The sequence below is a fragment of the Tauraco erythrolophus genome, chromosome 2 (genome assembly GCF_009769465.1).
Source record: "Tauraco erythrolophus isolate bTauEry1 chromosome 2, bTauEry1.pri, whole genome shotgun sequence".
In the NCBI taxonomy this organism is placed as follows: Eukaryota; Metazoa; Chordata; class Aves; order Musophagiformes; family Musophagidae; genus Tauraco; species Tauraco erythrolophus.
Window position 1 is genome coordinate 10169201 of NC_141466.1, and position 488395 is coordinate 10657595.

Sequence of the window (488395 nt, forward strand, 5' to 3'; positions counted from 1 at the left end):
GTTCCAAGTCTGACCTATTAGAATTAAGGAGACTGACCTTCATAGTTGAATTTGCAGTTTACACCACTGGGTATATATATATTTAAGGTATATAATGACATACCTTAAATATATAAAAAAAATAAATTTACAGTCATTTAAAGTTTGTCTATGGTCAAGTCCAAAGAACTGTTTTCGTCAGTCTGCTCAATGCATTCATCATTTCTGTTTTATTTTTATAAAAGACCAAGATTTCTCTGCAGAACATGTATGAATTCTCATGTTCTTTTTCTCTCCCTGTTCAGACAGTAGACTTCACCTGTGAGCGCTGTGTACACACTTGTACTGAAAAGATAATGGACCATCACATCTTATTGTGTACTTTTGTCATCATTCTTTAAATTTTTCAGGACAAAAGTAAGGACGGCTATAAAGCAGGCTGTCTGTGAACCTGCAGTCCATATCAGAACAGATAGTCTGTGGACCTGGATTCTGAGTCAAATGTGTTTTTCTCATTTTCTAAGTTCTTCTAGACTATACTGGAGATCTAGCACTAGGGCTTCAGCACTGGCTTTCTTTGAGCAACACCATGGGTGCTGCGCAACCTCTCCCTGACACCACGTGCCACTGATGTGGTCTGTCTTTATTTACTGTGGTGTGCATGTGATGCAATAGAGACCATAACCACTGAAAGGAGGCAGACCTTGCTTTGTCCACTGCTATTGTGCTTGGTCTTCCAACAATGGTGCAGATTATCATGCTGGGTTTAAACTCTAAGAGATCTTTTTTCTAGAATTTAGGAAGGTAACAGTTGGCCAGTGCAATCCGCTAGACAATACACAGTTTTCTTGCTCTGGACACAATCCGCCTCCTAACTGCAACAGTCTGGAGAAGATCAAAATAAAGGTGAAAAGTTCCTAACATTCACTGTAGAGGGAGAAAAAGGGCTACAACTGCTTTTCTCAAAATACCATAGATACCTTTTTATCTCTGCTAGTTAGGAAGAGGGAAGAATTTGGCAAGCTAGTGTACAATGGCCCACAAAGCATTTACTGCCTGTACAAAAATTTCCTACAGGGAAAGTGCAGGCTTTCAGGAAGAAATCCTGCAGGAAATAGCTCCTTACCCAGCCACAAGCACCACTCACAAAGTGAAGCTCTGGTGCCAAAGGGATCCAACAGTGGAAAGAAATTCCACTTTTATAGAGTTTTTCTTACCTCTTATTGTTTTCTGCAGATCTGTGCAATTTTTAGTGTATCTGTGGGTTAAAGTAATCTTGGCACTTGCTGTATCAACAACCCAACTTTTGAGCTTCAGCTCTGATATCTGAAACTCATTTTCTAACTATAAACTAGCTATTTTTTTATATATTGATCCTATATGGGAAGAAAAATTGCCAGTGTAGTTTCAAATGGCACAAGCGCTCCTTCCTTTGATAGATTAGTCAACAGAATAACAGATTGCAATGTGGGATCTTTTTTTTTCTCTGTGTTTTGTTCACTATTATTAGGATTGTAACCACTGAATCTGAAGTATGGTCTGTGATATCTCACTAACAGTGCCTATCGTGTGTGCACATGTGCATGAAGACTGGCTATTTTGTTTACTGTTGCAAACAAGATTAAACAGTAAGTGTGGAGCATTGCTTCCCTAGCAGCTGCGTGGACCACAGACTCTTATTTAGTCCTGAAATCTTTGGAAAGGTGAAATTATCGGAAAGTTTAACCTTCTAAAGACAGGAATCTTGTTTTCACAGGCTCATTGCTTACAAACTTTGTTTGAAACAGGACTGAACTCTGAACCACTCTGCGATCCTACTGTTGAGACTACAGGAGGTGAGCACAAGACTTGGCCCAAAAATCCCAAAATCTTTTAGCAGCCTCTTGCTCTAGTAGGACACAGCAAGCTTAGCAGTGACTTTCCACCATTATACTGGAAGCAGTTTCTCTCTTGTGTGCCTTATTAAAATAATTTACAACCAGAAATAACCTCACTTGCACAAGTTCGTTGCCACCTTGTTCATGCCTTCTCTTGTCAGTCCTTGGTTTTCCTCACACCACTGTAACTCACTGCTTACGTTTTTTCAACAATGGAAGTGTTTATGAGGTGAGATACACATCAGATTTTGAGTGGGAAATAAATTAATTAGGGATATTTTGCTTTTGAAAAAGATCTGCTTTTAAAATTTGTTTTTATGTCCCCATTTTAGACCTTCATCTTTCTTATGATCTAATGGTTAAAACCCAGGGTGCCACCTGAGTTCAACTAAGGATGCCCAAGGGTTTCACTTGGTTCAACTTTTAAGCATTAAGATCACTAACACTCTCTCACACTATCCATTGAAATTTTTTTGCAAAACTCTTTGTTTTCCACAAACAGGGACAACAAAGAGGGGGGGAACTAGATTTTGGCAGGGGGGTTGGAACTAGATGATCTCTAAGGTCCCTTCCAACCCTAACCATTCTATGATTCTATGATTCTATGATTCTACGATTCTAAAACTCAGTATAATTTGAAAGTTAGGTGTTCCCTGCCCCTAATTATGGCTTTTACAAAGCCATATGTTGGTTTTCTGGAATTGTGTCTAATGGAAGGAAAAGGCAAAGAAGAGACGAGAGCGATGCCTCTCATTACACCATTAGTGCCATTACAGCATTTACCTGGAAGGTAGGCACAGGCCTGGGTGCAATCTTGATCTGCACAGGGAACTGGCAGCTACGACTGCGCTTGGCAATACCGAACATTTACCACACCCCTGGCAGTAACGGGAGAAGCGATTTCCCACTGCTAACTCCTTCCCTTACGCCCAGTAAGGCAGCATACTTAAGATGCACAGAAAACTTTCATTCCTGCTTGACTGTCGGTCTCTTAATTTGTCACTAAGCACATTTTTCACCAGGCTATAGCGGTTTCTAAAGTTGGTCTCTCCTGTTCTCTTCTTCGAAGATTTTCTCTTATGCACAGATGTGGAAACGCTTTGGGTCAGGAAGTGTGAACTGCAGCCCACCCAACGGAGCACCCATGCGGGGACCTCCTAGTCCAGGAGGCTTCCAGACACTCCTGGGATTGCCCTATAGCCTGTGCTTAACACATTTCTCTGAGAAACGGAAACAACCTTCACTTTCAGCAAAGGAATTTTGCAAATTGAAAATTCCAGGCAAAGGACTGATTTGTACCCCGCGTGCTGCCCCCTCCCGTGATTACTTTCAACACCATGCCACCGGCGGTTGGAAGTAGTGAAGAGGGAAATGGCACATCTCTGCTTTCTCTGACTAAGGAAGGGAAGGGCTTGGCTCTTCGCTCCCTACCATTGAGAAAGATTTACAGCTGGGAAAGATGCTCATCTCTGTGAAAGGAGGAAAGAATAAATCCTATTCCTCTCTCTGAGATTTCCTTCTATTTAAGTTTTGTGACTGTACAGAGAGTCAAGGCATCTTAGAGCTGCTGCTTTCCCTAGGTTACAGGCACGCAACCTTTATTGCAGGCACCCCCCAGCACAGCTGAGCTCTGTGCTCCCCGAGTCCCTCCGTGAGCCGGGATCGCAATCTGTTCAGTTCTCTGCTGTGTTAGAAGTCACTGAAAATTACAGACTTCAAATTTCTCCAGGAAGTTATGAAATGTTTTGGATGTCATGTTGCTCATCATAAGCAAAACCTTTGGGACTCAAAACAGAGTAGCAATAAAAAAGATGTTTTATGTTCTGCGTTCTCTAATAAAAAAGAGGTAATATCTGCTTTGGAAGGAAGGATTCAGAGGAGTAACCTGAGACACTCCAGGGAAGGAGTACAGATAGAGACGTGCTGCTCTTTGGTAAGGTCCAACTGAAGCCTTGAGAACAGTCCCGCTACTGCAGCAGTTCCCAATGTGAATAAGCTTCCCGACAGAGGATGGGTGGGGCCACAAGAATAATCATCTGCTGTCTCTCCACAAGGCATTTTACAAACTCTTTTGGGAGCCCCGTGCTCCTTGAAGGTACACTACACTCCTCTTGACCTGGGGAAAGCCTCAGTGGAATATATTTGAGTCATGGCCTGGCCTAAATCTCTCTCTGATGATTTCCTTGTATGATTTTGTCTCACGCATAATTAATGGAAAAATGACATATATTTCTTCTACCTTCTGTCTATCTGAGATAATATTCAGGACTATTTCTTTTAGCAAATCACTTTACAGAGGGAGATCTACTTCCTTGTTTTCCAGATTAACTCAGGTTAATTAATAACAAAATCTTAGTCATTAAACTAAGGATAATTCCTTAGGGAAAAAATGCCCTTTTGTTTCATCTTATTCTTTTGTCATTGTCCAAAAAGAATTTTAATTTCATAATGACAAACCCCAAAGAATTTTCTTTCGATGAAAAAAAACCTTACCATACTTATTCCTGTACTTTTGCCATTCCTGCAAAACACCACAGGTAGCAAAAAGCACTCTCAAAACAGCCCAAATCTCAACAAATAGAAAGTGAAAGTGAAATTTGCCCCTTCCCCCCCCCTCCTTCTTTCTTTCCACAGGCTGAGGACTACTTGCATCTGACATGTCAGCACAGCCCATGAGTCAGGCATTCAGAGATCTGAATCTAGACTTTGCGTTCAGAGGAAACCAGTTAGGGGAACCAGGACATTTGGTTTCAAAACGTACCTTTTCCACTATGATATTTTTGGAGGACCACAATCAGAGAGTGCTTGTAGAGTACGTCAAGTGAGTAGAAGTGTCCCGGGTTGCTTATTTGGTATTTCAGTTCAATAGATTTAGTAGCTTTTTGGCAAAGATTGACAATCTAGGTATTTAACCTGTCTAGATGTAATGCAGACAAGGTCATATTAATCAGCAAGGTAAACAGTGAATTTGGTGTACTAAAGGGGCTGCAAAGATGTTAATGACTAAAAGATGCCAGTCTTAGTTTATTTTAAGTTACTCCAGTTCCAGGAATCTCCTGAAAGAGGGCAAATTTAGGTTAGATATAAGAAAGAAATTCTTTACATTGAGGGTGGTGAGGTACTGGAACAGGTTGCCCAGAGAAGTTGTGGGTGCCCCATTCCTGGAGGTGTTCAAGGCCAGGTTGGATGAGGCTTTGGGCAACCTGGTGTAGTGGAGGGTTTCCCTGCCCATGCAGTGGGGTTGGAACTAGATGATCTTTAAGGTCCCTTCCAACCAAAACCATTCTATGATTCTATGATTCTAATAACAGGGATATGACTGTATGTGTGATGGGTATACCTGTGTTTGTGGAGGAGAATCAGAAACACTGTGTAAAAGCAGTCTGTTTCCTTCCACAGCGTACCTTAATGCTCAGGAGCGTATGAAACAGAGCCCTGTTCCTAATGGCTCTACTCACAAAAAAATTCAATCGCTTTCTGTTGATTGCTTGCTCCGGACACCAAAACTCCCTCTAAAAAGAGGCAATTAAAGCTTTCGATTTTTGTATTTCCTGACAAGGCACTGAGGGAGGAGGTGAGTGAGGTCTGGGACTGCAAATACTTTCAACTGTCTCAAAGCTTGTTACATAGGAAGCGAGGCAATTCACAGGGCAGAATACTTTGTACCTCCTGGCAGCTGCATTTTTCCTTGTTTAAAACTGCCTTGTTTGCAAAAGGGCTACGCATGGGTGTACATGAAAGCGACTAAAGCTGTTGTTCGCAAGGTTCCCTAAATACATTAACCTTGTCTTGGAATGGGGCAGGGATTTAGTTTAATGGTTACAGCAGGGGCAATGAGATTCTTGAATTGAACTCCAGCTTACATCAATATTTAACTTTGAGGAAGGCAAGAATTCAGAGAGCTATTGCTTTTTTCCCCTTGTTTTAATTGGTATCATTCTCCTCTCCCAAGATATTTGAAGGTTGTAACGAGAAATATTTAGATCCCTCTTTCCATATTCATTGAATATACTGATATTATATTTTATTAAAGAGTCTCAAATAGCTTACATCCCACTCTTAATAACCCTATGCATTACAAGCTTCTGTTTCCTCAAGCTACAGACAAATCCTATTACAGGGAGTAGATTAAACTGGGCCTTGACAGATCTTTGCAATTCACTGACAAAAAAGGACAAGTTGTCTTACTAATAAGACGACATCATGATCACACTAATATTATGCATCTCACTGCTCTCAGATGCAAAAACTTTAATGCACACCCCCTCCAGCATGCACAATACCCAAATAAAAACCAAGCAATTTTCTATTAACATTAAGCTAAGCTATCTAAGTAGAAAGAATTACTTCGGATTCACATTGTGCCAACGAGCCGTCAGTCAACAACAACTGCATGCTTGATCATGCCCTCTGGCTCCACATCCGCAAGGGACCTGGCTCATCCAGATTTCCTTCTGCCACTACGAATGATGTGTATGCTCTTGTGTACAAACCTGAGCCTGGAACAGAGGGCAGAGCCAGGGCTGAAGGGAGAGAGCATAAAGAAGCATTTTGTTCGACTTTCTCTTAGGCTCCACAGCGTAGCAGAGGATGGACCTTGCATTATGAATGCAAGGGAGAAGGATCACAGTGTATAGAAAAACAGTTGTATCCCTTTAAAATGCTCTGATCTCTCTAATAATCCCTAATACACAGCCATTTTTTTTAATCAACAGAAACTAGCCTGAGTGGTCAGGTGCTTGTAATCAGATTTTAAAAGGGACCATGTGATTTCTTCACATTATTTTGATGTGTGCAAGAATAAAGGAAACTGGTGGCACCACCAATAGACTAGCTGATCAGCACTGAGGGCAGCAGTCTGAGAAGAACGTGCCCTCCAGCAGCAGTCTTGTTATCCAGGATTTCCCACTCCTGAACAACACTCGTGACAATTAGTAATCCTCAATTCCTTGAATATCGCTGCAGTAAAGTTAATAAAATCATAAACAGCATATACTGAACTGGGAGACTGGAACTCTTACCATTTTCCCAGAGACAGATTTATTAACAGACATTAAAAAATACCTGCAAATGATTCTTGCTGTGTTTCTCAGTAAAGGTAGCTTACAAGAAAACCTGAAATGTTATGCTGTGCAAGAGAAAGGCAACAGTAACAGAACAGATCAATCACAATTGGTTGCTTGGAAGAGGGAATTTAAAATCTTGCCCATGCTTGTTTGAGTACAGTCCTAAGAGGTACGTTCTTCAGAGAGAAATAACGTGAGCACATGGCTAGCAGTGGTTAGACACTGCTGCACAGCCTTCACGGGGAAGAAAGGGTCTTAGACAGCAAACGTGGTCATGGTTCATGAGCATCACCTTGAACGACTACAGTAGAGTACTTCAGCATTATACCAGATAAAACTGGCATAGTTCTTTCACATAGAAATCTGTTCATAGAGAAAACGTGAACAGATAAGCACAGTTCTGATGTTGTGGACAAGCACAGTTCTGATATTGTGTATTATTTATGCACTCAACCTACAATATACTTGACAAAATAGATCTGTGATGCCACTAAAGAGACTCAGGCCCCATAGCTCTTGTAAGTGACCTAAGTTCTTCAGAGGAGTGTCTGGTACAGACATGCAATGTCTGCATATTCCTCCAGATACTGTTTTGATATTAATATACTGCCATCCAGAAAGATGTTATAATGCATCTCTGAGCTTTATAAACAGAACATGCATATTTGCCAGTAATTTTTAAGCATATCTAACTTTTTGTATCCTTTTGTGTTAAAGGTTGTGCTTATCTCCACCTGGGATATTCTTTGGTGACAGCATCATCCAATAAAACACAGAAATAATAAAGCACTAGTTTTCAGTGACCTGTCCATTATACTCATGCACTATAAAGGGATCAACTAGCATGCCTCAAATAGTTTGTAAAATAATTTATTCACCGTAAATAGTTATTCACTGTGTTCCAGAAACTCTTAGAAACCAGCCAAAGCATCATAAGCATAGCAAGGTCACTGCATGTTTGTCCAGTGTTTGCAAATAACATCTTCTGCGATACCGTGTCGGACTTTCTTCACCTGGCTGTTAACGGTGTAAGGCGTGAAATCCACACAGATGGAGTTATGTCAGGCAGGGATTATGGCTGGATGGAAGTCACAGGTACAGCAATGAACCTTCACCATCAGTGTCAGCCTCTTCCTTTGGAGAGATTAGGGACAAGTTACAGGTCTCGGGTACTTTTTCCCTGGAGCCCACAGGATAGTAGTGAAATCTTCGTTTTCCAGGCAGTCTGCATGTGCAGCTGGAAGAAGAATCTCCTCCTTAATGAACAACAGGAAGCTTAAAAGTGTCTGTTAACATATCTACTGCTGTGTCTTTATCTTTCTAGAGTTACAAAATGGTACCATGGTCATAACACTCTCTTTTTTTACAGGCTACAGTGTAGACTATGCAATAAAGACAGATAGAATGGAACTGCCTCAGGATCAATTTGTTTTGAGAGAGAAAAAAAGAATTAAAAAAAAAATCAACATATATAAAAAGATTAACCTTTTACCATGTTCAGCAGCTAGGGCTGAATCTCCATAAAGGCGTATAGATCCATTTTTTTCTGTTCCTTTTGATAGCTATTTGTTTTTCCATTGCAACAGACCGGCAGAATAACGATCGTGCTCAGGTAGTAGTTCAATAAAATTTGAGGCAGATATATAAAATCTCAGACATACATATGCAGCAGTATGAGATCCTGTTGCCAGATCCATTTAGTTGTATTCAAACTCATCATGTTTTGCCAATTATAATTTCATTTACTATTTAAGACTGACATTATTTTAGGTTTTCTATTCTCTCTCTAATGCTAATTGTACCAGTGTACAACTGACTGGAGTTCTGTCCAATATTTTTCTGTCCATGACCTTTCTGTACACTTTTTTTTTTTAATAAAACATAGTAGGGAAAAAAAAGAATGCAGAAAAAGTCAGGAATTCAAAGCTATGGTTCCCATGGCAACATTAAGTCCCTCATGTTGCATTGTACATGCACTAAAAATAAACATGTAATGAAGTACCATATTTTGTATGTCAAGGGGAGCAAGTGACTGCAACTTTAATTTTACTTGCCTGAGTTTTATAGATCTAAACTCTCAGCCTCAATATTGCAGGAATGTGGTTTTACACTGACAGAGATATGTAACTGTCATGGTTTGACCCAGCCAGCAACTAAACACCATGGAGCTGCTCGCTCACCCTCCCCCACCCCTGGCAGGTGGGGAAGAGAATCAGAAAGGAAAAGGGAAGGAGACTAGTGGGTTGAGATAAGAACAATTTAATAATTCAAATAACATTATATGAAAGGTACAAATGATTAAAATAATACATGACGTTACACAAAAATTACAATAATCTATACAAACAAGTGATGCACAATGTAATTGTTCACCACCCGCAGACCAACGCCGTCTGAGTAAGCGATCCTGAAACAGTCCCAAAAACGCAATCCTGGACAAGTGAGAGGCCCAAAAAGAGTGTGAGAGAGAGACAGAGAACTCTGAGAGTCTGAGAAAGTCCGAGAGTCCAAAAAAGACCAAGAGAATTAAAAAATTCGTAGTTAACTCTCATTTATATACTGGGCATGACATTGCACGATATGGAACACGCCATTGGCCAGTTTGTCGCTCAATCCTAAATCTAAATTCGAATTGTAAACTAGAAGTTGCGGGCCCTTTGTCCCGGCCATGCTCCCCCTCATCCTGCTGTGCTCCTGCACGCTGGCAAGAACACAGGAAGCTGAAAAGTCCTTGATGCCTCAGCGCCAACTATAAATATCAGTGAGCTATCAACATTCTTCTCATAACGAATCCCAGACTAAATCCAAAACACAGCGCTATTCCGGCTGCTAAAAAGAACTAACTCTGTCCCAGCTGAAACCAGGACAGTAACGCACAGCATCTCTTTACAGCAAGTACGTACAGTCTGCCGGGTGGGCAGCGCTGATTTACACCAGCTGAGCTCGGGGCCATCTGTGTGTAGACGTTTGGGGGTGTGCTGAGCCTGAGCAGGGGTGGGGACAGCACGTTCCCGTGCAGCACACAGACATTCTGGGGAGCCACCTTATAGCTTCAGCAGTGCCAGAAAGAGGGGGCAGGGGCACCGCAGACCTTACCCAGTCTGCCATTAGCATCTCACCACAAATACCAGCACGAGCAGCAATAAACTGATATGCCATCCTGCTTTTCTCTACAGTTTGCAGCCTCTTGGCAACCTGTAGATATTTCTATATGGAAAAATATTTTAAAAAAAATTAGAAATTCCATGCAAATCGAGAGATAAAGCATCTGGAAGTGTAAAATAAGGAATAGCAGCTCCCTTTCATCTTTGGAAAGGAAGAAGTATTTTGTAAATACTTCTGGCCTTCAAAGGAATTTAAATGCAATCAAGAACTGAACATTTTGACTCAGAAAGCAGGTACAAGTCCATTTGCTACAACATTTACAGGAGACAGGAGACATCTCTCCTACAAGTTTAGTGTCCAGATTGTTCAGAAATCTCTGAATTTCTGCATGTGTGAAATTCCGATGCACGAAATCTTTTGCTCTGAGTCATCAGAAAAGAGAATTGATCTTAGAGTTCCTCCATGACGGGTGCTTGTGCTAATGATGATGGGAGAGCCTCTCAAAATGTTGTATTGAAATGGCACAGTTGAGAAACAACACATTTCAACAGAAAAAAGATAATATTGAAATACTGTGACCAGTTCAACTGCAGAACCCTGGCACGAACTTCTACAGTAATTATAGGACGTAAAACTACGTCCTATAATACAGTAATTCTCAGCAAAAAAAAACTCGGTTCTGGAAAGTTCATGACTTTTCACAATCTTTGTCAGTTAATTTACTTACTTCAGTATTTTCTCCCTTCCATGAAACCACAGCATTCACTGATCAGTTCTATACAACAGTAAATATTCGGTGAAGACAGCAATGTCAGGGCGTATGACTATTGCGTCTAAATTAGGTTTGTTCTGCAGAAAGCACACGCCAAATATCTAGTACAGTGACATTCTCTGTAAAAAGCTTTACTGGTACATCTGAAGTCTTACTGATGACTGGTGTAAGTTTTCAGAAAACATAATGCTAGAACTGGCCCCTCTGGAGCGTGCACCTCAAATGAACTCAGATGTAGAAACATATTTTCCTTTTTCCAAAGAGAAAACTATGGTGGCAGCTGGATAGCAGAGCTGTTTCACACAGATGTTATTGAAGGCAGGGTTTGCATCCTAGCTGCAAATCAACATATGGCACACTAGCTACAATTTTATTTTTCTATCTTTACTGCTACTGACTAAAGTTATGTATTACTGGCTATTGCAAGACTGAAAGAGGAACAAACCAGAAAATATTCCACCACTGCACTTACCGTGCAAGACAAGATATATACTCACTTTCAAATGGATGAAGTATTTTAAGACACCTGCTGGCACTCGACAGACCTGGTGGTGTGGATCAAGGGGACATGCCTCACCTGATTCCCTGCAAACTTGGTCTGCTTCAGGTGACTATCAGATAAGACTTACCCGAATGACTTTGTACTGCAGTGAAGTAGAGGACGCGCAGTTATCTTCTGTTAGCCTTCCATAGCAGGTAGTGAGAAGTGGTGATATCTTTCTGCTCCAGTTACCTATGTGCTGACAGATGTAATGTCCATGCAAGCAACTGTTTAAGGAGAATAAAACCCCCAAAAAACAAGAGAATGTTTTGTGTTTCTCTGTCGGATTTTTTTAACTGTATGACCTCTATCAGGCTAACTGCAGGTGTAAATGCAGTGTAATAAGATGCATTTTAACACTTCTCACTTAATACTTTTATCCAAGGACATCACCAATTGGAGGGAAAACAAACATAGAAGCCTCTGAAGTCAGGATGTCCTGTCTGTTAAAGCAGTGCAAATGCTTGACACACAGAGCCAGGTTCTGACAGGACTGATCAGTCAGAGCTTGGTTTGCAATTCCTTGATTAACCATAAACAAAACACCTTAATAACATCTTAATAAACTCTTTGCATAGTGCTCTAGAAGGGCGATTCCCCATCCAGTGCTCCCCCAACACTACAGCGTACCCCTCAGCTATAGGGCATTCGCACTGTCTCCGTATCCTGTTCCGCTCTTAAAGCACTCTGTCCTAAGAGGTCTTTTCAATCTTTTGCGTTTCTGTTTACCCCAGAAGAAATTCTTCAGACTTGGGATTTATCTCATTCCTCTCTTCTCTGCTTCCAGGCCCTCAGTCCTTACTAGACGTCCAGCTCCACAGCAGAAAAAAGCCAAAAGCCCATTGCTCAGACTGTTGCTCTGCTCTCATCTTCCTGCAGCCTTCACAACTTCTGCTGTTCGCTGCCATTTCATTTTATTTCAGCCCTCTGGAAAACCTGGTAAGCTTTTTTCTTTTCTTCCAGCTCTCAGTTTTTATGATGTCCTATCTATTTATATCCTTCAGAAGACTCTTGCAAACATCTCTCACTCCCAAGTTCCTTACAATTCCTAGTAAGAAAATGTGTATAAGAGGACATATACTTATTAATTCACTGATGCTTGTGGACATTTAATTCTTCTGTATGTTTAATTCTTTCTTTCTGTATATCTAACTCTCTTTCCACTGTAGTTCTTAAGGAATATCTCATTTTTTATAAGATGCATACCAGGGACTACTTACTCTAGTTCAGATCAGCTGATTCTTGTCAATTACTAAATGGTAAGTGATCATGTAAGGAACACTTGGAAAGAATCACAGAACTACTGGATCCAAATGAATATTTCAGAGTATTATAATTGAGCAACGTGTATTTGTGACATATTTCACCTGGAAATTATGTATGTGACAAAGTCTGATCCTTTTTACATAAAAAGGGCTACTACAAAGGTCATACTTGTTTCATTTAAATATAGTTGAGGAAATACATGTTCTTTGGACGACATACAAAGAATGAGAAACCTCTAAGGAAGAGGCAAGTTGCAGAAACAAAATTCTTGTATCAAGAATTAGCTGCTGTTCCAGAGATTCAGACTGGAGTAATAAGATCATTAATTCTACCTTTCTTTAGTTTCTATGATTTGTGGGTTAGTGTTTTTATACACATTTGCACAGTACCTAACTGTAAGCAGGCGCTTCTATAAAACAGTTTACTATTAATAATGGATATCTGAGATGAGGCCAACGTAGAGAGAAGAAATTATAAACAACTCATGCAGCTAATATGTTGACTATTAATTAACAGGAGTGATTCATTCAGTACTATATCCAGACATAAAGCCAGACTGAAAGATGAAAGGGCAATTTAGAAAAAGACTATAACTTGCACAGTTATCAGCTGCAGTATCCGAGACCTCAAATAATGGCCTAATTACAGCTCAGCTGAAAGGTATCAGGGCCTTATCCTCTACAGGAAGTATTAATGGAAAATTACTTGCTTTTCAAAGCCAATAAGCCCATCTGCAGGTTCCGTATCAGCTCCCACCAGACATATATCTTTTTTACACATGGGTGGTCTGTCACATGATGATTGACTCAATCTTGACAAGAAAAGGGATAGAAAAATTATCACTTTGTGCAGATATGACCACTTCTGACTTTGGCAGGTGAGGCAGTCCGGATTGCCCAACATCGACCTAATAGCAAAAGATAACATTTTCTTCAGTTCTTCCATTTTCATAAGCACCAGCCAACACATCTATCCTTTCTGTGTTAACTAATCCTCTCTCAGATTATGACTTCTGCCATATTTTGTCCCTTGGGGCCAGCCATGTAGGTAACACTTCTATTCAGTTGTACTGAATGCTACTGAATACTCCTTTGCATAGCAAAGCAGTGCTGAGTAGCACCTTGCTACACGCAGGCAGCTACTTGTAGCTAAGGCACTTCTCATTGTAAGCAAGTACATCATGTTTCTGCTCTTTACTAAGGTGATATGTATGATCAAAGACAAATGAAAAACTGTTCTGCCAGGATACTGGCACCCTCCATTATAAGCAGAAATAGTGATGCGCAGGCAGTTTGAATACCAAGATCTGAGCAATCTTAAAAAAGAAAAAAAGATTTTTGCCCAGGATAAGGATGTGGACAAGGTTACCTAGGATGGTAGTCACTGGGACCGTGGGATCCAAGCCAATTCTGGAGTCACTAGGACAATAAAATCTCAAACAATAAGTTTGCTGGCTTTCTTCCTTCCCTCCCGGAGGCTGGCCATTGACCCTTTGATTGAGGTGTTTGATACAGTGGCGTAGCTGGTCATAGGGATTATTTCTAAGCTTGCTCAATCTTGATTCTCTTGCAAAGGAAGCAATCTCTATTCTTGCCTTGTGAACACAGAAATCATCTGAAACCAAAAGCAGGAGGCACTGCTACACCGAACAGGGGCAACGCTTACTCATATTTATTTATTTACAAAACAGATGCTTTCCAAAAGTAAGGTACAAGAAGGAATACAAACAACTAGTTACCAGATCAGTCTCCAGGCTATGTTTTAAAATACTTTTCAGTGCACCTGAGTGTCACTGGAGCTGGCAAAATATAATAAATCACCCACTACAGCCTCACTTGAATAATGAAGGACTGGCAGATGTGGAATCTCAATATTCACTAACCACCAAGCAGAAACAATAAGTCTCTCAGTGTGGGATGGTTTTTTTGTTTGTGTTAATTATACTAATTAGAATTAGAACTTCCACCACTCCAATTTCCTGCAGCTGTGTGGTGCTAGCTGCTATTGTTAGCACTCACAGAAAATACTCCAACAGAGGGCACCAAGAAAATTACTTACAATCTGAACACCCACACGATCCTGTCACATTGGAAAAACTGCAGACAGCATAACTAATAAAGTTATTGTGCTATTTTGAAAGAATAATGGCATGTTTGAAGAGACCATATTAACCCTGTTGTAAAGTATTGATTGCACTCTGTAGTAAAGGAAATGAAACAACAAAGACATAGTGTTTTAATTCTTTTCCTGTTTGCTCTTGCTAGTTTTACTCTGTTTCAATTTACACCTGTATTTGAGAACACAGGAAATGTATCACCTATGGTTCACAAAGACAGTTTTATTTTCATAGACACTCTTTCAGCAATTTGATGCTTTTAAGATTGTACTTCAATTCAAGCAAACGGTTGTGAGTATGAAAGAAATTCCTGTCTAAAACTGCTTGAATCCTGTTTGTCATGTTTACTTCTGAGTGAAAAAAAAAGGTCAACAAAAATGTCGAAAGATGCCAGCTGATTGGCCTCAGACATTTTGGTTTAGATATGTTACCAAAAAAATAAAAGGTATCATTTCAGTCTCTAAGGAAATGCTTTAATTCCATACCACTGCATTACAAAAGAGCAAAACAAGTAGTGTGTCTTTTGTAACAACTTGTTGTTGTTTTGAAAGCACATCTGTGTGCATCCACCTAACAACACAATGCCACAGTACAAAGCTGTTCTAGATGCGGTCGAGGCAAATATTTAGGATGAGTTTAAGATTTAACATTTAAATCTTAAAGCACTCTTCCTCTCATTAAAGCACTGTTCCTCTCATTAAAGTGATCAGTTAGTTCCATTAGATCTGTTTAAAAGCTATTTTCTTATTCTGTGCTAAACTGTAAGTTTAACGTCAAGAGGACAGCTGAATTAGCAGAGAATGACGGACAGTTCGAAAATCATCTTTTATACACACCAATATATAAAAATCAGTTGAATCATTCTTTTCTATTGTAAATGAACAATATTTGTAATCATTCTCTGAGGTGATCTAGTGTATATAAAATCATTTCACCTTTTTTTCCTCAAATGGTGCTTTTAAGAGCATGATTCCTGTAATTGCATTTCCTTCCTTTTGCATGAGAGTATCTGTAAAGACATTTGGCATCTCATCAGCAAAAACAGCAGATGGAGAAAGGCCTTCCTACGTGCTCTGTCAAGGGAATTGCAAGTTTAAGCGGGGTTTTAATAGACATCAAGGATTTAGTGACATGCCAAAGATTGCATGCCTTCACTGTACCTATTATTTGTGCCTTTCTCTTTTAATAGAAATGAAAACAATTACCGTGCAGAAAAGAGATAGTTTCTCTTTGAGAGTATCATACCATATGGTATGGAGGATGTATAGCTGACAAAATGAATGTAAAAATGAAGTACATACACTTCAGATGATGCTAGTTGAACTAAATTTATGTTTCAAATTTTAATGGAACTGATAGAAAAGTTTACAAATAGCAAAAACTTCATATGCCAATAGCAATTAAAATAAGACTTAAAAATACTAGTTACTGAGTTTGGCTTTATATAAAAATGGCCTTGGGGACCAAAGAACATTTCAACAGACAACTAAGTGAGCACAGTAATTATAAGAATGAAAATCAACACAGTTTTCCAAGTAACAGTCTAGTTATCACATGATAGCACATGAAATTGCAAACAGAGCAAATGCTTTTCTCGGTTACTGAGAAAAGAGATTTTCCTGATAGGACATAATGTTCATAGATAAGGCATGAAGATATTTGTGCTGGCCATTCAAGGAGGAAAAGAAAAAAAAAAACAAAAAGCTGTATCCAACGAGTTAAACCGTCAGCAAGCTAATAAAAAAAACCCTAGCTATCCTGAATTTGCACTTTTTGTGAGTTACTAAATGCTCTCCCAGAAAGCTCCTTAATGTTCCTAAAATCCTGCAGCCCATAAAAGTACTATCCAGATTCTCCATCAAACATACATGGGAAATGTCCGGGCTTGCACAGATTCTGGAGCTGGGCGGAAAGATTTTGTAAAGGACCTTCAATGGCTCAAACTCTATCAGTCTTTCATGGTATGAGCTCCCTCCTTTTCTCAGAGGACAGAGGGCATTGCTGCCATGCTCTAGAATTCGGTGTGGAAATACAGAAATAACAGACCTCAGAGTTAGGTAGACCTTCATTGGCATGGAGAGAATATTCACATCTTTGCAGCAAATGTTATTTGTAGAAAATGGGTGAAAAAAGAGTTGAAATAAAATTTGGGGACTTTGGGACTAGAATAGCATTGAAATATTAGTTACGCTGTTATAGAAGCACAGGGGATTTGTACCAAGAACACTGCAGCTGCAGCAAGATCTCTTGAATCAGGTTTCAGACAGCTCAGTATCTGGGTGCACAGGGGAGAAACATGAGCTATTAATTGCAATATTAATCATATGCTGCCACCGTAGTAGTGCAAGGTAGCACTACATTGCATGTTCACAAAGACCAAACGTCTCCTCAGTAATTTCTGCAACTGCTGAATTCCTTGCACCAGGCCTCTACAGAACCTAATTTTCAGTGAGGGGATGGGGAATGGCACATTTCACCTGGGCTGCCTGAGCAGATCCCTGACCAAAATTCATCACAATCTTAAACTCACTTTCTGAGTACTGCAATATGACTAAACAGCACGCATAGGACATGAAGAAAGACCCCGAGAAGTTTCTCTGGTCACCTTTCCTCTGCAGGTTTTTTCCTGCCTTCTACTTCTCTTTGATCACAAGAGTATTCCTGCCGCCATCTCATCCTCTTCCTCACCAACACCTGCTGCCCCAAGACAGCCATATGCCCAGCCAACACGTTCCTTTTCCTATCCCCACAGCAGAATGCCTGTTTAATTTTGGCTTCCTTGAAACAGGAATATGCTAAGAAATCAATCCTTAACAATATCTCTTCGTTTGCATCTCCAGTGTACCACTTCCCAAAATGGTACTAAAGCATTTTATGGTCTATAATCCCCTAATCCGCATCTGTGAAAATCTCTTGCGATGATCAGTGTGCAAATAACCGCTCATTCACGATGTTATTCACTGTTACATGTTCAGGCCATTCCACCAGCTACTCCCTCTGAACTCACTGGATTTTATAGCCATGCAAGAAGAGTCACGAAAAACTCAAGGCATATCCCCGTCAGTTTCAGAGAGGCACCAAAGCACTGAAATTAATGCAGCCAGCTCCATGTTATCATCAGATCAGATCCCTTTCCCCAGTCCAGTGAATGCAAAATCAAACCTCTCTTTCTTTTCCTTTCACTACAAGGGACACTCAGAGCAGCTGGAAGGCTCAGGTGATTGGAAACAAGACATTAAGGCTTCTATTATCTATGAAACATGCCTCAAATTCAGACCAGATCAGTCTTAAATGAAAGTCACTACCATGTGATGACCGCTCAATGAAAGCTGATGTACTCAGGCAACCAGATCACAGAAACTGCCATCAGAGTGGTGGGTAGCTTCAGCAAAGACGAAGGACTGCATAGCCTGGATAACTAAAATAACCTAGTACGTCCCAAATGTTCCCTGGCTGTGTACATCGAGGCTGAAACACGTCAGCAGGGTAGCTCACAGAAAGTTGCATTTTTACTAGTTGTGTTTTATCTGTACTGGGGATAAACAGAGTGCTTTCAGTCTCCCAGGGCTGTCAATCTGTCATCTTCCACACACACACAGAACAGGTTTTGCCTTTTAAAAGAAAGAACACTGTGAACAGAAACTCATCATTAATCAAGGCTTATTTCTCCGTGGAAAAAAAAAAAAAAAAAAAAAGCAGAGTCAAGTCACCATCTCCACATTTGGAACTCTATTCCACTTCACAAGCTGTGGATAAAGAATATAGAGTAGAATCAGAAAGTTTGTCCTTAGAGAAAGGAAAAAGAAACACTTAGGTCTCTGTGTGGGATATGCTGGTCTGTGGAAGTTGAATAAACTGGTAAAATACACAATGCTATGACTCACAGCGCCGGATGGGAGAGCACTGTATGCCATCCATCAAACATTCACTTCAAGACAATTCCTAAAACTTTGAACACAGCAGGATGAGAAGATCACAAACCTCTCTGGAATCCGCGCACGCTGCTAGGCACTCTACCTGCCTTATAGCAACCATGGTTATAAAAAACCCTTCATGTGCTAACCTGAAATAAACTAATGGGACTGCTTATAATTTAGGACTGGATAGGTAGGCTTCCACTTTGTGATCCCAAAGACTTGTTGTAGTACTCCTTGTTAGCATAAGCCAATAGAATAGCCTACCTTCTCCGGGTGTTAGAAATGCAGATTTCATTGTAGATCGAGCGTGACTCAAATCCCTGACAGTTGATGATTAAAATATTACAGTAAAAATAATTTTAACTTAAGTGCTTGCTAACAACATATTTTTAATCATTTTATTACTGACAACCTCCTCTGAGATCTATAATATACAGATAAAACAATAATTAGTGTAGGCAAAAGCAAAGACTAATTTATAGAGATATTGTCAAGAACAATTTTTGGAACTTAAAGCTTGACACATTTTTAAAATTAAGTTGATTAGTCATTGAAATCCTTTATGAGGCAAACTGTTGGTTAAAGACTTAGACTATTCAAAAGTAAATAGAGGTCTGAACGCCTTTTCAGTCCTTTAATTTAGTTGAGCAGAAGTGTGGTCACCTAACAGAGAGTGTTGTTGGATGACATTATTACTGTCCATGTTACACAGAAAGCCAATAAATGATCCCTTCTAGTGGCCTTAATGACAAATCTCGAAATCTCATCCATTTTTATGGGTACTTTGGATTTTTACCGTTTTGGGTGTTTTAATATACATTTTTCTCTTCCAAATGGTTTGAAAACACTCTCAGAAAGGCTGGGGGGGGGGGAAAGTTATGAAATCTAGCCCAATCTAGGAAGCCATTATCATCAGGCATGATGAATGAGGCCCTGATTCCAGTGGGACTATTCACAGTACCACGTGGCGAGCCAGTGTTGCTGGACAGGGCTCTCATTGATTATATAAAGAAAACAACCAAATAACTAGACCTGAAGAGCTATAAAATGCATCATGTGAGCACATTGAAAAATAGGGGGAAGATACACTCTCTAATCTCTCAGGTACAATTATTTGTAGATGTTACTTGTAACCTCAAATGTAAAAAATGTAGGCAGAAGTGAGATTTTAAGCAGACTATACTCCTTATTAAATGAAATATTTAGCAATTTGGAATTAACAATTCTAATCATAAATGCCAGGCAACCGCTTTTGAACTGCTACCATAGCTAATTACTCCAGTGGGAAAGGAAACAGGAGAAAGGGCATTTCAGCTGTGCAAGGACAGGTTCTCTCTGAATCTATATTTTGTCCAAATAAAACCTGTAGTTAGAAGGAATACATGGGAATCTTAACCCTTCATCTATAGGAACCACAAGGTTTCTGATAATTGTTGTCTTTTTCTTCCTGCAGAATAACCTAGTGATTTTCTCCAAGACTAACATAATTTATATTTAGTTTCTTCTTTCGCTTCATCATTGTCTATAATCTCCTCTGGGAAAATGATTTAATGATATTGTTGTTTTAGTGGTGCCACCGCTAGTGCTATCATTATGGTGGTGCCACACAGTCAGCAGTCACTAAGTGCTGGCACTCAGGTGGGCACTGTAAGAGGAGTAAACAACTAGCCACTGCCTCTCATTGGGACACCAAAAATCAGACAAACCTTCCAAATTATTGCAAATAGGACCTAAAAAGTATTTTGGAATTTCCTGGAGACCAAAATCCTGCTGACTCAGAAAGCCTCAAGATCAGATCCACTAGAAGTTACTATGATACACGTTTTGGGTCAGATGATTAATTCTTAAACGCCTACTTGAGGTGTCTGAGCCTAGAAGAGAACTCTGCCTTTCTTCCCCAGAGGATGAGCAGCCAAGAAGACAGAGGAATAGACTGGAATGTGGAGAAAAACAGGCTCAGATCCTACAGATTGCCTCAGGTCTCCTGGGATAATTTTGACTCAGTAAGATAACAAGCTACCCAAACGTAAGCTCGAGGTGAAAAATGTCCAGTCCTTTAGACAGGAACACACTTGCAAACTGTATCAACACTACTACTGCTATCTGTACTATCAGGATGTAGGGCTCCTGTTTGAATCCGAAATACCCCTACCCAGAGGAGATGGCAGTTCAAGAACAGGATGGGATAATGCAGAGTGCAACAATAAGACGTATTGATCCAGCTGTTGAACCTGGAGAAACTACCTTCTTGTAGGCTAAAGGAAGATCCCATAAACACATTTCAATCTGCAAGCAAATACTGCTGAGAACCTGAGGACCATGATTCCTTTGAGGGAAGCGGCATCTGGAAGGAGTTAGGCAAAACAAAGGATGTGTGAAGGGCTTATTTACAGCACATCAAAGGATGGTAATGTAGTACAATGTATTTTCACAGCTGATGAAGGTTGGCATTGCATTTGTTGTAAGTATTCTCAAACTGTTCTTCTGTCTCCTAGTCTGTCATCGTTGAGATAAAATGGACAGTAACACGGATCAGCTGAGCAAGTGATAGCTGTGATAATAAAGATTCACTCCAGTATAGACAGAAAAAAAAATGCAGCCAAGTTCATTATAAAAGCTGCCAGATTACTCTACAGAAAACGTAAAGACATTTCCCTTGGACTTGCATTAAAATGAAAAGGATTTCAGAATCCAGCAGAGATATATTTTTAAAACTAAAATGAACAATCAGGACAGGTAAAATATTTTTCTCATATAAAAGGCTGTCTGAACCTTATTTTCAGGAAACAACGAATTCTATAACAAGTTTCCAGGTATACCCCGCTAATTTTGCTCTATAAATTTTTTACTTTTCAACACTATCCAGACTCTAATAAAATTATTATTAAACATATTACAGTATCTTGTCTCAGATAGCATTGTCTTTCACAGTGCTATTTTCTCCAACTTTTCTGATTTGTTCCTGTAAACTTATTCTAGAGAAAGAAGAAATATTCTAGGTATTACACAACTTAAAGTGCATATAAGAAATACAAGTTTTAAATTTAGAACTAAAAAGGGGGAAAAAAGAAGAATAGAATAACTTTACACACAGCTCCAACATCCTGACATACAGTAATTCAGAGTGAGTCACTTGCCATCCAGCAAAGACAAAGTATGGTAATTCAACTGCCAATAAACTCTTCAGGCAGAAGTTAACCTACTTTGGATAAGGTATACACACATCTATTCTTTGAGTAGGTAGCCTTTTCCACTTTAGTAGCTTATTTTAAAAACTCGGAAAATGATGAGAATAACTCCAGCTCTGAAATGAAGAAACATTAAGGTGGAAACATAGGGCTTTATGGTAGATATCTGAAAGTCACACTGAATCTTGGAGTTAAAGTACGCAGAACTGAGGCAGTAATATTCTAAGAGCAACCAGAGAATAGCTGTTAGACCCCAGAGACAAAGTCTTTATGAATTTGTAAGATTTATCTGATGAGACTTTCCACTTTGGAGGAGAAGTTTACTAGTGTCTTATGAAAGAGTGTTCTAATAGAGAAAGCTTTTGTGGAATGACATGAGCAATCACTATACCAGGCAACAGTTACGATTTGTGAGTCTGCTGAGTATGTATTAATGTGGCTTGATTAATTTCCCTCGGGGATGAAATCTGCCTAAAACTATAGACAAGATGGCACCCATGAATTTTTAGCAATTGTTTCTGCAAAAGTATCTTCAGAGCATTACCAATTCCTCAGTTTTATACGAGACGAAGAAATAATTCAGCATCTATTTCTCCGTTCTTTGAGAGGTCATATATCCCTACCCCAGCCGATGAATTTACATAGTAAGCTGAAGAAGAGAGGGCTGTATTTCGTTCAGCATCTTTCCCTGTTCTGTTGTAGGTAATGCTGGAAAACCTCTGCCAGATGTGTCCTTTTCTTTTCAGATAGGCTGTCACTGATTAGCAGAGTAGACACAAGTATTAGGTGCACATACCTGGGCCCTGGTTTTGCTTTCAGTTAGTAGCCAGCGAGACTCTAAAAATAAATGTGAGTATAGTGCTGGACTTGAAATGTCTTTAATCATATTCTTGTTTCCTTGAGTACGGACTGATTGATTGCAGATTCCAATTTTCATTCCTGGCTATCATTAAAACTTGTGAAGGTAAGGTTGAATCATGTACTGGGCTTCTTGAGCCTCCTTCTGATTCAAATCATAGCCATCTCTTGGTTAACAGCAAGAACCTGAATATATTTCTTTTTAATGGATAAATGTGCCGGAGGAGCGGGTAATGTTTTTTATATTGTCACTTACTCGTGCTTGTTTATGCTCAGGGTTGTTTTCTTTAGATCATTTTATATCCAGGCAGACTCCTCAGCTACCCTCATATGTATCAATGTCCAATTAACAAGAAGAGATAGAAACATGTAAGACTTTGGATCTCATAAAAGTTTTGAATACACCACTGTAACACCAACAATTATTACAGGGAGAGTAATTGCTCTCCTCCAAGCCAAGTCTAGCTTTCTTTAATTTCAGTAACAGGTTTTGCAGTAATCTATATCGGACATTTATGCCTGGATAAGCCAAACAAAGTCACTACCAATCCCAGCAGACCTGAGAAACACTGCAGAGCTCTGCGTTACTTAGAAGTAATTTTTGATTTATAAACTTTATTTATTTCACTTCAAGGTTTTCTCAAATAGGTCTTCTTTCAAATAAGAGTTCAGCAGTGTCTGGTATTGAGGATCTAATGGTAATCTTAAGAACGCTACTTCCATTAAGGGAGGGAAGACTGAATTCTTGATTTATTGTACTTCTAAATAATTAATTTGCCTCCAAGGCCCCTTAATAAACTGATCACTGGATGTAGCACAACTGGACGTAACAGCACTGTGAAAGGTCTTCAGGCTATGGACAACTTGCATGTCATTACTCTCCCCAGATGAATCACACCATTCAAATGAAGCCGTCGAATTTTTTGTTGGTAATGGGGCCAGGGTTTGACATTTACAAATGCATTTCTGATGTCTGTTTTGTATGAGAAGTCTCCTCTGCGACCTCCGAATCACTTAAACCTTGTAAAAAAAATAGCTTAGGAACGAGATATTTAAGTGTTTCCAGGCCTATCACTTGACAATGTTCACAAACCGCGTGCTCTTTAAAGGTTCTCAAGAGGAAATTACCCAGCTCTGCATTCCCTTTTATGTACAAAATATCGCCACGTTGCTTGTGCCAATCACAGTATGCTAGGACTGGGTAAAAGCTGGATGAAAAGTGCAACGTGATTTTGGATCACATTGACTTTACTTTCAGTTTGTTTCTTTCAGCCATTAACATTTTACAAACATTCTACTCACTGAATTTTAAATGTGCATGTTTACCCAATTAAACCACAAATATATGCAGGTTTATCTAATAAGAGAACAGAAGCAATACTGTGTGATTTATCCTACTGATCACAAGCCAACTATTTAGCCCAAAAAGGCACTTAAAATGATCTCTCTAGATGGCCCATCTATATATTATCCTTTTACATTCATTTTTCTATCAGCTTCTAGTTTTCACCACATCAGATTAACACCTGCAAGACCTCAGCTATTCTCTACCATTGCATCTCTTTGTCTGCTGTACTTCAGTGGCAACACATGCCCTAAGGCAATCTGTCCATTTTCCTCCCAATTTCTTACGAATCTTTGAAGGACACATTGAGTGCCTTTTCAGAGCTGTTCCAAAACCTGAACGAACACCTTCAGCCAGCTGACTTCAAGCTCAGCGTTAGTGTTGTGGACTTTAAAGCCCTACATGCTTTCAAAACATTGCAAGCAGTAGGTACAGGTACAATAATCTAAAAAGAATTGGCTAATCAGTACAGAAATGCAATGTACCTCTGTGAGTCCTCAGAAACTCCTTCAGTCTTGTTGGTATCTTGTCCAAAGGCATAAAATGATGTTTCCTCCTATGTTTCCAATGAGGAATACAAGCATGAAGCTGTGGCGAATATAACAGTGCTAGAAGACAACTAGTAAAAGGTTTCTAAGTAATGTGGAAAGACATATTTGCTTAAATTCATACATATTGAAAATGTGTCACAAGAACTTGTTTAAGACGAAACAGTTCTGAGCAGTATAACGCACTCATAATCACTGATATATATACTGTACTTCATTGACTAGCTGGCTCCCAAAGACCAGCTCTTGATGTCCCTTGCTTTAGCCAAACAGTGTCTTACAGAACAAGACGCTATTAAAAAATAGAGACTTTTACAGAACAGTTTTTTTGATGTTTTAGACAAACTCAGAAACCAGTTTCTTTCTGGGCTAGATCCTGCCATAAGGAACGCACAGCACAATGTAATTTTGAAGGGATGGAATTCAGTAAAACAATTTTATTTCAGAACAAGGTCATGCCTCACTCCTTCTTGAAGGATATTCCCATGCTATATTTCAGTTGTCAACTATTTTGTCTGCTCAAAGAAAAAAATAAGACAGGATTTGGTCAATAATAGGGAATGTGCTCTTTTTTAAAAATCAAAGGCTATTTTATCAAAACTGCAGAAATGACAGGCAAAACAAAGTAATATCCCACCTCTGGGTAGAGAATGGAAAGTTCTAGCCTGGAAGGTGGACTATGCTGAGAATAGTGGTCAAGTGAGAACAGGAGGTTCAGGACGGGAAATGTCATGCAGCTCTCTGTAATCATACAAACCTCTCACTAGTTCCGATGACAGAGAGGCTAGAGAACATGAACAAGAGCTGCAGAGGTGCCCCTGAGAACTGACAGTCACGGGGCAGATCCCCTGTGGCATGCCCGGTTCCCACCATGCAGTAGCTGGCTGAACCTGAGGTGCTCCTATTTGGAAGCTATTTTCCTAGTGTGCACACCTGATACGCAGCAGTGAATCCCCATCCTTTTTAGACCCTCTGCCTGCCCCACATTTGCATCCAAAAAGCAGCTGTATGGAGACTGTTCAAAGGCATCAGTAAGACTCTCAGCATTGTGTCCTTCTCTCTAGTCCACATGTCCATAGTTCATGTCCATGGTTCGTTATGACAAGAGCATTGGCCACTGGTTCTTGGTGGAATTAGTATGCTCTAAAAAAGCCTCTGTGAGCACTGGGCAGTAAAATAATATATTTAATTGAAATCAGCAGTGCATTTCACTGAGATATTTTTTTCAGAAGTCAAAACACAATGAAGACTCTGCCGTGGGCATTATTAGATGACACCAAGAAAATCTAAGTCAACACAATTCTCAATTTTCTCTAGGATCTCAAACCTTGAAGGGCCAGATCCTCAAGATTTTGGATGTTGCTAAGGCTCACAAAATAAGTGAGCAGATTTTCACAAAGGAAGCAAAAGAGCAGAAGGGTGGAAAGTTGGGTGGGAGCAGCAGGATAATGAGAATCCTTGACTATCTGATCTTTTGGCTAGAAAAATTTCATTTAAATCTCTCAAAATCCCTTAGTGCACTAGGAGAATGGTTAACAGTTCCTGAGGAAAAAGAGGGAAAACGGAAATATTTTTGCTGGTTAGGAATATGTATTTTACTATAACACAACTATATTTTACATACTAGTCAAATACCATGGGAAAATACCACATTAGATACGAATTCTATCATATAGCATTGAAATATTGCTAATTTAAGATATTTTACTGTGAGATGGTATATTATACTAGACATCTGTCAGTCACTATGAACAAAATTAAATGACAGCCTGTGTTAAAAATGTTACGATGGGCTTACCAACACCCAAAAGTATAATGGGAAAGTTTTAACAGGGAATGCAATGAGGGTAGAGGCATCTAGTAGAGTTTCAGAACCAAACTTTCTTGAATTTGACACTTTATTTAGAGGTTGTAATTATCAGGATGAAAACCGTACGTTCCTTAAGTTCCAAATACCCCTCAGGCTGGAGGGAAAGATGTTGTGGGGTCCCTCCATTTTTCTGCTGTTACATTTGGCTTACATTTAGCACAGAAGTTGTTAGCTGAGACAGTTTTTAAAAGATGTGCAAGAGGTAATATAAATATGCTTTGCTCTTAATTGAAAATGCAAAAGACTGTAAAACATCTAGGTCTCTAAAAATGTAAAAGCTGGAACAAAAATAAATCAATTCATATCACATAACATAAAAATGATCTCAAACCTGATATGTAAGTTTAAGTATTTGTCAGGATGCCAAGTACAGTAGAAGGACATATAGAGTGAACTACACATAATAGTTCTACAGATACATACCTGGAGGAAAAGCGGGGTCGCGTGTGCATCTTGCCCACACATCTCCATCTGGAACTCTCCAGTCAAGGAAAGAACAGCAATCAAAATCCTCCTTGTTGCTTTTTAATAGGAATGCGAACAGTGGGAAAGGATGAAATCCCAGAAGGTTCCCACTGAGCAACACGGAAACTATCTGGATAGAGCACAGGTGCCTGTATGTCAGTGGGATCCACCACCCCACAGCTGTGAAATGGAGCAATGACCTGGTGCTGGGCATCCACCATCACCCAAGAACCTCTCGCACAGTCCGGACATGGTAATCTGCAGTGCTGGTCACCAGAGACACCTGTGAGACTGCCACAGTGGTTAAGGGGAAGCAGGCATTAGCCCTCCTCTTCCCTGCCCTCCAAAACTATTCATCAGTTATCCGGCTAAAAAGTCATTTTTACAGTAAAAAGTCATTTTTACAGCGCTGGCTCTTTAGCTCCCAGCATTAAGGATGGCATCAGATACCCATCTACTCCCCCACTTCCTTAACAAGATGAATCCATACGTCTTTTTCATTAAAAACTTCCACATAACAACAGAAATTGTGATGTAGCCTAACACATCAGAAGCCGGGCCAGCACACTGCTTTCATTCACCTTGCTCAGAAGAATTTCCCATGTTTACTTGGACCCAGTACGTGACGTGGCCCATCCTTCCTGAAACACCGGGTGTCGTGAGACCTGCCTCACCCAGCTCCCATCCATCTCAAAGTTCAAACAAAGAGCCAGTGTTCACTGAAGCACATCATTTTGTAGCTCACAGTAAGCATGCAAGCTGGTTTTCAGCCACTCCACCCAAATTAAGTACAGGAGTTTCCAGGTGTAGAGCTTTTTTAGTGTTAGAATTTTTTTCTTGGGTGTGAGTTAGTTTGTATAACAAAGCAAACAGCTATGTTTCACCTTTTTTTCATTTTTTTGCTGTGAAAACATGAGGGTTTGCAGGGTTTAGAGGCAAACCTATCAATTGCCACACATAGGCTGGAAAGGATTTTGAATCACAGCAAACCTTTGATGAACCTGGATTGAATTTCGAGTTTGCAATAAAACCTGTGAGTTTCCAGCGGTTTCAGGTTCTGTTGCAATCACTATACAACATCTCTAATTACAAGCTGCCATGCAGAAAAAATAACAAAAACTAGGTTAAAAAATTTGAAGGAAATTTTGCTTATTTAAACAGAAATCCCAGCACTGATGCTTTTATCCATTTTTCCAAATGCTTTTTGAGGTCCTAAGCTCCGGAAGCGTACAGACCTCCAGTGCTCTGAGACAGAGAAGGAGGCCTGTATTATTTGGCATACCTGGAGTCTGGGTCTGGCGAGAAGATCCTGCTTCACAAACCGCGGGTGTCGGAGTCGTATGGCTGCACACAGACCTGTCTGAAAGGTCGGTTATTTATTACACGTGGAAACGACAAGCACTAATGGCAATACCGTTTATTACAATTTCAGTTCCGATCAATGAGACTTCACTGGCGTTACGAGCCAGACAAGTGTTGCCAAAGAGAGGGGAGCAAAGAAAAAACACAAACCCTGGCTCGAAGATACAGCCAGGCTGCTTGATGCACGACGATAACGCAACGCTCACCACCCGATCCACAACGCGTTTCTAAAAGCAGGAACAGCCAACAAATCACACCCGGGGTGGCCGGACTTTTCCCCCGCAGATACCGCCCGGGACCCGCCGCCCTCCCTGCCCCGACCTCCCCACCCCGCCAGCTCGGCCGGCGCCTTCTCCCTTTCGCCCCTCTCCGCCTCCTCCTTCTCCTCCGGAGGCGGCAGGTTCCCTCCGGGCAGGGGGTTGCGGGCGGGGGTCTCGCAGAGCCGGCGGTAGCGGCGCCCGGGCTGTTCCGTTCCGAGCCGAGCCGAGCCGCGAAGAGCCGCGCCGCGCTGAGCCAGGCTGTGCCGTGCCGTGCCGGAGGGAGCGGGGAAGAGCCGAGCGGAGCCGCGCCGAGCCGAGCCGCGCCGCGCCGCGCCGAGCCGAGCCGTGCCGGGGAGCGCCGAGGCGGTGCTGGCCCCCGCGCCTGCAGCAGGAGGCGCTGCCGGGCGCCGCTCCGCCCGCGCCGCTCCGCGGGCCGGAGTCCCACATTCCCCCTGCCAAGTGCCGGGGAGCGGGGGTTGGACGTGCGCGCTCGGCTCCTCCCTCCCTCCCCGCTCGCCCAGCAGCAAAGTAACTCCGGAGTACGAGAGGAGCCGGTGCCGCCGCCGCTGCGCTCGTCGCGCCGCAGACGGCTGCCCCAGCGGGCGGCCCCGGGGCCAGCGGGCGCCCCTGGGCGCGGAGGGGTCTCCTGGCGAGGCGAGCTCCGCCCGCCGCCGCGGGCCGGGGCAGCCCCGGCCTCTTTGGGAAACTTCTCCGCAAGTCGGCATGGGCACGGGGGCCGGCGCCGCCGCCTCGCTGCCGCTGCTGGCGGCGCTCGTCCTGCTGGCCGGCTGCTCGCCCGCCTTGCTCGGGGCAGCCCGGGCCCAGCTTTCCGCAGGTGAGTCGTCTCCCGGCGCCCAGGTGAGGGCGGGCGGCGCGGCGGGGCCGCCCCGTGCCGTGCCCGGGGTGCCCGGCTGGGAGGGGGAGGGAAGGAGGGAGAGGGTCGCTGGGGATCGCGGGTGGCACCGCGGCGGGACCCGGTTCCCGCCCCCGAGGAGCGGCGGTGGGGCTGCAAAGGCTGCGCCCCTCTCGCACCCCCTCCGCCGCCGCTCCGTGCGGCGCGGTGCGGCGGGGAGAGCTGCCGCCGCGGGGCTCGCAGGTCGCGGGCTTGGGGCGCCTCACAAACTCCCCTTCCTCCCGTCCTCCTCCTGCTCCTCCCCAGGTGGCGTCGGTGCCGGCGGCGGGGCCGGAGCTGCAGTCGCCCCTTCCCCCGCTCAAACTTTTCCCGGTGTTTCCCTGCCCGGCGCGGGGGGCGCAGCCCTCGGGGCGCCCCGGCCGCTTCCCGGCCCGAGCGGGGCGCGGCGCCGAGCTCCTCTCGCCCTGAGGCGGGGAGGCACGGCCCGGGCGGCCACCGGCTACCGGAATCGCCTCCTCCTCCAAAAACAACAACAAAAAAAGAAAGAGTGGTGGGCGAGAAAGGGGAGGGGAGGCGGCATATGGGGCCGGCGTCTGTTTTGTTTGAAAGCCGCGAATTTCTCGCCCCTTCCTCTCCCTCCGCCCCACGCCACGGGGTTTTGCAGAATAAAAGCCCGCGGGGCCGGGCGGTGGGAGCTGCGGCCGGCGCGGCGGTGAGTTGTTGGCCCCCGGGGAGCCGTGGGGCAGAGCTGGCGGCGGGGCTGGGGCGGGCGGTCGCTCCGGGAGGGGAGCGGAGGGGAGAGGGGCAGCACCCACCCCCTGCCCACCCCCTGCGCTGTGCCGGGGCCGTGTGGGGCGCAGCGGGCGGTGGGGGCTCGTGTGCCGGAGCCTGAACCCCCCCTCGGCTGTAGTTTATGGAGCGTCTTTCGTTGGCTTAGGGTGAAGCTGTGGCGTGAACACGTTCTTATTTTTGGCGGCGTGAAGTGTTACGGGAAGGACCGGCTGAAGTAGACTTCTGGGGTTTTTTTTTGTTTGTTTGTTTTTAAAATAGTGTTTGCTGTTACACCGAGTGTGTCTGTTGGACGAGAGTTTGAAGCCTTTATCATATAATGCTCATTTGAAAACTGCCATTAATAAAAGTATCTGCGCTCATGAGACTTGGGAGCGTGGTTTTCCTAAGGACAGATGTGTGGTTAGGAGGCTTTTTTCTCTTCCCCCTGGTCCTCCTGTGAATTAATTTTTGAGACATTTGAGGTGTGTCGTCGATTAAGAAACGTGCTAAAGCAGTAAGAGGCATTGTGCTGATCTGAACAGATTACATCCCTCCTATGTGGCTGACTTTGGTGTGTAAAATTTAATGTCTCTGTATCAGAATTGTTATGATTATGTAAGCACCTACTAGCCTTTTACCAGGGGGGGAAGGAAGTGCACCATATATGCAGCTGGTTTGTTTTAGGAATAGCTGAAATAAAATATGCCCAAGCGTAACACCTTTTCATTCAAAACCATACTGAAACCAGACCAGTGATTTTTGCTTTAGTGTAACTCGTCAGGCTAATGTTAATGCCAAAGGTAACTCTTATGTAAAGATTTTTTTATGAGTTTGTTCACTGGTGTAAGAAGAGTAGGAAGTCCTGATAACTCATACGGTCTGTGGTATTTTATGCTGAAACTGTGGCATGCAGCTTTTTCTGGAATTGCAAGTACAAGAAGCCAGGTTGGTATCGTGGGATATGTGTTAGATAAGCGGAGAAGAATGTTCAATATCCTTCTGACCAGAGTAGGTGAAGCTTGTCAAGGAGTTGAACAATTGTATCTAGGAAACATGAGATAATTTTTTTTTTTGTATAGCATGTCAGCAGCTAGAGACTTTAGTTTCTATTGCCAAGCATCAAAAATACTGATATGTTGCAGCGGTCAGAGGTTTCTTAGTGGGAGACTTGCTCAGACTTTCTTGAAGGTTTGGAGAAATAGATGTGTTAGTAGCTGGTGCTTTCAGTGTATCAGTTTAAGGTATGATGCTGGGACTCTCGATACCCACATGTAGAGCTATGCCCTCCTGAATGCTTGCTTATGGTTAATCTTAGTTTGAAGGCTCTAAATTTGATAACTACCATAAACTTTGTTTTCTTTTCCCTATGCTAAACCAGGCCCTGAATTGTGCCTCTGTTTTTGTGCGTGTGTTGATGAGACATCTTTATCCTGGTGTTAGGGGATCTAACACAAAGGTTGGGATTCATATGTCTGTTCCAGCGAGGGCCTCTCTGTAGCCTACAATGAGATGTTTCTGTGTTTGATGCACACAGGAGCATCTATTTTCTTCATAGTCATCTCCTCTGTTTAACAGGAGTACTGTTTTTTTCAAGCATCTTCCTTTGACTGCCTTCCCTCCTCCTCACGTTAATATAATGAATGGCCTGTACTTTTCCATGTTAAACTCAATCTAACTAATTTTCAGCTTCCTTTATATTAGTATTCTTACTGTTTGCATTGTAAGAATTTGAAACTGTTAATTTTTCTTTATCATTAATGGAGCTATTAATTCAGCCTGGATCTTTCACAAATCTCTCTCTCATTGTAATTTGGTTTTTATTTCCTTTTTATGATGCTTTGTACTATCTTGAGCGTGAACCTCGGCCAGGTCCAGAATTCATCATAAAAATTTTTGGTATGTTTCTTGAGAGTCTAATCAAATTAAAGGGTATGAATTTCTTGAAAGTTCACCTTCTTTGGGAGCGTCTGTGCGATGGTTGTTATCTGTTCTTCCTCATAAAGTATTCCATGAAAGCAAATGAGAAGGCAAGAGGAGGAGCAGCAGCGGCAAGTTAGGAAACAGAACAAGATACATCTTGTAATTTGTTGCTGTGTTAAAAATTGTGCATGTATATCATCTCCACCTCCTTTGCACACGGTGGAAACACTAGATTTTGTCTTTCCTCACAGGTCTCAAAAGGGGAAAAAACCCAAGTGGCTTCTCCCTGCTCCCCCCAACCCAGCCATAATCCAGAGTGTAATGTTTTCTGGTCTCTGTAGATTGTTTCTTTACACCGCTGCTTTTCATGACCCTTCAACTTGGGTGCGTGCCTGTCAGAATCTAGGCCAAAATGTTTTGGCAGCCCGTTCTCTGTTGAAGTCTAGCTATGCCTTATATAGCACCTCCTTTCATCTGCAACTCCTACAGTTCGATAGAGAACAAGTTCAGCTTGTTTTCACGACTCAATCACTTGAAACTTATATTTTTTTAATATTATTTTTAGCAATCTGCATGTTTTTACATTTTGAAAAAAAGAAAAAAAATTTCAAAAATATTTTTTTGGAAGAACTCTGCCAGCTTGTCAGCTAGCTGATGGAAATATGCATTGTGCTGCCTCTGATGGTGTCTATGCAAGTGTGTGAGTTTTTTTTTTAAATACTAAATGAAAGGTGCGAGGAAAAAAAATTCTAGAAACGCATCAGCTTACCTGAAGTTATTTAAGCATGGTATTTCAGACCATAGGGATAGTTAAAGCATAAAAAGGTGGACTGTATGTTTTGCAAGTTCAAGTTCTTTATTAGAGTAGTTATTCCTCAGACTTGCTTGTGCAGAGTAGTTACGGTGTCACAACTCCACCCCCCCCCCCACCCCCGCCCCCAATAAAATAGTTATAATCTGTCTTTGGGAAAGAATCTTAACTCAGAAATTTGATACTATAAAGTAGAATATATTATTTGTTTTATAAGGCTTTTGTAATTAAATATACTTGCAGAGAAGTATGTGAAATCATAATAAGCATATCTACTTTTTAAAAATTTGTAATCATGTAGTAGAAGAAATTAAGGGCTTTTTGAAAATGTTTTAAAATACTTCTAAGCAATTAAACTCAAATTAGCCCTTTGCTGTTAGAACAGTAAAAGTTGCTTCCATCATATTTTTTCCTTGAATGTGCTACGATTTGCATGTGATATACAAGAGACACTTGTGCAGGTAGACGTGTATGTATAAGACTTCTCAGTAGCTTTTTTTCGCCACCGAGCTTTAAAATGTATTGACAAATTATGTGGAAGATGAGTGGAATTAAAAGTGAAGTTATTTTCTTGCTTTCACCCCCTCCTTCCCAAATGTTTTACTTTCCTTTATGCACTCAGCTCCCCTCCATGGCACTGTTGGTTCAGAGATCACTTGTCCATCTATATTTTCAGGTGCAATGTTACAATTATAAAATGTGTATGAATTTTCAAAGTGGAACTTAACTGGTTCAAATGAGACTGAAAGCACCTGGAACACGGTGACTCCAGAAGTCTTGCTTAGTCCTTTTTGTCTGAGAAATCATGGTACTGCTTGATCAGTTTGCTAGTGATGTAAACAGTGTGTCTTAGGCCAGGTAGATATCGTGCCCTTACTTAAGATCTGCTTAAGATAATTAAAAATAAAAACAAAAAAAAAGGAAAGGAGAGGGGGTAAGAAATCTGCGCGGTATGAGGGCAGAGGTGCACCTAGCCCAGTATCCAGTCTCTGGTGGTGGGCACTCAGGAGAGGGATTTTTGGCAAGGTGACATCTTCTGAGTACTGCCCATCTGCAGAGACAATGTGTTGGTATTTAGTGTCATAAGTGGATTCTTGTAACCAGGATTGTGCCTAATACCATCTCCAGCCTGTATTGCTTTTAGTGTTTGCCTCACTTTGTGACGAGGAATAGTTATGTATTGTGTGGAAAAAGCTATGGTCCTTTGTTTTTTAAAATTGCTAGTTGTATTTAATATCTCCTATATTAAGAGATGGTTAATAGTTGCTCCCAATGTACCTTCCTTGTGCCATTCAGCATTTTTCTACCCTCTCTCAACTATTCCTTTTCTAGTCAGAAAAGTCCAGTTGTAGCCACTTGCTATAGAGATTCCATGCCATATCTTTTTTCATCCTTTATCAGTCTTCTCTTTTCCAGTTCTACTACATTGCTCGGAGTATCCAAGCGACAGATATCTGGTGGATTTATATAGTGTTTAATAATGATTTCTGTTCTGTTCCCTATCCATAGTGTGATCATTCCTGCTATTTGCTCTGTGTTTTTGACCATTTGACCTGCCTCTGGTTGCGAGCTGACACTTTCATAGAACTATATTTCATTACTGAAAAGCTGAGATCTTGCAGTTAAATGACAGTCTGTGGGGTGGCTCTCAGTGGGCAGTGACACTTTTGGAAAGGGGAGAGTCTTTAACCATCCCTTTTTGTGGGGGAGAGCTATTAAGCAAGGCTCTTGAAGGACTTGTGACCTCGTGTTGGATGTCTGGGAGAGTTAACCTATTTAATGCTTACTGCTGCAGTTCGTCTCCTCTTTCTGAAATGCTCTTGACACAAATGAGTTAAAAAGAGTTTATCCTCTTACATATAAAGGTTGGCAGTATCTGGATTAACGTGCAGAGGTCTGCAACACTGCTGTATAGTTGCTTTTTGCTCTGGAGTCTGTGATGTCTTTGTATGACCTCTTTAACTGGAAGACCTTTAGGTCATCTTAACTCTCAGGAGTTGGATAAGTCACTAAGTGTCAGCTTTGCTTTATGTTAGCATCTATTTTGGTGAAATCCCTACTCTGGCTGTTGTAACACAGATCCTGTGGAATGTGTAATAGGAAGCTTCCAAAACTATTACTTTAGTCTGGATAACTGAGTCAGTCCACGACACGCCTGGTGTTTTCATGTGCTGATGGGATCCTGTCTGCCATAGTTTGTTATTGTCATGGAAAGATGCCTTTGCAGTGCTGCTCCCAGAAGCGTGCTCTCAGATTTGGAGCTTCGGTTGCAATCTGCTGCTGCCATTAAGCCAATTTAAGTTACGGCTGCCGCAGCGGGGGGCATTTCCATCCCTTCGATAGGTGTTTGCTGGTGGTGCTAGATCTGGCCACCACGATCTCTCGCTGCGCAGAGCTTCCTTCCCCTGCGGGAGTGCAAAGGGGCCGCAGGAGGGCATGGAGAGGGCTGGCAAGAGGGCACGGAGAGGGCTGGCAAGAGGGGCCTGGCGCTCCTCTGGAGCAGAAGGGGTCGGAGCGGGTGAAGGCGGTTGAGGCTGCGCTCCGGCCGACGGCGCACAGCCGATGACACAGCGCTGGCATCTCTTTCCCTGACGTGTGTCTTTAAGTCAGCTGGGCTTAAATACGTTCTTTCATTATAGAGGATGGCTAAGGCATTTATTACATAAGTGTATAAGCAAGAAGTGGCATATGAATGGCACTTAGAGAGCAGGCGTGACGGCAAGCAGTAGGTAGCTTGGAGGAGGTGACGCCTAGATACCAGGCTAGAATTAGAGGATGTTGGTGACACCCAGTTTGGGGTGCAGCAGGAACTGGTTTAAAGCCGAGTGCTACAGTTTTCACCTTTTCCCCTGTGTAATCTGTCCTTCCCCATCCCGTGGGGTATTTAAATAGGATTGCCCATGAAACGTGTGGATGTGGGCAGAAGAGGAAAAAGGGTGGTGGTTCCTGAAGGCCAGGGTGAGCCAGCTGAGGAGTGGTAAATGGCATTGGTGGGAATTTTGCAGCATCTGGCCGAGCGTAGGGTCCTGCTGCACCTAATTTTGTAAGTCAGAAAGTCCATTACCTCGTGCTGCTTCCTGGTGAGCCTTGACTACAGGTGACTTTAGGTAGTTGAAAAGTATGCAAACCACCCAGTCTGAAGTTCCCTATAGTGCATGCTTACCGTGTAGTTTAGACAATTACAGTCTGCTCTTACCAGGAAGCTATATAGTTGAAAGTCATAGAAGTTTTAGAAATATTAGAAGCTAATAAAAACATACTGAAATCTTTCCTAAACAAGAAATTATTAGTATTTGTTTAAACATAGCATTGCATTGACACAAAGAAACAAACAAACAAACGAAAAAGCCACATGCTGTCCCAGCCCCCAGAATACTTAATAAGACAAAAGAATAGCTGTTTGTTGTAGGGGTTTTTGTAAGTGCATGGACACATACCCTCAAACTTGCAAAGCTGATGTTGGTGGCATGTGAAACTATTCTAAATCTCTTTTTTCCTTCTGAATGTTAAGTTGCTCAATAACCATTAAAATCGAGGAAATAAGCTTACAGTTATACATTAAAAAGAATATTTACACACTTAAGTAGTTCCTTTTAGTTGATTTAGTGTCTGATACATTTCTCTGTAAATAAGCTGCATTTGTCTGTTCATAGGTAAAAACAAGGATTGATCAGTGACTTTAAAACAAAATAAATTTTTATGTTTGCTTTTTGTTATTGAAACTTAATTGCCATAAAAGTTGATATTTTTTATTAACAAATCTCTACATGTATTTTGGTTAGGAACCATTTATTTGTTGATCACATCTATTTTGTGATTGCTGCCATGGTCAAATCTTTGTCTTGACAGCCTTTGCACTATTTTAGTTTTAACAGTCTAAAAATATTCAACAGGAACTAATATATTACCTAGTATGAAAACAATGAACTAATGGCACAGTGCTGCAATATGTTTTATTTGAAGGAATGCAGACATAAAGTTCTGTGAAGTTGTTAATCAAGATAATTTCTTTCGTTGATAGATAAAATGGTTACAGAATTGAGGCTGATGAATTGAGCCTCAGTGGAGAAATGTGTCCTTAAAGCACTGGGTGGATGGTCAGGAATTTGAGTCCTTATTTATTGAAACATCTGTAATATGTAACCATGTTCTGGGGTAAAAACATGGCATATAGCAGCCAGACCCGCTATAGAGTAACACTGATACCTTGCACTGGTATCTTTGAATCTGCTTTCTCAAGCAGAATAAGCCATGATGGTAAACTTGTTTTCCTGTAGGTTTAAAACTTGGGACTGCATTAGGATTTTTTGCTGACATAGCTAGATTTGCTATTAGGGTCGCGTGGTTTTCCCCTCAAATTACTCAATGATAGGTGTGCAAACAAACAAAAACCCCCTTTGATTATGGATGAGGTCTAAAAGATTTTCTGGTCTAATAGTCCAGAGGGGGGAAAAAAAATCAGTATTTTCCATAGGCATGAATTAACTTTAACATATAGAAGCTTGTTTTAAGGTGGAAGGTGCTGTGCATGGGCTTGTCAGCCATTTGTTCTTTTTAAGATGATTTATGTATATGGAATTGGCTGATATTTACAGTAATGCACCAAGTAGACACCTCAGTAAAATATTAGAGAGTTAATTTCTTGAGGATTGGTGCTGTGGAAAGGTTAAATTCTTTGGTCTGTACTGCAGATAACATGAGTTTATTTTTGTTAGCCAGTGTATGAAAGACTGAATCATAGAATCATAGAATGGTTAGGGTTGGAAGGGACCTCAAAAATCATCTAGTTCCAACCCCCCTGCCATGGGCAGAGAAATCCTCCACTACACCAGGTTGCCCAAAGCCTCATCCAAAGTGGCCTTGAACACTTCCAGGGATGGGGCATCCACAACTTCTCTGGGCAACCTGTTCCAGTGCCTCACCACCCTCAGTGTAAAAAATTTCTTCCTTATATCTAATTGAAATCTCCCCTCTTTCAGTTTGAATCCATTGCCCCTTGTCCTATCACTACACGCCCTTTTAATCCTTCAATTTGCCAGAAAGTAATTTGATGCTGCTACCATTTGCTAAAAACATGTGATTATATGTATTGAGTAGAAAAAGAAGCCATTTCTCAACTAACATGTCATGAACTTAATTCTACTGACTTGTGAGACACTGTATACTTTAAACCCAAGTTCTGCTGCAATTAAATTATAGTATGTTCATTTTAATTATTATACACTGGTTACTCAATTTATTCTGAGGTGGAGTTGTATGCTTTCTTTTGTGTGTAAACACTTGTTCTGTAACAGTAAAAGCGACTGATGAATATTAACCAGAAGAGAAAAATGTTATGAAGGACAATTGTGACTGTAGTTCAAATGAACTCAAAACAGTTCAGAATGAAAATTTTGACTGGATAGCCGACTTCTTGAACTACTGAGTTGTGTGTGGGTTTTTTTTTGTTATTTCCGAATACATACTGTGTTTATTTGTGACTATCATGTGATTTAGGATGCCTGTTGCTTTTTAAATGATTTAAGGATTTAAGTAATAAAACAAAAAACGTATTGAATCTCTGAAATTTTAGACTGCTTTTATTTCCTTTGCTACAGTGAAAAATTAAAATTAGAAGACCTGACAGAGACTTGCCCCATAGTTATTAATTAGAAAAATGCTTTGATTTGATATTTTATCACTTCGTTCTATCTGCATCATGTCTGCGTGGTGTTAGGCTGGAGTGAGATAAAAATGGGGAGTATCAGTTGCCTTGGTTCTCCTAGTGTTATTCTGTTTGCCTGTTCTTTGTAAATGTGAAAGCTCTTACCAGCCGTGGGAGCACTGAAGAAATTTGGCCGAGTTCATGACTTCATACAGCAGAGAAGTTCTCAGTGCCGAGTGCCGTCACAGTACTTAAAATGCTTTAAAGGGACAATTTGCTAAAGTTTACTAATCTGAAATACCGAAGGCAGTTTTATATTTTGTTCAACTTCTGATTCCTTTAAAGAAACACTGGTGTATTAACTTTTCAGTGCTTTTTGTCATATCTTTTACAGAGGAGATAATGATGTTGGTTTAAAAATAATATTAAGTAAATAAAAAAACCCAAACCAAATTCAGAACCACCCAACCATCCCATAATCCTTTCCCCCGTCTCTGAAAAAAAGAAGTGGATTGTCGTGTTCCCACTATTCTTGTCCTCCCCACACACCCCGCTTTTTTTATCTCCTTGGCTCTCCTTGTTTTTTTTTTTTTTTCTGGAAAAGTTTCACGGCGATGTTATGGGGTTTTGTGCCATAATTGAAGGAAGGCAAGGCATTTGAGATTCCTTACTCAAAAACGATTAATGAGTATAAATATCATTAGACTTTTCAGGAAATTTTTATGTGCTCCTTTGGTTAACTACTAAGCTGTACCTGTCTTTGTTCACATGACAGTGTTTGGTTCATTCAATGTTCAGTTTTTCAGGCTAGAAGATTTCCATTTAGAGGCTTCCCTCTTTTTCACAACACAAGTGGAATAAAACGGTCCTTTCAGTCTTTTCCTTACTCAGTTTGGAAAAGCCAAACAAATATTCTTTTTGCAGTTAGTTTTTACTAGTAATCCATCCTGACCCAACTTGTGAAAATACTAGAAATTGCAAAGTAATTCCACAGGCGTGCCAGCTCCTCAGCATGTGAGTACTTTGTGTGCGTGGCCTTGTTTAGTGCAGAAGGTCTATTTATATGAAGTTTTTTTGCATTTGTAAATCTCTGTGGGTTGGCTTTCCTTTTCCTTGCTGCCTTTTATTTCAGGTAGTATGACAAACTGTTAACAACCCACACCCCCAAGAAAACCCTTCATCTCCTTGCTACATATATACATAAAGCTATAATGTACATACATAGGTAAGTGCAAAGTAAGGACAGACTGTTTCCAGGCAAAAGCAAAACCATTACCGTGTGTAATGATTTGTATTTTTAAATCAGTTGGAACCAAACCTGGTGATGAAAGGGAGCGTAATTTCCATGGTAAACACAGGCTAAATATAATGTCACAGAATGTAAAGATTTTTTTTTTTCCTGACTGAGGTGGCTGAAACCTGGCAGCAAGAAGTTATCAGCCAGATTACTTTTTTTTTTATTGTTAACTTTTAATAATTTTAAAACAATTCTATTAGTAGTTACTGAGTTTAGATGTTAATAGCCAAGCTGTTTAGCTTATGTTTTTTTCTTTGATAAAGTGAGTTTAATGCTTTGATTCATCTTGTGTAAGTGGGAAGGTGTTGCGTTCTTAGGTGGTATGTTATTCTTAGTACTTTTTTTTTTTTTTTCCGCCCCCCATTCCTTTCTTTTCCTTTCCTTTGAAATCCCTGTGTACTGATTTGGTTAAACACTACGGGGTAGGTTAACAGCTCCTTCTGAGTCATGTTTAAGGTATGAAGTGCTTCCAGGTCTGCGGTCCTTTCCAGGGATGAGCAAGATCTTCAGTTCCTCGCCAGCTTGTGTATCCTCTGCCTGCACAGCAGCAGTTAACTCCAGGCTCAGTTTATAGGTCGTTTTAAACACGTTGAAGTAGACACACTAAACGGCTTTTTTTTTGGGGGTGGTGGTTGTTCCCTCTGGCTCGCTTATCCGTATTTCTTTGAGTTTATACTCCAAACGTGCAATTCTTCTGGTGATTTATTGGTGTTTCTGTCCGCTGTTGAACAAGGAGTTGCGTTAAGTGATGAGCGTTTGGGAAGGGCAAGATTATGCTCTCGTTTAGAGAGACTGCACAGATGTTCTTTATGAGCCTTCAGAAGAGGGGAGACTGTACATTACTTTCAATTTGACAGAAACCATGTATTTGGAAATCTTTGGTCTGAGCTTTATGGGCTACATAATGAGGCTGTGAACCTGAAAGAGTAGCATTTGTGATTAATAATGACATTTGCAGACCCTAGGAATACTGAAATAATCTGTCGGATGGCTTTGCATAGTGATAGTATCCAGATGCTAACTATAAACATCTCTCTCTGTTTGCTTAAGCATGAAAATGGGAATGAAAACAAGTATTAGATAGTTTGTGTTTCAGGGAAGGAATTTTGGCCATCCATCTGCTAAAACACCTATTCTTCACTTGTCACCTGAAAGCAACCTTAAGTAATTTCTAGGTCAGTCCTATTCTATGATGTTGAAGTTGAGAGAATTAGAAAAAAAACTATTTAATGGAAGTGAATGCATGATTAAAAAATAAACAAAAAATCTTCTTGCACTTGGGTGTGAAGCATTTGTGTTGTGAGCCTAAACATAAAAAAAAACGTTACGCAACCAGGAACTGAAGCAAATGCCAGAGAAAATGCTCAAATTTAATAAGTTGAAATATTAAGCAGTCCCTGGAGGACAGAGGAACAAGTGAATGAAGTTGGTAAATATGTATTTATCTCCTAAATAAAATAACTACTTGATTCACTTTTGAGAGGTATTGCAGTGCTGATGTTGATTACCTAACAGATTATTTAGTAAGGAAAAACAACTACCATGGAGTTTGTTGCAGGAAAAAATTAGGTCCTGGGATGATGGTTTTGTAATAAAACCCCAAATCTTAAACTGTAAGGATCCCCAATCCTCTTCCATGTTCTTCCACATAACATTAGTTATTGCCTTGTGGTTGAGAATGAGTCCTGAGATGGTGGCAGCCTTGCAGCTACACGAATGAAACAAGAAGTTTGAAGAAGAAAGTGTGATATTTAAAAATGGCAGAAGGGTCTGCAAATCTGTTACAAAAGTCTTGAAGTTGATGAGTTTCTTCAGTAGTGTGCCATCCATGAGGAGGATGGCTTTATTCTCTGTAAAATGCAAAATACGGACTGAAAAATCAGAAGAAGTTAAGCCCATGCGTGTTGTTGCTCTTCAGCTTTTGGTGCTTTGAGAATAACTCATGTTTTATCATCACCTTGTTGCACTGACAATTGTAGGTGTGCGGGCGGTAGTAAGTAAAATTCCAAACCACTCTACTCATGCTGTATGTTGCCTGTGTTGCCAGATTAAACAGGACAGAAAAACAAACTAGCGTACTTGCCTGTGGAATGAATACCTTCTTGCTTAAGACTTCGCTTTCCAGGCTCCCAGCTGCAAGTCAGGGGGTTTTGGTGACTTTCCTGGTAATTCTCCAGTTTCTCCCTTGCTTCTGCTCAGCCTTTGTTCTATTGGTGTGGGGTTTTTTGAACTCCCAGATCACAGTATCTTTATCTTCCAGTTTACTATATTAAAGGCCCCTGTTAAGGAGGAATCCATGTAAAACTGCTTTCTGTTTATTTATTTCTGTTTACTTCCTAATCCTTTTCTAAGAAATTCTGAATCTGAGATGACTGTGTCTTGTTTGTGACAGTATCCTTCCTCCCCTTCTTTTACATTCTCTCTCACCTGCTTGTTTACTGCACCCCAACTATAGTAATCAAGCATCTGATTAAATTTACATTTCTTTGTGTAAGAGTTAAGAAAGAGAAGACAGTAAGTGGCCTCAGTATTTAAGCAAAATGGGGCCTTCTTAAATAACAGTTTATCTGGGGCTATGTTTAGGCCCAAATAAATTGTTATTTCCTTCCACTTTTGAGGTTCAGAGCCCAATTTAAAAAAAAAAAAAGAGGAGTATCAGACCTCAGAATTTCTCTCATCTTGGAGGAAGGGGAAAAAGTGTAAAAACATTAAGAACATTGGATTGCATGTATTGAAAATTTGTAAGTAAGTTATAATTAATAGGATTTGCCTTCAGCGGTATATAAGATAAACTACCAATGATTGTTATCTTCTATGTAAATGTTTGGTAATTGATGTATAGCTCATTAAGTGGACCCAGTGGCTGTTTGAGGAATATGTTTATACATGGTAAAATATATAAATACTTCTAGCTTCCCTGGAGTATTTTTGGTTTCTTTCATGTATGATTGATCAGTTTACCGGAGACATAGAGTAGTTTGTTCTCAGACGTGGTTTACAGATCTGGCATGATTCATAGATTCATAGATTTCTAGGTTGGAAAAGACCTTAGAGATCATCGAGTCCAACCATCCCTAATCCCCATTAAACCATATCCCCAAGTAGATCATCCACCCTTTTCTTAAACACATCCAGGGATGGGGACTCAACCACCTCCCTGGGTAGCCTATTCCAGTGGCTGACAACCCTTTCAGAGAAGAAATACTTCCTAACATCCAACCTGAATCTCCCCTGACTAAGCTTATACCCATTTCCTCTTGTTCTATCACCCAACACTAATGTAAAGTGCCCTTCCCCTACCTTCCCACCATCTTTTCTCAAGTATTTGTAGGCTGTAATCAGGTCTCCCCTCAGCCTCCTCTTCTCCAGGCTAAACAGCCCCAACTCCCTCAGCCGCTCCTCATAAGTTTTATTTTCCAGCCCCTTGACCAGTTTAGACGCCCTTCTTTGGACTCGCTCCAGGAGCTCAATATCTCTCTTAAAGCGAGGGGCCCAAAACTGGACACAATATTCCAGGTGCGGCCTGACCAGTGCCGAGTACAGGGGCAGGATCACTTCCCTGCTCCTGCTGGTCACACTATTCTTGATACACGCCAGTATCCCATTGGCCTTTTTGGCCACCTGGGCACACTGCTGGCTCATATCAAGCCGGTAGTCAACCAAGACCCCCAGGTCCTTCTCCGCCAGGCAGCTCTCTAGCCACTCTTCCCCGAGCCTATAGTGGTGCTTGGGGTTTTTATACCCCAAGTGAAGGACTCTGCACTTGGCCTTATTAAAGCTCATGCCATTGGCCTCAGCCCAACAATCCAGTCTGTTCAAATCCCTCTGAAGGGCCTCCCTACCCTCGAGCAGATCGACACAGCCTCCCAGCTTGGTGTCGTCCGCAAATTTACTGAGGGTACATTCAATCCCCTCATCCAGGTCATTGATAAAGATGTTAAACAGAACTGGACCCAGCACTGAGCCCTGGGGAACCCCACTGGTGACCGGCCTCCAGCCGGATTTAGCCCCATTTACCACCACTCTTTGGGCCCGGCCATCCAGCCAGTTTTTAACCCAAAGGAGGGTGTGCCTATCCAGGCCAGTAGTTATCAGTTTCTCAACCAGAACACTATGAGAAACTGTATCAAAGGCTTTACTGAGGTCAAGGAAAACTACATCCACAGCCCTTCCCTCGTCAACCAGGCGGGTCACCCTGTCATAGAAGGTGATCAGGTTTGATTGGCAAGACCTGCCTTTCATAAACCCATGTTGACTGGGCCTGATCACCCAGTTAACCTGTTATGTGCTCATTAATAGCACTCAAGATAACCTGTTCCATGACTTTGCCCGTCACCGAGGTCAAGCTGACAGGCCTGTAGTTCCCCGGATCCTCCTTCCGCCCTTTTTTGTAAATGGGGGTAACATCCACCAGCCTCCAGTCCAGCGGAACTTCCCCAGTGAGCCAGGACTGCCCAAAGATAATGGACAGGGGTTTGGCAATGACATCCGCCAGCTCTCTCAGGACTCTAGGGTGGATACCATCAGGCCCCATAGACTTGTGGGCATCCAGCTGAAGGAGCAGATCCTTGACCCGTTCCTCTTGGATCCCAAAGATGATGAAATATTATAATAGCTAGAGATGAAGTGCATGAGAAAAGTCGATATTCTTAATGGGGGATTGTAGTTGGTGTTTGAACACTGGCTAATGGATTGCACAAGGTAGTAGCCCAGCAGCCAGCCAGCCATGGGGACCGTGTATGAAAATGCAAATATACAGTAAAATTATGAAGGCAAAGCTTGGATAAATATTCTGAAGTGTAATTCAGTTTGCTTTCCAAAAGGTTTTGAATGGAAGATTTGGAAAATCCACTCACTTAGATAAGTAGGAAGGCGTCCTTCTTTAATTTAAGCTTTTAACATGAATGGCTGTGAAGAGAAACATTTTTCCAAAGGCCAAATAAGGTTATGTTTGGATAGGGTTGTCTGCACACTTAGCTGCACTGCTTTTTTGCTCTTGAACTTTCATGAGCTGCTATGGTGAGAAATTAGAAGGATCTTGGCAGTTTTATCTGTGACAACTCATCATTCTGTTTTGCTGTGGCTGTATCTACGTTGGCAAGCAGTTTGGTGCAGTCGATGCTGGTCGCTGAACGGAAGCGTTATGAAAAGTGAGACTCTTGGACCCATTGCGTGTGGTGTAGCCAGGCAGGGTTACCTCACATGAGATGGCCTTTTCCTGTGGGCCAAATGTCTCTGCTGTGTTGCGTTCCTGGGGATCTCACGGTACATAGTCTACTGGCTCCGAACCAAGCTTCAGATGTTGGAGTGTGTCAGACTTGGAGCTTCTGGTTTCCTGTTCTCTGAATATGGTGGTGTAGTTCATGTGTGCGAGAACTGTGCTGTGAAACAAACTAATGCTTGGTAAATGAAGGCAATCGGGCATTCACTATTTCCTGCTGTTTTGAACCAAATTCCTAACACAGGCACAGTTTACCTTAAAAAAAATTAAGTGGGACATTAGAAAGGGTCCCTGTGAGAGAGTATATAAAAATCACTGGGACAAAAAAATTGAGGAGAAACATGCTCTGAAAGAGTAGTGATATTTTTGAATGAACGTCTCTTGCCCTTTTTACAAACACACATCTCTGTTTTGGATTTAACCATATGGCTAGTAGGTTTTTCAAGTGGTGAGCAAATGGGAGACGAAGATGATGATTTTATCTTAATTTGGTGATGAGAAAGTGATTATATTTTCAAGGCTGAGAAGCAGACCTTGCAGGAAAAATTTAAGCTTCTTTAGATAGTGAAATTAAATATCATATTCGTACAATGCTCTATATTCATTGGGAAGAGCAAAGATATAGTCTCAGAATGTTTGAGGCCAGATATCATGCAGGCTAAAGATCTCTGGTTCTGTTTTCCTCTGCTGAGATTCTTTTGCCTCTTATAAGGCTAATACTTGAAACCTCTGAAATACTTTAGCCTCGTGATGTTTTGTGAGGTCTGTTTGTACTACACCCCTCATTTTGCAGGAGGACTGCATGTCCAGAGACTTGACTGTCAATCAGAAAGTCTATGATAAGGCTTTATACTTTAATTTCTTGTGGTCTGTCCTAGTTCATGACCTAGCTGTGGAGTTATCCCATCCTGAAACAGGCAAGTGAAATTCTGTATGAAGCAAGGCTGCACAAAATTAAGGCCCACCAAGAAAACTAGTCCTTAATAAATAAGGCGTTATTGATATGTAAGCAGTGTTGATAACAATAACACCAATAACACCTTGACCTGGCAATGACACCAGTAACACCTAAAATGATTTTGAGGTGAAATAGTTGGTGAAAGAGACCAAACTAGTAGTTTTCCTGTGAAAATCTCTGAAAAGAGGCAAAGGAGGGAGAGAGGAGACTTCTTGATAAGAGCGAAGTAGAATATATTGAACTTGAAAGAGGAATATAAATCACAGGAAACTGGAATTAAAATAAGAACTGACCAGAAGAGGGGGAGCTGCGCGCTAAGGCCGGCTGAGATGTCTACCTCTATAGAGATTAATATCTCACTGTGTGTGAAGACTCTGATCTGGAAATGAGATTAAAACAAGGATTGACCAGAACCGGGAGATGAACCATTGCACCTTCACAGAGGTGTCCACCCCCGTGGAGATTAATATCACACAGAATAAGGAAAATCTGATTTGGAAAGAAGATAAACATGCGTTCCCCATACCAAGGGGATGATCTTATAGCACTTGCATAGTAAATAGCCTTGACTTTCTTTGAAACTAATGCTCTGTTGTCGAATAGATTCTTCCGAGGCCATTTGAACATTTTACTTTAGCAGACTTAGCAACAAAACTACTATTGAATGTTTTATTAATGTTGCAAAGCAAATTGTGGCAAGTTCACTCTTCTCGTATTTAATCCTCTTCTTTACACAGTAAGTAATAAGCAGATCAGGTTTTTGCCTAAGCACTGGAGGATCGATGTCCTAATGGACATATCAAACAGTTCTTTCTACCTCTGTCATTTCAACAGCTCCTGAAAACAATTTCAGAAGTTAGATCTCCCTTGGGGAGGAGGGAACTGCAAACTTTCCATAGTCTATGTTTATCTGTTACAAAACTGTAATATATTTTTGTATTTAACACTTCGATGTTAAAACAAACCTTTTTTTAGAAAAAAAGGTAGGTGTATGCCTATGCTTAGTTTTCCTTAAACTTTATTCTAATTTATAGATGAATGTGTTCCTTTGACATTTTTCCTTAAATCCCTGCAGAAATTGACTTTGAGCCAACTCTTACTCAAAATATTAGTATTATGGTTCATATTATGGATGAATCAGGTTAGAAACAGATCAGTTGAAAGACACTTTTTCAAATTCCGAACTCTACAGATTAGTTGCTCCTTTTCCTTCAAGTTCTCCTAGTGCATGTTTTCACTGAAGACGTCAGGGAAATATAAATATATCAAACGAGTGATCTCAAAGTACAGTTTCAGATGAGATATATTTGGTCATACACTGGGGAGATCTGATGATGGGGGAAGAATTTTCAGGTCCTCCCCTGCCCCCACCCCAATTTTTAACTGCAAAACTTTCAGGTGCTTTCAGCTTTGCTTTTGCTGGAAGTCATGTGAGTGTCAACTATCAAAGGTGTGCGTTTTACTAGGCACCCAGAAGAAGAGAGTAATTGAAATTCATGTTGTAGTTACAATACCTACTCCGTCACTTACTGCTGTCTTTTCGTTTTCAATGCCAGTTTTTTAATGGAGGGTGACCTGTGCTCCTGTTTCTCATAGGGACTGTCCGTTGTTGAAATGACATGATTTACAAAGTGAGTTGCGACATCTCTTTGTTCTGCTATGGTAGTCATGACACGTGGTATGTTACTGCAAGCTAGAATGGTTCGGGGTTGATCATTTAATTTCGAATGGAGTCACGAAGGGCCTCTGGACCCAGAACGCCAGTGCATGGGCCAGTCTCAGCAGTTGGAACACCCGTACCAGGGTGCAGGCTGGATAGTGGCTGGGTGGCAGCCCTGTCACAGAGGGACCTGGGATTGATATGTGCCTGAGTATGAGCCAGTTTTTGTTCGGTGATGTTTTGGCTTTGTTTATTTTATGGACAAAGTGAATGGCATACTGGGCTGTACTGGGAGCAGTGTAGGCAGCAGATGGGGGGGGAAACTGTTGTCCCCCTCTATTCAGCGCTAGTGAGATATGTTCGGAGTATTTCGTTGAGTGTTGGGTCTCTTGCCCTCTTCCTCAGAAGGATGTGAGGAAATTGGAGCGTGTTGAGAAGCTGAGATGGTTAGGGCCTGGATGGTGTGACCTACAAGGGGGACCTGAAGGGAGTTGGACTTGTTTGATCTCAAGATGAAGAGTAAGGGGGTACATCTTAACAGGCACTTGCAAGACCTCGAAGGGCAGTTATGAAGATGACAGAGCCAATGTCTTTGATAGCCGCAAACAATACATCAAGGGATAGTGGCCACAAATTGCGTCATGGGAGGGTCAGATTGGGTGCTGTGAAGCATGGCTCATACGGAAGAGGGTGGTGTAGCAGAACAGACTGCCACAGGGAAGCCCTGTCTATGGAGACTTCCAAGTCTCAGCTAGACAGAACCATGGCTGACGTTATAGTGTTGGTGATAGTTCTGTTTTGAAGGGGGTGTTTGGCCTAGATGGCCTCCAGAGGTGCCTTACAAGCAACGCTGCTTTGATTCTAATAGAACTACAGTCTGCAATTTCATGGGGTGTGTGAACAGGTCGATGCAGGTTGAAAACGCTCTAGCCTGGCAGAACGGCTGGTTGATCTGTGCTCCAGAGAGACTTTTTCATAACCTTCAAAACCTTTACTCCTTCTCTGAACAAACAGTTGAACTGGATTTTTTTTTTTTTTTTAAGTGATGCATTCTCAGCTAGCCTAATGTCAAGGAGCTTCCAAAAGTTTTCATTGCAGATGAGGAATCACTTTGCAGAAATACCTGCACTTCTTTCCTTTTTTTCCTCTTTTTTTTTTTCTTTTCTTCTTTCTCTAAAGCTGTGAATTGAGCAAGATTTATGGTTCTTAAGTTTGTGAATGAGCCTGCATTAAGTTACACTGCCAGTCAAGCATGGGCTTTGCAGTTGAACTGCTTGCTTCTGTTCTTTAGTAAGCATAACTCTACTAGGAAGAGGATGTCTGCAAGTTTTTTTTTTCCATATGATTTCCATTATTCCACAAAAAATATCTTACAGTTGTATTCAGCAACACTTGACAAGGTGAAGGCCCTCATGCCTGTTTAACTCTTGGCTTTTTAAGGAGATGGCCAAGGGAGAAGCTGCCTTTCCAACAGGGAGGACACCTTATGTGAAGTTTTCTGCCTGGTGCAGCAGTGTCTGTAGATAACTTTGTTCCATGTTGTCAGGCCCAACTTCTCTGCTTGAGATGGCCATTTTTTCAAAGCATGGGTGAAGGTGAATTGTCTGTATGTGACAATAAGGTCACATTCAAATTAAAAATTAGTTTAAAACAGTTTAGTTAAATCGTGTTAAACTTCTGTGTGGTTTGCTTTCATTCAGTATTAAAATGACATATTAAAATTCAGTTTAGTATAATGCACCTTAGGAATGGATTAGGGTAAATTGGATTAAAGTAGACTAATTCTAGGAAAAAGAGGCTACACAAGTTTTTCAAAGTGAAATAATTGACTTCAGAGTTAACTCAGACTAATTTTCATTGTTCCTGTGTCATCCTAGGGTATATATACCTTATTATAATCTTGGCGAGGGTGTGTTTATGATCCACTCCATCCTTGCTCTGCTGGAAATCTCAAAGCACTTTTTAAAATGTTGAACTGTTCTTTTATTTTTCTCTATTGGGAAGCCTCTGGAGGCCCTGTTGAGCCTTCTTTGTATCAGAGAGGAACATTTTTAGTGTTCTCTAGCTAGGTTACTTCAGAAGAAGAATGAACACAGTTGATATATTTTGTTTATTCGTGTTGAGCTGCGTAGACTGGGTAGCTTTCAAGACAAGGCTACTTTTTGGGATATCAATAAGGAAATGTGTATGAATGGGTGTCCCCAACAAAGTAACAGTCGCTTAACTAAAGTTATGACATGAAGGTATATCGGCAGGAGTGCGTTAAGTGTTTGTTCAGTGCTTTCATTGAGACTTGGTTGGCTTTAGCCTCAGAAATATTTCAGATAGCCAGGGTCCCTGAGGTGTCTGGTGATTGGTTTTGGGGCAATTTAAAGAAGAGTTATCGTTGACTGTCTGCTCCAGTCACCCCCATCAGAGCTTGAAGCTGAAACGCCCATGACTAGGAGGGAAGATCACGATCACGGGGAGGGAAGATCACAGGGAGGGAAGTTTCTTTGTCCGCTTCTTTGTGGCCGCAGTTGACAGCCCCGGCTTCTGCTGAGGAGGGTGAGGGTTATAGATGATGTGCTGGGCTGTGACCTCCTGGGCTCCCATTCCAAGTTTCTGTGGGCATTTGCTCAGCAAAGGGGGGAATTAACTCCTTCAGCTGCTTTAACCAAATCCAGCAGGAGTTGGCATGGTGAGCGTGCTGCGTCGGCAGATTCTGAAAGGGATTAGTTTAAGTCTCCTTGAAGCTGTGTACTCTGAAGTTGTTATAGGCAACCTTCTCGTGGTTAAAAACCAGGAACCAAGCTGCTGCTTACCGAGGAAAACATGCCCCCTCTCCCAAACCCTCAAAACCAAACAACCCACAGAATAGCACCTTTGTGTGTCATGCATTTGATGTGATATAGACTAATAATTGGGAAACAAGCTTTATTCATATTGTCAAAACTTTTTTGAGATAATATATTCAGAATAGTTGGTATTTGGGAAAAGTAATTTACCTGTTTATATTGGTTTTAATTTGTGTGACTTTTTTTTTTTTATGAAGTTAGAATTTGAAACAGGAGTTTCTATTCCAGAAGTGTAGGGTTTGTATCTGTTTTAAAATTATTTTTAATTTTTTTTTTTTTTAGTTTATTTAAAGGAAGCTCCTTTCTTTGTGTTAACTTTAACCATGCATTGAGTGTGTTTTAAGGTAGTGATGTGTTGCTTCAGCTGCCTAGTGACTTAGTTCACTGTTTCAGATAGAAGCTCATTAGCCCTTTCTAAATGGTATTGTCACTAAGACTGCTAATTATTTCATGCTGCATTTTTTAACAGAAAGATTCAACTTTTAATTGTTCTATCATCATTAAATCGTATCTTTGTACCAAAACCGTGAGCTGTTCCTAGAGCAACCAAAGCTTCAGTCTCTGTTTTGTACAAGATGAGTACAATATTTTGTAGCATATGGACAATTTAGTGTAGATTCAGTATAAAGTTTTAATATCCAAGTAAGTAGTTTTGACTAGTTATTGTATTGCTTGGTGCTTAATTGGAAGATTAAAAGAGCAGATTAAAAGTTCTCTTTTGCTTAGCTGGCACAGAATTATTCAGCAATTTCTGTGGACAAGGTGCCTTCTGTCATGAGATGTTCTCTACATGTAAAGATTGCTCTTAATGACATTAAGACTGTGATTAATATTGTATTTACCGTACTTGAAGGAACAGTCTCTCTTTTAAAAATCATTCCGTTCAGGGTTACGTAATGCCAGTCTTTGAGACCACCGATGGCAGGGTTTTGCTCCCGCTTTTGTATCCCCTCTATGTATTGTGTGTTGTCTTACTTGTCGCTCTCTGTTCCCCAGCTGTATGCTTCGTTTTCAGTCTGATGAGGAATTTGATGCACATTCTGGAAGACTGCACAGGACTAGCAACCTGTCGTCATAAAAATATACTCTGAAGGCAAATATGTAGATAATCACAAAATGCTTGCTTGAAAGCTTTGCCTTGAGAAAGATGAGGAGCTTTACCTGTTTTAGATGTGGAAAAAAACCCTCTCCCCCACTGGTTGCTGGTAACATCTCCCATCAAAGTGGTAGCACAGTTTTGACCCAGATACGTTTTAGCTTTTTTCTTTATTTATACAGTACATCGTTTCTGATGACTTCCTGGCCTTCCAAAAGGCAGGATTAATGATAATTGAAAGGCTTTTTTAAATAGGAAAATCACAATATTAAGGAAAATGAAGAAAGAATGAGAAGCAAACAAACAATGGAAGCACCAAAGCAAGGAGATTGTGTTTAGTAAGGTGGCTGTTTGTGGTAGGTTTTTTTTTTATTTGTGTTTTTTTTTTTTTCTACTATGAAAGTATGAAGTTAGGCAGGGGTCAAATTCTGATCAGATACAGTATGTAGTACTGTAAGAGAGGGATTTAAAAAAAAAAGTTAAACCAGTATTTGTTGGCCTAGACCTTTGAAGCCCATTTTTAAATACTGACAGTGTTGCATCTGGTTGAACATACTTGAAACTTTTACAGTTCCCTGAAATTTCTGGGAAAATACTTCAATTGTGAAGAGTGTTTCTTGCTTATTCTTTTTAAACTGACTGTGCTTGTAAAAGTTAAGCAACCCTGTTCAGAGAGTACTTCAGGACTACCCAAAGTTTTTTTTTTCCAGTTAAAACTTATAATTCCCAAGAAAATGTATCCCATTTTTGGCTTACTGTTTTGAATGAAACAAAAATTCTCAAGCCTTCAAGATTGCATTTGTGAAATAATGGCAAATATAGTGTGTAGGCTTCCAACTCACTAGTGGAAACTGGTTTGTTTAGAAGGATGTCAAAATCAATTAAATTTAAATTCTGTGTGGTTTCATGTATTGGAGAATGTTCTTTGTAGGATCTAGAGCTTTCCTTGGATTCTGTGGTGGTAATATGTGCTGCTTGAATGAGTTGATTAACGCTGCTGGCAGTTCAAGTAGAAGGAAAAACCTAAGGAGAAATTATGTTCAAGTGGGTAGCCACTTGCAATATGATACCAGTCTTTAAATTCCTGGAGCCAGATAAGTATGATCTGCTTTATTCTTACAAATATGGGCCTTGGGGCTTTCTTCGTTGTCAAGTGAGTATGTTGAAGTCACAGTTCGCTGCAGAGCCATATGTGTTATGGATATTACATACTTCTAGCTTGAATGAGGAGGGGAAAAAAAAGGAGTAGTGTGAATATTTTTGTTTTCAGGCTGGTTGATTGAAGCTTCTAATGCAGAGAGAGGCAATTTTATAGAGCATTTGGCGCTGTTAGATGGAAAACTCAACAAAAAAAAAATCTACTTGCATTCAGGAAGATTGGTACTTTTATTTCCCTCTTTGTGTTTCTAGGAACACCTTAATTAAACAAGAAATCTTTCAAGCATTGCTGAAGCGATGCTGCAAGATTGTTATACCTGTTTTCACTGAAGCTGTACCTGACTCTTTCTGTAGCAAATTTGTGAATTAAAAGTACTCGCTCTCCTCTTTGTACATGAGACAAGGACAATTTAAAAAGTCATAAGTAAAGTGCATGTATGTATCCCTATATATATTTTTTTCTTGTTTTCTGCATATTTGATGATTATTACTCCCCTGCTTTGTTTTCTGATTCTTGAGCACTCATTCAAGTTGCTTTCACTGATGCAAACAGAAGGGAAACTTGGAGGGAAACCATGAGTAAACTGAAAGGGTTACTTTTTATGCTGGAAAGTTGAAATTGTTTTATTCAGGGGCTATGTTTCCGGATTTTTCTGGGATAAGCAACTGCAAGTTGGACTCCATCATGTGGTTATAGATTTGTCTGGCCTCATGTATGATTTGGAGCTGACTTTATAGTGCTTTTTTGGGGCTGGTTGGAGGGTTGCTTCCAGATTGGCTGTAGTTTTCCAGTGTCTGGAGGCAGGTACTTGAGCATCTTGGAGTTCCTCCAAAACAGAAATTCCAGCAGGTACAGGGCTGCCCCGGGACCAGGGATTTGAGCTTTTGCGTCTCTTTCAGTATTTCTGTGACCTTACTGCTCCCTGTGCTCTGAGGATGATAACCAGCTATCCTGAGAAGACTCTGGAAAAAAAGTGAGAAGAGACTGGCTGAAGCTTCTGACTTGTGAGCTGTGGAAGACTATTACTTATGTTAGCTTGGGGCTGTCATGGGATAGAGCTTGGGCTGAACTTTACATGTAGGTTTAGTGCTCTGGAAAGTAGGTGGTTGTGGTAATTGCATCTCCAAGCCTACTTCATTTCTATGTGTGGAATGTGGAAGTAAGGGTATTTTTTACTTCTCATGCTTGAGTAGATTTTGACTGTTGTCTAAATAACTTTAAAGTGTTAATAACACATTTGGGTTAAGATGGTTCCTGATTTTCAGCAAGGTAAGGTTAGGAGTTGGTTCCTCACCAGCTGACCTGATTTGACGCTTCCCTGGTGCCTTTCTCCTCCTTTCCTTGGCGTGAACCTGCCTGTTCCTGGTTTGCCAGTCCAGCCTGATATTCCAGCAGGAAACTATTCCCTGAGGTGCCATGAAGGTGGAAGGGAGAGCTAGGAGTGGTGCTGTGCAGCAGGGAGGCAGCGGGGCCAGCGGTGATCCGGGGAGCACAGGGTTGAGCTCCCAACTTGGTGAGCTCCAGATTCCTGGCATTGTGGCTCTGGTGAGCTCGAGTACAGTCACAAAGGGTGGAGGCCGAAGTCCATGTGGCCACTAGGTAAGGGTGATGAATGGTTAAATCGTGCCCCTAGGGTTTTTCTTCATCTGTCGTTCTGTTTACTGACAGCCTTTTCAATTTTTTCCCCATCAGACATGGCTGGGTAGCTTTTTAGGGCTGCAGAGTTAAGGCTGTGTGTATTGCTTTAGCTTGGGTTGACCGTCTGCTGTCGGTTAGCAAGGGCGAAGTGCCCACTCCTTGTCCCTGGGCTTGTCACAGGTACAGCTGCAGCTAACAGGTTGGAAATCCTCCGGAATCCTCCATCCCTTCTGGAGAAAGGATGGCATTTACATCAACCTGAAACACTGCACAGCGCTCATTGCCACCAGTCCTAGATGCACACCAATAAACTCCGTGCTCCCATATTAAGCCGTATGCTGGCTTGGCCAACTCAAATGCCAGTATCCTCTGTAAGCCTCCGCTGTGAAAACATCCCCTGGCTCCTGTGCTATGTCTCTTGTGGCCTCCTTGACACTTTATTAATACCTGTTCTCAACAGCTCAAAAAGGCTATAGTGTTACCTTAAAGGGTTTTGCCTGCTTGTGGTTGTGATGTTATTTTTCTCTTGTGATTTGAAGTGGTAAAAGGTCAGAGTTGGTAATCAGATCTATGTCCCTTTCTGGACTCACTTAAAATGTATGCTTCCCTTATTATAAATTATTTAGTAGTCAGACTGTTTAACTTTGGACGGATAGCATGTGGAAACCTTTTTATAAACATGAGCATGCTATAGCTAGTATGTCAGCATGTTGGATGTGTTTTTCCTTTTGCAATTTTTTTTTTTTTCCTAAGTAGTTCTCCTTTAGTGTTGGGCAAATAGGGAGGCAGTCTGTTACTGATGTTACTAATTTCATGCTGAAAGACTTGAAAAGGGCAGGCTAATGAAACAGTTGGAGTGAAACAATTTCATTTTTTTGCTCAAGGTAACTTTGAGATCCCTCTGGATGGCATTGGTCCCATCTGAAGGTTTCTACAGTGATTTCTGTTCAGAAATTTGAAACCAGACAGTATTTTTGTAAAAATAGATCTATAGTTTGCTGTTGTAGGTTAGTACCTTTTTTTCTCATAAAAGACTGAAAATGCTACCTATTCTAGATAAATCATCCTAATTATATCCTTCCACTGTAATTACATGTGTGGTATTGTTAGGTGGCATTAAAGATGTAAATGATGAACATTTATTGTCTGCAGATTTATTGTTTTTATTGTGGTTTCAAGGCTCTGTTTTCTGAATTGTTAGTCCTGACGATGTTGCATGGAGGTGTAGTCTGCTCCTCCTAATCACAATTTTATTTTTTGGGTTCCATGTACCGTTTGAAGTACATGCAAACCAGGTTGTAACTAATACACTTTGAACAGATGTATATTTTGCTTGGAGTGATTGAGGAGGGATAGTGTTATGCAATTAAAACCCCAGAGCTTATTAACTGCACAGTTCGGAAAATGTGACCATCTCTAACTGAAGGATTTTTGTCTGTGACATTCTGTTTTTTTGAAGGGGTTTAAGGTGGACAAATGATAGTAAGAAAAGTAATCTTGATAGTCCTATTAACAGGAATATGTGGTTAGCTTTATACAGCTTCTTTGTGTTACTCATTAATGTTATCATGTTTGCATTTACTAGAGCTGCGGGGTTGTTGGTTTTTTTTTGTTTGTTTATTTATTTATTTTAAAAATAAAGTAATTTGCCAGTGGCCACTGTGGCCTTTAAAGCTTTACTCTGTAGAAAATTAATCAGGAAATCACTTGTCATATTCTGTCCTGACCCTGGAGATGTAAATACACAAGTATCTGATTTTGACAGACTGTTCCTAGAAAACATTAGTTTTTTAAACTATTTTGTTTTCCGTGATTTAATCATATAAATTTTAGTATTGTATGTTCTTATGCCTAAGCTGAGAATCAGATTTTGTGCTTCAAGAGCATTTAGAAAAGAATGCTTGTGTAGAAACTTCCCAGTGATCTCATTGCAAACAGGGAAAGTGGATTTTAAGATATAGATTTGAAACTCTCTTCACTTTTTGTTTTGTTTAAGTAGTGTTGGCTATATCTAGAACAAACAGTAGAAAGATTTCGTATTATCGTTCTGTATTGTGCAGGCACACTAGAATCTGTGGCGTTGACTTTTTCTCATGGTTGAGTCAATCATCTCCAATTTGCAGTTGTGGAAAATAAAAGGGTTCTCTGGGAAAAGGTAAACATAGCTTAGGCAGATTGCTGTGCTTGTGAGTACAGTATGGATTTTGGCTGTCTTTATAGAAGGGACAGAGAGCAGTGTGAGGTGTCTGAGAGGTCTTAGTTGAGTTTGTGACAGTCTGTTCCGCGCTGGCAATAGTGTATTCATGTGATGTTAAATATGGTTTTCCCCATAATTGTCTAAAGACACAACACTTGGTTGCTGTTTGGTCCTTATAATATGCACTGAAGACTAACTCTAAGTTAGTTAACTCGATGTTGGTAGGAATATTAACTGTTCTACCAGTCAGACCAATAAGAAAATGGGATCTCTGATTTTTGGCAATGATTACAAAGTGGCTGTGAAGAAGGTGAGGTCAGTGTCCAGGTAGATAGAGCAGCAAGCAGTTCAAGTATGATGTTCTTAACTACACCTTTGATACAAAATTTTACGTCCGGAAGAAATTTTAGACTGTCCTCATCTTGAATCTTGTTGAAAGGTCAAAGTTGGTTCTAGATGTTGTAAGAGTCGGGTTTTACAGTATTGTCTGCTACTACTAAGTGACGTATTACTTCATTGCTTCTGGGACATCTCAGAATAGATGCCTGCATTTTCTCAGCTCTCCTGTTTAATGAATTTTTTTGTCATTAAATCTTTGTAGATCCCTGTGTTCAAGTCATGGAAGGAGGATGAGACCAGTAGGATTTACTTAAATTATTTATAATGTTCCTGTGGCCGTCAATAGCTGAATGCTTTATGAAAGCTATGAAATTCGATGCTATAACCTCTCTGTTTCCAAATAAGGTTTGTGGGATTTAATACCTTCTCTCAGAGAATGTCTCTGTAAATGAGTAGCAGAATGCATGTCAGAGAAAAAGTTGATCACACTTTACACAAAATGCGTTTTGTAATCTCACACATTACAAATGCAAAGTGTCTGTGTTGGAGGTAATAGAAAACATGAAATTGCAGGTGCTTACAAGCTGTGGTTATAAACAAACTTTGGAATTTAGAGGAATGGCAATTTATCTTTTTTGAAAAGTAGTCAGTCTAAAATACTTAATTCTAGTTAATGGGCTGGTGCTGTGCTTCATTGCAGGTGGAGTCATTCTCTCTTTCAGGTCTGCGGTGGGAAAACTGCTCACTGAGAGCAGTGAAGAAGTAATCTTCCTCTTCACTGACTGCTGCACTTTATCTGTGGAACAAACCCTTTGAGAACATGCTCTTTGTGTTCCTTTTGGTTTTTGTATCTTTTGACTCATCCATTTGACTTCTCTGCTCTTGCAGATAGTGGAGTTAAGTTTTCAAGTTACCAAATTTCATAACGTCTGAGCAGTAGTACAATGTTTGAAGGACTTCTGCTATGAGCGGTGATGGCAGCAAAGGCAAAGAGCCAATCTAAACTACATTACTACTGCATTTTGGCACAGATTTAAGCTTGTAACTTGTTTAAACTTTTGGCTATTTCTAAAATTGAAGTTTGTAAGGGAATTTGTATGTATGCTGTTTGTTGTTTCTGTAGAGCTGTAAATGTGAATGGCTCTTTCCTACACAAAAAATGAGTCTAATTTCCCTTCTCTAACAAGCTTATGATCTGAGACACAAGGCAAGCTGTAGAGCAGTACCTTAAATCAAGGAGGTAAAAGAGTGTGAGCAGGAAAAAAGGTATGATCTGCATCTGAGTTGAGATTAAATTCTTGATTTTATTTTCAGATTTTAAAAGTGTTTTTTTTTTTAATTAAAGCTTAGTAGAAAACCTCTACCCACTCATTATAAGTAGCAATTTTTATGGGAAATAGGAAAGCTGGAAATAGAGCAGGTTATGAGCCCATAATTTATGATCCAATGTGCAAGCACATACGAATGGAATAACCTATGTTAGCAGAGGAGACAAAAGTGCCATTTTTCATATAGGTTGAATCTACAGGGCAGCATTAACTTTGTAAACGTTTTAGTGAAGGTCAGTGTTAGCCAAGCAGTGACATATAAGGAATGGCATAAATTTTTTGGTCAACACACAAAGTACGGTTTAACTTCCATCTGTATTCACTTATTACTTGCTGGTGTTTCTTCCACTCCTTCCTGGTCCTTCTCCCCCCCCCAAGCATTCCAAAGATAGCCCAGAAATACTCTTGGGTAAAATCAACTTGAAGGCTCTGGAGCGCTTGTTGTGAGGAAGAGATTAGATTTGTTTGGACAGGAATGTAGAGTTGAGTTGCTCATAGCGTGGTGTCACGCAAGTGCATGCAAATTGTTCTAACAAACAATGTTGGTCACATTTTATTTTACATGCAATGTTGTTATAAGATCTGTTTCTATAAGCAGCCTATGTTGGAGACAGTAGAAAACATCAGACAATTTCAGATGCTTGTAGGCCGTGTTTATAAATTCCAAAAGTGGTGGTGTTTGTGTGTGTTTTTTTTCCTTTTTTTTTTGTGAGAGTAGCAGTTTGTTTTTTTTTTTTGTCAGGAAAAAAACTCTTCTGTGTAATTTTATGTTCACTAATTATAAATGCAACATTAACTTGAAGGGTAACCACAAAATAAATATGTTTTCCCAGGTGTTTAAATAGTGTGATTTCACAGGTGTTGCACATGTGAATTCTATCTTCTTTCTGTTGACATAAAATCTTGGGTGGTAGTAGTAAGTCCAATTAGGTACAACCACAAGAAACGTATCAGAAAAATGCTGTTCTTAGATTTTGTACATAGCGCACACAACTTCATGTATTACATTTCTGACTCTGAGCTTTCATTGCTCTTGGAATTTCAAGCTGTGTCCAGCTTATTTGCAGAAGCGTATCACTTTTGTCAATAATCAGCAAGGCAGTAAAATGATGAAAGAGCATTGGAGAAGATTCTTGCCTTAAGAGAGGACTTGAAGTGAATGCTTTGGTTCTCCCCACCTTGCATAAAAGTACCTTTTTCTTCTCTAGCCGTTTGAGCATGGGCCTGAAGGGATTTCTGGTGGTGTTTCCACGTTGTCTTTTTCGGACTAGCAAAGACCTATCTGAATGGTGGATGGGGGAGATGTTTCCTGCCACGGTGAGGTTTAAACTTTCTGCCAGATGAGCTCAGGTAGCCATAAAGTCAATTGAAAGCTGTAGAGGTTGTTACTGTATGATATCTCCTTCTGGTAGCGCAACTGATGAAGACCCTGTTTGGTGGCCCTTTTGGGGCCTTCAGGAAGGCAGGTGGTAAGAAGAGTCAGCAGATGGGTAAATCATAGAATGGTTAGAGTTGGAAGGGACCTCAAAGATCATCTAGTTCCAACCCCCCTGCCATGGGCAGGGAAACCCTCCACTACAGCAGGCTGTCCAGGTGAGCTCTCCCCAGCTTTCGGAGCTTAGGCTCTTAGGCTTGCTGTGGAGCAGGATTTTTGTAGGTATTTGGTGATTTCTTTTTTGACACAAAGCTGCTTTATTGTTTGCCATTTCAATAAAAATTAATGCAGCCTGGGGAAGACTCTCGTGGTCTTGGGCTTTGTCTCTTTGCCACGCTGTTGGGAATTGGTTGGCCTGAGCTTGTCAGACTTCAGACTCTTAGTCTTTGTGTATCTTCAGCACTATAGTTTCTGGTGCTGCCTCCATCAAGCCTTTTTTCCTCCTTTGTGGGGGAAACAAAAGAAACTTTAAAAAAGATTGTATCAAAAATTATTCAAAAATTGATTTTTTTTTTTTTTTTTTTTTTTGTGACGGTGTTTTTTTGTTTGCTTTTGTTTTCCCTGCTGGTGAGTTTCTTTCCAGGCCACCTTTAGTGTCGCGTTCCGCCCCCCCCCCCCCCGCCTCCCTCCCAAGGGAAGCGCTTTCCCGGCCGTTTGGCGTTCAGCGCGCCGGGCCGCGGCCGGCAGGTGGCGGTAGAGAACACGCGCGGGCCGCGCTCCTCCATTTGCGCTGCCGCCCGAAACGTGTTGGCCGGGCGCTTTCTGAGAGCCGGTGCTCGGTCACTCCCCGCTGCTCCTGGGAACGGCTTTTAAAATAATATATATATGAAAGGGATTTTTTTTTTTCCCCCCATTTTGAGATTTTTACGAACCTAAAGCGGAGAGCAGAGGGGTGATGCAATCGCAACGTATGTGTCTGTATGTTAATGAGTATGGTCTAGGCGGCGGCGACTGGTTTATTTGTGGTTGTGTGAACTTCTTTCTCACCTAAATTCCCTATCTGTCACCTGCAGCATTGGAATCTCTTGGATTTCATTTTACCCGCCATCCTCTTTTCCCAAAGGTTTAGAGGAATACATGAGTTTGAAGTGCGAGGCTGGAGAAACGTTAAAAATTAAGGAAAGCCTATTAGCTTTATTGAAAAGCTGATGTAGCTGAAACAGCTGGGAATCTGGATGTGGAAATGTAGCGGTGAAATACCTCCTCCCCTCCCGCTCCTATCTTCATGTTGTCATGAAAATGTAAATTTTATTTGACCAACTCACAAGGCTGTGCAACCAGCTTGTGCTACATGCATAGTAGTTCTTGCACCCTGTCCTTGCCAAGCCCACAGCATGCCTGGCAAGGGCGATATTCCTACTGTTAGATGTGAATTTTTTAATTCTGCCGTCCTGGGGACAAGCATAAGCAAAGAGACATTGGTGGTGTAGGACTGCACTCTGTGGTAAGACATCCACAGCCTTTGCTGTGGTACCAGGCCCAGTACGAGCCAGAGGTGTGTGCCCACACCTCCGAAGTGCAAGGGAGGCTGGAGCCAATCTCCTCTGCCTTCGATGGGTGGATCACAAAGGGATTCCCTCTGGTCATCCAGATGCTTCTTGATTATCTTAATTCTTGTGTATTGGGATCACATACACTCATTTTAAAAAGTTTTGCATATCAAGTGATGCGATTCAGTCACAATCACTTCAAGGAACAATATGTACTAACAGTAACTTCAGTGCCAACTTGTGTAGAAATGTTAGTTGTACGTTTTGAGCAGTGTGTCTGTTTTGGCTCCTGGGACTCTGGGAATGGTATCCTATTCAAAGTCATAGTTAGCATAACTCATTAATATTTAATAATCATAATGTCTTATGTTTATTCTGTCATCTGCACCTAGTGTTGAATCACTTATCTACAGAAGAGCAAAGCGGTTCAGTTGTTGTAGTTCCCTTTTCCTGCCTCTTTCTCTCCATTTTGAAGTTCCAAAATGCTCTAAAAGGCTCTTCTGGAAAATCGATTTGCTATTTGTGTTGGTTTAATGCTTAACACTCACTGCGTGTCCTTTGTACCAGCAGCTGTGGAATGCTCTGCTGCAGTTGAATTTGTGTGTTTTCTGACATGCTAAATACGGCAAGAAACTTCCTTACGAGAGAAAGGGATTTAGGTTTGTTTTCGATATTTAATTTTTTTGAAAGACTTGTATTTCAAGAGTAATGTTTCCATAGTTTTGTGCACAAATGCTTTATGCAATCTTGTACAACTTTTCCTATGTTGCACTTCAATAAAAAATTATATTCTACTTGATAAACTTGCAACCATTTTAGAAGAATTTTAAAGCAAAACTGTTGCTGCAATTTTGTTGATACCTGCCTCCTGTATCACAGGGGAAACTTGAAGTAGGAAGGGATAGAGGATGAAGTGTGCTAGGTGTTGTAAAAGTTAAGTGATATAGTTTGTTTTCCTGACTGTTCTTTTTGTTGTTTGTTTTCCACACTGTAGGGAAGAGTGAGTCATCATTCTGAAAACTTGCTAATTCATGCTTTTATATTTTGTGTAGTATAGGAAGGCTGACAGGCCTCTTCATGAACTTGCTGCTTATCTCAAGCATATATTTTCAGGAGACTTGCTGATATAGAATCTGCTTTGTCAAAAGGAGTAAAGGAAGCTCAGGAAGGTATTTGGAATATTGCATTGCTATCTTGAGTTGCAGTCACTATCTAGGAAAAAAAAAATCCCCTAAATTTTCTTGGGGGATTTTTTTTTTCTGTTAAACTTGGTTTTGGAAGTAGGAAAATCATCTAGCAGCTTCTTTTAAACTGTAATTTCCAAACTTCTTTATCAGCTGCTTCTAAATGTGAGTCTTGCTGATGTAGTTAGTGTCCTTTTGAAACCATGCAAGGAGTAATAATAAGTTAATAGACAACAGAAGAATGAAACCTTGTAGTTTTTGGCATGTATCTCAAGACTTGCTGGGTATGTAACTGGGAGGGACAAATGCCTAGTGGCAAGGCTTTGAAGAATATTGTGAGAGACGTTAGTTTAATTTAAATTGGAATTTAATTTAGCAATTGATAGGAGACATTCGCAACATGTTGATAAAGAAGAAAACAAGCTTTTTTTTTACAGAGAGCTATGCAAAATTGCAAATGGGGAAATTAAAATTAGTTTAAAAAGGAAAAAAGCTGAATGACCCTGATCATAATTCCTTTAAGAACTTTAGTGAAGTGGCTAAAAACGAGACATGCGTTTAAGGCACTAGAAAGAATTCTGTGCGTCAGAGGAGGTCTCCTGAGCACTCCTAGGCCAGATGAAACTTAGAAGGGAGAAGCAAAGACTATGGAGGCAAAACTGCCATAGAGTTCTACCAGTAAAATAAGTTGTTGATGAGCTAAGGGCTGCCATCAGTGGCGACTAACAAAAAGCAAGAGTGTGTATTTGAGGCACGACGTGAAAATTTCTGAAAACTCTTGGTGTGGAAGTGGGAGGAAAAAATGTACCATCGACAGACATGAATTTGTTTCAGTGTTGCCTGCTGTAGTTGGAATAAGCAATTTTTGAGATTTTTCTTGATGCTAGTAGTGACTGAATTTTTCAGGTTTTATATTGGGAGTGGATTTCATCCAGCACATGCAAGAGGTCCTAGGGTATAAATAGGACAAAGGTGTGGTATTGAGATACAGAGCTGCATGCTAATAAGGGCAAGCTTGGACTTCGAAGGACTGTTCTTTGTGACCTCTGATGTGTGCCGGTAGGGAGACACCACACACACCTGTGTAGTGTTTCCGAACTAATCAGGCCTGTGCAATAATACCTCTAAAGCACTGCACTGTTGGAGTGAGCCGGCCAGGATGTGTCAGTCCACAAATGCCTCTGTCGGCATTGTCTAGTGGAGCTCGGGTGCTAGGAGAAAAACAGGTTTGGGCTGAGAGCAATTACGATATAGTTAACGAGGAGGGTGCAGCTTAAACTCAGACCTTGAGGGTAGAGTCCACTGTAATAGGATTTTCAAAGTTTGTCAGAAGAGATGAGATAAAAAGATATGCTATTGATAGAGGCTTTCATAGCAGTTAATCAAAGGAGATAGTTACCATGAAGAGCAGCTGCTTACGCAGACTGCTTTCAAAGACAAATGAGGAGGATGAACTGTGCGATGAAGGGTAACGTAGCACTGCCCTTCAGGTTGAGGGTGATTCTCTGACGCATTATTAACAGTCCTTCTGGGGTCAGACAGTGGAGCAAAAAAGTGTTAAACTGGTTAAAAAAGTGATGGCCTGGCTTAGCAATATTTACCACATTTATACGCCATGGGAACTTGATGTATATTGGCTGGGGATTGATGCCTAAATAGCTTTGTCCTGAAGACGTGCTCTGTAAAGAGCAAGGAGTGAAATAATTAGCAGATTTTTGTTTATTCTGATTTGGCATATCCTCAGAAGTCTTTTGATAGTATGGAGGGAGGAGTAAATCAAGAACTCAAGTTATCTTTGTGTATTCAGTGACTTCATTTTTTGGCATCAGATGAATAACATAGAGGATTTTTTTCTTTTTTTTTTTTAAAGGTTTTACAGTAAGACATGCCTTTTGCTTCCTGTAAACTGAGTTGCTGTAGTCTCTTCTAGCTATTAGTGAGCTGAGTCTCAGTCTTACAACTGAATATGAGAGAATTTCATAGGGCCCATGCAGAGGGTTGCCTAAGGGGAGTCAGTCTGCCTCACGACTTCTGACCGCCCCTGTTAAAAGAAAAAGGAGGGTAATTGTCATAGGTGATTCCCTTCTGAAGGGAACAGAGGGGCCAATATGTCGACCAGACCCAACCCACAGGGAAGTCTGCTGCCTCCCTGGGGCCCGCGTCAGGGACGTCACTAGGAAACTCTCTAGTCTGCTACGGCCCTCTGATTATTATCCATTACTGGTAATGCAAGTTGGTAGTGATGAGCTAACAGAGAGAAGTCCAAAGGCCATCAAAAGGGACTTTAGGGCATTGGGGCGATTGGTCGAAGGGTCAGGAGCCCAGGTAGTGTTTTCTTCAATCCCTTTAGTGGCAGGAAAGAACATAGAGAGGAACAGAAAATCAGATTTGATTAACAGATGGCTCAGAGGCTGGTGCCACCGACGGAAATTTGGTTTCTTTGATCATGGGAAGGCTTTCCCTGAACCAGGTCTGATGGTACCGGATGGAACATGCCTTTCTCAGAGGGGAACCAGGGTCTTAGCTCGAAAGCTAGCAGGGCTCATTGGCAGGGCTTTAAACTAGATTTGAAGGGGGAGGGGGGGAATATCAAGAATGATAAAGATATGCTGGAAGTACCCGTAGAACAGAAGAAGGGAATTCCAGCCGCTCCTGCCAAGAAGTCAGATTCATACCGCTGTCAGCATGGCACCAGTGCCAGCACTGAGGGTCCAGAGGCTGGGGAAGGATCGCAGGTATGTTCAAACGAACTTACACTGCCGTCCAAGAGAACCCCTGTCGCTCCAGCCAGCGAGTCGGCTTTGTCGGAGGCCCAGCTGAAGTGTCTGTACACCAACGCACGCAGCATGGGAAATAAACAGGATGAGCTGGAGATGCGTGCACATGAGCAGGGCTACGACCTTATTGGCATCACGGAGACGTGGTGGGATGACTCCTATGACTGGAGTGTCAACATGGAGGGGTATAAGCTTTTTAGAAAGGACAGGAAGGGGAGACGAGGAGGGGGTGTCGCTCTCTATGTCAGCAACCGGCTGGAATGCGTGGAGCTTCGCCTGGGGTCGGAGGAGGAGCTGACAGAGAGCTTATGGGTCAAGATTAGAGGACGGGGACGGATAGGGGATGTTACGGTAGGGGTCTGTTACAGGCCACCTGGCCAGGAGGACAGAGCAGATGAGGCGCTTTATAGCCAGATAGGAGCAGCCTCGCGGTCACAAGCCCTGGTCCTCATGGGGGACTTCAACCACCCTGACATCTGTTAGAGAGACAATACAGCAGGGCACAGGCAGTCCAGGAGGTTCCTGGAATGCGTGGATGACAACTTCCTCCTGCAGATGATAGAGGAGCCGACAAGGAGGGGTGCCATGCTCGACCTTGTGCTCACCAACAGGGAGGGACTGGTGGGTGAGGTGAAACTTAAGGACAGCCTTGGCTGCAGTGACCACGACACGGTGGAGTTCAAGATCCATGGGGCAGCAAGGAAACCACTCAGCAAGCTCTGTACCCTAGACTTTAAGAAGGCAGACTTCGGCCTCTTCAAGGACCTGATGGGCAAAGTGCCATGGGAGGCGGCCCTGGAGGGACGAGGGGCCCAGGAAAGTTGGTCCACATTCAAGGAGCACCTCCTCCAAGCTCAGCAGAGGTGCATCCCGACGAAGAACAAGTCGGGCAAAAAGGCCAGGAGGCCTGCGTGGATGAGCAAGGAGCTCCTGGACCAACTGAAAATGAAGAGGTTAGCCTACAGAGGGTGGAAGCGGAGACAGATAGCCTGGGAGGAATACAGAGAAGCTGTAAGAGTGACCAGGGATCAGGTGAGGAAGGCTAAAGCCCTGAAGGAATTGAATTTGGCAAGGGATATAAAAAGCAATAAGAAATGCTTCTATAGGTATGTAGGGGACAAAAGGAAGTCCAAGGAGAATGTAGGCCCCCTCCGGAAGGATACTGGTGCTCTGGTTACCCGGGACATAGAGAAGGCTGAGGTACTCAATGAATTTTTTGCCTCAGTCTTCACTGATAAAGCCTCTTGTCTTACCACCCAAGCTGTGGAAAGAACTAGCAGGGACTGTGAGGATGAACCACCGCCCACTGTACTTGAAGAGCAGGTTCGGGAACATCTGAGGAACTTGAAGGTGCACAAGTCCATGGGACCTGATGAGATCCATCCGCGGGTCCTGAAGGAACTGGCGGATGAAGTTGCCAAGCCACTGGCCATTGTATTTGAGAAGTCGTGGCGGTCTGGCGAGGTCCCCGATGACTGGAAGAGAGGGAACATAACCCCCATTTTTAAAAAGGGGAACAAGGAGGACCCGGGCAACTACAGGCCGGTCAGCCTCACCTCTGTGCCTGGCAAGGTCATGGAGCAGATTCTCCTGGGAACCATGCTAAGGCACATGGAGAGCAAGGAGGTGGTGGGTGACAGCCAACATGGCTTCACCAAAGGCAGATCGTGCCTGACCAACTTGGTGGCCTTTTACGATGGGGTGACAGCATCGGTGGACAAGGGTCGACCAATGGATGTCATCTACCTGGACTTGTGCAAAGCTTTTGACACTGTCCCGCACGACATTCTTCTCTCTAAACTAGAGAGGCATGGGTTTGATGGATGGACCACTCGGTGGATAAGGAATTGGCTCAATGGCCATACTCAGAGAGTAGTGGTCAACGGCTCGATGTCCATGTGGAGACTGGTCACGAGTGGCGTCCCTCAGGGGTCCGTGTTGGGCCCGGCCCTCTTCAACATCTTTGTCAGTGACGTGGACAGTGGCATGGAGTGCACCCTCAGCAAGTTCGCCGATGACACCAAGCTGTGTGGTGCCGTCGACACGCTGGAAGGGAGGGATGCCATCCAGAGGGACCTCGACAGGCTGGAGAGGTGGGCCCGTACCAACCTCATGAAGTTTAACCAGGCCAAGTGCAAGGTCCTACATCTGGGTCATGGCAATCCCAGGCACAAATACAGACTGGGCGGAGAATGGATCGTGAGCAGCCCTGAGGAGAAGGACTTGGGAGTACTGGTGGACGAGAAGCTCAATATGAGCCGGCAATGTGCTCTTGCGGCCCAGAAGGCCAACCGCATCCTGGGCTGCATCAAGAGGAGCGTGGCCAGCAGGTCAAGGGAGGTGATTCTCCCCCTCTACTCTGCCCTCGTGAGACCTCACTTGGAGTATTGCGTCCAGTTCTGGAGTCCCCAACATAAGAAGGACATGGACCAGTTGGAGAGGGTCCAGAGGAGGGCCACGAAGATGATAAGAGGGCTGGAGCACCTTTCCTATGAGGACAGGCTGAAGGAGTTGGGGCTGTTCAGCCTGGAGAAGAGGAGGCTCCGGGGTGACCTTATAGCGGTCTTCCAGTACCTCAAGGGGGCCTACAGGAAAGATGGGGAGAGGCTGTTCAGGAGGGCCAGTTGTGATAGGACAAGGGGTAATGGTTTTAAAATAGAGGGAGGTAGATTCAGGTTGGATATTAGGAAAAAATTTTTTACTATGAGAGTTGTAGAACACTGGAACAGGTTACCCAGAGAGGTGGTGGATGCTCCATCCCTGGAGACGTTCAAGGCCCGGTTGGATGAGGCCCTGAGCAACCTGATCTAGTTGGAGATATCCCTGTTCCTTGCAGGGGGGTTGGACTAGATGACCTTTGAAGGTCCCTTCCAGCCCTAAGGATTCTATGATTCTATGATTCTATGATTCTAATTTTGTTTCCCATAAACCTGGAGGAAGCATGTAGTTAGTGGATTCACAAATCTGTATGGTTTTGAAGCCTAGCAGCAGGCTAGGGGAAACACTGAAAGGCCTTAACCTCTGAGGGAAGACTTCATGGCACCGTTTGCCGTGCTTGTGTTAGTCCACTCGTCATCAGTGTTGTCTTCAAGGCCACTGAAAACATTGCATAGGTTTTAAAGAGACCATAAATTAAATTAAATGGGGAAAGTTATACCTGAAGCCAGTTGTGGAGGCCCTGTAGACCTGTCCCTCATCTCCTAAAAAATTAAGTTTACAGTGGTTGTAGGGCACTGTTTATCTGTGGTGCCTACAGCCAGGTAGAAGGCCTTGTCAGCCCCAAAGGGGTCAGAGTTGTGTTAAAGTCTGTAAGTGAAAAGTGGTTACCGATCTCTTTAACTGTAGGAATTCAGCTGTGTGAAAACAATGCGAAGCAGCAATTTGTGATGGTGTCTGGTGATATTGATCAGAGGAAGGATAACGTGGCACCTTTGAGGAGAAAGGCTTAGAGTGGGATGGTTCAGCGCAGTCCTGGAGGAGTTACTCTTAGTATGTTTGATGGTAGTGTCCACATGTCTGTCGCTTCAACTACTCTTTCAGGGGAAAAAGTATTTCACTATTTTTGAGAAAATATTTTCAACATATCTACAAAATTATTGCTACTAGGGTGGCTCTGTAAGTTTAAGCCTTGGCTACCTAAAGTTGGCTTTCATTTTTGCATTACCTACTGTTTTATTTGCCTGATATGCGCAAATCACGATACACTTAAGTGCAGTCAGATGAATTATTCTGTACGATTGGTCATGTTGCGTTCTTCTGTGGCTGGGACAGTGTCTGCGTTGGTGGAGTGTCCCATCTAGTTGGTTCTCTTATAAAGAGAAGAAATACGTGGAATTAAGAGGGAAATGGTAGCCGCCTTCAGATAAAGTTTACCATAGTCGATGTAAAGGAATTTCTTTCAAATGCCTGTTGCATGTAGCAGAACATGTAAACAGACCAGATTACCAGGCCTGTTTCAACAGTGGCTGATAGCACGCCTCTGTAAGAATGAATTCTTGAAATTCCTCTGCTAGTCACTGTGAAAATATGAAAAAATACAGTGCTTAGTAGCCAAGCAACATAAAGTTGACATCCTGTTATTCGTACTTTGATCTATTATATAAACCAGTTGATTGTAATAGGAAATGAAGTAAAGTTTTTTAAGACTTAATCCCAGGGAGCCTATGCATGTTCCAAAGGCAATCTTTAAGAATCTTTAAGGATTGCCAGCAATGTTTGTTTTTGTCACCTGATAGATCCTTTTCAGCTATTTCATTACATTACTTCCTCTATCTCTTCTGTGATCAGTTATGCCTCAGACCATGAAAATATTGAAAGATTAGTGTTACTATGCTTTTTGAAAGGGGCAAGTGGTCTACTTAATATTTTTAAACATGGTGAGCGGGCCCAGAGGAGGGCCACAAAGATGATCCGAGGGCTGGAACACCTCTTCTGTGAAGACAGGCTGAGAGAGTTGGGGCTGTTCAGCCTGGAGAAGAGAAGGCTCCGGGGTGATCTTATCGCAGCCTTCCAGTACCTAAAGGGAGCCTGCAGGAAAGCTGGAGAGGGACTTTTTACAAGGGTGTGTAGTGATAGGACAAGGGACAACGGCTTTAAACTGAAAGAGGGGAGATTTAGATATAAGGAAGAAATTTTTCACTCTGAGGGTGGTGACGCACTGGAACAGGTTGCCCAGAGAAGTTGTAGATGCCCCGTCCCTGGAAGTGTTGAAGGCCAGGTTGGATGAGGCTTTGGGCAACCTGGTGTAGTGGAGGGTTTCCCTGCCCATGGCAGGGGGGTTGGAACTAGATGATCTTTGAGGTCCTTTCCCAGTCTAACCATTCTATGATTCTATGAGCCTAACATTTTTTTTGAACTCAAAGCAAGAATCATGAGTAGTTAGTTGACAAAGTAATGCTCAGGAGATACTTATTGTCTACAAATTAATGGAAAACAGGAGTGACTGTTTACAGTAAATAAGAAGGTCCTATGCTGCACAGTACAGTAAAACATGCTATAGAGTAGCAAACATGATTGTGAATTAGAGGAGATGATTGCTTTTGTCAGTCTTGAGTACAGGGAAGGACAGAGGCGTGCTCCAGTAAGCTGTAGGTACCCTGCAACTGAAAGGCTCTTATGATAGTCCAGATACCAGTTACTTTTGTACTTGATAGGAGGCTCTTCCACTTACGACTTTTAACTATCTTTTAAAAAAATAAGTGAAATGGGAGTAGTGGGTAGAAAAATTGAATGACAATACTACTTTTTATTATTACAGTGAGCTAATGTTACAGAGTCTTACGTGACCAGTTTGTGTACTGCAACACGATATACAAAAATTGCTTGTTTTGTTACTTGAGAGGTGAAACAGTTCGTTAGATCACAAATCTAACTCTTATGTCATGCTGTATTTTCAAGGTAAAACAAAAAGCGGGGAGAGAGCTCATCGGTAAAATAAAAAAATTGGTTTTGATATAACTGGTGTCATAGTTTGATTCCAGTAAAAAATAAAAAACTTACTGTGACCTTATTCAGTCACTTCCTCTAAACAATTCTTTTATTAGATGCATTATTATTGAAGAGCTGAAATCTGATATACCTCTAGATATGGATTTTTAGAGTGATATTGGAAGACTCACTAAAAAGTTCATAGAATCATAGAATCATAGAATGGTTAGGGCTGGAAGGGACCTTCAAAGGTCATCTAGTCCAACCCCCCTGCAAGGAACAGGGATATCTCCAACTAGATCAGGTTGCTCAGGGCCTTGTCCAACCTGGCCTTGAACGTCTCCAGGGATGGAGCATCCACCACCTCTCTGGGCAACCTGTTCCAGTGTTCTACCACTCTCATAGTAAAAAATTTTTTCCTAATATCCAACCTGAACCTACCTCCCTCTATTTTAAAACCATTACCCCTTGTCCTATCATAACTGGCCCTCCTGAACAGCCTCTCCCCATCTTTCCTGTAGACCCCCTTGAGGTACTGGAAGACCGCTATAAGGTCACCCCGGAGCCTCCTCTTCTCCAGGCTGAACAGCCCCAACTCTTTCAGCCTGTCCTCATAGGAAAGGTGCTCCAGCCCTCTTATCATCTTCGTGGCCCTCCTCTGGACCCTCTCCAACCTGGTCCATGCCCTTCTTATGTTGGGGACTCCAGAACTGGACGCAGTACTCCAAGTGAGGTCTCACGAGGGCAGAGTAGAGGGGGAGAATCACCTCCCTCGACCTGCTGGCCACTCTTCTCTTGATGCAGCCCAGGACGCGGTTGGCCTTCTGGGCCGCAAGAGCACATTGCTGGCTCATATTGAGCTTCTCGTCCACCAGTACTCCCAAGTCCTTCTCCTCAGGGCTGCTCTCGATCCAATCACCACCCAGTCTGTATTTATGCCTGGGATTGCCACGACCCAGATGTAGGACCTTGCATTTGGCCTGGTTAAACTTCATGAGGTTGGTACGGGCCCACCTCTCCAGCCTGTCAAGGTCCCTCTGGATGGCATCCCTCCCTTCCAGCGTGTCGACGGCACCACACAGCTTGGTGTCATCGGCGAACTTGCTGAGGGTGCACTCCATGCCACTGTCCACGTCACCGACAAAGATGTTGAAGAGGGCCGGGCCCAACACGGACCCCTGAGGGACGCCACTCGTGACTGGTCTCCACTTGGACATTGAGCCGTTGACCACTACTCTCTGAGTGCGGCCATTGAGCCAATTCCTTATCCACCGAGTGGTCCATCCATCAAACCCATGCCTCTCTAGTTTAGAGAGAAGAATGTCGTGCGGGACAGTGTCAAAAGCTTTGCACAAGTCCAGGTAGATGACATCCGTTGGTCGACCCTTGTCCACCGATGCTGTCACCCCATCGTAAAAGGCCACCAAGTTGGTCAGGCACGATCTGCCTTTGGTGAAGCCATGTTGGCTGTCACCCACCACCTCCTTGCTCTCCATGTGCCTTAGCATGGTTCCCAGGAGAATCTGCTCCATGACCTTGCCAGGCACAGCGGTGAGGCTGACCGGTCTGTAGTTGCCCGGGTCCTCCTTGTTCCCCTTTTTAAAAATGGGGGTTATGTTCCCTCTCTTCCAGTCATCGGGGACCTCGCCAGACCGCCACGACTTCTCGAATACAATAGCCAGTGGCTTGGCAACTTCATCCGCCAGTTCCTTCAGGACCCGCGGATGGATCTCATCAGGTCCCATGGACTTGTGCACCTTCAAGTTCCTCAGATGTTCTCGAACCTGGTCTTCAAGTACAGTGGGCAGTGGTTCATCCTCACAGTCCCTGCTAGTTCTTTCCACAGCTTGGGTGGTAAGACAAGAGGCTTTACCATTGAAAACTGAGGCAAAAAATTCATTGAGTACCTCAGCCTTCTCTATGTCCCGGGTAACCAGAGCACCAGTATCCTTCCGGAGGGGGCCTACATTCTATTTGGACTTCCTTTTGTCCCCTACATGCCTATAGAAGCATTTCTTGTTGCTTTTTATATCCCTTGCCAAATTCAATTCCTTCAGGGCTTTAGCCTTCCTCACTTGATCCCTGGTCACTCTTACAGCTTCTCTGTATTCCTCCCAGGCTATCTGTCTCCGCTTCCACCCTCTGTAGGCTAACCTCTTCATTTTCAGTTGGTCCAGGAGCTCCTTGCTCATCCACGCTGGCCTCCTGGTCTTTTTGCCCGACTTGTTCTTCATCGGGATGCACCTCTGCTGAGCTTGGAGAAGGTGCTCCTTGAATGTAATGTTCATGCAATCTTCAACAATCTTGAGAAATAGCTGTCTTCTGTGTTTGTAATTCTGTGTTCTTTTAATTTGTAATGTCCTTTTCTACCCTGAATGCATCAGTCAAACATATTTGTGCAAATGCATTGAAACAGACTGCAGCAATTTGTTACCTATGGATTAAGGCTTAGCTTTAAAATATTTGTTTAAATTGTGTGTCTGAACAGTTTTTATGTTTAAAACAAAACAAAAAAACCCAAGCCCTATATGAATTGAAATACCTCAACAGTTACGTATATCACTGTAGACTGTACATCTTTACCATCTATCCTCAGATATATAGAGATAAGCTAGGAAAACAAAGTTTCCTTGATACCTTTATTTAGAAAGAAAGACCTTCTTTATTTTTTTCCCCCCTCATGGTTACACTCACCCCACCCCTAAATTGGTCTACTAGCCATTATGTTAATAAGTAAATTAATCATTGTATGCAGATTTGCAGAGAGGATTCTGCCCGTGGGGAAGCAGTGGACATTCTTCACCAGGGGAAGACACCTGGAAAGAAACACTCAGATTCAAGTTCAAGTTTTGTATTCCGGTCAGCCACAAACTGGGCTGAAGGTTTTCATTGCTCGCTCTGAGTTTTATTTAATTATGTTAATCACGTAATAGCTGAAGAATAGCTGATTATTAAGCTATCCTAATGGCTATTCTATTAATAGCTAAGGGCTAACACAGCAGTTAGCTCGCCGGTTTGTTTTTTCCGCTCTTGCAAACTGTCTCTCTTCCCTTGTTTCTCTTGCTCTGAGTACAGCTAGTCCCAATGACTGTTTGAAGACGTTAACAAAATGTTTCCTACAAGTTATTCATAGCACTAGTGTAGTGTTATATTTATTTTGTGCAGTGTGCTTCTAGCTATGTTTAACTTTCCTCTAGTTTTAGAGATAGCGCTTAGAACATTTTAAATAAGCTTAGAACCAGATTTCTTCCTTTAACATTGTATAACTCAACACTTCAAAATTGGCAGAATATTTTCCAACAGAATTGAAATACCCATGGTGATTACCTGAGTATGTAGATATATTTATCTCCCTGTGACTACAAAAGATTAGATATAGGTCAAAAATGTGCTTGTGTATACTACGTCCATGGCTCATATGCCTATTAGAAAATGGAGAAAGAATAAACAGAGAAATGTCATTGATTGTCCTCTCGAATTCTGAGTTTTCTCTTTGTATTTCTTTGTCTTTTGTTAGCTTGTTGATTAATGAATCAGATTCTCTTTCTCTGCTCAAGATAAAAGCTCAGGAGCTTGAAAAATAATCTTTCAATATTCCGTTAATGGGCTTGTCCTTCCTATGGATGCTTTAAAAAAGCATTTTTAAGATTCATGGAATCTTTAATACAGCATCTCTGCTGTTGAGCTGATCGTTCAGCAGGAGTGAGGAAACCTCACACATTCTGTCACTGGTGCAGTTAAGTGTTTCGATACTTGGCTTATCTGAGCAAGGCAGTTGATTCCATTTGTGAAATAGTCATGACTAAAGGTAGTCTTTTGGGGAAGGGTAAAAGTTCTTTTGCATTAGGAAGTGTTGCACCCTTCTGCAAAGATGTAACGTTTGCTGGAAAGAATTAATATTTGCTTCTGGTGGAATATTCAACTAGGCTGAAGTCCACTTGTTCTTGTAGTGGATTAAGAGTCAGACTAGTCTGGCTGCTGCTTATCACAGTTGAGCAAATATAATCTCTAGCTGTTAGTTCTACCTTCCAGCTCTCAAATCCTCTGGTTTTACCTGGCTGCTTTTGCACTAAACCTGCAAAATACAGGTTTCTAAAAAAAGTTTGTTTTGTGGGTGTGTTATGGTTTGTTTGTTTTCTTTAAAAAAAAAAAAAGGAAAATCTGGCATAGGGAACACTTGCACAATTTTGTTGTTTTTGTTCTTGTGGTATAGATAAGGAAATGAGATTTAAGTGATTTATTAACAGTCAGGCAGGGATCAGTGACGGAGGTAGGATGGGCAGTCCACCATCCAGGTGTAGAGACAGGCATCCTGAAGCCAGGCCACCTTCTTCACTGTCTCTTCCTGGAGACTCCTTGTGATTATCTCCCGGATGATATTACTGTTCTCAACTTGCTTGTATGGGACTTGTGTTTTTCTTTTAATAAGAGCATGAATGAACTTGTAGGGCTGCAAAAGGAAAGATTTATGTTGTTCATAAGCGGATCTTCTGTATAACAACGACAAACTCAGCATAGGAAGTTTTATGGGACTAAGAAATTTACTGAGAACATGGTGGTGCTGGTGGAGAGGGAGCCTAAAGGGTATTTTCTGTTCTTACTGCTTAATAAAAACTTGTTGTTTGTACATACTGTGTATTGCTGCCAGAAGGGGAGGATTTTGACTTCTGCCCTGCTCATTTTTATCATTTCTCTGATGCCAGTGGAAGGATGAGTGTCTGAGGACAGGGCCATGTTTTCAGGGACAGAACCTGTTTATGCTCATTGGCTTCGCCAGAACTAAAGTGTAGGTCTTTTATAGAGAAATGCAGTTTTAGCATAAATCTTGATAGGCTTGAATGCTTGTCAGTGTTTTTTTCCTTCTATTCAAATTCGGCAACTAATGCATTAGAAGATATGCTGGCAGACCACCTAATTGCGAGTCTAGTATTTGCTTGGTTAGGAAGATTTACTGAAATAGGATATGCTTGCCAGATTGGTTGCAGACCTCCTAGAGGGAGAGATGCCATTATCAACTGTTCAAATGCCAAGTTGTAAGAGTGTATAGGATAGTTGTAAATACTGCTATATGTTCTTCACATCTCAGATTAAGAAAGATTTAAGCCGTGATCTGAGTCAGAAACGAAAAAAGGAGATATTGGCACTTTTCTGATAAAACGGGCGATTTAATTATTCAGATCTGTTGTCATTGTTAAGTTTAACCTGTGATATTTCTGTTAGGACGTTTTGTGCTCGGGATGAGTGAGTGTTGCAAACTGGGATTCAGAAGTGGTAGATATAGGGATTTTAATGGCTTTATTCATGGTCCGAAAGCACACAAAATATTGTCTAAATTTATCTGATTGCATTTCAGCTTGGTGACCAGGCAAATTGGGGAACTGTTTGAGGAATAAGACAAGTAGCCTGGGATAACACCTTTGGAGGCAGAACCTCGTGTTTGTGTAGACTGCAGTTACATCCCTTTCAACACACAGTTTTGAAGGAGAATTGGTGTGTGATGCTTAGCTTGACAGCCGATTAATTTGCTCTTGTGGGATTGCTAAGTAAAATTAACTAATTGTTAATGAAGGTACTCTTGGCTGTACTTCACAGTTTCTCTGTAAAAACTATTGCAAGAGGTTTGGGACGTTTAATTCTTGTAACGAATATAGATAAATAAGAAGATACTTGCTGTCTTACTTTGGATGTTGTCAGACTCTTCAGAAACTTGTTTTTCAGTAATCATGAATGCAAGACCAGGATATAGAAAGCTACTGTGTATAAATTTGATACTTATTTTCAGTAGACCAAAGCAACTGGACAAAACTATTGTGAATTTCTGTGGAATTTGCTTACAGTAAATTTTCATTAAAACTTTATAGAATCATAGAATGGTTAGAGTTGGAAGGGACCACAGAGATCATCTAGTTCCAACCCCCCTGCCATGGGCAGGGAAACCCTCCACTACACCAGGTTGCCCAAAGCCTCATCCAACCTGGCCTTCAACACTTCCAGGGATGGGGCATCTACAACTGTTCTGGGCAACCTGTTCCACTGCCTCACCACCCTCAGAGTGAAAAATTTCTTTCTTATATCCATTCTAAATCTCCTCTCTTTCACTTTAAAGCCATTACTCCTTGTCCTATCACTACATGCCCTTGTAAAAAGTCCCTCTCCAGCTTTCCTGCAGGCTCCCTTTAGGTACTGGAAGGCTGCGATAAGATCACCCCGGAGCCTTCTCTTCTCCAGGCTGAAGAGCCCCAACTTTCTCAGCCTGTTATGATACAGGTAATGGGATATTGGGCTTTTCACTTTGAGATCACAGCTGCTTATGTGGTCCTGGTTCAGTAGTCTAAAGTCATTAACACATGACATGGAAAATGAGATCATGCGAAATGCTGGAATGGTTAATCCAAATTTACGTTCAATTGCAGAAGAATGAAAGAACAAATACACAAAGAGAGGCTGAATCATCTGCTTGGTTTTGTAAGTAGTCTCTTCCCAGAAGCCATATTTAACACGATCACACATGGAGCTTTTGTCTCAGAGTTCCCATGTTATTTTTGTTTTTAAGGATGGAACAAATGAATCTTACTGTCACTCTTGCTACTGGGAATATTAAATTATAATTAAAAATGCTGCTTGCATAAACAAAACCATTTGGATGCTAGTGGATAACGTCATGTCCAATCTTATAATAAACTTTTATCATAGATTAAATCGGAATTGTTCAAATACATAGTAGGTTTTTCATATACCACCTACCGTGAATTATTAAAAACTGGTAACTTTTCCTCTAGTTTTTTCCTTTTGAGTCTAGGAGGAGGAAACAATTAATGATCATGTGCTGTCAAAAAGTCCAAGGCAGAACGCAGTTGCTAAACAGTCTTCTGGGTAGATATTTAGAGAGTGAAGAGGAGCTAGTGTTGACTCACAGATAGCATAATTGCTCGCACACAGCATAATTTCCCTGCCTTTTTCATTCCCCTAGGCCTCGCAAAATTGTTTTGTATCTTGAAACACGTTTAATGGAGCTATTAAAAAGTAATATCTTATGTTTAGGAGCTGCAATGGTATCATGGGATATCACCAATGAACCAAAATCACTGAGATCAGAGTCTATTTCTAAATATTTAAAAACAACTTCTAAGAACATCAATTTTATTTTTTTTTTTTTATTGAGATGATTTAAAGTACAGAAGATCTTATTGGGCCAAAATCATAGAATCATAGAATGGTGTGGGTTGGAAGGGACCTCAAAGATCATCTAGTTCCAACCCCCCTGCCATGGGCAGGGAAACCCTCCACTACACCAGGTTGCCCAAAGCCTCATCCAACCTGGCCTTGAACACTTCCAGGGATGGGGCATCTACAACTTCTTTGGGCAACCTCTTCCAGTACCTCACCTTGGAATCACAGTTTTTTAAATTTTCAAGTATTCTGGCTGTTGCAGCTGAAGTAATACTTTGGCCCTGACTGGGTTTGTTTTCAGTATTTAGGCATCAGGGAAGTAAGTGCAAGTCAACGGTGTTTTTCTTACTGGGTAGGCTTGAATTAAAAAAAGTGTAAGGCTTTCTACCTGTCTTTTGCAATCTGAAGGGCTGAGAGGGCTGTAGTGGGAGAGGGTAGCATCTGTGTTTAGTAACTCATATTGTGGATCAGAACAACTTGGATTCTGCTATACTTTCTTCAGCTAAAAAGAAAATGAATAGTAAATTAAGGTTTTTTTTTGTTTGTTTGTTTGTTGTGGGTTTTTTTATCTCCCTCCTTCCTAGCAGCACTTTGTTTCCAACTTCCCTGTGTAGCTGGAGGTACAGATATTTGAACAAGTCGTCACAGGATAAGGTGGGACATGAACTCCAAGTGTTCAATGTAGCAACTGTGGGCTCGGTGTGCACTGCGGTACATGTGGAACGAACCTAGTGCTTAAGTTATGTCGAAACGGGATTTAATGGATAGTCAAGGAGGCAGGAGCAGAAGCACTGGGAGCTGTTTTCTTCCTTGTAATGTAGCACAGTTACTGAGGAGCTACTAAGCAGCAGCAGCAAGAGACGAGGGACTGTACTACTTGTGCCTGATTGTGCATAGGTGGTGGTAGTAGTACCCTCAGTCATTTCTTCTGTGAAATGGAGGTTATCTGAAAACACAGGTTTAAAAACAGTTGGACACTTCCCTAATCAAATACAAAATGGCATTGCCTTTGTGATCTATCAAAGAAATGATTTGGGAAGGAGGTCTGTGAGACAGAAACTAACCTGCATAAAGTGTCTTTAAAGTTCTTTGGGATGCATTGAAAATAGGGTGAGGAGGGAAATAGTGTGTTTATGTGATAGTTATAGGTGTAGGATTATAAAACGGTGTCCACAGAAAGACTCTTAACTGTCCTCTCTCATACCCAAAATATTCAGATACAAGTTTTTTTTTTTTTTCAGAGTACAAGATTGATTCGTAAAACACAATGAAAAAAATTAGTGGTCATCAACACGTCATTTCTAGATGCTTGTAATCTATCCTTTATCTGATCAGTGTGTTGGATAAACCAACTCTACAGGAACTCTGCTTCCTCATATGTAAGCAAATGTGAGCTGTGAAGAAATAAGTGTAGTGGTGATAGCAGAAGAGGATGGTGTGTGGCTTCAAAAAAAAGAAAAAAACACTTCTAACCAACCCGTAATACGTCTGAAAAATTCGGTGTTAGAAAGTCTTGATGTAGCTACATCTGTGATGTAAATTCAGACTTCTCAGAAAGTAATTTAAAGCAGCCCTGTATCTGGACAGTATTTCATGTGAGGATTTGCTTTCAGAGTGTAAATTCATATGTTTTGTAACACTTGTCATGGTATTTTTCCACCAGATTACTGGAAGATGATTTTGACTGTTTGCTTCTTGGAAGAGTCTATGGTGTGTTCAGCTCTCATGATTTTTTGTTTTGTTTTAGTGTGTCCCGTTCCCCACCCCCCTGCCCCATGACAGTTGAAACTTTCAGAGTAGTTTAAGGCAATCTTTTCTGGGGGTCTTTCCAAGCCAGGTGGTGTTACTAGGTTGGATTGACTCTCATCGAGTTACCAAATCTGTTTTGTCAGGGTGCGTATGTTTCACTGCCGTGAAAAAAAGATCAGGTTTGTTTTCTTCAGAAGGTCTTTTAATACTTAGGAGTTATGGTACTGCTACCAGTAGGAAAAGTTTAGAGAACTCTTTTTCTACACAGAAACTTAATCTAGCCTTGGAGAACAACAGCAAATGGGATGTTTTTTCATTGCCATTTGTTACCAATGTCACCTCCCCTTCTCTAGTGGTCCCCAATCAATTTTACGATGCCTACGCTAAGTCAGTGTCTCCTGCCTTGTCTTAGTTGACTCTTTACCAAAACTTCTGGCTAGTAGCTAAGATGACTGTTGTTTTCCAGATACTAAAACATAATCAGATATGCATTTGCATAACAATAGGTGTTTCAATTCTGCTAAGGACTTTGTGTGAGGTGCTCTTCTGTGTTTTACCTTCAACCTTACAGTTAATTGTTGTACCTTTTGTGAAAGGAATCTTCCTGAAAGACTCGGTGATGTGCTAGCAGACAGATACCGAAGTGAAAATTTGCTGTTAAATTGGTCAGAACTTCAATTCATGTACAGGATCTTGAAAAGCATCAAGACTTGTACTGCTTTGACTTGTTGAGTACATTTCTCTTTATTTGCTGTTTTCTGGTTCACTGGGAGACTTTGATAGTTTACAGTGTTCATGTACAGTTGAAATATTTTGTCTGTTTTTTGTTCTTTTTGAAATAATTTCAGATGTTAGTGGATACTTGCTTTCAAAATTAAAAAGTGCAAGATTGAGTGTTGTAGCTGATACGACACTACGTGCTGGGGAGATAATGAAATACTAAAGAGGTGCTTAGCATTCCATGTGTACTTACTTAATTTGACTGTATTACTGCCAAATGTTTCAAGGGATTCATCTTTCCAAACTTCCACTTCTCTAGTGAGCTTTTGGGGTGAGGGAAATGGTCTATGTCGTTAACCTTTGACTTAACAAGACAATTAAGTTATTGACAATGCTTTTAAAATTTCAAAGATGTGTACCACCCAGAAACAAAACCCCTGTATTTGGGGATATAGATATGTTTCTTTACAAGCTAGCAGAAGAGTGGCAGTACACAGAGCTATGGTGTCTGTAGGAGCTTCTGGAAATCCTGGAGGGTGCATGCCAACATTTTTCTGCACTTGGTCAACAGGAGGTAAATAACAGTTAGAAGGAAGAGTGGTTTTATAGGCATAAAAAGCAGTGGTGGTAGTTTTCATGCTATGTGTAACAGAAGGCATTTAATTAGGTTGCAAATTTGCAGTGGGGTTTTTGGCAATTTGTTTCTCATCAAGCCATAAATCCCTTTCTTCATGTAAAGCTAAAGCTGGTTTTGTTTGTGCTTTAATGAGCTACAGTTTAGGCAACGACAAAACTGCCTTGGTTCACTTGTATCTGAATGACAATGCTCTTGGAAGGGAGAGGGGAAAAACTATGTGGTGGTTGTTCTTTGTTTGTGTGTGGTGGGATTTTTTTTTTTTTCTTCTTATTGTGGGTGATGGTTTGTGGTGTGGGTTTTGTGGGCGGCTTTTTTTTTTGTTTTGTTTGTTTGTTTTGTATTACTGGTGTTGGGATACCTGGTTTATACCAGGTATACATTGGGCTAGAGGAGTTGTGTGTGTGAACTGTTTCTGTGAGCAAATATGTGGTATATATGGGAAAGACGGATTGTTACAGGGACCTGCCTCTTAAGCAAACACAACTGTTATTTTACTAGTAAAATATTTATATTTTGTTTACGTTCACATGTTAAGCATACAGGTATGTGTTATAAATGGAGATAAGAGAAGATGATAGGCTGGTTAGTAGAATTTCTTTAATTTATGGAACGCACTTGTTTTCACAACGTTTATTGTCTTTCAGTTGGAGATTCTCTGGCAAAATTTTCAGGCTTACAGTATCAAAACGACTTTGAAAGGGAAAAGAGTCTACTGAACACCTCTTCAGAATTGATAAATACAGAGTATGTGCTTTCTGTCCTACAATTTAAGCTAATAGGTTACCTGGTTAATAAAGTTATCTAGTGACTTACCCTGGCCTTGCTGTTGACCGTGAGTTGGAAGGGAACATGTTAAATGACAGCAGTCATTGTGTGAGATCCTCCTCTCTATGGGCTGGTGTTGATGCTTGGTACTTTTCCATTAGCTGGAAGGGCAGATACGGCTGTCATAGCACTGAACACTTGGCTCTACATTTTTATCTCCGTGATAGGAAAGCGCCTCAGAGAATAGAAACAAGTACAGTGCCACATGAAGTGTGTCTTGCACAGTATATCCCTGACCTTACTGCCTAGGAGCCCCTGAATCTGAGCCAGTCCACTCCTTGGGTAGTTTGACTGGGCTGTGACTGAATTAAGGTTTGTTCTGTATAGACAAGGTTTGTGTATGGCACTATCGAATAGTGGGATGAAATCTGGATGGTTTTGGCCAAGCGTTTACCATTTCTCTGCTTGAAATTACCTAATTGAAATACCTTACTACTTTTTTTTTTTTTCTCGCGCCCCTTTTGAGTAGTTTTATTGCTAAAAAGATCAGGAGAAATATGGTGATGAAAATGTTTCTAATTTCTGTATGCAACATTAAGAATAGCTATGTACTTTGTTTCTAAACTTGGAATGATAAGCAAAGATGCAAGCATAATATTTTAGCAAAGAAAGCATGTAATAGTTTTATTTTTGTCCTTATCCCATCCATGCCTCCTGATGTTCACTGTTGATGGGACCTGAGGGCAGAGATATTGACCATAATTGGGCTCAATTCACCTTTGCTTTTTCTCCCTCCTCTGTGTCTGTTTGTTCCCTGTGACCCATGCCCTCGCTGTTCTATAGATGAATGTAAATATCCTCTTGAGCAATCTCTGTAAGATGAAGTGTTCTCTTATTTCTGGCTCTCCCCTTTCCAGACTCCACCATGCCTTATTTAAAAGAAAAAACAAGTAAAACAAAACCCAAGCCTGTGACATATAGCAGAAACAGAAATCTATAAATAACTGTTAATAAAACTATCTGGCTGAGCAATAGAAAGTGATGTTAAATGTCTAAGAATTTTTCCTTTCATCTTTGGTGTAATCTTAATGGTTATGGGTGCCAAGTATTTTTTTTTTCTAATGAAAACAATTTCTAAACTGAAACATGTCTTTGTAGTAGGGGTTTTGTGTCACTGCGTTACAAATGCAGGAATGTTTCTAAGGGGGAAGAAGGGAGGGAAATATGTTCAAAGTTAGGTACAAGTTTTTTTTAACTTTTAGAATTGTAGAAGAAAATTCTTACAAGCTGCAAGGATGCAGACAAGTGTTCCCTTCTGGCTGAACTTTGCTGGCTGAAGAGGCTGTGGCATGTATCTGCTTGTAACTGCTGCTGTGCAGAGATGGCTGCCCTCTCATGTCTTCTGCCTCCCCTCTTCATGTGTTCAGTTTTCAGTCCACTCGCCCAAATCAGCTGGGTAAACTGTTTCCTGTGCAGTTTTATCTGAGAGATGGAGGGAGGTGAAATGGCCTTATCGCCTGAAGGATCTTGGAGGGGGTGGGGAGTGACAGTCTCCAATGGGAAGGTGCAAACTCTTGAACCCAGACTGTTGACATTGAGCCAGATAATGCCGGGCTTGGACGAACTCCTGTGCTCTCTGCCTGAGCCTGCAGTGGTTCACGCCCCCAAGTTCCTGGTTTATTTTCCCTTGGGGCTAACTTAAAGAAGGAATTCAGAGTGGCAATGTTCTTAGAATGTTCTGGCTTGTTTAAAGGACTTGTGGAGAAGGAGGAAGGAGGAGAAGGGTTGAGGGAAGGAAGAAAAGGAAAAGGGATTAGGGATCTTCTGAAGCCCCTTCCCAGCATGGGTGGTACATACTGGGTATGGGGGTAGCATCTCCCACCTGGGGAACAGCCAGCGGTTTGCACGCTGTGTCTGGTTCTGGTGGAAGGGCCAGGATGTGTTGGCTTCAGAGAGACAGAAGGGGTGCATGGGATGTCCTATTTTCCAAAAGCTGGAGAAATCCTACTGTTTAATGCAAGGCTGTACATCTTCTGTTTCCCAAGGAAGGCTCCAACTTGAGATTCTGCGATCTCTGGCCATAGTGGAGAGAGGCAGCTTTCTTGATATGGTGAGCGGTGCAAACTTGCACAGACTCTGCCTCCTCCTTTGTGTGCGTGCCCGTGATTGATGTTTTTCATTGCCGATCCTGACAACTGGCACTATTGTGCTGAGGTGAGGTAGAGAGAAATTGTCAGATTGCTTAAATCCCTGTGAAGCCTGGCAGCAGAGCTGTGGTGAAGGAAGAGGGAATACAAATAATGTCAGGCTGACTTTTTTTTTTCTTTTCTTTTTCTTTCTTTTTTCCCCCCTTCCTTCTGCCCAGCCTGTGTCTGTGAGTACGAGGGCAACACAAGGCAGTTCCATGTGGGAAAGTTAAGGAATTAATGTGCCATGTCTTAGTGTTACTGTACTGGGGCTAAACAGATGGTGTAATTAGCCTACAGCGGTGAAGAGCTATTTTTCTGATAAGAGGAGGTAGTTGTGGGTGGTGGAAGAAGAGTCTCCTAAATTGGCAGGGCTTACAATGTCTTTATACAAATGCATGAAATGTATGGGTTTTATAGTTCCTTTCCAAATGCAGTCCTTTTTTCCTTATATTTTTGTTTATTGAGTAGCTCGTAAGGGAAAAATATTTTGTTGGATTATTTTTCAACACTTTTACCAAGCTCATCTGGAAGAGTGAAGGAATCAAAATAGACATTCCCTTTTCTTGGCTAACAGAGATGGTATCACTTCAGAGTGATGGGGAAAGAAATCTCCCTTCCTTTCGTTTCTTCCCACTGTGTGTGTTGGAAGGCTGTCGGAGGATGGCGAGGGTCTGTCTGTAAGAGGTCTGTTCTTTACTGACCCCCATGTGTTCTGAGTTTTGAACCCATTCACTTTTCATATCTGTTTCTGTCTCCCCCTTAACTTGTTTTGGTTGGGATATTTTTAAAAGGACAGGAGCAATTACATATAAAAATTACAAGCAATAAGTGAGATGAAATTTGGCTTGCACTGTTTGAAAAAGAAAACTTCATCGAAATGAAAACAATGGAAAACCAAAGGAATGGCAACAGGAAAAGGGGAAAAAAGGGTTCTATTGCGAGAAAACACATCTACAACTGGATCAAGGTTCAGTTTTTGTTCGTTTGTTTTTAAGTCCTTTGAATCCCTTTTACTTCATTATGAAAACATGCTAAATAGGTACGCTTGCTTTTCAAGCCCAGCTGTTCATGTTGTGACCCTAATCAATGGTATCTGTCTATCAATCAGCTAGTAATTCTGATTTTGGATGGTTCGGTTAAAAATGGCTTCTAAGAGATATTTTATAAATGATATAGTATCAGTGAGTAGAAAATGTGGCAAAAGCAATTACGTTGCAGATTGTTTTTTTTTTCTAATATTTTTCTGTTCTTGTTCCCGGGAAGCGGTTAGGTTTGATACATTGGTTTTATTTGCCGTTGCTGATAGACGCTGCTTTCTGTTGTGCAGCGGTAGCTCTGGCCTGTCTTCAGAGGATTTGGGTTCTCCTGTTTACTTGCAGGAATCTGTGCCCTCCTTTATCTGCTTGAGAGTATATAAAGTCATCAATATGTCAGGTTTTTTCTTTTTCACACCCCCCCAACAACCCTTCAGTCTAAATCTAAGCCTTATTTCACAAGTCTCCTTTTTGCATCCTCTTTCCTGGGAGAGGAGGTGGGTGGGGAGGGCTGTGTTTTGGTGGTGGTCTGTATTAAAGCTTAAAATGCTCCTTCAGGAATGTCTGCTGCATTTTTTTTATATATTTTTTTTTTTCCCTCAGCTTGTAATCTAAATGACACCAGAAGATAGTCCACAAAGCGATTTATAAATTCCCTCCTCCAAAGCACGTACCTATGTGTTTCCTTGCATGGAAGCAATAAAAAGGGGAGGGAGTAAAAATTATAAAGGTATATAAAAGACTTTTACCCTAATCAATATTTAGCTGTAAACGAGCACCATTAGGACAACAGTTCATACAGTTTTTTTGGGGGGCTAGCTTTTTCTAAAAAAAATCAGGTAATCTTTCCATTAAAAGTGGCTGAGGAAAGATGGTACTAACAGTGATTCTCATGAAGCCATGGTATGTTTTTGTCCTCACAGGATGAATGTCAGTCCGGTTCATGAGTGTCTGTCATAGCCTCTTTCGGGTGATTACCAGTGTTACAAACCTTGTGCTTTCAAAATCCGGTTTCCTCTTGCAGCCATGAGTAGTGGGCACGTGCGAGTGGATGTGGCCTCTCGGCACCACGTACTGAGCGAATCGCATCTCGTCCTGAGTGCTCCCAAACAGGCAGAGGGACCAAAGGATCCAAGCAGCAGCCTTAAGGTTGAACTGCAGCCCCTGGCTGTAGCCAGTGCCAGCTGCTTTCCGTGGCCTGGCTGTGTTCTCTGAGCACCTTTGCTCCTGGGCAGGTGTGATGGGTTAGAGCACTTAAAGCTTATGGAAGAAAATTTTAAAATTCACCGATCTTCTGTAATGATGCCATGACTCCTTCAGGAAGGACTAAGGATTAAATAGAATGAGGAGGGGGAAGAGAGTAAGAACGCAGCTTTTCTTCCCTGGAATACCGTCTGTTTTCAAGGAATTTATATATAAATGTAATAATGTTATGGATTTTTTTGAAAGTTGACTTAATTCTTACTTTTGGAAAAAGCTTTAACGCTGTACCTGACATTTAAGTACCTAGCTTTAATGAAAGAGACAGAAGTTTGAATTCAGAGTAGGTATCATTCCAATTCAGCTCCTCTTGCAGTTTAAAAAAGTGTGTATAAATGTGTGTATAAATATGTATATTTAATATACATGGATGCTATATGTGTATAGTGTGTATATATAAAACCAATTATATAAATAAAAAGCAGATGTGGGAGGATGTATGTTTCTTCTTTCTAGCTGTTGTCTTTTGAGAGGATGGAAACTTGAGAAATAGTGATTATATTCTCTTTTGTTTGTTAAAAAGTCTATTGGAAGATGTAAAGAGATATTTATTGCATATTTTTATGGTGTTCAGAAGGATGAAAAGTAGAGGTGTTTGAATGTCTTCCTGCTAGTTCTGATGTTCTAGGAGGGGTTTTCCTAGCAGATATTGCCATAACACATTACAGCGAGTTTCAGAGAGGGAATCTGTCCCTCCTGCTTGGTATCAGTACTGCAAATGCTCTATTTGTATTGCTGAACCTGCAGTTCTCAAACTACAGAAGAAATTCAGACTGTGTATTTTTTTACTGGATGTACATTAGGTTAAAAAATTTTGTGCCTGTCTCAACTATTGAATTTCTTTTTCTACTACCTTGATGTGTGTAATTTCTTCAAATAAAGATTTTGATGAACAAAAATATGCTTTATTTGAAAAGTGGGTTTGAATCCATTCTAGATTAAAATAATAATAAAAAAAAGCAACTATAAACCCAAATAGTTTTGAGTTAGAGTTCTCCAATAATCTCCAATAATACGTGACTCTGTGGCTGGTGTCATCGCCACAATTTTGGCTTTTTGGATAATGGGATGGGCCACATGGGACCAGGCCTACTGGCACCAGGTAGGACTTGCCTTTCTCAGAGGGGAACGAGGGTCTTGGCGCAACAGCTAGCAGGGCTCATTGACAGGGCTTTAAACTAGATTTGAAGGGGGAGGGGGGTAATATCAAGAATGATAAAGATATGCTGGAAGTACCTGTAGAACAGAAGAAGGGAATTCCAGCTGCTCCAGCCAGGAAGTCAGATTCATCTGGGGCTCAACTTAAATGCCTTTATGCCAATGCGCGCAGCATGGGGAATAAGCAAGAGGAGTTAGAAGTGTGTGCGCACCTGTCGGGATATGATCTTATTGGCATCACAGAGACGTGGTGGGATGAATCCTATGACTGGAGTGTCAGAACAGAAGGGTGCAGGCTCGATAGGCAGGGGAGAAGAAGAGGAGGGGTTGCCCTCTATGTCAAGGACCAGCTGGAGTGCATGGAGCTGCACCTGGGGACGAGTGAGGTCCCAACTGAGAGCTTATGGGTTAGGATTAAAGGGAGAGCAGGGACAGGGGACGTAGTAGTAGGGGTCTGCTACAGACCACCTGACCAGGAGGACTGGGTGGATGAGGCCCTCTATAGACAGATAGGAGCTGCCTCACGTTCACGAGCCCTGGTCCTCATGGGGAACTTCAGCCACCCCGATATCTGTTGGAAGGACAACACAGCAGGGCATAGGCAATCCAGGAGGTTCCTGGAATGCATGGATGATAACTTCCTTCTCCAAGTGGTAGAGGAACCAACGAGAAGAGGTGCTTTGCTGGACCTTGTTCTCACCAACAATGAAGGGCTGGTGGGGAACGTGACACTCGAGGACAGCCTTGGCTGCAGTGATCATGAAACGGTAGAATTCAAGATACGTAAGGAAGCAAGGAGGGTGCATAGCAGGCTCACTACCCTGGATTTCAGGAGAGCAGACTTTGGCCTCTTGAGGGATCTCCTCGCTAGAGTACAATGGGATGAAGCCCTGGAGGGAAGAGGGGCCCAAGAAAGCTGGTTAATATTCAAGGATCACCTCCTCCAAGCTCAGGAGCGGAGCATCCCAACAAAGAGAAAGTCAGATAGGAACACCAGCAGGCCTGCATGGATGAAGAAGGAGCTCCTGGACCAACTCGGGCACAAAAAGAAGGCCTATAGGGGGTGGAAGCAAGGACAGGTAGCCTGGGAAGAATACGGAGAAATTGTCCGAGCAACCAGAGATCAGGTTAGGAAATCCAAAGCCCTGATAGAGTTAAATCTGGCCAGGGACATCAAGGGCAACAAGAAAGGCTTCTATAGATATGTCAGTGATAAAAAGAGATCTAGGGAAAACGTAGGCCCTCTCCGGAAGGAAACGGGGGAGCTGGCCGCCCAGGATATGGAGAAGGCTGAGGTTCTCAATGACTTCTTTGCCTCAGGCTTCAGAGGCAAGAGCTCCAGCGGCACAGCCCGAGTTGCAGATCGCAAAGGCAGGGACTGGGAGAATGAAGAACCGCCCACTGTAAGAGAAGATCAGGTTCGAGACCATCTAAAGAACCTGAAGGTGGACAAGTCCATGGCACTGGATGAGGGGCATCCGCGGGTCCTGAGGGAACTGACAGATGAAGTTGCTAAGCCACTATCCATCGTATTTCAGAAGTTGTGGCAGTCTGGTGAAGTTCCCAATGACTGGAAAAGGGGAAACATAGCCTCCATTTTTAAAAAGGGGAAAAAAGAAGACCCAGGGAACTACAGGCCAGTCAGTCTCACCTCTGTGCCTGGCAAGATCATGGAGCAGATCCTCCTGGCGACTATGCTAAGGCACATAGAAAACAAGGAGGTGATTGGTGACAGCCAACATGGCTTCACTAAGGGCAGATCCTGCCTGACTAATTTGGTGGTCTTCTATGATGAGGTTACAGCATTGATGGATAGGGGAAGAGCAACTGACATTGTCTACCTGGACTTATCCAAAGCATTTGATACTGTCCCACATGACATCCTTATCTCTAAACTGGAGAGACATGGTTTTGATGGATGGACCACTCGGTGGATAAGGAATTGGCTGGATGGTCGCACTCAAAAGAGTTGTGGTCAACGGTTCAATGTCCACGCGGAGGCCTGTGACGAGTGGTGTTCCTCAGGGGTCGGTACTGAGGCCAGTGCTATTTAACATCTTTGTTGGAGACATGGACAGTGGAATCAAGTGCACCCTCAGCAAGTTTGCAGATGACACCAAGTTGTGTGGTGTTGTGGACACACTGGAGGGAAGGGATGCCATCCAGAGGGACCTTGACAGGCTGGAGAGATGGGCCTGTGAGAACCTCATGAAGTTTAAGAAGGCCAAGTGCAAGGTCCTGCACGTGGGTTGGGGCAATCCCATTCACAAGTACAGGCTGGGCAGAGAATGGATTGAGAGCAGCCCTGAGGAAAAGGACTTGGGAGTGCTGGTGGATGAGAAGCTCAACATGAGCCAGCAATGGAGAGGGACTCTCCTTTTGCAAAGGAGAGGGACTTTTGACAAGGGTGTGTAGTGACAGGACAAGGGGCAATGGCTTTAAACTGAAAGAGGAGAGATTTAGATTATATCTAAGGAAGAAATTTTTCACTCTGAGGGTGGTGAGGCGCTGGAACAGGTTGCCCAGAGAAGTTGTAGATGCCCCATCCCTGGAAGTGTTGAAGGCCAGGTTGGATGAGGCTTTGGGCAACCTGGTGTAGTGGAGGGTTTCCCTGCCTATGGCAGGGGGGTTGGAACTAGATGATCTTTGAGGTCCCTTCCAACCCTAACAATTTCTATGATTCTAATATTCAGACCTACGGGAAAATTCTCAGTGGTGTTACTCTTCTTGTTTGAAGCTGTATGGACTAGAGATGTATGGATAGGTAATGGATATACGATTAAAAAGGAACCTGTTTGTATAGTTGTATTCTCTGTAAGAACAGAATTATTTGGTGAATTTTTATTTTCAGTCCCAAGTGGTCTCCCTAATTCACTATTTATTTGCCTGAGAAGTCAGTGTTTGTATATTAATATCTTTCTACTAAGTGGAAGTCTTTAGAACACACTAACAAAATCTGTAGTCTCTATTACATTTCTCTGGAATGGAACAAATTCTTTAATTCACTGGAAGCTGTCTTTCCTTGCATCTTAACACTATCCAGATAAGCCTTTGCTGCTCCTCATGAAACAGAGGGATAGCAGGCCCACGTTTGAAATTTTTTTTTCTCTTCCGCGTAATGGTTCTTGGCAGCGGTTGTGAAATCTGAAGCTGAGTCTTGGAGGGGTATAAGAGATAAGAGCAATAGGAAGGCAAAAAAAAAAAAAGTGCTTTTCGGTGTGTAACAACTATTCTGAAGAATTTATGACTGATGAGGCATCTCCTTATCAAAAATGACTACTGAAAGTGAATGGTAAATGTGTTTTATGAGGGAATATGGAGACTTTCCTAAAAAACTAAAGTTGTACAACAGTAAATTAAATGTTTACTATTTTTTCAAGCAACTATAACATTTGCTTAGTTGCATATCAGATAGATCTATCCTTTTTTTTTAGAAATACGTTTTTAACTTGTAGCCCGTGGGGCCTAACCTGGGGTCTGACTTGACTTATCTTGTTGCAGACAGCAAATTCCTTGTGGACCACAGTATGTCCTCTGCAATAACTGTATAGCACTCTTACTTTTTTATTAGAATGATGGTGTTTTCTCCACCACCTGTTATTGAACAAAGCTGAATAGGATTATGGAAGTTGTTGTATCTGGTGGGTTAATGAGCTCATTGAGAGGTGAAGTGCGTAGGCTGGAGAGATCAGAATCTTGACTAATAATTTATTGATTAAATAAATTCCCCAACACAAGAAGGACATGGAGCTGCTGGAGCAGATCCAGAGGAGGGCCATGAAGATGATCCGAGGGCTGGAGCACCTCTGCTATGAAGACAGGCTGAGAGTTGGGGTTGTTCAGCCTGGAGAAGAGAAGGCTCTGGGGTGATCTTATCGCAGCCTTCCAGTACTTAAAGGGGGCCTACAGGAAAGCTGGAGAGGGATTTTTTACAAGGTCATATAGTGATAGGACAAGGGGCAATGGCTTTAAACTGAAAGAGGGCAGATTTCGATTAGATCTAAGGAAGAAATTTTTCACTCAGAAGGTGGTGAGGCTGTGGACCAGGTTGCCCAGAGAATTTGTAGATGCCCCATCCCTGGAAGTGTTCAAGGCCAGGTTGGATGCCGCTTTGGGCAGCTTGGTGTAGTGGAGGGTTTCCCTGCCCATGGCAGGGGGATTGGAAGTATATGATCTTTGAGGTCCCTTCCATCCCAAACCATTCTATGATTCTAAATGCATCTTCAAAACATACCTGAACGTAATTGAATCTCTTGATTTAAACATTGTGTAACTGTTATTTTTTTTTTTCTTAATTCAGCAAAAGAGCCAGATGTCTGCTTTGACAGACTGAAAAAAATTCAGGCATACTTTCAAGGTTGACGTGCTGTCCTGAGGTTGATCTGTTCTGTGTTTTGTCGTGCCATGGTCTTTGCCGTGGCACAAATGTGAAACCCACTGTCGGCTTTTGGGGAACAAATAGCCTGGCTGTTGTTTTCAGAAGACAAGTCAGTCACTTTGCAAAGAATACAATGTAACGTGAGTTCAGAGATACTGAAGGGCAATTCCAGAGTCACTTTTATTTGATGTATTTTTATCTTTAAATGAAGAGATTATTCGGGGGCTGGTGAGAGGGAAGCTGCTGGCTGAAATGATGCTACACTGGAAACGCTTGTTGAAGCCCTGTATTAGGCCATAGTTGAAGACAATGTATTTCCTTTGTAGTAGCTGTTACTTGCTCTTAGTTGTGAGTGCAAGCAAGTTGGGAACAAATGTTTCCATGTAGTTACTGATTTGGTATATTTACCTTTGCTTAGTTTCTCTACTTACTGAGTCTTCCCTCCCATCCCTCTTAACGGGACAACAAAATCACAGTCACGATAATAACTTTCTAGTTAAAAGTATTTGTCTTTAGAGGAAACTATTTAAATTAGGTGTGATGAATGTCTGTCATATAATGCTTAGTTCAATTCACAGAAATTACTGTGTCCGTGTACAGCTTTGCTCAAGTTATCAAAGCTGTGTTTGGAAGCCAGAGTGGCCCCGGAAAGTTAGAGGTCCTCTACTGCAGCTGGGAGGTGTGGACATGCTTTTTACGAGTATTGTACAGCATCCTTGCATCAGCATGTGGACAGCAGAAAATGTTTAGAAGGTTTTAATTTACAAGTGTCCTCTCCCCAGAAATGCACTGAGGTTAGTTACGTTGGCAGAAATTCCCCAATAGACTGGGACACAACTGTAGGACAGATTGTTTAAGGCCCTTTTAGGGGGCTTAAGATAAATTGGTGATAAATCTCTCGTCTTTAAACTTTAGTTCAGAATTAAAGTGAATGCTGATCTTTTGTGGTATATATCTTGTGTTCTTATGTACTCTGAAAGGGGTTTCTCAAAGGAAAAACAGTGAAGCTTTGCCATGGTTGTGTATCAGACTGACTGAATGCTCTGCTTTCTGTTGTCCCCTGACAAATTATTTTAGAAATTTTGAGTAGTCAGCTTTGATTCATTCAATATATTGCACTTGTAAACTTCTGGGATTACCGTATTTCAAGAGGATAACAGGGATGGTGGTGTGTTAATCTAGGACTACTCCATTTAATGTTTATCTAAAGCAACACAGTAGCGCTCATTTTGACTGGGCTGTCACTGCTACTTGCTGTTTTTGTTGTCTGGGGACCTGCAGCAGTGCACTGTCACCATTTCCCAAGAGACCAGGGAAGGGTAAAAGAGTTCTTGCAAAAACATGGAAAACGCAAGCTGACTGATTTTTGGTAGAAGTCTGACAAAATTCCAGGGTCCGTATGGCCTGAGCCATTTGAATAACACTGATTTGAAAACACACTATATATTTTTTTAAAAAATGTGTTTTGTTTTAGAACCAGTTGATGTTTTCTAAGTAAAATGTTCCTCCCATTCAACACCTTCTCCTCAGTAGTCATTTTAAGTCCTCAGAAAAACTAGAAGACCAGATGAGGTATGTTTATGCTAAGCTTTCATCCTTGACATTGGCACTGTTTTGGTATACAATTGTCACGTAGCCTTTCAATGCAACATCTGGCCTGTTTAAAAAATATGCGATGGGCCATCTGTGGGGTAAAGAACTTCATTATTATTCATAGTTTATAAACATTTCAATTAAAATGATGGTGATGATGATGTGGTTTTTGGTCTCTGTCTGCACTGAAAGCAATTGGGAGGGAGCTCTTCATGAGGCTGTTGAACTCTTCCTTCTTCCCCCATCGCTTTGAGTAGCACTGCTGAGGGAGTGTGTTTGAGTGAATGATTGTGCCATAGGACACCTGTATATCCTAATCCCTAGTTCTAATTTAGGTTTTAAAGTGTTGATAGACCGAATTTCATAAATTAAAAACAACTGATGGCTGCCAGGGGGAGTGTGTGAGACAGCGCCTGTACTTTTGAGTGTCTTGAGGGAAAGGAATAAGGATGTTACGTTTTGACCAGTCTTCACAGATGTGGACAACTGGGGCAACAAAATTTTCTGAGACAGAAATTAGAAGAGCATGATGCATAGGCAAGGATGACTGGAATAAAGAATGAAAAGGAAAAGCGATGAGGTTTACAGAGATCACAGCTGTAGAGTGACTGTGAAAGGGGTTACAAGGAAGTTTGGACTGAAAGGGAGAAGAAATAATATGAGAGTGCCAGGTTTATAGCATTGGCTTTGCTAACGGAAACTATGAAAGAAGGATCTGGCCTTGCAAGCACTCAGTTAAACGTATCACCTACCTCTCTAACACAGAAAAGCAAGCATTTTCCCCCCTTCTCCTCTTCCTCCCCCATGCCCCTGTTATCTTTGCAGATAGTGCACTGGGCTTTCAGTCGTCCTTAGTCACTGGCAGGATGTCAGAATTTCCTTAGGAGCGTTAATAGTGATTTCATAGTGTGTTGGAAATAGATACACCTATTTATGGAAATTTTAAAGCATTCTTAGGGCTTGACAAGGGGAAGTTTGTAATTTAACTTCTGTGCATTAGCCTCAGGCTGAACAAACAATAAATGCTTTAACCTTGCATGTACTCATTTGGTATTAGAAGACTTTCTTGAACTTAATTTAGACAAGTGTTTAATGCTTGAACTAAGGCCACTTTAAATCTGTCGAAGCATCTGTACAGATTTTAATTTATTTAAGATTTGTGTTTGGAATTATGCGTTCCATTTTCAAAATATCTTGGGTCAGAGCAGCTTGATGGGTGGGTACAGTGTAGTAATCTTGGTTTGAATGGCTGTAGTTTACAGTGATGCTCTTACTATTTTTGGCTGGAGGCAGATTTCTGTAAGAGTGGCTTAAAAGCACAACACTGCACATGTTCACATTTTGAATGCTGCTTGCGTTTTTCATATTCTTTTTATATCATCTTCTATCTTGCAAAACCAAATGCTTTCGCTCTTTTTCAGAGTACGTAGAAAAACTATTTTTAAAACTTTTTCCATCTGTTGGTTTCTCTCTTAATAAGGGAGGAGAGTGAGGAAGGTGGAAAGAGATACAGCAGTGCAAGCTGGTATTTAATTCAGCTCAATAAATTTTAAATTATCTGTACAGAGCTATTTCATTCAAAACTCTCTTTAAGAAAAGATTCTTTCTGTTTTGAAGAGCCTAAAATTGTCTCAGCACGTCACTGCAGACTTATATTAGTGGTTGTTAAAACAAGAGATGAGACTACCCTGTTGGTGATTCTTCCTCCCCCTCTACCTCTCTGTGGGGAACATGGAAACAAAACTGTTCCTAATTCTGTGGGATTTTTCATCTTAAAAAAAATGACATTTTTAGACAACATTTCATGACAATTTAAACTGAATTAATAGCAAGCATACTGAAGGGTCTCCTCTATACCTCCTAGGTGTTTTCTGGCAGAATCTCAGAACACTGTTTAGAACTTGGGGAAAGTCATTCACTAAACCTTTCTAGCTAAAACTTGCTTGTATCGATTTCTCTGCATCTTAAAGCAATACGTGTATGCATACAAGGAGGAAGCAGGATTTGCATTTTTGCTAATTACGTGTAGTGATGGACTTCATTAAGTGACTGTAATTTCAGTGAGTTGTCCAACACTCAGCCACTTCAGTGTTGTTTTCATTTGATGGAAATGATGGAAAAAGGGGTTGAGTGCTTGCTGGCATTCGGTAATTTCCTCAGTGCCCCATCGCGGTGCCTCTTAATGTTAACACTGGTCTGCTGATTTTTACTTCCTTGGGGAAAGAAATAGTCATCTGGGCTAGCTGGTCACTACAGTTTGGTGGATAATTTGTGGGCCAACATGTTTGCTGATTTTTAGAGAAGTCGAAGGAAATGGAATAGGCCCAGGAAATTGATTTCTTGACAGCAACTGAGGGGAAACGGTTTGCAGCAAGAGCTTCCTCTTTCCTGTAGTGGGTGATGGTGGGTTAGCCTTTTTCCCCTCTCCTGCTGGGTTCCTTGGCAGGAATTGGATAGCCTAGGTAGTTGCTAGTCAAGTAGCATGTATGAGCTGGAGTCCTTAAATTAAGGCAAGAAAATAATTATGCATCTTATAATAAATGTTGGTAAATGGGAAGATTCAGGAAATTATGTTATATTCATTTCTGGAGATGCTTAAAAATCAGTGTCTTACTGCTTTTATCTAATGCCTGCGAACCTTAATATGAAAGTGGCAGATGTTGCAGGGTGTGCATTCAGTCAAAATATTTCTGAGAAACTCCGAGTTTGAATTTACATGGCACTCTACAAACCAGTGATAATAAAACCTCTACACATGGTGCTATCAGAAGGTGAATTTTATTTATATTTCCTGCGTGTCCTCAGTTTTGAATAGCACACCGGGAGGTAAGTGGGAAGAGGGCAAATGGCAGGCAGAGGATCATTGTCGCAGAAGTTTACAAGAACTTTTTCCTGGAAACTGTTTTGCAGAATTCTTCTCATTAACAACAATAATGGAAGACTTTTGTCTCCCGTTTGAGATCTTGAATCTTCCTATGATAGTGGGGAGCAGCTTCTGTGACTGAGGAAGGTTGTTTGCTAGGTGAGGGCTTCTTCCACTTTCTCCTGACTGTGTGTCAGTGTCTGGTTTGAAGGGGTTATTCCCCCCAAAATGTTCCTACTCCAGGTGGTATTTGTTCGGGCACCAGGTTGACCACTGCTTTAATGGGGCTCTCTTCAGGCACTGCCAAAAAACAGTCTTTTTTGTTGTGACAAAGTCCTGGCAATACCGGTTTTCTTATAATTGCTTGACCTTTATCTAATTCACTATGGATGTCTTAATGTGTGTTCTGAATTGCTGTCTGTTCAGCTCAGTCCTTGGATTGGCCAGAAGCTACTGAAACAGTATGTCTTGTCACACTGGGCAGACAGTTGTATGAAATTATGAAGATGCAGTTGAATGTCTTCCTCCTCTTCTTCCCCCCGCCACCCCGTTTCATTTTACACTTCTTTCTTACGAATTTTTGAATTACAAGGCCTAAAGAAAGAATCAGCAGGGTGGATGCTCATGGGGCAGTGGAGGAGGACCAATTCAGGCCAGGTCACAGTGTGCAGTGGTTGTGGGAATGGAGTGATTCTATGCTCATTATGACTGTATACTTTCACCAACTTTGTGTTAGCGCAATATAATTAAAAGCAAGCGTGTGCTCAGCTCCTTCATTTACAGCGTGGTGGTTTTCTGTAAGAGCGTCCTTTTAACAGGGTGAACAAGCTGAGTGAGAGATTAGAGTTCAGTGAAGACGAAGGTTGTGAAAATCCCTGCTCTCCCTCTGCCAGTCCTGTTAATGCTCTTCAAGTAATTCAATCTGTTTTGTCTGGCCTAAGATGGCTTTTACAGAACTCTGTTTAGAAAGCATTTACATGGCACAGACTTCTCATTATGGAGTAACTATAGCTGGAATAAAACTTTACGTAATAGTGACTGTGGAAGATGGGATTTGTAAACCTAGTTGTCTTAGGTTACTTGGAAAATCTTCTGCCAGTTTTGTATGGTTCTGTCGCCATCTGAATGTAGAACAGATTCCTGTTTATTAAGTAAAACAAGACCTTTCTTAAAGATCTTATTGGACATTTTACTCTTGATTTGCCTTCAGTTATTTACAAGTTGGACCAGGTATTAAAGTCGATGGGGAGAAGGGAAGGAGTAACTCTAGGGTCTTGAAATGTGGCTAATTTCAAACCTTGTAATTTAGCTCAAATTGAAACTTAACTGCATTTGAATAGATGGGCTGCCAATTTATTTTTTATCCCAAACATACCAGCCTTCTGCTATTTGTTGTCTGTTTTGAAACCTTGATACTTGAGTTTGACAGCTTGCACGTGACCGGAATAGTGCAACATTGCCTGGTTACAAGCCTTTCTCCTCCATGCAGCTATGTAAAGTATTCTACACATGTTCAGCAACTTGGAATTTGGCTTCTGTAGGATTAATGGTTACAGATAAAATTCAAGCCTGTGTACGTTTTGCTTTCTCTGTCTCTTTGTGTGGAGTGGCAATTCTTTGTGAAGGAGAGGGTACAGGCTATGGATGCTAGAGGAAAGGGCCGAGGAGAGAGGCAGGAGGATGTGGTGCACCCGCAGCTGCTTACCTGGCACGGAGGGATTTAGAGGGCCTTTGGGAAGTCCAGATTGCAAATGTCTACTGCAGCAGCAGGAGAGGCTGTTGAAGCCGTGTGTTTTTTTTTTTTTTCTGGGTAGTCAAGAACTGCACTTGGCTTCCCCTTCTCAGATCAAGCCTGATCTGGTCAGTCGGTGAGACTATGGAGGCTCCGCAGCTGTGCCAGCACTTCTGCACAAGTGTTTGTTGGCGCAGCTCCAGAGCTTGCAGCCTTATGTAGACCAGGGTGTCTCCCCCACAATGGTGTCTTAAAAATTGCAAGTGGCCAATGCGTATTGGTGCTCGCCCTCAGTAGAGCTTTGGGCTCATTGGGAAGGAAATGTGGAGCAGAACGCTCCCCGAGATGATGTTTACGTACAAGAATGCAGTGGAGTTGAATACCTGCTGTGGGGAAAGGTGTGGCTCGTCACACAGAAAAAGTTTTCTTGAGAGCCAAGAGGCTTTGATTTCAAGTAGTTTATCCTTTTTTCAGGGCTCCATCCTCCCTTAAGCTTCATCTCTTGCTGTGTAAAGACAAATAGAGGGCCCTTTCAAAACAGAGGTGATTCTCTAAATGAAGAAATATGCTGTTTCAGTTTCTTAGTATAGAAAAAAATTAATTTTCCTTTCTTGTACTTAATGTTCTCTCAAGGACATTGCCTATTGTACTTTGCCAGTTCCTGTTCCTTCCAGTTGATTTTTGGATTAAAAAATATATGTTCAGATATATTAAAAATCAGAATGGAAAATAATTCTGATGCCTGTTAGCTTCATATTTGAGTTTGCTAGAACAGTGAAAAATATCTGTGCTGCCTCTAAGGTATATACTATATGCTTTTACTATTTCTAATAGACTTGAAGCTATGATGAGCTTTTAAAATAATTTCGAGTGGCTAATAATCTTCTCTAAAAATGCCAAAGTTCATGTTACCCTGTTTGTTTGAATTTATACGGGTATTAGTATAAATTAATACTGTTATCAGTATTGTTTTTTTCCCTATACAAAAACAAGGATGCTTTATCTGGGCTTAGCTTGTGAGTTATAATATCCATATTAATTTGGATTTTTTTTTTGCAATAAAGCATTTTAAAGCAGACTTGGACTAAATAACAGTCCTGATTTTACGCAGACTCTTTTTTACGCCTCTGCATTCTGTCATCTCCCCCTTTCTCCCTCCCGTTGTCCACACTAGCAGTTCATGGCTTTACTCTGTCTTTTGTGACAAAGGTAGTCTCTTTAATATCTTATGTTCTGTCCTTGCCTTTCTTCCCATTACCTCCAGACTTGCATCATTTTTCTGTCCTCTTCTACTTTCTCAAATTTCCTCTCTTCTTGTCCATTCCTACGCTGTTGTCAGAGCAGCAACTTCTAATACTTGTCTCTCGTGTGTCATCTGAAAAATCAAACATGTTGTGTTATATATTAAATACTGAGCTTGTCATTCAATATAAATTATTATATATATATATATATATAAAAAAAGAAAAAACACTCCAAGAAGTCTTCCTCTTGTTTCAATTGGGAGGGACACAGCTCTTGCATGTGTGTGTTCGTATACAGCTTATGACGTGACCCTTCTGACTTAAAACACTTTCTTCTGAGGTTTGAATACATAGGTATTTATCCTACAGAGATGAAAGATGAAGAAATGTACGTGATGATATGAGCCCTTATTTCATATTTCTGCTTAGGAAAGGCTTGTATAGGCCCTTGATAAATTGGTTACTCACTGTTGCACTTACTGTGAGTACAACAGATTTTAGCTAGCTCACTTTGCTGCTCTGTGATCTGCTCACCGCGATATGGAGCTACATAGAGCTGGCCAAGTCTGATTTGGAGTTGTTAATATCGATCTTAATTTCATCCTGAGTCTTAAAGATAGGACACTCTGTTTCACAGTCACGTGGGGTCAGGTGTTTAACTGGGAAAGATAGTTTGTCGTGTCAAAGATGAAATCGGTCTTGTGTCTTTTACTAGAGAATTAAGGATGATGGTTTTTTAGGTGTGTTTCTAGTCCCTCTTTGCTTTTAGCAGTGGCAGACTGCCATGGGACTCGCTTTTCTTTCCCTTCCTAGTTAAAACTTCTTTTATTTAGTTGAGAATCATGGAGCCTTCTTCAGTAAGCAAGGCAGAGATTCTTACCAAGTCTTTTTTTTCCCAATAATATGTTCTTTTTTTTTTTTTTTTTTAATGATTTCATTGTTAGATTTGGACTAGATTTGGACTAGATTTGTCCTTTGTCAGGGCTCTCTTTGCTAGTCTGCTGTGAAGAGACAACCTAGTTTGTGAGAACATGGTTATGGACCGATTGCTGGGGAGGTTTCCATGCTTTTAAGGGGGTGTGAGGTATGCTTTGAAGGAGCTCTTACTCATTGGGGTAAGACCAGCTGTGCAGCATTGCAAATCCTCACTATCCTCTGCATCCTGAATCGGGCTTGTACAAGGGTATTGATGCATAATCACCCGTAGCGCGGGAAACTGTTAATGTTTATTGGCTTTGTCTTTAGTCGGTTTGTTCATGCCAATTCTCATTTATAATACAGCATGCATAGAGACATAAAAATGCTTAATGAATACTGAACATCTGTACAGAGTGCTTTGGAGCACTTTTTTAACAGGAGTGTTTGAAACGCTGGCTGACTATTTAAAATACCCACAAAGGAATCTTGTGATCTTAGTGTTTTATGAAAATATTTAAAGACAGTTTTGGGCTTTGCAAAATTAGCTGTGTTTGGTGATAGTGCAATTCCTGGGGTTAAAATGTTGTTTTTCAGTAGGCATGTGTTTGAGAGAGAATAGTAAGCCAAAATGATTATGTCTTAAACCGTAAGTGATAAAACATACCTTGGCTATGTAACATGTTCAGTATTTTTCCTATTGATGCTCACTTAATTTGAATGCCTTCCACAATAAATCTTTTTTTTTTTTTTCCCCCCCAATTAGCCATTAGGCTTACAGATTGTTATTTAATGGATAGTGTATTAATGGACTTCCCACTCTAATTACTAAAATGAGTGCCTTGCAAATGCTCTAGTCAATCAATAATTGAATGTGCGTGTTGGATCTTGAACTCTCTTTTTCGCTGAACTGCCTCAGCTGTTTAGAACGGAGATATCCTGGGACTCTGAATTTTAATCACACCTGAATGATATATAGAGATACGAGTTGTAAGCCTTTTGTCAAAGTTGTTACTGTTAGCTGTTCTTTTTGATGCTAGTTGGAGATGGTTATTTTGTTGAATGAGTAGAGCTTTGTTTGGTCTTGCCCAGTAACTCTTAAAATTCTATTATTAATGGTAAAGTGTGAGTGGGAAATGTGTGAATGTATGTGTATTGATAGCTATTTGTCAGTTAGATACATATAAAGACACCCATGTATATGCTCATAGATGTGTAAGGCTCTGACCTTAATTGTTCTCATGCTGCATTGATGTGAAATCCTTACTATAAACTTAAATAGGATCTGCAACTTAGCAATAATATGTTGCATTTATATCAAGGTTCAAGCTGCAGAATAGTTGTTTAAGCTATTTTATTGAAACCAATCTAAAGATGCGTGCTAGAAGCAGTGGCAGTAAGACATGATCAGGGCTATTGTGCTGAGTGCTGTTCTCCTCCTAAATCCTGAGGATACATTCCAGAGACCAGGCTGAAAAAACTCTTGTCTTCCAGGAACAGGAACCAAGAAAGTGGAAGCTCATTGAGGAGCTTGAAATTCAGTATGAGGCTTAGTAAAGTGACCCATAAACAGCAATAACAACAAAAAACGGTGTGTTACTTGAGCAACCTGTGCCACTTTTGACTTTGCGTGCCAAAGCTGTTGTCTTTTCCGAATGCTCTTGGCGCATCCCAAGATTTGGACAGTGGGAGGTGGTTGTATGTGTGCTGCCTGTGGTGAGCCTGTTCGGCTCGTTAGTCTTCTGGGTCAGGTGTCTGTCTGGAAAATCCCTGAGTGCTGAACTGAATCAAAGAATAAAATCTTGTTTTAAGTCGAAGTCGTTCAGTGATAGAACACTGTGAATGTAATAAACTTGCTGATGAAAATACTGGGGCTGGTAAAGCCTTGTTTCACCTGAGTCCTCACTGCTGAGCTGGTGGCCACAGAGGCAGCTAAAGACGTGTGGGGTTTGTGTAGGGGGGTTCCGTGTTAAGTTGCTGAACACTTACTTTCTTTGGGTTGTTTTTGTGGGGTTTTTGTTTGTTTGGATTTCCCCCCCCCCCCCAACATTGCTAAGAATGTTACGACTTTGTTTCTAAGAGTTACCGAAAAAACTCCAACAATTCCAGGTCAAATAGACTTGAAAGAAGATTGCTAGCTACAGCGCAAGGCTGGATCAACAGTAGTCCAGGAAGGAGCATGATCCTGGCTTTCAAAAGTCGTCCATTTTCTTCCCCTTTCATGCGGATTGCTCTAACTCAGGCTGTGCTGTGTGTGTAACCCTCTTTTTCCCTTTGGCCAGTTTATTACAGAGCTGACACGATATGACTCTTTCAACATAGCTTCCAGTCAATTATTTTGAGGCCTTGGAGACAGCCAATGTCAAGAGATACTGATAAGAGTGCAGGCTTTGCAAGAATGTTAATGATAGATAGGAGTGCATTTTTACCCCTCCAGGCAACCTGTCTCCTTGAACCCAAGCTGTCCCCTGCTACTGGGAAGGAGAAAGTGATCTTCATAACTTCATAAATTTTTGTTACTGAAGTTATGTTTTTGTTTCACTCTTTAGGCAAGTCTTTGAATTTGGAAGAAGCAAGCATGCCAGCATTTCAGAAGCAGGCTTCAAAGACTGTGCTGGTTTTAGAAATGAAGTATTTCCAATGTTTGGATGTCTTTTGTATGCTTTGTAGGGTCTGTTCTCTAGAATGACTATACCTACCATGGCCCAGCCATAGGTACACTAGATGCATCTATCAGCAACACCTGGCTTTTTTTTTTTTTTTTTTTTAGGATGATATTAAGGTAGATGTTTCAGTGTTTTTGAGTGTTATAAGATTTTCCTTTTAGAACAGGAGTATCTACCAGTAGCTCTGGAGACAGTAATTCGCATCTCTTAATATTACTAAGAAGTTACATCTCTATATCCTTAAATGAATATGATAATCACTTGCAGCGTCTTAGATTAGGCCAGTTTAAAAAAAAAAAAAACCACAAAACCAAATACGTGTGTAATATTACAGACTAAAAAGGTGATGCATAAAACTACACATCCTGAACAAGTGTGAAATAAAAACGTCAGTGTTGCAATCAGTTGTAATCAGTTATTGGTTCACCAGCTTCTTGTAGTTCCAGAATCAAGAGTTTGTGTATATGAAACAAGCAGACCTGCACTGAGGAGTTGAAACTATTGTAAAAGCTACTTAGTCATTTGAGGATCTGTTGGAGAAAATACCTAGCAAGTTGAACTTTTGGGCTCCATGGATGTGAAAAATAACATTCACATAATGTGAAACATGGATATAAAGTCGAAAAACATTTGCATATATGTAAAGTAAGAAGGTTTATTCAAGAAGAGTTTCATGGAAGGAGATTAACTTTCCATGTGAATACACAGAGTGATGCCAGGATGAAGCAGAGTTTGGCAGAGATGTAATACAAATCTGTTATGATTCCAGGTGGGCATTTCCATTTGTGAGCCTCTTTGCATGGCAGATGACTTCTGCTGCAATGTGTACTCCTCAGATTTTATGCTTGTGTTGTAGGCAGTGCTGTTGTATGATTGTTTAACTCTGTCTTCTCCAGCTGCTTTTGGAAGCAGTTTGTGTGAGATAAGGTAGTCTCATATACCAACAGCAATATACCAAACGTCGAAAATGCAAAGTGTGCGCAGCTACAATGTAGAGACTTGCCAGGCTAAGGTGATCATTGTTTCAGAATGTTATTTAATCTGTGTAGGTTGCCTTTTATGATCTCTGTCGTGGCTTAATCTGGATCTTTCTCATCCAATTCCTTCACTTACATGAAGTAAGTCTGGTTTACTTGCAGATAAAAATGGCAAGGAAGGGCTTCTTCATCCCAGAAGATTACAACAACCTAGTGGAAGAAACTGTAATTATATTTGGAAAGGTTTAGTCAGATAACTATGAAGACAAAGATGTAGTGGACCTTGATTAGCGCCTAATTATATATTTGAAGAGTGTTTTGACATAGTTTAAATAAACTAAGAATTTTTTCTGTGTTGTGTTTTTCCTATGCCCTTCAAGCGATGTCATGCCTATCAAAATACTTCAGCTTTCTGAAATTTGATTAGCTAGTGTAAAAGTGGTCTTTGCTTTGAAACAATCTGCTGTGAGATGTGTAGTGTCAGTACGTTGGACAAGAGACTGTCAGCTGTGCAGACTCCACTTTAATAACTGTTTCCTAGGTGCTGAAGTTCTAGATGTGTTATTTAAGAAATATTAGAAGAAGTATGGAAAGGCAATTTTTTAAAACTGTAGTGAAGTCCAAAAATTACACACTTCAAATTTTTCTGTTGTCAACAGGGCATTATTAATCTTTTAATTGAATTCTTCCATGTAAAGAGCTGTCAATCTGTCAATCATATCCTGCCCTGCCTCTTCCTCTCCCCCAAGAATAAATGCTTATTTTGAGGCACAGAAGTTAAGTTTACTTTTTTACATTGAAATATCTTTTTAAGGTGCTCGGGGACAGTTTTATTTCTCTGTGCTTAATCTGCTATATGGTGACTTTTCTGATGTTTTTTACAGTTTCATGAATTTTTTGTTATTGGTCAGTAGAATCTTTTGTCTCTTTATTTTTGTGACATATACCAGCAGGGCTGGATTTGGGAATCTCTGGCTGGTGCCAGTAGAAGCAGCAGCTTGAATATCACTGTTTAATTTCTTCCCAGGGCATTTAAGATGGATTGTTTTACCTTTGGGGCTGTATACACTGAGAATTTTCTAACCAGTTCTAAAACTGGTTGGAGCAGTAACATAGATCACGCTCTCTTTTCTCCAAATAGCGCTGGTTTGTCTGACCTGTTCTGTGTTGAAATAGCTCAGTAAAATGCCCCCAGACTGCAGTGTTAATGCACTGCTTATTGCTCTTCAAACGCATTAGGAATTTCTTGTTCTACTTAGAGCTGTTCATATACAGCTCTAGATTTACAATCACTTTGCATTTATTTCTTCTTGTTTCAGTACAGTATGTTGTTGTCAAGCTCGCCTTCTTAAAGGTCAAAATGATTTGTAGGTGTGAGCACGAATTTGAGAGTGGTAGTTTGGGAAACAAATGTAGAAGATGTCTATTTGATGCATTTATCTACTACTAAATTTAGTTTGAGTTGCCTTGAATTACATATAAATTTAGGTCAGACCTGCAAAACTGTTCTGACAAAAGATTTGTTCATAACTCTGGTATTTAACTAATAGCACAGTACTTTGTACTGGGAGGTCAGGGTTCGCTTCTCTCCGCTGTCATTATTGCTAACGTAAATCCGACCACTTTTCTGTGTTGCGTTGGCCTCATGCTCCAGTGAGACTCATTTTTTTTGGAAGTGGCAAACCGCATCAGAATGTTTTACGACTTTGAGCAAAATGTTTTAAGTTTGGGTCTCCTGCTGACAGGGAATGATACTTACCAGGAAGTCCTCATGGCAAGAAAGCATCATGACTTTTTCTCGATTCCTTCTCTATGAAAAACAGAACGCAAAAAGTCACCATGACTGGAAACGTTTTTGGCTAGGCTCTGATCGAAAGTATTGTTGTTTACTGGCTTTACGGTTTCATCTTAAGCACTTAATATGATGTCTTATTTTGATAGGAGTGTTTTAACATGTTACATCTCAACTGATTTTTTTTTTCCTGCTTTAATTTCTCATATAAGCTGTTAGAGCCATTTTTCAGAACTGACAATAGCTCTTTGCTGCAGATTTTCTGTGCAGGTGACTAATACTGGGTATGCCCATGGAATGTCTTGCAGCAGACAAGGTGCAGCCTGCTCAGAGCCGGAGGAGCATCACCTTAGCTCTCACCCAGGAGAGAGACGCTCGGACCAGGCTAATACAATTTCTTTCCAAGCAGTGCTTTTCAGTTCAGGCTGGCCACCATGTTAATGCAGTTACAAAGCTTTCAAGTGGCTTGGAGCTCTGGCAGGGCAAACTCGCATCTGCTGTGGAGCTGAGGCAGAGCGAGTCCCCGTCTGCCCGGTGTGGATGCGCTGATTGTGTTTAGTGAGCCTGACAAATCGCTGCTTTCCCGTAACCTGATGTTCTGTGGTTGCACCAAATGGCAGAAGCTGGAGGAGAGCCTGCAGGGAGGCATCAGGGCTGTGGGCACGTGGCTGATGTGACAGCGGCAGTCAAATTAGTAGTTAATGAGGAGCCCACCTACTTTTGGAGATGCAGGGATTGATTTTGTGTGTGTTACTTAGGATGCAGTAACTGGAATGCTTACTTGATGATGGGAAGACAGTTTTTCTTATTAGAAAAGGGAATCTTTTGTGCTTGTGCCCGCTAGAGAAAGGTTTCACTGTTCTTCCTGGACTTGGCTTCATTTCTTCAAAAAATGATTGTAGGTTTCCGTAATTAGTGGGATTTGCATATCCATGTGTGAGTAGATGCTTTTTGGGTAATGGTGACAAACCTTTTATCTGCTTATGCAATTTAATTAACAAAAGACGTAATTGGGCTCAGTGTTCTTTACTCCATTAGCCAAGTTCTGGCCTTAGAAACCAAAATGGCTGAGCTCTTCCAACTGTCTCACTCCTTAAACACTGACTGTCAAAGAGAAAAAAATGTAACAAGTCATACCTACAGTTCTTGTACTGGACACTTTTTTTTATTCTTGCTGCTTTTATTTTTTAGATTTAGAATTCTATTTTTTTTTCTGGCAAATTTTTGCCCCCTACTCACCCACCAACCCACCCACCAGAAAACTCCACTTCATATAAAACTCTTCTAAAGTTTTTAAACTTTATTTTTACAATTGGAAAAGTACTACGTGGTGTTGCTGAGAGACTGAATTTGCTTTTCATTACAGGACAAAGCACAAAAATGTTTGGAGGAGAGATAAATATCAGTAAACACTTCTGTAGTTCACAAAAAGTCTTGAAGACGTGTTGTAGATAAGATCTCATTTGTTTGTTGTACATGAGAACTCTTTCTTGCTCTGTTGCTGTTCGTTAACAGTAGGTCAGGCTTCTAGGCTGAGTCTATCCTAACCTTTTAATCAAAAGCTAATGCTGGCTGCTAATATTCTCTAGGATGAGAAACTGCTGTTCTGGGTACCCATGTTTTGCTTGTAGGACAGAATAAACCCCAAGTCTTCTCTATTTTGTATTTTGCATTTCTTTTGCTACTATTTAAAGAATAAATTTTAGAAGGAAAATTACAATTCTTAGCATACAGGCAAATAACATGAAAGACAATCACAAGTTCTGCATTTGGAAGAAAAAGTAAAATTGGAGAAGTCTGTAAGAGAGATGTGTATGCTCTCAAAGCTCTTTGGTCCCTGTCAGCTTGTGGATTATGGAAGAGAGGTTGTGGAACTTGGATGGAAAGTAATGCTTACTCCTTGGTACCCACTTTCCTTCCAAATGTGTGCTTTCTGCTTGATAAGCAAGAAGGAAGTGCTAAGTGTAGAGTAAGTTAGATTTGAGTACTTTAATGACCAGTCCGTTGCTTTGACTTACTAACCAGAAGAGTGGGTGGTGAAGTAAGTGATTATGTTGATGCTCCTGTATATAGTGGAAGCTTCATGTTCTCACTTACTTCCAGGAAGGTTTTGTACTTGTGAGTCGATATCCAAGCATGCTAAGAATCTAGAATATATAAAAAAATCTTGTATGGTTCCATAAAAATAGAAATAAATAAAAAAGAATGATCATTTTTTATATCAACTATCTGCTACTCTTTTCTCCACTAGCAAATTGTGAAACTGTAATAAATGACTGACACATAGCTGAAAGCATGACAGTGACCATCATCGCTGGAAATTTAATGTTCCGACACTCCAGAAAAACTGATTAGTAACAGCAGTGGCCCAGCAAGGAGCCGTTGCAGTAGTTGAAGGCAGTGAACTTCATGATGTATTGTGGACTAAGAAATGAACTGTGAGGCAAAACTCTGATTGTTTAGGAGTTGTTAATTCACCTGATCTTATAGCTTCCTCTGAAAGCACATACTGCCTACCAATCTCTCAAGAAAGATTTTAAGAACAAGTGAATCTGTAAGAATAGCTTTTGTTTTTTAAGCACAGTGCTATGTTATTGAAGACAGACGACTGTGGTACAGGTAGTGTTTAGTAAAAGCTGGAACTGTTCTAGTTTTTGCTCTCCTTGGTTCTCATGAAAATAAAATGAAGTAGAAAGAATTGGAACAGAATAATTCAAATAGGATAGGTAAAAATTCCCAAGCCTTTTACAGTAAAGCCCAAATAAGAGAGTAATGCCGTATCACGCCGAAGGAGTAGCTCCTCCTGTCGGACCACCAGCCCTCTATGCAGTAGAGTAAGGGGAGTGAAACACTGAGCAGTGGCACTTGTCAGGGCTACAAAAAGTCTTATTGAAAGTGCCCCTGGCTGCAGAGTATTTTAGTTGTGAGTGTATTTTTGAATGCTTTTATTAATTCTAATAGCATATATTTAATTAACAAAAGAAAGGCAAACATTTTACAACTATTTGATCCCCTGTTTATATTAGGAGGATATATAAAGTATTTTTTCTGCATAACAGTACTTGAAGACTTCCGTATATACATGAGTTGGCCTAAACTTGACTAAAGCTATTTATTACTTTTGTAATTGGTATCTTTAGGCACTGAATGACTTAAGACTCACTCCCTAAATTGGAAAGTTGACATTTTATTGTGATAGTTTGTCATGAAGTAATTAGCCACAGTGATTCTAACTAGAAATATTCTTTATTGATTTTTTTTCCCAAGTATTCATTCTATTTGATTTGTATTGATGGCTTATATAAAAGAATTCAATAACAAGTCTTTTTTTTTCCAAGGGAAAAAAATAGCATAACATCTAATACTTATTCACTGCTATCCTTCTCTTTCACATTTCAATACTTGTTCTTAATTTTCCTTTTTTCTTTTCGTCCTATTCATTTAAAGATGCTACTGATAAAGAGGAGCACCTCCTCTCCTACCTGTTCCCTTCTGTTTTTAGCAGCTTGAGTTGAAGAAGGCTGCTGCATTAGAAGCATTAACGTGTGTGTAAATAGCCCCTGTATGCATAACATCTCAGCTCAGAAAAAAAAAAAATCTGTATTAAAAAGTTCTCGTAAATTTAGCGTCAGTCTGCACTTACGTGTTCCTACTGCATTTAATCCTGAGTAACAGCTAAAGCTTATTTCATGTTGCTTTTATGTATTTCAGGCACAGCTGAAGAGAGGACTTTGCGCAGGGTTCTGTCCTAGGGCAGAACCGTGTCACTCCAGTGCTGCTCCTCAGCTTCTTACTCTTCTGGAACTGACATGTTCTCCTTCTTGAATTCTTTACATCAGCAGCAATGTTCAATGCTCCCTCCCATAGGCCGAGTAGTATATTTGTCCGAAAACATGATGGCTCTCTTTTTGTCAGCTAACTGCTTACAGATTAGAGCAGTGTTTGGACCTTGTAGAAATGTTAAGAGCATTTAATTTTCGTGATGAAATAACATTGTGAAATGTCAGCTGGTGAAATGTCTAAACCAGAGGTATTCCTGTGGTTACCTCGGACTATCACCGCTGCGTGATAATTCACTGACAGGTTTTGGGTGTCGGTGAGGTGGCAGTTTTGGGGGAGCTTACATAGTCACTGGCCAGCTGGAATAAATTATCTGTCACTGCTTACTGTGTGGACTTTGACGGTGATGTCATTTTCAATTCCTAATTGACAGGTTCTTTAGTAGATTTTTGTCTTCCCATTAGATTTCTAATATTCATCTTGTCTGATCTAATATTTAAAAGTACTTAAAGGTATAGATTGACCATAAGTTTTTAAATTGCTACTAGCAGATTGAATAGAAAAATTAGAAACTTAAAGTCCTAGCTTTTTTTCCCCTGGAAATCGTACAAACTGAACACTGTTTTGAGACTTTAAAAGAACAAAAAAATTAAGTTCATCTTCCTGCTTTTCAAGGTGTGTAGCTGCAAATATGAATTTCCCCTTCAGAGGAAAGAAAGATGAAACTGAAACAATTAGTCTAGCATATGAATTGGTAGCAGGAGGTTTAAAGGTGACCTGAATATGTTGATTGAATAAACATAATGTTAATTCGTTTATGGCTGTTTAATTTAAAACCAGCTCAAATTACATCCTCCTCCTCTGCTTTCTTTCTGAAAGTGGACTTTAGAATTTCTGGTTTGCTAGACCTAAAAGCAGTGAAGAAATGAATTACGGTATCAAAGGATGAAGATGTCCACTTGTTCCCAAGGACGAGAAAACACACAAGTTTGAACCCTCGTCAGAGTAGCATTGATACAAAAAACTGCTTGGCCTAAGGAAATATGTTCTTAGCTCTTCCTCTTGTCTTCTGCCATCTTAACTGTTTCTAGTTGCCTTTCAATATTTATAAAAGTGTGATTGGTTTGGTGGTGTCGAGTGAGTATGTTCTTTTACATTTCCTCTGTACAATGTACAAATATGAAGATGATGGAGTGAGGTGAGGGGAATTACCTTGCCTTATCAACCTGGTGAAAGTTGCTTTTCATAAAACCCCCAAAACCCACTGTATCCTAGTGCTATTCCTGCTGTGGCAAAGGAGTTTTGAGGATTAGGTGAGATCCTAACTTTTAGTTGTTATTTACTGTTTGATTCAGAGTCAGTGAAGACTGGCTTTCTCTTCTATTGTTTTTAATGTTGTTACTACATAACTTAATGTGGTAGATAGATAGTCACTTGTCTTGAATAATATTTGAAAGCACTTATCTTATCTTGGCTGTTTTCTTTACAAAGTATGGCAATGGACTGGGGAGTGTTTGCCTTTTTCTAACTGAATGCTGAAGGAATGAAAATATCTTCTCGCAGTCAGTCTCCTTCATTTTATTCCCTGTTAACTAATGAATGAATACTTCTTATTTCTAGCAGTTCTTCTCTTTGGGTTTTTCTGGTTCTCTAGGTTACAGATTGAATGTAATAGTATTGAGTGGGTTGAAGTAGATGGATTAGGAAGGAGGTAGCAAAATATTTCCAGTAATCAAGTTTCAAATTTCATTACTACTGTTGTTGATGTATGTACAAAAACCAAGCCGCAGCAGTTTTGGAAATGAAATTTCTTGCATTAGCTTGTGACTGCTCTGGGTTAAAGCCTGTCCTCTGAGAGGCTGCTGTTTGACCTATCTGCATGCAGATGTGCCAGTCCCTCTGCTCAGCTGGAATCCAGCTGAGTCCCACACTGCCTCCCTACACCAAGGGCCTCTCTGGCCAGCACATAGATGATTTGGGAGCATCCTGAAGTAGCGAGGCAGAGAAAAACCTGGTTGCCAGGTGGTGTCTTATCCTCTTCCAGTGAGTTGCCTCTGACAAACAGCAATGTGACAAAGCTGGCAGTAAGAAAAGATTCGAGGTTTGATACCAAAACAGATCTGGGTACAATAAGTCAGATGAGCTTTCAATCTTTGCAACTATTTTAGCAAATTGCGTGTTCAAAGTGAGCAAATGGCAGAGCAGTATGACTCAGCAGTGGCAGCTGGGGTAGAGATGCCATCTGTAGTCTGAAATGACACTCGTAGTGTGGAGTTGCATGACGGCTAACTACATGTAAAGTGGGTGGGCCCAGAGTGATACGTGATATTCAGGCTGTGGAGTAGCATCACTCAAGAGCAGATGTCCAGAGAGCATGAGTGATCCCTGGGTAGATCCAATATTGTTGCTGTGTAGACCATTACTGTGATTTTTGGGTTTGGGAAGAGGGTGTTGCATCCAATTTTATCAGATGGCTGTGGTAAGTCAGAGACCTACTGAGAGTGATGCTGAGAGAGAACAGATGTGGATTGTTTTGGTAGAGCTCTTTTTTGGAAACACTTTGCTACCGAGTTGCAAAAGCATTGCTAGAGATGGAAAATACGCCAACTGCAGTAAGAGTCTGCTGTAACTGCCAGTTTGCAATTCCTGGTTTCCTCAGGATTAGAAAAGGATTGAGATTACGTACCCAGGCAGATTTCATCAGCGTAGATACCTGTGCTGTATGGATTGAAGGGGAACACTGATTAGAGCTTTGAAAATGTGCAACACTAGTGCCTACACCGACTCTTGAGGTCTGTTCATTGGAGCTGTTCCTATAGACAGTGAAAACTGTCTGGCTCCAAGGGCGTCGCACAGTACAAAGAGATGACTTGGGGTCATTCTGGATAGGTTTGTTAGTAGGCTGTCTTAGTACACCTTCTAAACAGAACAACGTGGCATCAGTCATCAGTGTTTTCTACTGTATGTTTGCAAAATGAGGTGGCAAATTGAGACCTTCAGAACAAAGCCAGTGCTGAAAATGAGCTCTGTCTTGTTGGCTGGTCGATGAGGTGGATTACTGGAGTACCTTACAGCAAATGCAGAGTGGTGATTTAGTTCTACAAAATACAACTGATCTTTATCTGAATTTGAAGGTGCTTTATTTCTGTCACCAGTTGATGATTGCTCACCTTAGTGAGAGGGCTGTGGACATGCAAGAAATTGAGCTAATGGGATGAAAATGGTGTTGACGTGGCTCATCTCCACGTTCCCCCCACACCTTCCCCCCCATGAACACCATACCACAGCTTGCATCTCTTCCTGGATTGCAGTGCACTTGTGGGTTCATGTAAAACGACTATGCTATGTGAATAGGCCCTAAAACTCTTGTAAAATGAAGGCCATCTCTTAGGGCTTGTGTGTGTAATGCTGTGCCTGCCAGGTTAACTCTAGATGAAACTAATTTGGGCTGGAAGATTAATGTTTTCCATATAAGTGAACTACATAAAGAACAAGACAAAGATGTTATGGTGCATGGGTGCCAGGGTGACTGCTAGACAGAAGACTGCACTTACCATCCAAGGATAGACTGATCAGTGTTGAATTGTACCTTCCCTTAAATCTGATATGTGGGCATTAAATGCATGTAAATGTTACAAGGAGTTGTCTTGTACGAGAAGGTGCTGACAATGTCTCTCTCTTCTTCAGCTAGTGAAAAGCACGTGCTGGCAAAGTTGGTCTTTTTCAGTTCCATTGCTCTGTAGCTGGTAGGAGATGGAAGCAGTGCAAGACTGTTGAATAATGCTGCTGGCCTCTTGATTTGGCTCTGAGAGTTTTGAGATCGGCTAGCACTTCCTCGTGCTCAACCCCAGAGACAGGATCGGGGCAGCTATGCTTAAAATCTTGCTTTAGAGAACTGTTCCAGTTTGTTAGCTACCGATGACACTTGTGCCTCTGCCAGGTGGGCCATTCTGACTTCAAGTAGATGATGCTGGCAACTCGGATGAGTGGGATGGTGTGTGATTTCTGCATTGGAGACCTTTGGGCAGCTGAAAGCAGAAAATCTAGCCAACCAGATGGTTTGCTTGCCCATGCTCAACACTCCATGCTCTCTTGCCTCTCTCTCCTTGCATCTGCCTTACTCCTCATTCTAGCAGTGGACTTGTCATCTCCTTTTTTTGGCACTCATTTGACCCCTCAGTCCCCCTCTCCCTTAACTCTCTGGGATATGTTTTAACCAGCTAAACCAGAGGAAAACAAATCTAACAGCAACAAAAAAAGGAATAGGTTTCTGCCAGTTGCTGCTGCTAGTTCTGTTGAGTTGAATTGGCTGGCTTTCTGTAAGTGAGCATAAACAGTGAATGGTTACAAAAATAAGTTTGTTCTATGAAAATGGAGAGAGAGAGGAAGTGAAAATGGAAGGCAGCCAAAGCAATGGGCTGTGAAGAGAGTCTTTTCAGCAGTACCATGAATAGAAAGAGTGGGAGAAGACGTGTTTGTCAAGGGCAGAGAGGAGATGCTGAAGTGATTGGGTTAAGGGGAGATGAAGGATGGAAGAGAGCATGTCTCGGAGAAGCTTTTTAGTTACCCTTCAAAAAATCAGGCATTGCTGGAGTGAAGGACACAAGAAGAGGCTTGAATGCAGATGTGAATGATGGATGATGGTGTCTGTAATCCTTGAGAAAAGACGTGTTGACCTGAGATCGAGACTGGAGTAAAAGAGTAAAAGGGTTGTTGTAATCGTGTTGCGCTGCTCCTGACAACCAGATATTGTCAGGAAGGCAGGCTCAGGCTCAGTTTAGGCAGAAGAAGACAGCTTTGGATCAGGGGCAAGTTGGAATCAACCCTGTAGAGAAAATGTTTGCAAACGTGTGCGCTGATGAGGATGCCCAGAGATGAGATGCAGACGAGACCTGGAGTGCGTCTTTGTCCCTTTGCAAATATTCAGGATTACAGGGGATGAGAAGGGGACTGAACCTCACTTTGCCTATTTTCCCACTATTTCATACTTTTATGGAGAGGACTGTGATACAGCAGAAAACTAGGGAGAGGGAAAGCTTTTGGTCGCATCTTGAGGCTGCTGTTCTGTTACAGATTACATGTATTCCTCTGATGCTAAAGTGTTTCAATTTAAACCCAGCAGCATTTTATTATACTTGTTGGTTTATTCCTTGGATCCAGATTATGTGTTGGTTATTAAATATTGATTTTTATAATGTATTTAACATTTTTATGCTTTTCTTAGGTGTTGGTCTGTATGAAGTATTTTCTTCTGACTGTTTTGCTCTGTGTTATGTACTGTATTTTAACTTCAAAATGATAACTTGGTAGCACAGACCCATGGTTTAGCTTTCTTCACATTACAGTACAGAAAAAATAAAAAACTCTTAGAGAAGGATGCTTCTTTTGTGGAAAGTTTTTTTTTAAATATTTTATATACATATACACATATATATATAGTGAAAAGTAATGTAAGCATCAGGGCACATGTCGCCCACGTTTATTCTCTTGGCTTTAAAAAAATCAACAACAACCACCCTCTCCCCCTACACCCCTCCAACATGAAGCTCTTCAGATGCTTCCTACTTCCCTGTAGCTTTCATTGTCTGATGAGATAGATTACAAATTTTAACTTAACGGATACTTTTTAGAAGCTTATCCTGCTGCCACCTCTCTTTCCTTTCACTAGCAAACTGCCACTTTTTAGGTGATGGTGCACTAAAAAGTGAGTACTTTGTCACACACAAGTTTTTGTGAACGCGCCAGCAAAGAATGACTGAAAAGATGTTGCGAAAGCACGAGCATGTAATATTTGCACAAGTTCTAGTTGAGTGTGTAGATGCCTTGTCTACCTTGAAAAAGAGAAGCTAGTATAAGAGCCAAGTGTGAGACTTTATTTATTTATTTATTTTTTTTTAATGGGAACGGGAAGTACGGAACATACTTCAGTACTCTGAAGAGTGAATCATAAAATGCAGCATCTTTTCCAGAGTCTAGTTTGATTGCAGCCTCAGTTACTAAGCTCAAGTGCTGTCTAAGGAAAGGGAGTTACTATAGGGGTTATATGTCACTGAGGAAACTACTGTGTATGTAGCTTTTAACTTTTATTTTATGACATCAGGGAGACGTCTGCATTGTTAACTTGTTCTCAGTGCTGTGTATAGCCATTTCCTTGCAGAGAGCCATGTATGCTTCCCTGCACTGGACAGTACTCTGACTAATGGAGCCCATTGGTGATTGTACGTGGTAGGAGAGAGTAGAGTGATGGGGATTTACTAGCAGAAACCTTCAGATATTAGGCTACTTACAATAATGCGTATTTAGCACACGACTTTTTCAGACTTCACTGCTGGTTTGTGTTGTAGTCTTCCATTACTCTTTCTATCTCATTCTCTTGCATTCAACATAATATCCCTCCCTCTCTCCCGCATTAATTCTTAGTGTCTCGTTTTTGACCCTTTGGGGTAGTTTATCCTCATAATTACATAAAATAGTCAGTTATGGCTTTATTTTGTTGTACATTTTATTCAATAGCATGTGTTGGTCTAGAGACTGATACAGCTTAGCATCTTTTCTCCAAATGCTGTGATTTAGGGCCAATGGATTTAAACTCAAAGAGGGCAGATTTAGATTGGATATAAGAAAAAATTTTTCACTCTGAGGGTGGTGAGGTACTGGAACAGGTTGCCCAGAGAAGTTGTAGATGCCCCATCCCTGGAAGTGTTCAAGGCCAGGTTGGATGAGGCTTTGGGCAACCTGGTGTAGTGGAGGGTGTCCCTGCCCATGGCAGGGGGATTGAAACTAGATGATCTTTGAGGTCCCTTCCAACCCAAACCATTCTAAAATCACAGAATCGTATACTCTCTTCTAGTCACTGGCCAGTCTATAGGTATGCTTTCCCAAAGTACTGACTTAGTGGCATGTGATCTTCTAAGCCAGAGGTGCTTTCTGTATAGTTGGTGTTTCTCAGCTGATAGCAATGATTCTGTCCATCCTGTTCCCCGACTCCCTGTAGCAGCCGTAGCGTCCTGTCACAAGGAGTCCCACAGCTTGACACTGTGGTGTTTGATGTGATTCTGACACCTCATAGCTTCGTTTGAAGCCCTGTAATGTTGTCACACACACAAAAAGTGGTTGATCTCTGTTTTCCAATTCGTGTCACTAAGGATGCATCTGTCCTCTGTCCTGTGTCATCTGTCTGAAAATTCCCAGTCTTTTAAGTTATGTCTAATACCTTGAGCCATCCTGTGATCATCTTTACTGGATGTTCTTTAAACCTTTTTTATTTCTGCTATGACCCTTAGGAGATGGAAAACCAGAATCACAGTGTCTGGATGTGGCTTATAACATTGCGAGGAAATGTTCTGTGTTCTTTTCTTAATTTCTTTCCTTGTAATTTCTAACTTTTGAATTGCCTTTAAACTGCTATTTAGCATCAAACTGACGTTTTCATGAAAATATCTAATTCAGCCTTAAAATGTTAAGACTGAGTGGTAAATGTCTACTCAGAGACTTACTATCGGTACTCTATCAGTGCCTACCAGGGTATTTTTCAGCCATAGTTTTTCTTGTGCTTGACTTCTGTGCAATGTGTAACATAAAGGGATATGTTTTCATGTACGTGCTGAAATTATAAGACTGTAAGAATCGTGTTTCTCTGCTCACCTCGCAGTGCTTTAGGCAGTATACCTTCAGGACATGGACAGATTTTTGACTCCAAAATGCTACAACTTCATTGCACAGTCTAAAGTAGGATTCATCTAACCTTCAGGCTTATCTATTACACCAAGCCACCCCAGTGAGAATATTTCTCCATTTAAGAAGTGGAGGGATTAAATACAACTTGAATCTGCTTGAAAAATACTATAATACATCCAAGTATTCTTGTAATAGTTACTTCTATTGAAACTAAAGTGCAGATTGCAGATAAAAATACAAGTTTCAAATACTTGAGTTCAGTTCCCTGGGGAGTTACAAAATAACGTTTTCTTTATTTGTTAAATTGTAGTGGAAATACAATTCTGATTGTAAATATTTCTACCTTAAAGTAGTGATTTCTTGCTAGAGCCTTACATGCCTATTGCAATTTGTCTGGAGAGGATATTTTTTATTGCACAAAATAAAGCAAAGTTTGGTGGCATATCAGTGAGCTTTGTCCAAAATGATGTAATGGCTTGTGGTGTTTGCTCATGAGAGGGCTTGTTGAGGACTGATTGTGTGAGAGAAGAGACACATTATATGCTTACGTGCACAGTTTGTGTGTTAAACCAGTTCATCAGTAAGAAGTGATTTACCCACAAGATGTAAAGGAAGAAAGGGACTTTTTCTGTGTATTTACTCTGAGTGTGTTCGGTAGCTTTGCTGTCAGATGACTCTTTCCTAATGAAATCTACCTAAAATATTTTCCTGATAGTCTGTGAAATATTTCAGTAAATCTGTGCGGAAGAATAAAGTAACAACTCAGAGTAGCAGGTGAAATTAATCATCCATTTGATGTTCATTTCATTTTGTAGTGTACATACAAGGAAGAGTGGAAGACATATCAGAAAGAAAGAGAAATCTCTGTTTCTGGTATTTGCTGCTCTCAGCTTGTATAATATCAAAACTTTCCATATTAAGTTCTAGTTTTTATGTCAGCTTTTCTCTGATTTTTTATAGTTCATGCTTAAGCATGATATTGCAGTAGGCAATGTTATACTTGTCTGTGTGAATGAATAAAAGATGTTAAAAGTTGTAAGGATGTGCAGAGCTTCATTTTGATACCAGAAAAATTGTGAAGTATTACTGAGAAAATTTAAGAGGAGACAATATTTTAATAGTAGATTGAGGAAGAAGGAGAACCAGGGAAGGACAGACCATTCCGTGTCGCCTCAGTCCTGGGAAGGTGATGGAACAGCTAATCCTTGAAACCATTTCCAGACACATGATAGACAGCAGCAAATATCGTCTGCCTAGACATCTGTAAGGCTTTCGGCACTGTCTCCCACACAGGGAGGTTCCCTCTGAACATCAGAAAAGACTTTTTTTTTTTTTTTCTTTTTCCTCCCCACTGTGGGGGTGACTGAGCACTGGCACAGGTTGCCCAGGGAGATTCTGGAGTCTCCATCCTTGGTGATATTCAAAAACTCTCTGGACATGGTCTTAGGCAACTGGTTTTAGGTGGCTGTGCTTGAGCAGAGGGGTTGGACCAGATGAACTCCAGAGATCCCTTCCAAACTCAACCATTCTCTGATTCTATAGATTGGAGGCCAGTACATCTGAAATCTGTTATTTGCTGGTCTGTCTCTCAGCAGGTCTGTGTCTAAGTTGGGGAGCTTGGCTGCTTCCTATGGATATAGGAACTTTCACTTTGTTTTCAAAATACATTGGCATTGTTCTTCTTTCTAGCCTTCCTCTCATGAGAAAACTGCTGTGTTGCATGAAACGATCTCGTAGATATTAAAATGCTTATGACTATTTTCTTTCTATGAAATAGGAAACTAGAGCAGTAGCTGCACTTCTGATACAGAACAATTTGGCTTTTGGTTTAGAAGTGCCTGTGTGTGTGAAGATACATTTTTGGTCATTACTTCTCTCATTCATGTGCCTCAGTTCTGTGATTCACTGCTAGCTTAATTCTTCATATACCTTGATGTCATTTCTTGAAAGATCTCTTCTGAGAGGTTCTTGTCATCCTCCTGTGACTCGGCATTTATACCATGACCGAACTCTTCAATCATCTCTCCACCTTCTTGGACTCATCTCCTTCTGTAGCTTCAGAAATGACCTTTTGTAACAGCTACTGTCATTTTCAACATCAGAGCTTGTCCCGTTCCTTGCATTTAATTTGATCTTCCTTTTTGGATGACCATTTAAAATTTTATGCTTGGTCTTATGCTTACCTCCCCTTAGGAAATCCTCAGCTTTCATGCTGGCCATATTCCTTTGGAGGTCTTTGCCCTCCTGTTCCTTGAGCTCCATTTATAGTTCAGTCTGTGTAACTTACACGCTCTTTCCTCGTTTGTTTGTCTGGCTTCTGCACTGATGCTGTGGTAAGTTGTGATCCTTTGTTGTTCTCAAATGAGACTCCTTTTTATTTTTGAATGGTTGCTCCTACTATCCAGCTGGAAACTCATTTTTGTCTGTTGAACAAAATTTTAATACCTGATGTCAAAAGAGATGGTTTTTAGAACAAACTTCAGAAAACCTATTTTTTTCCTGTCACCTTGTTTTATGGTTAAACTGTCGAAGTTGTAATAGGGTGGGTAGTGCAGTTGTTAGGCCTGCTTCTGTTGTCAAATTGCTGACGTGATTAGTAGAGAGAAAAGTTTAGCTATAAACTTGTTTCTTCCCAAGTCCTTGTTGCAGCTTGCTGCTTTTTTCTTGGAGAGTAGGTTACAAAATAACCTAGCACTCGGAATCTATAGAACATTTTGTGGTTTAGTGTAATGGATGTAGGGCTGTCTTCCTTCAGCACTCCTACTGAGTTTAATAGCATTCTTATCCATTAACTTTTAGCAGCGTATTGTGAGAACGTTCAGGAGAAATGCCAGAGACTGTGATATCTACATAAGATTTTCTATAAATAAGCCCTAACGGTGTCTTGGAAAAAGGTGTTATTTTCGGAAGCAGTGTTGTAAGACCACATATTCATAAATGATCAAAGTGATGAATTTCATTTTGGAGCTCTCAATTGTGTCCTTGAAGTCATAGAATGTGCTTGCTGATGTTTTAGTTACTATTGGTATAGTCATGAAAATATTTGTTAATCTCAAGTACATGATTCTACCCCTCAGTCCTCCAGTTATTTGTATTCAAACGGTATAACTCTTTGTCACCAGTGCAGTTGGTCAGAAGTCTTGCTCGGTGCGCCGGAGGAATACTAAAACTTGCAGCCTATGAGCTGTAATATGAAACAGCTTTGGTGTTTTGTGGATGTTGACACTTGTGTGTTAATGGAGATCTGTTCATGATTTCATGAAACTGTTGAATCTCTTAATGGTTTCAGAAATATTTTGTGAACTGAAATGGAAGTTGTCTTGGTAGCTTCAGTTACATAAAGCGATCCGCATATGCGAGACTCTGCTCTCTGTTTCCTTGCCCATGCCAAGGAAGGATGAAGAAAAAAATGAAAAGACATTAAGCAACTGTGACTCTTCACAGCTACCTGTTGTTGCCTCTTCGGTAAAGAGCAGAAAACCTCTCTTTCCCTGGAGAACAGGAGAAAATTGAAAGACACTTTTGTTTAGATTAGATTTTGCTTAGTTGGGAAACTGAAGGACAGGTAGTGTAATGGACACTGATCTTCTCTCCCCTTCATCTATTTCCTTTTTCCTGTTGCCTGTCAATATGAAGCTTTTGAAATAGGAGATGAAGAAGCCTTTTCCAGGCCTGGTATAGAGGGAAGGAACTGGATTTACTGGAAGAAACCTAATAAACGGCGTAGCCAGCCACCTCTAATTGTGCTACTTCATGCTCTCCCAAAATTTTGGGATTAGGATAAATGCTGGGATTAATAGTGAGATCTTTCCCTGAAGAAGACAGGAAATGATGTCCACATGAGGCTTCCTGCATTCTTGGTAATTCGTACCTAATATTGTTCAAGTTCCCATCTTTTTTTCTGAAATAAGGTACTGCATTTTGTTAATTATGAATACGGAAGATAGATACGAAATTAAAAAAAAGTATGCATAGATGGGACTTAGTTATGACCGCTTTAATATTTTTATTTGTTTTGTTTGTTTTGCTTATATTGGTTATGGCACTAATTTATGGTTATTGTGGGGTGACTGGTTTTTAATGTCAAGGTGATTTATAGCATGTGGTGATTTAGGAGTGGTTTTGTCCACTGCCTTTTCTGAAACATTTTTGTTGATGGGAGTATTTAGATTATTTGACTAACATCACCAAAAAAAGCCCTACAATCAAAGTAAAATAACTCTAATTTAGGAGTAATTGGCCATATTTCCTACTAAGCTGTTGATGTTTACACTCCAGTGGTGTTTTTGGGTGAGACCTGGAGTTCCATGTTCAAGTTAATAAGCTAAGAGGATGATTAAAACATACTGATAATGGGAACAAGGCTAGAAAATTTTTGAAAGGCGTTTGTAGGTAATTGAGTTTACTTGGCTTTTATTGCTCTTCGCTGTAATCAGTAGTGTTTTGTGTAGTGAATTCTAGTGCTACAAAATAAGATATTGCAGCAAAGTAGATAAATATTATTAGTATTTAGTATGACTTCTTCCTGTAGTGAAGGAGAACCTCTCATTTTCCTGAAGTGCTGCTGTTTTCAGTTGTTTTTTTAAAAGATTATAAAACAGTGCCTCTGGCCTTCTGTCGTTTTAGGTGCCATGGGTTAATTAAGGTTATTTAGGAGTTACACTTCGGTAGGTACTACTGAACATAAGCATTTTAACATAAGTCATTAAAATTTATTCTCAAACAGTATTAACAGCAATCCGTAGTATATTCTTAATAGGTATCTGGATGCTCTACAATCAATGTGCTTTAAAATGCTTGTAACAGAAATAACGTACTGCCTTTAGAAGATGGAAATGTCCTGTGCTTTGAGGCATGCTGTGATAGAAACAGATAAATTAATGTGATAGGTGGGCAATTTTAAAAGCAAAACCTGTTCCTGGATACATGGATGACGAGACCTGCTATAGTGCCTTTATACTCTTCAAGCTTTGAATTCATTAATCAATATGAGGAGAAAAATTAAATTTTCACGGGATTTTTACCTGATAACCCAGATAAACATAATTTTGTAATGAGTTCTTACCATGGAGCTATCTACTTTGATAGATTTAGAGCTAGTCATTATGCTTTTACAGCAGGTGGTGGAGAAAAATAAAAGCATGCTGTTGAATAAAAGGAGCAGATTGTTCCAACTAGTCATTTGAACTGGATGAGAAAAAGAATATTTCATTACTGGTGGGACACCATCCTACATATAAGTCCCTGAGAAACTACGAGTAATGGAGCCCTATGTAAGTGTGTGCTGGTTTTGGCTGGGCTGAGATAGAGTTAGTTTTCTTCGTAGTAGCTGGTGTGGGGCTATATTTTGGTTTGTGCTGAAAACAGTGTTGATGATACAGAAATGTTTTCATTATTGCTGACAAGTCAAGGCCTTTTCTGCTTCTCACCCCACCCCGCCAGTGAGTAGGCTGGGGGTGCACAAGAAATTGGGAGGGGACACAGCCAGGACAGTTGACCCCAACTGACCAAAGGGATACTCCATACCGTATGATGTCATGCTCAGCATATAAAGCTGAGGGATGAAGAATGAAGGAGGGATGTTTGGAGTGATGGCGTTTGTCTTCCCAAGTAATGGTTACGTGTAATGGAGCCCTGCTTTCCTGGAGATGGCTGAACACCTGCCTGCCCATGGACAATAGTGAAGGAATTCCTTGTTTTGCTTTGCTTGTGCGCACGACTTTTGCTTTATCTATTAAACTGTCTTTATCTCAACCATGAGTTTTCTCACTTCTACTCTTCTGATTCTCTCCCCCATCCCACTGTGAGGGGAGTGAGCGGCTGTGTGGGGCTTAGTTGCCAGCTGAGGCTAAACCATGACAAAGGGAAAAGTTGTGATGATGAAAGTTTGTTGTGTGCCTGTAGTACAGCTCTTCTTTCATGCTAGAATTTTCTTCTCCTGTCTCAGTGATCTGCTCGTTCTCAGTGGATAAATTTCTGGGATTATAACCAGCTCTTTAAAATTGAGGATCATGAAATTTAAGATGTTACTTGTGTATTTTCAATAACACCAGACGCAGTTGGATGCAAGAACAGATCTCAGAAACAAACTGTAAAGACGTGTTCTTTTAAGTGTCTTTCTATATGTGCTGTGCTATGGCTGAAAAAAAGTCCTTCGCAGTGCTGATAGGTTATGGAAGTAGCTAATAAAGAACTCTTCGAAAATCAGTTTGTTTTGGAAACTAAATCAAGTACTTCCATTTCCACCCCTGCCTCAAATCCAAAGGATGCAGTTGTCTTTTATTGCTTTCTCTTACTAGTTTCTGAAACTTAGTGCCAGATTTTGGGGAGAATGTACTCAGGAGTTCCAGTGCATAGATATTATTAATATAGGAGACTTAAAAATAAGTGCCTTGTTCTTGTTGTTGCGTATCATTTGTTATACCCATTTTCTTTCCTTTGTTTTTATTTCTTTAGAAAGTGTGATGTAAGACAAAGAAACGTATTCTTTGTTGGATTTAGAAAAGTGAATGCCAGCCATTTCCTTCTCCTACCCCTGATGCTAAAGATTTTTTTTTATTTTTTTTTTTTTAAATAAAGGTGGTATAAAGCATGCCCGGTAAACGTGCGTCATTCTTAGTCAGCTAGTTTTATCAGTATATATTTAATTTATCACAATTTAGTAGTTTTTTTTAATATTTTGATTTTTTTTTTTACTGTTGCTTTTCTGAGTATATTTTAAAGGGCACTGGAGTTGTTAAGGTCAAATAAAATATGAAAACTGACATACAGAATTTCTAGGTGATATGTGGGAGTAGTTTCTTTTATTTAGAAGTCAAAAGATCTTCAGTACAGCATCCCTATTCATAATGCTACTCATAATAAACATTAGGAATATCTTAAATTTCATGTACTATTGATGTGCAACCGACTATTCTAAATAGTAAAAGCGACATGATCTGTAGGAAGTGTAGTGAGAACACTGGAATTGTTAGATAAAGATCATTAGTTCAAAATCTGAATCAGTTTTCCTTTCTGTCCTGAGCTGATGAGGTGAGAGACGGCTGTAAAGTTGTGGTGGACATCATTTATCAGTGGGAGTTACTGATACATGCTTCTCGTAGTCTATAGCTTATTTATTTTTTAACCTGGCAGGGAAAAAAACCAATTCAGCTCTTCTCTCCTGGGTTGGCATGAAAGAATATAGGAGAAATAAAAATCACAGAGCAGTGACAGTGCTGAGTGTTGCTGCTAAGGAAATAACATGGTAACATTAAAAAATGTACTTTGTCTTTAAATTCAAGTATCTTTAAATAGCTTTTTATAGGTGATGTGTAAACCTTGACTATATGATCTTTATTAAATTTAGATTAATCTTTAGGATTTAAAGATCAATTTTAAGATTAAATTTAGGTTAGTCTTAAAGACCTTGTTATTTAGCAGAGCTTTAATTTCTTTTCTGAGAGTTCAGTGTGGGATATTAATATCTTTCTTTTTATAATGAACATTTAAGATTCCTTATCTTTCATAAATGAAAATGGACGTGTAGTCAGAACACTTTTATGAGGCTAGCATGATTTATCACTTCCTTTTAGAAGGATGTTGAAGAGGACTGTGTGAGAGTTCTAGGTGTGTTTAAGCTGAAGTTAATAACTTAGTGAAGCTTATGGGAAAATACAATGGAAAAAGTGAATTGTTGATTTACTTAGTTTCTGTGGTTTCCCAAATACTTCCTCAGCAACTGAATGAATTGGATTGACTCAAAATGCTGTTACCAGTTTGGCAAAATAACCATCCAGACTTCAAGATTCCTTCTGTCATCCTAGCTTACGATTCCAGTTGCCGATAGGGTGATTGTTTCTGATGGACTACCTGATTTTTCTTTCTGTTCAAGTGATTTTTGAGGCTTGCTTGACGGGCACTGCCACCACTGCAGATGTGGCAAGTCGTGGCACTGGTTGGCGCGGTCCCCGGCAGAGCGTGCTGCTTGTCCCCATCTGGCCCTTCTGGGCCATGTCCCGATGGCAGCTGCATTGGAAGGGAGGAGGTGCTGGATGCCTGGCGTGCCAGTCCCCAGGCCCATATCAGGCTGTGGAGGTCAGACCAGTCTGGTGTTTTGCTTTGATCCCTACTGCTGCCTTTTCCTGAAGCATGGTATTAGAAATCTAAGGTAAAGGTGGATTTAAGTACTGCAAGATCAGGTGCTTCTGTTAGATGTGGTTTTATGTTGAGTAGTTAAAGATTGATTTTAAAATGTGTAAAGGTTTGAACAAATGACTGGAAACAAAGTAGATTACTGCAGGTTTCACCTGCCCATTGTCTCTTCTTGTGTTTTCCACGCAGCATTTCATGCTAGGTTTGCCTCTTAGTACCCAGAGTTACCAAAACAGCAGTTAAAACAGGAGAACAGTTAAAACAGAGAAGAGCAGATCCAAATTTGCTCATGCTTTAGGTCATAAGGAACAGTCTGCAGGGGGTTGAAAATGCTTAATCTGTCTCGTCGTGTTGTACTGGATAAAGTGCTGCAGCATTGGCTTTTACTTTACTTGCCTTGAAACGTCACGATCTGTTGGTAAGAGGAGGAGGTGCGCTCCATGAGCGGATGCTGTGGGTTTAGGCAGTTACTACAGCGTGGATTTTGCAGTGGGTTGATAATCCGTCCTGATAAACTTTCTTTGTGTCTATGCGATAAATGGACATTGGCTTGTTCTGTGGATGCAGCAGTGATGTGCTGCGCACAGGGTTTGGATTGCTTGCTGTGTATGAACAGGCTCGTCGTTACTGCTAATCAGAACTCTGATAACTAAAATTAATAGTGGGCACAAAGATGAGCAATTAAGGACATTCATCTTCCAAATGATTCCACAAGATTCATAGGTAGTTTAAATTTATGTACTGAGGGCACTTAAACCGTTAAAAAGGGTAATGGGTGCCCCACGGGCATGTGCTTCAAAGCCATGTGTCATTTTGGTGCTGGGACAGCAGACAGTGATAACTTCCCTTTAAGGGGAACTGCTATCCATTTATCAATTAAATGTCGAAGGAAATGCACGTTTTTGCTGGAGAGTCATCATAGCAGTGTATTGTAAGTTAAATCAAAGACCAGGATTTATGTTCTAAGCCTTTCTGGCTTTATCATGATAGGTGTTAATTAGAAAAGTCTCTCAGTGGTAATAGGGCATTGGACTCGGACTTTTAAAGGCATAAATGTTTCTTTGATGCAGAAATATTTCTTCTTGCGCCTTGCAGTCTTTGAGAGTGACACTGATGTAGTAACCAACTTAGTACTGAGTATGAAATGTTTGGTGGTGGTTGTTGCTGTGCTTATGTTGTCACAGGGTAACGTTTGAGAAGGTTTTGGTAACATGGAGCTGAATACGAAGTTTTAAGCTTTTATGGTACAAGGATTTAGCATGAATTTCTGTGCAGCGTAGAGGTTTCTTTCTCTCCTGATGTTGTCCTTGCCAGCCAAAGTACTGGTTAACAAGTGATCTTAGGTGAAGTAGAATTAGCTAAAACTTAGACTGTTTTGTCATTTATTAAAAATGACAAATATTTATGCAGGCCTGTGGAAATTATTTGAGTTGTTTCTTGCCAAAGATGAAATATAATCTCAGTTTGGGACATAGTTTAGATTTTCGGATGAAATTTAGTAAAAGAGACTTCTCCTTTCCCAGATAATGAGCGCTGTTTTTGCACTCTCTCTGCCTGTTATGTGACATTTGAATACTCCATTTCGGGTAGGTTAAAAATATTTTTATCCTCAATTTGGTGACATACATGTCCAGTCCTCCTTTCCTTATTCACTGGCCAGTCTTAGTTCCAGGCCATGTATGTCTTGTACAGAGGGCAGAAAGGAGCGTAGACTGTAGTTCTTCATGGTCCTCATTCTTCCCCTTTCCCACCTCCATCCTGTTCTCTGGGGTGTAGTGTGGGCTGGTGAGAGCCTGGCAGGCATGGGAGGGTGTTTGCTGTTGATGGGGTGGCGGTGACTCATCGTACACCGACACTAGAATTTACCATAATAAGGATTTTTTTTTGTTTGTTCTTGGGACCTGCAATATTTTTCCCATATTTTGTATTCAAAAAGTCAGAGAATGAAGTCGTCACAGATGCTCCTGTTATTCTAGAGGTGTCTTCTTAACAAGAGGAATTTTTATTGTAAATTGGTTAATTGGATTGATATGCCCTAACTACTGAGGACAGAGAGAAGAGGATGCAAGAAATATCTCCTCTGATTTCCAGTTGTTGTTTATAATCTTGAGTTCTTATCTAACTTCTTTTCTGGATTAAATAATATTGCTTGAATAAAGATGAATGCACTGTGTTTTCTCTTTCACTCTCTCCTGGTCTTGCTTTTTATTTTTGAGCAGGAGGAGCAAACTCAAAGGCTGTGTATCATGAATGGGGATAAGATACTGCAAAGTTATATACGTTACATCTATATTTGCTTTGCTTATGCTTTACTTTTTCGTCAGCCAGTTTCTTTTGATTCCTGTGTTTCTTCTGTTTCAAAGCATGTTCTCTTCCCATGATCATTGTGTTTTCTTCTTTTTCCCACTCTACTTAATTGCGTTGAGTGAAGAATGTAATAAAAAACTTACTGAGTGAGACAGAACAGACATTACTGTGCTACACAGGATTTTTTTTTTGCTTCCCCCCCCCCCATCTTTTATATTCTTGTTCTTCTCTCTCACTGTCACTTCTCCTGACAACTTTTGTTTTAAAATTTTCATATCTGTTGTTTCTGTGACCCTTAAAAACTGACTTTAGTGTTCTGCCACGCTAGATTGATTTAATAAAACAAGATTATCCAATTTATTCTGCAGCAATTATTTCATTTCTAAGTAATTTTAATTATTTTGTATGAGTTTTTTTCTTTTGTGCACACTATTTATCCTTGTTATTGGCATTGGGACTACTTCAACTTTCAGTGCATTGGAGTTGTTGATTTACGCCTTTACTTTTTGAACCTAGTCCATTATTTTCTGTTTCCCCCCTGCTTTGGATAGCCAGTTGCTTTTTGTCATGCAGATACTAGGCAAGGTTTCACTTGGGCCCTGTCTCTCAGCGTGTGATCTCCTGCTCTGACAGAAGATGCTCTTGGGGTAAATTGGCTGTGTGAAGCAGAGGTGTTTCAAAAAGAGAGGGGAATGCTGATGGATGAGCTGCTTGTGGGTTTTAGCTTTCTGCAGGCAAGCCTGTGGATGGTGCCACAGGCTGCATGGGCTCTGTAGTCGTGGTGTACCCAGGAGAAACACCTCTGCTTGACTCTTGGAAGAGCTCTGCTTTTAAATAAACTAATAACAAGTTTCTCCCTTAGGAGGATGTACGTTCGACGATGGTCCTGGACCCTGCGACTACCACCAAGACTTGTACGATGACTTCGACTGGGTGCATGTCAGTGCTCAAGAGCCTCACTATTTGCCGCCCGAGATGCCTCAAGGTGAGAACCCCACATACACTGAAGGGATAAGCTTCTTTCTTGAGAAACTCAGAGCCTCACTGAATATGGCCTTGAGTATTCAATCAAGTCAATCTTGGTAATTGAGAAACCTTCTTAGATCAAATCTCCTTTTAAAGTTAGGGGCGACAGGGAAAGGAGAAAGGAAGCCATAACCTCTTCTTTATTCTGCATGGGATGTCTGTTGACTTGCAGTGAAGTTCTGCATCTTAAATGACAGCTAATGTATTGATTGAATTACTCAAGTATGCATTAGAACAAGTGGTGAAAAAAAGGATACATGCAAAAAAACATACGCTGATTCCTTCCCTCCTCTCCCCCTAACCGCTCATCATCTGAAAGTAATCAGAAAAGCTTTGATTTATGGAAATATTGCCGTTGTTAATTACTATTTAGGACAGGTAATGAATAACTGAAGAGGTACAGCCTACATGACCTTGCCTGCTCACCTTTGATGAACAGCTTAATCGACGCTTCCCAGACAGCATGATATGCTGAGAAAATGAAAAGCATTTGAAATTCAGCTACATTTTCCAATTAATAGTACATTAAGTAATTAATCATGCAGAGGAGGAAAAAAGGTCATGGCTATTTTGTTTGCATCTAAAAGGTTTTGTGAAGTGAGGTATGTGTGGAGAAGGAGTGGGAAATGTTGCCACACAGAAGAAACCTAACCTCTGCACCATTCCTTCCCCTGCTTTTTATATATTGTACATTATTAATGATGGTTAGTGTACATAATTTTACTTCTTAACTGTTAACTAGCTGGGTTCCCCATGCTTTGTAGTCACTTCTATGAGAAGCTGGCCATTCCCGTGCCTTACAAAATAGGTTAATTAAGCAAGATCCATGCTTTACCTAATGGACTGCTTAGTGCTTCAAGTCTGCATATGGAAGAGTAAATTTAAGCCCCGAAGCCTCGACATTCATCATGCAGATGGTCTTGTTAAAAAATTCAAAATAACATCTCCACTGGGAAGGCAGAAATCAGTTACTGTTCAGTTTGTGGGTTTTTTTTGGAGTCTACATGGTTTGTTAAAGTGGTGGTGGTATTTTAATTGTGATGAAAGCACCATTTTGTAAAAAATTTGGTATTCTCAGACTTCAGGCACACTTTGTATAGGCAGAAAGCAATTCGAGGAATTGTATTTTGAATGAATCTAAATGACAAGATAGTTGCTTCTTGCTTCTCCCAAATAACATACCTGTCATCCTTAGTTTTTAGAGCTAAATGACACAGTGTTCTCTGACACCTAATTTCTGTTCAATTCTGCAACATATGGACTCTTCTGGAGGAAGTTCTTTTTTCACATCTGTATGTGAAATCGTGACTGCTCAATAAAATATAGAAGAATAAAGGAATGTTTCAGAGATAGTCCAAAACAGATAGAGAAGAAGCTCCAATTACGAATTTTTCCTTCCTTTGGTTAGAAATCTATGCTTCTTGAACCACTCTTTGAAAGTTTGATGTTTGGTAATTACGATCCAGACTAAAAGTGAGCGGTCTCATCTGATGAGCTGCCCTTAAGTTCAGTCTTCAGCTTCTGAAGATCTATGCTTCATCTAAATACCATAGCTCTTTAGTATTTGAAGCAGCATGATTTTAAACTAAGTCTAAGAATGTAACACAGTTCTAAGACAAGCACTGAATTCCTCCAGTGCATCTGCAGGAAGTAGAAAAGCAAGAAGGTCTAGCAACAGCAGGAGGGACATAACTGTGTGCAATCATCTGCCATGTCGTTTTCTAATGTTGCTGAACCTGCCTGATTACTGTTGAAACCGTAGGTTAGAAAGCAGTCCACTGCTCGTGAAGATGTTATCCACGTAGCATAAGATGTAGTAATGAAGGCGAAGGTAAAATTAAACCACTACTGTTTTCAGTTTGAAAAACGCTGGATTTTCTATCCTGTAGAAGCCAGAGATCTCCTAGGGACATGAGTCAGCCTACTTTTTCCTCTTCAGTCAGAGAATGAGAGGAGAGAAGAGGTGCCCAGAAAAGTTGAGCAGTGCAGAAACTGAAGTGCCTAGGGTAGGAACTGTTTTCTCTCCATCTCTTCTTGGTGGGCCTGTGAGAACCTCATGAAGTTCAACAACGCCAAGTGCAAGGTCCTGCACGTGGGTCAGGGCAATCCCAAGCACAAATACAAACTGGGCAGAGAATGGATTGAGAGCAGCACAGAGAAGGACTTGGAGGTGATGGCTGACGAGATGCTCAACATGTGCCGGCAATGTGCGCTGGCAGCCCAGAAAGCCAACCACATCCTGGGCTGCATCCAAGGAAGCGTGGTCAGCAGGTCGAGGGAGGTGATTCTGCCCCTCTACTCTGCTCTCGTGAGACCCCACCTGGAATACTGTGTTCAGCTCTGGAGTCCCCAACACAAGAAGGACATGGAGCTGCTGGAATGAGTCCAGAGGAGGGCCACGAAGATGATCCGAGGGCTGGAACACCTCTGCTATGGAGACAGCCTGAGAGAGTTGGGGCTGTTCAGCGTGGAGAAGAGCAGGCTCCTGGGTGATCTTATTGCAGCTTTCTAGTACCTAAAGGGGGCCTACAGGAAAGCTGGAGAGGGACTTTTTACAAGGGCTTGTAGTGATAGGACAAGGAGTAATGGCTTTAAAATGAAAGAGAGGAGATTTAGAATGGATATAAGAAAGAAATTTTTCCCTCTGAGGGTGGTGAGGCAGTGGAACAGGTTTCCCAGAGAAGTTGTGGCTGCCCCATCCCTGGAAGTGTTCAAGGCCAGGTTGGATGAGGCTTTGGGCAACCTGGTGTAGTGGAGGATTTCCCTGCCCATGGCAGGGGGCTTGGAACTAGATGATCTTTGAGGTCCCTTCCAACCCAAACCATTCTGTGATTCTGTGATTCTCAGGCTCTACAATCCTTCAGCTAGGCGCAAAGCTCCTTAATGTATGTGTTGACATTCTCTCCATGGATGCCCTTTGTAGTGTTTGGAGCCCTTGTCTCTTACATCTTTGGAATCCAATACAATGTGCTGGCCTTGGCTTTAGTGAGGGGAATACATGTTCCAGTACAGCTTTGTCTCAGAAGGAGCACTGTTCACCAGTGTGTTAAAAAGATAATTCCTTTGTGCTGAGCATATGGCTTTTATGGCTCTAACTTTACCAGATTCACCCAGAATTGTTGTAGTCATGAAGGGTTATACTCAATTTTCGAACGTCAATTTTTAGTCTTCAGTAGCCTCAGAAAGTCCTATTAAAAAAAACAGAGAGAGAGAGATAAAAGGACACACGAAAATTAGAAGGGAAAAAAATGACAATTAAGTTCATGTTTTACTTTTGATTCAATGGAGGCGTTTAACTCAGTGTTGTGCTTTGGAGAACGATAAATCAAGGGAAATTTCAGACTTTGTGGCACATGGAGTGTGTGAAAATGTGAAAACGTGTCCTAATGGAAATGATTTTGCAGGTATAGCAATAGTAAACACTATTGGTAAGGCAAGCGTAATTACCTCTGAGTAATTAATGCAACTTTAGAATTTTTTTTTTGTACTGACCTACATTGTATTTATCAAATTATGAGCAAAGGCACAAGCCACTCGTCTTCTGTTATGGGAAAAGCAAATGCAGTACATAATGATTAATTTTGAAACAAAGTGAACATTTAGAGCAGGTGCTTGTGTACAGCTTTAAACACCAACTTGTAAATTGTTTGAACATGATAAAATTGCTTACATGATAAAACCTCTGGATTACTTATTAAAACTTTGGACATCAGGTGTTTTCCAACATTAGGTTTCTAAGAGCTTATAAAAGGGACTGTGCTAGATCAAGCTAAAGGTCTGCTGCTTTTGAGAGCAGCCATTAGCAGTTGCCTAGGGAAGAATGCAGAGGTAGGACAAATGAGTGGTGATCATGCCCTGAATGCTCTCCCAGTTTCCAGCTGTTTGGCCTTTAGGAATTTACTCAACCATTTATTCACAATCTTTTCAATGAATTCATGTTTTTCCCGTCAGCTTTGTCTTTCTGTGGGCAACTTGAGGACTTCTATGTGCTGTGTCCTATAACGGAGTGCCAACATTTGCTACAAATCATGGGAAGACACAACTGCTTTTACGTGTTTTGGACACGCGCATGACTTGTGTTGATATACGTTGGCCTCTTGTACTGTAACAGGAAGTGGGCAAAGCCAATTCCTATTCACCTGCTCCAACCCATTCAGGTTTTGTAAATACTTTTAAATAAAATACACCCCATTCTCCTGACGTCATTCTAGGTTGAACGGTCCAAGACTAGTGAGCTGATCCTTATGTATAAATGGTTCCACAACTGTGGATTTGTGTTTGGTGTGGGGCAAGGTTGGTGACCAAGTGTTATACTTTTGTAGGCATGTTGACAAACGAAGTCGAAGTTGGTATTTGTACCTCTGAAGAAAGAGGTCTTTTGTATGTTGAAGCAAACCCTTTAGACCATGCACTGTGTTTTAAGGTGTATGATTTTTATAAATTATGCTATAGAAGATAGAAATTAGAGAATGCTACTAAGATGAAATCCAATTTTGGCTATGGATTTTTGCCAATTATTTTAGGGGGCTATTCATTATGTGTGAATAGCTTCGTTTTGCAGAAGTCTTAAAGACTAGTACTGTCTTATATCACTGGGGATGCGCGAAGGGGTGGTTTTATCCATATTAATGATACATTTACTGATGTTTTTACCCTCAGATAGAGAAGATAGTTTATTTACCCTGTTTGGTTTGCCTGTTGAAAACAGCATTATTCTGAGGCTATGCAGGGCCAGGGCATGAGAGCCTGTAATGGGCTGTGTGATGGGGAGCCACTTAATGAAGGGCTTTTTTAATGTAAGGGCTGTTACCGTCCTGGATACAAATGCAATTTAAAGAATGTCTCAATTATAGTGGACAATAGTGATGTGCTGAGATGGACATCTTATTTCCGATCTCTCAGATGGATAATATGCCCAGATTGGATGTGTGCTAATTTTTTTTAATTGGTTTTCTAGAAATCTGAGGAAAATAAATTAATGGTAGTAGGGGAAGTCCTTAGTTGCACTTGTCATCTAGCATGACTAAAGGAGAACAGATTAAATATCTAAAGATGTTCTTCACATTTGCAAACCAGACTAATAGTAAAGTTTAGTTTTTACAGTGAAAAGTATTGCAGAAATTAATTTTTTACTTTGCAGAAATTACGTATCACTTTACACGTATAGTAGATGAGAACATACCTTCCTCTGTTGCCTCAAATTCCCTTTAACATTAAGAAAAGGGATTGGAAAAGGATGCTTTGAGACTATAAAATGAGGCACATAAAAAAATAACCAAGTGGTTGGTAACAGCCAACATGGCTTCACTAGGGACAAGTCATGCCTGACTAATTTAGTGGCCTGCTATGACAAAGCTACAGTTCTGGTTGACGTGGGTAAAGCAATGGATGTCATTTTCCTGGACTTGTGCAAGGCATTTGACACTGTCCCACATGACATCCTTGTCTCTAAAATGGAGAGACACAGATTTGACAGATGGACCACTCAGTGGATTAAGAAATGGCTGGATGTTGCCCCATTTTAAAGAATAAAATTAAATTCACTACTCTTTGGGGGAAAAAAAAAAAGAAAAAGAAACGAAACAGTCCTGAACAGTAAAACATTATGTATTCTGGTTTAGGCTCACGTTTTGGGGTTCCTGGTGAAAGACTGCACGATTATTTCAGAATAGAGAACATACACCATGAAAGGCAATGAAGATGGGAGGAAGTGTGTTGACAAGTAATCTTAGGCCACACTTTCACGGGAATTTCTTTTATATGGGTTTTATGCAGAAGATCTCTGGCTGCTCATTCCCGTGCCCAACATAGCCAGAGGCATTTTCATGTTGCTGCCACCTCCCAGTTGCTCTGATGTGCATGTGGCTGTGCAGTAAGTCAGGTCAGGGAACTGGTATGGATTAAAAATAATAACCTAAGGGCTGGGGTGGGGGGAGAAGGTATGCAGCATGGGTCAGTTCCTTAACCCAGTTCATTGTGCAGCTGTAAAAAGAGTTGTTATGCTGGTGCAGCTGATGGAGACTGTGAGACCTGGTGGTGTGGGAGAGTACAGGGGTCGTATAAACCCCTAGGGAACCTGAAAGAACTATGAAAATTACACCCTTAGATTTGTGTGCAACTTTAATTTTCCTGTGCAAATAATGTTGAGTATTTGTTTTGATCTGGAAGGTCAGTTATATGCTACGTAAGTTCTGCCTTGTACAGAAAGGAAATAGCTTTTGTGTCACCTGCATGACCCAAAATGAATTTCAGCACAGGACCAACGTAAGTGTTTATGAAGTGTATAAATGAGAGAGGGGAGCCATGAGGTCATGAAATTTGTGTTTTAATATAGATTTCATATGAATGTGGCTCAGGAAGGAAAGCTGTAATGTAGAGGTCATATAGATGAGACTTTTGGCCTTTTACTTCACTTAAACCTGAATTTTTCTCCTGTAGAAATGAAACCACCAACCCATGAATAAATTTATGGGGATGTGTACAGATACTGTCAAACAAAAGTTAACCAAGGTGCAGTGTCTGTTGAGAGCTGGCTGTTTCTTGAGGCATTGGAAAGACCAGAGCTTGGCAAGTAGCAGGAGAACTCTTAACACGTTCTGGGTTCATGAGCTCTTCCATGAAGATGCTGATCCATACACGATGCACCAACTTGCTGTTTTGCACAACAGAAGGGTGACATTCAAACAGAATGCCTTCTGGGTCTCTCTCTTCTAATAGGCTAACAAAGTTTACCAGTCCACTGAGCAGTTGAGAACTGACTTTTCAAGGTTTTGCTGCTGTGTGGCTCCCGTGTCCCGTATAAAGGTAATAGGTCAGAGCAACTGTGCACAAGAGAATTTATTAGCTAGTCCATGGATTGGCAGATGCAGTTCAGGAAGGTAGTGGTTTTAAAGTTTGATCATTGAAAGCTTATCTGGGTCATTACGTTGCGAAATAAGTTGCAAAAACTTGGATCTGTGTTTGGGGCTGCTAAGAAATTCTGATTCTCTCCTCCTTTTACGTTTCTTTATATGATGGGATAGATATGTTTCATTTAAGGTGACTGAGAGAATTTTTTTTTCTTCCTTAGAAACTTCAGTCTTCATACAGACCTTGGCCCCAAATGTTGACTGATATTTGTTTCCTTTTTAACTTGTCGATATACTAGAGAGCTGAATTTATTTGAAGTACTTCCTTGATCAGAAAAACATATTTTACTGCTTTCCTTATTCAGTAAGCCTTGCAGTTGATTTCTTGTCTGTATTATTTGTTAGTAGCATCCTTAACAGAAAGAAGCCCATCTTGTTAGTGCAGTGCAATTAATGTCTACCTAAAGAACACCTGTAAACATCCTGATCCTATTTGGCTTGCTCAGTACAGTTCACTAATCAATCAATATTGACCAATTCCAAGGGTTCCCTGTTGTTCTCAGGCACACTTCACTGGGTATAAAGTGAAGGGAGGAGGGGCGCAGGGAAGGCTTTATAGACAATGCACAGTGCAGCAGTGCTTCTGTACATTTATATAAGCCATTTTTTAATCAGGAAGTTTAGGCACAGTGTTAGTAAAGGCAAGGTTTTAGTAGTAATAGAAATGACTTTCACATACGAGTAACATTTATGTGTTTTTTTTTTTTTTTTTATTCATTGACACAGATGGATTTGTTTGTTTCATTTGGGTGGTGAAAAACAGAACATTTAAAGATGACTTGCTGTATTTGCACAACATATACTTCACCTTTAAGGCCAGCTGCTATACCTGCTTGTGTAGAGTGATATTTTTGGTTGGTTGTGTGTTTTTTTTCAAGTTATAATACTGTTTTGTTCAGCCATAGCTCTTCTATGCAATATGGATTTCCAAAACCCTCATTTGTTCTTGAATAGCTTATCTTTTTACTGACTTGTACGTGTCAAATGAATGTACTGATATCTATTTAGATTTATTTTGTGATTTTGAAATGTTATTTTGAGTGGAGCGTAATCAAACTCCAGTGAAGCTGTATAAAATGCTGCCTTCTGAGAAACTGTTCCTTCTCTTGCATCGCTTCTTGTTTATTTCCTAGTTCAGTATTTGAAGCATATTAGTTTATTACTCTGGAGTAGTAAATTAAAGCAAGGTGAAAAATCAGTTTGCTATAGATAGAGTTCCAAAGCAGTAGGTTAATCTCAGGCAAATCTACATTTGTCATACTGGTACCATCAGAGCATTCGTAATAGTATTCTTGCCTGTGATGTAGCCTTCTGTTTCGTGGTGCAGCTCTCCAGCTTCTGATACCTGTATCAAGAGGTGTTCAAATGGTATTGGCCATCACGGCAGCACTGGGGAGAGCGGGGAGAAATGGCCAGTTCTTGTCAATTCTTGCCACTGTTAGTCAGGAGCCTGGGCTGTAAATGGAAGTGTTTCATTGCTTACATGAAGTCAGCTGCTGCTTGGGGAACTATGAATGTCAGGAAGAGGCATTACCTGAAGCTGCTATTTTGGTAGCATTGTGAAGGGTGCACGAAAAGCAAGTACTGTGCTAGCCTTTCAGAGTTACAGGGAAAAGAGGGTTTGAATAGCACTTTGGTAGCCTGGAAGGTGTTCCAGATTGAGCCATTTAATGTTCAGAGTGTGCAAGGCTGGAAGCCTGAAGCATAGCTAAGAGGTATAGTGCTTGTTTGATTTCTCACTGTTTCCCTGCATGGAGAGGCGCAAGCCAGCCCTGCTTTTCAGTACTCTATCTGCCTGTTGTGCCATTGTCCTACCATCATTTTCACTCTCAGCCTGCTTGTATGTGTGTATGTGTTTGCCTTGCCTTCAAATTTTCTGGCTATCTTGGAGCATAGTGGAGGGCCAGACGCAAGCTAATGGTACTGCTGCTTCTCACGTGGCTTCGTTTGGCTTAGAGTATGGACACAGCTCACGTGCTCCTGCCCACAGAGTGTGGGATGGGATCAGCACACCTGTTTGGCACCCTCTGGCTGCGCCCTTTCACAGAAAAGATAATAAGTGGACAACTAGTGTATATGAACTTATTTTACGCTTACATGGCAGCTTCAATTTGCTGTAAGTGTAGGTGGCCCTTCCCCTTCTCCGTCGTTGTCCCTGTTTTCTGGCTGCTGCTGTTCTTGAGCTTTGACATTTCTATAGGTTGCTGTGACTGGAAACCTTATTGCTTTGCTTTCCACTCCCACTTACCTGTGTGCAGTTGTTAGCAGTCCGATGAATGCCATATTCATGCATGCAACAGTATAACTACAGGCTGTCCTCTAGGAGATTCGGAAGAAACCAGGTTAGAAGTAGGGGAAAGTAGTAAAATAATTTTACTACTTCGAAGAGGGGAAAATAAAAACTGGGCCTGGGAACTATTTGGAGGAAGGAGTCAAGGAGTGACACTGTGGTGTATGAAAAAGAATGGTGTTAAGATGGAAAAAAGCCCTATAATAGAATGAGTAATGTACAGTGTTTGCTAGTGCAGGTTGTTATTTCTGAAGCAGTAAACTTCAGAAATACCGTGTGTTTCTGCAGTCTAGGTGCTATAGTAACCCTTTATGCACGGGTACTTCGCAGTCTGAGAGACGCTCTCCTCTTCTCCATGCTCTCACTTTTGTCACATCAGAGACAACACCTCTTAGAGTGGAAGTGAAGTGGTGAGCTACTTTGAATTCAGGGCAGAGTAAGGGCATTCACAATCCCGCTTTTGGTACGGGACCTATTATGCAAGTGGAATCTAATATCTGAATTACGTGTGTGTCTATACCTGAGCAATTACAACCCCACCAACAGAAGAAGCAATGCCTGCAAAAGCAAACAAAAAACCTTAAAGTAAGATGAGGTGAAATTCAGGAAGCTACATAATAGCAACAAAACAAAGGGAAGTGGTGCTTTCCACCACATCTTTTTCATGTGCGGTGCCTGAAATTTTCCTGTCTGCTTACATATTGATTTCCCAGCTCTAACCCTTTTGCTGCTCAGTATGTAATTTATGTTCCCTTGTTGTGCTTTTGCTGCAAGTCCGTGCTGATGCAGCAGTCATTGATGTTTGTTAATAGTGACTAAAGCTGCGCTAATAATAAAACTATATTATTTTACAGAACAGGTTTAGAATCAAATGAGAAGACTCAAACTTTTTTTCTTAGGTTGTGATGAACTAATGAAACAACTGTTTTCTGAATAAACAGTAAGATTTTTGATTTTGGAATTTCTATCATGACTTGTACAGATACTTGTTCAAATTTTTGTTACCAAGCTAATTATCATCAGTAAGGCTTGCTTCACCCCCACCCCACCCCTGCCCCTGCTGGGATTATTTTGTTCCCTTTCCCACCTTTCTACATAGACATACTTTGAAAAGGTAGATCCTTTGTACTGGAGATCACACAAACCTCGTTTGCAAGTATGTAGGCTGCGAGGAGGCAGTTGCTTAGGTGGATGTATTACAGAAGGAGCAGATTTATGGCAGGTATGGAAACAGATGCCATTATGTTGCTTTGCCTCATACGTGATGTTTGTGTTTTTTTCTGAATCTTACTTAATCATTAGCATGGATAATGTTGCTGACATCCAAAGCTATCTTCCTTTCTTCCCATCTCCTCCTGAACTTGAAAGCATAACCTCCTTTAAATGTGTTTTAGGGTAGATTATAGAATATTATTCAGAAATTAAATCCACAGAGAGCATGACCTGCTAGAAAAAACATATTACTTCTAAAATGCAGTGCATTTTTTCATTCTGAAATGTGTTACTTCTGCCCAAAGGTTGGGTGGATTTTAATTAGATTTAAACTGTAGTTAAAATTAGCAAGCAAGAAAACTTGAATTAGATCATACATTTTTAACTTTGATTTGCATTTTATATAGTGTCTTTTTCAAAGGAATAAAAAATTAACTTCCCCCCCCCGCCCCTGTACCCTCCCTCTTAAAGGACTCTTGTCTCTTCCAGACGCCATTCGGCAGAGATGTCAGCCATGTCACAGGCTGACAAAAGTATCATGGCCCTCTGGTGAGGGAGATGTCTGTGTTTTGTAATACTTGTTGAGAAGCTGAGTTTTCCTGGAGGTGTTTGAAACCCCAAACTCCTCCTTTCCTAAGGCGGTGTGAATGGGAGTATGTGTCGGAGGGAGGACCAGCACTTACATCTGTCCAGGAGAGATGCCAAGCGTTTTACAGAGCAGCCCGTGCATGATTTGGGAAGGGATACGTACTTCCTCCCATCCTTTCCTTTCAGTTCATACACTTGCAGTGTCAGTTTGCTTTACCCTCACTTCTATGCAAAAGTTAGAGCTTTTTTCATTATCAACATAGCACACGCGATGAATTCTTCAAGGCCTGTTGCTGGAGCAAGCCTTCAAGTTTCTTTCGGAGAAGAAACCTGAGTCTCGGTGCTGAGAGCTTTCTCTGGATGTTTAGGTAATGGCCATATTGCCTCAGGTTTACTGCTTCCGAAATATCTTCTAATGCTATTGCAGCTGTGCTTGTCTCCCAAGGTGTCCCCTCACGTCCTGCAGTTCAACGCATGTGTTGTGCCTGAGGTGTTACGCTATAATCAGGTTAATGCAGAATATCCCTTTTATTGTTTTTGATAGATGTCATGTGGACAGTGGTTGTCAGCAGGGCTCCAGAGGAGAGCTGGTCGAGGTATGATGAGGTGTAGGTGTGAGACAGATATGAGCCTGTCTCCTCCAGAGGATGATGAACCTGGCCTCCATGGACAAAGCTAGCTGTCCGCAGTTAGCTCGGAGGTTAAAGTTTCCTCCCCGTGCCATCCACAGTGGCAGGATAGACACAGTGATGCCCTACTCAGGTCACGTTCTCTAAGTATAAGCAGAAAGAACAGAGATTCTGGTAGGTCTTGAAATAGGTTGCTTGTAGCAGTCTGTGCATAAGTGGAAAAGTATACAGAAGACAAATATCCTACCAGACAGCTATGAAAATGCCAGTCTACTTTTTCACTGAATGTTTTAAACTTGTCCAACCAGATTTGAAAAAAAACCTGCCTGGTGTCAGGACCCTACTTCACCTGGGAAGATGTAATTAAGGAATACTGTAGACTAATAAAAGCACAAGGGTGGCATCCCTTTCCTTTTTTTCTATTTTCTTTTTTTTTTTATGCACTTTTGGTTTTGCTGTTTATTTCATGAAGGGAAGATACATTTAGCTCTTATTTTATTTAGAGGAACTAGCCCTCAGTCTATTTTACAGTATAAAAATCACAGCTTCAGGAAAAAAATGAATAAAAATGCAGAACTTACAGATACACTTAAAATATACAATGCTGGATTACCCAGAGATACTCCAGCTAACCTTATGTTCCTGAGGCAGGAGGAGTAGTCTGGCTCTACCAGCTGTTGCTGAGTTGGCTTGGTTGGATGCTGCGCTGGGGCAGCTGTTACTGGTTCAGGGACATGTGTATTGCATGGTGCTGGGAAGACGTGCTCGTGTTCATGCATCTAATACATTGTGGAACCGCCAAAATGGTGATTACTGAGGGCTTTGTGAGTACTTTCTCAATGCCTCAGTACTTTGCAGTTTAAAAAAACCACAACAAAACCAAATAAAAACTTCCTCCTCTTTTGTCTTTCTAAAGAGCAGCTGCCAGGATAGAACAGCTATTTACTCTGTTTTGGATCAAACCATTTTTAACTCCCTTGAGGAAGAAAACCTAGTCACGTATAAACACGGATCAGACGTACTGTACTATTTTAGAGAAGGTCAACAAATAGTATGAAGTAAGTGTTTCTCTTGTGCATTTGGTTTCTCTTAACTAATTCCCGTGGATAAGGGATCAGCAAGCACGTGGTGCTTAAACAGAAGAAACTGTTGTCCTTAATTTTTCTTCTTTGGTATAGCTGACATCTGCTAACCCGGCCTTTACTGTCCATCAGCTTCTCCCACTGCATGTGTTTGTGACAGGCTTATGGATCGCTTTAAGATCTCTGAACTTGTGGATTTTCTTAAAGGAAATACAGAAAATGTGCAGCTGAGTGACATCTGCAGTGCCAGTAGCAACTGTCCCTTGTGCAGGCAGTACAGGCAGCTTCTCGTGCTCTTTGTGCCTGTTGGTTACGGTGACTTGGGAACAGGTTGCTTTGGCTCCAGGTTTTGTGGGTTCTTACTGCTGTCCTCCTGACTGGCAGCAACAGCTCTGCTTTCTAATTAAACTGCAGTTGCAGGTAGATATTAAGCTAATACAAGTTTTCAATTAGGTTGCAGCTTGACGAGTCACAGTGAGCCAGCCTAATACCTTACTGCTGAGTAAAGGGATTATTTTGCTCCTCTTTACTCCCTCTCCTCCCCAGCCTTCATGCTTCAGCTAGCTTCCCTAACTAGCTTTACTCATCAGAGCTTACTAAGAGCTGATATAACTCATTATCCCAGAGAAATCGTTGTTGTTGTTGTTTTTTCTGGATTTGGATGGCTTAGTGAATTGAGTTGACTCATGGAAAGGTCTGACAAGCATCAGAGACAGCAGCACAATGGAATGAAGGAGCTGGAAGGAGGAGAGACGTTAAAATGAGAGGAGAGGCAGGCAGAGAGTTGTTAGGTCATGCCACCTGTAAGCTGTACACAGCGGCTCGTGTTTTGAGCTTTGTGGTAAATATAATCTAATTTCTATCCTGTCAGCCCCAGATTTCTCACTGCATGGTCCTGCCAATGCCCGTGTGTTGGGTCTTGTGTGAAACCAAGAGATGGTCTTGTGTGAAAGTCATCTCGTTAATCAGACAATGGATGTATGAATTTGTGTGTAAGTGTCCTCTCTAAATGTGGAGAACCATGTAAGGAAGTTCTTTGAAGGTTTCAGTCAGGTATATAGTCCAGACCTCTTGAGTGTATTGATAGCACATTGTTAGAAAACGTTCTCCACTGAACTACATGAAGTGTATAAGGAAGATGAAGTTACCACCAACTAAAAAGTGATGGTAACCTGAGAGCAGGTGACTGCACAAAGAGAACTAAGAGCAGGTGACTGCATAAAGAGAACTGCTGAATGATTCAATTGCAGCCTACTCAATAAAAAGCTTGGTGTACCATACCTTAAGGCAATCATGGGCAAAAGTGTACAAGGAACTTTTTAGCCAAAAAAGCACATGATTCCTTCTAGAATAAATAAATTTTGCAATCTGATCAGCTGATCTAGTATGAAATGGAAAAAACCTCCTTTAAATTACCATGTAAACTTACTTACATTTGTATGAAATTCATGTTACTCATAATATACAGTTCAATTTGCATATGTAATTTATATTTATCTAAAATTATATTCATGGAATATTCATGTAGAACTTACATAAAGATTTTGATTAAGGAGAGTGAAAGAAGCAAAGCTACGAAACAGTAGATAGCTTATGGGTAAGGATCAGAGGATATAAATCAGCACAGGTGATATTGCAGTGTCTGCTACAGCCTATCAAGAACAGGAGATGGATGAAGCCTTCTTCATGCAGCTGGTGAAAGTCTCCCAATCACAGACTCAGAGAAGTGCCACCTTCACAAACAAGGAAGAACTGTTGGAGTATGGTTGAGGGCAGCCTCAGCTGCAATGACCATGAGACTTGAGATTAAGATCCTGAGAGGAGTCACCAAGATGAACAGCAGAATTACAACCTTGGGCTTTTGAAGAGCAGATTTTGACGTGTTCAGAAACTTGCTTGGCAGGATCCTGTCAGGAGGTGCCCTGAGGGCCAAAGGGGCCCAGGAGAGATGGTTACTCAAGGATAGCCTCTTGGAGTACAGGGATGGACTGCTGCCTTGTGCAGTTGAGCAGAAAGCCATTACAGATGAACATGGTGATCCTGACTGAGCCCGAGCACAAAAAGAAAGTGCACAGGGACAGAAGCAGGGACAGGCTACTTGAGAGGATATGGATACATTGTCTGTTTATGTAGGGTTGGAGTCAGGAAGGCCATAGATCACCTGGAGTTGAAGCTGGCAAGGGAGGTGGAGGACAACAGGGGAAGTTTCTTCAATAAGTACGTTTGCAGCAAGGGGGAGGCTAAAGAGTGTGTGGGCCCGTTGCTCAGTGAGATCGGGGACCTAGTGACAAGGGAAGGGTGGATGTACTTGATGCCTTCTTTGCCTCGATTTTCACAGGTAAGGCTTATCCCCAAACCTGGCAGGTCCTGGAGTCTACTGGCAGAGTCCGTGGGAGTAAGGCCGCACCTGCAGGAGATGAGGACAGAGTTAGGGGTCACTTAACCACTTGGACACGCACAAGTCTGTGGGACCAGCTGGGATGCATCCAAGAGCTGGCTGATGTCATTGTGAGGCTGCTCTTTGTTATCTTCAAAAGATCGTGGCACTTGGGGGAGGCTTCTCAGGACTGGAAAAAGGCAGTATCACACTCATCCTCAAGATGGGTGAGAAGAAGGATATAGAGAACTACAGGTTGCTCTTCAGCCTTCCCCTGGGAAGATGATGGAGCAGATCATTATAGAAACTCTTGCCAAATACATGAAGGACAAGCAAGGGTGTGGTGGGAGCAGCCAACATGGGTTTGAAAAAGGCAAATTTTCCTTGATCAGCCTCACTGCTTTCTGTGGTTTGAGGTGCTGTGGACATGGAAAAGGCAGTGCATGTCATATACCTTGCCTTTAGCTAGGCCTTTGACACAGTTTCTCGTAGTTTACTTATCACTGAACTGGTGAGATATGGGCTCTGCAAGTAGATGATGAATGGAAAATTGGCTGGACTCCCAGACTCAAAGTTGCGGTCAGGGATGTAAAGTTCTGCTGGTGGTCAGTTTAATGTCTTCGGTACACTGGAGGGCAGAGCTATGCTCGGAGGGTCCGGGGCAGGTTGCAGAAATGGGCTGTCAGGAGCTTTGTAAATTTTAACAAAGGGAGATGCGAAGTCCTGGACCTGAGGAGGAGGAGCAGCAACTTTGTGCACCAGCACATGCTGGGGCTGGCCAGCTGGAAAGCAGCTTTGCAAAACCTGGGCTCCTGGGGGACCATAAGCCAGCAATGCATCTTTGCAACAAGAGTGGCTAACGTGGCTAACAGCTTCTTGGGCTGCAGTAGGCGGCAGGTGATCCTTCCCCTCTGCTCAACACTGAAGTGCTGTGTCTGGTTTTGGGCTCCTCAGTATGAGAGAGGCACGGACATACTGGAATGAGTCCAGCAAAGGGCTGCCAAGCTGGTCAAGGACAGGAGCATGAGACATAGAATCCTAGAATGGTTTGGGTTGGAAGGAACCTTAAAGATCGTCTAGTTCCAACCATCCTGCCATGGGCAGAGACACCCTTCACTACACCAGGTGGCTCAAAGCCACATCTAGCCTTGCCTTCAACACTTCCGGGGATGGGGCAGCCACATATTATCTGGGCAACCTGTTCCAGTGCCTCACCACCCTCAGAGTGAAAAATTTCCTCCTTAGAACTAATCAAAATCTCCCCTCTTTGAGTTTAAAGCCATTGCTCCTTGTCCTATCACTACACACCCTTGTAAAAAGTCCCTCTCCAGCTTTCCTGTAGGCCGCCTTTAGGTACTGGAAGGCTGCTATGAGATCACCTCGGAGCCTTCTCTTCTCCAGGCTGAACAGCCTCAACTCTTCTCAGCCTGTCTTCATAGCAGAGGTGTTCCAGCCCTTGGATCATCTTTATGGCCCTCCTGTGGACCCTCTCCAGCAGGTCTATGTCCTTCTTGTGTTGGAGACTCCAGAGCTGAACACAGTATTCCAGGTGGGGTCTCACGAGAGCAGAGTAGAGGGGCAGAATCACTTCCCTCGACCTGCTGGCCACGCTTCTTTTGATGCAGCCCAGGATGTGGTTGGCTTTCTGGGCTGCCAGCGCACGTTGCCGGCTCATGTTGAGCTTCTCATCCACCAGCACTCCCTAGTCCTTCTCCTCATGGCTGCTCTCAATCCATTCTCCGCCCAGCCTGTACTTGTGCTCGGGATTGCCCTGACCCGTGTTCAGGACCTTGCATTTGGCCTTGTTGAACTTCATGGCATCCAAGGAAAGGCTAAGAGAGCTGGCCCTGTTCATCCTGAAGAAGAGAAGGGTCGGGGGAGACTTTGTTGTCTAGAACTGCTTGATCAGAAGATATGGAGAAGGTGGAACTATACTCAATTTTTCTCACTATGATAGGATGAGAGGCAGTAAACACAAGTCAGAAAATGGGAAATTCTTGTTAGATATTAGGGAATGTTTTTGACCATCAGAGTGGTCGAATACTGGAGCAGGTGACTAGAGAGGATGTGGGATCTTCATCCTTGGAGATCTTAATGATGTGATAAGCCTGCTCTGTAGCTTAGCCTGATTTGAGCAGTGAGTTGGACTAGAATGACCTTTCTGAGCTGAACCACTCTGACTCCATGAATATATGAGATATATGAGGGTGCTGATTGAGAATGAATATGAATCAATGATGAGAAAATTAAGACGATGAAAATTAAACAGGAAAAACAGACTAGCAAGTTGAACAAAATAGAAGGAAAGCTGTGGGTTTCTGCCTGCCACAAGTCGCTATTAGGCAACAGTAGCGCGGATGTGAGCAAGCTGAGAGTTCTGCTCAGGAATAGGCAGGGTGCAACGCTCCTTAGTCGGGTGGTAATGTACGTTCTTCTCCCACTGGTAACTGGGATGTCAGATGGCAACTGCCAAAAAATAAATACATGTTAAATCTGTAGGACAATATCATTTGCATGCATGACTCTTTCAGTCAAACCCTTGATTCAAGACTTCTCCAAGCTTTTGGTACTAGTTCTTTTTTTAAGATGAGCTAGATTTTTTTATTTTTGAAGACTATAGATTATTCCAAGTTTTTGTGCTTTTCTTTTTTGAATCTGATTGTGAGCTTGTCGATGTGATGTTGTCGTTGTATGACCTAGGATTTTTTTGAAGACTAGAAATGAACTAAAACTTCAGGTGCTATTTAAAATAATCTGCTTGGGAGGCGGTCGATATGATATTGTCAGCAAAGCGGTATCGTGGGATTAATGATGCTTAAAGGTGGTAGCATAAGTAGTTTTTTTTGTTGTGGTTTTTGTTTGTTTGTTTGTTTTATGAAGGTGGTGTTTTATTCACAGAGTATTCCTTGTTTTGGTACCCGTGTTCAGTCAGCTGTTTATGGCTAAATGTATTTGTGGGACTGCGGCTTGAAAAACAATGACTCAAAAGATCTCGAGGGTCACAGGCAGTCTTACAGCCATGTACGGATTTAAGGACAGCTGGAGTATGAATTGTTGGTGGGCAGATGCAGTTGTATCTGCAGTGAGCGTTTGCCCTTGTGATATTGTCCCTTTCAAAAGCAGATGCCGACAAATGGGAAAGAACAGAGAGCGGAGCAGTAAGCGAGGTTAAGGATTCAGAAAGTGCCTGTTGGTGAGGCTGAAGAGTGATGGTCTCTTCAGTCGATCTGAAAGAACTTTCAGCTCTTGTGAGGATGGCAGAAAGTGGCTGCGTGAGGAGAAGGTTTAATTGGTGTAGCTATTTAACGCAGCCAACAAAGACACTGTAGTGTCAAGCGATTGTGAGCAGAAGTGAGATAAATTTTCCTCAGCCCTATTTTAAACATTTCTTTCCCCAGTGAGGGAAGTTAACATTGAAACAATTTTGGTTAGTTTAGTAGTTTTTTTTTTTTTGTGGCTTGTTTTGTCACTTCTTAGTTTTCAGTGACTGTAATTGGCCCACCTCAGATCTTGTTTTTGTAGCTTGTGTACATATTTATTAATTTCCATGTGTGCAATCTGAAAACAGAACGATCTGTTCAATCTGAAGTGGAGAGAGAAGTGATTGCATGGATATGTGCTATGAAGGTGCAAAATGAGTAATGAGCTGGGATGCAAAACCCTGAAGGCAGCTAGGCAGCCTGTCCTTCTCTGTCTTCGGGAGAATTAAGTTTCTTCAGTTTCCAGGAAGCTGCTTAGTGGAAAGATTTATTTATTATCTGTCTATTTATTTATTTATATTTAGAGTGTGGCAGCATTTTAAGGTCTGTACCAGGGATGTCCATAACTTTCAGATTTGCAAGTTGGGAAATTGTGGTGTAGTTGAGAGTTCAGCACCATCTTCATAGGCCAGGATCACCCCTCACCAGCCCAGTGCTCCTCCACTCTGCCACCCTGTCCCTCCCATCTCCTAAAACCAACCACCACCTCTGTATTCCTTCCCCGCTTCACTGAGACACGTTCCTTTTGCTCCAAGCTTCATTCAGGTTTGACATCTCCCCAGAGGATGACCCCACCTGCTCAGTCACGTGCCACCTGCAAGCAGGTCCTGAGGGTGAAGTTGGGACCTGCTGCCACAGCTGTGGTTGCTCTTCAAACCATGTATAGCTTGAAATCATATGCTGCTTCAGCCTCTCTTTCTCCTTGGTCCACTATAGCTGGCCATTACTGGTGTGATACCCAGATGTGGGGAGGTTGCAGCAGTGCTGCAGAGACATGCGTGCCTCCTCATGCAATATTTGTATGTTATTATATGTCATTTGTATAATATCTATATATTTAAGGTATGCTTTGATAAGATTTTAACATAAGATTTTAATCATATGAAACTGCTTATTAACTATACAGAGGTACTCAAGCAGAACAACTAACTTCTTGGTTCTGAAGCTTCGTGTACAATAGGGAGTTTGTTTTAGAGGTATAACTTTTTGCAATTTCAACCTTTTTAAGATAGAACAGCAAAAGGAGTATTTTCTTTACCATCATAGAATCATAGAATGGTTCGGGTTGGAAGGGACCTCAAAGATCATCTAGTTCCAACCCCCCTGCCATGGGCACATCATGACAGCTGTGGCAGGTGTGTATTTTGGTGAGCAGGCCTTTGATAAGCCAGGGATTTGACCAGATCCCTCAGGCTGGCTTCCCTGTGTCAGCTAAGGGGCTACAAGCAAGCAAGTGAAAATTGCAGTTAGGTGTTTGAGAGGGTTGTAATTTTTCCATGAATAAATCAGAAATAGTAGCTTTGGGAGGAGAGCAACATGTTGCAATACAGCATTCAGTGTTTTCTGCTTAATGTGAGCAACAAATAGGGATAGAAAAGGGAAGCAGGACTTGTACAAATCTTTGCTAAGTGTTTCCTATCGACTTCTGAAAAGGCAACTGGGAGAAACCTTTGCTGCTCTTTTTTGAGTCATATGCTGACTGTTACTAGATTGCTTGGAGACTTTAGCTGACTTTCCTGCTAGGAGAAACTTTCAAATATATCTGACTTAAATAGATGAACACTTATCTTCCATGTGCTTTGATAGCTCCTCTTAACAAGTTTCCTGTTAACAAATATATTTGCATTTAAATGTTTGTCTCTTGCATCCCATCTGTTCCATCTCTTTGATCCTCAACTAAAATTCTAATTATGATAGCATTTATGATTGTTCCCCAAGTATCACTCGTACAGGAAATAACATCACTATAGCAACATTTGAAAAGGTAAAGTTGAATTTTTACTTGATTTTTTTTTTAATAAAAATTTGATCTGTACAAGAAATCAAATTTCATGTTTAAGAGTGTGAATGGGGAATAGAAAATTATTTATTCAACGTTCACCTTTATTCGACGGTGTTTTACTGAACTGGAGAGAAATGCAATGTGATGCATGGTTGCCATAATGAATAGGTACTGAATTTAACAGGTGAAACAAGTTTGTTTATTACAAATCTTAACATTATTTGAGGGTGGAGTAGGTTACATTGTTTTATCTTTTATTCATGTGTGCTGCACTGAGTTGTTACTTACAAAGTTAAGTAAGCCAGAAAAAAAATAAATAAAAAAAAGAATTAGTTGTAAAAATAATGAAGAAAACCCTTTGTTTGTTGGAGGGAAAGAAAATAAAATGATGCAAGCCAGAATCTTGTGGGACCTATGATACTTCCAGAATGGCCTAGCAAATGATAATTTATTTAAAGATTTACATGAGGGTTTTTATAATTTACCTGCCCACTGTCCTAACTCTTTGGTTATTTACTTCTCTTCAAAATTCTAATGTAGAAAAAAAAAATCCGGAGTTAACATAAAACTGGAAGTAGTAGTAGTCAAGGAATCTTAGTGACAAGATTATAAGATCTGAAGCTGATGGACTGAATGCTTAAATTATTTGGCAGGTTTCGTAAATATTTTATAATTTTGCTTAAAAGTTTATATTTTGAAATAAAGTTTGTGAAATAAAGCAAAGACATGATCTGATGTAAAATAAAAGTATTTTTTCATGTGGACTGCTCTACTTCTATATGTTCCATTACTAAATTCAGCTCCTATACCAGTCTGCCCTCAGATAATTTCCAAGAATATTAGGGAATGTTTTATGCTAAACATTAACCAAAAGTTGCTTTTAATTCATCATTTACTACAACAAAGTCTTTGTTCTGTAATGTCATCAGCATATTAGTTTTCTGTAAGATCTGAAATGCTGTAGATCTTGGAAAAAGCAAACTTTGATCAAAGATCTGAACTTGAAATACGTATACTAATTCTTCCCATGTTTGGAGTTGATAGGATAGTGAGTATTTTTTTCATTAAATAAGCAACTTAATTTTAATACTTTTAAAAACCTACAGTAATTTACATGCTTCTCTAATGCCTCTGTACTTGATTGAAATTTATAATAGGAAGAAAAATTGCTTATAATGATGTTTTTCTTTGACCTCCCATGTTAATTAAAATGGTAACTATCTCTAGTTCCATTTCATCACTGAAATCATGAAAAACGTTGATTTTGTACTTCGTCATTTCCTAGCTATCCCTTCCCCTTTTCGCTCTGACTCTTCCCCCTCCATCTCCCACTCTCCTGAAATGCTTTAACCTTCCCTTACATGTGTAGCCACAAGGTCATACAATAAAAAGGCATCCAAAGCTGCAGCAACATGATTTCGATGCTTTACAATCAGTTTGTTTGCTTATGTTAATACATATGCACAAGGTCTTAAGGATTCTACTACTCCCTTTGTGTCTTTCCCCCTCCAAGTACCTTCCTATGTGCTGAATGAGACTAAGTGATGCACTAAGGAAGCCTGAGGCAAAAGAAAAAGCAAGCGTTTTCATACATATTTGCACTGCTTATCAAAAATTTAGTGACTCAAGTTTTAATTTTCTCTCAATCTGATGAGATGCCAGCCATTTGTGGAATTTTTTAATTGACCTTTGAAATATAAATCGAGGAGTTATTCATCAAATTAATTCTTCTGAGAAGTGCTGAAGATGAAGTTCTCCATGAGTAGGTGGCCGTGTTGGAACACAGTGTAAATAAGGAATATGTAAAATGACCCAGAGTTTTCAGGATGATTTGTTTGCTTTTTATTTACAGAAGACATACATGTAAACATGTAAAGCAACAGGAGCAATTCTTCATCGTTACAAGCCAGAGCATAAAGAGAGTTAATGTTGCTATGGTATATGGCAAAATTCGTTGGATGTGTTTGATTTGGAATTTGTGGTCCTATCATAATGGGGAATAACAGAGACACTGAATGGCTTTCTAGATCAGATTTTGTTCTGGTAAAATCGGTATGACTAAGGCCAAGCCTTCTGATGCTTTGAGCTTCGTAAGGTCATAGCGGATCTTCTACATCAGAATGAAATAGAAGGCTACACCACCAGTGAAAATAATTAGATGTTTTTTACTGAAAACAGATATTTTCTTTTAAAAGATTTCTTCTACCCAAGGATTTTCTCTTGATGGCCTGCTTAAATATATAGTTCTTACATGATGCTTCATTTTCAGTCATGGGCTTTCTTGTATTTTGTAGGCTCCATGCCTGACACTAGCACTCTGTTACTTTTCTCAAAATCTGGCCAAATGTATAGTCTTGTGCATCAGTGAACTAGGAAATTGGGGAATCTTATCAATGTATGTAAATACCTGCAGGGGCAGTGTAAAGAAGACTGAGTCCGACTCTTTTCAGTGGTGCCCAGTGACAGAACAGGAGGCAATAGGCACAAACTGAAACACAGGAAGTTCTGTGTGAACATCAGGAAACACATTTTTACTGTGACAGTGACTGAACACTGGCAGAGGTTGCCCAGGGAGATTATGAAGTCTCTGTCCTTGGAGATACTCAGAAGTCATCTGGACACACGGTTCTGGGCAGTCGTCTCTAGGTGGCCTTGCCTGAGCAGCAGGTTTGTACCAGATGACCTCTGGAGATGCAATCCAACCTCAACCTTCTCTTATTCTGAGAAACCTTTGAATTTGGTTATCTTATGTTCTGTAACTTTGGAATACTTTTAAAATAAGATTTACTGTTACTGAACAGCAAGACTAACGCACTTTCCAGCTCACAAAGTATTGTCCAGCTCTTTTATTATTGTGGTCTATACATATGGAAGCAGATTTGGTTTTGTCTGGACATCTATTGGGAACAAAACTAGAAGATCATTGGAAAAAAGGTTCCCTCCTTAAGTGTTGCACAGGTATTATGATTCTTGTGTTACTTTTCCCATCTGATAGAGACACTGTTGCTCACAGTAAGTGTAACTCAAGCAAAATGTCTTCATCTTATGCTAGGTTTTTTTTTTATTTTTAATAATACTGACTTTAGCATGATTTTTCTGATGGATTTCTCATGTTGGCACTGTTAATTTATATACAGTTTCCTGGGGCAACACAGACAGTTTTATTACTGTTGCGGCTTTTCATTATAATGAAAATTCTACAAATAAGTAGCATGCATGTCAATATTAGAGATTTATGAGAGAGAGAGGGGAGAGAAGAGTAGATTTGTTCAAATTTTCTTCAATCTTTGTCTAAATTTTTTTTAATTTAAATATAACTGTAAAATAAATCATTTTCAAAGATTTAATCTCCTCTGAGATAGTATAAGTTTGTAAAAGTGCAGAAGGTAGGTATCATTTTTCTTTTAGTGTTTTTAAAGTTTGAGGTTTATGACTTGCCATATTGTATTACGTGTATGCATAAATTGCAGTGCATTGTGCCATTACCTGGCACAATATAGTAATTTTAAGTCTTTAAGCACTTTATTAAGGGATGGAGAAATTTGAGATTTTTTTCTATACAAAAGAAGAGAACATAATTAAAGGAGGAGCAAACCCACATTTATAAGATATATGGCACATCTGGCAGCTTGTGTGAAGATCATACATTTGTTTGGCTGTGGGAATGCCTGCGATTGTATCTGCCAATCTGACACAGTAGGAGTTTAGCTAATGAGGTTGCCTAGCAAAAAGTGCATCAGGAGGAAGTCAGGGTTAAAAATAAGCATACATATGAAGAGAGAGCAAAAGATTTATAATGGATGTAGAACTGTTCCAAGTTGTTATGGCAACTAACATTTTAGACCCATAATTACATAATAACAATGCTGCCAATCCTAAATAGATGCATTTTTGTTATTTGTTTTTCTTCAATATTTTTTTAATCTTGAAATATTTTCTAAAATATTCAGTATTTCAAATACTTCATCAATGATTATGTAAAGTCCTTATATTTTCATTTCTGTAGAACTACAGTGAACAACAAAGTAAAACTTAATGGAATAAATCTAAAAAAATGAAATACAGGAAAACTATGTGTGATTTTGATACCAAAGCTTTTTTTTTTTTTTTTTTCTAAAACCTGCACAAAAAATACAAAGATACAAATCCTAGTAGTATTTGTTAGCTTAGACTTAAATCATGGCTTTTTCTAACTTTTTAAAATCAAGCTAATAATGCTGTTTACTCTATTGGGACAATTTGTAGGAAAACCTTTGAAAACATAGAGATATAATAACCAGAATACACGGCGTAGTTATTTGCCCTAATTGTCCCAAAAAAGAGAATAAATCTCTTTTCTTGCTGTCACCTCTTGAAGCCAAGTTTTTCAGAAAGCCTATGTAGTAGATGATATAAGAAATTATATATATTAGACGTAGAGTTGCAGCGCTTCCAAGAGTGAAGAAAAAATTTAAGTACGAGCTTTTTTCATAGCAAAATTTTACTGTTTCTTGTCTTTTAAGAACTTACTGTGCCTTAGCACTGGTTTATGATTTGGTGTAAACATTACTGAGTTTGATCAAATCATAATAAAAATAATATTGGCATACACATTTACTACTTAGCAGCTGCTTTGGAGAGGTCATAATGTGTTGCCTTGAAGCTGTTGTCATTTTAGACTTGATTTTTTTATTTGAGGATAGAAGAATTCTACTTTTTTTTTCCCATGACCTAATATATAGAACTTTTTGCATCATCTGTGCAAGAGGGATGAGACAAGTAAAGGAAGGTGGTTGCTGTAATACAGAATTTACAGTTTTTTTTAAATCAGGTGGGCTGAAGCAAGATGTTACTTCAGTTACTAAAAGAGCATGAAGGTGTTGAAGAACACCCAAGGAAATCAAGCTACTCCAAAGACATGCTTGGGTACAGCCTCTGAATTTCTTCCAGGAGTTACTATGTCAAGGTGCTGGATAGTTAAGGCAGGGTGTCATTCTAACCCATCTCAAAAATAGTGAAATTGTTATCCCAGCTTAATTGAGTGCTTTTGTGACACTTGGAGCACTGCCTTGCTCAGTGGCTGGCAAGTTTTTCTTGACTAAGAAACGAGCAATGTAGCTGTAGTTAATTCCAGCTGAGTTCTTCCAGCTCATATTGCTCCATGATGATGTGTCTTCAGTTGAGTTGTATAAGCTGCTTGAAAAATCAGCGGACCTTAAATTGTTTGAGTCTTGCATGAAATTCTTGTAGCTTTGAAGAAGGCTGGATCCAAGGCAGCATGGCCAGCAGGTCAATGGAAGTGATCCTCCTCCTTCACTCTGCTCTCTTGGGACCTCACCTGGAGTACTGTGTTCAGCTTTGGGGCCCCCAACATGAGAAGGACATGGAGCTGTTAGAGTGGGTCCAGAGGAGGGGCACAAAGCTGATGGAAAGGCTGGAGCACCTCTCGTGTGAAGACAGGCTGACAAAATTGGGATTATTCAACCTGGATAAGAGAAGGCTCGGGGGAGACCTTGTAGCAGCCTTCCAGTACCTGAAGGGCGCCTACAAGAAAGCTGGAGAGGGACTTTTTGCAAGGGCATGTAGTGATAAAACAAGGGGCATTGGCTTTAGACTGAAAGAGGGGAGATTTCGATTAGATCTAAGGAAGAAATTTTTCACTCTGAGGGTGGTGAGGCAGTGGAACAGGTTGCCCAGAGAAGTTGTAGATGCCCCATCCCTGGAAATGTTCAAGGCCAAGTTGGATGAGACTTTGAGCAACCCGATCTAGTGGAAGGTGTCCCTGCCCATGGCAGGGAGGCTGGAACTAGGTGATCTTTGAGGTCTCTTCCAGCCCAAACCATTCTATGATTTTATGTTCTTCTGTGGTTTGTGAAGGTCATTAGTAATGTCACTGAACTGTTGGATATATGTTCATGGCAAGGACAAGCAGTTGCTTAATACTCATGAGTCCAGGTTCATAAGTATTAATATAATGTAGTGAAAGCTACTTACTCTTCTGCCTTTCTAATAAGGGCGCATTTGCAGTAACATGAAGAGGATTGCTAAGTGTGGTGTTTGATATATCATAGGTATGTGTGCATAAAATGGTGGCATCAGGTTTTCTGATAGTTTCAGAAGTAGAGAATTGGCTGAAAAGAAAGCTGACAGCCTGACAGAGGGCTTGAGTTGTGAATTCAAGCTTTGTTAGCCATAATTGAAGAATGAGGTTACTGGTAATGCTCAAGGTCTTATTTGTTTATCGAACGTATTAAGAGTGTGAATTATGTACCAGTGAGGAAAACAGGAAAGAGTACAAACCCTGGGACATTAAATGCAGTGTTGCAATGTGACTGTCCAAGACAGATTTTTAGAAGGAACTTGCTAAAAGCTTAGAATTTAATTAAAACCCTGACTTTTTGTGATATGTGAGAAGCTAAGAGCTTGGAGGGGGCTGTTGGGGAAGACTTATATTGAAGGATTAAAAAGAACATTCCAGGTCACCTTATTACAGGGAAGCTGAACGTGTTATTTGAACTGTATATACACAGTAGAGGAACTTTTTTGTATGAGAACAGCGTGGCTGTGTTTAGAGGCAGTCCTCATAGCAGATACTGTCCATTGCAAGGAAACCGCGGCAGCAGCAAATAGTGTTCCAGACATCCAAAAGAAACACCAGGGTGGAATTGTGGAAGTGTCCACTGGTGTCCTGATCATTGGTGACACTGCAAGGTGACAAGTCCGGTCCTAGCCTTTGAAAAGGACTGGAGTAGGAAGTAGGAAACAGCCTTCACAGTGGGAAAAGTTATCAGCAGGATTTCCGAAGTATATTCTGTGACCATGTCAGAAATGTTTTGTGAAATGAGGTGGATTCTGGGACTAAAAAGCTGCCATTTACATAAAATTATTTAGGATGATTAAACCTGTAGCTTATTCCAGAGAGTTGCAGAAGACTCTCACTGAGTGGCTGGATGATGTGAAACAAAGTATTAAAGTGTGTGAAGCACAATGCACTCATGTACTTGTCTAAACTGTGGAATAAGTCTTCATTCACTATAAAATGTGCCTGGGAAACAGTCAGATATTGTGTTACTATGGAGGTTATTGGATGGGAAAATGGAAAGCATTTGTAGGCTTCAAGAAAATTACAGTTTTGTGCCACATGTGGACCTTTCCTGATGCAGGGTAAGTGCAGTAGAGAGGCACTGGTCTTATTAGAACTTCTTTTAATAGATGGACGGGAAAAACCTGACAGTTGCTGGCACTCCCTTGTTCTAGGCAATTTTAGATAGCTCTTCTATGCGTGTCAATATGTCCATGGCTGATGCTTGCGCAGGTGGCATGATCTTCCAGTCCAACTTGGATTTAGTAGAGTTACCTTTGTAGACATACATTGACATGTATGCTGCCGTTACTGATCTGTCAAAATGCTTCTTTTTGGAAGAGCCTTGGCTTTGCAGTAGTTTGTAAACCTTCTCACATAGCACTTGTTTTTGCTAATTCACTGTTGTTGTGAGCACACAGGAGATGTGGTATGTGGTTAGGGAGAGTGCGGTCAGCTGGTGGGCTTGGATTGATGGAATTTTCTTTACCAAAGTGGTTGTGTAAATCAATGGTGCTTTCATCTCTTCACATGATCAGGACTAGATTGAGTGTTATCTGAAAGGATATACCACATCTGAAAGGTAAAGAAACAGAATAAAGAATGAAAAAGGGATAAAGAGTGATGGCTCTGTCCCTACCTTTACTTGGAGGCGATTTTAAAAAACACCAAGTAGTAAAGAGTGGCTTGGAGAAGTGAGAAAGCATGTGTGTTAGACATCACATACAACCATGAAACTCAACAGTGTGGATGAATGCAGAATACCAGTAGTAGGCTGAGACAATGAAAACAAACACCATGTCGTAATGGAGGATGATATGTATGTTTGTGCATGATAAGGTTTTTTGGACAGACAAAAGTATAGCTGGTTTAAAACAAGTGCTGAATGAATTAATGAATGATAGGACTCTTAGCATGAGATTTCGTTTATAAAGTGTGGCTCATGAAGTTCCTGATCTGCTTGCTGGAAGCATGAACATGGGAAAAGATTAGCCCTTTTCCTGTGCTCTTCTTAAACATCCCAAATGGCCAGTGTCACAATTATCATGTTCTTTTAATGTTTCAGGAAAGAATGTGGGAGATGATTTCAGAAGCTCCTGCCTACTGCTTTCTCCAGCTCTGTCCTGATTTGACTTGGAGAGAAAGTGGTTGGTTCTAAACTACCTTTGGGAAGCAGAGGTGTTGGCATGGTAGATTAGTACTCAACTTTTGATTTTACCAGGAGGTGGACCTGGTGTGGAGGGGCCCACAAATAGATCAAAGGGTATTAAAAATAACTTTAAAGTGGCTTGTTAAGCTGCCCCTATAAGTAGCTTCCTGCAACTTAGTGGCAGCTGGAAGAGGTGTGCTAGGAACTAGTTTGTAGTCATGGACGTTGCTGAAAAGGTTGGCTGTTACAGTTAAGCAAGGAGAACTGACTCAGATTCTGCTCTTTAGAGGAAACCTGGATTATTGCAGGACTGTTGTTGTTTGGATACACCTTCTGAAAGGTATGGGGCCTTTTTGGGTTTAGTGATTGTTAATTTGCATAACACTTTCAGCATCTTGTATTAGGGATTCTTGAAGTAGAAGAAGCTCAGAAAGGAACTGAGAGACTGCTTTCGCTTTATGAAACAACCTGTCATTTATTTTCTGAGTGGTACGTTACGTAGTTCTGTGGTGTCTTCAAATTAGTAGAAATCTTGTTGAGCAATCAAAAAAGTATGAATCACTGATTAGCATCTTTATATAGTCAAGAGTACTGTTTTCTGTCTAGAAATGATTAAAAATATATTTTTATGATAACAGGATGTAATTGAAACAAAACATAATTAATTTTTAGAGTGCATTTGAAAGCATTCTCCTTTTGCCTTTCCTTCCCCATTCGGGAAACAACATTCAGCTTTGTTTTCATTCAAGCTGTGAGTTTTGATTCAGGTGGAAATATTCTGTAAAAAAAATTACAAACAAAAGTGTTGACAAGCTGTCTAGCTGTAAACGGACAACCGTGTTTTTGCATCCCTTTCTACTACGCAGCAGATTTGATTTGATAGTCTCATAAAGAGTTTATAGGGGGGAAAAAAAAACTCTGGATGCTGTTTTTTTGCCCATGAATATCCTCTCCATTTTGTTGAAGATTTAGGCAGCAACAGACAGGTCCTGAAATTAGGAATGCCAGAGAGAGGCACCTTCAATCTTAGTACTGTTAGCAGTAGAGCGCTAAAAAGGGAGAGGAGTCTAGTAGCCAGCTGCTAGGATGCTGTGCGCGGTGGAGTTGGCTCATTTATGTATCTTGGGCATCTCCCTTTATAGGCTTTCAAAAATGGTGAAGTATTTTATGTATATACTACCTGTTCTTTTGCACTGAGAAAATAAACAAACAAAATCTAGTGTCTTTCCCTTGTAAGTTATATGGTCATCCTAAAGAAGGTTTTTTATCTTTCTTTCGGTGCATGTTTTTCCTGTTAACTGTTTCTCCCTAAATTTAGCCTGTAGTTTCTTCAGGTTAAAGAACAAGTTTATGTGTACAGAAATGTTCAGATTCTCATATAACTCATTTTCTAAATAAATATTTTTAAGCTGAGTTGCATTGCCTGGGGTCGATGCCTGCTTAAAATGTGGGAAAATATTAGCAAACATCTTAAGCGTAGAACTAGCAAGCTGAATGGTAAATCACTGGAGGTGGTTTTCTGTGAAGTCTGCTCGGTAACATATGAGCTCAAGTCTCTCATTGCTTTTAGATATGTGCATGTGTGTTTTGAAGGATTTGTCTTGTTTCTTAACTTATTAAAACATATTGATTGGTCAATTGGAAGTACTAAATTATATGAAAAAGTAAATTAAAAAATACATAATTTTCTGCATTCTCATAGCTTTTTGCATTCAATGAATACTTGAAAAACTCAAGCGTTATCCTTCCTTGTCATTTGTAGTAGTCTGGAGGGTGTTCATGTTAGAGAAGAATTGTTTTTTTTTTTACAAGTGGTAATTTCACAGGTTCTTAGCTTTGCTATTTTTGCGAAAAGACTTTATCCAGTAATAAAATTAAGCTGTAATTAGTTCTTCTGTTAGATTCAAAGTTTTTATAGACTTGATCAATGGGAAGTGTCATGAAATACACATTGAAGTTGCTTTTGGTGCGTTGTTGTCAGCCCTTCTTGGTGTCATTCTGCCCCCACTTTCAAGGGGGGTGCAAATTCTTAGATATTTTTCAGAAGGAATTGAAATTCAGCAAGGAGTCCAGGTTTAGCAAAACAGCTTAAAGTTTCATGTGAGTAGTCTTTTATGCTTTAAATGGCTGGGGTGGATATGGGCTAATATTTTTCTCTAGTTTCCTGTGAAATGTATTTTTTCAGAGATACTAATAACTTGATTTATTTAAGATTAATACATAGGGCCCAGTTCAGTGCCAGGATGCATCTGCCTTCACAAGAAAAGTTGTGTGTCTTGAGCAGGCTGTATTAGGGAAGCAGTGTTCATGGGCAAAATCTTTTTGAAAGAGACCTAATGCAATTTGTATGGACCAGCAAGGAGCTGTGGCAGGCTGAGTCGCTTCAGCTTGGCAAAAATGGTAGCAAAATATACACGCTGGAGAGCAGGAAGAAGATGGAAAATAGTCTTCTAAAACCTCAGAATTATTATTAAACCCCCTAATACTCAGAATTATTTCTGAATGAGGTGACAGTTTCTCTTCAGCCATCCAGTTAACTTCTGTTCTCTGCCCTCTGTTCTGGTCTGTTCTACTTACTAGACATTGTTTTCTTTTCTCTGCCCCTCTACATTTTTTATTTACAGTTTTATTTTGTGTAATGATCGGATCTTAGTAAGAGATGTAAGACATCGGAGAGGCAAACTGGGAATCCTTGTGATTTTTACTTCAACAATTTTAAACAGTTTCTACCTTCCATACTCTTTTGTAATGTATCTATACCCCACATTTCTATATTCTCTATAGCTAAGCCCTTTACAGAAATACATAACAACATAGTTAGTATGAAAGATAGGAAATTGTTTGAGTGGTTTTTTTTCTTCCTAAAATGGAGCTAGAAGTGGAATAAGAAAGAGGATTTTTGACTTGCATGTGTGCCTCCGAAATAAATCTATGGGAATGTTACAGGCTTTGCTTCTCTGTGTCTGAACAAGTAGATCAGAGATTCATAAGGGAACTAGAAACAGTTTAGTGAGAAGAAAAATAATAAAAAATAAAATCTCCAAATGTCATGTTAATCTTCAAATGAGATGCTGCAAAGCAAGCTTGGCAACCCTTTGAAAGTTATTTCGATGGCCTTTCTGCAAGGACTGAAAGAGGGACAGAACGCTTCAGAAGACCTGTATCGGTCTTAATGTGTGTGTTCTCCTCCATTCAGTTCTTCCTCAGGGAAGATCGAGGAGAGCCCTGAGTGAGGCTCGTTTGAATTTTTTTTAAGGCTATTTTCACTGCTCATGAAATATTTGAAGTTTTTTGTAGTCTCGAGGCTTAATTATCTAGCTATCCGTAGACAAGGACTGAAGAGTTGTTCCCAGTCTAGTCTTCTATGTGTTGCTTGTGTGCCTTCTTACATGGAACAAAAACCCTTAAGTGCTTTGTTTTTATTGCTTATTCACTTAATGATGTCTCTACTGAAATTAAAGTAATAGAGAGTGTTTTGTGTGAGGCGGATATTGGCCTTAAGTGTATTGAAGTCACTAAATTGATGCTATCTACCGAAGGATTATATTGCAAGATACTTTCAAAGGCAGCGATCCTGTTCTTGAATTGGTAGCCTTAAAGTGGAAGATTTTGCTTTCTAAACGTGGGCAAGATCTGTGTATAAGAAAAATCTATCCTGGAACTCCTGAAATAGTGTTCCAAGGGCATGCGGTTTTGGGAAGAAGATCCTCCCTACAGGCGTAATGTGGAATATCGTTTAGTTAAAGCTCTATTTTAAAATAGAGGACTTCAAGACCATGTAGCATCCTCTTTCAACCACCCATAACATGTAGCTGGACTTGGTGAAGTTGTACACTGCTTAGCACTGTTTGAACTAGAGCTATCTCTCTCTTGAACCCCTCTCCTTCTGCTTCTCTGTCTTTTCAGCTGTTGGAGTCTTACATCTAAAGTCTTTAATTCCTTACATTTCATGTTTTACAACTGTGCTTCACCAGTTACTCTCCTTTCCTTCGATATCCTTTGTTTGTAACGCTCTTGTGCTCCATTTCTCTGAGATGTCTCCCACCGTTGTATCACAAGCATTCTTGCAGAATATTACTGCTTTTTTGTACTATGGTGTATTCTAGGGCTGATGCTGTAGAACTCTGTTGTTGACCTCTATGCAGCCTGATGGATGCCCTTTTAACAAATTGTGGGGATTTTTTTTTGTCTAGCTGTGCTTTCCTTTTACATTTTTATATTAATTTTCATCTCTGCTGTTCCATCTGTTTTTTTCTGATACTTTTTTTTTCACCAGCATATTTGTTGTGATCTTTATGAAGAGTTTTAGGGTGATGAAAGCCTTATATGTTAGCTTCTACTGAATATGCTCTTTATTGACCTATTTTTTTATTTTTTTTAAGTGCCCTCCCCCATGCATTTATTTTGTTCTGCGCAACAACGTTCTTGCCATAGGAGTGTGAATGAACTGGCAGAATAGGGCTTAAATGTGAAGAACAACTTTTTTTGCCTACTCATCTCATAATGATGAGTGGCCTTGAGTAGAAATTAATAAACCTAACAGAGAATAGTGTAGTATTAAATTGGCTAACTCTCAGAAATAATTCAGAGCAATACTGGAGTGTCTGCATGTGTAATTGTGTGTAGGTATGTATGTTATTGTCTTGTTCCTTCCTCAGCTTAATTATACAGCACCCAAAATGATTCATGAAAGGTGAAGATGGTTTCTGTTGAATCTGATGGGACAACTACGTGTTCGGAGGTGATGTAGGATTACCCTGGTGCTTTTCATTATTTTGGGTACCACAGGTTGGTGTGTGTTTAGTTTGAAATGAAAGGGTAAGAGTAAGAGTTGAAATGAAAGAGTGAGAGTAAGAGCCTGATTATATGACTCACTATTACATCAAATGGAAATTTTCCAGTATGCTGCTTAAAGCGAGCCTCTCTGGCAGCACGGCACTTTCAATAGTGTTATGATTTATCAGTATAGAATCCTCTTATCATACCAATGTGACGCCCCTATCAGTCTGGAGTAAGTAATCAAATTTTTAAGGCTTTGACTGGAGGTGAAACTTCATAACCTTTGCTTCTTTGAAGACGGGAGCAATTTTTTTAATTGTTAGAGATGATAAATAGCTGTCCTAAGTAATTGTATCTTATAAAGACAGTAAGGCACTGATCACTCAGAGTAGCAAATGTGCTTGCTGACCTTTGAATTAAAGGAGAAATTGTGGCAGATATTAAAAATTATGGTCTGTTGGTAGTTTTCCTTCCCAAAAGTTATGCCTGTGCGTGATTTTGAACTTGAGTAGCATGGTTTAGATAACATTATCGTTCCTTTTTTCATGGAAACTATTGATTCATTGGATATACATGTAATATGAAAGCATTAGCATCCTCAAGCAAATGCTGATTTGTCAAAAATTAATATGTTCTCTGAATATAAATTACAAAAAAATAAATTATGACAATTGATTAGTTGTTATGAGGCACAGAACCGAGTAAGTTCTGGCAAAAGAGAAGCATAATTGAGGATGGAGTTTGGAGTGATTGTTTCAGATAGACTGCAGGTGTCTGGCATTACATAGGTATAGATATTACGTGCACTCAATATATGCTTTCATTTTGTTCTGTTGGCTTAACCTTCCCGTATCCCTATACACCCACAATCTCTGAAGGTGCCTTTTGTGTAAAACTATTGAGCCTTGCAGGAGAGAGGCGTTTCTCTTGATAATTCTAGAAATATGCATCATTTTATATGCTGTTTTTTATCACATATTGTTCAAATTGGTTCATTAAAATTAAGCATCATTGAATACTTCCATAGCCACCTGCACTGCCTTAATTCCTGTTTTGCTGAACGACTGAGCCGTATGGTTGCTGCAAGCCTTGCCTCGCCCTGGCGATATTGCACATTACAGAAATGCGTGATTTTATTAAAGAAAAAAAAAAAAGTATTTGCTTTCAAATATACCTTGCACCTCTCAATATATTGTTTTTATTACAATAAGTTTCGTAGTAGGTTTACAACTAAAATCGTAATTAGTACCTTACATTGAAAGAAATTGTAGTTTTTATTGGCTGTATAGGCTTAAAAAATATTTTTAGCTTTTTGAAGGTATTTAAGTGGTATTTTGTTTTGCTTTTTGTTCAGACAAAGCAGGTATACCAACCCAAGCTCTACAGCCTAATTGCTTCTAGGGGTCCCTAAATCTCTGAGCTTGCTTCTTTATTTATTTTTCATGTAACTGTGAGAACATGGGAGAAGGGAATACTGGGGAAATTGAGATTGCAGACGTGTAGTGTCAGAATGGCTCTTTGCATATATAGTCCCTGGAATCCTTCTCCACCTCACCTCTCTCTGCCCTGCAGTCACACACTCGGTTGCTAACAGCTTTCCCAAACCCAGCCAACGAAAAAACCCCAAACCCAAACAGTTGATTCTTATATAAGGTAAGTTACGAGAATATGTGTAAGGGATTTCTGTTGTTAGTCCCTAATTTTCACTTGAAGAATTAACTCTCAAAATGGAAATAGCTGTGTTGCAGTAAACGTTGCTTTAATAGGGGCAAACATTTTCCGGAGCTTTGAGTTTCTTCACGTGCATCTGTAGTCTGTAGTTCAGTAAGATGCACCCAAAGAAAACCCGGTGTGTCTGCGCTGTCGTCTCACCTCCTTGTTGGCTCCTGGCCATGCAGCCCTGCGTGCCGGCCGGGCGCTCCCTGACCCCCGAGCCCCTGCGGTGCAGTCGGGCACTGCCCGCGGCGGCAGCGTGGGTGCTGTGCTCTCCCGGTTCATGCTTGAGCGTGAGCAAGCCGGGGGCATGGGGGCTGCCTGGCTGGTCTGGATGGCCTGGCTGGAGGTACCTACGAGCGCCCAGGGCACAGGTGTGCTCACTGATCCCTGCGGGCCAGGCAGCATCTGCTCCTGTTGCCGACTTAGCTGAGAGGTGCGCATTGAAATGAAATCTTCTGTCCAGCAGGGCTGATGATCTTCAGCTCTTTAACCACCCTTCAGCATGGCAGTGTATTTCATGTGGTAGTGAGCAAAGACACACAGGCTGGGGAGTATGTAGAAGGAGGTTCTGTAATATTCAAGGAAGTGCGAATTTATTTCTCTAAATGTATGAAGAGTGAAGCAGTAGATACCACACGTCTTAACCTGTGTCACTTACTGCATTAAGCTTTGGGAAGAAACATCTTGATGAAACTGAAGCTGCTTTACAGTAGATTAAAAGCTGCTTGGAAGATGCTGATAGCGTCCAGTTGTTCTTAATGTTTTCATTAGTGCCATGGATGATTGAACAATAAGTGTCTTTTGAACTTTATGAGGATATCCAGGTTACTGAGCCTGCGAGCCTACTTGAGGGTAATCTGGGGTTCAAAATGATGAATTGTGTGGTACTACTAATCAAGAGGAATTGAAAAGCAATGAAAAATAAATAAAAAATAAGTGAAAATGGGCAGGCTTGCAATGACGCTTGGGCGGAATGATCAGCAGCATGAGTGCAAGATGAAGTAGTAGATCTGCACAAATGTTGTTTGTGGTTGCTATGAATTAATAATTAATGATTAATAATTAAACTTGAGTCCATGCTGTAACGCTGTTGTGAAAAAGGCAGCCATTGTGATTGCTTTGTATAGCATATTGTGTATAAAAATATATTAAATTGTCTTTTTGTTTTTTCTTAGTGTGGTTAAAAGAATAGGTACTAGTATTCAGTTTGGAGCATGGATGGAGAATTCCCGTTCTGGGAAAGCTCAGAGGAAAGCAGCAGAAATGACAGGGCTAGGCAGCAGCATATCCTCTCTGGAAAGACTGAAAAAAATAGGATTGTCTTTTCTACAGGAGAGAAAAAGGAAATGGAAATTTTCAAAAAGTAAAAACATTGGTGCAGAGAAGGTTGTAACATAGTCTTCGTGTTGGCTGGTGATAGGTTAAGCAGTAATAGTCTTGAATTGCAGTAAGAGCAATTCAGGGTGGTGATTAGCCAAAACATTAATTGAATTCTGGAATCGAGTGCTTAAGAGCTGTCTCTTACCAGAGTTGCAAGTGTCTGCTACCTACTATCACAGTTTTCCCCCCTGAAATGTCTCTATGTGCATAAATGCCAGGAAAAGTTGTGTCTTTTGTATTTGAGAAAAGAACCTGTCAGCTAACAATACACGGACTTTATTGACTATTTTTATCCGGTTTTGTTGGAAAGAGTATAAATTCATTTTTATTTCCCCATTTGTTGTGGATTTCTATTCTGTATAAGGCAGATTCTGGTTAGCCCTTGATCATTCTCAGGAGGATTGATAGGTGAAGCATAAAAGGAAATAAATATGTTATCTTTAAAAAAAATTATTTTTAGAAACTACTTTGTTATGATTAAGTCATGCTTGTTTTCTAAATGTTTGATATTCCTGTCATAGAGAGATGTGCCTTTAAAAAAGTTTAGTGTTAGAAGACAATCCTGTATGATTAATCTCTCTTCATTTTCTGAGATGCTTCTTGATGCTTGACTCTGTGTGTCTTGTTTGGACATTCAGAACATTTGAAGGCAGTGTTAGGATTCATAGTAGTTAACAACTTCAGATTTCCTTTATGGATTTGGCAAATTCTAATTTTGGAGGAAAAGTTTTAGAGACTAAAATTATACTCTTAGTTCAGGATAAATTGTACATTCCCTTAGGAAGTACAAGTGTAAAAGCTTTATTTAAAAGCCTAATTGCAGTTTAAAAAAAAAAAGAAAATTAAATAGATCCTTGGATGACTTGGTACTCTGGTATCTGTACTATGTCGTCGGAGAAACCAAAATGTGAAATAACTCAATCACAGAAGAAATTTACATGAAATTACATTTGGAACATGGGTTCGATTCCTAGTCCTAGTAAGTAAGTACAGTGTTTGACTAATGAATATTGGTGTTAAGAGTTCGCAAGTTGTCTGAAATGGAGGCTAAATTCTTGGCCATTATACATTTTTTTTTTTTTCAAACTTTAGGTTAATCATGCTAGTGATGAATGAAGCATTATGAGGTTACCAAGCATTAGCTGGTAACCTTGTGCAGGTAGAGGAATGTTTTATAGGATGTTAGGTGAATATACTTGGTGTGTTTTGTTGGCATTGTGAACTTCAGTATTCAAAGTAGAGGAGGATTTAAATAGCATTAGCAGATATAAACTAACTGTTTGGAAAGAAAAAGCTGTTTCAAATTTTTATTAATTGGAAAGTGTGGTGTCAAGAGGAAGGAGGCTGATCTTCATAAACAGTGATGTTTTCTGGGAACAAAACAAAAATCTCCCAAACAACAACAAAACCCACCAAACCCCATTAATAGCTGTGAACTTCCAGTTTTCTGTAAAACAGCAGTCCTAGTTTATATGCAGTCTTTCTCCTTGCTCTTCTTCCTGCTACTGAACACTGAGCCCAATTATTTCTTTCAAAACAGTATATAAAAAAGTGCTAGTGTGTTAGCATGAGTGATTTTTATAATAGATAGGGTTGTTTCCATCCATCTCAAAAGTATTTCCCTGTAGAAGAAAGATGGTGTGTACTAGAGTGTAAAACCAATTGAGCTGCTAATATAATTTGAGAGGCAAGGGTTTATAGGGAGAGCTTATTTATTTATTTATTTATCCATTTTTTTTAAAACGACTAATTCAGATGGAAAATATGATGACCTCTCAGGCATCCTAGCCTCTCTCATGGCTGATGGAGATGCAGCAAACATCAAACCAAGTACAGGATATAACCATTGCTGTGCATGTAATGTATTAATGCTAATTACTTTGGGTATTTGGGAGAGAAGAGGAGCGGATGCCTGTGGGATGGAGGGCTGTTCAGCAAGGGGTGAAGCATGACGAGAGCTGTCACACACCGTAAACCCCATGTGTCTCTTTTGACTGAGAGCTCCAGCCTCTAGGAGAGAAAGGAATTCTAATTTCTGAACTTAAGTTTTTAATGTATTTTCTAAGCCTCCCTAGACTAAGAAGGCAAATGTTTCAACTGCCTTTTGGGTGGGTTTTTTGTCTGTCTATTTCTGTTGGTTTTATTGCCTCTGTGATTTCTTTCTGGTGCACCGCAGATACTGAGAGTTTTTAGTCATGTTTCCATGGTACTTAATATGATGGATTATGAATCCCCCTGTTCTTGGATAGGATTTCTCAGTGCATTTTTTGAATATGTAGGATCCGTGGATTTTGACTGTTCTCTTTAGGTGGTGTTATTTATTATGGTTATCATAGAGATGCATTGTAGGGCTGTTTGCACCTACTAGATCAAGATCACAGTCAGTAACTGGAAAAACAAAAGAACTTCCAGCAGTAGCTGTCTGTAAATGTTCCTTTTTTTAGCCTTTTCCTTTCCATCTACGTAAAATTCAGAGCTTTATGGGGCATTCAGTGTTAATGTACCACGCTTGTTAAATTCTTTAAGATTTTATTTTACCAATATGCATAACCGTGTGTAGCTGATGGTCTGAAGACAGATTGAAGACCTCCTTGGAAATATAAACTTTAAGGTTTTATCTTTCTTTTCCTTAAGCAAGTACTTAAGTTCACTATATAGTACTGCAGTTGTATTTGTAAAGACATGGCTACTGGTTATTCTCAACCAGAGCGTGAATCACTGCAAAGTAAACTACATACCACAGAGGAGAGGACGGATGATTATATCTTGAAGGAAGAGGTAACAATTTGTTATTTGATCTACTGAATGTATAGGTGAGTGCAAGGTCAAGTGCAAGATCCTGAACATGAGTTGGGGCAATCCCAAGCACAAGTACAGGCTGGGCAGAGAATGGATAGAGAGCAGCCCTGAGGAGGAGGACTTGGAGGTGATGGCTGATGAGAAACTCAACATGAGCCGGCAATGTGCGCTGGCAGCACAGAAAGCCAACCGTATCCTGGGCTGCATCCAAAGAAGCGTGGCCAGCAGGTTGAGGGAGGTGATTCTGCCCCTCTACTCTGCTCTCGTGAGACCCCACCTGTAATAGTGTATTCAGCTCTGGAGTCCCCAACGTAAGAAGGACATGGACCTGTTGAAGCGGGTCCAGAGGAGGGCCACAAAGATGATCTGAGGGCTGGAGAACCTCTCCTGACAGACTGAGAGAGTTGAGGCTGTTCAGCCTGGAGGCAGACCTTCTAGCAGCCTTCTAGTACCTAAAGGAAGCCTACTTAAAGCTGGAGAGGGACTTTTTACAAGGGTATATGGTGATAGGACAAGAGGCAATGGTTTTAAATTGAAAGAGGGTAGTTTTTGATGAGATATAAGGAAGAAATTTTTTACATTGAGGGTGGTGAGACACTGGAACAGGTTGCCCAGAGAAGTTGTAGATGCTCCATCCCTGGCTGTGTTCAAGGCAAGGCTGGATGTGGCTTTGAGCCACCTGGTGTAGTGGAGAATGTCCCTGCCCATGGCAGGGGCGTTGGAACTAGATGATCTTTGAGGTCACTTCCAACCCAAACCATTCTGTGATTCTAAGTATTATTTCCATGATTTAATCGTTGTTTTATGTTGTTTTTCGAAACTCTTACCCGTGGTAACTCTTATCAGTAGTTGGTTCTTAATTTATATTGTACATTTAATCAAAGAGATATACAGCTCCTTAAGTGTAGGTCCTACATCTGTAAAAAGAATTAAATCTGAAAGTAAAAGATGAATCTTCAGGTCACTGTTGCATAAAGCAATGTTCTGAGGAAATTGTTTTCATAGCAGGAAAAATTATTATTTCATGCCAAGAAAAAGTGATCCAAAATAAAGGAATGAATATTCTTCCAGTTACAGAAAAAAAAAAATCTACTGAAACTATTTTATAAACCTCCCATGCTTTACATAAATTCTAAGACTACTTTCAAGAAATACAGGGCATATAATTTCCTCTTCTGAGATGTCTGTAATAACAATTGTAATCTGCTGTCGCATATGGTAATGATTATGGCTTTTGAGCCTTTATTTAACTGTTGGTGATCCTTGGGAATGGTATTCTCAGCAGATTTAATTCTTATTTTCCGCTATCACATGCTCATCCAAGAAATGACCATTTTAATTTCTGTTTTCAATTTCAGTGTCCTAAGATGATAGGAATAAGTATCTTCTCAATACACTTAAAATACTGTTGCTTTTGGAAGAATGATTAGTGTGTTAAAGACACTCTGAATATGAATGCTGCTTCAAAAATTACATTTTCCCATTCAGTTAAAATTTAAATTTCACATAGTACTTAGGAGGGGGAAAAAACCTAAAGAGTTGGCAGTATTTTTTTTTTTTTATTTGGCAACGAAGAGAAAATAATCCGAAAGCTGGTTTTTTTGAGCTGTCTTTCTCTAAAGACTTTTCAGCTACTTGAAAGAAGTTGCTCTTAACTAAATTTATGGCTTTTTTATTTATGGGGGAAAAAAACCCTTGTCTGTCTATGTATTACAGCTTCAGTTTCCTTTTGTGTCTTCACCTGGCTCTAGTGCTTGTTGGGCCACTCCAGGAGTCAGTTCGTTTCCCTCACTTGGGAAGAATTCAAACTTTGCTGTCCCTTTACTTCTCTCGAGAGGGAGACAAGAGATTTGAGTTGTTTTTTGCTGGATTTGGGTATTGATTTGGCTCATGCAAGGGCCTGGTGAACACAGATGGAGGATGAGATGGGTTGCATCTGTGTGCCGGGAGGAAAAGCCCTGTGTGTTTCAGTGGCAACGAGCTTTCAGGTTGTCTTGGCTGACGTTTGTGAATTCTCCATGACTTGTTTTTGTGCACCGCAGCAAACGCGCAGCACACCAAAGACCTACGCAAATGCTCAGAGCTCACATTTTCTGTAAAGCTGTCTGCCTTAGAATAATTTTAATATTTTCAAATTTCACTTCAATTTCTTTCCAGATAAACAAGTCCTCACAGAGGAAGTGGATAATTTGATCTCTGTCTGCTTGTAACCTTCTCGGTGAAGAAAAGTGTGTCTCTTTAATCAGCATTTGAAAAATCTAAATGCTTCTTGGCTTGAGGGTCTGTTTGTGTGTTTGGTTTATGTTCCATAGTGGTGCTGATATGGTGTCATTGTAGTCTTATAGGTGGATACAAGTGGCCAACCATGGTCTTTCATCCTGGAATGTCTGGCACAAAAATGGGTGGAACAGAACTGACGCACAGGGAGATGTCTCTGCATTACTGCTCATCTTACCCAGCCGAGTAACATCAGAGCAGTTTACAGCAATGGTGAAGCAAAATGGATTGCAACTCTCTTCTGCGCCTGTATTTCACACAGTAAAGTTGTTGCAAGTGTTCGGAGGTGTCTGTGTCTTCACGGGACTCAATTTTCCCCAGGAGGTGCGGAATGCTTTGAGGTTTGGCAGTGTCAGCTGCCGAGCTGGGAGGAACTGCACATTGGAATATCTTACTGGCTTTAAACTGTGCAGGCATGAATGTTACCCAGTTATTTGATATCCCAGTTGGATAACTGAGTTGATATTATTCTCGATTTGGACGTTTCTTGGAAGTTCTACTTAGAAAATACATTTTTTTCCAGACAGATGGCTGACCAATGTATACTGCTGCTTGGGAAGCCAGGTCAGCCCCTGGGTGACTGAGAAGCATCCTGAAGTCCCCGTGCCAACACTCGTGGGATATTTATGGCTTTTCAACAGAATTTCAGACAACTCAGAGCTGTTGATAACTTTCATCTTAGCCATCTATTCACGGATGTTGATGCTACAAATTCATGACCGAGTGCCTCGCTTAATTCCCAAATAAATACAAAACACTTCCATGTGCCTTTTGGTTACTTACATGCAGCTTACTGTTCAATAACACTGTCCTTTCATAAGCTTGCCTGATGCACCGTTTGAAATGTCATTTTCTGATTGCTTTGTTGGAAGAGACTGTTCAAAGGAGTACGTTGTAAGATAAATGCTCTTTTGTACAGACGCTGCAAGCTTCCATTACAAATTTCAGTTTCTGACATTTTTCTGTCTCAGATTTTGGAGTGCTTAAAGCCTATGTATTTGCTAAAGATCCATCACAAGAAAAAGCGAGGTGAAAAGACTTAAATTATCATACCTCAGAAACTGGTATCTCATCATGTTTTCTTTCTCTACATCAGTACAAACAAATCCACAGGAAGCTGATGTTATGTATGAGAAAACTAGGAATTCAAACACTTCAAAAGTGTATATTTTTCATGTTTATTCATATGAAAAATGCTAATAAGGAGAACAGAACTTTTGTAGCTGCCTGTAGCCTGAGGAACAACTTTCACTCAAAACTTCTTCCTAAACTTTGCTTCAAATACTGGCATACCTTTGAAACATGGGTGTGTTTTCTTTGTTTTTGGTTTTCCTTTTAACTGGCAAACATTTTCTTGTTATGGAATAGACGAGTCATGAGTGATAGTAGTATCATAGTAGTATCATGCTAGTAGTATCGTAGATGTGAATAGTGGTAAATACGTGGTACTAACTCTGTGGCTGACCCGATGCTGCTTTGATTTACTTTGCCTGGATCGGTCTTACTCTGTGCTGCCTTGTCAAGCTGTCCCTCTATTGTTGCTTTACCTCTGTATGTGTGGAAAACGGGGGAATCCCAGTTACATGACCTTGCTGTGGAGCAGTGCTTTTGGCATGATCAAGTACAGGCTGGAGGGCAGGACGCCTTTTCTCATCGTATGAAATTGCAGTGTCTGTGCAAAATTGATGAGCTATTGCAGTCCATTAGACTGAATTTCTGTTTGAATGAGTGAGCGCTCTGCCCTTATTTACATCGTTTGGCTTAATGACCTGTTTCGGTTTGGTTATTTTAATAATACCCGTTCTCTATGGAAAGTAGAAGAAAAAAATTAATGGATTGCATTCTCCAGAAAAATTTCCTCTGCCTTCGTGTTGTGTATTTTTGTTGTTGTTGTTTTTAATCTTTGTAGTAAACTCAGAGTCTTATCTTGACTTGCATTTGAGTTGTGGTGCATTGGCAGTGAGCTGTGCAGTGAAGTTGAAATTGGTGATCCTGCTTTTTTCCCCCCTTTAATTTTTGAAAATCTTTAAAGAAATTGAATCACACCTTCAACAATTTGAGTCTTGTGTAGGGAGTAATGCTGCAAGCAAGTGAGGTGTGTGAAAAAAATCCTTTGAGTTGTAACCATTTAAAGGAAGTTTGGAGAGCTCTTGTGTTGTTTACAGCAATAACATTATTTTTTATTTTTTTTTTAATGAAAGCAACTGACAGGCAAATCAGGATGTAATATTGTGTATTTTGTGTGTGTGTCAAGTAATGAATTTACGTAGGATTATAGTGTCTTGACATTTATTTCTAGATAAACTCCTTAACACATGAAACTGAACTGATGGGACAGACCATTAAAAATAGAAAGCTCAATATTATCTCTAGTTTTTCTTATTAATTTATTTAATATTGTTTTTTCTCTGTCCTAGAGTGACATATATTCACTATGTGTTGGGTAATGGAAGGAGAAGAAGGAAGAGGAGGCTATAATGGTTTGTGTTTTTTTTAAAACCCAAGCAGAGAGAGGTTTACCTGGAGTAAATATAACTTATTCATTGGCTTTGTTTTCTTTTTGTTTGAAAAGAACATCCATCCTGGAAGAAGAAAAAGTTGATAGCTTTGGAGGCTTTATCATTAGCCTTTACTTTTTCCCTTCTTGCGAATTACAGAAATCCATGTAAAGGACCCTCTGTACATTGATCACAATTGTTCTCTGAAGAACAAAATAAGCATAAATACTTGTGTATAGGAAATGTAAGTTTTCTGTGAATTAATGTAGATGTTTCGGAACTACATCTGTTTGCAGTCTGCTTCCAATTGAAAGCCTGTTTCCATATTTCAGTGTCGGTTCATTGTCCACTGTCTCTCATAAAGGTTGCCCGAAACCTAACTGGGGACTATAAGGTTATATAGTAGTTACTAAACAATGAAATAAAAAGATCACATAGCCCAGAGCTTTAGGATGATGAACTTAAGTACCTTGACTCTCCACCTCATGTCATTGACATTGCTATGAAGTAGACAATGCCTTCTTTTAACTTTATGGGAAAGACTTCTTTTTACCAGATCTTTGTCCGTAAACTATGTAAGCATCTTCATCTTACTTCCTTCTACAATGGGAAGTATATCAGTGATTTTTTTCCCTATCAGCAAACTTCAAAGTTGAATCCACTTCTGTACCCCTAAACCTAGTTGCATATGAAATTCAGAACTTTCGGAATTATTTTTTTTTTTTTCCACCTGAAGACAACATTGTCGTGTCTTAGTAACTGAAGGAGCACAGAACCAGGCGGAAAAGTTATCACAGTGTGCCCTTGAAATGGAGGTGGTTTGATAGTTAGTACTTGTTTGAAGGAAAGGGGATTTGCAGGAATGGAAGACCAGCCTGCTGAAAATTACAAGTTTCACACTTCAAATAGAAGCCCATTTTTTAGGGAGCAAGGAAGCAAGAGAAAATAATTCAATCGGGAAGCTGATCAACCACACTGGTACATTACAGCAGGCATATTTTAGTTAAAGATTTTTTGGTTTTAATTTTTTTTTAATCCTAGCATGGTTTCTTACCTGCAATTAACTGCAAGATGATAATAAAGCTTGTTTTTCAGTAGGGATTAAAAATTAAGGCTTTTCACAGGTAATTAGTTAAGGAATTAATTTATTCTGAAATGATCTGTCCTTGCCCCTGAGCTAGGACACGAAGTTCAATGTGTGTCAAAATAAACCAAACATAGTGAAAGCTATGAGTAATATACAGAAATACCTAATAATACGGCTAAGGAAAAGTCTCATGTCTCCTGTTCCATATCTATGTATATGGCTTTTAGCGAGGTCGTCATGAATAAGTGCTGAATAAGCACTGAAATCTTCCTGAAAGTCAGATTCTAAAGTTGAATTCTTGACGTGAGCTGCGTAAAGGCTTAGGAGGCAGAGTTACTTAGCTGTTTCCTTCTCTGAGGTTTCTATTCTGTGCAGGAAAGAATTGGATTGACCTTTTACATCAAAAATAATATTAGGAGCTATTAACTGGCAAGTAAATAGAAAGGGACTTTACAGAAGCAAAAGAAAAATAGGAGGGTGGAGTTTGATTTTTAGAAACATAAACTATGTATAAATAGGAAAAATATCACCTAAATGTGTTTGAGAGAAAGAGGACATTCCTTATGAGATTCAAGGTTTATAAACTCAGAAGGATGGGGAGGACTCTTTTGGGAATTACTGAAAGGAGTGTGAAGCAACATAAACGTCTAACTATGTGTTTCAAGACAAATGTTACTAATGAGTTGTGATGTGTTTTGTAACAGCCCTGCTGCCCGAGTGACTAAAGGCTTTGCACTTGGGCATGGTGAAAAATAGATAGTGAAAGGAATAGTTAAGAGCAGTGGTTCTTTGTCCAGTTGTGAATGATGACTTTGGATACTTTTCATCTCTAATTTCTTACAGCATCATCCATTCCGTCTTGTAAGAAGAAAGAATGAACTTTTGCTCTTTCATGTTAAGTTTCTTTTCATTGGCCAAAACATGATTTTTTTCTTTTTTTTTTTTTTAATTTTTATTATTTTTTTAATCATTTTTTTTTTAACGAGGCAACTCACTTTCAGCTTCCTTATTGTAAAATCTTAGTGGAAACCAAGCACAGGTCAGTTGTGTTTTTTTTGTTTTGTTTTCCTTCTTATCTGTAAGGGAAGTTGTTGTATATAGTGTTTTACATTTGTTTATGGATGATCTGTTAGGCCTCTGATGGCAAAAGTCACAGAGCCCGGCTCCCGTGGGATTTAATAAAACAGCTGACACGTGCAGTATCTATCTGCAGTTAGGTAAAACCATCTAACTGCTACTGTTTACCTTTTCGGCAACTGTGGTGGCTTCACCTTGGCCAGACCCCAGCCCACCTGCTCTCTCACTCTCTTCCTCAACAGCACAAAAGGAGAACATAAGATGAAAAAGCTCATGTGTTGAGGCAAAGACAGGGAGATCACTTCTTTGGGAAATCACGGTTACAGACTGTCATGGGCAAAACTTGACTTGAGGAAAAATTCCCAACCCGTCCAGCACAGGGAGATGGGGACTGGGGGCTGTGGTCAGTCCATAGCACTTGGTCTCTGCTGCACCTTCCTCCTCACCCTGTTCCCTTGCTCCAGCCTGAAGCACTGTTTCGAATGGTTAGCTCTAACAGTTGCTCTAAATTCTCATTGAAAATACCAAGTAGATAGTTAATCCTGGGGATTAATAAACTTGTGAGCGTTTCCTTTTCTTATACTTACCATGTCTGCCAAGTCCAAAAATATCTTACCATCCAGTTTGTGATCATGTCTTGTTATTTCTCTGTTTTATCATTCAGTGTCTGGGTACTTGTTCCCTGTTGCTTGAAGTGGTTTGCTGAGGTTTCCTTACCACCTCTTGCTTTTGTGCTGTGCCAATATTGCCACTAATAATAATCCAAGGAGTCGGTTAGCTCTGCAAAGTAGCCACTTGGCTGTTTTGTCATCCCTTAATTAATAGATGTATTTAATGGAAAGCTTTTGACTTGATAATAATACAGTATTACAGATTCGTGTCTTCCGTGTGTGATTTCTTTCTCTTTTTTTTTTTGTATGTAGTTATGCCCGTTTCGTCTTTTGTACATAAATACAAATGCTGTCTGCCCATTTACGTGGTCAGCTGAGCATTGCAGTAGCTGTATGTGAGAGCAGGCCAGATGTTGACCTCACCACCTGGGATCTCTGTACGCCAACACCTGCATGTACATTAGCTTTGAAAGTCTTGTTCTTAATACTCACATATATTTTGACATTTACTTGGATAGTGTTATAAATTAGTATCTTGTGTCAGCACAGTTCCCGTTCACTGTAGCTAATTAATTAAAAATTAAAAGAAAATCTTCTGGCACTGGTTTTATTTAATGCTTTTAGTTCATGTCTGATAACACTTATGAAATACATACATTTGTTTTGATATGTGAAGGGGCCTTTGGTGCTAGTTCTGTGGGCACATATTTTTGTAGGAATGCATCCCCACTGTGAACCTTCTTCCACTGGTTGTTGCTTTATAAAAGTAATATGTAGTACTAGCCAATACCTTTTAAATTTGAAAATTTTATAGCTTGTTCTTGTCAACGCAATGCTACCTCAAACTTAGCTCTTCATAGAATCATAGAATGGTTTGGGTTGAAAGGGACGTTAAAGATCATCTAGTTCCAACCCCCCTGCCATGGGCAGGGACACCCTCCGCTACACCAGGTTGCCCAAAGCCTTGTCCAACCTGGCCTTGAACACTTCCAGGAATGGGACATCCTCAGCTCCTCTGGGTAACATTTTCCAGTGCCTCACCACCCGCAGAGAGAAGAATTTCTTCCTTATATCTAATCGAAATCTGCCCTCTTTCAGTTTAAATCCATTTCCCCATGTCCTATCACTACACGCCCTTGTAAAAAGTCCCTCTCCAGCTTTCTTGTAGGCTCGCTTTAAGTACTGGAAGGCTGCTAGAAGGTCTTCCCGGAGCCTTCTCTTCTCCAGGCTGAACAGCCCCAACTCTCAGCCTGTCTTCACAGCAGAGGTGTTCCAGCCCTTGAATCATCTTTGTGGCCTTCCTCTGGACTCACTCCAACAGGTTCATCTTCTTATGTTGGGGGCCTCAGAGCTGAACACAGTATTCCAGGTGGGGTCTCGTGAGAGCAGAGTAGAGGGGCAGAATCACCTCCCTCAGCCTCCTGGCTTCACTTCTTTGGATGCAGCCCAGGATATGGTTGGCTTTCTGGGCTGCAAGTGCACGTTACCCAGCTCATGTTGAGCTTCTCGTCAACCATCACCTCCAAGTCCTTCTCTGTGCTGCTCTCAATCCATTCTCTGCCCAGCCTGTACTTGTGCTTGGGATTGCCCCAACCCACGTGCAGGACCTTGCACTTGGCCTTGTTGAACTTCATGAGGTTCTCACAGGCCTACCTCTCCAGCCTGTCAGGGTCCCTCTGGATGGCATCCCTTCCCTCCAGCATGTTGACTGCACCACACAGCATGGTGTTGTCAGCAAACTTGCTGAGTGTGCACTCGATCCACCCGTGTATGTCACTGAGAAAGAAGTTAAGCAGTGCTGGTCCAAATACCAAACCCTGAGGAATGCCATTTATCATTGGTCTCCACTTGAACATTGATCCATTGACTCCAACTCTATGAGTGCGACCATCCAGCCAATTCCTCATCCACTGAGTGGTCCATCCATCAAATCCATGTCTCTCCAATTTAGAGACAAGGATGTCGTGCAGGACAGTGTCAAATGCTTTGGACAAGTCCAGGTAGATGACGTCAGTTACTCTTCCCTTATCCACCGATGATGTAATGCCATCGTAAAAGACCACCAAATTTGTCAGGTGTGATTTGCCCGTTGTGAAACCACGTTGGCTGTCACCATTTACCTCCTCATTTTCCATGTGCCTTAGCGTAGTTTCCAGGAGGATCTACTCCAAAATCTTGCCAGTCATGGAAGTGGAAGTCTTTCAGACCTGTTTTAGTACCTGGTATTTCTTCACAAATAAAGAATGACTTTCTGATAAATGATGTAAGAATATATTTTCTGTGTTTTTCAAAGGTATAAATTTGATGAATAGTTTACTTTGTCACTGGCTTCTGATTTTCTTGGAGTAGGTAGATGACGGAGAAAAGAGAGAGACTGTGTACATTCATGGGATACAGCCTCTTAAGAATTTTAAAAAAGCGGGGCAAGGGGAAGTAGTTTGCGAGATGCCAAACAGATGCTTTGGCTTCGTGACAAATGGTTTACCAATGCTGTCTGGAGCATTTCACGGAACGCTGTAGGACTAACGTGTAGATAGATACATGCAAATTTACTGCTAAGTATTTTTAAATGATGAAAAATGTGGTTGAAAAAGTAGACCACTATAAAATGTGTTGATGTGCAGAAAAATGTATGTTGGAGCTTCCAAAGACTATAGTAGATTAGCTTAGTATAGGAACAAGATCTTGAAATGCTTTTATTTTATTTCTTGTAATTTGGTTGCTATTTTTTGTTTCCTCCCAATGGTTTTGAGATAAGTTGAAAGAAACATTTAAAAATTTTGCAGAAGTCAACATTTTTATTCTGTTTTTTCCAATAATGGATTCTGCATATAATTCTGAATATTAACTAAATGCTTACATTATGTTGTAGTAGAATTTTCTGTAAACTTTTTTTTTAAGATTAATATTGAAAATCAAAATCCCAGCACTTTAAGAGCTGCCTTCATTCTGTAGTATTGCCTTCTATATGGTATTGCCTTCTCTTTTGCTACAATTTTTTAAGCACAAGGTTGCTTTATAGGCCAGTAAATTACCATGTCACACAGATGACTTTATATATGTAAATTTTTATCTTTTCTTGAGCAACAAGTTGTCAACAATTTTCAGAAATGCTAATACAACTGTTTAGGACATACTGGCACACAGCAGTTTCTTGTCTGAAAATCCGAGGGCAAAACTTGATGTACAGAATGTTAATAACCTATACAATTATATACTTCAGAGAAGATTTTCCAGCAATAAATGCTTATTTGTGTATGTACTCTCAAGACTTTGATGAAGCTGGTCATTTGGACAAGCACTTGCAAACTTATCATTTTTTTCCAGTTTAGATTAAGTTTTGAACTGTATTTTTTTTGGTAGACTTCATCCGAGCCTCCTTCAGGAGGAATGGCTCCTTGTTGTGGTGCTCTTTAGGACTGGAGGTAGAAGGAAAGTCTGTCAGCATGAAACTTCTGAAATCATTAAGCAGGAGGGCAGGTAAATTCAGATTAAACAAGGATATTCTGTGAAAAAAATCCTGTGGCAAGGATTCAGATTGTGTACTGAGTTGGATTTTTCTCTCTTGGTTGTAAAGTTTTGCCTGGCAGGCTCTGTCTTGAAAGCCTTGTTCTGTGGGGTTCATTCACTAGATAGTACCTAGTATGGAGTTTTTGCTCTTGAAGAAATGGGGCTGCTCTAGGGCTAGGATAGATGGTAGCCCTGTCTTTATTGTCCATTCTGCAGAACTCCAGGACAAACTTTTTCAGCATTATGTGCTGTATAACCTGTTTCAACATCTGATTTCTGCTTTCTGCCTTTGTAGCTAGACCGGGACAGCTTGTTCTGTCTTCTGTATACTTGTAAAATAAATTTAAAAGATGAATTTTCTTCCAGCTATAGAAACTTATGTTACCACCTCAAATCCATTGGCAAATGGAGCAGCACACCCAACTTTTCAGGACAAGTGTGGCTTGGTGTCCTAAGTGAGCTATTTGTATTGCTAATCGAGCTAAAATTCAAGTCTCCCTCTCTTTCTGATTAGAGAAAGTTGTGATAAGGCTGCACTGAGGGATGTAGACCTTGTTATTCCATATTTTTCATATTCAGGAAACCTGTGGAGCAAGTTGAGAGAATTTTGTCCTTGATGACCTCAGAATAATGATGATCCTTTGCTCCTCTCATTATTTTTATTCAGTCTGTCTGTCATCCTTTTTCTAATTATCTGATTCTAAATCAGGAAAGAGAAAAGTTTGTAGGTGGAAGCCTCTAGATTAGTCCTCAGAGATATGCGATGCCTTCTGTAGATACTACTTCAGTAGTGTTTCTAGGCATTTTATACCTTGCTGGGTTTCTTGCTACTTGAATTTTGAGATTTTGGGATATGAAAACCTGTGCATTCAATCCTTTTTGCAGCAAGCAATCACTTTCTTGGCAGTTATCTTTTTCCTTACCACTGTGTTGTTTTTCTTTTGTTTTGTTGTGTTTTTCCCCTTTCTCACTCCCCACTTCTTTAGGATCCTACATGATAGTGATTTCCTCAGACCATGACCCTGGAGAAAAGACTCGACTCCAGCTTCCAACGATGAAAGAAAACGATACTCATTGCATTGATTTCAGCTACCTTCTGTACAGCAAGAATGGAGCAAACCCGGGCACTTTGAACATCCTGGTAAGGGTGAACAAAGGGCCACTGGCTAATCCCATCTGGAACGTCACCGGCTCCACTGGCAGAGACTGGCTTCGAGCAGAGTTGGCTGTCAGCACTTTCTGGCCCAACGAGTATCAGGTAGGCTTGCAATAAATTCTTACTGCTTTATAGTGTTTAGGATGAGGTCCTATACAGTTTGCGTTCGTTTTGATCTGTTCTGGTAGAGAATTTTACCAGTTTCCTTAAATAAAATATTCTGATCAGAATAAATAATTATTTTGGGATGGGTATTTTCTTAGACGACCTGATCGTTCAAAGTTATCTGTTCTTGTATAATAGGAAAAACGTAAGCTGGAAACAAGCCTCATTAAAAGAAATGGTAAGGTTAAAGTCCAGGAACATCAAAAATTATAAACTCCTAGAAATAAATTGCCTGTGCAACTGTAATTTGTACTTGTCTTCCCTCCTCTTTTGGATGTGCCTGTGTTACTGTGTCTAATTACATGCCTGTAAACTGTAGTTTTTTTATCCATATGACATTTGCTTCATTTGCTGTGCAGGCAGAATGGTGCTCACCTAATGAGCAGCTGCTCAGGACGTGTTTTTCCCCTGTTTGCTCTCTATGGGACAAAACCACCTGCAGTGTAGGGCTGTTGTTTAGAGAGAAAAATCGTCTTGTTATTACTAGATGCTGTTATTTGATTTGTTTGATTAACCTGAGAAAGTACCTGCAGCTGTTTCGCTCAGTGGGTATTTGATGTGAAGGATGAATCTCGTACACAGGCATTTTCGTCCTGGTGTGTAGGAGGGGGAAAAGTTGGATTAGATGCACTCTTCTGAGTTGTTACACCATGAGGTGTTATGTCATTGTTGTATGCAGCGCTTACAAGCCCTTGTGTAAGGGCGCTTCAGGTCGTTAGCGCTCTTGCAAAGGGTTTGGATGTCCAGACGAGTTATCAAATGACACGAAGCGACATCTTTTATTGATCTTTTTCTTGAAAGGTGGTGTTGTAGGAATGTTTCTTAAAGTACCTTTCTTAAAGTTCTTTGCAATTGCCCACCATCGAAATAATCTCCATAAAAAAAGAAGCATCATTGCAAGAAGCCTTACTTATAGGTTGAAACTGGTGTAATTTATTATCGCTTTATGTTTTTTCTTCAGTTTTGGTTTTCCTGGTTTTAATATTTTTATTTATAGAGAAGTTTAATCTATCAGTGACATTGAAACTGGGTGAAATTTGATTTAAAGTTTTGAAACCTGGTTTCATAAAGCTTGGCTTCTGAGGAGGTGTTTTATTAACCCCTTTATGTTGCTAGAAAGTAGCTTTTGGTGTGCTTTAAAAAACCAGGAGCCTTTTATAGCAGTATAGTAGTAATCAAGTATAGCAGTATTATATGCAGTAAATCAAATTTCTGCTGACAGATGGCCAAGCTTGACAATGAGATTGGTGATTGGGGCCTTATCTCAGCAACATGGCCATTTTTCACTTACGTTAGAGCCTTCACATTATCTCTCCACAGACTGTACTTAAATTCATTCTTTCCCTTGCTCGGTGATCCAGCAGAATATTGAAATCATGTGTAACACAGTTTATTTTTAAATTAAAAATAAATCTGGAGTAAGACTGGAGAACTGTTAACGCAACTTGCTGTGGTTTGTGTACGACTTGCACAATTGCTTTGATGCACAGGAGGGGGAAGCTGCATGTTGTCCGTGCATGCCTGCTTGTTTGCACAAACATGGTTGGTATTTTTGTGGTTTGAAGCGGTCCTTTGAGGTCTCAAAGTCAACATTGCTTTTCATTGTTCTCTCTAGCGTGCTTTTTTTTTTTTTTATTAGTGTTAGTTTTGAGTTGAGATATTCTTTAGCGTGGAAGTCTTTTTTTTCATTCCTCTCATAAGAGTTCTTTGCTGTAGAGTTGTAGCTCATGATTTTGGCACTTTGATCTACTTGTTGGTCAATGAGTTTAGCCAGCCTTGAAGGGAAACATGTTTTTTTAGAACCTGATGGAAGCGGCTCTTTACTAAACCAGGAGTTAGATCTCTGCTGGTACAAGCAAGGTCACTGCTAAAGACCACTGTGAAGCACAACTGTTGGCATGTACTTTGTTAATCAGATCAATTTCGTTGCTGTTTCCCTCACTTTTAAGTGAGGGAAGAGAGTAGAGATTAGCAGGGGATGAATAGCACAGGTTGTGTTAGAAGGAAATTTCATATGATGACTTGGAATTTTGCAGGATGGCTGTGTTAACAGTGCTAATAAAGTACTGCACCTCAGCTAATGAGCTCCTAAACAGCATTTCTGTGCTCTGCTGTGCTGGTTGAAGCTTTATTGCTTCCTGATCAAAATTAGCACAGTGTTTTTGGATGTCACAGTCGAAGTATAGATACAGCTTATGCATTTTTGGATGAACTTGACCTTTTTTTAATTATTTACAAGATATACGTATTTTTTTAAAATAATCCATTTACTTGCCTTTCTTTAACTATATTCTGTTGAGTGGCGGGTTTTTTTGTTTGCTTGGTTTATTTTTTACTTATTTATTTTCTGACAAAACATAGTACACTTTATTACAATAGCTTTACTGGATTGTAAAGCTTTATTTAGCTTTGTATCCTGTCTCTGATGGCAGATAGCCGTGGAAGCTTGTAGAAGAGTTCACAAACAGGACAAACTCACGGTCGTACCTCCCCCAGGCAGGATGCAATTCCAGCCTTGAGTCTATTTGTGGTTCAAGAACTTTGAGCTGAAGAACCAAAGTAGTGGTCTTATATTCCACAGGGGCTTTTTGCACTGATTTAAGCTTCTAGTGACTAGAGTGTATATTACATGAAATTCTAATGCTAATTACACATTAGGACCATTCCCGTGGATTTCTCCAAGCATGAGGCCTGTACTTCCTCAGTTGTCTTACTTTACACTTCGGAACTTGTGGCAGTCCTGTAATGGTATGATCTGTCTTCTCTCCTGCTAGAAAGGCATCTGCATCTTTTATTCTGTTTGTTTAACATGTGGATGAACTGTCGAGGAAAAGGGTTTGGTTAGAAAATCCCTTGTGATCGAGGATATATTTTGGTTTTGGTCCTTGTTAGTTCTGGAATCTTTTTTTATCACTCCATTGGAAATATGCCACCTTTTGACCTGCCTGAAGTTTGCTTCAAAGGAAAAATATTTTTGGATTTTTGTTATTTAAACTTTTTAGCTGTCTGGGAGTTTTGTCTCTCTGTTGTCTATGCTGGTTACTACTGTAACTCATTAATTTATTTTAGTTAAGATGTTTATTCCTGTCTGGATGTGTTGTTTTGTCTAATGCTTCTCTTCGTTTCCCCAAGCTCTCTCCTGCTTTACACAGTAGAAATTATCCAGCTGCTGAGGACTGTCTCTTCCTTTCTGCTTCTGTCACAGGCATTTTTCCACTTCTCCTGCCTTGTCAACTATGCCATCCTTTTTGAATTTTGTGTGTATATGTTTTGGGTTTTTTTGTTTGTTTTTGCACACTGTCTTCCAGTAGTCTCTTGTATCTTTTTTTTTTTTTTTTCCTGTGTGTGTCCCCACAGCAAATAAATTTTGCTCCCACTGGGTTACATCCTTACTCAGTCTCATATAAGGTCCACTTTGCAATGTGAACCATGGACTTTCCGGTTTTGGTTTTATTACATCTTTCTGGTTTTTGTAACCTTTGATCAGAAACTGATAAAGAAACTTGGAACCACAAATGTCAAACTTCTAAAAAATTCAATCACTTGTTTTCTTTATTGTTCTTCAAAACTTCATTATACAGTAATAGAGCTCTGTAGTTTAATGGAGCGGCTGACCAGGATACCTGTGGGCTAGGAGTGTTGATTACACTTGGAAGTATAGCTAGCAAACAAAAAATTCTGAACTGCACCAAGCAGAAGTTCTTTTATCAGTTCAGGAAGACTAATGATGCATGACCATTAAAAAAAGTGCAGGAAAACTCTAGAAAGCCAGATCATTTTCCTGCTGAATTTTGAATCCTGAGTTGGATAATGTATCTGTTCTTTATTTTAATATTGATAATTTTTAAGATTTATAAAATTTTAAATAGGTCAAAGATCTTGGAAAGTTATTTTCCTTTATGATCTTAAAAGGTCTTGAAACTGTAACAGAATTATTACAGGAGGATGGCAGATTGATTGAAGATTCACTAATGGTGTGTGCGGTTGGGCCGTATGCCAGATAAGATAGGAAACAGATTTCTTGTGAAATATGAGAGTTTGTTGCCTTTTGGATATCAGCTCACTATTCTAGACTTGCAAACATGTGAGACTGTAAACAACTGCATGCAGAAAAGTTTGGGAAAGCAGGGAATTTGATTTGTTTTAGTGAATTGGTACAGCTAAGAAAGGAAAGCAACAAGTGAGACACTAATGGAAAGAACAGAAGTACATAAAGCCTGTGTGAATTGCATAGAACTGAGTCACAGGCCAACTTAGAAGAAGAAACCCACCCTCCCAAACTCCCACTTCCTACTTATAAGACAGATGTCCTTCATTCTATACAGTCTCTAACCTTGAAATGCTATGTAGCATCCAGAAAATCTGAAGAAGCTCTTTAAAAAAAAAAAAAAAAAGACATTCCAAAGGAGTGATACGTTAAAATAAAATACGTTGGAATACAGAAAATAACTCAAAATAATATCAAAGACATACTGGGTCAATAAAACTTGGAAATAGTGTAATTTTGTTGACTAAATAGAGAAGAATTGAAAATAGAAAATCTTATATTTGAACATTTTAAGAAAAATTGATATACAGCCAGCCAGTTAATGTTAAAACTTGCTCTCAGTCTTGGATGTTGATTTGTGAGACAGTGACAGTCTTGTTGTGGAAATCTCAGCGCAAGAGTTCGGTGCCAGAGGAGCGCTCTGTAGCCATGCGTGAGAGGCAGTGCTTCGATAGGTGAAGTTTCTCTGCCCTAGAAAAAGACACAATTCAGGGGAACATGATAAAGGTCTGCAAAACCATTGCTGGCATGAAGGGGAATCCTCTTACAGTTGAAGAATTGGAGACCTTTTTGGTCTGGCGAGGGAGCTAAACTGAAAAGCAGCGAAATGGAGGTGGGTCACACAGCAGGCTGTAGACCCATGAAAGTCTGTGTCAGAAGTAGCTCTTCTGGATGCCAGAGGAGTATGTAGGCATGTGCTGGGTTGACTCTGACTGGAGGCCAGGTACCCTCCAAAGCCACTCTGTTGCTCCCCTCCTCAGCTGATAGGGGAGAGAAACTGTAGCAAAAGGCTCATGGATTGAAGTCAGGACAGGGAGATAGCACTCGCCGATTACAGTCACGGGCAAAACAGACTTAATGTGGGGAAATTAGTTTAATTTATTGCCAATGAAATCAGAGTAGGATAATGAGAAATAAAAACTAAATCCTAAAACACTTTCCCCCCCACCCCTCTCTTCTTCCCTGGGCTCAACTTCACTCCAGATTTGGTCTGTCTCCTCCCCGCAGAGGCACTGGGGGCTGGGGATTGCGATCAGTTCATCACACGTTTTTTCTGCTGATCCTTCTCCCTGGAGACTCCTCACCCTTTTCCCCTGCCCCAGCCTGGGTCCCTTCCCACAGGAGACTGTCCTCCATGAGCTTCTCCAGTGTGAGTCCTTCCCACGAGCTGCAGTTCTACACAAACTGCTCCAGCATGGGTCCCCTCCAGAGGGTCACAAATCTTGCCAGCAGATGTGCTCCAGCGCAGGCTTCCCGTGGGGCCACAGCCTCCTTAAGGCATCCACCTGCTCCAGTGTGAGATCCTTAATGGGCTGCAGGTGGGTCTCTGCTCCACCTTTAACCTCCATGGGCTGCAGGGGAACAGCCTGCCTCACCATGGTCTTAACCAGAGGCTGCAGGGAATCTCTGGTCTGGCACCTGGAGCACCTTCTCCCCCTCCTTCACTGACCTTGGTGTCTCCAGAGTTGTTTCTCTCATGTATTCTCACTCCTTTCTCCAGCTGCAGTTGCTGTTGAGCATTCCCCCCACCCCCCACCTTAAATACATTATCCAAAGAGACACTACCACTGTCACTGATTGGCTTGGCCTTGGCCAGTAATTAGGCAAAGGCGGCCAGTAGGTCTCATGAGCTGAAAGTAGCTGGAGGAGCAGAGAATATTTTGGGGGGCACTAAGAAGTGATGTGCATCCTTGCCCTGTTGTTACCTTTCCTTATGATCACTGTTAAAGAAAAGATGTTGGGATAAGTAGACCTTTGGCCTGAACTGCTAAGCCATTGTTAAGTTTTATACAAAGGGCAAAGTTCATAGAATCATAGAATGGTTAGGGTTGGAAGGGACCTCAAAGATCATCTACTTCCAACCCCCCTGCCATGGGCAGAGAAATCCTCCGCTACACCAGGTTGCTCAAAGCCTCATCCAACCTGGCCTTGAACACTTCCAGTGATGGGGCATCCACAACTTCTCTGGGCAACCTGTTCCACTGCCTCACCACCCACAATGTAAAAAATTTCTTCCTTATATCTAATCTAAATCTCCCCTCTTTCAGTTTAAATCCATTGCCCCTTGTCCTGTCACTACACGCCATTGTAAAAAGTCCCTCTCCAGCTTTCCTCTAGGCCCCCTGTAGGTACTGGAAGGCTGCTATGAGATCACCTCGGAGCCTTCTCTTCTCCAGGCTGAACAGCCCGAATTCTCTCAGCCTGTCTTCATACCAGAGGTGCTCCAGCCCTCTGATCATCTTCGTGGCCCTCCTCTGGACTCGTTCCAGTAGCTTCATGTCCTTCGTATGTTGGGGACTCCAGAGACCGAAGTTCTCTTCCCGTCTCCCTTTGTCCCCAAATGGATGTGTACTTAATTTGTTTCCGTATTCCTAGACAGACTGAATGTAATTTTTATATTCTGTGGTTACCCAAACCAGTCTGGTCATATTTTGTGAAAGTTTTTGTTCTGGCTGTAGAAATGAGAACTAACTTCATCTGCCACTGCCAGCCCTGCACCCATTTCTCTTGGCTTTTTTCCCTTTGTCATCTCCTTTCAGTCGAACTTGGGATAACAGATTTTTTTAAATTTTTTAAAATAGGAATTTACAAATTAAACCTTTTAAATTCTTCCAGTTGTAATATTTTTAGCCAGTTTCTAAGGATTCTCAGATATAAAGTATGAATTAGAAATTTTGTTTTGGTGAGTGTCTAGAATTTCATTCTAGCAGAAATATAAAAATTGTTTACTAAAATGTGTTAGTAAAGGTTGGCTAGCTTTAGAATTAAAGTAAACTAAGCATTTATTAAAATGAGACAGATACTTTTTTTAATTTCTTAAACTTGCAGCAGCTTGTGTTTGGTAGGTAATGCAAGTCACCTAAATGCTCCTCGTATAGGTGCATCATTCTTTAGCACTCTTTTTGTGGAATAACTCCTTTGAAAATACTTTGTGGCTTTTAAGAATTGAAGGTGGCTGTCCATAGACTATTTTGTTTCTAATTCATTAACGAAATGACTTATATATGTTTCCTTCTTTCCTCTTCCTTCTCCCTAGTTTTCATCAGTTAAAGCACTTCTAACTGTCCCACCGCTTACCACTGTAAATAATGGCTGAAAACTGGCCCCCTTTGGAAATATCTCCAAATAGGAGCAATGTTGCTTTCTTGTCAGAAATGCTTTGTAAACCCCTAGACAGCACTTAATCAAAAGGCTTCTTTCTTTATATGGTTTGTTGAAGAGTTACTCAGAAATGCTTTTTTATAATGAACATTCTTATTGCTTCTCCAGGACTTGTTAGTACAAACAAAACACCATCTTTTTTAACTGTTAGGATAAACATGAAAAGTGTGCAAGCGTATCTGTCACATTTCTGTCTCATTTCTTCCAGGATGTTTCTCAATTTGCTGAGGACAAAGAAAGATTGCGTTCCAGCAGAGTGATTACCAGCAACATTTTAATAATTTAGTTCTGTAGATCATAAAGCACTAACAGCTCTCAAAGGACTTCTACAAATACTGTCTCTTTCCAGTCTTCAAACTGGAAAATCATAGTGCAGAGTGAAAGTGAGTCTTGCCCAAATAAGCCCAGTCACGGCTGAGGTGCCAGCCTGGAGATTTTCACTTCTACCATAAGTATTGGAGATTTCATGGAAGCTTGCTCCTTTTTCTTAGAAATGACAGTGCTGGTTTTGACTGTTAGTTCGCGTCTGTGGCATCGTTTCAGTAGAGTATGTTCTGTAGGCCTGCCACGATGTGGGTTTTTTTCGTCTACAGTTAGTTCATTTATGAGCACAGGAAGTTCCTGTGGAATAAGGGAATGATGGTGGTGAGATATGTGCTGGCATCCTCTCCGCTGTCTGTTGCATTGTTGTGTCTTCCTCTTTTTTTTGCTTTCTTCTTTTTTTTCTTAAGAACTTTCAAAGTGTCACATGGAGATATATATAATAGCTTTCCTAGCTGGGTGGATTTAATTTTTGTTAGCCCATTTTGAAGGTACCTACTTTGTTTTGAGATCTGCTACATTAAAAAAGGGCAAATACGATAAATTAGTTTCAAATAATTTTGACAATTAAAAATAGCAGATGTTACTGTTAATCAGGTAAAATCTATCAACCTTGTCGAAGTCAATGAGCCAAGCCATACCTCATCTTTGCAAGCAGAGACAGCTCTGCCTCCACAAAACACCAAGGACTCCCTTCCAGCAGGAGCATAGAAGAAATTAGTTTGGATGCATTGATTTTTATGGGCTAAGGAACTGTGGAGTCTGAGCAATCACTTATGTTGCTCTATCCTTTGTCCTGGGCTGAAGAAAAAATGAATTTGCAAAATTTTGAAGCAAAAGTGTTTGTGTGTCTTAAAAGGAAATTTTAGCAATAATGTAGCTCTTTAGAAAATAGCACGCTTTTCAAGTTTACTCCTTCCCTTTTCCTTTGTTTAAATTGTTCAACACTATCTTTTCCACTGCTTTGCTTTCTGTTATATTACAGTCTGAGTAGCTTTCTTTTGTTCTACCGTGTTCTGGGTTTCCTTTGCCAAATGTATGATCTGAACTTAAAACTAAGGTGGAAACGTCATACTTGAAGCACAGGAGTATTCTAAGGAACTGTATGGCTATACATACAAGATACTCAGTTCTCTTTCCATTGAATAATGTAGTGTCAATGATAATGATGAACATTTTGACTGTTTTCACTATTCCCTGCAAGATAGTGGATATCTTCAGGGCAAAGTGACGAAAATTTAGTAAATGCTTGACATTTCCAAAGGCAGTGAAAGATTTTGGAGGTTAATGTCCTCTAGAAGTCCATGTTATAAATTATCTTCAATTATCTAGAAGTCTTGGGTAGAAAACTGACCAGCTTGTAAACTCATGAAAACTTACTTTGAGATAAATATGTAATATTTTTAGCCAGTGCTTAATTTCTGCTGAAATCTGTGACTTCAACCTCAGCACACTTCCAGGAAACACACACTTATCAGCAAGGTGGTATGCAAATTTTATATTAACCTTGATTACCAAGATTATGAAAAGGCTGTAGCATTCCCCTCCCCGTCATACAGCAGGCACTGCCAGGCAGTGAAGTGAAAAACACACTATTGCTAATCAGCCACCTCGCAGTGCCTGATTCAGGTTTTCAGAAATACGAGATTGACTTAAATCATGGTGTGTAAATAAAGAAGTTCTGGATGGTTCCTTTTGTCAAGATTTTTCATTTTCAGGATTTTTGTCTGTAGTTGGAAAGCATAATTACTTGTTATGTAAGAAGCTCAGATTTTGTCGTATTTTTATCAGCTTCTGTAAGATCCCATCCCTTTCTAAGGAAAATTGTGAATATCATGCTATCAAGGAGCTGGCAATGATATACTCTTTCACTCGGTTCTTCTTAAAATACGTTTTTATTCACATGGAAAGCGAAATGAATGAAAGAGGGTTATGGCAGAAATCAATGATATCAGCTTGAAGTAGATGGTTAAAGGAAGGCAGAAATTGATAGTACTTTATTTCATTATTCAGGTTCTGAGAAGATTGAGTAATGAATTGTGCTCTGCTAGGGGTTTCTAGACTACCCCGAAGTGAAAGTAAATAAAAGAAAAAGTATAATAGTGCAGTACTGAATCATTATAAAAAAGTTCACTGAAATCTCTGCAATTCAAAAATTGGAAACCAATCAGCCTCCAAATTTACAGGCCTTGAAGAGTCAAGGAATTTGACTTAAAAGTCTAAACTCATCAATTCATCACTGATAAGATGTGTTGTTAGGTAATTTTTGCTGTGAAGCATAGTATGCTTCTAGATGGCTGGGTTTCTGCGTGCCTCCCCTGCCCTCCCCCATGCCTATGTTGAAAAAAAGCCAACAACCCTATACTGAGAATTATGCAGCCACTTATCTTCATTTTTGTCCTTTTCTGACTTTTATTATTTAGGGCAAAATGAAATGCTCTAGAAGTTTGGTGGGTTTTTTTTTGAGTCTGTATGCACCATGCTACAATGAGTTTGTTGTCTTGGTGGCTTTTTTGGAATGTTTTTTCTTTTTCTTAATGTTAAATGATGAACAAGCCTGAGGCTTGGAGTAAAGTCAAAAGGTTTTCTTCATCCATAGTAGTATGTAATAGGAATCCCATGTTGATGGGTGATATGACCTCCTCATAGGGAAATAAATGTCTCTTCTCTTATCTTTATAATTCTCTCTATCCTTCTATGTACTACTTTTCTTTAGTTTAGACTTTGTTTGAGGTGACATTGAAAAACCACCTGAGATGGTTGCTCTGAAGGAAAAAAATATTCAAAATTCAAAGACGGGGAAAAAGTATATCTATTACTTTGCACTGGGATCACATTCTGATCAATTGGGCAAAGTCTATGTATTTAAACAAATAAGTAAACAAACAAACCAATATCGTTGAGTTTTCCCCTTTGCCCAAAAGATATTACAAAGCATTCTGAGGACACCTCCACCTTCTTTGCCCCCTCCTGTTAGACTACGCTAAATTATACCTCTATTCTGGATATTCTGAAACACCATCTGAAGTAGAATAATTTTCTGCCTCTAAGGTAGTGATGGGAAGTTCGCAAGCTAGTAATTGCCCTGTGGGATGCAGGGTGATGGCGCAGTCAGGTAGATAGTGCTCTGGGCCCAAAGCCAGGAACTGTTGCAGTGTAGTCTGTGCAGACATCATGTTTTCTTCTTTGAGAGCTCTCTCTCTTACTATTAGTCAGTTCTGGAGCTCCTTCACTATTTTATTTAAATATCTTTATGTGCTACTCCCAGGAGGCTTAAAGAATTGGTATAGAACTTGTTGGAGTGGATTACTTCAGCAAATTACCTGGGCTACCTAGAAGAAACCTTGTGCAGTCCTGTGAGCCAGGCTGGGTTTTCTCATGGTGTGTGTGTGTGGTGGGTTTTTTGTGTGTATGTGGGGTTGGTTTTTTTTTTTTTTTTTTGGTTTGGGTTTTTTTTGTGGCATCAGGGTCTTCTGGAGTCTTTTACGTGTGGTCCATGAGACCTTTTTGCCTGCCATTCATTTGCTGGAATAGATTCTGTTGCTGGAAACCTTTTTGGTTTTAGGGGTTACGTTTGCTTCCTGAGGTTTCATTGATGCACGTGCCAGGGTTATGCATCTCTGCCTGCGTCTTACACAAGAAACAGCAAATGGAAACACCACCCATGGCTCTTCCTCTGTGTAGAGCTGGGATGGTGCATTAGTGCTCAACAGTTGCAAGGTAGAGCAAGGACACGTTTTCCACGCTGGTGGAGGAGGCAGATCGTGTGGGCATCCCTGCGAATGCAGAGCAGAGGAATTCATGGGGTTGTGGCGGTGTCACTTCATTGTCCTGCTGCAGGGTGAGTATTGTGTTTACTGGGGGTTGTTGTGTGGACCTGTTTGGTGCCTGCGTGTGAGTTACCTTTAGAAATTTCATAACGTCGATTTTTAGTCTTGAGTAAACTTTTTGGCTTGGATGACAAAATTGGCAATTACGGCAAAATGTAGCCTTTGCTGTGCTTGCCAGGCAATGAGTGCATCGTACAGGTTGTGTGTTTTTCAGTAGATGTTGTCTATTGGAAGAAAATAACTTGTCAATTCTCTTCTTTAAACAATGCAAATTTTTTTTTTTAGTTGTTGTTTTGCTGCATTCGGTGATTGAAATTTAAATGCTGCAGGTTTCTAGTTCTTCGAATATAGGAGACATACATCTGTCACCTGGAAGCAGTACAGGTTTGCTGCTGTTTATGGAATGAAATTATTTACGAGTAAGGAAAGCATGTTTATTCAATTTGAATGATTTTATGATAAAGCTTTAAAAAAAAATAATGCTGTAATGCCAGCCTTCTCAGTTATGCTGGGTTTATGTGGTGGGATTTTGGTAGTGGAGGAGGGGTTGCAGGGATACCCCTGTAAGAAGCTGCTAGAAGCTTCCCTGCCTCCAAATTGGACCTGCCTCTGGCTAGGACTGAGCCGATCAGCACCTCTGTGAATGACATATTTAAGAAGGGTTACATGAACAGTGGGATCGACTGCACCCTCAGCAAGTTTGCAGATGACACCAAGTTGTGTGGTGGTGTGGACACGCTGGAGGGAAGGGATGCCATCCAGAGGGACCTTGAAAGGCTGGAGAGGTGGGCCTGTGAGAACCTCATGAAGTTCAACAAAGCCAAGTGCAAGGTCCTGCACGTGGGTCGGGGCAATCCCAAGCACAAGTACAGGCTGGGCGGAGAATGAATTGAGAGCAGCCCTGAGGAAAAGGACTTGGGAGTGCTGGTGGATGAGAAGCTCAACATGAGCCGGCAATGTTCACTGGCAGCCCAGAAAGACAGCTGTATCCTGGGCTGCATGCAAAGAAGCGTGGCCAGCAGGTCGAGGGAGGTGATTCTGACCCTCTACTCTGCTCTTGTGAGACCCCACCTGGAATACTGTGTTCAGCTCTGGAGTCCCCAACACAAGAAGGACATGGAGCTGCTATAGCGGGTCCAGAGGAGGGCCATGAAGATGATCCGAGGGCTGGAGCACCTCTGCTATGAAGACAGGCTGAGAGAGTTGGGGCTGTTCAGCCTGGAGAAGAGAAGGCTTCGAGGTGATCTCATAGCAGCCTTCCAGTACCTAAAGGGGGCCTACAGGAAAGCTGGAGAGGGACTTTTTACAAGAGTGTGTAGTGATAGGACAAGGGGAAATGGCTTTAAACACAAAGAGGGGAGATTAGATTAGATACACGGAAGAAATTTTTCACTCTGAGGGTGGTGAGGCAGTGAAACAGGTTGCCCGGAGAAGTTGTAGATGCCCTATCCCTGGAAGTGTTCAAGGCCAGGTTGGATGAGGCTTTGAGCAACCTGTTGTAGTGGAGGGGGCTTGGAACTAGATGATCTTTGAGATCCTTTCCAACTCTAGCCATTCTATGATTCTAAGGGACAAAGAAGTCTGTGCCAGGTGGGACCTGCAGCTGAGGGAGAGAGGGGAGGTGATGGGGATGGGCCTGGCCCCTAGCCCCCAGGGTGGGCTGCTGCCTGCGCTGGGCTGTTGCCAGTCAGCTGGTGGTGGCTTTGGCTTGGAGTGCGCCAAAGCGCCCCACTCCTGGGGTGCCCGCTGGGCGGAGTTCGTCCTGCCAGATCCGCCAAGGTTTGGGATGGTTGGACGTGGTTGCAGCAGAGAGAGAGGATTGAGATGTGAGAGAAATGGCCATGCAGACGCCGAGGTCAGTGAAGATGGAGTGGGAGGAGATGTGCTGGAGCTGAGGTTCCCCTGCAGCCCGTGGTGAGACGGCAGGCGCCTTCGTGCTGCCCGTGGAGATTAATGGTGGAGCAGAGACCCACCTACAGCCCGTGGAGGACTCCATACCAAAGCTAGTGGCTGTGCCCAAAGAAGCTGTGAGTGTGGGAAAAGCCTACACTGGAGTAGTCTAATGGGTAAAGACTGTATCCCGCAGGAAGGACTCACTTTGGAGAGGTTTATGGAGGACTGTCTCCCATGGGAGGGACCCCACACCGGAGCAGGGGAAGAGCCTGAGGAGTCCTCCCCTTTAAGGAAGGAAGGAGCGACAGAAACAGTGTGTGACAAACCTGACCACAAACCCCATTCCCTGTCTGCCTGCTCTACTGGGGAAGGAGGTAGAGCTGGGAAGCAGGGAGGGGTGGGGGAAGGTGTTTTTAAGATCTGACTTTGTTTCCCGTTATCCTCTCTGATGTGGTTGGTAACGAATTAAATTGGTGTGTCCCCAAGTCTGTTTGGCCTGTGGCCATGGTTGGTGGGTGTTCCCCTCCTGTCCTTGTCCTGACTGTCAAGCCTTTTTTTATACTTTTCTCCTCTCCATCCCTTGGCGGGGAGGAGTGAGCGAGCAGCTGCGTGGTGCTTAATTGGCACCTGGGGCTAAACCATGGCATTGTTGAAGTACAGGAAGAGAAATTTGGGGATTTTGTTGTACCACTCAAATGATGGTGGTCTTGATCTGTAAGACAGAACAAGAAAAGTTTTGTAATTCAGTGCAGGTGTTGGTTTCTGGAGGTATCATCCTGTCACTGGGTTTTGGGGAAGGGAGAAGAAACAGTGATTGTGCCAGATTCAGCGGCAAATACCTGAAGGTGCTGCTTGCTAGAGCATTTCTAGGTTGCTCTACCAGGAATAGAAGAGAAGGAGAAAGGAACGAGTGAGTATACTGTATCTTCCAGCTGCCAAACTTCAGCAGCAGATATGTAGAATGCGTATGTGGCTGCCCTTGGGCATGCATTGTGCTTATGTCATATAACTTTGGTAAGTTTGATCATTAGTTAGCTTCGTTGGACCTGATTGGTGCCAAATTTTGAGGTTGACTGGTTAACTTCAGAATTGGATTTCATCTGAAAATGCAAACCCCTCCCCAAACCAAAAAAAGAAACCCACAGGGAAACCTAAATCTTTAAGACAGGAATGGAGAAAGATAATCTTTCATCTGATTTTTTTTCTTTCTTTTTCTGAGTTTAAGGGCACACATGCTCATGTCCACATCCTGTCACATGTGAGTTAAACTCTGTATCTCACCTCCATCTACTCTGCCATGCTTGGGTGATTACTGTAAACTTTCTAGCCTCCACAAAATAAGTTAAGAAGCAGTTGCACATTAAGTCTGTTCCCTCCCCCCCCCTTTTTTTCTTTTGAGTTCTGTTACCTTTTGTATCAAATTTCAGTGCACCCTTGTGTGTCTGCATTGTCAATTGGTTCTCTCTTTCAGAGGTTTTGTAGTTAAAAAAAAAAATCTATTTCAACTAGTGATGCACTTGAATGACCATGTTGAACTTTGATGAATTGAACTTTGGCATTTCTCTAATTCTGGTTCATTGCAGTGCAGCCACTGTGCTGTGTGTCTGGAGACGGAGCCAAGGAGCAGAGGGGTCCTCCCTTAATCTCTGACTTGCCTTCAGAAGGGCAGGGAGGGCTGCAGCACTGTGGTCCTTGCTTCTCTCTCCTGCTGCACCCATGGCTGCAGGCAAGAGAACTGGACAAGGGTTCTTGCCCTACCACCACCCCTTTTCCAATTTTCCCAGCTGCTGGCCTTGGAAAGGGTGCAGGGGAAGTCAGTGTCGGTCTCCCCTCTGCACTGCAGTGTAATTGCATGCTTCCAGGGCGATATTTGGTCTTCTCCTGTGGCACAGTGAATATCTCTTGTCCTTTATGCTATGTTTGTACTTATGAAGTGCACGCAAACCCAAAGAACATGATGTTTCTTACCAATAAGTCAAACAATAATAAGTAATAATTATGATGAATAATAATAACCACCAACAAAAAGAACTTCTACTTCCCTTTTCCATGATGGCAAGCCAAGGGGATGACAAGTTCTTGTTACCATTTTTTTTAATGTAAATCTTAAAAGCAGAGTAACAATCTGTTGTTCAGTTTTCTTCTGCTCTTAATGAGAGAAGTGTGAGCCTACCACATTGAACAAATTTCTCTGCTATATGAACTGAATTATTAAACTATTTTGTAATGTGCTGAAAACTGTGATAAGTTATGAAAATGTGTTGAGGTGGGTTTTTTTTCTAATACAGGTTAAAATATCAAGCAGCTTGCAATGCATTTGCAGGTTACAATATAATATTTCCTGACATAGATCTTGACAGAAGATCTTGCCCAGAGAAGTTGTGGATGCCTTATCCCTGGAAGTGTTCAAGGCCAGGTTGGATGAGGCTTTGGGCAACCTGGTGTAGTGGAGGATTTCTCTGCCTATGGCAGGGGGATTGGAACTAGATGATTTTTGAGGTCCCTTCCAACCCGAACCATTCTATGATTCTATGATTCTATGATTCTATGATTCTATGATTCTATGATTCTATGATTCTATGATTCTATGACAGGAGATCAGTTGTTTTTTGAGCAGCTTAGCCTAGAAATCAAAACAAAACTGGCATTCGCTTGCTTGGCATGTTTCTATTTTAACCAAAAATGGCGAACACCAAATCTGACAGGGGAGGTACACGTGATGGGGTTTGTGTGTATGTGAGCATGTGTTTACATGTGCCTAGGATTTTCACTTTTGTTTTCATAAGGATAGAAATGAACCTTAAAGTAAAGCGTCATCTTAGGTCCTGGACTTAGTTATGGGATCTTAACACTATATAGATTTGAGCAATGAAAGGGAGTAAAGTTTAGCAGCAGCTCTCTGGTTTTCCATAAAGAGCTGACCATCAGATATACTTATCTCGGTAGCATTGAATTCAGTCTGAATTACGTTGCTCAGCTGTTGATTTATTACTGGTTTGTCCAAAGGGTAACATACAGCATAACCAATATTTTTCACAAAGCTATGTGAGTAGTTTCAGTTTGCTTGTCTTGATTCAGAAATCCTAGTGAAATAGAACATGGCATGCATTTTAATATATTATTTGTTTACATATGTTAGATAAATACTGCATAGCGAGTTGAAACAGAAGAATGTGTTAAGTGGGTATTTTGTCACAACAAAACAGTTAAACCAGAAACATACGTTTCTCAGTTAGGTTCAGTATATTTGATTTATATTTGAACTGCCCCTCAGATTAAAAAGGAGTAGTTTGGGATTTTTATTTTTCAAAATTTTAACTGAGCTTTAATTTTCCAGAGATTTGCCTTTTTTTTTTCTTTTTCTTCTTTTCTCTTGTCAAGGGTATTATGTGTGGTAAGGTAATACTGAAAAACGTACATGCTTCAGGACCTTGTTGACTGTGGTCGGATCTGTAATGGGGAAGTCTGCTGAAATATAGATGTCTTCATGTTTCTGCTTCTGAAGTTAGAGAGTGACAGGATGAGTAGTACAGGCAATGAGCTTGGTTTCTTTTTCCGTGAATCTGAAAAAGTCAGTGTAATCCAAGTACAGATATTCTTAATAACCACAGAGAGGATTGTAATTTTACTCAAAAGTGAAGTCGTAACCAAAGTAAGTAATTTTCTTCTCCAGTTTAATTAGATTGTTAATTTAATTGGGAAAACTAGCTTGTCCATTTTCAAATCCATAGTAATTTTGCCACAGTAAGTCTACTGTAGTCTTAAAACCGGTTCTGCAAGTGCTTTGGCTGAGCTTCCTGAGCAGTTTCCCTGCTATGGAACACCTCTGATGCAAGCTCTGCGAAAACCACCTTGGTAGCTTCATTTATAGGCAATACTTGGCTAATGCATTCCAAATTCTTGTACTTTCCCAACAGTCTTTTCTGATAAGATTAAGGAAAAAATACTTTGGCTTGGGCCAGGATGGGGCTAAAGCACAGCACATGAAAAATAAGTTGTGTTGTTTTGCAAATACTACCTCTTCCCTTCGGTACTCTTTGGCTTCCTCTCTGGCAGGTTCTTGCTATGTCAGTGGAAAAAAAAAAATCAAAAAATAGTAATAAAAATTAAAAAATTGCAAGCCCCCTCCAAAACAAAGCCTAATCAAACCACACAGCAAAAGTAAAGTGTTTGCATGCGAGGCTAGTGAGTTGCCTAGGGTCGCTGAAGAGTGTGATGCTTCCCTGCATGGGTGTGGGAGCGCGGGCAGGGTTAGGTAGCCGGGGAAGCGAGGGAGTGGTTTGGGGACCAGGAGGCTCTGGCACTTTTTAGCCCACGGGTCAGCACGGTGCTGCCTTTGATGCTGTGACCTGCGCTTGCTTAACCCGGGCTGCGGCAAAAGTGCCTGGGACTTGTAACTCGATGCTGCACTTGGCAAGCCAGTCCCTATTGATTTGTGGGGAAACAAAAGGCTGTATTTCCATTTGGTATGTGGGAGATTGTTTTGTCAGGGTTGGTTGGGACAAAAACTTGTGCCAGCGCTGTTTTAGAGACTTCTTAGCTTTAGACACGTCTCCAGCCTTGGTGTTTGGGAAAGGAATTTTCTAAACCCATAGCAAATTCAAAATGCTGTAGGGCCTTTTTCTCAGAAATCTACAGGCGGACATGGAAGGGCTAAATCGCAGGGAAGGCTCCAAACATGAACAGCAGCAGGCGACAAGCTGCTGGAGCAGTCAGCACCAGAAGGCAAAGGTGAGGAGGACAATGGAATGTTGTCACTTCAGCTGCAACTTCTTAGAGCTGGGACACCAGTAATAGGCAACAAATCTTTCTGGAGGCATTATTTAATGGCCAGTTAAGTTGCCTCTGGAGCACTGATGGTGACAAGAAGTGAATGCACGAGAATTTGTAGTAAGAACTTATTTTTGGCAAAAATTGTTAGTGATTAGATATTTGCTTTCAGAAAATATATGTCAAAATGAAAGTAGAATCTGCTTCCTGAAGTGTAGTCAACAGGTTTAGTGTGCTTATTTGCAGAAAAAAAAAGAATTTGTGATTAATAATTTTTAAAATTGTAACAAAAACCAAGTACAGTTTTCATAAAAATGGAAAACCAGGTCCATTTCAAATCATATAAATTGGGAAGTTTAATAATCTGAGTGTTGTTTGGTAGAGTCGATTTATTCCAGAGCGAGAATAGGGCCAGATGCTTCATGCCTCCAAAGATCACGTAGCTTAGGTGGGCAGTTGAAAATGGAACTTGTCTGTATAAAAGCTCTAAACTGCAATAATTTTATTTTTTTCCTAGCACTTCTCCAAAAGTGCTAGATAAAGCTAAAGGTAAAAGTTAAATGATTCCAGAAAACTTATCAAGCATAGAAGCTGGACTGATTTGCCATTGGTACCACTCGTATAGTTTAAAATCAGATTAGTTTATTAGAGAAAATGACATAATTTGTGTTTAGGTTAAAACGTGTCTTCGTTTGACTGCTTTGCCTTTTATTAGTTCAATTACTGTAATTTTACATGTAAACTTTCATGGTGTACAAAGGAAATTTATAGTAGATCTTAATTGCTTTTCTAAATTCTTTAGTTTCATATAAATATTGTGATTCAAGTTGATAAGTAATTTTTACCTATGTTATTTAATGTTGAGGTTTTTACAGGTGTTTCCTCCTTTAGTTCCGCAGTGACGATATTTAAGATATAATTAAAGCTTACAATTTAGAGCTGTAGGAGCTGTTTTATCTCTAATATAGTTACAAAGAAGTTGGCTGTGTAGGGAATAGGAATAAAATTTGGTTGCAAAACTGATACAGATTGCCTGCAGAAATATACTAAGTATTCAGGAAAGAAAGTTTTGTAGATTTTTTTGTGTACAATATTTTCAAATAAATCATGAAGAAAGGGTGCTGAATGAGTCTGTAGTCTGGATGCTGTTCTGGTGTAAAATTTTTCAGGAAGGGATTAATATTCTGACGTTCTTCAGGGAGAATTTTCAAACACCGTATTTAAAGCTATGATCTGCAGGTTTTATTAGTAAATCTAAATGTAGTTAGTAGGGGACTTTTTAATATGTTTTTACTGATTGTTGTTACTTTTGCTAACGAATGTACTTAGGCTTTGATTTTCTTAGTATGAGGAAGATGTATCAAGTGGCTGCCATTGAATGCAAGTTCCCACATAGCAGTGGGAATAGTGTTTCCTATTTACTTACTCTTATTTCCATGGCAGGGAGCAGTAATTAAAGACAACTTTAAAGATGGTGGTTTAGTTTCTCTTTCAGATTTTCTTTTCCAAGCCAATTAAAATGAAAAATACTTCCCTCCCTTCCACTCCCTGATTATGAGTTGCTGTGTAACCTCTTCTCTTCCGCCGTGCTTGGCCGGTAGCTTCACAGGCAGCATGAGACACCTCTTCTGCCAAATTAGTAAAGATTCAAACTTCTGCCAACTTTGTTCTACCTTGTTTTCCTTGTCATCATCTACCTAATTTGCAAATTCATCACCCATATTACAGCATTCAGTATTTTAATTTTACAAATGAATCTTGACTATTTTTCTTAAAGGAGTAATTTGTTCCTCCAGACTTCTTTCCTTTCCTGTAAATGAGCCGTTGGTATTGTGCTGGTTGTAAGTTGTCTTTACGAAGGATGATTGATATTGAGCCAATATGCTATGGCTGGTACAGAACAAGGAAGACAGTGGTCCTGAAAACAAGAAACAACAACTCAGTTTGAACATGAATTGGTCTGCCTCTTCTGGTTAGCTGCAGCATCCCAGGACGTGCGTTTCTTGAAGTGAAATGTGAACAGTTTTAAAAAACTGGTCCTTGATAGATGATTTAGATGTTTTGTGCACCATCAATCTTTGTCACGTCTTGCAGGCATGTATCCATCGCTGAAATCAGCCCGTTAAGAGTGTTTGGAAACACAAATTCAGTATCTACGTGCATCACTGCAGCAACTCCAGGTTGTCAGTGTTACACAGAAAAGAGGATGAGGTCTGTTAAGCGAGCAGCATACTATATATTCAAAGATTATTTGCCTGGAGTGTGTTAAAAGTGGTCTATTGGCACCTTCCCAGTGACATCAGACCTGACAACTTAGGTGTATATAAGCCCAAATCAGAAATAAAACACAACTAGAATGCAGTACAGCATGACCACTGACAGACAACCACAGTCATACAAGTTCAAGAAGTCCCCAAAGTCCGCTGTGTTCAGCCTCTCACATTCAAATTTGTAAAGCAGTCAGCAGTGCCACTTTGCTTAGCATCACAGTGGAAACAGAGACATGGTCTGTCGCGGACTGCCTGTGTCTTCTTCCAATGGGTCGCAACCAACCGACTGTTGCGACCACAACGTATTCCACAATCAGAAGGCTCTTCTAAACTCACTGCTATCTTAGTCCAACAGAGAGCTCTAACTCACGCTCTCCAGGGGCTCCTGCCACTCCAAACTCCAGGAAGGAAATGCCCCCCTCCCTCCTGGGAGTGCCCCACCTTTAAACCTCCCATAGGTCACGTGGTCTCCAGCCAACCAACGTGACTCAGCACCTGTCTTGATGAGACACAGGTGCTTCCCATGTAGCAGCCAGGAAACTTCCCCGACAATTCCCCCTTTTCTTTTTAAAAAAAAAAAATAGTTGCTTCGCAGCCTTTAGGGGTTTCCAATGTTTCAATTCCATTTTCCGTCGCCGTTTGTAAGTCATTCTCATTTTTTGTCGTAACGTGACGGCGGGTATATCCATTGATCCGGCGACGACGGATACATCCACCTTGGCTGCTGTGGCTGCTTTTTCTGTTGATCAACCTGTGGCTGCCATAACGCTCCCGCAAAAGTTTTGTCCAAACCATTATGCATCTGCATAGACTTTCTCATTCTTTTATTTCTCAGCCAGCCGTTAGTGTAAACCTCTGAATTGCATTGCCTAGCAATATGGCCTATTTTCCCGCACCTGTAACATCTCTGTTTTCCATATTTATGGCAATTAACCGAGCCATTAACTTTTCCGGCATTTATTGTCCGCCTTTGACCTCTTCGTCCTGGGCATTCCGATTTTATATGTCCCAGGTTTCCACATCTATAACACTTCTGCTTCCTAACACGCAGGGAACCCGGAAGGGCTAGTGCCACGGGGAACGCACTAGGCCCTCCCCTCATTTCTGTTATAGATGATTCTTTATTGTTAACTGGTACCCCCAGAGCTTTAGCCAGGTCCCAGTCCCTGGCCTCTATTGCTTTTGTTCTAACCTCGTCCCAGAAGCGAACTGGGTCATGAGGCTGAACTGTTACTGTAGTCGCTCCCAAGGGGTCTGATTCCAATAAACAGGCGGATTCTGGTGACTTTCTCCTTGGTCTAGGTGCGGTTGGTAACTTCCCAGCAGAACTATCACTTGCTTCAAAGGTTTCTCCTGCAGTCTCTCTTGCTGCAAGGTGGGTCACGGCCTGCTGAGAGGTTTCTCCTGCAGTCTCTCTTGCTGCAGGATGGGTCATGGCCTGCTGCAGCGTTTCCACTACAGTTGCTAACTGCTGGGATATACCTTGCAGCATTATCATAACTTGCTGTAGTATTATTGGCTGCACCAAGCGTACCTGGGCCGGATAACCAGATACCGCGGGATATGAAGTTGCCAAGGGTGGGGCCAATTGCTCAAATGGCGGAGCCGTAGGCATAATAATGGGGGAAGAGGGGGCTGTTGGGGCAAAGGGTGGGGGACGTTTTAACACCTCCTGCAGGGTGGGGCAAAGTCCCTGCACAGTCCCCGCAACTTCCTTGATCTCCTTGAACAGTGAAGATAGACCCGATTCACTGTTCGTGCTGTCTGAGGCCAGTCCTCCCTCGGACAGTTCGTCATCTTCCTCAAAACCTTTGCCCATTGATACATAATCTGTTGCTTGAATTATATTATCCAACGCCCCCCATGTACACAACAGGTCAGTTTTGGTCGAGTCCTTATTCTCAAAGACTACTTCATAAAGCAACTTATCCCCCAACTTCTTCCATAGCTCAAGGCTAAAGGACGTATTGAGACTCACTAGGTCTTCACGCTCCGCCGCCCAGTTAAGTAAATTATATAGATCCTTGCTTCTTATCTTGGCCCCCGCAGCCATTATCGCAGATTCAAGAAATGCAAAAGTCTGGCCTTCCTTTACAGAGTTCTGTCTCATGTCCATTCCCAGCAGCTCACCTTGTTCCAGGTGTCTAGGTCAAAACTGGTCACTCCGCAGCTCCTGCTGCTCTCAAGCTTCGCTGGGTTTTATCTCCACCGCAGTTCACCCTGCGGTTCAGGTAGTTCGCGTTTCGACGAATCACATCGGGGTCACCAGATGTCGCGGACTGCCTGTGTCTTCTTCCAATGGGTCGCAACCAACCGACTGTTGCGACCACAACGTATTCCACAATCAGAAGGCTCTTCTAAACTCACTGCTATCTTAGTCCAACAGAGAGCTCTAACTCACGCTCTCCAGGGGCTCCTGCCACTCCAAACTCCAGGAGGGAAATGCCCCCCTCCCTCCTGGGAGTGCCCCACCTTTAAACCTCCCATAGGTCACGTGGTCTCCAGCCAACCAACGTGACTCAGCACCTGTCTTGATGAGACACAGGTGCTTCCCATGTAGCAGCCAGGAAACTTCCCCGACAATGGTCTATGCTGTGACCATCTTCGTCCATCAAAGGACTCAAGATGTAGTGAGTGCAATGCACAGCTGGAGAATAAAGGGATTATTCGTAATACTAAGGCAACCTGCATGCTGAAGATTTTTAGTAGACACGGTGTTAACTTAGCATGCATTTTCATACAGTGAACAATGAGAATCGATGAGGTATTTTACTTGAAAATAACATGATGAGTATATTTTGTATGTTCAACTGCTGTATGGAACTGAAGTCTGTGGAGCAAAGCTAATACTGTCATACGTGATGTCAGGTAGAAACTGAGGCTTAAGGTTTTTTGTCTTCAGTGGTTATTTCCAATACAAGATTTGTTTTTTCAAAAAAAGTTCCATGATATTGATTTGTATTAATCTACTACTGTAATTTCCCTAATCACAAACATTGGAAACCAACTGAATCCACACGTAGCAGCTATGTGCTTTAAACGACTATATAATCTGGTATTCCCTTTGGTCTTTTGAACATCCACATATTAAAAATAGTTGGCCTCTTGGTCTAGATAGGGCTTTCCTGGGCTGCTTTCAGGAGAAGCTGACTTTCCAAGTCAGGGTTGTGTTGACTTCCTTCTGCTCAGGATGAGCATACCCCACCAGTGCCCTGTGTGTACATCTAGATTTACTAATAAAACCTGTGTGGTTTTGTTGTTGCTCTTGCTGAACGGCAATTTCAGGAGAAAACTGAAAAATTCTCACAAGGCTGCGATTGTCACCTTTTGTCTTAAATCACTTCCACCAGAAAGAAAAGATCATTACTCCCAGTGTGTAGTTAGAGGTAGTGTACTATCATGTCATCTTAGTTCAGATGATTCTCACTTATTTGAGAGGCCAAGGCAGGAAGGGTTCGAGATGACAGTGGTGCTAAACTGAGCTCATTGGAGCTGCAAAGGTTTTACAGTTTCTCTGCCAAAGAGGCAGCTGAACTATAGTGAAAAAGCAGTTACTTTTTTCAAGATAAAAGAGCCTTTTGATAGACATGTGATTTTTCAATATGTTTCATCCCACTTCCTAAATTAATATGAAACATGGCAGTAAAAAGGTTCTGCTATGGCTATGCATATCTGTCCACGTAGCTATTCTTGTTAGACATGTAATTTCTTCTTCTCCCTCTGATTTCTGAAGGACAAGGCCATGCTGGCAGATCCTGCATTGTGTAGATAGTGGTGAGCACATAAGTAGTCCCTATTGTGATGAATGGTGTGGATGGGTTTATATTTAGTTATTCATAAGCACCCACTATTGAATAGTTCTTTATTTGGATATTCTTATTTCAAAATATATTTCTGTGCACCCTTAACTACTGGTTCTGTTAGACTGCCCTCACCTTGGACTTGTTCGTGAACAGCTGTACTGAGTAACTGCATGTAGACAAGACTGTAATCTTTCCTGATGACTATAAATACATATTTATCCAAGTAGCTGAAGCTGTTAACAGATGGCAGATGGAAGTAAAACCATATTGTGTGTGCTGCTCCTTCTTTCTGCGTTCTTCCCTCCCCCTCTATTTGGGGAAACCAGAAAGAGAATTATCATGTGTTCTTGAAAAGTGGATGTAACTGCTCTGCCAATGAGCTTTCAAACACTCTGCTTCCAACAAAAGAGTTTTAATGTTCTCATGCCTTTGCAGAGTTGGAAAATGTTAAATAACAGTTCTGAGAAAAACATCATAGCGACTCCTTGTCATCTATTTAGAGCAGAACGTAGATATTTGCAAGACAGGATGTCAATCAGGATTTGAAGTGATTTTATTTTTTTTGTCCATTTGAATAGAGAAGTACTTAGTTCTGCTGATGTTATAAAGATGTTAAAATACTTAACTCACTGCACAGAACAGCGATTTTAAAACAATTTTGAGGGATTCACAGGATCTTGAACCCCTAATTATTTTTGTAAGAAGATGAAGGAAAACCTTCCTTCTTTGAAGTGTATTGAGCAATACACCTCCTCCTTAGTTACTCTACTCAAAGGGTCATTTTTCTGTACATTGCAGCAATTGAATGAAATCCTCTACCATTTTGGAAGATTGCTTGCTTTTTTTAAAAATTATTGTTTAAAACATCCATCTCAGTAAAGAACTAGGAAATTTTTTTTTTCTTAGTTTTTGAAGCTTATCTAAGGCTGTTGATAAGTGCTTCCTTTTAAATAAGAAACATTTGGGAAGGACTGAGGGTGACAGTAATTTGAAAGGACAAATACTTCTGATGTTTGTTGACATCTCTGTAAGTTAATGTGAGCTGCAGTTACTCTTAAGCAAGTTTCATGGGGTTAGCTATCAGAGGTGAGGTTTAGGAACCCTGTGGCTTCCATGTAGTTTTTAGTTTTCTATTTCACTGGGGATTCGTTTGCTTTTTCTGAAATGTTTCAGTTTTATATTACCTTATTATTCTCTCCCCATGATAACTCCTTTTTTCATTTGAAGGTAAGGTTAACAGTGAGTTTAGTACACGATACTGGCTAGAAATGATAGGAAACATTCAGTGATTTCTCTGCTCAGCTTCTTGCCTGAATTGCAGCACACCTTCAGAGAAGTAACAATTTTTTCCATCGGAAGACTTTGTTCACCCACTTTTCTCACCTTATGAATAGGATCTACGGGAGAGCAGTACAGACAGATTAAAACTGTCAGAAGACTGACATTTGGAAATTGCAGGAATTGCAGTTTGAACTAGAGACAATAAAATAACTTCACTTATTGAAGGGGTAGGAACACTGTTGGGACATGGTTGTAAAATTAGGCAATCAAGCCTGCCTGCAGTTTCACGCGAGTTTATGAACATGTTCCCCTCCCCACCATTCCCAGTGTGGATCAGCCAGTCTCCTTGGCCCCAGACAGCTTCCCAGTGTTTAGTAGGGGAAATACAACCTGATCACAGGAAGGTATGAAGCTGCTCCATCTGTGATTTCAGTTTTGTTGCTTCCTTGAAAAAGTGAGCTTGTTACAATTCTAATTTATTTAACGTCATTGTTTCCTTCGTATGTAGACCCATATCGTGTGAGTGTTGAAAAGAAGGCAAGGCTGGAGGAGATGTGAGGGTGCTTTTGTGAGCTTGGAGCCCCAGGAGGGATCTCTCCCCTCTTTGTGGCCGTGCAGGGCCACTGCTTGGGTGCTGCACGCTTTGGGACTCGTTGGAGCATCCAGCTGGTTTAACCCGTTAGCCTGGCAAAAACTCCTCATCCCGCAATAAAAGTCACTAGCGCAGAGTTGCTGTGCCTTCTGGAAGAACCTGATAAGCTTTGATGCTGGCAGAAGGTGGGATATGGACTGGGCAGGCAGGAACAGTGAGATTAAGAGTGAAACCGGCCCTTACTGATGGGAAAGTGATAATGGGGTAAGCTGCTTGTTGAAATGTTGCCAAAGCTATCCAAATTTCATGAAAGTGATCTTTGTCTTTGAAGTTTGTGTGTTATGATTTATTAGCTCATTTAAAACGTGTTCTTTTACCTATCTGTGAATCCCGGGTGTTTCTTAACATGATCAAAAGCAGAAAATTACAAATTGTTGCAATACAGACACTTGTTAAAAACCAAATCTATGAAGGTATCTGAAAATAACTGTTATGAATAGGATCTGTATTCTCTAGTACTTCTTTACAGTGTTTTTGGACCTGTTCTTGGGGTTTGGAAAGAAAACTAAATGCTATTTCATGGTTTAATATATTAAAACCGGAGCATTCTGTGTTAACTTTAAAAAGCCACCTGTTAGTGTGCAAAGTTACAGAGATGCCTTCAGTCAATCAGTGTCAGTCGTTGTTTAGCTTAGAGTGCTCACTTGGAGAACCTTGCTCACTGTTTCAGACAGCTTTATGGTTTTCCTATCAGAATGTAAGGAGAGATAACTCCCAGTGATGAAGCCAATATGTTAAATATGGGGAAATTGCATTCCTATTCCATGAAGAATACTTAAAGGATTGAAAGCCAGAGTGTTGCAATAGGCAGCTTTTTTGTCTTCCTTGTGGTAGATGAGATGTCAAGTCCATAGTTCTAGTTTAAGCCTTGCTTGTGATTCAAGGAATGTTAGAGAATAAAACAACTGAGAAGCAGCTTCTCTTGGGACCTTTCAGAGAAGTTAATTATTATTAGCTACAATATCTAATGACCTTTTATATTTGTGGACTGTTATGATACCTTTACCAGTGCACAGCATTTTTTATTTTGCTTCCAACCATATCAATTATAATAATCTTAGTCATAGCAACCAAATCTTACAATGTTTGGTTGCTAAGGGTTTTGTTAAAATGAAGATAAAACACACTTAATTGGGGATTATTTTTTTTTGTTAAAATGAAGGCAAAGTACGCTTAATTGGGGATTTTTTTTTTAATTAGTTGGCTTTACGTGGGATTGTTTTTTTTCTCTGAGTCTTCTGACAAGCTCAGAATCTTCTATTCTGCTGAATCTATAGGTTCTTTTCTACTTTTTACTTCTTTTAATAAAGGGTAAGATATGCAGAAGAAGAAAGAAGTTAAAACTCTTCAGGAAATATTCCAGTAATATTTTGCCTCTCCTTATGGAGATATTCAAAGAATCTTTTTGTCCTTCAGCAAATAACTCACCAAAGGAGGGTAACTGGGTGCAGGGGTTCTGCACTAGTTAGTTCACAGGGCAGCATCAGGCTCTTAATTTGAGTCAGCCCCCTAAAAGCATTAAAATTGTGAGGGGTTTTTTTTGGGGTGTTTCCCTCTCCCCTCACCCCCTCCCCACTCCCAGAGGAACCCCCTCAAAAAGTGAAAGACATTGTAAATGTAAACCTGATTAGGAGAAATATTATCTGAAGACTGTACTCCTGACCTGACCAAGATGGTTACTGTTATGGGATAGGTTAAGCCAGTAATACTGGCTGGTGGGAAAATATTAAGGTGCAATGTGGAAAGTAAAGTTTCACTTCTATGAATGGTTATTCTTTGAGATAACTAGTTAGGAAACCTACCAAAGAGAAACCTCTGTCTAGCAGAGGAAAATTCCAATTCTTATTATCTCCTTAGCTGTTCCATAGGGGAGATCCTGTTGCATTCTATAGGAGCAGTCTTACAGGAATGAGACCTTTGTAGAGCAAAACAAAAAAATACGTTGAAAGGAGCAGCTGAAAGGTTAAAGCAATTGCAGGTAACATGGAACAACCCTCCTGCGTTACAGGGGTCAGGAAGAATAAATAAATAAAGGATATTCAATGACCAAGAATATCCCAACACCAAAACCAAAAGCTGTTTTGATTTTAAGATCAGAGTGAAGGTGACTATTACAAGGAAGAAGACATCTTTTAAACAGTGCTAGTCATGTCCTATTGGGAGTACTAAAAAAAGGAGTGAGACTGTGAAACAGTAACACCCCAGGCTTAAAAATTAGACTGAAATAACTATAACCACTGCCCTGACCCACTTCCTCCTTCTTTCCCCCAGCTTTTACTGCTGAGCACAACGTCATATGGTAGGAAATATCCCCTTGGTCATCTGAGGTCAGCTGTCCTGGTTGTGCCCTCTCCCAGCCTCTTGCCCACCTCCAGCCTACTCGGTGGCAGGACAGTGTGAGAAACAGAAGGCCATGATGCTGTGCAACCACTGCTCAGCAATAGCTAAAATGTCCCTGTGTTATCAACACTGTTTCGATTACAAATCCAAAATGCAGCACCATATGAAGAAAATTAACTCCATCCTCACCAAAGCCAGTACAAATAACTAAGACTTGAATCTTCTAGTACCTAAAGGGCGCCTACAAGAAAGCTGGAGAGGGACTTTTTACAAGGGTATATGGTGATAAGACAAGGGGCAATGGACTTAAACTGAAAGAGGGTAGACTTCAATGAGATACAGGAAGAAATTTTTTACATTACAGGGTGGTGAGGCACTGGAATAAGTTGCCCAGAGGGGCTGTGGATGCCCCGTCCCTGGAAGAGTTCAAAACCAGGTTGGATGAGGCTCTGAGCAACCTGGTGTAGTGGAGGGTGTCCCTGCCCATGGCAGGGGGGTTGGAACTAGATGGTCTTTGAGGTCCCTTCCAACCTCAACCATTCTATGATTCTATGAATTAAGTGTACAAAAATGGAGTATACTGAAATCTTAATCCACTTACGGAAATAAGTTATTCCTCATAGATCCTTCAGTTCCTAGAAAAGAATCGTGTCAGGAAATGTGTAAGGATGATTCAGTTGACATTTTCCAAGATTTGATACTAAAGTTTTCACTGAAGGTTCTTTGCCAAGACTTAAATATGCTTGTGAAAAATGTCAAAAAGACAACTTACAGGTCAGTTGCCTATAAAATAGGAAGTTATGGGTAGGAGTAAAATTTGTGATCTTAAGTTGGGAAGGTGACAGAAAAGCTGATATTGGAGTTTTGAGGAGATATGTTCTGGAAGTCGTGCAGTTCAGCATCTTCACAAACGAAATAGAAAATGGATGGTTAAGCAAGTGGTAATCTTTTTCAGATCATTCAAAATTATTTTGGACAGTCAAAACTAAAATTCTCTATGAAGAGATGTGAAAGAGACTCTTCCAAGACAAGAGTGAGCTAGATAAATTGAATAATAAAAATACTACAGAATAAACGATGGGTGTGAGAGGGAATTCCAACTAATAATTTGTGTCACATGTTGTTTGTAGACGATGGCAGAGAAACTGTTGCCAGGAGGAAAGAGATATTGGAGTAATTGTTTATAGTCCTGTGAAATCTCATTGCTCAAAAAAGTAATAATAAAGAAAAATAGAACATTAGGAATTGCTAAGAGAGGAATAATACATAAAGAATGAAGCAGAAAGCATTATGGGAGTAGTTCTAATAACATCAGGTTTTGACTATTCTGAAATGGTACCTGCCATACAGCTATGTAAACTGTAGGGTTTTTTTGTGTTTTGTTTTGTTTTTTTTTTTTTTTTTTAAAAACAACTGAACAAAGGAAAACAACTTTCTAAACTTGCAGGGTAGGAAAGGATCCTTAAAGAGCAGGAAATACGGTGAATATGTGGCTTCCTGAAACATGTATTTCACAACACTTGGAGAAAAGAGTATTTTCTTGCTGTTTGTGGCACATCAGGTAAACTCTTCTATAGATATTTTTGGTCTAATATTATAAAACATAGAACAATTTTATTCAAGTTATGTTTTTTTGTCTGTTTTATGTTTGATAACTTTGACAACGGTTGATTGACTCAAGTTTATGAATAAATGTAATGTTCATTAAAGTGTGAAGAGCAATGTTAGAATTATGTTTCATTTTGGAACTCACCTTTTGACAATGAAAATATTTTGGGTCAAAATACAAGAATTTTGGAGCTTCTGCTTTAAAAAGTACATTAATAGTATACTGTCTTTTATAAACTTCTGATATCCTTACAGAGGCAAGAGAGGCCAATGCCATAGATACTTGAGTGGTACAAATGAGAATAGTTTAGTGTACTTTTTTTGACTTTAAGCCATGTGGCAGAAAGGCAAAGTTGTCTACTCTCGATCTATGTAACTTTCCGATCCTTCAGAATGAATTCTAATCTGAAGTGTCCTTCAGGTATCAAGTGCTATCCATGTTGCAGTGTCATCCTCTCTTCCTAACTTTTTTTCTTAACTACATTAAAGAAGATGTCTTCTTGAGGACTATAGTTTTTGGTCTCTAGTTTTAACCATCTTTGGCCTTGAAAGGGCAAGCAATAAAATGGAGGTACCCGTCATTTAGTGTCCCATATATGCTCGTATTAGGAAGGTAGGAAATGTTCAGATTTCATCGACTTTTCACACTATCATTTTGTTGACAGCATTTTCTGGCTAAGGAAACATACATGTCCTTAGCTATAAGATAGAAACCACTGAACTGCTTCTTAAAAGGGCACATTATTAAAAAAAATTAATAGAGCTTAGGATCTCTCCTCCTGTATAATCAGGAATCTCTGGACGACAGGCTTCCTTTTTCTTGTGAGTAGAACTGGACTCTGCCCCTCTTCTCTTTCTGTGTCTGGCTTTCATGAACTATACGTGTATGTGGATAAGCACATAGATATATAGCATACTTTCCAAAAGTGTGTGGAAAAGCAAGCTGCAAGCCATGTAAAGTATCTGAAGTATTGTAAGTATCTAAAGTTCGTAAAGCTGTATTCTTCTGAGAGGTCCACGGTAAAAGGGTAAGAGGCAGCAGTTACAACTTTTTGACTGGATGTAGGGAAAAATGAGTAGTTAAGCACTAGAGTGAGTGGCCTGGAGTGGTGATGGAATATCTCCCCAAACTTGATTGCATCATCAGGTCACTTGTGGCCTTAACTTTGACATCGGCTTGCTTTTAGTGGGTGGTTGGATTAGATGTTCTGCAGATATCCCTTCCAACCTAAATTATTCTATGAATCTATAGAAACAAGTCTACTTACAGCACCTCTGTCTACCTGAGGTGTTTTTTTTTTTTTATGGGAGGGAAGGCAGTGTCATACAAAATGGTAATCCTGGAAGTACTGTGTTCTTGTAGAATATTCTTAAGTAAGGTTTCGGATATTCAAAAGCAACTATGACTTGGGTTTGGAAGCTTTTAGAAGGGAATGTTGTCACTCTTTTGCCCTTTCATGGGCAATGTTTGTAGGTGGAATGATATTTCCTTATATTGTCTCAGCATTTCATATATGGAGTCTCATGCACTGCTACTGGAGCCATCCAAGGGCAACTATTTGCAGAAAATTTTGGCTGCTCAGTTTTGAGTGGACTGGAAAGGGGATGCTTATGTAGGGTTGTATGGTTGGAAGCAGTGAAGGACATCTTTATGAAATGATTACATACAGACATAATCCCGTTCTCTTCTGTATAGGACTGCGTTAGCATTGGAATGATTCAATTCTACACTTGTGGTTACGTTCATGCCAACATTTGTGTATTTGACTTTATTAATTTCCTAGTCTGTGCTTTGCACACCATCCTGACCATTCGGATGCAGTACATCAGTCTGGGACACATTTCACAAGCACAGCTTGTCCTGTAAAAGCAAAAGCCAACTCAACACCTGGACAAAACCGGTTGTTCTTATCTGCAGGGAAAGGACTCGGAGCTTTCAAGGCAGCTTTCAAGGAAGAAGGAATGAACGAGTTCCTCACACAAATGATGGACTGAAAAATAGACAAGCATGAGGAAAATAATGAAGACAAAAAACCCTCTAAATGTATGGAATGTAAAAGTTGAAAAAGAGGTCCAAAGCACTAGCTGACTCCTACAAAGCAGTAGTTTACACCAAATATTTGAACTGAGCACAGTATGAGATTGCAAAGTGTAAGGTGTGTGTGATCGAGGATGGGCTGAAAACGGAAATGCTAGGCAGTGCTCTTCGCAGTCGTTGACGTGTGATGGCTCTTTGATTTGTGTAAAATAGATTTATATTTTATTGATTCATAGCAGGCATGTTATTATAACAGCAAGCAGCGTATTTACGAAGGGAAAATATGTAATGTAAATGACAGTGAATCGAAAGAAGCATTATAGAAATGTGAGCAGCCTCATATTGCTAAGTAAAGACTGAAACGAGCGAAGCAATGCCAGTAAAATAAACACCAGTTTGTTTGCTTGCAGTGTATTCTGACGCATACACATTGGACCTTCTTAGATAAGGAGGAGTAATTCTGGCTAGGTGGTACTCCAGATTATGAACTATTCTTTAAAGACTGTGATTCTGAGATTGAAAAGCATTGGCAAAACCAACAACTGAACAGACTTCAGTCACTTAACTGATAATGTGGTCATTAATATGCATATGTATATTTATAGCACTGTAAAAACCGTATCACTTACAGGTAAGTGTTACCAGATAAAATAATTGTTCTCTTAACTACAGGCATTGTGAATTCTTTTATGGTAAAAATACTCTTTATTTTCAAGAATAACTATGTGCTTCTGATAACAGGTGATTTGGTGCATCAAGTATGAATTTCTTTAAAGATTTTTTTTTTCTTGGGCTCTACTTTTGAAATGCTTCACATGAATGTGATTGCTTTCCGTTTTTCATCTTTTCTAGTTTTTTTTTTTTTAAATACCGCCATAGTGATTATTGCGAAGTTCTGTAAATCTTTTCATACTGTACAATTTCACTCATAGTGGACTCTAACTCAATAACTTTGGCCCTTTTGTTTTCATTTTAAAAGGGAGAAATTTGGTGCTTCTTGGATTCTTTGCTGATTCTTTTGTAACACCATCTGATCACTTCCTCTTTATCTCTGTTATATTTTTTTTTATCTGTATGTTGGGAGAGTTTTAAAAAAATCACTATTTAGTTAGTGTCACAGCTAAGTTCAGAGCATTTATCTGAAGTTGGCAAAATGTGCTAGGTGTAGGCTAAGAAAGTGTATTTCCTTGCCTGTAGTGTAATGCTTGGTTTTGAAACACAGCCTGAAAGATTTTTTTAAGAACTGCTTATTTGTCATAGCAAGACTTGAGTGCGTTCCTAACAATTAATATGTGCATATGTGAGATAATAGGTTTCTTTAAGTGTATTAAGTAATCTCACTTTTTTCTGGCCTGCAAGTGGAGTGCTTGGAGATGCAACAGTCTTTGCGTAACTTTCAATTCAAATCTAGAGAGTGAGGGTTAGTGAAGGAGCAAGAAAGGCTTCATGGTCCAGAATACAACGAATCTCAGGCTTTCAAGTACAGATCACGTATGTTCTCTGTGACTGTGGGCAAAACAGCAGACATGCTCCTTTAACAAGTCCTGCCCCATCTATCTAGCAGTGTGCCAGGCTGCATTTTCAAGCCTTAGCCTGGCAAACTACTCCCTGTTCTGCTGAGAGAGTTGGATTTCAGACCTGTCTTAATAAGCATTGTTATGTTTGGTGAATGTGAGCATGGAAAATAGATGCAAAATCAGAAGAAGTAGAAAAGATAAGTGAAAGGTCCTGTATGTACAAAGCTGTGTAGTTCAGGAAGGTAGAATAGAGAACAAACCAGTGATGGTTGCAAATATATCTAGGACAGGGGCAAAAGGCCCTAAGATTTGACTGTAAACGGAGATGTTGAATTCAAGTGACTGTGCAACACTGAGAAAGAAGTGAACGTCATCATAGAATCATAGAATTATAGAATGACTAGGGCTGGAAGGGACCTTCAAAGGTCATCTAGTCCAACCCCCCTGCAAGGAACAGGGATATCTCCAACTAGATCAGGTTGCTCAGGGCCTCGTCCAACCTGGCCTTGAATGTCTCCAGGGATGGAGCATCATCCTTGTGTCATGTCAACAGGTGATGCACAACAGGTGTAGGAGAATGGAAAAACCTTGCTTCAAGTCCTTTGAGACTTTGCCGTAGTTGTACAAGTTTGTTGTGCTTAGCAAGGTGCTTTTATTAACAGCACAGGGAAATGGCCACGCAACGCTTGCCCACTGTTGAGACATACTGTGTGCACGTGGCTTTTCGTTTTGCATATGTTTTATTTTGTCTTTAGAAGTGGATAAGTGCTTTGTTCTTGGAGATGTATGTAGTTGCTGAGTTTGCTGAAGTCAGTGAATTGGTTGCTCAGTCATTTAGAAATTTGCACAATAAACACTGCAGACATTTTATTTCAGTGGAGCATTTAGCAACATGTGTGTTTGAAAAGTGACTTTAAGGTAAATTGGTCTCACTGGTTAGACCAGACAAAGCATATGCTTTGCTGGCAGGGACAATCACAAATGATGAATTACAAGAGTTCCCCACTTCTCAAGAAGAAAATACACAATAGTACTTAAGAAGTGGGATTTTATGCTTTTTTCAGCAAAGATGCTTAACTTTTATACACAGACTCCAGCTTCAGTGAATTAAGCTGACATTAAAACAGGTATTTTCAGATAAGCATGTGACTTAAGAGTATTAATTTATTTTGGCTTTAAGGAATTTAAGATTCTATTCCAGACTTTTGCTGACAGTTGTGGGATTCTTTCAGCTTCTTGGCTTTATTTTTACTGTACTGTCTTACAGATGAAGATATTGTCTATGTAAGAGGCTTTCATGTATCTGTTTGAAAAATATACCAGTAGTTTTAGATAGAAGTCTTAGGACTTTTCATCAATGAAGTGGAATACTTTAAGTGGAAGTAACTGAATTATTATCCTTGAAGATCTTTTCAGAGGATAGCAAAAGGTACTTTATCCTTTGCAGAAAGGGGAAGAAAGAGAGAGAGAGAGGAGATGGTCAAGGAAACTTTGGAGGGGGGAAAGAAAAAAAAGGAAAAAGATGGTTTTAGGAAGTAATCCTTTCTTTAAAAATATAAAATTGCACATCTCTATTTATGTGTACTTTGACTTGATGAACTGAGCAGACTTACATACGAAGACGTCATCTCGAATATAACAGTTACTTTCTTTTAATGGAATGTCTTTCTCATGAAGTTACTTACTACAACTAGTAGTTGGCCACTAACCTGTGAAAAGGGATGCTACTCTTTGGTTTGTCAGTGATAACAAATCGTCAAGTGATCTGACCTCATTTTATTGCCAAAACTATTCATTACTGGCCTAGGTGTTTGTTTTTTTTTCCACTTTAGTCTTACTGATCAAAAAGGCAAGTCAAAAAAAGACAACAAAATAAGGACTGTGCGAATTCAGTATAAGAAATGTTCATTTTTGAGTGTGTTAGATCTTGTTTAGATTTTAAAAGAACATTATAAATCTGTTTATTAGTATTGTAGTCATTACTTTCATGTAGTTTAGTTTAAGTGTAAAATCATTTGTATCGATCTGTGGTGTAGCCTTCGTTATGAACAGGGCTATTAAAATGGTGTCTTTCTCAACTTTTTCATGTTGTATAAAGTGTAGCATATGCTTGTCTAGCTACTCTTACTTGACATATGAGTAATAGTCTTAATCATATGTAAGTATTGGAATACATTTTTCATTGTCTAGCTTTTAGAGATGACATGAATATCTCTACAGGTATAATGTCCCATTTCTTCTTTATTTTCACTTTCCTCAGGCCATGTGCACTAAGAAACTTAATTTCAGCTAACTGCTGTGAGCTTGATTTCACATTGCATCAATTTTAAGAACTGTTGCTGCAGTGACAATTTTTATCCAATCCACTCATTATCTTTTTTTTTTTCAGTAAAAGTACTGCTGGAAAATGGGAAAAAAAAACCCACCCTAAAACCAAAACAAACTAAAGAAAAAAAACCCCAACCACAAATAACCAAAAGCAAACTCAAAAAGTCCCAAACCCTAAATTTTATTCTGGTTTATCCTTTGAGTAGCTCCTTCTCTGTTCACTGAGTAGAAGAAGGGTTTAAACTAAATAAAAATTGCACAATTGAGACTACATAGTAAATATTTACAGTTTTTGATGTATGGATGTTTAAGAGCATATGTTTGAGGATGCAGATGAGGAATCACCTCAAAGAGTAGCTTCAGGATGAATGAGCTATTTTTTTGCATGCTAGTCAGTGTAAAGGTTTATAGTAGAGCCCTGTAAAGTGGTAAAAGCATGAGATGCTGTAGTAACTCCATCACGCAGAGGCACCATGGCCGACTGAAGAAAAACTGCGTGGAAATAAGCACACTGCATCTGTGCCAGGAGCATTCCCCTTAATGATACTTCTGGGTTTTGCCCCTTTTAAATGAAAATGTTTGGTAATTACAAATCAATTCTTTTTTATTTCTTAGTATTTCCGTTACAGTTAAGTGCTATTCTACCTTACCAGTTCTCTGGTTTTGGTACCTGGTAAGTATATGTTTAGTTAGTTTCTTTCATAAGGATGAAAAATAGCCTTTTAAGATATGTCCAGCTTATCTAGTTTTGTATTTCTTTGACTCATAATAGCGGCAGGATGGTATTTGAGGCATAGTGAGAGATGCTGGTAAATACCTGGGTTTTGCAGTTTGTAGACGTGTGCTTTAAAGCCCTGACACTTGTTACTGACGTTTTGGCATTAACTGTGTACCTCAGCCTTGCCTTCCGGTGATCATCAGCATTTTTCTTTGGATACAAGATATAAAGCATTTTGTGAGTTGAAATCAGACATTTCTAAAATGACACACTATAAGTAAATTGTACTTGAGTATTATGTACTACCTGTTAATGTTACCTTATAGTCAGAAGGTTAATTGTGATGAGAACAGCATACTTTTTCTCCTCTGGACCTTCATATAGTGTGTGGATAAAGTTTTTGGAACAAACGCAGGAGGAATCTTTCTTGAAGCTCTCTTACACTGTCTTGAAATCTTCTATGTTGTCAGAGAGAGTGGCAATAAGACAGTAAGGAGAAAAAAAAACTGTGTGCATGTGCACGCATGTGTGTGTTAGGACCCAGACACATACCTAATAAATTGCTGAGCTTACAATGAAAGCATTTTTTCTTCAGAAGTGCATTCCAGTTATAAGGATTGAAGCATTCAACAACTTACAGTAAGGTGTTAAAAGATAAAGAGGAAGGAGGAAAAGAAGTCATGACTGTCAGTAAGGGATTGCTCTACATACCTTTCAGGTGCAAGATGAATGGCACCTGAGTTGCCTAGATATTCTGATATCCACTCAATTTATTGTTCTACAAATACCTTGAATTTTTTCATGTCCAAAGACCTGTTTACAGCACAGAGATGGATCACACAGTTTTTTTCTTCTTTTAGTTTGTATTGTCCTTATTCATCACTTAGTTTTTGTCAGGACTGTGATGTTTGACTTTGTTTTTCTGCACAGGATTGACTAAACTTAAGCTGAGGGTAGCTGGCTGTGCCACAGACCAAAATAACTATTACTCAGTTTGTTGTGTTTGCCATTATTAAACAGTCGTCATGTAAGGGAGAGGAATAGAAATGCTTTGAATAGCCCTGTCCTATCACTGTTTGCCATGATTGAAATGAAAGTCAACTTTGCCAAGGTGCACTGGTTATTTCCCATTCAAGTTATAGAGGAGAAACCATCCTCTGGAATATCACTGGGTTATAGCTATGTCGTGGTTTAGCCCCAGGTGGCAACTAAGTGCCACAGAGCTGCTCGCTCACTCCTCCATCCTCACTGACCTTGGTCTCTGCATAGTTGTGCCTCTCACGTCTCTCTCGCTGCATCCACCCCGGGCCCAATGAACCTCCGTGCTCCCAGAAGGACAAACTCCTTCAGGTGCAGCCACCCACTCTGGCGTGGGCTACCAAAACCCCACCACATAAACCTAACACAAACTATCAGCAAATGCTGATAAAGTAAAGGAGATCCTTTAATATTTTGTGGTATTTTTGGGTTCTAGTCTTAGTTAATGAAACATTTTCTCTTTACTGCCTGTGAAGGAGCTGACTGTAAAAGTTATTGAATCATATTTAGGGTTCTCTAAGCAAGGTGTGCAAAAGTAATTTTAGCAAATGTTATGAAATAAATTAAAAAGGACAGGTTTTGTGTAGTGTTTGTTTTAAAAGAATTAAATCTGGATAGAGCTTCTGTGCTCAAATGTCAGGAGTTGAGGTCTAAAGTAAACCTGGGCAACGAGCTAAATCTGCTGCTCAGATTTACAGTTCCAGATTGCTTTTCAGAAGTAATAAAGTCTTGCTGCTGTAGCTGACACATGACTGACTGTGCCTCTCTGGAGCATTACAGCACCGTGAGACAGAAGATCTAATCACACCAGTTTTCTTAAATCTCCCAAGTGCTTCTTATTTAATATTTTATAAGTATTTGGTTACTCTTTATATTATTCGTTATATATCCTTAGCCAAAATAGAACTTACCTGACTGAGTGACTAAATGCAAAATTTAACGGTTGACATTTCAGGTCGGGATAGTTGAGGAAAAGTGCAATGCAGGAGATGGCACGTTTTGCATGTAAGTGTCTGTGTTCTGCTGTCAGGTTTCCAATAATGGAGTCTCTTTATCGGCCTTCTGCAATTGGCCCATCTCAAGCCCTGGTTTGCGACAGGACAGTGATTGGAAGAATGGGCTGACACACTCTGCTGAGAGAATATAATTATTGGTACTGTATAAACACTTTGGGGAAATAAGATCTGTTTGGAAGCTCTGGAATCCAAAGAGCTGGGGAATGTAACCGGAAAGTCTTGAAACCTCAGGCTGAGGTTTGGATGACGAGGTTGACATATCTGGTCTGCAGCTGCAAGGAGACAGGGTCTGAAACACGACTGAAATAATTGGAAGACAAGGGCAATCCTGTTTATTGAATTGTTTTTTCAGATTACTCTATGTTAAGTTTTGTCCTCGCAGTCTGTTCATATCAAGTGAGAGCAGAATGTACCTTTCTTCTATAGAGTGTAAAGTGTGTATGTGAGGGAGGCAAGTTCAACTTACATCCCTATTGGGTTTGTGTGGCAAGATTTTGGTCGTGGAGTATGCTACAGGGGTGACTTCTGTGAGAAGCTGCTAGAAGCTTCCCCTCTGCATGTTAGAGCCAATGCCAACCGACTCCAGGGCAGACGTGCCGCTGGCCAAGACCGAGCCCATCAGCGACGGTGGTGGCACCTCTGGGATAACATAGTTAAGAAGGGGAAAGAACTGCTATGGAACAGCAGTCAGAAGAAAGGAATGAGAATATATGAGAGAAACAACTCTACAGACACCAAGGTCAATGAAGAAGAAGGGGGAGTAGGTGCTCCATGTGCTTGATCAGAGTCTCCTGCAGCACATGATGAAGACCATGGTGAGGCAGGCTGTTCCCCTGCAGCCCATGGAGGTTTATGGTAGAGCAACCTGTGGAGGACCTCACACTGAAGCAGGTAGATACCCAAAGGAGGCTATGACCCTGTGGAAAGCCTGAGCTGGAGCAGACTCCTGACAGGACCTGTGGCCCTGTGGAGAGAGGAGCCCATGCTGGAGCAGGTTTGCTGGCAAGACTTGTGACCCTTTGGAAGGGGCCCATGCTGGAGCAGTTCATTAAGAACTGTAGCCTGTGGGAATGACCCACATTGCAGAAGCTCGTGAAGGACTGTCTCCTGTGGGAAGGGACCCCACACTGGAGCAGGGGAAGAGAGTGAGGAGGAAGGAGCGGCATAGACAATGTATGATGAACTGACCACAACTATCATTCCCTGTCCCTTTGGACTGCTTGGGGGGAGGAGGAAGAGAAAATCTGGAGTGAAGTTGAGCCCAGGAAGAAGGGAAAGGTGAGGGGAAGGTGTTTTAAGATTTGCTTTTAGTTTTCATTATTCTACTCTGATTTGATTGGCAATAAATTAAATTAGTTTCCCTGAGTCAAGTCTGTTTTTCCCGTGGCAGTAACTGGTGAGTGATCTCTCCCTGTCCTTATCTTGACCCATGAGCCTGTTTTACATTTTCTCTCCCCTGTCCAGCTGAGGAGGGGGAGTGATAGAGTAGCTTGGTGGGAACCTGGCATCTAGCCAGGGTCAACCCACCACAACATCTGTTGGGGAAATGGAAATGGGCAGAATAACTTAGATAAATGCTATCAGTTGAGAAAGTGTTAGTGAAGCAGCAGCAAAAGGAAGTAAAGCCCTCCAGTTTCCAAGCTAATTAGAACAGATTCTTAGAAGATAGTCTTAAGAATGTGAACAGTACAAATAACAGGTGAAATCTGTGGCTGTTGTCTTCCTGGAATTCTTTATGTACTGGCTGTTGTATTAATGGGTGTTTTGAAAGCTAAATAGCATCTTGAACTCTACCTGTAGTGTGATCTGGTGGACATTGTGTGTGTGTTTTTTCCCTCACTGTTTGGTAATGCTCATTTTCATGACAGTAATGGGCATCACTCGGTATGACAGAGTAATCAGTTGGACTTTGGGATTAGTGCTAACTGCATCTTACTTTGGTGTCTTTGTTGCCTTCTGGTGTCTCGGTGTTTGTGTTGCCGGTTTCATTGTCCCATTTAGTTCATTCGTGCACTGGCCTTTCACTCAGCTGCTTGAGATGGGAAAATCTTGGTTACTGCGCCAGACGTTTTGCCACCATTTTAGTTTTCTATTTCAAAAGCATCAGAAATATATTTCAGATTATAACTATTTTAGTGCCTGACAGTGCCATTTCTGTAACAGTTGCTCTGCTTGTTCCGTTGGCTGAATGAATTTTACATAACGAGAAAGTTGCATGTTAATTTTTTCCCTGGAATTCTCTTATTTTTATTTCCTAGCAAGGCTGTTGGGAGGTCTGACATTGAAAAAAAAAAATTAAGGTGCTATTAAAGGACGTATTAATATAAAGCATGCATTGAAATTTATTTTAGGATCTCCCATGTTTGTTTTGGTAGAATATTGTGCAATGTACCTTTTGAGTTAAGTCAGTGTTTCTTTTGTGGAGTGGAAGAGCTCGCTCGGTACTGTAGGTCAGGTGCAGGTATAGAAACATGCAATCAATAGCCATTAATCCAAAGCTTCCAGGAAGCATGGGGAGGAGAGCCTAAAGTGAGGTGGGAAAGATCTGGGTCTTCTATAACTGAGAGAGAGGAGAAGAGGAATCTGATAATTCCATGTGGATCAGTTGAGCAATTAGAGAAAGCTTGAATTTGACATGTCTTTACAGGTTACTTGCTCCAAATGCCGTGTTGCTAAATATATAAGAGAATATCTGAAAATGTTGCTACGTAAAAATGTCATCCAACAGACTGACAGTTTACCAGCGTTCTTTGGATACATGTAGTTAATGTTCGTTAGAACACAATGCGCTGTTCCTTGCGCATGATCAGCACCTTGTCCAAATTCCTAGCACGTATAGGCACATGGAAGCACATGCACGCACACATCTATGTATCAATTGCTAAATGCAGAAGCAGTGTAGTATGCTACGACTGCCTTGTTCTCTTCTAGTATATAGATGTTGCGTGTACATATCTTGTTGAACTTTGCATTACAGTTTAAGCTTGTGATTTTATTTAAAAGTTTTGTGAGGCTTGGTATCCAGAAGTAGTTCTGTAAATGGATGAAGGCCTGTAGTTTTTCATCCAGAGATGGGTTTGGGATAATTTTTACAGCTTGCATAAAGCAAATGTGTGTTCTGTGGTGATCTTTGCTAATTTAAATTTATATGGATTTTCCAGTAGGAAACTGTAGAGAATCTACTGCAGAGAACTGGCACCGTGTTCAGTATGAATTGTGGTGGAACAATGTACTCTTGTCTTGGCTGTTGCCTGGGATTTGTCTGTGGTTGTTAAAGTTGTGTTTTAATGCTGGGAATTTCCTGTGGCCTGTGGTGAGTGTAAAAGATGATCTGCAAACCTTTGTGAACTGAATGTGATGATAATTGCCTGTGACTGCAGAAGCCTGAATCAGGTGAGGAGGGAATCACCATTTTAATCACCATCCCTAATTTACTCCCACTGAAGAATCGCCTTTGTCATCTTTTATAAAACATAGTGTTAGTGAAAAGTGCCACGTTGAACATAATGCAGCATGCTGAAATACAGCTGTAACTGGATCCACTGGTGAGACAGTGCTGCTGCCCCCGTTTGAAAGAGGGGCAGCTTAAATAGGGGATTGGATTTCCTTGTAATTGTCAGTGACACATTCTTTAATAACTTGCAATGGCTTACAATAATGAGCGATGAACCTTGAGACCAGAGATTGTAAAATGTGTTTGTTTTGGGATTTAAGTTTATCTTCTGAAGGTTACTAGTAAAGACGTCCTTCTCTCTTACCTGCTTATCGTAGATAAAAATCGTAATTTTATGAGGGGAAAGGTTAGTTTCTTTTTCTAAATGGCAGAAAATCTTTTTCTGCCATTTAATAATCCATCTGTTAGAAAATGATTTTGTAGGAGCGCTAAAAATATATGTCTCAAATTAAAAGAAGCTATGGTAGAAGGTTTGTTCTGCTAGTTGTAAAACCTAAGCTGCATCAAGACTAGTAATTGCGTGGTGCTTCATAGATATTTCTCTGAACAATTTAAAAAAAAGTTGGCGCTTTATCCTGAAAAGGTTCAAAGGATGTGAGTATGAATGGTTGTTGGTTATTTCTGTCTTTCAAGAGACAATATTCATTCTGATAGTATTTTTGCCTTCCTCTTTTTGTGGAGAAAAATGATAAATTTATGCACGTTACCAGAGACCATAAGCATTACTCATTTTGGTAGCCAAAATCGCTGAAATAGGTCGTGTGGTTCACCGATAGAAGAAACAAAGAATGTCTGCTCAGTATTAATCTTCAGCACTTCAAAAATGAAAATGGATTTGTTTCAGAATGGAGAGACCCTTTGCTCTTGAATTTAGGATTCATCATTCCTTTGTTTGACTCTTCATTTTCGTTTGTTTGCTCAGAGGCCGGTCGATGTAGCAGATGTGTTTGCAGATTGATCAATAGATGGAAGGTGGAGGGGAAAAGGACTGATAGGATTTTAGTAGATATATTCGAGGTAAGGGTTTTAAGGGGAACAGAGGAGGTTCTTTGCCCCAAGTCTCTGTCTTGTTGATTTTTATCTTCCCGTGATGTGCCTGACTTGACTTGTCAGTAACTTGTCTTCTCCGCTCTGATCCAGTTTCATTTGTTCAGCTCCTTGATACCATCTAGCTCTTTCAAACTTCTCCCTGCAAACCGAGAATACAAGGTGAATAGCTATAGCTTTCTGCTTCAAATAGGTGGAAGAAAATACAAAGATTATCTATTTAATTATTTTATTATTAATGATATAGTGCTTGAAAGCTCTAAAAAATATCCCAGAAAAATATATCTGGAAAATCCCTTCTGAGTTAATATAACATAGTGGCCTTGGCCAGTGGTGGAGTAAACTAGATCTGTATCATCCCTGACTGATGTTTATCTTATCGATTTCACAGACAGATGCCACAGCCATTGCTTTTGGTGCTTCATCATCCTTACTGCCCATTTCTGATGTAGAACTACTCTGGGAAAGAAATATTTCACTGTCACAATCTCAAATGCAAGTTTCTGCTTTAACTCAGGAATCGGGAAATTAATCTGACTTGTCTGGTTTCATTAAACGGGGCACGTGATATTACATTTAACCAAGTAACAGTGACAGTTTAAATGGTTTCAGTGTTTCTAGTCTAATGTTTTCAGAAGCAGGAAGATAATTTCCAGAGAGACTTGAAGTAGAATCTGAGTACTTGGAGGTCTGGCATATCTGGTGTATGGAGAGGTCTTTTCAAGGTCTTTTTCTGTGTAGTCTTGCTAAGTAATCTGGCTGAAGGCAAAATCACCAAAACTTTGTCCCAAGTGTATACCCTAGCCATGACAAGCATGGGGATGTCAGTTAATGTACTTTGAAAGATTCAGTTAGTGATTCTATTTTTCTGGGGTTTTTTTTTGTGGTTTGGTTTTGGTTTTTTGTTTGTTTTGTTTTGATTTTGTGGGGATTTTTTTTGGTGTTTTGTTTTGGTTTTTTAAACTTTCCATAAACGTGTTAAATTTAAAGAGAAAAAAACTTGGATACCATCGTGTATCTATGAAGACATATTATGATTTTTTGAAAAGGGATATTAGTTTGTGCAGACAGAAGTGCAAGTTGGTTTAAGCTGTTTCCTCTTCAGGTTCTTGTATTTTCAATGCATCATGCTTTTGAGAACCACCTTGTTCTTTAGCTTTTTCATTCACTAATGTGAATTTGATAGACTTCACTGTCACTTTGCCAGCCATCAGCAATTTATTTCTTTCAATTATGGTAGGAACAGAACAAAAGGAGTCAAACCAGTTATGTGGCGTGGCTTGGGGTTATTCTTCTCTCCTAACCCTATGTGGGAATTATGCTACTTAGGCCAAAGTAAAGGTGTTGCCTGTCAAACTGATTTGTGCAAAACTGCTATGGAGCAATGAATTACTGTAGGCACAGTTAACAGAATTTAGCTTGCATTTTGTTGCGCTTCATCTTATGCAGCCCAGGATACCATTAGCCTTTGCCACAGTGGCACGTTGCTGGCTCGTGTTCAACATGGTGTCCACCAGGACCCCAGGTCCTTTTCTGCCAAGCTGCTTTACAGCTGGGTGGCCCCCAGCACATGCTGGTCCTCAGGCACATCTTCCTTGCTCCAGACTGTCCTCTTGGTCTCTGGGTCCTTGGATTTCAGAAGGTCAGTCTCAATAGCAAAGACTGATGTGGTGAAGGTAATCAGTACCTCAGTCTTTTCCATGTCCTGTATCACCAGGACCCTTGCCCCATCCAGCAGGCCAACATTTTCCTTAGTTTTCCTTTTGCTACCTAAATGCTTAGAGAAGTCCTTGTTGCCCTTGACATCCCGTGCCAGATTCAGCTTTGCCAGATTCAGTTCAGCTTAGTGGATATTGTGCAAGACAAGACCGAGAACTAGGAGATGTTTCGATGTCATACCTCCTGTGTCTTTAGGCGTAAGCTGTTTGTACAGATGACTGTCATCTTCTGTGTTTGTCCAGCACCAATGTGTTGTGATTAATGCAAAAATACAGAGGATAAAATAAGATGATATACTGAATTTGTGGACAGAACTGTTGCTGTTGCATCTTGAAGTACGTTTTGGAGAGAACATGTCAGAGTAATTTCCTACATGAACAGTGCTAGTTTCAGTATTAATGTAGGCAGGTGCTGATGCAATGAGTGTCTGCACAGTACTGTTTGACATAACCTGTCTGTTGCTTTGAGTGAGTTGCTTTTTCTTTTTTATTTTTTTTTTCTGTGGCAGTATTTGATCTGTATTTATTAAATTTCTGTTAAATTCTATCTATTAAATTGCCCTCCACTTGTATTAGAGCACGTTTTGTCCTGACTTTCCTAAGTTGAGACGTGCTGACGTTATTCAACATGCTGTTCATGGTAACACAAAGTTAGAAGATACTGTGCAGTTTTGCCTTTTTTGGTGTTTGCTTCCTTCCTGACGCTAGCAACTCTCGTAATTTAGGACAACTGAATGTCTTTGGCCACTGAATTCTGTTTGCAACTGTACTCTGTTCTCATATTAGCAAGAACCTATGCTTACGGCTCTTTTTAAATATTTTTTTTTTTAAAGTATTTTTGTCAAGTTATGTCTCTGAAATATGCTAGGTGCTATTTTTATTCTCTGAAAGAGCCTCATACGCTTCTGCACTCTACTGCGAATGGACCCCTTACCAGAGTGACTGTTCATTGAAAATTGTGTCTTTTGACTGTATATTTTTACACTTTAATTCCTTTCTGGGAGGAGCTGTTCTTCAAGCAGGCTCAGTATAAACTGCTTAGGAGGAAGTGGTGAAGGGTGGTAGCTTCACTTATGGCTCATATGAGTTTCGTTACGGAGGAGCAGAAAAGGGAGAGGAGAGGAAGCAAGGTACCTGTTGCCAACTAGGTTGGTAATTACTGGAGTTAAAAAGTGGTTTTGAAAAGCATCTTTTTATGGAGCAAGCAAGCGCATGGATATGGATTTGACTCTCTGCATAGATGTTTCAGACTGTTTTGGCTGCTGCTCTGAAAATAAGCAAATTTAAATATTTTTCTGATATGGACTGGAAAAAGTTGTTCTAGAAAACGATGCGTGGGACGCAACATGAGCCTATGAATTATGTCTGCTGATTTCAGTCTGTCTGCTCGGCCTGTTTTTTGCAGTTCTTCATAGACTGATTCCATGGACTTGGCTATTTTCATTTTTATATTATTTTATAATTTGAGTATGGAAAGGATCCCATGCTTGCGAAATTGAGAATTTTCTTTTTCTGTATAATATTCAGGCAAATATTACTTCGAGGGATAATGGTTATAATTACTGAGTGCGTTAAAATGTGTCAGTAATTTGGCTGGGAATCTATATGGTTTGAGATGGAGCATGTTCTAAAAAAATAAAAACTTGTCACAGGATAGGGAATTCCCAAGGGTCACTGCAAGGCAAAACAGACTGACCTCTGTGCTAGGTTTAGAAAAGTACTGTGGCATCATGCCAGACTTCTGCTGCTGCATTTTTCACAAGCTACCCATGTTCAAAAAGACTGTTTCTGTCCTCCTGGAAAGTAAAGTTTTGGTCTCTCACAAAAATAAGGACAGCATTAAGTACTTCATATTGATTCTTAGCTTGTGTCTCTTATTGCTGCTGTCTCAGTTTTAGCTTTTAAATGTCATGATTTGCAATGCTATCAAGTTTTTGTTTCCCATGCTTAAAAGTAATGCCTTTGCATGCAATGTTGTTATTATTTTTAAATCTCAATCATTAAGAACATTCACCCTTAAACAAATATTTTGGTTTATTGAAGATCTTGTGTTTACAGACTGTGTAAGCATGTTTTTTCTTCAACCTCTTCAATCAGTCAAGAGCAGGGTGGGTTTTTCTAAGATTGTTAGTATTCCCAGATGATTAACTACTGCTCCAAAGCCAGAGCAGCTGTAACTCTTCTGTGTGTGGTGCTTCATTCAGACATTTTCTAGGCATGAGCCTAGAAGCGTTTGGTGTAAGCAACTTAGAATCATAGAATGGTTCGGGTTGGAAGGAACCTTAAAGATCATCCAGTTCCAACCCCCCTGCCATGGGCAGGGAAATTCTCCACTACACCAGGTTGCCCAAAGCCTCATCCAGCCTGGCCTTGAACACTGCCAGGGATAGGCATCCACAACTTCTCTGGGCAACCTGTTCCAGTGCCTCACCACCCTCAATGTAAAAAATTTCTTCCTTATATCTAATCTAAATCTGCCCTCTTTCAGTTTAAATCCATTACCCTTTGTCCTATCACTACACGCCCTTGTAAAAAGTCCCTCTCCAGCTTTCCTGTAGGCCCCCTTTAGATACTGGAAAGCTGCTATAAGATCACCCCAGAGCCTTCTCTTCTCCAGGCTGAACAGCCCCAACTCTCTCAGCCTGTCTTCATAGCAGAGGTGCTCCAGCCCTCTGATCATCTTCGTGGCCCTCCTCTGGACTCATTCCAGTAGCTCCATGTCCTTCTTATGTTGGGGACTCCAGAGCTGAACACAGTATTCTAGGTGGGGACTTAAGAGAGGTAAGCACAGCTAAGGGGAAGGGTGTGAGTTTTTTTCCTGGTGTTCCCAACTCTAACACAGGGGTCTCCAGGGTCACAAGGTCTAGTCCCTAGTTTCCCCTGCATCAGATAACTGCCATACAGACTCTTTCAAAGGTTTGTTCTGCTTCATCTTAATTATGGGTTTTCCTGTGGCAAGTATGCTGTTTGTGGGGTAAAATATTGTTACTAACTCTCCTCGTGTTTAAATTGTGTAGCTCACCTAAAGCTCACCTATGGTTATTGCTTACATGGAAAGAGACAGTTTTAGGGTTGGATGTTTTTGCTTGGTGTTTTTATTATTATTATTATTCCCCCCCCCCCCGCCTTAGAATGTGTAGAGGAGCTAGCTAATTTACAACTAATAAAGTATTTGACCCTTGGGACCCTTGGTAGGCATGTTTTCTGGGTGGTTTCTCACCAGAGAGCCTGAACTAAGATGATGATGGGACTTTTTACAAGGGTATATAGTGATAAGACAAGGGACAACGGCTTTAAACTGAAAGAGGGAAGATTTAGATTAGATCTAAGGAAGAAATTTTTCACTCAGAGGTTGGTGAGGCACTGCAACAGGTTGCCCAGAGAAGATGTGGCTGCCCCATCCCTGGAAATGTTCAAGGCCAGGTTGGATGAGGCGTTGAGCAACCTGGTGTAGTGGTGGAGAGTGTCCATTCTATGATTCTATGAATCTTGGGAGTGTAGACTTCCCAATGTTGAGTGGACCTTAAATACAAATTTGGGGATGAGAGGAAGTGTTTCTCTATGGGTGACTGAGATGGCTGAAGTATTTGTGAGCATTTGCTGGCGAGCTCTGCTGGTCAAGATGTTGGCGAGAGGATAGCCTTAACTCCTTCGATGTCCGATCTCAGGAGGTGCGTTATTGAGGAAGAAGAAGTAATAGGGTGTTACCTGACCTGGCAGAAATGAGATCCCAAGTTTTCACCCAAGTGTTTGATGTGCTGTGCTGGAAATTCTCCTGGGCCCTGTCAGCAGCAAAGTCTGCCTTGAAGCATTACTTAACCATTCAAATGGAAGTAATTATGTTTTAATGTTTTCTAAATTAGTTCAGCAAAATTATCTATAACTTTCGCAAGGGAAATGCTTTTTATTATGTCAACAAAATTTTTGTATGTTAGGTAAAAATTTGTTTAGCTGTCCCTTCTTTTTTTCAGCTAGCTTTTGTTAAGTATTTCTTTTATAATGTGATACTATTTTCCTGTTTATATGAATTTTTAGTTTCTTGGTAATTAAAAACTTTGCTTTACTATTTTAAAATGCCTTTAACACTGCAAAAACATTGGATAGAATTAGAAGCTTTTCAGTGGATAGAATTCATTAGTGTTTTATCTTATGTATAACTGCTCTTGCTGTTCATGACTTTGCATCTGCAGAAAGTTATTTTACTGCAAAACAAACTTGCTCCTATGTGTTGTTTAATCTTAACCAATTCTAGTATAAATACTAGATTCAAGTATATCTGGAGTCACCCTACTGCTCTTTTACAAAAATTAAAATGAATCAATGAAGGAGATGTGTATGAAATAGAAAAAAATTAAAAATATTTACTTTTTATTCTTATGAAAGACTTTAAGCCTTAACATCTGATGAGGTTAACTCATATCTGATGAGGTTAATTAATATAACTCTACTGCTTCTTTTGGTTCTAAGTCATGTATTCTTCGTTTTAGTCACAAGATGAATTGAAATGGTGTGGGAGGTGCCAAGAATAGATCAAAGTGCACCATCAGGATTTTGTGTACTGGAAGAGTGAGGAAATAGCACAAAATTTCCAGTAATTCTGGACTCTAGTTGAAGATCACTAGTTATTTTTTCTTTCTTTTTTTTTTTTTTTTTTGGTACTGTAATCTATTGTAGACACGATACCTTCTGTTTACTTACAGCTCTTACACGCTTTTCCACCAAGCACTGGAATTGATCTATTTACAAGTTTGATTTCGGGTAATTAAGCTAGTAAAAGTCCTCCTATAGCTGAAGAAAAACGTGTTGCAATTTGAATGCTTGGTGACAATGACAAGATCTAACTATTTCTATTTTTTGTCCTCCTGTTTCCACCTCAAATTCCTTTTCATCTCTCTCTAATAATATGTATTAGAGCCTAGCTGGAAAATTAGTCAATGAAACACTACATTTCAGTTGTAACGAAGCCTTTTAATACTCAGTTGTATCTCATTGATGTATGGATGATATTGATGATGGACGTTCGCTTCGTATATATGATGGTCTGACAGGACTGCTGTCAGAACTGTGGGAAGTTCTTGCATTCTTCAATATCACCAGTAGTCAGAACTAGTCAAGCCAAAGAAGGACGAGGAAAGTCTCAAACTGTACTGGAATACCCTGCTTGGTGATAGTGGTGTACAATTTACAAGAAAACAGCTGTTATAAAACGCAGGGACAATTATGTTCCAAGGGTAGACTTCAGGCTACGGAGTTGTTCTTCCTCTTTCCAGACTAGCTTTTGTACTTAATTGCTTAGATATGATTTGGGAATGCTTATTTTGATCAGTGCCTGAAATGAGCTGATAATGAGGATACCTAAATTTTTGGATCCTGACAAGAGTTGAAAATTGAGTGGTGCCAGTCCTTAAGATGTGTATTTGGTATATTCCTACAAATGCGGGTTTAGGCTTCATGGTGATTACAGGTTGCCGTGTTAGAGCTCTGTAGGAATGTGAAGGTTTGAGTGTTTCTTAAGCATTAAGCTTCAGCAACCAAATTCCTTTGGGAGGTCTCTGCTGTAATAATTACTACTTTTTCTATTGCATTCGCATGCTGTTGAGTATTTAAGTTCACAGACATTTATTTCTGGAATAATATTAGGTGAAGAGTGATTGTCATCATCTGTATTTCAGAGGTGGGATGTGGAAACAAAGTGTGCTATTTTGCAGTGCCTGACACAAAACAACTAGAGTGTTTTTTTCTTTTTTTTCTTTTTTTTCTTTTTTTTTTGCCATATGTTGTGTGTCATACACTTAATTTTCAACCTTGGAGCCCTTTAAAAGCTCTGCAAGCTTATAGATGAGGGTGATCTGATTGATACAGCCTAGTTAGGTTTTCAGATGGCTTTTGTCATGGTCCCTCTATGAAAGCCTGCAGTGAAGCTAAGCTGCCATTCTATGAGGAAAAAAAAAGATACTTCTATAGATAGGTAATTGTTTAATAAAAAAAAGAGAAGGTAGGAATAAATTGTCAGTATGCCCAGTAGAAGTCACCAAGGACATACCATAGAGATTTGTGCCTTTCAACTTGTTTGTAAGGGACCAAAGTGGGGGCCAGAGAACAGTGAGAAGATAAAAGTTTGCAGGTGAAAGCTATTTTGAAATAGCAAGGATGGTGGTTGTGAGGACCTGTAGAAAGATCATCACAGTATCACCAGATGTGAGTGATTGGGCAATAAAATGGAAGGCACGTTTTAGTGTAGATAAAGAGATATAAAATAATGCACACTGCATAAAATCCTAATTTCACACACAGAACAAAGGACTCAGAGCTTGCCATTGACACACTGCAGCAAGATCGTGGCGTTCATAAAAACGTCAGCTTAGAGCCCAGTGATGGTCAAAAAAAAAGCAAATAAAGTGTTAAGAATGGTTAAGGAAGTTCAGTATAAATCAGATATTATGCTGTTATATAAATTATGACTCACCTACATCTTGATTACTGTGTGCCAGTGCTGCTCTTCTTATCTTCAAAGAATATAGTGCAGTTAGAAAGAGCTTCAGAGAAGAATGAGAAGGATAATCAAAGAAAAGGGAATGGTTTCTGTATAAGATTGACTAAGTAATCTGGGACTCTTCAAATTTGAGACAAAATTACTTGGGGATGTATAATAGAGGTCTAAGAAGTTGTGAATAATACAGCGGGATGATTGGGATCAATTCGTCACTGATTTGGGTCATTAAAGGAACAAAAACAGGTACAAAACAGACAAGTGGAAATGACTGTTAATTCTGTCACTAGTAAACCCATGGATTTCTCAAATGATACCACATTTACTAAAAGCTTGCATGCTTTTAGGGGGAAAATGGACCAATATATGGACAGGAGAAGCGTTAGGGATGGCTAAATATGTAGGAGCTTGTCCAGTTCAGGGAGTTCTGACAACTGTATCTGAATTTCTATCTGATGCAGGCACTTCATAAACAAGGACATGCCATTTTATTTGGAAAAGTAGCTAACTATTTGAGTATCACCTTGGAACTGTGTAGAAAATTCAAGGATCAAATCTAATTCCCTTGAGGAGCATTTGAATTATCTGAGCTATTCAGCGTTTCCCGTTCTCATTCGTTGCGGTGACGCTGGTACAAACGAGACAGGATAGCTGTCTCCACAGCTCTGCGCTGTGCAAGCCCGATTCATCCCCCAAAACCAGTTTCTCCTCTCCAATAAGGGAAGTGAGCACCTCTCAGAAGTGCGCTAGATGAGTGTGCAATTAAATTGTAATAAGTGGAAGGACATTTATAGTTGCACAGGCAGCTAATGTTTTCTGGCTGGAGTGATAATCTGAATGGTTTTTCAGCTAAAACGAAGGTGTTTAAGCCGTTCTCTCTAGGACTCTGAACAGCAGTTCAGACCAACTGCAGGATTTGCTCCCGAAGCACTAGTGTCTTGTTAGGGTAAACCTCTGGTGAAAGGAATAGCTCAACAGTCTGTTTTTTCTCAATTAGTGTGTGCGTATGTGAGGAAAAGAGCTACCTCAGGTTCTGGTCTGACTTGTCAGCATTTTAAATCGCTATTTCCACCTATATATGCAATTCCCTTTTTCCATTTCCTGTTTTAAATGTGAACAGATGTTATCAAATCAAAGCCTGATAAGAATTTTTTAACTGAGCTGCACCTTTTTCTATGTTGTGTCTATAGTTATGAATGTTTCATAGCTGTATTTTCACCAATTATGAATGTAAATAAAAAATATTTAGCATAGTATATGTGAAATCTCAACTCTCTAATATCTCTGTCTTTTAAATAACTTTATTTTTCCTTTACCCCTTGTAACATTTTGTAGGTTTCTTGCATTCCCATATTTCTTCATGCTTTTCATTTTGTTGTATTGTGTTTTTTTTTTGTTCTTCTCATGGATCTCCATGTCTTAGCCTTTCCTGTGAACTTCCGATTATTTTGCTGACTTCCTACTCTTGGGGAGTGGGGTTTAATTAAATTAATCTGGAAGAGGTAGAAGAAAACAAGTAAATTCATTCCTGGCACTGTCTCAAGAAAGGTAACTTTTTCCCCTTTGCCCCCAGTGTAGGAAGGTATCAACATACAGGGGAAGGACACACTTACACGAGGCCAAGCTTCCATGGGAACTGGATCTGAGTGATTTCTAAATGAATAAATAACAATTCAGTTCAGAGCGAGGTGTAAATTTAGTCCATTTCTTAACACTGATGCTCAAATTTGTTTCTCAAAGTCCAGTTAAGAAAGTGCTTTCAGAGTTTATGTGATAGAACTGTGTTGTGTTGTAAAGAAATTGATCTGCCAGAAGGATTTTAAATATAATATTTATTTCTTACCGAGTTGTTTTCCACACCATGGAGCCATTTAAAAAAAAAAAAAAAAAAGAGAGTTAATCCAAATTATTAAAGAATTGAAGATATTCATGTTGTTATTCCTCACTCGAGACAAGTGCCAGGTCTCTGAAGATGCCTGAGGAGCTGGTGGACACTGTCAAATAGTGCTCTGGTCAGAGAGATCATTGCAGATGGGAGTGAAAGTAAGACTCTCAGATACTAAATTCCTTTTCATCAAGCAGTTTGGGCCAAGGCAGGAGGAGAAGGCAGAGAATGAAATGATTGAGGTGCAAATAAAATTAAAAGAAAAAAATATCAGAGAGAAGTGCAGCCAGAAACTCAGCAAGAACTTTTAGAGAAGTTGGAAGAGGGATTGTACCCTGGTGCTGTCAAAGTATACGTGCCCCACAGCCTTCCTATTTCCGCAGTCAAAGCAAGTCAGGGGACCTTCACATCATGGACATGTCCATATCCACCTTTCCTTGAAACTTTTCCTTATTTTTGCCCTTTGAGGCTGTGAAATTAAATTTGAGTCCCTGCCTCCTTTGGTGGGAAGAGAAATTGCACTTCATGTCTGGGTGGGATGTAAGGGTGAGGAAATGGAGTGAGTGGAACACAAGCACACGGAGGTGTTCCTGATACAGCATGCAGAGCCAGGTTGTGTGAATGCCAGGTACCTTGCTGAAGAGGGTAGTTTTTGTGGATGAGAGGTCCAAAAGGAGCTCTGGAGGTAGATGGGAGCTGCTTGTTCCCAGGACTCCCTTGGGGCTGAGGAGTGCAGTGGCCATCACTTCCTAGCCAGGTGCTGTGTGCATCCCCCAGTAAGAAGACCTGAGAAAGGTGCTCGGTGAGGGTAGTGTTCTCCCACTCGTGTGCAGGGTACGTTGGGTTGTTAATCCATTGCCTTTGCTGCTCCCTTACCTTGTCCCCAGAAATGAGAGATGTAAACTACTTGAAACGATTGCGTATAGAGCAGATGACTTGCTCTAACCCTGTCTTGCACGGAAAACCACAACAGATACTTATTTTGGGCAATAGCATCTACAAGTGTATATCATGTCACTTGACTCAATCTTTACTAGTGTGCTTTCTTCTTTCATACCTTCCTTTTCGTTTAGACATTTGTGCTTCATCCTTTATTTTTTACGTCTCCTTTTACTTTCTTCATATTCTACTTTTTTCTTCTTTTTGTCCATACAAGGAAGCGTGAATCTTGACACTGAATTTGTTCTGGTCGGTTGGTGTTTTTGCTACATCTGTAGCAAAAGACGGCTCTGTGCTCTGGAGCAGTCCAAGAGCAACTCTTTGTTGTTACTGCCTGTTTGAGGTTGGACAAGAAGTTGGATGTGAAGACAATCTCTCCTTGTCCTTCACACACGGCAGTTTGCCCATTGCCTTGCAGGAATGAAGACTGAAGTTAATGACCACGGCATAAATCTCATGCTACAGCTGTTCTTTCCATTGCCACTGGAGAGTGCTGCGCTATTTCAGTGCTGCTGCATGTTTTCCTGTGCAATTACACTGCAGAAGGTTACAGGAGACTGTGGACTATACTGAAACCTCCGACAAGAATATAAATTTTGTTAAAATTGGTGGATCAGTTGTGCGCTGTGATGTTGAGCCTGTCTGAAAGCAATGGCAATTTTTTCAGAATTGGATCGTGTTTATGCATTTAGCAGAGTGAAGGCAGTATGCCATTAATTGAAGTAATAAACATGCTTTTCTGGTGTGCCATAAGCAGCAAATCCAAAGCAAGTCGTGTATATGAATGGTGTGGAACTGCAATACATTGAGTAATAAATATTCCATTCAGTTGTCAAACCGTGTAGGAACTTCAACTAAATGAAAAAGGCAATGTGTGTTATATCTACACGCTTGCCACTGTGGGAATTCTGTAGAAATGAGTGTTGTAAACATTTTTTCTTTCATTTTGACAGGTAATATTTGAAGCTGAAGTCTCAGATGGGAGAAATGGCTACATTGCCATTGATGACATCCAGGTTCTGAGTTACCCTTGTGGTAAGTAATGATTAAGAGCTGCATTATTCTCTGTCTTTTCAGGACATTTTTGATATTCCAGTAGACTGCTGAGTTTTCATCACTTGATCACTGAGGTTCTTTGTTCTCTCTATAGTATTTTAGTTGCAGCTTCCAGGGGAAGATGTAATGTTGCAATAGTGATTTACCTGGGTAAAACCTTTGGCTGCCAGGAGTATATAGGAATACAAAAGCAGAAATCGTTCAGTGTCTTTTTAGTCATACCGTAGTTGGTGTGCATAATCAAAATGGGTTTTAATGTTAATGAGGGTGCTTACTGATTAAAGAAAACTGAATTGGCAGATGCATGTAGGAGGTTTTTAAGATTTCATGCCCTTGTTCCTTTATTTTTTATTTTTTTTCCTAACGGAAACAACAGATTAAAAAAAAAACTTCTGGCTATTGAACTACTGAAGGATTATGTTTACGTTTACCTTTCCCTGCTTAATCCTGGGGAAGAATTACACACATGCAAACATAAATTGCAATAATAAGAATATTCTACAAATAAGTTGTGAGGAAGAGATTATTACTGTGTATTTCTGTCACTTGTTATCACATTTTTTTGGTAATTTGTTTCTGTTCAACTCTCTTGATCTTCTCCTCATTTTTAAAATGTGATTTCATTGTAATGTACCTCATGACTGATAATTGAATTGCCTTCTGAAATGATCGAGTAGCAACCCCTTCCCCAACTTTGCAAAATGATGCCACATAATAAAGTTGCAATGGAAACTTCACATTTTGTTTTTTTTTTCTACACCAAACCTGTTAGGACTGTAGCTCTCAGGGGCTACCAAGCTTACAGGGTATTTGAGTGAGTAACCTATTTATATTTCAGCCAGCCCAGCTATCTGATGTCTGTACTCAGCAAAGCTCTGCTCAGATTCAGTATCTGGCTTTCTTTTTTTTTTTTTTTTTTTTTTTTCTTTCTTCTTTGTGTTTTTTCAAGTGCCAAAACAAAAGGCACTTGGGTACAGCCATGACGGCAGATTATCAGCATGATACAGTATTCAGATAAGCTCTCTTTTGTTACTGATGTTTAAACTAAACCCTGTTTGTTCCAATTTGCTGTTTTTTCCTGTTTTTTTTTTGTTGTTGTTGTTGTGTTTTGGATTTTTTTTTTGTAAGCACAAAGAAATAACAGTTTCAGCTTCTGTTTTTGTTAGTAATTCTTGAGAAAGGGATGGGTGAGAGCTGAGCAGTGTACCCATTCCTTAAATGTGTCTGTCGGCTTTCTTATGTCTTAATAAATCCTTCAGGTGGTTGTGCCATTGGGCTTTCCTGGGGGCTTTGTCAGTGTGGGAAATAGATTTGTCAGCTCTGAAATACTATATTCAATAGCACAAATGATTTCATTTAGTAGAACAACAGAACTCTGAGTTGCATTGCAAATAATCTGAATAGTATCTCTCTGTTTGCCTGAGCAGTATCCTTCTAATTGGGTTTTTCTCAGTATGATGGATTTCATACAATCAGAAAGTCTTTGGGATAATTTTTGTAAAGTGCTGCTGACATTTTGGCATTTGATCTCCTTCTCTTGGCTTTGATTTTTGAAAGACTTTATTATAACTCAGGTGTAACATAAAGTTAGTAGAATCACCAGGGGAGAAGGGAAAGGACTGAAAGCACTCTTTCTTCTCAAACAGAGATGAAACAAACCATTTTCTCTCTTCTGTTTCTGTTTTTTAGCCAAAGCTTGTTATAATATGCATGTTCAGGGAGACAATAGTGTTGCTGGCACCTTTTTTAGCAACAAGCATTATTTGTAATTTTTGTTTTCTCCCTCTGCAGATAAATCTCCACATTTCTTGAGGCTTGGGGATGTAGAGGTCAATGCAGGGCAGAACGCTACATTTCAATGCATTGCTACGGGGAGAGACGCGGTGAATAACAAGTTATGGCTCCAGGTAAGGCCAACTCATGCAAGTCTGTTTGGCTAGAGGACAAACTGCTTTCTGGAGGTGAAATATTTAAATTCCTAAGCCTTTTTTTTTGTTGTTCTGTATATAAAATATTTAGTTTTAATACTATTTTATCTCTGTTAAATGGAGAAGCTTGTAATCAATTTTGTAATGTTAACAAGCTTGGATTAAAAATTAGAACAGCTGGTGTGGACAGGGGAGGAGGGTTGATCTTTAAGGCATTGTGGGCCTTTGGTCCTTTTAAATCAGCTCCTCTGTACCAAAATTTATTGTCATTAAATGCAGATAATTAGCAGTTGGGATCTAGTAAAACACAGATGTAACACAGCTGTCATAAATTTTGAGGATTATTTTATCACATAAATTACAACTAATTCTTTGTCCAAGCAGGTGGCTGGAGGGATGTGGCTGTACTTCTGTGTGCATCTCAATTTTACTCAGCGCATTTAATGGGACAACATAAAAGGACTGTTGCATGCCTCTTTTCCGTGTCTCCATAGTAAGAGGGACTTCAACTTTTAGCTGTGTGTAATTGTGAGCTGTATGTGTGTTAGAATCTAAGAGATGAATAAAACCAGAAAATTACCCTTCTCACTGAAAAACAACAAAAAAGAAGCAGCCAACACCACCATCCCTCCAGAATAACCACTTTGCTTTGTGGTGTGGGTATGGGCTTACAGCAAAGACAACTGGTTAAGTAGAAGGATGGCAAAGTTTCGCAGTTGCTCCTTAAAAAATTAAATTTTGCCATTTGCTAAGGATTAAAAAAAAAAATCACTTTCGTTGTATGTCTACCTTTATGGGTGTGCTTTAGTTTATACATAAACCTTAAGCACCAACGCTCCTTTAGAACAATTTCTAAATATGGCGTTTAGAACTTAATTTTTAAAAAATGTATATTTCTGTGTATTTTCAAAATGGTAAAGTATATAGTTTTTGGGAAACATTGTACTTAGAAATGAACTATAACCAGAACTTTAAAATATCTGGGTTTTGGCAAGCGTTGTACTCTGAAGTGAACTATAATCAGTTACTTCAATCTGTTTGATTTTTCTTTTAATAGAGAGCAGAGCTGACAAACCTTGAGTAACAGTTGCATATAGGCATGTGATAAAATTTTAAAGAGCTAGAATGAGGTGAGGAAAAAACCAATGTGGAAAATGTTATACTGGACAAATATACTGTAACATTAAAAAGGAACACAAATCTAGCAGTAACTCCATTGTATTTAGTGAAAAGGTGTCATAGCAGTAGGAATGATTTGCACTATGTGTCTTCCAGTAGTAACTTGTTGAAATTGAGCTAACATATAAAGCATTCATTGAGGAAGAAGAGTTTGATTTCAGAGACTTACCAAATAGAGCACTCAAAGCATACAAAATTAAATTGATTTGGGTTTTGCTGTATCAAATGTAGGACTATAACAATAGGAACATACCAGCAAACCCGTGAAGCACCACCTTCAGCTGATCATGGGTCAGAAGGGCCCAATGGAGACAGCCAGCTGAAAATCTTCTCTATCGCTTACTCCTTGGAGTCAGATAACTCTGACAGATTATCCTTCCTAACTTTCACTCCCCTGAGAAGCCCTGTTAGCAGCCAGAACACCTCAGAGAACATATGTTTTGTCCCTCTCTATACTCATGAGTGGTTTGTTTTTTGTTGGGTTTTTTTTTTTTTTTTTGTGTATGTGTGCTTCACAGATGTGGTAATTTCTCACAGTTCAAAAGATAAGGTACCTTTGAGGTTATAACTCTCCTTGCTTGTGTTTATGAAGTGCTTTGATATTCTTGAAGATACCGTCCTGCTAAAATCATATACTTGAACTTCTGTTCCACTTTGTTTTCCCTTAAACAGTGCCAAATTTTCACCAATTTAAAAATGACCCATTTTTTTCTTCCTCCCTCATCATTCCACCCCCTGTCCTACTTGCCCAACATAAATGTGAATTGACGACTTTCCCTCTCTGAATTCTTTTCCTTAGATAGCACAGTAAGTTACTGCTGTTGTGTGCAGCTAATGATGAATTTACTCCTTTTCCTTAAAACCCGGAGTGGATATGTATGGGCCTTGTGAGGCTCTGGAGTGTGACTTGGAAAAGGTTTGCTTTAACCTTTGACCAAACCAGAGATTCATAAAGCCCAAATACCCAGAAACGAAGAACTGGCAGATCAAATCAAATGCCTAAGTAATTGTTTTTGAGAGCCCTGAGCTGAAACGTTCCAGAAATGTATTTTTCTCATAACAAGGAAAGGGCATTGGGAAAAAAAAAAAAGTGCAAAAATGAAAAATGAAGGGGGAGCGGGAGGGGAAGAAGACTTTCCAAATACACTGTGTTAAAGAAAATAGCTTTTGGTTATGTCCTTATTGAAAGAGTAAAGATATTTCCTTGGGAAAAAAAAAAAGTAAAAAAAAAGAAAAGAAAAAGCACCAAACAATTTGCTGTTAAAACACATGCTTTCATAAGGAAAGATCCAGGTTGCAATCCAGTACACCAGGGCTTTTTGTATCTGAAATAGATCTAAGATCTCATTTGCTTCCATTGAAGTAACAGAGATGAGCAGGCACAGATTTTGTCACAGAATCTACCAGTGCTCACTGGCTCTGCCAGCCCTCCATTTCGGAAAGGGGCTACAGTAAATTCAGCAGCAGGAGAAAAAACAATAGCAGCTGCCCTGCTCTGTGTTCAGTCGTGCTGTCCCTGGGTGCAGTTCCACAGCTGCTCCAGCCAGGCTTGTGCTGGGCTGCTGCGGTCTTGGCTTCGCCCTCCTCATCCCTCTGTGTGCTGACGCTGGAGCTTCTGGAGCTTGCCAGTAAGTCAGCTCAGGAAAGTGATGTGGCTGAAAGAGATTTGGGGCCAAATTGTATTTAGGTTGTTCTTGGGGATGAGGAGGACTGCTTCTTTTGATTTGGGTTTGTTTTATTTTTTATGTTTTAGCTTCATTCGTATCTGAATTACCTATATAAATAGTGCCAGCAAGTGAAAAAGATGAAGATGTTTGGTTAGAAGCAAGGAAGAGGGAAGCATTGTAGCAGTCTGAACTGAAGTAAAAGTGGATCTCAGTAGTGTGTCTCATTGTGGTGTCCTATGTAAACCTGAATATTTTTATAGTTATTGAGGAAAAAGCTCTGATCATACTCTAGATGATCTGTGTGCTTGCACGTTTCCATGCTTACGTTTTTCTCAGTTTATATATAATTAAATGCACATACTTTTGTATGTCTGAAATCAAAAATGCATAGAAATAGGCACAGCATTTCAGTAGACCATTTCCTGTGTGTTTACTGCTGTATTGACAGTTTTTTCATCAACTCCATTTTCTATAAATGTACGTCTGTAAACATTTCCGATGAATGGGAATTAACATAGAACTGAACTTCTCCTGACTTTTATGGCTGTAGATTCTGCTCTTGTTTGGTTGGTTTTAGATTGTATCTGGTCTCTTGTTGCCTTTCATACCCCTTCCCTCCCACCCCTTCATTTTGCAGCCCCACTGGACCAAGATTTGAGACAGTCAGAGCTCTGGCATTAAAAGATAAGCAGTAAAGATAACAGAAGTCTTTAAAAGTTGCAGCTGCATTAATTCGAAACAAATATTGGCACAGATAAAGAGATTTAGCTGGTTGAACAAGATGATCTGAAATACACCTTTTGTGACAGTGTGAAGGGCAGGTATGGGAGCAGGACAGAAATGTAGGTCTCAATTTTTTTTTGTTCTTCGCCTTTTCAACCTCATCTACTATTAAATTTATTACAGTTGTGAGCTGAGGGTTCTCTTTATGACCTGCAATTATTAGCAAATTCTGAAAGAGTTTCAAAGTCCTTAGTTTTTCTTTAAAGTGAGCATTGATGTTTTTTCTGAAGTACATTCAGTCTTGGTTTGTATTATTTTTTTGGCCTGCTATCCCCTTCTGAATGTAATGCTGTGGGATTTTATCTCAGTATTTTCCCCCTGCTCTTTAATATTTCCACTGTAATATGTCACACACCAACAGCTGTAGTTTGGTGCCACTGTACATCCTGAAGCAGTTGGGCTGTGTGATAGAAGTCCCCAAACTCAAGGTGGTAACCTGACTTTTCCACCTGTTATGCTTTGGTATGCTCTGTCTTACAAGCTTCAGGAGTTAGCAGAAGTTCTTACTGAAAAATTCTTTCCTGTAGGAGATGAATGTAAATGTGTGTGTGTGTGTAGTCTTTGAAGAATTAATACAGCATGTATAGGCATCATAACTGATCAGTTGTTGCCCATTTATGCTGGTTTTCTTTTTTTCTAAAGCCCATGAGTAGTCTTTCTTTGAAAAGACACTTGAAGAATATGGACTCTCTCATTTATTAACGTTCGATGCACCTTACTGCTTTGTTCACATTGATTTGCTGAACTAGTGTGTATATAGGACCACCTTTCTATTCTGTTTTTCTGTCCTGCAGTGAAATGCCATGCATTCCAGTGGAGTTATGTCAGTAAATAACCTTGAAACGAGAGTCCCTTCTGCACTTTAATCCTGTGGTCGGCATGGATATGTGTTAAGTATTAAATATTCGAAAGAATAGCACGGACAGGGCATTCTGAACATGAAAATACAGGGGTGGAGTGGGGTGTGATTAGGGGGCTGTTTGCCCATTTGATTTGAAGATTTCTGTGTGGAGAAAGGTTTTAAGCTTCATTTCTTTAAGACAGTGGAGAAATAGGATCGACTGAATAGAATAAATAACATTTGGGTACACAAAGACTCGGGAAAGCAGCGTACGTATTGTCCAGCATTTGTTCTGTGAATCTAATTGGGATATCAGAGCAATAGGGTTTTTTGCATAATCAGGCTGTGTTTAATGGCTTCCTGAGCTGGGAACAATTGCGGCTCCCAGAAGCCCAATGCGATTTTCAGTGTCTTATCGATGTCCGGTTTAACTGGACACTCGCGCAGTGCGGAGAATAGAGCTTTTTGCTAGAACATCTGTTAAACCATATGTCTTGGCACCTGGTTCAGATGGCGATAACTGCGGCACTAATGAGTCCATCCATCATTGCTGAGCTTTGCATTAACGGAGCATTGGATTAGGGAAAGCGGCTTGTTCTGGCTTTGCAGTCGGATGTGTTTTGCCACGGTCTGCGGTGATACCATTTGCTTTGGCGACTGTGGAATTCAAAGGAAAGTTTTAATACGCGCCCGGTAATCCCGTGCGGATTGCCACGGGAGCGGTGGCGAGCGGGCCAATCTGTCAGCAATAGCTGTGGGTGCTGGCGAGCCGCCGCTGCGCTCGGGCTGCCAGGGCTGGCGAGGCAGCCCCGCGCTCGCCCGTCCAGAGCCTCGTCAGCGCTAACGCGCTCTGATGCAGCCCCTCTCTCCGCCAGAGGAGAATGTCGTTCCGTGTGGAATAGCAGATAATTAAAGCAATTGCCTGAGAGTAATAATTGAAAAAGCGAAATTAAAAAGCATTATGGAAAATAAAATGCAAATTGCTGTAAAAACAATGGAGTCGGGCTGACCTCCCAGCAGTACCAGCTGTTGCCGGAGGATGAACGAGCGCCTGCACGGTCCGTTTGGGCTCAAACAACTGGCTGCATCGCACTCCCTGTCTTGAGGAAACCACCATAACCTCATGCCCTGTTTACCAGCGTCTTGGATTTTGGTGCTGGTTGCCACAAAATGCGATTTAGCATTTGTTTTTCTTGCTCGGTAGTGCGTATGCGTGCTCTTTAATGAGTCTTGAGACGGGGCACGTGCAGATGATGTTTTGTGAAGATGCAGTTGTGCACATCATTGTGTAGGACCAACGTAGCGTTTCAGGAGTTTAGATTGGAAACGGTGTAGGAGAACCTGTGATTCTGGTAAGGGGTTGAGGGACACAACGTTCAGTTTGGTTTGTTTTGTTTTTCGGAAGGACAGTGTTTTCTCTCAGAGGAAAGAAGTTGTACCACATAATTCCTCTCTTCCCACTGTGTCCAGAAGGTGAAGGCATGGATTAGGATTCAACAGGAGTTTGAGAATGGGCCTTGGGCGTTTGGGGTAAACCATTAAGCTGCAGTCAAGCGTTGGGAGGCTCACCGTGATCTCAGAATAAAAATGTATCTATAATAGGAGGATTACATCCAATTTAACTTCATTTTATGTAGTTTGCATGTTTTTTATACTGTGAATTATTTGTAGTTTTCTAGTGTGGCTTTGCATTTTGAGATCTCATTGCATTTTGGAACAGGTAGTAAACTGGTTAAGATACTGTTTCTTTAGTTTGACCATAAAATATTTGCTATTAAAGTGTACCTGCCTGTTCACTATTTTCATTACATTTGAAGAATGTTTTTTGTTGGTTTGCACAAATTTTACAACCCCTGAAAGTTAAGGGGAGTTGGGTACTCTCTGACTGTTAGAACAGCTTTTGGTCTTTTGCTTTTTCTTTTTTGGGGCTTAAAGGAAGTTCAGAGAAAGTGCCCTGTTAGCATCTGCAGTGTTTCAGCTGAGGAACTGCGATGGAGATTTTTGGTCCCCTTTTTGCTACTGGTTAACTGTCAAGTTTGATGCTTTTTGGTGTTGAACTGAAATAAGTCAGGCCTGCTTGCCCTAAGAAGGAGTTGAAGCCATGATGTTGTGTGGAGGCTGCGGGAGGAGAGAGGACTGATTGCTCTGGGTTCGCTCTTCTCCTCGGATGGCAGGAGAGGTGGGTGAACCTCTGAGGAGCCTCTGGCGAGTTAGCAGACTTTTTGAATCATCAGCGTCGTCTGCCCAAAACAAGTACTAATTTGTGCAGCAGATTGAGATTGGGCTGTTTATACCAAACCTTCCTTCCTGAGCTGGTAAAGTGCTGCTCAAGTCTACATCATCTTACCTTCATCTTGATTACTGACAATGGCCAAGTAATATAGAGTCATAGAATGCTTTGAATTGGAAGGAACCTTAAAGACCATCAAGTTCCAACCCCTCCTGCCATGGGCAGGGACACCTTCCCTTGGATCAGGTTGCCCAAAGCCTCATCCTACCTGGCCTTGAACACTTCCAGGGATGGTGGTGTTTAAACTAGAAGCACGCACGTTCTTTTTCTGTTGCTTGCACAGAAACTTCTGTTCTCTCATTTTTCTCATCATTGGTTGCTTTTACTTACAGAAACGATGATTTTAAAAGTGAGCAACACAATAGGGAAGCATAGAGGACACAGCTCCTCTTTTGCAGTGACTCGTCTATTTTACCTGCACTTTCACATCATGATATTTATGTTCTGTGATAGACGTTCTGGTTTTCCAAACATTTTTTTCAAAGTGGTATGAAAAGCTGCCTTGAAGTGATATATCAAACTCCTTGTAAATGACTTGACTTGTAGTTTAATCTGTATCACACACTGCTGACTCTGACACGGTTATAAAGAATATTCACCGATGAAAAATAAGTATTCATAACTTCATGTTTGAGATTCTTCTTCGAACTTGTTTGTTTCACAAGGGTTTTTTCCCTGCCTTTTCAATCTGTATTCACCTTCAATACTATCTATGTCACTTAACCCTGAATGAACCATTTTCCCTCTCTCCCTCCTGAATTTATCAGCTTGTTCATTAAATATGGCAGTTCTCCCGAGATGCCTGGTCATCTTAGGTTTCAGCAGCATGGAACACTGTAATCCTCCTGGTTTTAATTTAATTCTGCCCCAGTTAACTAAGTCCTCCAGCCTGTGTGGCTACCAGTCACTTAGTTCACACAGCAGCCTTTGGCTTTGTCATCCCTGTTGGTCTTCCCTAGGGACACTGCTGCTCCTGCATTGACTGGAGCATCAAGCGCTGGGGTCTGTGCTGGTGGTGGTGCCGGGGCCAGCTCGCTTGCCACCTGTAACACCGCGCGCTGCCTTCTCCTGCTGTTTTGTGATTTACACCTAGACCAGCTGTGGTGGAAGTTTGATCACTCTGGGTAGTACTGGTAGTATTTCCTCAGGCAACCAGTGACTTAAACCCATATAAATGAGACACTTGAAATTAAGATGATGTTCATAAAAACATATATTGTTACAAATTCCTTGACTGTTGAGTCCTGTGAGTCTAGTCTGTTAACCCCTGCAGTCAGGTTGTCTCCTCCTCAGCGGTGTGATGTGCGGTAGGTCACCTAACACCCCAGGCCCTGGTTTCCTCAAACAGCTGCAGAACTTAATGAATTACAGAAGAATAAGAGCAGTTGGTATACTTGGCTGCTTTTAGAAAATGGTAAAATCATCTGCTGAGAAGTGTTTGAGAAACTGTCTTGTGTGGTGTTGGTCTTCAGTAGTGGAGGTTTTTTTTCAAATATTTCCATTCATTGGACTCTCCTAACTAAGCAGAGTTTTTGGTTTGGGTTGCAGGATGAATACTGTAGTTCAGCATACACTGCTCAGGGTGATATAGATCTTGAATTACTGTTTCCAGAATCCATATTTCTGTAAATTGTGTTTTTTAAAAAAAAAAAAAATCAACAGCACTGCATTTAAGAACTATAGCTTTCTGAAAAGCTTCTTCATTTATTTTTAAAATACAGGTTTTTGTGGCATTTGTTAGATTAGGTTCAAAATAAGAGGCTTTAAAAAGTACAGAGAAAGCAAGCGTCATTTTTATCTGTGTAGTGGAATGGCCAGGGACACCGTAGTATGAATTTTGCTATTTTGCCCCTGGTGGATTTTATTCTAATAAAATAAATTAGAATTGCCACCTCTGAAGGGCCAGATGACTCTCAATTAGATTATTTCATGAGAACCCTTGCTTTCTTCAGTAGGAGGTTCAGTGCTGCGTGAAAGAAATTGAGCTACTTCAAAGTGGACAAGTTTGAGTAACAGCAGTGCGTGTAACCAAGACATTTAAAGTAATCATGGATTTTTCTGTACTGCAGTGAAGTATGCAGGATAAAACTTGGCTTGTCACATGTATTCAAGATCTTCAGTATATGCTTGCATGGAAAACGCTGTGTTGCTTTTCCTGCTAATAAATGAAAGTATTTAATTGGAAATTAGGGTCTTAATCTGTTTTGCCATGGATGTAGGGAGCCCAGCAAGTTAAAGCAGGTTGCATTAATTTCTTGCTAAAAAAAGTTTAACTCCATGCTGTCTCTTAAAAATCAAACAAAGAAATCACTACTTCATCTTCTTGTATGCTAAGAAGATTGGCATATTATTTAATCTATAGTTCCAATTCTTCTGCTTGAAAAAAAATGTTTTATTAGGCTTAAATCATATATTTTTAAATAAAAAATGACTGAAAAACAATCTGACTTGTTCAATTGTTTGCTCTTTTGTGGGTGGGGAGAAAATTAAAATTTGATTTTTCATTTCTTACGATAAATAGATGTCATGCTCTATTATGTTTCTGGTATGTTTAATAAGTTTTAAAGAGAGAATAATAAGTTTTTAAATATATTGAGACGTTTGTGTAAAAGAATAAAATAAAATAATAGTAAAACATTTTTTTAGAAAGATAGATTTCTCAGTATTTGGAAATTGTGTCCTAAATGTCATAAAAGGATATGCTGCCTGTGCAGAAAATTGCCAGACAGCTACATGTAAGTAAAATTTAAAAAGTATAGTTATTTGTCGTGTTCACTCCCCTCGTGTTGTCTTATTTTTTGAAAACATGTTTTGGCAGAGATTGTGTATTATAGCTGACATTCAAACTATCCACATTCCACCCTTTTCCCTCTTGCAAAAATTGACATTTCTCCCTTTACACAATGAGTAAAACTGCAGAAATTTTGGAGCACGTTATTTATCAAGTTCCTTTTCCTTGGGACAGCAGAGAGGTGATACCCCGTGCTACTGAGGGCATCCTTTCAGCCCATCTGCTGTCCAGCGAGGTTTTGATTGCACCTTCAGGGACCGAGTTGCTTAGACAAATTCTCGGCTTGCAGCCTGCTCCCCGCACAGATCCTGCCCTCTCCTCCGCTCTCCGTGGCCGCATAGTGAATCTGATCATGAGCTAATCAGTTTAGTGAGATGATATGTTGCGGGGAGGATGTTTTCCAGGAAGGTTATTTTTATTCCAGGTCAGTTTTCTGTATGAGCATAGGAGTGAAGGCGAGGAGGGAGCAAGTGGGTGCCAGCCGAAGGAGGCACTGCTGCCAGAGTAACGTGTGTGTCACTGCAGCCAAAGTGTTGACATCTTCTGATCTCTGGAGGCATCCCGACATCCAGCCGAGAGCCCGAGAAGGCAACCAAAGTTGACTGTAATTATTAGCAGTGGAGCTGACTTATTTTAAGGTGTTTACACTGAGAAAGAGATGAGGATGTGTAAGGTTCAGCTGTCCAGACTGATAAAAATCATCGGTGTGAAAAAAAGGAGTTCAGGAAAAATTAGAGGGAACATCATCACAGAAAGTTATGATATCTTACTGCTGTTTAAACAAAAAAGTAAAACCCACCACTTTTCAACCTGAAAAGTTGAGAGGGAAATGCAGACAAGTTTTAAATTTGTAATAGAAATTAGAAATGCACCTACATTCTACCAATTAAATAAGATGATGGAGTTTATATGCTTCTGGTTCCATTCAGGTTCTGGAAGGCCCACTAACATTTCATTTCATGTTTATTAGATGCTTGATTTCTTTCATGAGACAGAGAGAGAAATTAAAGGCTAATTGTTAATTTGCCTATGATTGTTTTTTAAACTGTGTAGACTTTACTGTTGACTTTGTTTAAAATACAGATGATCTCGTTTCATTGCCTGAAAAAAATTTAATACAATCATGTTCCTATCAAATTAAAAATAACCTTGAAGTCATAGAGACTTATTTAAGGTCGTAATTTTAAGTGCCTGAAATGCCAGAATTGAGGAGGTTTTTCCACATGCTTATATTTCTTTTAATCAAGTGTTTATAGACCATAGTTCTTTTGAAGCCCAGAGTTATTATCACAAAAGGAGGAGAACTGCCTGTTGGTGACCTCTCCTAAATGAGCAATTCAGGGTTATCAAATCAGACAGCAAGGGACTGGAGGAACCGAGGATCGCACAGGGTACAGCCATTACCTATTAGTATAACTCCACATTAATTTTAAATTGAATTTTTAAAACCTAATTGAGCAGCATTTTCAAGCTCTGTTCAGTGTGAGCAGGACATAAATTGAAACAGTATGTACCAGGAACCTTCTAATAAGCAGAGAGCACTGCTGCCTTTCTTTCCTCCTCTTTAAAATCAGTAGTAATGCCCTGACATTACAAAGAAGAATTTAATTAAGAGGTCGTGGCAGTGCATCTGAACTCTGACTGGCTAATGGCTTACCAGTGTAAGGGATACGTGCCAAAATGAATGCAGGGTATTTTCTTTAACATTAATTTTTAAGTGAGAACTCTCTTCATCATTTTAATGACAGAAAAATATTTTAATGGATAAGCTGTACATGAAGATAGACTTTGAAGATGTAATTGTGCAGTTGGATTCCCAAGAAACAAACCCTAATACAGACAAATTTGAGGAACTACTCTAAGCCTTGTAAGATAAAGTGGTAGGAAATCACTGATGTAAATAGAAAAGAAAATCGTAGGTTTTGTTGTTGTGAAGCTTGTTAAATTTCATTTTGATTAATTGCTCTGAAAGTGCATTAATATTTCATTTTAAGTAGGAGCCCAATTCACTTTGTTTCTCAACATGAAGTGTGCAGATGAGCTTAAGTAAGCAAGTTCTGAGCTTCGGAGGGTAAATTATTTTACACAGCAAGCTTCCATGTGCTTCTCTGCTGCTGGCTGAGCGCTTGGCATTCAAATTTAAAGCACTGGACTTACTGAAGGGAGTCCTTCATTTTAGAAAACTCTAGTATTTATTTTTCCCTCCATAGCAGAGCAAGAACAACTGCATTACATGGGTTGCTTGTCAAGTCTGCTATCGTATAATTTCTAACAATATGCCTTCTGTTTATTGTACGCTGCTTGGTTATTTTAACAACTACGTGGCAAGTTTGTGTTTAGGGGGGAGGCTGACTTTGCTGTGGCTGGCCGTGGTGTGGCCATGAGAGCGCACACTGTGGGAGGGCATGGACAAACACAAGAGGAAGAAAGTACCATGAGATTTGTTTATTTTGGTTGCTTCAAGGCGCACCATGTCCAAGTTTTATATTAAGTTATCATTCCAGAGACTTCAAGCCTCTGGTCGAAACAGGTGTTGGGGAGGTGGGGAATGAAGAAGAGCTTGAAAATCCTGCTTTTGGATTTAGCTTTTGCTATCAGGAGAAGCCAGCTAAATGGAGGGGGGAAAAGGTGCACCTCCTACAAGATAATTTTACTGTAGTTTAAGCCGCACTGAAATAAAACCTTTAACATCACCCCTCATTTGTGCCATACTGGAATTTAATATTTTCATAGATCTCTGAAGTTCAATAACGCCTTTCTTTCACAGGAGTCTTTGCAGGCATCAGCAAAATTCCTTAATTCTTCTTAACAGGAGGCAAATATCTGCAGAGCTGAGGAGGGAGCTGGTGCTTGCCACAGGGTGACTCGGCTGCGCTGCAGTGGATCCGGGTTTCCAAGTGCCCAGCCTCCGTTGCTTTTGCCCTGTGAACATCCCTTTGATAGCATCTGTGTGATGAGCAGGCTTTTGGTGGTTACGGACTGGTGACTTTGATTTAGGGAGGAGCAGTGTGAGGACCTTTTGGAAGAGTCCCATGTGCTGTTTTCTTTTGGAGATCTGTTTTCACTCTGTGCATCTCACTGTACATTCTGCTTGGGCCCTGCAGGCTGAGCCTACCCCTGGGTAGCAGCTCCCTGGGTTTTGGGGTAACGGGAAAAAGGGTGGCTGGGGGAGAAGGAGAAGCTGGGTGGTGTCTTCATGAAATGAGGAAGAGTCACGCTGATAAACGTGCTGTCGATAAAGGTGATGGTGTGGTCTTTGTAGTGGAATACCAGCGACTGAAAGAGCCTGAAATTTGCCAGGTTTGGTATAAATGAATGTTTTCACCCAAGACTTGCAGTGAAGCATGGGATGGGTGCTTTAACTGCTGCAAAAAAGATGGCAGAAGCTAAAATTCATCTGTTTAAACATATTAATAGTTAAATTGAATACTTGTTACAGTGAGCTTGCAGCAGCGCCGAACCCCTGGCTCATCTGTCGCAAAACTGTTTCGAGAGTGACTAACCCGTGCTAGGATCACAAAGAGTAGGTGTAAAACAAAGTGTTTGAGTATTATGAGTTACTCCTGCCTGTGACAGGAGGCTGGCTGATACACACATTCAGCATTAACTCATTTCCCTTTTCTCCCCTTTCTATTTTTGCCACAGACTTTTGGGTTATTAAATCCTGTGGCACAGCAGTACCGCTCCTTGTGTTAGACAGAAAGCTCTGAGTTTAAGACCTCAATGAAGTTTCTCATTCCAGGGGTTGATTAGAGCTAAAAATGTCAGTGGAGGTCATGTTTTGCTACGTATCGAGCAGAGCAGGCAATGCAGTTAAAATGAAATTATGATGTCTTTCTGGTGTCTGAGCAAAGCTGAGTGCTCAGAAGCTGCTGTATCCTGGTCAGGGAATAACGTGGGGTTGATCGGTAGGAGAGAGCAGGGACATCGTTTGTTCACTTGGTGCATGTTTCTGTTGGGCTTTTTTTAATGGTAACTTTTGTTGGAAGGTCCGTTCTTTGAGTAAAATTGAGCATTTAATATGAATGGGAATAAGGAAAAGGGACACAAAAGAGTACAAACTGTTTCTGCTTTACTGACCTCTCACTCTGCCCTGCAGCTCCAGACAGATTAAAATTTTCAGTGATTTGTGATGGTTACGTGGTCTTCAAACTCCTTCCTTTAAATAAGATATGCGTTATTCCTCTTTTAGCAGCTTCCTTCCCTCCCCTTTTTATTTCAGCTGGCTTTAGGTAAATAGATGGTGCTTAGTATAATGAAGGTACAATTTTAGAAGAACTTGAATTTGGGCAGATAGAAGTGAATATTAAAAAGGATACCTTGACTGTTTGCTGAAAAAGAGCTGTTGAAAACCCATGAAATGTCTCAATGCCAGGTTTGTTTAAATATTTCTTACAATGCACCTAGTGTATCTGTTATAATTTTATTTAAAGTTGAATGAATTTTGTTAGGAGTACAACTGCTACTGCTGGGCTTTCCTGTGGTTCTGGCTATGAAGCAATGGGAGTTGAGTATGTCATGGTCGTGTTTCGTGGCAGTGTGAAAGCCTGATGGTGCATTTCACCCTCAAGCTTGATTCTGAAATGCTTTTGGGTACTACTTGTCTCTTGGTGGGACCTCAGCACTGCGTGGTTCTACCGTGGAAATGAAGCATGGGCTGGTTTTGTGTACTCTCTCTATGATGATTGTGATAAATGTCCTCTGTATTCTTACAAGATAACTCTGCCTTGGTTTCTCTTATTTTCAGAGGAGAAATGGGGAAGACATTCCAGTTGCTCAGACTAAAAATATAAATCACAGAAGATTTGCTGCTACCTTTAAGTTGCAAGAGGTGACAAAAACTGACCAGGATTTATACCGCTGTGTAACTCAGTCAGAGAGAGGTTCAGGAGTGTCAAATTTCGCTCAACTTATTGTTCGAGGTAAAGTTTTAATTGCTTTCATTTTATCCATTTAAATGCTCTTAATACCTGTGCTTTCTACTTAAACCTTTTATTTAGCTTACAGGTGCCTTGATCTGAAATGATCATACAAACGTAGCCTTATGAAGCTTCTGAAATTGTCATAAAATGAAAGACTGGTTTACAAAACTTCTTACAATTGCTTTCCATAGAATGCATCTGTGTAAAAACCCTCATCCTGCAACGTGTGTAACATGCCTGTATGCTATTTGTTGAACTTAAGGTGAAAACTGCTTGACTTTTCATAAATACTTTTTCATGTGTGAGAGGATACACTGTAGGGCATTCCTTTTTAAAACCTGTTACGTGAGCAGACTGGTAGTACAGCAAATAGTAGTACATTGTTCTGTTACCTGGGAGGCAGGTATATAAAAATAGTTGTAAACTTTCACCTACCCAAGGACTGAGAGCATTATGGAGATGTTCCATGATGATTTCCAACCTCTGAAGTAGGAGGAAGAAGATGAAAAAACTTACTTCTTTTCTACTTCAGATACTTTTTTTGTTGCAATTCAGTCAGAAGCCTGCTGGAGTACAGCCATAGCTTGTGTGTGGTGATGTCGGATTGGTGATTTATTTATGCATTTTGTATTCTGGAAGCATGTCATCTGACTGGCAAAGGATACGATTGAATATAGGAGCTCGCTTTTTGCTTCCAAAACTCACTCGCTGTTTGGCCTGGGACAAGCTATGAAGTGTCTCTCCTTGTCTAATTATGTCGCCTGCAAAATTGCCCATTTCACTCTTAGCTGTGATGAAGCTTAACGTTTTTGAAGTGAAAAAAGCAGTGAACAAAGTCTGCCTGTGACGCTGCTGCCCGGTGCGGGGGCTGTTTTGGGCAGGTAAGCGCAGGGGTCGGGCACACGATGGGCTCTCGCTTGACTTGTTGGTCCAGCAATCAAGATGTTGGATCAGTTGGCATCTGGGAGTTGGCCACTGCGTCTGGAGCTCAGACAGGGAAAGGAAGCTTCTTCTCAGCTTGTAGAAATAAAAGCAGCATAGGAAATGCTCTAAGATATTTGGTATCTGGCATTTGCTGGCAGAGGTCTTTTCCCTGGGAGACCAGTTGATTGAGGTCAACTAGGTTTTGTACCTTCTATATAACATCAGTAAAAATGAGCTTTGCTAACTATATGAGGATTTAGACAATATGTTAACAGCTTTTTTTGTTCTGTAAATGTACATTTCATCTAGCGAAGTGCACAACGATCTTCATCCTAATACAATGAAATTAGTCCTGTTAGAGCAGGAAACAGACTTTCTCTTTTGTTGTTAGAAAAGCAGGGCAAATGGATGTATTTATCCAATAAATGAAATTTTCTACTTTTTTTTTCTATTGTAGCAGAGCAATAAAATGGTGTTTAAACCATTATTTATCTCAGAAAATGAAGTAATGATATCAAACTTCACAGTACTCTCTTTTTCAATGCAGCATATTGTTCTGCTGAGAAGCTTACATCATTTAATAGGTAATACCATCTTTACCACTTGAAACATAAACTTAATATCTAGCTGTATATATAATAGCTACATGGGTTTCATATTTTAAGGTTAATTTTACTTTGTGTGCTTTTTGCATTGACGGCCCAAGAATTTTAGGAGTTTTTATATATATTTTTTTAAAAAAGAAAAGAAAAATAAAAGAAGAATAATATTCTAAAAAATTTTTGTCTACTTGACATCATGATAGAGAACAAAGACTTATGTTTTATAGTAGGATATATTGCCTACTGTTGTATTTGAAAAGCAATATACAGTAATATATTTTCTTGTTTGTCTGGATAACCACTAAATAAATCTTGTTAGCCAAAAAAGCATACCCTTAGGGATCAGCTACCCTGGTGTTAAAACTGTACTGAAAATTAACCATAATGACAGGTCCTATATCTCAGTGGCACTTTAAAGCTGACATCCTGCTACATGGATACAAAAGATGATAATTTTAAAGGAAATTTTTGGGCCACTGATACGAATTGCCTTTAATAAGAGCTGGCATAGTATTGCCCATTGTCAAAGATGACCCAGGGGGAAGAGTTTATTAGTGCGTTTCCTTCTAAACTGGAAGTGACAGGGCATGCTTGAGGCCTTTTTGTTGCTGTTTGTAACAAATGAAAATTTCACTGCAGAATTCTCATGCTGAAGAGTATTGATCTGTGTGTTCTCACAGCCAGAGGAGGGGAAAAAAACGATGAAACACAATTTACTTTGTCATGGCTTCAGTATTGCTTCCAGATCATTTTGAGTAATGATAAGGTCTTCGGTTTGTAGAAGCCAAACTTTATTGACAACAGTGGTTATTAGAGAGCGAGGGATGAGGAACAGGAGTTGTTGCCCAATAACTCAAAACCTGGGAGTTTAGGTACATGGCTGAGATCCTTACATATTCCACATCTGTACAGTGATGCCATGATATGGGTGTCAAGGCAACTGGCAGTTTTCTGATGGGCAGCCCAGAAGTTCATCTTCGTAATGAACATTTCCAGTTATATAATGTACATCACATAGAAACATCATTATTTCATTTTGAGCATTAACAGAAGAATTACTTCCAGTGGAATTCTAAACTTTATTTCGAATGTAGTTACCTAGAAGGGATGGTATACATTTAAAGACCCTGAAAGGAATAACTCAATTACTCTGATTAATTTTTTTAAAGAAAAATCAGACTATGGTAGGATTCGTGATTTACTTATGACATTTTACCAAAAGTCAATGATTTGATGTCTCACCTTTACTTAGAGATGGTCTTCAGCTTCCAGCTCAGTGGCTGTGTTGTATTGATTTTTTTTTTTTTTTTTTTGCATGGTTTCTATGGCATTACTGTCATTCTCGGATACATGCAGAAGGAGCTCTCCCTTTCCCCTTCCTTTTACAGGAAATTTGGTGCTGTCATTACTGTTAGTTGACTTCTCCTTCTGAATAGGTCCGTCTGAGTAATTGTGTATTTATATTTTTCCTTTGTGGCTGGTAAATTGGCAGTTTCTGGGAAGGTAGTTTCTTGAAGTCTTCAGGGTTGTCTGCACTGGAACTTGAGGAAGATGATGGGAGGAACAATAGCTGTGATATGTAAATAAGAGTGAGCAAGAAGACGCTGCCAGTTTCTTTGTTTTTACTTGTTTCTTACTTGCTTTTGAGAACAAGTGTATCATGCTCTCAAAGTCTAGCGACTCCTTTTGCTGCTTAACATGGAATTGTAGAAATTAAGTGCCCCAAAACATCACCTGTGCCCTGGCTTATGTGTGTACTTGATACATACAGTTGTGTAGGCTTTCCAAGTTCCAGTACCAAAGGTACTGATTTTCAGTCAGTAAAGAACTTGGCCCTGTAACCAGTTCTTGTACTGTGTCAGAGTTCTTAAAAAAACTACTGGAATATTCAACTGAAGTTGGCAACATTTATCAGAAAAAGTGATCTTGTGCATCAAGAAATGAGGTAGTTTTCATTACAGCAGTTGTGATCAACTTCTTGGTTGACCTGGCGTGTTAAAAGCAGCTGTCAGGAGGAAATGAAGCTGATGTTGCATTCTTATGTAGTTTATTAGCAAAACTTTGTAAAATAATCCAATTTTAGTTTATGCCTGTGTGGAACGTCTTATGCTCAGGCAGTCCTGCAGGGGCCATGAATAAAATCACCATTTTCTTTGGCTGTGGTATACCTGGAAGATCCACATGAATGATAAGTCTTTAATTTTCCTTATTTTCACAAAACAGCAGTTTATTGCTCCAATTGTAAAAAAAAAATAAATAAAAAAATTACACTTCATGTAAAGTGTTTGTATGCTTTCCCAAGTTTATTTTCCCTTTAAAGTAGCTACATGTTGTTAGCAGACTAATTGTACAAAATGTAATGTTATGCTATTAAATATTGCACCATCAGCAGGGAATGCGCTGCTTTTTATGTAGTGGATAAAGAAAATGTAAACTAGTGTTAAAGACAGGGGAAAAAAATAAGGGAAAAAATCCTCAAAACGTATGAACCGACGGTAATGTTTGTTAATAATCTGCAAATAGCTCTACCATATGTCTGGTTCGACTGATAAGTTTTGAAGTTTTATTTGAGTCATAAATTACAACAAATTTTTATGGTTTTACTAGGTGAATATAGTTTTTCCTTTTAACATTTCTTCATCCAACCCAAACAGCTCTTCTATGGTGGGGTCAAAGCAAGGAGTGACCTACACCTTGATTTATAGTTCCAATATGGAATTGTTTTCATGTCCCTGGTAAATCCAACTTAGCAACAGAAAAGAAAAGAAAGGCAGTTTTCCACCATGTTTTCCTGTATTGTCTTCTAACAGTTCTTCCAGAAGTCACAAGTTCTGGTAAACTGACCCATTTGTATGAGTTTATAAATACGAAAGACACTATTTTGTTTCTTGTATTTACTTTGATGGGGCAAGTAGTCTCTCCTCTATGTCACTAGATTCAAGTTTTGGTGGGGTTTGTAATGATGTTCTTTTTTTTCCATCACTGCACTTAGTTTGCCATCAGGAACAGTTCTTATTATGTAAATCTGTCTGGCAGTGGTATTTCTGCCTATCTTGTCTGAAATGCCTTTAGGGATTTTGTATAGGAAAACCAGCAATTTGGCTGGTCCACAGTGATGCCAGAACACTTTGAAGATGAAGCTTGCCCCTGGAAAACACTTCTGATAGGAGCAATATTTTTTTGTTTTGTCTTAAAAGAAAACTCTTAAGTATTTCCATTTGAGGAAGTTGTGGATCGAAATTTACTTTCCAAATTTCACTATTACTTGTTTTGTCTGGGAAAAAAAAAAAAAAAGTGAAATCTTTGGACTTTCTTCAGATGCGTAAACTCAGTTTTGCTACCTCGTTTATTTGTTCAGTATAGCAGACTTAAAAATATGCCAAGGAGAGCAGTAGGTGACAAATAGAAGTAAATGCATCAGGTAGTCTTAATATATACCCCCTGCTTGCAAATGGCCTCTTTCTGTACCAATTTGCAAAATGACCCAAATCTCTCTCCTCTAGTATAAGGTTCTCTGATGAACAGCAGATTTTTTTGCACCTCTGGTCATGCCACCCATCATCATAAATGTGTGAGAAATCAGATTTATTGGTGAATATTTTGTAATACGTTCAGAAATTCAGTCTCCAGGAGACATAGTGATATGTAATAGAGTTTTGAGGTGTGTCTTCAGGTGTGTGTTTCTCTGAATTCACTGAATTTCAGAGCAGAGGAGAAACTGGGGAGAGAGATTCTACAGTCCAAGAATTTGAAATCTGTGGTCTTCACATTGTTATCTTGGCTAAGTGCCCCTTTGAGCCATTGCCAGACTTTTGTAGGAGTATGCAAACAGTGTACTGGTGACTCGTAAGACCCTTGTGGCTGCTATGCTTGGTTCATAAGATGCATTCCTGGAGTACAGATATCAATACTGTTACTCTTTTGGACCCTCAGCCCGCCTTCAGAACTACTTTATGTTCCAAATTTTCCCATTAGCTGAAGCCTAATTCTCTCATGGTTGTATCCCTGTAGGAAAAGCAGGTGACAATGTCTTAGTGACTTTGCAGCAGTTGGAAAAATAGTGATTTTGTGAAGTTTTTCTAAGCCTCACTAATAAAACACAAGCTGTATTTTTGGTATATACTTAGGTGTAAGTATCCCTCGGAGAGTGCAGGATCCAATTAACTTGATCTTTTTATGGCATGCTTTGGTTTTAATTTCTCTATGATATTAAAATCTTAAGCAGGTTTAACATGGAAATCTTCCTATTTTCAGTCCTCTGTTTCTTACAGCAGGTAAAGAGGGCCTGTCACCCTTAAGTCAAATCCTGCCTCCTTTACATCAGAAGAATGAAACAAGAAAATAGGGAAATACTGCAGTAAGTCTATATGTTCATAATTAATAAACTGAGCGAAATAGGAGTCCCGAGCTCTTCATGTATGCACCACACCAGAAAGAGTAGCAGCCTCACTTTCTCCTCAGTCAACTCTTCTGTGTGAGTAACTCTGCTCGTCTCGTTTGCTAAGGCAGCATTTGTCTCTGGTTTATGTAATTAATAGGTGCATTGCTCATTTTCTTTAGAAAACGCTTTTCCTGGAGAAGCAGGAGAAATAGTTTTGACTGGATTTGTAAAAGGAGCCAAAGAGACTTAAAAGAAATGCAGAGTATTTGGAATAGGCTCAATTTCATCATTCTGTGTTGGGCAATCTTGGCTGCAGGGTTACATTTGAAATGACAGAATCAGAGAATGGTTCAGGTTGGAAAGGACATCTGGAGGTCATCTGGTTGCTCAAGCAGAACCACCTAGAGCTGGTTGCCCAGGACTGTGTCCCAACAGCTTCTGAATGTTTCCGAGGATGGAGACTCCACACAACCTCCCTGGGCAACCTGTGCCAGTGCTTCATCACCTTCACAATAAAAAAGCCTTTTCTGATCTTCAGGCAACCCATGTTTCTGTTTGTGCCCATTGCCTCTGATCGTGTCTGTAGGCACCACTGAAAAGAGCCTGGTTCTGTCCTCTTTACACCCTCCTATCACATTGATGAGATCCCTTCTGAGCCTTCTATTCTCCAGACTGACCGCTCCCAGCTCTCTCAGCTTTTCCTCATAGGGGAGATGATACAGTCCCTTCACCATCTTCGAATGTCCCCTAATTGGACACTCTCCAGTATGTCCATGTCTGTTTTGTACTTGGGAGCTCAGCACAGGACCCAGCACTTCAGGTGTGCCCTCATCAGTGCCGGGTAGAAAGATCACCTCCATCAACCTGCTGGCAATACGTCAACTAATACAGCCCAGGATATCATTATCTGTTTTTTTATTTTTTTGCTGCCACGGGCACATTTCTGGCTCATGTCCAACATGGTGTCCACCAGGACTCCCAGGTCTCTTTCTACCAAGCTGCTTTCCAGCTGAGTGGCCCCCAGCTGGTGCGTGGGGTTGTTCCTCCACAGGTGCAGGACTTTGCACTTACCCTTACTGAACTTTGAGGATCTTGTCAACCCATTCGTCCAGCCTGTTGAGGTCTCTCTGGATGGCAGCATGACCCTCCGATATTATCAGCCACTCCTGCCAGTTTGGTGTCATCAGCAGACTTGATGAGGGTACTCTCTGCCCCGTCATCCAGATGATTAATGGACATTTAAACATAAAATGCTACAATGCAGTCAGTTTAATTGTTTACTTTTTTTCAAGAGAGGAGAAGGTGCTTTCATTTTGAAGTTTTTTCATGTGTATGTGATTTTTTTAAATATGTGTGTTACTATCACTGAAAGTAAAACCCTTGTATTTATGACAGACGTTAGTCTCCTGTTTGTTGTGAGTGACTCTGCTTAGCCGATTGCTTCTTTGCAGTGTTGGCTTAGTTTGGATGGAGAGTGTTTCTATCTCCTTATAATCCTCTTGAAGTCTTTTTAATGTGAACTGTTGCTTTGTTGTAGTTCTGTGATTTGTTCTTCAGGAAGATCTGAAACATGTAAGGAAAAGCGCACGTTTTGCTTTTATCTCATAAGACGTGAGTTTTGTACTGCTCGATATAGTCTAAATTAATATTCTCATTAGGCAAAAGCTAGCCTTTTCAGTGCTGATATGCATCGTCTTACTGTATTCCCTGAACTTTAAGGTGATTGATCTGGACCAGAGCAAAAGCCAAAGTCCTGTAGCCCCATATCCTGCCTGTGGCTGGGCTCAGTAACTGGTATTTGGGGCAGAGTATCAGAGAACAACAGATGTGGAGGTGTCACTTGCTGGCATAGGATTTCACCTTCCCAGGGATCTGTGGTTCAGGCATCTTTTAAGTAAGGGGCAATACCCTCTCAGCTTGGACCTTAGTTTCTCATTCAGGGAGAAGATTTGTGAGCGTAAAGCAGAGGGGCGAAGTACAGAGGCAAAGAGACAATACTCCTCATCTTAACTTGTTTCTTTCTGCTTGAAAGTATACTGTTTGCTCTACACATGAAGCCACAGGGCCTGTCAAGAGTTTATCAGATACTAACAAAATACAAAATTATTGGCTACATCAAAGAAGCGACCATGCAAGGTGATTGGGCTGATACGAGGTGAACTTCTTCTATCTTTATTTTTATTAGATCCTCTCCTAACCAGTCAAACTCGATCCTGTTATCACTCACAGGTAGGAATAGATAATGTATAATCTCTTGTGTCAAAGCATAGATTTACAACCTCTGCAGATTTTCGCAAAAGTTCTAAATATCTTTATGCAAGGATCATAGTTAACTTAAAAGTCACCGATTAAAAAATAACAACGCAAGAACCAAACTAGATTCATGGTTACCTAATTAACTACTTTGGTGCAAGGGACATTGTCTATTTACGGTTTTCATTGCCTGGTGTATACTTTTTCCCAACATCTGTGGTGGATGCTGATGCTGTGTGGCACTTCGGTTTCTGAGTCCAAGCAGCCAGCCATTGCTGTTGTGTTTCCTGCAAGGCTTCATCCCACCTGTATGGAGAGCATATGGAATAGCAAACCCTGTGGAAGTCCTTTTATCTTCTCTCTCTTCTCAATGGAAATTGTGATGAGGGAATTCTCTTCCCACAGCCTCTGGATGGAAACCAACAGGATAAAGGAAGAAGGAAGAGGAAGGCTAGGGATGCTGGTAATTAGGCAGATCGATGTTTATGTGGCTATTTTTATTTCTTTCTGAGCATTGCTTTTGTATATCTGAAGCTGATACGTTTTTAGGCTTCTGATCACTTTTAGAACTACAAATAGTTTTTCTTGTGTCTTTCCTGATTATTAGGTGCGACACTTACTTTGTGTGTCATCAGGTGCGACATTATTTTATGTCCAGGAATGAACATGTAGCGGGCCTGACTTGGATACTCCCTTAGGGAGGCACTTGCTTCAAGTGGAGCCTTATCTATGAGCCACAGTCTCTTCAGGGTTATACCTGCTATGGCATAGACTTATCCACAGCCACCAGTGCCTCGAGGTGTGCCTTCTCCAGTGCGGACTTATCCTTAGGCCACCATCCACTCAGAGGTTTACCTGTTGTGGCACACACATAACCATGGCCACAGACGCTTTGAGGTGTACCTGCTATGGTGCGGAGTTATCCACAGGTCACAGTCCCTCCGACTTGAGTTCACATTGGAGTTCCAGCCTGTCCAGTACAGCAACACAGAAACAGCAGCGATGCCCTGGCCATCTACCAGCCCAAGCACATGGCCATTGCTGTTATCAAAATGTTCCCAGGCACAGCAGAGTAAGATGATAAGCAGTACAGCAAGTAACAAAAGCAGTAACCAGCCACTAACGAGCACTAGAGTAATATAGAGTAAGGCAAGCAAGCCCCATGGCAAGCACAGGAGCCTGTCAGTTAGTAGCTAAATAACAGCTATAAATTCAATCTAGCACATTCCAATCAAATCTGTTGTTATCTCGAACCCTTCGAGCCCCATGTTAGGTGCCAAAAAGGATTGTTGTGGTTTAACCCCAGCCAGCAACTAAGCACCAGACAGCTGCTCACTCACTCACCTTGGTGGGATGGGGGAGAAAATCAGAAGATTGAAAGTGAGAAAACTCACGGGCTGAGATAAAGACAGTTTAATAGGTAAAGCAAAAGCCGTTCACACAAGCAAAGCAAAACAAGGAATTCCTCCACTACTGTTCATGGGCAGGCAGGTGTTCAGCCATCCCCAGGAAAGCAGGGCTCCGTCACATGTAACTGTTACTTGGGAAGACAAACACCATCACTCCAAACGTCCTCCCCCTTCTTTCTTCTTCCCCAGCATTATATGCTGAGCATGACATGGTATGGAGTATCCCTTTGGTCAGTTGGGGTCAGCTGTCCCAGCTGTGTCCCCTCCCAGCTCCTTGTGCACGCCCAGCCTACTTGCTGGTGGAGTGGTGTGAGAAGAGAAGAGCCCTTGACTCTGGGTAAGCACTGCTCAGCAGTAACTAAAACATCCCTGTGTTATCAACACTTTTCAGCACAAATCCAAAACACAGCCCCATACCAGCTACTATGAACAAAACTAACTGTATCCCAGCCAAAACCAGCACACTGTCCCATGCCCCTAGCCACACACAGTCCCTCTTCTCCTTCTCTTGGCTCTAGGGCTGTGTCGCTTCCATGGACTGGTTCAACAAACAAAATGAGCATTGAGCTGCTGCCTCTCTGCTTGGCTGGGACACCTCTGCTGTACTGGGAAGTGCCATCAGCTTGCCGGAGCTGGCCCAAGGGCTAGGAGTCCAGAGCGGAAAGGAAGGCAAGAGAAGAGCCCTCCCCTACCTGTGAGGCAATGGGCTGCTACTTTTTCTTGTTGAGTCTTGTGGAGATCTCCCTGTGATTTGGCAGTAAAATAAATACAGTTGTAGAGTCAATCAAAATCAGTGGAAGCCTCTAATGAGAAGTAGTGACCTGGGATGAGCTTGGCCACGCAGCTCACAGTTGCAGCGCCATTAGCTCTGTGCCAGCAGGCTCAGCGCCAACTTTAGGTAACGTTCCTCTGGGGTTTCTGCCTCTGTGGCAGACCAGGTATTATCAGCCTCCTTACAGGTGATGTAAGCTGAGCATCACCTGCTCTGCCTAATGCAGCAAAGCCAAGATATGATGCAGCTTCCCTCAGCCCAGTTCAAAATTGCATTGCCAGTGATACCACAGGTGTGGCATTAATGGTTGATGGCGTGAGCATGGTCTCACTATTTAAATGTTGTCCTGTACTTCTGTCAGTTTCTCATGTGCCTCCGTATTGAGGAAGAACAGGTGAATTCATACAACAAATAAAGCATTTGGGAAGTTATAATGTGACCACTCTGAATCGTGGGATCTCTGTTTGCCTTTAGACTTGATGGGAGGCAGTGCAAAGGAAAGAAAGAGGCAAGGAAAAAGCTATTGGCAGGTGTCACTTCAGGGAGGAAATAAGGGAGTTTCTTTGTTGTATCTGTGTTTTATCCAAGTACAACGACATGAAGATCATTTGCAGTAACAGGATTTTTCTCATCTTAATTAGAGATATCTCCAGCCTGCCCCACCACATCAGTGCTGTATTTCACTTGGATAATTCTCCTTCCAGTGTCTGGTCTGTCTCTACATTTATTTAAATCAAATGCTTCGTTTGAATATTGCAGCTCAGGATGGTCTGTCTCAGTTTAAATGCCATTGATGTTAGCAGGGAGGTTAAGAAAATATTTACTTAAGGGTAGACAAAGTTCCCTTACCTGCCATCATTTTCCAGTTTGGGGGAGGGGAAAACCCCTCTAGGTTTGACATCTCTGTGTGTTGTGCAGGGTTGTTAAAAAGTGTGCCGATGAGTAGATGCATGGTAATGATGAAAAGGAGTGCATTTGGAATTCAACATAGACGGCAGAAAATGCAGGATGTCAGAGAAGCCATATATTAAAGGGAATTTGAATTGGAAACTGAATCCCAACCTGCCACTGGGGGCATTTTGATCATTTTGATTTATTAAACTTTTATAACGGCATTCAGATGAGGCTGAATTAAAACGCTTAGTCTTGGGTGGTTTATGGTACACAAGTCATCACGCTAGTGAAGTCTTGCCATGATCAATGTGGAGTTAATCTAAGTTTCTTTCTGAATGCGGGTGCACCTGTGTGCTTTAGTATGTATTTAAAAATCTAATAGTGTTCTAATACTGAATCACTTAACAAAAATACAAAGTGAAGCCACCCCTGACATTAATTTTCAGCTGCATTTGAGTGAATCTTGCTATTAAATTGTAGATGAACTGCAGGAACACAAACTGCGTATATATTCCTATACCAGTTTTATATATTGATAAATATACATGTGTTATAAAATAGCTGGCTATGGAAATACAGCAACATTTCCTTGGAAATGGGTCATATGCCGAAAGGCATAAGAAGACACTTGCATTGTGGTACAGTTGTGACCATCTCCTGGCTTCAGCAGCCGTAGGTAGTCTTACTGAGCACCGTCTCTGCGATATAAAGAAATCAATTGCTGTTGGAGTGGCACTGCAGGTTACAGGCATTACAGGTTTGCACTCAGTTTTGCAGCAGGGAAGATGATACTTAGCTGCAAATGGGGAACGATGCAAAAGATGGATGAGACAGAGTTCAAGGAGCAGTAATGTGAGGGTCCAGCACTAGCATTCCAAGCCTGTCTTGGAGACGTGATGGATGGTTCAGTGGCAAGGAGCAGTAATACCAGATGATGAGAGATTCATCTCCAGATCTTGAGCCTACTGCATGCTGTCTACCTGTTGGTGTTCTAGTGGCATAATGATTCCTGATGTGTTATGAAGAGCTAAATTACTGCACTTAAGCAACTAAACTGGTATGTTGAATTTAGTAACCCAGATTTCTTGGCAGCTGCTAGAAAAGCAAGTAGCATATCAAACGCTCCTGCACATTGTAAATTTAATTACCTCATATTTATGCATAGTACTTGTTGACAGGATCTTGTAAGCTGTGCTAATATGGGAGGTAATTTGTTACCTCCAGAAATCACTTTCCATGTGCCTTCTGATCATTATCATGAAACATGAAAAATGATCTAGCCCATGAGGTGTAAATGAAAATGAAATGGATAATTGGATTCTATGTCTAAATTGTGGCTGGAATAGTTGTTGCAATTATAATGGAATTTATCTCATAAAAATATGCTTTGCAATGTACTAGTGACCTTTAATCATCTTGGTTGGGGAGTTATTTGAGGATAATTTTAAAGAGATTACAAAAAGTTTACTCAGAATAGTTTGGATAGAAGTTTTTTTCTTTCCTAAAGAGTTTTAAATATTTGTCTGTTTAATAATTCATATTGCAGGATTATCCTGCAGTGTTAACTGCTGGAAGATAGTATATTTGCAGAATTATATAGAAAATGGTGAGAAACATATCTGCCTCTCCTGAAGAAGAGAGAAGCTTAGCTACGTGCAGAAAGGAACATTTCTTCCTGCAGAGATGCTGTGTTGAATTTGGATGTGCTGGTTTGCTAGAGAGCTTGTCATTGAGACTGACATGGAACTGCAAACAGGCATGTCTTGGAGGAGATTTAAGGAGTGTTATAAGGAAAATGAAAGTGTTTATCTCCCCTGTTCCCCAGGTATGTGCATCTTGTTAATGGCAGAGTTTGTCCTCTCCCTCCTCAGAAGAAGGATGACACTGTTGTGTTGGGACTGAAGTTTGACTTTTCAGCTCTTCCCTAAACTTTCTGTGGTTTTTTTTTTTGTTGTTGTTTTCTGGTTTTGTTTTTAAACTGTTTTGTGTCCAGGGCTTCCTCTGTAACATTTCATATAGCTCATGTCTCTTTTCCTTAGCCATTGATCTTTTAAAACCTGTGGCGTATCTTGTTGCTGCCAAACATTTTGAGTTTGCCGTCCCAGTTGATGTCTGTACATGGTAATAAGTGCCTTTTTTTTTTTTTTTTTTCTTTCTGGATTCCTTACTAGTAAATGAAAGAGAAAATTTCCACTAATGAGCTCTGGACTAAATAGAGAACAAACCTCAGTGAAGAGTGTTAGAAAAAAGCAGAAGTACCTCCTTAGGAATAAAAAATTGCATACAATAGACATGTTAGAAACCTTAGAGCCTAATAAAAGTGATTAGGAGGGTCGGTAGGGAAGACTGTGTGGTCAACTTACATGCATTCCCTTCATCCTGCAAGAAAGGAAGATTTAAGTACCGAATATGTTCTTAACCAATGTGACGCGAAAGGCTTAGACTTTGCATGGGTGTTGGTTGGTTCAGGTCTTACAAAGCAGGATTGACTTGTGATGAGGAGTCGTAGTATTGTTAAGAATGATAGTCTTCTCGCAAATTTAAGTTCTTAATTTGAATAAATAAATAACAGTAAAAATATTTCAGTCAATTTGGTTTCTCTTTAGATTTTCCCCAAATAAATGGATTATAACTTAACTGCATCTAAGCTTTTTTTTGAAATTACCAAGCATCTTAAGATAATTTCTGTAACATAGTGGAATATTTTACTCAAATTTTTGAATATTTATATTAGCTTTTTGCTCCTTGTGTATGTTTTGTGGTAGATCCCATAAACCATGTGGAATTGTACATGTTTGTAGGCATGAGGTAGAATGCTACAAAGTGTCAATGTCATTCATGGTTTTTGTAAAGCTGTCTACAGACCATCTTATTCATTTCCCAAGAAAATCAAGATTAGTGTATTATATTGATTATCTGATCTATTCCACTAGCTAATAAGGATTAAATCTCATTAAACAAAAACTGATGTGTGTTTTTTTTTTTTTTTACTTAAAGTTGCAGTTTACATTTTATGTGAAAATGTGTTTTATTCTTATATTGACATCTTCATGGTAACATAAGTTGTTTTTTTTTAACAGCTGGAGATATAAAGATTACTGCTTTTGAAGGGAGACAGGAGTAAGCCAAATGCTTTTCTTTGGCTTAAAAATTGAGATTGCAGTCTCATGATTTTTAATGCTTTCTTTGAACTTCACTCTGACTTTGAAATGTGTTGACAGCAGGTGGAAATGTCTTGACTAATGATTTATTATTTGGCTTTCCACTTCTCTTGGACTGGATGACTTGCATGTCCCAGAGAAAACAAGATACAGTCAGTGTGATCAAGCTTGTGATCTGCGGGTTGCACCACCAGGCCATGGGAATATTTTTCCCCTTCTGTTTATTGAGGATAGAAAGGAGCGGCTGTCGGCAGTTTAGGGAGCACTGCTTCATATTGGCAGCCATGTACTTCCGGGGTACAGTAGTAGGGTGGGAGTGTTTTATATGTGGGGTTGTGGCACAGTTCTTCCTTTGGATATAAGCAACATAGCATTTGGTCACCGTAGTGAACTGAAGAAGGCAAGAGATCTCTTGTGTTCCTGCAGTGGAAGGCTTGGGTCGTCCTACAGTATACAATTTGCCTCTTGAAAACCAGCCGGAAACATCCCGTAGTATTTCTGTGTCTTTTTACCTCTTTCTAATTTAGTCCATCCCTGCCCCAGGGCAATGGGAAAGGCATGAGTTCAGAATATAGGGAGGAGAAAAGCAGCAACTCTGCAAATCACCATCTTTTGCCTTCAAACCAGCTCCTTCTGATTTTTATGATGTCTGAAGACAAAGGAGTGAGGGAAGCCAGCACAATTTTTCCAAGTATTGTAATGACTGAAGCAGCAAGTCCTGCTCAGTGCTTGAACGAGTTAAAGCAACTTGGATGAAATCAATTGAATTCAGCATTTTGAGAGTGGATAAGCCAGAACCCTTGTCTGTGATGTTTTTCTCCGTTTTGCTTTTACTGAAGTGAAACATGGCATGTTGTTCCGAGAAGCTGGTAAAGGAAACAATTGTGGCGAAAAATGAAAATTCGCTGCAAACTTGAAATCAGTATTTCTGCAAAGATACTTTTCTTCCAGTTGTTCCAGGAGCAGCTTTAGCCTACTGTTTGAAGCAAGAGGCTCAAATCTTAGTCCTGTGATGACTGCGAGCTCACTGACTGCTGCCAGCAAAGTCCCACTTGCTATCCTCTCAAACCAGGCTGTTTGCCCTACGTTCCCACCCAAGAAAGTACAACAGAATCTGCTTTGCTACTAATTCTCGTTTGGCCTCCCATTAAGGCAGCAGTGAGAGCATGCGCTTCTCCTCTCCGGTTCTGCCGGAGAGGGACTTATCTCACCTGTTTTCTCGCGCCTCTTGACTCCTTGAGTTGGCCGTCCTTCAGCAAATTAGTGAAGTGATGTGGCACATGCTCACAAGGTGCTATTAATTCCCTTCTCTGCTAGTTCTGACAAGTACGGCATGCTGCAATCCTCACTTTTGCCGCTGCCTTCTCTCTAATTTTTTTTCCCCCCAATTTTGCACCAAATAGATCCTCTGTTGGACTTCCTACAATGTGATTTAACTTGGCCATCTTTTGTGCCCTGCCTGCTGGTTGCTGCTTTTATCAGTGGAGCAGAGAAAATGCTGTCAGGGTGAATGCGCCAATAAATGACAACAGAGTAATTGAAAGGTGGTTAAAAAGTCTATTTTACTAGAAACAGTAGCTCCTTTTCCAAAAGGTTTTGTAAAGGCAATATAATTGGACACTTGAAGAAAAAGATTGGACTATGCCAACAGTCTGGCTGGTTGCAGACATTTTAAGATATATTTTGAGTTTAGACTTACAGACTTTTCTTCTTTTCTGAGATTTGTCTTTGTTTTATGTGAGAACTGGCCCCCACCTTTTCATTTTTTCTTTTTACTGCTTCAGTTCTTTACCTCAACTGTTTCTTAATGCTATTTCAGGAATCTGTTTGACCTTCCTCTTGCATGTTTCATTCAACATGGCTGCTTAAAGAAACATTTCACAAGTTTTATTTTTCCTGGGAACACCTGCAGTAGTTGACCTCTAAGTATGTGGACTTTGCAACAGAAAGAATTGTGCCCCTGTGACACTACTCTTACCCTCGTTATCAGTGACATTTTCACAATTAGAAACAAAGTGATCCTCCTGTTTTAATTCCAGTTGTTTCAGGAGCAGCTTTAGCCTATTATTTGAATAATATAAAAGGTTAAAGAATTGATTGAGAGAGCACAGGTTAGCTTTTTATTCAGGTCGAGCTAAATGGCTGTTTCAAGAAGTTCATCAAGCAACTTTCTGGAGTTGCAGACAGACAAGAGTGCTTTAATTCACGTTTTGTTTTGATCAATTTTTTTTGCCCTTTATGCAAAACGAAACCAAACCCCAAAATAGGAATTTAATGATATGCCAGTGCATCCACACTGGAACAAAGAATTTGTTAAAAATGTATAATGAAAGGAGAAGAATGTTCTTGTTTTAAAGCTGAGCATTTTGTTCAGCTGCTATAGCTTACATTAAAAAAGAGAGAAGGGGTGGAAAGTGTGTGCCAAACAGTACATGGTATGTGCAAACCATCAACTTATTATGGAGACTGTCCCCTAAGACATTTGCACCATTAGGACATCTGATAATTAAGATGAACTATATTTCAGCAAGACGACGGCCTTCTGGCCAACTGACTAAGCAGATGCCAAGTGGAAGCAAATGAAACTAAGTTGAGCTCTCAGGCAATTAACAGAAATTAATGGGCCAGGTACCTACAATCTGTTTCCTGCGGATGTCAGTTCGGTGTCCTTGCACTTCCTGCACTTCCAGCTCTGCTCACTTTCAGGAATTTGGCACCTGAGGTTTCCTTATTGAAATTTGCTGGGATTGTTTGGCAGAATTCATGGGATTCCTGTGGGGGATTAAGAATTTCACAGGGTTCTGGAATTTTAAGCGATTGTGAGGGAATCATTGAAGCTATCCTTTGATGGCAAGGATCCTGTTTTGACTTTAGCGTTGGGGTACAGAGGAGGCCTTCCAGAGGGACCTGCAATTAGTAAAGAGCTGATGCCTATCAGTCACTGTTTGGTCTAGTTTCAACCTGATTTATGAAAGATGCATCTCCATAATGCCGTAATTAATGAAGCTTCCTAATCTGTGAAGTAATTTTTTTGCGTGTTCTGTTTTTGACTGATTCTATGCCTCATGGACAGGTTCAGATATCAATTATTTGTTCATTTATTTATTTGTTGGACCCTTCCTGGAATATATATGTAGTCATGGGCAAGAACTGTGTATGTGCATCAGTGTCTAATGTTACAGCAGAAGCATCAAAAGGCATGGTCCTTCTCTTTTCCTTCTCCCACTCTGCTATTCCTGCTGCTTTTCCACCAGAACCATACTTGTCTCCCTCTGCAGTGAGCGGACTGGGGAGCTAAACTATGAAAAAAACAGACAGTGTAGAAAGAAGTAGGTATTTTTGTCAGGATAGTTTTCTAACAGTAGAACCACTGGTCTGGAAAAGATAGAAAGAGGTGGTAGTTCACTCCCCACAACGGTGGTTGGTTTAGGTTGGCTTAGCTATAATGTGAAACCACATCCTCAGTCTGCTTTGCAAGTGGATTACACTACACTGCAAAAATCTTTGTGCCTACAGGGAAATATGATGTGGAATGGTTCCTGAGATAAAAACTGTTGGTTTGGTTTTTCTTCTGTAATAGCTTCCTTGTATGAACATGCCTTAGAGGAGTTGATACAACAGAAGGGGGCTGACAGGAGATACTAGTATGTTCCCTAAAGCCCACATTATCTTGTCATAGTAGAGGAGATAACCGGATACCAGAATGATGGGCCTTAATCTAGTAGCACTGAATAGAGAATCCTGCAGTAAATCCTGTAGGGATGTGATAAAAAAACTCCCGTCTATAGTCAGGCCCACCGATTACTACCCTCTTCTTATTTTCCAAGTTGGTATGGATGACATTAGGAAAAGAAACATCCGGACTATTAAGAAGGATCTCAGGGTTTTGGGAAGAATGTTGAAGGGATCGGGGGCCCAAGTAATATTCTCTTCTATCATACCGACTCTGGGACATGACACGGGATGGAAAACAAAGATCGAGGATTTAAATAATTGGCTACAAAAGTGGTGAGAGGAAAACAACCTAGGCTTCTTTAACCACGGGCTGACCTTAATGCCAGATCTTCTGTCTAGGGATGGGGCGGGTTTGTCTCCACAGGGGAAAAGGCTGCTTGTTACAGAACTAGCTGGGATCATCAACAGGGCTTTAAACTAGATGTGAAGGGGGTGGGGGGTATTGTCAGACATAGAGGATTAACAGCTGAGGACGGCCCTCCATTGTCTGATGAAAGGAGTGTAGGCAGGTGCCTTCGGCCTGCTGCCTCAGTGATAGTAGGGGGTGATATGTGTAGTCAGGAGCTACACACAAGTTGCCTAGAGGTAAAAGAAAATCCCAAAAAAACAGCTCCGGTAATAAAACTTCCCCCCCTAGGGGTGCAGTGGGATCAAAAGCCCAACTTACGTGCTTCTATACGAACGCACGCAGTATGGGCAATAAACAAGAGGAACTGGAAGCTCTTGTTATCCGGGGAAACTATGACATAGTTGCCATCACTGAAACATGGTGGGATGACTCGTATAACTGGAGCGCTACCATGGATGGCTACAAGCTCTTCAGGAGGGATAGGAGAGGTAGGAGGGGTGGTGGGGTTGCCCTGTATGTAAGGGAAGGTCTAAACTGTTTGGAGTTAAATGTTGGGGATGACTTGGTAGAATGTCTGTGGGTGAAAATCAAAGGGGGGCCTATGAAGGCGGATATTGTAGTGGGAATCTGCTACAGGCCACCCTATCAGGACAGTGAGACTGATGAGCTATTCTTTAAACAACTGGGGGAAGTCTCGCGCTCACTAGCCCTTGTCCTTATGGGTGACTTTAACCTACCTGATGTCTGTTGGAAGTATAACATGGCAGTCAGGAAGCAGTCTAGGCGGTTCCTGCAGAGTGTGGAGGACAACTTCCTATCACAACTGGTCAGTGAACCGACTAGAGAAAGTGCTCCCTTAGACCTGCTGTTTGTGAACAGAGAAGGTCTTGTGGGAGATGTGAAGGTTGGAGGACGCCTGGGGCATAGTGACCACGAGATAATAGAATTCTCAATTCTAGGGGAAGTTAGGAGGGGGAACACTAAAACGGCCAAGCTGGACTTTGGGCGAGCTGACTTTGGGTTGTTTAGAAGTCTGGTTAACAAAGTCCAATGGGAGACAGCTCTCAAGGGTAAGGGGGCGCAGGAGGGATGGTTACTATTCAAAAAGGAAATTCTGGAGGCACAGGAGCGAGCTGTCCCTGTGTGCCGGAAGTCGAGCCGCCGGGGTAGAAAACCAGCTTGGATGACAAAGGAGATTTGGGAACATCTCAAAAGAAAAAGGGATGTCTATAAGTCTTGGAAGAATGGGCAGGCATCCAGGAATCAATACAGGGAGGAAGTTAGGGCATGTAGGGAGATAATCAGGGGGGCAAAAGCCCAATTGGAACTTAGACTAGCCTGCTCCGTAAGGGACAACAAAAAGTCTTTCTATAAATATATTAATAACAAAAGGAGGGCTAAAGATCACCTCCAGCCCCTACTGGACTCAGGGGGTACGTTAGTCACTAGGGATGAGGACAAGGCTGAGGTCCTTAATGCCTTCTTTGCCTCAGTCTTTAATAATAAGGTCAGCAGTTCCCAGGTGAGCTGGCCTTCGGTGTCTGAGTGCAGGGAGGGAGAGCAAATCGAAGCTCCTGTGATCCAAGAGGAACGGGTCAAGGATCTGCTCCTTCGGCTGGATGCCCACAAGTCTATGGGGCCTGATGGTATCCACCCGAGAGTCCTGAGAGAGCTGGCGGATGTCATTGCCAAACCCCTGTCCATTATCTTTGGACAGTCTTGGCTCACTGGGGAAGTTCCGCTGGACTGGAGGCTGGTGGACGTTACCCCCATTTACAAAAAAGGGCGGAAGGAGGATCCGGGGAACTACAGGCCTGTCAGCTTGACCTTGGTGACGGGCAAAGTCATGGAACAGGTTATCTTGAGTGCTATTAATGAGCACATACAGGTTAACCGGGTGATCAGGCCCAGTCAACATGGGTTTATGAAAGGCAGGTCTTGCCAATCAAACCTGATCACCTTCTATGACAGGGTGACTCGCCTGGTTGACGAGGGAAGGGCTGTGGATGTAGTTTTCCTTGACCTCAGTAAAGCCTTTGATACAGTCTCTCATAATGTTCTGGTTGAGAAACTGATAACTGCTGGCCTGGATAGGCACACCCTCCTTTGGGTTAAAAACTGGCTGGATGGCCGGGCCCAAAGAGTGGTGGTAAATGGGGCTAAATCTGTCTGGAGGCCGGTCACCAGTGGGGTTCCCCAGGGCTCAGTGCTGGGTCCAGTTCTGTTTAACATCTTTATCAATGACCTGGATGAGGGGACTGAATGTACCCTCATTAAATTTGCGGACGACACCAAGCTGGGAGGCTGTGTCGATCTGCTCGAGGGTAGGGAGGCCCTTCAGAGGGATTTGAACAGACTGTTGGGCTGAGGCCAATGGCATGAGCTTTAATAAGGCCAAGTGCAGAGTCCTTCACTTGGGGTATAAAAACCCCAAGCATCGCTATAGGCTCAGGGAAGAGTGGCTAGAGAGCTGCCTGGCGGAGAAGGACCTGGGGGTGTTGGTTGACTACCAGCTTGATATGAGCCAGCAGTGTGCCCAGGTGGCCAAAAAGGCCAATGGGATACTGGCGTGTATCAAGAATAGTGTGACCAGCAGGAACAGGGAAGTGATCCTGCCCCTGTACTCGGCACTGGTGAGGCCGCAGCTGGAATATTGTGTCCAGTTTTGGGCCCCTCGCTTTAAGAGAGATATTGAGCTCCTGGAGCGAGTCCAAAGAAGGGCGACTAAACTGGTGAAGGGGCTGGAAAATAAAACTTATGAGGAGCGACTGAGGGAGTTGGGGCTGTTTAGCCTGGAGAAGAGGAGGCTGAGGGGAGACCTGATTACAGCCTACAAATACTTGAGAAGAGATAGTGGGGAGGTTGAGGAAGGGCTCTTTACATTAGTGATGGGTGATAGAACAAGAGGAAATGGGCATAAGCTTAGTCAGGGGAGATTCAGGTTGGATGTTAGGAAGTATTTCTTCTCTGAAAGGGTTGTCAGCCACTGGAATAGGCTGCCCAGGGAGGTGGTTGAGTCCCCATCCCTGGATGTGTTTAAGAATAGGGTGGATGATCTACTTGAGGATATGGTTTAATGGGGATTAGGGATGGTTGGACTCGATGATCTCTAAGGTCTTTTCCAACCTAGAAATCTATGAATCTATGAATCTATGAATAAACCTCATCTTGGGATTGTTAAGAAAAAGGGATTGTTAAGAAAAAGAGCAGTTGGACTTGATATGGAAGAGGAGGTAATCTACCAAAAAAAAAGTGAAGGAAAGTAAGTAAAATGTCTCTCTTAAACTGAATGCCCAATTCAATTCAAGTTCAGAATGCTAATCAGGACATTTAAATATGTAAATAAAATAATGCTTGGGGAGACTTTTCTGCAATATCCCAATGAAGAAAGCTAATATGATTCGTATAGATACAAGTGCGGAAAAGCAAACATAACCGTGTAGTTGTTGTAGTAGTCAATGAGTAATAAAATAGATAGCTATACACACATCGCTGCACTACTATAAAGTGTATTTGAACTTTGCACCCACAATAAACCCTGAAAAAGAAAAAAAGTGGGGAAAAAAATGCACTCTTGTCAAATGATTTTTTGACTCTAAATTAAAAATATTCTTCTACTGATTGTGATTTTAGAAGTAATTCAAGTTGCTCAAAAAGATATTTAAAAGGGGGGAGACAACCAGAGAGCTTGGTTCAGATGTTCTTAATTCAGAGAAGAGAGAAAGCAATACAGTAGTATATCGAAGAGCAAAGGATTATGAACGTGGATGAGATAAGGGCCAGACTAAAGACACTTAACTGGAATTACAGGGTGGGTTTTTTTTACACTCAGTTAATATATGGTGTAAGTGACAGGGCACGAACAGGAACTTTTTATTAAATAAATTGAGAAAAATTAGACAACATATCAAAGAGAAAATATCTGGGTCGCTTTAGTGTTTTCAAAGGGTACTTTCAGCTTCAGCGATGTTACTGGCCCCCTTTCATTACACATTTTTTCTTTTATGTGTTGTAGAGAAAGAAATGATAAATAATTCAGGCCAAGGAAAGAATAAACACCACAGGGTTAGAATACTTACCAGTGGGGGAACTGTTTATACTGACTGTGAAACAAAGGCAGACAGCAGGGCAAAACATTTTGCCTTGGCAGGAGAGGCTGTGTAGACAAGTGGTAATTTTATCTTCTTTTAAGGTATTTAACAACTGTAAGTCCCAGTAATACTCGTGGATTGGCCTGCAGCGAGAGGAAGAGTTAAAGGAGTTCAAGCAAGCTGTTTTGCTTGCGGACTTTGTTTACCTTCTCTGTTTATTTTTACCCATATTTCAAAGGGATGATGGGGTGTGAGTAAGTTTTTCATAAGATATTATGTACGTGGGATGACTTAGTGCAGGTACAACGTAATTATGCTTCTCTTACTACATCTGTATTTTGTTAACTATTCAGGGATGTAAATCAATGGAGAATTAATCTCTTTATTCAGTTGGTTAGCTAATACCGCTTTAGCTCTGCAAAGTAGGTTTTGTTTTAAAACCAAGTTTTCCATTCAAGCATTAGGAAAAAAGAAACTTGATCATTTATAATAAATTGGGAAAGAAATGTGACCATGCAGCCATGTGCCATTCATACCCTGAAAAGAAGAGGTGAGTTGAGCATTTATAGTTTTATGCAGAGGGCACTCACCTAGAATGGTTTGAAGCCCATATTCGTGTCTCTTCGTCCAACATTCAATCAGTAACTTGACCTCCTCTGGCTTTTTCTTCTGAAGAATGTGACAGCAACTTAAGAAAACGCTGCTACCTGGCAAAAACTCTACTTATTTTAGTATGTAAACATAGGGAAAGATGCAGGAATGGGAGAGACACACAGTGATACACTCCCTTCATGTGACATCGTAGCATCTAGCACTCTACAGCTTAAGATTTATCAAACCAGAGACTATGTCAACATATTTGTGTGCAATATCTTTGATGACCAATCTATGAATTTGTCAAATTGTTTTTGAACTTGTGTTTTTGGCCATCATCCTGCGGTAATGAATTCCCACAGTTGAGTTAGAGAAGAAAGTACTTCCCTTCTGAAGCTGCAGGCTACTCTTTTTTAAAAAATTGTTATGCGCTGTCATTTTTTCACTGCAAGAAATTGCAGAATTCATTCCATTTTAGTCTTTCTCATGCCACTTGTCATTTCATAAGCATCTAGCATGTGTTCCTTCAATCATCATTCTTTCCTGTTGAATAATCCAGACTTATTTCATATTTCTACACACGGAAGTTGTCCTACGTCTTTGGTAACATCTCTTTCACCTTTTCTATGTCTTGTCCCCTAGCCCATCCAACAGGAGATATGAAGACCAGATCTATATCTTTTATTTCAGATGAGAGAACATTCTGAGTTTACACAGTAGCACAGGAGATTATACTTGCTTTTGTGTTCTGTTCCTGATAATCACTGATCTCTTATCTGACTTTTTGCCTTAATTGAGGTGATATGGTCATGAAATTCCCCACAGAGATTTTATTCCTGTCTGATTGTACCGATTTAGAGTCCGTATAAGGGATTCCTCCCCTCCTATGCACTGCTTTGCATTTATCAGCTTTGACTTTATTTGCCGTTTTATTTCTGAATTTTTTAGTATCTTAAAGAAAAGAAGATAAGCTGGATGCATCATTCACAAAATACTACCACCGCAGATAGAAATATTGCTGCACTAATTGGCGCTACGACTGAAACACGTGTGTTCTTCTTGGCCTTCTAGGTAGACTTACGAATTAATGAATGCGTTGCAGAAAATGGTTCAGCTTCAAAACAGGGGATGTAGAGCCTCTTCTGAGAATCCCTGAGCCTGTAGGTTCAGGCACTGTCCTGGGAAATGGAAAGTCTCTGCTCAAATCCTTGCTCCAGTTCAGTCAGACAAGAGAGATGGATGTGCCGCTTCTTATGCTGAGAGATTGAATTATCCACTTCTCTGTAGACACAATCCTGAACTACCTTCTGAATGCCCCATGTTGTTATCTAACGCTCCACCTGCAACTAGGCTTGTCCTTTTGGGAATGCTAATGTAAATGTTTTTTATTGCAGCTATTTGCTGAATTTGGAGGAATTATTCATTTTTTTTAATCTTAACCCTCTGAACTTTTATTGAGTGTTTTGTTCCACCACCCCCCACTCCCTCTAAAACAAGAAAAAATGAAAAAACAAAACCAAAAAACCAATCCATACCCAACCTCAACTTACCTAGCCTATTTTATTCCCTTTTCCCAAGGAGAAGGAAGATTTTTGTATGCAGAGTTATTCTGTTTTCAATTTCTAAATTTCTAAGTCTCTGCACTTAGGTAAAAAATGTGTGTGTGAGATTGGTTACAGACAAGAATACAGAGATACCACAAACCAAAGTTGACTATAGGATAAATTTCCTGCACTTGTGTGGCCCTGAGAAAGAAAGGGATTATTTGAGGAATGGAGAAGCCAGAATTGGCTTTGTGCTCAGGGTCGCCTAGCCTCTGAATTTTCCTTGGCTGGATGTGGGTGCTAAACCGAAGGGTTTGCACCCTGCGAACGTGTCTCAGAAGTCAGGAAGAGGCTGTGCCAGCACGTCGGTGGGGAGAGCTTAGGGATACACATCTAGCTGATCGCTCACTTCTCAGTTCAGTGGCCAAACCACTGAACTTCTTAAAGTAAATCGCAAGTGAATTTTGGAAGAAAAAGCTATTTTAAATAAAAAGGGGAAGGTTCAGGGGATTTTTTAAATGTCAAAATGCTGTGTTGTGGCTTGTTATGCTTGGAAAGAAGTTACGTATACCTATTCTGAAGATTTCTGTAAACCCGGCTTGCCATTCCTGTTACAGGGTGGGGAGGAGGGTGAGTAACACACAGAGACTTTCTCATAAGCAGAGAAGATAATTATTTGAATCCAAAGGTAGAAGCCTAAATAGAGTTCAGTGGGGCAACTTCACTAGTTGACAGAGTTGACTGAACTGCGCTTTTTTTTTCCCAAAACTGCATTTATCCAAAGGGCAGCAAGTTGTATGAGAGGTTTCCTGGTCCTTACTGTTATTTAAAAACAAACAAAATCCTTCAAAGAACACTCAAACATCGAAAGTTTGAGGCAGGACTTTGGGATCTGGCAGGAAGAGTCATGTCTTTCCTTGTCCTCATGAAAAGCAATATTTAATACCTGACAAAGTGCTACTAACTTTGTGTACTGGGATCAACAGCTTGCTGATAAAATTATGCAACATTTTTTCTCCATGGTTATATCCTTTTGTTATCAATACTTTTATGTAAAATGTAAGAACTTCTTAAGGTACTGTTCCTGTTTGTTTCACTGGTAATATGGTGACATCTGATTTATTTTTGTCTCCAATTACTGTTGTAATGTGCTCTCAGCAGCTTGGTTCAACATGCAGAACCAGCACCCACAGACTTACAAAATGCCTGTATGCACAGGCAATCTGAATTTAATAAATAACATAGTTTACTTGTGTAATCTTTGGAGGTAGCAATCTCCATAATGGTGTATATTATTATAAACCATATTATTAGCAGTCGTTCTTGTGTTCGGAGAGGAAAGCTGTACCATCCAATTTCTGCCCTAGTAATTTTTTCTCTCCTCGTTATTTCTACAGCATGGTGATTTTGTTTGCCTTTCTCACACGAATACACAAGGCTAGTTACTGAACTTTCGGTGTGCTAGCTCAGCCTGAAGAGATGTTGATTAGCAACGTATTCAAGAATTAAAACATGCCATGCTGTTACATTCTCAGGTTTGCTCATCAGAAAATTAATAAGAAAACATAGTGTGGTTAAAACAAGGTGGGAAAAAGGGGTTTTAAAATTTGACTCTTATGTAAGCATATTTTATTCCAGATATTAAAGCTGTGGTGAGGTGGGAATCAGTTCAGTTGCCTGAATTAGGGCAGTGTATAAAAATTAGCGTTTATCTTCCCCCATATTTGATGTCCTTGTCTTCAGTTTAGCCATTTAATATCAAAACTCTTGAGTTTAAATAGAGATTAACATAGCAGAGGAGCACAACAAGGGGCAGGCACAACTGTTGGAACCCAGGATCCGACTAAATTGGGACTCTTTCTCAAGCAGTGGCCAAAGGAGGATTTCTAGGGACTTTTTAGGGGGAGAAAGGGCTTAAGAAGCATACATGACATTTGCCTTAATACCCTCTCGGCATCTGATTCCTTTCAACAATGGTGCTGAGCCTGGTGGTTTTTTGTCTCATTAGTAAGGGGTAACATTCTTTTGCCCACAGCACCATTTGGTAGCGAGGCTGCTACCTTCTTTGGCACGAAGATCCTTTCCTTCGTTATTTTTGAACCTGCCCTCTGCTAGTTCACTTGATGACCTGTACTTACTGTATTGGAAAAGAGAAAGATTAATTTTATCCTAACATCTCTCTGATGTGTGGTTTTGGTTTTTTTTTTTGTAGAGCCCTGTCACAGTATTACCCCTGGATCATCTCTGTTGCCACATAAAAATCCCTACCCTACTTGGCTGTTTCTCATATTGGAATTGTTCCATGATTTCAGTCACTGATGTTGCCCTTTACTGAAACCTAGTCATAGATAGGTAGATACATCTTCGAGCGATGAGCACAGTATTTAGCAACAGTGCTGTCCTATCCTCCTACCCAGTGGAAGTGCAGACTGGTTTTCAAAGCCAGGTTTCCCTAATGTTCTGCCATTGTGTTGTCTATTTTTTCTGAGGGAATGTTTCTACAAACTCAAGTGCAAGAGGTTCTGCCTCTCAGATGAGCAGTGCCCAGATGGTGTTTAAAAGCATCCTGTCTGAACACCCCATGCAATGCTGTTGGAAGGTAGAGTCATCCTGAGTTGGAAGTACAATGGTGCTGCTCGATTAAGGATGAGCTGTGGCCTTCTGCAGCAGCTTCGTTCCTACAGTATCTCCAGCTCTATGGAAAATGATACAATGAGGTGACAAAAACAGGTGTAATTTTGCTAAGACCTTCATTTAAACACGGCTCTTACCTGGACATTTGAGGTCTTACATTACGCTCTCATGATAGAAATGAAATGCTTTCCCCTCTCAGTTAAATCTTGCAAAAGCTTACAAACTGTCCTAATGTAACTTTACAGCTATTTCCATTCACTTCATGTATTCTCGAAAATCTTTAGTGGCAGTTACTGATGTATAAAATATCTATACTTCGTATTGATATGGTGTACAACCCATATCTTAAGGTATAGGTAGCTCCTAATTGCGTATGAATGAACATCAAGTGTCGTGGATTAGTTGTGCTGTACATATACAGACACCTGAGTTGGCTTTTACTGTTTGTCCAGTTAGTCTGAGATTGGATGGATCTGTTCCTTGTGAGACCAGAAATGCAATCAGTGACTTTCTGGTCAGATTTTTCCCAGCGTAGGCCGTCACAGTAGTCGCATAAATACTATTACAGAAAAGTGAATGTTTGCGTCACTAGAAATATGATGCAAAGTTTAGACTCTGTTACTGTACTTGAGGAGTTGCTCTTCCAGAATAAATGATTGGTAGGTTTTTTGTCATATTTATACTTCGAATGTTTGTTGTGACAAAACAGAGATAACAAGGATATTATCAACTCATAAAAATTTCCAAAAAACTATTCCTCAGAACATGTTTTTATAAACCAAATCATCTAATGCACATACTCGTTTTAAAGCTGTCTGTGCTTTTATGTCCTGTAGTGAATTTGAAATTCAGTGCACTGGGTGTCAGATTAATTACAAGGACACCCTCTTCATAGCAGTGTTATTGTACTTGACAATATACACATTTTCAAACTCTTTAACGGAAGACCCCCACCTGAAAAGTAGGTTATGAAAATATCCCAATAAAAGCAGTCAAAATACTTAAGTGAAAAAGCTACCTTATTTTATTTTAATCTAGCGTGTTCCTTCCTCTTTCAAAGGCATTTTTGTTGCACTAGCTAAAAAACCCCTAACCCTTGAACCTACCTACTTGGCCTCTCAGGAGTTAAGCTGTTCTCATGATACCAAGAAATGGTCATCCCTCTCCATCAACTGTGTAAGAATTTCATCACAAACTTCACTCTTCCATTTCTACTTTACAACACTGCCTTATCAAAACTCTTAATAAATTGTTATATTCTGTTCATTCCTTTAAAGAAATGTGTGTCATAATGTGTTTCTTATTAGTATGCTGAAGAAGTGGTGAGGACTTTTTGTTCTGTTTTGTTTTTCTAGAGAGCTCTTCCAGGTTTTTCATCACAGTCACCATCTGTTTAGGTGCTGTGGCAAGGATGTTGGTTCCTTTTGGCTACCCCTATGCCCCCCCACCCCTTTCTGAAAGTGGCTTTTGTGGTAAAGCTAGCCAGATTTAATGGCCAACACCTGCTGAAAAGGCAGTCTCAGTCCTTGCCCTCCCTTTTGCTCTCTCCTAAGCACCTGGACCTGCGTTCCTGCTGCTGCTTCTTTTCTGGACTTGGCTTTCCTGTGAAGCCACTGGGAGCTGCTTCAGGGACCCAGAAAAGCAGGAAACCTCCATGTCCCCACCCCCCACCCCCCACCTCCTCACCCCCAAGATCAGTTTTAAACCTAAACTGCCTTAGGTGCAGAATAGATGAGTGGTGCTGCAAGCGACATTGATGGTGGGAGGTGGAGGAACGGGGTTGCCCTTTCAGGTGGGCGTTAGGTGATGCGTAATTCACATCTATGATATAAAATTGTGGTGTAAAAATTAACCAAGTGGGTTTCCATTTTTGGTTTCTGTTGGTTCATTGCATAGATTGAGGGAAGTGTCTCAGTGCCTCCTAAAATTAGCCCCCTTCTCTGTCATTCCAGCGGGCTGCCTTCTGGCAATTTTGGCAAGAAATATTTGGGCATGCTGTAATAAGCAATGTAAAGACATTGCTGGTGGGAACATCTAAATGTGTCTTGGAAAAGGTTATGAATAGAAATAGAGGGGTTTGAACAAGGAAACAATCCCACAAAGATATGTTTGCTCAGAAGTGATGGATTCTGTCACTTTTTTCCATAGGCTTGAGTAGTCTGAGCATGCACAAAGTTCTGGATAATCATTAATGTGTAACCCATATACTAAGTTGTATCCATTTTTCCTTTGATGGTAGAAAGATTTTAACTTCTGTGAAATGGGATACCTGAGGAAGAACTTTGGGGAAGGGGGGCATTCTTTAACCTGTTGCACAGGCATTCCTCGATGCCCTGCTATCCTGTCTGAAGGAGAAGGTTTTAAGTTCATCTGTGCTTCTTGCCTGTTTGTGAGGGTCTTGCCTCAATAATGTTGTGTGAGCTGCTTTTCTTCCTTCCTTCTCCCACCTCCATACATCAAGGTCCAGGGTTGGAGTCAATACAGTAAAATCAGTCTTTAAAGTACGTAGCTTCTTTCACTTCTCAAGACAGAGACACAGGAGGAGGAATTGCGGCTGCCTGAATGGGCCCCAGGGTGCTGTTGGGTGGGTGGACTTGAGGAAGAACACTGCAAAGATGGGGTGGGAGCAGCCTCAAGCACCTGCTTTGGCACGTAGCCCTGTAGGTGTGCAAACAGCTTGCAGGCGGCTGGCTGACGTGCTTAAAAACCTGCACTGCATGGCAGTGAGCAGTTCTGGGAATGCTAATGGTATCTCGGGTGCCAGGTGAGCAGGTATATTACAGATGATGGGGAAGGTGAGATGTCCATTACTCATCTCTTAAATGCTTGAAGTTTCTGTAATTATTATTAAATAGAACTGTAGATGCTTGGAAACCAAAGCCACGCCAGCTATTCCTCTCAGTGTTAGGTACTTTGTATTTCAGTGCCCTCCTGGTACAGCCGTGTATACAGCTCATTGCACTTGAAGAGCATGATACAGTTTTGGATTCTGCCTGGCCATGATACTGTCCCAACAGCATGTTAAACATTTTTCTCTGTCACTTAAAAGGCATGCAGGAAAGCTGATGGTAAAAATTTGGGTTAGCGCTGGCCAGATATAGTGTGACTTCCGAAGTGAAACATAACAGGAGTCTTCCAGGACAGGCAAACACCCTGGCAGAAGGGTCAGTCTGTCAGGAAAGTGCAGATCTCCCAGGTAGCACAGTCATGTCATCAGTTGAAGAAAGCTCCACCTTACCTCAGAAATACAACTGGGCTGCGTGTAGGTAATTCCCAATTCCAAGTGGTTATCGATAGCGTCACGCAGGTAGGGTTGATGGCTTTCACTGAACTCCAGGAGTGCTGGCTAGGTTGGTTTTTTTTTAAGCTTTCAAGTTTTATAGAGGTGTAGAGCTGGTAAGACGTAAATCTGTGATAGATTGGGGGTTTTTTTTTGGTCATTGACTTCTACTGAAATGCTCTTTGTTGCAGGTGTTTGAAGTATTTGAGTTTGATAATAAATATGTCGCTGTAACATTTGTCCAGCAGAAAGTTTCTATGCCTACTTTGTTTGGGCAGTAAACTGAATGTGAGCGTGACTATAGCATCAACAGGTATAGCAACAATGTAAAAATCTTTGCGGTACCAGTTTATTGGGCCAGCTCAGACCTGAAATTAAAAATAAAAATAAAAAAAAATCCAAGTACTTAAGAGGCAGGAATAAAAAGAAGATTATATTCTCACTATATAACTATGTTAAAGAAAATCCTGGAGTCCCTAAAATAATATTTTGTCCTTCTGCAGGCACTCTTTCCCTAATCTCTAGTTTTATTCCTTCTTGTTATTGACAGCATGCAGATATATGTGCAGAATGCAATATTGTCAAATATTCCATTGCAAAGCCTTGCAGAGTTGAGAGTAATTCTTTCTTGGGAAGTACCAATTTTTGAAGAAGGCATTCAATTTTGTTCTTAACCTGCTGGTTTCTGACAATGAAGCAGATAAAATATTTCTTTCCAACAATAATCTCAACATTGAGATCTCAAGGGAATTACTGATACATGTGGATAATGAAGTCATTGTGATCAAGTCTTTGCCTGAGACATTTCTATAGCTGACTCGTTTATACTGAGCAATTTTTTTTTTTTTGAAGATTTGACTTTAGTCTTATTACAGACACCTCTTTTTCTTACATGTATTCATTTTTTTTTTCTGTAGGAGTGTACTGCAGAAATGTCTTTAACACAATGCAATCTTTTTGACAAAATACATCATACTCTTCTAATTGATTCCCAGAACAGCATGGCCTACTATCAGTCAATAAATAGGCATGTGTTCTGCCCATAAGTTGTGTAGAAGGGTGACATGCTCCCATTTTTAGAAAGACTTTTTTGTGTGTGTGTGTGTAAGCTGGACATGAGCTTAACCTTGTTTACGGTTTCTGCTGACAATGCGGAAGCTGCACACTGTTCTTTTTATTTAAAGGAAGATAATAAAATGAATGCAGTGGTGTTTCAAATCAAGGTGAATAAAATGCCACAGTGATGCATAGGATATGAAATCACTATGCAGAAGTTAGCAGTTTTCACTGTTGAAAAAAGTCTTATTTCAGCACTTCAGGTGGTCAGTAACTGCCACGTCACTTAGATTAAGTATATTTTAGCTGCATGAGCTTGCAAACTTTGTTGTATTTACCACACTAACTTGATGTATTAGGCAGATGCTCAAGGATAAATCAGTAGTTTGAGGTGAACTTGTGACACAGTATCCCCAAAATTAAAGATGATATTGTAGTAAAATATGTCAGTATCCTGCCTAAACCAGCATCCTGACATCGATGATCAATTTACCATTTCTGTTCGTTGCTGTTTTTTTTCCCCAGTAACTGATTCTCTGTGTAACAATCTGAATCTCATTGTTATAGATATTTATTTTGAATGTTTCTTTAAAATAGATTCTTTCAGTTTTTCCATTCCAAGTAATAAAAGACAATGAAAATGGTCTCTCAGACCCTCTGAAGTGAGTTGGATAAATTACTTGATACGACCTGGTCACTAAGCTGTTCCTTGGAATGAGTTCTTTTGTTCCAGGCAACTAACTCTTTTAATTAAAACGTAACATTTTGTAGGTATTGTGTATCAACCTCAGGACTAGCAACTGGTGCCAGATACTGAACGATTGTGATAAAACTTATTTTAAAATCACAGAGAGAATGTTTCTGGAGTCATAGAAATTAATTCTGCATATACATCATTAAAAAGAAAGAAAAAAAAAGGAGCTGGAGAAAAAGCTTTGTGGCAGAACGCTAGATCACAAGCTGTTCAAGTTTCTCCATACAGCCACTATCACTTATAGTGTCAGGACAGCAGCTGAGATAAGTCTCAATTAGCTTTTGATTGTTTTTTTTTAAAAAATATAAAGGGAGACCTGTGGCGATTTGGAATGTTTAAGTTGAAAAAATTACCAATTTCTGCATTATTTTCTACATGAAATTGTTACATGATGTAATATGTTAAAGTCAGTTATTTGCTGACAAGTTTTTTGTTGCATTCACTTCAGTATACTTTTGGGGGGCGAAGTTAACATGCATGACCGGCAGGAACCCACAATAAATGCTGAGCTGCCTGCAGAAGAGAAAGAGGGAAGCAATAGAAACTTTTCTATCAGAAGGAAAATAGCAATGTAGAAAAACAAAACAACTGTTAAAATGAGTTAAACTTGGTGAGGAGAGAGAAGGTTTTGACCATTCGGGAAAACAAACAAAAAATTTTCTTGCAAAAACTGTAAATGAGTTTATGAACAAATAGAGAAGCCAAGCAATGGTTTAGGGAAAGATTAATTAAAGCTTGAAGAATGGCCAAGGCTTGTGATAACTCCAAAGGGCTTGCAACTGGTGTGGTTTTTATCATGTGGATCAGTTACCAGCGCTCACTCTTGGAGTAGCAGAGGTGATTCTAAAACTCCTCCGATGTCCCTGTGTGTTATTTTGAGTTACCTGGTTTAAGCAAGTGTGCCCTCCTGCAGCCTCTGCAACGTTCTCGGCATGTGGTTGAGCTCATCCTGCTGAAACCTGGTTTTGACTGCCACTGTGCCTGGGTGTCTTTCGAGGTGAGACACAGGACCAAGCATGGATTTGGGTGGTGTGGATCGTATCCAGCTGGCAGTGTGTAACCAGTGCAATCTACCGAACTGATGCTATTGGAAGGTGGTAGACAGGAATGTAACCCTTGCAGGGAAGAAAGATGTTTGGAGCCAGCTGGGAACAGAAAAGGCTGTTGTGGCAGCTGCCTCTCACTCCAACCCCTCCATTTTCCATGGGCAACCCTACAGCAATCGAAGACTTGCTTGTGCATCTGCTCCTTTGTTCTAATGCTTCTCACATGCATGATGTCTGTTGGGCAGGAGTAATGTGTGTAACTGATACATGGTATGTCTGGCCCAGAATGACCTTACACTTAACTCTTCTCCCTTACCCAGGTGAGAAAATCAAGTACCACTCTGCAGTATGCAAGCAAGAATCCCGAGTGCCAAGCTAGTAATAAGAGCATTTCTCTACTTAAGGACATGTGTGTGTCTGCATCTTTGAATTGGTTGGTTAAGATTGTCCTGATGTAACTTTTGCTTATTGGACTTCCCACATGAAGTCTTGGCGAGTGGATAGAAGGTCTCAGAACAATGTTTGGTAGAGATGGGTTCTTACTAATGCGGAAAATAAAATACAAGTTACGAGAATGACAACTTTTTTTTCTTCTTTTTTTCTTCTTTCTCTTCAGAAGCCCAGTAGAGTACTCAACTCCCATTAATGAACTGTCCTCAGTGTGCAGGGCAATCTCTTTGATGCATAGGCTGCTGGGTTTTTTATTTGTCTTATGTGTGTTATATGACAAAACCATTACAGACCTAACTACTCACTAGAAATGGCATGTACAGGGTGACAGACTGAGCTGTGTGTGGTCTGTCATGCACAGAGAGTGAAAATTTGAGATCTTGGAAATTTAAAAATAAACTGCAGAGGCTTTCTGTGACTCCTAGGTTCATGATACCTCTGCTGTTAGTCAGATCTGTGCTTTCAGCTTGTGATCCCTCAATCCCTTGCGTTAACCTGCTTTTTGAACTAAGCAGAAGAATTTCTCATCAGGCAAGTGCTGCTTTCTGTAATGCTGCTTCTCTTGCTTGGCAAAGCCCCGTTTGTGTTAATACAGCTTTTGTTGGCGCTGAGGGCGACAGGTCTTGTCAGGCTGCTGTCGGCATAGAAGACAGCCAGGTGTCCTTTCAGGCATGCACAAGTCCAAAATAAACCTTTTTGTCTTAAATCTTGAAATTTTTTTTCTAGCAGAGCGGTACTTCCTAACCATTTGGGACAGCTGGATGAGAATATTTCTAGTTCATATTAGAGATATGCCACATGTGGGATGATTTTTCTAAAAGTAAAAGGAACCTGGTATCCGTGCTGAAAATCTTCATGGTTTGTTTTTATCCTCAAAACTTCTCATAGCTTATTTTGTGACCATCTTCACAACCACATAATTTCTTTTAGTTGTACTTCTTCAGAGCCTTGCGTATTGTTATCATCTTCTATTTTTTTCCCCCTAACATATAATTTATAAGAAGACATCCAGCCTTGATTGAAAACACTCAGATAGAGAATGCAGAATTTCCCACAGTATTACCAGTTATTGCTCTTCAGTTACTATTCTCACTGTTAAATTTGTGGCTTAATACCATATTTGAATTTAAGCTTTCAGTCACTGTTTCTTGTTAATTCTTTTTTTTCCATTGGATTAACCAGCTTTTAAGACTGAGAATTTTATTTCCTTGCAAGTACTTGATTGCCATAATTCTTTCTCCTAAATCTCATACATTTTCCCGACTCTTGAACAAACGTTCCTGGTTCTTCAGTTTTTCAATATTTTTTAAAACATGTGAATCCCTAAAGCCATATGTAGTCTTCCAGTACACGAGGAGTACTGAAACAGCATAGCTGTTGCATGGGATTGGCAGCCTGCTTCCCAGTGCTCTTCTGGCTCCATGCCGTGGGTCTTCTGACACAGCTTTGCCACAACATCTCCGTGTGCAATCTGGAGCCCAGCACAGATGCACCAGCACGCTTCTGCATGGGGCCAGCTCCTGGGAAGCAGGGGTTTTCCGCTTGGCCTGTGTGCCCTGGCTCTTTCCAGAAACCTTGGGTATCTCAGCTAGCACTCCCCAGGGCCTCTGGTCCCAGGGGGCTTCACAGGGCAAAGATCGTGCTCTAATATACACAGCCACTGAACGTGAACTAGAAATCCAGAGTACTCACAAGAAATGTGCAGGTATTTCTTAAACAGCTTTGTAACAAATTGCCCTAGAAGAGGAAATGAGTTTGATCTAGGTGGGAGCTGAGTCAGTCTTGAGTCATTTCTGGAGGCATCTCTGCTGTACTCCCTGGAACATCCAGTATTGGCTGTTTTACTGTGAATTGGTTTTGTTTGTTTCTCTGAATTATGAAAAATCTTAAAGAAATTTGGATTATTTTGAAATACCTGCTTTCTTGACAGTTTCTGGTGTAGATAATATACTGATTTAATTTCTGGAGAGGTGAGGCTGATGTTGGACTTCTTTTAAAAAATGAATGCTTTATTATGATATGCTTGTTAAAAAATAAGCTTCTTATAGTATAGAATATTTCAGTTGGAAGGGACCTACAATGATCATCCAGTCCAATTGCCTGACCACTTCAGAGCTGACCAAAATTTAAAGCTTGTTATTAAGGGCATTGTCCAAGTGCCTCTTAAACACTGAAAGGCTTGGGATATCAACTGCCTCTCTGGGAAGCCTGTTCTAGTGTTTGACCACCCTCTTGGTAAACAAATGCTTCCTAAGGTCCAGTCTAAACCTCCTCTGACACAGTTGTAAACCATTCCCAGGCATCCTATCACTAGATCATAGAATCATAGAATGGTTAGGGTTGGAAGGGACCTCAAAGATCATCTAGTTCCAACCCCCCTGCCATGAGCAGGGAAACCCTCCACTATACCAGGTTGCCCAAAGCCTCATCTAACCTGGCCTTGAACACTTCCAGGGATGATCTTCCGTGTAAGAAGAGATCAGCACCTCCCTCTCCACGTCCCCTCCTCAGGAAGCCGTACAGAGCAGCTCTATGATTAACCCCTGCTATATGTATTGGGTTAAACTGTTGATACCCATCAGCATAGCAGCCATACAGCTTCATCTAAGGTATTTAATCCAGAAGGCTGAACATGCTGTCACCAGAGGGAAGCACGCTGCACACGTTTGAGAACTTGTCCTATGAGGAGCGGCTGAAGGAGCTGGGACTGTTTAGTCTGGAGAAGAGGAGGCTCAGGGGGGACCTTATCGCTCTCTACAATTACCTGAAAGGAAGTCTCCTCCCACGTTATGAATGACGGGACGAGAGGGAATGGCCTCAAGTTATGCCAGGGGAAATTTAGGTTAGATATCAGGAAGAATTTCTTTACAGAGAGGGTTGTGAAGTATTGGAACAGGCTTCCCAGGGAGGTGGTGGAGTCCCCATCCCTGGAGGTGTTTAAAAACTGTGTGGATTTGGTGTTGAGCAACATGGTTTAGGGACCCTGACAGTGCAGGGTGAATGGTTGGACTCGATGATCTTGAAGGTCTCTTCCAACCAGACAATTCTATGATTCTAAGCAGAAGGAGCATGCAGGATATTAATGTGTGGAGGCTCCATGCAAGACAGGAAGGGGACGGAGAGTGGCAAGCATGAAGGTGTCCACCTATCTTCCATGGTTGGGCTGTGTGGTGACCAGCCCTCTCCTTCCCATCTCTCCAAACCGTTCTCCTGTGAGCCAGGCAAGAGTCTTCTGTGACAGGTACATGTTACGCTCAGCAAAACTTGACTTCATGTAAATAAATAAGATTTTATCAAACATGCACCCAGTATCAGCTTTTCCTGCAAAGCAAAAGAACTTCTAGGTTTCTGATTTGAGTTGATCCCGCACCCCCCGCCACCCCCCCCCAGCCTTTGAACTGATTAATAACAGAATGTAACTGCCATTAAGATACTAATGAAACTCCCTTTATTTTAAATTTATCATAGCATCATAGAGTGGTTTGGGTTGAAAGGGACCTTAAAGATCATCTAATTCCAACTCCCATGCCATGGGTGGCATTATTTTGCCATAAACAAATTTAGGAGGTGTTTAGTCTTGAAGGGCAATGTAGTAGGGCTATTGTCCCCCAGGCTGGGTAAATAGTATTAAGCAACATAGTATGCATATGTTACTTGGGAATACAGGAAGTTTTATGCATACTAGTTACTGTACTAGTAACACTAGTGACCTTTTCTGTTTTTTTTCTGTCTATGAATGCATAATTATTTGCATACGATATTTAGCATTAAGAATATGACACAACTGCACAACTGTAGGAAGACTTATAGCTGGGTTGATGCTGCATGCTTAGTCTAGTCATTGGTGCCTAAACATCACAGTGTGTTTAATATATAATGCCATATACGTACTGATGTGAGCATAATGTACTGCTAGTAGCTCAGCAGAATGGGAGCTTTGTACTGATGAAATGTCAGTCTTAATTTTTGATTAACTTGGCTGTGGGCATTTTATGTCAAAATGAGAACGGGCCAAATACTGCGAAATGCTATGCATGAAAATACTTTCATTTCTGTAACGTCTTGCAGATGTGCAAGTGTGCTTTTCATATAGTCTTTCAGAGATGTTAGTGGCCGTGTGTACTGGAAAGAATTTCATCAGATTTAACACCTTTAAGCACGGGCTAAAAAATACAGCCAGAAAATGAGTCGTAATTAAACTAGTCACACTGGAAAAGGGATTCTAACGTTTGTGCTTAGCAAAGGAAGAAATGAAACAAACCATGCAGGGTCTTTGTTCAAACTGTTTAGCACGTGTGTTTTCAATACCTGTTGGAACCATGATTCTACTGATGTGTTAATAAAACATCCATGGGTTGAAATGTTTTTTCATAAAACGCTGTTTACAACCTTTATGGCTATTCACAGAGGGTTCATGGCTGAGAAAAGGGGAACCATGCTCATGAAAATTGCTTCTAGGAATACTCTGTGCCTTAACCACATGTGCTCAAAATAATTAAGGGAGATGTTGTTTGGTTGGTCATTTGTTTTTTCCTGACAGAAATAAAGGGTACAGTTCCCCGGTTTGGTTGCGGTGACCGGGGCAGTGGAGGGGATGGAGGGAGGTCATCATGCTGCCTGACCTGGCTGCAAGTGTGGGTGACTGGAAGCCAAGAAATGCATTTGCCGTAGCGGCCATCCGCAGGCAGAGTGTCTTGGCAGGGCCAGGCAGGAGGGAGGCTGCGGTGATGGTTGAGCCTCAGCTTCCTGCAACGCTACCTCTGATCCAGGCTCTGAACTCCAGAGCTGCCACTTAGCTTGACTGAAGCTGAGTTTTGATATTGTTCATGAACCAGGCCAAATACCTGAGAGGGTGATTTTCTCTGGGGCTCCCTTTCACCCATCTCTGTTGGTGTTTTTACTTTTTTCTCCCATGCCTCATAGAAAAGGTTTTTTGGTTTTGGCAGACTGTCTTCTCAGGACACTCTGAAACTGTATTATTTACTATTAAGTGGACCCAGATTGCTAGAGTGAAAAGCTAGCACCATTGCTTCCTTTAAGGATGTAAATTGTGTTTAAAAACCCATCGAAAGAGGAGTATTGTTGAAATATATGCTATTTGCTATGGGAATGGCAACCAAACCAGTAATAGTGGCTTTTTTCTGTTTTCTAGTTATCAGTGACAATTTTTAAACAGGTTTTATATATACAGGTTGCTGTATATATAAAAGGAAATTATGGGAATTGAAATTATAATTGGGAAGTATTTGATGGATCTGGTTATAGGATAACAAATGAGAATAATTAATAGAAGGTTAATTGAGTAACATCAGAAAAGTTTATCTGGTATATTGGGATTGCGTGCTTCAGTTGATACTTAGTATACTTTTGGGATTTCTGGTTGTACCTCACCTCTGGTTCTGATAGTATATTGTATTATGAAGAATATTAATAATGCTGCAGACCAATTACTTGTTCATTTGCTAACTGATTAAAATTCATGCATAATTTATTGGAACTGGGAGAGACTTTATAAATAAGTCTCCTTGTCCTCAAGAGCTTAAACCCAAAATGCATATGCTAATATAAGAATACACTTTACCTCTTAACATAAAAATTTAATATGCAATGGTATATTAGTCTCATTAATGTGAGGTTACATTTGTGATAATCGTGCTCTTAATCAAAGTGTATACTTCTAAACATAGCTTTATGTTTTAGAGGTTTCAGACTTGGTAGTGTATCATGCTCATCAACGTTTATGTTTTCTGCCATAATACACACTGACCTTAGAATTCATTAGTTTGACATTTAATGTGTTAGTTCTGCAGCAAATAAACTGCCCTCATTAAGCCCAGCTGCGTTTTTGAGCTTTGATGCAGGTAGGGATCTAAATTAGTTCGTATGCACATTTCTTGCCAAAACAGGGTAAAACACGTTAATAATTAATTGAGATACTTTCTGGAGTTTTGTATATCCTGTAGCAGAAACGGGAACACCTTGGAGTGTTCACCTATTCACTCCAGGAGGAGAAAGTGAGCTCTGCTCGCTGCCGCTGTGGTATGTTCTCCGATTCCCTGATCTTCAAACCGAGTGGCTTAAGACACAGCTGATTCAGAAAAAAAAGCCTGCAAGAAATCCTTTTGTACCAAAACATGGGAAACTTGGTCACTTACAGAGCTGGTAAATGCACTGTTGGGAGCCAGCTCTGGTGTCCGGAGGGAAAACTTTACTGCTGGACGTAGAGAACCAGGGAGTCGTTGGCTGAACTTCATCGTGCAGGGAGGATGAGATGTCGAAGGAGGTCTGGGAGGCTCCCTGTGAGCCCCTCCATCACCACTCCCCACGGGTTCTGTCAGTGGCACTGGTGGGCTCATTCCTGGGAGGCAGAATATGTGCAATGCTTCTGTGTCTTGGCTTCTCTTGTGCAGAGGGGTGGGGGGAGCGGTGCTGAGAAGGGCCCCCAGCCTCCCAGGGGTATCTTATGGTCTGGAGTTAAATGTTATTTTTAATGTACCGGCCATGAGATCGCTCTACCTGCTCAGAGTTGCAGCGTTGTTAGTTCTGCATCGCTGCTGTGCGAAACCCCTGTGTGCATTGAATGTAGCATTGTTGCCTAATTAACTGAAACAAATTAGTTGAAATATGAGCCATCTGGAATGAAAATGAACCTTCCGTGTTTATCAGTGGATTCATTTTATTAGAAAAGTACATGTTGCTTGTGATTTGTTTCTTAAAATAAATCGTGCCGAGGCAGCGTGCTGCTTCTCTACGTAAACATTTCTCGGGGTAAGGGGGACCTCACCTCCCCGTCTGGTCTTTCATTTTGCAGCTGTGTTGAAATATTTAGGCAGGCAGAAGCTGATGAGAACAGAGGAATACAAAAGGCAACATACATCCTATTGTTTGAGTTTCTAAATCGGTAGTAAATTTTTGAAGAACAAAATATCTTTATTTTTGTCATTCTCCTGGAAATTTTGCTCCGTTCTAAGTATTCCAAATGCCTGTAACAGGCATCTGTGTCTTTTACCCTGACTTCATCTGGTGGGATTGAAATGAACTGCAGTGATATTCATTTTTAAAAATATTCTGTGCAGGGCTGGTGTATCAACTATTGCAACTGTTTCTTTAAGGAAAATACATATGTGGCTTCTGTCAATAAAAGCAAATCAGTTATGTTTCTGAAAATCTGGAGTTATTGCCCTAGTGAATTATATAAGCGTGAACTCAGGTGTTTTTCAGAAAAAAATGTTAAGTAGCAGCAATATATAAATCAGATAGGATTTTGTAGTCCCTACCTGAGATTTTTAAATGGATAAAATAGCACTGGTGGATGCCAGTGGTGCACCACTCGCTTCCATTAGCTGAAATTCTCCTCAGCTCTCCTTTATTGATGTCAGTTTGATTTTGCTTTTGAGTTTTGAAATCTTTGCTGACCAAAACTTGACAACTTTTCTGTGGAAAGAGCCCTCTTCTTAATGAGTTTTTCAGCTTTAGTTTTATCGCTGGCTTTCCTTTTTTTGTCTCCCCTCCAGAGCCACCTAGGCCGATAGCACCCCCGCAGCTGCTGGGCGTTGGGCCCACGTACTTGCTCATTCAGCTCAATGCCAACTCAATCATCGGGGACGGACCCATTATCCTGAAAGAAGTGGAGTACCGAATGACATCTGGGACCTGGACCGAAACCCATGCCGTCAACGCGCCGACTTACAAGCTCTGGCACTTGGACCCCGACACCGAGTATGAGATTCGGGTCCTGCTCACCAGACCAGGCGAAGGTGGTACTGGGCAGCCAGGACCACCGCTTATCACCAGGACCAAATGTGCAGGTGAGTACTGCTTTGAAATACAACCACACAAAACTGTTTATTTAATGATTTCATTGGTTGGTGGGGTTGTTGGCTCTTATTAACTTGTAGGAGAACTTAAAGGTTCTGTCACCCACAGGATGCCTAAGGATCTGGGCCAGTGTGGATTTGCTGTGTCTCTTGCTTTGTGCAGTCACTGTCTAGATTGCTGTTTGCTAACCCTGGGAAGTAGGTTAGGAGGTGGGATGTTAAAAAGCTAAGAAAACATTTTACTTAGCCTCATGTGAGGAAGGAGATGTTCTCATTTCTAGAAAGAAAAAACCTCCTGTTTTCTCACCTTCATATTTTCACTTGCACTTTAAGTAAACTTGCACATAAAGGTACTTGCATGGAAGAAGAATCTGTTTAAGAAACAGAATTACACAAAAAACGTAGTGTATTTTGGGGTATTTTTTCTTTTTTCCAGGCAGATATACATGGCCTGCCAGCATCTCTAACAACTCCTAAAATACAATAGCAAATATTAACAGAATGTGTTCTTTATTTTTGATCTACCACCACCAAAATCATGTGCTGCTGAATCCTGCAGACTGCTTCTTGTTTTTTAGAGTGCCCCTGTGTGGCCAGCACCAAGAAGATTAAGCACTGCCAATTTGTGTTATATGCCATTCCTTCTAAAGCTACTTGAAGTTATTTTAATCTCAGCTTTCTTAAGAAGAAAGATAATACCTACGTCTCATAGTTGCAGAGGAGAAAAATTATAGATCTGAACATCAGACTGGGAGGCAAATAAGCAAGAATTAAAGTGTGGGTTTTTTTCCCTAATCTCAGGGTTTTTAAGGCCTGACAGTATTTTAAAGTTTACTCTATATTAGATTCAGTGGAGAGTGCTGATAACCATCTATTCAAAACTGCATTAAAACAGTAAGAAAGAAGAGCTGCAGTTACAGCTTTCCATGTGTTATGTGCATGTGTGCAAATATAAAATAGAAATATAAATGAAATGTTTTTCACAAGTTTCTGACAGAAGTCAGTGGGAATGCTGTGCAAATTCTTATCTATGTATGGATGACCATTCGTTTTGTTTAAGGAAGAGGGTCAGGGTCTGTATCAGAAGCCAGAACTTCAAGCAGTCTAGATCAATAGATGTGAATCCCAGAAAATTAGACAGTCTTTTTTGAAATTGGGCATAGTACCGTTGGAAGCTGAGGCACACAGCTGAAGCAAGACTAAACTGAAGGAAGTTTGTTTTGAATTTGTGATCTTATTTATAATCTCGTCTGTCTTTTCTGTGAAGTGAAAAGATCTGCGTGTCCATCAGTTAAGAGGACAGTCATTGAGATCTAAGTAAGGTTAAAGCACTGGTTTCTTGTGCTGGATTGGTTCAGGCATTGTTCTGAAAAAGTAGGAGTTTGAAAACAGCTTCTGTTTTAAAGAGACTGAGCCAAGACTAACAAATCCCAAATGTTCAGGTGTATTTTCCCAGCACTTGAAAAAATATCATTTCATTTATACAGTGTGTGACAGACTAAAGCTTTTTAATGGGAAAGGAAAAAAAAGGAAGTCATAATTTATGTGGCGTATTTTTAGAAGCCAGTTAGGGGAAACAGTGTTATTGTGGGTGTGATTTTATTTTTTATTTGTTTTTAACTTAATACACACATACAAGGCACCAAAATCTAGTGTGGCTTGAGACAGATTTTCCACTCAATTTAATCCACAATGAAACGAACCAGATCAAAAAAATGCTTGAAAAGAAAAAGCTGAACTTCCGTGACAATATTATTTCAATAATAATAAAATTTTGAGCTATTTATCTTGCAGTAAGATTGGTTCTTCTTATTCCATGAAAGTGAAGGTGAATAAACGTTGCTATTAACCAGCTTCAATTAGAAAAAGGTGATTCAGCAAGGGTTGTGGAGACTGGAGGATCGTGCCCAGGGATGAGTCAGGGATGGCACCGGCTTGAGCGGCAGGTTGTCCTGCTGCCTCCTCACCTGTCTGGAAAATGAAGGCCGACCTTCCTTTTCCACAGTGTTCTCCCAAGGCTACTGTAAGATGACTGCGAGCCCAAATCACTGTGAATTTTTTTTTTTTTCATATTTTGCTCATAAAAAGCAAACTAAAAACATAAAAATTAGTCTCTTCCAAAGAGAAGATTTATAAGAAAAGGTAAAGCCAATAATGGAATAGCTCACCCTGCAGTCTCTGCTGCTGCTGGGATTGTGCGAGTGACTGGCAGGTGATTTACTGTGCTATATTAGATGACATCTCTGCAGCAATATCTTCTTTCTGGAGATTCTTCAATTATTCCTAATTCTTGTTTCTGACAAGATCAGTTATTTTTCAGACAGATGCTCTCTCTTCTTTCGATGTTCTGCATCAGTTTTGTCTTTCCGTAAGTTTCGTCCGTATTAGTTCAAATTCTGAAACAAATTATAATTGATTATCTGCTCAGCGTCAAATGAAGTGGCGGGAAATAAATGAATTTTCAGCATGAAGTTTGGCTGCTCTCTATACGGATTTAAAAGCACACATTAGCAGATGTTGATCCGATGAGTTTTTAATGTTTACATTCCAAGTAGCAGTGATGGCAAACTCACTGACACATGAGTAAGAGTGAGTTAGTATTCAGCTTTCTGTTTATTTAATATCCAAGAAAATATTAGCGTTGTTTTCAAATGAAGATTGAAAATGATTTTTTCCATAATTCATTCAGTATTCCTAATTTCATGACATTTCTTAATAACAAATTATTGATTAGTTGTCCTGTGCTTTGCTGTAGATGTATCCTACTTCTGAACAATTTGGGTGATGACTGTGCTTGTCTCGGTGTCAGACATGCACTTTTATTATTAGGTATTTAGATCATTTTCCGTCCTCCTCATGGCAAAACCAGTGTCTGGTGTCTCGTTCAGTAAATGTTTCCGCTCATGCTAAACAAAATTGTTTTCTAATGAAGAGATAATTCTTCTGCTGCTTGAAAGTCCTTTGACAGCCTGTTTGTCTACCTGGCATTTCCCAGGTAATCTGTCCTGCGCTGAAGCTGAGTGACAACATTTTGCTAGAAAACTTTTACATTGTTTTATCAGTCTGCAATTAAAGGTAGTGCTGAGCAGTCAAAAATATGAAACCGCTGGGTGTCTTTAAATGGATAAAGTAAGACTAAAACATGTGAAGCAAAACATTTTCTGAAATTATTCTCCTTAAGATCCAGATATATGCTTTGTATTTCCATTTGTAAGCACAGGTGAAGTTGGTGCCGCGCGTGGCTTTGTGTTCCTGGCTGCATGTGGTTTGGCACAAATAATTCCAAGCGGCTAATGCCGAAGGCTCCTTCTTCCCCATCAATCCTCGTGGGGCACTTGGACTTTATTTCAGTATGACTACGGTTCTTGCCTGGTGTCATTGCTCAAATTATTCACTTCTCAAGCGTTTTAAAAGAAAAACGAAAGGCAGAGGGTAGTACTTTAATGAGAAGTAGTCCTTAAGGCTGTTTTCTGTGGCTTTGGGGTGTGTTGTCCTTCTCAGCATATCTTCTAAGTTGTGATTGCCTTTCCTTTGGCGGGGTGTAGAAAATATGTGGTAATCTAAAATGTTCCACTTAGCCTACTTTATCAGCTGTAAGTTAGAAGTTACTCTCTTACATTGGCTGCTGCTTCTTCTGAGTAACAGCTCACAGCTCAGTTTTATGATTAACTGGTATTTTAGTGGCAAAGGAGGTCAATAGTTCAGCCTGTCCAGAGCTTAATATATGTACACAGTGGAATTGCTCGCTCCTACTTTACTCAAGTTCAGTGCAAGGGTGTGATTTTCAGTAAAACATGAATTGTAGAGCAGTTGGAGAAAGAGTCCTGTGTGGTTTCATTTTTTTCCAAATTACTTGGTTTTAGTAAACTGTTACCTGTGTTCTTTGGTTTTGATAATAAAACGAGTAAGGGGGAGGGGAAGCTTTATAGCTTTATCAGAGCTGAGAATGGAACTATATGTATTGATTAGATTATTATTATTATTATTATTATTAATTATTAGTATTCTTATTATTATTTCGTTGTTCAAAATCATTATCTGTCACAGACACCTAGCTATCGGTAACAGCCTCCAGGCACGGTAGCAGAGATGCTGGTTCGACCGTGCAGCACCGGCGTATGATCGCCTGCAGCTGAAGGCTTGGTAGCTGGGCTGCTTTCTGCCTGCCTTTTTCAAGCACAGAATGATTGTTTACAATTTGCACATTTATTAATTTGAAAAACAATATACACAGAATACAGGATACTGCTGAATTCCCCTCCAGCAAAAAAAAAGTAGTAAAGCATGGAGAAACATGGAAAAACAAAAGCAAGCTTAAGCTTTTTGTTCATTTTCTTTGGATTTTTAACAGAGGGACCCCAGCAATGTTGCCATTGAGAAGGTGATCTTGCATGGCCATCTGGAGAACTAAAATATTGCTTTGGTTACCTAAAAATTGTAATTTATTTTTAAGATTAGTGGAGTGAAAGGGACGGTGCGATACAGAATGTGCGTGTGCTGCGGAGGGATGCACACAGTGCTGCTGTGGTCGATGTCGTTTGCCTGTTACACTTGCAGAGTGTGGAGGTGGAGGGTTCAAGGTGGGATGCTGGATTTATAGGCTTTGCTGTGAGCTGTACCTGAGAATTTAGGATGTTGGTTTGTGAGGCAATGGGCTTATAAAATTGGGTACAGTCAACATCACAGGAGGGTTCTGGAAAATAGGGCACTGAATGGATAAGCTGTGCTCTTAGTTTGTGTCTCTTGCAGTAGTATATCTGAAATAATTATTTAAATCTTTGGAAGCTAATAAAAGTGGAGATAAATATATAATTTTCAATCATTTATTTTTTTTTTTTAAGTGGATAGAGAAAAATGTTTACCTGTACAGCAAAGCAGTTATTTCACTCTTTCAAACAGAATCTTTACCTTTTTTTCCTCGAAGTAGATATCATTAGAGACTTACAGTTTCAAGTAGAGCTTAAATACATTTTGAGTGCTTAAATTACATGTATTTATTACTCATGTTTTTGTTGTTTACAAGTTGAACGCTTTTTTAGAATAAGCTAAAGTTGAACAACTTGAAGCTAAATGAACGTGATACTTTTAAAAATTGTTTTACATTTGTCATTGCAGAAGGGCCCACATTACACCAATATTTATAAGTTGCTGTTGTTTTTACAAATGCATTTGGCACTTGTGCCTGTTTCTGGGCTTTTGGCCAGGTAGTAATTGGAAACATTTAAGATCTCGCTAGCAGATACCAAATGCACCAGTCTCATGTTCCATATAGGTTTACCAGTTGGCTATGATATGGAAAAAAAAAAAAAAAAAGGTATTTAAACAATGGAGAAAGTTTGGACTAAAGAACTTAATCATATTCCCTTTAGCATTGAATACCAGAATTGTTATTGAGAGAGCTATCTGATTTGAACCATCAGCTGGCACGTGTGACCGTGCTCTGCTTATTGTGCTGATTGCCACTGTGCAGATACCCATACCACATATAGAATCCTAATGATGCTTATATCCATGAGAAAGGATCGTAGTGCAGCTGAGTTACCTAGCAGGAGACCAGGCAGACTGCCTAGCCAAGTTCTTGTCAGATTGTGTAAATTAAGCATGGTATCCTCTTTTTCAAAGGAGCGCGGTGCTGATGACTCAGTTGAATTGGCAGTAAACTGCAAGTTCAGACGCTGACCTCCCCTAAATTAGTTTTCAACTTTTTTTGTTTGCTATACTCAGCCTTGCTTAGTATCATTTATTTTAGTATTTGCAGCTGCAATCTCCCTCTACACTAACTGCAGACTTTCTTCCTGTGCCATTGTGAGTGCCATGTTATACGATGGGACATGGGTTTCTAGAGTTCTCCCAGGCTTCATTTTTGGGATGAGCTTTGTTCATGCCAAGTTCTTTTTTGTGTAGGATCATGTTCGGCAGTAAATCACACTGATGCTGTTCACTTAGGGTTAGAGTAGCAGACCTAGGTAGGTAGTTTCCTCTGGCATGGCCACCCACTTTTCAAAGCCTCTGTTGTGTACAGTGACCTCTTCCAGAAGTCTCTGCCAGTGGGCAGGGTGGGACAAATTACCCGCAGCAAAACATGGTTGTGGTCATTGGCACCTCACGTGCTGGCCAGTCAGGGCTTCAGTGCAAAGTCCACCAAGTTGAGGGAAGTCCTTCAGTTGAAGTTAGTGGCTCTCTTTCTGGTGAAGGACACTGCTAAGTCAGGATACTGCTTCAGCTGTGTGATGGAGGCTAGGGGAGGAAAAGGAACAGCTGCCAACTGCATCCAGAGTTCCACTGTCTTGCAAGCGATTCCTCCATCTCCTGTCTCACCTCGGCTTGTTCGGCAGCTTTTCCCAGAGCGGATCATGCCACAGCACTGAGACCGTCGTGATTTATCCAAAGAGCGTGTAACTAGTCAATAGATCACAATTCCGAGAGGAGCACTGTCTGTGGCAAGAAAATGTATTGCAGTACATTAATCCACGGCGCCCATTCCAGCTGTAAAAGAATGGATGTGGGCAATAATTCATATTGCAGCACTCGAAAATGCTAGGGGTGCACCCGGGCCAGATAACTCAGAGCCTGATTATAGCTTCTGCAGTGTTTGGGGACTGATATTCACAGATTTTCGGTCTGTGTTCGCTTCCAAAGAACATGACTGCAGGTTGAGATAATCTTACCTTTTCAGAAGACTGGAGCTCTTTCTTGAACTGTGACTCCTATTTTTAAATTCAACTGAAATAAATGTTTTTATAGTATGATTCATTAGTGTGCTTGATAATTTAATTTAGTTTGCTTTCATGATAAAGGTCTCTCAACTGTTTAGGAGTGCAATATTACTTTTGTAGTGTTTGTGAGTTGGTGAGTACCTAAATAAATAAAACAGACTGGCTTTTATTGTAGTTTCATTTATCACTTCATTAAAAATTAAGCCGAGAAAATTTTAATAAGGTTTTGAAAGTTGCTCTGGTCATTGCAGCAGTTAAATGTACAGTTTTGGAAGCACACTAATTTTTCACTGTTATTTTGGCACCATCGGTGGAACGTCATGGAGTAGGTAGGGAGGGCTGTGAGTAGCAGGAGTGGTGATGTGGAAGATGGAAGAGGAAAGCAGTACCAGCAGCATGTGCTGGGGGGAGGGACATTAATGAGATTTCCCAAATGTATTTATTATTTTTTCTGTCTCTCCCATACGTCTTTCTCCTTCAAAGCCATTACAGAAAAATATCATGTCATTCATGCTAGTGTGAGATCTGGATAAAGTTCAGATTAACATCCTCCTGAGGTTAGGACAGGCTTCCCAAAAGCCCTGGTTCTTAGTAGCATTGATTCTTTGGGCTTTATTCTGCTAGATGAATCTTTATTTTTCATTTAATTCTTGTTTGCCTTTTTATATTTTCAAACTTGTTTCATTTTAAAAGTGGGCAGCATAATTCTTTCCTCCTAATTTGAACCTAGACTTCATGAGGCAGAACTGAGTGAATGTCACTTTCTTCATTTTCTCTCAGTAAATCCTCCTGCTGGTGCTGAGAGGGGGAACAGACCAGGTGATGCTTTTGTATGGTATGCTAATGAAGTAACTTCCATTATAACAGTGACTTGAGGAGCATATTAAGCAGAAGCTGATGTCAAGTTACACCTCAGGTGATCAGTAGGTGCAGAATCCTAAAATGGCTTGTCAGGACTCTTAATGTTACCTGGTTGTGTTTGTTGTTTTTTAAAAGAAAAAAAAAAAATCTGGAACAGGCCTGAAAAATTCCAGATGACCTGAAAAAAGACAATAAAAATACTGACACGAAGAATCAGGATCACCCCATTAATTAAAAGCTTGTCATTTTGACTTTAATTCTAAAGAGAATAATGAAACAGCCAATACAAGGGTTGATTAATGAAGAATTAAGAAAGTAATATAATTAGAGACAGTCAACAGGTTTATGGAATACTGATCTTGTCAGAATAACTTTGTTTTTTAAAATTAGATTACAGATTTGGTTAATAAAGGCGATATTGTTCTTCTCTAATGCATTTAATTTGATATAAAACATTTTGATTAAGAAACCAGAATAAAATCAACTCAAATGGAGAAGAACTGGCTGATATCTCTAAAACCATTTTTATGAATTAATTCAATAAACATTTCTATTTGGGTCCTATCAGGAACAGTTCTATGTAATTTATGAAGAAAATGTGACTGTGATAAAGCTGGCAAATCGCAGAAGGTTATGTAAGTGGTAGGAAAAAACCCACTCCAAAAAAGAACTGGGTTACTAATTTACAGTGGTTTGAAATGAGTGATGCTAATCTAGGTTTCAGGTAGGTCAGTGCAGTATGATAAAAACAAAGTAGTCCATGTTTAAAGAGTGAGAAAAGGAGGGGCTCAGGCACCAGGCACGGGATCACACGACATGGGGATCACTGACCATTAGGGCTATCACTTGGGCACTGGAACTAGAAGAGCTCCTGTAGTCCTTGGCCATGTAAACCAGAGTGAAATTTCTCAGCCTTTCCTTGGAACTGGAGAATGTTTTAAAGCTTTTGAAGTTGTATGTTTGAAATTGCTTATGAAATTAGTTTCCTTCTGACCCAAGCCCTTTATCCCTATTGCTCCAACCCCTCCCCAAATCTATGTAGCATCCTGTTCTATAGAATTAAAGTTATGATGATGTACAAGAGGTTGTTGTAAGAAAGATTAGGAAACCAAATAAAAGAATTCTGGCAGAAACTTAAAATCTGGAAACAAATCTTGTTGTTAAGGTGTGACGTGACCAGAATTAACACTTTTTTTTAGTGATGCAGATGTGATTTAGGCAATGATTTCTCATGTGGTTGAAATGTACTTTCCTTGTTCCACATCTCCAACCCCCTGCATAAACAACCTACCGTTTCATTTGTATACTAGTATTTTTCATTTCGTATTACCTTTTGAAACTATTTCGTTTTATGCATTTTATTTTCCAGGTCATTAATTGCTGAAAGCTATTTCATTACTCTTGGAAATGGCAACATGTTTAATTATCATTCAGATAATTAAACATTTCAGATACTAACAGTACCATAAGAACACATTTTGTGGTTTATTACCTTTATTTTAGAGAATTATGCTCAATGTGAGAGATTGGTGAAAGTACATTTGACAACATAACGTTCTTTTGTCTGCAAAATGAACTCTACCAATTAGGCTGAAATGTCAGAGCACAGGCACCCACTGGGAATACGATGTGCTGCATTCACAGTTTACAACTTGTAGCAGCTTAGATGATTACAAATAAGTAAAACTAGTTCAGTTGCACCATATTTCCTTAAAGAAACAACCTTCGAAGACAGTGCTGAACTTCAGTTCAAGAAACGCGCTTTCTGTTTGTGACTGTTTTGTCACCTCTGACAAATCAGTTCACTTTGCATCTGGATGCCGTTTGGAAAGCAGGGTTAATATGCATATTTCTCCTGCAATTTCTTTCATGTTCATTTACCTCGTGTGATTTTTTTATTAATTTCTTTTTTCCAGAGCAAACACTTCTTATTTTTATTGTGCTGACTGCAATGAGATCTTGGTTTTATTCGTCTGAATGCTTTCCACAGATAAATAGTTTGTAATTAGAATTTAGTACAATGAAGATTGTATGCTAGAGTAGAATTTTTTTTTCTTCTATTTATTTTATTACTTGATGACCGAGGGCTGGAGCACCTGTCCTGTGAAGACAGGCTGAGAGAGCTGGGGCTGTTCAGCCTGGAGAAGAGAAGGCTCCGGGGTGATCTTATTGCAGCTTTCCAGTACTTAAAGGGGGCCTACAGGAAAGCTGGAGAGGGACTTTTTACAAGGGCGTGTAGTGATAGGACAAGGGGTAATGGCCTTAAACCGAAAGAGGGCAGATTTCAATTAGATCTAAGGAAGAAATATTTTGCAATGAGGATGGTGAAACCCTGAAACAGATTGCCCAGAGAAGTTATGGATGCCCCATCCTTGGCGATGTTCAAGGCCAGGTTGGATGAGGCTTTGAGCAACATGATGTAGTAGTGGGTTGGAACTAGATAATCTTTAAGGTCCCTTCCAACCCAAACCATTCTGTGATTAACTCAGTGACAAATTTTGTTACTGATGTAATTTTTGTGGTCCTGTGGACAGACTCACCTTGAAAATAAACAAGTACAACTGCTCTGCATTCAGCTTTTAGCGTGACCAACGTTTCTTCGTGTCTGTCCATGCAGAGTCTACTCTTGGTGTTCACTTGATACAGTAAGAGATGAAGTGGAGAGTGTGGGAAGAATGCAGCAATCATACTGTATAGAAATCAGTGGAGATCAATTTATTCCTGAACTTAATTTTTTGGGGAGCTGTCTTAGCACCTGTCTCTTATCCTCTGAATGGCCATAATTAAGGATCGTGCTAGTTGAGCATGTTCCTGTTGTGTGTGTGTGTTTGCGCCACCTCACCTTTAAGACTTCCTAGGTTGCCATTACCAAGTTTTCTTTTTTTGTTGCTCAGCTTTTTGGTTTTTTGGAACACAACCCTACCTCCCCTCCAACCTCATCTATTCCTTCCCTTCAGCTGTGAAACACAATTTAAAAGTTAAAAGCAAAAATACAGATGCTTCTGTCTAAACAATGGATGAGGGAATGAATAATATGTTATAGAAATTATTCGCATTGGGTGATGTAGAAGGTTTGCAGATCATATGGTGATGAATACAGTATAAGAACCTATACAGAAAAGAAACAAGTAAAATGTTTCATAGGAATGACTTATCTTGCCTTGCAGTAGTTGGAAAAGGTGGTGAATGCCTATTTGAAAGACAAGTTAAGACGGTAGTCATTTTTCATTGTCACTTTACTGATGGGCATGTTCAGAGTGTGTACCTATAGTTTACACAATGAAAAAAAATATATACAACAGTAATATTGTATAGAAATCAATGAACATATATAACCATGATCTTTATGTCTTACTGTGAATTATTTAGTCCTGAATTTACTAGTTGCCGTGTGCTTTAAATAAAGTCATTTCACAAACTTAGAGGTTTTTTCCCTGTGTTAATTTGATCTGATTCCCACAGTGGAAACAAAAGTCCTTCCGCTCTTCAATATTGCCTTCACAAATCAGCTTGCTGTCTCCGTGTTTAAGAAAGGATTTGCAAGTTTAAGGTGGGAATTGTGAGTATGTACAATGATTTCCATGATGACTCCAGGTGATTCAAAGATTTCTTGGGGATGGGTATGCTGTGGGTTCCAAGGGCTGAGGCTTCAGCTGGGCTGCTGCGCCCCACAGGGAGCAGGTTCTGTGGAAGCTCTGCTCTCCTTTCCACGCACTCTGAAAATCTGCCTTGTGGACAGACGTAAGTCAGATGATATCAGGTGCTTCTGTTATACGCTTTGTTCTCCTAAAATTAATCTCTTAGACACTTCACATATTCTTTCAGTGGACACACATATTCCCATGTGTGTCTTTTCTGGTCTCTGAGGAGCAGCCATCCTGCACCAGTAGCTCTGTGCAAGGATCTGGAGTGTAATGGACATTCTTCCTTCTGCCTGTCTAGACAGTTACTCATGATTGTAAACAAAAATGCAGCAATTGTAATAAAGAACAACAACTACAAAAAACTTGTAGCCTTTGCAATGCAGTGTTTCAATCTTGGATGGCAAAAATCTGTTTGTAAATATCCTGCTGTTACTGTTCTGCTTTCTGTGTTTCATCCTGTGCCTTACTCTGGCTGGTCTGGGCTTGTGGCAAGGGTTAAGTATCACATAGCACTGACAGCTCATGAAGAAACTCTTTTGTCTCTGATGCTGAAGGACTGTTATTTTGCAGCAGGGATTTGCTGAGCTGGTTTTTTGCAGAGAGTAATTGCTAGGGAGAGAAAATGGGGTGCTCAAAGCAGTGCAACTTCTCTAATAGAAGTTCCTCTCAGTGGATGTGGCGGCATTTAAAAGAACGTGGAAATCATTGTATAGGTGCTTTTTTTTTTTGTTTGAAATTTTAATAATTGAATCCATCTCTTTGAATTTAACCATATCAGGAGTAGTCATCGTTGTGAGGAACAAGAACATAAAGTGAGGACACATGCCGGGGCTGCCATGGAGTAAGATGCCTTGATGCTGAGGGCTGAGCATCCTTGCAGACGGGCAGTGCTGGGAATCGGAGCTCTAACATAGTGGCTGGCCTATAATGTTTTAATTTCTGCAAGTAAAGTGTAACTTTTCATCCTTGGTGAAGTGAGTGTCTCGCTATTTAGCAAGGGACAAAGCATAATGTCATCATTGGAGAGATGTATTGTCAACTTGGACAGGTGATATTTAAGGAGCCTGAAGAGAGAAATGACCTGGCAGTGTAACAAGACATATCACAAGTGACTGTCTCAGAAAGAATGAGAACAAGACAGACAATTTCCATTACTCCTTAGTGTTAAGGTGCTAGCATTATCCCCTAAACAACCACATGCTGCAAGCAATAATCATGCACTGTCTTCTTCTGTACTAATATGAAAGTGGAATTCAATCTCTTTGACACATATTGCTTCAGCTTCTGACTTGTCAAGTTATTTCTCTGCTGGAGCTCAGCTAATATATAGCGAATGGGCTTTGTATACTGACTGAAATGGGGAAATAGTTATCCAGTTTCCTTTGAAACTGGCCGCAGAGGTGTCTAGAATATGCTAGAAGAGAGAGCCTTTGTTTTTGGTAGCCTATAAGTTATTGTCTGTTAGGAAACCTGTGAAACCTCAAGCCCTTCTTTAAACTGGCTCCTCTTCTGGAGTCCATTCTCCGGTCTGAACCGAGTAGGCTGTTAACTGTGTACTAATTCCCATAATAGCTTGGAGAGAAGCAATAATTCTTTTTCCACTGTCTTCCCAACAGCGTGTGTATGTGTGTGCTGGGTTTTATGGCAGAATTTCATGCTTTTTTTTGAACTTATCAATGGGAACCTGTTTTTGCAATAGCTGATAGAGAGGCTCTACATCTTCTGTGTCAGTCAAATCCTGCCTTTCAATGACAGTATTCACTGTTGTGATATTCTGCGTATTGATGAAGTACATTTTATAGTAAACTTGCTTTAATTCTGAAGTAATAGATACTACTGTCGCAACTGTTACGTTTCTGTATGTGGAAGGAGAAATCAAATTATCATTTATAAAAATGAGGAATTGCTTTTCTGTGTGCTGTAAAAAAACAAATGAAAACAAAAAAACTCCTCTACTAATAATCAGTGCCATCCTGCAACTTGCTGCTTTTTCTTAACTTGTAGCCTGGTGGAACAACCTACTGTTCCCATATTTGAAGAATTTGAAAATTCAAGATATTGATCTGAATTAGATACAAGCAAAGTTTTTTAAAAAATCACTCTTATGCATGACCAGAATCACTTTTCTAATAACCTAATATCTGTTTAGTATGCTCATGTTTCTGTTCTTGTAATTTTAAAGCAGTAGTGTAAGCTTTTCTTAGCTGCAATTACAAGAGCAATTTGTCAAAGAGTTAGGAAAACTGGCTTTTTTTAGATTTACGGAGCAAATCGAGGACACCTTTTCTGTAGTGTGACTGCAGCAGTACAGAAAACTGATAAACTACCCTGGCATGTGCTGAACCAAATGGTAGGTTGTGAAGCTAGTAGTACAACAAACATCATAGAATCATAGAATGGGTTGGGTTGGAAGGGACCTCAAAGATCATCTAGTTCCAACCCCCCTGCCATGGACAGGGAAACCCTCCACTACACCAGGTTGCCCAAAGCCTCATCCAACCCGGCCTTGAAAACTTCCAGGGATGGGACAAGTAGCTCAGAGGCCAGGCAGAGCTTTCAGGATGTTCTCTGATGAATGCCTAGCAGACTGTGTGCTTTTATGTACAAAATGTATATGAAGGCTCGGGCAGTAAGACACCCATGCTACTGCAGTTACTTTTTCCTATAGCTGTCAGTAATGTGTAATGTGTGTTCTCTGATACGCCTTTTGCAATCTTATTTGATTATTTTAAAGCTATATACAAAGAATACAGGAAAAAATACATACATAATTGCATTTATTGCCTTTTTTTTCCAGCCTGTGCCACCTATGTTAGTTGACGTTACGCTTTTATGTATAGATTTTTCCATGTTACCTTAAGGAAAAGCATGTGTTTAAACATATTAGCATAATCCGTATGCATAAGAAAATTGAATTAAGCTTGTTACTGATCTCTCAAAGGTGGCTTTTCTTCACTTTTGAATACTTGGATTTGCTCTCTTACTGTAATATAGCTTTTGTGCATACAATTTGCTATAAACAACAACAACAGACATGCAAATCCTTCAAATTCTTTCACTTGAAAGTTTCTACTGGCAGTTAGAGAAAAAGAGAATTAATAAAAAATGCATTTTGACATTTAAAAGAGAATTATTTGCCTTAAAATGCATAAAACATACAAAAACTTTAATTGCTTGAGTTTGCACATTTTACAGCATTGCTCTGACTGACATTTATTAGCTGAGTTAAGGTATGCATAGCAGGTTTCTGTGTCGCAAGCAACACCTTTATTTGTTTCATAAACTAAATTGCATTAGAAGAAGTAGCCTTCCACCTCTGAGAAGGCTACAGAAATGTTTTCGTCATTGACGTGTCTTTCTCCTTCCTATTTAGATCTTGGATGTAAAGCCAGGCATGACCAAGTCTGGTTTTTTTTTGACTTGCATAGTCAGTGTTGATCCCTACCTTTTTTTGTTGCTGTTTTTGTGGTGTTCTCGGAGCATCTTTAAATCAGTTTCTTCTTAGCAATCGACAGTCTCTGGATTTGTGTTGGTGGTATTGCTGTGTGTGTACTAAGAGTTAACAGATTGCATCCTCCATAGCTGCTGGCCCTCAGGCCTTTTGCTTTGTCTGAAGGATCCTTCTGCTCCCTTGACAGTTACACACTGACAGAGCAAATCTCAGAAGTGGTGAGGCCAGCATTTGCTTACCAAAACCCTTCCTCCCTGTCCTCTACTATGTTAGCATCAACTGAAGTCCTTATATGAGAGGACAGCATTTCGTATTTAAAAATAAAAAGGAGGAGAGAGGGTGAGAGAGGTCTTGAAATGCTCACTGCTGTCTTTTAGGTTTTCTTAGGAGTGCTGCAGTTGATAAACTTTATCGTCACGTAGCCACTGAAGCTCCCCTCTCCCAGCTGCTTCTAGGCCATGGGTTCAGCTCACGTTGACTGGCAAGGTGGTGGACTGTATTTCTTCCTTCCTGAGACCACTGCTGTGAGGAGGCAGTTCCTGGCTTCCCAAGTCCTTCAGGGAAAGATGCGCAAGGTAGAGACTCTATGGGCTGAAGGGGCCAGAGGAGATGAAGGTGGTGAGACCCAGATTTAGCAGCTAAGATCCACTGGCTGGGGATCAGATCAAGGCACTGCAGGACACGAGAACCAACCTGTTCCTTGCAAATGTTTGCTGCACTTGTGTTGTTGAAAATCATGTATACTGTGGTACCTGAGTGCAGAAGTAGGCAACCTGAGTGCAGAAGTAGGCAAAAGGCAGGTCGTCCTTGAAGGCCAGGGTCAGAAAACAGCATGTGGTGGTGAGGGGTAGTGTGTCTTCTCATCTGCCTTTTGTATGGAAATTGTCCAAGGCATGGCAGGAAGAACCAGCATGAACAGTTCCTGAAAAAGTCACAGTGAAATACATATTTCAAAATCAGTCATTCATAGTCAGCTGCTTTAAAAAAATATAATGGAGGGGGGGGCGGGCAGTGCGCGGAAAGAAGGCAGACCAATATTCTCTGCTGTGTTCAAGGACAGGAAAAGATGTAGCTTTGTTTGGACTTCAGTGTTGAATTGAAATCTCGCGGTCCCTGATTGCTTCCAGCAATTGCTTGCGAATGTCCATCACCATTCATAGGTGTCACTAGCAATGTTTTCTGCAAAAACATATGAAAGAAATAGAGAAACCTTTTTTTTATTATTTAAAACCATGTATATCCACACAAACACGTAGCTGTCTTGAAATATGTCTCAATTTCAAGAAAAATATTCTGAAAGCTTTGTTTAAAAAAATAAAGAGGTTTCAGTTTTCTAGAACATTTTTCTGTACATTGTGGTAATACCTTTAATAAGCAGTCAGATGGTAAGAACTATTTTCTCTCCCCAGTCTATTACAATAAATACAAAGAAAAAAATCCATACCTGTGATATTTTATGAATTTGAAAAAAATAGAATTGTATGTTCCTGCCAGGTATCATTTGCCAAGAAGCAGCCAGTTATTTTCAATGCATTTTTCCAAACTGTCGTCTCTGCATCGTAGTCGTGTGTTAATCTTAATCAATTGGAGTGGGGTACATAAATTATCCCAGCTACCTGGAAGCCTGTAGCAACCTACTTTCGTCTCGCTGTTTAGAAACCCCTGCATCATACGGATGGCTTGTGGTGAGAGGAAGAACTACTTAATCTTAACACTTATGTCAGAGAATTACGTTAGTAGCAAAAATAAAACAAACAAAAATTGTCATATAGATTATAAATCAATGTAGTTTGGAAGTAAGAAAAAAAAATCTAAGCATCCAAGAAGTAGCACTAGAGATTTGTTTTCCAAGTTAAAGATGGGAAGGGAAGGAAGCAACTTTTTTTAAAAAAAAGATCTTTTTAAAGTTTATGGAAAGGATTTTGGAGAAAACTTAAGAGAATTGCTAGAGATGGAAAATTTTGCTTCTGGCATGAGTGTTCGGATATCAAAGAGATCAGATTTCCCTGTGTTACACACGTGTTGTAGTAATCCAATGTTTCCAGATTGCTGCTGATCTCCACTGGGGCCAGGTGTGGCTGCTCTTTCACCTCCCCTCAGCCCTCTTGGTGCATAATTTGGCTTTTAGGTGCTTTTAATCGTTCCCAGAGGTATTGATCACTGGTTTTGTGTTCCCATCTGGCATCATCGGGACTGAACCAGTTTCCAGGTCTGTGATCAGGTCAAACTTTTATTAAGGGTAGACTCAAATATTCCATTGGTGGTATATCTGGTAGCTTGTGAACGCTTATTGAAGGGTACCTGCTTCAGTCTGGAGGGTAAATGGGTCGAGGCAGGCTAGTAGAGTTTTTCAGTTGTTGCTATTGGAAGTAATTTCAGTTTTCCAAGCACATGTTTAATGATGTTTCCCTTGTGAGCAGTGTTTAGTGATCTCCTCGAAACCAAGCTCCCACTGAGGCATGGCCGGTGAAACCTGACCTTGAAATGATAATGCAAGCCGTGCCGAAAATTAATTGCTGGTCGCGTTCTCTCTGCTGTTTCATTTTTAATGAATAAAGAGTTGCTGCAAGTTTTAAGTTTTTTATAGACAGGATGCAAATTTGCTCTTTTTTATTTTTTTATTTCAAATTGATAGCTCAGTTGCTTTTGGAGCAGAATATTGAGGACGTTTTTTAAGAACTATTTTGATTTTTAGAGTTTCATTATAAAATAAAAAGGAAATACAATGGTTTAATGGCATTTAGAAGCTTACTTCATCAGTTTAGTATTATACTTGCAAAGCACATAAGCACAATACCAATTTTGCATTACTTTAATTTAACTGTTCTTAGAAAAAATTGTGCAAGTTTAATTTATGTTGACAAAGGCAATACAAAAATATTTTGCAATAAGCAAGGCACTAATACAGCACACAAGAAATCGATTCCGTATTACATTTTTGTATAATTAAGTAAAGTGCTAACTTTGAGCTATTTCTTATGACAGCCCATAAGACTGGTTTTTTGCACTCTTGCAGTTAGTGTTTAAGTTGAAAAACACATTTAATTTAAAAATGGTTGCGACCAAATTTGATAATATAATAGGCACTAAAGTAATTTAGCTTTATATATTTTATTATTAAGTAGAAATAATTCTGTATAGATTTTGTTTCCTTGTTGCTGTAATTTTAATTACAATGTTGGGAATATCCCACATTTGAAACATTACTCAACTTTATCTAGTCCAAAGTGAAGGGAGAAAAGATAAAAACGTCTGCACTTTGTGTCACCCTATATTCCACTCAAGCATTTATGCTACCACACAGCCTTTTCTTCTTACTCAGTGTTGCTTGCTTTCATATACTTTTCTTTTTCTTTTAAGAGCAGTTTTATTCACTTCATAAATTTAGCTTCCAGTTTTAGAAGTGAATTAAGGAAGTATGTCTTTGTGGGAAAGTCTTATCCCAAACTCCCAATCCTTTGTCCCTTTTTTCTGGAAGATAAGGTGTTTTGTGATGGATGAGTTGGTGGGTTTTTTGGGGAGGTTGTGGTTTTGTTTGTTTTTCTTTTGAAAATATAAAACAAGGCAGAGGATGCAAGGCTGCTGTACTTAATTTTCTTCCTTTCAGCCATTTTTCCCTAGTGATGGTGGCAATGAATTGGATGTGCTTTACCACTTCACATGTTTTTCTCATCAACTATCCAACCCTCAGGTATTCACTTTCCACCTTTCTGTTGTATCAGGATTTCAATTTCCAGTTAAGTAGCTGGTACTGAACCTGGAAATTGAAATACATCTATGAATGTGGGCTGCTGTGAATCAAAGGAAGGCTGTAGTTCTGTCCTACCAGCATTAGCGTCTGCTTTTATTCCTCTTGTATTCACTCCTCTCTGTAACACCTGTCCCAAACTGCCTTAGCAATACGTACAGTTTTACAGTTGTATTTTTCTTGGTTTTGTAAGTGTTTTGTCCTCTGCCAACATGATAGAAAAAAACAAATTATTGGAAGAAGATGAGAAGCTAACCGTTTCCTTTCTTGTTAATTAACTTCTGATTCAAAAGAAACGAGGAAATGACCATATTCAAAATAAAATAACAAACCCTGATTGACTGTTTTGGTTTATTATTCAGTTGGAGTATCTTACGTTGTGCCTGATTTTTAAAGGATATGTTCAGCATTTGTTGAAAATAAGACACGAGTTCCCAAAGCACAACTTCCTGAGCTTTTGGTAACATGATTTTTCTTATTTTTATCTTTTGCTTTAAGCATCATTAGAATGAAACCACATGCTTGCCTTAAAATCTGACATAAACCTGTCAGACACTTTAGGCTCTGCAATGGCCACAGAATTCTTCATGTAACCAAAGCTCTAGCTAACTGAGATGACCTCAGTGCATAACAGTGCCAACAGGTATGCCCCATTTGTTTTGAAATTTCATTTGGAAATACCATCTCATTATATTTAGACTAGCTAGAAAGCTTAGTATTTGGAGAATATTGCATTCCTTGGGTAGAATGTTCAGCTGGTGCTTCAGATTTATTGCTAATATTCAAAAATGTTTGGCAGTTGAGCTTTCAGCATTCAAACCTTGGGTCCGGAAATTGCATACATTCTCAAAATGTAGAGACGGCACCACCGGGATTATTCTTGAGAGGTATTATCCTATGTTTCCTCTTAGGAACAAGATGCCCTATAATGGTATGAATTTTATTTTCGTGGTTTTTTTTCCCTGTATATGCAATGGAGAAGTTTGCTTCAACATGCTTCTGGAAAACTATTGGCTCTGCTACTTATTATTGTAAAATCTTTGTGTAAAGTTGGTCAGTTGCAAAAAGCCATTTGTTACCTTTCTAAATAACTCAGTTCAGGCAGTTGAAAGAAAATCATAAAGATAACTAGTTTGTTTTTCCTAAAGTTCCTATTGCCACAGTGCAATTTCCAGAGAAAATAAGAGCTGAAACAAGGGTATAGAATAACATTAAAGTTCAGTTATCTCAAGAAACTAACAATACAGATTGATTGAAAGAGAACAGATTGAATTACTGCAAATGTGATATAGGTAATAAATGAGTGCAGTCGTTTCCTGCATAAAAGGACAAAACTTACTCATTCTACTGAAAAGTAAAAATAGCAAAAAATTAAATAACACCTTTGAGTCATATTCCCTTTTGTCAAAAATGGGGGAAAAAATTTATCAAGTGTCATAAAAATAAATTAGTTGGAATAATCAGCTTGCAAGTTATTATCAGTACCAAATAACAAGTAATAATAATATTTGATGCCTAGAAAGAGTGGAAAATCAGCAATAAAGGACTGTACGATATTATTGTACCAATGTATCTGATATCTGAGAATTTAAATGCTCTAATATTTTAAGCTTTTTTATCAAAATGATTTTCATTTTTTCCATTTCCAATCCCAAAGAGCTAGAGTGCTTGCAAAGCTTTATGACAGCAGTGTGATCTATGCCACATAAAATGGTCCCCGAGATCTGTAATGCAAGAAGTAATGTGAGATTTGCCACATGAGTGCTTGAGACAGCCTAACTCAGAAGAGTAAGAAAATAAAATCAGTTGAGGGGCCCTCCAGAGTGTGATTTTTCAGAAGCATAGAGGTACATGAGTTGTATGGACATAATTAGAATTATGTGTCTTAAGACTTCGGAAAACCCCATTGAGTTCCTGTACGTGTTTTTGTCTCAGAATATTATTCCAACTACTGGCGAGTTCTTTCCTTAAAACCAAACAAGGTTTAAATTGCGTAACTCGCTTCTAATAATTTTCCTTATTTTGTTGCTTTATATTGACTGCAAACTTGGCTTTACATATAGATGGTTTGAGGCTTTAGTGTTCTTCATCTTCTTACCATTGCATCTCTCTTGGATGATACCTCCTGGCCTTCCCCAGCCTTCCCTTCTGCAGGGAGAGCAGAAAAGGTCACACGGGGCCTCTTTGCCTACTGCCATGTAAAGCCAGCCGTGCGATTTAACTCGAATCCCCCTCGTTGGCAATTTTATCAGAGCTGCTTGACTTTTTCACTGAAGAAAATGAGATCTGCTGGTTGTACTGGTGGAGATTTTAGGGGAGAGAATTGCTGGCTGACAGGCATTAATTAAATAACTGCTGGAGTGCTAATACTTTCGGGGCAGTACCGAAGTTTTGATTATCTCTCTCTCCTTACCTTGGGCATATATCTGAGAAAGTCTATTCTGCCTAGATCACGAAACACAAATATTTTAAGATTACCTGTGATGAAGCCGCCTAGAGAGAGCGGAACAGGCCAACCTGTGGCACGAACACTAAAACTGGAATTATAAGTCAAGTTTCCAGTTCCCAGCTTTGTGCTGAATCCACCAGTAAAAACAGCAATATTAATGTTAATATAAGGCAGTAGGTAAAATTCTTTCAGAGCCATTAACTACCGTGTTGGGTTTTTGATGTGTTCTGTGTGTTACGGTGATGCCAAGCCTCCTGTTGTAAGATAACAGCGGAGTCTTCCCAAGGGAGCTGGCGTCTTGACATCCGCTGCAGAAACCGGGATATTATTTGGCTGGGTAAGGAAATGTCATGTTTGTGTGACAGGATCCGATGTCTAAGCTGTGGACATCAGGCTTGTATCAACGCGGCTGATTTAGCCTGTAAACCAGCTATTGCCCCCAAACTGTTCAGAGTTAATCCTTGTCTGTATTTTTTTTACCACTAGTTTAAAAATAATGAATGTACAGTGCTTAGAAACAATTAACTGTGTAATACCGAGCTTTACTGGTTTCCTTTCTGTAGCATGTAGGAGATGATTTGGCTTTTTGGGCTGAATTAAATCGTGTCATAAAGGACTAAAACAGTACTAATTTGCTTGAAATCTGGTTGAATTTGTCACAGCAAGCACAGATGTTTTCTTTCCTGTCTGATTTCACACACACACACACACACACACACACACACACACACACACACACAAAATTACTTTTCTCCCTCTGTTCTTCTAGTTCTTCCCTCCCCAACCCCTATGAAAAGTCATTTTTCGGAGTATATTTTGAGTTCACATTGGTAATATGACTTACTGTGTGTTTTATTCTTAAATACTTTATACCAAAAAAAGTGAAGCTGAGTAGGTGTCTTGTGGGTTTTTTTTGTTTATTTTATTTAACTATAAAAGAAACTGTAAAAACATTTTACGAGTGGGTATCGTATGAAGAAAGAGTATTGATGAAAGCCAGCCTCCTCAGCGTCTATCCGAGCAGTCCGTGACAGCTACTGTTGTTTAACCATCTAACCTACTTGCCTTTTTCACTGTAGACATTAACCTTATAAGCCCAAAGTATTTAGAAGTTAATGGCCTGTTCTACAAGTCTAAGCATTCGTGGTGATGGGATATTAAGTTATTAAATGTATTTTTCTGTGTAACTAAACCTCAAGTTGTGCTCGTAAATAATCGCTTAATTTGATAGTTTAAATTGAGCGCATCTATTTTTCTGCCTCCGCTGTTGTGTTAGGAGTAGTATTAAAATGCAAGTCTGGTAAACATCAGCATAAATCTCTTACCTTCCCTGAGATAATGAAAGAAGTGCAGATTATCAGTTGGTTTTTTTTTTCCCTTGAAAATAGAAATTTCAAAATTAACAGATTAAGGAAGATAAATTCAGTAGCAGTATGTTCTGTCAAGACCCTTACATGTCCCTGTCAAGCCTCATTGAATTTCATTTTACATTTTGAAATTTTCGAAGAGTTAAATTTGAATTGAAGCTAATGTTACTGACAAGAGGAAAATAGAAGCAATTGGTTTGCACTAAACAACTTTGAATGGTTGTTAATGTGAATGACTTTCAGGCAGCGAATGTCAGAGAACAGTAGATTACTTTCTTTACCTCGGGCATTTTAAACCATCTCCTGTGGTAGGCCTGATGTGTTTTTTTTTTTTCTCTTGAACACGGGAAGCAAAGTAATTGGAGTCTGGTAATTTCAGCCCATGGCTGATGAAGATAAATCATAACGAGCTACAAGAATGCACACTGACAATCCACATAGGGCTACTAGAACATGAACTCTCACTAATGCATTATTCAAATTTTGTTTCCTTCTGATTCATATTCTAGAAGGCCCCTGAAACTGTTAATTATGAAGCCAACTGCCATTTGTTATTCTGCAGAAATTTCATGCCAGAAACCAATTGCTTCAAAACGCCTTCGCTTTGTTTCCAGGACTTGAGCACCCGCGAGCCGTGCTGCTTGCTCGCCGGTGCCGGTGTGGGGGCGCAGGCTTGGCTTCTTTGTCTGAGGGGGGCGAGAGCTCCATTCCTTGCTTCCAAGCAAAGTTGCCCTCCATCCAAAATGGGCAACTGCTCCTCCTGGCAGACAGTCAAGTTGTTCAGCCACGGCGGCGTTTGTTTCCACTAAGATGTAGCTGGCTGTTTCGGAAGCTCATCCCGGGCGGCAGCTGGAGACTTGCCGTGTGGCCTCACCGTGTTTCAGCTGGATCCACCCGGTCGCCTGGGATTAATGCTTGACCTGAGGGAAGGAATGCGAAACTGCCCACGGGGCAGGAATGTGGCGATGCAGTTTTAGGTTGGGTTATGGTTCCAGGGGATTGCACCCTTTGTGACTTTGTGCCTTTTCAACCATTCCTAGCCTTTGATCCTCTCCTAGCCTTGGCCCTCACCCTTGCCTCATGGCTGGTCTGGGCAGTCTGCAGTAACAGGACCTTCCAACCATATGTGATGGCTCTGACTCCATCCTCTCGGAAGGAAAAGCAGATACATCCTAGATATTTTCCACATACCAACTCTTCTTCCTGTTGTTTCAGCCAGTTAAAGGAGACACCAATGGCAGAGCCACATCACCAGGCGGGGGAAGGCAGAGGGGGACCAGAGGGAATATCATTTTCTCTTTGCTTGCTCCATCTCTTGTCCTTGAATGTAAGCAATGGCGTAGTTGCATCCCACAGCAAATTACCCAGCAGGTAGATTGACTTATTTCTGTGGTCTCGATTGTACTCGTAGTAATGCTTGATGAAACTGTTTATGCAAATAGTGTATTAACTGAAAGACACAGTGCTGTATTGATCAAAGCTTTTTCTTGTTTTGATGAAATTCATCCAGTAGTTTCAGCTGAGTAAAAATATTGGGAGCCTAAATATTTCATTTCAGTGATTTCAAAATGAAATAGCTCCACTTCTTTGATTTTGAAACAATGTTTTGTTTTGAAATTGAGCTAAGCTAAATTTTTAAAAGGATAAAAACTACCTGGCAACAATTATATTGTGAGACTTCTAAAGAAAGTTTTACTTCAGTTTTACTGAAAATAATATTTCCTTCTTTTGTTTTTCTTCCCCCCCTTTTTTCTTTTCTTTTTTTTTTTTTTTTTTTTTGGCTTCTGAACTGAAAATGCCTCACAGCTCTGTATGTGAGCATTCCTTGTAGGCATACAGAGAATTGTTTCATTTTGCATCCAGTACCTTGTTTCTGTCCTCTGTGTTTCACAGCCAGGGAATAGTTCACTGCCACTGGTAATTTTCAGGGGACCAGAAAACACAGAGGAAGAGAATAAGTGCTTTCCTGGGGGGAAATCTCCTCTGATTCAGGACCAAGCCGCTCCATGTTTCTGATTGAAGATTTCACCTCACGCTTGCTATCAGAAGCCCTACATATATCCAAAGAAGGTATTTATGTGAAGAAGTGCTTTCTTTCTGAAAGGAAAGGGACAAATCATCTATCATGTTTTGCAAAAATACCAAAGAAATTATTCATAAGTTTGCTGGCCCCAAATTTAGCATTTTCCTCATGCCTGGGCAGTTTTGCCATAAGCCCTGCGAGGTTCATTCTCCCCGGGGAAACGTGCCAGTGCAGAACAGCTCTCCCAGTTCGTCGATCCCTCTCCAACACCTCTGTTTTGTGGCTGTGAGGTTGTGATTTGGCATTGAACTCTTGAGCTTGCCTGGAGAATCGCACTGTGTTTGCTTCTGCTGTTGCCATGTGCTTCAGGGGACTGCTTGTACCTACGTGAACCTGGATTTTGAGGCTTGTGGTGGGAGAAGGAAGACCCTGGGGCAGCAGGAGGGGAAATTTTGGGGATTCTAAAGCTTAAAAGATTTTTCGGCACCAGAGGTCATGTTCCCAGGGGCAAGGTGCATATGGACTGAAGCATTCAGCCTAGGTATTTAAAATATTAGCCAGCTAACTCGTTTTCCTCGTAGCTCTATGTTTATAAACCTTATTGCAGTTGCAGAGGTTGTACACAGGCTAACTCAGTGGAGATGCTCCACCAGTGGTCTCTGACCACTAAACCAGTGTTTAATTGGTAGTATAAAGTTGACGCTTCCATGTAGATCTGGTATCACTTTATCCCTGGTAATTAATTGGTAGCTTCATCTAACATACCTATGAGGATGTTTTGTTAGTCCAGTGTGGATAGTCTGGCGAGGGAGATAAGGGACTCTAACCAAGAGGAAATTTGGTCTTAGCATTTGCAGCTTTTCTCTGCAGACCCATCTAGGCAATGTTTATGATTTATAGCCCTTTTGGTTGAATCATTTTATTTGAAGTCTTAGAACTTTAAATTACTGTGAAGGACTGCTGCCTGCTAGAAAGAAGTCATATTTTTAAGTGCAAGTATTTTAACAGCTGCTAAAAAAAAAACAGGTGTGTGGACCAAGAACAGTGAAAGCCCGTTTTCAGAATTGTGGTCATCTCATTATTCTCAAATCTACTTTTACTTAGTCATTAATTTCTTCAAGAACTGTCACTGTACCATATTGAAAAGAAATCAGTGTTTTTAAGCAGTATGTACCCGTTTAGTGACCACCTCTTTTCAGGTTCTTTCCAGTATGTTAATTTTAAAATTGTTTGTTATGTGAAGTTATGAAAGTTTGGGGAAATCTGCTTATTATGTGGGAAGACAGGCATTAATGTTAATTGTAATGCCAGGCGCGTGAGCCTGTATTTTGTTTCATGCTTAGCCAAACGCTAAGAACAAGGTGACAATGAACACAAAAACAAACAAAAAAGGAAGAAGTTAGAAAAAGAAACCATATTTAACAAACAAACCATGTGTCTCATGTCATTCAGTAAGTAATGGATCCTCTTTTTTAGTGGCTGCTACTAAGCTAAATAATTATAACACACCCCAGTAAGCAATGAGGACACTATATCATTTTAAATAAAAATTAAATTATAGTAGTGTTTTAAATTGCTTCCTGCTATAATCATAAAACGCATAATTATCTAGTAGGCATACGTGGTGAAGTAGGGCAAGTGAGAACTGGGAAAAATATTTTTTTCCTTGTGTTTGTGTACAAACTGGAGATTTCTAAAATCTATCACATCAGTTGTCAGCTTTCAAAAGAAGGCTTTTATAATAAGACCTGCTGCTCATGCAAACAGAAAAGGAAAATCACAAGTTGATTAGATTGTCATAGTCTTTGGGTTTTATCCTGTTATTCCAAAATGCTGAAGCAGAATAAGGGGGCTTGTGGATTTTTATTTTAATTATTATTTGGGTTTTTTTGTTTGGTTTAGGGGTTTTTTTTTGAGTACCCTGGTCTCTTCTACTGTATAAATTTAGCAAGGAATTGAAAATCTTGTGTCTGATTTTTCAACCTATTGTCATGGAAATGAAGGGTATTCCAGAAATTCTTGCTTTCTGCATTTGTTTGGTGAATCAGAAGGGAAAAGGGGGTGGGGAATATCTTTGATGAAGAAGGGGGAAAAAGAAAGACTGTTGGAAGTGTATTCGAGTGACTCTTTTCCGTTCTTAAAAGCTTCATTGCATTTAAATTCCACCTGTGATTTTTAGTGCTATATGTAATATTGATTCTAACCGTTTTTAATTAGATTTTTAACATGAGCCGATAGTGGAATTCCAGCATTAATTGTGCATTCATTTGTGACTTTTAATGCATGATTAACTATTTTGCTAGTGCATTTGAGTCCTAGTCAGCAAAAATATGATTTGTGATGATGTTTGGCTTTTAAGATAGCTAGCTAGAACTAGTCATGTTATATGACATCTTATGTTAGACAGGGCTTCAGTTAAACTTTGCCATTAAATGATGCCTATTTCTATCAAATTCCTTGATTCCAAGTAATTTTTGAATAGAGTGGGAAATCACGAATGTACTAAATCAGCATTAGGAATAGGAGAATTCAGATTTTAAAAGTCTAAACCCGGTGAAAGCTAACAAAAGTGGGGACAACTAATAGGTTTCAAGCACTTTGTTCTTTAACTGCAGTAAAGAGTTGCAAACAGTAGAAAACAGCCATAAAGAAGCTGGGGACTTATGAAGAAAAAAATGCATTTCAGAAACATGGAAGTACACAGCATTCATGTAAGGCATGCTACATCTCCAGAAGAGAGCTCAGGACTCGGGAGGAAGGTAAAAGCATGGAGAATTTGGCTGTACTCGGCTGTCTACTTTCTTTTTTTTTTGTTTTGTTTTTTGGAGTGAGGAGAAGGGATGGAAATGGAGTGGGATGTCACAGGATGGAAAAGGGCTTTGATTAGAAATTACAGACCATGGCCAGTTTACACCAGTAAGTTATTAGGAGACTTGCAATTAACCCCAGATAAAGCAGCAAATGTCAAAATACGATACTGTGAGGTGAGCAGACCAAAACTTGTGAAGAATAAAGCTCTGATGTTGAGTTCTAGAGAAAACCCACCATGGTTATATACTTGAGAAAGAGAGGCAGGTAGAATTTTCAGTCCAATCCTCAGAAGTAGCAACGACAGTGGTGGACAGGAGGTGTCACTTGTAAATGTACTGGTAGACTGGAACTGTGGTTGGGAAGGCCATTCTGAAACATCAGTCCCATATGTCTTTGGAGCACCGGTGGTCTGTGGCATACTGCCAAGAGCACTCCAAACATAAACAGCAAAATAGAAGAGGGAAACAAGACCATGTATACATCAGTGCTGCCTCACACACAGCCTAGCAAACAAAACCCAAAAGTAGAGAAGAGCAGCAGTGCCCAAAGGATAGCCTGCTTTGGGTTTGTGAATGAGCAACACCACAGTGCAAAGCTGTCTGAAGAGTCTTTCTTGTCCGCCATCTCCTCCCTGCAAGAGTCCCAGGGATTCTTTGGATAATCTAAAGCCAAAAACCTTTGCTCTTAGTTTCAGCCATTTGATAAAGATGAAGGAAAGTGAAGTCAGGAGCTAAACAACAAAGATGCACAGCTAACTGAATAAACTTGGAAAAGATAGCCGCAGCTGTGATTTCCCTCAAATAGTTGCTGATTATTTCCTTGTGCCATGTCCACACTTAGGAATTTCTGGAGTACTTTGTGGGTTGTGGGAAGCTGCTCTTGGGTTGATGGCCTCACGAGGTGCATGGTGGAACTAACTTCTAAAGAGATAGATAAATACTGCTCAGCTACTTTCACTGGCATATTAGCAGTGTGTGGAAGAAATCTGTAGGATTCCCAAGCAGACTTTGTTCAGTAAGCAGCTTCATTCCTAGGCAGTGCCTGTCTTGCGCTGTTTGTGAGGTCTCTTTCCCTCCCTGTTCTTTTTGTCATTGTGTATATCTCTCTTGCTATCCAGCCAGGGAATTGCTGTGAATAAAGGGTCATAAGAGAAGAGAACCTAATTTGCTCTGCCCACGAGAGATGCTCTGTGTAAATAAAGAGAGATAATGGAAACTACCTTCTGTCCTGAAAAGTTCGTGTGGATGACTCATGGGTGGAGGCACAACCAGTATTTGAAAGAGAATTTTGTGACAGTGACTAATCTTCTTTTCCTTGTGTAGGAAGGCAGGGATGCCATACAGAATATTGAAGCTCCCTCAGATCTATTCTTTTGAATTTTTTTTTCCTTGTTTAGTTCTAAAAGTGGACTGGAACATAACCCTTTCTGTCATTACTGAGCCCTGGAAAAGTGCTATTTTGATTATGCTGGTGCTTCTTCTTTCCAAAATGGAATGTATTGTGTTTCAAAGCACTACCCTATATGTCTACCCTGAGGAGTAAGAAATGCATTGGGATGTTGTAAGGTCAGAGGCAGTACAGTGTAGAAATCTGCTGCTTTTGTTTCATAATCTCAAGTATTTATTTCCTGCCTCTTTCCTTATTTAGTGAAGATACATAAAGGCTAAATGTAACAGAAATTGAGCTTAGAGCAAGTTTTGAACATAAAACCACGGATTTATAATAGAACTTGGCAAGTGGGTGTTATCTTTCATCCAGAGATCACAATCTACAGTGTGTACTTTGGGGATTGCAGCCGTGCCTGGCCAGGCAGGGGGATTCAGAGTTCTCCTCTGCCTTTCCTGTCTTTAAAAAAAGTCCTCATCGGTTTGATTGCTTTTGACCAAAGGATATGTGTGTGAAAATTTTTACTCTTTTTTTTGGGGGGGAAAGGGCACTTGGAGGTTAGTGACTACGTTCCTTGCATCTAAAGAAAAAGGGAAGGAAATTAATTTCTCTTGCTGTAAAATGCATGCATCAGCCAGACCACAGAATCCATTTTCTTCTCCTAGTCCTGCCACGAACATTAGGCACACTGTAGGTTTTATATATATGTCAACATTGTGTTTGATGCAGCAGCAGAAAGCTGCTGGTTTTACATCAGTGAAGACCACAATGCCACTATTAAGACCACTTTATCGCTACCAGACGCCCAGTATTGTTGGCAAAGCAGCATTACTGTAACCTACATTTTTGGGGGGTCTTTTTGTCTAGCTTTATGGTTTTGGTCCTGAGGTTCCCTTCTGGAACTGATGAGTTTGTTAATAAGTAGCACAGTGTACTGGCTATGTGGCTTGATATTTAGAAGCCCGCTGATGTTGAGCTGAGCAAAGCAAAACTTGTGGTGAGCTCCTGGCTCATAGCCACGATTTTTTAAAGTGGCTTTGTAATTTCTAAATATGCGTACGCTGTTCCCTTAACTGATCCTTCTGAAGTTTTTAGCTTATCTGTCTCCAACAGATCTCTTAGATGGAGATACTGTTTGAATGGTGTATTAGGTGTCTCCTCCCCCAGTAGTTGCTCCAGAAATCTCTGACTTTCAGCAGGGAGGAGGAAAAGAGCAACTTGGCCTGTGCTTAAGCTGGGATCAAAGGCAGGTCAGTTGCTCAGGGCCATGAACACTCCTCCGAGTGGAACTGCCTTGAGGTCTGCCAGGGCTCATTTCTCCAAAGGAAAGGTGAGGACTGCCTAGTCCATGAGTCTCTTGGCATACAGGTGAAGTTTTATGAAACTGCATTGTGTTTCTTAGCCTGTACCAAGACCAATTATAGCTTGGCTAAAGAATTAATATTTTAAAGTTGTCAACACAGTCTATTTTTTGGCGTTTGTCACTATATTTTGTTGGAATTCTGACCCTGCCAAAGGAGGTCAGACTTCAAACCAATCAATACATGCTGTGTATTGGTGCAAACTGCTGAAGAAATCAGCAGAAGAAAATTACTTCCTTTACCATACCTTGCAGTTGCATCTTAAATGATTATGCTCTGACACAGTGATCCAAGCGTTTATTGACAAACCTGCAAAATTTTGATGGCATGGTGTTTTTCGGGAAGAAACATTTCTCAGGATCAGAATTTTGAGGGCCAGCCTGTGATTTAAGTACCATCTTAGCTGGCAACATTATAAAAGTATTGTTTATTTCTAAATACTTTTCAGCACATGTTGTGCAAGATCAGTTATATTGGCTGTGGCATATTTGAGTGCCGCGGTAATTCTTGTATATGTAGTCCACGAAGCATGCTAGTATGGAATTTTTTGAGATTTTTTTTATAATTGCAAGTTGTTATTCCCATTAGATGATGGTTGTGAAGCATTTTTTAAGCCTAGAAGCCAGTCCACAAATGTAGGTTAGTTCTGTTGGGGGAGTGGTGAGGGGGTGAAGGCTGAAGCCATAGGAATAGGGCAGCCAGATGGGAGGTAAAATTATTGTTGCCTTCAGTCCTTTGTGATATTTGTGCAAATTTCTGCCCAAGAGAACTGAAGCCCTGTCTCCATTGTCGTAGCTGTATGCTCTGTCCTGAGACCAAAATGAAGCCCGGTGTTTCTGCTATAGGCAGAGTCAGTGGGGAGCTATAAGTCAAGTCTTTCTAGCGAGCAAATAAAGAACCAGCTTTTCAGCTACAAGTTGTTCTTCTGCTTAGAATTATGGAATCATAGAATGGGTTGGGTTGGAAGGGATCTCAAAGATCATCTAGTTCCAACCCCCCTGCCATGGGCAGGGAAACCCTCCACTACACCAGGTTGCCCAAAGCCTCATCCAGCCTGGCCTTGAACACCTCCAGGGATGGGGAATCCACAACTTCTCTGGGCAACCTGTTCCAGTGCCTCACCACCCTCCGAGTGAAAAATTTCTTCCTTATATCTAATCTAAATCTGCCCTTTTTCAGTTTGAATCCATTGCCCCTTGTCCTATCACTACAAGCCCTTGTAAAAAGTCCCTCTCCAGCTTTCCTGTAGGCCCGCTTGAAGTACTGGAAGGCTGTGATAAGATCACCCTGGAGCCTTCTCTTCTCCAGGCTGAACAGCCCCAACTCTCTCAGCCTGTCTTCATAGCAGAGGTGCTCCAGCCCTCTGATCATCTTTGTGGCCCTCCTCTGGACCCGCTCCATGTCCTTCTTGTGTTGGGGCCTCCAGAGCTGAAAGCAGTATTCCAGGTGGGGTCTCATGAGAGCAGAGTAGAGGGGCAGAATCACTTCCCTCGACCTGCTGGCCACACTTCTTTTGATACAGCCCAGGATACGTTTGGCTTTCTGGGCTGCCAGCACACATTGCCGGCTCATGTTGAGCTTCTCATCCACCAGCACTCCCAAATCCTTTTCCTCAGGGCTGCTCTCAATCCGTTCTCCGCCCAGCCTGTACTTGTGCTTGGGATTGCCCCAACCCACATGCAGGACCTTGCACTTGGCCTTGTTGAACTTCATTAGATTCTCACAGGCCCACCTCTCCAGCCTGTCAAGGTCCCTCTAGATGGCATCCCTTCCCTCCAGCGTGTCCACAACACCACACAGCTTGGTGTCATCTGCAAACTTGCTGAGGATGCACTCGATCCCACTGTCCATGTCTCCAACAAAGATGTTAAATAGCACTGGTCCCAGTACCGACCCCTGAGGAACACCACTCATCACTGGCCTCCACTTGGACATTGAACCGTTGACCACAACTCTTTGAGTGCGACCATCCAGCCAATTCCTTATCCACCGAGTGGTCCATCCATCAAAACCATGTCTTTCCAGTTTAGAGACAAGGATGTCGTGTGGGACAGTATCAAATGCTTTGGATAAGTCCAGGTAGACAATGTCAGTTGCTCTTCCCCTATCCATCAATGCTGTAACCTCATCATAGAAGGCCACCAAATTAGTCAGGCAGGATTTGCCCTTAGTGAAGCCATGTTGGCTGTCACCAGTCACCTCCTTGTTTTCTATGTGCCTTAGCATAGTCGCCAGGAGGATCTGCTCCATGATCTTGCTGGGCACAGAGGTGAGACTGACTGGCCTGTAGTTTCCTGGGTCTTCTTTTTTCCCCTTTTTAAAAATGGGGGCTATGTTTCCCCTTTTCCAGTCATTGGGAACTTCACCAGATTGCCACAACTTCTGAAATATGATGGATAGTGGCTTAGCAACTTCATCTGTCAGTTCCCTCAGGACCCGCGGATGTACCTCATCAGGTCCCATGGACTTGTCCACCTTCAGGTTCTTTAGATGGTCTCGAACCTGATCTTCTCCTACAGCGGGCGGTTCTTCATTCTCCCAGTCCCTGCCTTTGCCTTCTGTGACTTGGGCTGTGCAGCTGGAGCTCTTGAAGCTGGATGTGCAGCAGGATCCATGGTGGGTGGCCACGTGTGCAGTCAAGATCTCTGTAGACTCATATCAGGTTGGAGGCTCATGTAGCATTTCATCCTAAGTGTGGAGGGATGGAACAAAAAAAGACCTATGACAAATTCCCATGGGAAGGAGAAGTAGGAGATACTCGAGATTGCCAATTAGTTTTCTGTTTTAGGAACAACCTGAGTTACAGAATCTCAGAGTCTGCTACAAAACCCTTCACAGCCTTGCTGCTGATGTGCAGAGGGGAGCCAGTGGGCAGGGGAGCTGGAGGAAGGAGACCGGGAAAATAATTATAGGTGTTTACTTGCAGTTTTCACAACTGACTTTTACAAGTTATTTTACATAGCACAAGTGATTTTTTAAAAAGCCTACTTATTGTTCCAGAAGTTGTGCTTATTACATATCTGGGTATGTCGTGGTGTCTTTTTCAAGTGAGTGAAGACTTCAGAGTTGAGCTGAAGAATGAACCATTAGTAGGTCCCTGCAGAGTGACTATTCACCTAAATGCCCAGTGAAACTGTATTCCATAGTTTACAAAACTGTATCTTGGCTTGTTTTGTTTTGTTCGGAGGTCCCTTGTTCTGAGAGCAGTGTGGCCTTATTTAAGAGCACATGTTGAGCTGTTGTTACTGCAATATTGCTGCTGCTGAAGCTTGATCTGCTTAGAAGTTACTTTTCTTCAGGAACCTGCCAGAGCCATGGAAGCTTAAATCTAAATTGCAACATACAGAGTAATAACTTTGCAGTAGAATATGAATTGGTTGAGCTATAATGAACAGCTGCTTACTTGTAACAAATTAAACTCCAAGGCATAGCACCAAGCGTATTTTGAAAAGAAAATGTCTTTTTGTTGTTTTCATTCTTTCAGTTGGGCCCGTGGAGAAAACACTGTGGTGTTTTTTTTCCCGTGTGCTGTGCAGTCAGCTGGCCGTCTGCTCTTAGGAGAATCAGAAAAAAATTACAGGATGGGACAAAGGACTTCTCAACCATAAAAATGTGTCAGTACATGTTTAGTGAATGCTAAGGTTTACTTTTATCACCCATAACACTTAAATTAATATAAGGCTTACAGGGATCTCAATGGAAAAGATTCTGCCTTTTGGACCATCTTCAGAACTGGCCTTGATTTATGCACAAGAAGTAATTAAGGATTTGTAGGATGTGTTTGGACATGGTTTCATATAACTCTACAGCAGAGTGAATATATATTGTGCATACCGAGTGTAGCGGTAGGAAAGCTGTACAAACTGTGATAAGTAACAAGTAAACCGTGGGGTTTTTTGTTTTGGTTTGGTTTTTTTTTACTGAAACCTATAGTGTTTTTTGACTGCTTAGAAACTAATGCCTGGCATGTGTTATTGCTTAATTATATCCTGTTGGGTGATTTACAATGCATGCAATTACAGTGCAATGCTGATCTGGGAAAGCAATGGTCTTTCAAAATTATAATATGTTCTTCATCCTTATTAAATCTTTGGATTTTGTTGGAATGTGAGCATGGGCTGCTTTCACTCTGTTCAGTTTGCCCTTGTAAATTTAAGAAGTTTTTTCTTTTTTTTTTTTTTAGCTTGGTTGTAATGGTGGATCTTCCGCTGTCAGGTTGTCACCTATTTCAGACCCTTAAAATCCTTGAACAAATTTAATTACATATCTTTCTGTGGCTGTTCATTTCCAACATGCTTCTGTTGTCTTTCCATCTGTAACTTTATTAAGGGTGATTGCCCTTTAAGTTCTTGCTTCTTGCTCCCCCTCTGGCTGAGCAGTCAGGCTCTTAGAGGTGCAAAAATGTGTAACCCCTTCTCTAGTGAACCTTTTGAGGAGACTTTGAAAAAAGCATGACATTAAGGCAGAATACAGAAAGAGTTTATGTTTCAAACAAACAAACAAACAAAAAACACACAAAAACCACAAACAAACAAAACCTCTCAAAAAATCCAACACACAAACAAACAAAAATACAAACCAAAAAACCCCAAAAACCTTTTACTTGAGTGTCAAGAGTCATAATGCATTTAGCAGGATTTTGAATAGGATTTAGTAGCTTCTTAGTCATTTATTTGGCTCTTACAGGCTACTTCTAAGGCTACCAACAGTGTGGTTTGAGTATTTGCTAATGTTAGAGAATCATAACTAGGATAGCTGATATGTTCCACAGGCTATTTTCCTTCATGGTTCTTAATTATGAACGGTTAGCTGGAGTGGGCTGTGTTTTTGACAACCTTCAGAAGAACGTTCCAAAAAAGTAATTCCAAAGCCCCTGTTTGAATGTAGTACAGAGTACAGGGATATGACATATCTTTGTGTTGTTTTTATTGAATATCTCAGCCTTCAGTAACTGATCCTGTTTTTCATGGCGCAGGCAACTTTGATGTGGTCTTTGTCGTATAAAACAAAAGTATAGAATTTAATACAAAAGCTGTAGGATAGCTGAAAAAGCACCTTAGTGACTTTGAAGCCCCAAGTGTCTGAGCTTCTTTTGAAATATTTTTTCACACGTTTGTTAGAATTTCTCTAGCGTTGCTTCTGATCATTCTAAAAATTCAGGTGGCATTATCATTACATCCCAGCCCTGCAAATAAAAATGTCTGTAACTATTCATTTGAGTAGTCCCAGCAGAATTACAGCAATTCAGCTGAATCTGTTTGTATGCAAGGTTAAGACCAAAGAGACCAAAGATGTTGCTAGCCACGTTGAAGGGAGTATTGTAGGGACTTAGAAATGAATTCTGAAAGGGTAGAACTTTGTTTAGGATCCTGGCAGGGTGGTCTGAATGGCAACCTGGATAAAGAAGAAAACTTGGACTTGCTTAATAAAATAAAAGAAGAAAAGGTAGATACTAATAGTATCTATTAGTTCCTAATCTGTTTTTCATGCTGCAGCGCTTTTTGTTCTGGTCCTTGGCCATCCTTACATGGCAAATTGACAAGATTTATCACAGTTGTACTTTGTGCATGAAATGGTGGCTGAAGATACCTAAAATGGCGAGTATCTTCCATGAGAACACACCTGTATTTTGTAAATGACTTTCTTAAAATATCCTAACAGTCATTACTTTTTGAAGACAGTGGGTGGTATTTGAGAGACAGCAAAGAGCACACGTAGCCTGCCCCAGGGGGTCAGGAAGCCCACGGGATTTTTCCCTTGCTTTTCCTCCTGTGATGCTACTACCACCAGAGAACAGAAAATCTGTACTGAGGTTTTCATAGGAAAAGGAGGAGATGGGTAGACTTCTCTGGATTTGCCAAAATTTTCATGGTATTTCAGTATTTTATTTTCATGATATTTCAATATTTTCTGTCAAAGGAATAAAATGCAGTTATGAAAGTATAAAAGATGAGAACTAAGGTGACATTATGCCTCGCTTGTCAGAAATAAACATCTAGATCATGCTTGCTTCTTCTTTCCCCTTTGCCCCAAATTGCTCAGCACATTGTGCTTTAAAATTTCTTTTGAACTGTTATTCCTAAATCAGTTGAAGTAGCTCGAATAAACTTAAAGCATCAATGTCAGAGCTTGCAGGGGCTGTACGGAGTGCGGGGTTGGGAGGGAAACTCCCCTCAGGTGTCCCCTGCCTGCCCAGCAGTCATGACCCAGCACCCCTTCTCCTTTCCACTGGATATTGGGAAAAGTCGTGCTGCGGGGTTTCTGCCAGGGACGTGGCGAAACATGCCTTGCTGCTTCAGAGTGCCCTTTTTTTTTTTTTTTTTTTTGTGGTTTTGGAGCCCACTTCTCAGATCCAGCTGGTTAATAGGCTAATGAGTGTGTGAAGTGAGAGTCAGGAGAATGAGCAAGCTGCTTCTGCTGTGGTAAGAGAGGAGGAAATGAGACGCAAGGGAAGACTAAGCTTCCTGTGCTGGAGTCATGCCTGACTTGGATTACACGTTTTAGTTTAACAGTCCTTTAGATCAGGATTAAGGTTCAGCAGGGTTGGTAGTTTCTGGTCCAGTAGAGTTTGAAAACAGAATGAAATTCTGCATTACAGAGGTTGGAGGATCCATAAAGGATAGAATTACAGTTTTCCGGACATAAAACCTAAACAACCTTTTTAATATATACAGTTGTCACTGAGTATGGCATTTGGGTACACTCAGATACCACTGGGTCCAGAAAAAGACATTATATGAAGGTTTTAACATTATGTTTATCATTAAGTGTCCCACTTTGTCTGCTTAAAGAGCACAAAAAAAAAAGAAAATAGGGAAAGAAATATGGAACTTAATGAATATTAATGAAATTTAGGTTATTTAACCTAATTTTTTGGTTGACTGCTGGGAATTTTCTCTGTCTTAATCAGAAATCTGTAGTTTGAGCCTGTCTTCCCTCCTGCACTTTTTTGGTTTTTTGGAGTATGGTTTATGGTCATGCTTTGAACTGTATAGTCACAAACAGGTCCACAGGGAGGAATCAGACATAGTCATTGTACAGAAGTGTTGATGGTTTTCATGATGATTACTACAACTACAAAAAGATCCGAGACAGGATAGGCTCTCCTAATTTCTCTTGTTATCCCTTGCAAAATACACTCTTTCCACCGCAGCCTTTGTCTTTCTGTTTTAAGTTTATAACATTTAAGGAGCCACTAAATTGCTTCATGATATCTAGCGTTCTTTCTTTTTCCTTCATATATTGTAACAGTTTTCAATATGGTTGTGCATAACTAACCTCAGCTAGTTAGGTATGGCAGATCAGACCACCACCCAGCCCAACTTTGGCCAAACCTCCCACGGTTTGCTGCTGTTGGCCAACACAGATTTGAGATCTCGTTAGTCTCTGAAATACCCCACCATCACAAGCAGGGCTGGTGACTCCCCTACTTTTGTGTCACGTAGTTCTCAAGCTTACATTTTAAGTTAATTTAGCAATGTCTTCTGATCTGGATTCTCAAGGGAAAGTGGAAACAAAGTCTGGGGCCACTTTAGGGAGAATGAGCTTTCCTGTACCACAGCACATATGCAGGCAACTGGTGCCAAGTGGAGCTTATGTCTTTGAGAAATATTTTGAGTATCCTGGCCCCATCTGGGATGTGGAGGTAGGAGTCTGGAGCTGTCCTGCAAGAAAAGGGCATAACAGTTCTCTGTTCTGAAAAAATCAGGAAATCAGGGAAAAATGCTGCCAGATTGTCATCATGACCCCTGTGCCCCTCCACAGAATACAGGCACCTGCAAGTAATTTGCTTCGCCAAAGGGGATGGATGCACTGGCTGATTGAGCTACAGATCTGCATTCACCATGACTAGAGCTGTTAGTTGAGCCAAAATTTGAGGGGTGGGGGTGGTGGGGAGGGGCGGGGGAAGTATATTAGAACACTGAACTCACTGGGAGAGAAGAGAAAGGATAAGGCTAGGTCCAAGGTATGTGCCCCTACCAACCACACCATATTTCAGGATAACTTGAGAAAGCTGGAAGGTTTGGGAATGCTTGGAAATACTGACTGTTAAGTAGAGAGAAGTTCTTCACCTTCATATTAAAAGAAACTGTAACATGCTAACATGAATGTTTTACTTAAGTATGATTCAGTAATATACATACCTAAGTGTAATTGCCATACCTTCAGGGATTTTTCTCCAACTTCCTATTCAGGTTATATCTGCTTGGCAGACGTACATAATCTTGTTGAAACTTGTGTAAACCTGGGCAGGTTTTAAAGCAGCCACCTGGTAGGAGTATTGCCAAAGGAGCAGAGAGCTCTGTAAAAGCTAAGAAACCTACTTAAGTATCTGGGCAAGCTCAGAGGGTCCCTGCTGGCACTGAGCTCGGTGCTGCCGCATCTCTGGTCCTACCTAAGTACCTGTACTGCTAGCATAAAAATAGAATGTAGCCCAGCAGCTTCATGTGTTTTTGGCATGGATATCATCTGAGCTTTCAAATAAAAATGAGCTGTTATTTATGCTTTGTGTGATAACTAATGAGATAATGTGAGGTCCTAAAAGAAATTTCATTATCTTGATCTTCCATCCACAACTTCAAATCCTGAAAGTGTCTTTTCTGTCACACTCACCAACTTTTTTTCCCAATGCAAGAACTGTCTTGATATTTATTACTCCTTTTATATTTCTGTTTGCTTCTGGTTACTATTTGGCCATTCTGGATTTTAAAATCAGAGGTAGGGTTCTTATTGTAGTGAGTTTAATGTTAAAAGAGGTATTTTTAAGTATTGACAATACCTTTTCATTAAATTATATCTAATTTTGAGGGGGGAAGAGCAGTTCATTAGAGGACTGAGAGTTGTGAAAATATGCTAAAACCGAACTGAGCTGGGAATCGGAGAGCCAGATCTGCTCTTTCAGTGAACTTCTGGCGTATTTGCTCATTTGTATGCAAGAATTAAAATTCATCTTAGATTGAAGCAACGCAGAAGCTATATCTCAAAAGATAACAATGGTACTAAGCTAAAGTAATTGATTTGCTAATTATAATGAAATAGGGAGAATGTTTCCATTTTGCCCCTCCGGTGCATGTGTTTTAGACTGTTCAGTTGTATTGAAAAATGTTCATTTTCGAAGCAATTGCACATTGCATGTAGATTTTGCAAACAAGATATGAAACTAGTTTCACTGCTCAAGAAAGAATATTAAAGTATTAATTCTACAACTTGTCATTGCCCCAGTACACATTTGCAAATGCAGCAGTAAAGCAGCACTAGTTTTCTGAGAATTTGCCCATCCAAAATAACAAATTTAATGGAAGAGAATTACAGCCAATGCTAATGTACACTCCAGCTCACTTACTATATAATTTTTTCCTGAAATGGTATTCCTATTTTTGAAATGGTTTAAGAGTATCAAAATACTTTGTAATATTTGCTAATATGCTGTGAATTATCACAGTGAACAACATTCCGTAATGTTTATTCCAACTAATTATACATGGTTTTTGTTCCTTTTTAACTCATTTCTTTCCAGTGTTTGGATATTTGAGAATGATCTCCTCCATGTTGCAAAAAATTTTAAGTTTTCTTCTGAAATAGCATTGGGCTACTCTCTGCTGTACCCAGTGCAAGTGTGAGGGGGACAGTCCTTGCTGTAAATAATTTAGAAACTAAGATTAAAACAAGGGACTTACAGAGGTAGAGGTGAAAATACAAGGAAACATGGGACATTGTTGGCTCAGCCACCTTAGCTAAGTGGTTTTGTTTATTTTTTTGGGGCATTTTAGTCAGGAACGGTTTTAGATAACAAACAAGGAGCCTTATACGTCTTAAGAAGGCGCTGGACCAAAGGCGATGGACAAAAGCAGCCGGGAACTTGGATAACACTATTACCTGCTTCACAGCTGTGGCCCCATTGGAAATGGAGGTGTGACGTGAAAGACAGTGTGTGACAACCTTGAGTATGTACATGAGTTGTAATAAATAAGCGTTTATTCAAGTAGGCCAGAGTGGGATGGAGTCTCTTGTTAGTTTGGAGGAGTTATCCTGGGAGAAGAGGTGCAGACCAACAAGCACCGAGATGGGGCTTCTGCAACCAAAGTGGGGGCGTCAGGGCAGTCTTCTGTAGCCCCAGCAGCCTTCCTGGTTCCCTTCCACCTTCAACATCAGCCTCACTGTTTGGGATAAGCCTCAGCTGCCTCTTTCTCTCCTGTTTTATACCTCCTGGTCCACGGCAAGCACAGTGGTACTGGGTTAGAACGGGCAGCTGTGGTTGATATGTGCGGTGAGGGTGGGCTGGTGCTGGTTAAAAGATGGGAGAGGACAATCTGCCATTGGTAGAGGGGCAGGATGAGATGAAAAGGGGAGATGCACCTATGAAGGGAAATACTCCTTCATAACATCAATTCGATCCTTCTGACAAATTAGACTGGACCATCTCAGGATTAGAATTACTCTGGTTTTGTTGCCAGCTCCAAAGTTCTTGCAGTATAATGAATGTTCAGCAGACAAAGCAGCACTGCCACATGGCGTAATTTCAGAGGTCTTTTTATGAATTCCTACCAGTTTTATGGAAGAGGAAGTGGATATGAGTGTTCCTTCTTTGATTCCGTTACACTTTGGTCTCTTAGCAGCTTCAATCCAGTGTTGACCAGATGAAAGACAATAGCAATAAATATTGCAAAATATAGCATTGTTTTAATAGTAGAAAAACTTGGATTTGTTAACATTTAGTTTTCTTGCCATGCTACAACAAATGAACGAAAAATGGTGTTTATTATTATATTTTTTAATTTAAAGTGAGAAATCTATCATTAATCTACTATTTTTGTGTCGAAAAATGTCATGTGAGACACTCTAGGGTTTGACTTTGACAGTGCTGGTTGCAACCTGTAATATGTTCTTAACATTACTTGATAAATCGGAATTCCCCCAGAATTTTTGCAGTTTTTACCATGGACATTACATGTTTTCCTACTGTCAAATTGTAATCTATTACTGAAAATAAATACATGGAAATACAAATGCTGAAGCAGCAATTTGTCCAGATAAAAAAAAAATTTTGTGTATCTGTGCAGTAGGATACATGTGCCTGGCTTGCTGGGTCTTTTCAGATCTAAGCTCTGGTTCAACATTCATGTATTCGTGGTGCAAAGAAGTTTAGGATGTTGTCAGATTATCATGTGTGCAACCTGGCAGCTATATAGAATGAATATTGATGTGTCATCTTTGTTGACAGGTGGGGGCTAGCCTGTTAACTGTAATTAAAAAAAAAAAAAAAGAAACAACAACAAAAAACCCAACTCAACTACCAAACACAAAAAAACAAATCACCGGGAAAAAAAAACAAACACATTTTTATTTCATTTCTCAGCTAAGTCATGTATAAAGTGTGAATGTAAACACTAATTCTGAAGAAATCCACTGTTTTGAAATAAGAGGGACTGATTTATCTTGGTGATATGTTCAAAGATAAATGCTGTACAGAAGTTGTAAGTGCTTCGTGTTATGGCTGCTTGGCTGACAGACCTTTTGTAGAAAAAGGCGGGATGACCACCTCTTCTCATGTTTGGTTTTTTTTTTTTTTCCTTTAAAAATACTGATAATTATGATGATTCATGCTCCTCAACTTACCTCTTTTTAAATATTCCTTCCTAAAACTGGTCACTCTTTGTTAACCGAACAGCTGAAAAAGGAAATTCCTTCACCCTCTGCTTTAAGTTTGTCATGGTTTGATGGCGGGGGGGGGGGGGGGGGGGGGGGGGGGGGGGGTTCTGGTGGCAGGAGAGGGGGCTTTGCTCCCTGTGACCTCCCCGGTTTTGGAACTGGGATAGACTTGGTTCTGGCCACCAGATCGGACTCACTTCTGCCTCGGGGTTGAGCCAATCGGCGCCTCTGCAAATTGCCCTATTTAAGTCGGGACAAAGGAACCGGAAAAGGTGCTTTGCCCAGGAGCGAGGAGAGAAGGGAGGAGGGCATGCCCCCGCTCCCTGGCTCCCGGCCGGGCAGCTGCCTGCGTCGGGCCAGTGCCACCCACAGAGAATGGCGGCAGCGGAGCCAGCTGGGGAACTTGGAGAGCACCCCACTCCCGGGGTGCCCACTGGGCTGAGTTCACCTGGAGAGGACTGACATCTGAGAGAAACAGCCGCATCGACAGCAGGTCAGTGAGGATGGAGCGGGAGGAGGTGCCGGAGCCGAGTTTCCCCTGCAGCTGGTGGCGAGATGGCAGACGGCCCCCCTGCAACCAGGACGGCCTCGGTGGAGCAGAGACCCACTCGCAGCCCATGGAGAGAAGATGCCTGAGCCTGAGGATAGTCGTGTTGGGACGCACGACAAGGCAGAGAGGCATCTGGAGTCTGCGTGACGACCCACACACCGGAGCGAGTGGCTACAGCTCCCTAAGTACCCGAGACTGTGGTAAAGCGCACACTGGGGCAATCCATGGGGAAGGATTGCATCCTGTGGGCTGGACTCACGCTGGAGAAGTTTGTGGATTTTTCCTTGTGAGTAGGGGATCCACTGGAGCAGGGGAAAAGGGTGTAAGGAACTCCTCCTCCTTTAAGAAAGAAGCAGCAGTACAGCACGGAATGAACTGATCTGCACTCCCCAGTCCTTGCCCCCTGCGCTGCTGGTGGGAGGAGGTTAGAGCCGGGAGGAAGAGGAAAGGGGTGGAGGGGGAGGGGAGGAAGGTGTGGGTTTTAAGATCTGGCTTTGTTTCTTTTTATCCTCTCAAGTAACCGGTTTGTTCCCTTTGTCCTTTTAAGTAACTGTTAATAATTGTTTTGCTTAAGAAAGCCAAGCCTGTTTTGCCCAGGACCATGGCTGGTGGGGGCTCCCTCTGTTCTTGTCTCAACCTCAGTCCCTTTATTATATTTTTCTCCTCTCCACTTTACTGGAGAAGGAGCAACTGTGTGAGTTTAGTTGCTGGATCGGCCTAACAACCACGACAAAGTTCTAAAAATATGTGTACCATAGAACTCCATTTTCCTCAGAGTTCTAAGGCACCTGCTTGTAAATGTAATATTTATATGCTCTTTGAGATATTTATATTCATAACTCTGGCTGTATTTTGTGCTTTGTTTTGCTTGCATGGGTATGAGTTGTGATGAATTCGTTCACCTTAGATGATATTTATTCCTTTTACTTCATTACATATAATCCACCTGTGCTAGATCTTAAGGTCGTGTACACTTTATACTCTACTAGAGAGCTTATCAGCTTCTCTGCAGGCAGCTCAATTTGAATTTTAAAACTGAAAATGAATGAATTTGTGCTGCTTCTTGAGCTTCTGCGTAGAGCTACTCTTGCACCTTCCTATTGGTGTGATAACTGGAGGATATCAAGCTTGCAGGTTTTTGTTGATTTTGACTGAAGAGGTTATGATTTCTTTCTGATCAGCAACTATTTCTGCTATTATTTTTTCTGCACTCCCCCACGGCTTTCCCTTATGAGAAAGTCTGAGATGTGTTGGCTAGGATAAAGACATCAGGAAGAACGAGAGCAATTGGTACTTTTAATTTTGTACAGAATCAAAGTCCAGGCCCGAGTGTATGAGGTCCAGGTAATGTTCATGTACATCATTGGCTTCATTGTCATGTAAGACAAATGTAAACTCACACTTGGCTTCCAACTCAGTAAATGTTTAAGAAGCTGCTGAACATCAGTGGTATTTCTTTATTAAGTAGCCTGAGTTTCTACACCTTCTTTCAAGGCACACCTAAAGTTGTGATAACATCAGATTTTAAAACCAAGTCAGATTCAATTTATGAAGCATTAATTTTTTTTTTAATTTAACAGTGTACCATAATCCACTCAAGCTAATCATCATTAAAACATCTTAGAGATTCTATATATTTTAGCATTCTACAGCACATAGCAGAGAAGTACCTTTCCTGATAAATCAGCTGTTTGAAGAAAGGAATAATTAATCAAACCTTTACATACAATTCCTTAGCGTGATGATTTTCTCTACCTAACTTAATTGTATATGAAATATATGACTTAATTGGACTCAAGACATTTGTTCTTTGCCCTGACAATAATATCCATGTTACACTGTCCTTATTAAGGAAATTAGTTGTGTTTTTAATATATGTTTTCTAAGAAAATACTACTAATATATTGTGTCCTTTCACTCCATAAGCTAAGGCTGCAAAGATAGAAATAGAAGGCAGGTGCTTGTTCTGATGTTTTTTGGGGTTTAGTTTTGGAGTGGCTTTTTTGTTTGTTTTCAAAAGTTGTCTAACTTCTAGCTAGTTGTCCAGAACTTTGGTTTGTGGAGTACTGGTACTTTCTTTTCTTACTGTGGGCATCCTAGTGCTCGTAAGGGGGTTTCCTGCTCCAGTCAATGTGTTCTAAGCAATGGAGAGATGTATGCTTACAAAACATTTTTTCTGTTCTTCAACATCTACAATCTACAATACTCTAATCTAATTAGATGATCTCTGAGGTCCCTTCCAGCCCTATGCCATTCTATGCAAGCATTATTCTTAGTGCATGGTGTGCTATGACACTGATCCTTATTGAATGATTGTCAGTCAACTTTGGCTGTTTATTGGCTTATCCCTTCTTTTCATATAGTCACAGAATGGTTTGGGTTGGACAGGACCTTTAAATATCATCTAGTCCAAGCCCCTTGCTGTGGGCAGGGACATCTTTTACTACATCAGGTTGCTTAAAACCCCACCCACCTTGACCTTGAGCACTTCCTGGGATGGGGCATCCACGACTTCTCTAGGCGATCTGCCAGAGTCTCACCGCCCTTTCAGTATTGAAAGAAGTATTTGCAAACTAGTGCTTCCCCTGTGAACTAAAGGATGCCTTTCTTCCTACGGAAATCTTAAGCAATGTAAAGGACGAGGATGTTAAAGTAGGAAATTTTCTTTAGTCCCTTATTTTGATTTCTCTGGTCAAAAAAAGGTACTTTTATCAGTTCTTGGGAGACACTGTATAAAATGATTGGCAGAGAGAAACAGGGAGAAAATAGACCCATGAGACTGAAGGATGCGTAGTTACCATCTAGTTCTTTTCATAGAAAAATGTGATATCTTGATGAAATAGAGAGAGATAATTGCTTTTTTGTTTAACTAGAAGTAATTTTATCTTCAAATATTTGGTTCAATATGTTTTGACACTGTAAAACTCCTGGCTTTATATTTCCAGTTTTCTCAAATAGCATATCCCTTGTTTTGAAATATATTTTTATTTTTATATTCTCCATGTTTATTCTCTGACTCATCTAAAGCTGAATTAAATACAGATCTGACTATGACTTAAGCTACTTACCATGGAGGGTAACTTAATTATGTCTTTACTGGAAACAGTGGAATTAATAAAACTATTTCCTTACCTGTACTTGCAGGAGAGGTGGAAGAAGGAAGACATTTCTTGAGAATTATTATCAATTCTTTCTTACACAGAAACACTGTTTTTGTTTCTTGACACCAGATTTTGTCTACTGTGGGAAATAGTTTGGGGTTTTTTGTCATAGCTTAATATGTTTTTCTTATTTTTCATCTCAGATCTCAAACAATATTTTTTTCAGTGATTTAGCTGTGTTTAAAGTCAAAGATAGCCTGCATACAATGACCAGTGATGTTCTTCCTTTTTTTGTCATGTTAAGATGAAAGCAAGCAATATTAACAAAAAGTTAACTCATTTAATGGTGCCCTTTTAAACTTTACTTCTTGAAAGTTTATGATTATTTCTTTCTGTTTTTAGTACTAATCCTGTTAATGTGTTCAAAGGTGGGGTTGGATTTTTTTTTTCATTCTCATTTGAAACCCGTACCATTCTATTGAGCTGCAAGTAATAGCTATCTTGTTCAGAGTTTCTTTTTACATTACAGAAAATAAAATGATGCAAAATCATAGTATCGAGATCAGTGGGATTACATTCATGTTAAGGCCTAAAAGAGGCTATGTATGGCCTCTGTTTCATCTTAAGTGTACAATGATTTGAAGGAATCTGCAGTAAGTGAAGGAACTTCATTAGCCTGTTGGTGCACCAGTACTGAGTTAAGTGATGGAATACCTTCCCTTCTGTACAGCATAATTTTTTTTGAGGAGATAAATTGCAGGGTGCATTTTGTCATGTTGTGTTTTCATGTTAGTTGATTGTAATTATTGTTCATGGGGTTACTGGAGTTAATTTCTATATGGGAGAGAGATGTAATTTTCCTAGCTATATAATGCAAAACATGTTCAACTGTCGCTAATACATTTAAGTTTCATTAGAGTGGATTGTGTATCCTGATTAGACAGAACTGTAGCATACCTGAAAGAAAAGCAGAGAGGTTATAGAAGTGTGCTTATAGCATTGACACAAGGTTTTAAAAGGAAGCACTCTCCAGAGTTTAAATAAATCAAGTTGGCAGCATTGTGACCTTCCCAGCTGTCCACAGTCACTGTCTGCTTTCATTGATACTTTCCTTTCCCTTCTACTTTCCTTTTGACTGCTGACCACCAGTTGCTTTTCCTGCCATTCATTATTAGCAAGAAGATGGGTTAGTTCTTGATCACTTCCCATGTCACCCACCTTTTACTGCCCTTAATTTCTGAGCCCTGTGACTTGCACCTTCTCATACTGGATCTGTAGAGCTTGAAGAACAAATAATTCCATAGCTGTTGATAAAAGGAATTGGGTGTGACACAGGCTGCAAGTAAGCTATCTCAGTGTTTTTCTTCTAGACTGAAAGGGAATCTGAAAAACTAGTGGCCTTCAAGAGAAATCATGAGCAGCCTTTTTGAGAATACAAAGCTTTTGAGAGAGTGAGCTTAAAATCAGTGAAGTGAAGTTGAATTAGCCAACGCTAGATAGCAGTTGCGAGCAGATATGTATCGTATCATTTGCACAGCCATGGCATTCAAGACTCCTGATCATAGGTTGTGTGCTCTGCTGACTGCAGTACAAGCATGTGTTGAACACCATGCACATTCCTTGAAGGTGAAGAGAAGTGCGAGTCTGATTTCTACTCCTACCAATGCACTCATGTTTATCCCCTGAAGAGGTAACGTCCATTTTTCATGAGGAGCACAAACGTCCTTACACAGGGAATATTTGAATAAAAGGGACTTGGTTTAGTCTCCCTTGGTAGCTACTAGGGCCTGCTGTGGAGGAAGTGCTGGCATGAACAACTATGGAAATACATTGGACTACATGGCATTAGCTTATTTTCAGAAGCCTAGCAGTTACCTAGATTTTGTAGTTGGCCTTGTGGTAAGTCAGTTCTATACTGAAAGAGGTCTTCCTGCCTGGTGAGTAGGAAGTGAGAAGAAAGTTAATAAAAGAAACACTGTTTCTCTTTTTCTGTAGGTCACTTTTCATGAAAAAGAACTGTATTTGTATCATTTTGTAACAATACCTTTGGAGGCAGCATTTCACTTGCTCAAAATGTAGTAGAGCTATATAGTTTATTGACGTTTTCTGTCGACAGGGAAAGCTCCACAGGCACTTCAAATGTCACATGCTACACTTACCTCTTAAACAGTAGGCCAAGGGAGGGGGTCAAATCTTATCGTCTTCTTTCTTATGGACCTTTGTTTAATATCACTGTTTCCTAGCTCTCTGTTATTTTAGCAGTAACACAGTTGGTTGGCTCATTGGTGGGACTCGAAGGTGAAAAATTAAATGGCCCTTTTTAAAACTCTGCCTTTTTTTCCTCAAGAACGTTCAGGTAATAAAGTAGAAAGTCTGCTCTGGTCAGGATAATTACAAATACTGTTTGTACATGTCTGTCAACCCTAGAATCATTATACTTCCACTGTAAATATCAGCAAAGAGTTTTTCAGTTACTTCTCTCTGCACTTTTGTCTTGTTGACTCTGCATCTGGTTATAGACCTGTTTCTTCTTCATTAGTCATGCAATGACACTGAAAATAAATTCATGTTAAAACTTAGAACAGTGTAGTGTCAAACATTAACTTTCAGGAAAACCATGTGTATAGAATTTAATCAGTTGGTGAACTTAAATATTAGCCAGTATTCCCCTCTCTCCTTCCTTACCCCTATCCAAAATCATGCAGTGATGTTTTATTTTTCCTCAGTTTTTCAAGTTCTACAGGGAAATACACTTTTGAAAAGTATACTTTAAGACTGTAGGATTTTAAATGTCTGTAACATTGTCCTTTAACTGTGTGCAATTTCTGTTGTGGAGTTTTGTTGGCTTTTTTTGCATTGTCTTGAATTAACAAAGTAAATTGTAACAACAGAAGTGCTTTATCATTTTTGAATGAAGAAAAGTCCTATTTTTATCTTTAAAGAAAGGATGCATATGCATCAATGAGTCTAGTTTATTTAAATATTACGTGTACAAACACAAGGTAAATGTCTACTTCAGGGGAAAGATCAGAGTGAAAAAGAGCAGCTAAGAACACCACTTACAACTTCTGAATCCTGTTAGGAAGTATGGCATCATTAGTTACCACTAATGTGACGTAATGAAGAGGTGGTAGAGAGATGTTCTTTCTGTTTAAATGGTTAACTCTACTTAGTTTGTAAGAGAAGAGGGAGGAAATTGTGATCTTTTTACAAAATTCAGGTACTTGCATGCCTATTGCTTCTGCGTACACTATGTAGGGGTTTTTATCACAAAATGGTGCTGTGGCACCTAAGGGATGACATTGTGCTTCCTGTCAAGTTCCCTTTTTTCTTTTTTATCCCCCAGTAACTGGAAGCTCTTCACCTATAGCTTTAATGAGGTAGGAGTGCTGTTATCTGTTAGAGAGGTCAGTGTTGAGAGAAGCTTTCAGGAGAAAACCAGTGAGTTTCAACAGCGATGCCTAATTAATTGATTATGTGCATCCGAATGACTGTGCCTGTACACAGACAGAGCACAATACATACCCAATCTGTCGAAGTTTCCCATTGATCTCCATTAGGTCAGGATTCCTTTGAAACCCCCACCATTAGTAGTTCATGTTTAGTTACCAAAGCAAGGATTTATTCCTGTCAGGCACATCTCAGATTTGGAAAACTGCCATAATTACAGAGACTCGCTTGTCTTCTAGTGCTTGAAAGAATGCCAGAATTAGAACTGCTTTTAATTATGCAAAGGCTGCTGTGATTACCTGATCTTTTGCATAGCATATCCATTGTAGATTTCTACTTTAAAGTAGCATGGACTTTCTGCAAAGAGGAGGAGGTCTTACTCATCACTGTATTTCCTAATTTATCCATGCAGAGTAGCAATCTGTCCTTACCTCTGAGCAAAGATTTAACAGTGGATGACTGAGATGAAAGTTCCCGTTATTGCAAGATTTCCTGGCTCTTCTAAAATATGCTGCAAACTTTCGTAGAAATTTAGAGCTATGCTGTATTTGTCCGGTGAGAACAGTATGTTTTATGATACATTACCCCTGCTGTTTCATTAATTTTAGGACTGAATCTCCCAAAATGTGCTTGAGGGAGGAAGATTTGACTGAGGTCCATTTTAGTGAAAAGTGTAGATGGATTTATTTACGCAAGTTTGAAGGAAGCTGAAAACTGAAAGTTTTGCAACATCTCTTCTTAAATACTGCTTTCACCTGCAGTCCCACTGATTTATGAATCTGTAAGAATATAAAAAAGGGCAAATATTAATAAACGTCTTGCTATTTCTTAAGTCTATATTCTCATACTACTAAATTTCTTCCTTTCCCTTGCTTTCTGCAGTTTATTCTGACACTAAATTAAGAAAGAAACTTATGGGATAATCCATTCTGCACCTTTTTTTTAGTGGTGATATTGGAAAGTATCTTTCCTCTGATCAAAATATACTCAAAAAAGCAGCATTCTGGGCTGTGAGTTAGTTAGAAATGAATCCTCAGTGGTGATGAAAATCAGAGAGATGAAAAAAGTTCCTATCCTCCTAAATGTACTGAAGAAACTTATTATGTAAAGTTAAGTTAAAAACCGCACTGTGTTGTAAAAGAAGTACTGAATTGTTACAAGCTCTTACAGCGCAGTTGATGTCAAGCTGCATATTCAGGAGTGGCAAGACAATTGTCTGGATGTGACATTATCTGATGACACTCAGTAAACCCTTACGCATAGAAAGATACGGAGAAATGCTTCATTGGTTCCCTTGGATGGTGGGTTTTTTCCTTTTTCAGAGTGTGAACATGATTAATGTGCTCAACTAACTTGTCTTACAGCAGAAACATAAAGACTGAAGCGAAGATAGATGTGGGCAAAAGAGGTGTAAGAGATCCTAAAAAAATACACAGACTTTTCCTAGCGTTCCTGGTCTTTACTAAAGATCATGAAATTTAATTTAGGATTGTACTTGGTAGTCTCTGTGCTTCAGAAGGCTATAGGTCTTGACTGAACTTGATAAAACTCAGTTTTGTAAAAGGAAACCATTTCTTTAACAAGACTAAGTTCCTTAGTGTGCAGGAACTACATGGGCTTGACTGTGTTTACCAAGTTGGCTACTGCTTCTTCCTGTTAAGTTTTGTGCTTTTTAATGGTCTTTCACAGGGGGAAAAGATTTTAGAAATTTTGAAAGCGACTGCTAAGGAATATGCTTTGTCTGCATCAAAAATACAGGAACAGTATGATGTCCCTGAGGTTTCAAGCAAGGACTTGACTCTTTGCAAGGAATTTGTGTCAAGGGAGAGCCTTTTTTCTATTCCTGTGAGAATCTCATCGAAGTATGAGCCTTTGAATTATCACATCTTAAGGATTCAAAGTCTAATTCCCTGTAGACTCTGTCTACATTAGCATGTTGCTGACCAGTACTGTAAGGGGCTGAGCGGATCTTTATTGCTGTTGTTCTGGACCGTTAAAAGCAGTTTCCATCTAAACACTGGAATAGAGTAGGACACACGTGTGTCCCCCTGTGCTCTTCATAGTCTGATAGTTTCCTGGCATTGTGGGAAGGGAGTGAAAAAAGGAAAAAGAGATGAATCTGCAAAATGGAAAAAAACTTGGCAGAAAGGTCTGTATGAGGGAGAGAATGTAAACTGAAGGTCAGTTCAACAGACCATAGGTTGAATAGGATCTGGAAAGCAGCAATGCAGAGGAGCCAAGGGTAGAGGCTGCAAATTGTGGGTAAGAGCCAAAGGGAGCGCAGGGTCTGCTAAGAAAGAAGAAAAGTTAGAGAGCTGGGACAGACAGCAAAGATGGGACTAGAAAGAGGAAGTTGATGAGATGACTAGGGCCATGAAGACACAAGTATCTGCCATAAGAGGAAAGACTGAGAGAGCTGGCACTTTTTAGCCTGGAGAGAAGAAGATTCAGGGAGGATCTTATCCATGTGTACAGATACCTGATGGGATGGATAAAGAAGATGGAGCCAGGCTCTTTTCAGTGAATAAAAAATTAGAATAGACTGTTTCAGTTGGAAGGGACCTGAACCGATCATCCAGTCCAACTGCCTGACCACTTCAGGGCTGACCAAAAGTTAAAGCCTTGTTTTTAAGTGCATTGTCCAAGTGCCTCTTAAATACTGACAGACTTGGAGCATCAACCACCTCTCCAGGAAACTTGTTTCAGTGTTTGACCACCTTCTTGGTAAACAAATGCTTCCTAAGGTCCAGTCTAAACCTCCCCTGGTGCAGCTTTGAACTGTTCCCAGATGCCCTATCACTGGGTCTCAGAGAGAAGAGATCAGCACCTCCCTCTCCACATCCCCTTCTCAGAAAGCCATACAGAGCAATGAGGTCACCCTGCAGCCTCCTTCTCTCCAGACTAGACAAACCCAAAGTCCTCAGTCACTCCTCATAGGACATTCCTTCCAGCCCTTTCACCAGCTTTGTTGCCCTCCTCTGGATGCATCCAGGACCCTCACATCCTTCTTAAATTGTGGGGCCCAGAGCTGCACACAGTACTGAAGGTGAGGCAGCACCAACACTGAATACAGCAGGATAATCACCTCTTTTGACCAGCTGGTCATACTGTGTTTGATGTACCCCAGAATGCAGTTTGCCCTCTTTGGCTGCCAGGGCACACTTGTGACTCCTGCTGAGCCTGCTGTCAACCAGCACCCCTAGATCCACTGAAAGTGCAAGAGGCAGTGGGCACAAACTGGAGTGAAGGAAATACATAAGAAGAAACTTTTTTACTGTGAGAGTGGTTAAACACTGGATAAGGTTGCCTAGAGGGGCTCTGCAGTCTCCATCCATGGAGATATTCCACACCTGACTGGACAGTGCCCTGAGCAGCCTGCTCCAGTTGACCCCACTTTAGCCAGAGGGGTTGGTCTAGACAATCTGCAGAGGTGCCTTCTGACCTCAGCCGTTGTGTGAGTCTGCAACTAGGGCAGACTGGAAAGCGAGCACTGTGATGACAAGCCTGGAGTCAAAACAAAGGAGTCTATGTGGGAGAAGTAATGCTGGCGAGAGGAGTGTAGTCAGGGGAAAATTAGATGTGGGTCATGGACAGCCTAGAGGATAGATAAGAAAGTATCATATTTAGAGAAAGCTGAGAAGTGAGCCTGAAATGTAGTCTAGGATCACTATGTGTCACTATTTTTTAAATGGCAGCATAAAACTGCAAAACTGACAACAAAGTGTGTCATCCCTCCAAAGTGATGCTCCATGTATCTGCGCTAGGTTGTCAGTCCCTCCCTGTTGCCCCATTGCCTCAGAGCTGCAGGTGTCTGTGTTGGGGACTTGAAAAACTCAGGAGCTGTGGTGATTCTGGTGGATATCTGCATAATAGCAGAAATCATTCCGTGAAGGAAAAGAAGTTTTGCACAGGTGTCAAAGTCGAGCCTTTGTTAGTTAGGAAATGCCAGGTTTTGATTGCCAGTGCAATTTATTTGTTCCTCTTCAGGGTATGTGCCGAGATAATGTGCAATTGTCTCATTAGCAGTAATCCTTAGCTCCTTCAGTGAAGGGGATGATTGTGCTCTGGGGTGTCTCATAAAGAATCAGTTATTTAATAAAGGAGTCTCTTGGCAGTAAGACCCTTACTGGATTTGAAGAAAGTTGAGACTCGTTGGCAAACAAGGAGAAAGACTTCAGGAAGAGAAAGGATCCCTGTTGATGAAAGAAATTGAGCTCTGCTCACGAAAACCTGGATTCTCTGGAAATTTCAGAGTGATTCTACGTAGGTCTTACTAAACCAGATGTTTCACAAGTGGCCATTGATAGAATTTTCATCTGGGCCTCTGCACTGGGGTCCTGGGGAGTGACCTACAGAACTGCTCATTTTTCTCAGCTACAACTGCAGTCAGTGGGAACCTTAACCTGAAAAATATTTAGGAATAGTGGCACTGTTGTATTTGCGGTGGCCAATGATATAGCGAGGTAGCTTTATGGGGGGAGATGACATAATTTATTAGACCCAGTGGCACACCTGAAAAAAAAGCAAGCAAACTTTAGGGCATACAAGCCCGTGCTGAGAATGAACGGCTCTGTCTGCAGAACAGCCCTTGGACTGTGTGCAGCTCGCCAGGCTGGGCGAGAGGCACAGCTCAGCCCGTGCGAGGGGTGAGGGAGGCGAATGCTGGAGAAGAAGGAGTTCTCAAAGTAGAAGATGAATGATTTTGCTCTAACGTGTTTAATACACTATTGATAGGGTTAGTTATGTGCCTGCATGACTTTGCAAATGTGAAAATAATGCATAGTTATCTGCTTTGGCATGTGGAAGGAAATATTAGGAAATAAGCAGTTTAGCATCAAATTCAGCTATTAATTACCAGAATGTCTCAGCAGAGAATGTAGTTCAATTCTAATCCTGATAACTTTTCCTGAATTCATTTACAGTTTTATTGTCTCTAACAATACAAAAAATTCCTGTGGTGATAGGTAATGAAAACTTGTCTGCTTTCACTTGAGATACTTGTGTGTTCTGTAAGTGTATTTAAATGGATCCTTGGGCTCTATCCACGCCACGCTGATTTTTGCCAATGTCTTCCCTGAATCTCTAGTTTCGAGCTAGTTTTCTTTTTTCTCCGTTTGAATCGACGTTCAGACTGTTGCTTTTTTCTCTTTCTCAGCTGCCTCTGAGCATTCATAGTCCTTGGCAGAGTGCCCGGCAGTGCTTGTCCTCACCAAATACCTTTCACATGCTTTTAAAATGACACTTGCTTGAAAAAAAGGGAAAACTAGTATCAAAATAAATGGTAAGATCAATACAGGCATAGCTAGAATGTTAGATCTTGAGCCCGTAGCTCTTGGTGATATATTTGTGATAGCCGAGGAAATCCTCTTAATTTTTTAAATCCTGCTGAAAAGTCGCAGTGTGTGACTTCAATTTATTTCTCATTTCTCTAGAGGAAGTTTGATGTTTTAGCAAGTTGCCTTACATAGGAAACCATTGAGCGATGGGGACAGACGATTATGGTCTAGGGCTTTGTTGACATACCCAGGCACCCCTGTAACATATTTTAAGTTACTTGCTGACCTCTTTGTTAATTGCAACATTTGAGTTAATCAAAATTGATTCAAATAAAGTGTACTTAATTATCTTCTAATTTCTATGGAGACATAATTTGCATATCTAAAGAAGTTCTTGAAGGTATCTGAGGTCTCTGCCACAGAAAGATAATCTCTGCATACTGAGGAGGCCCAAGCTGCAAAGCCCTGCCCAACGCTCCTCGAGGCTTCACACTTCTCCGAGCCCCTGGGCCCCATAACACTGACATGACCACTAGTAGCTTTTCATTGACTTTTTTCAAAGGCAGTGTCCCCCATCCTTTCTTTCTAGTCCCTTTCCTCCTCCTGGAAGAAGGAGAATGGATGTGTGTTTCAGCTGACCCTTGGCTTCAGCCCCATGCATTGCCTGTCTGCCTGGAAGGCACAGCAGTATCTCAGCTTCTTCCAGGAGAAGGGGAGACGCTTGAGAAAATGCAGGATCTCCACTTAGAAATGAAGTTGACACCCTCATGCCTGTTGCCTTTCGAAGCAAAAAAATGCACTTGTAGTTCTGATCTTAGCAAGGTTCTGGGTTTTGTAGCCCATTTCTGGGTATTATGGACAATGAAATAACTCACTGCAGTTTCTATCTAGAGGATTCAATATATATTATTCATCAGCCAGGGGACAGGCAAAGTAGCTGCAATTAGAGTAGTTCATTTCTCTGAATTTGTTTCTTTGAGTTTTGAATTGAATTGTTAGGAAAAACTACTTTTCAGTTACAAGAACATCTCAACTTCGGTCCAGCGTAAGGGTGCTGCTGATTTCTGCAAGCTGTATTTGCATTTGTCACATCAAAGTACTAATATTTGCCTGACAGGCAGAGCTGCTGTCTTGTAGGGTAGAGATGACCACAAACGGTACCTGTCCCAGTGTTTCCCAGGCTTCTGGGGCCAACCAGGTTATATTCCCTACACCTGTGCAGCTGCTACCTCACCACCACCACACCGGGCTGGAAACATTGTGCCAGCTATTTGAACTTGATCACCAGCAGTGTTCAACTGTGAGTTCTGGATTAATGTTCAAGCAGCAGAGGAAATTTTTAGGCAGCTTTAGGAAAGGTCAGCAGTTTCAAGCAGTGTGGAATATAACCAGCTGTGAAGACAGAGAGATAAGATGGGGCTAACTTTATTGTACCAGGTTATAAATTGATTTCTGTGAGATGACAGCTATGCTCATACTTGCATGAATTTTTATGCATGTTTCTTACCTACTGTTAGTTTTAATGATATACTGATACAAAAGGATTTTTAAAAAATTGAAATTTCCCTTCATGTAAGTTCAGGGTTTTTTCTCCAAGATAGAAAGAAGTGAGGATGTCTCCGTATGTGTGCAAATATGAACTTTTAAAATAATTATTTAAATATGCAAATGAGAAGAACCTGCCTTAAATTTTGATTTTTTTTAATTACCTTTTTTTAACATGGGGACACCTTTTCCTGCCATGCTGTGTTATCAGCAGTGCTTTGGTTTGCATTGTAATGGCTCTGTATTTGCAACAGACACTCCGAGAGGTAATCCTAGAGACATCGAAATTTGCATCAAAAGTTTCAGAGTATTTTAGGTTACTGATCTCCAAAATATGCATGCACAGCACCATTTTCTCCTGTCCTTGATATTAAAGCAATTCTCAGGAAATTACGCCACATTCCAGTAAGTTGTTCTAGTTCCCTGTTTACGTTCCTAGACTTACTGTAGCTGGATGGCAGTTTGCTAGTGACAAGGTGGGTTTGGACTGCAGGTTGGAGTCGAAAGCTGTGTAAAATGTCTGAAAACCTAGTGTGGTTGTGGCTTTACTGTCTTCATTCCCATCTCTGCTGCAGCTACTATCCAGGCTGAGAGCATGATTTGGGTCAAGAAGGGAATCTTGACTTACCTCCGGCTCGTATCTTTTATCCCTCCTAGACTGAGGCAGAGAGAGACAGATCATGGCCTGCTTTTCCATTCTCCCACCTTGCTTATGCTTTTAAGTATCACTGGGAGCAAGAGGGAGGCAGAAGGGAGCTGGTTGGGCTGAAACACAAGTGTCAGGTCAGTAGGAGGGCTAAGGAGACTAGCTCGGAGGTGTGAGGGAGATTTCTCATCAGAGATCCCTCCAAACGCCCCCTCCACCACCACAGCAAGAGCGATGCAAGTGGTATCTCCTCTTATCCTTGGAGGACAGCAAAATTCAATTTTGTCTGCAGTTCTGCAATGTTTCAAAGCAGCCTCAGCTGGACAACACTTGGGAGGTGCTTTAGAAGGACTAGAGAGGACAGAGTGAGCTCAGTGCCAAAGCTGTTACATGGTTTGTACATTGTGAACGTGCCGCTCAACATTTTGTGTGGATTCCTCATCTTTAGATGCTTGGAAGCAGCAGTCACTAAGCTGAGGAAGGGCTTGAGAGGCTTCCATAGTAAGCCAGCTTGTACTGTCACTCCGTCCACATCCCAACTCGCTAGCTTCCTCCCTCCTCCCCTGGGTCTTCGCTCCAGCCCGTTCTTGTTGCTGACAAACGATTCCCTTGCCTCTACTGGTAACCCTCTGTGGCCCCTGTGGCTGTTAGCCGGCACAGACAGGCTGGGAGATGGCTACCACTGCCTGCCTGCTGCCTTATCCTGTCAAGCTGCTGAGAAATCCAGCCTCGTGTATACCGTGTCGTTTCCTTGTGGGACACGTAACGGTGACTTAGTCCTGCCTGAGCGCCAGGATAGCATTTGTGAAAGCTATTAAAAGTTTGTAGATGTCAAGTAAATGTATATGATTAATAAGTGATTCAACTAGTATAATTAACAGATGGCAGGAACAATTATATATTCATATTTCAGGCCAACAACATGGTTAGATATAATTACTTTACAGGTGTTAACTGCCCTTTATCGTGAAACGAGGTGTCTCCTGAACGCTGGAGGTGCTCCGCAAAGTGACCTGTGGTTATAAACTTACAAGGAGGTTAACGGCTCTCCTTTTGCATGCGGTGTTGGAAAGCTAATCCAGCTCCTCGGTCTGATACCAATCTAAGGAAATGGAGGGAAAGAGACGAGCAGGTGTTACATCATCTGATTGCTGGAAAAAGCCGCTGAATATTACAATGGGTTTAAAATTCACTTTGACATTTGAGAGTTGCAAAGTCCAAACAGACAGGCATTCAGGGAGGAAGAGACAGCTGGTAGGAAGAACTCCTTTGATTTTTTTCAAAATTACTTTTTTTTTTTTTAATATGTAGAAGAGTAAATTGCATGTAATTTGGATTGGATTCCAGTACAGATTTGTAGCCAAAAAAGCAAAAATGAATAAGTAGATTGCAAGTTATGCTCATTTTGTAACTGATTTTTTTTAATAGAACCGAAAAGTGTTAATTCACTGTGAGCTTTATGTAATAAAGTTTGCCAAAGAGAAGTTGCATATACAGAACACTTACAAAAAACACTTACAAAAATTGTATTTTTTGAAGGTTCTTTTTTTATGCCTTACATTTAACATTTGCATTAAACAAAAGAACTAAAAGAATCCATGGAAAATGAAGTACTTTTCATTGGCAGATAAATAGGAAGTTAATAAAATTTTACTATTTCCACAGGTGGAGGAGGTAAGGTATGCAATCAAGAGCAAAGGCTGGTCCTTAATTTTCACCTTTCTTGCTATTTGGTTCCTAGAACCATCAAAACCTAAGATTTATTTAGTATATGAATTATGAATTTTATTAGTAGTAATAATATCATTTCTATCATTTCAGAATTGCATTATTTTGATTCAGGCAATTAGGTTTGTGGCCTAATTTTTTTTGTTTTGTTTGGCATCAAACATTGCTATTTATTAAACAATTTTGGCAGCTTAAACACTACAAGATCTCACTTAGTATGTCCGCATTGAAAGAAATATATTTAAACACTGTTTTTTCTTACGTTGATGCTGGTCACGGTTTTCAGCTGTGTTGGTCTGGGGACACAGCAGTGGTTCTCTTCAAGGTATGAGAAGGTGCACGTTCGGGAAGCAGGAGCAGAAATAGTGTAGAAGTGGGAAGGAAACAAGTCTTGGAAACTTATCTCTCTGATATAAACTGTGATAGCATGGGAAATCTTAATGTGTGTAGGCACTACCAGCTGGATGCTGTAGCACAGGTTACATACATTTACATACATTTGTGCAGTATAGAACCCTACTACGATGCTTGTAAGAGCTGGGAGGGCCTGGGTGGTCTGCAGCACTTGAGCTATGGGCTCGTGCCTGTGCTGGGCATGGCGTGGGTTGCATTGCCATAGTCATGTCCATCTGGATGGGTGCTCGAATCTCGAGACCTGGAGCATAAAGAAACCTTCCTAATCATTAAAATGTTTATCTCTTTCATAAGTTTTCCTGTAGTAAAAATGTCACATGCATTATTCTTGTTATGCAAAATTGCAGCAAATGGCAAAAGGTCAACAGTAGCTGTCAAGATTATCAGAGAGTAATTGTAGCAGCTTCATGGCATATCGAATGTGAAGGCTTTTATTTAATAATAGTTCACGTGGACTAGCTGGGAAGTAAATACCAAATGCAAAACAAATGCTATGCAAAAAGAATGTAAGAGGTTTATTTTTTTCACTTTGTGGGTTTGTTGCTCTCGCTCACTCAATCATTTTGAGTCCCTCTAGCGCTACAGCAGATGTTTCATCTCCTCCGTCTCTGATTATGTATTTTTGACAGTTTTGAAATCTCTGAACATGTGAGCTGATTATATCTTAATTTCTTTCTTTTATGACTTTCAAAAAATTTTTTTTCAATTTTTATTTTGACTAAAGAGCATGGAAATGTACCATTTTAGCAAAAAGACCTGTACTGAAGTGGTTTTGTAACTGAAAGACTGTCCTGAGCACATAGAATTAGATCTTGGAACAGTTCCGACAAATGCTGCTTGGCTTATGAGTTGTGCATTAGAGGCAAACAGGATTGTTGATAGTTTGCTATTTTCTTACAGAAGTGTTGTATGTGCGAAAATAAAATAATGCTGCACACTTGATCCCGTATGGTTGAGGGAAGGGAAAGAATTGTGTGTTATGTAATACAAAGCCTGAAAGTAAAATTACAGAATGGTTTGGGTTGGAAGGGACCTTCAAGATCATCTAGTTCCAACTCCTCTGCCATCGGCAGGGACACCTTCCACTAGACCAGGTTGCTCAAAGCCTCATCCAACCTGGCCTTGTGTAGGGTGATATTAAATACAAAGAAAAATTGAAGAAATTAATTTAAAACAAAATATGCTAGATGCATTCCAGAGTCCAGGAAAAAAATATATAAAAATATATAAATATAAATATATATAAAATATATAAATATATATAAAATATATACAAGTTTTTGTCCCATTTTTTTCTGTTAAGACAGTACCAAATTAAATATTTAGATTGCTTTTTTATTTAATCGTTTATTATCATAAACGATAATAAACTGTTGAGGGTGGCTGGTTCATTATGCAGTGGGTACATAATAGAACTAACCAATTAAATCTTAGTTTAAGCAACTGCTTGCATTTGTGAAAAATATTTTCGGATTTTTCTTACCAAAATATTCTTTTTGCAAAGTATTATTTTGCTTTGTATGTTTGGAGGCCAAAAAAGAAGTAATTCTGATGTTTTCCTTATTTATTAAGTTACCCTGTATATAGCAGGCCTGAGAACGAAGCCAACTGCACAATATTTGTACACAAAACTGGGGGCTGATACTGCCAGTGGCAACTACAAAAGTGTGTCGGAGGAGACTTTCCAGAACATTTGATAACCATGACTTGAGACACATCTGTTAAACAGCTGAAAGATACAGATGGAAATAGATACCTCACTGTCATATGGCAAGAAGTTCGTTCTGAAATGTGGTAGTGAATAAATGTGATAGTAAGTATTCAATATACTGATTACCTACAGAGGAATTAAAAAAGCTGCTTTTTGAAGGTAAGTTGTTTATTAGTGTATCAACAAATGAAATTCAAAGGTGAGGGGAAAATAAATTACAAAGAATAATTCAAAGTACTTGAATTATTATTATTAGTATACTGTGTTATGCATTAGCCATAACCATAACTCTTAGGATTTTCCTTGTGATGTTGGAAAGTTTGTAGTGTGCTGTTACTAGAGATTTTGTCTTCATTTACCTGGACTTCAGCTCCTAGGGTGAAGTAGAAGAGAACAAAAACTTGGGGAATTTTTTTGATAGTGTTAATTCAATTTAGAATGTGAAATTTCCTCTGCTGGAATTCAGTTTTATTTAAGACTTCAACGTCTTATTTAAAAAAATGTTTTATTTAATATTCAACGTCTGTTGTCTTGATAAAAAAAAAAAAAATTAAATTTAACAGCTTGTTTATTATTTATAACATTCAATTACAAAACTAAAGGAAAATGGGTGAGGAGGCAATCCACTCCTTCACGCAGAATAGCCCTAAGACTCTCTGGACCTGAGATGTTTCCTCCGTGTTAGCATGTCTTGTTTTGATGTGGAAGGGAGGTGGGCAGAGGGGAATGGGGAACTGGCATCCCAGTTGTAATTTGGGGTGGTGTTGTGTCCCATCTGATTTTGTCCGTACGAGACATGAGCTCTTCAGAGATGCCTCATTCAGACCAAAGCCTTGGAAACATAGAGAAGGTAGAGGAGACTGAAGTGGTGGAGAAAAGGTGGAGAGTCTCAAGTATCCCTGCAGGTGTTCAAGGCCAGGTTGATGAGACTTTGAGAAACCTGATCTAGGGCAAGGTGTCCCTGCCCATGGGAAGGGGGCTTTGGAACTAGGTGATCTTTAAGGTCCCTTCCAATCCAAACCATTCTATGATCTATGAAGTGTATTAATCGTGATTTTTAATGCTTTTCTGATTGTTTTGAAGACTATAAACACATTTTGTGATTTTTTTATGTTCACAGTGAGTTCCTCAGTTCTGTATCTCTTGTTTGCAAGTAATAAAATAAAATGCAAAATACCTTAGATTTTTGCCTTGGTGTGGTACACAAGTATCTGGAATTGCTGTGTCTGTATTTGGCATTGGTGATGACGTTGTTAGATTGAATCAAGAGCAGGAAAATATGTTTTCAACTGTGGTAGAAGAATCCAACATACCTGAGCCTTTAAAATGGAGCATTTCTGGAGTGTAGGGGTTAAGGGAGTCGGGGGGGCAGTGGGAAGAGCAGTGTTTAAGGAGAAAGAGAAGAGACAGTGGGTGCATGGAGTCTGCTGGAGACCTCGTCGAGCTGTCAGACATGTCCAGAAAAACCCTGAGCAGTTCTTGTTCTGTGACAGACAAAGACTCTGGTAAAATGGGTTTCTGAATGAAGACTTTTTTTGTTTCTGTCCACATGATGTATAAATACTTGCCTAGCTCTAATTACTTTCTGCTAAATTTTTTCTGTAGAGCTGATTTATGAACAGATTTGGCTGGTTCTTACAGGGTAATTGTGTCGACGAATGTGCTATTCCTTCAGGCTCACACTAAGTCTGAAAGGAGACGGGACTCATTCTTACACCTAAATCTGTGCCCGGACAGGAGTATCTCAGAAGGCTGGTGGAAAAGCAGACAACTAGGAATCCCCTTTTGTATAAACTCATAGCACTAACACTTAAATTTTTAATGCTTTTTTTTGTCTTTTAAACACTGTTATGTTGATAATGCCAGAAGATAGTATTTTGGAAGGAAAAAAATCTGATACAAAGTAAGAAAAGGAGACGATTAGCTGAACTCATCTACTTTTATTTTACTTGTGTTGAAACTTGGGTTTGAAAACACTAAAGAAAACCAAGCAAAACTGCCAGTGCAATCCCAGTGGTGTGTTTTCCTGACCAGAAGCTGCAGGAGCATTTTAAATGGGCAAGAGGATTAGATTTCAGAGAGGTGTCTTTACATTTGGCCTCTGACTCCAATTCAAGTTGTCCTTGGGGAAGCTTCAGTGACTTTCAGTGAGACACTGGTCTTTAGGAAAAAACTGTATGATTGTTTTTTGCAGTCGAGCATGACTTCTTTTTTTGTATTGTTTATACAGGGAGACAGTTTAACCCCCTTTCCCACTGCATTGGCATTCTTTTCTGGTTGTTTTTTTTCAGCAGTTGATAATATGACATAATTGTCATATTTTAATTCAGACAAATGTGTGTATACATATTCTTTGTTTTGGGCGATGAGCAAAGTAAATTAGTAAAGATGGTTGTGGATAAGGTTTGCTGTCCTTCACTTTAGCCTGTTCTGTTTACCTTTCATCTTTTGAATCTTTTGATTGCAGAGTGCAATCAAAATTGCATTTTGAGCTGTGAAGTGAGAATCTGCAAAGGTGAGATAGCTTGCTATGTAAGTTTATGACGTTATGCTTGTCAGAATTTTGTGCTTGCTTTAAGATTTACATTTGGGCTTTGTTTTTTCTTTTTTTCCTCCCCTGGCAGTTTAAAGTAGAGATAGTACAGATAATATGGCTTACTATCTGCACACAAATGTAAATAAATGCATGTATTTGAAAGAAGTAGTACTGAAACCCAAAAAGAATTCGGGGGGCATAGATCAGCAGTCAGTAATAGTTCTTTGTGTAGTGCTATGACAAAAAACAGGGTCATAGCTATGAGGAAAGATGTGATTTTGCAGATATGACTAATATTGATATACTGCATACACATCTGGTATCCGTGCTTTCAACACACCGATGAAAATTTGGGAGAAATGGAGAAAAGTGGCGCAAAAAGAGTCATGGCTTAAGATGTCTTACAGTAGGTGACTCAAAAATCTTGATCATTTAAGTCTATCAAAGAGAAGGTGGGAGGTGAGTAAACAGTATGTGTATAGGGGAAAAATAATACCAGGTACAAAATGCCTCTTTTCTCTAGAGGACAAAAAATGTAAGAACCTCAAATGGCTGTATGCTGAGGTCAGGCTCATTCAAATTAGAAGTAAGGCACACTTATTTATCTTTAACAGTGAGGCTATTAATCATTGGAACAAATTACTGAGAAAAGTGGTGGGAACAGACAATTGCCATAAATTATAACTCCCTGAGGAATTGCCACTGGATTCAGTTATTGGTTTCACCAAAGAGACATATTATGGAATCCAAATATATTATCGGAAGGAAATTAAACCCAAGCAGTAGCACAAACCACATAATGCTAGGATATTATTACCTGTGCAGTACCAAAGCATAGTCATAATTGTAATTGTAGCTACAGGTCCATCATTTGGTTTTACTTCATAACAGTATCATTAAAATGATCTCTCATCCTCTTGTCTTTTTTCAAGGAATGTTAAGGAAATGAAAGTTGGTGGATTTTCATACTCAAATGGAAATGAGAGTAAAACAAATTTTACAACTTCACTTGCCTTTGCAAGGAGTCGGTATCATTTCGTTGTTGACGTAATCTGGTATCTTTTGGCTTTATTGCGTGTCTTTCTCAAATGACAAATGCTGATTGTTATAATCGGGCTTTTAAATGGCTGCGTAAACAGCAGGCTGTGTAAAACTGTGTTTCCAACCAGATCTGTTAAAGACAAAGCTCTTTCATTTGTAGGCTATTTAATTTAAATTAATTTCTTACAAATCTGTGGATAATTTCCTTTTCTGATATTTTATATTTTGATAAATTTGAATTGATGTAAGATCTATTAATCATGGTAAAAATTAAAATTAATTAGAACCAACTGGGAGTATCTTGGATCCTTTCTAAGATCCTAGAGTTTTAGATCCTAGATCCCTAGCAGTTTTCCTAGTGTGCTGCTCAGTCATGGCCTGATCAAGATAGCTAGGCAAGAATGAGAGTTCAGAGCCGGCAACAATACAGAAGCCAACCAGACACCTCAAATAAATTTTCGTGAAGATTTTTATGTCTAGAAAAAAAAAAATCTGAATTTAGATGGAGAGTAGCTTAAAAAACATCTACCAAACTCCTCACCAAATGAAGGGAACTTCATTTTGCATGCTGTGCTTTAATTAGGCAGTAGCATTTGTGTCCAAAAGAAGACAAGCAGTCTGTTTTCCCTTTGGGATGAATGCCTACTGGATGTGTTTCCTGAGGGACACTTTCCTCAGGAGCCAGGCTGCAAGTAGAGCATGGATTACATTCTTTGCTTAGAAATTTCTATAGCCATGGTGAATTTTTCTCTGAAACCGTTCAAGAGTTATGCTTGAAATGCAACCTGTATATTCTCTTCTCAGGGTAAATGCCCCCTTTCCTACAGACTATGTGTCACTTAGATAAGCCAGTCCTGCAGCCCTTGCCGAAATATCTGATGACAGACTTCATCATTAAATAAGCCAGTTCATCCTCTCAGTAACTGGCTTGGTTTAAATGCTTTGCTGTGGAAATCATATATTCTATCAGCTTCTTCAATCACTGTGTAAAGCCTTCACTCAAAACCAGTTGATGCAGATTAGTCAGTTTGTTGTAACACTGAAAAGAGCGCCGCGCTATCCTGGTGCTGCAGTAGTTGGAATAGAGACTGAACTCGTACATTTCGTTAATCGTACCGGTGATGCAATGGCAGCACAGATCACAAAAGCATAAGGATATGACCCAGTTTCTTACAAGACTCCGATATGCATGATTTTGTCTAGATGTCAAAACATTGGTTTCTGCGCCACGTACATTCACATTTAAACTGTTGGCCTTTTCCATCTTTCTTTTCATTTCATTAAGAGGCAAAGGCAATGTACTTAGTTGCATCACTGCACACTTGTGATGACTGAGTTTTGCTCTTCAGTTTTATTATAACGTACAGCAGAAGTAAAAACCAACCCAATCCCTCTGAACAAAAATACCAAAGCAAACAAAAAGCCTTACTCAGAAACGAACTTCAAGTAGATATGTGTAGTAACATAAAGGTTATTAGACAGGACAACCCCAGCCCATTTTGTTTAGACAGCTGCCCCTTGCCAGACATCTCTAACGTTGAAAAATATCCAGAGTAGACCACAGTGAATTGATTGGTTGTGTTCTCTAGCATCAGGTGGTTTGCAAAGAGGAGAGCTGAATTCTTCTGTTCGACATTTTTTTGCACATTTAATTTAAATACTGCAATGAAAAGTATTTTTTTAAATAGGAAGCAATGCTTCTTGATATTCTGTGAACTGCATAGTTGTATGTCAAACAAAGTGAAGCAAGGTGAAATTTAAATGAAATGCTTGCAGTCTTGCCATCTACAAGAGATCAGTGACAGATACTGTGAAGCACAATTCAAAGAATTCCGAGATTTTTTAGGGAATGGTGGAACACTGCTCTTCTGACTTGTTCCAAACACCAAATAGTTAGAAAGTTGCATTTATGTCTCCTGTATATATTTTCCATGCCTGCTGTCCTGAGAGGATGTAGAAACTCTCTCCTTGGAGATATCCAGAAATAGGCTGTACAAGTTCCTCAGCAATCTGACGTAAGTGCTTTAGGCTGGAGGTTGAGTTATGTGACCTCCAGCGGTCCCTTTCAAGTTGAACTGTGCTGTGATGCCGAGATTCAATCTCTTTTTCAGATATCCAAGTTAAAAACAGTGAGTGAAGGGCTGCTGGGAAAGGTGAACATGTATTTGGGGTTTTTTTGTTGTTTTTTTCCTTTTAGCACATGTCCTTGTTACGTCTCAAATTAATAATAATGTTATAATTTTGCCTAGGTATTAAAGTAGCATGTGAACTTGGGAAGGCAAGAGCTGCCATAACTTTAGGGTTCCATTTAAGGAGAAAGCGAAAAGATGGTTACGGAGCCCATGGCCTGTGAGAGATTAAGGCTGGCATCACTAGCCAGTATGAATGGGTATGAATACGAATAGAGTGACCATTAAAGGTCATGTAAAAGCTGTCAAGAATCAGGTATATTTAGAATGTAAGTAAAAAAATAATTTAATTACCAGTCATAAAAGTCTTCAAACCAACTCAGAGGAATTTTATGTTTCTGGACATTCTACAGCAGATTCTTAATCCTGCAAATTATCATGGTTGTCAGTAGAGGTTATGAGCTAGTGGGTTGATTGTGGTGACAACAGGGGATGGTAGTGGATCGCATGTGTGCTCATTATGCCAGTCTCTAAAAGGCTAACAGTTAGATGAAGTATTAAAAAAAAAAAAAACCACACAAGAAAAAATTATAGAAGAGAGAAGCTAGCTCTAAAATTTGCTAATACTCAGGAACATTTTAAAGCCTTTCGGTAATAAGCTGAGAGAAAGGGATTGTTTTTCTTTTTATTCTTTAGCATTTATTACGCTCAGCAATAAATCTGGTTTAAGTGACATAATGCTGGTGTCCAGCAATTAGCCTGCGCTTCCAAATTAATACTGCATTCGCCTTTGTGGCCTTGACTTGACTAATTGGCTGCCTTTCCTTTTTTGTATTCTGTTGTGATTGCATGCTGACAGTGATTCAGCATGTACAACATAGGCATAAAAAAATAATTTAATGCTCCACTTACTCAGCAGGCGTGATTGACACTCTCTTGGGTGACTGTTACAGTAGTGCTGGTCGGAGTAGCACGTCGGCAGTTGCTTTGCAGTAACAGTGAAGCCAAGAGAACTGTGCTAGTACAATATCTTTTTGAAAGGCAGAATGTGGTAAAATTATTGAATACGATTGACAGCTTGAACTAGACAGATCTCTAGATGGGTATCTAGAATAAGAAAACGCAGAATAGAGAGTGGTGACTTCTGCAAATGAAGAGCTAATCCTTGACATTTACATGTGAATGAAAATTAGGTTTATTGGGTTTGCATTTAACAACACCATCTGTTCTGTATAAAGCAAGATCAATTGCTCATTAATTAATCACTTTTTATAAAACCACCTTATTTTAAAGGAGTGTAAGTTCTTATCAACAGCATCTGAAATTGTTTTTCTTTTGCTGCTTCCAGTAACTGGGATTGCCATCTTTTCCTGTTATCACATATCCAGCTTTACTGTTGGCTGAAAATACTCTGAGATAGTTTTTCGGGAGTATTTTTGTGTCTTGGAATCATGGAATAACCCAGAAGTGTTCAGAGGAAGTTTGTTAAAAGAAAATTGTTTCTAAAATAAATTACCTTATTTTACTCTAGGGTATGTTATTTTTTGTTTTCCAAGTTTCTGCTTAGACAGGAAACAATAGCTTTGAGAAACATTAGCTTGCTGAAACTAAAGCAGCAGGGCAATTTCTTTATAGTATTTTATGCAGCTAAATGTTAAAGGGAAATATATTACTTAGATTTCATGGCCGATTTTCGAAAGCGCTTTCTCAGCTTGCCAGCGTGTCCCTTCGCAAGAGAGGCTTTTTTGTTGCTTTTGCCTTCTTTGTCACAGGACCCTGTTTCACGGTAGAGAAGAGGTGCTTGTGAGCTTCTACGGAGTCCTGCTCCTTTTGAGCAAAAGCAGCTCCAGAAACTAAAGGTTTGCAGGATTAGGTCCCAGCTCCCAAAATGGCCTTGCAAACCTTTGTAGCCCGATGGTGACAGGAAAGAGAATTGATACTATGTGATTTCTGCACAGATAGAGAAAGTCAACATAAAAAGCAAATATTCCTTATCATCCTTTTCCTTTCTGAAAACAAACATTTTAAAGAACTTTTCAGAAAAAAAAAACTCCTGGAAGTTCACAACTTTGGACTGTGTTTTCTAATGAAAATTTCATGACTGTTCCATTACCAGAACGTAAACGGTGCTTTGCCTGTTTACTCAAGAATACTTTTTTTCCCTCATAGTTACATCAAGGTACAGTTGAATTGAAATTTAATTGCTTCAAATGCACAGAAAGATTTTGTTCTATAAAATATCTGTAAAGAAATAGCAGTTTTAGGTGTGCTGGAGGCATAAGGAAAAAGGATTTTTTGTACTGGGACAAGTATTATATTTTGATAGTTACTTGGCATTGGTCATTGGCCAATACACTGAGAAGGTTTTTTAGTCATATTTAATCAGGTTTTTGCAGGTGGCTGAATGACTTAAGTAACAAAATTTCATCGAAATTCAAAGGTGGTAAAAATTCATTATAATCAGGTATCTAACTTAAAAAGGAATTTGCCTGTTGGCACTTTACCAGCATTTTTAAAGTTCTAAATGCCTTTGAAAATGGTTTCTGATTTTCTTCAAGACTTTAGTGTCAGAGGAATTCTTTGCCCACCTGTGTTATTTTTGTCTGTGTTTATGAAGAAAACAAGCTTGCTTATATTTTCAGATTGCGTTCTTAACTTTGTGTGAACCAATGAAGAAAATTAGGCCAATCTACAAAATGAATTTCCAAATGGTTAAGGAAAACTTTTCCATATACTAGAAGCTACAGGTTTGGTCATTTGGAGGAAAAATAAAAAATAAAAAATAAAAAAGATAAATACCCAGATTGTTTTACTGACAGAACAAGAGACATACAGCAGATGCGTTATATGATACAGTGTCATCTCTGGTTTTAAGCCACTGTATGAATTCGTGTTTCAGCCATGGTTTATTGTATACACTATATGGCAGATATATATCACTACACAATATACACATTGTAGGATATATAATGGTATATGCAGATTTTATGAAAGGGCCAGAGCCAGAGCAAGCTGCAACACGCAGTCATTACTTGATCTTACCATTCAAACACAGCACTGGAAGGGCAAGTCAGTTGGTTGCAACCCAGATTGACGTTCCAGGCTTTGCTGGTTGCAGGGAGTGGGCTGGAGGGGTACATGGTTTCAGCCAGGGCCCCAGGGGCTACAGGAGCCAGATGGAGTGAAATGGGAACAGGGGCAGGTTGGATTGAGACCGTTTCAGTGGGCATGAAGAGACAGAGGATGTGTTTTGATGGGTGTTTTATCTGCACGTGGGCAGATGGGTGTATGTGCACAAGTGTCTGTGTGTGTACGTACACATGCACATGTATATGTCCAAGTTTTAAGTGGGTAATGTAATTACTGCTTGCAGTTTTCAGTTCTTACAAGTGGCCCTACCTTTAAGCACAGTTGGAGTCTCTCTTCTGTGCTTACTATTTATTTATTACACACCGTGTTCCACAGTTGGTCACTTTATTTTGTATGGTAATATTTATGCTTCCTGACTTGGAGGACTGAAATTTTTATACACAAGAGAAAGGAACTGAAGCTTTAATGATATCCATAGAAAACTTTTATTTTGTTTAATCACAGTACTCCAACATAGGCATTTTGCATAATGCTCATAAGATCTGAAGTTCTCAAATATATTGTTTGTAAACAAAACCATAAAAAGATGTTTATGAGTGTGCATTGGAGAGAAATGAGAAATGTATCATTGAAGCAAACTGGTGATTTATATTCAAATAAATGTTTATAAATGCTTTCCTCTTAGTGTTGAATGGTTAGGTTCACTGTTAAGATGAGTAAAAAGTGTGTGTGTTTTATGTAAATACGTGTTATATATTCTTTTTTAATATATTTTTTATAATATAATTGTCATTGGTTTAGATGATGAGTCTTCCATTCTGATTTAGTATAGCCATGCCACTAATATTTAAGTCAAAGGTTCATTTTTTTTCCTCATCACTGTTAATTTTGTAATTGACTTTACATAATTAAACATCACCATTGCAGTCCTGGACAAGTTTCCTAGGATTCCTAGGAATTTTGTAATGTCAGGCTTTCCCTGTGTTTGCTCTTGCAATCTGATGCTTGTTGACACACTGATTCATGTTTTACACCACCAGGCAGGTTTTGTTCATCTGGAGGAATGAGTTTAAAGAGGTCATGACAGCTTTTCCTCTCTCCTCCTAGCCTGTATATCTCCTTTTAATTTAAACTCAGAGTTTAAAAAAAAAAAGGGGGGGAAAAAAAAAGTGGATTTCTGCAGCTAAGCTAAACTGGAGAAATCAATGGAATTTATTATCAAGGGATGTGTCTAATCTCTAAAACGAATACAAGACTTCACAGCTATTGATTACATGCTAAGGATGCACAAACTGTTAATCATGCATGGAGGCAATAGAATAAACATATTATCAAGACAGAATGGGCAAATAATTGTCAATAGTGTGGTTATATTCATCTCTTTACTGTACCTCTGAAGCAGGAACAGCTATATTTTGCATCCAAAAAGATAGCTCCTAAAATATATTGAATATCCCCTCATTGCTGCTGAAACTAGTGTAGTAGAGCTGATCATCTATGTAATAATTGACATGTTTTCTTCAGCTCCCTGAGGTATGTGGTCAATAGGAAATTTGTAAGCTGGCTTAATAAGTCAGTCGCTAGATGAAGTGAAAAGAGAAAAAGCGCATAGATTTTCACGCAATCGCATTATAACCTTCGTTTGCAACAAAAATAGATCTGTGGCAGTAGTACAGTGTAAATGCCATGGTTTCATTTACGCTGGGTTCATATTTCACACGACAAATAGATGAACATACTAATCTACACAAAGTGGGTTCTTTTCTCTGTGTGTGTTTGCATCCATATTTGTTTTATGTTCTGTACATCTGTTTTATATACTGTTACACATCTGAGAAAGGAGATGCCCAGTAATCCCTTCGATTTTTAGGATAGGAATATGTACCTGTTAATTTTTCGTTTTCTGACAGACTGACGAAATTACTTCAAATTGTATTACTTCTATCAACTTCACTTGATTTCTCTTTCTTTGATGTTCACTAGTTCTTAATGCTTTTAAGTTTAAAAAGATTGAAGGCCTGAGTTTTCAAATTTGGCTGCCTAAAGTCAGACCTCTAAACTGCTGATATGGAACAACATTTGAAAAAAAAAAAAAGAAATTCTGAGTACTCAGGTAGACTTTCCAGCCTGTGTTTACGTACATGACAGGTGTCCTGTTTTTTGTATGTTCTAAGTATGAGGGAATGCTGATACTCCACTACTGGAATACTTGGAATAATAACTTAGTCCAATAACTTATGAAAAGTCTATATTGATCCAGTTGTTAATACAATGTTGTATGGATTTGGCTCAGAATACACATAAGTAGGTAGAAAAGAGTCCTTGACTAACGATAAGTAGCTCATAAACTATCATTAAGTAGTTGTTAAAGGATTGAGGCCAGTGCTGTTAATTGATTTTTACCTTTAACTCTAAGCTGGCCTTTATCTCTAGTTAGAAATGGTCAAAAATCTACCAGAGTTACAGACAAGAAACTTGAATGGAATTTATAAGAATTATTCTGTCATAAAGACAGACTGGTTCAAGGAAATCAGACTGAAATGCATGGCATTCTTGGGATGTCTGAATAAATTGGGTCTTCCTGTGTTATCATCATATTGTTAAATAGTGGAGTTATTGGGAGTTAGTCTGAACTAAATTCTTTTGGATTTGCAGATTAATAATCCTTGAAACACAGGTGTTTCATCATGAGTATTGTAGGACAGCTCACATTACCTAGTGATTTTTGTTAGCTTTGTTCACAACATAACTTAGTTGTAGGATGCTCCTTTAACAGGGAGCACATCACCCACAGAAATGCAGAAGTGACCATAATCAATGTGCATAGTTTTTGCTCACACTTTGATTGTCAGTTGAAATTTATAACTCTAGTTGGGTCCTTTTCGATGAGTGACACAGTGTTACATAGCACAATCTTAACCAAGTTTATGATGTGGGAGAACTTAGCGTAAGTGTTCAAGGCCAGGTTGGATGAGGCTTTGGGCAACCTGGTGTAGTGGAGGGTTTCCCTGCCCATGGCAGGGGGGTTGGAACTAGATGATCTCTGAGGTCCTTTCCAACTCTAACCATTCTATGATTCTATGATCTGCATAAAACCTTTCTACATGATTCACTAGTAACAAAAGTAACAATTGAGAGTAATGCAACCAAAATGAGCAAGTGAGGAACCTTTGCTTATTGTTTTCTTACTGTACATTTGATAGCTATTCTGCTTTGGGTTGTAATTCCTCCGGTGTCTTTCACTCATACAGTTCTTCCATGCTCTTCTCAGGGGTCTTTTTAGAAGAATTCTTTACAGCAGCAGGACTGTAACTTTTTTTTTTTTTTTTCTTTTTAGTTTTGGAAACATTTTGGGTTTTTTGTAGGACCTTGCATGAACGGAGGAAACAGCAACAGTGACATCTTAGAATAGTCCTCTTTTATTTCTCACATGCCAAGGAGACACCTATCCTGGCAAGGTCGGGAGAAGCCGCAGGACAGAGAGGCTCATGTTCTCATAGAAGAACAGTCTGGGGAATTCCAGTGGCTGTTCAGACTGAGAATATTAGCAGAAAAATGAGGACTTCTTTGTTTCTGTGCCATTTCTGTTTTCAAATGTAAGGGCAAGATAATTAAAGGAGCTTGTGTGAGAAACACTGTGTTTTAAATTACGGAGTTACTATCTTAAGCCAAATTTACTCTTTTTCTTTGATAAATGCCATGCGTTTGGTTTTGTATGTCAGAGTTTTCATTTAATATAAGCCTCACATCTCTCTGCGATTCCCTCAAACCTTATGCAAATTTATGTGTCATCTCACCCTCCAAGTCCAGTTAGTTTTTGCCTCCTGCGTCACCAGTGAAGACAACCTGGATCACCTGCTTCTGCAGCTGTGAAGGCTTTTGTTTTCACTGCCATCTCTGTGTGAGTGAAGGTAATCTCTACAAAGAGACTCCGATATTGACCTGTCTTATCACGTGTTGCTTATCAAGCACTAAAGAAATTGAATTTCATTTTATCTGTTATCTGGAGCGTCTTATTAAATCATCCTGCAGTTGAGAGGTGGTATGAGGTCAACAGGTTCTGTCTCTTGCCATCTATCCCTGGGTTGTTAACCTTTGGAGAATTACTAAAGCTGTTCTTTATTTTATCCCATAAAGTTGGGTTAAATCTTCTTGATCCATAAATTGTCGTGAGTGAGTGCCACGTGCATGTAGTTCTTTTACTTAATGTGGTTTCTGGATAAGGAATGAGGACTTACTAATCTGTATAAGTGTAGAGAACTAGAGTTGTGAGTGGAGTTAGCATTTCTGTGGAAGCACTGGCAAATAAACTGTAACTGAGCTCTGAATTGCTGCTGCTTGCTGGTGCTGTCTGGTGGCCAGAGCGCCGGTGACCTGGGAGCTGGGTACCATTCAGTTGTCTGACGGCCCTGGCAGTAAATCACCTTGTAGCTTTGCAGAAGCTATTAACCTTTTTGTGTCTCTTTCTCCTCACAGAAAAGGATTAACACCATTTACCTGTCTCACAGCGGTAATTGGTAGATTAATGTTTGGAAAATATTAAGTGCTTCCCGCCATTATTATTGAAACTCCAGCTGACAGGTTAAGAAAGAAACAGATTTTCAGAGTCTTATTTCTTTCCTCTTTGACATAAGGTGCTAATTTGACACAAGGAATTTAGCAAAGAAGTGAGAAGTCATGAGCTTGAATGTACATATATTTTGGGTAGAAGTTCTAGATGTGACTGAAAAAGGAAAGGTGAGAAAACAACTGGGAAGACAAGATGTAAATTGGTTTACTGGGATTAGTAGAATAGGAAAAGTATGCAGAGAACAGAAGATAATGCATAAATTGAAATTAAATCCCAGTAGGATTAAGGAAGTATTTCAGTAAAATACAAACCCTAAAATGTGATGGGGAAAGGGAAGAATGGCAGATGAGCACTTGTTTTTGCCCCCATTGAGAACAAAGTTATTCTTAATGAGATGCTGAGATTTTTGGGAAGCCTACTCAAAAATTCAGTAGTATTTTATCTGAGAAAAATAATTATTCAAAGATTGCTTTTTACTGAGTTGTTACAGATGGAGGCTTTGTGGTGTGGTAGTTTAAAACAATTGGTCTTTACCTCTAGAGATCCCTGAGACGAATGTTGCCCAGAAGCAAGAGTAAAATTGTGTTTTTAAAGCATCATTTTAGGAGCAGTGGGACAGTTGGCAGACTTTACCAAAGCTGTTGAGAGACTCTGCAGACTTTAATTACCATCTCAATATTGCAGAAGTTGTTTAATTTCTGCCAAAGAAGGGAATAGTTGTGAGAAAGCGAGATCACACTCTGTCTTTCATTCTTTCCTTTTTGACAGGTGAATAAAGGATGCTTTTCAGTATCTCCTCTGATACTGTGACACATTTGTAAATTTTGCATGGAATTGTAAAATAATTTTTCTTTAAGATTAACAAAGCTTTTTTATTATTATTCTCTTTTGAAAGTGCTGTGCAGCATACTGTGAATGCAGTTTAAGTCTTGTCATGAAGAAAGCAAGATTGAAATGGAGTGCGTTTTCTGCTACTGAGTAGTCGGCTTCAAACATTAATAGTTTCAACCTCCATGGCTAGACAACATATATTATGTTGTGTTTGTTTTAGACGCTCCAATAAATTTTAAATTCAGGTTTGAATTCCGTCTCTGGTGTGGGTGGTTGAAGGCACAACCTGGATTAGTAGAATAAAGAGAAAATTAGTGAAATGAGAAGAATCATTCTGTTTTAAAAGGAAAAATAAGCCTATAACACAAAGCTTCCTTGGGGGAGGGTATGTTTACTCTTTTTAGTCCTCAAACTCTAAATCAGAGTATGTATAACTAGGTTTTTCACTGTCATTCATATGAGAAAAAGGCTGATACTTTTTATTTTTTCTCTTTTAGCAGTTCTCTTCCTCTGTGACACCTGAGTATGTTCAGGTTTTTTCTAAGTGCTTGCAGTAGCCAAGGAAATACTGATTCTTTGAAGACTCTTACAAGCTTCTTCAGTAGATCTAATGTGTTGCTACCTTTTTTTTTTTTTTAATGACTGCCTCACACCTGTCTGTACTTGCTAGAGCAGCAGCCATTGTTTACTCTAAAAAAACCCTTTTTTCCCTCCTTCTCTTCAAGCCTCTTATCTCTCAAGGACCTTTACAATGCTATCTTTCAGCTTCAGATCTCTATTGTCACAGTACACAATGTGTTCAGAAAGCTACTGCCCAGGAAGTCTACTTACACATCTGTATTTTTCACCATGTATATGATAAATCGGTACTTAAGGGCAAAGGGAACATGCTTGTTCAAAATGCAGAACGGGAAGGATAGATCATGGAAGTGAGTAGGCACAGTTTTTAATCCTTACCACTCATCGTGTTACTAGGAATACCTTTATGTTATATTTAGAATTTGGTTGTTTTGATGTTTGAAACTAAATGTTTGCAGTTTGTCTGGCAAACTGCATGCTGAATAGATTAAACTGATTCACGTTTCTTTATTTCAGTGTACCATCTGTGCATTTGGCTGGTTGTTAACCTGGGTGGGACTCTCGTTTCATAAATGCAAGTTTCAAAGAACTGTTATGCCCAGAAAGACAAATCCTGTATTTCGCTTCCTTGAATAATCTTGACTGTTTTGACCTTACACCAGCAAGGACACGAGGCTGAAACTGTACCTACAGCAAGCTTTAATTCCTGTGGTAAAAGAGGATGTATTAGGAGGATATAAAGATCCCCTTGGTGTATTTCCAGTGAAACTCTAGTATATATAGTCATGGTCATGATTTTCATTGTGTAATCATTTTAATTAAGTTAAACGATAAAAGTTAGTCTTGCATGAGGAATGAATGCACTAGAGAGACAATGAAAGATTGATGACAGCTTGGGGAGCATCGTGTGCTCTGCTGGTGGAAATGCCTGCGTGGAGAGCAGCTGAGCTTAGGTAGCAAGTCTCAGCTGAGACCAATGTCCGGGCAAAGTTTTGGGGATCTGAAAGAAGTGGGATACAATGGGAATATCCCAAAGCATTTTTGGTAATATTTCTGAGTGGTTTTGCTTGAATGAATAGCTTCATTACTAAAATAATAAACGTTAATTAATATCTGCATCATTTTTTGTAACTACTGGCTTAGTAAGGTAATTAGTATAATTAGTATACAGCATTGCTTGGTGGCATGATAAATCACAGTGTAGTGAATGTTGACTCTTCACCGCTATGATGTATTATCTAATTTACGCAAAAAGGTAAGGGGGAAATCAAGAAGGGACGTCAGCGGTGACAGCTGGGTGGCCTTTTGGTCACTCTTCTTGCATCTGCTGCCTGTATTCTCAATTGCTTTGAATCGCTGCACTGTTAATTAGCAATTCTTTTTCTCACTGTTGCTAAGTCTTAATCACTGATTGAAACCTGCAAAGAGAGGCCGGAGAAGAATGAAGTATAAAACTTGAGACTAGCAGGTTTTCTTTTCCTTTCAGGGTGCTTGTATGATGGTAATTCTTCCAGCAATAAGTCTGTGTTTGTTGGATCTCTCCTTTGCTTTCACAGGCCTGAAGGTACCATCTACCAGTTACAGTTCAGTGTAAGGATGAAGAACACTAATGATGTTTTTCTTCATTGCATTCTGTTTTCTAGAACCTATGAGAACACCGAAAACGTTGAAGATTGCTGAGATCCAGGCCAGACACATCGCTGTGGATTGGGAATCTCTGGGCTACAACATCACTCGTTGCCACACTTTCAATGTCACTATATGCTACCACTATTTCTGTGGACACAACGAGAGCAAGGCAGACTGCTTGGACATGGACCCCAAAGCACCCCAGCATGTTGTGGATCACCTGCCTCCCTACACGAATGTCAGCCTCAAAATGATCTTAACCAACCCAGAAGGGAGGAAGGAGAGCGAGGAGACTATTATTCAGACAGACGAAGACGGTATGCGTAAATACTGTTAGTGAAATCACATCCAAGCCCAGTCTTGACAGGTGGAAGGAAGTGACTTTACCTGTTACAATACATGTCCCAAAGGATGGAAGTTCTCTTCTATTGATGTGTTAATTAGCCCTAAATCAGTAGCTTTAAAAGTATTATAGCTGTCACCCTGCATATATAGCCCAAAGTGTCCATGTAGCGCAAGTCAAACTTAATCTCTCTCTTGCAAGAAAAAGGAGAGTGGCTTCCCAGTCATTCCAAAAATGTGCTAACACAGGTGACAAGAAACACATGGTGGTGTTAGGTGAAGGCTTTGTCACAGTATTAGGTGTAGTATTTAAAAATGAATTTAATTCTGTACATTTATATTTAAATATTGAGTTCAGTGCTTAAAGAATCTACTGCAGATTAAAAACCTCTTCAGCAAACATATTTAAACAATAATTTATGTTGCAGGTTACCGTATATAGTATCTGTTAACTGTTTGAAAGCCACTCATCAGATTAAAGTATTATTTTGACAACTTGGGAGTTGGACTCAGTGATCCTTACAGGTCCCTTCCCACTCGAGATATTCTACGATTCCTCTTTAAAATGCTCTGGATGAAGTTTCGTTGACAAGACCATTGAACTTACCTTAACTGGGAGAAAATAAAAAATGTGTGTAGATGTTAATGATGACATTCAGTGGTTAGGTTGTGAATCTTGGTATGAAAGAGATTAAAATATAGATATATATTTTCCCCTAATAGTATTTAAAATGTAGTATTAAAGAGCAATTGTGGTTTCCTTTTCTTATATTTAGATTTCATTAAAATGTTGACACCAACAAAATGAAATAGATACTACCATCTGTAACAAAAAAAGAATACTTGGACTAATATGTCTACTAAGTGTAGATATATAAGAAGATAAAATCGAAAAAGGTAGTGTGTTTGCCTGTAAAATGGAGGAGACAGTATAGCTATATATATGGGTAGCAATCCAGGTTAGTATCCAGCAATATGTTTACTGTTGCAATAAAGAAGAGAGAACAGCTTATTAAATAGGTAAAATATGAGGAGCTGTAGAGAACTGTAGAGACATATGTGCATCACATGAAGATTTATTGACAAGTACAAAATTAGAATATTTTTTGCAATTTAAATTTTAGCATTACTTTTCAAACAAGTTAATTATAAATACAATCCATAATGAATTATTTTTGTATCTGTGTTTGCAGTATAGATATTTCTAGTTGCTATTTTCATTGATTTTTTTTTTTTTTTAAAAAAGGTATTAGTAATATTGTTGTGTCCATGGAAAATGGATTTCTTTTTAACTGAGTTTTCAAGAAAGGTTATGATTTCTGATAGCCTTTATCTAGTTAGATGTGTGGAGATGGTGACTGGTCACTAAAGTGGTGTTTGTCAAGAGCAGTCAAGTGCATATATTTTGTCTTTTTTTTTTGGTTGTGTATTATTGTTGGAAAATGATGCACACAAGGCAGGTTTTGGTCTCAAGCTAGCACACCAGTGTGCTGTCAGCAAACTTGTTTAGACTTAGCTTTGGTGTCAGAGGTACCACAGTGTAGAAGCCTCACTCAGTGAACAAAAGTTGCTATGGTAAACTATTTCAAGCAGATGGTGTTTTCAAAGATGGATTAATGTATTTTAAAAGGTACCTATATTTAGACACAGTGGTAATAATGCTTGTGACCTGAAAATAGCCTCTGGTGAGGTCTACTCAGTGATACTACTGGAAATGAAATGCAGATTTCAGATGAAGTGCAGTGTGTTAGTGATTGACGTGAAAGTCCATGTCCATTTTGTCATGTATTTCAAAGTACAGAGTGTGCAAGCAATGTGCAATACAGAGGGCTCTCAGCCGTCTCAGAGGATCAAAGGTGTATTCACACCTGTGTCTCTCCTTGAGCTCTCATAGCTGAGTTCTGTAGTTGGCTGCCTGCATGTATGCTGCTAGTTTAGTCGCGTGTCCAAGTGATCAAGTATCTGCCTGAAACTGTTATAAAACACAATTTGCAGCCTAAAGTAGGACTCGGACTAAGGAGATGAGAGCTATGGAAAGATACAGGAGTCTGTGCCCCACATATTTCGTACGTGATCAGAAGTAGTCTCATTGTTGTGATTATTTTTGCAGGTTTTGTAGAATGAGCGTGATGTTAATTACATAGTGGGGACATTATCAGTGATTCATTTATGAGAAGAAAATAGAGGGATCACAGTATTTTCCTACATTTTTGCAAATAACATTAATTAGAAATAGCCAGTGATTGTATGAATATCTGAAACGGTGCATTTGCGTTGTATACTTTTCATAAATAGAAACTTTGAAAACTCCAGGTGACAGCAACAGACTATTAACTTTTTGTTAGGTTTTCTGTAGTGTGGCATTCTTTCCAATGCTATTCTTTCTTACAAGGATCTGCTGATCAAGTAAAAACTTTGTAGACTGTTGGGGTTGAAAGTGTCTACGTTTTCTTGTCTCACTTCGTCTTTGCCATTTTGACCTCATCTTCTGCTGCTTTGTCCATCTTCCCCATGCTTTCAGCTCTGTATCCCTTTCTTCTCTTTTTTTGTTGTTGTTCTTGCTTTGTTTTCGTCTTTCCCTTTATCTCTATCTTTCTATCATGTCACCTCCTCACTTCCGCTAGGAGCTTTACACATATTTGAACTTCTGGGGTTCCCTAAATGCAGAGGATCTTGGACTTTTGCAGGGTTCTGGTGTGAAACAGTGAGGATCTCTGGTTGTCTTTCTCAAAGGTTCACGTTTATATAAGGCTGCATAGCTGGGCCAGACCTCCCGGAGTGGTGAGTGTTAACTGAGCAGTATATGGTACAAGGAGCACAGTTAACTCAGGAAACAATTAGTAGAAGAGCAGGGTAAGATTCAGAAGCTGTGCTTCAGACCTTTGGAGCCATGACTGACAACTGAAGAATGTTTTAATAGTTTGCAATTCAGTATCTGCAAGAAAGCCAAGCCAGGAATATTGGTCTGAAGATAGCCTCCTTTCTGACCAGAGCTAGATCTGAATAGTTGGTGGTTTCAAGTATTTCCATTTAACTTGGATAGATGGGATTAATCTTTAAAGTATATTATAGAGATTTGCAAAGAGCTGTATTCCACGTAAAATGTAAGGCCATGAGCAATACACTATTAAACAAGTTGTGCAAAAAGAAGATGAAAACAAGGAAATTTGTCAATGTTTTATGGGTGAAACACTATCATTCGCTCTGGGGAGAGATCATACCATCACTAAGATTTGGGAGAAAGCTCTTCGGAGTACCTGGGCACTCGGCGTTATCTGTGCCATGACAGGGACTCACTACTTCACCTGGCTTGTACAGGAGATGGACAGTGTTTGAAGGATTTGATGAAGGAAAAAGAGGAAGGCTCACGCAATCTGGGGATGCGTACATGCTGGGCAAAGGTGATGCTTGGCATTTCGAACAAAGTGCAAGAACCAGCAGTGAACGTGTCGCTTAGCGTGGATCAGCAGTGTACACGCGTTCTCCGAGCTGCCTGTTTGTTCACACGGGTGCTGCGAACTCAGAGGGACCCTTTTAAGAGCAGCGGATGGTGAACGGGATTAAAGCAGATAAATGCTTCCTTAATTTTTAATTGGAAACAGATACAAAAGGCAGTGCATTAACAGGAATAGTGATGTTAGCTCTGAGAGAGCAACTACAGGGAAAGCAAAGTGTGAAGCTCAAAGCGTTCGATGGTGATTTTATAACTAGTAAGGGAGCGTCAGCTAACAGCAGGCAAACTACTAATTGAAAACAATCACTTGAAATAGGATAAGTACCCATTTTGAGGCACAAAGTATACCAAAGCTTTGGTCTGAGCCAAAGGACGCACTCACTGGACACAAACAAGGCACCCTGATCTTTCAGAGTGTGGCTTATTCAGCTCTGTGCAGAGATACCTAGCGCTGCGATGCAGGGTTAAGACATCAACTGACCAATCATTACTTATGCTCCTGGGAAAACTCCCGCAGGCTCTCTGCTCTGGGAAACAGCAGAGAATGGGAGAACTGTAGGCCCTCTCTGGAAGGAAACGGGAGATCTGACTACCCAGGATATGGAGAAGGCTGAGGTACTCAATGACTTCTTTGCCTCAGTCTTCAGTGACAAGAGTTTCAGCTGCACAGTCTAGGTCACAGAAGGCAAAGGCAGGGACTGGGAGAATGAAGAACCGCCCACTGTAGGAGATGACCAGGTTTCAAGACCATCTAAAGAACCTGAAGGTGGACAAGTCCATGGGACCTGATGAGATGCATCCACGGGTCCTGAAGGAACTGGCAGATGAAGTTGCTAAGCCAATATCCATCATATTTGAGACCATGTGGCAATCTGGGAAATGGACTGGAAAACGGCAAACATAACTCCCATTTTTAAAAACAGACACAAGGAAGACCCTGGGAACTACAGGCCAATCAGTCTCACCTCTGTGCCCAGCAAGATCATGGAGCAAATGCTCCTGGAAACTATGCGAAGGCCCGTGGAAAAAAAGGAGATCATTTGTGACAGCCAACGTGGCTTCACTAAGGGTGAATCATGCCTTACAAATTTGGTGGCCTTCTAAGATGGGATTACAGCATTGGTGTATAAGGGAAGAGCAACTGACATTGTCTACCTGGACTTATCCAAAGCATTTGACTCTATCCCACACGTCATCCATATCTCTAAATTGGAGAGACATTGTTTTGATGGATGGACCACTCAGTGGATGAGGAATTGGCTGGATGATCACACTCAAAGAGTTGCGATCAACAGGTTCCTATCCAAGTGGAGACCAGTGACAAGTGGCATTCCTCAGGGGTCAGAATTGGAATGGGCACTGTTCAACGTCTTTGTCTGCAACATGGACAGTGGGATTGAGTACACCCTTAGCAAGTTTGCTGATGACACCAAACTGTGTGGTGTGGTCAACATGCTGGAGGAACGGGATGCCATTCAGAGGGACCTTGACAGGCTTGAGATGTGGGCCTGTGTGAACCTCATTAAGTTCAGCAAGGCCAAGTGCAACATCCTGCACATGGGTCCAGGCAATGCCATGCACAAGTACAGACTGGGTGGAGACCGGACTGAGAGCAGCCCTGAGGAGAAACTCAACGTGACTGGCAATGTGCGCCTGCAGCCCAGAAAGTCAACTGTATCCTGGGCTGCATCAAAAGAAATGTGGCCAGCATGTCAAGGGAGGTGATTCTGCCCCTCTACTCTGCCCTTGTGAGACCCCACCTGGAGTACTGCATTCAGCTCTGGAGCCCCCAGGACATGGAGCTGTTGAAATGAGTCCAGAGGAGGGCCACAAAGATGATCCGAGGGCTGGAGCACCTATGAAGACAGACTGAGAAAGTTGGGGTTGATCACACTGGAAAAGAGAAGGCTCTGGGGCAGACCTTCTAGCAGCCTTCCAGTACCTAAAGGGGGCCTACAGGAAAGCTGGAGAAGGACTTTTTACAAGGCCGTGTAGTGGTAGGACAGGAGGCAATGGATTTAAACTGAAAGAGGATAGATTTAGATTAGATATAACGAAGAACTTCTTCACTGTGCGGATGATGAGGCACTGGAACAGGTTGCCCAGAGAAGTTGTGGATGCCCCATCCCTGGAAGTGTTCAAGGACAGGTTGGATGAGGCTTTGAGCAACCTGATCGAGTGGAAGATGTCCCTGCCCATGGCAAGGGGGTTGGAACTAGATGATCTTTAAGGTCCCCTTCCAACCCAAACCATTCTATGATTCTATGAAATGTTATAATTACAGGACAAAAAAATATAGAAAGTTAAATACTTAGTGCACTTTCTAAATGTGTGAAGAGGAAATACCTTCCACCAACTTTGAGGGAAGATTTTATGGAAATAGTTGACTTCAGGTATTTTTCTGTGTTTGATAGCAGACCTGTATGTTGCCTTCACAAAAAATTTTTTTTTTCCCAATTCACTAGCTCACATGAAAGCACTTTTCCTTTGTGCTTTTTCAAGTTCTTCTGGCACCCCAGGAAAATAATGGAGGGGAAAAAAAGAGAGGGTAGAAAATACACTTCAGTCAAAGGAAACAAACAAACAGTGCTTCAAGGAGCTTTGGAAAAACATAGGTATAAAACTCTACTATAGCCTTGTAAAAGCAACAAAAATAGTCCACCTGGGAGAAAAGTTAATGCAGTGAGATGAGCAGGCAGTATGTCCAGTGCTGCGAAGGAGGGCTGCAAAGATTGCTTGAAATGGCAAAGTGTCTCAAAAAATGTGAAGCTTCTCTCGCAGAGTGACACGTGCATGGATGTAAAGTGAACCTGGTATACTAATCCTATTGGGAAAAAATCGGCAAATGATTGCAGTTAATAAAGAGAGACCCATGACTAAGATAGAAGTTTAAATGTGAAATTGTCCATAAATGCCCCTGCTAAAAATATTGACCTCGGTCCTTGACCAAAAAGGGAGACTAATGACCTATGTGTCATGAGCAGCAGCAAAATTTATTGTCGGTATAGTCAAATAAAGGAGGAAGTTTAATGTCTTTAGCAGCAGTAAACTGAAACTGATTATAACTGACCTACTGCCATTGACGAAAGGAGCCTAGGATAACCTGTTTGTCCTTCAGCTCGGGAAAATAACCCAATTCTTTTTTTCAGATGGTAGGTAAAATTTGCTATCGGCATGTCATTGCGAGAGAGAAAAAGTGGTGACGAAAAGACACGTGAGCACTTCTTATAAAAAACATCGGAAAAGTTGATTTTTGAGAAATTAAAAAAATAATGAGCATCTGCCTTCAGAGAAAGGCTGTAAGTTTGCTGCTGATACACTTTACTTTTTGGGTACCACAAAGGAATTTTTCCCAGTATAACCGTGTATACCTCTGCACATAGCCTTTACCATATAGCATAATGATACTCTGCACGGCTTTCATGGATTATAGTAATAATAAAAATACTCTGTTTACGTGCACTTTCATGATTTTGTAGCAGGAAAACTGGAGCAATATAAATTCATTTTTATAGTGGTTGATGTCAGTTAATACATTGTTCCTCCAGAAGTAATGTAATGTAATATAAATTTCCCGTTAAGTTAGCGTAGAACAAGGCTTAGGTGACACTATTTGTGAATAACAATTTATTTGTGACTGTGACATAATTTAATGCAAATATATTGCTCTAAAATGAATTGGTCTGATGTCAGATTGATGGTTTATACTTTTATTATGCATAGTATTTATAAAAGTCCACCATCCCACATGTATATGGAAGAAAAGATTATCAGCTATTCACTATTCAAATATATAGCTTCATTAAAAGGACTCTGGAGATGGAAGTAAATAGTGAAAGAAGAGCTTGTGATGTTTCCTCTATAAAACCTTGTTGAAGTTCCCTTTGAATTTGTTTTCTGTTACTTTTATATACATGTGCCTTTTATGTTTATACACTTTTTATAGGAAATTATTTTTTTTCTTAATTTCAAAATCTCTTCTGAAACCCATACAGTTAAACCCGCCTAAATGATTTCAGTTCTTCAGATGAGTGTAAATCTTGATTTGTTGGAAGTTTAGCATAGAATAATGCATGTGAAAGAAAGAGCGTTTACTGTTGTTGTCACTGAGAGATGGTGGGGTCACACCTTACAAGGTCAGCAGATGGAAAGAAAATCAATGAGACTAGAATCTTTTTAAAGAGAGGGTGCGGAGGCCAAAAGAGGAGTCCAGCTCCTCTAGCAGCTATTTATGCTTTCTGAATTATTCAGATACCTAGCCACTGATAGGGAACCTTAAGTTAAGTACTTCACCTTAATATACACTTGTAATACTCTTGAGTGTCTTGATTTAGTATAGACTGTCCATAAATCCAAGGGGAAGAGCGATAGCTCATGTAGGAAGAAGAATGGGAGTTGAACAGGCAGCAAAGAGACGCTGTGGTGAGCGATGGGGCTCCTGGAGATGCACGTGCAAACCTGAAGAAAGCCTTTTGGGCTTTTTGGGAGGAGGTTTCCGAAAGCTATGATGTTTACCTGGCGGTTTTTCACCTGAGTCTTTGCTTAAATACCGTATAAGAGGGAAAACTCTTAACACTGTTTTGGAAAGGGACAGTTTAAGGTGGTTTTAAGTCTTTAGAGTCCTGCTGCGAGTCATATGGAATAGACAGCAATGGCTGCCTACATGGAGAGATGCGGTTTGGGTCTTCACAGTTGTGTTACCAAGAGGTTACCTTGCTGTTGTTCTTTTGTTGGTGTTTTTTTTGTTTATTTGGGATTTTTTTTAACTGATTTCAACCTTTTTAAAATTTCTGTTTGTGACTAATACTGACCTGAGAACAAAAGACATAGAAACAGAAATGAGGACGTTTAGGTGTTATTTTTATTAACCTGACTGATGAATCTATAGTCCTGCTCGTAGATAATCTGTAATTAAGCAAATTCCTTTGCTCCTGCTTTTCTCTTTCCTCGCTTCTCTTTGCTCCTTTGGTAAAGCTGTGCAATTAAAAGACATTTTTACTGCAATTGAACTGAAAAATGAAAGGGAAGAATAACTTCAAACCCATCAAAACGTGTCCTTCAAACTAAAATTAATTTACGTTCCTTTTTCTAGGCATTTGAACTTTTGCTTGTTTCTTTGTTCTAATTCCAGTTGAGTTCTCAAGCTGATCCCATGCTTCATTTGTGGTGGATTTGTGAGGGTGGGTGAGGTTTGTGGGAATTACTGCACTCGTTTTCTAGACACCTACTCTCTCTTACTTTCTGACCTGATGTTTACTGGGATTCCCAGCAAACTGCTCATCGCTGTGCTTGCTTCTGTTCGTGTGCCCTTCCCATGCCAGTGGGAAGAGAAGCACGAAACTAACTGGGATCATGTAGTTCCAGTCAGTTTAACATTGCTGCTGCTGCCACAAGCAACACATTTTATATTGCAGGAGAAGAAAACAGTCATGCGATGTGATGAGCCTAGAGGCTTCTCCCACGTGGGTGTTTAAACAGAAAATGTCGGAGGCTTTATGCAACCCTCAAACATAGAGCCCTGCACCCAGTTTCAACTGAATATGAAACATGTTCTTTAAAAGCACCACTCAAAAAGTATTTTGCAGGTTTTTGAGCAGTTGTGTCCGTTTTCTTTTTACCTCATGTGCCTTAACGTGCTTTAATGTCAAATTTCACATTCTGCGTGTATGCCCTGGTGCATTCCTGTGTTCTCTCTCAAACACAGATGTACGTGCACGCATCTTCCAGGGAAAATGCCGTGTGGATCAGGGTATATTCATACCTCATTTGAGATGTAGAGAAGAAAAACAGTAAAGTATTCCCGTGAAAAACAAAGTGCTGCCTACAGCAAGCCCCTCAATGCCACGAACAGCACACAGGGGCTGTCACGGCATGTCGGCCTTCAGCCACTGCGCGGTCTGTATCGGGACACTGAAGCGAAGCAGCAGCATGTGATTTTAGTTAACTTCTCCTAAGTCTTCGTTTGACAGTTGGATGAACAGTTTTTGTGAAGCTCTCGTCTGTTTACTTGTGGGCATTTTTGACTCCATTAATTTATTACTAATGTGCCAAATTATGTTGTTTGTACCAAGGGTCAGATCATTGTTTATAGCTTCCAAGTAGGCTGAAATAAATGCCGCTGTTGGGACAGACCACTCACTCTTGGTGCTGCTAGCACAGTGCCTGGTGCTTCCTTTGATCCAGCGGGTTTTAATTTATTTTTAACCTTTGTAAAACTTCAGTCTGCTTTGATAATTCGTACCCAAGAAACGTCACGCGTTAGGCTCGCTGAGAGTTGCATTGAAGAAAATAGCCTGATAAATAAAGGGAGAGAAATATATGTCAATATATTAAATATAAGTAACATTTTAGCTTGAAAGACTGCAGATTTGGGCATCTTTGGCTTTTTGAGGGCAGAGGGTGTTTCTTTGGGCTTGGGGTTTCTTCAGGCCCTCTCCTGTCCTCATCCCCTTCTTTCAGCATGCATGTGTTCAAATCTGGGTGAGCTGCTGTGGTTAAAAAGGGACCGTTAAGTGTAGGCAAAAATATCTTGTAAGCTGAAATGAGAGATAACTAAGGGCTTCTGCCTGCTGTTGATGGGATTACCAGGTACTGTGAATCACTCAGGCAGAGAGGCCTGAGGTGACACTTCAGACTTGTTATTACACCAGGAATATTGGTTCCGTTTAAATGAGAAAGTAGGGTCATCGTAGTGTGGTTCAGTTCAAAGCTTTGAAAATGTCTCTTATTGGAAAGAATTGAAGTAAGCAGTTTTGATCCTTCTGCAGCACAAGCACGTCAGTGGCTGAAAGAAGTGGCAGCTGAGCTGGTGGGTTTGGCCCATGCTCAGCCCCCTCTTTAGATGAGCATTGCTTTTAAAACAACAAATCAGAAGAAGGGGTGATAGAAAACTATTTTGTAAGCATTTCTCATTTGGAGGATGCTGTGTAAGAGAGGGTCTTCCTTGCCTTTGATTTTTCTTTTTAAAAGGATTTTAAAACCATGTAGTCCTTGTCCTAGGATACGCTTATTACAGAGTTCAGTGATGTTCCCTGAAGTTGTAATCTAGCTTGTACTGTTTCCTCTGGCTATACTATGAGACAATTTGACTTTGCATGAAGTTTTGAAAACCGTATATGGGGATAACGTTTCAACTTCACGCTCGCTCTGCACTGCGAATGACAAAATACACTTTGAAGTGCTTTTTCATACTTTCTACTGCTGCCTTTTGCATGCAAATGAGTATTAATAAAAATAGACCCGTGCTTACTTTTTGGTTTTAGTAGGATGTTCTGTCATCTCTTCAATTTTTCTGTCTCTTGAATTTCCTATTTTAAAAAGTTTTATTTTGTTTGTAGTGCCAGGCCCTATACCTGCCAAGTCAGTGAAAGGAACTCCTTTTGAAGATAAGATCTTCCTCAACTGGAAGGAACCTATGGATCCAAATGGCATCATTACTCAGTATGAGGTAATCATTGAACAGCTAACAAGCATAGGATAGGGCTAGGAAAGTGCAGCAAGAGGGGTGGTGACGGTGGGGTTTTACACCCTGTAGGCAACTATTCAATTATGTCCTGCTTTCATTTACAGAATACTGGATTTTGTTTAGTGATTAGATATTAAAAAATCATCATTATGGTGCATATGCTGTTGGCTGGCCAGCCCCATCAAGTGGCTTTGGCATGCGAGTGTAACGCTGTTACAATCCACATGGGAGGTGCTGGTTTTAAAAATATTGTGTCATTACTACACACCCTTCCAAAGCCATGACAGCTGTGGTCTGTGAAATCTTCTTTGCTAGAAGAGAAGGCTACATGAAAAATAAGGTGGTTATTAAATTTAGAGCAATGGATTTTTTTGGCTTTTTCAGATTGTTAAATATCACCCGTCAAGGAACCTCCTTATATATTCTATTTTAAGTGTATTTATTTTATGAGCCTTCTGGGCACCTCCACAGGAGGTCGTCGGGAAACGAGCTCATTTGAGGAGCAAACACCGAACACCGTCCTCTCCTGCACTCTTTTTTAAAGGAGCAGAGGATATAGTTTTGTGTACTAGTGAATTATAGGAGGAAAACAAACCAACTAACCAAACAAAACCCCTTAAATCTATTTGTATATCTATTTAACACTAACAAAGTTCTTTAAATAGTGTGGGTTAACCTTGGTGGGCAGCTCAGCACTTCCCCACAGTGGCATGGGTGGAGAATCTGAAGTTGTGAAAGTGCGAGCTTTCATGATTTAATCACAAATCCAAAACACAGCACCATACCAGCTACTATGAAGAAAATTAACTTCATCCCAGTGAAAACCAGTACATTAAGATATCATTGCTGGCTTTAAATATATTAGGTTGATTTGGGCAGCATTTATTTATGATTATTAGAAGAGGAGAGGAAAATGTATTACAGGAAGTGAAAAATACAGTGTTTTGGTGGAGATGAGGAGAATGGTGGAGGTGTCCTAACCTAAATGTAACAGTGAAATTTTCGATACATGAACTTAAAATCACAATGAAAGAGAAATGAAGGGCACCTGCATAGCTTTTGAAGTGGAGCAGGCTCTACAAAAATACACATCGAGCCCTCATGGTATAATCAAGATAGCTGGGTAGCTAGATGAGCATATGTCTTTTGTTTCCTTTCCAGGCAAGCTAACCTAATCTCATCTCCTTGTGCCAAAAACTGTAACAATTGTTACAAAAATAATTGTTTTCACAGGTCAGCTACAGCAGTATACGATCATTTGATCCTGCAGTTCCAGTCGCAGGACCTCCGCAAACTGTGTCAAAGTTGTGGAACAGCACACATCATGTCTTCTCACACCTGCATCCTGGTACTACTTACCAGTTCTTCATACGTGCAAGCACTGTCAAAGGGTTTGGACCAGCAACCACAATCAATGTAACAACCAACATCTCAGGTAAAAACAAAAAACAGCAGCAGCACAGAAAAAAAAAAAAAAAAAAAAGGAAATGGAGGGGTGACTGCTTTTTGGATTTTTTTGTAAGACTTGACAAATCATGAAATGGGAAAGAAAATCCCCAGAAAATCCTATCATGTTATAAAACTGTATTACTGAAAATGTTCTTGAGCGTATTTGCCAAACAGTAGCATAAGTTCAGGGATAAATCCTTGCATGAGGTGGAAATTGCACACCTATAGTTGTTCACTGTTTGATTTCATGTAATCTTGTACTTTCATCTAAAGATTGTGAAGTGCTGTATAAACCTTAACTAATTAAGCCTTACAGCACTCCATAGGTCACTAAGTACTGTATTTGTTTTGCAGATTAGTAAAGTCAGATGCAGAAAATTAACTGACTTACTCAAGGTGACACCCACCACTTAGCAGCACACAGCTGTAACAGAATTGGAGCAATTGGGAGGAAGTATGAATTTCTTTTGCCAGATTCATATAGATCTGCCTCCTCATGCCTTTATTCACTTACTGCAGTGCAGCAAGGTTGACACTATTCGTCTTAATCACTGCAAACTCTAGAAGAAAGTAACGTCAAAAGGAATGCTTTAGTATTTTTTAATTTTCTTAAATTTCAGTATTCTCAAAAAATAAGTTAGTAGCTTATGCAGTTGATAGCAGAAGGTGAGTCAATGCTATGTCTAGAGGCTGTTAATTTTATGACATGGTGACTTCAGAGCTTGGCAGAGATCAAAGAAGTCAGTCATTTAGAAATGTAAACAGCTCAAAGCAGGCTGTTTTCCTTATTATCTGCCATAATAAAACTTACATTGTCCTGTAAAAGGAAGTTAATGTATTGGAATGTACCCACCATTTCGATGGGAAGCTGCAGACATACTCTTCTGACTCTGTTCCCAAAAACATGCATATAAATCAAAATGTGAGAAAATTCAAGGCAGAGCTCCTTGAATTATAAAGCAAGTGTAATGCTGTAGTTAACGGGAACAATTTGTTGAATTCCATCCCAGCACATAAGCACTAGCACTCCTCATACCCCAGCCCCTTCAAAAAAACCCCAACCAAACAACAACAACAACAAAAACAAACAAACAACATGTTCTATTTTGTTATCTATTTATTAGGTTGTTTTGAAATCTAATATTTTGCTCAGATTGTTTTAAAGTCACATTGTTTTGAAATCTAATATTTTGCTCAGATTGTTTTAAAGTCACAATGTTTCTTCACAACAAATTCCAGTTCACAAATTTTCAGGGATAATGGTGGGGTAGTACTTACGTACTTGTCTTCTAACCTCTTTGTAGGAGAAAAAAAAAAAAAGAAGAAGATGTAGCTATGTCATACCTTGCTAGCATGTCTGTCCCTGAGACTTTTCAGTGTTTTGAGAAATAAGCACCGCAACATGTTTGAATTATTTAGGACTACAGTGTGTTCAGGCTTCTTCTGATATGCCTTCTTCTTCCACCCAGAAATTTGGGGAATTTTGTCCATAATCCAGTCTACCACAGTTTCTAGACACAATATGGACCTGTTAGTTGGCAAAACATGATTAATACTAGAGCAGCTTAAAGACAGGCTGTGACACACTTTGTATCTGAATTTCAGCCTATTTTTTTTTCATCTTGCTTCATGCTGGACTGTTGTCTAGTTTTGCTCTGCATAACTGATACTTTTTACGAAGCAATGCATATGTTTCGGGAAGGGCTGGCTTTATTTTAATGAGGAGTTAAATTACTCCTTTTAACCAAGCTTAATAGTGGTTGCTGTGATTCTAGTGAACATGGTGTAAACAGTAATTTTTAGATGAACGTTATTTCTATAAAATAAAATTTCCTGAAATGAGAGCAATTTTGATGTTCATCTAGGATCTGGGACTAATGAAGCAAGGCTTTTAATCTTTCAGTGCTCTTCTATCTACTGATATAGTATTGTAAAATTATTATGACTTAAATGATTGACATCCTGTGAGGAAACATCTCTTTTTGTGAAAGTTCAGTCTGAAATACACAGACATCATTAACAATTTTATGAAGTTACAGCCACATATGAAAAAACCCATGCAGATAGTTTTCAAGCTTGTTAAAGACTAGTAATTAATAGAAATCTAGAAATCTATTATTTTCTGAATCACAGAAAATCCTTTTTCTTTCCTTGGACTAGAACTGAAGTCAGCAACATTGAGGGCTATAACAGGTTTGTGGCAGCAGATTGAAGTTGGATGGTTGAAGTGATCACCAACACCAACCCACAACAAATATTGCTGCCACAGAGGCCTGACAGCCAAGCCCATTAGTGAATCAGTTCCTGAACTGCTCCTAGTTTTGACTTTGATTTTGTTTTTTCCGAATACCCTGGGCTGAAAACTGCAGTGGTTCAGAAACTGAACAATGATCAGTTTGGCCATCAGTTTTTAGAAATGGAAGGAGAAATGGACATGGGAAAAGACTCCCCCATCCAGTTCTAGTCCACAGATGCATGTCTATCAAGCTCAGTTTTCCTGCACTCTGGTTGGTATTGGTGTGGTCCCCCATGATGTTTGAGAAGAAATATGAAAGGTTCTTAAATTGTTGGAGGAGGAGAAAGAGAGGTGGTAGGGGTTGGGTCTTCAAGATGGTGAATATAGATGTTTGTAAGGTAGAAGGAGCGAGGTCAAAATGGGATTTTGTAGTCTTAGGGTTTCTTGGCAGTTACCTCCTCCCTCTATTCCTGTCCTTGAATAAACCTGTATAGGCATCATGATTTGATGGAGAGCAGTTAGGGAGGCGGTTATCAGTTATTGGTGAAGTCCCATTCATGCTTTAATACAAGATTGTGCCTGACCAAAAAATCATTAAAGACTCGTGTAGCTGATGAAGATCATGCCTTTTTTACTATATTGCGAACAGCCACAATCTCATGAAAATTCAAAATGTTTTCACTGATTTGTTTCTTGTTCTTTTCCTTCCCACTCGACATAAATCAGCTCCCACTTTACCGGACTATGAAGGGGTCGATGCGTCTCTCAATGAAACTGCTACTACAATAACTGTACTCTTGAGACCGGCACAAGCCAAAGGTGCACCTATCAGGTAAAAAAGAGTAATAAAAAATAAAACAAAATTTAAAAAAAATGAAGAAGAATTTTGTTTAGTTGATTATATGCTGTCTCACAGCTCATAGAGCTGTTAGTTTCTAAGTGATATTCGTTTGACATTGCTATTGTTTTTCTTAGCGAGTATGAGCTTACCAATAGATCTATAATTAAAAAGAAAAAAATTCTTGGGTTTTTTTGGGTTTTTTTGGTTTTTTAAAGATAGTCATGACCTGAATCATCCAGCTGTCTGTCCTGTTTGATTTAGGGTCCCCAGGACCACCTCCTATGCATTACAATTCCATTTTACTTTCTCACAGTGTCTCTGAAATATGAGGTTGAAAGGTGGTTGTCAGAAAGTAGATTTGAAAATAACACTTCCTCTCCAGTGCTTCAAATCAGCTATTCTATAGCATATATGTATGATTGGAAAATTGGAAGCTCAGAGGAAATGGGAGAATAATAGTGATGAATACAAACTATTTGACCTTTTTCCTCTCAGAGTGCTTCTTACTAGAAATCATGTAGCAAGCTATTAAATTTTAGTTGGCATGTCCCATAATCATATTAAAACGTTTCATTTATGTTAACTTTGAGGGGTCTTTCCCTTTCTGCTCTCTATTGAGAGATAATTTAATTCTGTTTGCAAAGATTAGTCCACATCCTGCTCTTTACTTCCACTTGCTAGTGCAAAAATTTTGTGATATTATTTGATTCCATTTGTGTTTTGCTGATGCAGCCACATCAGTAATATTCAGGGACAGGGTTGACTAATTGGAGGTTAATTAGCTACTGAGCGTCAGAACCTTTTCATGCTCTTACCCTTGTGACATTTTAGAGAAATACGGGCTAATGCATTTCATTCTGTGTTACATTAAGTCGATTACTGTGGCTCAGCTGATGTCGAGTAATGTGCCTGAGCCCTAAAAGTAGAGGGAAAAGTAAATGTTTCTTAAGTCTGTTGCCATTAAGAGGAATGGATGTGTTATGTGGATGCTGTGGGGATGAGTCACGTACTTATATGCATTTTTATATGCTTATCATCTAGTCACCCTTATGATTGACACGATCAAGTTATTTATTTATATTCTGTCATAGGAGATAATCCAGATTCATCGCCTTTGTAGGAAATATTGATGTGTTATATTCATAAATAAAATCGTGACTCCCTACATCATTAGTTTCTGAAAGGTTGCCCTGGAGCAAAACTAGGATTTTTTGGGGCATGAAGAATGATAAAATGTACAAGACTACATTCAGTACAGGACTTGGATGCCTAAAATAGGGTTGTTGTTGAATTGGTGCAGTAGAAACCAGACCCGCGATCTGAAAATGCTCTCAAGTTATGCAGGTGGTTAAACTCACTATATGTTTTTAAAGCCCCCTAGGTGTCCTGCTGCTGGCCGTGTCCAAAGCTGTCCCTGTTTGAGAAATGTGAATCTCTCTCATCTAGTTCATGCCAAATCCTTTCAGTCTTGCTCCTGGTCCCTCGAGGGGGCTGGTGTGTAGGCTTGCCCAGAGCGTGCCTGCCAGGCACCGCTGGGACCTGCTGGTGGTGGTGCACATCTTCTCTACACCAACTCGTCTGTGGCACATCTGTGCAGACAGCAGTGGGCTCCCGCCTTTGCTCTCTCTGTTCAACCTGACAGGAGTCAGTCTTGCATCCGAATTTCTCTCCTGGGGGTTTTCTTTCGCAAACTGGTAGCGTGATGGGATGTGGCTAGAGGATTACTCCTGCCTGGCTCAGGGAGCTGTGCTTTCTCTGTGCTGTACTGTCAGGCGAGTAACTCACTGCAGAGGAAACCTGAAGCACACCACCTCACATTTAGTTTCTCAGTTTTCCTTACAGCATCCTCAGTCCTGTGGGATGAGCTTGTCAGTGTGACCTGTGAAGGTGGTGAAAGGATCTATGTACTAAACATTAATAGATAGCTTGATGGGAATAGTTTGATGAGTATTAATAACTGTTGTTTGAGCGCATTCTCAAAAAATCGTGCATCTTCCTTTTTCATCTTCCTCCTTCACTTTAATTAATTTCTAAAACCTAAGAGATCACATTAAATTTCTAACAGTAGGAGGCCAAGGAAATAAATCCTTCCCTGTAACTGGAGAGCTGGGCTTTATTCTTAAAACAAAACAGGTGGTTTATTCCTTGCGTGGAATGAGGAGCGTTCTCCAGGGAAATGCAGAAGACATGGTCCCATTCCCTTTCCTGATGTTATGCATATTGCAGTCAGGTATTTTTCAGCAGCTTCTTAATAGGGGAGATAAATGTAGCACACTGAAATTCTGAATTGATTCAATGCATTTCACTAAGCTTTATGACGCGTTTTAGTGAAGCTTCACTCCATCCACACGGCAGTTGTGTTTCCACTACAAGCTGGCTTGCTGCCAGAATGAGCGTTACCAGGTAGGTGGGAAGAAATGCATCTCTGTGCCTGCAGCCATGATCAAGTAGAAGAGACTCAAATGCTGTTCTTTAGCCTGACACTGAAGAATACAGTTGGCTCTTTGAAAAGGTTTGTTTGCACCCAGTTCTCTAATCCCTGGAGCTGTAGATGGTCAAAAGATCATTTTATTTAATAGCAGTAGGTCTGTGTTTGAAAAAAAAAAACAAACCCTAAGGAAAAAAAAAGCTTAGTTTGGTACTCTTTTGCTTTTAAAAACAGAATCATACTATGATCATGTTTTGTTGTCCCTCAGCCTCTCCGTCAGCACAGCCCCCCAGGAAGCAGGTGTTCCTTGACTCAAGTGAAATCTATGTGTGGCTGCCAGTCATTTCTTTAAGAGACTGCATGCCACAGTCGTCACAGTTTAAACATTACTCTAATCATATCTTCCCTGTCAAGTGTTAGCGTGTAATCTCTAGCATTCTCTATGACCTCCTGACGTTCTAAAACAAATTACAAACTAGAAATGCAAAAGGAAACGGGGCTGGATGGCTCAGGCTCACTGTGAAGCGCGTACTGTTTCACCATCAATCTCGTGGATGAGATCCCAGTCAGTACCATCAATGGTGCTTCAGTGATTCATTTGAAGACGTGATTTGTGACTGTAGTTTTTCTGAAGGATCCTAACTGAGCACCAGCGAAACAATCTTTTGTTTTCAAATCCTACTGCAGATGGGCATTACAAAGAGCAAACATCAGAATCAGCATAGACAACTTTTTAATGATGAAATTTATTTTATTTTATTGGTAAAGTCTTTTTCTTATACCTCCATATGCAAAATCAGGTTATTTTCATTTTGTAACAAGACTAATTAAGTGGACCATGGCAGGGAGCAGCTAAAACTTAGTTGTCAGTTGGAATTCCAAGAGCTGGAGTTGTTAACTTGGGCTGTCAGACAGTCTGGCACCTGTCAAAGGAGAGGACACTGTGCCTCCGCCAGATGTGTAGAAGGAAATCTCTAGCTGATATTAAAGCCTAGTCAGAATAGGACTGAAGTACGAACAATATGTTCACCACTGCCATACCTTTTTGGGAGCCTGAATTTTTAGATAGGGGTGAAAAGGAAGATCTGTTGGCAGCAGCCTACTTCAGCTATTTGTAGTCATCTTGGTCAATAGGTAGGTGTTGTTCAGGTTTTCTTAATTAAAAAAAAAAAAAAAAGTTTTTTGACTTGAAAAATAATTTCTTCATGCAAAATCTCAGCTGAGGAGCTCTTCGACACTTTCTCCACTTACCTGGCTGTCTCAGACAACAGTTTGGCCTTTATGATCCCGATGACTTATGTAGCAGGTTCTGAAATTGGTATTACTCTTCAGAATAGCTCAGAATTTATTTTAGTCATCAGAGAGAAGGAATATTGTCATCTAGGATTTCCACTCCTTCCTCTTTATTTCTCCCTTTTATTCCTCCTTTGCTGTACGGGAAGATAGGAAAAAAAAAAATTGCTATTGTGTAGGAATTCCCTCAGCTCCAGTCACAAGAAAGCGCTCTCAATAATTGAATTCCCACCGTTACACAAAAAAATGTGTAGAAGCGTAAGATAATTGAAGCTAGGATTGGTAATATGTAAAAGTGCAAGGATAAGCAGAGAACATGGTCTTTAGACTTCCACTTACAGCCTGGTCTCAGACCACATTTGCAGCCAGCCAACACCCTGCTTTTCAAGTTGCATGTTTAACTTTGACTCTTTTTTCACGTCTTACAGCAGGGTGTCCCTCCGAACAGTTATGTGTATAGAGCAGCAGTGCTGCTTTGGAGACGCTGTAGTGTTAGTAAATGGGTTTGAACAGATGGTGTCACAAAGGGCCCAGAGGTAAAGGACTGTGTTCTTCCATGTCTTGTTAGCCTATAATGCTGCATGAAAAATACTGCCAGATCCCCTTGCTTTTATTTTAAAAATGCTTTGTGAATTTTAAAAATAAATAAATAAAGCAAGCCTCGTTGGAGACTTTAAAGACTTTCTGTCATTTGCTATTCTTTCTTTAGCTAATAGTTATTGTATAAATGCAGATGGCTCCAATGTGTATATCTATTTCTGATTTTCCACACTTTTTAGCTTTTCAGATGTAGAGGCCCAAAAACCATTATTTTTCGAAGCATATTTTATGTAAATTGGCTTATTTGAAAATTTTTCAGAACCTTCGCATTTTGTTGTCATCTCACACTTAAAATATCACATTCAAAAATTACTGCGTGTTTTTAAAGCATGCCATTAAAAGAGACTTTCCTAATATTCCACTCTCATGCCCTTCATCTTTGATTTGTGGTTTGTTTGGTCTCCAAAGAGACCTGACCCATAAAGAGGTCTTTGGGAAAAAAAAAAAAAAAGATACCTCATTTACTCTTTACTCTATAAAATGGCAGGAAGAGGGAAGGGGTTTAATCTGGTAGCTGCGGTAGATCTCAGCTTTCGAGCTGTGCGACAACCCAGGCTGTTCCAGGGGACAGTCGCCTCCATCGTGTGCAGACACCGCGCTGTCCCTCCGCTCTCCCTGCTGGCTTTCTCCTCCCAAGTTGGCAGAGTGTGGCCGATGACAAGTTTCCTGCTCTCCTGGCGCTTGCGAGAGCAGAATTTGTGTTGGTCCCAGTCCTTTGGCAGCTCATGAGAGGAGATTGCAGACTGGAGGGAGCAGAGACGAGGCGTCTGTTCCCAGTGCTCTCCAGTTGGTTGGCTGCCCAGTTTGGGAGCGGTGGTTTTATCTCTGTCCAGGGACAGGCCAGGGAGGGAGTGAACACCAGGAGTCATTTCTTCCCTTGAGACATTATAAGCAAAAATTATTTTTAATATTTTACATCCCGTCAAGCGTGTAAAAACAGCGATGCTTTTAGGATTTTTTGCTAGTACGTTAGTTTTGAAGCATAAAGAAAGATTGTGGGTGCACAGGGGTCTTGTGGAAGTGATTTGTTGGTGCAGGCCACATTAACTGGACGTGGTGAATACATAGAGTTCACCACAGAAGGTGATTTATAACCAAGCTCAGTTCACATACAGTTTATGAGAAACAGAGATCCCTGGAACTAACTCATCATTTTTTTGTTTACGTTCTTCTTTTTACCTGGAGTCTCTAAAATGAGGTGACTTTGGGTATTCCTCTTAGACACTTTGAAAGGGAAGAGGCTTTCCTCCTTTATTTTTTAGGTGCTAGGAAAAGGGGATGCTAACTTTTACTTTCAGCGCAAGAAAGACGTGAAACTAATTTCTTATTTTTTCTTCTTCCATTTACCAGTATCGTACTTCATCTCTGCCACTACAGTTATTGGCTTTTCTGGGCAGTAGTAGCAGAGAAAATTGACAAAATAATTTAATGCTGTCCCATAAGCTCTGAAAGAAGGAGGATTGTCTTTGCCTTTGCCTTTCAGAGTCCCTGCAGCAACACAGTGACGCTTTGAGAACTCCGTTCAATTTTACTTCTTCTGTTTAGAAAGCTTTAAAACAAAACCAAGACAGGCAATTCTGGCAGTTTAATTGAATAGCTTCAGGTCTTGTCTACATGGTTAGGCATATTTTCTTACTTATCTTGCATAAGGTTCTCAAATGTATCTGCATATAAAGGAGAAGCTGTGTGCCAGTATGTATGTGTGTGTATATGTGCGTATGCATATAGTTCTTAAAGCCAAAAAACCTGTTTTTTTCTTTTTTCTTGTAAGCCAAAGGATTGCCTCCTGCCCTCACTATGTAAGTTTTGTACTCATGCAGAGCAGAGGAAGCTGATAATGAGTTGGTAACATCCTGCAGTTAGGTAGTCCCCCTGAAGGAGAAAGAATTATAATTACCTGTTCTATTTTGAGCATGTGATTTTGAAAAGTGACCAAGCCATGGACCATTTCAAGAGAGGTATTGGGAGGTTGGGATGGCGTTTTAATAGGCCAAATGCCATCTGCTTCAGCAATTTGTAACATTTTATCATTGACAACCGTAGAGGAATGAGGCAGTCTATTTTGGTGGAATGGACAGATTTCTGTCCATCTGTGCTTGTATTACAGCATGTCACTTGTACTTTAGATCTGCATAGCTCTGAGCCAAGATAGAAGCCACAGCAAGGTCAAGAGGTGGAGAAGCCTGTCAGCACATTCTGTCTCTAATGATATGACAACTGCAAATTGGTGCTTCAAGCACAGCCTGGAGGCAGTCATTATGTTGGGCCTTGAAGCTCAACTTTCTCTAATATCATTTCAAAGTAAAATGCTACCTTCAGATGCCTCCGATTAGCCAAGAGTTTAATCTATTGTAGTTTAAAGTCAGATTCATTCCTGTGTTTCTTCAAAAGAAAAAAGCCTAAAAAAACCCCACCAAATCATTGTTAGGAGGTTGTGTATAGATTTGTATTGTTGTCTTTCCTGAAAAAAAACGGATGCTCCTTCTTTCCAAGAGCTGAATTAGATCGCTTTACTATATTTCAAGCCTTTGTTTCTTCTCTGCATATGTACATCTTCTGTCTTTTCCTTTTTTCTTTTCTTTATTTTCTTTTAAGTTTACACAAAGCACTTGAGTTAATGTCTTTGCACAACTAGAGATTTGACCCTAGCAGATGACCTAAAAGTTACACTGATTCTCCTGTCTCACTAGTGCCTACCAGATTGTTGTTGAGGAGCTGCACCCTCACCGAACAAAGCGAGAAACGGGTGCCATGGAGTGCTACCAAATCCCCATCACCTATCAGACCGCTCTTAGCGGAGGGTCACCATATTACTTTGCTGCTGAGCTGCCCCCAGGAAACCTGCCAGAGCCAGCCCCCTTTACCGTGGGTGACAACAGGACTTACCAGGGTTTCTGGAACCCACCGCTGGCTCCTCGGAAAGGCTACAACATCTATTTCCAGGCCATGAGCAGCGTTGAGAAGGTAAGTGCCGTCCACACCTTTTTCCTGGAAGGAGTCAAAGACATGCACATGGTGACAATAAGGACTGTCGGGGTTGGACGTAGTAGGTGTTGACAGTGGCACGGCTGTAATCCTGTCCGTGCTGTGACAGTATGGCAGTGTGCCATTCACATTTCACACCATCCTTGGATCATAGTAACTGCTACTAGATGACAGTTTAGTACATCTTGTAGTAATCGTCTGAGCAAAGTAATTCCAGTGCTGTGACTCTGCTTCCTCCGTAAATAACATCCACGGTCCTTTTCCCAGTTCTCAGTACCTGCACACTTCAGAACATTAAATTACTGCAGGATAAACAGAATGTGGGCTGCTCAGTGGGCTAATGAAACGTTACAAACTTTTTGAGACTCTCACGCTGAATGTCAAATAAAAATTTGCTTGAGCAAAAGAAACCCCAGGCCCACAGTGTGATTATGGGACCCTTTCTGAAAAGGTGTGCTTCAGGCTCGTTCCACTGCTGTGCAGCAGTAGAAGTTTGGCTGTTGCTCACCTTCGCTACCTCCTCAGTGTTTCATTTTTAACTCTGTTGCTGAGTGCTGCTGCTGGCTCTGTATGCGTATGGAAGGGGGGAAAAGCACCAGGGAGGGAGGTTCTAGGTGGAAAAAACAACTGTGGCTCTGCAAGCCCTATGCTGTTGCTCTTGAATGGTTTTCCTCTGGTAAATGAAACTGAGGGAGGGAAAAATGATCAGTGAGGAGGGAGAATGTGGTAGACACAGAAGCTTCAGATATTTTAAAATTTTTTTTTTTATTTATAGTTTAGAAAACTGAAGGAAATTGCAGTAACATGTCCATAGGCGTCTCCGTATGAAGTGTCCAGGCAGGTCAGAAAAGAACTAGAAGGGACAGCTAGATTGATAGCTGCTGAGACACACCAGAGCCACCGGAAACGAGCAGAAGCCATGTTTACCCTTCCTTACATTTGGGTCTCTGCGGTGACTAAACAAATCCTAGCTAACAGGCAGCCTTGCCTTGGAGACTTTAGAAGAAGTATCTCACCTGCCTCTGATTGTGAAAATTGCATATGCATCAAGTCAGAATGGGGACAAAGCAGGAAATAATGAAACTACTGGAGTTGCTTGAGAACTGGATGCTTTTTCTGATGGAAGAGACCATTCCCTCTTTTTAGTTTTTATCTGTATACCTGTATGAAGCAAACAGAGCAAAATAAAAGGTAACTGCTACACTCATCCATATTTTTCTCACCTGCTGCAAGTAATTCCCTTTGCTTTTGTTGGCTTCTAGCAGACCAAGTTGTCGGGAAATTTATTTCATTCCCCAAGAAATAAATGGGAGGGAAAAGTAAAATAAAAATATTAAATACAAAAATAGATATTTATTTTGGCTTTTATATTTTGACAGATAAGTAGAAGATGAGGGAAGAACACATTATTTTTAACTTTAGCTTGATTTCAGTTTGTGAGAGGGTTTAATCCCAAAATGTTTTTCTCCGGTATGATTTAAAACTTCGGATCAGATTTCTGTTCCGAGAGGGCTTTGAGGGGACTGCACTGCATTCTGCTGGGACAGAGATCTAGTGGTTGTAAGATAACCTCTGAGCTGCAGAATATTTAAACAGGTGCTTTACTGTAAACTAGTGGGATCAGCAAAATAGTCAAGGGGAAGTAAAGTACGCTCTGAAATACACTGTAGGGTTGGGATGAGGGTTACTCGGTGATCCTTACAGACATTTTGAACAAAAGTGGACAAGTAAATCCAGTAACTAGGGATAACGCTAAAATTAAATAAGATTATAGCGATAAACTTTGCGGGGCTTTCATTTAGATTGAAAAACTGTCTTTATAGAACACTTACGGGAAGCCTTAACTCACAGATTTGGTCATTCTTTACAAGCCGTGTTTACCAAACAGCATCAACATATGTTACCTGTTGCTCGGGAATCTTCAAGAGGAGAGAGATCCCAGGGGATGTATTTGGAGTGCTGGGGGGTGCAGGACTAGAGAGAGCATATTTTATAGAATGAAACTGTCATTATTATATTTTCTAATAACATGCTAATACTGTTTAGAGTGATCTAATGCAGCAGCAGCTGCATCCTCTCACGCAACCTTATGCTATTTCGATATGTTTGCCTTTAAAATGACCGCACATTGTACAGAAAGGTCAGAAAACCCATTTATGACTGACCCTCTTTCAAGTTGTCCAAACTGTGCATAAGCAAGTCATTTCTGTGTTAATTTATTTCAATTGCTGACCAAACTTCTGAAGGTGGGGGAGTGGGGGTGGGTAAAATACGTGCAAATTGTCTTCGCATGTGCAACTTCTTCTGAAACATGTCGCTGTCAAATCACTCTTTTCCTGGACAGATTAGATAGGTTGTGGATTAACTGTGTCATATCTGAAGGGATACCTGGGCTGCTTCTGTCCTCATTCCACGCTCAGAAGCATTAGGGACCACATTGCTGATGCGCTTTAGGTGCCTGTACAAGTCTGTTAGGATGCAGCAAGACATAATTTGGAGGCAGTGCTGAGCAAACGTAGCTTCTTTGCTGCACGACGCTGTTGGAGGACAACACTGGCTCAGGGTTTCTGTGCCATGACATAAGTAGGAGCACCAGTCCTCCCCTTTTCTTCCACTGCACCCTCTCTCTGTATTCTTACAGCGTGATTTCCATTTGATTTGAATAATCTGATAATTTGCTACATTTGGGCTGTTCTGTACCTTTTCTCCCCATCGTTATCCTGGATAGTACAAACGGATGTCTAGGTTTCATCCAGCTTTTGTAAAGGCAAAATTACCCAGCCTCCTCCCCTGCTACACCCAGAGCCACTTTGTTGGGTTGCCCCAGTCAATCAGTAAATCTAGGACGAATTAATGGAGCAGGGAGGGCAAGAAAAAGCAACCTGATCTGACTGTTTTCTTTACTTTCCTCTCCTCAACAGGAAACCAAAACTCAGTGTGTTCGAATAGCTACGAAAGGTAAGAGGTTCGTCCCTCCACACAAAGTAGCTTTTTTAATGAAATGTGACGTTTCTATTAAATGTTTGAACCAAAGCCAGTACTATCCCTCTGTTTTGAGCGACTTGATTGTCTTAAAATGTAATGGGCTACAGCTTTTTATTCTTTGGTTTTGGGCCAAGAGAGTGCTGTTCTAGCAGTACTCAGAATTTAGACGGAATAAGCATCCCTTTCTTTTTCCCCTGTCTGTGGTTTTCAAGATCTACTTTTAGGCTGCTGGAGCGTTTCGGACGGCAGATAGATGGACTGGAGACTAGAAAATGCACTTGCTTAAACTGTTATGCTAACAATTGTTTCCAAGCAGGGGTGGAGATAATTTAAATGAAGGACACGATAGTTAATTTTCCTAAGTAAGAGCTCCAAGTGTTAGCTGGACATAAAGGAGGGTTGATTTGAGGAAGACTCGTGTCTTTGATAGCAAGTGAGGCCCAGGGCTAAGATTGACTGCATAGCTGTGAGAGTAAATCATACTGACCCCACATACAGCAGGTTAATCACATACTGCTCACTCAAAAGTACTGTTTCATCTTCAAATGACGACTTAGTTGTTCTGCTTATTGTTATCTCTTGCTCTGACTATATTTATAGCCATTCATTTTGGTTGCTTGATTGTGTCAACATGAGAGTTGTTTGATAGACTCTGGAAGCATAAACAAGAAAGGAGCTTAAAAATGCTGAAAGAGTACTCTGCAGACGCCCAGCACTACTTACATTGTCTCTTTCTAATTGCATATTGACATGCAGCATAAAAACAACTTTAGATATGAGCAAGCAGGCATTTAAAGTACTGTGGCGGCACGTCAGCACTGTTTTTTCAATTGCTTCTTTCAATTTAAAACTTGTTCCAATTAAAAGCTGATGCCTCTAATGAGACAGTAGCAACCAAACGTTTTCTTGAGAAACTGGAAAATAAAATGCACTTCTTAAGGCACGTTAATGTTTTCATCAAGTGAGGTAAGCTAATAAAAACAGGAAATGAAAATCGTGAGCTAAGTCTTCTGTGAAGGTACATCAGCGTTATCTTTCTTATGTTTACCTGGCAAGATTAAATGTTTGAATTAAAATATGTTTGCATAAAAATATTTATGTGCCACAAGCGCGTATTGCTAGGATTTGAGTCAAGGGAGAGTCTTGAAAGGCTCAGAAACAACCTAAAATATTGCAGGACTGAGGAAGGGGAAAATAGTGGTGTCTCTCATCATAAATTTTCTGGATAGTGATAACAAAATGGGGAAGGAATTCATCTGGCTTATGAGGAAATTATTTTTCACTTAACCACACTCAGTCCACCGATCTCAAAGCAATGTCCACGGAAGCAATAGTCCTGTTGGTGGTTGCTCGTGTGCCTTCCCTTGCCGTAACAGTCACGTTCACCCCAATGACTGTAGTCTGAAGGACGGGGGAAATGAGTAGCAGATTTCTTACCATCGTGCCATAGATCTTGCCTTTGTCACTCTGGCTAAAAGGAAGTTATTCTGAAGGAATTGCTTTGCCTGTTATGTCAGTACTATACTCCTTGAATATGAACTAAAAACTAAAATGTTTTCTCTGACTTTATTTTAATTGATAGATGTGAAATGTGGGAGGAGGCAACTTTAGGAGCAAATGCTTTCTCTTGCTCTGAAGGAATGCATTTACTAGGACAATGTACTTCAAAGTCACATACATTCATACCTCTTAAATGAGTTACGCTGGTATTCTAAGTAATTTTTTAAAAGCTGATACTGAAATTTTTCCCTATTTTTTTCTTTGTAAAAATAATACTAAGACTTGTTGTACTTGAAGAAAAGTATACTTAATATATTGATTTGTGTATATGTTCATCCTTTCGCGATGATTTTTTTTTTTGATACTGTTTAAGTTTGCTTTGAATCGTTGACCTAGGAGACGTTGGTTACATTTGTAATATATTCCTAGGGAAAAGAGGACTGTCTCACTTTACCTAATGCACCCCAGTAAAGCTAGCGTACCCTTTTAAAATCCAGCAATCTAAACTATGTATTCAGTTATAAAATTACTGTATAGTTCTGTGTCATCTCCTGTGACTTGACAGCTGGCGAAACTGAATTCTACCTTAAACATGTTGAAAAACCATTAAAAATCATAAAGAGCTGGGGTGGAAGGGGACGGGGTGGAACTGCATTAAAAGTACATGTAAAGGCAAGACAAAGTTTCCTTGGTAGCGAAGCTCACTATTATCAGGAAAAGATACTTTCTCATTTTTACCTCGTTCAAGGGTCTGGTGTTACCTACTGTGTGTATTCACACCCGTAAGATGTAAAGATGGAAAAAAATATGGTAGTAATGTCATGGTTACTGGAGAAGTTCATATCTCTGAAATTATAATCTTGATAATTCAACTTTCTTAGATGTGTTACTTCATAGATTCATAGATTTCTAGGTTGGAAAAGACCTTAGAGATCATCGAGTCCAACCGTCCCTAATCTCCCATTAAACCATATCCTTAAGTAGTTCATCCACCCTTTTCTTAAACACATCCAGGGATGAGGACTCAACCACCTCCCTGGGCAGCCTATTCCAGTGGCTGACAACCCTTTCAGAGAAGAAATACTTCCTAACATCCAACCTGAATCTCCCCTGACTAAGCTTATACCCATTTCCTCTTGTTCTATCACCCAACACTAATGTAAAGAGCCCTTCCCCCACCTCCCCACCATCCCTTCTCAAGTATTTGTAGGCTGTAATCAGGTCTCCCCTCAGCCTCCTCTTCTCCAGGCTAAACAGCCCCAACTCCCTCAGCCGCTCCTCATAAGTTTTATTTTCCAGCCCCTTGACCAGTTTAGTCGCCCTTCTTTGGACTCGCTCCAGGAGCTCAATATCTCTCTTAAAGCGAGGGGCCCAAAACTGGACATAATATTCCAGGTGCAGCCTCACCAGTGCCGAGTACAGGGGCAGGATCACTTCCCTGCTCTTGCTGGTCACACTATTCTTGATACATGCCAGTATCCCATTGGCCTTTTTGGCCACCTGGGCCAAAAATTTCCCTGACTAATTTTTCGTTCACTTCGGCAGTTCCCTGATAACATAATTTGCATGTATTTTAATGCATAGGAGGTTTTGCACATATCCCTCCCACGAGTTGCCTTCTACCTTTGAGACTTGATGGAATAGTTTGTTTATTGGTGTCAAACTAATGAAAGTCAGCAAATTTGAATTGAAGCGCTCATACTCTTTCAGTCCGTATATTCCAGCTGCAATGTTCTTATGCACTTCTGATAACAAAATGCACTGAAGTGTGAACTCATCTCAAAGATGGTGCCAAATCATAACTAAAGTATGTTGCTGCTTTTGGTGTGTCTTGAAAAAATGTTTTTAGAGTAAGCCAAGAGGCTTACCTTAGTGTCTGGTGTATTAATATACACTGAGTTAATTTTTCATGGCAGAAAATACTTGAAACAGCACCAGATTAAAAAGTAGTCTCCTGAGCAGTTCCTGTGTACTTGCAGCTGAAAGAAGACTGCCAGAGTGATTCTTCGATGCTTCTGATTTAGAGTAATAATAGGACTCCCCCTTTATCTGGACACCTATTTCCACAAAGCTTGTAAAAATTTAATGACTTTGTGACTTTTGCCCTTCTGCAGATTGGACTGAATTGGCCAAGAGAGTCCCAAGTTATTAGATGTGGCGAGTGGGTATGAAAGTTGCACACAAGTACAGAGTCTGTTCACATAAGCTTCGATTCTTCAGGAAACCAAATTAAAAATAACCCCTTGTGATGCAGGTGGTGGGTAGGACCTACCTAAATCACCATTTCCATTACACGTATAGCCCAGAAAATGTATGAACTGTGAACTATTTTAGTTCCTTGGATACTTTTAGCCCATATTGCCTTCCTCTGTCAACCCAAATTCCCTTCCCATTCAGATCCTCTTAGTAACCAGTGATCAGCATCCATTTAAAAAAAAAAAACAAACAACCACCTAACAGTTAATTGTTCTCTACCTTGTTATTTTTCAGATCCAGGTAGTAACATTACCCAGTCACTAATAATCTGGTTCCCCACACATAGTAACTGAAGAAGGAGAAAAAAAAAAAATCTGGTTTTCTGAAGTGCAGAGGAGGGTACAGAGATGGAGGTAATAGGTCAGATGTTCATTAGGGATGGAAGGATGGAATTATGCTAGGAAATGTGTGTAATTTGACAAAAAAAGTGTTACATATAATTTCCTAAAGAAAGTTCTCAAACTTCTGAAACTAATTTGGTAAGGCAGAATTCAACCAGTCTATAACATACTCCTCTCACAGTGAATACGTGATAACTGAACCTGCCTAACCAAAGTATTGCTGGAGGAGTGAGTAAAAGATGTGTGATTCCTATAGCATGCACTTCAGAGTTAACACACGATGGTGATGACTGATCAGCCATATCTTGGAGTGGAGTTTGGCCATGTAAAGCTTTGAATGGGTTGCCACTCACACATGACATTGGCGTTTCATTTTACAGACTAAAACGTTATTGACTGCTAAGGAAATGAAACCAGATCAACATGATCATAGAAGAGTGATGCTTCAAATTCTTTAGCATGTAAATAAACATTTAAGAGGACAGAAGGAACAGCAGAGCTGTTATTAAGCAGAGAGTATATGAAGTTGACACTTCTGACAGTTTTTAGGCTGCCAAGTTTGAGGTTAACGCTGATTTATATGTATTCTTTTGTTTTGTTTAGGGGACTAGAGAAAAATACTGAAAATTTAATTAGAAGAAATCTACTGTGGCAGTAAATAAAGAAGTGGTGGGCCTGGCAGCTCTATCCTAAAGTAGTTAGAAGGAATAAATGAAGTCCAAGGTTCCTCACTCTGTGTTTAAAACATGAACTTCATCACTTCCAAAATTATTTTCCCTTGTGGTTTTCATTTGTATTATTAGTTCAGGCAGTGTAGAACTTCTCTATCTCTATGCATGTTTGGTTCATACAGATGGATGACAATGCCATTTGAGATGATGCGCATCTGGAAGTAATTGTGAAATAGCAGAAAATGACTTTTTAATCTGATTTGAGAAATAAAAAGGTCTGGGTGGTAACATTTCAACTGCAAGTGTGCATTTAGTCCACCATCATTATTGCTCTGAATTCATTCCCACAGCAGTTGGGGATTGATTCAAAGGCCTTTGATGTCAATGGGAGTCCTTCCACTGACATTAATGTGCTTTGGATTAGGTCTTTAGAAGTCATAAATCTGTCTAGACCGTAATTATTTCCTTGAAATTGTTCCTGATGATGTTTCTGCTCTTAGGGAATTTGTGAAAGTCAAATCACCTCCTGTAGCAGGATACTCAGATATGTCTGTTACTGATTAGTGCACGAATGAGGAAAGATATCAGATGCTAAATGTATATGAAATGAAACTTCTCTCTGCTGTTTTTATGTTGGGATCAATGCTGCTACAATGACTTTTAGCTGTACCGTTGTAAGAGACGCTGGAGACCTAAGTGGCAATATAAATGCAGAGAAGAATGCAGATGTTGCCTAAGTCACATCTTTCTTTTCACTCATTCATAGGAAAAAGCTATTAATATGTTTAAACTTCTGTGGTCTTTTGCATAGTGTCTTTTATCTCACAAAGAGGAGATTTTAGCTGACTTGCTGAGCTTTCCAAAGATGGAAATGGAATTTTAGCATAGCATATTTTCCTCTTTTGTATGTGAAATTGCAATAGCTCACCCAGCAACCACATCTGTCAGTTCTGATAAGTGATACCTTTGGTTGTAAATAAAAAATTGAATGATTGCTTGATAGAATACTTGATGATGGTTATAAAAAAAGCAGTTAACTGAGGGACACCTCCAGCTTTCCAGACACAAAGCCCGTAATGTGAGTATTTTCATATATATGAGCAGAGAGTAACAAAATAATGGAATTCAATTATAAAATTTGATTTGAGTAAAAAGGAATTTAATGTAGCAACAGCGTTTATTAGGTGAAGCTGCCTGATTGATATGCATGGGACAACGATTTTCAGAGAATGTGTTTCCTGTTCTTTATTGTAAGGCACTGATGAGAAGTACTTTTTTCTGCTTGTTGCTTGACATCTCTAATAAGAGTTCCTTCTGAGGATGACAGCAAAAACTCTAAACTACCTAATGTTTTTTATGCTTATGACATTGCCTGAGCCGAACCGTTTATTTTAACTGTATTTGAGAATAATTATGATCAGAAGTATTTTCTAGTTTCTGGCCTTCTTCCCAAGTCTTCAGGAATATGGGTTTATTACTATGTTTTAAAAAAGTAGTTGAGTACTTTTGGTCACAAAAGTTTCGTGGATAAGTAAATCTACTAAATACAATTAATAAATCTTATTGCTTTACCAGAGAACTTAATATACTGCTTAATGAATAAGTCTATTATTTGCAAAAGTTCTTTTATTAAATTGAGTTTGATTTTGAAAGCTAGCTTTTTTTAATTCTTACGTTTGTAAGAAGAAACACGAGTGTTTTTAAAAAATCAACCATTGCAATGAAGAAATTTTGAGTCCAAAGATATAATAAATATTAGCTTCCTTTGATTTTGAAAGGTTTCAGTTTTTCTTTCGGCCTAGATACTTAAGAAATTACTTTGTGCAGGTGCTATAAGCAGATTGAAATCTTAGGAACTTTAAAGGTTTCCTAAAGAATAAGAATTTGAAGAGTAAGAATTCAGGTAGAAGATTGTAGTTTATATTTAGGTGTTAGAGAATGAATGTTGACACATTACCTTCTCTAAGTGAAGGATCAGCATCTTAGCACATATGCTCTTTTAATAGGTGTCTGGTTTCTTAGGTCTCTTCAGCTATTATTAATATTACTTCATGAATCAGATTGTGGGCATTGAATGTTTTGCATCCATTGTTAAAGAGTATAGAGACGTAAAGGTAGAAATCTACTGTTTTTACGAAACCCCTTAGACTTTTAACAGCAATAAAAAAATCCTTTATTTCCCTTATAATTTATGTGGTTTTAGGCCGATCCGGCAACTAAACTCCACGCAGCCGGTCTCTCACTCCAGTAAAGTGGAGAGGAGAAAAAAAAAAAAAAATAATAGAAGGACTGAGGGTGGAGACAAGAACAGAGGGAGCGCCCACCAACCATGGTCCCGGGCAAAAGCGACTCGGCTTTCTTAAAGCAAAACAATTTATTAACAGTTACTTAAAAGGACAAAGGGAAACAAAACCGGTTACTTGAGAGAATAAAAAGAAACAAAGCCAGATCTTAAAACCCACACCTTCCTCCTCCCCCACCCCACCCCTTTCCTTTTCCTCCCGGCTCTACCTCCTCCCCCCAGCAGCACAGGGGCAGGGACTGGGGGGTGCAGGTCAGTTCATCCCATGCTGTTACTGCCACTTCTCTCTTAAAGGAAGAGGAGTCCTTACACCCTTTTCCCTTGCTCCAGTGGATCCCCTACTCACGAGGAAAAATCCACAAACTTCTCCAGCATGAGTTCAGCCCACAGGATGCAATCCTTCCCCATCGGATTGCACCAGGTGGGCTTTACCACAGTCTCGGATTCTTAGAGAGTTGTAGCCACTCACTCCGGCGTGGGTCGTCATGCAGACTCCAGATGCCTCTCTGCCTTGTCGTGCGTCCCAACACGACCATCCTCAGGCTCAGGCATCTCCTCTCCACGGGCTGCGAGTGGGTCTCTACTCCACCGAGGCCGTCCTGGTTGCAGAGGGGCCGCCTGCCATCTCGCCACCAGCTGCAGGGGAAACTCAGCTCCAGCACACCTCCTCCCGCTCCATCCTCACTGACCTGGTGTTGATGCAGCTGTTTCTCTCAGATCTCAGTCCTCTCCAGGTGAACTCAGCCCAGCGGGCACCCCGGGAGTGGGGTGCTCTCCGAGTTCCCCAGCTGGCTCCGCCGCCGCCATTCTCCGTGGGCAGCGCCGGCCCGACGCAGGCAGCCGCCCGGCCGGGAGCCAGGGAGCGGGGGCAGTGCCCTCCTCCCTTAGGGCAATTCGCAGAGGCGCTGATTGGCTCAACCCCAAGGGGGATGGCAGTCTGATCTGGTGGCCAGAACCAGGTCTGACCCGATTCCAAAACCAGGGAGGTCACAGGGAGCAAAGCCCCTCTCCTGCCACCGGAATCCCCCCCCACATCAAACCATGACAATAATAGATAGGCAATTAAAATGGCCGTTTAAAACAACCATTTGCTAATACTGCAGTGGGTGGGTTTTTTAGCTGCCCTTTTTTTCTGTTCTTTTGTCATTTCTTTCTTGCCTTTTCTTATGTTTTTACCTTCTTTGTGCCATTGTAAAATTACAAGTGTTTAGAGAAGGTAAACTCTATCGTCACGTGATAGGACTGGGCTCATTAGCCCCTTCTCACACAGACAGCCTATGTCCACTTGCATTTTATATTGTGATTAACTCTACCATTGGATAAAATCCTTGCAATGCCTGGGGTTGAAGAGCATGTAAGGTGGAACAGGCAGAGATTGCTGCCCATAACAGTCTGTCACAGGCGTCTCGTGTGCGTTTGGTCCAGGAGGGACAGGAGTTTGGCTTATCTATGCAACAGCAGAGCTGTAGAGCAGCCCCATTAAGGGACAGGGTTGTTTCACCTTTGCAAAGAAAGGGATCTCTACGAATTATTGTGTTTATATCCAGTCAGTAGTCTTCAGCCACAGTGACGCTTTCTCCACATTAGTGAGCAGGTCAACACTGACAGTCCAGAGTAGGTTTTACCATACACATCATTGGCACATAAGTTGAATTCTGTACCCAAAAAAGCAGCCAATTGCTGATGCTAGAAATATCCCTACATACGGGTATCTCTGCCATCGTTGTTAGTGCCAGTACAGAAGCTACAGTTCAAACTGTCATGCTTGAAACTGGTTCCTTGAAATGGTCCATTAGATTGGGAGATTTAAATACACACACATTTATTGGATTTGGAAGTTTGTAGGAAAGTTTTAGAAGTGGTTATGAAAGCTGGAATGGCACTTCAGTAGTGGTGGTATGCTCTGAGCCCTAGCTAGTCATCACTGTTCCATAGTTCTGATGTGCTGTCATTACAGAAGACATCATGGATGCATTCAATGTTGAAATAGTAGCAGCTTCCTTCCTACGCTACGACTTACCACTGGTGAAGTAACGACCATTTATGTGGCAGATAGATGATATGATCGTTAATAATGAGGACTTGATGTTGGTAGATCACACATAAGCCAACACAGATAGAAAATCAAATTCTTAGAGAGTGTGTATGACTGGTGGTCACAGAGCTGGTGGAAAAAGTGCCTGTCAGCAGCTCGTTGCTATCCCTTTTGAAAATGACTGATCTCACTCAGATTCGCCAAAATAAGCTAACTTAATATAGTCAAAATAATTTTAAATGTTTCCTAGGTTCGGACAATTCCATGAGCAGTTCTGAAAGCAGGGTTGAGATGACAGTATGTGCTGGATTATTGGTGAAAGGCAAGGAGGAGGTTGCCTTCAGGCAACCGTCTTCAGGTGCAGCCAAAAGGTCTCAAGGTCGTGTTTAAAACTGCTAGAAGTAGTTAAACCTCAAGGTCAAAGCCACTTCAGTCCAACTACAAAAAAAACAAATGTAAAATGTTACGTCAATATGCAACACCTTAGCACAGAGGTGATCTTTGCAATTATCCGTCCTTGTACTAACAGCTACCTAACACAGAGATATTTTGAATAGAAGACAAAATATTTTTGAGCAATAAAGCTGTTCACTGTGCACCTGGACAGGAAGGACAAGCAGGACTTTATCTCAGAAAAGAGTGATGCCCAAAGAATGCAGGACTACTTTAGTAATGTCTAAATCAGAAACGTGCTGATTGTTTTTTATGAAAACCATTTCTGGCCCTAAAATAAGTATCACTGTGTTTCTCTGTATCTAATCAAACACCTTTAACTAAATGAAAAGAAGTTCCAGCTCGTCGTCATGAACGTTACAAGGGTTTATTAAACTATTTGCTTGTCATCTCTGACAGAGTGCTAAGTGAAGTTCTACAGCTAGTCATCTAGAAACAAGAAGCAGCATTGCCAAGCATAGTAGCACTTCCTAAACACTGTCAAATGTGTTGCAGAGCAAGTCGATGTGGTTGATTGGCACTGGTGCCGAATTACTCAAATGCAGAGATTGATGCTTTGTCAGCTGTGTAAGGAGATGATGGCTCTGAAGTTCAGGAATGCAAACTGCTTTCTGCTCTGATGGGAGGTTGTGTGCTAACCACACTGTTTCTGGAAAGATCCTGACCAGAAGGGTATGCAGATGAACCTTGCAGGAGGGACGATATTTCTAGAAATTGTGTGGTTATCGCACATGTGTCTGGCAGAGCAGGAGGTAGTTACAGGCACTGTTAAGTGATTTTTGTAGCCAAGTAAATTCAAAGTGTAGGGAGCAGAATTATGACCCTGTGTGTGATTTTCAATGCTGTCGACTTTGGAAGTGTGTGGAGGCTTTTGTGCAAATTCAGCAGCCCAGAAAGGGCTGTGAATATTCTCTGTGCTTCACAGTGACGTGGTGATAAAGGTTCTTGATCAGGATGGACTTCCAGAACCCTTTACTGTCAAAGAGGTCACAAAATAGATTGCATCCTTTGCCACTTCTGATTAACGTTTGCTTTGTTGAGTCAACAGGAAAGGTAACCACATTCAATACCATATAGATGCCAGAATATTTAACCTGAACATTAAATCAGAGGTCCTATATCTGCTGACTTGTGTTACTTGCTCTTTGCTGATGACTGAGTATTGGTTATTCACACATATGTAAGCAGACTGCATATTATTGACTATTTCAGCCCCTCTGCCAAGTGGTTTGGCCAGGCCATTAGCATAGAGGAAAAAGAGATCCTGCTCTAACCTTGCTGTGGTGGAAAATATCCTGAGGCAGTAGTCTGTGCTGACAATAAACTAGTGAAATTTGTGAGAACAGCAGTGCTACATCAGCAGCATACTTCTTTCAGAACACCACAGTTAATAGCAAAGTCATGCAAGGAATAGCAAAAACCAATGTAGAATTTAGGACGTTAAAGCAGCATGTCTGAAATAAGAGACATCTGGCTTCTCACTAAAGGAAACCTCTGTTGTGCATTAGTAGTTGCCACTTTTTGTATGGCTACAACACTTGGACTGTTTCTGGTCTCCACATCGAGCATCCAAACCGTTTCCAGTGCACTGCTTTCATGCTCTTGCTGCCATAAGGCTTCAGGATGTTACCTTGAATGCTACTCTCCTAAATAGCTGTAACATTATCAGCACTGCATGAAGATTACAGGGTGTCCAGTTATGCCAGAACTGGTTCTCATGTTGGACAACAGATTACCCAAAGCTGTTTTCTATGGGCAGTTGAAATGCAGAGAAAAGCTCAGAGGTCTCATAATGGGGTGGTTAATGGGCAAGTTTAAGGCAAATCCTCAGTTACGTGTCATCAGTTTCACAGTGTGGGAAATTAAGTCTAAAGATTTTCTGCTCTGGCAAAGTATAGGTACTTATGCCATCATAACATGCAAATAAAATCAGAATGGCTCTGTATGTATAAGTGAATATCATAGAGAAACAGATTATATCTCTACACTTCACAATATCATGAAAATGGGCCTCTTTCTGGGACACTAAAACCAAGTCCGTATGTACTGATGGAAAATAGGCATCATAATCACTCTCTTTCCATCCCTGCTGCTACAGTATTTCTGACTTTGCCATTTTGAAGGGCTACTTATGGAAGATGTAAATCGTATTTTTTGTAAACACTGAAATAGGTTACCTGGAGAGGTTGTAGATACCCCTCCCTGGAAGCATTCGAGGTCGGGTTGGATGGGACTCTGAGCAACCTGATCTAGTTGAAGATGTCCCTGCTTACTGCAGGATGGTTGAACTAAATGACTTTTAAAGGTCTCTTCCAATCCAAACTATTCTAGGATTTGAAGATACATTTTAAAAGCATTTTTTGATTGTACATCTTATTGTTGGCACCATTAGATCATGACAGGAAAACCAAATTGTTGACTATTTGCTGGAACTATTGAAGAAATTTTTGCTTTGTTTTTAACAATAGTGAAAAGATGACTTTCCATATGAGAAAGGGAGAGGGTAGGACTCTACAGTTACTCTAATTGGCATTCTAATTGCCTCAACATGTGGACAGTTGATTTGCACAAGTACAGGCATTTTTTATTATGAACCTTAATTTTTACGTACACGAATACCATCTAGATTGTCTGAATTGTCTGCCAGTTTTATTAACCCATTACGATAGAAAGTATGTAGTCAAGCAAATCTCAAATTAATCCTTGATCTGTTTCAAATTTCTCAGATTGTGCTGAACTGAGATTGTCTTTCCTGTTTTGAAGTGATGGTGCCGCATTCCCTAGAATTTTGTAACAAATTTTACAAGGACTGGTAGTTCAGTATGCTGTCATCATTTTCTGCAGATGTAAACAGATTTTCTCATAGTTTTTTAGTGTTTCTCACTTCTGGTAGTTCGTAAAGATTTAATCCTGAAGGGCTTAATATCTGGTATTATTCCAAAACTTAGAAAGGTTGTCAGCTAGTTCCCTTTCTTGAAATCACTGCGTCATAATGTTTATACAGGGATTTACATCCATGTGTTCATATTTCATAACACTTCTTTTTATGCACCTAATGGAAAGGATTACCATGCCTTGCCTTGGTGTAAGGGTTTTTAAGATATTGGACTGTGAAACCTGGGCACTGGGTGTTTCATCCGCTCCGTGAAACATCTAGAAGGAGCCTCCATCCTCTATATCTCAAATGTAATCGAAGGTGACGATTGCTGTATGTAATAACACATTTCGTTTTCGACTCGCACATTTACAGAAAATTTTGTTATCAGATTAGGAAGGTTAATTTTTTCAGATTACTCAGTCTATTGAGGAATATATGTCACAAGTCAACATGTAACAAGACAATGCCTGTCAGATGTTAACCATCAGGGTTAGATTGGATTTTTGATCAGGAACTTGGAACTGTGGAGTGTGCCATTGCTGTTACCAGCCACTTACATGTTTCAGCCTAGATCATGCTACGCACTAAGAGGGGAAAGGATGGTGGCTATTTGCAGCAGTCACTACTTGTTTGTAAATCATGCCAAGTTCTTATTTTGCTTTTAAACAGAATTTAGAAACCCTCATTCTGTGTAAGTAGTTGGCAGTTTAGGGATTGAGAGAATGGCAAACTGAATCTCATTATATGCTTGTCCAAATATGAAAGCTGATAATCTCGTTGCCTTTGTATAAAATAGTATTGCTTACTCGGCAAGCATCATGTTTCTTAGCCAAATTAAATAGCTTTACTAATATAGATTGAATTCAAACTGAACTGAAGAGTTTGCTCGGACTCAGAAAGTGAAATCAGTTTATGCATGCAGAGAATTGACCAACAGAGATCATAACTTCCTGGATGTCCCTTTTTGAGTAATATTGGAGACCCCACCTGGAATACTGCATTCAGCTCTGGAGTCCCCAACAGAAGGACATAGAGCTGCTGGAGCAAGTCCAGAGGAGGGCCACAGAGATGATCCGAGGGCTGGAGCACCTCTGCTATGAAGACAGGCTGAGACAGTTGGGGCTGTTCAGCCTGGAGAAGAGAAGGCTCCAGGGTGATCTTATTGCAGCCTTCCAGTACTTAAAGGGGGCCTACAGGAAAGCTGAAGAGGGACTTTTTACAAGGGCAGGTAGTGATAGGACAAGGGGCAATGGCTTTAAACTGAAAGAGGGCAGATTTAGATTGGATATAAGGAAGAAAGTTTTCACTGTGAGGGTGGTGAGGCAGTGGAACGGGTTGCCCAGAGAAGTTGCCTCATCGCTGGAAGTGTTCAAGGCCAGGTTGGATGAGGCTTTGGGCAACCTGGCATAGTGGAGGGTGTCCCTGCCCATGGCAGGGGGCTTGGAACTAGATGATCTTTGAGGTTCTTCCAACCTGAACCATTCTATGATTCTCTGATTCTATGAAATTTAGACAGTGAAATTTTATATCCATGGAACAGAACCAACTGAAAGTATTTTTCCAAGTTGTTTTGGGAAGTACCAGTCTTTTATACTTTATTTTTGAGTAACCCATTCAAGGAACTGATTTGGATGAATGGAAACAATTACTTAGGTAAAACAATTTGGTTTCCTGGAGGAGGAAGTCTATGGTCTTGGGTAGGTCATAATGTAATGTGATAAATCACAGGTACACAGCGCTGCAGCATTTGGAGGACAGCGGGTTGACTTGCAGATCCTTGGCTGCAGGAAGACCAGGTCAGTTATTCATGGCAGGCCTCCTGAGTTGTCTCCTGTTTGTGTTTAGAAAAGCTCAGCAGAGCCCTTGTTCTTCAGAGGCATCATAGCTGAGTTGTGTTTCGAGTACAGTCTGAGGATGTGGGACTTCTAGATTTAATGGCTGACTGCTGACCCAGCTGTTGGACCTGAACCTCATAGACTTTTGTGTGAGCTAATGCCTATAACTTGGAGGAGAAGAGGTGCAGCCACCTGGGTACTGTTGCCGCCTGAGCCTACGGCAAGTATGTACTGCCTCATCTGCCCGCCAGCCTGCCTGCGGTGGTGATAAGCTGCTTGGGCAGATATGTAGCACATTGTGCATAGCTGGAGCTGGACCCACACAATAAACCTGTCAGGGACCAAACTGGGATGTAGCCTCTGTCACTGCCGAGGTGGGGTCGTGCTGCCAGAACTATAGAGCCCTAATTGCTATAATTACTTATTCTGAGGTTTGGGAAAATTAGGATGTGTCCATATGCTGAACAAGGCACTTGACTAGTTTTTTATAAACTATAAAACCAAATGACAGCTGCTTTTTATCAAGTGTTAAAATTTCTTAAAATATTACTCCTTCTATGTTTGAGCTGCTTGCCCAGCCTCTCTTCTGAGCAAAACACATGAGCTGTGTGGCATACTCCATTCAGCCAGGTACAGAGCCTCCTTGAGCCCTACCCAGTACAAAAGCATTTCATCAAGCCAAGTTTTGTCGTTGCCATCACTGGCCAGGACATAATAAGAAATGCAACATTTACACTAAATTGTCTTAACATTTGTTAGGCCAAAGGGGAAATATAATCACGCAGGATAAGGTGACTGTAAGTCTTTTAGCTTTTTCTCTCCCTTCTCAAGATGTAGCTATTTTCTTTTTGAACATGGTTAAGGTAGCTAGAAGCAATTTATGCTGTGGTATAAATGTTTGAGACAGAAATATAATGGAAACATCCCTAAACCAGGAGCTAAGTACAGATTTAAGATACATTTTTTTGCCAGCTTTGAAACTGGCTACTGTGTTTTAAATTCATTTTTGATGAGAGCACTTACTCTCAGCCATATTCCTATCCTGCTGGTGTTTGTGTAACGTTATTTTGAGGATTATGTGGCCTTTGTCTCCTGACTGAATATCTAACTAACTGTTTTACAGCAAAGTGAGAAAATATACCATCATAATGAACACTAAAAAAAACTTTATCTGTGAGCGTGATGGCTAGCTTGTGATATTTACAGTCCTGCAATTTGTCTTTAACTTGGTTAAACAACTTTGGGGGCTTGTTTCTGGTTTGGGTAGGGCATATGAAATATGAATGCGTGCTTTCATGTTTGTGCTGAGGCCTTTCCACTGTCTCGTCCATTTTTTTATTATTACTGTCCATTTTAACATGAAGTATTTCAACTTTTCTGGTGGGAGTTCATTATTAAAAAGAAAGATCTTCTTTCCATTGTGATATAGAGCATTGCCTTTCCTAATGTGCTGGTTTTGGCTGGGATAGAGTTCATCTTCTTCATAGTAGCTGGTATGGGGCTATATTTTGGATTTGTGCTGGAAACAGTGTTGATAATAACACAGGGATGTTTTAGTTACTGCTGAGCAGTGCTTACCCAGAGTCAAGGCCTTTTCTGCTTCTCACTCCACCCCACCAGCGAGTAGGCTGGGAGTGCACAAGGAGTTGGGGGATACAGTCAGGACAGCTGATCCCAGCTGACCAAAGGGATATTCCATACCGTATGACATCATGCTCAGCATATAAAGCTGGGGGAGGAAGAAGGAAGGGAGGTACGTTTGGAGTGATGGCATTTGTCTTCCCAAGTAACAATTCTGTGTAATGGAGCCCTGCTTTCCTGGGTATGGCTGAACACCTGCCTGCTCGTGGAAAGTAGTGCAGGAATTCCTTGTTTTTCTTCACTTGCACACACAGCTTTTGCTTTACTTAATTTTAAATTGTCTTTATCTCAGCCCACAAGTTTTCTCACCTTTACTCTTCCGATTCTCTCCCCCATCCCACTGTGAGGGGAGTGAGCGGGCGGCTGGATGGGGTTTAGTTGCCGGCTGGGGTTAAACCACAACACCTAGCCATGCCTGTGCTCTCTGCACAGTGTATCAGAGCGACTTTTCTGCAAACCGAATAGCTCATTTCTTTAACAGTACACTCGTATAAAAATTAATATTGTAACTTCATTTCAGGAGACAAAAGAGAATGTATGTTCTTGTACCTGAATGATTTGCTGCATTTCTTGAGATACGTTATGAGGTTGAGGCTGGATGATGGATCTTGCCTCATTTCTCTGTGTAGCTGTAGATTTCTGTCTTGGAACTGGTCATCTCATGAGGATCAGAGTGAGAAGATTACTCTGCTCTGGTTTTTAGCTATGGAGTAAAGGGAAAAAACACAGATACTTTGCCAGTATAAAGTGAGCATAGTTATTGCAGCTGTGTATATGTTGAACAGTAACTTGCAAAATAACAATAACCAACTGTTTTTTCCATGCTCTGATGACTTTCTTTCATTTTAAAGTCTGGCTTTTATTCCACATACTCAATTTCTCCACTCACATCAAACAATGTGATTATTAGTAAATTCTCATGAGTAGTATTGAAGAAAGATGCTGTCTTAGGGATATTTTACATTTTTCAAGACAAAAAGGACTTGGTATCAGAATTATTATTGATTTCTAGTCACTGTAAAATACACACAAATCACAGTAAAGGTTAAGTGCCTAGAAAAATATAAAAAAGCAGCAATTTTAGGTAAAAAGAAATTCCAGAATAAAACCAAAAAAAAAATCAGACTAAAGTAAATGCAATGAACTACTTTCTTTATGAGTAAGTCTGGAATGTTTTCTTCACACAGCTACTATAATCAGGATGTTTTCTCTTTTTCTTCTTAATGCAGACATGAACACATCAATATTTAATTTGACCATGAGTAGTATATGTATTGCATTTAACCCCAAATATATTTCAGACTTTGTGTGTTTTTATAGTGATGATACAAATTTATAAATCCTTAATGCCCTTAATGCCTTCCATATGTTGTGCTGAAATCCTTAGAAATCTGTAAAAATGAAAATCAAGAAGATAGTTATGGGCTCCAAAAGCTGAAAACAGACCTAAGCCAGTCTAACAGCTAAAGATTTGTCAGCTAGATCCTAATGCTCCTAAACCTTTGGCGTAACAAATGTTGCCTTTGAGAACTTATCCCATTACATTTGGGCATCTTAAATCACTTCACAGAAATAATATAAAATAAAATGTTCTACTTCTAAATAGGAGGCGTGATCCTGGCATCTGTGCTTCTGCCCCAAGTGCTGTCCTTCTGTGCCACAATCAGCATGAGCTTTTCTTAGATTTACGCTCGTGGGCATATGGACAACTGGAAGTCATTTGGAGATGCCAGTTGTCCTCATTTTTTTTTCTGTTATCCTTATCCACTCCCCATTGCTAAGGATGGTACTAGTTTTACTCTGAAGCGGTATGCAGTCATATTACTTTATGTATGTTTTAGAATTTCAGAAGCAGGGAGCAAGAGAAGCAGCCATTGCAAGGACTGGCATGTGTGCATATACAGGTATTTTCCACCAGGAGAAGATCCTGTTGATTTGTCAGCCTGTGTAAAAGCTGTCTGGGTTTTTTACATACACTTCCCCAGTACCTGCTAAAAACTAGTCAGATGGAAGCAATCAGATGCCCTCATCAATTTATAGGCTTTCAATGCCCATTAGAAACCCAAGACTTTTAAAAGCTACAGATCGTTACTAGTGTGCAGGCTACCCTGCCCATGGGACTAAGAATTTCTGTTAGTCATCCTGTCTTTTGTTGGTAGCCTTTTGTTAAGCAACAATTGCTTTCTTCCTTTCACACCAACTATTCATGTTGCTGGGTTTTATTTTCCCATCCACTCAGTAAACTGATGCACCAGCACAGCATTATAATGAATTTCTATTTGGTTAGGCGAAAGTTGGATTGTCATGAGTAATCGAATTACTCCTCCGGAGACAGGATTTCTAAGTAAAGTGATGAGGTGAAGCGATTACAGCTGTAACCCTTACAAGCATAAAAAGATGTGTTATGCTAATCCTTTGTGAATGGGTTGAATTGAAAGCGAGGGGAATAAAAAAGAATGCTCTTGGAAGAAGAAGGGGATATGAAAGGACTACTGTGTCATTTATTCCCTTTTCATTCATCCTCTGTTGCTATAGAGGAAAAAAAAAAACCTGGAGTGCTTTACCTTTCAAGTCTGTCATTCAAATCATTTAATCTTAAGCTGTCTGAAATATTGTGTAAAAAATCGAGGGGAAAAGAAAAGAAAAAAAAAAATAAAAGAAGGAAGGATAGGTATAGCAAAAAGAAATGTGTGAAGAAGTGCCATGAAGTGTAGGTTGCTTTTTTTAGGTTATTGAACCTCGTATGACCTTATCTTACCTTGGTGTAAAAACAGCAGAGTGAGGATAGGGAAAAAAAACACTGAGTAAAGTATGAGTTACAGCAAACATTACCTTTGTCTGCAAACATTTATAACCTGAGTGTGAGATCCTTGTTATCCCCAGGCTTGTTTATTTTCTGTTTCAGCTTTTTCAGCTGTTAAATAGGAGTGCTCTGTCTCAAGTTAATACCTGAAAAGACTTTTGAAGGTTCAGCTACAAGGAGAGGTGGCATGTGAATCACAATGTAGTAATTAACTGAGTAGAGCAGCAAAGATAGGTTTTGTTAATTGGAAAAGAAAAAATAACTGGGTTTAGATGACCAACCTGAATATAAATGGCCAATGGTATAAATTGTTTTTTAGTTAAGTTTCTGGATTTGTCTTCTAAGACTTCAAATGATTTTCATTGTTGCTCTTTCTTCCCCTCTCTATACTTTTCCGGGAGAGAGGAATGGGGTGGTTGACCCCAGCCAGCAACTGAGCACCCACCCACCTGCTCACTCCCTTTGCCCACCAGCAGAATGGGGAAGAGAAAGAGAAGAGCAGAAGTAAGAAAACTTGTGGGCTGAGATAAAGATGGTTTAATAAGTCAAGGAAAGTTTTATTTACTTTTTCAAAAGTGATGCAAAGCAGTCACTCACCACTTCCCACAGACAGCCTAATGCTTAGCCAGTCTCCGAGCTATGGTTACTTTGGAAATTTGAAACTCTCAACTTTTATTGCTGATCACGGTCTCATATGGTATGAGATATCCCTTTGGCCAGTTAGGGTCAGCTGTCCTGGTTGTGCCCCCTCCCAACCTCTTGCCCACCCTCAGCCTACTCACTGCGATGTGACTTGAAAGCTTTGTTGCTGTGCAACCACTGCTCAGCAATAGCTAAAACATCCCTGTGTTATCAACACTGGTCACAAATCTAAAACGCAGCAACTTACAGACTGTGATGAGGAAAGTGAATTCCATCCCAGCCAGACCCAGTACATTCTCTAAGAGTGCTTGCATTTTATGGTCATGTTTTTCAGCGTACTGCCTTTCCAAGGAGAATTTTGGGGAAAGTTTGGGCAAAATTTCTTCCACTATGTTTGCCTACAGGAATGATTCAAATTTGGTGTTCTGAAGTTTAATGTTAACGAAATCCTGTATTAGATCTACATTTGAAAAAAATATCAATGGGCACAAGGCAATGAGCCTGTCAGATATCTGAAACTAATGGGAGTTTAAGAACAGAGCCTTTGAAGGGAAAGGAGAAAAAAAAGTAATTTCCCGAGCTACTACTTTACACTTGCATTTCCCTCAAATTCCTTGAGTTCAACCTCCCTGGAAAGCCTCTGTTTACTACTCTTACTGTTTTACCTACATCCCTCTTGAATTTTTTAAGATGTTAGCCAAGGTGAAAACCTTGTTTTAACCTTAGAAGTGATTTTCAAACCATTCCTGTTCATTTCATCGTAGCTGGAACAGACCCTTGTGCGCGAGGAGTCCCATCTGAAAAGGAAGGGATAACCCAACTCTGAACCTAACTCACCCTAATCTCAGCTGTAATCTTCCCTCGTCCAACGTTAAAGACAGGAATGAAATCCAAGCCGAAATCTTTTACTAGAGTATTTGGTGTGCCAAACACGTGAGAAAGGCCTTTGCAAAACATCGAGCAGGAGTCTCTTATTTACTCATTATCGAGCAGGAGTCTCTTATTTACTCTTATTTAGCACAGGCATGATGACAATGCTGTGGGAGAAGGATATTTGGTTTCAATGAGGTTTTATATTGATATTGATATTTGGTTTTAATGGTTTTATACCTGCCAGTATAAAAAGCTAATTCTTGTAAGGCTACAGGATGGAGAATATTTGGCTTCTTCCAAAAAAGATCGTTTTGGTTTGGCTGTTGCTGTCACTGGGTTTTCAATCAGCAATTGTAATTAAAGTTTCTTAAATATTAATGGTACCTTTTTTCCTTGCCAAAAGTCAAGATCAGTGTAAGATGGTTCAGTGCAATGAAAGTTGTTTTGAATTCAGGTTCACTAAGTAAACACTGTTAAGTCAATGAGCTGAGTGAGAATGAAATTTAGTTAGTGTATTGCTATGCAGTAAACCATTTCGTGTATTTTACTGTTCCTAGAAAAAGGCTTTACAAACTCTCAATAAACAGATAGAAAATTGATATGATATAAAAAATATCTTCCGGTGATTAAACTGATTTAATAAATACCTGCAATATCTATGAATGTTTAATAAAGTATTTTTTTGTTAGCGGGCATAAATATATTTTGCTGTAAATGAATGAAAATAAGATTTTTTGTGTATGATTCTGCTGGGAGCTTAGAGCCAATACATCTAACACATTGTTGAAACATTTTACGGTAGATATTGCTTTTTAGGTAAACTGAAAGTCCTTAAATTGTCATCTTTATTCACTACATTTGATGAAGCAGAAGATGAAGAGACTTGAAATAAGGTTTATATTTTAGTAGTTTCTATCAAGAGTAGTAGGACCCTCCTCTGTTTGTCCATCCTGGCATAGCCCCACTGACTTCCACTAACGGCCCGCTCTCAAATGCATATGTAGTTGTTTGATTTCTCAGGTCTCAAGAGAGTAGCTGAATGTAGAAAATAATTGAAGCAAGCAGGAACATTTTGAATTTTAAAAAAAGTTCACGCTTTTTAAAAAATGCCTCTGTGTTTACAGTACAAATTAAAAAAAAATAAAAGAGTAAATGGACTTTAAGTAAATTTGGTCCTTGCTTTGCTTATATTTATGCTTAATCTCTCTTTGATTTGTTCATTTGGTCGGTGAAGATTACTTTGAGAAATAATTTCTTTATTCTCAGAAAAAAGTACTCAGACTTAAAAACCTTGTAAGAAGCATCAAGGGTAAAAGCAGTGCAATAGTTTGAGGCAGGAGTCGTTTGATTTGGGGGGAAGGAAGGTTTGAGGCAGGAGTTGTTGGATTTAGGGGGGAAGGAAGGATAAATGACGAGGTCTGCATTGATATTTTTCGGTTAAGTAGAAGGTAACAACAGTTGGCTGGTTTCAGTGCCTTTTGTTTGTTTGTTTGATTTGTTTTTAACTGGGAGGTAAGAAAGAGAAAAGAGCATGTTTGCTACAACTAGGGTTGAAGGCTTAGTGGCAGTGACCCGAGGTAATGTGTGTCACAAGGAGGTCGATCTGGAGACGGCTCCATGCCGATCTGACTGCATTTCAGTCACGATTTGTAACGCTGTTTACGTTCTTCTTCTGCCCGCCCCACAAAAAGGCGCGCAGCTTACGCAGAGTTACGTGGCAGTTTTGTGGCAGCACACGGAGTGGGCCCTGGAGTTGTCATTGCTCACAGCACTGGGGATGGCCTTTCTAGAGCGCATGAAGTAATGTTTGCAACAGATCGGGCATTGTGCCTCCTGAAAGAATGAAAAAAAAGAAGCCACTTCTTTTGCTCAGAGATCCACGCTTGTCACTGGCACGAATCGCTGAGATGCAAGTAGTAAGGCAATGCAGTTCAAGTCCAATTTAAATTGATGTTTACAACCAAAAATCATTGATTTAGTCAGAAATAATTTATGGCTAAAGGATTTTAAACATTTTCTATATCAACCATTACTCTTTCTTCTTTTTTTATGCTTGCTTTCTTTTTCTGTTTTGGGTTTTTCTGTTTTCTTAATAGTCCAATTCTTTCTGTTATGTTTTCCTTGTTCTGCGTATCTGTTTTCCAGACTTTTTCTCTTTTCATGTCTCATTTCCTTTTTCATGTCTCGGTATTTTCATTCTACTGTCAGAATTAGGGCAGCTCCTTTAACCACAAGCTATCTTTCTGCTGCTAAACCCTGAACCGCCTCCCTTTTATCTCGGCACTCTTTCTTACGGCGAGGTTTCTTCAGCCCAGGGGAGAGGTCCCCAAGCAAATGAGGAGAGCATTTCAAGGGAGGAAGGCAATCACATGCTATAGGCACTGAGTTCTTTTACCCAGTATGTAGCTATATTAATAGCAGCTTGAGAGAATGCTTTCTGTCCCCTTTCCCAGTTAATGAAACTTCAGCTCATCAAGATGCTTTCTGGTGAGCAAGTACTAACTCAGCTGATGTCTCCTTTCCACTGACTTTCTGCACTTCTTTGTGTTGAGAGGCAGGACCTGAAGAGCAGTCTTCATCTGTATAGGCAATCAGTGGCCACTGAGAATCTTTTAGCAAACCAGAGTATGAGGTTTTTTTCTTAAATGCTCAGGGTCAGATACTTAAAGCTACAGTCAACTTTAAAAAGTGCCTAGAAGCCAGCTCTGATTGAAACCTAGAGGATTGTTTTTGAAATCGTGACAGCCTTAGAAAAAAGCCTCAAACATGAATCTAAAGAAAATACTGAAACTGGAAGAAATACGAAGTTAAAACTGCGTTCCCAGCATTTCGGAGAATACTGCTTCACACATTTATGAAAGAAGGCAATAGTGACTGCTTAGAGCAATGTGATGAAGAGTCACAGTCAGTATCTTCATGTATAAAGAGGAATCTTGGAATAACTCCGTTTGGAAGGGACCTCTGAAGGTTGTCTAGTCCAACCCTTGCTCAGAGCAGGTTCAGCTTAACTGGATCTAACTTGAAAGTTAAATCAGGTTGCTCAGGGACTTGTCAAGCTGAGTTAAGAATGTCTCCAAGGACGGAGATTCATCTCTGGGCACTGTCCCGGCGTTTGACCACTCTCATTGTGATTTTTTTTTTTTCATGATCTCTATTTGGGATTTCCCTTGTTGCAAGTCAAAGTCTGTTGCCCCTAGTCCTTTTGTTGTGCATCTATCAGAGCAGAGTCTGACTGTGTCTTCTCTGCATTCATCCACCCCACGAGGCAGCTGAAGATGGCACCACCATCAATCCCCTCCTTCCTCTACCCCTCCCCAAAACTGTCTTTGCTCCAGGCTAGACAAAGCCGGCTCCCTCAGTATTCTGTACATCCATGTGCATCCTGTGTGCCTGTCACCCTACTGACTTTCCACTAGGCTTGGTCCAGCATTGGTTCTTGTAGTGAGGAGCCCAGTACTGACTTCAGTCCTACTACAACAACCCAGTATTTGGCTGGCCTTCATCCCCACAGTGGGGCACTGCTGGCTCCTCCCGTTCTTCTTGTCCACTGGGACTCCTCTGCCTTTTTCTGCAAAGCGTCTTTCTAAGCCCAAGGTGAACCCCAGGCTGTTCCGTGGCATAGCGTTACCATCCCAAGTGTGGGGCTTTGGATTTGTCTTTGTTGGTGGAAGAAGGTAGAATTATTTTCCCCTAGAGAGTATCATGTGTAGCTGAGTGGAAATGTACCAGTCCTGGTGCAAGTTTGGGAGCATAGGATCGAATCTTTATTTTTACCACTCACACTACGTAAAATTTTTACCTGGATCTACAGAAGTGAAATGTTGCTAGGTCTCTTCTCCTTTCTCAGTAGGTGTATTTACCCCCAAACGATCAGTAAGCTGACAAAGACGTTTGACCTTTAATGCTATAGATTTTCTAAGATTTGTATTTATTGCACAGTGAAAACAAGTTAGTGTTTTACGGGATTTTTTAGATCAAAACTACATTTTTATTTCTTGCTTTTCCTTTTCGACATTTTTTCCTGCTGAAAGAACTGTGAAATAAACATTTACTTTCTGAAGTGTTCTAGTGATCAAAAATAGTTTTATATTTTTCTTACGAAGTTTAATATAGTGCCAAGTTGTTTCATGTTTGATTCAGAAATATGTTTTTCTCCACTTTCCATTTCTTGAATGGTTGAGGTGTCAAAACAGTTTGGGTTTTAGTTTCACTTTTGGGATATTCTGTAAGTAGTAGTCGTGGTTGTACAGGATTGCACTGTGTTTTCCCTTAATATTTATTAATGTTGTTATTACACCACAGTCAAGGAAGAGGAGGTCTTATTTGGAGATATTCTCATTGCATTAATTGGCTAATATGTTTTCCCAGATGTATGTTTCTTTTCAAACATTATTTAAAATGTGACAGTTTGTCTGATTTATGAGAGGTGCTCAAGCCATCTGAAAGTCGTCTCCTGTGTTGATGCTGTCTGAAATGTCAGGGTGACTTCTTCTACCCAAGTTTGAATATTTTTGCTACCTATCTCTAAGAAAGCAGGTAGATGACATTGCCTGGATTTTAAGGAGTAAGAAGCTGAAGTGAGTCATTCATTAAAGTTGTATCAAGTCAGTTACTGAGTAAAGCCATTTTTCACGTCCTTGAGGAGAAGGAAGGCCATTTTTTGCTGCGGAAGATCAGGAATACCCACTTGTAAATGGAAGCTCACAATGTGGAGTGGCCTGTGTGTTTCAAATCACAAGTCATGTTTTGCTAAAGGGACAATTTAAATGAGGTGCATATGGTGTGTCTTAGCCTGTGTCTGAACGCATTGTTTTTATGTAAGTCTTTGTTTAATTTATTCCTATTTTTAAAATGCAGATTTGGTTTTGCTCATTGTTAGGCAAAGCTCAGTACCTCAGTATAGACATTTTTGCCACTTCATCTGCAAGAGTTCTTGGCAATCCTTCAGTTTAAGGTGATTTTCTCCTCAAAGTCAGTCACATTTTAATCAGATCACAACTGACTGAAAACCCTAAAACCAGATTTAAAACATAAATACCAGTATAGTAATCTTCTTTGCTAGCAACCCATTACATAAATCATAATACAATATTCGCATGTTATAGTTGGCTTCATTTATTTAGACTTCCGTGTGGGTTTGGAGCTTTTGTTAAATATATTCTTTTTTTCCTTTGGTACACTAGCTAAGAAAGCAACAGCCCAAGGCATATCCTATACAGGGCAGCTAATTTCATCCTCTGGATAAAAACAACTAAATGCTCCACTACCCACAAAACACACGGGCAAGGGGGCTACAAATCCACTTTTAAACTGGTACCTTTTAGTTCTGCGTACTGCACAACCCAGTACTACTTTTCCTACAGCCTGGCTGCCTTCTGTCAGAGTAAGCCTTGTACAATTAAAAACTGACTTATCTTTACTTTTTATGAACCAGTGTAATAACAGGTATGAAAACTTCATCTAACTTTAATCATGGAAGCTGTTTACTACATCTGGTTCCCCTGTCGGAGTTTTGTGTGAGTATTTACTTGAATAATGGAAATAACAAAAAGTCCTTTATTTCTTTCAGAAAAGAGAAATTGATTAGAGTTTTAGGTTTGAAAGTAACAAGACTTCTGTATGAACAGAAAAAAAAATGTGTAAAAGTAGAATCATAGAATCATAGAATGGTTAGAGTTGGAAGGGACCTCAAAGATCATCTAGTTCCAACCCCCCTGCCATGGGCAGGGAAACCGTCCACTACACCAGGCTGCCCAAAGCCTCATCCAACCTGGCCTTCAACACTTCCAGGAATGGAAGTGTTAAGTGTTAAATAAAGCCAAAGGTTCCAATAGTGGCAATACACATTAACAGTCTTCTTTCTCCCAGGAGTGTTTTGTCCTGTAGCTTGCAGGGCTGCCACCTCTTCCTCCTGCTTGAAGGTTTCTTTAAAATGTTAGTAGTACAGGGAGGTGCCACTATGCAAAGGGAGGCAATGACACAGTTGGAAAGGCTTGTAATGTCCTTACAGGTCCTGATCTGAACTCGCTAGTCAATGGCAATCAACCCACTGCGAACATCAATGCGTTTTTTTCATACAGTTGTCATTGCGTTAGCTGCTTGTTGTTGCAGTGCCATTACGGCTGCGTTTCCACATGTCCAGTGCAGTAAAGAAGCCTCTAAACAGGCTTGTGACTTCTCACACAGGGTTTGAGGCTTAGGTAGCATGTTTGTTTTGCAGATGGCTGGTGTAGCGGAAGATGTCAAAGTTTTCAGTCAGCTAAAGGCTCTTGTCCTCGCATCGCAGCTGGTAGACTAGCGTGGGTAAACACCGCTGCTTCTGTGCAAAATCAGGTGGCCTACCTTAAAGTGCTGACGTAAGACCTTTCAGATATATTTGGATAAGGAGATTTGGGAGCAACTGCGTAATTAGGGTAATGGCTGAGACAGTACTTGCAACTTGCTCCAATATGCAGCTAGGTGACACCCAGCTGGTTTGGAAGAGTATTTTTGCCTTTCCCTCATGCTCCCAGACGTCCAGCTGCTTGGAGACCTGTTAGCTCTAAGGAGCTCAGGAGAATCCGAGAGTTTTGACCCATGTAACTTTCTGAGGGTGGATGTTCATCAAATGGGAAGATTTTAAAGAGAAGGAAGGTCCTCTGCGATGGGTGTTGAACACCAGTGCATCCTATGTTTTTTCCCAGCTATCCCAGTGGTCTCCTATAGACACTGAATCATGTCAGGGAAATGTTGTATAGCTGAAGAAGTTGCAAAAAAATTCTCTAGATGGAAGAATAGAATTCATGTGAAAGAAAGCATATCTGATTCTTTTGACGTACTTGTAGTTACTCTTTCACTTTATTTGAAAAAGTACCAAATTTTATGGGAAACAAAATACTGAAGGCTGACAGTCATGACAGTAAGAATCTGGGATACTGATAACCGATGGGTGCTGTTAAAGACTGGTTTTAGCGCTGTATGAACTTTAATCTATGTAAGTTTGTTAAAACTGGGACTTGCAGCCTTCCAGTACTTAAAGGGGGCCTACAGGAAAGCTGGAGAGGGACTTTTTACAAGGGCATGTAGTGATAGGACAAGGGGCAATGGCTTTAAACTGAAAGAGGGCAGATTTAGATTGGATATAAGGAAGAAATTTTTCCCTCTGAGGGTGGTGAGGCACTGGAACAGGTTGCCTAGAGAAGTTGTGGATGACCCATCCCTGGAAGTGTTCAAGGCCAGGTTGGATGAAGCTTTGGGCAACCTGGTGTAGTGGAGGGTTTCCCTGCCTATAGCAGGGAGGTTGGAGCTAGATGATCTTTGAGGTCCCTTCCAACCCAAACCATTCTGTGATTCTATGATTAATGCCAAAGGAAGAATTAACCATTTATTTTCTTGGAGAAGTTTCTGTGTATTTTCTTACTTGTTGCCTTAGAAATAATAATAGATGGGTGCTGTTAAGGACTAATTTTAGCACTGTATAAACTTTAATCTGTGTGGGTTTGAGTTTTTTGAAAGGATGAAGGAAACACTATTTCTGTTCCTCCTCTCATTGCCTTTGTGGTTTGATTCCATCCTCAATGTTCTGAGCACTACATTTGCTTTAAGATAATTTTTCATCTTGGGAATTTCTGTATTTTGAACTAGTGGGAGTATATTTTGAGTTGAAAATTTGCAGTTTTGTGGTGAAGGAGAGTTAAGCTGTCCTTGCTTCCTTCAGTGTAATTGCACAGGTCTGCAATAACTCTGCAAGTCCTACACTACCAGTAAATTCTCACTTACAATTTTATAGTTGCTTAAATTAGCAGAAGTTATTCACAGAATGTTATTTTCAATAAATATAGCAAAATGGAACTTCAGACATTTGAGAGTAATATTTTTCCCCATAAACCGTGTTGTGCGCATATATAAATGATAACGATCTTTACAAGGTACTTTCTCCGCTAAACTTCTTAAATGTTACCTGCTGGAAAGGCACATAAAGATGAGGTATTTTGTATATTTGTTACCAAACATTGCTTTTATAGTAATTTTCTTTTCAGATTTAATTCTGAGCTAACAAGCCATATAGGAGTCATTGTCAAAACCAGATAATTTCTTAATGCAGTGTTTTGCATAGTTGAAATTTTGTAACTATCATCAAGTGAGAATTTATTTTTAAAAACACATGTTTTTGAAAGCAGGCTGTTTGGTCAAACTAAAACTTGAATGTTGATTAATTTGTAATGTGGCCAAACATTAACACATCCCCCACCCCCCATCCTCCTCCCCCAGGAAAAAAACCTTCCTAAATGTTCTCGTTACCAAAAGGCTGACTGCCTTTATGTGTTCTCAGGAAAATATGCCACAACAGGTGTAACAGCAGACCCATTGTACTTCGGAAGTAATCACAGTGACCTTAAGAAATGGTAACAATCCATCCAGCAGGTCATTGTTAAATAGTCATGATCAGGTAGATCAGACTGTTAGGGGACCATTCTCAACCAATACTCCTTTCCAGAAAATCGGGAAGAAATAGTATTTTAGACTCCATTGTGTCAGTCTGATACTTTACAGAATTCATGTTATGTATTTATACAACTGGTTTTTTATGTATCCTTTTCAAGGTCTGTTAGTACTCATGCAATGAAAAAATTTGGTTTGAGTCTTTAGACCTTTGCTTCCATGTTGGCTATTGTAGGAACAGCATCAAGAAAGTCGCATTCTAAAAACTGATTTTTTTCCAAGACACAGAAAATTAACCAGATTTCAAGATAAAAGAAAATTGCATTAGATATTTCTCTTAATTTCTCCATCGTTTCAAACATGCAGCTGCTATAGGATGAGACCTGGTATTTTGAAACAGGCACTTAGTATTGTCCACAATTTGTATTTTAGGAGATCCTATGGCTTTCCAAAACCTGAGTTCTGGCACAGGATTAGGATTTTTTCAGGGTAAGGCTCTAGCCTTTGCACTGTTCGTGTCAATTTTGAAATGATGACCTGAGAGGGAACTTCAAAGATGGAAAAAACACAGTACCAAAAACCCAAAATATGGTATTCTGATTCCTTTCAAAGATTTGGTCTCATTTATTTTGAAGGTAAGGCAGGACAGAAGGGGAGGGGAGAAAAAAGGTTGTTTCATGAGTGTTTAGGTGTTAAACAGGCTAATGAATAGACTCTGATTTATCCATGGAATGTGTTTCCTCTGTGTAAACCCAGCAACATCATTTGTTCCGTACACTTTGGAGTTGACGGTTCCAAAGGCAAGCGCAAGCTATGCCTGGACTTAGTGATGTGCTGCAGCCAGGAGCAGTCTCCTCCTCCTCTCTCTTGGGCAGTGCTGCTGCAACACAGGGAAAGGCCATGTTCCTCCACCCTTGGAGTCTGCTCTTTGCTTTGAGAGGTGCCATTTCAGAAGGCTTAGCTCATGTTTTTATCTTCTGTCCTGTCCCAGTTAAAACAACTGAAATAGAAGCTGACAATGTAACTTCCAGCTTACACCCCTGTGTAAAATACATTGTCATGGCTGCTATTTGCATTCACGCAGCGTTTTTTGTGTCCTGAGGACACAGTTGCATCGTCGAACCAGCTCGTTTAAAGCTAGCTTAGTTATGTCCACGTAAGCAACTGTCTCTTGCATTAGGATAATAACTTGCAAATCAAAAGCCTTACCACTGGTACATTGTAAGATGCAGCGAACATCTTCATTCCCTGTCAGGGAATCCTGTCCTTGCAGTATTTTGGAAGATTGCAAAGTGCCTACAAAGTACACGCACAAGTAGTACGTCTTAGTGGCAGATGTAGCAGAAAAGCATTGAAGGCAGTAGTCTGCTCTTTCGATGTGACCTGTGGACAGCAGGGCAGAGTGTTGCTGGAACATTGTCTCCTCAGCATTGTTCCTGCTTTGGCTCTTTTCATCTGCACGTGTCCAAGGTTTCAGAGTCTGTGAGGCACACAGATTCAGCACTTTTTTCACTTGATACTTCTGAATCTTTTCAGGTCAACTCTTTCATAATTGGTTATAAATTCATGGACGTTACTGTTTTCAGAGTAGTCACTGTGAATTTAAATTGCTTCTCAGTGGAACATTGTGAGAGTAAGTCCTCATTAATTTTGGTTTCAGTCCCTGGTAGCAGAAGATGCTTGGTTCACCTGATTCTGTTTTCCTTATAGTTTCCTACCAAAGTAGTCAGTGGACTAATCTGAAAGTGCTGGACAGTAGAAAAGATGGAATTGATTTTGTTTTTTATTATATACCACTTATCAAAACAATATATGTCTATACTCATGAGGGCATAACAATACCCATCAGGAGCTAGTCTTTTATATATAAATGTATATAATATACTAGAATTTCCAGGTAGCAGTCTCATTATTATATAGCAAGATATGCTGTGCTAGTTTGCTTAATAAATTAAGAAACCATATAAATATTTATAATCTGCATGTTCATTATTTAAAAAATATCCAGTAGCGTAAGTTCAGGCTATTTTTCTCCACTGTCTAGAAGCAGGATGTGTAAGCAGGGAGTCACTTGTTTACATGGCACCATATTTGTGTGCAGAGCCACCTGTGGGACTTTGAGTATTTAACTTCTGCAGCAACTTACACCATCCCACATCTGACTAGAGGTTAGCCTGAACCTGTATTTATTTCATTTTTTCACGTAAGCTATCCTTTGAGAGGGATCAAAAAGCTCTTCAAAAGGAGCTGTAGGGGCCCCTGAAACGGTGTCTCTATCCGTTTCTGCAGCTCTGACCTTTTATGTAGAGAACAGTGGTATCTAATTCTTTTTTTGTACGAGGACTTAACCGATAATATCACAAAGCTTTGGGGCCTTGAGGACCTCCTCTGCTAGGCACAGCTGGTAGCATCTGTGACGCCTGCCCCTTTCCCCCAGCACGGACACATGGGAGGGCACAGTATGTTGCAACACAAAGTGAAGCAGCAGATTTTATCTAAGTATCACCTCACTACCCTCCTCTTTCAGGACCGGTGCGGAGAAGAGGCTGGAGGTGCTGAGCATCCCCCTTTTCACCAGCAGAGCCTATTAAACTCTTTTTCTTGGGGCAGCCATGGACCCTGGTTACCATGGTGATAGGGATGAACTTGACACTTCAAAGCACAGCTCAGGGAATCACGTTTTTGGTTCATAATCAAATACAATTTTTCTTTTTAATAATGCTACCCTACAAAGCTGTAATTTAGAGTCCTGGAAGCAACAGCTTAGATGTACCCAAACCCTAGTGAATTTCTGGCATGCCTTCATCTCCGAGAAGCTGCACTCCAAGAGAGAAGCTCTTTGGAAGCCATAGAGAAGGGAGCATTGTAAGGATTCCCTTCCCAGTAAACGTATCTCCAGCTTTCAACCTGAAAAAGAAAAATCTTAAAAGAGGGGCCAGCGGTGTGCCAAACTGACTCACATGAGGACATCTGTAAGACCTCGTGAATCATGTGCATAGTTTGCTGGAACAAGTTGCGCATCCTGTCTCCCCCATCCCTGCAAAAGCACATTCAAGTGTTTTCATCAAATAGAATCAGCTGAGACTTTTTATTTTTAACGTAATTAAGCTAAAAGGGGTTATGGATCTTCTCTCTCTGTACTTGAATTTATTAATTAACTTTCAGACTTCTAAAAATTTCCTTAATTGCACAATGATTATCATTCTAGCAAAGCAGTAACAAAACAAAACTGTAACAGTAACAAGACAAGACAGTCTTTCTGGGCAGATGATTAAAACACGGGGCAGACCATTCTAAAATAAAATATCCGTCAGAGAATCTCACTTAGTTTCTCAAAAAACCCTTTTCTCAGGTGATAGATTGACATATTACCAGAGCTGGCTGGAACTCCAGTTTCGTTTGATATTATCCTGATGTTACCTTGTTGAACTCATTCAGACGTCATTCCTGGTTTTAATTAAAAGTTTTTGAATGCCACATAACAAAGGTGCAGAACAGATTATCTTGAGCAGAGCTATTTTGAATATCAAGCTATGCAGCAATGAAACCAGTTTGTGAGAATTCAAAGATCTGCCACAAACTGAAATTAACATTCAAAGAAAATGCAGTGTAATAAAATAGCAGCTTTAATCATGCATAAAACAGAGTTTCTTCCCTCACTCGCACGAAGGAAACCCAGCATAAAATGCTGTGAATGTTCAGAGAGTCAAACAGTACGGTGAGAAGGTTGCATATAAAATCTTGTTCAAAACCTCTGATTTAAAAGCTGCATTTTAGAAGACTGGCGGTTCTCTAAGTGGTACCATATAAGCAGCCCTGCGAAATCCTACCAGAATTTTCTGCTTGAATAATTTTGTTTGGATGAGCAAGTAGAATATCATTATCTTGATTCCAGCACTATCTCCTCAGGAAGGTATAGGTGAATACATTTTGTGCTGAGTCTCATAAATTCTCTGACAATTTTGCAAGGCTGTGTGTAAATTCTGAGCCACTGAAGGAAGGAGAAGACAGGAAAACAATATATGCCGTGACTGGATTCCTTATGCCATGATATACTTTAAGAATTAAGTATGAAAATTAGGCAAACACTGGAGTTTAGAAGTAAGTGTTGAATTTTTCGGTGTATTTAATTAAAAAGATTCTGAAAAATTTAGAGGAATTAGTTACATCAGCAAGTTATGAGAATAAGACTCTACCTCACCAATTGTTTAGAATTTTGCTGTCCCTGAGAGTGTTAGCAATCCTAGTCTAATTTAGTGCTGTTCACAGTTGAACTTCATGCTATTGATCATGGAAGTCAACTAATTGAATATTGTCCTTAAGTATCAATGAAAACAGGGAAAACAACTGCTTACATGGTGACTATTACTAGCAATGTACAGAGCCAGAATTGCTGGATCTGCTTATTTTATGAACTTTGTGAATAAGACTGTGGAATACGATTGCTGTTACTGTTTGTTTGCTCAGAAGAAAGGTGAGTGTATAAGTTACTCAGTCTGATGTTCTTCTCCCAGTCTAGCTCATACGCCTTCTGTGTAGGCAGCTATCCTTACGGGGGGGAGGGAAATGTAGTTAACTGCTTGTTTCAGATTAGAAACTCTTGCAAATTTTATGCAAGATCATTTTGCACTGGTTGAGAACTGTAAGATTCTCTCTTCTTAGACTTACAGGGTCAAATTGTGAAAAATACAGTAATACGCAAGGTTATTGTAAAAATTAACAATCGAAGATCTATTAAAGTAAGACTGCCCAAGGGAATTAATAGCCAATAGAGTCAATTTTTGTATGATCATCATTCTGTTACCATGCAAGGTTCTTTTTCAAATTGATAAACTACCTTTTAATACAGTCTACTGTTTAAGATATAAGAAAGGATCACAGGACTAGTCTACTTAAAAGGACTGTTAGAATTAGTAAAGCAGATGTTTTTATAACTTAAATCATTTGAGACCCTTTGTTTAGAAATATCCAGTAGTTATCAAAATAATGCTATTTTTAACTACTGTATCTCTCCGATTTAGAGAGAAGGATGATGTGGGGGACCATGTCAAAGGCTTACAGAAGTCGAGATAGATGTCATGCATAGCTCTTCCCTTGTCCACTGATGTAGTCACTGTATCATAGAAGGCCGCTAGGTTGGTTAGGCAAGATTTGCCTTTGGTGAAGCCTTGGTTGGTTGAGTTGCTTTGTTTGGCAAAACCAGCAGTTCTGCCTTTAGAAGAGTCACTTCAGAGAAAGAGAAATCCTGGCAGTCTTGTAGTCGAGAGAAGAGAGAGAGTAAATTCTGAAAGTAAGCAGAATTTATTATCCTGCTGTAGTCCTTGTGCAATCAGCAACCAGGAGATGCGGACTTACACACGGAAGTTTAACACATAGGCACAAGGTTTCTATGGTTTTGTCCTTTGGTCGAGTATGTGTAAGCCCACGCATGCTTATTGCAATACACTTCGAACTATCAAAGTTAAAACACAAGTCATATGAAATATTTTGAATTCTTAAGTTTCATTGAATGATTCTGTGCTAGATTCAATGGCTTCCTCAAAATCATATACTTTATTGCATACAATGCTCATGCACATAAATAATAGATTAGAGTGTGATTTATATCTATAATTGCTTTTATATAGTCCCCAAAGGTAACATTTGGTCTAGAGAATGCATATATTATCTGTTGCTGGAAACATACATAAAGTAATCCTGGCTTCATTTAAGTTAAAAGCAATTTTTCTGTTGATACTGGGGAGAGAGGTAGCGTTTTGCTGATAGATTTTAGCATTTTGGATATAGGAGTCTCAACTACTGGTTATCTGCTTGCTTAGTCTATGACTGTTCAATATAATTTTTCTCCACTAATTTAGGACTGTGTGGTACGTTTCCAGTGAGCACCAGCTTTATCTCATAAGCAGTATTAAAGCTCATGGAATGAGTTACTATCTCTTACTTCAAACCCCTTAGTGTAAGGAAACCAGAATAAAGTAACAAGCAGTTGATATCCCCCTGGCTTTCCACAGTTATTCTAAAAACTTGGACAGATTGCTGCATTTTGAACAGTTACTGACGATCCAAACTCAATCATTTCTTACAGAACATGTAACAAAACACCAGTGCCTAAGTTAGGCAAATAAGTGAACTCCCTCAGTAACCTTTCCTACAGATTTTCTGAGAAGTGCGTAGTTGTTTCTCTAAGGTAACTTTTCTGAACGAAATAACGTTGTGAGTGGCCAAGCAATAATTTTAAACATGACCCTGAGAAGCACCTATATTGCAGCTTGATCTATCAAGCAATAAGGGCCGTATCTTTCTCCAGGGAAGTGTGAGACAGGTCTCTCATGCTTTCCCCTCTACTCTCTTATCTCTCACTAATTCTTCTGTGAAAATACCACCGTCCTGATCAAGGCTCAAAGCCTGTATTTTGGGATGTATTTTTGAGCCTTCAACTTTTGAAGTGCGTCTTCAGGTCACATCCAATGCTTGTGATTCATATTTTGAAATCTCTCAAAGACCTGGGCTTAAATCTCCATCCACACAACTAAATCTCTTGCTCAAGCCTTAGTTATTTTGCAGCTTGAATAGTTTTTAACCTTTGCTAGATCAGAGCTACCCAGCTGCACTAACGTTGTACTCACGGTGATTCCAGAGACAGTGACTATCCTGCTCCTGCATGATCCCCTCTCTACCCTTTTCTCAGTACCCCTTACAGCAAACATGTTTTTTTTTTCCCGTTGGCATATAAAGCCATTTATATTTTAACTTTGATTGATCTTTTGACTCTACTGATTGGCCTTTTGGCTCTACTGCTTATCAAATGTTCCGTCGTGTTTGTCACATACAGCTAATAGTAGACTGGGACTTGATTCATTTTAAGCATTGAGGATTTCAAACACCGCTTTCTTCCACTTCCTCCTCAGAAGTCATCTCCCTTGTTTCCTCTGTTAGACAGCATCATATGTGTATCCGGCATTAATTCTAGCTTGTATGAGAGTATGTGCTGTTTGTACGCAGCTACACATACACGCACTGCTTCCCTGATGCTGACTCTTACCCCTGCACACCTCAACAGCTCACAATACAAACAAAATATGTAGTATTGAGTCTGTGCAGGTTATGTATGCAAGTGTGCATGCAGCCGTGTATTTACACGGAGGAGGAAGCATTTAGTATTTCTCAGCAGATAGAGTTCAAGCGGTAGGGGAGAGAGATGATTATGATGATGAAGTCTTATGATGATGATTAAGTTTTATAATTAAAGCACTGTCTGCCTAGCTCTCGCATGGGTGTCTGGAAGAGAGCACGTTCCTAACTCAGAAGGTTGTTCTGAGGGTGAGTTGTTAGTAAGTGGTTCAGATACTGCTGAGATGGAAGTTACAGAAACAAGTAATAAAGAGTGATTTTAAATGTCAGCATGATCCTTCCCTCAAAAGATAATATGGGTTCCTGCACATGAAACCTGAATAGAAATGGTCTGAGTCACATGGTTAAAAGCAGAAAGTATTAGATACCAGTTATCCCTGGTGCTGACTACACTGGTTTTCTGAAAGACTCATGGAGCAGGTTTTGGGGGGAACAGTAGCCTTTCTCTTGTGTGGCTTCACCTAGTTTTTCGTTCTGCTTGTTTTGGTAGTCTGTTGAGAAGTCTTCTAGTTTCAGAGTAAAGAACATTTTCTATGTAATGGCATAGGCGTGCTGATGATACCAACAGCTTGTAACTACTCCACGTGCAGCTTCTGTGAGGGTGGAGAGGTCAAGTGGCATCTGCTGCCTGCCAGGTGGAGAGTTGAGAGAAGAAGGGTCAGAGAGAAAGCAAGCCAGCACATGTACCCACCCATGCCTGTGAGCAGGGGAAAGGCAAAGTGCTAAGCCACAGCCTTACAAAGTTAAGAACTAGAGAACTGAAGAGCCGTTTCCTATTTTACAAGTAAACACCTCATGGGATTTTACCCCTGGCTGAAACCTATTTATATTTTTTGATATTTTTGCCAGGCTGAAAAAACCCCGTGTTCCCCATGCTTTGTATGCCAGGCTGTGATGCAAAGAGGTGCAGAGTGAATGGCTCTGTGCTTTCGTATGTATTCTGTTTTCCTCTCTGCTGTAACCTCTGGCCTCAGCCCACTCAGCTGTGTTACAGAGTGGTTTCATCTTTGAGTAGAACCGCGAGTTTGGGTTTTTTTCAGGGCCTATAAACAGAAATAAAACTATTGCTAATTTCAGGCTTGGCTTTGTGGATGGCCTTGTTTGTAGAATCAAAATTCCCAGTGGAATGCAGATCTCAGACCAGATGCCATATAGTGAATTAATATACAAAGGTGGACTGAAGTTGGATGAAGGAGAGAAGGACCAGGGTATAGGGTGCCAGCTGTGGCTCGGAAAAGAGAGTTTAATTTACTGTTTGTGAGTTAACGTAATCTCACTAGTCGATGTTAAATATTCCATATTTAATATCCGAAAAATAACATTAAAGGAAGTGATGATGATTTAGTTAATAGATTGTCTCTTGCTTTGTCTTCTGCTTTGTAATACAATATTTGAAATTATTACCAATGATTATTTTCTTGTCTCTACTGCTTACACATTTAAGCAAGTTCTTTTTTGATTCATTTAGCAGCAGCAACAGAAGAGCCTGAGGTGATTCCAGATCCAGCTAAACAAACAGATCGAGTGGTGAAAATCGCAGGAATAAGTGCTGGAATTCTGGTATTCATCCTACTTCTCCTTGTTGTCATATTGATCGTCAAAAAAAGGTAAGAAAATGATCTGTGCTGATCCCTCTTTTTTTCTTCCATATCAAATAGTAACTAAATGAGTATTTTTACAGGTCTTTAATTAAAAAAAATGGTTTAGGACCAGTAGCTCCCATCAGTTTTAGGATGAGTTCTTTGTGTTACCTGTTGTTTTTGCTGTGGTTCTTACAATGGATTTAAAGAGAGGATTTCTTTTTATTTGGGATCCAATAGCTACACATTTTCTCATAGTTATTAATTTCCAAGTAGTTTTAAGTTGCAGCTAGAAGAACATACAGAATATTAAAATGGGTGGAATTGAAATTCATGGAACCTTTTTTTTCTTAAAGCAAAAAAAAAATAAAAAAACAACTTAATGCACTCTTCATGTTGTAATCACCTAATGAATTTGATTTTCTATATGCAGCTCTAATGAGTTATTTGTATCTGTATGTTATCCAACTTGCAAAATAATGTAATTTTATACTTCTATTTATGCTCTTGTAAACCTGCAGTTTTTTCTTAAAAGTCATACCACATCACTGTAAAATTATCTAACGAGTCCTTAGTGCATGAAATTGTTTAAAAGTGTATTAATTTGAATGAATTTTAATTTTTTCACTGCTTTCTTAGACAGTAAGCAATATCGCCATCTTCTGGCATTGCACAATGCCAGCTCTGCATCCAAACGCTCGTACCTGTAGTAAATTATGTGACCCTATTGCTCGGCCAGTTTTTAAGTCTCGACTTCCCAGTAGTTACAACTCTTTTAACCTGACATAAAAGTTGATAATACGACTCTATAAATCCGTAGTTACAGCATCAAAACCAATTTCTCTCTTCCTGTGCACCCCCTCCCTGGCGAGTCCCTTTCGCAGGGCACAAGCTGATTTCTCTTGAGTAGAACAAGACCTTTGTCTTCCAGTGGTGTGTTCATTGTGTTCCCTTGCCTTTTGCAGAAGTCTTAATGAAAAGTATATTTGTAAGTGTTGCAAATGTTCCTCTGAAATGCAGCTTGCTATTATTTTTAAAGATTAAGAAAAAAATTAAAATTGTACCTGAGATCATTCTATATGTTATGATTACTGGTTTGCATTAGATTTTTTTAATTTATTGCCTCTTTACAATTGTCCCTGGAGATATATAACTTGGAGAAGGAACGTCTGCATTAGAAACATTAGGTATGCTTATAGTGTTCTGTGTTAGTTAGCTACATATGTGATTTTTCCCAAAAGTGCTTTTACTTTTCTCTGTTGTTTTCCTTTGTGGTTGAGAATTAACACATATGCAAAAGGTCCAGCTCATCCTATGCAAAAAAAAAGACATACAGTTAGCCAATATCCTTTCTTTACACAACTTTTGAAAAACAAGCAAACAAAAAAAGTTGGTTTTCAGGAAGAAATCTCTATTTTATGGCTTTATTGCAAGATATGTGCTGGGGAGTATCGTCTTCTCAGTGCGTGTTGCAGCGAGCGGTCCCATTATGTATAACAGAAGGCTCTGTGTGTGTGTGCGCATGTGCGTGTATGTGTGAGGGAGAGAGAGGCTGTCTACCATTCTATATAGTCAGTCACTTCCAGATGGGATTGGCTAGTTCTGCAGGTAACAGAAAAAATAAGATTAAAATTCAATGTGTTCATTTTTCCTATCCTTTTTACCTCTCGCGTCCAGAGTCCTTTTAGACTCGTACTTTCCCTGTTGAATTGTTTGATAAAAGTAAGTTAATCATGTCCGTGAAATGATATTTTAAAATTTCCCCTTTTTTCCCCCTTTCCCTTTTCTGAACCTGTGAAGTCAGTAACCTCTTAGGAATGATACTTGATCATCACTCTAAAGCACATAACATTTCTAAACTCCTGTACTATTTTGTATTCAAAATAGGTGAGAAATTAACCTGTTTAATGAATCTTTAATGTTTGGCAATTTTTCATCATGATAGTTTAATTGGTTGTCTATCGCATACGTTATAGGTGTGCCATTCCCTCCCCCCTGCTTAGGGAAAGTGGGCAGTTTTTTTTTAATATGAGCTTTAGTCAAGATCTCCTACAAAAAAAGCATAGAAAACCTTCGTACACCTGAGTTAATTCAGCCCATCTAGTGAATGAGGGCAATGCACATAATGAAGGCAGGAAGAGCTGTAAAAACCCTGAGACATTCACACGTACATAAACACAGTTCACGTAGTTGTGGTGGGACTGAAAACCCATCCGTCTGAATCATCTTCTGTAGTGTACATATTCAGTGATCCATTATGTAGTATCCCTTTTGGTACCCGAACTGACCACAGCTTAAGACGTGGAAAAGTCAATAAAACAATGGTTTCTGCATTTGCATTGGTTTATGAAGTCATATGCACAGCCATCGCTATCTCGATCTGATTAAATGCAGCATTACATTTTATTGAAAAATGGAGTACTAAGCAGTTTTGTTCACAAGCTTGAGATGTTTTAGGCTTTGCCTGATCATTCTGTACAAATTGATTTGAAGTTTTCCCGAATGAAGCTCTTAACAGCTCTTACAGAGTTTTACTGGAGTAATCAAACCAGCTAAGAAAAGGGATACTGCATCTTTAACAAGCAATGCCATTTTCGTTTTCTAAGTCGTTGTTGGACTATTTCCAAATGTCCTTCATTTCCTTCCATTTGTTTATCTTCCATATTTTTAATGCTTAGCATGACTACATCAGCATTTCCCATTGTAAGATTTTAAAATAGAAAGCATATGTTTGCATTCAGGACATGTGTGGTATATATGTCAGTACACACATATCTGTTGTAAATGTGTATTCTTTAGAATGTGTGTACTCATATAGCTACATATAGTACTCATACAAACATATATGTATACACCTGTATACCAATAAAGATGTTAAAATGAATGACATGAAATTTGTTTTCTGATTAAATGTATTTATTAATGCAGTCTTTAGTTTTTGTAACTGAAAAGTAAAACGCATATTTACTGCGCAAGATTTGTACACAGCTGTTCATTTGTCATGACATCTAGGTGGTAGTCATTATATTATGCTGAACTGCATGTTGAAAATACACAATCCATTGAATTTTCAAATTTTTTGGCAATAAATGAAATTTCAGCATGTAATTTTCTCAAGTGATCTTTCTAAAAAACAAATCATTTTTATATGCTAGTGTATTTTTTTTTTTAATTGCATGGCAAAGTAAGGCTGGTTTGTGCATGAGCAAGTTGAAATGCTAACCAAAGAAACATGAATTTTTCAATTTTTTTTTTAAACGCACATTTCTCTGCTTTATTGAATGTGACAGAGTCACGCTTTTCATTCACCATTGCTTCTCTTTTTCCACTGTCTGTGATTTGCTTGCCAGGAGGAGCTACTATTCTTACTCCTACTATCTGTAAGTAGAATACGGGTGACTTACTATTTTACATGTTTTAAAGATGCAGTATCCCTTTTTAAAAAAGAAAAACAGTCTCTATAATTTTCCTAAAGTTTCGTTGATAGTTACCTTTCTTTATTCTCAGGCTTGAAAAATTGCTTGTATCATTGTTGCTCTTATTCTTAACCTGTTGGTTTGTTTTTTTTAAAAGGGATATTGTATTTCTAACTGTGTATTGAGACTGCTGGTTTTTGCTACAGTTTTTCCATAACTCTCATTTTAGTTTATTGTAATCATAATTTAATTTGCATTACGATTCACGGTGACACATCACACTAAGGAAAAATCCTCTTTTCCCACTTCCTAGCTAGAGAACTGTGCTTGTAAACCACAGATTGTTCTTTTTTAGCGTATCAGTTCAGGAGTGATCCTGTGCACCACTTTTCCTACACAGGTCGTAGGCAGATGCAGACCTTTATAAATAGATCTCTGCCCTACCAATGGCAGAGCAACATGTCTGCCTCTGTGGTACCAACCTTTTTATTTTTTTTTTTCACAGAAATATTTTTTGAGAAGTGGTCTGCATCTGTTGCTTGTGAGGTGCTTTGCATACACTTTTTAAAGTGTGGACCTTACTTTGTTATGTTGGTTTGCATAAAGTTTTGCTTCATTGAAGCAAAATTGACCTTTTTTTGTACATGTTGACCAAATTAGTTTTTGTGAGAGCCGCGGCAGTTTTGGCTGTGATTGAGCGAAGCCGTTACACACATTCTTTATTTAAAATAAATGCATAAAGCCCTTGACTTCAGAGGGGATCTAAGAATGCACTCAAGTGCTTTGATGAACCGGTGGTGTCTGATAATGATGCTCTTCCACATTTTTAAGCAGATTAGCTGACTTCTTTAAACTAAAAAATAATGAAAAAAAAAAGCTAAGCTGGCTTAGCTAACTGCCATTCTCGAGTTTATTGTGACAAATTATAATTTCCTTGTTAAATAACAATTGCTTCAGCTCCAGATAATTAACCGCACAGTTTCATCCTATGATGGAGCACTTTTCCCCTCCAGCTCCCACTGAAACACCCACCTGCGCAGGTTCACCCAACTGGATCCTTCAGCAGATAACGAGAATCATTTATGCTTTCTGGCAGCCTCAAGTACTTTAACCTAACGATTTGCTTAACCATCATGAAGCATAGGTCACATGTACCTTTAGCTGAGTGAGGGAAGAAAAAAAGGAAAGGAAAAAGAAGTCATCAAACCCCGAGGGAGCCGGCAGCTGTTGAACAATAAAGCTGTCCTCCCATTTCCCAGCAGCTTCTGGTTGCGGTGCTACAACACAATAGGCCTTTTAAGAGCTGAAGCAGAGCATAGGAGTTAGAAAGTAGCTACTGTAATAAGCTAATAACTTGAAAGCCTTAATAGCTGTTGATTTATTTAGCATAGCTAGCAAGTTTTCTTACAAAGTGATGCTTCAAAGAAGGGCTTAATATAGCCGAGAGATGAGATGTGGTAGTCTTTTTGTTCCATTTCTGAGGTGGCGTTAGAAAAAGGTGATGTTCTGTGCGTAGAGACTATGCAAAAGGCTTTGAAAGTTAAAAACCAGTCTGAATTAGAAATGCTAGTTTTGTGAAAGCTTTGATAGTAGTGGGAACCAGTTATAAAGCTCAAGCAGTTTCACTTCTGGCAGTTCTGATGGTCTTAATTTGTTTGACCAGAGTATCGTTTAACTTTTCATAAGTAAATAGGCATGTATAAAATAAAACATTTTAGGGGGACATCCAACTGTCACTTTTTTTTTTTTTGGTTTTCACTGAACAGCTGATACACACAGAACCTTCATGTACACCACAAGAGTTTGGTGAAAAAATGATGGGTTCAAAGACCGCCTTTGGGATTTTTGTAGTGAGGGGGTTATTGAGTAGCAATTTTCCAACTAGTCTATCTGTAAATGGGGAAAAGAAGTGGGGAAGGAAAATACAGAGATGAGCCTGATCGGTGAAAGAATCTTTGTTATTCTTAGGAGTGCTTTGTCCATCTATATCCTACCTTGTGGCCCCTTACTGTGAACCAAGACTTTTAACTTAAGAAACAATCCTCTAACATTTTCTTAAATACGCAAAGTGCTTTCTGCCCTAGAGAGTGGTGTAGGTCCTTTCTAGTGGGTGCTCCTAAGACTTAACAAGTAAATAGATGGATAATTTACACTAATATTCTTTTTGTCTACTGTTAAGAGTGCTGATATTAAAAGCTATTGGAGAATAGAGGAACAGCAAGCAGTCTTTTTAGTCAGAGAAATGTAAGATAAACACTAATAGGATATGTGATGATATTTTATGCAGAAAAAACTGGTGGAGCTAAACTGTGTTTTAAGAACCCAGTATTTTCAGCGTTGATTGTGTCTCTCCCATGTGGTGTCAGATTTATCCGAATAAGCAGGTTGGCTATCTATTATATTACAGTCACAGCTTCAAATGAAAACAGGGAAATTCAGAACAGTCTAATGTATGGCACAGGTCCCTGCAGAACCAAGGTGCACTTCACGCTACTCTGCATACTTTCTACTACTTGAGATATATGCTTTAAGAGCAGTAGACTTCAAGTGATAATTAAATTATATTGTCTGCTTCCATCTGACTTCTGGAGATGGTGAAAATCACTTCTTCATCAAAGGGAAAGAATTGAGAGATTTAAAGTGTGCACTTCAAGGGCATTGACTGTTAATTTGGGGAGTTTAGTTGTACTGATTAGGTTGCTGTTTAACTGTGATACATTCAGAGTGTAAGACTGTTAATGTCAAAATTTAAGATGCTGTCAAACTGCATGAAAGGATAGAGTGGGGATGTGGGTTTTGTTTGGTTTTTTAAAGAACCAAAGTTCAGTGTCAAGAACAAAGTATGGTGTCGTGTTATATCTTGTATACTGAATGAGAGGAACACATTTTGACATAAAAGGTAATATGAATCTGTATTGAATAATTATGTTTCTTTTGTTATTTCATAGGTTTTTTGACTAACAAAGTAGTTTAGAAGGTGAAATGATTTATTTCTAACAAGGCAAGCAAGGGGAATGAATTATCCATTTATAAAATCAAAACACAGATTTAAATGGAGATGGTTGATAAAACTGCATGCACAGATGCTTCTGATTTATCATTTCAGTTAAAATGTAATTATATTCTCTAATTTGTTTATATTAGTGTAATCACTCCACAGGAGAAAAAAAAAATATTACCAGGATACAGAAGTTAGCACTTCCATTACAGCCTTTGTGTGTGTACAGAAAACACACAATCGCAACTCTTTCATAGCAGGGTGCATAGTTTTATCCATTTCACGCTGGAAAAGTTGTACGCAGGAAAATCAGCCGAACTTTTCAGTCACTCAGGATTATAGATAACGATTACTGTAGACATCAGTGTTCATCAAATGTTAAGGTGGTTTGGGTTTTTCTTTTTGGCTGGGCAGCAAACTTGCGAAGAAACGCAAGGATGCCATGGGGACCACCCGCCAGGAGATGACGCACATGGTGAACGCTATGGATAGGAGTTACGCTGACCAGAGCACCCTGCATGCAGAGGATCCCCTTTCAATCACGTTTATGGACTCTCACAACTTCAGCCCCAGATGTAAGTACGACAATGATAGATACTCTGGAGTGTAGGTGAATATAGAAACATGGAAAACAATTTTACTTTTTAAGGAAAACTGTTGTAAGCTCCAGGTTTTCTCGGAACACTGGTAAACCCAAAGGTTGAGTAAGGATGTTCGTATGTTATCCTTATTGGTATGTGACCGATTATTTAAATATTTACATGTGCTTTCAATGTGCAGTGGTACTTGTTCTAGGGAAAATATTACACTTCTAGAATATCTCAGTTACAATCTGGAGTTGAGTTTTTGCTGCATAACACCATGTCTGTAATGAATAATAATATGAGGTCCAAATTAATTTCTTTCTTTTGGCAGTAAGGACATTATAACAGAAGGAAACAGACAATTTGCCTTTCTGTTTGTGAAGTTTAGGAACAAGCTTGTTAATATATCTGCAAATTTGCTCTATATTTGTATTCCTTTTGTGTAGACTTGCCAACTGTCTGATTTTGATAAAGTTTGGCAGTTTTGATTTCTTACTGTCAAGTGTCTGGGTTAAAGCTACTGTTGTCCAGCAAGCCTGCCTGCCAGCATCTGCACTATGCCTTGCACAAAAGCAAGATGTTCCACAGGCAGACTCTGAATACCTGGAAACTAGTGTGTGAGTTACTGAAGGGACACAATTCTGCTATGGAATTGGCAAGAACCTGACCTTTGCACGGCCACATGGACTTGTGGCTTGGCTTTAAACAGATCGGAGCAGCCTGAGCTGCTTCTAAATTGACATCTTTTAGGAATGGCACTTCATTTCCCTTCTCCTGCCTTCCATACTGCTTACCATCCTTCAGCAAAATATGTCCCTGAAGGCTGAAGTTCTTTCCTGACTGTTATAAGGAAAATGGGTTTTGGAGGTGGGTTTATTGCTCAGTTTATTGAAGCTTACCAAACTGCAGAGCACTAACTTTTAAAGTGTCTCCAAACTAGTTCTAAGGGGGAGTTTAGTATCAGCCTGTGAGTTTTCCTGCACAGTTTTAGCTGGAACTGTTTCAAAGTTCTCCAAAGTTTGATGTCTTATTGGCACTGAAATTTGTGAAGGTAGGTTTGCAAAGACAGTTCAATTTAGACTAGGTTATGGTGGATCCCAGGCAAAGGTTCCATCAGGAACCTACATGACTATTAGTAAACTGGGGCTGCCAGACACTTGGGCAGCCTTCCAGATGGACCAATGTGACACCAAGAGCCCATGAGCCCCAGCCACCACAGCTGTCCTAGTTGGTTGGTAAAGAAGTTTGGTATCACTGTTTTCTAGTGTCCTAGGTATGTGATTTTTTTGGATATTGGAGGATTCTGTTCTCCTGACCATCGTCAGGAGGCAAAGAACCTTCCAAGCTTCCGGGGTTTCCTGCTGTGTGACAAACTTTTAGATAGATTTCTTGAGAACTGGTGCTCAATTTTGTCACAGAGCTGCTGATATTTTAAATTTTTGTTCCAGATTGGAACAAAACCAAATTATGGTTTCCACCATTTCTGTCTGAAACAGCGCATTTGTCTCTGCATAGTTCTGGTTGTGATAGCAAATGATAAAATTGCATTAATTTTATTCAAACATCTGAATCTGTGTATCTGTGATTTTCCTATGCTCCTTAAGAGCAATATCTTTGACACTACACATAAAAAAAGCTATTAACTGTAAATATGTATATAATTTTTTAAAATTAATTGGAAGACTTTAAAGAAATACTGTTTTATTTTGAGATGAGCTATTCAAGTATTACATGAGAGGATGAGTTTAAAAGGAAAGGAGTTGGTTCTATGAAAGTGAACCTTTATTACGAAGCAAAAGAACAATAGTGAAGGAGGAGCTCTTTCAAAAACTAAATTGCATGTAATGTCTGCTTTATTTCATTTCAGTAAGAATCTCTTTGCCTTTATCATTCCATTTCTGAAGTCCAAAACACTGCCTTTCATTCCTCTTTTGTTCAGGATGCTTTCTGGAACTGGGTATTCCTTCTGTTTTTCTATTGTAACAAAATTTATAGGATTTAGTTATCATTTGGTTATACTCTGAAGTATATTGTTTTTATTCTTAAAAATAGACAAATTGGGGTATTTCTCATTTCTTCATGAGCTTTGTTTTCCTACAGTGCCCAATGATCCACTTGTGCCGACAGCTGTGTTAGGTGAGGACCCTAGTCCTTCATTATTCATTCCTGCATGAGTTTTGTCTCCTTGCATGGTTGAACGTTGGAACAGCTTGTTTTATGTAAAAGATAGCTATGCCCTTGTCAGAAAATAACTCTACACTCAGTTTATCAATTCAGAATTAAACTGACACTGCTTTTAGAATAAAAATTATTTTATGTTCTTGTTAAGAAATTATTCCTAGGCAGTGCCAACTGAAGAGTAAATGAGGAAATAGGTAAATGGAAAATACTAAAACTTTTCACCCCGGAGCATTCAAACTAAGTTCCAATGAACTGACATGTGAAACTAGAATTCTCTTCAGAGATACATGAAAATATTAGTATTATTTGGTAGCCAAAGCTTGATCTTCTATGTGAGTAACACGAATGAAAAGAAAAATAGAAAAGCAAAGAACTGAAATATCCAAGAACAAACAACAACTTTGTTTGTAGGTTCTCTACAAATATTCTTGTATACCTATATTAATTACATTTTTCAGTTGACCTTAACTGGTAAGTTTTTCAACTTTGTATTTACTTTAAAAAGAAGAATAGATGTTGGGGGTGTACAGGTTACTTATTTCTGTGGTGCATCTAACACTGAATGCATGTTTTAGAGGTTTTTTTTTAAAAAAAATACAGAGATAAAAGTATAATTTGTACCCAAGTTCTTGGTTTGATAAAAACAACGTGCAATATTGAATTTCAGTCAGTTGCTGAGGTTATTTTAGGATAAAAGAAAAATATCAGGAAGTAGACATGAATATAAACAGAGATTGAAAACCAGGTTTCTAGAGGTAAACGTTAAAGGGATCTGGAGACAATTTAATCCCATCTCTATTTTGAGATGGGACACTATACTGATAGTATAGACTGTTTCTGGTAATTGATTGTCTATTGTGTTTTAAAAATCTCTAGTGAAGAGAATTTTATTTTGCAGTGGCATTTTGCAGTACTTCACTCCTCCTAAAGAAAAATTCAGATCCATATTAGTATTATTTGGGACCCAAAGCTCAATTTTCTAACTGAGTATTAGTTTCTACTAACTAGGTGTTACTACTGAGTATTATTACTGCTCACTCCTAATTCTTCCTAACTAGACTAATCTAGACTACATCCTCATTGCTGTAAATTGAATCATTTCCTTTTGAGAGACTCATAGCACATATGGAGAACTGACTCACTCCTGTCCTTTCAAAACAGTCTTTTACCCATTGAAAGGCTCACATGGCCTCAATTGTCTCTCTTCTAGTTGAGTTAAACCCAGTTCTTCCACATGTCATCTTGTAGCTGATGTTTTCTAAGCTTGTTATCATTGTTTTCCTCTGAACACTTTCCAACTCATAGGTCAGATTTTTTTAATTGTGGTGCCCCAAATCAGGTACATTTCTTAGAAGAAGTCTCAATGCTGAGCTGTGTGGGATAGGTACCCCTATGCCCTACTTGTAGTGTTCCTGTTACCTAAACTGTATTTTGTCATTTTTCTTGCGCTTATGTTGCTGACTTGTACTGAGTTCCCTGCTAAAATCCCAGTTATCATTACCCGTTCCATTACTCCATTTTGTAGTTACATATTTGACTTCCCTTTCCTATACACAATATATTACGTTCACTGTTTAATTCACCTTGTTGATTTTTGCATTGTCTCCCAAATGATCAAGATAATTTTGAAATCTGATGCTGTACTTGTGAAGCGCTTGTGGTGCCTTACTGCTCAGTGCCCACTGCCCATACTGTCAGGGTATTTTCTATCCCATTATGCAAGTTATGGGTAAAAATATTGATAGAAAGTATACTCAGGAGGAGCCTTTGCAGGTCTTCATGTAAAGCATCCTCTGAGTCTGACAGCAAATTGCTATTTGTGAGTACTCTTTGGTCTTTGTCAAGCTGGGTATACTGACAGTGTGGGAGGTTTATCATATTCTGCCCATTTCCTTTTGCTAATGTTGCAAATGCCATTCTCTTGACTACAGGAGTGTCTTAGAAAGTTTATAACCATCAGAGCAATTAAATGCTGGAGCTTTTCACTTTAGGCCCAAGGAAACCTAACCAGGTGATTTAAGAAGTTTATGAGGAGTGGAGAAATAGCACCTTTGCCTGAAAGAGCAAAGGGTTAGACTCAGTAATTCTGAATATTTACCAAAATTAGATCAATGGACTTAGAGAAAATGAGTCTTTTCCTGGAGTTCTTCCAAGATCTTCTTGTATTTTTCTATCTTTATTCCAGGCACTTACAAGCTACATAGGTACTATCCAGTGATACTTGTCAAGCTATTCCTAATAGCTCATTTAGGCTATAAGCATATTCCAAAGGTCAATGTGTTGCCACTGCATTGTGGCAGACACAGACCTGGACAGATGTGAACAGCAAGGACAAGGAATTAGTTGAGGAACAGTTTAATAGTTCCTGTCTGCATTTCCACCTACTGGTAATGGTGTTTTGGGCATGATAGTCTCCTGGTATAAGCAAAGCAATGCTAGTTGGAAGAGGTAATATTTCTCATTGCATGTACTGAAATAGCAGAGAGAAGTAGACAAGCTTTTGGGCACACCATGTAGAAGGCGTTGGGTACCTGTAAGCTTGTTCCTTTGGAACTCGATCATTTGGCCTACTCTATCTCCATGTAGCCCTTGCTTGGCCCATCACAAAAAACAGTTTTCCTCTGTTTTATTTCGAGATGAGCAAATTTTATAGGCTCTAAATTATAGAACATGTTGTTTTATATGAAGCTCTTATTACTTTCTAGCTGTACCAGGTTTCTTTTTCTTCATGTATAGGTTATTAATGCTCCTCTCCATTCTGTGTACATTAGCATTAAGTTAGCATGACAATTTTGCATTTCTCAAGTCCCTATCATTACACTGATGGCATAATAATGTGGCCCTTATTTTTTAGATGGCTTTCGTTGTTACCTATTGTGAAGCTTTAACAACTTTTAATGTCATTTTCTTTTAGTCGTTTTCTAATATAGTCCTGAAATAAATTTCTTATGTTCTGTTCACTCATTGTTTTTTGCTGCTTCAATGGGTTAAAGTGCCTATTACTGGTAAGTATACTGCAACGAATGGGGAGAACTGCAAATCCTGAGGTGCTTTGAAATGTGTATGATTTAATATGGGTAACACTACAATAAAAAGTGACTGCTGCATGTCACTCATGTTATTAGGCAGTTTAGTGAGGCATAAATGTACTGAAATAAGCAACTTGTGTGACAGTTCAAAGAATCGAGTTTCTTACTAGGAGTTCTCATTTCAGAAGGCATTAACAGGGTTTGCATTTTGGTGGAATTGTAGAAAATCCAATGCTTGGAGTGTTCATTTTTCCCTAGAGTGTTTTACTTCCTAGTCTGGATCCTTTGCAAGGAAAATGGTACTGATTTCAAAGAATCGTAGGAGGAGTCGACTACTCACTTCTCCTTTCGGGAGCTACTTTCCAACAACAACAACAAAAAGTATTTTACAGAAGGGATTGACTAAATGTGATCACTTCATGCAGCTTTGACATTTGGTTTTGATATGAGGATTGGCGTAGCATAGGGCATTAGAGGAGACTTCTTTGTTTATGCATAGCAAAAACTGCAGCTGCAATCAGCACACTCAGCAGTTTCATTTCTCTACTGGGTTAAAATGACCACTCTGAAGTGCTGATTTCCAAACGGAGGTGGTGTTCTGAAGCGGTAGCATAATTGCTTCTCTTTTTTACTGGGATCTCAATTTACTGTTTGTTGGCTTTAGACAAATGATGTGCTGATACCACTACTGAGTTATTCTAATTCATTGTTTAAGGTGTAGTATTGCTGTTGATGCATATTAGGCATCAAAAAAGTTACTTTGGGTGATAGAGGCTGGAGTTCCCAAGTACATTAACGTCATAAAGTTTTGTAGCTTCAAATAAAATGCCCTTCAGACATCTTTATTGCGGGATGAAGGATTGCAAACTTTTGTATGTGTTTGCTGTTAAATTCCTTTATGTACTTCTCAGTATTTATGTGCTGGAGAGTAAGTGCTTTGCGTTCTCAGAAATTAGGCATGTTTTTGAAGGAAGAGGTTGAAAATAGATATTGATATGTACAGCAGCAGGTGTTACTGCTCCGCAGGTACCTAATGCATTGGTTTCTTGTGAATACAGATGAAAACCACAGTGCAACAGCAGAGTCTAGCCGGCTCCTGGATGTCCCTCGTTACCTCTGCGAAGGCACGGAATCCCCGTACCAGACCGGGCAGCTGCACCCTGCCATCAGGGTGGCTGATCTGCTGCAGCATATTAACCTAATGAAGACCTCTGACAGCTATGGATTTAAAGAGGAGTATGAGGTGAGATCTTCAGTGGTGGGTTTTTGCTAGGAAAAATCCCTTTGAAAGGGACAGCCTTTTGTTTGCATTACATTGCAAAAGAGCAGAATTAAATGTCATGGGTTTAAGTGAAAAACAGATAAAGATAAAGCAGGCATAAGATTCCTGTATGTGTAACCCAAAAGTGAAATAGTGAGTGGAGTCCAATGGCTTGAGCCATTAAAAGTGCCTGGAAAAAACACTATCTGTATCCTCTAGGACATAAGAAGAGGTGCCCTGCTGAATCTTTTTGGCATATTTTAAGAAGTTGCCACCCTTTTGTCACTGCTTCTTGGTTGAGATGCTGTAATTAGTTATGTGAGTTTTTCAAGCCATCTTCAATGTGAATCTCCTGGATTAGGTTAAAATGAAGATTTAACCTAACTGGTTTTGTGAGAAGCATGGACTGGAAGCGCTGTCATGATTTATTATAGCATCTCAGTAGGGCAATTCTGGGACTAAACTCCAGCTGAGAAGCAGTAAAGACGTGCCGAGGGTAGTAACTTCTTGAAGATCTAATTAGACCTGCCTGAACATGTCTACTTACAACTTTAATGTTAAGTTGGAAGGAAAAAAATTCCCAGCACTGGAGGTGGAAGATGAGTACAGATTCGTTTTGCTTCTGATCTCTGAATCTGTTGTGATTCTTTGGGATTAGAATATCAGGCAGGACACACAGTAAAGATGGAATATTACTGCCAAGGTCGCATGCAATACAGCTAGGTTTAAAATGAGTTTTCTCTGAGTAGGTAATCTCTTCTGACTCAGTTTTCAACCTTCTCTCCTTTCTGCAGCTGTCTCTACTGTAACATAAGAACTGGAATAAATAAATGTGTGGTTTTTAAAAGAATATTATTCTCTTTTCCTCTCTTTTACTTAAGTATGCTTCATTGTGCTCTGCCTAACTTTAGGGCTAAGCCCAAGTGTACAACCTCTGCTAGGGGGGAGGGTGGTCCCTGATGCCACATCAGGTGTTTTCCTACTTGCTGCTCCTTCTATTGCCAAACATGACATCTTTGCCCTGGCTTGGGCTTCTGAGTGTGCGTTAAAGTTTTCTTTCCATCGCTACTGTGCACTTTCTGGAGGTAACTTACCCAGGTCAAGATGAGAGAGCATCTGGAAGGAAAGAATAGCATAGACCTGCAACAGCTGTAAAATATCTACGGGCAATGAAGAAAAAGCCGAGGAGGAATAAAAGCTGCTTCTGCCAATACTGAGAGATCAGACTTTTTAAAAGAGTTCAAAAATGTAGAATAATTTTACTAAGGGCTAGAGGGAGGGATATGAGGAAAAAGCAACATGAATAAACATAGGCAGAGGAAGCTTCCTAATGACTCTGTAGGAAGAAAAGCCATTTTACTAGGCAATAGGAGGAAAGCAACACAGTGCTGTAGTAAACAAGCTATATATTATGTTGTCTTGTAAGAAGGGTCATCGGTTTCCCTGTTTTCTCAGCTTACTGTTGTTCTTCCATAGCCAGGATGTCCAAGCAAGTTTAGCCTTCCAGCGATTCCAGGATTTGAAATCCCTGTGGAGTCTCTCAGTGACTTGCCCATTGACCTGTAGCAGTCAGAGGGAGAGCGCCTCCCTTCTCTAGATGGGTTCACCTAGCCATCTGGGTGACCAGAGCACTCAAGTAAACCTGAGCTTGCTTTATGGTAGGGCAGATCTTTTAAACTGTTATTTTTGGAGATAAATTAATGGTCAGAATGTTTTCTTTCGGAACGTTTTTATTTATAGAGTTTCTTTGAGGGGCAGTCAGCTTCTTGGGATGTCGCTAAGAAGGATCAAAACAGAACAAAGAACCGCTATGGAAACATTATAGCATGTGAGTATCGGTGTGCTTGGTGTGAGCGGTAGCCGTAGTCGCGTGTTACTCGTGCGGTGTCCTCTCTTTCTTTACAAGTCTCCGGTGGCAGAGCTGCTTAATACGCCGAGCGAAGGAGGAGGACAGTGCCCTTTCCAGCATTTTATTTTGTTCGTCACAGTTCAACTTTCTTCCTTTTGTAACTCAGGCTGAATTTCACATTTGCATCTCTGTTGTGCAAGATGTGGTAAGCATGTGACAGCGACAAGCTGGCACTCATTTGGATGTTAATTCTGTGGCAGTATTCTACAGTTATAATTTATTTCAGGTAAATCTGACAGCTTCAAAACTCTTCTGCTTAATGTGATTTATAGCTGATACACCTGAATAGCAGTTGTGTAAAACTGATTATTAAAAGACGTGACTAAAATCAGAAGGTTCTGTCTCTTGTCTTTAGGCATAAAGTTTCAATAGTTCAAATTCATCCCCTGGGATAACGCAATTTGTTGATGTTTTACAAATGTAATCGAACATGCAGGAATGAAGCTATCCAAGAAGTCCCTGAACGGGTAGAGTTACCTCTTCATCACATCCGAAGTGCATTACTAACCATTGATAACTTACTTTTTTAATGTCTCAATATGAACTGAAGCAGGCTGGGGTCGGAAGTAAGGAAACGGTAATCAGGATTTTTGGTTTTCTAGATTACCATCAGTGGAGCTGATTTTGAAAGGGACTTTGAGCAAGTAACCTGGTTTCTTTGTGTCTTTTTAACCATGTGTAACAGTGTGATACCTTTCAGCTCCACTTAATGAATGTTTTTGAAGTAATTGGAGACCTCAAACAAAATGGTTCTTTCTAATTCTATGTAAACACTTACTGCTCGAGTGTTGTAAATTGTGAGGCGCTTATGCCAGCTGATTTTGGATTTCTAGATGACTTACCGTAATATCTTACTTCAAAAAGGCACTGTAACCACTTGGTTTTTACAGATGACCACTCCAGGGTGATTTTGCAACCTGTTGAAGATGATCCATCTTCAGATTACATTAATGCCAACTACATAGATGTGAGTGGATTGCACAGCTTTATCCCTCTCAATTTGCCAACTTCTCTATGTGAAACTATTGCATGTTATGCCTACAAATTTATTGAAAGCTTTCTTTTATTAAGAACAAAATGTACACTTTCCTTGTTCTGCGTCCTAGTACTCACTGACATTGTTGTGCTTTCTTTCACATCTGACTTTGGTTTGGGCTGTAGATTTGGCTGTACAGGGATGTAAGTACCACTATATGTGAATAACGGCATCCTATTGTAAATATTTAATATAGATATTGTTATTAATTACTTTCCTATTCTATTTTTCTCACTAGATAACTATGCATGCTTCATCTAATTTGTCTCATCTGTTCCTTTAAAAATTTCCTTTTGTGTGAATATTTTTTGTACCTGTTTTGGAAAGATAATCTAGCCTTTTGACATAGCTCTGAATATTGTCACATATTGTTAGATAACTCAGGTGAACCTGTCAGAGAATTTGCTGTTTGCTTTTTTGTTTGTTTGTTTATGATGATGATTTCGGCCACTAGCTTTTCTTTTCCCCTTCACATTAATATGTGAGAAGCTGGATAGTATACTGTACTGTAGTAGTCTGCAAATGTACCTGTGAAGTAGTCGTAATGTATGTTTGGCAAAAAGGGATGGATGATGGCCCTTGGGAGGAGGGTGTTTGTTTTTAACAACAATTTAGACAAACAATATTTAGCTGACATTTGTCTTAAGGTGCTAATTTTTAGGTATTACAAAATATATACACAAACATATATATATATTATCATAGTCGAAATTTCCTTGCTTCTGCAGAAAATTTCTAAAGTTTGAAGTTCTATGCTTAAAAAAACAAAACAAAACAAAAAAAACCAAACTGATAGAAGCAGGAAATCTGAACAAATTCTGCCAGGTGTATTGATTAACAAACTATAACTTTTATCAAATTAACACCTTAGGAATAAACAAGTAATAGTTGAAGTAATTCCAAAGTAATTTGGAAGATACTGGAATAGATAGTACAAGAGTTTTTAAAATACATGGCTTTGGTTACTTGTCTTTATAATTGCACCTTACTAATTTTTCCTGTCCACTAGTAGTTGATAAATTATTTAAGACCCTCTTGACTCCCTAGGTTATAAAGATTTAGCTCCAGGTATATCACTGGCTTTTTATTTTTATATTTTTACATAGCAATCTGTGTGAAGTGTTAGGCCTGTGATATTTTGCCTGGGGCCTTAAACAAGAAAACTCTCTCAGATTTGTAATAATTCCAGTTCCTTGAGGACATTGTTTCTCTTATTTAGGGGTAAATTGAATCTCATTACAACCAGACAGGAAAGCTACAAGTTAAAACTGGCACTCTGCAATTTTAAAGTGACACTTTTACCTTCTTCTAGAAGGCATTACAGAGTGTAAAACAAGTGTAGCACAGGTGCCACTTTCATGATTTGAAACTGGGGCTTGATATTAAGGACTCCAGGAGAAATTTTTTAGTCATTTGGTGCAATCTTGGTCTCTTATAAAGCCGAGAGTAAGATACTCAAAAGCTTTTTCATAAGCCCCAGAGGATGGTGCTTTCACTCTAGACAAGATAATGAAGCAGTCCGTGGAAAAGGATGTATTGGGTGCATTGAAATCCTTCACTTTAGTAGAATCGTGTGAATACCAGGAATCCAAGGACTTGTACTCCCTGTAATGCAATACTTGAATCAAGTGGCCTAATAAAACTGTAACCTGGCAAATAATTGGAGTTATTTCTTTAACATTTGCAAATTGTGAAATTCTGTATTGTCTTCTCACCAGCAATACTGAAGTTTCCTTCCTCTTTGTAGCTAGTGTTACTGGCACTGGTCAAAATATATTCTGAACGATTTCCTCAAGAGCAGAAGCTCTTTATCCTGTAGTTTGTATGCAGACAATTAATGCTGCACAGTACTGCTAGCATTGGCATAGACCCAGCTAACTGGAAAGGCTTAATCACGTAGGGTTATCTATCTATCTGTATATGTATGTGTATATACTTGTGCGTATCATGTCCCGTATAATTGGTGCACACTTTGTGCAGTAGTGCAAAATAGTTTGCGGAAGATTCGATGGCAGTAGGACCTTGATTCTCTGCACACACCACAGTGTTCAGCTCTGTCCCTGTTAGTAATAGCTCTGGTACATACCTCTTTATGCTTTACAATAATTCTCTATTTAGAAGACAAAAGGTGTACATTTTTTCATTTTGGATTATTTGGGAACACAGATCAACCAGTGAGATAACCCGATAGCAAAGAGAATTTTTACTAAATTTTAAATAAATACCCCACTGTATTCAGCTGGGGAGATAATATCAATAGAGGACTAATTTTTAGGCCCAGGGGACCCATCTAGAATACTCCCTCCCATACACTACAATGTCTGTTCAAGTCAGATGTTCTTATTTCCATCTTATCTGTTGTCATTCGAACCTTTTCAGTATTAACCATTTTTTTAGGTTTTGAGCTTCATGCTGCTCTTAAATATTGGTTTGTTCTGAAAACATTGTCTAGAGATAAGAATTCTGTAGTACCCTTGTTCTTTGATTTTCCCTTCTCCGTTACTAATATGTTACTCAGACTAATTTATATTGCTGTTTTAGGGATATCAGAGACCAAGTCACTACATTGCAACCCAAGGTAAGAAATCTGCCAGCATTAATCAAACCAAATAAGTGTTCTCTGTAGTGTCCAGCAGTGTTTTGGTAAAATGAAAGTAAAAAAAAAAAAAGTTTATCCAATATTGTGAGTTGTCATCTTGTATTGTGGTACATTAACATAGCATGTTCAGGTGGAATGTGAATAAATGCAAAAATTGCACTAATTTATCATGTTAATTGGATATTGAGCAACTCTTTCAGTGATAAATTCAGCTGATGAAGTCAGAAGCTACTACCATGATTTCCAATTATGAAGATGAATAGAGAAAAGAGGCATGTGGACAGAGAAGAGAACAGTTTCAGCCTGCCTTGAGGCATTTTTCTTTCCATATTACAATGTATTATTTTACTGTCTAGGATTTAGTCCAGGATGGAGACGGTGAAGATAGTAATGATAAATAAAATGTTATCTCAGAAAACCTGAGTAAAGTAAGGCCAGAGAAGGACAGAGCCTCTTTGTAGGAAGAAGGGAGGGAAATCTTTATCATATAACACCCTGCTAATAAAAAGAGGAGTTAGAGGAAAAAATTGAATTTATATGGAAATTTTTCGTTTCGTATTTCTGATAAAACTCCTCACAATGAGGAAAAACAAATAGATTAGTCTAAGATTGCACCGAAATATCAGAGGCTATGAATTAAAGTAAAAATAATTAGATTTAGATGTGTCATTATTTGATCTGTGAGTATAATCAGATAGCTGGCTGGAAATATCCTGTTATTTGTGCCCTCGGTTGATTGTAGCTGCACACAGGAAAGACAAACTAAAGGCTTGTTTAAAAGCAGGATGCTCAAATTTTTTGTCCATGTTTTTTTTTTATTTTTGTGTAAGTGCTGTCTAAACAGGTCACTCTATGGCAGTTAAGTCTGCATTTGTGTTTTATTTCTGTTTTACTATGTAAATCGTTGCACATAAAAATGTGTAAAGGACACAAAAATTTATTGCTGCTTTAGTATGCAGCCTTCAATCTAGCATATGAAGGAAAATGGTTGAGTCTTCGGATGTGTGTTGTATGAAGTAGTATTTATACTACTGTTGGACTGTGGTTGGGGAGCTATTTCTGAGATGATTATAACAGGGTGAAAGCCTCTGTCTCTCAACTGAATGTGTCTTGTCTCTGCAGCAGAACAGGAGACAAAGCTTAAACAAGTGCTCCTCATTTACTTCACAGAAAAGTAGTTAAATTAGTTTAAATACCCTTCAGTGGGAAGTTCATGGCTCAGCGCCTACCCATGTTTGCGCACTTTGCTGGCTGCACAGGACTGGTACCACCTGCCCTCCTGGCCGATACTTCACTCCGGTGTGGACATCTCCTCGGTGAACATCTGAAGAAACTCACACTCAACACATTGTGTTTAACAAATGTAAAACAAACCTAGAAATGTAACTATAGATGTAGTCCCACATTGCTGCGTCCTTGTAGTTTTCAAGCAACTTTTGATGTTTCTCTACATGAAACACCGGCTATTAATTTCTTTCAAGTGGTAATTCAGTTAAACTGAGAAGATTCAGCATTGGTTAGAAGTAACAGTATAGTCTGGAGATTGGCATGATGGTATGATGATGTGGTTTCATGAAGCTTTCATCTCAGAGCAAGTGCATTTGTGTGTGTCAGCTCTGTAAAGCACTGGATTTTATTTTTAGCATTCACTTTGACTGTTATTTCATTACACAATATTACCTGGAATTTTTCTTTCAGGTCCAGTTCATGAGACTGTGTATGATTTTTGGAGAATGATATGGCAGGAGCAATCAGCTTGTGTTGTGATGGTCACAAATTTAGTGGAAGTTGGGAGAGTAAGTTTTTGTTTTGTTTTTGTTTTAATGCTACAAGTTTAAGAAAAATCTATGGACAAGACATATTATCAGCAGAACGTAGAAGAGTCTTGTGAAGAACAGCCCCACATCCTGAGAGGAGAGGAAGGGGAAGGGTTGGTGGTCCAGATGTTGTTGTGGGTTACAGCATTGTGTAAAGCCAGAGCTAACTTCTGAAGAAGTCTGATGCTGTGTTGCTTTCATGACTAGTGAAAAATTGTCTGAATCCAAAATTCATAGTTCAGCAAAATAGGTTTATATATTAAGTCAGTCAAATGAGTAAGTGGAGTAGTGAGCAAACATGCTTCTATCTCAGTGGCTAGAAATCAGCAAATTATTTACAATTTAGTAGTAACACATTCCTCAGGGTGTAATGTAAAGTATCTGGGATTACTTGCAACAGTTTGATTACTGATATGAAATGCATCCCAGTTTAGCATAAGTGGAAATGTATTCCACAGCTCAGCACTGAAAAAAAAATAAATTTGAAAAAATACCCATTTAGAAATGAGTTTGGCATCTAAGTACAGCTGTGTAAAGCAGTGAAAATTCCTTGTAGCTAGTGCTTAACTGGACAGAATGACCATCAGCCATGACAAGCCACATAAGCGCGTGGTTATTTTGGAAATAGAAGTGGTGTAATGCCGTACATGCAGTAACGTATCCTCGAGCTTTCATTTTCCTTCGGTGTAAAACGCGTTCCCATTTTGTATTTAGGTCAAGTGTTACAAGTACTGGCCTGATGACACTGAAGTTTACGGTGACTTCAAAGTGACTTGTGTAGAGATGGAGCCTCTTGCGGAGTACGTCGTCAGGACCTTCACTCTGGGAAGGGTGAGCACGTTTGGAAAGGGCTCGGCAAAATACCATTCCCTGGTGGCAAGGAGCACGGAGAAGGCCATGCTTGCACGTGTTCTTGTACAGTACCAGATCCCTCTGTCTGGTTAGCAGGTCCACAGTGTAGGCAGCCTTACCTCATTGTGGGAGTAGTGCATTGCGCCAGGCTATCCAAACGTGTCTCGCTGTGGGATTTCAAATTTCCCCAGAAATGTTGACTGCTGCCCTCCCGTCTCTGACAGTCACCTCTTCTCTGTAGCCACACTTCTGAGCTGAGCTCAAGTCCAGGGTCATGAGCCGTGCTTGTCCTTCATCTCCATTCACTCTGCCCTGAGTGCCACTGCGTCAATCTCAATCAAAGAACAAACTCTGAGAATGCAAATATATGTGATACAGTTGTGGTCTTCTGGTAAATTGTTATACTTGCTGTAAATGTAGCAGGCCATTTTCTTAATTAGCAAAACTTCTGAAAATTGATGAGAATCACATCTAAGATGTCTATAAAGAAAACTAACGAGGCAGAACTAGCATACTTAATGGCAAAAGTAAAAATTACGAACTTCAAAATGAAAAAAACACAGTGACATCTTTAAGCTTCCTATGGTCTTTGCTTTAAGTAAGTGGTGAAACGATGAAAACAGCGTGCAGATTTTATCCGTGTGTTATCTTTATTTGAGTCAGAGAATATCTGGTCTATGAAATACTTTGAATTTCATAACTTTTTTTTTTCCTTCCCTTTTACAGAGGGGCTACAATGAAATCCGTGAAGTTAAACAGTTTCATTTCACTGGCTGGCCAGATCATGGAGTTCCTTACAATGCCACAGGCCTGCTTTCCTTTATACGGAGAGTCAAATTATCTAACCCTCCTAGTGCAGGGCCTATTGTTGTCCATTGCAGGTGTGTACAGAAGAGGTAGATTGATTTTTTCCACAACTGTGTTTGTGAGCAGTTACAGTAGTCTCTTGTGAAACATCCATCGTTTAGAAGTGTTTTGTTTTTGTTCCCTTTTTGAATTGCCTAATTCACACTGCAGTAGAATTTGGCCATCAACAGCAACATTTGGAAATAACCAGATTCTAGTACACTTTTCCCAAATTGAATAACCAGAGATTTTCTTTTTCCTGCAAGAGCCGCACCAGCTAAATCATGATACTTCAGGCTATCATTTTAGGTAGCCTACAACAATTTTGTAACAGTATACAAGAATAAGTGTAGTACAGCTGCTTTGATAGCTTGGTGTTGCATGTAATGTCTGAATAGATTCTTAATTTAAATCGAAGTAAACAAGTAGGTGAAGGAAGATGGAATGAGGTTAATGGCAACAAATACAGAATGTTGTTTTTCTAGTGCAAGTTTTGCAAGGTTTGTGCTGTTGGGACACAGTCCTTTGACAAATAGAATTTCTTTTCGGCATCGTCAAATGTTTAATAACATTCTGTTGTTAAAATTACTAAGCCTTTACAGATTTTATGAATTTGCTGTGCAAAAACTGTCCGTAGCTTTATATAAAACCTAAATAAATCAAGAGAGATTCTTCCGGATACTGTTACGTGTGCTGCCTGAACCAGCTTAGAGCTTGATTGGTAAAACATATGCTTGAGTTTTTTCTTTTTGTAATATATCAGTTGAAAATCATCCTTAGTCTTATTAAATAAAAACAGGATCTGTCATATTTTGAGGCGCATGAGCTTAACAATCCTCCAGATTTCAGTTTAACTAACGTTTCTTTTTTACTTTAGTTATTGATCTGGGTGATAAAATGAGAAAAACAAATTATGGGGTTTTTGCTGTTCTTAGTGGATCAGATCTGATGAAAAATGGTTGTTTTGGGCACACCAAAAGATTTAAAAGACATTATGAAGAGAAGGACAGAAGATAAAAGTTGGATAGTGGTCATGGTGAAAGAATCGAATGACTATAAAATTGCTCTCAGTAATGAATTTATAAAATTCATAGATGTTTTTGTGGGACTACTTTTTTGTGGGACTACTTCTAACAGTATTTACTGATTCTTTTTAGTGCTGGTGCTGGACGAACAGGTTGTTATATTGTGATCGATATCATGTTAGATATGGCAGAAAGAGAAGGTGTTGTGGATATCTACAACTGTGTCAAAGCGTTACGGTCCCGTCGCATCAACATGGTACAGACAGAGGTATGGCAGTTTGCCTTCAAAGCACCTGGTGCTTTCTGCAACGTGCTAGGTCACAATTTCAGTGTTACTCCGAGAAGAGCAGGCAGTGACCCCATCGAGGGATTATCGCTATTGGGTAGCGTTGCTCAGTGCACACAGCACCAAGAACCTGAATGGTGCAACAAACCTGCCACTTCTTTCAGTCTTCACACAAACAAGTGCCTGCCTGACTTTAAAAACAGGAAAGCAAGGAGGATTTTTTTAGGGAAGACCCTGCAGTAGGCCTGTCTGGCACGTCTCTCCGCAGCTCTGGTATCAGCAATTCCAGGAACCTGAAGTTAGAATTTCAGCAGGTTGCCACCAGTTTTAGACTATCTACAGCCACTTTGTCCATAATTTGACTTACCTGTGAAACTTTATGTCCATTTCACTCTCCCTTTTCAACTCTGGTTTTGTTTGCTTTATCAACCTCATTGCCAAGCCTTTTTCCTTTCCTACCCTTTTTGTCTTTCATCATGCCTTCAGCAACTCCACATTAAAAACATTGCTTTAGTGATGAAGCTATAACAGCTCCCATTCTGCCTCTTGAGTATTATCGCACTTCCACAGAAACGTAGATTATTGATTTATATTAAAATAGGTTACCTGAAGTTTTGCCACTTCTCTCTCCTGTCCTCCATGTGGACATCCACCTGAGAAGTTATTTCACCTGTGACCACATGAAGGTATATCGATGTAATTTGGTGGTTTTATTCCATGCTGCGACCTGTGGCTCTTGAACAAATTAATGTTCCTGATCACCTACCCCTGATACAGGTCATTAACCTTTGGGAAGTGCGTGGGGTGGAGTGTTTCAGTGTGGCTGCTTCAACCATCCTGGTTTAATCTGCTTTTGCATGTGAATTAACACCCCTACTGCTGTTCCTTTCTGTTTCTCTCCCTGTTGCCTCTCACTTATCTTCTCTCAGAGGCTCATACTTATACAGCAAAATAAAGCTGTAATTGCAGCAAGTTCTTGTGATGGTCAACTAGACAACAGCGATGACAATAGCTCCATAGCTATGTGGGTAAGGTAGCACAGGCTGTAGAGCCAGAATATGACCATTGTAGTTGGACATGTGCTCTTGTTACAGGCACATGTTAAAGTTTGTGCTGTTAGTAACCTCATCAGTATCCACAATATCTAGGTGAGGCTGACGCAGTTCTCACACCTTGCTGTATAGACATGATTTACATCTGTTACTCTCAGGGTGGATAAATTTAACAGGTGTTGTGTAAAAATTGACAGTAGGCCTCATTGAAATAGTAATGCAGTTGTCTAGGGCTCAGGATATCTCAAGACAAGTCAGAAAAAAAAAAACTGAAAGAAATGCTGTTTCTGTTGGGACGCACTTGAGTTTATTACTGGCCTAGAGTCGGCTATCAGACAATTGGTGTAGTAGCTTAACACACAGCGTGCCAAATAATTGCTGATCACACGAATAGTGCTTGAAGCAATTTATACTTTCTGCCAGTATTACAAGACTGAAAGCTATTTTTTAAAAACTAAAATGAGTAAAGCCAACAAGTCACTGGCATATATGCAGAAACCCACGAGCACCACAAGAAAACCGAAAACCTCCCATTAAATAAATTGCTATGCCTGTTCTGTTAAGTTTTACTGAACTTAAATTCGTTCTGAAGAAAACATCCTTGTTAACTGCATCGGAATTAGGAAAAGATCGTGTTTATACTAAAGCATTATTTAATGAATTGATGGACACTGCCTTGAATGAGTTTTACAGTTTGGAGTCGATTGCTTTATCCTAAAAGAAGGAAAGGTCTGTTGTTTTTAAATGGCTCTAATTTTTGTTTCTTTGCCTGATTCGATAGGAGCAGTACATCTTTATTCATGATGCCATTCTAGAAGCTTGCCTGTGTGGAGAAACTGCCATTCCTGTCTGCGAATTCAAAGCTGCTTATTTTGATATGATTAGAATAGACTCTCAGACAAACTCTTCACATCTCAAAGATGAGTTTCAGGTATTCGCAGTTCCTACTAACTCTTCATGTGACAGTGTTTTTTTTGCCTCTAGATACATTTAATTTATTTTAAGGGAAAGGATTTTCATATCATGCTTATAGCATTTGGTCCCTTACTTTTAGTTCACAAAATAAAGCACCCATTTTTATGTGCTTTGCAGAGTTGTTTAAAGTATGGAATATTCTCCTTAGAATAAAATTGCCTTTAATATCTGTCTGGAATAAGGAGCTCTGACTAGGAACCACAGAGAGTTTTGACTTGCATTTGCACAGCCAAGACATAGCGCTTTAAGGCTCCAAAGGATCCTCTTTGTTTTATTTCTTTCGGAGGGGATGGTGTCATGCGGAACCTGTTCAGTGGTACACGGAGCGCCTTTTGCACCTGCAGCCTAACTCCCCTTGTAAAGCCCCAGCATGTCCATCAAACAGATAGCAGATCTTATTTGCTAATGTCTTCTTGCTAATGCCTCACATTTTCCCATATTGCAATGTTTTAAATTAAAACTGGAGGAGTTTCAAGTCCGTTGTCTGTTAGTTCAGCGTGACAAAGCAAGCGTCCTCTCTCCCTTAGACCCTGAATTCTGTGACCCCTCGCCTGCAAGCGGAGGACTGCAGCATAGCCTGCTTGCCAAGGAACCACGACAAGAACCGCTTCATGGATATGCTGCCACCTGACAGATGTCTGCCTTTCTTAATTACTATTGATGGGGAGAGCAGCAACTACATCAATGCTGCTCTTATGGACGTAAGAGACTATCTTCTTTGTCTGCGTGGTGTGCCGTGAAAAGCTGTGTAATATGAGAGAGAGCACTTGCTGGTTTAAGAAAGGGTAATTCTTTCTTACTGTAGCAGCCAGTAAAATGGTCCTAACAAAGAAGGGTGGGAGGAATGGGTACTACCTTGTGTTGCTTGTTCATAAGGTATTTCATCTTTAGTCTTATACATCCTTCTGGACCCTACTGGAAATCTCTCCTTTTCAACAGCATTATGTAAAGCTCTGGTTTCCAGCCTTCTGAATCTCAAATCCCAGCAGGATCTCAAAAATCTGCTGTTTGTTGGGAAGTAAATATTACCTACTTGAGCATTAGGTTACTATTGCTGTTTTAGCAGAAAGGCTACATATATTGAGTCAGGAGAGACAGAAGGAGAAGAGAAAAATGTTTCGTTAGCATATTTGGGGATAGAGTTGGTTTTGTTGTTCATATTTTGAGTTGCCACTCTTTGAGCGACAGAAGCATTGTCAGGGGGAAAGGTGAATTAATGGGAAGAATGGAGGTGAACCTGCTTATAGGTGTCTGATCGATAAAGCAGTTCATCACTTGTGCTGTCAGATTCCTGCCTGTGCCTGCCATCGGCATTTCCCAAGTTAAAGCCCTAAAGTCGCCTTTACAGTAAATACTTAAATAAGTGGCCTGATTTCCAGGAGCGACTGCCTTTCCTCAAAAATGAAGCGCTGTCAGAAACTGCAGTGTCAAGAAGAGATGCTGGAATAAAATGTCAAATAACAGCAGAAATCATTAGGACTGAATGGTATTCATCCCAGAGTTCTGCCTGAGCCTAGTGCAGGAAACATTTGAACTGCTAGCAAAACACAATCCCTAATCTCACAATTAGCTATTGTGCCAGGAAAATAGAGGAGTAGCATGTGTGAGACCAATCCGTTAGGGAGTCGCCGGGCCTGAATGGGTGAATTAGAGCAGTGAGCAGAATTTTGGTAGCAACCAAAATTGTTTAGAATTGCAGTTAAAATTGCATTAAGCACCTGAATGAAATGGATGTGCTACAGACCAACCAACACAGCTGCACAGAGGAGTGTGGTCTGGGGAGAAAGGAAGACAACACAAGCCGAACAGCTGGGTGGCAGGAGGACTCTGAGTGTGTAACAGTGTGTGGCAGGCAGGGACAGGATCCAAGCAATGCGTTAATGGATGAGCAATCAGAGGCAGGTAAGGAAAGACAGAAATGGTAGTAATAAAAGGAAAAAAAAAACAGCAGGAAAAAAGTAATATATTACAATGAAGGTATGTAACAAAGCTGTGAGTACAGGTTAAAACTTGGGATAATAAAAGCTTTTTCTTGCCCTTTCTCTTCTGCTTTTTTTTTTTTTTTAAGACTGATCTATTCAGAGAGGGGGACCTCACTGCTGGGCAAAGAAAGGGGGCTTTTGATAGCAAAACAGAAATGGAAACTTTCCCCTCTCCACAATGTACTTGTCCCTGTGTTCCCACAGGAAGGCGTCTGCTTCTCAGTGTGACAGCAGATCTCCTGCCTGCTCTTCTTGAAAACCTGATCATCTCAGACTCAGTACATTCTCTCATCTTGGGAAAGACCAGAAATGATGGGGAAGAGGGCTAGGAAAACATCAACTAGTACATGTTTTATTTCTTAAAAATACAAGGGAAGAATCGATATTGGTTGTTCCTCTTTGCTCCCTGGGCTGACCTAGGAATTAGGACACAAGCTGCTACTATCCCAATATGCTTCGTGCATTAGAAAAGGATAGCAAACATAGATAAAAAAAATTGTCAGCCTCCTTATTCTTTGTCAAACAGGTACTGATGCTAAAGACATTAATTTGTTATCTTCACAATTTACAGCACGTAGAAGGGTGAAATAATTTAATTTTTTCCTTCTGGGCCTCACACTATGCTCTTCGAGGGTATGTCAAATATTGCATGTGAAGATCCTTCATATCCAGTCTTCCAACAAGCAAGCTTCCATACCAAATGTGCTTTAGCTACGCTACCAGGTCTTCCTCCTAGGTTAATTTACTCTACTTAAAAAACAGCCGAACCACTTTTGGTACCAGCATGGGTGCTAAACACAGGTATCTCTGCGTTGCGTACAGCAGTCCCAGCACTTCGTCTTCAGACTGGTGACTTACAATCCCATCCACCTACAAGAATATTCAGCATCTTACTCTGTTTCTCAGATTAACCTGTCAGTGCTTCCTTGCCAGTTCATATCTGTAGTTCTTCACTGCAGAACTCTTCCATGCATAGTAGCAAATTGCCTGCAAAAAACTTCTGATCTCCTCTTCTGCTTGCTGCTCGAAATACATGTGCTTCTATTAGTTGCGTCTCAGCTAGCCTATGCGAGGCTGGAAATCCCGATTTGCAGTTGTGTATATTGCAGCAGACAAAAAATGGAATCTGCTGTCATGACAGGAAATAGTATTTTGCTGTTTAACTTCTGCTTTCTGCTGGAAATGGGCCCCAGTAATCCTGAAGGTCAGTTACGTGGGTAACCCTGTGGCTGCGGCACCGAAACAGAATTTGGGATTGAGTTTGCTCCTCGGTTCAGTCACAGAGCTCATGCGTAACCTGCTGTGGATTGGGTGACCTTCTGAGACCTCTGCACCCCTCTCTGCAACACGGGGAGAAGGTTTCCTGCTCCATCTCCTGGACACTGCCTGGAGCAGAGTTGCCAGAGGCTCAGCTCAGCAGAGCCCTGAAGAGCATCTTCAGTGCCTCGTGCATATCCGAACTGAAACAGGGCTTAGCCTGTAACAAAACGGAAGGCAGACCTGAGCAGAGTAACCTCTTTGTTCTTACTGGAGATGATAATGTATTTTTAACATCAGCTTTGGTGAAATCTGATGTAATTGATGTCGCAGCTTTGTTCTATTTATAGGTTTTTTCTGTTGCAGTGTTTTGAGTGGAAGTTATTAAGTACTTCCTCTACCAGTGCTAATAAAATCGTTTGCCTTTACAGAGCTACAGGCAGCCAGCAGCTTTTATTGTCACACAACATCCTTTACCAAACACTGTGAAAGATTTCTGGAGATTAGTGTATGACTACGGCTGCACTTCTCTTGTGATGTTAAATGAAGTCGACTTAGCACAGGTTAGTTTGGGGCTTGAGTTTTCCATGTTCCAGTGCATGTTTTAATCACTCTGGATCCAGTACGTGATCAAAATGTAGAGCAGTGCAGTGACTTTACAGTTATTCTTTGCTTTACAGCAACTAATTAACACTGGTTGCTCAGTAAAGGTTAAGTGAGATGTCTGCAGTGGAATAAGGCAACGCTCGAGTTGTAACTTACCGTTTAATTATGCCCGTTTTGTTCTGGCGCAGGGCTGCCCGCAGTACTGGCCCGAAGAAGGGATACTGCGGTACGGTCCCATCCAAGTGGAATGCATGTCGTGTTCGATGGACTGCGACGTCATAAACCGAATTTTCAGGATATGCAACCTAACAAGAGTAAGCATTATCGTAACAATATGTAGCAGAAAAATATGTCGTTTCTAATGCTCTCTAGGCTCCTGTGGTTTTAAATTTTGAATAATAGTAAAATACTAATGTTCTTAAAACACTGCCCAGAAAAAAGGCAGTCAAGCATTGATATCTAATACTGATTTCTAGTACCTTTCTGTAGCTACACACTAAGCAGAAAGAGCAGTGAGGTGAATGACTGTTGTTCTGCGGTGTTCTCCCTGATGAGTAGCAGGTGTATGAGGAGCGTTCTGTTGGTTCGGTGTGCGGTAATGAACATGTAGTGGCAGGTACTTAATTCACAGCTTCCGTAAGACATTTTTGCAGTGAATCAGGAACACTGAGGCTGGTTATGCAACCGGCACCTCCTCAGCCTAAGATACGAGAACCACAACATAAAAGGGGGATTGTGGCCACCTGCGAAGCGGGGTGTGAAAAAACTCTGAAAGCTCCTCTGCCTCTGATGGCTTCTGCACCACTGTGCACCAGCCTACATTTGTCATCTTTTTCTCAGCTTCAGTAGCAGTGCCAGTCTTGCATTCTTGTCAGCTCTTTCACACCTTGCACTGTCTTGTCTTTTTGCTGTCCCATAATGTGCAAAACACTCACACAGCATCTTCTCAAACCCTGCTTATAGAATCATAGAATCATAGAACGAATATGGAATATACATTTAACTGTCATTAATGTTGAAGAATTGTTGTGGGAAAAACTGCTTACTGTGTAATTACCGTGTACGCAAAGATTTTTTTTATTTTGGTCACGTTTTCTTTTTTCAAAGTGCAGAGATCAATTTGCATGTGGGCAGTATTTTTATCCAAACTTTTGTTTCACCCATATTCAGAGATAAGAAAAACATTTTCAACTCTTTATACCTTGTTTGGAAACTACAGGAAGCTAAGGTGTAGGCACACTGGCAAATATTACGCCATAGAACTTTTTTTGTTGTATTTTGAGACTTCCTCTCTTTTTTTTTTTTTTGGTTCATTTATTTTCACTTTTTCCATTTCTTTTTTTTTACAGTGTTTTGATTTTCTACACCTCTACTTCTCTTTGTCTCCCATGCCATTTTACTCTTACATCTTGCTTCTAAATATCATAGAATCATCTCTCTACTCTGTTCTTCCTTTTCTAAAATCCATATTCCTACTCCTTTTTGTCTTCTTCATCTCCAAGAAACTCAAATAGACTGTTTATTCTTCCAGCTATTAAGGCCTTCCCTGTGACAGCCTAAGTCTGTTCAGAGCTCTCCTTGTGTAGTATCTAGCACATGGAAGGCTCAGAGACTGGCAGCAAAGCTCTCATGATTGTCGTAGTCTGGCAAAAAGGGAAGACTTCAAGGAAAGTCATCACGTTTGTGCACCAATGTTACTTGTTGTTTATTTATAATGGGGTCAGTTCATGAATGGGAGCCAAAGGTAATGTCTCTGTTTCTGTAGGTCTAAGAATTTAACAGTGTTTTTTTTAATTGATTATTGATGTTAAGGATAAAAACCCTTGACACATAGAATCTAGGGAATTTATCCATTTAAAATAAGTCAGGGTAGGTTACATTAGTGATTGATAAACTGTGATGTTGTCTTCAATGTAGTTCCCTTTTTTCCTTTTTTGGCATCTTCCTAGAGCTCAAGCAATACAAATTAATGGAAACCTTACCATGCAATGTATATATACATGTTGGAATCTGTCCGTAATAGAAACACTTAGGTTTCATGTTAATTTTACATTTTAGTTTTCTAAACCAAGATGTACAGGTGCCATATTGACCTAAAGCCCTTTGGTTTCCTCAGCCACAAGAGGGCTATCTGATGGTGCAGCAATTCCAGTATTTGGGATGGGCTTCTCACAGAGATGTACCAGCTTCCAAGAGATCCTTCTTGAAGTTAATTCTCCAGGTTGAAAAATGGCAAGAGGAATGTGAAGAAGGGGAGGGCCGGACCATCATCCATTGCCTGTAAGTAATTGGGAGGAAGTTAAATTACTGCCATTCAAAGAAATGCTTATAAATTAGTTCTTGTTCTAAGTTCAAGCAGTATTCTTATGGCTACATTGTTTTGCACTTGCCCTTGTTTCATTTAATAAATAAAAAAAAAAGTACCACTGCTACTGTAGGTTGCCTTTTGGTCAACTTTTGGATTTGTCTTTGTCAGGTCAAGATACCATAGGAATGAGTATTTTGGACATGATACTACAGTGATACTGTGTATTGTCTCCTTCTGTACATAGTAGCCTGTTTTTCAAATACAAAATATGTACAGATCAATTTCTTCCGTACAATTTCAGTAAGGAAGTCTTTTATGCTGAGTGCCAAATGGTTATTTTTTGTGTATCTTTTGAATATTGTGTGTTGCGTTTTTTCCAGAAGGCATACTATATTTTGAGGGGGTTAGACTGAAAAATATGGATATATGAAATTAGATAAAAGTTCTGTAATACAGTACATGAACCTAAAACTACTGTTGGTAAATGACCACTGACTGCTTATCTGAGCCTGATATTTAAATGGGAGCTGGTTTGGGAGTTTTGAAAAGGTGGCACCTTTTTCTCCCTAAGCAGAGAATAATCAATCTCTCTCCTACCTTATTTAAAGATAAAAGTTTAAAACTTAAAAATTGAATTATGCGTTTCTCCTTATTTTTTTTAAAAAAGGCTTCTGTTTAAATGTTCAGAACTAACTTGTGACCCCTTTCTGCCTCCCCCTCCTCATTATCCATGAAATCTTCTGGCTAATTTAAACTCAATAAGAAGAAATGCATACCTTAATTTCTTTGAAATGAAGATTATAATAGTTCAGAAACGTCTCCAAAGGTCAAGAAGATATTGCATCAGTGGTGCCTTGGCATTACTCTGGCTAGATAATCCTCATACCGTAGGATAATTTAAGTGAGTCTCTTTCCAGAACTAAGTGGAGAGTGGTATACTTGCCATTGAGCTTGGGTTTTGATTTCAAATGTTGTACTTGCCATTGAAATGAGTTTTTGATTTCTAATGCCTATGTAAATTAAGCTATCGCATAGCTGGGCAGCATGGGAGGCTGTAAGGGCAGAATTTGAAAGCGGTAATTGAGAGGAAGGTCAGAAAGAGAAAATGCCTCAGACCAAACCCACTGGAGCTGCAAGGAGATTGCTAAAGCCTGATCTCCCTGTGGGACTCATGAATCACTCATGCTTACACAGTGAAAGAACAGAAACGCGTTTTGGATGCTCTCTTACACCATAGTGACATTTAACCAGCTCTTTTCCTTGCGTACAGAAACGGTGGTGGCCGGAGCGGGATGTTCTGTGCCATCGGCATTGTGGTTGAGATGGTAAAAAGGCAGAACGTGGTGGACGTTTTCCACGCCGTGAAGACTTTGCGGAACAGTAAGCCCAACATGGTAGAAACTCCGGTAAGCACCAGCCCATCAGGCTTGATACAGACAACCAGGGAGCCAGAGGTCCTCTTGTTGTGTGAGCTGCGTTCTCAGTCCTGTGTGCCCACAAAACAGAGCAAACCTATGTTGGGCCACAAGAAGAAAAGGGCATTTATCGATTGTCCACACAAGTCAGCATCATGTGTGGCCAAGCTAAGCATTTTATGCTACTTGTCTTGTAGTGGTACTGTGCTTTTCAAAGAAAACGTTCTGAGTTAGCAGAATGCACTTTAATCTCCCAAAATAACCCGGTCTCTTTGAAGACAGGTTGCAGCGGGTTGTGCTCACACAAACCGTCTTGAAATTTTACAGAGCAAGGCATTTCTTCTTGGTAGGAATAAGCTGTAAAGTCCAGATTAGTGGCTGAAGATATTAATATTTTGCTTCTTAATAACAACTGCTGCTTTGGAAGCTGTACTGAATAATGATAATGTTTTTTACTCAGATTCGTAGTAGTCAAAATGATACCTCAGGACTAAAATCAAAGACTTGGATCTGGTATGTTGCAAATGAATATATAGAATCATTTAGGTTGGAAAAGACCCTCAAGATCATTGAGTCCAACATAATAAACAATATAAACAATACACTAATATAAACAATATGAGCCTGAATTAGCAAAACCACAAGACTAAATTTAATTCATACGTACATTGTCAGAATGTAAAATAACCTTCACTCTTCTGTCAGTCTTTACATGTACAGTGTATCCGTCCGTGTGATCGCTTCAGTCATGAAAACTGAACATTGTGGAAAAAAATTCTCCCAAGGGGATTTTTTTTCTTCCTGTAGGTGAATATGAAAGCAGGTTAGACAGTGTTAGGGAGTTTCTGCCATTTGACTCTCACACTGCCAGCGGCCAGTGTCACTTTTCAGCCAGATGACTGCTTACAGCATAAAAATCAGGGATGCCAATTGAAATTAAAAATGTGTTACAGTTTATGCATAGTGAAAGTTGCTTCTGACCTTGTGAACTTGGATATTGAGCAAAATGGCTGTAGCTGCCCCTTCCTATATTGCCCTTTTTTCCAGGTTTCAGTGTTTACTTAGTATCAAGTAGCTTCTGTGGCACGATTTGCTTAATTTTTGTGCATCGCTTCCATCTCTTGCCGCCTAATAAATTAAGCTGATGGTTAAAATATTAACAGACAGAGCATCCTGTAGCAGCAGTGACACTGGGCGAGGTATTGCTGGGTTTGCCACAAATACTTTGCAGTCTCCTGTGCCATAGACAGCTGAGACACAACATATTGAATTGATGCCTGGATTTCAGTTTACTGCTATAAAGAAAAGAGGTCAGATCACCTAGAAAACTGCTTGTGTCACTGTAAGGGGAGGCCAAGGTAGATCGTGTGTGTTTCTGATAAATTGTCTGTAAACTTGTATTTCATTTCAAAATAGTCCTGAATTCCATTGTAGCTTTAATCTGCAGTTACTGAATTTCCATAGTTACGTGTTTCTGTTGTGTGGGTTTTTATTCAGAACTCTTGAACAGCAGCAGCTGTTGAGTCGTTAGTTAGAAAACAAACCAGGAAAACCAATATATATCACTGTCATGTGCCCTACATTCAGCAACACGATCAGATAACAAAAATGAGCAGCGCAATAAAGCCTTTAAGATATCCTCACCACTTCCTGCTAATGGACCATGCTAGCTTCCTTTGCAAACAAAAATAAATCACAAAAGTAGATTGGTTTTGTTAGGTTGCAAGGGAAATAGAGATTAAATTAATTTCCTTGGTTTTTCTTCTCCTTCTTGCTCTCTCTTTCCTCTTCCCTCTCCTCCAGTATTGACTCTGAACAGCAGCCTTGTTAAGGAGAAATACTAACTGCATCGAAGTTTTGAGCTTTAACTTCTCTTTTAAATGTGCATCTGACCTCTTGTACGTTACATCAATACGACTGTACAAATGGGCTGTGGGCCCAGAGCAGCTTTGTATCACGGCTCAGCGTTCCCTACCCATTCCCTGGCCGTCCAAGCAGCAGGCACTAGTTAACTGCTCAGTATCAGCTAACTTAAACATAAATGGTATATCAGAGTCGAAGTGCTTTCACTGCAAGAATGCTCTGACTGATAGGAGAACTTTTCATGTTTGATAAACCAGCTCAGAAGCTGAAAATATCAGAGAAGCAAATCATTGCATTTCATGGTCAGTTTTTTTTTCCAGTTCATGGGTTAGGGTGAGATTTTAAATCAGAGCTGGTAATACAGTTGTGTAGTAGAGGGGAAAAAAAAAAAAAAAAAAGAAAACCCAAACATGTCAGACTTGAAGTTAAAATTGCAGAGTAGTTAGCAAAGACTATTCTTTGTAGGCATTGCTGCTAAGACTTTAGAATCTTAATTTAACTTGTCTTTTTTGACTCTTTCCCCTTAAAGGAGCAATATCGCTTCTGCTACGATGTTGCGCTGGAGTACCTGGAATCCTCTTAGTCAGAATGGATGTGACAAAGTTCACCAAATACATGAATCTCAATAAGCTGTTTTGACAACAGTTCTTGATCCTGTGAAGAAAGATTTTGGGGCAAGAGGGGGGGTGGGAGGGATTTTAAATTTTAAATGCAAAGTATTTTTCTTATGAAGTTGTGTATCTTAATAAAGGAACTCAATCTGTTTCTATGCTTGTATACAGTATCAACATTTAGTGCCACATAAATACTATTTAATGAAAACCAGAGTCAGAAGAGATTTGCGCAAATTAGGACTTTTCAGTGTTTGTATATGCAGCCGTCTCTCAATTACAGTAGAGCGACCATCTGTTGCATGTATCAATATTTCCTATATGGTATTAATTTTTCTTTTTTCTTTTGATACATTGTTAAAGTACAATAACAGTGCAAATTGATGGTAAGGTTCATTCTTTATACGTTTCAAGTGTTGCATATATATATTATATATAGTAAAAAAAAAACCTGGCTTATTTTGTTTTAATGTGCAATGATGGCTGGATCACATAAAGATCTTTATAAAGAAACTTAAACATAAGCCAAAGACTCAAGTGTAAATATGTCTATATGGAGAAAGCACATGTATTTATTGTTTACTTGCATTCCTTTTTTGATGGCTGAAAAAAGAAGAATCATTTTTCTTGAAGAAAGCTTTTTTTGCTGAAATCAAGTGTAAACAATTTTTGTAGTTTATTTTTTGTATGTTTCAGTGTAAGTAGAAGACATACTTTTTATGCATAGACCAAGAAACATTGGTATAGTGGTTTTGCTGTGTACATGCTTGTGATTCAAATCCATGTAAACAACTCAGTTATAGAAGGTCTTTAACTAGAGGACCAAAATCAAAACATTTTCCTGAAAATGTATAGTTTTTCACAGTTGCATTAGTTAAGTACTGATCAAAAAACTGCGTAAGGAAGGGCACGCATCAAAATGGCCTTGCCTATGATTTGCACAACATTGGAAGAAATTTTTAAGCACCATTAAATTCGGAAGGCAACCAATTGTTTTAAAGAAATACTGAAGCATAGGTCAATGGGAGAACTGCGAGACAAATAGATGGCTCTGCATATGCCCTTGAGGGTAAAAAAATGTTTGTTTAGCAAATTGTAAAATTAAGCGATGTTTATTTTGATGTTTACGAACGTGTAAGCTTTGCTTCCAAGAAAGCAAAATTTGAATAAATCAATGCCAGATTCTGATTATAGTTGTGGTGTACAAAATATTACTATGGTTTCACTTAGCTTCTGTCCTTTTGTTCACAAGGCTTCCTGTATTTTACCAGCTAAAATCATTCCAGTCTCTTGTTGGTCTTTTTTAGAATTGACAGTAAAATGATAAGGTGCTTTTAAATATTCTGTAAAGTAAGAGTGAATTAAACTTTTATTTAAAGATTAATTTACATTATTTCCTAATTTGATACCCTCTCACTGACTGTCCTTGTTAAGGAGTCATTCCTGTCCAGAAGAGCGATATATTTGGATAAGGAAAATCTCAAAAGGAAATTATTTTGTCACCTCACTGTTTCAAGGAGTATTTGAGAAGGCTCCATGGCATCTGTATGCCCTAAGATTCTTCCTTTACTTCAAACACATGGAATTATCCAACACTATAAATTGCAGAGAAATGTTTAGAGATTCTATTTGTCATATTTTTTTCAGTGCCTCCATCTGTATTGCATAGCTCCACCTCTTACAGATATGAAAAAAAAGTCTCTTTCTTTTCTCACCCCTTGTTAGTTCCTACCTATGAACAGCAAGGTAAGCAAACCAGGTTTGAAAACATTCACTGACTCTGGGTCCTTAATACTCAAAATTGCTCTTTTTTTTCTTTTACTACATTGGAAAGGGGATTATAAGCTGCATGCAACAGAATTGCAACATTCCCAGCTTTCGCTGCAAGGCCATGGTGTTCAGATGACTTTGGTAGGCCACCTAAAGCTAGCTCTCTGGTCACCACGTTTTGTGGAAACAGCGCACCATGTCCACAGACTGATGCATCCTGCCTGTTAGACGTGTGTCTGCGGCTAAATGAATTGGACTCTGGAAGAACCTTTCTCTCTTGTCCTTAAAGTGTGTTGAGAAGATTATTCTAGAAGTCTAGATCAAATTTTTGACAGATGAGATGAGTAGCTCTTGGGATTGTGGAATCCAAAAGCCACATTCTGTATTGACCAGGGTGATTTCTATGTTGACCTTTTTTTTTTTTTTCTTTCCTGAACAAGAGTGTGCCATTTCCATTAGGCCGAATGAATAGTTGTTTTCAGGGAGAGCTGCTATGGTGGAGACAGTGGGGTCCATGCCCATGAGTAATTCGTAATCCTTGATAAGATCTTTGTGTCCAGTTTCCCCTGTATGACTGGTGCAAATGCCAGTATGAATCCTGGCATCACAGCACACTGGGCCTGCACGGGAGTCCTCCGTGGGAGTGTCCCCCTCAGCTATAAGGTGTTGGAGCTGCCGGTGGTTATTCGGCAAACGGGAACTCTGCCTGTGTTGTTCAGGTGCTCTGAGAGTCACATAACTTCTGTAGCTGTCACTGATTGTGGTGACCTAATGAGCTTTTGCAATAGCTCGTGGTTGAAAAACTTGTGGGAAGTTCTTCCTTGCAAGGCCAGGGAAAAGGGTGCAGAGGGAATAGGGTGTGTGAGAAGATCAGAAATACCATTCTCCGGTAATGGCGCATGTCAGGGGTCTCGTAGGCAAAAAACAATATTAGAATCAGCTTTTTAGTATAAAATCAGGAAGAGAGAGTTTGTTTTCATTGTGGCAGCTCTGTTTGCCTGGATAGATGCTGCTCCCGTGTCCTTTTCTTATGCCTGTGCAAGACAGAAGTGGAAGGGACTATGAAAACCTGCCCCAGAGGGAGCACAAGTGTTGCTCATAAAGGGAGTGTGCAGTGGAGGGAGAGGAATATTCCCAACCTTGGGCACTTGAAGAGGGTAATATTTCTCTCCCTGAGGCAGTGAAAAGCCACCAGCACCAGTATTGCAATGTGTTGGCAGCTCCTGCCCTGGAGAAGCCTGTAGGTTTCAAGGCTCTCTCTCAAAAAAGCTTTCTACTGGCTACTGCCCTTGCTGAAACATTAGCCCAGACTTGGTGAAGTGGCTACAGCCTGCAAGGTACGCCGGCTCCGCTTTCCTCAGCGACGTGAAAGGAAGGCAGGACCGACACAAGCAGCAAATACGGAGAGAGCAAATGGACATCAAGTCAGAATGCAAAGAAGAGGCATGAAAGACTTCATCTGTGGAGGAGTGTGAGATTATTCAGATTTGAAATGAATGAAGTTGAAACTGCTCTAACGTCACATAACGAAAGGAGCCAAAGGAGTGTACAAGTTCCCCAAAACATGATTGCTCTGTGCAAGAAGGTATTCTTTGCTGTAAAACTGAGAAGTAGTGACTCCAGTGTCCTAGTCTCCATAGTTGCTAGTGGGAGGAGTTCTGAGTGTTGCTTTGATGGCTTTGGTTCATTTTCTATAGAACAGTAACCAAAGAGGTAACTTAGGGATGTGTTCACACTATCTGAATTTTCCCTAAATAACCAGATGTTAGGACCTAACACTGAAGGACCGTATCAGGCCTCAAGCATCTTAAATCCTTGGAAGGGTCTTAAGCAGCATCATGGAGATGATTGAAATTTGCTAAAATGAGCTAAACCTCAGCACCCTGTATGGAGAGAGACTCCTCTCTCCCCTCCCCCCCACCCCTGAATCTGCTTTCCCTGTTCATAGTGGCTCAGCTCCAGCAGAAGCAGGTGTGAAGAGACCCAGTTTTTGGACATTTGTCCAGCTACTGAGAGATCAGACCCCAACTGATTGATGAGATCCTAGAATTTGTTTCCTGCTTCCTGGATAAATGCTGCCATCAAGAAACAACAGCTTTGAAATAGGCTTTGCCTTCCTGGAAAATGGTCGCAGGCATAAGTTTGAAGCTTGGAGCTTACTGTCCTTGGTATACGCAAGCAGTTACTGGGATTTATTTCAGTCAGAAAGTCTCTCAGATAACAGAATTATGTAGTTTATGGAATATTGTTGCCTTGCCCAAGGTGCTGCATTAAGAAACAATTATAATCTTTGGAGAAAAATGAAAGCAAAGGCTACTGCAGGAATGTGCTATTTCAAATGGGTTAACACTTTCCGAAATGGAAAGCCTAAAAAAGCAAACTGGGGAAGCAACTGTAGGCAGGTGCTGTGTCATTGAGCCTCCTACATGAACTGAAACGTTAAAGGACAAAGAAGGGGCATCCTGAGAAAAAATGATCATTGCGGAATCATTGCGTGGCCAGGCCACCTGGACTGCCAAATGACTGTATAAAGGGCCTCTTTTAGTTCTGCTTCTGTGTCAGAAGATCTGAAATAAATGTAAAAGCTGCTTTTATAGTGCCCTGCTCTGTACTGAAAAGAAAAGTAACTCATTTTCTGCTGTACTTTCCTGTGTCACGTAAAGGTCTGCATTGAGTTAAGTGATCCTATTCACACAAAAGAACCTTTGTGGTGGTTTATTGCTAGTGCTATTCCTTTGTTAAACAGTCAAAGGTCTTGTAACCTCTGCAGATCCAGGATAGTCAAGGGTATCTGTGAATATTCACTTCTGTCTTTACCTTCTGGGGCTGACTAATCTAGTAACGTTGTGTATACTGAGGAGGAGACTTTCACATTATGCAGAGTTTAGTCCTATAAATTTCCCTTCAACTTTATGCAGCAAAACTTTGTGATTTTTTTTGACTAGAGGCTCTGTTTGAACAAAATTTGAGATGCTGACAATATAGAAAAAATGTTTCTGAATTATTTTAAGCTTGCCGAATGCTTTTTCTTTAAGCTTGAGTAAAGGAATGATGCGAGATTGTGTTGGTGGTTGACAGGCGTAAATGTTATTTTGGCCCACGCTTCTCAGAAATTAATTCTTTCCCTGCTGTTGGTTTAGACTCCCAATTTATGTAGAGATTGACATGTATGATGACAGGCACAATAGGATGCTTACCTAATAATAATATTGTTTATTAACTGTGTCTTGGCCAACAACGAACAGATGTTTTTGTGCCTTGTTGAGATACAAAAGCTTGATTTCACTCGTCTTTTGTAACCCCTTCGAGCTTCCATCTGGATCAGAAAATTGTCTTAACTCACAAATTATATCAAGATAAATTTGAAATCCCCATATGCTCAGAGATTTTTCGCATCTCCACTATGTAAGCAGAAAAAAATGAAGACTATGTTGAAAAAAACAGCAATAAAACCCCTCTTCTGGACATGGAACCAAAACTTGATCTTTCTGCAAGCCTTGGAAATACCCTGGAGCTTTTTGGTAATGAGCACAAAATGGCATCTGGCAAAACACAGTACCTCCAGATTGTGCTAATTTGTGAGTATTTTCCTGCCAGGTGCAAACCAGTGTGAGCTCTTTCCATTTCACGGTAGAAAACTTTTATCTTTCTTTTGTGTATCTAATCTTTCGTAGAATAGTAACTGAAATGACACAGTATTTTGCCGAGTCTGTTACTGTCTTTTTGCACTCCGATAGCAAACATGAAACCAGAGATTACAGTATCTTCAGGGTTTCTCTCTCCAGTTAAGCAGACGGAGTTGGATTTTGTGGTGGCCATAAAGCCAAACTATGGTAAGCTTCAGAAAAGTTTTGAAAGGCATTTATTTTGCTTCAAATTGTGCCTTGAGACCTAAGTCTCAGCAGGTGAAATCCCAGTTCATTTGTGGTCAAGAACATTAAGTCCCGCTACCCATGTTCCATTAGTCTTTTTGATCCACTTGCTGTATCCAGGAGCGGGCACAATAAATAGCCTGTCTGGACCCACAGTCCAAACTATCTTCAGCACAGAACCTGGTGCTGTAGCCTTTTTGCTCAGTTTCAGGATGAAGTTGTTATGAAACTTGCTAATGGTACAGATTAGCAACACAAAATTGTCTCTATTTACTGAAAATGTCTGAAACCGCCTGCTGAAGGGGTGTTTGCCTTTGTTCTGAGCTAGGTAGGAATCACAGACTGAGGAAGGTGTGGCCCTGCTGCAACCTTCTCTGTTGCACAAAATCGTATCACTGAAGCTCCAGTTGATGCCGTTCAAACTGTATAAATAGGTTGCAGCTTAGTTTCATCTTCTGAAATGATCAAGGTTTCCAGCTTACCTTGCATTAAGAAATGCAGCAGCGTTTGAGCAGTAGTTCTCACAGGTTAGACAACTTCAGGGATGAGGATAAAAATGGAGCATAAAAGCACAAGGCATAGTACAGATTCTTCTAATATTTCTCCTCCAGCAAGATGAGCTGGTTCAGCTAGTGTGACAGCAAGCTGTAATTACAGCGGTGAGAAAATAGCTGTGTGGTTTTGTCTGTGGCAAAGGCTTTTAAAAATCTCTTTTTGAAAAAAAACAGGGAAGAAGTGCAGGCTTTGTTTCTACCGCAGTGTGCCTTCCTTTCAGGCACTTGTTTACTTCAAATAATAGCCTTGCTTGACGCAGACCCTTTCTAACATGATAGTCCTTTAAGTAGTTAGAGCCACAGGCTGCAGCAGTCTCTGTCCTCAAATACACAGAAACTGTTGACGTGGGGATTGAAGGGAGCAGGTACAGGTAGGATGGATGCTCTAGTGCATTCAAGGGGAACTATAATGGGCAGAGGCCCTGGGAACAAGCCTTTTGCTTTTGCATAGAGTGGACTTTGTGCCAGAGAAAGAGAATAAAATAGCCAGAGAACTAACTGGGACCAGCATGACGATAGGAATCTTGTTATCTGGTTATTTGGGCAGCAACTCAGAAAGCGCTGGCTTTGGATGTAAGCGTAGGCAGGATGGAGACTATAAAAGAAATCTAGACTGGATGAGGACTTCCCAAAAAGCATGCAGTTATGTAATATATAAGAGAAAGAAAAGGAAATTCTGAACACCCCAGTCAGTGAAAAAGTTTCAAATGTGAAGTGTGTGTTGTGCTTGCGGTCAAGCGAGGTTGGATGAGTGGTTTAGGCCACTGAGAACGAAAGATGCTGAGCAACAGACAATGTCAAGAAAAGAAATGGACAGTGTATGTGAGCAGTTTATGTCTCCAATAAAAAAGAGATCCGAGTAGGTACCGTGAAAGAGAAAAACATAATCCCTCAAAACCAGTCTTAGCACAGGCGGGAGGCACAAGGATCCATTCACATACCTCATTTTATGACCTACAATCTGCACTTGATATTTGGACTCGGGCAGTTAGCTGCCTTGAAGCCTATCAAGGTGCAATTTTTGTGATACCGTATTTGTCATTGATGGTCAAGAAAAGGAGGAGAACAACACTGATGCACTGCTGAACATGATCATTCAGATAGTCCTTATCTTGGTTTTGAGGACAAGCAACACACGAGAAATAGAGTAAATGTGGCAGCAAATTATAGCTCGGACGTGATTTCGCAGGCATGATTTCACCCCTGCTCCACTGTTAATCAAGAGCCAAAGGCTACTTCGCAGGCTTGTTTCCAATGCTTGTTTTTTAAGATAATTATGGTTTGGTTTTGTTTTTCCTTTCTTAGAAGAAGAATATTTATACTGAGAAAAGCAACAATAGAGACTGGAGGGTGAGAGGGGAAGCATTTTGAGAGAGAGCTGCTTTACTATGGCATCAGAGGAGCCACTGTAAAGGATGCTTTCAGAGACTGAGAAGAATTACAACTGTCTTGAAAACATAAAGCCAACTCAATAGATGAAATAGCTTCAGAGTCCTATGCCATTTAGCATTTAGAGAAAATTGCAAAAATTGGGTGGGGTTGGGACACATGCTCTGCAAGTTATTATCTGTGTTTACAGTCCAGCAGGCCAAAGTAAAAATCAAATTAGCAGATGGCCCTGGGAAAAGAAGAAAATAAAACCTAACAGTTACTTTGATGATACACACAGAGAACCCTGCATTTTCCACATCTTCACTTGTAACACACCTGCTTCGTCATGCATCACAGTATCATGATGTCCTTATCTTGCTCATGACCTTGAGTTTGTCAAAGATGATGCAAACATTCAAGGAGGAGAGATACTCATCTCTTTTCAAGGCTGTGTTTTTCAGACTAGACTCTCTACCTTTACCTGATTGTTTTTCCTCTTCTTCCAGTGGTCTTTGTACATGACTGAGATCCAACAAACTGACATTGTATACTGCCCTTTCCAAAATATAGTTTAGGTTGCTTGGTTTTGTTTTGGGGTTGTTTTGCTTTTTTTTTATTCTTGTTTTCAATGGTAGTTTTTTTCCCCTTCTACTCTTTTATCTTCTACATCTTAACACACGCTGAAGCATAGCAGGCAGGGGTGGGACATGGTATTATCTCCAGAACTCATTTCGACTTCTCAGCAGAAAAGATTTCAAGTAGTAGTTTCGAATTCACACTGAATGGCTGGACAAACACATCCCACCCTATGATTTCACCTGAGCTGGGATTAACTGGCTCTCTGAAAGCAAACTTCTTGCTGTTTGTCATTCAGAGTCTGCTGAGTGTGTTAAGCAGGATGACAATGACTTAATTACAAAGTGAAACAACTGCAACTGCTCTTTTGTTCCTCCCCGAGCTTCTCTGGAGTGGGTGGGGAGGAGGTGGAAAAGCCTACTCCCTTCCAGTTCTGTAAAGGTCTCTCCTTTCCAATTCTTTAAAGGCCTGTGGGCTTTAAAAGCAATGTGAAACAGCACAGGAAGAGATTTGAAAAAGATTAACCCAACAATGTATGGGAGGATTTGGTTAACTCAATAGAAGATCGTGGGTGTTAAGGGAAAGAAATAGGAATATCTGGCGTGTGTCCTTCGCTGTGTAAGGTGTAACTGACTTTCTGTCGTGGCAGTTCCTGAAATGTGCTTCAGTGAAGTGATTTCGAAATGAGATTTAAACATTAACCAGTAAAGGGGATGTGGCAAAAATCAGTTTTCCCACATCCAGCTTCCAGTAATTTACTGTAGCTGATGTCCATGTGGGAGTGGGGAGGCATGCTCTTGTCTCTCCGCCATCATGCTGGGTTAAAACACATGGCACAGGGACAGAATTCAGAAATACAATGTTCTGGGAAGACCATAACTGCCCAAAACGAGGTGAGGTGAGACACCCCAAGTTACAAGCATCTCTTGAGTCAATTGCTCTTTTCACTGCTGTCCAAGCAAGGAGAGAGGACAACTCTAGGGAGCAGCACAGTGATGAGTGCCTGTCATAGGACAGGCTTGGATGAGTAAGGGTCTCTGGTTAGCTGCTAGATTTAGGAAGCTGTACAACATCCTCAACTGCACATTAGAACCAAAATCAGCAAATTTTCTTCAGCATTTTTGATCAACCTTTGGCTTATGTTTTTCTGTAACTCTGCTGGCTTTTGATTTTATTCTCTCTTCTGTGAAGAGTTTGAGTGTTTGGATTGGATGCTTTTTTCCCCTTTTTTAAGTACCTTCTCTTATATGATGCATTAAATCTTCCTTCGTAAGCTTGTCTTCAGCCATACTGTGTTGTGTAGGTGACCAGAGAGCAAAACGCAGAAAAAGAAAAGAGAAAAATATGCTGTTTGTAAAATGGACTTTGGTGTAAGTGATGGCTTTGCAGATTTCAGATTTCATCCTCTAGCCATGGGAAGTCTGTTTGAATTAATTTGTTAACATAATTCTACAAGAATATTTATAAATACATTCCTCAGAGAGATGTGAAGGGAGCTGTAGACTTTCATTTTTCAAAATGTATCCATCTATTCAGGCTGGCTGTTTGTTAGATCTCATAACGTGCTCAGCACCAGAAGGTCCAGGACGCTGTAGTGCCCCACAGGCTTTCAGCACCCCCGGCTCGGGATCTCTGGCAGTACGGGGAGGAGAAGGAAGGAGAAGGGTCCAACTGCCGTGCTGTATGCTTCACCCAGAAGAACATGTGCTGGGAACACATTGAAGGAGATGCCCAAGGGTCACAAATGCTCTTGGATGTCAAATAAATGTAGATGCAACAAACTGAAAACAAGATGAAAGGCTGGCAGAAAGACTTAAACTCCAAAGTGAAAGCCCCAGGATGTTTCCTTACAGGCTGTTTGAAATCTTAGATAATTTAACTGAAGTTTGTGGAGAAGGACAAAGTGAAAGAGCCTTGGCAGGACCATAACATATGTTCCATATTGCAAGGCTGCCTATAAGAAATGGATGCAGTATATCCTGCTCAGGAAGTTACTGGGAAGTAATGAGCTTCGTTTAGCTTTGGAAAAGCAGACAAAACAGGTAAGAAAACTCATGGTGAAGCTTCTGGCTTTAGTATTTTAATAGCAAAGGGCTGAAATACACACTAGAAAAGTTAGAATAAATGCTACCTATGGGTTCTTCAAGAAAGAAATTCTTTTACAGCCTTTTTATAGGCTGTTCTGGAGAAGGGCCCTGTGCTCTTTCCTCCTCTGCAGCTGGGAAGACAGGTTTATTGACCAATTCGATAAGGAAATACATTTGTTTTCCAGCAGTCTTCCCAAATGAGGAAAAAGGTATAGGCACAGCTTCTCACAGTGGGAATTGTGCTGCCTGCTGTTAGTGATCTCCCTGTTTGTTGTAGCCTAGCACAAAGATGATGAAGGCTGTGTAGGAATGGAAAAAGATGTTGGCCGGCAGCCATTGCGAGTACTGCGTTTTGTTCTTGTGTGAAGTAAAAGGTGGGATGTGTGCCACCCATTGAGGACATTAGAGTGGTTTTGGTGACCACCCTGTTTATGTTAATGGTACCAGGCATGGCAGAAAAGGCAACACTCTGCTCTCGAGAGGGCAGAAATAGGGCTGGAAAAGAGGGGGGTGCTTATCTTTGCGTGATATGAAGCCAAAGTATGTTGCTTATGTTGCTCCCAGATTTTTTATGGCCAAATATACCAGATTCTGCACTAATTTAAGAACCAATCTCTAATTAATTGCACTGCGACCCTTTCCTGAAACCAAATAACTTTATAGCTGAGAAGTTAAAAAACCCCACAGGACACAAACAACAGGATAGAGCACCAGTTGTATCTGTGCCGGTGACAAAATGGAGATGAGTCCTGGCCTCAAACCCCACTCTCCCTAGGGATGAGGAGTCATGGGGGCAGACTGAGAGCTCCCTGGGCACCCTCTTCTCCCACCAGCTGAAAGTCTGGTGGGTGCCAGCCCGAGAGTCTGGTTGCCTTTTCCAGTAAAATGACCCTTTAGCCTTTCTTTATTTCAGATCTTAGTTTCACCACAGCTTTCTTAGACTTCTTCAAATCCCTTCATCGATGTTCAGTTCTCCTGTGTATTACAGAAAAAAAAAAGCCTCCAAGAAAGAGTACCAAGTACTGAAAGCTTTATACTGCTTCTCCTTAAGAAAGAGCAAGGGACACCTGAACAAGGCCATAGGTGCAGATCACTTAAGCAGAAAATGCATCTAAGCTTTCATATAGTAAAATAATAATGATAACCAAAACACCTTGCAGCAGGATAATATCAATGCCTTGAAAAAGGTAAGAAATTAGAACCAAATTAGCTGATACGTTGGCAAGTGTTAACTGCATTTTATACCAAGCCTTTATTCTTTGATGAACACTCAACTTTGCTGCAGAAACAATTTACTTTTAGACTCAGCATCGTACGCAGAGTGGAAGTAATTGTAATTAAGTTTGTTCTCCAACTTTCTGAAGCTGCTTGCAAAATCAGGCCAATAAAATTGTGTGCTTGACGGGCTGTCTCTTTCTGTGTACTTTTTTTTAGAAATGTTCCTCTTTATGATTGAAAAAAAAAAAAAGAAGAGAGAGAGAAGTGCTTTGGTTTGTATGTATTTTAAAATGACAGCTGATAGTTCAGTTCCAATAAAAATGGGCAAACATATTTGTGCTACCACTTTATCACTAATTTGAAAGTCAGACAACAAGGCTGTCATTTAAGATAAGTATTAAGGATGACAAAAGAATCAAGGTAACCAGTATTAAAATAAGTGTTTTGTTGTTTTCCTTTCCTGGCTGCTTAAACTAAACCCTGAGTTCTAACGTTCACATAAAAAGGGGTTATTAATGTTCTTTCTTCTGATAATGTAGACATTAGAGAGGTAAGGAGCCCGAGATGCCAGTTTTCATTCTCGTTCTGTTAAAGCTCTTTGCTGTCAGGGAAAGTCAAACTGTTATGCTTCGCTTCTGTAGAAAATTGTCAGTTGATAGGTGAAACTTCAGGAATAATTAGTGAAAGTAGATGTGCAAATTCCATTGGGGGAATCAATCTTTCACAAATATATTTAAATGAATTCAGTGTCCTTTTCTTTGAACAGTGGCAGGGTGCAAAAGAATTATTTTGGGTACCTTTAATAGCATCTAGAAACCTACACTGCGTCTTTAAAAATAAATCACAGCACACCCCACTCAAGAAATCACAAAGGGAGAGAGTGATATTTAAAATTAATTCAAAAAATTTCTCCAACATGTCTCCAGCTGTCAAAAATGCATTGAAGATATGCCAAGCATATTTCAAAACACTTTTTGTAATTTGAAAATATCTCAAGTAATTTTTCCTCCCAAAGTAAATCTTTAATGGACCTGTTCATCTCTCTAAAACTGTGGGATGTGGGGTTTTTTTAGGTCCCTGCCTTCCTTTGTCTTTCCCTCCCAAAAAACAACAACCAACAGCATCCAGATATTTAATGAAATCTGCAGAGGTGGTTGGGTTTGAATTTGTTTTTCTTTTTCTTCATTTATTTTTGAGAGAGCGGAAAACTAGTTCTGTGGTGACAGCACCCAGGTTGGGCTTTGGAGTTCTGGACCCAAACCATGAATCTACCATGAATTTTCCATGTAGCCCTGGATAAGTCATAAGTTCTCTGTTTTGGGTCTACTTGTGCATAATGATGCCTCAAACTGAGTGTGGAAGACACAGACCAAAAATGTTTAATATTTGCCTAACTATTGGAACAGTGAAGGTCAGTCAAGTGCCCGGATGACAGATTTTAGGGTGTGACACCACGTACAGAGATATTAATATTCCCATGGGAATACTGAGTTCACTTTCTGTGCTGTCAAATAAAAAGTGGTAACACTAGTTGAAGGTCACCTGTGTGGCCCATTTTGATAGATTCCTCTTTGTAGTGGAAAGGCCCAAAACTCCAAAATGTATTAAACCTTTGCATTCTATTTTATCTTCCAAATACTTTGTACACACTTTAGAATCAATCATCTTAATATATTGTGGAACAGGTTGCCCAGAGAAGTTGTGGATGCCCCATCCCTGGAAGTGTTTAAGGCCAGGTTAGATGAGGCTTTGGGCAACCTGGTGTAGTGGAGGGTGTCTCTGTCCATGGCAGGGGGTTTGGAACTAGATGATCTTTAAGGTCCTTTCCAACCCTAACCATTCTATGATTCTATGATTTATGAAGACAGGTAGCATTAATTAATACCTGTCAATAGATGGAGGAAATTTTAGCTCAAGATTCTGAGTCCATACTAGTGCAGAGCTTAGAAATCTCATGAGATCACGTCCTCTCTCTGTGGTTGAAAAAAACATCAGCAGACCTGCCTGCCTATGCAGCACTTGAGCCTTTCAGGGGTTTGAGTGTCCAATTCATACACAGTGCGAAATCTTTAAATGTATTTATTAAGACCATGATGCTAATCACACTTACTAACAGTTGGAGAGAGAGTTCTGGAGATACGTTTCCTATAGTTTACTGATGTATGCAAAGCAGTTACTCTTTGTTGAAGAAACTTTGGAAAAATGCATGTCAATATTCTTTGCAAGACTGTAACTTAAAATGCCATCATCAGCAAGTTGTTTCTATGAGAAGCCACAACCAACTGAAAGCCATAACTCTTCCTTATGAAGAATCTACTCCAACTCCTATTAAAATCAATAGAAAGATCTTTCTGACTCCAGTAGGTACAGAATTGCTCAATAAAATGTAGAAAATACCCTCAGGTTATTATTGTTCAGTCCATAAAAACAGTCGACCAAAAACTGACTATTTTTCAAAATGTGGCTTGTGTACATGTGCTTCAGTTCTTTTAAAAGCACTGGGGGATCCTGGTTCTTCAATAGACTGTTCACTGGAGTCAAACATTGGCAAACAACCCTCTGGGCTCAGGAGCTTTTACTAACAGCCTTTTGTTCACACCTGCTAAGCCATTTAAATTTCATATGAAGAGCACATCTAAGATCTCTCTGCCGAGCTGTAAGGAAATGTCAAAGAACCCAAAACATAGTTCCTGAAAACATAAAGGAAAGTTCACAATACAATCACAGGGCATTAAAATGTTCCAAGTTTTTAAAGCCAGGAGCCATCACAATTCATTGGGGTGACTGCCTGCTTTGTGAAGGTGTTAGGATTTTCAACCCAATCATTTTTGTATCAAGTCCAAAAACTTGGAGCAGAGGAAGAAAATATCTTTAGAAGGGCAGATTTTATCTTTATGTGTGGGCTTCAGCTGATGATGAAATAGTATAAATTTCTGTGGGTAATCATCCTTGCTTTTTAACACAGCTCCATATTTCAAATTTCAGCAGGATCTTGCTATGCCTTTGTCTACAAGATTAAAAAGTCCTCTATCCAAGCTGACTCATCCTAGGGGGCGTGTGAGCAGAGGCTGCCCGTCAAAGTAGGAATGCTGAAAAAAAACCCACACATTTTTTTGGGTCATTGAAATATGCTGTGCAATGAGTGCTTTATCTTTTCAGGTGAAGTTAGAAGCAATTCTTGCAGGTGCTGGAGGATAAGTTACGTAAATGTTAGGCTAACGAAGCTAAGTTTCTTTGGAAGGAATGATTTCAGTATTTGAGAGGTGATCACTTTGGCTTTACTGGGCAATTGATCCCATCCACTTACACATACAGAAGCAGTGGAAAACACTTGTACACTAAGATCCATCCATCATGTTGTAACTCATGTTACAACAACGTGTGGTGTTGTTTCAATTAGGTCTTTAGACAATTAAGTCCCTGTCTCCCTGGAACAAATCCGGGGTACCATTGTAGGGTTGAATTTTTTGCTCATGACGGGGACAGCTTGTTCAAGCTGCTGAGACCAACAGTTTACATCACAAGGGCCATTGAAAAGCTGTAGTTGTCAGCTGAATGTCTGGTGCTTCTTGAGTGGGTTGTACAAAACCCGAGTGGTCCTACCAGAACTGGTGCTGACCGGGAGAGGAAGATTCCAGCTCTTGAAGTCTCCGTGGCTTCTTTTCATGCTGGGTTCACCTGTGGAGTTGTTTCAGTATAATACTGTCCACCTGACTTAGCTATTGAGCGAGTAGATGAAGGGTGACACTACAGCTGATCACCTATAGGAATAGATGACCCTTTATCAGAATTGTTCTTGACGGTGTCCTGTAGTCCTGTATTTATTCAAGGCCTAAACATCCCAGGTGTCTGCTTGTTCCCTTGGGAGACTGTTTCACAGCTCAATGCACCTGTGTCAGGGAGGATTCCCTGCAGTTTAGTCTGACTTTATTTTTAATGACAGGTGGAGTTTCCACCCTACACTGGAAAAAATATGTGAGTGTATTGAACTTCCGGCAGTATCTTGAGTTTGATTCAAAAAATAGCATAACCATTCAATGTAAACCTCACTCACACCTACCTCCCAGGGCTTGGCTGTTCCCAGTTTCCCTAATGCATCATCCTTTTTGGAATTATAGTTCTGCCAGCTCAAGTATCAAATGCATTTCCCTTTTGAGTGCTTATACACTCAATAAATGGGGCACATCTTCCTGTAGGCATAATGCCTGGTTTCATATTTACAGGACTGCTTCAAGGATACCCTTCAACCAGCCCCACTAACGGCTGCATTTATCTGGAGAATGGTCTGAGCTTAAAAATATCACAAACCTCCACAGGCTCGGAACTGATTTTATTTGGAAACTTGAAACACTTTATTGGCTTCCTGAAAACCGATAAGTGAAACAAATGAGTATCATTAGCACGGTAGAAAAATATTCTTGAAAATAATTTTCAAAAGTCTGTATTTTGCTTATTTGTCCGTTCTTCTGAATTAGTTAACCATTACTTCTCGGGAATATTCCCCTACAGCTGGTTCCCCACCATCCCTCTGGGGGAACGAAGTGGGGCTTTTCCACATGGGGAGACGTTGGTCCCTGTTTGTGTGCCCCTTCCAGAGCAGCCGGAGCTGCTGACGCCGTGGCTACATGAGGACTCGTGGCCACTTTGGCTCCTGCAGGTTTCTATGCCTGACTTTACTTTCACCTTGTTGCTGACTGGAGGGGATGGAGTGGTCAAACTGAATGCTACCTGCAGACTCCTGCAGGACATAGGTAACATGGAGGTCCCAGTAAGCTCTTTGTGAAGAATGCAATAATTCATAAGTGGAGGTGTGGTAAGGAGAGGTTTGTGATCTGCATTCTTTCAGTGCAGGAAGAGCAGGCTCAGCTATTGCCTCCTCTCAGTACAATATATATGCATTTTTCAGCAGCTTGTCTTAATCTTCACTATTGAAACTTAGGTTAAGAAAGAGGAATTTTTCCAAGTCAAGATCCTCCTGAGGATTTAATCTCCTGAACAACCCCCTATTTGGGGACCCTATATTGGTCCCTTATTACCAGCAGTCCATGATGATGGTGTGATAATATTCCACTTCATGATCAAGGATGGTTTGGAGATGGCAAATTATTTTTCACTGCACTTGGCATTGCACATCAAACTGGAAAAAGCTCCTGCAGAGCAACAGATCAGTGCTTCTTGTTTACCAGTCAAGGTGCTAGCAGAGATGGAGACTCTTCTGATAACATGTGAGCAGTGGGAAGCATTCCTGATTTAGATTGCAATTGCAGGTGAGTGCATAGATAGTTCCTTCATTGCACCTAAGACGATGGATTTTGTTAGGGTGTGTGACAAAAAGCTGGTCTTTGCACACACAGAAGCCTAATGGCAGGTGGAGGACCCCCAGAGGTACCCTGCTCAGGGTATTTCCAGGCACATTACAGAAGAGCCATCAGCCCACGAGCAGCTCATCTCCCCACTGAGGAAGCACAGGGGCACAGCACCAGTAGGGCACCCCAATAACCCATCAGAGAAAGGGAATCTGCCCAGAGCCCCCCCAGGGCATCGCAGAAGGGTGACACCCACCACGTGAGTTGAGTGGGGAGGCCTTCTGGAGGACCTTACGGGCTGGGGGAGGCTATACTTAGAGATATGGGACTCACTATGGGGTGCAGGGCAATAGCCAAGTACAAGACTTTTTATGGGATGTTTAGGAGGGGAACCAAAGGCTGGGAAAGGGAGGGATCAAGATGGTTTTGGGAAGAACATGAGTTCCAGCAGGGCAAGTCGCTCAGGAGCCAGAGGAGGAGGGAGAATGTCTCTCTGTGTGCTTATGTGTATTGGAGGGGTCTGTACCAGCTACTGGCATGGGGCCCTGGCCCTCGAGGGCTGCTCCCATGCCCCAGTGCCAGCAAGATCAGAGGCCAGTTACCAAGTGGATTGTGCCTAAGCCCAGCTACCGGAGGGATCCCCACTGCATATATGCATGTGTATATATTTCCCACTAACAGACTTTCATCCGAATCAGCCAGAGAGGGGAACAGGATGAGGCCGTTGGTGCGTGTGTGAGCGCTGTGGTTTCTGCTAAGGTTGAGCTGTGTGGCTGGCAGTGTGTTTCTGTGTATAGGTGCTGTATACGTGTGTGTGTGTGCGTGCCTATAGGGAGCATATGCTTCTGCTTGGCCCTGGGAGCACAGAGCTGCAGCCACCTCTTCCGAGCTGTTGGTCTGCTGGATTCAGCAACATAAAACAGGTTTTGGTCTCATTTTTCTTGTACAAAATCCATGCCTGTTTGTACATTTGCTTTGTTGGATTCAAGTGATTTTGAAACTAGTTGTTAATTTTTATGTGCATTCACAGTCCATGTTAAATGTTTTTTTGGTGGTGTTCCTGGCAATCTTATCAAAGTACAGAGCCAAATGCAAGTGAATTCAGGAACAGTAGAAACGGCCTTAGGGGCTCTTTATCCATAGAGCGAAACAATGTGGACAGGTAAAGCCCAACTGCTGGCCCTGGCACAATGCCTGACAACCTTGGGAGCCAGTACATCAAGAAAATTGGCTTTGATTTGCTCGAGTTGCATACATAATTTTTAAACATATAAAGATGTCCCACTGAAACAGCATTTCAGTGCTCTGTACCCTGTGAGAACCAGCTTTTTACAATATGGGTTTTTTGATTACCACTGAATGTGTGTGATTTCCCCAGCTCTCTCCTAGATCAATCATATTTGCTTAATTTCAAGTGTGTGTTGTTGAGAGAGGAGAATGAGGGCTCTTCCATGTTTAAGTAGTTGATGAGTGGCTGGCTGTGCGTGTTCTCTAGTTTGGCTTTTACTAATACCTGTCAGTCCCAGACCCAAAGTCCTGTTATTCATCTTGTCTGCAGCACCCACAGCATTAGCAACTGGTGACAGTGAGGGCTGCACCTGTGGGCTCCCCACTTATATAGCCTATTGCACACTCTCTGGAGCAATATTTGCTGAGACCAAGTCAATAAATTCTCCAAACCTCGGAGCTAGCCTGACTCCTCAAAGGCCTGGACACCCATTACAAGTATTTTGGTTTTTAATATGTGAGGAAGCTTATATTGTCTCCTGTAAATTATTACATAATGCAGCTACAGAGCTTTTTGAAAATAAACAGTTGGTTATATGTCACTCAGCACTCTGTCACAATGTTATGCTTCCTACTTTCCCTGACACCTGAGGGAGAGACAGGAGAGCGGTGTAAGGGAACATGAAATCACAGCCACTTCAGTTTTCCTGGTGATCTGAGTCTGCCACTTATTTGCTACGTGGTCTCGCTCTTCAGAGGAGTGCTGCCGCAATAACAGCGCTTGATCAGGCTCAGAACAGCAGAGTTGGGACCAACGCTGGGAGTTTGCCCTCAATACAGCCTGATTTTCACTTTGTACTGGGCAGTAGCCTCTTAAAATTCATTCCTAGTTGCAGCATCTCGGATTCAAATCCCCACAAGTCTCCAGTGACATTAAAAAATCTTGGCCATTTTGCATAACAACATTGGTTTTTAATGTCTATTTACGTGACAAAGTCGTTCATATTCTGTTTTTACGTCTTAAATCCAGCTACAACATTTAAGGCAGTAAAAAGCATCAGAATAAAATGGTTTCATTTCTTTTCTTCAAAGGCTGTTTGCGGTTTTGAAGAGAACAAACACCAAACTATTTTGCCATGTTCCAAGAAAAAAAACAACACAAACAACCCAAAACCATCCAGACGTGATAGTTTTTCCCCGCTTTTGGCAGGGCTGGTATTCCACGTCTTCT

The 488395-nt window shown here is 40.2% G+C and overlaps 1 protein-coding gene across 1 annotated transcript; it reads left to right on the top strand.

Moving 5' to 3' along the window:
• The first annotated feature begins 29258 nt into the window (after positions 1-29258).
• PTPRK (protein tyrosine phosphatase receptor type K) lies at positions 29259-469155 on the top strand. Its single transcript, XM_086631964.1, has 35 exons — positions 29259-29370; positions 128179-128301; positions 179621-179892; positions 235294-235375; positions 237188-237303; positions 251623-251797; positions 293241-293534; positions 369850-370152; positions 380969-381078; positions 382330-382531; positions 385508-385613; positions 392634-392907; positions 395850-395886; positions 433164-433302; positions 434421-434462; positions 436626-436655; positions 440095-440264; positions 442374-442409; positions 445448-445459; positions 446542-446726; positions 448485-448572; positions 449544-449620; positions 449815-449832; positions 452231-452267; positions 453987-454084; positions 454820-454936; positions 455684-455838; positions 456961-457096; positions 458948-459097; positions 459669-459842; positions 462812-462943; positions 463175-463300; positions 465103-465266; positions 466565-466700; positions 469102-469155. Exons 1-35 carry the CDS (start codon positions 29259-29261, stop codon positions 469153-469155), a joined length of 4482 nt encoding a protein of 1493 aa, XP_086488090.1.
• Positions 469156-488395: the final 19240 nt, after the last annotated feature.

What these genes read in the sequence shown, in the direction of transcription:
- PTPRK (XM_086631964.1), top strand. Translation starts at nt 29,259, where the DNA reads ATGGGCACGGGGGCCGGCGCCGCCGCCTCGCTGCCGCTGCTGGCGGCG. An exon ending in CGCTCAACTTATTGTTCGAG is followed by an intron (nt 251,798 to 293,240) that starts GTAAAGTTTTAA and finishes TCTCCCCTCCAG; the next exon opens with AGCCACCTAGGCCGATAGCA. An exon ending in GGACCTTCACTCTGGGAAGG is followed by an intron (nt 454,937 to 455,683) that starts GTGAGCACGTTT and finishes TCCCTTTTACAG; the next exon opens with AGGGGCTACAATGAAATCCG.